Below are 548,411 nucleotides of genomic sequence, written 5' to 3'. Positions count from 1 at the left end.
CAAACAGGTGCTCAGGGCCTGCACTGGACAGAGAGTGACTGCCCCTCCTTCTCACTCCCCCACCCCACATACATACACTACCTGTCAGTGGAGCCTGAAATCCCAGGATAAACTGCATATCCAGTGGGGTCAGAATTCTATAGAGAGAAGAAAAACATGCTGCATCCCTTTCCCCACCTCCAACCATCATCCCCTGCCTGATCCCTGACCCACCTGACTCATCCACATGCTCACACACATGCATAAACCTTTCTAGAGTGACACTAGACCTGCTGGGAACTAAGAGTGAAAGGGAACTGGAGTCCTTGATGTCACCCAAGGGTCAGGTCCTGCCTCCTGCAAGGATGGGTTCCTGTGCCTGAGTCCTCTCCCTTGGATAAAGCAAATGTGCTAGGCCAAGCATGGTGGGTTCTACCCACCATTCAGCCCTCTTTCTTGCAGATGACGGAAACCAGTTTCATTCAGGTGGCAACACATTTAGTCCCTAGGAATGAGAACTGGTTCAACTGAAATCATTCACTCACGGTCACTCCATTTTCTTGTCAGCATTGATGTGAGGCGCCACAAGACCCCACTCTGGTCCATGAGATGTTAGGGGAACTCTCTGGGTGTTTCTGGAAGACACTGTCCTGCCTGATTAGAGGTGAGGGCAGCATGAGGAAGAGTGCTTGTGCCCCACCCCTCACCCCTAGCCTCCTGCTCTAGAAGTCGTGTAGTGGAGCAGGGCATGGAGCCATGAAGGGGAGGCCCAGGGAATCAGACACACTGACTCTTGCATCCTGACACTGAACTCCCGTCAAACCCAGAACACCTGCCTCCAGACCTGCTGTGACAAAGTGGTAGGTAAGTGTAGACCCTGGGGTGACATCACCTTAGAACCAGTCAAATTCTGGCTCTACCACTCACATGAACTCAGGCAGAGTGCTTAATATGCTGAGGCTCAGTTTCTCCATCTGTAGTAGGAAGACCATAATAGGACCTCCCTCATAGGGATGATGTCAAGATTAACTATATGAATATATAGAAAGAAAGCATCTAGAACAAAGGCTGGCAGGTAGCGAATCCTCCACTGGGGTTCCCTGTGAGTATGTGAGATCATTAAATCTTTATTATTTAAACCACAAACACTTCCATTCTTCCATTCTTGCAACCCAAATACATCCTAATTGATACAAATGCCTAATGTCTATTAGTTTCTTGCTTCATTTCACAGTAGTCAGTTGAGCTGAAGCTGAAGATTCTTCCTTGGTAACAGAATCCTTTTAATTAATCAGTCAATAACTATTTATTGGGGGTCAGCAGACGCAAGAGTCTTTGAGAGGTATAAAGACACATCTCTGCCTTGGGCATACAATGATGAACATGCTGGCAAGATCCTGTCCTCTCTCTCACAGGGGAGACAGACCAAACAAGTCTGTGCACAAACAGGTAAAATAATGGCAAATTGCCCTAAGTGCACCAGAAGACCCAAACAGGACGTGCTGGTAGACAATTGAAAAAAAGGCCACTTTGGGAAGAAGCAAGGAAGGTCCGCATGAGGAGGGTGGCATCTACTGATGGTCTTACCAGGGTGCGACAGCTAGTCCTCCAGTAGGAAGAAGAGGTGGCCTTGGGTAGAAGGAAGCAAAAGTGTCATGGGAGAAAAGAAAAGGCTGAAAGAGCAAGTGGCATCATCTCCAAACGCTAACTAAGGAATTGCCTGTAGTGTTGCTTAGACCTCCAACCAGCACTGGGACTGCAGTGACTAAGCTATTTTAAAGCTTTCACTCTGTTCCAGAAAATCTTAGAAATCTTAAGCTGTAATAGAAAAGATGATGAGAAATTTTAGGAGACTTTAAACAGCTTACAGAATTAAAAACCACCCTCAAATCCAGCATGCACACATGCCCTGAGAAATGTCAGCTGGAAAGCAATTTACATTGAAGCTATGCGGGGTCAAAGTGGGAGGGGTTGGTTTAGCTTGAGGTGGCCATCCACAGACATCCCAACATGGCTAGTGACAGGGGCTGGCCGCTCAGAGAGTGTTACAGGAGGGCCAGTGCCTCTCCCCATCAAACAAGAATGCAAAATCCTCCACCTCATTGCACATGAAAAGTTCAGTGAGAGTTTGAAGATATTACGACAGGATTTCTGGAAGCCAAGTAAAAACGACCTTGAAAATAAACCACATGCTGATGCTAATTAATCTTAGTTCCTGGCTCTTTCCGATCAGACCCTGAACTATAATCCATCTTCATTACACTTCTTTTAAAGCAAAAATGGTGCATTTCCTCAAGTCTAATTAAGGAAGGAACATTATAAGGCCTAAGGTCATAACTCTCTTTCTGTCATAACTCTCTTTCTGTGCATGTTCACACACACACACACACACACACACACATACACACACAAATGCTTTAGAAAACTCTACATGACCTGTTTACTGGCAACCTTGGGTAAGCCACTTGACATCCCAAGGATGAATGAGATGGCCAAGTGGGGTGCCATCACAGTGCATGTCACTGTCAGCCAGTAGCCCTCCCCACTCAAGCTCCCCCACCTTGCACACATCCACCCACCATATTCTTCTGCATACAACTGGTGGGCAGCCAGGGGCTCAGGGAAGGGCTGCCTGGTCCCCAGCCTCAGAGAATGAAGCAGAAGTAGTCTAAGCTGGGTGTGGCCCCCAATTGCTCTTTGACAGTGATTGGTTTTAGGATGGCATTTGACCCAATTCCTCTGACCATTGAGACCAAAGGAAAGGTCTGTTGGGGGTTTCCAAGAGAGCTTCTCTTCCATGAAAAAAGTTATAATCCCTGAATGGTTGAGTTGTGTGAAGGTGAGATGCTTATCTCTGCAGCAGCAGGCAAGGTGCAGAACTAGTGACCACAGAGGGGAAAACTACCTGCCTGTGTGCACCCACCAAGATGTTCCTTGAGTTCAGGAGAACTTGCGAAGAAAGTGTTGGGATGGAGCTGTGTTATCTCTGAGGACTTGGCTGGTTGCCATAGTCTAACCGCAAGATTTTCACTTGGGATCCTGAGAAAAGCGTGGGATGGTTCAAGACCCATCTCTGAGTTGGACTTCACATTGTGGGTGGGGACATAGCTGGGGTGATATTTGAGAGTCTGTTGGTAGGTGTTTCCCACCTTGGGATGGGTCCTTGCCATGGGCACGCTCTTCACCCCCATTCCTAACACCACCCCACAACCCTAGATGAATCATGAGGTAGATATGCGTTTTCCCAATTGTTGATGATTGGAGGGTTCCTCCAAGCCTCCCAAAGATTTTGTTCCTCCAAGTCGATGAAGCTATTGACCATTAAGGGGCTTGTGTGAGATTGTCTGGAGTCTCATTCTCATTCACCCATGCCCTCTCTGCTCCTCACCCACCTACCCATCCCATTTCCCACTTATCACTGCAGTTCCTATCAGTCAAACCCTGGAAGGATTCTAATTCCAGTTCTAGCCTAAATAACACCAACAATTATACATCGTGGAGAGAGATATATCAGCCATTGAATTTCCTGCTTGGAATATGTAATAATCCATTCAGATGGTTCCTACTCATCACATGACCAGCTCAGTCCAAAGGCAGTGGTCTCAACCAGCCCTTCTCATTAAGAGAACACCACCATTGGAGTTTAGAATGTGTCCGAGTACATAAGCATGTGTGATGCCCTTAGAGACTATATTCACTCATGTATACTTGCATGTATTCACATGCATAGTGAGAGACCCAGTCAGGGAATAATGAACACTGGGGCAGGGGGCTGTTGAGCTGCCACAGCCAGAAGATATTAGAGGGTGAAAGGACTTCAAAGGTCAGCAAGACTAACTTCCTCTATATATAGATGAGAAGCTAAATTCAAGAAGGAAAGGGTCCTGGCCAGAGTCCCAAAGCTCTGGGCATAAAATAAGTAAAAACAAGTGAGTTAATAGTGGTGTTAAGGATGCTGGTTTCCTGCATAGTAAAGTGGTAGGAAAGACTCTGTACACTGTCCAAGGTGAAGCCTTGCTGGTGTGGTAGAAGTCCACGAGGTACTATAGACACTTCTTGGTTGGCTCACTGAAACTCCCCCTTTGGTGGTGGACACAGCCAGACATTTCAAGGTGGGCTCAAAGGCCATGTCTCTGCTACATGATCCTGCCACTGGCCACAGCTGGATGCACGACCCCAGGTGGGTCTGGCACATTCTGCTTCTTGGGAATTTGACATCTACTTGAACATCTATGGGCTGGAAATCTTTTGGGCTGTGTTGTGTTCATGGGAGCCCAGTGAAGAGAGGATCCGGACACTCCTGCTACTAAACTATCAGGGGTAACCCCATTTCATTCCAAATCTTAGTTGTTCAAGCCTTCCTTTGATTTCCGAGGTACTCCCATGGACCTTCTAACAAATTACTGTCCTTTTTTTCTTTGCCCAAGCTAGTCAAAGGGGTTTCTGTTGCATGTGACCAAAAATAAAACAAAAAAGCTAAACTAATGGACAAGACAGTTCTGGTGTTCCCTGGGTGCCCTAGTTTGCTGCTTCTTGGATAGCACATCTGAGAGGTCCATACTGAACTAAGTAGAGTCACATGGCCTTAAATCTATGACTCCTGTTTACAGGGACAGAATAAGTAAATGGATAAGGCTACAAAAGCATCATCAACCTAACATTTTGGAGAGCATGTTGAGTTTTATTGAGAATATTTAACAGTCCCAGAAAGACAACAGTCTATCCAGAAGATAAGCTCAGGGAGAAAGGACCAGGGAATGGGTCACCCATTCAGAGACCTCTGGCCAGATCTCCAGTCTCCAAATCCAGAATTCTCTCCATACCCCACGCACCACAGCTCCAAGCGTTAGGAGACTGGATCTTTAATCTTTATTCAGCCACAAACTCACCTGGTAGCCTTAAACAAGGCACTTTGTCTCTCTGGAAACAATTTTCTCCTCTGTAAAATGTAAATGTGGAAATAAATTACTCCCAAGTTCCTTCATAACTATAAATCCCCCAATCCTATTAAATCAGTCATCAGAAATCTGCTTATTCCTATTTGGGTACCAATTCCAAAAATGGCCCTTCTACAGTGGGTAACATTCCCAAACAGATTATTATCCTGCCCTTAGCTAAGGCCTCTGGTAGAGAGTCTGCAAGATGGGTGGAGACAAACCCCTGCATGTTATTGCATGACCAGGTTTGGGATTCATTGCTCTGGCTTTGGCCATGTTCTGCACATGCCCCTTGCAATATGAACTGGAGGAGGATTTGCACTTGAAAAGGAAATGACCTTTGTTTGACCTCCAAATGATCTTTGCTTCTTATTATTCACACCTTGTGTAGTTCTTTCTTCACTGAGTCAAAGCTGATGTGTGTGACCAAAAGAATACTATGGAAGTGGTGGTATGTGATTTCTGAAGCTAGGTTATAAGAGACATTGTGGTTCCACCCTTGTCCTCTTGGATCACTTACTCTGAGGAAAGTCAGCCACCATGTTGTGAGGACACTCAAGCATTCCTGAGGACAGGCTCATGTGAAGGAAGAACTGAAGCCTATCACCGACAGCCAGCACCAACTTGTCAACTAGGTGAATAAGTCGCCTTGGGAGCAGATCCTTCAGATGACTGCAACCCTGATCAACACCTTGACAGCATCCTCATGAAAGATTCCAACTCTCTCATGAGTTCTGCTCATGAGAGATGAGCAGAACTACCCAGCTCAGCCACCCTTGCATTTCTGACCCACGGGAACTGTGAAAGACGGTAAACGTTTATTGTCAGTTTAAGCCACTTAGTTTTGGGGTAATTGATCACACAGCAAAAGATAACTAATGCCATCTCTAAAAAGATTAACATGAAAATTAATCATTTAACATGAAAATTAGAAATTCTGATAAAAGTAACAAAAATCACAGGACTGTTATAGTATTTTTTTCTTCTAAAATCCCAAAATACTTTCAAATACTTGTCATGATTTTCCCTGAGAGATTATATGAGGTAAGGAGAAATCTACAAGAGACTCAGTCTCTCTTCTTGCTACCTGAGAAATTTGTACATTGTTTTTAAATTATAATAGGTTTGGCAAAACATTGGTAAGCTGGTGGGTGCTTAGCAGTTCACTCTGTTATTCTCTTTACTTTTGTGTACATGGGGAAAATGCTCTGTGCTCAAAAAGATTATCATCGTTAAGCCTTTCCTAAGGTGGGTGGGAGGGGGAGAGCTCCTGGGCTATAGGCCTTGCCTGTCTCTCCATCCTTACCCGCTAGCCCTTTACCCTAGTCTCACTTCACCCCAGTCACACTGGCTTCCTCGCTGCTCCTTGACACACCAAACTCACTCCCCCATACAGGTCTTTGTACCTGCTGTCCCCTCTGCCCCTGGCAGAGGACCCCTGCCTTTGGCTGTCCACCAAAATCCTGGACACATGACCAGAGTACATTTCCCAGGCTCGCTCGCAGGTGGGATGACCATGTGACCAAGTTCACGCCAATGGAACATGGGCATAAATGGTACCTGTCACATTCAGACTGGGCCATAGAAAACTCCCAAGAGACTCTTTCAAGCTCTTTTCCCTTCCAGCCAACCAGATGGTGATGCCGAGATGACCTTGGAAGCCAAAATTTAAAGATGGTAGAGCAGCCATCAGCCTGGGTCCCTGAATGTGTGCAGAGAGGACAGCTAGCCCGTCAGCCTAAACACCAGCTCTGAAGGATTGTTGATAAGTCACCATGTGCCTTATTTTTGAAGTCATTTGATTTTGAGGGTCTAGTTGATGCATTGGCTCAGCCTGTAACTAACACAAGCCACATTGCTCTTGTCATTCAGACCTGCCCAGATGCCACTTGCTCAAAGCAGCATTCTCTCTCTCAGCCCACCTGAGTTGGCCCCTCCCTACCCTCCATAACGTCACCCTGCTTCCTGTTGTTGCGTAGCCCTTCCCCCTGCCTGAAGTTACGTATGTGCATGCTTAGCTGTTCACGGCCTGTCTCCTCTACTAGAAAGTGCACTCCACGAAGGCAGGGATGTTGCCCATATCCCCAGCAGCACCCAGCACATAATAGGTGCTTGCCCAGTAAATATTTGTTAAAAAAAAAAACAATATTCATTTGTTTATGGCCAATCTGGGATGTCCTAAATCATAAATGGACTTAACAAACTGGTTTGGAAACCCAACGGGGGGGCCACGTCTTCTGGGGAGCTTAATAAAAACACCAGTGTCTGGGTTCTGTGCCCAGAGATTCTGAACCTGTCAAGTTTGGGTACTGGGTGGAGACCAAGCCCTGCGTGTTATTGCATGACCAGGTTTGGGATTCATTGCTCTGGCTTTGGCCATGATCTGCACAAGCCCCTTGCATATGAACTGGAGGAGGATTTGCACTTGAAAAGGAAATGACCTTTGTTCGATCTCCAACTGCCAAGAAAGATGGAGACCAGCTCCTAGATTAAGGCAATGCTCCACATGGGAGAGTGAGCATTTATTTAGGATATAGATTTGGGCATAATGGACATAGCCTTCAGCTGTCTGTAGCCTGAGCATGGTAGATGTTCCTTTCTCTTTGAAGTAGAAGTCTGAGCTGGGAGAGCAGCTGGACCTAATCTCCTCCCATCTTGCTTTCTGCCATCTGTAGAGCATGGCCACCACTCACATGGTCAAGGAAGCTCTTCACCATGTCCAACACCCAACCAAAAGGGCTGGGGAGAGGCATGTGCTCCTTCCCTCTATGGGCATGACCCAAACACTGCATATATCACTTCTCCCCATATTCCAGCAGCCAGAATTTCGTCACACGGATGCACCTGGCTGCAAAGAAGCCTGGGAAGTAGAATGTCTCTTCTGGGCAACACAAGCTCAGCTGAAAGTTCTCTGACAGGGGAAGAAGGAAAAATGGATATTAGGGGACAAGTCGCCACCTCTGCCACAGAGATCATGTGGCTGCTGCAGAGAAGAGAACAGAACCAAACGCTGGTACTTAATTACAGGCCTAGGAGTCAGACTGTTGATGCAGCCTTAAGCCTCTGCCCTCGGGCCTCACAGGGAGACAGCTGTTGTCTCTACAACTGAGTGTACCACAGTGATGGAACGGCCTCCAGAAGCACAGAGGACAGTTGACCAACTCATTCAGAGGATTGAGAAGGCTGTTCCCAACAGACACACATTTCCACTGGTCCCAGACAGGTGAGTGGGAACTTGGCAGGGAGGAGCTCAAGCAAACAGCCCGCCTCAGCAGAGGCCAAGCATGCAAATGTCAAGAAGCCTAGAAAAGCCTGCGGTCTTCACGACAGGGAGAGAAATCCTGGATTTAGGTTCCAGAGAACTTGGGGGAGGAGCAGGAGATGCAGCTGGTAAGGCAGGTGGGCCGACTCTCAGGAGCCAGGCTGCCTGGGTTCAAATCCCAGCTCCCTACTTCCTAGCTGTGTGAGCTTGGCCATGTCAACTGAAACTCTCTGAGCCTCAGTTTCCACCTCTACAAAATGGAAATGAATAACGCACCTCCACCAAAGGCTTCTGTGAGGGTTAAAGGGGTCTACAGAGGGGAAAACCTTGGGGGAGTGCCTGGCCCAGCATGCCTGTAAGTGCCGACTGCTTTCGTTATTGCCCAGCAAGGGGATTGGCTTGATCCTTGGTTTCTTAGGGAAGTTTCTCTAGAAAAGTCCAAGCTGTCTTCGCTGTACTAAGGAGGAAACAGAATCTCACCCCCACACCCGCTTATGTCTAGAAGGCAAAAGAGGGCAGTTGGCCGTGTGGGTTTGGGGAAGCCCAAGCAGGGAGAAAGGGGGACAGTGCCCATCTGCTCTTCCTTTTCTCCAGAGAGCTTGGTGACTTCTTGGGGGTTGGCTTCCTCATTGCCTCCAGCTGTCCTTACCAGTTTTACAAAAGAGAAAATATCAGCCTAGACCGAGTGTGGCCCCAACACCCAATGAGAGTAACCCTGGCCGGCTCTGCTGCTATTTGTAGAGCTCAAGACCTTCCCAGAAAGACGAATGGCTGGCACCTCTTCATTCATTTGCTGGCTTTCCTGCTCACACTCAGCCAAAACTGAAAGTCATGGAGCCCTGGCTTTTGGTGGTGTTTGCACTGGGTGTAAGGAACCTGCCACTGTAGGGTGGGCAAGAGGAGGGTAGTGCCTACTTTGTGATGCAGAAAGAACAAGGCCCTGGGGTGAGAAAGAGCCAGGTTCAAAGCCCACACTCCCTCATCGGCAGAGAGTGACTGAGCCTACATTAGGAGCCAGGCACAGGGCTTTAGGGCCTCACAGTTTGTTTTTAGGGAGAGAATGAGATGATATAACCTACAGATGATCAGTAAAGGGTATCGGTTGTCATTCAGCACCCAGAGAGGTGATTATCCAACTACTCCAAGAAGGAGAGCCATGCCTGGGTGCATCGTCATCTTCTGCCGTGAGTTTCCCAATACCCTACTGGATGGGGATTCAGGCCTTCATGACTCTACCTGACCAGATACAGCCTAAATGGCTATCCCCTGCATGGGCCACCCAAATGGGCACAGAGGAGGGGGAGAGAGGGAGCAATCAGGGCCAAGGAGACACTGTACACAATGACATTAAACAGCCCACAGGGCGCTTGTGTCCCAGCCAACTGCCATTGAATGCCAGCTCCTGCACTTTTCAGAGAGACCCTCTCCCGCCTGCTCCAGGGTGGGCAAAGACACAGCCCCCGAGAAACTCTATAACCAGGCTATTTCACTCCATTACCAAGTTTTACAGCAACTAAGGGAACAGGCTTTCCACATGCACATTCTCCCCAGTGAGCAATAAAGAACGCCCAAACACCAGAGCCAGTGTACAGTGTGTTAGAAGTTTTCTGTCCTCCTCAGACTCTGAGTGTCTGCCAAGTCCCATAAATTAGGCCAACGTCTCTGGGCTCAGGAGCCCGGCAAAATGAGTACCACGAGCAGCCAGGGCAACCAAGTCCAGAGAACAGAAAAAACCAATGCAGCATCAGCCTGGCCTTGGGGAAGGGGAGCTGCTGCTCCTGGAACTTCCCTGAGCCACCCTCAAGAGAGTTCTGGGCCACTCTGCAGGTCTCTATGCTAGTGGTTTTCAAAGGGCTGTCCCTGGACAGGCAGCATCAGCATCACCTAAGAACTCACTAGAAATGCACATTCTTGGGCTCCACCCCAGACCTATTCCATTAGTAGCTCTGGGGCTGAGACTGGCGATTTCTGTTTTGACAAACCCCGCTTTAACCAGCCCTCCAGGTGATTCTGATGCTCACTGAAGTTTGCGAACCACCGCATTAGAGGCTTTCTTAACTGAAATCAGCAACACATTGGCTGTGTGACAGCCAGGATAAGAGGAGGCAATAGAGGCGCCAAGACGGCAAAATCGAAGGAAGCGTTTTGTTTTGTTTTGTTTTTGAGACGGAGTCTCACTCTGTCACCCAGGCTGGAGTGCAGTGGCATGATCTTGGCTCATTGCAAGCTCCGCCTCCCAGGTTCATGCCATTCTCCTGCCTCAGCCTCCCAAGTATCTGGGACTACAGGCACCCGCCACCACACCCGGCTAATTTTTTGTATTTTTAGTAGAGACGGGGTTTCACCGTGTTAGCCAGGATGGTCTCGATCTCCTGACCTCGTGATCCACCCACCTCAGCCTCCCAAACTGCTGGGATTACAGGCGTGAGCCACCATGCCCGGCCTTTTTTGGGTCTTACTCTGTCATCCCAGCTGGAGTGCAGTGGCACAATCACAGCTCACTGCAGCCTCAAGAGACTTCCTTTTTGATAACAGGCCATAGCTACCATTTATTGGTGTTGAGAGATTGTAATGGTTGGTAGGTGGAGACACTTGGGGTGGGAGAGAGTTGGAACCTGGGAGAAGTTGTGATCCACAGAAACCAAACTCCATCTCGCTCACCTTGGGACAGGTGGGAGGCTGAGCAGGCAGATGAACAAGGCAGGGACGGCTGGGGAGGTCACACTGAGGAAGGGCAGTGACAGGGCTGGGCATGGACGCATTGCCTCAACCACCCGCTTTGGAGCATGCCCGTGCCAGGTGCTTCACACCCATGCTACCACTTGACACCCACGGCCAGCAGGGAGCAAGGTACCATAGCCTCATTTTGCCAAGGAGGAGGCTGAGGCCCTCAGAGGCTGAGTCATTTGGTCAAACTCGTCCAGCGGGCTCCTTCCCATCATCCCTGCCCTACTGCCCCCCTGGGTGGTGGCTGTGGGGAAATCAAGGAGGAGCAGGAAGGGAAAGGGGAGCTGCCCAGGCTGTTGTCATGGCAACAATTCTATGCTGCACCTTCCCTTGATGGTTTCAAGTGTCTTTTCTTCTCTCCACAAAACCCCGCATTCTCAACGACTGTTTTGGAAGCCAAAAGCTGGAACAGCAACTGTTTCTTTCCCTTCGTGTCCTGCTCAATCAATCCTCACCAATGAGGCTGGGTGGACTCACAGGAGAAGGTCCAGTGCCCGGCAGGAGGAAGGAAGTTCAGACCAAGAGCTCACAAGATGAACTCACCCTTCCTTTCCTGAAACAATTTTAGAGCTGGGAAGAACCTCAGAGGCTATCCTCTCTAACCCTCTCGTTTCATACGCGAGGCTCAGGGAGGGAAAGTGACTTGCTCAGGGTCACACAGAAGATTGGTGACTAAGCTGGGGCTGCGACCTGGCCCCAGCACTGCCCCAAAGTGAGAAACACACTTGACCTAGCATTGCTGCCTGTGGCTCTCTCCACAAGCTAGGTGGAGAGGGTCACTCTCTCTGCTGTGGGTTTTTTTTTTTTTTTTTTTTTTCATTATTCTATCATCTCATCTATGCTGCATCAATGTCAACGTCTTCATTCCTCCTTCTGAAACACGAGCTGTGTGTTGGTCAGCGTGGGCTTATTCTGTGGGAAAAAGCCACCCCCAAATCTCAGTGCTTTAGCCCCTACAAGATTATGCTTCTCTCCTAAATCCCTCCCAAGTGGGAAGTGAGTCTTCCATGAGCCATGTGTTTGAGTCCTGGTAATGTCTGCCACAGCCCATGACAGAGCCCGTGTCTTCACTGTGTGTGACATATAAAGTCACTTGGTAACTACTAGAACGTGCAAACAAACAAATGACACAAAACAAGAAAGGATCGGAGGGGACAAGGGAGGGATGAGATTTCTCCCTGGGCCTGACTCTCCTCTGCTTGGTGTTATTTAACCCTCAGGAATCGGGAGAGTAGAAAGAGCCAGAGACTCAGAGTCCAGAGGCATGTGGTAAGCCCCCACTCGGCCACCAACCCGGTTGTGTAGCTTTAGACATGTCATTTCCCTTAGCTGGACAGTTCTCCTACCAGTAGAGGACACTGTGGGGTTATTAGAAGATAAGTCCTAAGGTCTCTGACTGTTGTGACATTGTCCATCCCATACACCACCAGGAAGAACCCACAGGACCAGCCCTGGCTGTGTGAGTGAGCAGTTGCCACTTTAATGGAACAAATTCAAGTTCAAAGACACGCCTTAGAGAAAAACGACCCAAAGTCCATATATCGTAGACTCTGAGTTAATCACCATTATGACTCAAGAATTCCTAAAGGTAATGTCAAAAATATGTTCTTTGTCTCAAAAGGATAGGCATTATTTAAAGAGGCACTGGAAGTTGTACCCTCTCCGGGCCCAGCTCCTCGGGGCAATTCTGTACCAGGCCCAACACCATGTGCTTCATATAACTTTTATTATTTAGTCCTCACAACCCCTTGAAAGCAACTGTAATTTCTCTCATTTTGCAGTAAGAAACTGAGGCTCAGAAAAGTTAGGCTCACGCACTGGGCAAGTGTGATTTGAGCCCCTACTGGGTGCTGGCATTGTTCTAGGCTCTAGGGTTATTTCTGTAAACAAAACAGATCAAAGTCTCTGCCCCCTGGAGACAACATTCTAGCGAGAAGACAGTACTAAATATTCAGTTGGTGCAAAAGTAATTGCGGTTTTTGCCATTACTTTGAATTACTTTGAATACACCCCTATCACCCTTCCCTGCTTCTCCAAACGCTATTTTTCACTCGATCTTAGCCAAAAGGCCGAGAAGCCATCAAATGCTATTTTTCTTCATAGTATTTACCAACCAGTGGGTCAGGTTGCCAAGCTGCCACTGGTTGGCAAATGCTATGAAGAAAAATCGTTTGGAGAAGAAGGGAAGGGTGATAGGAGTGTATATAGCAAGGCAGGTGGGAACAAGAGGAGGGGCTTCACTCGGGTGTCACCTGCATCAGGACTGTGCAGGGGTGACAGTGAGAGCCATGCGGCCACGTAGAGAAGGGTGTTTCTGCAAAAATGTGCTGTAAATGCAGGGCCTGAGGCTGCACAGAGAAGCAACCATGAGGCAGGTGCCCCCAGAATAAAATGAGCAAGGGGGAGGACAGTAGGAAGTGACGTCAGAGAGGGACAAGGCTAGAGGGAGCAGGGCCTGAGTGCAACGGAGGCCTCTGGAGGGTTCTGAGCAGAGGAGAGGCACAGGCTAACTTGGTTTTTGTCAGGATCCTGCAGGCTGCCATATCTGTGTAGAAGCAAACTGAAGGGTGTGGTTAAGAGGGTGAGAAGGCCAGATGTGGTGGCTCATGCCTGTAACCCCAGCACTTTGGGAGGCTGAGGCGGGCGGATCACCTGAGGTTGGGAGTTCGAGACCAGCCTGACCAACACGGATGAACCCTGTCTCTACTAAAAATACAGAAATTAGCTGGGCATGGTGGCACATGCTTGTAATCTCAGCTACTCGGGAGGCTGAGGCAGGAGAATCACTTGAACCAGGGAGGCAGAGGTTGCAGTGAGCTGAGGTTGTTTCATTGCACTCTAGCCTGGGCAACAAGAGTGAAACACCATCTCAAAAAAAAAAAAAAAAAAAAGAGGGTGAGAAATAAAAGTGGGGGCTTAGGCTAGAGCAACAGCAGTGGAAGTAGGAGATACAGGGAGGAAAAAAGCCCAAGTGTTTCTCCTGCTCACTACTCTCATGCAACACAACACTCTGACACCAGATTCTCCAGCGGATGCCAGCAGGTGTCCTCTAATTCAATTCATTTTTGACACCATCTACCTGGGGGTAGCATCAGATCCCACAGGGTGAGTGCTCAGCCCTTCAAGACTGCCCCAACTTCAGACACCAGTCACAATTAGTATACTGTCACCCACACTTCTGACCAGCGAGTTATAAATTGCGGCTTTCCATGACCCCTTCCTTAGGTTCAATTAATTTGCTATAACAGCTCACAGAATGCAGAGAAACACAGTTGCCATCAAGAAAAAAAAAAAAGAATGCAGAGAAACACTTTACTTACTGTCTTAGTCCATTTGCATTGCTATAAAGGAATACCTGAGACTGGGTAATTTATAAAGAAAATAGATTTACTTTGGCTCATAGTTCTGCAAGCTGTTCCAGAAGCATGGTGCCATCATCTGCTTCTGGCGAGGGCTTCAGGAAGCTTCCAATCTTGGCAGAAGGAGAAAGGAGGTGGGCATCATATGGTGAGTGGGGAGGAGGTGCCAGGCCTTTTTAACAATCAGATTTTGGGGGAACTAACAGAGCAAGAAGTCACTCATTACTACGAGGGCGAGGAAGGCACGAAGCCATTTGTGAGGGATCCACCCCCATGATGCAAACGCCTCCGACCAGGCCCCGCCTCCAACATTGGGGATCAAATTTTAACAAAATGTGAAGGGGACAAATATCCAAACTCTATCACTTATGCTTACTGGTTTCTTAATAAAAGATACAGATGAACAGCCAGATGGAAGAGATGCACAGGGCAAGGCATGTGGGAAGGGGCACAGAGCCTCCATGCCCTCTCTGGGTGCACCATCCTCCAGGCACTTGGACATGTTCAGACCTCTGGAAGCTCTCCCAACCCGAGTTCTTTGGGGCTTTTTCAGGCTTCATTACACAGGCATTATTGATTGCTTCATTAGCCATTGCTGATCAACTCAACCATCAGCCCCTCTCCCTTCTCCAGAGATGGGGGTGGGGCTGAAAGTCCCAACCGTCTAATCCTGCCTTGGTCATTCTAGTGACCAGCTCCCATCCTGAGGCTATGCAGGGGCTGCCAGCCATGGGGGGTGGGGAGGACAAATATGTATATTATTAGAAATCACAATATCACAGGAAGTGATGAGGAGTGGATATATTCTGGATATAGTTTGAAGATAAATGCACAGCGTTTGCCTACAGATTGGATGTGAGTATTAGAGAAAGAGGAAAGTCAAAGATGACTTCAGGAAGTCTTTGGTCTGGCAACTGGGAAGATGGTGTTCTGGTTACCTCTTGCTGTTTACAAACTACCCCAAAACTTAGTGGCTTAAAACAAGCATTTATTTTGCTCATGATTTTGTGGGCCAGGAACTAGGAAAAAGCTTGGCTGGGTAATTTGTCTCTGCTCCATGTGACATTAGCTGGGGAGGCTGGGGTGAAGATTCTACTTCCAAAATGGCGCCCCCCACACACACACATGCAGCACCTGGGCGCTTCCTAGAATCTTAGTCTCTCTTTCTCTTTCTCCCTCCCCAGCCCCATCCCCTTCTCTACTGTCTCATCCTCTAGGGCTCCTCTATGTGGCTTGGGCTTCTCACAGCACGGTGGTCCTTGGATAGTCCCACCTCTTACATAGGGATGGCTGGCTTCCAGGTGGAAGTAGAAGCTGCCAGGCTGGTTAAGGGCTGTGCCCCAAACTGGCACCACATCACTTCTACCCTACTGTATTATTCAAAGCAGTCACAGGGCCTGGCCTGTTTCAAGAGGATGGAAAAATTACCTCTACTTCTTGATGGGAAAGTGGCAAGGTCACACTGCAGAAGGACATGTGAGATGAGGGATATTACTGTGGCCACTTTAGGAAAATACAATCTGGCACTGATGAAGTTAGCATTTTGTAAGATGGGGAAGACAGCAAGGGGTGGAAGAAGGGGAGATCAGAGCTCAGTTTTAGGCAGGTTGAGTCTAAGAAGCCCAAAGGTTACCTAACAGTGATGGAGAATGAGGTCCCAAACCTGCCTTCAGCTACCTACCAGCCCACCCACCCATCCGCGGGGCCTTTTTAGGACAATCAAGACCTCTGCAGTTGCCCTTTCAGTGGCTGAACTGTTTCAGAGAACGTTTATAGCTTTCTGCTGGGGAGGACAGGAGAATGGAAATAAAAGGGGAGATGAAGACAGCTTCCTCCCAGACAATGGCAGGCCATTTGTAGTTATCATAAACCCAGCTGCTGGCTCCATCCAAGGCCCCAGCACCAAGGTGTTGTGAGAAAGGCTCTGAGTCAATGAGAGGCAGCTGGTTGAAGCATTTCCCAGTTTTTCATATGACTCATAAATTTGTTACATGGTGAGGAAATTCCCTGAAAGCTTTTTGGCAGTCTCATCCAGTCTGACCAGTAGCTAAGAAACACATAACCTTCCAGTTAAGAAAAGGAAAGAAAACACATAAGGCTTTGACTCGGGGCTTAAATGGAGGGTCACTTTAAAAGCTTTCCTTCCACTGAGTTCACAACAGCTTTCTGGGAGAGATCAGGGATTTATTTGGAAGGTTTGTAGTTGCAACAGCCTCCAAGCTGGAGATAGATCATAGGGGTGTCTGTGTGTGTCTATGTGTATAGGCACACGCCTCGAAGACCAAGCCCCTGCCTGGGGCAGACAAAAAGAGACAGGCTCCCCTGGCAGGTCTTTCTCTGAGTGCTGAGAAACGCATGGCCTTCTCCCCAGACACACAGATGGTCAGGCCCACACCTAGCAAAGTCAGGGCCGGGATGCAGCAGAGCTGGGAAGTCAGCCCCATCTCTCCTGTCACTGCCACCGAACACTGTCCACCTTTGGGGCTCATGTGACAGAACAGAGGAGTACAGAAGCCACCGGTCCCTTTCCTCACAGCACAACTTTAGACAAACTGCCCACGGATTAGTTAGAAGCCAGGATGACGGTTACCTTTGAGGACAGTGGGACTAGTATCTAGGAGGGACACAGGGGCGTTTCTGGGGCACTGGTGACATTCTCTTTCTTGTTCTGGGCAGTGGTCAACAGACATGTTCACTTTGTACTAATCCATTGACGTGTTCACCAAATCTAGTGATTCTTTTTTCTTTTTCTTTCTTGTTTTTTGTTTTTGTTTTTTGAGACAGAGTCTCTCACTGTTGCCCAGGCTGTAGCGCAGTGGCATGATCATAGCTCACGACAGCCTCGACCTCCCAGACTCAAGCGATCCTCTTGTCTCAGCCTCCCAAGTAGTTAGGACCACAGGCATGCACCACCAAGCCTGGCTAATTTTTTAAAACATATTTTATAGAGACCGGGTCTCACTGTTGCCCAGACTGGTCTTAAACTCCTGGGTTCAAGCGATCCTCCCACCTTCGCCTCCCAAAGTGCTGGGATTACAGGTGTGAACCACCATACATGGTTCTCTTGTTCTTTTTTAGGCAAATTGCATGCTATTTAATATCTTGGCAGCATATGACTCTGTCAACCAATCTCTTCTCTCAGCTTGCAGGACATGGCTTTCTCTAGATGATGTGTTTACATTTCTATATGTGTGTGATACTTCAGTGAGCCTCAATTTGCTCATCTGTGAAATAGGGATGGTAGTAAACACCTCATGCGGGTGTGATAAGAATCAGAGACACAGATGGAAAGTGTCTGGGGCAATACCCCGACGTGGTAGACACTAGCACCGGCTGCAGCAACACATGACACCGCGTGTTTACATGTTGACCCCCTGTGATGTGACAAGATTGTCACAGTAAGCCATGGCTTCTTCCCTGCCCTCTCATCTACTCTTAACCATTATCCCCAGGGTCCTGCTAGTTATTTGGCATTTGTATGCTTTTGATGGGTTGGAGTTTCAGAATTAAAATTACTAGATCAAAGGGTTAGAAAAAGTAAAAATTTGTATATACTGGTAGCTTAAGTTGCATTAAAAACAGGAACCCTGAAGACCCAGTGAGTGATGCCAACGTCTAATAAAAAGCAGTAAGAACATCCCAGTGGAAGAAACTTCTTGTGCAAAGCAAGGAGGTCCAGAAGCAAGGAAGAGATAGAAAGGCACACAAGCAACAGGAGAACCTCAGTGAGAACAGAAGTGGTGGGACACGAGGGCAGACAGGTAACCCTACAGTTCCTGGTACAGGGTTTGGATTTTACCCGGAAGGCAGAGAGGAAGGCTCTGAGTTTTAAAATAAGTGTCAAGGCTGGAACTGCATTTCAGAAAGAAAGCAGTGTGGAGGGTGGGGATTGAGAGGAGGGGGCAAAATCAGGAAATATTTAGATCATTTTTTTAATTGTGGCAAAATATACATACAAAGTTTAACATTCTAACCATGTTCATGAGTACTGTTCAGCAGTGTTGAGAATATTCACATTGTTGTACAACCAATCTTCAGAACTTTTTCATCTTGCTAAACTGAAACACTATACTCATCAAACTCCAGTTTCCCATTTCCCCCCTTAGATCACTTTGATGGGTCTCATTGACCTAGTGGATGTAGGGTTGAAGCAGAGAGAGAAAAGAGGGGTGACTACCAGGTTTAGGGGTCAGATAGCAGTGCCATTAGATAGCAGTGGTTATATAACTGGTTAGATAGCAGCGCCGTTAACCAATTTAGGGGATACAGGATGTTTCCATTATCTATCGCACATCACAAACCATTCCAAAACTTAATGACTTAAATAGCAAAGCTTTAGGGGTCAGCTGGATGTCTCCTCCGCTGGTCATGCCTGGACTCACTCATTTGGCTGCATTCAGCTGGAGGATCAGCTGGGCTGGAAGGTCCAAGCTGGCCCCACTCTTGAGCCTGGAAGTTGGCACTGGCTGTCACCGGAGACACCTCAGTTCTTCTCCATCTCTCATCCTCCAACAGACTAGACAGCCTTCTTTACATGGCAGCTGGCTTCAGAACTCTCACAATGCCTCTTCTATCACATTCCATGGGTCAAAGTAAGCCACAAGCGCAGCCCAGATTCAGGGGGAGAGGAAGTCAATTTCATATGTCATAGGAACAGCTGCAAAGATGGTGTGGCCCATATGTAATCTGCCACATAAGAGGAGGACCAGGTTTAGCAGGAAAAAAATGAGTTTATGGTCATAGAGATGGAAGCAGAAGTTAAAATTAACTCCAGGGAAGAGATTTCCCCAACCCAAAGGGAACCATAACATTTAAAGGAATTGAAAGGAGAGGTAGGAGAGATGGACCAAAAGCTACAGAGATGGGGTATCCAGGGGTGTAGAAAGAGGACTGGGAGAAAGCTACATCCCAGAAGCTGAGAGAAGAGAGTGGTCAACAGAATCACACGCAGCCAAGATATCAAGTAGCATGCAACTTGCCTACAAAAAGAAAAAAGGATTATTAAATATGGTGATTGTAAAGACCCTAATGATCATGGGAAGAGGATTTTGGTAGAAGGCTAAGAATAGACACCAAAGTGCTCCAAATGGTGAGTCCAAAGGCACTGAATTGATCCTTGTATATCCAGGACATCTCACATGGGCACATGGTAAAAGGATGATTCTTCCCCACTGACATCAGGCTTGACCACATGACCTGCTTTGGCCAATAGGATGTGAATGGAGGTGATGTGTGCTACATCTGAGCAGAGTTTTTAAAGCCACACATGGTTTGATGATTGTCCTCTGTTTCCATCTACCTGGAGAATGGCATGTCCTAGACGGGGGCTGCTACTTCAGCCTGGATCCCAGAATGAATAGGCAGTGTCATGACCAGTGTGCAGCTGACATGGAAGGCTACTGCCATAAACCACTGAGTCATGGGGGTTGTTTTTTAACAAGTATAGCCTAGCAGCAGCTCATTGATATGGACTCAATAAGCATTTGTTGAATTCTATCAACCAGAGACAAAGTCATGGGAGCCCAGAACAAGGAGGGCTTAATTGTGACTGAGGCAATGGTCAGAGAGAGATTCCAGAGAAGGGACTATTTGCACTACCCCCTTGAAGTGTGGCTAGGATTTAGAGAGAAGGGAATTGGGGTAATGGCATATTGATGTCCTAATAATCAAGACCATGCACTTTTGGGTTCTTTTTTGATGTTATAAATTCTGCATAAAAACTTTCGAGTTCCTTGCTTAATGGTATGCTTTGGTTCTCTTTTGAAATATGCTTCAAAAACCTTCAAAAATGGCAAATAGGGTTGGCATATTAATGGCTTGGCCCAGCTTATGCACAGGAGGTCCAAATAAAATTGGAGTTTCACAGCAGAGAAAATAAAGAGGGATCTGAAAAGAGCTCCAGATTCTTGCCTGAAGAATGCTTCTCTCTTTAAGAGACAGACATCTGACACCCAAGAGAAGCTCATCCATAGAAGCTCAGCTCCCTTTGAAACACAGGCAACTAAGACCTTGCAGGAATGGGGGCTGGTTGGCAGGGCTTGATACAGCTCCACTAACAGCCTCCCTCTCCCTTCTCAGGACCTGGCTGGCTCTGAATTGCAGCAGGAAAAGGCATACCGTGAACAGGTTGGAAGCTAAACCCTCTGGAATTCAGAGGATGTGTTCCAGGGCCTTTGGTGAGCACATTTGGTGGGGGAGACTGTGTGCATGTGGGTATTCACACACACACAAGCGCACACGTTCAATTTAGCAGAGGAAGTCAAGGCAAATAGTTTAATCACAACCATCCCTTGAGGCAATTTGAAATAATTTTCTCATTAGAGAATATAACGTGCAGGATGACTAATGTTCAATCAGACGGTAGTTCCAGCCCCTCGCTCACCGCCATTACGCAGCCTCTGCCCTGATGAATGGAGAGGGCTTTCTGTCCTTCCTCTTCAGGGCTGGGATGGTGGCAAGAGTCCGGTGATGGGGAGGGCAGGGGGAAGGGAAGGCAAGGTCTTTTTTTCAAACATGAACATGAGAAATGAAATAATGAGAACCCTTAGGCCTGAGGTGGATTCAATTGAAGCTGGAGACAGCACCCCCTTTTGGGGGATCAGGATGCTGGGGCAGGGCTGTGGTCTGCAGGCTCCACTCTTGACAGAGACCCAGCTGGGAGTCTCCGTTTCTTCCTGTGCTCCCCCTGCCCCTCGTCTTTCTCCCTACTCCACCTCTGCTCTCCCCCTGTCCATCTGTCTCCCTGTCTGTCTCTACTCCAGTCTTTCCTATTCTCTGCATCCCTCACCGTGTCTGCCCCTGGCCACATGGGCCTCTGTTTCTTCTTCCATCTGCCTGTCTCTCCTGGTGTGATGCGTGTGTGACTTTTGGACTCAGAAATGATTTGGGTTTTTCTAAGAAAGCCCTTAAAAATGACCCTGGGCCGGGTGCAGTGGCTCACGCCTGTAATCCCACCTCTTTGGGAGGCCAACGCAAGAGGATTGTTTGAGCCCAGAAGTTCAAGGCCAGCCTGGGCAACATTATAGTGAGACCTGTCTCTACAAAATAAAATAAAATAAAATAAAATAAAACAATTAGCTGGGCATGGTGGCACGTGTCTGTAGTCCCAGCTACTTGGGAGGCAGAGGCAGGAGGATCACTTGAATCCAGGAGGTTGAGGCTGCAGTGAGCTATGATCCTGCCACTGCACTCCAGCCTGGGCAACAGAGTGAGACCCCACCCCAAAAAAAGTAAAAATAAATGAGAAGCCCAGCTTCTCTCATTCCAGTTCAAACCATACCCCAGGATGTTCACATTGAAAGGGCTCTCAGAGATTTCTTGGGGGCCAGGACCCAGGACATCCATGTGGGGCAGCCAGACCCCAGCATCCTGGGTCCCCTAGGTGGAAAGTCCTGGGTGGGGTCCCGTGGCATCTGGTGCAGCCCTGGCTCTCGGGGGCCTTGGGCAAGTCAGCTTCCTGATGGGCCCAGTCCTCTGAACTCACTGGTCTCTTAGAACCCTCCTTGTTCTAGGGTTTTGTGGTGCTGCAGGCACTTCTAACCTTGGTGCTTACAGTATTTGCGATCAAAGATTCGAGTTCAATGAAGGCACACACACCACGTGTCTCCCCTCGACCCCCCACTTCACCCCTTAAAAAACCTTCTATACACTTGTGATTTTAACTAAACTAAAGCCTCAGTGCTCAAGTGGGGTCCAGACCAGTAGCATGGGTGCCGCTGGAAGCTTAGAAATGCAGATTCTCAGGCCCCGCCCTCCAGCCACTCGATCAGAATCTGCACTTTAAGGGAATCCCCAGGGCATGTGTGTGCACATGGAAGAATGAGAGGTGCTGGTCTAAAACGCTCTCATTCCTGGAAGAGGCAGCCATGAGGATATAGAGAGGGCCTGAGATTGGGCCTCAAAAGCAAGCTGTTCCGCTCTGTGCTGGCTGTGTGGCCACAGGAACCTTTTGCCCTTCCCTGCTGGGTTTTTGCATCTGTAAAGTGGATGGCTAGTGCTTGACCTACACACACCAACTATCAGATGGAAGTGAGTTTCTCTAAGTTAATTGGGCACAGCTGGGTGCGCAGTTAACACAGAGGTGTTCACTGCTGCACTGCTTGTGACAGCGGAAAAACGAGACAAAATCTAGATGTCAACCAGTAGAAGATTAATACAAGAACTGGTATACACCCAAACAATACAGGACAGTGCAATTAAGAAGGAAAAAGAACTGTATGTTTGTGATCTATTGCTGAGTAAAAAGGCAGGATTACAGAGCAAAATGGGTAGTGTGATACCAGGCATGTAAGAAAAAGAAACCACACATATAGTTCACGTACGAATGGAAAAGTCTAGAAGGTTATAACCCAAACTGGGTTCACAGCAAACTGGAAGATAAAGGGAACTGAACTGGGAGCAGGGAAGAGGCTACTGCTTTCTCAATATTGTTTTAAATCTTATTAAAATGGATTAGAAAAAAATTAACATGCTATATAAATTTGAGATATTATTACCATCATTATTTATAAGGTAGACATAGTAGCGCTAGTGACTTTAGCCAGGAGAAATAATACATGCAAAACGTCGTGTCCCGCCATTTAGAGTTCCTAACCTCTGCCCAGAGCCAAGACACAGAGGCGTGAAGGCACTGCAACAGTGAGGCTCCAGGAGGTTCTCAAACTCAGCCCCGGAAGGAGGTGCGCTGCTACTTGAGGGAAGTACACGTACAGCGTAGAACATTTTCAGATGAAAGCATTCCCCTACTGTACACGTGTCTCTACTGAAATGCCACTGGCCCGTGGTATAATACAGGTTAAAATGGCATCTGATTTAGAACAAAATTACACCACGCTCAGACATTTTGAGTACAATGTATCTGCATCTCACGGTTGGGCGGGGAGGGCGGTGGGAGGCGGTGGGGGGAGCTCCACAAAGTCCCAACTCCCACTCCCCGGTGAAGGGCCAGGGTGAGGGGTGCCAGATGAGGCCCAGAGGGCACGCAGGAGAGCACCACACCCAGCAGCCTAGGAGGCAGCCCCAGAGAGAAAGGGCACCTCGCACACTCCTCTCTCTGCCTCTGCTCAGTGACGACCAGGAAAGGCAGTCTATGCAACTCACCAAAGAAGGGAGACAATGGCAGGGGTCCTGGGAACCGCAGATCACACCACCAATGCCACCCACTTAGACCCACATGGAACACTGAGCCTGGGTTCGAGGGACAGCAGAGGAGCCCCAGAGGAGGCTAGAGGGGTCAGTCCCCAGGGGATAGCAGGGTCTTTGGAGGAACTCGCCCCTTGCCCAGGGCCTCTGTGTCAGGCTGTCTGAGGGCACATGCAGGCAGGCAAGGGCTCAAGTCCAAGAAGCATATCTGAATATGCTGCCAGGTGAGGCAGGAATTGGGAATGGGTTCAGGCAGAGGAATGGGGGGCTGAGGACTGCGAGGGCATTAGAGTCAGGAGCAGGCTCAGCACCAACAAGCAGTTGGGCACACACAGAGACAGGGTGTTTACCAACAGCCTAGCATACTGTAGGTGCTCAGTAAATGATGGTGCACCCCCCCTTCCTCCCGCTGCTGAAGAGGCTCCTCCTTCCTGCCACTTGTCAGTGCTTGAGGGACTGTCTCAAGACCAAGGATGGACAAGCCCTGATCTCCCCTAAGATAAGGAGTCCTCTGTAACCAAAAGGAAGGAGCCAGCTGGGGCCCCGGGACGCTCTGCCAGAACCCATTTCAAAGTCCCTTCTACATGTTCATCTCAGGTAGGCTGCCAGATAAAATGCAGGTAAAATATTGTATGGGACATGTTAATACTCAAAAATCATTCATTATCTGAAATTCATATTTAACTAACTAGGCATCCTACTTGGTTTTGTTTGTTTCATTCTTGTTTTGTTTGTTTGCTACAGCTGGTTAATCAAATCTCAGAACAATCTTACCAACAAACAACAAAGATATCATTATGCCTACACTGCAAAGAGGAAAGCAAGGTCCAGGACATTTGTGCTCACCTTCTAGCGGGGCAGGGGCGGCTCTCAGGTTCTCAGGTTCCCAAGCTGTCCTTTCCCCCCAACACCAATAGTTCCCAGTCTGCCCATGCAGCATCTGGGAAATGTATGAAAAATAAAATGAAGGCTGAAGAGGAAGGTGCTCCAAGATACACCCCAAACTGATGGTGCCAGTCTCTGGGGGATAGTCAACGGCAGGGGAAACCAAAGACTGGGTGCTTTTGTTTCATACTTATTGCTTGATACTTGACTTCATACTTATTTCATCCTTATTGCTTGAGTATGCACTGCTTTTGTGATTCTAAAACTAAGAAAATAAATGAGCAAATGTTCCGTATTGGCAGGAGATGGGGTGGATACACTGGGGGGGAGTAGAATCCAGCACAAGGAAATGAGCTAAGCTAAGTGTTTAAAACTCTACTCTAGAGTTTTCTCACACACTTGGGAACCCATCTCGAGGAAATAATCAGACATGCAGACAAAGATTCCCTTATGCGCAGCCGGTACAAACCACGCTTTCAAAAAATATTAAATGTCATGGGAAAATACTCACGATGCTCAGAGGAAAATGACACCAAACTGAGTGTGCGGCACTAATCCGAATATAAATGTATGCACAATAAAAAAGCCTGGAAGGAAAGTCGCAAAAATGTTCAATGCGAGTATCTAAGGGAGGGAACCATGATGGTTGACATTTTCTTAATTTTCTAGAGGAACATACATACTGAAGATATTTTGAAAGAAAAATAAAGATGCTTGAGTCCCACATCAGATGGACTAAGCCAGAATCTCCGAAGGCTATGAATCCTAGAGATCTGTACAGCACTTTTGAAGTGTTTGGAACTCTTCTGTGTCTACACCATGCCAGTGCTTTATAACTAACTGCTAAGAATCCAAGGCCGAAAGAGGTCTTGCTCCCGCCTGTGCAAGACTCCGTCAACTTGATTCGCTTGGCCCCTGCAGGTGGTTCTAAGGGAGGGAGTGGCAGGGCAGAGGGCAGCCTGTGGGCAAAGCAGGGCACTTCACAGGCAAATGCTCCCTGGCATGTGACTTCCTCTGACTTGGAAACAAAGAGATCTCCATGGCTCTATGAAAATCGCTTTGCAAATGAAACGGAAAACAGGGCCTTGGAGATAGTCAACCCCAAAGCACACCCCTAGAGTCACTCACCTGGAAATACAGTTATAGCCAAACACACAGCACCACCAGGTGTAATTCGATCAGAGTGTCGCATCTGTGAGTTGACAAAGTAACAAAAACATTTCACACATCGCTCTGCCATGGGGCTGCCATTTTTAAATTTACAGTCCAGGAGGCCCTTGTGCTTCCCAAGAAAGATATTTGGGCGCAATACAACCGAGTTACTCATGAGGCCCTCTTTAATCACCGCAGTTAGGGCCCAAGGGGGGCCTTGACAGGCGGAGACAGAACAGGCAAATCTGAATGGCCCCGGGGCAAGCTGACCCTGGAGGTCTCCTCCAACCCCTACTCGGAATCTCTTCCCACTCCCTCACCTCCAACTGCCCAGATCCCTACCATAGGTTCCCCCAAGGCTGGGTCCCACTGAAGGTCTGTTTAGCAGAAACTCTCTCTTAATCAGTCCTTTCACCCACAGTGCTAGCCCCTCAGTGGAAAGGGCTTGAGTACATAAGCAGAAAAAATCAGATTAATTCATACTAAGGTGTGATTGACTGATGAACTGACCCCTGAGAGCCACAGGAAATTGGCTAGCCATGGAGAACATCTTGGCCCCAACCCACACTGGGCTTTGAGACTCCCACGTCCTCCTGAGAGGCTGGAAGACAGCAAGGTTCCTCTGGACAACTTCAGCCCTCGAGAAGGGAGGCTTCTTCCCGGGTCTCCTTGGTGAGCATCCGCAGGCCCAAAGCGCTGAGGAGAAACTCTTGGGGCAATTACATCAGCACAGGACGCCTTTGTTTTGAGCTAAGGCTGGTTTTCCCACAAGCGACTGAAATAAATTAGAGCGTTTTCAACGAGGGCGGTTGAAAGCGGTACTCTTGGAAAAATCTCAGCAGCTGCTCTTTATTGGATTATAACTAGGAGCAAAACACCCCAAACCACACAATCGCCTGCAAAGAAGGGGGGGAAATCAAATCAAATACAACATTGTTGTAGGCTCTGGAAAATGTTTCCCCAGGAAACCCAGCCTGGGAACCTAGTCAATGTTCTCTTGCTCGGCTGCGAGGGGAGACAGACACTGCTTCTCGGGGGTCAGATACAGTTTGTCTACTTACAGGCAGCCAGAGACACCGACAGACAGCCACACACAGGCAGGCTGGAGACAGGGGACAGACATCCCAGTGCAGGCTGCTGCCAGAGGGATGCACTGAAGCCCAAGGAGAATGTCCCGTCTGCTGGGGTGGCTCAGCCCAGAATGAGACACACCAGGCTCTCTGCTGAGAGGTCTTTAAAAATAGATAAAACCACCCTGCTTGTGGGGTGAGTGCAGCCCATCATGCCCTGGAGCCCAGAGGTGGGATATGTTCCTTAGGAAATCCATAGAGGCATTGATCCATTATTGGTATCTAATTCGGCAGACGGCCTGAGATGGAAAGAAGGAGCTAGAAGACCAGAAACCTGGCTGGGTCTAACACTGCTAATACTTAGCTCTGTGAGCTCAGACAAGCCATTTCTCTTTAGCTGAGCCTTCATTCCCTCATCCATAAAATGGCTATAATCTGAGAACACACAGACACATGGAGGGGAATGGCACACAATGGAGCCAATCAGAGGGTGGAGGCTGGGAGGAGGGAGAGGATCAGGAAAAATAACTAATGGATACCAGGCTTAATACCTGGGTGATGAAATAATCTGTACCACAGATCCCCATGACACAAGTTTACCTGTGTAAGAAACCTTCAGATGTACCCCCCTGAACTTAAAATAAACATTAGAAAAAAGAAAAGAAGAAATGGGTATCATCACATCGGTCTTCCCTCTTTCCATGGTGGAGGTGGGAGATTGATCAGAAGCCTCAAACGAGAAGCAAAAGGAGACCAAAGTCAGAACAGTGGTTGTTTGGTGGGGGTGGGAATGGCCTGGGAGAGGGGCAGAGGGAACCCTCTGGGCTGAACATAAAGGCACTAGATCTTGACTGGGGTTCCTCCGAGTTCCTCTGGCATATGTGTTGTCAAAATTGATCAAGCTATACATTTAAGATCAATGCATTCCACTGTATGTAAATTACACCCCGGTTTTTAAAAATGAGAAGTAAAACGAAAGCGCTGAACAAATGAAAGCTACTTCTGCCATAAAGGAGGCTTTATTGGCCTGCTGTGAACAGAACACTCTCAAGTAAATAAAGTCTCACTTTGCCCTCGGATAGGAGATTATTTTGAAGTTCAGGTTCAATAGTTTCAGAAAACACATATGTTTGTGTCTAGTTCGAACTGGTTTGGTAGGTATTTAAGAAAAAACATTAGTTCAATTCAGAGTTCAGTCAAAAAATAATAATACTTGGATTCGGTTTCGGGTTCAGTGAATCAGGGCAGTGTTTTCCAATTTGGGGGTCATGGTTCGGTTCAGTTCAAGTTCTTGTTAGAACAGCCCAGCATGGGGCTTGGCCCCTGGGACACGGCCAGCCTGGCCCACCAGCCATTGTCCACACACTCCCATCCCTTCCCAATCAGCAGCAGTCAAGGGGGCCCTTTCCAGCCTCTTTCCTGCACCTCCCAAAAGGAGAAACCAGAACTTAAGAGGAAAAGAAAATAGTTAAATTTTTTGGCAAATCAAACCTCGATCTGTACTCTTGCACACGTGGGTGAGGCAAGACTTGGCCCCTCAGATGCTGCCACCCACCAGGAGGAAGAGTAAATAATCAAGGCATTGGGGCAGTTTACGCCCTGGGCCCTGGGTGGGTGGGGGCTGCTATACCCTTTTGCAGGTGGAGGAACTAAGGGAGGGGGTGTGATTCATCCAGTGCCTCAGTCAGGGGTGGAGACTGTGCTCATACCCAGGTGTGCACAAGCAGTGGGCACGGTATGAGAAGTCCTCCCAGACCACCCCAAGCACAGTGGCAGCGGCTTACTCTTCCCAACCCCCCACTGCACCCTCTGTCCCCAGTTAGTCCCAGCAGACACATGTGTGTGGTCATGACTTCCCTTTTTAGCCTTGGCATTTCTGCTTAAGAGTAAGGCTCCAACTTCTGTTTCCAAGATTCCCAGCAGAAGCTGGCACAATGGGCAGAAGACAGAGCTCAGAACTATTGCTGGAGGCTTCTGGGAATATCATTGATGTGGTATGGAAATAAGCCTCTAGAGGAGCCTACGAAAAGGAAGGTTACCTCCCACCTGGCTCTCCCTTGCTGCCCTCTTCCCTCCAGCCTGGCACATAGATAGCTCCCTGAGCCTCAAATACAGAACAGCCTACAGAAGACCAGGCCTTTAACTCTGGCCCCTGCCCACCTCATCTCCTGCTGTCCCCACCTTGCACCCTACTCTCTAGTCAATGGGGAAGTTTTATGCCCCTGTGCATTTGCACGTTACATTTCTTCACGCAATGCACTTGTCCTCCTCCTTATCCTCCTGTATAGCTTCTCCTGGATGCTTCCTAGGAAGAGTTGACCACTCTGAGCACAGAAGGGACCAGATGGGGAGGGCATCACCCAGGTCTCAGGTACCTCCTGCTTCCCGCCTGCAAAAGAGTTATCAGTCCTTGATACAAACAGCCTCTGCTGGCAGGACCATCATGTACAGTTGTGCAGTTTATGCACTGCACAAATGTGTCCAGCTAAGAGGGTTAGCGGGGACTGAACTCCACTTGCAAAGCTGTGCTGCTGAAGGCTGTGCCCATCCAGAGAGGGCTCTTTTTCCTAATTCTCCCTGTCAAGGGAGCAGCAGCCTTGCCCAGCAGACATGTGCAGATCCTAGGAGGAGGCATTTGGTGCCTTGACCAGCCGTCTTGATAAGCTTGTCACTCATCCTCGCTGCAGTGACTTGCAGAAAGGCCTGTCTGCTGCTGGGCTGGTTGCTTTCTTCCACAGGCCCTGGAGGGCTGGGGCTTCTCTCTGTAATAGTAGCCCTGAGCACAGCATCTAGCCTGCCAGCTGCCTGGCTGCTACAAGAGCTGATTTTACCCAATGAATTGAGGACCTGGCGAATTCTTTCATTTTGGCTTCCATGCTTAGGCTGAATGTCCATCCAGCATCTGTCAGAAGCTGACACCATTTCATGGCCCCCTGTGGAAGTGGCCGATGCTGTCCCTGGCCACCTGGCAAAGGGGGCCTGGGTGAACTTCCACCAGCATCTGCTTCTGCCTACATAGCCCCCACCCCGGCCAGCCAGACACCGCCAGGTCCTCGGCTCACCAGGCTTAGGGGTTTGGTTCTTGTCCTAAAAGATATTTTAGATAAGCGTCTGGGCTGTGGAGGAGGCACGTGCAGGTATCGGGACCTTCTTGGCGGTGGTATCTCCCTTCCAGGCCCTGTCAGCCTGGCTGTGCCCCCTCGGCCTGGCCCAGTGTGTGCTTTTCTGCTACCTGTGCTCTGACCATGGGGTCCTAAAAGTCCCCACACCCTTGTTTCTGATGCGCTGCTCCCCTCAGACCTCCATGCCCTCAAGGGACTCCTGGGCTGCTGCCCCAGTTCAGGCGACCACCACAGCACACAGCATAATTGTCCATGCCCGTGGCCCACAGCTGCCTACCATTTGGGCATCACGGATTCACGCCTGTGAATGCCACTTCTCATCTCTCAACCTCAGAGGCATCCAGGAGAAACAGCACAGGTCAGGTGGTCCTAAATTCAAATGTCCACTCTTCCCTCCCCATCCAGAGAGTTTGGGCAGCTTGTTTAGCCTTTTCCAACCTTAGTTTCTCTTTACAATGGGGAGACAACACGACCAACAATGTGCGTTAGGCAAAGTGATGTCTGAAAAGTGGCTGGTACCTGGCCCGAATGACCAACTCGTTGGGTTGCCCAGGATTTTCTGAGTTTAGCACCAAAGCTGTGCATCCAGGAACTCCTCAGTGATGAGCAAACTAGAACAGCTGGTCCGCCTACAGCCCCACACACGGGAGCCGCTTCCTCTTCACCCACCACTCAGAGGAGCAACTGACAACCTGGAGCAAGACCATCCGCGAAGCCTTCGGAGTGAGGAGAGGCGGCCAGGAAGGAGGATTCACCGTGCCAGACCCAGGCTGGGCCTCGCTTTGTAACACCTACCAACACCCCTTCAAGTTGCCCCATGCCCCTGCAGAAGTATGAAGTCCATAGGGCTGTGGGCCCCACAGCTCCCAGGGCAAAGCCCGGCAGGCAGTGGGTGCCCAGGAGCCCCAGCTGCTGGGTGCTCCCACACGCCCTGGCCAGGCCAGTGAGGGGGGCGCAGCCCAGCAGGCCTCCATGGGGTCCTCTGGAGGGAAGGAGGAGAAGGGCTTTTACTCCTTTCCTTGGGCAGAAGTGCAGGTAAACAGGCTCCTAACCCTGCTGTAAGGTAAAGCCTGTGAAGCAGGAACAAAGCGGTTTGTTCCAGCTCACCGTGTCGCCACAGCCCGTGGCCGGCCGTCTCTGGGGCAGCAGTGACACCTGCTGGCCGCCGGATGCACCTTGCTCCAGATTCCCTGCGGGAGCCTCCTTGCCTGCAACCCTAAGGAAGCTCGGGGGACCTGGTCAGCCGCACAGGAGAGGCCAGTTCGCCCAACCCTGCAGCCCTGGGGGGCGTCGGCTACAGACAGGCAGCTGGCTGGAGATGCTGCTGGAGCTGCGGGCTCTGGGTCCTTGGGGAGGGGAGGACAAGTGGCCTCTGCATCTGTCCTCTTTGGAGCCTGGGCCCCGCACAGCCTTCAAGAACTTGGAGGAAGAGGGTTCCTGGACAGAGCTGAGGGTGCAGGGAGCTAGACCAGCTTGCAGTGGCAAGCACCCTCTCCTGGATTTACCTATTTCCTCCCCTAAATGCTCCAAGAACACATCGTTTCCCCCATAACACTTCTTGATTCTAAGAACAGTCACTTTCTCAGAATCTTCATTTTCTCTTTGTTTCAATCCTAGTACTAATAGCTGGTTTTCTCTTCAGTGCTTCCTCCAGAAGCAAATGTCTCTGCAGCTCATGAGCAGGATGGGACATGCCTGAAAGGTGGTACCATAAAAGTCTTATGGGGACAAGGGGACCCTGTCGTCAGCCACCTCCCTGGTAGCCAGCTGATCACTGCCCACACTCCAGCCTCAGACGAGCAGCTATTTAAAAACGAGGCCTCAGCAGAATCTCAGGCTCTCACATGCCTCAAAGTCCAAAGGTCTATGCTCTTCCTAGTAGACATCTGGGGAAATCGAGGCTGAGAGAAGCAGAACGGCTTGTCCCAGATCTGACAGCTGGCTCAGCCTCACCCTCTGTGCCTCCCACTGCTCTGTGCCTGCTTCAGGCTTCCAGAAGAAATCATGTATTGTGTTTGGGGATGCCTTGATATCAAGGAGAAAAACTGAATACAACATTAAATGTTTATCCATAGGGGGACTGATTACATGAATAATCTATACCCACCCACTGGAATGCTGTAAAATAGCACACTGGCCTTAGAATGGCCACTCCTCTGTTTATTTGGTGACTGTGAGCAGATTACTCACCCTCTCTGAGCCTCTGTTTCCTAATCAATAACGGGGTGATGCAGTAACATCCTTCTAAGGGTTTATCTGAGGCCCCCAGGACTTCATGACTTTACAGGATATTTATATATAATAACTCCTTTTTACACACACACACACACACACACACACACACAGATTACAAAACAATATATGTGCTTATTCTCAGTCAAGATTCTGAAAAACATGGGGTGAGGTGACTTGAAAAGAGTTTACTTATAGGGTTTAAGGAAATCAACAAGGGAAGAAGGGCCAGTAACCATCCGCAGGGCTGAAGGGTAAAGGGAAGAGGTCATTATGGGAATCCAGAGAGGGAAAATGTGTGAAGGGGCCACCTGACAGGAGCTACGACTCCCAGCAGAGGGCCGCCACTAGTCCCCTGACCATGAGGGCTGCTGCGACTAGTCCCCTGACCATGAGGGCTGCCGCCAGCCCTCTGACCCCAGGATCTGCCACCAGCCCTCTGACCCCGGGGTCTGCCACCAGCCCTCTGACACCAGGATCTGCCACCAGCCTTCTGACCACGGGGTCTGCCACCAGCCCTCTGACCCCGGGGTCTGCCACCAGCCCTCTGACCCCGGGGTCTGCCACCAGCCCTCTGACCCCAGGATCTGCCACCAGCCTTCTGACCACGGGGTCTGCCACCAGCCCTCTGACAACGGGGTCTGCCACCATCCCTCTGACAACGGAGTTTGCCACCATCCCTCTGACCACAAGGTCTGACCTGGCACAGAGGGAGCCAGCGACAGGAATATCCTAGCCACACCTCCTGTCCCTTGCAGAGGCTGAGCCCTTTGATGCAGTGCACACCGGTCAGCTTCTGCGCAGAGAGTACGGTGGAGGAGGCAGCCAGGGTACAGGCCCAGACAGCTTGTATGCATATGAGAATGTCCAAAAGAGACACCCCAACATATCCAACTGTGTTCATCTTGGGTTGGGGGCCAACTGCGGTTGCCAGGAGTAGGGGAAATGACACTTGGATCTTTTACTTCCTATTTCTCTATATTTGCATTTATAACAACTAGCAGATATAAAACGTGTCATCGGCAGCAGTAATTAAAATGTTCCATTTGGGGAACAGCACCTAGATTTCAGTGAGGTCCTGGTGGAAAGAGCACCATTCAGGGGTCCGCAGTCTCAGCAGCTGTTCACGCCTCCTTCAAGAAGTTAGCCTGCCCCCTACTCCAACCCACTTGCGGCAATGGCTGCACAGAGCTCCAGGTCAGCTTCAAGTTGAAGGACCGTACCTCATGCTGGGCTGCTCTGTACCATTCTACTTAAATGAGGCATGTGTATCCACAGCTAGACAGCGGCCACCTCAATGTCCTTTTCACAGCCCTGGGCTGGGCACAGAAGAGGTGCCCAGGAATATGTGGCCGCGACAGACTGATCGAATGCACCAGCTCCGTGTCTTACCAGTGGGATGACCTGCGGGGTAAGCCATTTAACTTCAGCGTCCTCATCTCTCAGGTGCAGAGATGGATGGAGGCCTTGCTCACCTCCCAAGGCTGCCAGGAAGTGAAAACATTCTGAAAAGGCAAAAGCACATGCAAAACCGATGTGTCAGGAGCAACACACTTGGATTCATGCACCTTTGCAAATGCTTTTCTTTTCAGTGTTTAAAAAAAAAAAGTGTGTTTAAAAAGAGAGATCACTTCTCTTCATTTCCTGCCCTCTCCCCTTCACAGGGGCATGAGACATTTCATTCAGGGTCACAGATTCTGTTTCTGTCTGGGGGAGGCCGGCCTCGGGGGATTGGCCCCCTTTAGGAATTTGTACCGGGGGAAATATAATCCAGTGTTTTCCAGCCACCATTTAGCAAAAAGTTGTCATCGGAGTAGTTTCCTCCCAGCGATGCTGCCTTCACCTTACCCCCACCCCGCCCCCCAAAGGACCGACTTGGTGACTCTCTTCATAGTTACGAACAAGCAAATCTGCAAAAACTTAGGAGGCCTCGGCTGAACCAAAACGTTTTTCAAAGAAACACTTTCCAGCCTAAGAAAGGTAATATCCTGGAGGGCTGCCCGCCTTCCTGCAATTAACTAGAATACCACCCAACGGCGCTTTTGTTGGCTACCATTTCCCATGGAAATACCTCAAATGCTTTTCCTCCTGGTGGTTCAGCAACTAGAGACATGGAAACAGGCTGCAGCTCTAAAATGGGACCTTTGTCTTTTCCTGTTCAAGTCACAGAAGGGTAGTCTGGACCAGAGAGCCCTTCCTCTGCCACCCACGGCAGCCTAGGCACGGGCAAGGAGCAAGGGTCCTGGCTCCCGTGTGGGCTCTGGGCCCAGGCCCTGAAGCAGGATGGGAGGGGAGGGGGCGATGTCATGAGGAGGGGCCTAGGGACTGAGACTCTACCAAAAGTGTATTCAAGTCCAGCCCCACCAGAAAGCCTCCAGCTCTGTGAACTTGACTGCTTGACTGTACCTCCCTAAACCCCCAGGCCTCCACTTTCCTATCTGTTAACTAGGGAAGCAAAACCTTGCAGGGTTGTAGTGAAGATTAAATGAGCAACACTTGTGCAAGCTCCTGATACCCAGTAGGTGCGTGTTACAGCATAGTTTTCATTTTACTATTTGAGTTAGAGTGTCTGCTCCACTGTCTCCTTTTAAAATATAAATGCTGCAGGAGGAATAATCTTTGAAGGTTTCTAGAAGCCCATCAGGAAGAGGAAAGGAGGTGGTGGTGCCAGGTGGAGGAGGCCAAAGGAGAGATGTCAGGAAAAGCAAGCCACAGAGCAGCTGATCTATCCTATCAGGGGCAATGGCAGAGAGATCTTCCAAAGAAAGTGTTAAGGCTTCTGAACCCCCCTGGAAACATAATGCAAGGGCTGTCCCCTGACCAGGTGGTCTGTACCATGCCATCAGTGACAAGGACACTCGGAGTTTCACCACTAACAGGATCCAGAAAAGGAATTGGTATGCAAAGTATGTCCCTCCAGCTTCAAGCCTGCCCTGCGCGTCCTCCATGACCTCAAGCCACGCCGCTGCCCTCCTTCCCGGCCAACGCCAACACCGGTCTGCAACTGCACTGATACTAGGTTATCAGCACCAGGCCTCTCACTTCCCAGAGGCACGCTCTTGTCCACCTAGAGCAGCCTGACCAGCCCTGGGAAGGACCTCCGGCCCCGATGACCTGTCCAACTGAGTGTCTGCACCTGAAATTCTACCAGCAGCTGTTCATTTCTTTAAGCAGGAACTGTACAGTTTTGAAAATGTTCAAACTATGGAGGAGACTAGATAAGTAAAAGGAAAAAATGGGGTGGGGAAAAGGGAGTTTGCTATCATTTACAAGGAGCACGAAGATAGAGGCGTGAAGTAATTTTGTAATTTTATATCTCGTGCTATCTTTTGCTCACTGAATCATCTCATTTGACATTATCTCTGATCCTTTTTGGACTGAGGCAATGTATTCATTTGTTATTTAATATCAAGTTGAATATTTTACATTTAAAGATATAACTTAGCAAATAATAAATTTGCCAATTGAATTTCATTTTTACTTCGTTTTAAAATGGGGCTACAAGCTGCTAATCCTCTATAAATCTGGCATCTTGACTTTATAAATCTGGCATCTTGACTTTTGTTTCTGAAAAGCAGTTTTTATAAAATCATAATCAAGAAGTCTATGCTATCACAGAGCAAAACTTTGGATGTGTGCATGTCCTTTGATCATCTTCAGGGAAGGAACAATTCTGAGCCCCAAATCAAGAATAAAACAGCTGAAGACCAGGTGAATGAGGAAGAGGTCACAGCACACCTTTTTGTACAGGAAACTCACAAGTGGCAGCATTTACACCACGGAGAACAGCAGCAGCCACTGGGACATGACAACAGGCAGGGCAGGGCAGGGCACAGGGACTAGAATGAGGAATTTGGAAGGTAAAATTTGTGTAACTTGCAATTTTGCTAAAGAATGCTGCTGTTGCCAAGTGACATTTTAGTAGTTTTCTTTGTTTATGCTGATTTTTTAAAGATATCCTCTAGTCTTTCAAAAACGCATTGGATGATCCAAATTGTCTCTGAGAATTTTTTTAATTTATTACAAAGGAGTATAAAGAGTAACAATGCTCATACCCACGCCACTTTGAGTTAAGCGTTATTCATTTTCGGAGGCCAAGGCAGGTGGATCATTTGAGGTCAGGAGTTCGAGACCAGCTTGGCCAACATGGTGAGACACCCCGTCTCGACTAAAAAAATACAAAAATTAGCCAGGCGTGGTGGTGCATGCCTGTAATCCCAGCTACTCAGGAGGCTGAAGTAGGAGAATCTCTTGAACCCAGGAGATGGAGATTGCAGTGAGCCGAGATCATGCCACTGCACTCCAGCCTGGGCGACAGAGTGAGAGTTCATCTCAAAAAAAAAAAAAAAAAGAGTTCTTCAATTTCACTGGGAACATTACTACGAGGCATGAACTGCTATAATCATGCCTATTCAGCTTTTGTTACACATCCATGACAAGGGATCTGTGTTTGTGTAGTGCCCAGCTGTATTAGTTGGCAAAAAATCAAAGTTCTTACGTACAGGTTGGTGAATGGCCCTCGCCACCTGAGCCTTTCCCCGGGGCTCCTGCACCTGGCTACAATCCAGCAACTAAAGAGTTGACATCTGTCACGGAGCCTCCAGCACCTAGGTTACTGTCCCAGAGGGCCTGGCTGGGGAGCCCCTGCACCCACTAAACCTCTGAAGCTCCTGCGCGAGATTCTATCCCAACATGCCTCTTTGGCCCAGCAGCCTGGACACTCCTTGGCAGTGGTGCAGCCATCCCCTGACCCCCACACCCAAAGGCTGTGGCTGCCCCATAAACCGGCACTCTCCTGGCATCGCCCTCACGTGGCCACGTGTGGAACTGCGGCCTCTGAGCTCTGCCAGGTGGGAGAGCAAGTAGCCAGGCAGTGACTTGGCCGGCGCTGGTTAATGCTGCTGGTTCTGACAGCAGAGGCACCCGTGCGACAGAAGGAGGGATGCGGGCCCAAGTCTGTAGGGGCATTGAGGGCCACGTCCCCTCAGGGGTAGGTCCCTCTTTCATCAGGGGTATGTCCCTGTTGAATTTCATCTTTTTTTTTCTTTTTTCTTTTTCTTTTTCTTTTCTTTTTTTTTTTTTTTTTTTTTTTTTTTGAGACGGAGTCTTGCTCTGTCGCCCAGGCTGGAGTGCAGTGGCGCGATCTCGGCTCACAGCAAGCTCCGCCTCCCGGGTTCACGCCATTCTCCTGCCTCAGCCTCCTGAGCAGCTGGGACTACAGGCGCCCGCCACCACACCGGGCTGATGTTGTTTTTGTATTTTTAGGAGAGACAGGGTTTCACTATGTTAGCCAGGATGGTCTCGATCTCCTGAACTCGTGATCCGCCCGCCTAGGCCTTCCAAAGTGCTGGGATTACAGGCGTCAGCCACCGTGCCCAGCTGAATTTCACCTTTTTTAAATAAAACACGTATTAAAACATTGAAACACCCGCCCATCACTGGCATTAAGAATCTAAACTTAATAAAAATGAGAGCTGACATTTATGTAGTGATGCTCACTGCCAGGTACCATTTTAAGTGTTTCCTGCCTCACTAAGTACCATCCATATCATCACCATCATCACTGCCCCCCTTTACAAATGAGGAACCTGAAGACAGAGGTAATCAAAACTGACGCAGGAGAATCAGAATTCAAAACCAGGCAATCTGGCAACAAAGCCCACACATTGAGCATCTTCTCTCATCCACCTGAAAGATTAGACTTGATCTAATTAAATATGACGTTTCAAGAAAGGAATGTCAATGATTTCATCACTCATGGAGGTATGGAATATATGGAAACTTCTGACGTTTTTATAGGCCTCGAAAATGTTTTATTTAGCTGCCGTTAGTTTAGCAGAAGCTGAGAAGAAATCAACACCACTTACAATATCTGATGTTCCAAAAGATTTTCTGCTTATTGAGACTAAAAGTTACCTCATGCCTATAATTTCGTGGGGAAATTCTTGGAAGAGTTTGCTGCCATCTCTTGTATCAAAGCATGGCCCAGACCAGTGCATCACTTACCGAGGGTCCACCACATCAAACAGAAGCTCACACCAGCAATTCCTGAAAATTAACAACTTGGAAATTATAAGATGTATTTGATAAACCATTTTTGCCAGAATTTAGGCAATAAAAGAGAATATTTTTAAATATTGGATGTATTTATTAAATTATGTAATTTACATTATCACTCCAGCTAAATATTTGCATATCAACTTCTGTCCCTACCAATAATAAGAAAGTTTCACCTGTGAATTAGATTGTCACAAATGCTCTCTTGCTAAGTATGTCATTCTGCATCCTCTTTTTTCTCAGTGGTCGCTTTTGATTGTTGCGCAGCAATTCCTCTTGAGACCCTCCCACATTTTATTTATTCTTTCCCTACCTTTGGATGTTCCATCCATCAGTAGGGAAAGAATAAATAAAATGTGGGAGGGTCTCAAGAGGATTTGCTGTGGAGCAATCAAGGGGGACCACTGAGTGGGGAAAAGTTAGAAAGGTTTAATTGTTTCTAACCTTGTACACTTCTCCTTGTGCACAAGTTGAAGAATTTATCTTGTGTATAAATGCTGAATCAGAGTTGTTGAACCATAGAATACACCCATTTCACTAGATTCTACCAAAGTACTTTCTTTCACCCTCAGTGGATGAGATTGCCAATTTTCTTCTTTATCCTCATCAATCCTTCATATTATTAGACTTCAATTTTTTCAAACTGATGAGTGCAAATGACAGCTCAATTTTTTCTTGTTTGTTTGTTTGTTTGTTTTTGTTTTTGTTTTTGAGACAGAGTCTCACTGTGTTGCCCAGGCTGGAGCGCAGTGGCACGATCTCGGCTAACTGAAACCTCTGCTTCCCAGGTTCAAGCAATTCTCCTGCCTTAGCCTCCTGAGTAGCTGGGACTGCAGGTGCGTGCCACAACCACTAGCTAATTTTTGTATTTTTACTAGAGACAAAGTTTTGCTGTGTTGGCTAGGCTGGTGGTGAACTCCTGACCTTAAGTGATCAGCCTGCCTCAGCTTCCCAAATTGCTGGTATTACAGGCATGCGCCACCACACCTGGCCTAAATTTTTAAAAGTTCTTAAAGCACCTGGAATTTATTCTTGTGAATGGTGTGAGGTGGGGAGATAAGGTAAGGAGACACACAGAAGGGAATTTAGGAGCAAGATGACAGCCACTAAAAATAATATTGCAGAAAAAAATGAATTCCATAAAAACTTACCATGTAACATTTTTTAAAAGCCAATCACAAACTGCGTGTCCATTACTAGTGCATTTTTATTAAACATTTCTGTGTATTTTCAAAGGCTATACCCAGGTCATTTTTAAATGTCTCCCTCCTGTTAGTCCTCCCTCTCCCATTAGAGTCACTATATCTCCCCCACGCACCTCTTCTCCCTCTTCTCTTCTGAGAAAGGAGGAAGAACTCTTTCCCCAAAAATCATCCTTTGACCTTTGGTCAGTAATGGAATGTCCTGGTTTGCCTGCGATAGCCCAGTTTTCCCAGATTTCCCGGTTGTTTAATCTGATGTGTCCCATACTATGGTATTGGTACCACCACCATGTACCACCAGTGGTATTGTTACCACCATTATAGCATTGGTACCACCAATACCACAGTATGGGATACATCAGATTAAACAACTGGGAACTAATACCCCGACTCAGCATATGTGATACCCAGAATAAATCTTAGTTTAATACATCCCATTTTTACATGTTGAAAATTTTTCAGTTATCAAATAAAAATATTACAATTCACAGTTTGCACTGTTTCAGTGTTTAAATTCTGAATACAAATAAAAATTCCAAGTGGTCACATAGAATGACAATTAAAGTAGCTCAATTCCTTTCATCTTTATGATAATCATTGCGTTATCATTGTTTATTTCAAATCTATTGTTTAAATGCAGGAGTAGGCTGGGCATGGTGGCTCACACCTGTAATCCCAGCACTTTGGGAGGCCGAGGTGGGCGGATCACCTGAGGTCAGGAGTTCGAGACCAGCCTGGCCAACAAGGTGAAACTCCATCTCTACTAAAAATACAAAATTAATCAGACATGGTGGTGCACACCTGTAATCCCAGCTACTCAGGAGGCTGAAGCAGGAGAATCACTTGAACCCGGGAGGCAGATGTTGCAGTGAGCAGAGATCACACCACTGCACTCCAGCCTGGGCAAAAAGCGAAACTCTGTCTCAAAAAATAAATAAATAAAAATAAATCCAGGAGTTCTCTGCCAGGGGTTGGAGACATGAGCTGTTCACTAAGCCTGATGACTTTGAATAATTATGAATTTATTCACAAAAAAAATGTGTATAGTGTATGCCAGGGGTCAACTGTGTAACTGGGTGTTTGTCTAATTAACTTCCATGTAAAATATGTTTATTTAGTAAAAGGTAAGAAATTAGGCCAGGCGCAGTGGTTCACGCTTGTAATCCCAGCACTTTGGGAGGCTGAGGTGGGCAGATCACCTGAGGTCAGGAGTTCGAGACCAGCCTGGCCAACATGATGAAACCCCGTCTCTACTAAAACTACAAAAATTATCCAGGCATGGTGGCGGGTGCCTGTAATCCCAGCTACTTGGGAGGCTGAGGCAGGAGAATCGCTTGAACCTGGGAGGTGGAGGTTGCAGTGAGCTGAGATTGTGCCACTGCAGTCCAGCCTGGGCGACAAAGCTAGAGTCCCTCTCAAAAAAAAAAAAAAGTAAGAAATTAAAACAAGCCAATTTTAAGCTTACATGTATATTAACACAATAGTAACCACAGCAATTGTTTAAGAGTTAAACCAATTAAAGATTTTTTTTTAAGGAGGGGGTAGGTTATCACTGATATAGTTCAGAATTGCTGATTACTGCTGCATGGTGATAATGAAAAGCAGACCAATTCTTACCCATTTATATAGTCTTTAGTGAATGTATGTCCCGCTGGACTGCTTTCACCACCTGCACTGTTACCACTCTCAGAAGTGTCCCAGTTTAGATGATAAATTATTAAATATATGGTCAGTGGTTTATTTGAATCTTTGTTTTTGCTTATATGGGGGCAGGAGGGGAAAAAATTGCTGTTGGGCACAACTGAGAGAGGAAAGAAGCCTGGAGCTACACAGCAAACAATGAATTAATACTTTGAGGTCTTCTTGCTGGACTGGAATCTGCTTCCATGGCCCTGCTTCTCTTCCTTGGGGTCACATGAAAGAAAATTAAGCCTCTTGCATGTTACAGCCCTTCAAATTGGGGAAGGGCTTGCTACAGGTTGAACTGTGTCTTCTCCAAAAAAGATGTTAGAGTCCTAACCCCAATACCTGTGAATGTGACCTTAACTGGAATAGGGTCTTTGCAGATGAGCAAGCTAAAATGAGGTCATTAGGGTGGGCCCTAATCCAATACACCTGGTGTCCTTACAAAAGAGGGAAGCATGGACAGAGGCAAGCACACAGGAAGAATGCCATGTGAAGATGAAAACAGAGACTGGGGTGATGGAGCTACAGTACAATGAATGCCAAAGATTGCCAGCAAACTGTCAGAAGCCAGGAGAGAGGCAAGGAACAGGTTCTCCCCCACAGCCCCCAGAAGAGCCAACCCTGATGACACCTTGACCTTGGACTTCTAGCCTCCAAAACGGAGAGACAGTAAAGTCTGTTGTTTCAGCCCGCAGTGTGCAGCACTGTGTTACGGCAGCCCGAGGCACCTAACACGGGGCTCTTACATCACTTTCCCACGCCCCACCAGCTCTCCGCCCAACCACGACTCCCATCTCTTCGCCCTGATGATTCTGTTTCCCCCAAAGTTCATAACTGAACACAATTCCCCTTCTAGTCTTATACAGAGGCCATTGGTATCTAGGCCCCAAATCTGTCAGATTCTTCTATTCATCGTTATCTCATTTCATACTGTTACATTCAGCTCATCATTCTGTTTGGTCAAAATACTTTTTGCATCCTGCAATATTTTTCAAATCATGAGCTCTCCTGACCAGCTTCAAATCATCCCGGAATGTAATAAGTGTGCTTTTTAGGCTTTCCTGCAAGTGAATGCTTGGAATGTTAAGCAGTCCTGGGTCAAGGGCAGAGTCTGGGGCACACCGCCAGATACCGCCCTTGGGGATGACACTATTCCCTTAATCAGCACAACTTTTTGTGCTGACCTTGTACCTTGGTGCTTTTATTTCTTTAAATATTGTCCTATCTTGACCATAGTTACATCAAGTTTTATAAAACAAAGTTTTATAAACACAAAGGTAGTAATTAAGTCTTTCTCTTGACTTTTACCATTATTTAATGAAAAGATTTACTTTACATGAAAAGTAATATTGGCCGGAGTGTTCCCTCTTCCTGTTTCTCTCCGTTATTCACAGTTGGCCCAACCGCATCAGGCGCTCCTGAAGGCCTGGTTCCACCACCAGCAATGTTAAGTTCTGCATTGGGGAAAATAATTATGCTCTTTAGGGATATCTTTGCACATTCAGAAAGTCCAGAGATGGTCAATCCGGGCTGGCGTGGCACTCCCTGGTGTATGTGGACCTGGGCCCCTGCTGTCTTGTCCTCCCTCATGCCTGGCCACCCTTCCCAGTGTCTCCTTGTGGCAGGTACAGTGGCCACAGGGCTGCGAGCCTCTAGTGTCTGCCTCTAGCTGGCAGAAGAGAATAAGGAGGGTACAGCCTCTCCCATCTTAAGAACACGTCTCTTGCACTCATCATTCCTGTTCTGTTCCACTGGCCAGGACTTAGACACACCACCTTCTTAATATGGGCTTTGAAGACTGACTGTTAAAGACTGCAGAGAATGTCCACTGAGAGAGTGCTGGTGATTTTGCTAAAATATGAAACACATTTGGAGACTAGGCCATGTATAGGAAATGTGGGGCTTGTAACTTTGGATTCCTTTCCAAAGTGTGGAATTTATCTGTAAAGTAAGTGTGTTCATTGGAATTTAGTTCAGCTGTAACAGAAAACCCCGCAGTAACAGTGGTTTGCTTCTGTTTCCCGTGTATGAATGTTTTAAATGACAGTAATGCCTACCACCGACTGAAGGCCTGCTGCGTGCCAGGAATGGGCCTAGATACTTTCCATTTCACCTTCTCGAGACCCAGTAAAGGAGGGCCCCCCTTTACAGGTGAAGAGCTAAAGCTTGGAGAAGGGAAGTAACCTGTCCAAGGTCACACAGCTCCTTCATGGTAGAGCCTGCAGGAACTCAAAGCTCTTTCCACTCCACTGACCACACCAGAGGATGACAAGTGCCACCCTCACTGCACCCAGGTCAACTAGGTGGAAAGGGACCTCGCCCAGCTGACTGTTTGGTGACAGAAGCATGTTTTCCTGGACATGTGTGCTAAATGGTGAAAACTAAAATTGAAATGTGCATCCACACTCATCACCCCACACAGGCTCTTCCTGTTAATTTTTTTAAATACCACAGAGTGACTTATTTGGGTTACGCTTCTGGTTCACCAAGCACAACTGTGAACCAGATATGAGACATAAACCAATGCCAAGGACGTCTGAGACGAGACCTCATGGAATGATGAGTCTCCAGGCGCTCAAGTCCTCTCTTCCTCCCCAAGTACCAAGTTTTGGTCAAAACAACCAAACTCGTGGCCCTGAATCCGGTGTGAGGCTCACCCATGGTATCTTTCTCTATGAACTACGGCCCAGTATCATGAAGGGCATGGGCGGTATTAAAGCTTTCCAGGTGCGGGCACTTGGGGGCTCAGAGGCAAACAACCTGACTCACGACCCCTTTTACTCAAGCAGTAACAGCTGCACTTCACACAGGGCAGTCAAGGTCAGAGACGCCAAGTAATTTGTCTCAAGTCACACAGCCTAAAAATAACAGAGTCAGGACTCAAACCCAGGACTTCTGACTCTGAGAATAGAGCTTGTTCTTGTTCCCAAGAAGTTCCTCCTCTATGTCTCCCCCTCTTCCCATCCCCTGCTGTGTGGAGCAGCAAAAGTGGTAATTTCCAGAGTTGAAGCCCATCCATTGTGTGGGCGCTGGGGATGGAGACTGCAGAGGGGGCCTGATGTTTTATGGCCAGACATGCTGGGGGACAAGAGGGAGAGAGAGACAGAGATGGAGAGAGAGGCTGAGCGAGCGGTCCCCTTTCTGGGCAGATAAGCAGAAGGCGTGATCTAAAGAAGCTTATGACCTAGCTAAGAAGCGAAGACATGACACAGGAAGAAACCACGACACGACGTGAAAGCCATGGACTGCCGGTCAGCAGACAGTAGGGCTGCCCTTCCACGGGGGTTCTGGGCAGAGGCTGGGCTGAAGCCGGCCCGGCCAGATTTGGACAAGGGAGAGAATGGAGAGGACCCAGTGAGAGAATGGAGAGGAGACTAGCCTGGAGTAGGGGATGACCCGGGAAGCACTCTCACCCTGAGGGCGGAGGCAGCACAGTCCTCCATCGCGTGGGTGTTATCATGAGTTTAATTCACTGAAGGACATTTAGGTTGTTTCAGTCTTTTGTAATCACAATGCAATAATGATGGATTTCCCTTCCAGATCAATCCCTAAATGTGGAATTGCTCACTTAAAGAGCAAAAGCAAACAGTGTTTTCCAGGTTTTTGTTTGTTTTGTTTTTGTTTTTGTTTTTGTTTTTTTGTTTTGTTTTGTTTTGTTTTGAGGCAGGGTCTCACTCCAGCCCAGGCTGGAGTGGCAATCATAAGCTCACTGCAACCTTGAAATCCTGGGCTCAAGCCATCCTCCCAGCTCAGCCGCCTGAGTAGCTGAGACCACAGGTGTGTACCACCACACCCAGCAAATGTTTTAATTATTTGTAGAGACAGGGTCACCCTATGTTGCCCAGGGTGTTCTCAAACTCCTAGACTCAAGCGATCCTCCCACCTCAACCTCCCCAGTAGCTGGGACTATAGGCGCATACCACCACACTTGGCTACTTTTTGTAATTTTGGTAGAGATGGGGTTTCCTCACGTTGTGCAAATTGGTCTCAAACTGCTGAGCTCAAGTGATCTGCCTATCTTGGCCTCTCAAAGTGCTGGGATTACAGGTGTGAGCCACCGTGCTGGCCTTTCCCAGGTGTTCTAATTGCATTCCGTGTTGCCGCATTTGATGGGTTTCTTCTGCCCTGCTCAGCTCTGTCTCTGCTGTGCTAAGACAGCCCCGAGCTGCTGTCCTGCTTCTTGCCAGCTCAGTGAGGTGTTAATGTGTGAACTGAATATCTACTTTTATTTAAATTTATCTAATTTAAATACGTTTTTTGTTTGTTTGTTTGTTTGTTTGTTTTTGAGACAGAGTCTCACTCTGTCACCCAGGCTGGAGTGCAGTGGCGCCATCTCGGCTCACTGCAAGCTCCGTCTCCTGGGTTCACGCCATTCTCCTGTCTCAGCCTCCCTAGTAGCTGGGACTACAGGCGCCCGCCACCACGCCCGGCTAATTTTTTGTATTTTTAGTAGAGACGGGGTTTCACCGTGTTAGCCAGGATGGTCTCGATCTCCTGACCTCGTGATCCACCCGCCTCAGCCTCCCAAAGTGCTGGGATTACAGGCGTGAGCCACCGCGCCCGGCCTAAATTCCAGTTTTAATAGCTGCACATAGCTAGTGGCTACCATATTGGACTGCAAACTTCTGGAAGAACCAGAACCTTTCTGAACTTTGATTTTTCCTTGGTTTTTTCTGACCCTTTGTCAAAGCACAAACATGGCAACTGTGGGTACAGCGAGAGTCCTTGTTCTCCCCTCCCTCACCCCAGCTCCCCTGCCCTTTCTACATTCCCCCTTCCACCCAACACCTTTAGAGCTTTCTAGGACAAAATATTATTTCTAATAACAGAACTTTCTCATTCAGTTATAATCACAAATCCCTCTGGGAAGAAAGTCTTATAGTGCAACAAATGGCCTATCCAAAGATTTCAGAAAATTACTTTTTAAAAACTCTTTGGAGTGGACTACGCAGGGAAATTAAATAAGTATCACGTTGGTTTGAGTAAGTTATCACATATGCCCCATGAGTTTCAGGGCATGTTTTGAGAAGGCTTTTTTCACTGGTTGCAAATAACGGACAAATTGTTAATATCATGAGTGATCGAAGGAAGGGCCAGTTGCTGCCTTCAGAACAGGAAGACCTCTGCAGGGAGGAGAATATTAATCAAGCCATCTGGAGAGCAGAGGACAGCCAGGAGAAAAACAAGCTTCTCCTTCATCATGTATAGGCAGCTCCTGGGTGAGGCTCCAACAGTGTTTCCCAAACTTCCATGTGCATGCACACCACCTGCATTAAAAGGCAAATTCCCGTTCAGCAGAGCTGGATGATGCTGACACCATGGCCCATAGTGACGCTGCAGGCCTCGATGCCCTGAAGTTCACAGTGTCCACATCTTCCAGCCCTGACTCTCGAGTCTACCCTGCCTGCTGAAGGCTAGCTTCTCTTGAAATGAGCATCTTGAAGCCTGTCTCCTTCTAGGAATTCAGCTCCGCTTTATAAACTCACCTGCTGCAACTACCAATCTGCAGATCTCCAGGAAGTTTCCAGAACCCATCCAAATTTATAGGATAGGGCTGGGCATGGTGGCTTATACCTGTAATCCCAGTGCTTTGGGAGGCTGAGGCCAGGAGTTCAAGACCAACATAGGCAATATAGCAAGACCCCATGTCTACAAAAAAATTAAAAATTAGCCAGGTGTGGTGGTGCACGCCTGCAGTTCCAGCTACTTCCCAGGCTGAGGAAGGAGGATTGCTTGAGCCCAGGAAGGTCGAGGCTGCAGCAAGCTATGATCATGCCACTGCAGCCTCGGTGACAGAGGGAGATCCATTCTCTAAAACAAACAAACAAACAAACAAACAAACTTGTAGTTCAGAAGCCCTGAGAGATTAGCTTTGGGAGATTTATATATACAGTCATCTTCCTGGATGCCCATGTAGGTGAGAAACCTGGAGGTCATCCCTGATGCTGCCTGTTCCTAACTCCCCACAAGTTGTTGCCCTCGCCTTAGTGCCTCTTAGACCTGTCAGCGTCTTGTTCACCACCACTGCTGCCCCCATGGCTCAGGTCTGCATTGCTCTCTGCTCACCTGTAAGCTGGCCTCCAGCAGTCTTTGCCCATGCTGACTCCTCCTCCTTACGCCTCTGCTGGAAACTCTCCTTGTCCTCTAAGTACAGTTTTCCACCATTTTTTTTTCAGCCTTTCATTTTGGCGCTAGCTGGAATGGTTTGGTTCCAAGTAACAGTAACCAATACAAGAGGCCAGGTGCGGTGGCTTATGCCTGTAATCCCAGCACTTTGGGAGGCCAAGGCCAGTGGATCACCTGAGGTCAGGAGTTCGAGACCAGACTGACCAATATGGTGAAACCCCCGTCTCTACTAAAAATACAAAATTAGCCAGGTGTGGTGGCACATGCCTGTAATCCCAGCTATTTGGGAGGCTGAGGCAGGAGAATGGCTCAAACCCAGGAGGTGGACATTGCCATGAGCCTAGATCACACCGCTGCACTCCAACATGGGCAACAAGAGCAAAACTCCATCTCAAAAAAGAAGAAACCAACACAAGTTAGCTGATGTGTAGGGGCTCTCGCAGGAACCAAGGGAGGTCTGCAGCTAGTTTTCAAGAAGATCCTGAAAGCAAGACTGAAGCCACTAGAATTCTCCCTAGGTCTCATCTCTGCCCCTTTCTGGAGACAGCTTTCTTTGTTCCTCTGTCCCCATGAGGAAACGTGGCAGCTCTTCTGCTCCTGGCTTTACACATTCATGCCACCATTAAGGGAAACTGAACTCTCTTTCAGCTCCAGATTCCCAGTAGAGAGGATTTTATTTGCCCAGATTAGGTCAAGAGTGTCAAATCAACTATGAAGAAATGGAAGAATAAAGAATTTTTGGGCCCTATTTCATTGTATGAAATTTTCATATAATGAAAATTTAGGGAAATAACTGATTGGAAATGAAGACATCAGGAAGGCTCCATGGAAGAAGTAGAGCTTACAGTATCTTTTAGGCACACACAAGGAAGCAGGGGGCCCGGTATCCCCATCACTCACTTGGCTTCACTACCTCCTGCATGTCCATCCCCACTGCCCCATATGGATCCATTACCGGCCTACCCACTGGAATTCTTGGTTGCAAGCCACAGAAACCACTACTGACCAGTCTCAGCACAAAGGGAGTTGATAGCTCACACTCTCTCAGGCAGGCCCAGAGAACCGGGCATGGTGGCTGTGTTGCCCGGAACAATGTCCAAAAGACACCCTGCAGAATCAGTCCTGTGCCCACTGGGTAGACACCCTGAGGCTCGCACCACCACCACCTCTGCCGGACATTCCTCCAGTGGTGATGGCTGTCTCTGAAACTGCATGCATGGGTCCTTCTGAGCTGGAAGGTGTGGATTCCACACAGCCTGGGCTCCTGTGCATCCCTGGTTCCTGAGCCAAAGTCCAGCAGCACCTGACTGGGGAGCTTTCACTGCCAGGAAGACGAGGAGAGCAAGTTTTCAGCTTCTATGGTAGGAAGCAAGGAGGGGATTCCACAAACGTACCAAGAGACTGTACATACTATGAGGCCGAAACGAATGATGAGCGTCAAGTCCAGCCCTGAAATCCTGAACTTCTCCCTGCCCTATCCACCCTAGGGAACCCACAGTGGCTGTTCACATCGCCATCCCTTTACTCATGCCTCAACCTAAATGAGCTTCTCTCCTCTTCTGCTGGTAAAAGCCCATCTGCCCTTTAGAACAACAAACGCAACCCCACATGCACCACCTGCCCAGTCCAGGCTGCAGCTCCCGCCTGTGTTCCATGGCCCATGACTCTTAGCTCTGTTTTACAACCTGCTACATGATATTGTCACCATGTTGCCACACCTGACCTCCCCTCCCCACCTGCGGAGCAGACCTAGTTCCTCTGAACCAGGAATCGCATCTTGTCTGTCTTCTGAATGCAGCGTCGGCAATCATGTGTGCCCTCTGCAAGTTACTGAATTGTATTGGGAAGGCATGGGGAACACTCCTTCTCCATTCCTCTGCTTTCTAAGAGAGGGGTTTTCCCTAAACTCTCCTGGCCTCCTGCCTAGAGACGTAGGAGTAACCAGACTGGCGGGTGACAGCCAAAAGCCAAGAGTCCCAGGCCTCTTTCTCCTTTTCTTCTCGTCCTAGACCAGAATGAGGCATCAGTCTGGGTGAAGGAGTCCACTCTGCAAATTCACCCTGGCCCATAAGGGGCAGCTCTGAGGCCCAACGGTGGTGGGCGCTCTAGGAAGCCACTGCTAGCATGAATCTAAGCCCTATCTGCTTTTATCAGTAACCATGTTGATTTTTCATCTGTTTCTTTCTTCTTGTTTCCTCCTCTCTCTTACTTAATTTAGTCTTTGGTAGGAAGGAAATGGGTGGAATTTGCCCTTTCAAACTTGATCTCCATCTATAAGAGGAAGACAATCGAGTACTGACACTTCTGTTTTGTGAGGATCATATCAGACAAGGAACAGGCGGGTTTAACCTCATCCCTAGTATGTCAGATGATTACTCAACACAAGCCATTAGAATTAGAGATACCTACAATGTTTGTTCTATGTACAGATCAGTCTCCAAAAACAACCTCCCTCTTAACCTCCAGATCCATATTTTCCAACACCTGCTTGACATTTCTACTAATAGCAAACCTTTCATCTTTTCTCCAAAATCAGTTTCTCATGCCCTTCTGTCAGAGGTATCATCATTGTCCATCAGAGACATATCCAGGCACCAACACCTTCCACTCTGCCTCCCCAAAGCTCTTGAATACACCCCGCTTCCTTCTCCATTACCCCACTCTCATCATCTGCTCGCAGACTCCTGCAATAACTTCTCACGGTCTTCCTGCCTCCGTCTCTCTTTTCTCCAAACCCATTACGGGCCCTGCCTACAGGTTAGTCTTCCGAGCACTGCTGGAGGCATTCAAAACAATCCCAGTAATCAGCTCCAAAGACGTGGCACTTTAAAGTCACGTCCCGGTGACTCATTGCCTCCTCCACACCCCTGGAGCCCCCACTAGGGCTGGACGCTCAGGCTTCAGCAGTAAATACGGTGAGCCCCACCCTACACGCTCAGTCTGTTTTCGGGAGGCTTAAATCCCAGGTCGAATGAACCTCTGTTTTTCAAAGAGCATTGGTTTAGTTTAGGTTTTTCCCTGCACTTATTTGCTATGGTTTTGTCATCAAGCAAAAGCATTGCTTTTGTTTCATAATCTGCTAGGGTTTTTAAGACCCGGTATTGTTTTGGAATTCATCTAGTTCAAAATAAATTTTTTTTTAAAAAAGCAAGTTTGCTTAAAAATAGTGATGACAGTTGAGAATGAACATGTTCTGCTTCTCGGATTTGAAGGTCAAAAAATCTTAACCCAGTTCTTGGTCCCTCGGTTAAAAGCCATTCCTCTGTTTAACCACCAGATGGCACTGGAGCCGCGGTGGGCTGGGCCAGCTGGCTCCAGAGTTTAGGACCACACCCCAAGAGGGCCTGGACAGAGAGGAGATGGGTGGAATTTGGAAGAGATGTCCCACCACTTCCTTAACCAACCATACAGGCATGTCACTTTTATTTTATTTTATTTTATTTTATTTTATTTTATTTTATTTTATTTTATTTTATTTTATTTTATTTTATTTTATTTATTTTATTTTATTTTATTTAAGACAGGGTCTTGCACTGCCAGTGATCTCAGCTCACTGCAACCTCCGCCTCCCAGGTTCAAGTAATTCTCCTGCCTCAGCCTCCTGAGTAGCTGGGACTTCAGGCGTGTGCCACCACACCCATCTAATTTTTGTATTTTGAGTAGAGACAGGGTTTCCCCACGTTGGCCAGGCTGATCTGGAACTCCTCGCCTCAAGTGACCTGCCCACTTCAGCCTCCCACCACGCCCAGCCAGCATGTCACTTTAGAACCGATTTTTATTAAAGACAAGAACAAATATTAATAATTGATTACCATCGAAGCAATAGTGGGAAAAAACCCCAAATATGTGATTTAGAAAATCCCAGTCTGTGGCTCACACAAGTCTGCATGTCATGATTCTCTTTAGTTCCACCTTCTTGTTCCATCTCACCCCCAGAAAATGACACCTTCTACAGAAGAAGCTGGAAAAAAAAATCCCTCTAGTTTACTGCCTGTCCCATCTGCATGCTTACCACTAAGATCCTGCCATCCCTGGGAGCTCAGTTCTCCAAGGCTCAATTCCCAAGGTGTAATCCCTGAAGCATTTAGTAACTGTTCATCCACATGGGCTCCTCCTAACTCAGCAAGCAGAGATGAGGTGGCTCGCTCCCGCCAAGCCTCTCGGTTCCCTGCCACTTGAACACTAAAATAAAACGTGACCTGGTGCCTGTAATCCCATCACTTTGGAAGGCCCAGGCCGGTGGATCACTTGAGGTCAGAAGCTCAAGACCACCCTGGACAACATGAGGAAACCCCTTCTCTACAAAAAATAATGTGGGCAGCTGCCATCCTCCTTTTTCTTCCACCAGATTTTCAGAACCAATTAAGAGAAGCTTGAGGGAAGACACTGGAAATTTCTATGGACGTTTGAAACTTCTAGCCTAGGCAGGGTGTGGTGGCTCACACCTATAATCCCAGCACTTTGGGAGACTGAGGCGGGAGAATCCTGTGAGGCCAGGAGTTCAAGACCAACCAGGGCAACACAGAGAGATCCTGTCACTACAAAAAAACTAACTTCTAGATTTCTCAAGCAAGCAAAGCCTACATCTGGGCAGGTTTTCTTGATCTCTCCTTCCTCAGATGAAGAGTTTTAAAACCCAAACTATAGTTGACAGACCTGACCATTTTTGTGGGGAAGCAGGAAGCTCACCTTGGAGTAATCAAATAACCATCTCCCACATATCCTTTCTTTTATAAATTTTGTGTTTAACATAGACAACGTGTTATGAAATACATGAAATACATATAGATAGTAAAAATCACTACTATAGTGAAGCAAGTTTGACATAGCCATCATCTCACAATTACCCTTCTTGTGTGGCAAGAGCAGCAAAAAGCTACCCATTTAGCAAAAATCCTGAGTACAATTCAGTATTAACTATAGTGCTCATATTGTACATTAGATGGCTAACTTGTCCATCCTACAGAGCTGCTACTTTGCATCCTTTGAATTAGAGCTCCACATTTCCTACTCCCCCAATCCCTGATAACCACCATTTTCATCTCTATGTGTTAGACTTTTTGTTTTTAGATTTCATGTGAGATGGTGCCATATTTTTCTGTGTCTGCCTTATTTCACTTAGCATAATGTCCTCCAAGTTCATCCATGTTACAGCACATGGCAGGATCTCCTTTTTTAAGGCAGAATATTACATCGTGTGTGTGCGCGTGCGTGTTTCCACATGAATCTGTCGATGGGCAGTTAGTTGTGCTTCTGTGTTTCCTATTGTGGATAATGCTGCAATGAACATGAGAGACCAGATATCTTTATGAAGCAGTGATTGCATTTCCTGTGAGTGTATACCCAGAAGAGGGATTGCTGAGTCATATGGTAGGTTTACCTTTTACTTTTTTAGGAACCTCTGTACTGTTTTCCATAATGGCTGCACTAATCTACACTCCCACCAACAGCATACAAGGATTCACTTTCTCCACACCTTCTAGTTCCACCTCACCCCCAGGCTGGTCTCAAACTCCTGACCTCAAGTGATTTTCCCACTACAGGCTCCCAAAACACTTGGATTACCGGCATGGGCCACCACACCAGCCAGAATATGTTATTTTAAAAATCGTTAAGGGAGACAAAATATATCTAGAATTCATTAAGTGGAAGTGGATCATCATGAAGGTCTTCATCTGCATCATCTTCACATTGAGTGGGCCGAGGAGGAGGTGGAAGGGAAGGGACTGGTCTTGCTGTATTAGGGATGGCAGAGGAAAAAGAAAATCCTTGTATAATTAAACTGCAGTTCAAACCCATGTTGTTCAAGGGTCAACCATACTGTCATTTCAACATGTAAGCAATATAAAAAAATTGAGCTATATTACATTTACTTTCATATTGTCTTCAAAACCCAGTATTTTACACTTAATAGCATACCTCAAATTTTACAACAGCCACGTTTCAGGCAGTCAGCAACCACGTGTGGCTAGTGGCTCCCATACGGGACAGCACAGCTCTACATGGTACATTAACAAGTCTCTTATAACTGGTAATTTTAATACACATATATTACTAAGTTATTGTCTTTTTTCAAAGAAAAAAATCTTGAGACAGGACAAAGCTTTTGAAATATTTAAGCCTATCTTTAAAATGTTAGTCTATTAACCATTGAGATTACTAACCTCTCTTCAATGTTTTAGTGAATAGACATGTATGACAACGTCCCCATGAAGTTACAGCAGAGTTGAAAAATTTGTATCACCTAGTGATGTCATAGCTGTCATAAAGTGTAACACAATTACTTTACTTTTCAAATTTAGTGTAGCCTAAGTGTGCAGTGTTTGTAAGTCTACAGTAGTGTAATGTCCTAGCCTTCACATTCACTCACCACTCATTCACTGACTCACCCAGGGCAACTTCCAGTCCTGCAAGCTCCACTCATGCTAAGTGCCCTATACAGGTGCACCATTTAATCTTTTATGCCATATTTTTACTGTATATTTTCTTTATATATATATATATTTGTATACCTAACATAGGTATATTTATGTATGTATACCTATGTTAGGTATACAAATAGTTGACTGTTACACTTGCCTACGGTATTCAGTACAGTAACGTGCTGTACAGATTTGTGGCCTAGGTGTGTGGCAGGCTGCATCATCTGGGTTTGTGTTAAGTACACTCTAAGATGCTCCCACAACAACAGAGTCACCTACCAACACATTCCTCAAAAGGTATCCTCCCCATCAAGTGATGAGTAACTGTACTTTCTGATCTGATAGCAGAGCTGGCTAATGAGCCAGTAGTATACACAACCCGGATACACTGGACAATGGGATGATTCGCCTCCTGGGCAGGATGGAGTGAGACCATGAGAGATTTCATCACACTACTCAGAACTGTGTGTAATTTTAAAAGCACGAATTACTTCTTTCTTTCTGGAATTTTTGAGTTAATATTTTGGGGCCATGCTGACTACAGATTATAAATCTCAGAAAGTGAAACCTCAAGGGGGGACCTACTGTAATATTGCCTGAACTCCCCTCCTTGGCCTTATCTCTGGCAGCAAATGTGCAGAGGAGACCCAAAGAAATAATGTAGGACTGCAGGAAAGATGAGGAACCAAGGAAACACTTTCAACAAATAATCCAAGCCCAAGAGGCCAGGCAGAGGTGAAAAACTTGGACCCAAACCAAGAGATTGGCCACCAGGGACAACCAGATGAAATAAACAGCCTTAAATAATGATGAATAGGATGCATACCCTGGAGATCCCCCAGAGACATATATAAGCCGTCCCCTGACCACAGTATAAAGGAGCTGCTAAAGGAATTAAAATTGGCTCAAACCACTGCTTCATTCTTTACTCAGAAGTCCAGAAAACTACAGGCTTGAGTGTGATTTTGAAAAACAACGGTTATTGTGCCAGCTCCAAATCCACCCTGCTTTATGATACAGGAGTTGTAACCTAGAAACGTTTCCGTTTTGCCAGTGGATCCAACAGCACAGCCACTGAGGGACACAACAAGTGGAAGCGGCTTCACTTCTGGTTCTGGCGCTTTTCCTTCTTGCTCCTACTGTGTCACTGTCAGCATGTGGCTTCCTTGCCACCAGTGGCACCTCTGCCGGGGAGGCATGGGAGACCCAGTGGTGTGGGCGCTCTGGAGTTCTGCTAACGCCCCAGGAGGCAGGTTTCCTCCAAGTATCAAGAGCACCCTCAGCAAGTGACTTCCTAGTGAGGTTCCCTGGCACCCTGGCACCTCAGCAAACTTCTCCACCCACACTCTCTTCAGTGAGATGTGAATCTCAGCCTTTGAGGAGGCGGGAAAGGGCTCTTCCAAGTCTTTCTTCGGTTACTCTGTCTGCAGGTAGCAGCTGCTCCCTACATCTGCCATTCCTGTATTATTTAGAGATGTCTTTGTCCCTCTTAGTAGTTAACTCCCTACTACTGGTCAGTAATCTTCATATTGAGTCTTCCTTGTTCAAATTACTGGTTTGCTTTCTTTCTCCTGAACAGATCCTAAACCCTGAATGATACCATAATTATTTGTAAGATTTAAAAGACGATGTATATTTTCTAAATCACTAAGAAAATTAAAACCAAGAAATTACAGTCCATTTACAGACATCAGTGAGAAAGTGTAAGACATGATTACAGAAGACTAAAGTCATTAATTAGCATGAAAAACAAAACAGACCCTATTAAAAGCCAAAGACTCTCCAAATGGTTTGAAATACAAAATTCAACAAGATATGCTGTTTAAGAGACAACTAAAAATTATATATGAAAGTTGAAAATAAAAGGATAGACAATTTATCATGCAAATATAAGCAAAGAAAGAAGAGAAATTCTAATAAAGAAAGTAAAATTCCAGGCAAAAGGCATAAACAAAACAAAAAGGATAGCTTTAGGCCATGAAGTCTTCCTTATGAATTGTATGTAACAGACACAAGTATTCTATACTAAATAACACTATCAAAATATACAAAGCAAAAGCTCTAGAGAAACAAATGAAATTGAGAGAAACAACTATAATCAGAGACTTTAAGAAAACACTATTCTAGGGTATCTATAACAACAATAAGAACATTAAATTTGAATAAATTGGTTGAATGAATACACATTCACCTCTGTCCTATATAAACTAAATAAATCTTCATTTATAACATCCATAGAACACTTTTTAAAGATGCTAGGCCCCCAAACCTCAATAAACAGAAACTACATAAACCACATTTTTTTCCCACAAGGTAAAAATCCCACAACTAGCAAAAAAAAAAAAAAAAAAAATTTAAGCCAACCATACAGATATTTTGAAAAACTTAATTATTGAACCAGAAATTTAAAACACAATGATATACTACTTAGAAAACAAGACTACTACATATCAAAATGGCTGGGATGTGAACATATTTGAACTCAAAGGACAGTTCAAAAGTCTTCAACACATTCATTTGTATACAAGCAAAAAATAAGCATCAGTCTCAAAAAGTCAAAAAACTACAGAAAACAAAATAATAAGCCTAAATTGAGAAATTAACATATTTTAAAACAAAATCACAATAGATAAGCCAATAAAAACACTAGTTTTCTGAACAGAAAATGTATACCCTTAACAAGTCTAGTCAAGTAAAAAGTGGTAGAATTAAGAGAAGGTAAATTTCCTATAACTTAGAAATGGCAAAGTTAATAGAAAAGAAATTGCTATTAGAATTTTCTGCTAACAACAGATGTTTAAATTTGAACAAAATAAAAATATTTCTTAAAAAGTATACATTACCTAAATTTACTAAATAAACATAAAAGGAAGAATATATTTTAAAAACAATTTTTTTAATTTAAAGTTGCTTAAATTTAAAAATAGGTAACATAATAGTCACAAAAGAAACTGACAGTTATAAAGAAATTATTTCCAGAAAGCACTGTGAACTCAAAAGTTCTGTAAGTACAGACTTTCAACCTTTCATGAACAAATCATTCCCATGTTATAACTGCTTAATGCACAGAAAAAGATATACAGTTATCCTATTTACTTTAGAGAGCTAGCAAAATCCCAATATCAAAATACAATAACCAGGCTGGGCATGGTGGCTCACACCTGTAATTCTAGCACTTTGGGAGGCCGAGGTAGGTGGATCACCTGAGGTCAGGAATTCAAGACCAGCCTGGCCAACATAGCAAAACCCCATCTCTACTAAAAACACAAAAATTAGCCAGGTGCGGTGGCACATGCCTGTAGTCCCAGCTACTTGGAAGGCTGAGGCAGAGAATCACTCGAGCCCAGGAGGCAGAGGTTGCAGTGGGCCAAGATTGCACTACTGCACTCCAGCCTGGGTGAGAGAGCAAGACTCCATCTCAAAAAAAAAAAAAAAAAAGTACAATAGCCCAAAAGACCAATCTCACTAATGTAAAAATGTAAATTTCCTAAATAAAAGATTAGTAAATCAAATTCAAATGCATTTCTAGGGAGGATGCATGGTTGGCCAACATTAAGTCTGCAGTCACTGTAGTGTAGTTTTTCTTTGATGTCGTTTTTTATTAGACAGCATTATGTCTCTAATATTTCAAAAAGGACTCTCCCTTGTGGTGGTTTCTTTCAGCTTTTTATCACATTTTATTTCTATCCCAAAGTTACTGAGACTTTAACATGCTTAACACAAGTTTTAACAATACCTTAATGAATGCCTTAACAACCAATACCTTAGTGAACAATACCAATGTGAATGTTATTTTTATTATTATTTTTTAATAGAGACAGGGTCTCACTATGTTACCCAGGCTAATCTTGAACTCCTGAGCTCAAATGATCCTCCCACCTTGGCCTCCCAAAGTGCTAGGATTACAGGCATGACTCACCACCCCTGGCCTCAGTGTGAATGTTAAAATAGTCACCAAAATCGCTGTATGGTGCTGGTAAAGAATCCTGGGCTTTACAGGATACTGACAAAGGATAACAGTGTGTCTGTTCACCATTTCAAGTGGCACCACTACCTGGCAAATGCATATGCAGTTTACAATGTGCCAGTTTTGAAATTTTGTAATTCCTGCCGATTTTTTTAGGCTATAAGTATGTGAATTACTTCAAATTTTGAAAACAAAGTGAGCCTTTATTAATATTAGATCAACTTTTAAATCCATATAATTCAAGTCTACAAAAAGTGCAAATAAACTATAAATCCTTTAAAATTTCTTTTAAAAATTAATCTACCTGATTCCAGGAGTGCAAAGATGATTTAATGTGGGAAAATCTATTAATATACCTCATCAAAACATCAAATGAGAACAATTATATGAATGCTTTAATAGATGCCCAAATGGTATACTGTTTAAAGTTCCAGAGCCATTTCTAATTCAAACTCTTTAAAAACTAAAAGAGAGACACTGTCTTTCAGATAAAGACTATCTAACTCCCAACAGCAAACTTAAAACTATGGACATTCCCATTAAAATAAGAAAAAAAAATGTCTAACATCATTATTGTTAACATTGTCCTAAACATTTCAGATAACAAAACATGCAATAAAAGTGAAATAAAACTATCAGAAGAAACACTATCATTATTCACTGATGATACTGAAGTTTTTCCTAGAAAACCCAGAACTTACTGAAAAAAGTATTTGAATTAAGTGACTACACACCAGGAAAATATCAATTTATCGTCTGATAAGACTATTAAGTATATACCTATCATGTCTCTCCACATATCTCCACTACTATTACCTGGACTCTAGTTAGAATCACTATTATTTTTTTGTCTGGATCACTGCATCAGGCTCCTAATTGGACTGGCTTCCCTATCTCCAGCCTGGTGAGATTTTACACACTAAGGAGATAGTGATGTTTCTAAAACCAAATCTGATCATGTCATTCCTTTGCTTAGATCTTCTCATCGATTCTTATCATATTTAAAGTAAGATCCAAATTCCTTATTATAGCCTTATTTATGTGGCTCTATACAACGAGGTCTTATATACAGAAATGCCATTCTTGACACTCTAGCTGCATTGTCCTTTTTGTTCCTCAAACATACAAAAGAGGCTTTATGTTTGCTATTCACTCCACCTAGGATGTTCTTTCCTTGAATCTCACAAGGATAGCCCATTCTAAAATGTCAATCACATGTTATCTTAAATGTTACTTCTTTAAGAGGTCTCTTTGGCCGTGCAGCTTATAGTGGTACGGTGCGGCACAGTGCAGTGGTATAGTGGTGAGCATAGCTGCCTTCCAAGAGGTCTCTTTGATCGTCCAGTCTAAAATAGCCACTCATTCACTATCTCATAATCACCCTACTTTAATTTCCTCCACAGAATCTAAAACTCATGGTCTGATACTTTCCCTGGACATACTTAGTATCTCCTCCCCACTAATGTCACCTCCATGAGAGCAAGAACTCTGTCTTAATAACTGCTTATCTCCCAACACTTAAGTGTCTGACACATAAGAATCACCAAATAAACATTTGGATTTTAATTGTCTGTCATTCTCAAAAGACTATAAGCTCTACTAAACAAGAACTAGGCCTATTTTGTTTGTTGTTCTCTCTCTAAGACTCTGGCACAGGGTATACATTCAATATCGAATGAATGAATGAATCCCTTCCCTTCCTATAGTCCCTAGTATTCTAAGACTGGGCAAACGTTTTTGGTGATGTCAAAACATTGCTAGTCTATAATGAGCTTGTAGCCAACTGATACTGTAACTAAATCAATTTATATGAATTATATAAAATTAAATATCTCCACCTCTATCCATTCCCCAAATTCTACACTGATGTAACTGACTTCTTAGGCTAAACATAGAGCTTTAAGTTTGATGGCCTTCTTGAAATTAACTTTTAAAATGCCTTTGTCAAAAAATACTTATAAGAAAATAATGGGGCAAGGAAGTTAAATCTTTTAAGCCCTGACCCATAAATTATTTAAGTAGCTGGCAGACAAGAGACCTTCTTTAAAGTGATATTAACAAAAAAAAAATTTGAGGTACTAAAAAGTTAATCTAACTTGTCAGTGTATACAGAAATGACCACTCTTTGCTGAAACTAACAAAGCCACAAAGAACTGCCTCTTAAGTGTTTAAGATACTGCATCACCATTTTGATTACCCAAGAGTTACTCATTAAATATGACACAGAGTACATAGCTGCTGGTTTGCAGGCACTCTTAAGTATCTAATTACTTCAAACAAAAGGCTACATTCTCAATTTTTTATATTTTGTTTTTATTCAAGAGTTACTCACAGGCAGCACTTTAAAATTAGGCTTTTTAAATTAAAGGCCAAAACTAAAAAAGTTTGCAAATATGACATTACTAAAAGAATGATAGCCTTAATAATTTAAACTCTAAAATGTCCGTCCTGTGGAGTTAAGGTCTTTATACACAGAATGTGTAAGATCGATATCATTTAAAATAAACAACTGAAAAACCACAGATGGTGGGTAAATTTGTCAATGAAGATAAACATCAGTTTCAGCCTTCTAGAGTATGAAAACCGGCAATTAATTAATCCTGTGACAGAATATAAACTGTACTTCAGAATTTTGACTTTAAAGTCTCTTTCTCCAGCAGCAAATCAGCATATCTATGTTGAAGTTCCTTTTCTCTTTCTTGTTGTCGCTGAACGTCTTCTTTTAGACACTTAAAGAAAAAAAATTAAGTAATTATTTTAGATGTAACTATACTGAAAAAAATCTACAGTACTTTATTATCTTAAAAACCAGCTGAGTTAAATCATGATTCTTAAGAGTTAAATATTTCTCAAAGAGAAACAAACATATCAAATACTTTTGCTATAAAACCAGTATCACAGCCATTCTTTGATTTGGTCATATGAAATCCTGCTGCTACTTCAAATAAACAAACCACTACTGTCTTATCAATACCCACAAATGCACTTCAAGAAGCCCTGACTGCCCTTTAGCTGGACAGGAGCTATTATGCACATTTGGGAGATAAATTCAATCCAAACCTGGTCATAGGAATTTGATGGTTTGGAAGGACTAGCTATGTTCCCAGCAACATAAGGTATAAAACAAAAAGATACTGGTTTAGTTTCCCCTCACTGAGCTACATGAATGGGATGCAATTAAGTTTCAAGGGGACAAATCACAAGGGCTAAGTATTCCATTTCACAGTGTATCTACATATTGGAAACAGAAAATGAGTAAGGGAAGGCCTTTGTATCTACAACTTGCCTGGTCTATCCATCTACACAGAGGCAATTCTAGATTAGAAAGTCAAACACTTTAGGCTCTCATTTTTAAAAGCCTGACAGTACCAACTTCAGAGACAGTCTACATAGGAGAAGTAAAAGAGGACAGCCCTGATAATTCTTTGCAGCACTCTTTTTAAACAACAGTTCAATATATAACGTTACCTCTAGCCTCCGGGGAATAGCAGAATCTTCATGTTTCTTGAGTTCTTCAAAAGTGCGTAACTCCAAGTGAGCCTGTTCAATTTGGTCCCATAAGTCATTCAACTGTTTCATGAGCCCCATAGCACGAGACTGGTAACCCCCAAGCAAAATTTTCATCTTCTTTTCCATCTTTGCAGCCCTCTTGGCTTCTGTCGTCATGTGACCCCTGTTTATCTGGAGAGCAGGGGAAGATCACATCAGCATACATGAGAAAAGCAGGCTATTAAATAACAGGGCTAAAAAGGTACCATGCGTTCATGTATGTGTCTCAAAGCAAAAATACACTAGAACTCCTTATAGCTCAATTACTGTAACAAAATATCAAGCTTAAGAAGGATTTATCTTGCACCTAAAGGGTTTTATAGGTGAGTCCTAAATAATCTATAATCTATTTATAATAATTTGACCCACGATTGAACTTCAAAGAGGGCTTGAATGTCACAGTATGGGAAAAACTAATGTCTACTTTCTGAAAATGACTTCTGCTATCATTCAACGTATTTATTTTGGGACTAGCTGCAAGCCACCTTCATCATCTATATCCCAAAAATTTATTTCTGGGAGTCTGTTCACACATCAAGACCCCAACTTTTATAATTTCCATCCAAGTGCCTGCATCCTAAATCTCCTGGCTCTGGGAGCTGAGGGATCTAGTGCAAGTCTTCCTAGATCACTAAATCCCTAGAACAAGAGAGATACTTTTAATCAAGCATGCAAGTACTTTCAGGGACTGCACCCTTTGGGGGCAGTGCAGAGAAGCAGCTAAGAATGTGAAGCTCCACATTTCTCCCTGGAAGGGGCTCATGGCACAGTCTACCAGTGGCTACTCGACAGCCTGGCTTTTAACTTGCATGGGGGAGTTAATGGGACAGTGCAAAAGTAGCCTTCTGGCAGCCTAAGCAGCAGCTGGACACTTTCCAAGCCTTTCCCCCTGGCCTGCCCCAGCAGTAACTTTAGGCCTACCAATTCCTCCTAGAAGGAGTCTGTCCACACATCAAATGCCTCAATTTGCACAGCATCCACCCAAAGGACTATATCCTAAATCTCCTAGATGTGGTAATGGAAGAGACTAGGCATATGCATGTCTCTCTAGATCAAAAAAACAAGGAGGTGGTTTTAAACAGGTGTGCAAATACTTTCTAGGGCTACACTCCCTGGGAGCAGTGAAGAAAAGAGTCTGGAACATGCAGCTCTCATTTTCTCTCCAAAAAGGGTTTATAACTGCATACTCTTCCAGTCGCTACTTGACAGCCTGGCCTCTAACTTGCATCAGAGAGCTAATGGGGGAGACAAACAGTACCCCTCAGGCAGCCTGAGCAGGAACTTGGCATATCCTGAGCCTTTCCCCCAGCACATCCCACTGATAATTCCAGGCCTACTCATTCTTCCTAAAAGGAGTTTGTCCACAGACTGAGTGCCACACTTTTATAGCTCCACACAGACAAGGGACTGTACCCTTCACAACCTAAGCTCTGGAAGTGACAGGGCTTTGCATTCCTGAATCTCCCTAAACCACAGAAAACAGAGGTGGACATACTACAAGCCCACTTCCAGCAGATATCTCCCCAGGATCGTAGAGTGCAGCCACAACACAAGCATAGGCATTTGCCACAGAGATGGCTTAGTGTAGAAAGAGTGGAAGAATCAAGCACTTGACTTCAACATGATGACAGAAGGAACTAGGACACATACCCAACACCTCAACCTTCCCAGCTACATCTATGCATCTGGCTTCTGCCTTACTGATCACAGGGTACTAATGGAATATGGCACCAAGAATAGAGACAACAGTCTGAACAAATACAAAGATTTAAAAGGTATCTTAAAATCTCTAGCTGGATGGATTGGTGAGATCCTTCTGCTACACAAGGCTAAGAAGACTGAGAGAGGCAGTTGTCTCACGTAATGCACAGAAACCAACACAGAGAGAGTCAAGAACAATTAAGAAATAGGAAAATATATTCCAAAAAAAAAAAAGCAACAAAATAAATCAACAGAAACCAACTCAAGTGAACTGGAGATATATGATTTACCCAACAGGAAATTCCAAATAATGGTCACAAAGATGCTCACCGAGGTCAAGAGAGCAATGCAAGAACAAACTAAGAACTTCCACAAAGAGACAGAAAATATTAAAAAGTATCAATGAGAAAACATAGATCTGAAAAATACCAAAACTGAACTGAAAAATTCAATATAGGGGTTTGACAGCAGACTAGATCAAGCAGATGAAAGGATCAGTAAACTACAAGACAGGTCACTGGAAACCATCTAATCTCAGGAGCAAAAAGAAAAAATAATGAAAAAGAGTGACTTAAGAGACTTATGGGACACCATCATGGAGAACAACTTATGCATTATCAGGTGCCAGAAGGAGAAAAGAACAACTAACATATTCAAATAAATAATGGCAGAAAAATTCCCAAGGCTGGGGAAGGAAATGGAAAGCTAGATCCAGGAAGCCCAAAAGACACCAAATAAGATAAATTCAAAGAGACCCACCAAGACACATCACAATTAAAATGTCAAAAACTAATGGCAGAGTATTGAAAACTGCAAGAAAAAAGCATATCACCATGTATAAAGGAACCTCCATAAGACTATCAGATAGCTTCTCAGCAGAAACCTTTCAGGCCAGAAGGGAGTGGGATGATATATTTAAAAATAGAAAAAAAAGAAAAGAAAAGAAAAGGAAGGAAGGAAAAGAAAAGAAAAGAAGGAAGGAAGGAAAAGAAAAGAAAGAGAGACAGGGACAGGACAGGGCAGGAGAGGAGAGAGAAGAAAGAAAAAGAAAGAGAAGAAAGAGAGAGAAAAAAAAACTGCCAACCAAGAATACTATACCCAGCAACCCTGTATTTCAAAACCAAATGGATGATAAAGACTTTTTCAATCAATAGCTAACTTTATCACCACTAGACCTGCATTACAGGAAATGCTAAAAGGAGTTCTTCAAGCTGAAGGAAGAGAACACTAATTAATAACATGAAAATTTATTAAAGTATAAAACTTTTTTTGTATATTTTGGATATTAACCCCTTATCCAGGCCAGGGCATGGTATATACATTGTCATATCCAAACATTCTAATACTCTAATGGCAGTGAGTAAATCAATTATATCTCTAGTATAAAGGTTAAAAGGCAAAACTATTAACAACTGAAGTGCAACAATTTGTTAAGGGAATAAATATTATATAAAAATTTTAAGTATAACATCAGAAATACAAAATATGGGAGAAAGGGGTGTAAAAGTGTATAGTTTGTGTATGCAATTAAAATTAAGTTGTTATCAACTTAAAATACCGTTATATAAGCTGTTTTATGTAAGCCTCAAGTTAACCACAAAGCAAAAGTCTGTAACAGACAGACAAGAGATAAAAAGATAAAATCCAAAGCATACCACTACAGAAAGCCATTAAGACACACACACACACACACACACACACACACACACAACATACACACACACACAAGCAAGAGAGGAGGAATAGAACAAAGGATCTATAAACAGAAAACAATTGGCACTGGTTAAGTCCTCACCTATCAATAATTACTCTGTAAATGGATTACATTCCCCAATCAAAAGGCATAGAGTAGGCCAGGCATGGCGGCTCATGCCTGTAATCCCAGCACTTTGGGAGGCTGAGGTGGGTCTATCATGAGATCAAGAGATCAATACCATTCTGGCCAACACAGTGAAATCCCGTCTCTACTAAAAATATAAAAATTAGCCGGGCATGGTAGCGGGCGCCTGTAGTCCCAGCTACTCGGGAGGCTGAGGCAGCAGAATAGCTTGAACCCAGGAGGTAGAGGTTGCAGTGAGCACAGATCGCACCACTGCACTCCAGCCTGGCGACAGAAGGAGGCTCTGTCTCAAAAAAAAAAAAAAAAAAAAAAAGAACAAGACCTTACAAAGTGCTGGGATTACAGGTGTGAGCCACCACTCCCGGCCTGGATAAGGGGTTAATATCCAAAATATACAAACAAACAAAAAAATTCAAACTACTCAATAAAAAACAAGTAACCCTATTTTTAAAATGGGGAAAGGACCTGAATAGACATTTCTCAAAAGACGACATACAAGTGGTCAACAGGTACATGAAAAAAATGCTTAACATCTCTAATCATCAGAGAAATGCAAATCAAAACCACAATAAGGTATTACCTTACACCTGTTAGACTGGTTATTTAAAAAAATGAAAAACAGTATGTGTTGGCAAGGGATGTGGAGAAAAGAGAACCCCTGTTCACTGTTGGTGGTATTGTAAATTAGTACAGCCATTATGGAAAACAGTATGGAGGTTCCTCAAAAAACTGAAAACAGAATTATCATTCAATCCAGCCATTCCACTTCTGGCTATACATATCCAAAGGAATTGAAATCAGTATGTCAAAGAGATGTCTGCACTTCCACGTTCTTTACAGCATTATCCACAACAGCCAAGACACGGATTTTTAAAATATGGTATACACATAAAACGGAATACTATTCAGTCTTTAAAAAACAGGAAATCCTGTTATTTGCAACAACAGATGGACACAGAGGACATTCTGCTAACTATGATAAGCCAGGCACAGAAAGCCAAATATCATATGATGTTAACTTGTATATGGAATCTAGAAATGTTAATCTCATAGAAGTAGAGAGTACAATGGTGGCTACCAGAGGATACTGGGGTAAAGGGTAGATAGGGAAAGGGGAGATGTTGGTCAAAGGTACAAAGTTTCAGTTAGACGGAAGAATAGGTTCTGGTGATCTATTACATAGCATGGTAATCACAGAATCATGTTTATTTCAAAATAGCTAAAAGAAGGGATTTTTAGGCTGGGCATGGTGGCTCACACCTGTAATCCCAACACTTTGGGAGGCTGAGGTGGATGGATCACTTGAGGTTAGGAGTTCACGACCAGCCTTGCCAAGATGGTGAAACGCCATCTCTATTAAAAATACAAAAATTAGCTAGGCAAGGTGGCACACGCCTGTAGTCCCAGCTACTCCAGAGGCTGAGGTGGGAGAATCGCTTGAACCCAGGAGGCAGAGGTTGCAGTGAACCTAGATCACACCACTGCACTCCAGCCTGGACAACACAGCAAGACTCCATAGCAAAAAAAAAAAAAAAAAGGATTTTAAATATTCTCTCCACAAAGAAGTGGTATGTATTTGAGGGGATTAATATGTTAATTAGCTGATTTAATCACTTCACATATGTGTATGGAAAAAATCACATCTTACTCCATAAACATATGCAATTATTATTTGTCAATTAAAATAGAACTTTTAAAAATATGGCCAGGTGCAGTGGCTCACAACTGTAATCCCAGCACTTTGGAAGGCCACGGTGGGCAGATCACCTGAGGTCAGGAGTTCGAGACCAGCCTGGCCAACATGACAAAACCCCCATCTCTACTAAAAATACAAAATTTAGCCAGGCATGGTGGTGCATACCTGTAGTCCCAGCTACTCGGGAGGCTGAGACAGGAGAATCACTTACACCCAGGAGGCGGAGGTTGCAATGAGCCAAGATCAGGCGACTGCACTCCAGCCTGAGCAACAGAGCAAGATTCCATCTCAAAAAAAAAAAAAAAAAGTCTAAGTCAAGCCCATGGGAGGTGGAGGCAGGCGAGTAACACTGCATGTTATGTGCCTTACAAACATGAGATGGATCTAAAATTAATTTAAATGAAGAAGCTCCTTTAAAACCATTCATTTCTTCAGATTTTTATAAAAGTTAAGCTTTTATTCCTCTGCAATTTACTTGAACAATAAATTCATGAAAACTGTTAATTTCCTTTATAAATGAACCTCTGATAAATCAAACCAAGTTCCATGGCAATGATTATATGTCTCCTAAGGGAGTTAGGATATACTGGTTGAAGGCAGGCAGTACAGTACAGCGGGGTAAGAGTGAGTCACTCTTACAACCCAGCATTGCTGCCCAGCTGTTTTGAGCTGATGCAAGTTATTTAACCTATGTGTCTCCATTTCTCCATCAGTAAAATGGCAGTCATTGCTACAAGTTGTTATGAAGCTTAAATAAGATCATAGACATAAAAAGCCTCAGCTGTCCAGTGCCTGGCACAGAATAAGCAGTCAACAAATGTCAGGTCTGATTACCATTATTATTTTCCAGATACTAAGAGTTCAAACATTTTGCTCTTTTCCCTAACAACTAAGGGAGTAAAAGGATGAGGCTTTAAAAGCTTCATTAAAATTCCAACTTCAATATAAGTCTATGTGGACCCTTTCCTGGAAACACAGCAAGGAAAAACAGCTGGTCCTTCTTTTAAGTGAGGAGTTTGCCCCTTGTGGACCACAAGACCAAACAACACACACTGGACCTCTGTCCTACAGTGTAAAAATAGCGTTAGAACATGGACTCGCGGTGCTTCCCAACTCTATGGGAAGATTTTCTAACCCTGAAGTTCAAATGAGGTGAAGGAAGTATCTAAGTAATTCCACTCCCAGTATTTCCCAAGAGAAATGAAAACATGTCCACACGAAAACCTGTACACGAATGTTCATAGCAACATTATTCATAATAGGTAAAAGTAGAAGCAACCCAAATATCCATCAACTGATAAATGGATAAATAAAATGTGGTATTATCCACACAATGGAATGGTACTCAGCCATAAAAACAAATACTAATATATACTACTACATGGATGAACTTTGAAAACATTATGTTAAGTAAAAGAAGCCCATCACAAAAGACCACATATTACATGATTCCACTTATGTGAAATATCCAAAATAGGCAAATCTATTGATACAAAAAGTAGATTAATGGTTTCCTAGGGGTGAGCAGGTTGGGGGGAATGAGGAGTAACTGCTGATACAGAATCTCTTTCTGAGGTGATGTAAATGTTCCAATAATGGTTGCACAACTATGTCAATTTACTAAAAGCCACTGAACTATACACTTTAAATTGTCTTAACTTTATGGTATGTAATTTATATCTCAGTAAGGATATTATAAAAATAAGGTATACAAGGAGTAGAAACATTACCTCCACAGGAGAAAAAAAAATTCCTCATCTTCAATTCTTCTGGATACAAAATGCAAAAATACTTTTCCCCAGAAATCAAAAGCAGTACTTTCTAAGTTCTAGAAAGGCAGTAGTGGGATGGAGTTAGAGTTTAAAAAAAAAAAAAAAAAAAAAAGACAAAACTTCCACCACATAAATTTTACAACACCATCAAGGAAAGAAGACAATAATTTGTACTCACTCTCTTCCACTTCAAATATTTCTGGAGTATGTCTTTTTACGCCAGTGGTTTTCAACCACAGCTAAACTTCAGAATTGCCAGTGGAGTTTTTAAAATCTACCAGCACCAGTGCCCTAACTCCAGAGACTCTGATTTAAATGGTCTCAGATCTTTGTGTCCTTAAAAACTCCCAAATGATTCTAACAGGCAATTAGGATGTCAAACTCTGTTTCAGCCAGAGTCATTACACAAGCTAGGTATCAGTTGTTTTCTCAACTATATCTACCAAAAAGTCCTCATTTCCAATAAGATATGAACAACTAAATCCATCAAGTTACATTCAAGTTCCTTCTTCTATAATTTAACATGTTCAGCCAGGCAACAGTGGTTCACACCTGTAATCCTAGCACTTTGGGAGGCCAAGGCAGGTGGATCGCTTGAGCCCAGGAGTTCGAGACCAACCTGGACAATAGAGTGAAACACTGTCTCTCAAAAAATACAAAAATTAGCCAGACATAGTGGCACATGCCTGTGGTTCCAGCTACTTGGGAGACTGAGGCGGGAATCACCCAAGCCTGAGAGGTTGGAGGCAGCAGTGAGCCATGATCGCGCCACTGCACTCCAGCCTGGTCAACAGAGAAAGACCCTGTCTCCAAAAAAGTAAAACAATTCAGCATGTTCTAAGAATACCCATTATTACATACTCCAATCACATTTGGATTCAAACACACATTCCAAAACCTTAACAGCAAAGAATTTCAAATTAATACATATAATGCTTTTTAAAAATTAATCATACGAATTAACATTTTCATTGATAACTCAGCTATACACTATGCTCCATGGATAGTCCATTTCCAGTTTGGTTTTACAGCATAATACCTATACTCAGAAACTGCTTAATTAGTCATCAAGGTACGTTTAGTATTATCAGTACCCTGTATCTTGGAATTACCTCACCTCATCCAATGGAGTCATTTCTTATACTCAAACCATCAGAGATTTTAAAACTTCAAAGTTGTTAGCTTTCCTTTAATGCCAACAATTTTATTTCATTTAGCTCAAGCTTTGCAAGTCTTCTGGCTCAAATATTGCGCTAAGGTTCCAAGCAAATATGGACATAAATTGTACAAAAATTAACTTAAGCACAGAAAAAAATTAATTTAGCCAAATAACTATATAGTCATTAAACATATAAAGAAGAAATGGACTACAGCTTTTAATATTCAAGTTGAACTTAGTTATCTTACGCCTGTCATTTGATTATTAAAACACAAAGGAGGGTATCTGCATGCTTTGTAAAATGCTCAACCTATGACTGCTCAATATGCTTTAAGAGGAAAAATCCTAACCTACAGTTTCTGGTCTTTTTCAAGCCAATAAACCTCAAGCATGAAATGTACATGCATACAGGGACAGGACTAGCTTAAATCAGCCCAGCTCCTCCCAACACCCATCCACACACAGAAACAACACTGAGGTACAAGAGAGTATAAAACTTTATTTCCTAAAATTCAAAGAAAAAGGGAAAATCAGACTCAGATTTAACCAGTCAGATTTCTAAATTAATTTTTTAAAACAAGCACTAGCAACTGCCCTGATGGACACCTTACTTTAGAAGCCACCACACTGTGCTTTAAATATGTACTGACAAAAAATTTCTAATAGTCTTAAATAAAATGAAGTTCACTATCACTGATAGGAATTTAAAGTAGACCGACACTTGATACAATTAAAGCTGACTTGATCAAATATGAAAGGGTAAACTTCAATTCAAAGCAGGAAATTAAGAATATATCCACATACAAATCGGTAGGAAGGCCAAGCTGACAAATTTCACGCACCGTAATTCTATTTCATAATACGGTATCTAAAATTTGCTTCAAAATAATAGTGGAAGGGGGGATAACAGGGGAAACAAGAGTGGCTATGATTGATGACTGTCATAGCTGGGTGAGAATACATGAGGATTTATTATACCAGTATACTCTGGGGTACATTTGAAAATTCTTATAAGATTTTTTAAAAGTCAAATTCAATATTGTATCTACTCTAAAGGCTACTTTCTCAAGACCATACACCACAAATCATGAAACATCAATGTAGTGAAATATAATGAGACATTAAAATTTACAAATATGTCAACTATTTCAACACACCAAAATGTATACATGAAATGTTAGATTAAAATCCACGATGTAAAATCTATTTACGCTAACCAAAATCTGAGTTTTAAGCTTCACTCAGTACAACAATCTCTCTCCTAAAATCAGCCCATGTCTAAAACTTCAGACATTCCTCAAAATTTACAGAATATAAAAACTTAGCCACCCGATTGTTTAAAGTGAGGTTAGTTCCTAATACCTCATAGTATCAAACCAAGTATAATCCAATTTAGGTAACTCTAAGGGTGATATAGACTTGAAGACACATGGGAGGAGAATTCCCATTTACTAACACCTGCTATTTGCTAATCATACAGTATCTCATTTAATCTTATATTATCTCAAACTCATGCTTCCATCAAATAAAAACAATTACTCGGCTGGGCACGGTGGCTCACACCTGTAATCCCAGCACTTTGGGAGGCCAAGGTGGGTGGATCACTTGAGGTCAGGAGTTCAAGACCAGCCTGACCCATGGTGAAACCCGTCTCTACTAAAATACAAAAATTAGCCGAGCGTGGTGGCAGGCACCTGTAATCTCAGCTACTTGGGAGGCTGAGGCAAGAGAATTGCTTGAACCCTGGAGGCAGAGGTTGCAGCGAGCCAAGATCGTGCCATTGCACTCAGCCTGGGCAACAGGAACAAAATTCCATCTCAAAAAAAAAAAACAAAAACTATTACTCACCCAATTTTACAGATAAGGAAATGTGAGACCCAGAGAGGTTAAGTAGGGCACAACTGCTGGCATCATCACTGAGTGGCTTTGTGGCTTGCCCTAGGCCACAGCCACCAGGGGACGATGCCATGCAGTTGTGCCCTATTTGAAAGTCCAATACACTGGTCACACCACTGCTAATAAACTGACTGTCCCCCTCCTTGGCTCAGCCCCCTGAAATGCAAACATGCCTGAAAAAATTTAAGCTGTGGAAATGAATGGCTTAAATTTCACCAGACAGCTCCCTGAAAAATAAATTATTCTAGACACATGTAAACAAGAAATAAGACCTTAATTAGCAATTCTGCCCATCATTCTTACCCTGATTTAGACTCTCACCTACATGTACCCACTTATAAGAATTTTGACACCTGAGAAAAGCTTTTACTTTCCTCAGTTTGTATTTTAAAATTCTAAATTCTTTTATTAACAAGCTATAAAACTATAAGAAAACAAATATCTCTCAAAAAAATTATACAGAAAAAAAGGTTCCACTTACCACCTTTTTAGAAGTAGGGTGGAATATAACTAGTGTTTAATCATATTTACAACTATTAAATGAAAAATGTAGAATATGATCCCAGTTTAGTTTTAAACACCTTCATCCAAACATTTAAAAAAAAAAAAAAGATATATGGGAGTATGTGGGGGCAGGGGGGGCGGGGTGCATATATACACCACAATGTTTAAGGTGATTATGTCTGGATAGTAGGTTCCTTTTCTTATGTTTTCTACTTCTTTTAAAACTTCTACAAAGCACAGGTATTATTTATAGAAAGACGCCTAGAAATGTTATTTTTTTAAATGCATAGAAGAGAAACTGTCTAAAAAAGACTGGCCAGAGACCAATGGAAAACTGATGGTCCCCAGGAGATGAATCAGTGGAACCATAAGTGTTTCCTCGGGTCATTACAAAAGGGAGCTGTATGGGACTTATGAAAGTGTAACTGTTACTTTCAAGCTAAGTTTGTTAAGGTTACTAAGCTTAAGTAATTCCAAAATAAACACATTATCCTTGGGTCTCCAATACTGTCTTCAGTAAAAGTCCGTTACAGTGAGGTTCAGAAACATTAAGAGCACCCCTCACTGAAACTCTTGCTTGGGGGCCCAGAATATAACCTTATACCACTGGAAAAACAGGTTTAAGGATACCCAAAATAAACAGGCAGTCAATGGGAGCTCCACTTCCCAGTCCATCAATCAGCAATATGATCCCATATAATAGTCAAGATGTGGTTCAATCACCAAAACATTTGCAAACAACAGGAGTCTATGAGTGATTCTCCTTTAATCTCTATACCAATTACCAGCATTTTTATCAGTGAACCTTCTCTACTCTGATGAGACGCAGGTCCAAGAAAGTAATTATTGTTTGCATCTATGAGTTAGCAACCATCAGATTGCATCCCTGAAAAGCATGCTAACCAGGAAGGCAAAACCTTACTAAAAACCTTTATAAGGACAGTAATACATGAACAAAGCAATACAAGAGCACTGTACATCTGCATACATTAGGAAGTGAAATACGTAAACTGCATAAAACAAATTCAATTCATGTTGAGGCATAACAGAAGCAACCTGGTTGTATCAGGATGTCTGTTCCAGCTCATAAAGTTCTTACCAGAGACAACTACGAAATCTGTCAGTGCCTATAAGGGTCATAGCAAAGAACAGAATTTGGGAAAGAGAGAGTATTCCAAAGTACTGTGAATTCCTCTCCTGTACCACAAGTCACTTCCCCCACCTCTACACAAGGCAACATAAGCATAAACCTGCTGATATCTGACAACATATAGCACTCTACCCAGAACTGTCTACTAACTAAATCCTTGCCCTAAGTTTTCCCTCTTTAAAGTATTAAGGAAATTTTTTCCTGTGTAAAAATATCTGACTTTATAATGAAAATCACTGAGAAAATGAGATCTACTGTGCAGCCAATTTTGCAGAAATATAACCTTCAGACAAGTCAGGGGTCCTCATAAGAGCTACAAGTACACTGAGAAGGATTTTAAGTGTGTTATCTGTGTTCTTTAAGTTACTTTACTTCTAAGAAGTCTATGTTATATAATATTTCTTGACTACAGTTGACTGTGCCAGTAAATTACAGGGAGAAGTAGTATTACTTCTGGACCTATTTTCTATCTCTAAGGAAAGCCTTTCCATTTTTACAGCTAACGTGACAAAATCCACTTTTCAGCCAAACTTCCTCAACACAGCAGTTTAGATACTATTTCAAATACTATTAAATTTAACGGCATGCCTAAATTCAGACTTCTCATTTCACTTTTGCACCCACTGGAAATTATTTCACTCAAAATAATTATGTCTTCAGATGATTTCCTATTTCCACTTAAAGTAGAAACAAATTAGAACACTTAAAATTCTATTTGCACTTCCCAAATACAGTAATGACTCATTTATCTGGCATCATCAGAAAACGAGGTTCTCCACACATTAAGCATTTTCCAGGTAACTGAAGCCCACAAACACAGAGAACTTGTCTGCCTTGTTCCTTGCTGTTATCCCCAGGACCTAGAACAGTATCCAGTACGTGGTAGATAGGCAGTAATAATTACTGAATGTGTGAATAAATAAAAGTACTAAAGCTCTTTTATTTTTAACCATTTGTGAAAATGTTTCCTACACTGAATTATAGCCATCCCGCCCTTTTAAAAAAACATGACACTGAAAAGAAATAAAGTTTTTCTTATTAATTTGGGATACCACTATAAATAGCAATCACTTTACTCCCCTGCAATGTATCTTAGTGTCTTTAAAGCTATTAAAATACACTGGGCTTTTTGCCACCATGTAAAAATGGACACAGCATGGTATGCTCTCATAACTTTTCCTTTCCTTATATTAACTGTCATTGCTGTGTTTGCTCTTGCTGTCTTATTTTACACACAAAAGTCTGGCAAGGTTCTAAACTCAATTCTGCCTCCAAAGCAGAATAAAATACATGGACTTGGTTACAATTCAGAAGTCTTTTCCACTTATTTCTGACCTGTAACTGCATTCTGATTCTATTTATTTAACAAACTCCTTGCACACACACATCCTCTACCACATTCTACATAAAATCTGAGATGGTTCTATTAGTTTTAAATGAGTATCTTAAGGATTTTCACTTAAGTGCTAAGTTTCAAATATTAATCATGAGTAATGAATGGCTCAAAGACTACCTCCAATATAAACCTCAGGGCATTTTTTTTTTTTAATCCATTCAGGAGACACCAGCCACGACAAAGCTGGACTTCATCTTGCTTGATAGGCAGTGATAGGGCCATAATTTAGATTCACGGTTCCAAAGTTCATGGCAGCAAAAATCAAACACACTGGCAGCCATGGCATACAGTGCTTACAGAGAAGGGCTTATCTCCTGAACCTAAGAGTGGAAAGGATAATTTAAGTATAGCATTTAGTTTATACAATATAACTGGAGTTCCTTCCCCACAACAAACTTTGAATAATGTTTATAATTTAGCAATCAACTGAAATGAAAGAATTACCACAATTGAAATAAAATATTTATGTATTTCAAACCAATAGAACTGTGTCTTCAAAAACTAAAACAAGCTAAAAGAAACCTAGTTCTGAATTAGTGATGGATACAAATAAAATGGGGGTTTGTTTATTCAAGTCTTTGAGCTGCTTTTCTTTTTTTAAAAGATTTCATGAACTTTCATTTGAAATAAGCACAGTTTACCAAATTAAAGGACTTGATTAAGTATTCTTTAAAAGTAACTAGCTGGGTAAACAATAAAGTAAGTTATCCAAGAGTCAAGAAAAGAAAAATGACTTCAGACTGCTTTATGAATATTCTCCAAAATCACCAATCCTTCAACAAAAATAGTTCAACGGAAGATTTCAGTTCCTGGTACTGAACTGAACAAAGAGAACCACATGTTTTTAATGGTTGCTCATAAACGACCCAAATAAATCTCCAAAAGAACAGGAGTGGCTCTTTCTGTATTTTTCCCTTTAAAATTCATAAGACCAATTCAACACAGAAATAAAAATTACTGTACTTTATGGCACCACTCACTGTGTGACACATTTATTTGCTGTCATGAAAGTTAGTACCTCAACAAAGTAAATGAGATTTAGGGAGAAAAAAATTTTCTACCATTTAAAAAAGCACAAAATGTTCTTGCCATTTGCGGCAAAAAGAGTTTACCCACCTCAAATGAGAAGATTTTCATACTAAGTAAGAAACCTAAGTATTTATATATAAATAATACAAAGAAGCTTTCCAAATAGCTTTTCAATCAGTGATGATGCTGATATTAGATCACAATTACACTGCTAACTACCATTTATAAGAAATGAAGCCTACACAACAAAAAAATGTAACTTACAATTTAACCACTGATGTTCTATTTTCCCTGGCTTTAACACTGAACCACAACACAGAGCAACAGCACACCCTGCTGGAAGTTGGTAATACAAATAATTAGCAGCACTGAACTAAGATTTTACCCAAGATGAGAATTACTTCAGAACCAGTCATTTCTCACTGAGAAAAAAAGAGGTTCACAGGCATTAACCATCAGCTACCTATATATATGTGATCTTAATGGTTAAATTAAAACTCAGAATAACTCAAATTAAAAGATACTGCTTTTTCCTGCTCATTTCCTCAGCCCCATACAGCCCCAACCACCCCAAGTGATTTTACTACTTCTGGCTTTAACCCTAAATAAAAATATTTTCAAATGCACTTTTTGTAAAGAGAAACTGGTAATCACATAAAAGAGGAAACCAAGACGATTTTCTGTATATGACTGCCTGAAGTACCCCTTCTCTCCCATCCCACCTTGGCCTTAGAAATGCCCCTAAAGATTACCATTAAAAATGCACAAGGCATAGCCGGGCATGGTGGCTCACGCCTGTAATCCCAGCACTTTGGGAGGCTGAGATGGGTGGATCACGAGGTCAAGAGATCAAGACCATCCTGGCCAACATGGTGAAACTCTGTCTCTACTAAAAATACAAAAATTAACTGGGCGTGGTGGGGCGTGCCTGTAGTCCCAGCTACTAGGGAGGCTGAGGCAGGAGAATCGCTTGAAACCAGGAGGTAGAGGTTGGAGTGAGCCAAGATTGCACCACTGCACTGCAGCCTGGCAACAGACTGAGACTAGGTCTCAAAAAAAAAAAAAAAGAATGCACAAGGCAGCCTGGTGGTCTGTGAACCACAATTTACATGCCATTGGCAAAATGCCTACACAGATTCTGGAATTCAAAATATGCAAACTATATTAAGAAACCACATGTCCTGAAACTGCATCTAGTATGTTTTCAACATTTTCACAGACATGAAAAATCATGGAAGCCACTAACTAGATAATCCAGCTCTGCCCTCCCTAACTCAAACTCACAGTAATCCAAGGATGAACAGAATTGTATTTAAGTTTTGTAAATGTACTCTCTTTGTTATAAAAAGAAAACTCCTCGTTACTGCTGAGATTCCTCTTCAGAGAAAACAGGCTATGCTAGCAATGACCTGCCTGTTCTGAGTGACTAGTATTGGCTTCTTGGCTCCTTGCTCCCACATCTAAAGGTTCTGATTGACCTCTGGTCAACTTGCAGGGCACTCTTTAGTCATGAAGGCCAACAATTCTTTAAAAAAAAAACAAAAACAAAACAAACAAAAAAAAACAATGAACAAGGCCAAGAAGATCCAACACTTAAGTGTAGTTTTCTCCAACAACTAAAAAGGCAATAAGCACCTCAGGTGTGTTTTTCTGACATTGTCTCCAGTGGCATTATTTAGTTCATTATCTCAATCAAAGTACATTTAAAATTAAAATTTTAAAAGGATACCAACCTCGAGCCTCTTTTCAAGTGATTCAATTCTGTCCTTTTTACTAGCCAGATTGGCCCGTGTGTAGCGGCTCTGCCCAGGAAGATATAAAACTTGACTGTAGCATTCTTCCCACACCTGGTTATAAGCTTCACTTGAGAGCTCTCCATGGCTCATTCCTTGTTTAACCACTTCCATCTCCTGCACCAAAACATCCTGGGCCTGTTTACAATAATAATTTCAATAAGTTTAAGTACTACAAACACTTGCCATATCCAGAGAGCTTTAGAAGACTAATTTTTTCCCTCATGCCTTGAGTCAAATCCAAGATGTGGTTGGTTGTTTTTTGGAAGGGTGGATAACAATACCTAGGAAAAATAGCTTAAGAAGCCTTTGAGTCAATGCAGACTGCTTTTTAAAAATCAAGCATCCATGTTTCCTCAAAAGTATAAACATCCTTTGCTTTCACTCACTATAACAGCAGCTATCATTTCTCAGGTACCTATTGTGTGTGTGAGAAACTAGGTTTAAAAGTTTTACCTACATTATATCCAAAGATCATAATCACCTTACAAATTAGCCAATATTAACCTCATTTAAAAGCTAATGAAATTTGGCCAGGCACGGTGGCTCCCTCCTATGATCCCAGCACTTCGGGAGGCTGAGGTGGGCGGATAACGAGGCCAGGAGTTCAAGACTAGCCTGGTTAACACAGCAAAACCTCGTGTCTACTAAAAATGTAAAAATTAGTAGGACGTAGTGGCACATGCCTGTAATCCTAGCTACTCAGGAGGCTGAGGCACAAGAATCCCTTGAACCCAGGAGGTGGAGGCTGCAGTGAGCTGGGATCGTGCCACTGCACCCCAGCCTGTGCAACAGAGTGAGACTCAGTCTCAAAAAAAAAAAAAAAAAAAAAAAAGCTAATGAAACTAAGGCTCATAGAGATTCAACCACTTGTTAAGACCACATCGTTAGTAGGCAGATGAGGCAGAATACAAATGGCACCACTGGGTGTGCCCCTTCCACTCTCCCACTCCACCATGTGTGCAGGACCTCACGTGATGGTAAAGGGGAGCTAGGCATCTTTTTGTCACATGGCATTTTTCTCATCCTGAAGGAATGCCCTGACATTGCCAGATAATGAGACTGGGGCACGAATTAGATGATAGATCATAAACCAGTTTAGTTCACTACTAAAGAAAATAGTGTAAAATGACAGAATGAGAGGGAAAGCTGGACAGGCCTGGGTTCAGATCACAGCTTTACCATTGAAGCAGCTCTTTGAGCTTGCTTAATTTATCTGAGCCCATTTCTCAGGGCTTTTTCAGCCTGGAAAGCTGAAAAACAGCTTTCCAAGCAATGATGATGCTGACCTTAGATCAGATGTGTTTGTTATTAGGATTAAGTGAACAATATACTATAGAGCCTAGCCCAATGCCAGACACACAGAATTCCATAAGCATATGAATTTTTTCCCAGCCCTTTGCTTCATGGCTTATGAAAAACTGGGAACCACCTTCTGTGCCTTACAGAAGGCTTTCAATCTTTCCAGTAATAATGAAAATAAACACATCAAAATCTACAAAATCAAGAGAAATGATTGATAAACAAAAAATTTTAACAAAAGAAACGGAAAATCATCTCTATAGAAGAAAAAATGGACACTTAATACCTTAAGGGAAATAATGGAAACAAATCAATGTTAACATATCTTAAAGTATATTAAAGAAAAAGAAAATCTGACAGTTTATTAAAAGAGAAATGCTATTTCACTCTGAAACTGCACAGAGTAAAAATTTACAAGTTCAGATCTTATAATCATTACGAGAGAATATGGCTAAGTTATCTTTAAACTATCCATAAATAATCTGCTAACTAAATAGCTGCTTCAAATTCTTTTTGGAACAAAGAGAGATATACACAGATAAAATATGAGAGAATATTTAAGCTACTTTGTTTCAAACAATTACAAACCAATACTTAGAATTATTATTTTTCAAAAATTGTGTTAGGGTTTACCCTCTACAGAATCTCCAAAAGCAACAATGTGATCCTTGTTTTAGGTTTCCATACATACAATTTAGGAAAATTTATTTCCTAAATTCCTCTTCCCCTCATATTTTCACTTTCAAAAGAGGAAACTGTGCAAGTATCAATTTCGTAGCCTGATTCTCAATCCCAGTTCAATGATTAAATGTGCTCGACAGAGTAGGCAACTCAACAGATGTTAGTTTCCCTACTGCACTTACTAAAAAATGAGTGACTCAGTTATTCTGAAATCAGGGACAAGTTATTGAAATATAAATCGAAACCCTCCTTCCTTTCTCTATTTTCTAAAAATCCTATAATAAATAATGTATTACTTATGCAATAAAGAAAACACAAAGTAAGAAATTGTGAAAAGCGAAGAAAGAGGAAGAATGCAGGAGAGAAGACAGGAGAGTTTGTAAGAATCTTGTTTGTTTTATCCTAAGTATACAGCAGCTCATTCCAAATCCATAGGTCTATCACTGCTCCTCAGGGCTGAAGGCTAAAGAAAAAAAGACTTTTAAGCTAATGACCACTCTGCTTCCAACGATGAGACCCACTGTATCTTCTTATACAATTATGGAGATTTCTATTTACAATCACAGTTGTTTGCTCTGTCAAAACAGAAGGAATAAAATGCATGTAGAAGAAAAGACCAGATACAGACTTCATATAAGAAATCATTTCTTCATGTCCTTATCCAAAAGAGTAGGGGGAAATCATGTGAGGGGAATATATTCAGTAAAAAAAATACTTCCTTCCTTTCAATAGCTAAAAGGTTTAATCTATAAACATTTTTATATTAGTCTCTCTCACCTCTTCATATTATTCTAAATAAGTGATGTTTAAGTACTAAAGGCATCTAATTTTTATTCAGAGATAGCAGAGCTGAATACAGAAAACGGCAACTGTAACAACTGTCAACGAAGCCATTAATACCCATGAACCAAAAACACCCTGGCGGTGTTTATTTGCTAAAGGTCTATCACACTGAACACGGGGGATGGAGGTATTTAAAGCATGTCCTTTTCATAACACTTAATCTAAACATGCATCTCCTAATCATACATTTCAGTTGTTTATGAATACCAACAGGGAAAAATAAGTTCATTATTTGTCCATGATACACAGCACCTAACAACTACCTAAATCTCAAGAAGAAATATTCCAGCTCAATCATACCTTTTTCAGCTCTTCTTTGGAGAACTTTTCATAAGGATTATGTTCCAGATAGGTAATGTGCTCTGAATTATTGGTACCAAACCCTACAGTTTTGCCTTTTTTATTTCCAGATGGTTCATAAGGGTGATGTAGAAGGTCATAATGAAGCATTGTGATCATTTCTTTTTTGATTAGTTCTTCACTTTTCTGTAAATCTGTTAAAGGCGGTTCTACATTTAAGGGTCTTAGAATAGTTTCATTTACCTAAAATTTTAAAACAAATACAATTACCAAACATATCACTATAATATATTAATGTTATTACCTGTTACAGCATGAATTAAACAGCGGTTTTACATTTTCAAAAGCAATTTCCATTTTTTTCCTTCTAAATTCTTTCTGGTACTACTGAAACATTTTAAAGATTGGATTTGAGAACTACTTTGCTATATTCCAGAAAGTAGATGAAATTTTGTTTTATAGTCTTTATGAATGATGTAAAACGCAGCAATCATATAAAAAGAAACTTAAAACTTCCTAAACCAGAAATTCTAACACTTACTTCTGATGGTCTTGGCAGATCTTTCTGGACAGCTTTATGCATTCGTTTCATTTCCTTTACACGCTCTGCATCTCGTATGGCCTAAAAAATGATTTTTATATCCTTTATTGCAGCTATAGCGTATTTGATATCTCTCAGTAAAGCTAAAAACACTTTGGTATGTAAGATCATGTGTGTTCAATAGCTAAAGTTTAGAAATCGGTTTAAGTTTGTAGAAAGGCAATGCTAAGGCAACAGAAATGAATCAGTCTATTCACTCTCATTATAATAGAAACTAAGAGCTTCCAATGTCTACTAGAGCATTCTCCAAACTTGCATGGATCCATATCACGTAACAAACTTTTCTCATCTAAATGGAAAACCTAAACTCCAAAGAGACTCCCACGACAAAACTCTTTCTTCCCTTTCACTCCAAAATTACTGACTTTTAACTCAAAAAGCCAGCCAAAAAATGTATTGTTTCCTGATTCTTATGAATAATGTGGGATAACACATTAAAATTTCATGCCATTTCTGAAGGAGTAAATGTAACTCAAAGTAGCTGAGAACTAAACACAAAAAGTATCATCCTCTGTTCCCCACTGAAAAGCACATTTACATGGGTCCCCTCTAAAATATTGTTTCCACTGATGTCATTCTCACTCCAATCCCCTGAGATTCAAGGTCCCTAAAATCATCCAGCAATGGACTGCAGCTACTGAAAGGGGTCATAAAATATCAGTTCTAGTTTAGGATTCACCACTTACCCACCATGAGACCTGAGAAAGTTGAGACCATGAGACCTCAATTCATCTGAGCTTGTTGAGTATTCCTTACTAGAAATATCTGGGCCCAGAGTATCTTGGATTTCTGATTTTTTCAGATTCTGGAACATCTGCATTATACTAACTCTAATCCAAAAAGCTTCAATGAGCATTTCTTTTGAGCTTCATGTCGGCACTCAAAAAGTTTTGAATTTTGGAGCATTTCAGGTGTTGGATTTTTGGATTAGCAATGTTCAACCTGTAATACCGATCCTATTTATATCACTGTGCTGTTACGTGCAAATGAGAAAGTAATTACGTATAAGATATATTAGTACAAAGTGTTACTAATATTATTTTGACACACTCTATCTAAATTTCCAACTCCAGTTTAGATAGAGGTCTTACTATGTTCCCCGGACTGGATTCAAACTCCTGGGCCCAAAGAATCCTCCCACCTCAGCCTCTCGAGCAGCTGAGACTACAGGCTCGTACATCGCACCACCCAGGAACCAAGATGTATTTGTTTTTAAGACTAACCAATAACATCTTTTCTTTGCTAGATTGAAGCAATGTCTAAAAGACTACCTATGTGTATTTTAGAGAAGCATAATGAATTTGACAGAATGTATTTAAATTTCCATATATATATTTTTAAGAATGCTCATCAAAATATTGTGAGTATGTTAATTATGTGAGGATACATTATTAATGACATAAGTTATTTACTTTAGAAGTTTTTTCAATATTAAAAAGGACTAGGTAGAGATCTTGGGACATTTAATGGCTATTCTTCATTCTTCCAGCCTACTGACACATTCAGCCAAACTCACGCTTCTTTCAGTACAGTTACCCACCTGCTTTCGAGCATCCACATCAGCAGCATCTTCAATGTAAGTATCATCTATTTCACGTTCTTCCAGCTCCTTCTCGGCATTTTCTGGTAGAACAATTTCAAAATCATTCTTAGGGGCAGGAAGGCCCAACAACCCTAAACGGAGATGTTCTCGGGATTCTCTTTCCTGTAGAAAAGAAGTGGTCCTTCTCAATTCATGCATATTAAACATTCCACCAGTATTTTATGAGTCTCTTAAAAATTGATAGCACAACAGGGTGACTCTAGTCAAAATAACTGTACATTTTAAAATAACTAAGAATAATTGGATGGTTTCAAACACAAAGGTTAAATGCTTGAGGGGATGAATACCCCATTTTCCACGATATGATTATTACACATGCATGCCTGTATCAAGATATCTCATGTACCCCATAAATATACACACCTACTATGTATCCACAAAAATTAAAAATTACAGAAAGAGAAAAAAAGTCTCAAAAAAAATCAGCCTAATATTAATTCTAGAAAAATAATCCTGACTTCAGAGCTAAGACAAGTCTTATGTTTATTTTCTATCCCCCCTTCTTCCCAACATTAAGACCAACCAAAAACTTTCACTTGTGATCACTGAAGATACTCTGGGATATTCCAACAGGAGGTCTGAGGCCAGGGCAGAAAAAAAGACCACTTTGAGGGAACACATTTCTGACACCGAAAGTTAACAGCAAATGAAAAGAACAGGTTCAAAAGTTAGTTTGTCCTTGGACTAATAAAATCCACTCTAAAAGATACTTGAATTTGTATGTATGTGTTTATTTTTAATGGAAATACTAAATCCCATGCAGAAGAAAGAAAGTAGAGTCCTGGTTCCCAAAAAAGCCTCCTGGTACCCAGAGTTTTCCCATCCATCCTCAGTGCTTACATGTACCAGGTGTGAGGAACAGATGAGTTGCTATATCTAAAACATCCTCCATGCTTACTCATATTGTAGTCTCCATCTGAGACAGCCCCCACCCTCCTTCAGAACATAGCTCCTCTAATAAGGCTTTCCTGTTACCCAACAAATGTGACTATTCCCTTCTTTAACTACCCTAAGCACACTGGTTTTACTCAAAGGGCTTATTCTGTTCTGATATTGCAATTATTTTTGGACTTAGTTTAGTACTGTCAATCTCCCCAGAATATAAATTTCCTTAGGACAAAGGACATCTTTATTCAACTTTAGATCCCCTCAAATGTCCAAATGCATGCTCTGCATGCATGAGGTTCTTAATCTATTTAATTCTTATGTATCCATTCAGAGTTGGCTTTAGTTGATATCAATTTGAACTTTAAAAAACATATATAAATCAACCAAATATATACATGAGGTTAGAATTAATTTTAAACTGAAGACAAGCCAGTATCATTAGAAGTTTTTTTTTTAATTTCACAATGATTTCTGTGGCATTAGATAATAAGGCCCAATAGCAAAGTAATAAACGCAGTAACACGGGCAGAAGCAAAACTTAACTTTTTACAGTTAGCTTTCTACCTCAGCTTGCTAAAGAAAACTTCAGTGAAATCAACAACGAACATCAATATTCACAAACCTAGTAAGCATAAAGAAAGGTGGGTTTTGAGCCCAAAATATTCCCTTTCATCAAGTCTTACAAATAATTCTTTTTCTGGCATCCACAGGTGTATAGATTCTTAAGGTATATGTGATATGCACTAACAGGAGAAATTTTAATTTGGCATCCATGAGATATTAAAAAAAAATTTAAGAGTATTAAAAGGGAATTGACATTTACCATCTGCTTCACGTAAGAGGGATCACTATAGTCTGCCATTCCATCCTCGGGATTAATGTTTAACTTGTCTCGAAGAGGAGTTCTACCCGGAGTAGAGTTAATAACTGGTTTGGGAGTTGTTCCACTCCGGGGAGTCAGCCCTTCAGCTCCATTAGAAGGAGTCCTAGAAAGACAGGAATCCCAATTAACAGAAGTGCCACTTACATTTGGATTGTGCTTTCAAATGTTTTTCACATAAATTATTTCACAGGAAATATAGAAAAAAAAAAGAATAAAGATTTCAAAATTCTGTCCAGCTGGTTTTGTTAGGATCTCTAGGTTAAAATCAATGTTTGGTCTAGCTAGCATGGTATTTTTATTTTACTGACTTACAATAATCACTACATTTGATATTTTCTTGCCTTCCTAAACTACGTCCACTAAACATTATTTCAACCTTTTCTTGGCACATTAGGGCGACTAAGAACATGCAGTGGGCAGGGAGGTGGGCCACCACACTCAATGACCCCAGATGACTCTTTGAGTTTTGTGTATATTTGTCTCCTCCCTCCCTATCAAGCTGTTGGTTCTCACATCACTATCACTGTCATTATTACAAATGTACACACTTTATTAAATAGTTCCTCCTTTTACATTTTGTTTGGAAACCAAACACCACACTTTTGAAATCACATCTAAACATGAGTAAGTTCCTGAGTGAGGCCTAAGAGATTCTCCTAGGAATAAGATCCACAGATTTTGCAGCAACCTATATTTTAATTATTCAAAGTCTTTTTTTTTCCTGGTTGCCTATTTCCTGTATATTGGTGTGTTGCAGAACGGTGATGCTGCCAGACAGCTATTCCTGATAGGTAAGGTGTTATCACATAAGACATGGTTCCCACCCCCAAGGATTTTACAATCTAGGTGAGAGACAAGACATACAGTTGTCCCTAAGTATCCACCGGGGATTGGTTCCAGGACCAATACTCAACTCCCTGCAGATACTCAACTCCCTGATATAAAACGGCATCGTATTTGCATATAACGTATGCACATCCTCCCATGTACTTTAAATCATCTCTAGGTTACTTATAATACCTAATACAATGTAAATGCTATATAAATAGTTGGTACATTGTATTTTTATTTGTGTTATTTGTTATTGTTGTACTGTTTGAGTTTTTTGGAATATTTTTTATCCACAGTTGGTTGAATTCACAGATGTGGAATCCTCAGATACAGAGAGCCGACTAAACATAGGAAATGAGGGATTATGCTCTCTTACAAGACTCTCAAGAAGTGTTAAATGTTTAAGACTGGCTGCCAATGCTTCTTGGTTCTGCTGTCATGATATGTGTAATAGCCTGAAGTGCTTTCTCTACTAAATAACCAGTAGGAAGACATATCTTAACACTTAAAATTCAAAGTAAACCCCAAATATTTCCAACCATTGTAAGTTCCAATTCCATTTTCCTACTACATGCTTCCATAACATTTGTATTTTAAAGATTCTTCTTAAAAAACAGCAGCTTAAAACTAAGCAAGAGTTATAAAGAAATACTGAATTCTAGTTAACGCATGTGGAAGTGTTTTGGGATCAAACAAACTGCTACCTGCAAGTTACTTCGAAATGCATTAAAAATTATGATGGATTGGTGGATGGATATGTGATAAAGCAAATATAGTAAAATATTAACGATCTTAGAATCTAAGTGGTGGGTATATGGATGTTCACTTTACCATTTGTCAACTTAAATGGGTGAGAGACCGGGTCTCCAAAACAAAGAGTTTATTCGGGAACGGCAAGGGATTACAGTGTGGGATATGTGTGCTATGACAGACCATAGGTACAACTGAGGGTGCTGGGGCAAGGAGAAGTTTTTAAAGATACAAGGGAGGAGTCTACGCAAACTGTTCTGAAACAAAGACCATTGGTTACAGGGACTTATCACAGGAGGTGGCATTTGTTTTCATTGCCGGTATAGATAAGAGTATCCCTTATCTGAAATGTGGGACCAGAAGAGTTTTAGATATGGGATTTTTTCAGATTTGGGGATAACTGCATTATACTTACTGGTTGAGCATGCCAAATCAGGAAATTCAAAATCTGAAACGTTTCAATGAGCGTTTCCTTTGAGTGTCATGTTGGTGCTCAAAAAGTTTGGATTTTGGCCAGGCGCAGTGGCTCACACCTGTAATACCAGCACTATGGGAGGCCAAGGCGGGTGGATTACCTGAGGTCAGGAGTTCGAGACCAGCCTGACCATCACTGAGAAACCCTGTCTCTACTAAAAATACAAAATTAGCCAGGCATGGCGGCGCATGCCTGTAATCCCAGCTACTCGGGAGGCCAAGGCAGAAGAATTGCTTGAACCTAGGAGGCGGAGGTTGTGATGAGCCGAGTTCGCGCCACTGCACTCCAGCCTGGGCAAGAAAAGCAAAAGTCCGTCTCAAAAAAAAAAAAAAAAGTTTGGATTTTGGAGCATTCTGGATTTTCAGATTTGGGATGCTCAACCTGTACTGGCTGTTGGTAGGGCAATGTCTTCACAGAAGCAACTTATCTGGAATTTGTGTGGTTTTCAGAAGGTCCCTGCAATAATTTCTGTCATAGGCATACGCGCATGAGGGTTCCTTTTTCATTAAAATGTAACATAAATGACTCCATTTCAATACTGATAACTTCCACACATTCTTTCAACCTTTCTAAATGCCTGAAATTTTCATAATAAAATGCTGGAGGGAAAGCAATAGTAATACATACATAAAAGGATTACATAATAAAATTCACAAAGTAATCATTAAAAATGAATCAATCTACTCTAAAATCAAATACAAAGTATTCAAAAATAACGTGATAGGATCCGAAGCTTTGCAAAAGAACACTCCAATTAGACAGGCATGGTGGCGGATGTCTGTAATCCCAGCTACTCAGAAGGCTGAGGCACGAGAATCGCTTGAACCCGGGAGGCAGAGGGGTTCCGTAAGCTGAGATCGCGCTACTGCACTCCAGCCTGGGTAACAGAGCGAGACTCCATCTTAAAGAAAGGGGGGGAGGCACTCCACAGTATTTAACCATTTCCTGGACACTATTATTTATTACTATGAAGAAGAAATCAAAGAGGAAAATCCAACACAATAAGTAGTCATTCTCCGTAAACATTACTAAAGCAAATATGCTAAGTCCTTGAATTCAAGTTTTTCTAAAATAAAAACGTGTTCATTTACAATACCTGAATGGAGTAGAGAGAACTGTGTTTGGAGTCTGTACAACTTGTCGCTGTGGAGTTACACCTGAGAAGTCACTCTCATGCAATGGGGTATTAAGTCCACCTTTCAATGGGGTGTCCACATTGGTGAGGGCCATGAGGTTCTGGGCTTCCTGATTAACAAGAAGACAAAGAAGCAAGTTTAAAAGTTTAGACAGACTTGCAGAATCTCTTCTGGTCCTACTATACCAATCTTGAAGCAGGCAGAATCCTTACTCATTTTCTCAATGAAAGCTAACAGAGAAAATGAATACCAGTCATGGCAGATTTCAATGTTTCCATTCCTTCTATCAATCTAACACATCACATTAGAAGTGTTATACATCATGGGAAAACTGGCTAGCCATATGTAGAAAGCTGAAACTGGATCCCTTCCTTACACCTTATACAAAAATTAATTCAAGATGGATTAAAGACTTAAATGTTAGACCTAAAACCATAAAAACCCTAGAAGAAAACCTAGGCAATACCATTCAGGACATAGGCATGGGCAAGGACTTCATGTCTAAAACACCAAAAGCAATGGCAACAAAAGACAAAACTGACAAATGGGATCTAATTAAACTAAAGAGCTTCTGCACAGCAAAAGAAACTACCATCAGAGTGAACAGGCAACCTACAAAATGGGAGAAAATTTTCGCAACCTACTCATCTGACAAAGAGCTAATACCCAGAATCTACAATGAACTCAAACAAATTTACAAAAAAAAAAAAAACAAACAACCACATCAAAAAGTGGGCGAAGGATATGAACAGACACTTCTCAAAAGAAGACATTTATGCAGCCAAAAAACACATGAAAAAATGCTCATCATCACTGGCCATCAGAGAAATGCAAATCAAAACCACAAGGAGATACCATCTCACACCAGTTAGAATGGCAATCATTAAAAAGTCAGGAAACAGGTGCTGGAGAGGATGTGGAGAAATAGGAACACTTTTACACTGCTGGTGGGACTGTAAACTAGTTCAACCATTGTGGAAGTCAGTGTGGCGATTCCTCAGGGATCTAGAACTAGAAATACCATTTGACCCAGCCATCCCATTACTGGCTATATACCCAAAGGATTATAAATCATGCTGCTATAAAGACACATGCACACGTATGTTTACTGTGGCACTATTCACAATAGCAAAGACTTGGAACCAACCCAAATGTCCAACAATGATAGACTGGATTAAGAAAATGTAGCACATATACACCATGGAATACTATGCAGCCATAAAAAATGATGAGTTCATGTCCTTTGTAGGGACATGGATGAAATTGGAAACCATCATTCTCAGCAAACTATCACAAGGACAAAAAAACCAAACACCGCATGTTCTCACTCATAGGTGGGAACTGAACAATGAGAACACATGGACACAGGAAGGGGAACATCACACTCCGGGGACTGTTGGAGGGTGGGGGGAGAGGGGAGGGATAGCATTAGGAGATATACCTAATGTTAAATGAGGAGTTAATGGGTGCAGCACAGCAACATGGCACATGTATACATATGTAACAGACCTGCACATTGTGCACATGTACCCTAAAACTTAAAGTATAATAATAATAAAATTTAAAAAGAAGTTTTATACATCAAATAAAGTTTTATGTGTAGAGGTGTGCTTTTGTGGCCTCACATATGAAATTACTATTACAAGAATTCAAATTTCCCAGCTTAGGCCAAATGTCTGAATGCCTGGGTTTTAGTCTGGCTTCACCACTGAATTCTCTATCCAGTCTTCATTAGTATCTCTGAGGTCTGTTTCTTCTACTGGGAACTTAAGATACTCCCAAGCAACCTTTCCACTGCACAAGAAAACAACTTGTGGGGGTCAGGTCCCTTTCAGAAGTCTTGCTGATCTCTTTAGGCAGAACTGACCATGTTCTCTTTAGTCCCTTCACTGTAACCCTGTCCTCAGTGCTATCTTTGTACCCATAAATCTCTTTATGTCCAACTTAGGGCCTGTGGCAAAGTTTATTTTCCAAAGATGGTCACAACCTTCTCTCTCATGTTTCATGTTCTTAAAATCCAACTGTGATACTCCTTCCATCAAGAGGTAGGGTCTATGTTCCCTCCCCATAAATCTAGGTGGGCTTGTGATTCACCTGAAACCAACAGAACACAACAAAAGTGACAATGCTTGACCTCCCAGGTTAGTTTAGAAAAAATAACGCAGCTTCCCACCGCACTCACAGTGGAGCCCTGAGATACCACGTGAGAAGTTCAACTGTTCTGAGACCACTACACTATGAGAAAGCCCAAGCCTCATGGAAAGACCACATGCAGATTCACTCCACATTCCCAGCTGAGGACCCACCCCACCAACAGCCAGCATCAACCACCAGACATGGAAAGACAACACCTCCAAATGACTCTATCCCCTATCCATCAAATCACACAGAACCGCTGAGTCCTCCTTACTAAGGCCCTAGACATCATGGAGCACAGACTAACCACTCCTTCTGTGCCCTGTCTGAATTCCTGACTCACAGAAGTCATAAGCATAGTAAAATGCACTAAATCACTAAATTTTGAGGCAAAATGAAAATAACCAGAGCAAGACTTATTCCATTATTCTGTATATCTTTATTCATGAAAAAAAATCTTGAATTTCACATTATCAAAGGCCCTGTGTGTGTCCTTTTTGCTATTCCAAATATAAAGCATTTACTAGAAAGAAACGTATGTAGGCTTAGATCTTCTGCATAGGAAAGAGGAGAAATAAGAATCAAATGGCAAAAGTATATATTCCTGGAAGAGTGGGTGACGTGAAATATCATATGTGCCAAAATTACAAATAGGCAACACTCCCAAAAATGGTGTGGCTAAAGGAGTGGGGGAGTTTGGCCCAGTATGAGATTGGCCCAGTAAAATGCCGGTGCATCTGAGAGCTGTCTCCTATGTGGTGAATTATCCTTTGTTGACGTGGTTACACTGGGATGTTTCCCAGAATCCTCTTCCATCTTGGTACTGAGTAGAGTTCATCAAAAGTAAAACAGAGGTAGAGGCAGAAGGAGAAGCAGAGGTGACAGAGGTGAAGTAGCAACCACTACACTCTGAAGGCCATCATTGGTCAGAGGTAGTGACAGACTTGCAGAGGAGCTGGCAAGTTTCAGTGTGTCCTTGCACCCCACTGCTCCATATATCCAATTCTCCTCCTTTACAGGCAGCCCTGGTGACCAGACTTCTGCTTCAAACTCACAGAAACAGTAGTGACAAAGAGTCAACAACCCTCCAGACTTCCATGCCTGGCCTCCAGATTTCCCTGTAAGCTATGACTCACTCCACACCAGGGCTGGTGACCTTTCTCCAATCTTTAACACTCCTTTTCAGACCTTTAATGCCCTGCTTTTCCCATAACTGTATATGGGACTAATTCCTCTAACAAATTCCTTATTCCATGATTTTCCTAGTGGTTCTGTTTCCTTAATTAAATCTTGACTGATATACCCTAGACTACATCAGAGGAGGCCAAGAGACAGAAGCAAAACTCCTCTTACCCCTAGCTACACACAACAGCAGCCAGAGGTACCGCCTTTATCACACATAGAACAGACACTGAACCAATAAAAGCTCACAAAGTGAAAACAAAATTTATCAAAATTTTACAAAAAAATATGTCACAGACTAGACTAAATCTCAACTTCTGTCAGTTCATCTTAGAGGTTCCAAAGGGCTTCAACCAATCATAATCATTTTCATTAGTAGACATTTATTTTACTGTGGCAGAGACTTCTTGTCACCAAGCACCCATTCTCTTCCTCCATAGTAACAGAAGCCTCAATTCTTAACCACCACCTGGCTACCCAGAACAAATATCACATGCCCCAGTAGCTAGGACATGTGTGCCTAAGTTCTGGCCAGCAGGACAGACAGAATGATGTGTGCAAGAGATGTGTTCTTAAGAAGGGAAAGGGTGTGCCCTTTTTCCTCCTTCTTGCAGGCTATATGCAAACATGACGGCTGGCCCTGCAGCGACTGTACCTGCCACAAGGAGAAACTAAGAAGAGAAACCTGACATGGGGGAGGACAAAAAAGCAGGTGCCCAGGTCCCTGACACCAGGGAGTGCCACACAAGCCCCAGTTTGATTTATCTCTCAACACTTAGAACATGAAACAGAAATAAACCTCTATTCTATTTAGGCCACTGTTAGAGGTTTTCTGTTACAGCTAAACCCAATTCCAACAAATATATAACTTCCCCCACATCTTTTAGAAGAGAAATCCAAAGTTACAAGCCCCAAACTTACTGCATATGGCTCAGGTTCTAAACCTGTTTTGTGCTTTTTCAAAATAACTACTACGCTCCCAGTTAACATTCACTCATTACTTCAATATTCTTTAACAATCAGTTAAAAAGCCTATTAAAAACACAAAAGGATACTACAAGGCTATAGGAATTAAGACAGTGTGGTACTGGCACAGGATAGATAATAGATCAATGAGACAGAATTGAAAGTCCAGAAATAAACCCTTACATTAATGGTCAATTGATTTTTTTAAGGGCTGCTAAGAACATACAACGGGAAAAGAACAGTCTTTACAACAAATTGTGTTAGGAAAACTGGATATCCACATGCCCAAGAATGAAGGTAGATCCATACCTAACAGTACATAAAAAACTAACTCAAAGTGGATCACAGACCTAAATGTAAGCACTAAAACTATAAAATCTGAGGAAAAAACATGGGAATAACTCTTCATGACCCAGGGTTGGAAAGAATTTCTTGGATAAGATTAAATGCATAAGCAAAAAAGAAAAAGATAGCTAAACTATACTTCATGAAAATATAAGCCTTCTGTACTGCAAATGAGAACATCAAGAAAGTGAAAACACAACCTACAAAATGAGAGGAAACATCTGCAAGTTATATATCAGATAAGGAACTTATATCCAGAATATACAAAGAACTCTTACAATTATAAAAAACCCAGTCAGGTGCAATGGTTCACGTATATAATTCTAGCACTTTGGGAGACTCGGGTGGGAGAATCTTGAAGCCAGGAGTTCAAAACCAGCCTACGTAACACCAGCAAGACCCTGTCTCTACAAAAAAAATTTTTAAATTAAAAAAAAAAAAGATAACCCAATTTAAAAATGAGTAAAGAAGATGAATAGCTATTTCTAAAAAAAAATACACACACACACACACACACACACACACACACACACACACACACACACAGGCCAGGCCAGGCACAGTGGCTCACGCCTGTAATCCCAACACTTTGGGAGGCCAAGGTGGGAGGATCGCTTGAACCCAGGTCTTCAAGACTAGCCTGGACAACATAGTGAGATCCCATCTCTACAAAAATAAAAAATTAGCCAGGCACAGTGGTGCACACCTGTAGTCCCAGCAACTTGAGAGGCTGTGGTGGGAGGGCTGCTTGAACCAGAGAAGTTGAGTCTGCAGTGAGCCATAATGGTGCCACTGCACTCCAGCCTGTGTGACAGAGCAAGACCCTGTCTCAATAACAACAACAACAAAGATATAAAAATAACCAATAAGCACATGAAATGTCATTAGCTATTAGGGAAATGCAAATCAAAAACACAAGATATCACTTCACAACTAGGATCTGTTTGATTACAAGATGGCTATAATCAAAAAGACAGAAAACAAGTGTTGGTGAGGATGTAAAGAATTAGAACCCTTCCACATTCCTAATAAAAACGTACAATGTGCTAGGCACGGTGGCTGATGCCTGTAATCCCAGCGTTTTGGGAGGCTGAGGCAGAAGGATCACTTGAGGTCAGGAGTTCAAGACCAGCCTGGGCGACACAGTGAGACCCCCATCTCTACAAAAAATTAGAAAATTAATTGGGCCTGGTAGTGCATGCCTGTAGTACCAGCTACTCGGGAGGCCAAGTTGGGAGGATCACTTGAGCCCAAGAGGTCAAGGCTTCGGTGAGCCATGACTGCACCACTGCACTCCAGCCTGGGCAACAGAGCAAGACCATGTCTCAAAAATAAACAAATAAAATGGTGCAGCGACTTTGGAAAACAGTCTGGCAGTTCCTCATAAAGTTAAACATAGTCACCATAGGACCCAGTAATTCCATTCCTAGGTATCTATGCAAGAGTAAGGAAAAAAACATGTCCACACAAACATCTGTTCAAAGCAGCATTATTCCTAACAGTCAAAAGGTAGAAACAACTCAAGTGTCTATCAGCTGATAAGTGGATAAACAAAACATGGTATATTCATACAATGGAATATTATGCAATGACAAAAAGGAATAAAGTACTGATAAAAGCTACAACATGGATGAACCTTGACGATATAATGCAAAGTGAAAAAAGCCAGTCACAAAACATCATATATTATATGATTTCATTTACATATATGTGCAGAATAGGGAACTCTATAGAGACACAAAGTAGATTAATGGGTGCCTAAAAACTTGGCAGGTTTGAGGGGAATGGGGAATAACTGCTAATGGGTATGGGTTTTCTTTCTGGATGATGAAATTATTCTAAAATTGGGCCGGGCGCGGTGGCTCACGCCTGTAATCCCAGCACTTTGGGAGGCCGAGGCGGGCGGATCACGAGGTCAGGAGATCGAGACCATCCCAGCTAAAACGGTGAAACCCCGTCTCTACTAAAAATACAAAAAATTAGCCGGGCGTAGTGGCGGGCGCCTGTAGTCCCAGCTACTTGGGAGGCTGAGGCAGGAGAATGGCGTGAACCCGGGAGGCGGAGCTTGCAGTGAGCCGAGATCCCGCCACTGCACTCCAGCCTGGGCGACAGAGCGAGACTCCGTCTCAAAAAAAAAAAAAAAAAAAGAAATTATTCTAAAATTGACTGTGGTGATGGTTATACAACTCGGTAAATACAGTAAAAATGGGTGAATTCTGTAAGAATGGTATCTCAATAAAACTGTTTAAAAACCATGAAAGGAGTTCCATTAAATGTCCCTTATATTGTCCTATAATGTAATTTTTTCCCAAAATTAAAAAAAAAACTATTTTTTTTAATTTCAAGTGTGAATATTCACACTTGCAAACTTCTTCAAACAGCACCACTGAAAAAAGTGGGGGGTCAGGTGCAGTGGTTCATGCCTGTAATCCCCAGCACTCTGAGAGGCCAAGGCGGGCAGATCACTTGAACCCAGGAATTCGAGACCAGCCTGGGGCAATATGGCGAAACCCTGTCTCTACTAAAAGTAAAAAAACTGTCTGGGCACAGTGGCCGTGATCATGCCACTGCACTCCAGCCTGGGTAATGGGAGTGAGACCCTGTCTGAAAAAAAAAAAAAGTGGGGGACAGGTTATTCCTATCTGTCACAGAAGTGGAGACATCTGAAAGGCTGAGGCATGGATAAAGTGACAGAACCAGGAAAGCATGCTCTGTATTTTAATGAAAGGGCTGGATAAGTGCTGCACATGCACGAGCAATACTAAGCCATGTAACACTGACAGAGCCTCTATCAGAAGCATCTCCATCACTTCAGGGCCACCAGGAGAAGATGGCTAGTGGGATTCTTACAATACCTATAGCCATTATTGCCCCCTGTTATTAACAGGTCTATACAGTTTAAGTGGATTCCTGTCTGTATTCTGGACTGTTTAGGTCCCTCCATATTTCCTCTGTGAGTGGTTAGGTTTTCTCTTTCCCAGTCTGTCCGAACAGGCTTATCTGACACTTTATCTGGCCTTGAACACCCTGAAACACATTCCTTACTTGTGTTCAGAATCCAAGGAAATAAATGCAAGATCACATTATTGTTTTTAAAGCTTCTGATATGCTAGATATTTTACTTATTTACTTGAGAAACCCTATGTTCAGACCTCCTCAAAGCCTTGAGCTGGCTAATAACTAGTGTGCCATAATTTTGTAAACTTTCACGAAACAATATAAAATGAGAAGAAAAAGAGTGATAATAAAAAACAAAGTCTATAGGATTTTTAGTCACACACACACACACACTCTCTCTCTCTCTCTCTCTCTCTCTCTCTGTCTCTCACAGGATTTACAAAAAACAGAGGGGCTTTACTCTCTGAAGAGAGTACAAAAAAGATTTCTAAACCAGAGAATACCAGGAAGAGTTAAGAGCAAAATTATCACTATGAAAATAGAGAAATGAAGCAGAAGTTTTTAATTTTAGATTGGAGACATCCAGCCTTTTTCCCCAACTAGGTTCCCAGAGACTGGCCAACTTTATACCCTGTAGATAGGAGACTGGAAATTACTTCTCTGAGGAATATGACTAACCTAAGCAAAAACAACTAACACTGACCCAAAAGAACTAACACTGACATCAAGAACTCTCCCAGTGAAACATCCCAGCCAGATCAGCCTCCAGGGAAGCCAGGAGTCAAGGAGCCCTACCCACACCTAAGGAGCTTCCAATCAGCTTGTGATTGCCCCCCACCCACTTCTAGACACAGGCAAAGAGCACCGGACATTTGAGGAAATACCCATAAGGAAAGACAGAAAGGAAACAAAACAAAAAACTTAGAAACTATGCAAGGAAAAGAAAACTTATAAAAACAAAACCATCATTAACAGCCTCAGAGAAATAAGATACTCATGAAATAAGAGATGGTAAAAAAAAAAAATACTGAACAAAATTTTAAAAAGCTCTTAAACATTACATATATGATAGTAAATTAAAAACTGAATAAAGATAAAATTGAGAAAACCTCCTACAAATAAATCAAAATCAGTAAGATAGAAAACTGCAGAGGAATTAATAGAAAACCTGGAGGTTCATAAAGAGATCAATGAAAGGGAGAAAAACAATTTTAATTCAAAATAATTTTACAAAATTGAAGGCCATGAGTCTCTGGAATGAAAAGATCCACAGTGGTTGAAAAAGACCTTCACCAAGAAACATGCATCATAAATCATGTAAGATAATGTAAGCTTCAAGAAAAGAAAAAACGAGGTTTACTTTTAACAAACTCAACAGTATAGGAGGTCTCAAGAGCAACAGTGGAAGCCAGAAGACCTTGCAGTGCTACCTTCAACACTGTGAACAAAAACCACTGCAATCTGGGATTCTATACCCAGTTATACTATCAACCAAGAGGGTAGATTAGTAATTAACAGATATGCAAGATCTTGAAAAATTCTACCTCTGGAAACAACCTAAGGGTCCACCAGTGGAGAAATGAATTTAAAAATATGTGATACATAAACACAATAAAATACTATTCAGCCTTAAAAAAGAAATCCTGTCATTTGTGACAACATGGATGAAACTGAAGGACATTACATCAAGTAAGCCAGATACAGAAAGACAAATTCCCCATGATTTTACTTATTTGTGGGATCTAAAAAAGTCAAACTCACAGAAAAAGAGTAAAATGGTGGTTACTAGAGGCTGAGGGGTGAGGGAACCAGGGAGATATCTGTCAAAGGACACAAAATTTCAGTAAGACAGGAGAAATAAGTTCAAGATATTATACATTACAGTGATTATAGTGAATAACAGTACACTGTACATTTGAACATTGCTAAGGGTAGATTTTAAGTGTTCTTACCACAAAAAAATGATAAATATGTGAAGTAATGCCCATGTTAACCAGCTTGACTTAGCCATTCCATAAGGTATACATATATCAAAACATCATACTGTACACCATAAATAGATACAATTTTTCCTTATCAATGAAAAAAAACTAAAAAAAAAAAAATTCTACCTCCTATGAACCCTTTCTCTGAAAGCTACTGAATGATATTCTTCATTGAACAAGGGAGTAAACCAAGAAAGCCAAAGACATGGGAGCCTGGAAAGAGGGGATCCAAGGGACTCTCTAGGGTGACAGTGAAGGGAAATCAAAAGAACAAGCTATAAACAAGCCCTGAAGAATAATGAGTCCAGGCAAGAACATTCGGAAGTTCTAAGAAAGATTTCTTCAAAAAGATGAGACTATCTAAAGTCAGCACAGGTTAGAGAAAACAGACACAGCCAGCGTAGTCTAGAGTTGAATTACTGCTTAGTCAAAAAACTTAGCAACTGAATAAAACAAGTATTAGCTCCAAGAAAAACAAAATACTATACCACAAAGTACAATGGTATGCTATGGATTACAAACTATATGTACGAATATTACATATTTGTATAACTTACACAAATTATAAGGTAATTCATGGTTTAGCAATGAATAGGATTTACAGAGTCATAAGATAAACCAAGAATATAAAGCTAACCAAATTATAACAGACAATAGGGGAATAGAAAATGTATGCATGACGGACACAGAGGGTGTGAAAGCCAAATGTCAAATTCTACGTAGAAAAACAACAGATAATGCCTAAAACTGAAAATGGTCAATGAGTAACAAAGATCTTTTAGCGGTAAGTAAAACAAAGAGTTGTAACAGGCACCTCTACGGATGAGGGGCACAAGTGTTTTTCTTGCTAAGCCTTACACAACTGTTTGCCGCGAATCAAAGCCTTAAAATTATATTCCTGACTATTAGAGATGAGGAAATGAGATGTAAGTGTACCAAAAGACCCAACTATGTTTTGTAGGTTTGGATATTCTCTGGTATACAGACACCCTGGGAACACACAAAGCTGTGTCTACCCCACGTGTTAGAGAGAGGGAAGAAAGTAGAACTGCGGGCACACTATGTGAAGCTAAGTACAGAAATGCAAGGAAGTATTTCTTTCTTTCTAGGATTGGCAGGCAATGTGAAATTTTACAAAACTATGCTTTACTGACAGGTACAAAAGACTAATGAAGGTAGAAGGGCTGGCTTCAAAAAATTACGAATTTTAATAAATGTGAAAATAAAACTACCTGATTGCTGAATCTATTTAGCTTCTCTACTACAGAAATATTGCAAGATCTATGCATTCAGGACTCAGTTTCAAACCATTTACACTAAAAGAAACACAACCAAACCGCTTAGTTCTCCTGCATGATACTTCTAAGGACAATAAACAAAGTAAAAGCCTCATTCTACTACGTGACACGTTACCTGCAGAATTCTGTCCTGGGAAGCTGGTGTTCGTGGTGTTCTAAGAGCAACGCTGTTGTTGGTGACATTGTACTCAGACAAAAGTGTACTGGAAGCAGAATTTGTTATGCCAGATTCCTCGGCAGTTTGACGTGCAATTTCACTCGCTTGGCCTACTTTTACAACTTCCTGGAGTTCTGCATCTGAAATCTAAAAGGACACAATTATCATAGTAAGCAACATTTTAACTGAGGCCGGGCACAGTGGCTCACACTTGTAATCCCAACACTCTGGGAGGCCGAGGAGGGCAAACTGTTTGAGCCCAGGAGTTCGGGACCTACCTGGGCAACACAGCAAAACTGTCTCTATTGAAAAAAAAAAAAAAACCAACATTTTAACTGAGAGCTGACACAGCTTTAAATTTCCATATTCCAGAAAAATGAATTGCTGAAGCTGTGTGATTAATATCACAAGTTCACAGTAGTACTCATCTTTTTTGTGGCTTTGAAAGTTTCCATAATATAGCTTTAGAAAGCCTTCCCTACAGAATGTGAGGGGAAAATTCACATATGATATAGAATCAAGCTACAAAGGCTGTATCTCTATACTGAAATTCTTTCAAATCAACATATTAACGTACCAAGAATGTAAAATAGCAGTATTTATACAAAATTGGAGGAGGAAGACTGAAAACCAATTAAAATATCACACAGAAAGGGTCCAGCGAGCCACAAGATCCCTAAGAAAATCTAAAGGTGTTGTGTTAGTAATTTTACCAAAATAAATATCCTAAGGTGTACTAAGAAAAAAATTAAAGACAAAATTTCAGTTTAATAAATATCCCCACTAGGAATGTCAGGATATGACAAAACTCGTTTATGCCCAAGAATCTTGTGTTGATGCAGCCAATGTGCTCATGTGGGAAAAGAGTTCTTCTGGTCTCCTAAGTCCTTTCTTCTGCACCATTAAATCTGTCCAATTCTACAAAGCTGTACTACTCAAAACAGACAAAAAAAAGGGTTAGCTGGGCACGGTGGCTCATGCCTATAATCCCAGCACTTTGGGAGGCCGAGGTGGGTAGATGGTAGCTCACGAAGTCAAGAAATCAAGACCATCCTGGCCAACATGGTGAAACCCTGTCTCTAGTAAATATACAAAAATTAGCGGGGCATGGTGGCGCACGCCTACAGTTCCAGCTATTTGGAAGGCTGAGGCAGGAGAATCGCTTGAACGCGGAAGGCGGAGGTTGCAGTGAGCCTAGATGGCACCACGGTACTCCAGCCTGGCGACAGAGCAAGACTCCGTCTCAAAAAAAAAAAAAAAGGTTACCCTAAGGTCCCATGTTTCTGACCAACTATAGTAAGTCAAAAGAATACAGCCTGTAATAAGCTGAATGAAAGAATGTTTGTATCGCTTTTCTCCACAACTCCCACATTGACTTTCACAACTGTTGTCTCAAAAAAGAAAAGCATAACACAACAAAACATTCCCTGGGAGAAGGCAGCTTAAAGTCCACAAAGCCAAACCACACCTTTACCCTCATCAGCTACAAAAAGAAGCCTAAAGCCCTACCCTGTTGACAAAATGTTAAGAGCTGATAATTACTTACCAAACCATCATATGAGCAGTTTAAGATCTGATACAATAATTTATACAGAGAAGCTGAAGCTATCTTATCATACTATATCACAATTACTTGTGGGGTTTTTTTTGTTTTTTTTTGTTATTGTTGTTGTTTTTTGAGACAGAGTCTCACTCTGTCACCCAAGCTGGAGTGCAATGGCACCATCTTGGCTCACTGCAACCTCCACCTCCCGGGTTCCAGTGATTCTCCTGCCTCAGCCTCCCAAGTAGCTGCGATTACAGGTGTGTGCCACCATCCCGCCTAATTTTTGTATTTTCAGTAGAGACAGGGTTTCACCATGCTGGGCAGGAACTCCTTCTGTCTTGAACTCCTGACCTCAGGTGATCCGCCCGTCCTGGTCTCCCAAAGTGCTGAAATAACAGGTGTGGGCCACCACAGCCAGCCCACAATTACTTGTTTTTATGTGTGTCTCACCCATTAAACTGTGAATTTCTTAAGAGCATCCAGCACAAACCTGGTACACAGGCCTTCAAACATTTGCTGAATAAATGATATAAGCATATAAATTCACATAGTGAAAAATTTGCTTTTATCAGATTACCTGAGGGGCAGGAAGTACTAGTTTGCTTCTCTTTTTAGTAAATTCAGAAACACCACTAGTTTGAAGAATAGCTGATGGTAAATCAGATTCTTTTTTCCTTTTCAAATGCTGTTTGTCTTTTTTTCTATCTCTTCCTTCTTTTTCACTGTCATGGATCAAAGTAGAAAAGAGATTTTTAAGTTACATATAGCCAAAAACATTAAAATCCATACAAATACTCAAACCCTTTGAACAAACAACCTCATTTCTAAGAAAATAACTGAAAAGGCCAGGTGCAATGGCTCACGCCTGTAATCCCAGCACTTTGGGAGGCCAAGGTGGGTGGATTACCTGAGGTCAGGAGTTCAAGACCAGCCTGGCCAACGTGGCGAAACCCCATCTCTACTAAAAATACAAAAATTAGCCAGGCATAGTGGTGCGTGCCTGTAATCCCAGCTACTCGGGAGGCTGAGGCAGGAGAATCATTAGAGCCCGGGAGACAGAGGTTGCAGTGAGCTGAGATCGCACCACTATACTCCAGCCTGGGCAATAGAGAAAGACTCCATCTCAAAAAAAAAAAGAAAATAGCTAAAAAAAGGTAAAAACAATATACATTAAGTAGTCCCCTACACCATTACTTACCATATTCAAGATAAAAGCAAACTCAGAATAGCAACAAAATTATCAATAAGGTACCCTAATTGAAGTACTAAATATTAAAACATGTAAGTATGAAGATTGTGATAAACAAAACATTCCACATAATGTCAAAAACTATTCCTATATTATGAATACATTCAATAAAAACGTGTGCACATAGGAAAAAGTATGACAAGTATGTAAAAAGGAAAATGTGTATGAAAGAAATAAAATTAAAACATAATTAAATTTCCCTTTAAAACTTGTTATTAAATTCTCATGATTCTTAAAATTCACAACTTTTTTAAAAAGGCTGTCTTAATACTGACAAGTGACATCTAAACATGGTTAGGAAGCCTAAAGACAGGCTCAAAGCAGTCTTTCAAAGCTCCAGGAATACCTCCTCCCCTTCTGTGTGTCTTTCTTGCCTCCCCCACTTAGTACTCCTTCCAAATGAATAGTTTTCCTGTTCAATCTCTTTATTTGTAGAGCCTACCTAAAGCAAAGTCCTAATCTGAGGAATAAATACAATGGAGTACATCTAAGAAAATCCTATTTTACAATGGCTGATAGCTGTTGTTTTGTAACAATTCATGTCAACAGAAATGAAAGGTCAACGGAGTAGAAAACTTTAAAAAACCCTTGACAACCATAAAATACTCTCCCTACAATATTCAGATATGAGATTTAAAGAAACTAAAAATCTCAAGAAATAGGGAAAATCTGCTATGCCCTAAAACATAAAGATTTTATAAATGTATATTTATCCCATCAAGTGAAAGGATCAGTAAGTTTTTTCTTTTAATTTCATCTTAATAAAAACAAGGTAAAATTTTTCACTAGAAAAGACTAAAAGGGCCAGGAGTGGTGACTCATGCCTGTAATCCCAACACTTTGTGAGGGACGCAAAGGGAGGGTAGCTTGAGCCTAGGAGTTCAAGGCCAGCATGGATAACATGGCAAGACCCACCTCTCTACAAAAAATAAAAAATTAGCCAGTCATGGTGGCACACATCTGTACTCCCAGCTACTTGAGAGGTTGAGGTGGAAGGACTGCTTGAGCCTGGGAGGTGGATACAGTGAGCTGTGATCATGCCACTGCACTCCAGCCTGGGTGATAAGAGTGAGACCTTGTCTTAAAAAAAAAAATTGTTTTTTAAGGCTAAAAATACCAGACTCAATTTTGACAGATTCCTCAGCCACTAGTAAAACTAATCTACTCATAAATGTACATAAAAGTTAAGATGTGATTCAAAGAGTAAACAGTCAATTGAGAGCCATGCATTTCAACTCAAGAGCCATAAACAGCATTCTGTGCTAAAAACGTGATAGCCACAGTCCCTGATTTTCTCAGAAAGATGAATCCATTAAATAAATAAAACCATATGTAGGCCACATTGTACTAATAAAAATCTAGGCCAGGCACAGTAACTGATGCCTATAATCCCAACACTTTAAGAAGGATCGCTTGAGCCCAGGAGTTTGAGACCAGTCTGCACAACAAAAGGAGATCCCACCCTACAAAACAATAAAAAAAAATTAGCTAGGTGTGGTGGTGTGCACCTGAAGGCCTAGCTACTCAGGAGGCTGAGGTGGGAGGATTGCTTGAGCCCAGGAGGTCAAGGCTTCAGTAAGCCGTGTTTGTGCCACTGTACTCCAGCCTGGGCAACACAGCAAGACCCTGTCTCAAAAAAAAAATTGATTTTAAAAAATGTAAAATAAATAAATAATAAAAATCTGGCTCTGACAAGGATAATACTTGGCCCTTCGTAAGACTCCTCCTACTATTCCTTTCCATTTCCAAAATCAGAAAGGCAACTTACGATCTTAGCTCCCCATCAAGATCCTGTTGTCTTAATTTCCTGAAATCTGCGTCAAGAGCTTGGTAGTTTTCCTCAGAAGTATCATAAAAACCAAGGGCAGGCTTTTTTTCAAATGGGATTTCGGCATTATAATCAACTCCTCTCTTCCTTTTTCTTTTCTTCTGAATTTCTATGCCAGCTGCTCGAAGTTCTCTTCTTTTTTGGAGGGCAGCAAGACGTCTGAAAAGAATGCAAAATCACTTTGAAAATCATATGCCATGTGACAGGGATAAATTATCCCATACAGTTAAAAAAAAAGTATCTATTTATTTGGGGAAGAAATAGTTATTTAAATCCTTACCTCACACCATTCACCAAAACAAATCCTAGTTTTAATTTAAAGGTGCACACACACATACACATAATAAGGCAAAAAGAAAAACCAAAAGGAACTACAAGTAAATACATATCTTATCTCTGGATGGAAATGTACTTACTAAATATAAATTAAATAAATGGCAAATGAAAAAAATCAACAGCTTTTTTTTCCTTTTAATCCACTCATCTATACATTGAATAGCTTTGAGATATAAAACTTCTAACTGTAACACTATGAAAATTTATAAATGAAATTAAAAGGCAAATAGTAGGAAAAAATATTTGCAACTAGTATGATGGTTAAATATAAACAGTCTAAGCAAAGTTTTTTTTTTTTTTTAATGCACTCAAAGGGTGTAAAAAGAGCAAAAGGAAACAATTCACAAAGCAAAAAATGCAGGTAACTAAAATGACAAAAGTTTTATTTAACAATTAAAGAATCACAAATTAAATTAACAAGTACCATTTGTGCATATCTAATTAACACCATTCAGTTTTTTGTTTTGTTTTAACGGCAAGGCTGCAAAAAATGGACAGTCTGCTGCACTGGTAATGAAAAAGTATATTGGTGCATCTCTTCCCAAAGAGAAGTTAGAAATACACATTCATAGTCTAAAGATTTTCATATTTTTTGAGCAGCAATTTCACTCCTTAGCCTTTAGCCTGAGGAAATAAGTTACACCATGAACAAGGACTTAATTACAAAGCTGTTCACTAAGCACTGTTTATGATAGTAGATAGCTGGATACAATCTAAACAACTATCAGTAAGAAATTAAATGAATTTATAAGATATTATACAGACATTTACATAAACTTTTAAAAGGCTATAAATCTACTCTGATATGGAAAGAGGCCCAAGACATACCACTGTGTAAAAAATGTTAGAAAGTTTACATGTTACAGGGCAACACATAAGAACTGTATGCATATCTATCAATGAATATGTGCCTGAGGAGATATGAAGGATGTCCATCAAAATATTAATAACGATAGTCATTGGAGGGTGGAATTCCATTTAATTTTTACTTTTTTTCTTTGCATCTTCCTATGTTGCTATAACTGTAATGATTTCGTGATAAGAAAAGCTATTCACAATATGAAAGATGGAAAACAAGTTACAAAACAGTATCTATGAGTAACTTCCAGCATGACAGCATGAGGAACTCCATAAACTCACTACCCAGGGAGAATGGTGAAAATTACATATATTTTAAAAACAACCAATTAAAGTCTCTGAAGAGGATCTGAAGCAGATACAGCAAATATATAAACATTAAATCAAGAAAATCTACTTTAACTCGGTAAGAAACACAAGAATATAATATTTAAATCATTAAAAAGTCAGGAAACAACAGGTGCTGGAGAGGATGTGGAGAAATAGGAACACTTTTACACTGTTGGTGGGACTGTAAACTAGTTCAACCATTGTGGAAGTCAGTGTGGCGATTCCTCAGGGATCTAGAACTAGAAATACCATTTGACCCAGCCATCCCATTACTGGGTATATACCCAAAGGACTATAAATCATGCTGCTATAAAGACACATGCACACGTATGTTTACTGCGGCACTATTCACAATAGCAAAGACTTGGAACCAACCCAAATGTCCAACAATGATAGACTGGATTAAGAAAATGTGGCACATATACACCATGGAATACTATGCAGCCATAAAAAATGATGAGTTCATGTCCTTTGTAGGGACATGGATGAAATTGGAAATCATCATTCTCAGTAAACTATCGCAAGAACAAAAAACCAAACACCGCATATTCTCACTCATAGGTGGGAACTGAACAATGAGAACACATGGACACAGGAAGGGGAACATCACGCTCTGGGGACTGTTGTGGGGTGGGGGGAGAGGGGAGGGATAGCTTTAGGAGATATACCTAATGCTAAATGATGAGTTAATGGGTGCAGCACACCAGCATGGCACATGTATACATATGTAACTAACCTGCACATTGTGCACATGTACCCTAAAACTTAAAGTATAATAATAATAAAATTAAATTAAATTTAAAAAAGAGAAAAATATATATATTTAAACCAAGACCCACTCCCTCCTTCCCCCCAGCTCAGAGGAATGGAGATTCCACTCCACACAAGTGCAGCCAAGAACCCAGGACTCCTTCTCCCCTCCAGCTCCCAGTAGTAGGGCTTTCATTCCAGGAGGATTAGGACATCAGTATTTCTGGTGGCAAAGTTCCATCAAGAGTGGCTGAAAAGTGGGCTTCCTTCCTCCATCCAAACAGAAGTCCTAGCTTTGGACACAGTGCTGCTGAGAATACTGGAGCCCTGATAGCCTTTGCCCTGGCTTATGAGATGAGGGCTCCACGCTGCGGGCGGACGGACGGGGAGGGCAAGCCAAGGAAACCTTGGGCTGCTGTCCATCCCCTACTTCCCACCAAACACTCAGCTAATAAAGTAGGGCTGTCACTTGGAGACATGTCCTGTCAGAGCCCTGGGGAAGAAGCAGGACACAGAACTGAGAGATCCACATCTCTCCTCAAACAAAAGGACTTCATTGCAACAGAGTATAGAGAAGTTCTAGCCTAAGGGTACTATCAAAAACAGTGGAAGTTCTGGTAAAAGGCAAGTTGGGAAAAAGCTTGACAGACTTAATGGAGATACCAAATCTGTAGGCCTACTAGTTTGCCAGAGAGAAACAGGGAATAAGAGCTGGGAGGAGCCCTTCTGGGGTGAGAATAAATCTCAAACACTGATATCAGGAAGCATCCCTTCAAAGGAGCCCAAATTTGACTGGATCACTTTGTAGTGCAACTTATGCCCCAGGACATTGTTGAAAACAACACAGTAAACAGCTGGCAATCAGTGAAACTTAACAGGGAAAGGAATGTCAAAGAGAGCGCTGCCCAAACCATGCTATCCCAGGGTGACTGTGAGCATACCCTGTGAGGAGCAACATCAGATGCTTCACATTTCTCACAGGAGGTAAGGGAAGAATAGACTGACTAAAATTGGCCAGACACGCTGGCTCATGTCTGTAATCCCAGGACTTTGGGAGGCCAAGGCAGGTGGATCATCTGAGGTCACAAGACCAGCCTGGCCAACATGGGGAAACCCTGTCTTTATTAAAAATACAAAAATTAGCCAGGCACGGTAGACAGTGCCTGTAATCCCAGCTACTCTGGAGGCTGAAGCAAGAGAACTACTTGAACCCAGGAGGTAGAAGTTGCAGTGAGCCGAGATCATGCCACTGCACTCCAGCCTGGGTGACAGAGCGAGACTCCGTCTCAAAAACATAAAATAAAATAAACCAGTCATCAAACAAGTAAACAAGCAAATAATAAATGAAGGCTGGGGGAGTACCCAAAATTGCTACAGTATATCATCTAAAATGTCTAGTTTCCAACAAAAAATTATAAGACATGCAAAGAAACAGGAAAGAATGACCCATATGCTAGAAAAAATGCAAGCAACGGAAACTGCCTGAGAGTGCAACCAGATGTCAGATTAACAAACTTGAAAGTAGCCATTATGTTCCAAGAACAAAAGGAAACCAAGAAGTAAAGGAAGGTATGATAACAACGTTGCATCAAACAGAGAATATCAGTAAAGAGACAGAAATGCTTAAAAAGAACCAAATGGAAATTCTCAAATTCAAAAGCACAAAGCTTATCAGCTAACTTAGAAAAGGAATGGAATAACAAAAATGAAAAAAAATATTTATTTAATTAAAAAAAAATAAAGTAGCCAGGTGTGGTGGCTCACACTGTAATCCCAGCACTTTGGAAGGCCGAGGCAGGCAGATCACGAGGTCAAGAGATCAAGACCATCCTGGCCAACATGGTGAAACCGTCTCTACTAAAAATACAAAAAATTAGCCGGGTGTGGTGGCGGGCACCTGTAGTCCCAGCTACTCAGGAGGCTGAGGCAGGAAAATGGCGTGAACCCGGGAGGTGGAGCTTGCAGTGAGCCTAGATCGCACCACTGCACTCCAGCCTGGCAACAGAGCAAGACCCCGTCTCAAAAAACAAAACAAAACAAAGTACAAAGCTGAAATGTAAACTTCACTAGAGAGGCTCAACAGTAGATGTTAACTGGCAGAAGAATTAACAAACTTTAAAACAGAGCAGTAACAATTATGCAATCTAAACAGAGAAAAAGAATGAAGAACATGAATAGAGCCTCAGAGAAATATGTGGCACTATTAAATACACCAACATAAGCAGAACAGGGGTACCAAAAGGAGAGAAGTGAAAGGAGCAGAATTAAATATTTGAAGATATATAATGGCTGAAATTTTGAAAAATTTATTGAAAAACATTAATCTACACATCCAGTAAGCTCAATGAACTCCAAGTAAGATAAACAAAAAGAAATCTACAGACACATCATATTAAAAATGTTGAAAGCCAAAGACGAGAAGATTTAAAACCAGTAAGACAGGCCAGTCACAGTGGCTCACACCTGCAATCCCAGCACTTTGGGAGGCCAAGAAAGGAGGATAGCTTGAGGTCAGGAGTTCAAGACCAGCCTGGGCAACATAGCGAGACTCCGTCTCAACAAAAAAAATTTTAATTAGGTGGGAATGGTGGTGTGCATCTGTAGATCCAGCTACTCAGGGGGCTAAGGCAGAGGACTGCTTGAGCCCAGGTGTGCAGGGCTGCAGTGAACTCTGCACTAAAGCCTAGGCAACAGAGAAAGACCCTCTCTTAAAAAAAATTAAAATTAACATTAAAAGCAGTATGACAAAAATGATTCAACACTTACAAGGAAATCTCAGTAAGATTTACAGCTGACTTCTCATTAAAACCGTACAGTATGATCCAACTTTGTATAAACGTTAGTGTACATATATACACATAAATGCACATCTATGTTGAGAGAGAGAAAAGTTTAGAAAAATGTATTTCAAATTTTAAAGTAATTTCATTCTTTAAATAATGGAAATAAGGACTTCAATCCACATTAGAAAACCTTTACACAATAATGCTAAATGAATATAACCAAGCCATATAGCATTATATTACCTATGTCCCAAAATGAGAACATTAACAATACTAGAAGGAAAAATGTGTTACTTTTATAATCAATAAAAAACTGCTTTAAGTTACAAGGTAGATTTGTAATTTAACATTTAAAAGCAAATAGCCCTGCCCTGCACTTTGCATAGAGGCCATTCCAGCCTGTTAGAATATAACTTACAAAGATGTGTAGATTCTACAAGAATGCCTACAAGAAATTACAGGGTAAATTAAAATCTGCAAATTTTATTTAAAGCAATCAATGCTAGCCACACTTGGAGATTTTTCACATATGCATTTGCTGTGTCCCTGGCCCAATCCACACGGTTAAAGGGCTCTAAAAATTTGGTCCCCTACAACCATGGATAAAAATGGAAAAGTGATTTTTTTTCAACCTTACTCACAGTACTTAACTCTGAAGAGTATACAGAATAGAGAGGTGGCCAAGAATGGTGGAAAAGTTAGTACCTCCTCTTGGTTTCTGTTTACTGTCCCCGGCAGCTAATACCCCCAAATAAGCTAACCATTCTAGGCTAGCAATTGGCCAGCTCTGCCAACATGCATCCTCAGACATTAAAAAACCCTCCATCCCAGGATCTGGCACTTCAAAGCCATTAATTACAACATAATGCTGGTCATCAGGTCAAGAAGAATCAGCAGGCCAACCTGGGGGCCACAAGGGGCACTGTACAGGATAGGGAGGTTATTCTAGGGCCTGAATCCCAGAAGCTAATAAGCTGTGACACAGTCCAGATTTGCCCTTTAGTGACATCATCTTGGTTTCTGGGCTATTAGAACTGATATCAATCATGGACTTAACCAAAAGGAAAAAAGGGGAAAGTGAAGAAAATCCTGAGTGAAAGACAATGTGTAATATATATTCGTTTACTTTTTAAATAAAGATTTCTATGAGGGCCTAAAATTTGGTTCTAAGCTCATTAATTCCCTCTTTGTTCAGCCAAGTTTCCTGTTTCACAGCCAGTGCCTTCCCAATACCAATCAAGGAAAGTAACTAATTGGCAGTCATACAAAAGACACATAATCTTGTGTGTCCTACAGTCATCTGACTCCAAAATAGCTACAACAAATGAAGCTCTCATATGCCAACAGAACACACTCAACATACTGGATAAACTGGGCATTACCTCTGCCATAGCTTCAATTTTTTTTAAATATGGTTTTCTATAAATATTCTGAAATGGTTGGGGGAAAAAAATACAAGATAGTTTCAGAGAAATAAAGAAGGTAAAGAATACTAGCGAAATAGGAACTGGACAATTCCAATTATTATTCACCCAACGGGTTAATAAATCATGCAGTTTTATTGGTCCTAAGGATGCCTAGACTAATTATTGAACTATGAATGGAGACAAGCACACATTGTGAAATAATGTATTTGGTCTTCATCCGTTTCCAACAATGCAACTCCTAAAATCCTGGGACTCTTCCAAGTGAAAAGTGTCTTTCTGCATGTTAATGAGTTGACTGATAGCTGGCAGTCACCAGAAAGACCACGGCAGGATTAGAGGGCTTGGGACTTTCAGCCACAACCCCCAACCTCAGGGGAGGGGAGAAGGGCTGAAGGTCGAGTTGATAAGCAATGGCCAATGATGTAATCAATCTTGCCTATTTAATGAAGCCTCCATAAAAACCCAAAAGGACAGAGTCTGGAGAACTTGTGGGCAGCCAAATACATGGGGGCTTCCGAAAAGGTGAACAAGAACACACCCACTGGCTGGGAGGGTGGCATATCCCAACTTCAATGGGACATAAGCACCTGCACTCAGGACCCTTCCAGGCTTCACCCTGTGTATCTCTTCATGGGGCCGTTGATTTGTATCCTTTAAAATATCCTTTGTAAATGTGGGTGTTTCCCTGAGTTCTGTGAGTCCTCTAGCAGATGAATGGAACCCAAGGAAGGGGCAGTGGAACCCAGCTCGCTGGTCAGAAACACAAGCAAAATAACCTGGGGTTTAGGGTCAGCATCAAAACTGGGGTTCAGTCTTGTGGGACTAAGTCCTCAACCTGTAAGATCTGGAGCTATCTCCAGGTAGACAGTATTAGAGTTAACTGAATTAGAGGACACCCAGCTATCCACTGCAGAATTGATTGCCTGATTGCTGGTGGAGAGGGGAAAAAAAAAAAAAAACCACATATCTGGTCACAGAAGTATTCTGTGTTGATTGTTATGTGAGAAAAACACTTTGCTTTTTATTCCTATATCCACACATACCTTGCTTCTTCCAATTGTTTCTCTCTTGCTTTCCTCTTGGCCTTCTTTCCCTGAGTATTAGCCAAGCGGGCTCTGGCTTCAGAAAGCATCTCAAGTTCATCTGCAAAAATTAAAAGAAGAAAAACTAAGTATTTTCTTAGTTCTTACATACTCTAGAAGCAAGGTATGTAAGAGACACTCTATTGCTCAAAATGAGAAAAAAACATAAAAATACTGATTTTATGGTGTAGCATAATGGAAACAGCTTGAGTTTTGAAGTCAAAGAACCTAGGTTAAAAACCAGGCCCACCACTTGCTAGCTATGTGACCTTAGTCACTTACTTACCCTCCCTAAGCATGGTTTCCCTATAAAATTCGAATAACAATTCCTATTTCACAAGGATTTTGAGAAGGGCTAAGTAAAACGAAATATGTAAAGCATCTCGCAAGCATTCATTAAACAGTGGCTACAATTATTGTATCCTTCATTATTATCAACTAACTGGCACAGCACAAATTGTGAAATAGGGTAAAAACTATTTAATTATGAGAGAACAACTATCATTAGATACTTTTTTTTCCCCTCAGAACAATTTCTCTCATCCAATACATTTTTCGTGGCTCTATAGAATGGAATAATACATGCCACTATTGATGCCTTAGAACAATTCCTATGCAAGGCTGTCCAACTAAATCACATGGGAACTTGTAAAATACTCAGATTCCAAGATCACTGCTCTTCCCGTGCCTCCCACACCACCCCAGATGTACTGACTCAGTATATACAGGAGAAGCCCTGATATTTCTATTTTTAAATGCTCCCCCTGTGATAATGATGCAGCCAGCCTAGCCACAGCCTGCCTTTGGGAACCACTATGTTCAAACTTTACATTTTAGAAACTTAACAAATATTCACTGAGTGCTTCACAACAACCCTGCTAAGGTAAAGCAGGTATTAGTATTCCCCATCTCGCAAGAAAGGGAATCAAAGCTCAGAGAGATTTTATGACTTGTCTAAGGTCAAACAGCTAATAGGTGGCACACACGGGTTGAAAATCCAATTCCTGATTCTGTTAACTGATACATCATACTTTACATATTTATAGGGTACATGTGAGAGTTTGTTACATGCATAGAATGTGTAATGATCAAGTCAGTATATCTGGGGTACCCATCACCTTGAGTATTTATTTCAGACCTCTCTTCCAGCTACTTTGAAATATGTAATACACTGTTGCTAACTATAGTCACCCTATTCTGCTATCAAACATTATAACTTATTTCTTTCCATCTACGTTTGTACCCATTAACCAACCTCTCTTAATCCCGCTCTCCCACCCACACACCATACCCAGCCTCTGGCATCTATCACTCTATTCTAACTCCATGAGATCAACGCTTTTAGCTCCCACATATGAGGAAGAATATGCAGTATTTGTCTCTCTGTGCCTGGCTTATTTCACTGAACATAATGACTTCTACTGCCATCCATGTTGCTGCAAATGACATGATTTCATTGCTTTTTATGACCAAATAGTATTCGTGTGTGTGTGTGTGTGTGTGTGTGTGTATACCATTTTTTTTTTTTTTTTTTTTTTTTTTTTTTGAGACAGGGTCCTGCTCTGTTGCCCAGGCTGGAGTGCAGTGCTTGATCTCAGCTCATGGCAAACCCAGCCTCCCGGGCTCAAGTGATTCTCCCACCTCAGCCTCCCCAGTAGCTGGATCTACAGGCATGCGCCACCACACCTGGCTAATTTTTGTATTTTTTTATAGAGGCAGGGTTTCACCATGTTGGCCAGGCTGATCTTGAACTCCTGGGCTCAAGTGATCTGCCCACCTCAGCCTCCCAACGTGCTGGGATTACAGGCGTGAGCCACCATGCCCAGTCCACATTTTCTTTATCCATTCACCCATTAATGGACACTTAGGTTGATTCCATATACTTTCTATTGTGGAATTCCTGATTCAATGCCTCCCAGAATCACTGTTAAGTCTCCATCACCGTCTCACAGGTTGCCTTCTCACACAGAATAAATAACTTGCCTATAGTCAAATAAGTAATTAATAGGAGGACTGAGGTCCAATATTCTGACTTGATGTCTCTCTCCATGGAATAGGAATGAGAAACAGGATCTTCAAGGGCTCACCTCTAGCCTCTGAAAAATCTACTCAGTAGAATTACACTACTCAGTTTTAAAGACAGGGTCTCGTTATGCTGCCCAGGCTGGCCTCCAACTTCTGGGCTCAAGGGGTTATGTTGCCCAGACTGGCCTCCAACTCCTGGGCTAAAGAGATCGACCCACCTCAACTTCCTTAGCAGCTAGCACTACAGGCACATACCACCACACCCCGTAACACTTAATTAACTTAATTAACTGAATTGAAGAAACAGAAGATGAAGGGGCGCTGTTCAGAAAAAGCAACTACTCTATAACAGAAAACACTGGACATATTTGGAAAGATACTTAGAATAAGAACACTGCTGACAGAATTGGGGATCAGGTATGGTGGCTCACACCTATAATCTCAACACTTTTGGAGGCAGAAAAGGGAGGATAGCTTAAGCCCAGGAGTTTGAGACCAGCCTGGGTAACACAGGGAGACCCCATCTCTACAAAAAAATTTAAAAATTAGCCAGGTATGGCGGCATAAACCTGTAGTCCCAACTACTCAGGAGGCTGAGATGGGAGGATTGCTTAAGCCCAGGAGGTCAAAACCGCAGTGAACCATGATTGTGCCACTTCATTCCAGCCTGGGTAACAGAGCAAGACCTTGTCTCAAAAAAAAAAGGGATTCTAAAGTAGAGGAGTTCAGAAAGGAACTAAAAGAGTGAGGCCCAAGGAGTTTACAGTTACCAAAGAAATAAATTCCTCAAAGCATACACTTACCCTCATCCATATCAATTGGATCAGGCCGCGCTGGTTTTGTTTCTGGATTTGGATCTATTTCTCCAGGTTTAAGTTTTCGTGGATCATCTGTTGTTTCCTCTTCATTGTCTCTTTGGGCAGCTTTATCCCTAGAAAAAAGCCCATAGGAGTTAGTCACACTACAGTACCATTTAGAGTTAAAATTACCAGATTTCCAAGTTCTGACGATATTTTTCCCCCCAAAAAAACCAATGGATGGGCTTTAACAACATAAAGCCTTTTTACTATCACTTCATCTGAAAGAAATGATATTAAAATTTGCTGATTTCAGTGACTGGTTTCAATCACTCTAAAATAGAACCCAAACAGATCCTAATCACAAATGCGGTACAGCCATACAAATTTAAAAAAAAAAAAAAAAAAAAAAAAACTATTAGTAAAGAACCAAAATGTTCCAGTAGTTAATTCTTAGCAGTGTGATTATGGGTGACTTTTATTTGCTCTTTTACTATTTTTTCCCCAGATTTTCTATGATGAACATGCATGACTTGTATAATTCTTTTAAATTATTATTTTAGGAAGTATATGACAGAAGGCATAATTTTGATCAACCATCTGAGATATGGAAAATATTATCCAATGGCTTTAGCTTTGGGTTTACTCACATCCATAATTAAAAGTTTAAAGACAGAAAATACTCAAAGTTTATTCAGCCTCTTTCAGAACATATACATATATTCTATGCTCTTTCTGAAGACTCACTTACAGAAGAAATTCATAGTGTTCTAAGCACTGGGCCGCTGTTCTTCCAATGATTGGAGCAATGGTCCTCCACTGAGTTGGCATCAACTTGGCCAAGTGCAAGAGTTTTTCCTCTTCTTCTCTGGACCATTCTGTCTTCTTAATGCTTGGATCCAGCCATTCATACCTATTAAACATAGATCATTTTATATATTAATCAGTTACCTGGCATAAATATCCAATTTGCACAATGGATACACTGACTTGTGCTCTCATCCTTCAATTACAAAAACTGTTCTTTTTGACAACAGAATATTTGCTGTGTGGTTACACTTACCCCAGTCAATATTCCCCATCTCATCACATTCTATTTTATTTTAATTATGCAAGATTAGTAATGGTTAAAAAAGGTTACTTCACTGAATCATGATCATAAGCCTTCTTTCTCATCTATCATGTTTTTATTTATTTACGCTTTTCTAGAAATTTTGAAATATTTGGAAGACAATACAAAATCACGTTTCTTACAGTGTTTCCAGTTTTCATACTATTTTCTCATGCTTTGATTCTCACACCATGGCTTATTTCTTTAAGCATTTGACTTACACTCACTAAATTCACCGTAACCTTTCATTTGATATGTTTTAAAATTTAAGTAAAACTACTATGACATTCCCTCTGTCTTTCCTAATTCCCCACCCAGCCCACCTTTTCCATCCAGTCTACTTAGCTGGATGACAGGCAGGCAAACAGGACTTAAGTCCTACCAAATATGACAGCAGGAACTGGTACCACTAAGACAAACAGAAATCAGAACGACTTCTTCAGCCTAAAAATCATCTTCCTCTTAACAGCCAATTTCTACATTCAAAAAGCCTCACTCTGTCGCCCAGGCTGGAGTGCAGTGGCAGCATCTCAGCTCACTACAACCTCCACCTCCTGGGTTCAACCGATCCTCCCACCTCAGCCTCCCAAGTAGCCACCACGCCTGGCTAATTTTTGTACTTTTAGAAGAGACGGGGTTTTCACCATGTTGGCCAGGCTGGTCTCAAACTCCTGACCTCAGGTGATCCCAGCCTTGGCCTCCCGAAGTGCTAGGCTTACAGATGTGAGCCACCACGCCTGGCCAATTTCTACATTCTGATACTTTCCCCTAACCAGGTGCCTAGGAAATTAGGTCATTCTTATACAATCCAAAGTATTTTCCTAATGCCACATGACTTGGGGATGGTGCTAAATAACTCATGCCAAGAACACCCTAAATAGCTTCACGTGTCCACTACCCTATGATTTAAGAGGTGACACCAGCCGGGCGCGGTGGCTCACGCCTGTAATCCCAGCACTCTGGGAGGCCGAGGTGGATGGATCACGAGGTCAGGAGATCAAGACCATCCTGGCTAACACGGCGAAACTCCGTCTCTACTAAAAATACAAAAAATTAGCCGGGAATGGTGGCAGGAGCCTGTAGTCCCAGCTACTCAGGAGGCTATGGCAGAAGAATGGCGTGAACCCGGGAGGCAAAGCTTGCAGTGAGCTGAGATCACGCCACTGCACTCCAGCCTGGGCGACAGAGCAAGACTCCGTCCCAAAAAATAAAAATAAAAAAGAGGTGACACCACAGGTTCAGAGTTGGCTTATATCTTTTAATATATATAACATATTAAATATGTTTAATATATACAATATATAACATATTAAATATGTTTAATATATAATATATAACATATTAAATATGTTTAATATATAATATATAACATATTAAATGTTTAATATATAATATATAACATATTAAATATGTTTAATATATAATATATAACATATTAAATATGTTTAATATATAATATATAACATATTAAATATGTTTAATATATAATATATAACATATTAAATATGTTTAATATATAATATATAACATATTAAATATGTTTAATATATAATATATAACATTAAGTATGTTTAATATATAATATATAACATATTAACTATAAAATATATAATATTTCAACTGTATTATGAGGAAACTCAACTACTGTAGGCTTACTTAGAAAATTAGCCATTATTTATCATTTATTTCTTTGAGCAAGTAATTTCTAAAACAGCTAACTTATGCACTTTTAGAACACAATTAATTTACAAGCTGGGGCTCATCTGTCCCTGAAAGTAGACTTTGTATGCTTCACAAAGCACTCTCAAATACATTAACCCATTTAGATGACAACTCACATCTCTATCAGTCAGGACCAAGTATTATTATCCCTAATTGGGAGAAAACAAGGGCAGGGGAGAGGGATAGAAAAATGGCTTGCCTAAGACCACACAGGAAGCAAGTGACAGCTAAGTCAAACACCCAACTTCCATCTCCCACTCCATGCCTTGTTATATTACAATGTCTGCTTTCTTTGATAAGGTTCACAGAGTTGACATTTTCCATCATCATAATTAAGCTCCTTTTCTGTTTTCCACTTATTAAACTGATACATACCATCTGGCTTTGCACTGCTTTGCTGATTTTCTATGCAGCAATGAGGCAATCCTAGACCACTGATTTTTCCCATATTTCATTACCGCTGCTTTCAGAATTTCATCCTAAAAAAAATTGCCAAAGAGTACATTCAGTCACAAAACTCCAAGTGGGAAAAGACAAAATTTAAATTAACTCTGATAGGGCTATTGGAGAAAGAGACATATAACATGCACATACACACCACCTAGGTTAAAAGACTAAGGATGAAAACCTCATTAACTATAATAACAGCAACCAAGAATTGAGAAATTAAGAAGAAATCCCTTAGAAAGACAGCTACCCACCCTTACACCACACTCTCCAATAAATTGGGAGTGGGAACAGCCCAATCTGAGAAACCCTACTTTATGACAAAAATTAAGAAAAAGTATTCTTCAACGTGTGGCTGTCCTTCTCTTCAAAAAGGATAACTAAAAAACACAACAACAACAAAAATGTATAACTCATTCATTTATACACTCACTCAAAAAACACTTCCTGAACATCTACCTTGAAACATCTACCTTTCCCTTGGGGAAAGGTCTTATCAAACAGGACATATCCAGGCCTCAAGAAGCAAGTTGGGACTCTGGTGAATATATTCTCCAATCCAAGCCTCCTGTCTCAAGTTTATACATGGCATTTCCCCTCCAGCCCCTTAACCCCAACTATGACCCAAGAATCCACATCTCAGGTCTAACCTAAGAATTACATATTTCTACCCCAACCCCACTAGTCAGCTCTCCTTCCAATTTCCCCCCATCTCTAGATACCATTTCACCAGGGCACCCATTGCCATGTGGAATGCACCAACCTCAAGGAAGCCTGGCAAGCCAAGCCAAAGACAAGAAAGTTAATGGAGCCATAGATGCATGCACTTAGGCGATTTTACTTCTAGGCTTTTTTTCCCACATTGGATTTGAGGTACGTGCCTCTTGAGATACCCCACTCCATCCTCTACATCTCCCATGATCAAAGATACTTTTTAAAAAGACTGCAGAGCTTTGACCACTGCATAGGAATCCTACTGTTACTTGATTTTATATCTGTCTCTCCCTCAGAAGTCATCTCTTCTCCAATTTAAACAGTCTGGTTCCCTCGGTGGAAGCTGAGGCAGTTTTCATTGTCTTTTTTGTAACTTGGTTGCAGTACAACTACACTTAAACACATTTTCAATTAAATAGATACAGCAGATACCTACTCTACTTGATTCATTCTGCAAATACCTGTCGAGCAACCTACTTCATGTTGGTTACTGTCCTAGGTCCTAGGGATACCAAGACCTGGTCCTCTCGCCATGCTGTCTGGTGAGGTGAAAGAGCAACTAGCTCTTACTCAGAGGCTACTATGTGCCCTACTCTGATCTAAATATTCCAAACGTATTAACTCGTGTAATCCTCAAGAGAGGTTAAGTATTATTATCCCAATTTAGAAAAAGTAGAAAACTGAGGCTTTCAGAAGTTAAGAAACTTACCGAGTACCACACAGAGGATGTGATGCTTACAAAAAGACAAAGCAAGTTTTAACAAACGGAAGAAAAAGGTATCATGAGAATATCGGGGGTGCAATTAATTCTTACAGAGATTCCAAGAAGTGTTTCCGAACTAGGTTTGAAGGATGATCAGAAAGATGTCAAGCGCTAGGAAGGCAAAAGATGTAAAAAAAAAAAAAAAAAGAAGCCATAAAATGTAACGAAAAAAAGACACAGAGCATGAAAAGACATGATGTGCTCCAGAAACTGATAAATTCGGTACACTCTGAACACAAAACGCACTAAAATCTAATTTCTATTTCACTCCCACTCTACTGCCCTTTGGCTCACCAATGGCACTATCCACTACGTTTCTGGAAACAGAGACTATCCTAGGCCAGTTTTTCCTTTCTGGCTTCTATCTAGGCAAAGGCAGTGACAGAAAGAGACAGACCTTGGGATCTGTCGAGATGGCAGACAGGTTATGCCCTGATAACAGATAACCAGAGAGATGCGGGCATAAACGGGCTCTCTGAACCTGGCACTCAAACTGCTTCCCCTCTGCAAGGAAGTCAATGGAGACACAAAGTTGTGGCCACGGCAACTTCTTTATTTCTGAGTATGAGACAGAGTCGTGGTGCCTGGACTAAGAGTGGATGGTGCCCCGGGGGACCAACTCTGGCTGAGTTGGAACTCTGAGTTCTTCCCGGGGCCGGGGGGGGCGGGGGGGCGGGGTGGGAGGGGGCGTATTCAAGTCAACAAATGTTCACTCAGGGCCTAACAAGTGAGCTTGGAGCCGAGTAGCCAGGTGGTGACATCACGGTCCCTGTCCTACTGGCGCTCGCACAACACGGGGCCAGACACACGGAAAGGGCCCCAAGGGTCAGCCCCCGGGCTGCCCTCCACGCAGACCCCACAGGGTCTCCTCGTCGCCCCCCCGACCTCCGCGCGCGTGCGCACAAGCTGCTAGAGGGAGCGGCGGGCAGCGGACGGCGGGAAAAGGAGACTTACCTCGGTATTCCTCCATACGCCCCCCTTGATCATAATTCGAGGCATCTTGGCGGCAGGGTGTCTCGGCAAGCAGCCGAGAGGAGCTTCAGAGAAGTAGTAACAGCGATTGGGCCACCGGACTCAAAGCCGCCACTTCCTCCAAGCGCGACCTTCTGCTTTGAAGATCTGCGCAAGCGCAAGGTGGGAGGGGGCGCAGAATAGCAAGTCTCGCGAGATATTGGGTGGCTGAAAGGGAAAAAGTGTCTTGTGGAAGCTCAGCTGCAGGAAGACTAACACAAAACCATCAAACCACTCTGGCCAAAGCGCCTTACGCCCCGCGCATGTCCAAAACAGAATGGAAGAAACTACGGCTCTCGCGAGATAGCGGCGGTAGCGCTTGGCTGGGAACTTAGTGGTGGGATTGATCGTGACGTCACCGAGTGGCAGAGGGTGGGAACGTCACGCGTACGGAATTTCAGCACAGTTGCTCCGAAGAAGGCTTTGTTAATTTATTAATCTAGCCCTTTCAAGTATTTCAGTAATAGGAATTTATTCACAGAATACTCAGGAAAATCCAGTAGTTTATTTAAGGCTCAGTTTCCTAACCTGTAAAATAGAGATCATAGTAATGCCAACCTCACAGGATTGTCGTAAGGGCTAAATGAGATCATAGACCCAGCACAGTATCTGATCCATAATAACTGCTGCAAAACAATAGCAGCTATTACTGCAAGGAGGGCAACGCCAACTTCACCCCGTCCCCAGGTGATCCAGGCTTCTTCCAGAAACCTGCAGAAACGTCACGTCAGAGTTTTTAATTCATCGCCCAGTCTGGATTAATAATGCCATTGGTACGCACTGGTATTAGACAAAGTCGAGTTGGGTTGAAATATTGTGAAATCTTGGCTTTCTCATAAGTTTGGGTAATAACCTTACTGAATCTCAGTATCCTCATCTGAAAAGTGGAGCTAACAATACCCGCCTCGTAAATGAGGAGGCAGATTAACTGAAACATAACTAAAACCCAGTGAGGTAGGGATTGGCAAACTCTCTGCTACCCCACCCCAATTACTCATGCAGTCTCCTTCATCCTTCCAGAACATCTCTGGCTCCATCCCTGGAAAATATCAAAATATTTAGTGGGTTGGGAAATGCCCTATTTATAGTACTTAGTATTTATATAGTGCCTATCTCTTTATATTTCTTCATTTCTCCGTTTGCCTCTTCTGGAAGAGCTACAGAATTTTCTTTTTCCTTTTAGCTTTTATTTACACACATTCTGTGCAATTATGGTCAGCAAGAGGGCATTTTCCATGGCCACCCTGGTAGTGTTTGCCACTCAAAGGTTTATGCTGGCGGGCAGCCCGCCCTTGAGCTGTTTACCCACTGTGTGGTGTATAAGAAACCATTGGACCTGTGGCCAGTTAAACTCAAACAAAATGTTTTCATTTGGACCTCTCCTGTAATGGGGCGGTTTTTTTTTAATTTGTTATATTTAATTTTTGTGGGTACATAGTACACACATATTTATGGGGTACATGAGATATTTTGATACTGGCATACAACACATAATAATCACATCAGGGTAAATGGGGTATCCATCATCTCAAGTGTTTATCTTTTGTTTTACAAACAATCCAATTATAATCTTTTAGTTAATTTAAATGTACAATTAAATTATTTTTTACTATAGTCACCCTGTTGTGCTATCAAATACTAGGTCTTCGAGATTTTAACACTGGAGCATAGAGGAGGTCAGTCTCTACTGACTGCTGAACATCCAACACGTGACACCCAGGAGTTGTCTACCACCATGTTTTGGACTAAGGGAAAAAAGCAGGTAAAGAGAGAGATGTAAGTCCTGACCATGTCAGAGTACCTGGATCCAGCATGTTCCTGAGTCCCAGCTGCATTCCTGTCCTTGCATTCTGATTATTAGTTTCCTATTTGTGTTAGCCACTTGGAATTGGGTTTCTATTATTTGTAAGGAAGAGTCCTAACAATTCCAGAGATGGACCAATACTCTGTCAGAGGCCTTTCAGATCTCACATTCCAAGAGTTGATGAAGGCTTCTCCCTCCCACTCAGGGCCACCTCTTTACCATATGTTACTTTTGTGAGAACTAGAAAAAGGTGCCCCTTCCTCAAGACACTTTATGCCACATGCTGGAAAATTGTCACAAAATACTGGTGTTCTGAGAACAGGGCACTCTATTACAAGAAAATTGGATCTACCATCTCCACTATGTGAATTCCACCCCTAGAGACATGCATTGTACAACTTACTCATCCAGGTAAAACAGCCCTGTCAACTGTCCCTCATTTCACCTTTGAACATGCAGATTGTATATTCCCTTTCAGAATTCAGAAAAATGCAACATCATGGAAGTTCCAGGATGTCTGAAACCAGAGCACTGTAGCCACAAACATCAGAACACAAACACACTGTTCTCCAGGATGGCCTGCTTGGCCAGCCTCCCCCACCATACTACTGCAGCCTCACCAGCCAGGTATGGGAACCCTTACAAAGAGGCCACAGGGACTGCCAACAATCTCTTGAGGGACAGCCATAAGAAGCATCTATCGTTAGGCAACCAGACTATATGGTCAGTCACTGTGAATCTTTGGTAAAGTGAGTGGCCACTGCTAAATAGTCTCACTCACCCAAGGCATTTTTCCCCAAACATGTTCCTTAGAACACCAGTTACATAAAATACTCCATTTAAAAAAAAACAAAAAATAAAAAAAAACATGGTTTTTATGTCCTCCCCTCTTGCAGAGTCACTGAAATTAAAGCCTGTAAGAAGCTGTCAGATGAAAAAATCTGTTTCTCCCTGTTGAGAGTTGAATTGTATTCCCCCCAAATAGATATGTTCAAGTCCTAACCCCTGCTACCTGTAAATGTGACCTTATTTGGAAATAGAGTCTTTGCAGATGTAATCAAGTTAAAATGAGATCATACTGGAGTAGGTTGTCCCTAAATCCAATGAGTAGTGTCCTTATAAGTGGAGAAGAAAAAAGATACAGACACACAGGGGGAATATCATGGGAAGAAAGAGGCAGAGATTGGAGTGATGCAGCTCCAAGCCAAGGAATGCCAAGGATTCTGGCAGCCACCAGAAGCCAGGAGAAGGCATGGAACACATTCTCCCTCTGAGCCCCAAGAAGGAGCCAGCCCTGCTGACACTTTGATTTTGGACTCCCAGCCTCCAGAACTGTAAGAGAATACATTTCTCTTGTTTTAAGCCACTTAGTTTATTGTGCTTTCTTGTGGCAGCCCTAGGAAGCTAATACACTCCTTTGTTAATACAGCAGATCCTTGAATAACATCATTTTGTGCAAGATCGTTTCATGATAACATTGATGAGTCCAGGCATGGTGGCTCATGCCCGTAATTCCAACACTCGGGGAGGCCAAGGCAGGAGGATTGCTTGAGCCCAGGAGTTTGAGACCAGCCTGAGCAACATAGTGAGACCCCATCCCTACAAAAATATTAAAAATTAGCTGGGCATGGTGGTGCACACCTGTGATCCCAGCTACCCATGAGGCTGAGATGGGAGGATCACTTGAGCCTGGGTGGTCGAGGCTGCAGTGAGCCATGATCACACCACTGCACTCCACCCTGGGCGAGACCTCATCTCAAAAAAAAAAAAAAATCCGCTTGAGGCCAGGGCCACTGTCTGTGTGGGTTTCTTCCAGATACCCTGGTTTCCTCCCACATCCCAAAGCTGTGCAGGTGAGGTTCATTTGCAAGCCTGCAGTCTGAGTGAGTGTCAGGGTGTGTGAGTGTGCCCTGCAATGGGATGGTGTCCTGTGTGCTGTCCAGAACTGATTCCTGCCTTGTGCCAGGATAGGCTCCGGCCACCTGTAACCCTGAACTGGAATAAGCGGGAGTACATTTCTTGTTTTTATTAATCTTTCTTTTCTTTTCTTTTCTTTGAGACAGAGTCTCACTCTGTGCAGGCTGGAGTGCAGTGCCACAGTCTCGGGTCACTGCAGCCTTGACCCCCACCCCACTGGCTCAAGCAATCTTCCAACTTCAGCCTCCCGAGTAGCTGGGACTACAGGCGTGCACCCCCATGCCTGGCTAAGTTTTGTATTTTTTTGTAGAAATGGGGTTTCACCATGTTGCCCAGGCTGGTCTCAAACTCCTGAGCTCAAGTGATCTGCCCCCCTTGACCTCCCAAGGTGCTGAAATTACAGGTATGAGCCACCGTGCCCAGCCTAATCTTTCTTAAATGTATGCATAGCTTACACTTATTTCAATGTTTAATATTAGAAGTGTTTTGGTCTTTGTTTAGAAGTTCGTTGATGTTTTGTGACCAGAAATATGCCATAGAAACTTAACTCTTGTTTATATCAATTAGCCTATGGTAAAATTGATTACATGATACATCCTTTTGCTTAAAGTTGCAGTTTCCAAAAACCTAACAATGATAAAAATGAGGACTTACTATATAGCATTTCCAAACTAATTTGACCCTAAAAACCTTTTGTGTTATATATCCATTGACACTCAGGAAACACAATTTGGGAAACTCTGGCTCAGGAAAAAGAGGTTAGAAGTCCATCCAACTTACAAAGGGGAACCAGAGATGTTAGCAGGAGGATTTTTAGGTTGCATTGTCCCCATTTCCCTACCCCTCACCCCTCTCTGGGTAGCTGGTTCTGAATGGATTGACATTTACTTAGCAGAGAAAGTAATCAAAATTCTAGTTTCCCTTTCATCCAGTTTTTTCACCACCAAGAAACTATGCAGGAAAGGGCTAAAATTAGGGGCAAAAGCCTATGGCAACAGCAAGGCATAGTTTAGAGGCAGGATTAATGACTCTCACAATCTTCATCATCTCCCCAAATAAACATGCATAATAATTTAAATAAAAATACTGTCCTGCTTTGCAAATGCAGTCATGTGTCAATGACAGGGATACATTCTGAGAAACGCATCGTTAGGTGATTTCACTGTTGTGAGAACATCACAAAATGTACTCACACCAAATCTAGATGCAGTAGTCTATTACACACCTAGGCCATATGGTATATATAACCCTTTGCTCCTAGGCTACAAACCTGTACAGCATGTTACTGTACTGAATACCATAGGCAATTGTAACACAATGGCATTTGTGTATCTAAATACAGAAAAGGTACAGTAAAAACATTTATCAGTAAAATGTCTTCTAATAATTGTTAAAAGACATTTGCAAAACAATAAAAAATAAAGAAAAGATACAGTAAAAATATGGAATTATAATCTTATGGGACCACCATCATATATGCAGTTTAGAGTTGATCAAAATGTCGTTATGCATTGCATGATGATATCATTTCAAGACAGGTCCTCTAGCCCAACCCATCCACCAGATTGCCATCCATAAGCCCCTCCTTCCCATTTAGAAATTCCTCAACCAGCATTGGGAAAAGCTAATGTCCTGGTGTCAAGTTGCTACAAAATGATTTCCAAGCATCCTAAATCCTGATAATTCATGTTGTATTGCTGAAAACATCACCTAAATTGGCTTGAGTTTCATCCATTGACAATTCCTTGTGGTGGATCCAGTTGTGGTTTTATAGTTCTTTCTCAGGGTTCACCTTTGTGGGTGTTCTCTAGGGAGTCCCCTGTGCCCTGAAGTGGAGAAATGATCCCAAGGAGAATTTGCTTTTGCTCAGGCCCTGAGGTTTGAGGGTCTTTTTGAGCTCGTTGCTCAGTTTGGGATGGATATTCCAATTGTGTAATTTATATCTAGCCCCTGCATCTACATGTCACAGGCTTAGAATATACATTTCTCACAGGGGACTTTATTTTTCACATGCGTATATCCAGACCCCAGATTTATATGCCCGACTACACCCTAGATAGTTCCACCAGTGTCACAAGTTCCTCAATGTCAAATTGCCCAACATTGACCTCCTGCCAAAAAATCTGTACTTCCCCAGCATGCCTCATTTCAGCAAATAGCACAAGGCTGCTGCATATGGTTGTGTAAGAAGTTCACTGCACAACAAGGACATGGGGATTTAAATCCAGCTTGCACACAGCTCACTAAGCTGTGCATCCACAGGGCTGTGTCCACCAAGAGGGCATCATTCTCTAGTTGTACAAAGATGCTACATGAGGTCCAGATGGCCCTGGCAACTACACCATCATCCATCCAGTTGCCATTTCTCCTTCTCGTATATTTTTACCCCACCCATTCCCAAGTCATCCCAGAGTCTCACCACCTTGACCTCCTACTTAGTCCTCAAATCTATCTCCTTTGTGCCACCTGCACTATAAGTTGCCAGTTCTGACAAATAAAAATGCAGAGCTCGGCCGGGCGCAGTGGCTCACACCTGTAATCCCAGCACTTTGGGAGGCTGAGGCGGGCGGATCACAAGGTCAGGAGATCAAGACCATCCTGGCTAACACGGTGAAACCCCGTCTCTACTAAAAAAACAAAAAAATTAGCCGGGTGTGGTGGCGGGTGCCTGTAGTCCCAGCTACTTGGGAGGCTGAGGCAGGAGAATGGCGTGAACCCGGGAGGCAGAGCTTGCAGGGAGCCGAGATGGCGCCACTGCACTCCAGCCTGGGCGACAGAGCGACACTCCATCTCAAAAAAAAAAAAAAAAATGCAGAGCTCCCATTTAAATGAATTTTAAATAAAGAACAAACAATATTTAGTATAACTATGCCCCTAAATCCATTCTGTCTAACAGAATCCCAACTTTTACTCCAGCCCAAACTGTGCTCAGACAAAAGAACACATTTCTAGCCAGATAAGCATACCCTTGCTCACAGCTTCACCACTGGAAGCTGGATCCGTCTGCTGCCCCCACACCACATTTGGTGGAGGCAGACACATTTCCTCAGAAAATAAGACATTGGGATATTTTGGCTGCTTGTTTGATATAAGGCTAGGACCCTTCATGCACACCACAAAATGTTTACTTTTCATGTAAGTGTTATAGCCTGGATTTAGGAGCCTCAGTGTTGGCTCCCAGGTGAGTCAGTAGTGGCCTCCCCATTCCTGAGGGTGGCATCAGGCCACAGTACCTCTTGGGGCTCCCCAGCATGGGAAGGACACCAGTCATCTCAAATGGGCTCCCACATCCTCTCCCAGAGTGTGCCGGGAACTTGGCTCGTAGACCCCGTAAAAAGGTGCGCCATCCTGCATCAGGCATGTGGCTCAGTTCTGGGTAGAGGTAATTATATACCCAAGTACTCTCTCCTGATTTCCCAGCCAGGAAAGAAAAGCCTCTTTAGGACAGAGACATGATCTTGAAGGACTCCAACTCTAAAATACTTCACCAAGTCAAGTCCTGTAAACAATGTGTTTACCTGCCTAGATTTTGAGACCAAAATGCCTAAGAACAAAACAAAACTAACCAAACTGAGTGCCTCGTATTAGAAATGTGGACAATTAGTGGAATCCTACAGTATATTCCTAAATTCCTTGTGGAATTTTAGAAGTTTAATATCCTACTATCTTAACATTTTGGTAACTTGGAGTTCAGAGATCACTAATTCGAACGTTGGTGCCACTAGCTGAATAATACAATGTTTCTTCATGTCCACAGAGGTCATTTTTCATTTATCCCAGGATCCAAAATTAGAATACCTCTGTGCAATATAAAATTGCACACTAAGAAATTTACTTGTAAAGTTTCACATATAGTTTATTTCTATTGAACTTCAGTTATTGAAAGTAAGAATTGAACACACACACACCTCTGCACCCACATGTTTTTATTTACCAAAGACCCTACAGTGAGGTGAAGGGGATCTTTACATCTAACAGGTTCAACCTCTTTCTAGCTGGAAAGAAGCAAAAGCTGGAACAGCTATGATATGCACATATTTTTCCCATGTGGCCTTTCTCTATGCCTTTGTCTCCCCACACACGTAGACATACTCATGCTGTCCAAAGTTGGCAGTGGAACTCTACCTGACAGCTATTGAGGTGCCGTGGAATAAGGCCTGGGCATCGAGATGTACCCACAGAGAACACCAGATCCAGCGAAAACTGCCCTGATTTTCAGGGGATGAAATGTAGCTCTGCAACTCCAGAAGTTCAATCATCTAACAGTTGTGTAGGGTTTTTTTGTTTTTTTGTGTTTTTTTTTTTTACTCATGGTTTTTGCGGCCTGGATTAAAAGAAAAAGGAATCAAATCATATCTACTTAGAGCAGCACCTAGGAATTATATAGACCTCTTTGAAACCTAGAGACTACTCCAAACCTTCTAAAACTGTATTTTGGTTGTTTTTCTTTCTTTCTTTCTTTCTTTTTTTTTTTTTTTTTTTTTTTTTTTTGAGACAGAGTCTCACTCTGTTGCCCAGGCTGGAGTGCAGTGGCACAATCTTGGGTCACTGCAAGCTCCGCCTCCCAGGTTGACACCATTCTCCTGCCTCAGCCTCCCGAGTATAGTACAGTCCTGGGACTATAGGTGCCCACCACCATGCCTGGCTAATTTTTTTGTGTTTTTAATAGAGACAGGGTTTCTCCATGTTAGCCAGGATGGTCTCGATCTCCTGACCTCGTGATCCGCCTGCCTCGGCCTCCCAAAGTGCTGGGATTACAGGCGTGAGCCACCACGCCCAGCCGGTTGTTTTCCTTAATATATTTATGGTGTAGGACTCCCTCCTTCCAAAACACCAGGGAACCTTCTGAGAGCAGTTTCCTGTGCCACCTAGATAATCTCACCAGGAAATCTCTGCAGAATCTTTTTTTGTTCTATATTGTGTCCTCCATTACTAACCCACCTGGTGGTTGCAGTTGACTTTTTTTTTTAGGGGTGGGGCATTGTTTTTGACTAGGGGAAAGAAGACTTTTTTACATTTAAGTAATAGAGGCACAAAAAATTATTATCTTTTCAGAAGTTAATGTGTCCTGGAAAATCTCTTGGCAGCCTCTGTCTTTTTAAAAATTATTTGGTGTTTTTTTAAATTATTATGTTGGGAGCAGGGGTGGGCCTGTGACCCAGGGGCCAGAGGATTAGCACGGATGTATGCTGATGTTAACCCAAGGAGTGGTCAGGCACAGCAGCTGGCAGTCGGCACCATGCTCTCTGCCAGTTAGTCTAGAGGCACATATGAAGGTGCCATGAATGCATTGTGGTTTTTGTTTGCTTCTTTGTTTTTGGGATGGAGTTTCGCTCTTGTCGCCCAGGCTGGAGTGCAATGGCATGGTCTTGGCTCACTGCAACCTCTGCCTCCTGGGTTCAAGAGATTCTCCTGCCTCAGCCTCCCGAGTACCAGGGATTACAGGTGCCCACCATCTTGCCTGGCTAATTTTTGTGATTTTAGTAGAGACAGGTTTCGCCATGTTGACCAGGCTGGTCTCGAACTCCTGACCTCAAGTGATTCGCCTGCCTCGGCCTCCAAAAGTGCTGGGATTACAGGCATGAGCCACCACACCTGGCTAAATGTATCGTGTTCTAAACCTGCTTCATTCACTTTGGCTGTGACTGGAGACAACAAACATTTTGGGAAATAAATCATGCTCATGTCATAGACATGTGGAGTCTCAGCATGGACCCCAATCTCTTTCCACTTTAAGGTTTTGGAGATACTAGATCTGCAGCCTTCATTAGCCAGCCAAGGGGGTTCCCTAGTGGAGAAAGAGATTGGCTGTAAAAATGCCGTGAGTCACTAGTTTGACTGTGTCAAAGCCTGTGAGGCAGCTTTTGTTTTCACCTTTTCCTCCAAATGTTTGCTTCTTGTCTGATTGACAGGAGGCCCTAAAACTCATGACTGGTGGTCACTGAGCTCTCACCCTGCTTGGCTATTGTAGATAGGCAATACTAAACTGGGGAATGCAGCTACAGGGCAATAGTATTACTTACCTGGTATAGATCCAGCCTTCATGTTTTTCTGACATGTACCAAGTTAACATTAGAGAAACATTCCAAAAGGTATTAATAAAATGAAAAGTTTTACCAAAAGCAATGAAAGTTCACTGCTATGGTCTAAATGTTTGTCCTCCCCACCCCAAAATGCATATGTCGAAACCTAATCCCCAAGGTGATGGTATTAGGAGGTAAGGCCATTGGGAGGCGATTAGGTCATGAGACCAGAGCCCTCATGAATGAGATTAGTGCCCTTGTAAAAGAGACCCCAGAGGACTAGCTCACCCTTTCTATCATATGAGGACACAGCAAGAAGGTACTATCTATGAGCCAGAAGGCTGGCCCTCAGCAGACACTGAACCTGCCAGCACCCTGCGCTTGGACTTCCCAGCCTCCAGAACTGTAAGAAATGAATTCCTATTGTTTATAAGCCATTCTGTTTATGGCGTTTTGTTATAGCAGCCTGAACAGGCTAAGACACTCACATCATGTCTGTATTTTATGATTGATTTGAGGGCATCCTTAGAAAACTAAATATAATTGACTAAAATTGAATGTGGACTAAATGTTAATAATATTTTATCAGTGTTAAATTCTGTGAGTTTGGTATTTGTGTTGTGGTTGTTAGACAACATCCTTGACCTTAGAAGATACATGCTGAGGTATGTAGGTATACAGGTGTAAAGGGTTACAATATCTGCCACTCACTCTCAAAGAGTTCAGCAAAATGGTAACTGTAATATTGTGAGAGAGAGAAAGTTTGAACAAATATTAACAATGATAGAATCTATGTGAAGGATATGCAGGTGTTTGTTGTACAATTCTTGCAACTTTTATGTAAATGTGAAAGTTTTCAAAATATAAAGTTTTAAAAAAGCAAAGCACAACACTTCCTCATAAGGGTCAAACACTGGATTTAGAACAGTCACATGACAAAAAACATCAACTGGAAAAGGGTCGCCAGAGTGCAGTCAGCACATGTTTTGTGGGCCTGTTTATGCTCAGGATTGTCTTGGAAAGTCCAAAGCACCTGTGGATAGAGGCATGGAGTTACAGGTTTTCTTCCATTACAAAACTAACAATTCTCAATCAATACACTCGACCCCCAATGCTTGGCTATGACATCTGCCCATGAGACCACCTCGGGACAGAAGACACATCCACTCCAGGAGATACTTTGCCTGCCCTCCTTTCCACTGTGAAGCCTCTCAAAATCCTGTTCTCTGGACTCCTCCAGTTTTGTTTTGTTTGTTTGTTTGTGTTTGAGGCAAAGTTTCGCTCTGTTGCCCAGGCTGGAGTGCAAGTGGCACAATCTCAGCTCACTGCAACCTCCACCTCCCAGGTTCAAGTGATTCTCCTGCCTCAGCCTCCTGAGTAGCTGGGATTACAGGCACGCGCCACCACACCCAGCTAATTTTTGTATTTTTAGTAGAGACGGGGTTTCACCATGTTGGTCAGGCTTGTCTTGAACTCCTGACCTTGTGATCTGCCCGCCTCGGCCTCCCAAAGTGCTGGGATTACAGGAGTGAGCCACCATACCCGGCGGACTCCTCCAGTTTTTACACTATTCTTTGAAGTTTCTTTAACCCACCAGAAAGGTGTAGCATGTGCATTAAGGGCACTGCTGGCTGCCAGTTGTCAAGCTCCTCAACCTCTTGTATCTCATTTTTCAAACTGTTGGCCTTCTCCTTCACCCAGAAAGGCAAGCTGTGGGAAGAAGACAACACCCTGAGTTGTAGTTTGATGCAAAATTTACAAACACCAACAGCGGATAAGAAATTATGTGCTCCAAAAGTAAAAAGACCTCCAATTTAGGAGACCAGCTTCAAAATAAAATATGTTAGTTGTTCACCGTTTGCTCCTGCCTCAAACCCTCTTGTTCAGCCCTTCTCTGCCAAGAGGCTGACCTTGCAGCTAGTATCACCTGGGCTCCTCTGTGCTTCCACATTTTTTTTTTTTGAAACAAAGTCTCACTCCATCGCCCAGGCTGGAATGCAGTGGCACAATCTCAGCTCACTGCAACCTCCGCCTCGCAGATTCAAGCAATTCTCCTGCCTCAGCCTCCCGAGTAGCTGGGACTATAGGCACATGCCACCACATCTGGCTAATTTTTGTATTTTTAGTAGAGACAGGGTTTCACCTTGTTGGTCAAGCTGGTATCGAATTTCCGACCTAAGGTGATCCACCTGCCTCGGCCTCCCAAAGTGCTGGGATTACAGTTGTGAGCCACTATACCCAGCCCATATTTTTTTGTTTGTTTTTTGAGACAGAGTCTCACTCTGTCGCCCAGGCTGGAGTGCGATCTCTGCTCACTGCAACCTCCGCCTCCCGGGTTCAGGTGACTCTCCTGCTTCAGCCTCCCAAGTAGCTGGGACTACAGGCACATGACACCACGCCCAGCTAATTTTTGTATTTTTAGTAGAGATGGGGCTTTACCATGTTGGTCAGGCTGGTCTTGAACTCCTGACTCCAAATGATCCTCCCACCTTGGCCTCCCAAAGTGCTGAGATTACAGGCATGAGCCACCATCCCCACCCGTGCTTCCACCTTTGAGCTGGGCTTGGCTGATGGCACCGATAGGAGATCAGAAGGTGGACAGAAATTAGGGCATTTCTTACCTAGTTCCTCCCCTGATGTCCTATCTCCCAAGGCACCCCAATTCTGGCAGTGCCACAGCTCCTGTTGGGCAGCCCTTCTCCCGGAGCTCCAGCGCTTACTGTTCTGCAAACTGTGATCCCTCTTCTTGCTGCTCAGACCCAAGAGTAGTAACGCTTCCCACTGTCATGAGCCTCTGGGTGCTTCACCCTCCCATGTGGGTTCCCCCAACCCTGCCCACACACCCATAAATAGTCCCTTTCCTTAAGCTGTCTTCAGAATCCCAGCTGAGTGTGCTTTCTGTTTTCTGCTGGGACCTTGGCTAATGCAGATACCCAGAGTCTTCCCAGAGCCACTGAGACCTGAAAGGACATTTCTGGGCTGCATGTGGTCCAATAGGTAGTAGGAAGTGTGACTCTGGGATGAGTTGGAGCAGGCAGATGCAAAATGTTTTCATCTTTTGGAAGCTAGAATTCTTGTGCTTTAGGGGAGAAATATACCACAATTGGCAAAATGCCCTGATAAAACTGCTGGGGGTAGGGAAGTCCCTGCAAGAACGAAGAGGACGGTTACCACATAGGTAATTGGTGAAAGTCAAAGTTATCACTTAAAGCCAACAAGCCAAATAGTAGAAACCCAAATAAGAAAAGCAGGACTAAGAGCAATGTATAAAGATACTAGCGTAAAGAACTACTAGAACAAAAACACGAGCATTTCTAAATATCAAAAGAAAGCATTTTTCAGCCTTTGTTGAAACAATCAAACACTGAAAGACTCACACTAAATGTAATACAGTACACCTAATAAATGTAACAAATAATGTAACAGAACTGAAATCAAATATATCAGTCTAATCAATAAATGCAAGTGGCCTAATTCACCTGAATTAAAGAAAATATTTTCAAGCTGGCTCACGAGCAGAATCCAATTCTACCCTAAAAGCAAAGTGCTTCAAAAGCAAAAGAATGGGCAAAAAGAATGGGCAAAGGTCAGATGCAAATAAAATAGAGAATTAGAACCTTAATAACTGGCTAGGTATACTTTAGGACAAAAAGTATTAAATGAGAAAAATAAAGATACTTTCATAATGCTAAAAGACACAATTAACAACAAAAATAGTCGAAATGCTAATATTCAGACACCTTAACTCTCACACTAACTCTCAGTCCAAACTAGGCCAAGTGAACAAAAGTAAGGAAATATAGGGGCTAAACAATATAACCAATAAAGTCAATCTTCTGTATATGTATCTAACTTTCCATCCTGATTAAGTGGAATACACTTTCTTTTCAAGCACATGTGGAAATCTAAAAATAAATATTAAGTGACCTAATATAGATGCATCCCATAATACTTTGTCCTTGGAAGATACATTAACTGCAATGCCTCATCTAGGACCCAGATCAAGTACCACCTCCTCTGCAACATGTCCTCAACTTCCCCCATGTCTTTCCTCTATGTACACATTGTACCATATTTGCTTTCAATTGTTTTATGATTACTCATCTAGTGGTCTCTCCCCACAATAGACAATGAGCCTTGAAACAAATATCATATCTTATTCATCTTTGTGATCCCTGCCTCCATTACCTCACCACCTTCCCATTTCTCCTGTAGATTAAGTGCATAAACGGTACTCAAAGGATGTCTGCTGAGTTGAATAAATAATCCCTGTAAACGTACTGCACATTATAGGGACCTTTTCAATAAGTAATCTTACCTCCCTAATTTTTATTCTAATTCTGGCTCTCTCTGTCACTAACTAGAGAAGACTTGGCAACTTTATCTGGTTCTGGTTATCAGGTTTTGTTCTTATTTTACAGGTGGATTGTTGCATTTGCAGATTTAACATTCTTAAATTTCCAAGCACAATTACTACACTATTTAAAGATATGAACAACTTTGATGACAGTAATGGAGCAGTACAAAACTGATTCATCAAATAACTTGGGAAAAAACCTACAATTTTTATTAATAGATGATAGATAATAACATTTCTATTCATAGATAATAATTCCAGCCATAATGAAGTAGCGGGGATCAGATTTACTCTCCTGACTTAAACAAGTAGAAAACTGGACAAAATGTATGAAATAACAATTTTCAGAATGAGACAACAGGCAGCACAGGATTGTGATCCTAAAGAAAAGGAAAGCAAATGAAGAGATTCCTGTAATCACCCAGCTTTGCCTGGAGGCACATTCAAGACCACAGCGTAGGATGAGCAACCCCACACAGAGCATGGCATTCTCTATGAGTTTGAGGAGCCGAAGATCCAAGTTCAGAGAGTCTTGGAGGACTGGAAGCTGCAGGGCAGAGTTCTGGGGAAGAAGGAACTTTACAAAAAAATGAAAGTAAGAAATTTACACAGCACTTCCTTTGAGTCTTTGCTGAATATTAAGACACACATGTGTAGGGTAGAACTCCAAAAGATCAGACAATAGAGTGACTGGGAACTGAATGGGCTCACAAAGGGCTAAAAATCATTTTAGTTCCCACCAACTAAAGTGAAGACTCCTCACTGATCACTCAAGGTATTCTGCAGAGACTCTAAAAGGGCCACATCTTACTTAGTAATGGAGTTAAACTATCCCTAAAGACTGCTTTAGACACGCCCTAACAAAGCTTGAAAACAAGCCTCAAACCAAACTGCAAGTGACTTAACTGCCTGCTACAGCAAAGACCAGCACTCTTTAAAAGAAGACCACAAGGCCTGTTGCGGTGGCTCACGCCTGTAATCCCAGCACTTTGGGAGCCCAAGGCAGGTGGATCACGAAGTCAAGAGATTGAAACCAGCCTGGTCAACATAGTGAAACCCTGTCTCTACTAAAAATACAAAAATTAGCTGGGTGTGGTGGCACGTGCCTGTAATCCCAGCCACTCGGGAGGCTGAGGCAGGAGAATCCCTTGAACCTAGGGGCGGAGGTTGCAGTGAGCCCAGATTGCGCCACTGCACTCCAGCCTGGTGACAAAGTGAGACTCCATCTAAAAAAACATAAATAAAATAAAAAATAAAATAAAATAAAAAAAGACAACAAAATCCAAATACTCAACAATATAAAATTATAATGTCCAGTATCCAAATAAAAATTACTAGACATACCAGGAAGCAGGAAAATGTGACCCATAATCAGGAGAAAAATCAGTCAGTAGAAACACACCCAGAAATGACACAAATAATAGAATTAGCAAACAAAAATCTTTTTTTTTTTTTTTTGAGATGGAGTCTCACTCTGTCGCCAGGCTGGAGTGCAGTGGCGTGATCTTGGCTCACTTCAACCTTTGCCTCCCGGGTTCAAGTGATTCTCCTGCCTCAGCCTCCCAAGTAGCTGGGACTACAGGTGCGCGCCACCACACCCAGATAATTTTTGTGCTTTTAGTAGAGACAGGGTCTCACCATGTTGGCCAGGATGGTCTTGATCTCTTGACCTCAATCTGCCTGCCTCGGCCTCCCAAAGTGCTGTGGTTACAGGAGTGAGCCATCATGCCCGGCTGCAAACAAAAATCTTTTTTTTTTTTTTTTTTGAGACGGAGTCTCGCTGTGTCGCCCAGGCTGGAGTGCAGTGGCACCATCTCAGCTCACTGCAAGCTCTGCCTCCCAGGTTCACGCCATTCTCCTGCCTCAGCCTCCCGAGTAGCTGGGACCACAGGCGCCTGCCACCACGCCCAGCTAATTTTTTGTATTTTTAGTAGAGACAGGGTTTCACTGTGTTAGCCAGGATGGTCTCAATCTCCTGACCTCGTGATCCGCCAGCCTCAGCCTCCCAAAGTGCTGGGATTACAGGCATGAGCCACCGCGCCCAGCCCACAAACAAAAATCTTTAAACAGCTATTACTATGTCCAAGTATTTAAGGAAAACATGAAAATAGGAAAGAACAACAGATATAAAAAAGAATCAAATAGAATTTCTAAAGATCGAAATACATAATCACTGGATAGGACTAACAGCAAACTAGACGCTACAGAACAAAATAGAGAATCTAGGAAACAATAAATGCTAAATCCAGCAACAGAAGCCTTTGTCACTTCTGCCATGACTAACTGGTTAGTAGACTTTTTCATTAGGGTGACTGTCCCTGAGGAAAGGGTCCAAGTCTCACAATTGTCTTATTGACCATAGCACAGAGGAATATGCTGATCGACTTCTCTCTCTTTTTTTTTTTTTTAATTTGAGACAGGGTTTTGCTCTATCACCTAGGCTGGAGTGCATAGCACAATCGTAGCTCACTGCAGCCTCGAACTCATAGACTCAAGAAACCCTCCTGCCTCAGCCTCCCAAGTACCTAGGACTACAGTTGCATACCACTATGCCTGGCTAATTTTTAAAAAAAATATTTTGTAGAGATAGGGTCTCACTATGTTGCCCATGCTGGTCTCAATCTCTTGGCTTCAAGCAGTCCCCCTGCCTTGGCCTCCCAAAGTGCTGGGATTATAGGTGTGAGCCACTGCACCCAGCTAGCTTTGTACTTCAAGAAAAAAAAAAAAAAAACCTTTCTTTTTAGGAAAACCAGACTAATTGGTATTCTGGGGTTTATACATGTAAAAACATATTTGCATATGAAAGGTAATGTACAAAAGCTAAAATAGTAGAGTGATGAAATGTAGGCAATTGCTATTATTTGGAATATTCTAGAATAGTGTTTATTAAAAATGTAAAGTACAGACATGAGAAGCCCTAATCGTGTGCCATAAGTAACAATGCAACATAATAAAGACATTAAAATCTCAAGTTTGGAATAAAAGGTTTTTATTCCCACTGAGCTCCAGAGTGGGTTAGACCCTGGGACACATGCCCACTCATAGGAGACTGTTTTGTATTAGAAAGTAAAAAAAGAAAGAAAGAAAAGAAAATATCTCTTTATAGGTCAGAAACCTGCTTAGGTAAATAAGTGAGGTTCAGAATGGAGTGAAGCAAAAGTATGAAATTAAAGGAATGATATTTCCCTCAAACACAGAAGTGCTCTGTTAGCTTTCTTTCTGCCTCTTGAAACTCTAACCATTCTCGCCAGTTGCAATCATTTAAGTATGTGTCTTTTTTTCCCAACATACTCATGTTCTAGGAATCAGGAACCCTGTCTTTTTGTTCCATGTGAACTCTCCTATAGTGCATGGCTAGCACAACACATGGCATCTGGTAGTTTGTCAATTACATCTGTTGAATATGTGACCATCCCAATTGCAGACTCTACAGAATGTCTATCCAAACACCTTCCTTACAAACTGCCCCACCCTCCTGCTGGGATTCAAAAGGGCCCTGTGTCCTGGTTATCTACCTGCTCCTCCACATAAGGAAACAATAAAATAATCGATATTTAATAAAGATGGGATAACACAAAACATGACAAGAGAACTCACTTGGGAATTTGTGGAAGAGGCTCAAGTGGAATAAATGTATCAAATTTCTTTTCATAAGGCACTCTGAAAAACAGAAAAGGCAATCATAAAACTGGTATGCCATCTACAGCAAAGAGATCAATACATCATTGTATTCAATAGAATGTCCTGTTTTCCGATTTTAATTTTCAAGTATTGACTTCAAAACTGTAAGAACCGCAGATTTTATTTTATTTTATTTTATTTTATTTTATGTATGTTTTGAGACAGGGTCTCACTCTGTCCCCAAGGCTGGAGTGCAGTGGCACAATCTCAGCTCACTGCAGCCTCGACCTTTCAGGCTCAGGTGATCCTCCCACCTCAGCCTCCCAAGTAGCTGGGATTATAGGCACACACCACCATGCCCAGCTAATTTTTTGTATTTTTGTAGAGAAGGGGTTTCTCCATGTTGCCCAGGTAGGTCTGGAACGCCTGGGCTGAAGCAATCCTCCAGCCTCAGCCTCCCAAAGTGCTAGGATTACAGGCATGAGCCACTGTGCCTGGCCCACAGATTTTATATTATTTTATTTTATTTTATTTATTTTGAGATGGAGTCTTAACTCTGTCGCCCAGGCTAGAGTGTGGCGCTGCAATCTCGGCTCACTGCAACCTCCATCACCCAGGTTCAAATAATTCTCCTTCCTCAGCCTCCTGAGTAGCTGAGATTACAAGCATCTGCCACCGTGCCCAGCTAATTTTTGTATTTTTAGTAGACACGGGATTTTACCATGTTGGCCAGGCTGGTCTTGAACTCCTGACCTCAGGCGATCCACCCCACCCCACCCTTGGCCTCTCAAAGGGCTGGGGTTACAGGCGTGAGCCACCGCGCCCGGCCCACAGATTTTAGTTTTGATCATTTTTAGTCAACATCATTATATCCCACATGGTTAATTTTTTAAAATAATATTTTAAATGTAGTACACCAACTACCCAGCACTTTGGGAGGCCAAGGCGGGCGGATCACGAGGTCAGGAGATCAAGACCATCCTGGCTAACATGGTGAAACCCCGTCTCTACTGAAAATACAAAAAATTACCCAGGTGTGGTGGCGGGCACCTGTAGTCCCAGCTACTCGGGAGGCTGAGGCAGGAGAATGGCATGAACCCAGGAGGCAGAGCTTGCAGTGAGCTGAGATGGCACCACTGCACTCCAGCCAGGGCGACGGAGCGAGACTCCGTCTCAAAAAAAAAAAAAAAATGTAATACACCAACTATTTTTCTTTTAATGTAATGATCCTCCCACTTTTCTCCATCACTTTGGTCTAAGTTTATTTCCAAGTTTAAGTCCACCCACATAGTAGTCACTATGGCCAACAATCTGATTCAGTATGAAAATTTAAAAGTTTTCAAATCTGTGATAATAGAGATAGGAACAAAATTAACAACCACTTTTTTGTAGTCCAAGTCCTGTGTGTAATTTTAATTATACACATGCATGTGTGCAGACATTAATTAACTAAAGATGAGCTTTTCAAGGAATTTTCATCCAATCACATCTTGTTGACATCTATCCCTTTTAAAATATAATTTCTGTGTAGTAGAGAGACACAATTCCTTTAAAGTTAACTATATAATGCTAGTATTAACATACACTTACATTGAAAAATTCACTGGTGGGAGCATTGATCCTGCTTTGTGGAAGCCTTTACTCTGTTCTGGGTACATATATGGATTGTCGCCTGGAGTTAACTTTGGGATTCCATTCCTGGGATCAATATCTGTGGAGAAGGTTTGAAAACAAAATCATACAAGGGCTGAAGATGATCCACAGATTTGCTGTAAGTATTGGCATGACAATGGAAAGAGGATATTTTAGTATTTTATTATAAATTACATAGAAGTTTCTCAAAGTTCTGTTTGTGATTATCTTGCCTTAAGGAGATGAGCCTATATTTGGGACATTTTCCAAAAAGTGTTGTTGTAACTACCTCACCCTGGAAAAGAATTGTTAGATTCAGATGGAGTGTTTTGGTTTAAAATATAAGGTGAATCAGAGGTTTCTTTGCAATGATCCAAAAATCTCTGACCTAAAAATCTCTTCATTCCTGAGCATTAGTGCACTTTGAATCCCTGAGTCTTAGGAAGCCGAAGAAACAAGTGTCCCTGGGGCTCTGCCTCTCTGACTGGGTCCAGGAAGGAAACCAACTAAGGATGTCTTGCTCCTTCTGCCTCAAGGACTGGGGCCATGCAGCAGTGGGAGGTGGCTTCCTGGAGAAGAGCAAGATTACTCAGCAGAGGTTCTTACACCCAGCTCAGCCCCTGCTAAAGCCCTGGGAACAAGAAACTAATCACGGGAGTGGAAGGCATCAGCCTAGTGTAGGGTGATCATTTAAACCCACACACCTAAAGTCCTTAAAATTGCCTATTTAAAAAATTAAAATTTAAAATAAATAAATCAACCCACACACTTACACCAGATGCATCTCCTAAGAGAATAAGCCTGGACTACGAGACTCATCACCCTTGGGCTCAGAAGCAGGGACACGTGGCTGGAAGCATGACCTCCATCTTTGCCACACACCCAGATTCTTCTAGCTAACTCGGAAAAGCCATCAGCGTGACAGGTGGAAGTTCTTGGGTTACCAGAGTATTTACTTTTTTGTCTTTCTCTTTCAAAAACCTTTTCAATAACTGACTGTATTACACTTTTGATTAGCTCTTCTGTGTGGTGAAATAACATCAACTGCACCCATGCATTGAGTGCCTGCTGGGTATGAGATGCTGAGGATTCAAAGCAGAGAGAGTGGAGGTTTAAAATATATACTGAATCCCCTTGAGGCCAGGAGTTCTAGACCAGCCTGGCCAACACAGTGAAACCCTGTCTCTACTAAAAATACAAAAATTAGCTGGGTGTGGTGGCACACGCCAGTAATCCCAGTTACTCGGGAGGCTGAGACAGGAGAATCGCTTAAACCCGGGAGACGGAGGTTGCAGTAAGCCGAGATCATGCCACTGCACTCCAGCCTGGGAAATAGAATGAGACTCTGTCTCAACAATTTAATCAATTAATTAAATATACAGTGCATCTGAAACCTTTTGCATACCAAACCAGGGCACTGACAAGTAAGAGTTGGGTGACAAGAGGTGGTGGGAAGAGTTTGGACTTTGGAGTCTGTCGCACCTGAGTTCATACTCACTCCTGCAATTTCTAGTTCTGTGCCCTTGAGCTATTTATTTAACCTTACTAAGCCTTTTTAACCTCATTTATAAACTGTTTATTTCAAATGGCTACTTTGCAGAGTTATCATGAATACTAAATAATAATGATGTGAGCATATAACAAGCACCCAAGAAATAGTAGCAATTATTATTATTTGAAATCAGAACTGGACTAATACCCCTCATCCCAATTATTTTTTAATCTGGAGGATACGATTGCTATATAGCTGAGGTATAAATTTCTCCCCAGGGAATCTTATCTAGATAGGGAGACATATGTAAAGACGAAGGTAACACTACAAAGCAGTAAATGCCATATACTATAGAACAGTGGTTCCAAAATTTTAGCACACCTGAAAATCACCTAGGAAACTTGTTTAAAATGCAGCCTTTAACCCAAGAAATTCTGTTTCAGAAGATCTCTAATAGTTCCCAGAACCAGTAATTTTTATAAACTTTCCAGTTGATTATGATATAGGTGGTCTAAGGAGAACACCTAGAAATAGACTATGGTGGCCAGGCGCAGTGGCTCATGCTTGTAATCCCAGCACTTTGGGAGGCCGAGGCAGGTGGATCACCTGACATCAGGAGTTCAAGACCAGCCTGATCAACATGGTGAAATCCCGTCTCCACTAAAAATACAAAATTAGCTGGGCATGGTGGCACATGCCTGTAATCCCAGCTACTCAGGAGGCTGAGGCAGGAGAATCGCTTGAACCTGGGAGGCAGAGATTGCAGTGAGCCGAGATCGCACCATTGCACTCCAGCCTGGGCAACAAGAGCGAAACTCTGTCTCAAAAAAAAAAAAAATATATATATATATATAGACTATGGTAAAAGATATCACAAGATAATGTCAGGAGGAAGAAAAAGAGGCAATGGTGTGATGTCAGTATAAGGTGTTACTTTTAGGGGGAAAATCTCCCAAACAACACTTCTGAGATAACATGTTTGTTTAAGCTATTAAGTACAATATGGGGCCTTGGTATAATTTCTGGATATCTCACCAAAACAGGTATCAGCCCAAAGGGCTGGCCACTATGTATCAATAGCTGATGGACCCATAACACTGCATGATCAGTTCTAATGCTTGTTTGTTTTTAGACAGACCATCCAATTTCCTGGATGTAGACATTCAGGAGGTAGAAAATGGGAAACATACATTTAGAGACAAATAACCATATAAGGGAGCGAACCGTTCACCAAATAACTTACTCTGCCCCACATTTCAGTGCCCCGATGCGTTTAGGTAGAGCCATGTTCTGACTGATAGATTGTGAGCAGAGATGATATGTGCCACTTTAAAAAGAAGCATTTAAGGAGCTGATGTGAAAAACCTTCCAGCATTTTCTCTTTACCCTTCTATGGCAATCTTAGAAGCCACAGGTTGAGATGGAAAGGTCACAGATAAAAGCAGACAGCATCCTTGGAAAGGAGCTGTCCTGGAGAGCTGCTGGATCCACAGTGGACTTTACAAGAGAAAGGAGCAAACTTTAGTGCTTAAGCTGCAGAGATTTCAGGGACTGTTACTGCGGCAGAATCTATCCTATTCTGACTAATACAATATGCTGTACTGTGGGAAGAGCTACACAATAGAAAATTGTATTTTCAGATCTATTTCCCTACCACCTACAATCATAGATGGCATTTTGTTCTGTGGCAACAGCTAGGCCTTTAGGGAACTCCACCAATATCCTGGTTATGGCTGATGGATAACAGTCAACCATTATTTAAAGATATTTTGATTGATTTTTTGATATAATAATGCGTTGCATTCCAGTTTAAAATGGCAGCTGGTTGGCAGTCCCTGAGCCTACCACTTCATCTCATCCAAGAAATAATGAGTGGGGGCCAGGAGTGGTGGCTCACACCTGTAATCCCAGCACTTTGGGAGGCCGAGGCGGGTGGATCATCTGAGGTCAGGAGTTGGAGACCAGCCTGGCCAACATGGTGAAACCCTGTCTCTACTAAAAGACAAGAATTAGCCGGCAGTGGTGGCACATGCCTGTAATCCCAGGAGGCTGAGACATGAGAATTGCTTGAACTCAGTGGGCGGAGGTTGCAGTGAGCCAAGGTCACGCTACTGCACTCCAGCCTGGGTGACAGAGCGAGACTCTGTCTAAAAAAAAAAGAAAGAAAGAAAGAAAGAGAAAAGAAAAGAAGAAAAAGAAAAAGAAAGAAAGAAAGACAGAAAGAAAAAAAGAAAGAAAGAAAAGAAAGAAAGAGTGGGGAGAGAATTTCACAAAGGAAGAAGTATCCAGTGTCAAGCTTGACAGTATCAAGTGCTGCAGTGAGATCAAGGAAGAGAAGAAATGGAAAAAGACCATTGCGTTTGATGTTTAAAGAAGTCACTGTACATCACCTAAGAAGTAATCATATACTAAAACGAATCAAGCCTGTAGACCCAACTACCACTTCACAGGAAATACACAGGAAAGAGGAACCTGTTAAATGATACCAAGCAATGTAATCAGCAAAGTCCTGATCATGGTGAATACTGCAGGATAAGGCCTAGTTTCTTCACCATACAAATTGCAAGAAAAAAGGAGGGAGAAAGAAACTTAACAGACATACCAACCAATTTCAATCTGTGGGCCTTACTTGGATCCTGATCCAAACAAACTAAATATTTTTAAATTGTGGCATTTATGAGACAATGGGATATTTGGACACTGACTATATTAAGGAATTACTGTTAATTTTTAAAATATGATATTATGATATGGAATTGTGGTTATGTTAATAAAATAATCCTTATCTATCAGAGGCACATATGATATATTTAGAGATGAAATAATATGATGTCTGAAATTTGCTTTGAAATAATCCCTGGGAGGAGGAGTAATGATGAAACAAGTTAGCCAGGTGTTGATCATTATTGAAGCTAAGTGGATGAGTACATCGGGTTTCATTTTGCTATTGTTTGAAAATTTACCTAATAAGTTTTTCTTTAAAAAAATATGAAATATGGGTTACCACTGGAGTTGGAGGAGGAAAGATGGAATATTCGGGGAAGAGGATATTGGAGCCTTCAAATATAAAGTTAGAATTTTATTTCTTAAGTGGAGTAAAAGAACGCAAGTATTTGTGATATTTCATTTTATATAGTCAACAAATGTTTCATAAATATATCATTGCATTTACTCAGTATTTATAAAACCCTAAAGGAAGAAGGGAAAGAAGAAATGAAAGGATGGAGAGAGGGAGGGAGGAAAGGAAAAAGGAAGGAAGGAGGGAAGGAAGGAAGGAGGGAAGGAGGGAAGGAAGGAAGGAGGGAAGGAGGGAAGGAAGGAAGGAAAGAAAGAAAAAGAAGAGGAAAGGAGAAGAAAGAAAAAGAAAGGAAAGGAGAGGGAAGAATCATAAACATAAAATTCAGGATAAGGTGGTTTACTTTTGAGCCAGGAGGGCAGTGATAAGTCAAGATTGAGATTTAGGTCATTATGATAATCCCATTTACTTTTGATAGGTACTTGCAGCTCAAGAGTGCAGGGTAGGCTGGCTGCAGTGGCTCACACCTGTAATACCAGCACTTTGAGAGGCCAAGGCCGGCTAATCGCTTGGGCCCAGGAGTTTGAGACTGGCCTGGGCAACATGGAGAAACCCTGTCTCTACTAAAAATAGAAAAATCAGCCGGGCATGGTGGCACATGCCTCTAGTCCCAGCAACTTAGAGGCTGAGGTTAGAGGATTGCTTGAGCCTGGGGCTGGGGGGCTGGCATTCGGAACTGCAGTGAGCCAAGATGGTGGCACTGCACTCCAGCCTGGGCCACAGAGCAAGACCTTGTCTTAAAAAAAAAAAAAGTGCTGGGCACGGTGGCTTACGCCTGTAATCCCAGCACTTTGGGAGGCCGAGGCAGGCGAATCACCTGAGGTCCGGAGTTCGAGACCAGCCTGACCAACATGGAGAAATCCGTCTCTACTAAAAATACAAAATTAACCGGGTGTGGTGGTGCATGCCTATAATCCCATCTACTCCGGAGGCTGAGGCAGGCGAATGGCTTGAACCCGGGAGGCGGAGGTTGCTGTGAGCCAAGATCGCGCCATTGCACTCCAGCCTGGGCAACAAGAGCGAAACTCCGTCTCAAAAAAAAAAAAAGTGCAAGGTGCAGGACTCCTCACGGATTTCCATATCAATGACCACTCTCCCAGCTCATTTAGTATGGCTTTCTACGTATTTTTCTACCCAAATAAATAAAAGCCTCAATTCTCAAAACTATTTGTCTCTGTTGTGAGTTTAAGTCTATTTTAAAACTCAAAAATGAGAACAGTCTACTTCTTTCTCTTTGTATTCCTGCTACAGCAATCCTATTTATTTCTGGAGCAATGGTTGCCTCCTACACAGAGATTTATATAGAAAAATGTGTCATAAATGGTCAGTTGGTACTCAGCAACTTTTGAGGGTCTTTCGGTAAGTCTATTATGAGTAGGTTGGGGCAAAGAACTCACTGAGCTACAAACCAAGGAGATATAGATACACAGGTAGATATATATTCATTTCAATAGCCTTTAATTAAATCAGCAATAAAATAAAAACATGCACTTCAGGCTGAGGTTTATGGGATGTTTTCCTTGTGGAGAATATAAAGTACAATTTAAATGTGTATGCCAGGCAGCATCTAATTGGAACATAAATTCTTTTCTTCAGACTTCAATGGAGGTTTCTATTAATAAGTATCTGAGAGAACTTATCTGATGACTTAAATGTCACATTTGCATTTTATGAAATTCAGAGAAAAAAGAAAATGTGGATTAGCATCTGCTGTGAGCTCTTTGCCAAAACGTGCAGCCTGCAAACTGTCCCCTTCACTTTTCTGTCTTCCTGGCTGCACTAGGGGAACATGGTGACTCTACAGGGCTGCCCCCAGCTACAGAATGCAGGGCCTATAGAATCACGACTCGAGAGTTTTTCGGGGACTGCACAGTCAAGACCCAGAAGGAAACATCACCGTATTTCTTTCTCCCAAAGCACTTGTCCACCGTCCTCTCTGATAGAGACCTCTTGTTGCCGAGGAAGACTCCATTAAAGAAGCACTGCTTTCCGACGTGGTAGGTGTGGATGTTGCTGCTAAACCTTGGGTAAAATGTCCACTCAGGACGATGCCCATCTTCTGCAATACACCAGAAAGCCTTCCATTAGCACTGTTCCCAGCCTCATAATGCAACTGGATGACAAAAAGCTGTGAAAACTCCACAGGCACTATCTGGCTATATAACTTTAATTAATGTGTATAATCCCTTGGTTCTACATCAGAGACAGTGTGAAACTCTGTGGGACTAGACACAAAAGGAAGGGAAGTCAGGGGAGAGCTATCTAAGAGGCCGTCTTTGTTTTTGTTTGCCCTCTTCACCCTCTCCTTCAAAAATAAAGCCAACTTTATGTTTGGAAGTTAAGTATTGATTGGGAAGCTCAGAGACAGTCTTACAAGTACCTGTGATACAATCTTCACTCTGATAACGGTGTAGGAAAAATAGAATGCCATCAACCAGCAAATGGCTAGGCCAGTGCCATCCACATGGCACCTCAAGTGGAGGAAACATGGTGTTGGCTGCAACAATAGCACGCGCATGTGCTACGGTGACACCGGGAAATGGACCTGTGATAATTTCAAATGAGAAAAGCTGTCGTGAGACCCCAGGCTAGTTTCTGGACCTTGCAGTGCCTTTGTTTCATCATCTGATACTTTTCCTGTAAGATGGCTAACAGTGACTTTAAACAATAAAAGATCCCCTAGTAGCTCTAGGGGTGCTTGAGAAATGTGGGCTCTGGGATATCCAAGAAGAGCACAGGCTTCGAGGCAAGCAAGTGTGGGTTCTGATCCCATTGCTCTACTTCCTGGCCATGTGGCTTTATGGATGACTGAATGTCTCAAAGCCTCAGTTTCCTCCTTTGTAAAATGGGTATGTCTATATTAACCATATAGATCTATATGTATTGACACAGAAAGAGGTCCATGATCTATTTATACCAGTTTGTATACTAACCCATTTATTTTATATCTATATATGTACACGTGTATGTATACACACACACATACATTTCAAAATATTGGAAAAATATATATCGACTCTTCACAGCTATGGGGCAGAATAGGGATATTGTTGAAAAATATTGGGGAAGGAGTTTTTATACTCTATATACTTCTATATTATTTTAATGTCTTTCTGCAGTATTTTAATGGGTTTTATATAAAGGCATTTTATTTTTGAAAAACATATAATGGCTTCCTGGCAGAGGTTTTGTGAATTTTGAGATAAAGTACATCAAATGCTTGACAGTTGTGGGCCTTCGATGAGGGTGGCCAACAGTATGGCAGACTTCTGAAAAGACCTGGGGCACAGAAGCATGTGGAGGAGGGTCTGTGACTTACTCGTCTGCAACTTAAGCAGGCTGAATTCCTCAGGATATTTATCCTTTTGGACTTCAGGCAACGACATTTCAGAGGAGTGATCAGAATGTGAGAAGGAGAGTTTCCGATCCAAGTCAGCAGTGGTGCTGGAAAGAAAGCAGAAGGATTCTTCCACGTGCTTAAACTGGTAGTTACAGCCTGATCTCACATAGTTTACCCTAGAATTGCCCTCGCTTATGAGAACTGGGACTACTCCTCTATAAAAGTCCTTGAGCATATCATTTATTTACTCATAATTTGAGGGGACTGAAACTTATTGAAAAGATGGGTATTCAGTGGCACACGCCTGTAATCCCAAAACCTTGGGAGGCTGAGACAGGTGGATCACTTGAGGCCAGGAGTTTGAGACCAGACTGGACAGCATAGTGAGATCCCGTCTTTACTAATTTTTTTAAGTGTTTAAAAATAATTTGGTGGTTCCTCAAAAAGTTGAACACAGAATTACCATAAGACTCAGTAATTCTGTTTCTAGGTGTATACCTAAAAGAACTGACAACAGAGATTCAAACAGATACTTGCATGTGAATGTTCTTTGCAGCATTATTCACAACAGCCAAAAAGTGGAAACGACCCAAGTGTCCATCAAGAGAAGAATGGATAAGCAAAATGTGGTACATAACACATACAATGGAATATTATTCAGCCTTAAAAAGGAATGAAGTGGCTGGGCATGGTGGCTTATGCCTGTAATCCCAACACTTTGGAACGCTGAGGCAGGTGGATCACTTGAGCTCAGGAGTTCAAGACCAGCCTGGGCAACATGGAGACACCCCATCACTACCAAAAATACAAAAATTAGCCAGGCATGGTAGTGCATGCCTGTAATCCCAGCTACTCAGGAGGCTGAGGCAGGAGAATTGCTTAAACTCAGGAAGTGGAGGCTGCAGAGATCTCGCCACTGCACTCCAGCCTGGGCAACAAAGTGAGATCCTGTCTCAAAAAAATAAGAAAAAAATAAAGGAATGATGTAGTGATGCATGCTACAACATGGTGAGCCTTGAAAACATTATGCTAAGTAAAATAAGCCAGACACAAAAGGACATATTATGTGATTCCACTTATATGAAATATCTAGAATAGGTAACTTCATAGAAAGTAGATTACAGGTTACCAGGGGCTGGGGAGAGGGGAGAATGGCAAGTTATTGCTATGGTCATAGAGTTTCTGTTTGGACTGATGAAAATGTCTGAAAATAGACAATGGTGATGGTTACACAACATTATGACTGCAATTAATGCCACTGAATTGTACACTTAAAAATGCATAAAATCAGGCAGGCGCAGTGGCTCATGCCTATAATCTTAGTATTTCGGGATGCCAAGGTAGGAGGATCACTTAAGCCCAGGTGTTTGAGACCAGCCTGGGCAAAATAGTGAGACCTCATCTCCACAAAAAAATTTTTAATTAGCCAGGTGTGGTGGTGCACACCTGTAGTTCTAGCTACTTGGGAGGCTGAGGTGGAAGGATCACTCCACCTCATTCCAGCCTCCAGGAAGTGGAGGCTGCAGTGAGCAGTGACTATGCCACTGCACTCCAGCCTGGGCTACAGAGTGAAATCCCATTTCTTTAAAAAACATTTTTTAATGGATAAAATGGCAAATGTTGTGCCATATATATTTTACTACAATTTTTAGAAAGGAATGATATATATTACAACATGTATGCACCTTGAAAGCATTGTGCTAAGTGAAAGAAGCCAGACACCAAAGACCACATATTGATAATCCTATTAATATTACATGTCTGAAATAGGCAAATCTATACAGACAAAAGTAGATTAATGGTTGTCTCAGACTAGAGGGATAGGAAGATGGGGCTGCAGGGGGATGATTGCTAAAGGGTATGGATTTCTTTTTGTGGTGATGAAAATGTTCTAAAATTGATTGTGGTGATAGTTGCACAACTTTATGAATACACTAAAAACCATCGAGTTGTGTGCACAGTTTAAGTGGGTGACTTTTAAGGTATGTGAATTATGTTTAAATAAATCTGTTACCAAAAAAAGCATGTTTAATAAAACCATTAAATGCAAATAAAAAATCAATAAGTATGTAAAGAAGACGAAGAAATAATCAAAAACAAACCTAGGCTGAAATGATTACAATAATAGAGCATTATGTTTAGCGCTGAACTTCCTAGCAGTTTATAAAGGCCCACAACAAACTATTATAGGTGTCAGCTGAAAATGCAATCACTTCTGGTTTAAATGGCTTTGCGTCTGAAACCTGGCCTTGGACAATGTTTTCAGGTACAATGATCTGTTATCAAGTCACAGGATCTTTTTTCATAACAATGCGTCACTCATATTTAAATGGCATCAAAGCAACTTCATATTGCTTGTCTTGTTTGCTCCCTACTAACAATCCTGTGATGTAGGTAGGACCAATAACTCAGTGCCCCCACCCCTGATTCAGAATATAAGCAATTTTGGAGGTGTGTTAGTTTCCATGACAAGAGTATAGCTGGGGACAACTGGAATTGGGGTTCAATGTCTCAGAACTGTCACTCTCCTCTGCTTATCCTGACACCTTGGCTTCCTTTCTGCCAATTGCAGATGAGCTTCTTCACAAGAGCAAAAAGGCCACTGACAGACCAGATTCAAATTCTCATGTCTTCCAACCAATTTTTACCCGTATCTCCAATGTGAAAAATCTCAGGGAAGGACTCACTGGCTCAGCTCAGATCACACGTTCTCCCTTAAATCAATCACTATCAAGAAGTGGAGATAAGTAAGATGATGGTAGCTCCTATTCAGAATACTCATTAAAACTGGGTAGGCAGGAGTTCGAGACCAGCCGGGGAAACATAGCAAGATCTTGTGTTAAAATGTTTAAAAACTGCATAGGGAAGGGCTGGGCACAGTGGCTCATGCCTGTAATCCCAACACTTTGGGAGGCTGAGGGGGGTGGATCACCTGAGGTCAGGAGTTCAAGACCAGCCTGGCCAACATAGTGAAACCCCATCTCTACTGAAAATACAAAATTAGCCAGGTGTGGTGGCATGCACCTGTAATCCCAGCTATTCAGGGAGCTGAGGAGGGGGAATCACTTGAACCCAGGAGGCCAAGGTTCCAGTGAGCCGAGATGGCGCCAATGGACTCCAGCTGGGACAACAGGAGCGAAACTCTATCTAAAAAAACAAACAAACAAACAAACAAAAACTGGGTAAGGAAGGAGTGAAAATCAATTCCCCAGAAAAAGGAGAATAGCATAGACGACGCCACTGGAAAGTCAGTGGAAGCCAAGCAGCTTCTACAATATGTGAACACAGCAAGGCATTGGAGGAAGCCACTTCAAGCAAAGGAGGCAATGTGAGCAAAGGCATAGAAGGAAGAAACATCAGGGAAATGAAGAAATTTGATGTGGTTGTGGCAGGAGTTTTTGAGATAAAGGTGGAGAAGAGAAGGAGACAGATCTGGAGGACTTGCAGTTCATATGAAGGGGGACTCTTTTTTATCAAGCTTTAATGGAATATCATTAAATAATGGTAAGCAACGACATGACATGGTCACATGTGGTTAGAAAACTCTGGAAGCTGTGAAAGGAATGGGCTTTGAGAATATAAAATTTAAGTCAGGGAGTCCACTTAGGAGAGTGTAGCAGGCAGCCTCTGACATGGCTGCCAGTGATCCCTGACTCTTGGTATTTATTCCCTCCTGTAATCTTCTCTCTTTGAGTATAGGCTAGACCTACTGACTCACTTTCAACAAAGAGAAAACAGCAAATGTTATGGGATGTCACTTCCCACATTAGGTTACAAAGAGACTGTGGCTTTGTCTTATGTGCACTCCTGCTTGCTTGTAAGGAGAGACAGCTGCTATGTTGTGGGATGCCCTCTGTAGAGACAAGGAACTGAGGGAAGCCTGTGGGCAACAGCCAGTGGGGAACTGAACTCTCAGCCCCAGCAGCCTGTGAGGAAGTGAATCCTGCTATCAACCATATGAGTGAGCTTGGAAGTGGATCCTCCCACAGTTGAGCCTTCAGATGAGCCCACAGCTGTGGCCAACACCTCGATTGCAATCTTGTGAGAGAGACCTTGAGCCAGAGGCACCGATCTAGGTTATACTCAGTTTCCTGACCTGTAGAAAATGTGAGATAATAAATGTTTGTTGTTTTAAGTAACTAAGTTAGGGTGATTAGTTGTGTACCAATAAATAACTAATCTAGAAGGTATTACAGTGGTCCAGGTAAGAGATGATCAGGGCCTTGAGTGGGACCATGGTAATATAGATGGAGTAGAAGAGATGGACTTATACGGTGTTTCAGGGCTTGATCCCCCATTGGATGAGCGGCAGGAGACAAGTATGATCTGTCAATCTATACCTTTGGAGCTGTATGAATACTGAGATTATCAACTGAGACAAGGAACACAGAAGGATTTGGTTTGTAAGGATGGGTGATGAGAAGTTCAGTCAAGGCATGTTGAGTTTGGGGGCCTGTGGGACTTCAGGTGGAGATATCTGGAAAGCAGTTCAATATATCAATCTAAAGCCTGAGGCTATGTCTAGAGTGGAGCTTTAGATTCGGCTACACATGCTTTGACTGAGTTAGGTCCTCCGTAACCCAGGCATCATGAAAGATAAAGGGGACTTATTTAGGTGGGAATTAGGAATGTAGAAGTGGCAGCAATCACGCAGTTCCCCATCCTACAGGATGTGAACCTCACATTCCGGGCTTTCTTTCCCTCCCAATACATGGTCCCACTACTGCTGCTAGTGATATACACCTGTTGCAGAGGACCTAAAGAGGCAGAGCTTAAGAATTATGCCAGCCTCTTCCATGTCTAGTGCTGGGGGCAGCAAGTCCACTTGGAGCAGATTTTGTGATATAAAGAATCACTTGAGCAACTTCCCTTAACTTTAACTGAATAAATCCATTTCTAGGAATTTACTTTTATGATATAACCAGAGATGGGCAAAAGCTGAATGTACAGGGACACGCATTACAGCACTATTTACAATAGCAACTCTTTAAAACTATAGGTCACTGGTTAGATTGTGGTCTATTCATCTGACACTCAAGCACCGCAGTCATTGAAAACCATGTTCTTGAAAAACACTCAAAGGTATGAGAAAATTCTCTCCACATATTGCTCAGTGGAAAAGCTGCCTTTATAAGATGTCCTTCAGTAAGTGAATGAATAAATAAACTATGGTACATCCAGACAATGGAATATTCTTCAGCAATGAAAAAATGAGCTATTAAGTGGTGAAATGACATGAAGGCAACTTAAATGCATATTATTGAGGGAAGCCAATCTGAAAAGGGTATATACTATACGATTCCAACTATATGTCATTCTGGAAAGGAAAAAACTATGGAGACAGTAAAAATATCTGCGGTTGCCAGGGGGTGGGAGGGGTGGGAAGGGATGAATAGATGGAACACACAGGATTTTTTAGGACAGTGAAACCATAATGTGCTGGGAGCAGTGGCTCATGCCCAGCACTTTGTGAGGCTGCAGCAGGTGGATCACTTGAGTCCAGGAGTTTGAAACTGGCCTGGGTAGCATAGTAAGATCCTGTCTCTACAAAAAAAATACATTTACAAATTAGTTGGGCATGGTTGCACACATCTGTGGTCCCAGCTACTCAGGAGGCTGAGGCAGGAGGATTGCTTCAGCCTGGGAGGTCAGGGCTGCAGTGAGTCATGATCATGCCACTGCCTGGGTGACAGAACAAGATCCTGTCTCAAAAATAAATAAATAAATAAAAATAGAGAAGCTACTACAATGATGGATACATGCCATTATACATTTGTCCAAACCCATAGACTGTGCAACACCAAGAGTGAGCCCTATTGTAAACTAGGGGCTTTGGGTGATTATGATGTATCCATGTAGGTTCATCCATGGTAATAAATGTCCCACTCTGGTGCAGGATGTGATAGTGGGGGAGGCTGTACATGTGTTGGGGCAGGGAGTACATAGGAACTTTGTACCTTACTGTTAATTTTTCTGTGTACCCAAAACTGCTCTAAAAATAGTAAAACCCTTAATAAATCTTTTTAAAAAGTAGGTTTTACAAAAGAGTAATATAATATGATCTTAATTGTAAAATAAATATATATTTTATGTGCAAAAAATATGTTTACTTGCACATATAAAAAACTAATATCAAAATGTTAACATATTCTCTAAGATGTGAAATTATAGTGACATTTATTTATTTATTTATTTATTTATTTATTTATTTATTTTGACACAAGTTCTCACTCTGTCGCCTAGGCTGGAGTGCAACGGCTCGATCATGGCTCACTGCAGCCTGGAACTCCTGGGCTCAACTGATCTTCCCAACTCAGCCTCCTGAATAGCCAGGATTACAGGTGCACACCCCCAGGCCCGGCTAATTTTTGTATTTTTTTGTAGAGTGGAGTCTCACTGTGTTGCCCTGGCTGGCCTCGAACTCCTGGCCTCAACCTCCCAAAGTGCTGGGATTATAGGTGTGAGCCACCATGCCCAGCCATGTGACTTTTTTTTGTTTTTTTTTTTTTTTTGAGGCGAAGTCTCGCTCTGTCGCCCAGGCTGGAGTGCAGTGGCGCGATCTCGGCTCACTGCAAGCTCCGCCTTCCTAGGTTCACGCCATTCTCCTGCCTCAGCCTCCCGAATAGCTGGGACTACTGGCACCCACCACCACACCTGGCTAATTTTTTGTATTTTTAGTAGAGTTGGGGTTTCACCATGTTAGCCAGGATGGTCTTGATCTCCTGACCTCGTGATCCACCAGCCTCGGCCTCCCAAAGTGCTGGGATTACAGGCGTGAGCCACCTTGCCCGGCTGTGACTTTTATTTTCAATACTGTCTTCATCTGTTCAAATTTTCTACAATAAACTTAAATTACTTCCATTGTAACAAAAATTATTAGAAAAGCATTTTCAAAACTTTTTATTGTAAAAGAAATATAAACAGGGAAAGTACATAAAACACAAAGTCAATTTTACAACTAATTACAAAGCCAACATCCTGGTCAAGAAACAAAACGTTAGCCCGGCCCAGTGACTCACACCTGTAATCCCAGCACTTTAAGAGGCCAAGAAGGGAAGATTGCTTGAGCCCAGGAGTTTGAGGTTAAAGTGAGCCAAGATAACACCACTCTACTCCAGCCTGGGTGACAGAGAGAGACCCCTGTCTCTATCCAAACAAAAGAAACAAAACATTGCCAGTCCTTCCCTTCCCCACTCCCCAGAAACCATCTGTGTGGGTCCCTTTCCGGGAAAAGTAACCACTACCCTAATTGTGACTCTTACGATAATCATTTATTTGCTTTTCTTTAAGTTTTACCACCCATGTATGTATGTACATATCCCAAAAATATATAGTTTCACTTATTTTTGAACTTCGTAATAGCAAGCACTTACACAGAACTTGCTGTGTGCCAGGAAGTCTTCTAAGCTCTTTCCAGCTATTAACTCAATTAATCCTCACAACAATCCTATAAGCTATCATCAGCATTTTACAGATAAGAACACTGAAGCCCAGGGAGGTGAAGTAATTTGCTCAGATTCACACAGATACTAAGTGGCAGAACCGGGATTTGAACCCACACAGTCTAGCTCCAGAATCCATGCTCTTGCCAAGCATACCATGCTACCTCTCAGACTATTGGCTTCTTGGTCAGAATCTCCCCAACCGTGACAGCTCTGCACCAGACCCTTACTTACTCTACGTAAGCAGACACTCTGGGGAGGCCAGGAGGCTCACTGACACTTGGGCCTGTTTCCACAGAAGATGAGGAACTGACACTTTTGCCAGAGGGTGTTGTGTTGGCAAAACATCCCTTAGATTCCAGAAAATCACTGCAATTAGCACCTGTAACACAGAGATATCACCATTTAATTACATTATTGAAAATACATTCCACCCTATTTTGTTTCCTAGATTATAAATAAATTTTTAAAACAGCTAACATTTATTGAACATTTACTGTGCACTGAGGATTATGTCAACACCTTTACACATATTATTCCATTTATCCCTATAACAACCCACAGGCTTAGGTATTCCTTATTATCCCCATTTTATGGTTGAGAAAACTGAGGCTGAGAAGGCTAAGAAACTTGCCTATGATTGCATAAAAAGTAAACATCTAGGCCCGGCGTGGTGGCTCATGCCTGTAATCTCAGCACTTTGGGAGGCCAAGGTGGGTGGATCAGATAAGATCCACCCTGACTTGAGGTCAGGAGTTCGAGACCAACCTGGCCAACATGGTGAAACCCCGTCTCTACAAAAAACAAAAACTAGCTGGTCATGGTGGCACACTCTTGTAATCCCAGCTATTTGGGAGGCTGAGGTGGGAGGCTTGCTTGAACCCAGGAGGCAGAGGTTGCAGTGAGCCGAGATCACATGACTGCACTCCAGCCTGGGCAACAGAGACTCTGTCTCAGAAAAACAAAAAAGAAAAAAGAAAACATCTAGGCCCATATTTGATTACAGCTCTTGTGACACTAAAGCCTGAGATTCTAAGCCCTGTACTAGACTGCTTGCCCCTACATATAGTTCACCTACTCTGAACTAAGTGGAAGACCTAGGATCTGAAGTGAGCTATATAGCACTGTACATTGTATTAAGCATCTCAATATAATTTTCCAAAGGATTTGTTTATAAAAAGACTGATGAATATAATGCTGATCACAACCCAAAGAATGCCCTCAGAAACTTCTGTGGGTTCCCCTCACAGTTCTTATTCATCTTAGTAGAATCCATAACAGTGCCTGGCACAAAGCAGGTGCTCAATAAATGTTTGAGTGAATAAATGAAAAAGAATTATAACTCCCCAACCACCCACAGTTACAAGTAAGGGAGTCCTGAAAACCAGTGAGTGTCAGACATAGAAGAATATCCATTATCTTCACTCTGCTATACTATTAATACTTCATGAAAGCCAATTTGTTCTGTTATCATCTCATACAGTTATGTACCTCATCCAGCCACAAAAATAAAAAGTCCGATGAAAAGATTATGCATATTTCTTTATGCATAATTTCGTAGAGCACTAAAGCTCAATAGATGGCAATGTAACCTCTGGTTATGAGAAAATTGTAAGAAATAAGAGTCAAACTCTGATTCTTGAGTACATTTTTAGACTGACTACTATTCCACCTACACAGTATCATGCTTCACACATATAGAGTCATCTTTTGGTATCGACGGGGGATTGGTTCCAGGACCCCCGCAATACAAAAATTACAAAAATCCAAAGATGCTCAAATCGTTTATATGAAACAGTGTAGTATTCGAATATAACATATGCACATCCTCCTGTATGCTGTACTGTAAATCATCTCTAGATTACTTGTAATACCTAATACAATGCAAATGCTATGTAAATAGTTGTTATATACTTATTTGTATTATTTTTGTTGTTATATTGTTGTTTTCTTTTCTTTTTTCTTTTTTTTTTTTTTTTTTTTTTGACACAGAGTCTCACTCTGTCACCCAGGCTGGAGTTCAGTGGTGTGATCTCAGCTCACTGCCACCTCCGCCTCTGGGTTCAGGTGATTCTCCTGCCTCAGCCTCATGAGTAGCTGGTATTACAGGCACTCGCCACCATGCCTGGCTAATTTTTGTATTTTTAGTAGAGACAAGGTTTCACCATGTTGGCCAGGCTGGTCTCAAACTCCTGGCCTCAAGCAATCCACCTGCCTCAGCCTCCTAAAGTGTTGGGATTACAGGTGTAAGCCACGACACCCAGACTTGTTGTTTCCTTTTTGAATATTTACTATGGGCAGTTGGTCGAATCTGCCAATGCAGAACCCGTTGATATGACTGTATAGTGTAAACTATGCAAATTCCCACCATCTATCAGCAGGACTGCTACTCAGAGAATTTTTTATTCATTTCCTCTCAAATTCATATCACAAGTGAATAATACCTTTTCCATTCTTATCAAGTCCCGATCTATCACCAAACCTTTCACTCCTAAGAGGACTTTGCCTGTTACTCTACAAAGCTTAAAGTTCAGCTGAGCTACTCCCTCCCTTCAAAATCCTCCCACTCTGGGGCTTCTCAGGACATGGCGCAAGGCCTATCTGCATCAGAATTACCCAGGAAGCCTGTTAAAAATACAGATTCTCAAATTCCATCGCAGACCTATTGAATTAGAATCTCTCCAAGTGAGGCCTGGGAACCTGCATTTTAAATAAGCCCCCACCCTCACCCCTGCTCTTCATTTAGGCTCACGTTTGGCAGTAATCTCCTTCTTGAAGTCTAGTTCCATCACTGCACTGTATTTTATCCAGTTCCACTTCCAGATTCCCAACTGCACAGAACTTCCTGAATTTGCCCAGTCACGAGAATCCCCTTGGGGTACTTGTTCAATATGCAGGCCCCAGGGCTCTGACTCAGACCTACAGTCTGGGAGCCAGGATATTTAAGAAGCACCTCAGGTGATTCTTAGGGTCAGCCAAGTGTGGGAAGTGCTGCTCTGGAATATGCCCTAGAGCCTAGAGCAGCCCCCAGCACAGTGAGGTCCAACTGGTTGCTTGAGGTGTAACTGGGATGGAGTCAAGCCCAGGGGAGGTGGCAGGCAAGCAGCAGGTGAGGATGAGGAGACGGGTCCCCAGTAACCAAAGGAAGAACCACCCATATACCAAGCCACAAAACAAGTATCAACAATACATAGACCACACTCTCTGACCACAATGCAATACAATTAGAAATCAATAATAAAAAGACAGCCAAAAAGTATCCATAAGCTTGGAAACTCAAACCACACTTCTAAATAATTCACATACAAGAAGAAATTGTAATGGAAATCATGAGTTGCTTAATGATCAATGAACATTGAGTACTATATATCAAAACTTGTGGGATTCAACTAAAGCAGTAATTAGAAATCTGGGGCCTTGAATGCATATGCTGTATTTCACTGAATATAAGGCACCATCAATTGTAATAGCATCGTTATTTTATGTATCACAAAGAACAAAGGCTGCCAATTAAAGTATGATACATGCTTTTATCACTTAGAATTTTTATTTTATACTTATTGATGCATTCTTTTAATTTATTTATAGATTTTAATCACATATCACTCATGCACATATATAAAGAAGGAAAATATAAGCACAATAGACTGGTTAAGGCATTCCTAAATCTTATGCACATTCAGAAATCTGACTACTAAACCACTTTCAACTCAATCACTATTGTCCACACTTTCCACCTAATACTGACCTAATATTTCAATAAAAATGTGAGTTGAGTGATGCAGCATTTCTTTCTTTTTTTTTTTTTTTTTTTTTTTTGAGCCAGAGTCGCCCAGGCTGGAGTGCAATGGCATAATCTCGGCTCACTGCAACCTCCAACTCCAGGGTTCAAGCAATTCTCCTGCCTCAGCCTCCCGAGTAGCTGGGATTACAGGTGCATGCCACCACACCCAGCTTATTTATTTATTCATTTCTTGGAGACAGAGTCTCGCTCTGTCCCCCCGGCTGGAGTGCAGTAGTGCAATCTCAGCTCACTGCAACCTCCGCCTCTTGGGTTCAAGCGATTCTCCTGTCTCAGCCTCCCGAGTAGCTGGGATTACAGGTGCCCACCATCATGCCTGGCTAATTTTTGTATTTTTAGTAGAGACGGGGTTTCACCATGTTGGCCAAGCTGGTCTCAAACGCCACACCTCAGGTCACCCACCCATCTCAGCCTCCCAAAGTGCTGGGATTACAGGCGCAGTGGCGCCAGGACCAATTTTTGTATTTTTAGTAGAGATGAGGTTTCAACATATTGGCCAGGCTGGTCTCTTAGCCAGGCTGGTCTCGAACTCCTGACCTCATGATCTGCCTGCCTTGGCCTCCCAAAGTGCTGGTATTACAGGCGTGAGCCACCGCGCAAAAGTGCTTCTCTACTGTCTCTGGAGTTTTTTCCAAGCTATGAACACACGTTCTACATGCTTCAGTGCTCATACAGCAAAAATTATTACAACTACATCCTACCTGCTGCTGGGCCCACAGACCTGGTAACATCCAGTCCCTACTTCAAAGATGCAAACTGTCTATCCAAGAATTGATGGATTATAGTGTTCAAAATCAAAAATTCCAAAATGAATGAGCCAAGTTGTCAATTTAAGAAATAAGAAAAAAAAAAGAGTAACCCCTCTCCCCCCGAAAAGATTTTAAGGAATAAAATCATAAAAGCAGAAATGAATGAAATAAAGATTATCAGAACTATGGCTTCATGCAAAAGCTGATAATGCAGATAAACAAGGTTCAAGAAAAAATTTTAAACACAAATAAATAATATTAGAGCCTGGACTGTAATCCCAGCACTTTGGGAGGCCAAGGCAGGTGGATCACCTGAGGTCAGGAGTTCAAGACTGCCTGGCCCAACATGGTGAAACTCCGTCTCTACCAAAAATACAAAAATCAGCCGGGCATGGTGGTGCACGCCTGTAATCCCCGTTACTCAGGAGGCTGAGGCAGGAGAATCGCTTGATCCCAGGAGGCGGGGGTTACAGTGACCTGAGATCATGCCACACTGCACTACAGCCTGAGCAACAGAGTGAGACTCCATCCCAAAAAAAAAACAAAAATAATAATAATAATAGAAATGAAACAAGGCCATAATTATAAATAAAATAGAGATAAATTTACAGATAAAGAAATTAAGCTCCAGAAATGTCAAATAACTTGTTCAGGGTTACATAGCCATGGAGTATAATTTATAAAATGTAGTCTAATGTTCAAATAATCAAGACAGTACTGACAAAAACCCTAACAGACAAATCAATAGAACAAAATAGTAAACATAAATAGAATAAAATTGTATATGAAAACAAGTGGCATTTTATCTTGGTGAAGAAAGGATGGGTTATTCAAAAAATATTGCTGGAACAACTAATTAACCATTTGGAATAAAAATAAAATTAATCCTTTCTTATCCCAAACTGGAAAATCCAGATGACTCACAGATTTGAATGTAAAAATTGAAATTAAAGATGTACCCGAAAAAAGTAAGTGAAAGTTTATATAATCTTAGAGTGAAGAAGTTATTGCCAAGAAGATACCAAATACAGGCAAAATAAAGGAAAAGAGGCATAGATTTGAATATGCCTCTTTAAATATAAACTTAAAACTTTCATAGCAAACTATAAACTGGGGGAAAATCTATAACAACATGATAGAAAGAAAAAAGAGTGAGTAGTCATGACAAATTATGAGCTTTTTTTTTATACTTTAAGTTCTGAGGTACATGTGTAAAACGTACAGGTTTGTTACATAGTTATACACATGCCACGGTAGTTTGCTGCACCCATCAACCCGTCGTCTACATTAGGTATTTCTCCTAATGCTATCCTTCTCCCCTCCCCCAACCCCACGACAGGCCCCAGTGTGTGATATTCCCCTCCCTGTGTCCATGTGTTCTCATTGTTCAACTCCCACTTATAAGTAAGAACATGCAGTGTTTGGTTTTCCATTTTTGCGTTAGTTTGGTGAGAATGAGGGTTTCCAGCTTCATCTATGTCCCTGCAAAGGACATGAACTCATCCTTTTTTATGGCTGCATAGTATTCCATGGTGTATATGTGCCACGTTTTCTCTATCCAGTCTATCATTGATGGACATTTGGGTTGGTTCCAAGTCTTTGCTATGTGAACAGTGCCGCAATAAACATACGTGTACATGTGTCTTTACAGTAGAATGATTTATAATCCTTTGGGTACATACCCAGTAATGGGATTGCTGGGTCAAATGGTATTTCTAGTTCTAGATCCTTGAGGAATTGCCACACTGTCTTCCACAATGGTTGAACTAATTTACACTCCTTGAGCTTTTATAAATTTATAAGATGAAAATAAATATCCAAAAAGAAAAAAAAAGGGCAAAAGATGTGATCAGGTAACTTATTTTTAAAAACAGGCTGGACAAGGTGGCTTATGCCTGCAATCTCAGCACTTCGGGAGGCTGCGGCAGGTAGACTGCTTGAAGCTAGGAGTTCAAGACCAGCCTAGGCAACATATGGAGACCTGGTCTCTACAAAAAACTAAAAAGTTAGCTGGGCGTGGTGTTGCACACCTGTGGTCCCAGCTACTTGAGAGGCTGACATGAGGACTGCTTGAGCTGGAGAGGTCGAGTCTGCAGTGAGCCCTGATCATACCACTGCACTCCAACCTGGGTGACAGAGTGAGACCCCATCTCAGAATAAGATAAAATAAAATAACACATACATATAGCCAATATGTATTTGGGGGAAATTTCATCCATCCTAATAATTGGGTTTGGGGGAGTGGGTGGTTATTTTGTGGGTTTGTTTTTTTTTTTGAGACAGGGTCTTGTTCTGTCACCCAGGCTGGAGTGATCTCGGTTCACTGCAACCTCTGCCCCTAGGACTCAAGTGATGCTCCCACCCCAGCCTCCCAAGTAGCTGGGACCATGGGCACACACCAGCATGTCCAGCTATTTTTTTGTTGTTGTTGTATTTTTTGTAGAGATGGGGTCTCACCATGTTGCCCAGGCTGCTCTCAAACTCCTGAGCTCAAGTGATCCACCCACCTCAAAAGTGCTGGGATTACAGGCATGAGACACTGTACGTGGCCCCATCCAAATAATTGAAGAACCGAATTTAAAATGAGATGCCATTATTTGTTATCCGTTTGCAAACACCCAGGTGTTTGGCACAGCTTGGAGGAATGGCATTCCTATCATTGCTGGTGGGAATGTCCCCATCTTACTGAAGAGCAATTTGGCCATATGTGACTTCCGAAGCCTATGAGAAGTGCATGTCATTTGACTCAATAGTTCTACATCTAGAAATGTATCTATGAAAAAGCCATGAAATGCATGTTTGGAGATGTAGAATGGATTCACATATGTGAATGAAATGAAATCAAGGCCAAAGATGTCCTCTATGTCAATAATTGCATGTGAGTTCTGAGGTATTTACAGTAAGATTTACTTATGGTAATTTTTGGCCATAGGTTTTAACAGTGGCTGCCTTTCATAGCATGTAAACATTTTAGTTGTATATTGCCACTATAGGACTTGAGAGTTCACCCAAGCAAGAATTGGTTGGCTCTATGGATGGTATCAGAGAGGGTCCTTTCCCAAGCTTTTTGTTTGTGTTAGGAACAAAATGTAAATGTACTGCATTTCCCTAAGCAGCGAGCAGTGAAACACACCTAAAACTTTAGCACACTTCCTTGCTTGCTTGAAAAGTTTTGTGGCAGCAGCACTCTAGAAAGTGGCCTGTGGCCACTATAATGGGGAAAGCTTGTCTGATGGACAAGGATGGGAAGAGCAATCTCTTGCTAAACTGGCAAACAGCACACTCTCTAGATCAAGCTGACTACGGCATCTTCCTGAGAGTAACTCAACCTCAAACTTGAGCTGGAGACACTTAAACATGTTCTCAAGATGCCTCCCCGCCCCTCCCCTGGTAAAAGAAGATTAGCTGGAAGAGAAGCTGGAATTGCAAGCCTGAACACTTACTAATACTGACGCTAATACTAATACTGATGCTCCCACTGCATAGAGTACCATCCAGCTACTCTGAGCAAGTCAATTACTTCTCCACGCCCAGCTCCCAGTGGCTGCCCTCTCCCCCATCTAGCTCAGAAGGCTGTGGGGAGACAAACACACTAAGGAGATACACCCTGCTTGAAAGTTTCACCATTTATCATGAAAATTGTTATTCAAGCGCAATAAATGTCAAGTAAGCCAGAAGTCAGAAAATTCTAACAAGTTTCTAAAACACTGCAAAATTAAGAAGAAATGATGTAATTAAAGGCCAAGAGAAGGTTCTGGTAACCAGAAAGGAATTCAAGGGAAAAAAGAGAATTTGGAAGAAAGTCTGTTTCTTTATTGCCATCTGTGGAATTCAGGATAATTATTTCCATTTTTTTAGGCAGGAATAACACCTTACATAACCAAAGCACTTTCATATGTTTGTCATCTCAGCTGATTGTCATAATAGCTCTGTCTGGCAGGGAGAAAAATAATACATCAAGCCATGTTTGTTTAACATGGATACTCATTTAACCAAACACTATTTCCCACCCCTGCTTATCTGCTTCACAAGGGGCCTAAGGATCAAGGACAGAAGTTTTTAACCCGTTTTTTGATTCTATCCTCTCCCCCATGAGCAGTAATGAAAGCAATCGGTTCTCTGATGGAAAAATGCACACACACACACACACACACACACACACACACGTATCTTCAATTGGTTTGTGGAGCCCCTTCCTTGCTGAAATCCATAGACTCCATGTTAAGCTAAACTCAGATGTATTCTCCTGAATAGACTCACCTACACAGCAGGAAAGGACACCATGGGTCTTTCATTAATGTGGTCTGGGACCTGGTACCCTTCTGCTACCCCTAACTCGAAAACATGGATCCTCCCTAGGACATCCTTAAAACAGCAGCTTCTTCCTTTACCCCAAACTGGAAACTGCAGGAAGGTCTGGAGCTTAAAGTTAGAATCCCAGAACCCTTTTCTCCTTGCTGTTGCAGACACACTTGGACAATTAATAGCTCTAACTCCTCCAGCTCCTCCTTCTCTACGGTCCTAGCTTATATTAATAGCTGGGTGGAATGAGTTGTACCTCCCTCCTTTCTCCCCACTGTGAAGGAGAATGAGGAGATCACACACCCAGAATACAGAAGACCAGGGAGAAAGCTAAGATCTGATCCCGCAAAGTCTGGATATTTCACAACCCCTTTTTGCAGCACTCAGGCCACTCACCCATAACAGGTAAATGAGAACTTGAGCGCAGGCGCACTCTGAGCTTTTCTGGGAGACTGTGGCTGTTCAGCGCCATGACACTGTTCTCCAAAGGCAAACGTGCCCCCAAATACCCTCCTCGGCCTTAACCAATTATGGAGCTACCAGCCATTATTTAATTTTTAGAGTGTTCATAATTCTCACCTGAACTGTCCCATCCAATAAACAATGACACAAACCTACTAATATCTGAGCAAAGGAAAGATGAAAGGACACAGGCTCGAAAGTATGGCAGACTCATGTCAAATCCCAGGCTCATGTCAAATCCCAGGCTCACCTTTTATTAACCCAAGCACTGGGCAGGTCAAATCTCTGGCTCCCTTTACTCATAGGTAATATACTTCTCCACTGCTGTGAGATCCAGTGAGGTAATTTATGAGACTCTCTGCTTTGGTGGTGCTCTCTGCCTAATCAAATCTTGGGTTAGCACAAACATAAGCTACTATTCAAGCAGCTCTTTTTACATGCCCCCAAACTAGCTTCCTTCTAAACTTCAAATGGTGCCCCCCACCTGCCCCCGCCCCCGGGTGTAGTATACTTGGATGTGGCCACCAACTCCACAGCCTGGATTTCTTAGAACTCAACTGTAGGTCCTCTCCACCTCGGTCATGCCAGAGTCCCTTTTTTCTGGAACCTTCTCCAGCTGTCTGCCGCAGGTCGTGCTTGAGATGGAGGGGAGACGGCAGCCCCGTGGACTGTTTCCAGTGAGCATGGATGGACTCATCTGTGCCCATGATGATTTTAAATATTAGAAGCAACCCAGAGACAAAGAAAGTCCCTCGTAAGAAAGGTATCAGTCAAAACAAACAAATTCCACAAGCCACCGAAAGTCAGGAGGGCAGGACTGGCCTCTAAACGGGAGCCTTACTCCCTCCACCTGGGCGTTTCGTGGTTTGGAAGCCCTGGGAGCCCCAGCGAGTCCGCCCCCAGCCCGAACCAGGCTCGCTGCAGCCCCCATCCAGCTCAAGGTGCTCCTTCTTTTCCACCTCGGGGTCTTCCCACCCCCTTCCCCAGGGGAGGCCCGGGTCTGTGCTCAGAGGCCTCCACGGACCAACGAACCAACTGGCAACTGAACTGCCGAACGCACGCCGCACGCCGAGGCCTGAGAACCGAGAGCCTAGGGCAAAAGGGACACCGCAGCCGCCTGCTTCTCCCACAGAGGCGCGTTCCGGGGTTGCCGGGACACCGGCTCCAGTAACGCGGCGCGCAGCGTCCTGCCTGGCTCGGCTGCCGGCCCCCCTGTCTGTCACCCCCCGGCTCTCTGGCCATTGGTACAGGATGGAGGCTCCTGAGAGGTACGGAGCAAGGAGCTCCAGCCATGGCCCGGCGTCACAGGCAAGGACCGCTGCAAAAGCCACTTTGTGATTTTGGACTTTTTTTTTTTTTTTAAGAGTTGTGGTTCTTTTCCAGGCAATTTTCATTATTAGAACTGTAGGCTCTGGTAGCAGTGAAAGATGCGCCCTCCACAAAGCTTGCAGATGCCTGGTTATAATTGGCGTTGATTAGACAGGATCCACCTACCACTTACAGAGCGCCTTTTCTGGGCCAGGCGCCCTGGTGGATATTATCTTCCTTAAACAGCCAGCTGCGTTTTTCAAAATAGAAAACCAAATTTTAGCAAAGGCTTGCGCAAGGTCACCCAGAAAACAGATTCATTTCTAAGTTTCCTCATTCCAAATCCACCACTCTTTCCATCATATTGACTTAAATTTGTCTTCCTCATCCTTTCCAGTATCTAATAAATCTTGCATAGAAAGCTTTTCTCCAAGTCTAGTTTAAGTCCCTAAATTCGTGTTTAGACCAAGTTTTCCCTTCTTTTGTTACTGATTATAAGAGAAATAAATGGTCATTATAGAAATATTGGAAAATATGGAAAAGTATTATTAATATCCATGATCTCACCATACAGAAGTTAAATACTTTTTTCCTGGATAGCTATTGCTATATAACAAATCACCCTCAAACTCTGTTGTTTTAAACAACAACATTCATTTTTAATTTCTGATCCTGGTCGTTGGCTAGGCTAAGCTAGGCTGTTCATGCTTGGGGTCTCTCACAGGGTCTCAGTCAGAGGTCACAGAGGAGCTTCCTCACTCATGTGTCTGGTGATTGATGCTGGTTGTCAGTTGAGGTCAGCAGGGTTAGCGCCAGTTCACCCATGTGTGGCGTTTCCATGTGCTTTCTCACACCAGTGTCTGAGTTTCCAACGTGAGCATCCCAGGAGGACCAGGCAGAAGTTGTATTGCCTCCATAGTCACAAATGCATGGAGAGGGAACTTAGATCACACCTCTCCATCATGGTCATACTGTATGAAGAGCACAGGGGACAGGGGATCTTGTGGCCCTCCTAGAAAATACAATCTCCCCTACTGATATTTAGGGGTTATTCCTTGTCCTTTTTCTATGCACATGTATGTCATATACCCCTAGTGATTTACACCCCTGCTGATATTTAGGGGCTCCTTCCTCTCTACCCTTTTTCTGTGCACAAATATGTTAACATATTATAGATAGATAGATAGATAGATAGATAGATAGATAGATAGATAGATATAGATATAGATATCTCTTGTATTGGGCTTTTAAAATTTAAGATTATAGTTGATGGCTGGGGCTGTGGCTCACGCCCATAATCCCATAATCCCAGCACTTTGGGAGGCCGAGGTGGGTGGATCACTTGAGATCAGGAGTTCAAGACCAGCCTGGCCGTCATGATGAAACCCGTCTCTACTAAAAATACAAAAAAAAAAAAATTAGCCAGGCGTGGTGGCAGGCACCTGTAATCCCAGTTATTTGGGGTGCTGAAGGAGAACTGCTTGAACCCGGGGGGCAGAGGTTGCAGTGAACTGAGATCATGCCACTGCACTCCATCCTGGACAAGAGAGTGAGACTCCATCTCAAAAAAAAAAAAAAAAAGTTGGCCCTCCATATCTGAGGGTTTTGGATCCACAGATATGACCAACTACAGATTAAAAATATTCAAAAAATATATAAAAATTTAAAATAATACAGATAAAAACAGCAAAGTATAGCAACAATTTACATAGCATTTACATTGCTTTAGGTATTATAAATAATCTAGGGATGATTTGAAGTACCGTACAGGAGGATTTGCATAAGTTATATGCAAATACTATGCCATTTTGTAAAAGGGACTTGAACATCCTTGATATGCTCAAGATTTTGGTGTGGGAGGGGAGTCCTAGAACAAATCCCCCAGGGATACAGAAGGATGGCTGCATATCCTGAGCATTTCCCCTTATTGAAGTTAAAAAAACATGTTATCTCTTTATCCCACGGTAGGAGAGGTAACAGTTATTTAATAGAAATGTTAGCTGGGCAACAGCATAGTTAGTTATTAATGGCTTGACTCAAGAGGCTGCCTCACCAGGAAGGCAGAGATTTTTGTCTATTTTGTCCACTGCTGTATGCCAAGCAACTAGCACAGTGCCTGGCACATATAAATGCTCAATAACCATTTATTTAATGAATGAATAAATGAGTGAGTGGGTGGGTGGGTGGATGGATGATTACAATGGTCTGAGCTGAGCCCCTCCCTCTCTTGCTTGCATCCTCCTAGGAGGAAAGAGTCCAGGTTTCTAACCTGAACCACCAGGTTCCAAGACATCAAGATCTATCTGTTGGTCAGGTGATTTTGCAAGGCAGGCGAGTGAATCACAGAAGGGAAACTTTCTCATCCTTAGTGAGTCCTGTGAACTGTGACTCACAAGCCTTCCCTTACTCTGCAGCTTAAAACCTCCCAGGCCACCTTGCCCTCACTCCTTGGGCAAGTTTTAGATGCCTGTCGCACCAGGCCTGCCCTGGCAGCTGTGCCCAAGGTTTGGCGAGGCACTGGAGCCAGCTAAAGTGTTCTCAAGGCCGTGGAGCTGCCTCTGATCAGCTTGGCCCCAACGCACAGCCAGTGTTTTCCCAGGATTGGCACCTGAAGCTTCCTGTGCACAGCAGCCCCACAACCAGAGTTCAGCAGCAGAGGCGAGGGGAGGATGCTAGATGTCCCCAGAAGACTGAGGTTCCTGAAGGTCCCAGAAAATCTTGCCTGTATAGCCGGGAGGGTGAGCACAGTTGGGCAAGAAGAAGGCCTTCCTCAGTGTTCCCTTGCCGTCCCCTGTCTGAGCACCCCAAACCAAGCCCAGCCTGGAGGTTACTGCAGCACCTGTGCAGGAACATGGAGGCCTGATGCAGGGAGGGGCGGTGGTCCCAGGTCCTTAAGGTCAACTCAACTGTTTCTCCAGCTTTAGGGCCCTCCTTTCAGCTTTACAGTCCGGGATCCTGATGTTCCACAAGCCTGGCTCTCCTGGGTCTGAATGAGCTCAGGAAACCTGGGGCTCCAGGCCAACACAAACACGCACAGGGTTTACGTGTGAAGTTTTCCACTGAACTATATAAAATTTCTGGTTATGTAGGTGAAACATAGTTGCATATCAGCAAATTTATGTTATTCAACTTAATCATGAAGGACAAATACTTCTAGCAGGTTTCATGGTGAGGCCAGAGGAGGGTGGGCTGAACTTTAACCCCCTCCCTTCCCCTTTGCTCCTTCTCCCTGAAGGACCCCACTTCGCTTTCAGTAGCTGGGAGCTTGTCTCTGGGAAGGAATGATAGACAGTGAGGCGGGGGTGGAAGCAGGGGGCCAGGCACTGGATAGGAACCGTTGGTTCTGGTTCTCCCCTGGCTCCCCCAACCCCAGACCCTTGAGAGCAGCTGGGGCAGCCATAAGAATCAAGAGCCCAGAGATTAGAGGAAACCAGACAGCAGAGGGAGAAAGATAAACTCAAATAAACTCTACCCCATTCCTCTTGAGTCTTGGCAGGACAAAAAGTGCCTGCTGGAGAAAGAAACTTGAGCCTAGAAGGATGGTATTATTTAATTGCCTAGGGTCAGAGACATTGGTAAAAAAAAAAAAAAAGCCTCGAGTTTGGTAAGCCTCAAGAGCTACAAGCTAAACTGGGTGAGGAGGGCGTCTTAAACACCACTTCTCCTCGAAAGAGCACTGCAGGCTGTCCCTATAGGGGAGCCTCTCTTCCCCAATGTCAAGGAAAGGTCACCCAGCAGAAGCCCTCATTTAACGCGCGTGTCCCATAAGTGTGCACCAGAGGGCAGTATAAACCCAGGTATGGAAAACGGGATGCGCTCATAGATTGTCTACAGTTGACTTCAAGTAAGGGGCATCACAGAGCCTTGTATAAAGACAGCGCTAGGGAAATAGGTGTTGAGTGGATTACTGACACACGGCCACCGTCAGAACCCTTCAATGGTAGGCAGAAGAAGCCTGGCAAAGATAGGGGAGAGAGAGCATTTGCTACCTCAGAACTGACTAACATGGCCAGCTCCCAAATAGCCAGAGGGCCTCCCCATCAGTTCAGGCCAGGAAACAATGACCAGACACCTGCTATGTTCCAGGCACTGTGCTAGGTACAAGAATTTAAAGGTGAGTAAAACACAGTCCTTTCCCTGACTGAGTTCCCCTGATAGCTTTGCCCATCTCTTTACATTTGTTTATCTCATTTAATCCCAACCACAGTGAAGTGCTAGTAGAATCATCCTCTGTTTACAAATGAGGAAAGACAGACTCAGAAGGCAGAAGTAACTCATCCCACCACCGTAACTGGCAAAGCTGGAGTTTAAATCCAGTCTCTTTAGATTCAGAGCCTAAGCTTTCACCACTGTGCCAGAGCCTTCTTATATGTGCCCTCAGCAATGAGCAGGTCCGTTTGTCATCTCAGTACTGGCCAGGCTGTCAGGGCTACATCCTAGGCTGCCAGACCGCCTGGGAGAGGCCTGGGAGGACGCTTGTCCCAGAAACACAAAAGTCCCTTTGGACTTGGATTTCTGAGTAACATAAATCAATGACTAAGATTTTAAAATGTGTGTAACCTATGTAATATATAAAACAGACATGCAGAGTAAGGACAGCAGCTTCTGTGAGTGGAATGCCTATACTCTACAGAACAGGAAAGGAAAAGGCTGAATTACGTGAGGTTGAAGTGGAATTCCTTCAATATGAGGTTTAACCCAATATGGACTAGGAAGTCACTGCAGATCTCTCATCAGAGGAATGATGAGGCAAAAATGGCATATGCTGCCCATCCTTGTATCCCTCCCAGGTCCACTCCCACTGTCTCCACCTTGTTTTGTGCCTGCCTGGGAGGTTGGCCTATGTGGACTGCACCCCCCAAATCCCATAGAGGCACCCCCAAATCCCATAGAGGAAGGCAGGGAGGGAAGTGAAGTCAGGGTATTTACCCCTCAACCCCTAGCTCCTGTCCTGTTGGCCTCAGTTGTCTATGCCCCTCCCCTTAGGGCCACGGCCCCTGTCAGGGGTGGGCTCCACACAGCTCTCTTTGGGGACTACTGACTGCTTCCTTCCCTGGACCTTGCAGGCCTAGGAATAGAAGTGACTCCCAGCTGTTACAGCCCTGAGGCATTGCCCCATTCCCTGCTGCTTTTCCTAAACCCCACCTTCACCTCTGTAAATAGTGCCTTTATTATACCCTGCAGTTACTCAGCTGGAGGGTGCCATTTCTTTCTTAGTAGAACCCTAGAGCTCTAGGGAGATTAGTCTGATGAGGTGGGAAGGCTGCTGTCTGAGGAAGAGGGCCAGGCAGAAGGCACTTAATGGATATGAGAAGCCAACCAAACAGAGGAGGCAAAGACAACCCCAAGACTTACGGCCTGAGGACACCAAGTCTTGGAAAAATAGATCTAATTTTACATGGGTCTCTGTGTGAACTGGAGAGGAAAGAGGGTTAGCAAAAGAAATGGTTAAGCTGGTTTCAGCTAGGCTGAGAGTGGGAGATGTTGGCCTACCAACAGGAAGTTGAATGAACTTTTTCTGGTGCCTGAAATTGGTACCTGGGGCTCCAAGTTGGAGACGAAGAGGCATTAAATAATCCATATTCTAAAGAGAACGAACATTCATCCACAGAAGGCCAGACTATTACTGGAGCCTATTAAGAGGCTGCCAAATCTCTGAACATTGCTGAATATTTGTTACTTTTGCAGAAAAAATAAGCAAATAAATGTTATTGTGGTCTTCAACCCAGCCAATACTGTGAAAATAAGCATTATGACGTTATAAGAACAAGCGCAGTCTTCAGAATCAAACTTCCCGAGCGCAAATCTTGCCACTCCTGCTTACCAGCTGTCCACTCTAGGTAAGTTATTCAGCCCCTGTGAGCCTCAGTTTCCTCATCTGTAAACGGAGATCATAATAGTACTTCCCTCATAAGGTTGAGAGGATTCATGAATAAATACATGTCACTTAGAATGACAGGCACATGGTAGGAAGTCAATAACTGTGTGCTTTTGTTATGAAGAGCAATTCCTTCTATGACTGATTTATATAATAAAGAAGTACAAACACTCAACTCTGATGCAAGAGGACCTGTACAGTATTTGGCTTGTTCTCTTGGGGAAGAGTGGAGGAGAGAAACCAATAGAAGAAATTTCATTCTTGCAAGTTGTTAAAGAGCTAAAGGTTCTTGGGGAAGAAGTGAGATCATCTCCTTACCGTGCTCATCATGAACTCTGAGAGGAGGGTGGCTACATCCTCCTGCATCTTCACTCAGATTTGAACCAGGACCAGGGACAGACTGAAACCCTCCAGAAGGGCCAGCTTTTAGAAGACAATGGGGAAGACTGCCTCCTGAGAGAGACGGGCTTCTCCACACAAACTCTAAGAAAAATGCAAAAATGGCTAGGTAGGGAGCTCATTGGCCTTGGAAATTCTCCCCTAAAAAAAAGAGTGCAAGGCAGAACTAGGGCAAGATTCTATGGTAGGTTAGGAAAAGAAATGCAAGTTAGCATGGCAGGATCTTCCTGGTTTAAAAAGCCCCAGCTGTTGTTTTGTTGAAGGTCATATGATCCATTTCACAAACCACAGGTGCAGCAGAGGGGTCACCTAGCTCATGGTGGAATTGCCAACTATAAAATAGCATTTCCACAGCCCAAGCTGGTGGCAAGAGGTAGCATGCTGCTGAGCTCTGCCATCTGCTCTTTCAGGTCCACCTCCACTTTTCTTTCCCCCTACAAGCATAAGAATAGACAGATTTCCCGAGAAACAGAGAAAGGGGAAAGAAAACAAAAGCCAGCAGGTTGGCTGATGTGGGCTGAGGAACAAATGGTGGAAGTCAGATTTCTGCTCAGGGTATTGCCAAGGAGAGATCTGTAAGAAATGGACATGTCTTGTTTTTCTGAGCCTAGATATTTCTTAAAAGTAGAAGGCCGAGTGCAGTGGCTCACGCCTGTAATCCCAGCACTTTGGGAGGCCAAGGCGGGTGGGTCACCTGAGGTCAGGAGATCAAGACCATCCTGGCCAACATCATGAAACCCCGTCTCTACTAAAAATACAAAAAATTAGCTGGATGTGGTGGTGCGTGCCTGTAATCCCAGCTACTCAGGAGGCTGAGTGCGACAGTCTATTTGCTGGGACTTCGACTTTTTTTTTAGACGGAGCCTCACTCTGTCGCCAGGCTGAAGTGCAGTGGTGCAATCTCTGCTCACTGCAACCTCTGCTACCTAGGTTCAAGCGATTCTCATGCCTCAGCCTCCCGAGTAGCTGGGATTACAGGCACGCACCACCACATCCAGCTAATTTTTTGTATTTTTAGTAGAGATGGGGTTTCACCATGTTGGCCAGGATGGTCTTGATCTCCTGACCTCAGGTGATCTGCTCGCCTCGGCCTCTCAAAGTGCTGGGATTACAGGCGTGAGCCACTGCGCTCGGCCTTCTACTTTTAAGAAATATCTAGGCTCAGAAAAACAAGACATATCCATTTCTTACTGAACGCCAGATATCAGTCTCATTACAAAATGGCAGCATAAGTTGTGCATGGTAGCACATACCTGTAGGCCCAGCTACTCAGGAGGCTAAGGCAGGAAGATCACTTGAGCCCAAGAGTTCAAGGCCAGCTTGGGCAACATAGCAAGACCCCAACTCAAAAAAAGAAAAAAGAAAAGAAATGGTGACATAGCTATTGATGCTAATTAATGGTGGGCTTCACTCTGTGCCAGGCATTGTGTCAGAGGCTCCCCGCATTAACTCTTTGTAACAGTCCTGTGGGGATAGGTACTGTTATTATCCCCATTACCCCCTAGCCTGCGTTTGGAGAGATTAAGTAGCTTCCTCAAGGTCACAGGACCTTTCAGAGCCCTGCTCACACCAACATGGCCTGGAAGTTCTGCTTCGGAGGGCTGGTTCCCTGTACTAATGACTGTGTAGAGTTAGGGAGCTCCCAGCTAGTGATGCCAATACCCATTCAGCAGCGTTCTCCTTAGATCTCACATGCCCCACCTTTCCATTATTGTTCCATTGACATAGCATGACTATAAGCCCAGGTTGACCCCATAACTGGAAATCCTGACCCTGTTAGGAGTCAAACTTCTACTCTCTGGAAGCCTCCTGGATATTGGCAACACTGAACAAAGATACCAGAAAGGCCCAGTACTCTGCAGAGGCACAGAGGAGGGGTGTGTGGGGAGGGGGGCTGCCACTCCATCCAGGCTCTGTTGGGCTGCAGTGCAGTATTCCTTTCCTCCATCCTCTCCACCTTGTTCCTGCAGGCCCTTCCCCACATGCTGTCTGCTCAGATCCCACCATCACTTCCGTATCGACTCACACATCAGCCACCTACTTCACTTGCCCTTTTACTCTTGGCTTCTGTATTTTGGCCTTTGTATTACTCAGCTATTGCAAAAATAATGTTGTGTAACAAACTACCTCAAACTCAGTGTCCTACAACAACGAACACCTATTTTGCTCACTCACGAGTCTGGAGGTCAGCTAGCATCAATCTGCTTCAGGCTAGACCTGGTCAGCTAAGCCTGGCTTCAGACTGCAGCTCAGATCCAGGTTCGCTCCCTGGGATTTATCTCATTCCCTAGGGATCAGCAGCAGCTCCCTAAGGCCTGTTCTTCTCATGTCAAATGGCATAGCACACGATGGGTGGGTGAAAACACATCATGTCTCTTGAGGCCTGTGTCTGAATTGCTGCACTGCCACTTTTGCTCATATTCTGTTGGCCAAAGCAGGTCACATGGGAAAACTCAAAATCAGTGAGGTGAACACATAGACTCCATCTGCACACGTGGGAGATAATGCAAAGTCACGTGGCGCAGAGAGTGGCTGTATTGTTCTAACACAGGGAGGCTGTGATGAGTGGAGGACGATTATTGAGTCCTGTGAATTTCATCCATCCTCAACGTTCCTCCAAGACACCCATGAGGTCAGGAAGCCCTTGGTTCTTGTTACTTTGCAAATGGAGGGAAAACGCCTTCCTCTTCAGTCTTCTGCAGCTCCAGAGAGGAACTTGTGGTCCACATTTATGACGACTGGACTGCTCGCTGGTTCGTTGTGGGCTTTGGAGGGAGACAGGCCCAGCTGCAGGACTGGCCATTTCCTCCAAACCAAATGTCATCGTGATTTCCAGGCTCTGGAGTGAGAAGTGGACATGTTCTCCCAGCACACTTCAATCTTGTCAAATTTCCATTCTGCTCTTTCATTTTCCAGAAATACTCTAAAACAGATGTGCCTTTCTCTCACATGAAAAAGGCCTTTAAAAGCCCCAGATGTTCCTTATTCAGCTAAACAGGATTCAGGAGATTATTCAGCTAAAACAGATTTAGGAGAAGGGGTAATGGCAGGAAAGAAGCAGAACTGCGTAATTAACACTTTTTCTTTTTCCAAACAGAGGCTGTTTTGAATACAAAACCTACCTATTTAGGAAGAAATCTTTCAGAGGAGATGAAGAGGAAAAATTCAGAAATCATCACTAGTAGAAGCAGCATCCTTCAAACATAGCTTCCATTTGTTCTGAGAGATGGTGTTCACAGCACCACTGGGCTCTTAACCGAATCCACTTAAGTGGAAGGAATCCACTTATTACTGTGACGGGCAAGAGGAGTTAACTGTGAAGCTGGCAGCTCCTCCTGCTCACACTGGAGACTGCGGTCCGACATGGAAACATTAGCTGCATCACAGTTTCTCACAGTAATGACAGGAAATGAGAGAAAAATCCCTGTGCACAGTCTTCAAGGCAGCGTAGCTGGCTGGGGACCGTCATCACATGGCTTAACACTAATACACTTAGGCCAAATAAAGAGAAACAGGAGGCACATGATGTCAGGTGCTCAGGGTCACAGCTAGTGACTCATGACCACATATAACGTATCTGGAATAGTCAGATTGATGGAGGCAGAAAGTAGAATGGTGGGTGCCAGGGGCCGTGGGGAGGGGAATGGGGACTTCATGTTTAATGAGTACAGAGCTTCAGTCGAGGTGATGAAAAAGTTCTGGAGATGGATAGCAGTGATGACTACACAACAGTGTGAGTGTACTCAATGCCACTGAATTGTACACTTAAAATTGTTAAAATGGGGCCAGGAGTGGTGGCTCATGCCTGTAATCCCAGCTACTCAGGAGGCTTCGGCAGGGAGAAATGCTTGAACCCAGGAGGCGGAGGTTGCAGTGAGCCGAGATCGCGCCACTGCACTCCAGCCTGGGCGACAGAGCAAGACTGTCTCAAAGACAAAAACAACAACAACAAAAAATCGTTAAAATGGCAAATACTGTGTTATGTATATTTTACAACTACATAAATAACATTTTTGAAAGTCCATGACCCCCAGAAAATGCATCCAGCAATTCACCTGTGCATTTTTCTGCACATATGTTATACTTCAATGACAAGTTTTAATATGGTAGAGAAATAAATATAAAAATGAGAGCTAGAAATAAGTGCTATGAGGCCGGGCACAGTGGCTCATGCCTGTAATCCCAACACTTTGCGAGGCCGAGGCAGGCGGATCACTTGAGTCCTGGAGTTCAAGACCAGGCTGGCCAACATGGCAAAATCCCATCTCTACTAAAAATACAAAAATTAGCCAGGCGTGGTGGCAGGCGCCTGTAATCCCAGCTGCTCGGGAGGCTGAGGTACAAGAATCACTTGAACCCAGGAGGCGGAGGCTACAGTGAGCCAAGATCACGCCACTGCACTCCAGCCTGGGTGACAGAGTGAGAATCTGTCTCAAAAAAAAAAAAAAGAAAGAAAAGAAAGAAGTGCTATGAAGAAAATGAAATAGTGTAAGGGCATGGAGAATAAAGGAAGGGGAAGCAGGACGCAGGGCACAGTGCTCAGAAGGTTGTGTTATGAATTTAATTCTCTCTTCTAAGAACACCAGGAAGCAATTTTATACTCTCTTTTTTTTTTGTAGGCAGAGATTAGATTAAAATTCAAGCACTTAGTATGGTATGTATAGTAATTACAGCTCAATATATTTATCTATTATGTCAAAGAGGACAATGTTAACACATTCAGGGTTACATTTATGTTAAATAGAGGCCTTCTCATTTATCATTAAATTTTCATTTCAGCAAAATTCAAGAGCTTTTTCTTTCAGTATTTTATTTGTTCTATTTTATTATCTTTTTTCACTTGGTCACAACATTTTGCATGAAAAGCAAATGTGATAAATACATCTTTGTTGAAAGCCAAGTGAAAAGCATCTGTATATATGTATATATGCATGTACATATGTATTAGTCCGTTTTCACACTGCTGATAAAGACATACCCGAAGGCCAGGCGCGGTGGCTCATGCCTATAATCCCAGCACTTTGGGAGGCCGAGGCGGGCAGATCACAAGGTCAGGAGATTGAGACCATCCTGGCTAACATGGTCAAACCCCGTCTCTACTAAAAATACAAAAAAATAAAAAATAAATAGCTGGGCATGGTGACACGTGCCTGTAGTCCCAGCTACCTGGGAGGCTGAGGCAGGAGAATCACTTGAACCTGGGAGGCGGAGGTTGCAGTGAGCCAAGATCATGCCACTGCACTCCAGCCTGAGTGACAGAACGAGACTCCTTCTCAAAAAAATGGACTCATAGTTCCATATGGCTGGGAGACCTCACAATCATGGCAGAAGGTGGAAGGCACATCTTACATGGTGGCAGAGAAGAGAGAATGAGAGCCAAGCAAAACAGATCTCCCCTTATAAAACCATCAGATCTCATGAGACTTATTCACTACTACGAGAATAGTATGGGGGAAACAACCCCCATGATTTAATTATCTTCCACCAGGTCCCTCCCACAACATGTGGGAATTATGGGAACTACAATTCAAGGTGAGATTTGGGTGGAGACATAGCCAAACCATATCACATATATGGGTATATGCATAATATACATACATATGTGTGTATACACACACACACTCTTTATGTAAAATAATGCAATTTTCCTTAAAATATAATTTTAGGCAATTTTCCTAAAAGTCCATGACCATATACTTCTGGATTTTGGCTTTGACTTACGGCTGAGTCAGAATCAGACCCAGGTCTGAACTCTGGAGACTAGAGAGGTAAGGAAAAAGTTTGGGGTGAGACACCAAGGATGCCAGCCTCAAACCACATTTCAGGGAAAGAAAATTCTCATGACTGACCCTAGTCTACCTTTATCTTTCCTTGCTTCTCCTCTGCATTCTACCATCTTTTACCCCAACTACCAGAATCCGGACTCTCTTTCTGAGTGAATACGCTCTAAGGAAAAGAGCATGTCATATATCTTTCAGACATCAATATTTCTGTGAGACTGCTCCAAGGTAATTAATTACTGACTTTCTTTCACCGTCTGGCAAGTGCCATCTAATACCTTCTATTGATCATTCCCCACAGCCCCCTGCTTGGGCAAGGGTAACATCATCGTCTTCAGACCTGACAACCAGAGTTAAATAATTTGTCTGTCCTCTATCTGCCTGTTATTGAGGATGACAGTGAGTGAGCTCCTGCTTCCGTGAGCACTGTTTTAACTCCCCAAGGCCCCTGGCTGCTCCTTCAGCTTTTATCGCTGCTTAAAGATGAAGGAAGAGACGCTATCAGCTAAGGACCCTTCATAATCCTGGATGATATATCCTAGGTAATGTCTGCTTACCTACAGACATTGCACCTACAGTGCAAGAGAGCACATTGGCCACCCAAAAGTTCGCCAGAACCTGTCCCATGGGTGCAAGGAGCTTGGAACAAGAAGGAAACGGGGTAACTCAAGATGTTAGTTAGTTTCATGGGTCACGTGTCTCTAGGAAGAGAGAAGCCTCTGGATCTGGATGGGCTTTTCAATTCCAACTTCCATAAAACACACGTACTCCTTTCTTTAAGGAAAACTCAACTTGTCTTCGGCCTTAGGACTCTGTTTGGCCATCTCTCCAAAGAGCCTTCCCTGATGCCCTAAGCTGGGGCTGGATTCTGTGCTCCACCATCCCTGATCATCTGCATGCTCATCTGTCGGTGTCCCCCACACCCCAGTGACTGAGAGCTTTCTGAGGGCAAGGGCTCTATCAGCCTTGCCTGGCGCATAATAGCCATTCCATAAACATTTGTGGAACTGAATTGAATTTACATGCTCCCTTTATTGTATCCATCAAATAAAGTATACCTCCTTTTATTATCATCATTAAGGAATTTTCCAGAGATATTTCCAAAGAATTAAAGTTGCCCCTATTAGGACTCAAAGCTTGTTTGTTATTGAATTTCTAAATGCTTTGAATAATTCCTTGACTTGTTAATATAAAGTAGCCTTTCTTTCATGCCCTGGGATAAATTCATTGGCTTGTGAGTTTGGCTGCTATCACAGAGATTTAAAGCATCTTAAACAGAAGAGTTTATTTCTTTCACATGTAATAATGCAGGAATAGATAGTCCAAGGCATCCGTGGTAACTCCACGGGGTCGGAACCCAAGCTCTTTCCAACCTCTTGCTCTGCCACCCCTGGGTGTTACCTTTCTTAGCGCTCTGATGTGGGGAAAAGCAAGAGAGATCAGATTGTTACTGTGTCTGTGTAGAAAGAAGTAGACATAGGAGACTCCATTTTGTTCTGTACTAAGAAAAATTCTTCTGCCTTGAGATGCTGTTAATCTAGAACCTTACCCCCAACCCCGTGCTCTCTGAAACATGTGCTGTGTCCACTAAGGGTTAAATGGATTAAGGGCGGTGCAAGACGTGCTTTGTTAAACAGATGCTTGAAGGCAGCATGCTCGTTAAGAGTCATCACCACTCCCTAATCTCAAGTACCCAGGGACACAAAAACTGCGGAAGGCCGCAGGGACCTCTGCCTAGGAAAGCCAGGTATTGTCCAAGGTTTCTCCCCATGTGATAGTCTGAAATATGGCCTCGTGGGAAGGGAAAGACCTGACCGTCCCCCAGCCCGACACCCGTAAAGGGTCTGTGCTGAGGAGGATTAGTATAAGAGGAAGGCATGCCTCTTGCAGTTGAGACAAGAGGAAGGCATCTGTCTCCTGCCCGTCCCCGGGCAATGGAATGTCTCGGTATAAAACCTGATTGTACATTCCATCTACTGAGATGGGAAAAACCACCTTAGGGCTGGAGGTGGGACATGCAGGCAGCAATACTGCTTTGTAAAGCATTGAGATGTTTATGTGTACGCATATCTAAAGCACAGCACATGATTCTTTACCCTATGATGCAAAGACCTTTGTTCACGTGTTTGTCTGCTGACCCTCTCCCCACTATTGTCTTGTGACCCTGACACATCCCCCTCTCGGAGAAACACCCACGAATAATCAATAAATACTAAGGGAACTCAGAGGCTGGCGGGATCCTCCATATGCTGAACGCTGGTTCCCTGGGTCCCCTTGTTGCTTTCTCTATACTTTGTCTCTGTGTCTTTTTCTTTTCCAAGTCTCTCGTTCCACCTAACGAGAAACACCCACAGGTGTGGAGGGGCAACCCACCCCTTCACTCTGACCCCTAAGACCACATCCCAACTCATAAAGAAGGAGAGGCAGAAGGGCAGAGCTTGTATGACCTGGCACATCTCACTTCTGCTCCTAGTCCAGGGGCCAAAAATGTATCCACATGGCCACATCCAGCAGCAAGACAGACTCAGCATCTGTGGTCTGTTGCAAAAGCTGTTCTATAACTAAAAGAGAGAAGGGAACATTGAGCATGATGGTTAATAGCATAGGCTCTGGCCCCAGGCTGCCTGAGTTCAGATTCCTGCTCTACTATTTACTGTCTGTATGATGTCCAGCAAGTCACTTCACTTCTCTCACTTTCTTCATATGTAAAATGGGAATTATAACTTACCTCATTGGATTGTTGTGAGGATTAAATAAGTATTACATATAAAGCACGTTACCTGGTACATAGTAAGTGCCCAAAAAAGGGTAGCTACTATTAATAATATAAAGGAAGTTACTGATTCCAAGGGCCCTGAGTGAGTGTGGGAAAGACCCTCCTTTGAATTGAGCTTCTCAGACTTTACGGCAGCACTTCTTGCCGCTCAGAGGCCCTTTTTGCTCACTCCCATGCTCTGGGCTGTGTCCCAGATGGCTTAAAGCCCCTGGAAGCTGGTGGGCCAAAGAAATGGAGTGCCATTGTAAATTGGATTCAACTTGAATTTGATGTTTCATCTCACTCACATCCTGCATGCATTTTTAATAGCATCTCAAAGACAATGGAGTACATTGATAGCAAATGAAAATTGCATTAAAGTTAGGATTCTTAATTCTGTGTTTACATTTCCATTCTCCAGACATCCTTACAAACAGACAGAGGGCCCATTTCAAGAAGGGATAATGGAATTCTGTGTTCTAATTTATTAAGCACTTTTCATGGAAGGGCTTCCTATCACAGGTTTCTAGACCAAAGACAGAACAACTATCTCCTTCCATAACAGCTCAAATGAAAGATGGAAGTCAGATATTCTGGTAAGTGAGCCAATTTGACTCCCAGGAGCCACAGACATCATATAACACCTGACTTTGTAGCATGTCTTCTGAAAGATAACGTTATTCTGCAAACAAAAATCCCACATTTAGCAAGGGGTCTAAATATCTTTAATATCTTTATGAAAGGAAAGGATTTAGTGATAAACTTACCTGTAGAATAAACAAACAAGCAAAATAAAAACAAAGCAAAGAGAAATGAAAATAATATCAAAATAATGTACCTTGACAGCAGAGCCTCATGCACATTTATTAAGATGCGGAGTCTCTGTCTCACAGTGTGGTGCTCGTCTTTGTAACTGAAATTATGTTTAATCAGGCAAAGCCACAGCCTAAAATCTCCCTCTCTTATTTCTTCCAAGGACATGGAGAACATTGTTTCATGTTATTCTATGTCTCTCTTTTTATATTTCATTTATTTAATTTTGAATGGGAAATTCATTTATATAGCTTGCAAAATCAAAAACCAAAAAAAGGCATACAGGGAAAGCCTCTCTGCCACCCCACACCCCTGGCCAGGCCCCGCCTCCACCCCCATCTCAGTTGAAACCACTGTTATTTCTTTTCTTTTTTTTTTTTTTGAGATGGAGTTTCACCCTTGTCACCCAGGCTGGAGTGCAGTGGCGCAATCTCGGCTCACGGCAACCTCCACCTCCCAGGTTCCAGCAATTCTCCTGCCTCAGTTTCCTGAGTAGCTGAGATTACAGTTACGCACCACCACACCTGGCTAATTTTTGTATTTTTAGTAGAGATGGGTTTGCCATGTTGGCCAAGCTGGTTTTGAACTCCGGACCTCAGGTGATCCCCCTGCCTCGGCCTCCCAAAGTGCTGGGATTACAGGCGTGAGCCACTGGGCCCAGCAACCACCATTATTTCTTATGTGTTCCTTCCAGAGCTACATAAGCAAATATGAGTACATGTTTTGTTTTTGTTTTTGTTTTTCATTCCTTTATTTGCAGTAGTAGCATACAATCACACCATTCTGCATGTTTTTCTTTTCAGGCTTGGAGATCTTTTCATAGCATTACATACAGACCTTCTTTATTCCAGATTTTCTCAAGGAAGGAAAAAACACTACACAAGACCCCCGGCCTTGGTCAATTCTGATGAAAAAACTGATTCTTAATTGTGAGGCCTCCAGGAAAGCTACCCAGACACTTTGCCACATGAGCTTTATTAGCTAGTCAAACGCACTGCTTAGCTAATAGGGCTGGGATTATAGATGTGTTCTTTGTGCATCTCAACCCCTCTTTCCTTCTTCCTTCCCCTTCATAGTACCAAAGCATCTCAGGTCCATGACTGGAAGGTGGTCTTCTAAACAACACAAACCCAGCATTCACAACTACAGTTAAAAAAGCTGCTTAGCCAGGCATGGTGGCTGATGCCTGTAATCTCAACTCTGTGGAAGGCTGAGACGGGCAGATCACATGAGGTCAGGAATTCAAGACCAGCCTGGGCAACATAACAAAACCCGTCTCTAAAAAAAATACAAAAATTAGCTGGGCATGGTGGCTCGCACCAGTAGTCCCAGCTACTCGGGAGGCTGAGGCAGGAGGATCACTTGAGTCCAGGTGGCAGAGGTTGCAGTGAGCCTAGATCGCCCTACTGCTCTCCAGCCTGGGTGATGGGAGTGAAACTCTGTTTCAAAAATAAAATAAAATTAAGGCTGGATGCGGTGACTCACGCCTGTAATCCTAGCACTTTGAGAGGCCCAGTTGGGTGGATCACCTGAGGTCAGGAGTTCAAAAACAGCCTGGCCAACAGGGTGAAACCCCATCTGTACTAAAAATACAAAAATTAGCTGGGCATGGTGGTGCGTACCTGCAATCCCAGCTATTCAGGAGGCCGAGGCAGGAGGATTGCTGGAACCCAGGAGGCAGAGGCTGCAGTGAGCCGAGATCGAGCCACTGCACTCCAATCTGGGCAACAGAGCAAGACTCCATCTCAAAGTAAAATGAAATAAAATTAATAAAATAAAAAAATAAAAAATAGATGTTTACCTGTCCTATAATTTCATAAAAATTGAATCATTAAGTACACACTCTTGACCAGACAAGGTGGCTTATGCCTATAGTCCCAGTACTTTGGTAGGCCAAGGCAGCAAGATTGTTTGAGTCCAGGAGTTGGAGACCTACCTAGGCAACATAGCAAGACTCTGCCTCCACAGAAAATTTAAAAATTAGCCTGGTGTGGTGGTGCTCACCTGTAATTTCAGCTACTCCAGAGGCTGGGGTGGGAGGATTTCTTGAGCCCAGAGTTCGAGGCTGCAGTGAGCCACAATAGTGCCACTGCCCTCTTGCCTGGGAGACCAAGTGAGAGCCCATCTCTAAAATAATAATAGTAATAATAATAATTAGATTTTTAAAAATAGATGTTTGGGCCAGTCTCAGTGGCTCACACCTGTAATCCCAGCACTTTGAGAGGCCAAGGTGAGTAGATTGCTTTAGCCCAGGAGTTTGAGACCAGCCTGGACAACATGACAAAACCCCATCTCTAAAAAAATACAAAAATTAGCCGGGCATTGGTGGTGTGCACCTGTAGTCCCAGCTACTTGGGAGACGGAGGAGGGATGATCGCATGGACCCAGGAGGTAGAAGTTGCAGTGAGCTGAGATCACACCACTGCACTCCAGCCTGGGCGACAGAGCAAGACCCTGTCTCAGAAAAAAAAAAAAAGATGTTTGCCTGTTCTATAACTTCTACAACTTCACAAAAATGAAATCATTAAGTATGTACTCTTTTGTGTAAGGCTTCTTTCACTGAGCATCTTTTTAGATTCATGTATATTGTGTGTATATCACTGGTTTGTTCTTATATTGCTGAGTTGTAGTTCATTGTATGAATATATCACAGTTTGTTTATCCATTCCTTTGTTGATGGACACCTGGACCGCTTCAAGTTCTTGGTTATTACAAGTAAAGTTGCTATGAACGTCCACATACTAGTCTTTTTGAAGATAGCTCTTTTCATTTCTTTTGGTGAAATACTTAGAAGAGGAATTGCTAGGTCATGGGTAATATTATTCTTGATATGGTTAGGTTTACTGCCACCATTTTGCTATTCATTTTCTGTTTGTTCTATATGTTTTTAGTTACTCTGTTCCTCCATTTGTAACTTTTTTTTGAGTTAACTAAGTAATTTTTGTAATTCAATTTTAACTTCTCTATTAATTTTTTTTTTTTTTTGAGATGGAGTCTCGCTCTGTCACCCAGGTTGGAGTGCGGTGGCACGATCTCAGCTCACAGCAACCTCTGCCTCCCGGGTTCAAGCAATTCTCCTGCCTCAGCCTCCCAAGTAGCAGGGATTACAGGTGCACACCACCATGCCCAGCTAATTTTTTGTATTTTTAGTAGAAACGGGATTTCACCATGATGGCCAAGCTGGTTTTGAACTCCTGACCTCAAGTGATCCACCTGTCTCTGCCTCACAAAGTGCTAGGATTACAGGTTTGAGCCAGCGTTCTATTGAGCCACCTTCTCTATTAATTTTTAATGATCTTTTGGCCAGGGACAGTGGCTCACACTTGTAATCCCAGCACTTTGGGAAGCTGAGGCGGACAGATTGCTTGAGCCCAGGAGTTCAAGACCAGCCTAGGCAACATGGTGAAATCCTGCCTTTACCAAAAACACAAAAATTACCTGGGCATGGTGGCACGCACCTGTAGTCCCAGCTACTAGGGAGGCTGAAGTACGAGGATTGCTTGAGCCTGGGAGGTCAAGGCTGCAGTGAGCTGTGAGTGTACCACTGTACTCCAGATGGGTAACAGAACAAGACCTTGTCTCAAAAATAAATAAATCAAATTAAAAGTTAAATTTGTAATGATATTTTGTTGCACTTTTTAAAATTGAGGTAAAATTTACATAACACTAAAATAAGCATTTTAAAGTGTACAATTCAGAGGCATCTAGTACATTCACAATGTTCTGCAACCACCACCTCTATCTAGAGCTAAAACATTTTCATCATCCCGAAATAAGACTCTGTATCCATTAAGCCACACTTCCCATTCTCTTCTTCCTCAGCACCTGGAAACCACCAATCTGCTGTCTCTGTGAATTTACCTATCCTGGACATTTCATATAAGTGAAATCATACAACATATGCCCTTTTATGTCTGGCTTCTTTCATTTAGAGTAATGTTTTCGAGGTCCATCCCCATTGTAGCACGTATCAGGATTTCATTTCTTTCTATGATTGACTAGTATTCCATTGTATGCACATACCACTTTCCATTTATCCATTCATCCACTGATGGGCATTTGGGTTGTTTCCCCCACAATGAATAGCGCTGCTCATTGCATGATTTTTTTAGTGGTTGCTGTAAAGCAGAAATTTTCAGATGTTTAGTTTCAGGTTGTGCTCCTAAAAAGTATTGAAAACCCCCAAAGAGCTTCTATGTGGGTAATATCTATTAGAAATTAAACAGGGAGGCCAGGCGCAGTGGCTCATGCCTGTAATCCCAGCACTTCGGGAGGCCGAGGCAGGTGGATCACTTGAGGTCAGGAGTTTGAGACCAGCCTAACCAATGGCGAAACCTCGTCTCTACTAAAAATACAAAAATTAGCCAGGCGTGGTGGCGTGCGCCTGTAATCCCAGATATTCAGGAGGCTGAGGCACAAGAATCGATTGAATCCAGGAGGCAGAGGTTGCAGTGAGCCGAGATTGCACCACTGCATTCCAGCCTGGGTGACAGAGCGAGACTCTGTCTCAAAAAAAAAAAAAAAAAAAAAAAAAAGGAAAGAAAAGAAAAAATTTTTAAATTAAACTGGGAATTTAAAAAATATTCATATTTAATTAAAATAATAAACCCATTACATGTTAACATAAATAACATGTTTTATTAAAAATAATATACTTTCTCCCCAAAATAGTGAGGAGAGTGGCACTGTTTTACATTTTTGTAAATGTCTTCAATTTCTGGCTTCATGAAAGATGAATTCTTTTCTTTTTTTTTTTTTTTTTTTTGAGATGGAGTCTCGCTCCCGTCATGGAGGCTGGAGTACAGTGGCGCTCTTGGCTCACTGCAACCTCCACCTCCCGGGATCAGGTGATTCTCCTTCCTCAGCCTCCCGAGTAGCTGGGATTACAGGCATGATCCACCACGCCCAGCTAATTTTTGTATTTTTAGTAGAGCTGGGGTTTCACCATGTTGGCCAGGCTGGTCTCCAACTCCTGACCTCAAGTGATCCACCTGCCTCAGCTTCCCAAAGTGCTGGGATTACAGGCAGGAGCCACCACACCTGGCCATGAAAGATGAATTCTAATATCTGCTTCTGTAATCTGTTGTAGATATGTTGTTTTGGTTGACTTATATGAAGAAAATCCAGCCTCACACAGACACATAGTGGAAAATGGGAAGACCTCGAAGACTTCCTAAATGGGCTTTGGGGACCCCCAAGGTTCTTGTACCACACTCTGAAAACCACCGCTCAGAGGATTACAAAATATATCTTTCACTTTTCAGAGTCTACCTAGAGTTAATATTACACCACTTCATGTAAAATGTAATTACTTTGCAACTGTATGGTTCAACTTCCCATTCCCATTTTGTATGTTGTAGTCATATTACACATCCTGAAGGACAGGAGCAATAAATAGAACTAACAATTGCAATTTTTTTTTTTTTTTAAGAGAGAAGTCTCCCTCTGTTGTCCAGGCTGGAGTGCAGTGATGCGATCTCAGCTCACTGCAGCCTCGACCTCCCAGGCACAAGCAATCCTCCCCGCCTCAGCCTCCTGAGTAGCTGTGGCTACAGGCACATGCCACCATGCCCAGCTTATTTTTGTGTTTTTTGTAGAGATGGGGTTTTGCCATGTTGCCAGCCTAGTCTCAAACTCCTAGGCTCAGGAGATCCACCCACCTCAGCTTCCCAAGGTGCTGGGATTACAGGCATGAACAACCAAACCCAGCCAAATTCTTTTGCTTTAAACAGTTAAATACATATTGTTTAATTGAGGAAAAAAATAGCCTTTTATATTTATCTACATACAACTTAACATTTCGAGCACTCTTCATTCCTTCCTAAAGGTTCAACTTCCTATCTGGTAGTGTTTCCCTTTAGCCTGGAGAACTCTCTTATGGTGCAATCTGCTGGTGATAAACTCTCTTAGTTTTTATCTGAAAATTTTATTCTGTCTTCTTTAATGATATTTTTGCTGGATATAGAATTTTGTGTTTACGGGTTTTTCCTTCAGTGCCTTTAAAAAAGCCTGTCTTTTGGACTCCTGTTTCCGATGTAAAGTCAGCTTAAAGATAAAATTTTCTCTGGCTAAACTAGTGACTACTTCTTTAACATAATATTTAGATGTTACACACTAACAGTCTCTTGTCTCTTTTCTCCATCCAAAAAAAAAAAAAAAGCTTCCAAAGGCAGGAGGGAGAAGTCACATATCATATACATCATTATGTTTTTAAAGTTGTGTTTTAAGGTTTGAAACAGGATACTAAGGCTATTAGATGAAATGAGCCCCAAGATGGGTAGCGTTTACAACTCAAATACTGAACAAGCTTCAGAACTTTAACCATTTCCCTGCAAGCACCCTTCTTCATGCCTACCTGACCCCCATCACACTCGGATGGCAGGACCAAAGCCTGATTATGCCCAACTATCTGCCTGCTCTGAATGTGCAAACAGTAGCTGGGCATGGATGGAGAAAATCCCGCTGTGCTAATCAGCCTCAGTTTAAATCAAGGACCTCAAATCTTAAATGAGCAGCCAACAGTGTCAGCTAATCCCTAGCAAATCACCTTCTCTTTCTAGACAGCAGTTTCATCTCTACACCTCACTGCATATTCACCAAGGAAATAGGTGCAAGAGAATGAGTACTCCCTTGCTTGCTCCTCAGCCCTACAAGCCACTGGCCTACTAGAATTAGTATCCTCCATCTCCTTCTCTCTTTTTTTTTATTTTCCAGACAGAGTCTCGCTCTGTTGCCCACGCTAGAGTGCAATGGCGCAATCTCAGCTCACTGCAACCTCCGCCTCCCGGGTTCAAGCAATTCTCCTGCCTCAGCCTCCCAAGTAGCTGGGATTACAAGCGCCCACCACCGCGCCTGGCTAATTTTTGTATTTTTAGTAAAGACGGGGCTTTGCCATATTGGTCAGGCTGGTTTCGAACTCCTGACCTCAGGTGATCCGCCCGCCTCGGCCTCCCAAAGTGCTGGAATTACATCCTTCTCTTATTATAATGGAACAAGTGTTCCTGCACATGGCAATGGCCTATCCCTCTATTTTGTACTGAATTTTATCCTTTCAAATACTTTAAAACTTTGTTCCTGCAATAATCCTTTCATTTTCTTGCTTTATCAGCTTCTTCTCTGTACCAAATCACTTCTATCTGCATACAAACAAGCCAAATGTCGCTGTTCTTAAAAATAAATAAACAAGCCATGCACAGTGGCTCATGCCTGTAATGACTTGAACCTGGGAGGCGGACGTTGCAGTGAGCCGCGATCATGCCACTGCACTCCAGCCTGGACTTTCATATCGAACACTGAATGACCTCTCCATGTAGATGTCTAATTTCAAACTTAACACGATGAAAGCAGATTTTTTATTTCCCTTCCACAGACCTGCTCCTTCTCCAGGCTTTCCCGTCTCAGTGAATGGCACCACCACCCACACTGTTATTCAGGTCATAAACTTAGAAATGAGTCTTCTCTCCCTTTCTCTGCATCCCATCCATTGGCAAATATAGCCCTACCCTCACATGCAGCCTGAATCTAACCATTTCTCATCTTCACAGCTGCAATCCTGTCCATCATCTCTCTGCAATCCTGTCCATCATCTCTCTCCTAGACAACATCAGCAACAATGCCTAATAGGCATTGTTGCTTCCACAATGACCCCCATAATCAACTGTCCCTTGGTGGAAGGATCTTTCAAAAGCATAAATCAGATCATGTCGCTCCCCTGCTTAAAATCCTCTAACGAACCATTTTATCTGTAAATATATATTCCTCCTGTCTCTGTCCTCTATAAAAATCTGGAAACAATGACTGACCCAGTAGCAATAAGTATTGCTAGCACCTAGATTGTAGTGTTGAATTACCTTCTCCCTAATATTAAAAGGAGCTGGGACTTTTGTACATGGCTGATTCCAGGACTGGGGCAAAAAAATGGACAAAACGAGCCAGAAATATCTTGCCATAACAGAAAGCAAGGAATCTATCAAAGATTACTAGAGTCATGTCAAAGGGACTCAGAAGGCAAATCAAAAAGATTCCCACTAACCAAAGATGGGACACTTTGAGCTTTAATGGACACAGCACTGTAATTGCAATGGACTGGAACCATCAAATAGGCTGAAATCCATGACTTCACAATGATGCTGAAAATACAATAATAGCTCACTTTTGGAGAGTGATAGAAACAAATCCATTATCTTGAACACTGATAACTGAAGGGGGCAAAATCAAGCATGTAGCCTTTTCTACATTAACTATACCACTGATTAACAAATAATTGATTAGGGGAAGCATCTCTTCATAAAAAGACTCCGATTAATAAACGAAAAAGAGATGACAGAATTAACATATCACCATGTTGCACCTTCCAGTGCGTTAACAGATGTAGGCATTATGTTATCGGGGCTGCTAGGATCACAGAAATACAGACAACCATACATTGATGTACCCTCTGGTGAAGGGGTATCTATGGTCTTGCCAAAGAGATTCAAAATTGTGTCTAATCAAATCTCCACATCCAGGTGCTAATTTGCATGAAATAGAGAAGACAGAGGAACATGTTGAATGTGAGTTGAATGTCGAATATGGAGTCAGCAAAAACTTAGACTGTGGGAAACCACAGATCAAATCTCCGTAGCTAAGCAGTAGATACACTGTAAGGAAAAGGATGGAGATGGAACCTATTGATAAAAAGACTTAAAATATCAAGTCGATACGCTTTTTTAAAAAACGTGCAAGACTATAACATCTAAGGATGTACATTTGGGTGATAAACTGTAAAGAAATGCAATGCAGGCTGAACTCGGTGGCTCACACCTGTAATCCCAGCACTTTGGGAGGCTGAGGTGGGTGGATCACCTGAGGTCAGGAGTTCAAGACCAGCCTCGCCAACATGGTGAAACCCCATCTCTACTAAAAATACAAAAATTAGCCAAGCGTGGTGGTGGGTGCCTGTAATCTCAGCTACTCAGGAGGCTGATGCAGGAGAATTGCTTGAACCTGGGAGGTGGAGGTTGCAGTGAGCCGAGATTGTACCATTGCACTCCAGCCTGGGCAACGAGACTGAAACTCTGTTTCAAAAAAAAAAAAATGCAGTGATTACTATGAAAGTCAGGGTAATGGTCACCTTTGGGAGAAGGAAGCTGGTTGGGGGCAGGGCAGAATCCATGGAGGGGCCCTGGGGTGGCTGCAAAGTTCTATTTCAAGACCTGGGTAGTGGATACAAAGATGTCTGCCTTTGAATCAACAACATTGAAACAAGTCAACATTTGTTTTGGTTGATTTTCTGCATCTACGTTTTATGGTGTGATTTTTAAAAAATCTCTATTGCAGTGTTTGGCAAACTTTTTTTGAAAAGCCACGTATTAAATATTTTAGGCTTTCCAGGCCAAGAGGCAAAATCGAAGTTGTTATGTAGGTATTTCTTTTTTTAGTATTTATTGATCATTCTTGGGTGTTTCTCGGAGAGGGGGATGTGGCAGGGTCATAGGATAATAGTGGAGAGAAGGTCAGCAGATAAACACGTGAACAAAGGTCTCCGGTTTTCCTAGGCAGAGGTCCCTGCGGCCTTCTGCAGTGTTTGTGTCCCTGGGTACTTGAGATTAGGGTGTGGTGATGACTCTTAACCAGCATGCTGCCTTCAAGCATCTGTTTAACAAAGCACATCTTGCACCGCCCTTAATCCATTTAACCCTGTTTCAGAGAGCACGGGGTTGGGGGCAAGGTTCTAGATTAACAGCATCCCAAGGCAGAAGAAATTTTCTTAGTACAGAACAAAATGGAGTCTCCTATGTCTACTTCTTTCTTATGTAGGTATTTCTATAACCAGTTAAAATGTTTATCTTGGAGACCGAGGCATGAGGAATGCTTGACACCAGGAGTTCAAAACTAGCCTGGGCAACATAGCAAAACCCTATCTCTTTCAAAAATAATAAAAATAAAATAAAAATAAATAAAATGTAACTACAGTATTTTTTTAATGCATGAGGATAAACCTCTAGAATTGAGGCCCTCAAGGGTCCACCAATACTTGAATTCCTGATCCGGGGGCTCCACCAGCCATCGGCGTGCCCTGATGACTTTGCCAGATTCCCATGGTAACCGCTCCCCTTCCACCCTGGTCCACATTAACCTCCACGGCTCTAAGCCACAGGCGGACGCAATCACCACCCTCACTTCCCTAAGAAGCTGGGGGAAGGAAGGGGGCGAGCGCTCTTGCGCACGATGAGCTCCCAGCTACACCCACCTACTCTGGGTGAGCACCCCTCCCAGGAGAAAGGGAGAACCTAAGGGCACCTGAGTCTTAGGCCCCAGGACCAGGCAAAAGAACGTTTCCTAAAGCCTGTGTCCAGACTCCCCTCACAAGTCCTTTACTACACCCTTGTCACTCAAGGTATGGTCTAGTAGACTAGCAGCAGCAGCAGCATCACCGGGAGCCTGCTAGAAATGCAGAATTTCACCTACTCCAGACCTACTGGATCATAGTCTGCATATGTAACAAGATCGCAGGAGATCCATATGCATATTAATGTTTGGCAAGTGTTGGTTGCTTTCACAATCCAGATAAGCCAATGCCATAAATAAACACATCAAATCAGAAACACCTGTCGTAGGCTGACTTTTTAACCTAGACGCTAAAAGACTGTTTTTATGATTTATAAGAGGAAATTCCCAAAGTTGAGTTCCCCATGCTTAGTAAGAGTGAAAATTCCCTTTGTCTTCTCTGACCATCAATCCAGGACAGAATGTCTCACTGATCTTGGGGTCCTGCTCTCAAAGCCAATCGGGAAATCAGAAAGGACACTTTCTACTCCTAGAATAAGAGTGTTACATCTTTTAAACAAGGTGAAAGGGAGAGCACAAAGAATGGCTGGATGCCTTGAACCTACCAAGATAAGTAGGTCGAATGGCAACGTAAGGGTAAATCCCACCTCCAGGGAAGATAAAGCACCACTGTCTTAAACAATGAAAGGAGCACCCCAAATGTTGCTCACAAAACCCAGCTGAGTAACTCGCAAAAAGCAGACCCCATTTGCATGTTAAACCTCAAAATGAAATTCCCATAAATACTAAGACAGTGGATCAGTACCCTTCAGAGAAGTTCCCAGGATTGGTAACTTCCCTGTCTGATGAGTTTTCTCCACCTCCATCTATCTTGGGAAACTGCAGTCCTTCAATTTAACTTCCTCATCAGATGACAGCTGCAAACCAGAACAGACACGTCCCAATCCTAGATGAACCGCTTTGCTTCACTGGGAAATATTAAAAAGAACCTAATGATTCACCAAAGAGCACCACATTTAAAGAAAAGAAAATTATCATTTTTAGTGGCAAAGACAAAATTAGATGAGAGAAAAACCTACTTCAAACAGAAAACAACTAAAAACATTTTTCTAAAAATCCATGGTACATGCTACAACATGGATGAACCTTGAAAATATTATTTTATGTGAAAGAAGCCAGTTACAAAGAACCACATATTACATGATTCCATTTACATGAAATGTCCAGAATATACAAGTCTGTAGAGACAGAAGGTAGATTAGTGGTTGCCAAGGGCTAGGAAGGATGAGACGATTGGGGGTTAATGGCTAAAGGATTTGGGGTTTTATTTGGAAGTAATGAAAATGTTCTAAAAGTGATTGTGGTGATGGATGGGCAACTCTATGTAAATATACTAAAAGGCATTGAACTGTATACTTTATTTAAATGGGCGAATTGTATAGCATGTAAATTATATTTCAATAAAGCTGTTTTAAAAAAATTATATGGCTCCACACTAGATCCATGTTTGGAGTTTCTAATGTAACACAATGACTTTCTGGGCAAAATCTGAAAAAAAAAAAGTTGATGTCAGTACTGAGTAGAGGCCCTGCCAGGTTTGTATGGCAAAACACTCCCATCTCAGTTTGGGAAATAATTTCACAGTCTTGTCTAAAGATCATCAATCTCAGCTGGGCGCAGTGGTGCATGCCTGTAATCCCAGCACTTCGGAAGGCTGAGGTAGGCAGGTCAGCTGAGGTCGGGAGTTCAAGACCAGCCTGACCAACATGGAGAAACCCCATCTCTACTAAAAATACAAAATTAGCCGGGCGTGGTGATGCATGCCTGTAATCCCAGCTACTCAGGAGGCTAAGGCAGGATAATTGCTTGAACCCGGGAGACAGAGGTTGCAGAGAGCCGAGATTGTGCTATTGCACGCCAGCACAACAAGAGTGAAACCCCATCTCAAAAAAATAAAAAAGTCATTAATCACACAGAAATCCCCAGCTGGCTTTAGCTTTCTGTTCCAGAAACACTGGAAAAACCAAAACAGGCCAAACACACTTTCAAAACAACACCTTTAATCTATGTGGGCAAAGGGAGAAAAAGGGGATCATGGAATAGGAGTTATAGGTGCTGTCAGAACACAAAGTTAAGAATTTACTATCACTATAGAAATTCAAGTCCAATGTAGATTCCGCAGAGAAACTATGTATACAAAGACCCCAAATAACTTAACACACACAGAATCGTGGCTAAAAGAGACCACCCTGATGGCTAAGGCCTTCTCGGTTATTACACTGACCTCAGCTCTGGAACCTCTATTGAGTTTTAGCTTTGGCAGATTCTCTTCTGTCTTCCCAATCTGTTTAATTTCCCAAGCCAAGGGCATCATGAGAAGCCCCATGAGCACCCTGATTGCATCCACAAGGGCCTGTTGGCTTCAGGGTCACAGCTGTTACTATGGAAAGACAGAAGGGAGAGGTAGAACAGGTATATCTCTTATCCTAAACGAAAACACACAAAACCTTAGGGCATTAGAAGGCTTAGAGAGTGAAATCTCTGCAGCTATTAGCCAACAGCTTCCTCCTGCCTTGACGACCTGGATTCTCTCTGATCCCCAGGCAAATGAGAAGACCAAATGTTAGGCAATTAATAATATAGCAGATGCTGTTTGGCTTCTGTGTTCTCCTATAGACTCCTGCTTCACGGGCAAAAATGGCCGTGTCTGATGCCAAGGTCCAAGGAAACTGGCAAATGCCTAGAACAGTGCCTAGCACATACTAGGTCTTCAATAAATATTTGTTGAATACCTCTTGAATGAATGCTGATACTCCCCTGTCACTCTCTGCCTTCTTCCCTCAGCCTGGAAAAACACACACAAAACACACACACACACACACACACACACACACGAAGTTGAATCCACACCTGTTTATTGCAACCCCATCTGTAACTTTGCAAAACTAATAAGCACAACAGCAATTACTGCTAGAATACGGATTTCAGTGGGCAGGGCATTTTGTCAATTTTGTACCCTAAAAGCCCAAAACAATGCCTAGCACATAGTAGGCTCTCAATGAATATTTGCTTAATGCCGAATGAATTAAGAGCCTACTATGTGCCGGGCGCTGTGCTAGACTCTGCCAGCGACCCAATCGATCGCTTCCACCCCGGCGGCAGAGGCCGCCCCCTGAGTCCTCCTACCGCCAGGGGCCGCTGTAGGAAACGCCTGGCTTCCTTCCCTCGTCACTCTTTGACCACGTAAAGTCACTGCCCGGAGCTACGATGGCAGCGTCAGTGGCAGCTGCAGCCCGGAGGCTGCGGCGGGCCATTCGAAGGTCGCCCGCATGGCGGGGCCTCAGCCATCGGCCGCTCTCATCGGAGCCCCCTGCAGCCAAGGCCTCGGCCGTGAGGGCCGCCTTTCTGAACTTCTTTCGGGACCGCCATGGCCACCGGCTGGTGCCCTCCGCTTCCGTGCGGCCCCGCGGCGACCCCAGTTTGCTTTTTGTCAATGCGGGCATGAACCAGGTGAGGGCCGAACCATACTGATAGGGAGCGGAGTTCGTGAGTTTTCTGGTGAGAAAGACGCTGCAGGATTGGGCAAAAGAAGCGAGAGGCGGAGTTCGTAGCTTTTGGGGAAAGAGGGCGGTGCTTGGTTGGGTAAAGTGATGGGGGTACGGCGCTCAGAGTATAGGGAGGGCTTGGGGAGGGCTTGAGCTGGGAACTTCTGGATTGGGATTGAGTATTAGGTCCAGAAATGGCTGGAGTGGAATCCCGAGGGAGAAGTCTGATTTCATTTATTCGTTATTTAAATAAAGATAACGCTTTCATTAAATGTTTATTGATCACCTATTGTTTGCTGAGTACTATTCTCTAAGGTTTTGGTTTTTATCAACCACTCATCTTTTCTAGACTTCATTGTCCTCATCTGTAAAATAGGGGCGGCATAAGTTAACCTTAGAGGCCGTCTGGGCTCCCTACTAAATGAGTCTCAGTTTTGTTCCCTGAAGTTATTGGGTGTGGTTGAAGAAGCTGAGACGGAGGATGCCACCTTTCAGCGTCCCATTTCCAGCTCCCAACACATTCCTCCTTCTTTTACCTTGCCTATTTTACTAGGCAGAGGGTCTCCGGTTCATGATTTGTTTACCTCTTCTCTGCTCCCCACACACCAGAGATGGCTGTCCCGAGGCTCCCAGTTTGTCCTCATAGACCAAGATTACACTGCACTCTCAGGGGCACAGTCAGCCTTCGGTCTGAACAGCCATCCCTATCCTCACTCCCCACATTTCCCTTCTACTGAGAAATTGGATATCCCTCTCCCCCTCCCCACTCTATGTGCTTCCAGTTCAAGCCAATCTTTCTGGGCACCGTGGATCCACGAAGCGAGATGGCAGGCTTCCGACGTGTGGCCAACAGCCAGAAATGTGTGAGAGCTGGAGGACACCATAACGACCTGGAAGATGTGGGTCGAGACCTTTCCCATCATACCTTCTTTGAAATGCTTGGCAATTGGGCCTTTGGGGGTGAATATTTTAAGGTGAGTCTCTGGGGATCAGTGATCAGCCAAGAAGGGAGTCAATTTGTCCTGTTTCCATTGTACTGTCTGCTTAGGCAGGGCCTCATACCAGATGTGGAGGCAAAGTGCTAGTTGAGCCGGTGTAACAGGAATTACCTCACCTCCCTGATTGGATTGTAAGTCCCTGAAGGGCAGAGACTGTACTTTCTGCCTAATGATCACTCAAAAATTGTTGTTTGAATAAATGGTCAAACAGCAATGCTAAGGTGCTTACTGGAGTTAAAGATCACTCTAGGCTAGAGTAGGCAGAGAATTTCATGTGAAAGTGGGACTTGGTCTGGGACTTGAAAGAAGATAGGACTTAGAAGAAGGGGGAAGCTTTCTGGGCAGGAAAACACTCAGAGGCAGTAATGGTTCATGGCTTATTCTGGGAACAAGATGGCAGCAGAAATGCTTTTGTCTTAAGTCGGGAGCTAAACTCATGTGGCTTGATTACTTCAGTGGGGTCTCCCTCTCACCCGTCTTCCCCCCCCACCCCATGCTGGTTTCTGCTGCAGGAGGAGGCTTGTAACATGGCCTGGGAACTGCTGACTCAGGTCTATGGGATCCCTGAGGAAAGGCTCTGGATCTCCTACTTTGATGGTGACCCCAAGGCAGGGCTGGACCCAGACCTGGAGACCAGGGACATCTGGCTGAGCTTAGGGTAAGTCAGCCCCCTTCTTATGTTCATTCCTGGAGGTCAGGAGGACTGGAAAGTGGAGACTACCAGCACCAATCCTCAGAGTCTTAGCATTTCATTCCAGGATATTGTGGGGTCAGCCCTGTTCCTCCTCTTGCTGAGCTGTGACTTGAGGGAGGGGCTCTCATGGCAGAGAGAGTCCCAGCTTCTGGGTCTGTCTGTCTCCCACCACTCACCTGCTTTTCTCCCCAGGGTGCCTGCTAGCCGTGTGCTTTCCTTTGGACCACAAGAGAACTTCTGGGAGATGGGGGATACTGGCCCTTGTGGGCCCTGTACTGAGATCCACTACGACCTTGCTGGTGGGGTGGGAGCCCCCCAGCTGGTAGAGCTTTGGAACCTGGTCTTCATGCAACACAACAGGTAATAGGGTGCTGAAGCAGGATGAGAATCCCTGACTAGAAGTGGGAAAGGTGGCAATTAGAAGACTTTGATCTGTTTCATATAAAAACAAACATGTAAACGGTGCTTACCGTGTGTCAGGCACAATTCTCAACACCTTATAGATAATAACTGATTTAATTGTAGTCTTTGCCTGTGACAGCTTAAACAAGTCACTGCTATTCTCTGTTGAACTTGATGATCAACGAGTTGAACTTGATGATCTCAGATTTTCTTCTAGCCTTGACATATCTTTCTAGGGGCAAAGAATTCTGTCCCAAGATGGGATGTCTGGTGCCCAGGCAAGGGCCCAAGCAGGGGTGAGAATGGAAATAGCCCTATATGAGGAAGGACAGGACCCCAAGGCCATCATCATCTGCTATTGCAGGGTGGCAGGGGAAGATACTGATTGTCTGGTTCCTCCCACTGTCAGCTCCCTTGGGCCCCCCCCCATTTCTCTACTCCACTTGGGCATCTGTCTCACACCTGTAATCCTGGGTGGGGCCTCACCTTGCACACCTTCCCTGGCCAGAGAGGCAGATGGAAGCCTGCAGCCCCTGCCCCAGCGGCATGTGGACACAGGAATGGGCCTGGAAAGGCTGGTGGCTGTGCTGCAAGGCAAACACTCCACCTATGACACTGACCTCTTTTCCCCGCTGCTCAACGCCATACAGCAGGTGAGTGCCTCTTCCCTTCCAGAAGCCCTCTAACCTGCTCTTCACAGCCCTCAGCCCCATTGCATTCCATCTTTGTTGAGAACTCAGAGTGTTCTCAGCATCTGAGGACAATAACCAACCAAGAATTCCAAGACGTCAAGCAAGACACTAGGATTCATTACTTATTACCTGATGTTCCTCCTAACTCCTTGCCTCTTTCATTTATTTAGAAAATACGTGTTGAGTGCTTACTTTATGTTAAATCCTTTGTGTTTGGTACAGAAGACACAGCAGTAAGCAGGAAAGAGATCATGGAGATTATATGCTAGCATGAGAGATAGACAATCAATAAATGTGTTAAAGAACAAGGTAATAGCTTACAGATTGTGAACAGGCAGTAAACATGGGTGAAAGTAACTAGGAAGAAGGAGGGGTACAGAGGAATCTTAGATAAGGTGCTTGGGGAAGGCTCACCAAGAAGATGACCTTTGAGCTGAGCCCCAAAGGAGGAGTCAGCTACAGGAAGTTCTTTCCAGGCAGAGGGGACAGCAGGTACCAAGGGCCTTGGTACTGATGGATTAGATGGGGAGGGGAAAGAGAAATCAAAGATGGCTCCCAGGCTATTGGCTTGAGCAACACAGTGAATGGCATGACTGTTTACTGAGATGAAGAAGCTTGGGGAAGAGAGAGGTTTGGAGCTAGGTGAATCAAGCTCCCTGCTTTGGAGCATTTCCACATGTGTGTAGCTTATACCCTCCCTCCTTGCCCCGCAAGAAAGGGCTTGACATGTGCCAAAAACTAAAAGGTGGCCAGCCAGCTAAAGGAGAATCCCATGGGATATAGTAGGAACATGTGTCAGTTGGCTTTTGCTGTATAACCACCCTAATGCTCTGTGGCTTAACCAACAACCATGTATCTGCCCCCTGAGTCTGTGAGCTAGCGTTTAGGCTGGGCTTAGCTGGCTCATTCTTTGGTCTTGTGTGAGCTCATTCATCCATCTGTGGTGAGCTGAGAGGCCGCAGCTCCTCTGGGGCTTGGCTGGCTGTCAGTTTGGGGGCAGTAGGGGTGACTGGACCATGTGTCTGTCATCACCTAGCTGGCTAGTCTGGGCTTGTCCACATCACAGCTCAGCAAGGTTCCAAGACAGAGAGCAGACACATAGGCTCAGAACAGTGTTGTTTCCACTGTATTCTATGGGCCAAAGCAAGTCACAAAGCCAGCAGAGATTCAGGGGATGGAGAAATGGATTCTGTCCCTTGATGGGAAACAGCTGTAAAGTCCCATTTTAAAGTGGCATATGCCTAGGAAAGGGCCATTTTTGTGAACAGTCTCACAGAGAAGAAGGCAGAATCCAGTCTTGTGGGCCTCAAAGTCCAAAGTGGGGCCTTGATTCTCAGAGTGGTGAGAAGAGTTCTCAGGGCTGGGCACGGTGGCTCACTCCTGTAATCCCAGCACTTGGGGAGGCAGAGGGGGGCGGATCGCTTGAGGTCAGGAGTTGGAGACCAGCCTGGCCAACATGGCAAAATCCTGTCTCTACTAAAAAAATAGAAAAATCAGCCAGGCATGGTGGCACACACCTGTAGTCCCAGCCACTTGGGAGGCTGAGGCAGGAGAATCTCTTGAACCCAGGAGGTGGAGGTTGCAGTAAGCTGAGATCGTGCTACTGCACTCTAACCTGGGCAACAGAGTGAGAGTTCATCTCAAAAAAAATAAATAAATAAAAGTGTACATCAGATCATGCCACACTCCCCACTGAGAACCCTTCTTTTTTTTTTTTGAGACAGAGTCTTGCTTGCTCTGTTGTCCAGGCTGGAGTGCAGTGGCATGATCTCGGCTCACTGCAACCTCTGCCTCCGGGGCTCAAGCAATTCTCGTGCCTCAGCCTCCAGAGTAGCTGGGATTACAGGCACCCGCCAACACACCTGACTAATTTTTGTATTTTTAGTACAGATGGGGTTTCACCAGGATTGGCCAGGCTGGTCTCAAACTCCTGACCTCAGGTGATCCACCCGCCTCAGCCTCCCAAAGTGTTGAGATTACAGGTGTGAGCCACCGCGCCCAGCCTGATGTACACTTTTAAAAGGCTACTCCTGTTGCTGTGTGGAGGATGAGCTGGAGGGAGATGAGAGCAGAAACTTAGGAATCAGTTGGGAGGCTATTATCGGTCCAGGCAAGGACCACAGGGCATGCTTCGGATAATAGCAGTGGAAGTAGAGACAAGTAGATTGATTTGAGAGATGTCATGGAGGTAGGAGCAAAAGGAACCACTGATGGATCATGACGGGTAGGGGAAAAAGAATTCAAAGATGGCTCCCAGGCTATTGACTTGAGCAACACAGTGAATGGCATGACTGTTAGACGAAGAAGCTTGGGGAAGAGAGAGGTTTGGTGGTAAGTGAATCAAGCTCCCTGCTTTGGAGCATTTCCGTGTATGTAGCTTACACTCTCCCTCCCTGCCCACCCCCACAAAAGATGGGAGAGGCAAGAACAGGTAGTGGAGAGCACCTGGAGTCCAACAGGCCCGGCTGAGATCTCAGATCTGCTCCTTGAGAGCTGGGTAGCCTTGTGTCACTGAGTTCCTCTGAGCCTCAGCTTCTTCTTCTTTAAAGCAAGCATGCTAATACCTCCTGGAATGGGCTGTTTTGGGGATTCGAGGCCATGTTGTTCAAGTACTCACCCAGTTCTGATAGTAGAAATTCAGTAAATGGTCACAGATATGTTCACTTGTAGCACCAAATATGAGCCCCGTGAGGGCAGGGCCTGGCTTGTGCTCATCTGTGAGGCTTCTCAGCCCAGGACTGGACTGGCAAGGCCATTCTGGATGTGGTTGGCTTTAGGGCTGAGGGCAGATGCTCTAGAGGCGATAAAGAGCACCCACCTGGGCCAGGTCAGGCAGGGCCACTGGCTGACTCTTCTGCTTCCCAGGGCTGCAGGGCACCCCCTTACTTGGGCCGAGTAGGGGTGGCAGACGAGGGGCGCACAGACACAGCGTACCGCGTGGTGGCTGACCACATCCGCACACTCAGTGTCTGCATCTCTGATGGCATCTTCCCTGGGATGTCAGGTCCCCCGTGAGTCTGGAAGGGCTACAGAGAGGACAGGGGCTGCTGGGGGTCTCAGGTGGAGGAGGGAGGGAACAGGAGAGGTGGGTCTGGTTGAGCCAGTAGGAGGAATGGGGAGAGGGAGAGCTTTGAGGTGGGAGCACACACTGGACCTCGTCCTTCCCACTCCCCATATTGCTGACCATGAGCCGCTGGGGATTCATGTCTGGGCTCTGAACCCCTTTAGGCTGGTTCTTCGTCGGATCCTGCGTCGAGCTGTGCGTTTCTCCATGGAGATCTTAAAGGCACCACCTGGCTTCCTAGGCAGCCTGGTACCTGTAGTGGTGGAGACACTGGTAAGGACAGAGCTTCTTTTTCACTCTGGGCCTCCCTGGGCACTTTGGGGAGCCTACCACTGAGCCTAGACAGTGCCCCCAGCCTGGGTGCCCAGAGGTCCCCACCCTAAATATCGAGCCCAGCATCCTATCAGCAAGCTAAGAAAGCTGTCCTTGCTTACAAGAAGCAGGAGAACTTGAGGAGGCTCCTTTTCCAAACTGCTCAGCCCTTGACCTCAGGACCCCCTTCTGCCACCCTACAGGGAAACCAGTTCCCCATTTGAGTCCCTCTCCCAGCCCCTCAATGTGTCTGAGCCTCCAGGGCAGGTGTCCTCAGGGAGGCCCAGGGTGGGGAGGTGGGGGTGGGTTGGTTGCCTTTCACACCTCCTCAGCCCTCTCCACCTCCCCCAGGGAGATGCTTATCCAGAACTGCAAAGGAACTCAGCCCAGGTACTGGATTCCAGTGGGAGAGAAAGGGGTTGATGGGAGAGTTGTGGAGAGAGACCCTCCTTCCAAGGAGACCCAGCTCCACTTCTTCTCTGCCTGGTTCAGATCGCCAACCTGGTGTCAGAGGACGAGGCAGCCTTCCTGGCCTCCCTGGAGCGGGGTAGGCGGATCATTGATCGGACTCTGAGGACCCTGGGGCCTTCAGATATGTTCCCTGGTAAGCAGGATACCTAGCCCATGCACAAGGGGCTCGCTGAGACTCACCAAGGTGGGCAGAGGAGGGAGCTCTGGGCCAGCCCCATGCCTCATATCCACCCCTGACCTCTTCCCAATGTTCCTTTCTCCCTGGACTCTCCTTCCATACCCAGACCCCTCTGCAGCAGGAATACCACCCTGCCTCTCCCCATGTCCACAGTGCCCAGCTAGCCCTGCCTCCTGCTTTCCTAGGTTGGCTTCGTGCATAGACTGAGCTTCCCTCCTCCCTTGAAATGATGTGTGCCCAGGGAGTACCCTGGACTACCCCCAGCTCTGGCCTTGAGGCATGAAGCCTGAATGTGACCCCTCTCCTGAGGCTACCCAGTATGGAGCGGGTATTTGTGTTTGGCATCTGGTGGCTTCTGCGTGGTTAGAAGGGCCCTGGACCTTATTTTTCTCCCCTTCTTTGTCTAATCCCTCCCCTCCTCAACATTCTTTGTCTTTCTTTCTCAAAGCTGAAGTGGCCTGGTCCTTGTCACTGTGTGGAGACCTGGGACTCCCCTTGGACATGGTAGAGCTGATGCTGGAGGAGAAAGGGGTCCAGCTAGACTCCGCTGGACTGGAGCGGTTGGCCCAAGAGGAGGCCCAGGTACAAGCTGTGGCACCCCATGCTGGGTTCTGTTAGGACACCTCTTCCCCAGCCCTGAGCTCCTGGGGGAGGAGCTGTGAATATTGAGAGGAATCAAGAGGCTGAGATAGGATCTGTCCCCTCACCTGGGAGGTTTCTAAAACCTCAGGCCACAACCAGTAGAAAGCAAAACTAGCCAATGGGCTAAACACAGGAGCAGAAGCCAGCACAGCTTCCTGGAGAGGGGCCCTCCAGGGGCAGCAGTGGGCAGGAAGGCCTAATCCCGAGGAGCCGACATGATGGATGGTTCAACCAGCTCAGGGGCTCTAGCAGCCAGCCAAGCCCTGAGTTCTTATTCCAGAAGGGCTGCAGAGTCCACAGCTGTGTGGCAGGGACAGGGCCCTGCGAGGCTGAAGTCCCACTTTCATTCTTTCATTCTCCATGCACTTCTTCCATGCCCATGCCCACCCTGCAGCACCGGGCACGGCAGGCTGAGCCAGTTCAGAAGCAGGGATTGTGGCTTGATGTCCATGCGCTTGGGGAGCTGCAGCGCCAAGGAGTGCCCCCAACTGACGACAGCCCCAAGTACAACTACTCCCTGCGACCCAGCGGAAGTTATGGTGAGAGCCTGGACCAAGGCCTGCCGCCACAAGCTTGCCTGACCATGACTAAGAAGAATGTCCAAGATGGTTGCTGCTAGCCCCTATGTATTCCCCAGGATGGCCACCAGGGGTCTCTGTGGCCCCCAGCTGGAAGTGCCCCTGCCAGCGGGGGTGCTTGTTGGCCTCCAGGCACAGACCCACCTTCACGTCCCCAGCCCCTGCCCACCACTAATAACCATTCTGTGCCCTGGCAGAGTTCGGCACCTGTGAGGCCCAGGTGTTGCAACTGTATACAGAGGACGGGACAGCAGTGGCCTCCGTGGGGAAAGGCCAGCGCTGTGGCCTCCTCTTGGACAGGACCAACTTCTACGCAGAACAGGGGGGCCAGGCTTCAGACCGTGGCTACCTGGTGCGGGCAGGGCAAGAGGTGAGTCTCCATCACAACCCAGGCTGATTTCTGTGGGCGGCAGACCCAAGCCTGAGTGGGAGCCAAGGGGAGGGAAAGGCTACAGGCACCTTGACCACTACCCTCCCTCAGGACGTGCTGTTCCCAGTAGCCCGGGCCCAGGTCTGTGGAGGTTTCATCCTGCATGAGGCAGTAGCCCCTGAGTGCCTGCGGTTAGGGGACCAGGTGCAGCTGCATGTGGATGAGGTAAGGATCCTCCCTAACTGTTCCCAATACCCTGCAGCCCCTTCACTCTCCCAACCCCCTGCCCTCACCCAGGACGCTGGGTGACAAAAGTATTTCAGGCCTGGCGTCTAGGCTGCATGGCGAAGCATACGGCCACCCACCTGCTGAACTGGGCACTGAGGCAGACCCTGGGCCCTGGCACAGAGCAGCAGGGCTCCCATCTCAATCCTGAGCAGCTGCGCTTGGATGTGACCACCCAGGTGAGCCCGGCATAGAAAGACAGGCTTCATGTGAGGTGACAGGCATAAAAGAGAGACAGCCTGCTGTGAGCGGGTTGCCCTTAGAGTCCTGGGCTCTAGGCCCAGCACGGCCACCCAATCACTATGGGACCCTGGGCAAGTCCTTTCCCCTTGGGCTCCTTGTGCAGCAGTGAGGAGTCAGGCTACAGAGTGTCTGGGGCCTCGCCCAGCTCTGATGTGGGATCCTGAAGGCCCTCCAGCAGGGGCCTTCCCTTCACCTCCAGCCGCTCCCCTTCCTTGTTTCTACTGTCATCCAAGCCATTCTTGCCTAAACTGGGCTGCCCTCTCCCTCTGCTGCCACCCTGTCTCCCTGCGCTTCTTACACATCTGGCTTAAATCCTTTCTCCAGGAAGTACTTGCTGGCTAATCCCCATCCCACCTGCTTATTCCCTGCCCCTGCATCCCCCCATCCTGTAGTTCTCTCTTCCATTGGGCTACCCCTTGTAAGCTCCATGTGGATACAGCCTCCTTTTTCTGTTTCTTTAACTTTTGGTGCCTGGTGAAAGGCCTGGAGCTTCCAATAGGCCCAACTCCCAGATAGCTTTCTAAGGAAAATAATTGTCTGCTCAGGTAGTGTTTATTGAGCACCTATTATGTGCTAGCCACTATTCTAGAACCTGGGGATAGCTCAGTGAACATTGACCGTGTTTCAATGCATCAGTTAGAGGTGTGGGGCTGACTGCATGTTGGTCTTTCCATTTCCTCCCCACCCCTCCAGACCCCATTGACCCCAGAGCAGCTCCGGGCAGTGGAGAACACTGTGCAGGAGGCCGTGGGGCAGGATGAGGCTGTGTACATGGAGGAGGTGCCCCTGGCGCTCACTGCCCAGGTCCCTGGCCTGCGCTCTCTGGATGAGGTGAGTTGGGGAAGCCCTTTTGCTGGAGATCGGGGGCCTCCTTCAGGCATACCTGGAGGCTTTATCCTTCTCCTTTGGCAGTTAACGGGCCTGTCCCCTCTTGACCTCAGGTTTACCCAGACCCTGTGCGGGTGGTATCAGTGGGGGTGCCCGTGGCCCATGCATTGGACCCAGCCTCCCAAGCCGCACTGCAGACCTCTGTGGAGCTATGCTGTGGGACGTGAGTCACTCCTTTGTGCTGCCTGGCCCAGGGGCCCCGGATCCTTGCCCTTCCCTTGGTCTTTGGAGCCATCAGCCCTTAATGGGAGATGCACGCTGGCTTCTCCCTTCTCTACTGTCATGCCCCGACTTTCTGTTCACTCCTTCCTCCCACAGGCACCTGTTACGTACTGGGGCTGTAGGGGACCTGGTTATCATCGGGGACCGCCAGCTTTCCAAGGGCACTACCCGCCTGCTGGCCGTCACTGGGGAGCAGGCCCAGCAGGTCAGCATGCCAGTAGGCCTGGGACTTCTGGGTTGAGTGGGTGCATGGGACACACGCAGGTGACATGCTCAGGCTCAGGGGTGCCCAGCAGCAGAGCCAGTGTTCATACTTGGACACCAATGTGGCCATATCAGCTATTGGCAGCTGGCATGTGTTTTGATTATTTGGTGCTGGTGCCTTGATTGGTCCTGATTGTTAAATCTTATTTGTCCCTGACCAGTAATGAGTTGAGAGGCCTTGTCCTGGGGAGATGAATGTAATCCTGACCCTCCTGTCCCCTCCCTGCAGGCCCGAGAGCTAGGCCAGAGCCTGGCCCAGGAAGTGAAAGCGGCCACTGAGCGGCTGAGTCTGGGGAGCCGGGATGTGGCGGAGGCACTGAGGCTGTCCAAGGACATAGGACGACTCATTGAAGTGAGGGCCACGCCTACCACCCCACCCTCTCCTAGCCCTATTACCTCCCCTATTCCTCCCTGGACTCCTTCAGACTCTCCCTAGCACTCCAATTGGGTTGGGCTCCAGCTGGCCCAGATATTTGTCTGCAGGGTGGGTGTCTTCCCTGGCCCTGCTGGTCCCTACCTCAGAGACTATGGCTCAGGGAAGGGCAGGGGTGATGTACTGCTTCTGGCCATAGGCTGTGGAAACTGCTGTGATGCCCCAGTGGCAGCGGCGGGAGCTGCTGGCCACAGTGAAGATGCTGCAGCGGCGTGCCAACACTGCCATCCGTAAGCTGCAAATGGGACAGGTGAGAGGAGGTTTGGCTGCACCCATGTGCCCAGAGACACTCCAGCAGATACACTGAGAAGTCTCAAGGGCTGGGGCATGGGGGTGAGTCAGAGGCTGTGCAAGGACGGGGTGGTGGCAGCTTCCTTCTCCTGCCAGCTGAGAACCATCACCCAGGCCATTCCCCCACTTCTGTCTCTTTCAAACTGTGTTTCTCCCCCAACTCCCAAGTCTGGCTCAGAACCCCCGGAAGCCTACTGACTTGATTAGTGCCATTCAGCCCTGATTGCACCTCCACTGTGGATCCCCCTTTCTCCCGCCCACTCCTGGTCCATCTGTGCTCTGACCTTCCTCCTTTCACCTTCAGCGACCTATTTGTAGGGGCCTGAAGCTATGATGAAAGGGAAGTGGTGAGGGAAGTGAGGAAGGACACATGTGGGACCCAAAAAGGAGGCCACCCTAGGCAGAGTCCCTGCCACCTCTGCCTAGAGCTAATGACTTTTGGGGTGGGTGGGGGAAGCAGGGGATTGCTCAGCTGGGGCTTAGTTCAGAAGTTGGGGCTAATTGGAAACCTGCCTCTCAGCCTGACCCCTCTGCTTGTCCTTCCTGCCCCATAGGCTGCAAAGAAAACTCAGGAGCTGCTGGAGCGGCACTCGAAGGGGCCTCTGATTGTGGACACAGTCTCTGCTGAGTCTCTCTCAGTGAGTGCTAGCCAAGCCGGGCTGCCCCAGGGTCTGGGGAGGGCAAAGTCCTGACCAGGAGACAGCTAGGGGTCTGGGAAGCGATGGGCTCACCATCTGTCTTTCGTGGTCCAGGTGCTGGTGAAGGTGGTACGGCAGCTGTGTGAGCAGGCCCCCAGCACGTCTGTGCTCCTACTCAGCCCCCAGCCCATGGGGAAGGTGCTGTGTGCCTGTCAGGTGGCCCAGGTGAGGGAAGTGGGAGAGCAGCCCACCGCCCCCATTAATACCCATCCTGGTCCAGCTCTCTGATTTTACACCTTTAATTCCTCCCAAAGGGGCCAAGGCTGGGTGGAAGTATCTATGAGGATACTCCAGGACAGGGATGGGGAATCTCCTTGTTCCTGAAAACAGCCCCTCCCCACCCCAGAAGGCACCAAGAGATTCCTTAATTCCTAACCCCTCCCAGGCCTCACATCCCTTGTAAACAAGTAGCAGATGTTCACGTTCATACACCTCCCCACACACATTTCCAGCCCAAACCTTCTCCGGCTCATCACCTGACTGCCCCACCATGTGCCCAGCTGGGAAGGGGGCACTGATGACCTTCAGCTCCACTCTTGAGGGTACCTTGAGTGGATGCTGGCAGGGAGGGCCACTCTGCATCGCTTCCTCTTCTGATTCTGTTCCTAGGGTGCCATGCCCACCTTCACAGCAGAGGCCTGGGCACTGGCAGTGTGCAGCCACATGGGGGGCAAGGCGTGGGGCTCACGAGTGGTGGCCCAAGGCACCGGAAGCACTACTGACCTGGAAGCTGCCCTCAGTATAGCCCAAACCTATGCCCTCAGCCAGCTCTGACCCAGGTCCGCCCAGGGACCCACATGGACTAAAGGCAATGCCAGGAGCCCTGAAGGAGCCAGCAGAACCTTCCCACATGCTGAAGCGAGGACTAGAGGCTGGAGGCCAAGCAGCTGAGCCAAAGAAGATCACCTGGGCCAGGGCCTACGTGACACAAGGAGACATGGGCTAGGGAAGGCAGAACTGGGCCCAAAGACACACACCCCCTTGGTGAAAGAGAAGACATGGACAATTATGGCTGTGACTGCACATTAGAAATTATTTCACTGGCCGGGTGTGGTGGTTCACACCTGTAATCCAAGCACTTTGGGAGGCCGAGGCAGGTAGATCATGAGGTCAGGAGATCAAAACCATCCTGGCTAACATGGTGAAACCCCATCTCTACTAAAAATACAAAAAATTAGCCGGGTGTGGTGGCACACGCCTGTAGTCCCAGCTACTCGGGAGGCTGAGGCAGAAGAATCGCTTGAACCTGGGAGGTGGAGGTTGCAGTGGGCCAAGATCGCACCACTGCACTCCAGCCTGGGTGACAGAGCGAGACTCTGTCTCAAATAATTATTTCACAGAGGATAGCAAGCTCCAGAAGGTTCTATTACCTTTAAAAAAGAGTAGTTTTGCCCCTCCCAGCAACCTAAGACCAGTCTGAACTCACACTGTCTGAAAGGCCACCCAGGATCCAAATCGGGCCATCTTCATTGCCATGAGTGTTCGGACAGGCTCTGCGTGCCAGGCAACAGTGGGCAGACAAAGGGCTCCCTGGCTACTGGGAAGATACAGAACCATCCTGTGAAAATCATTTCAGCACTGGAGACCTTCTTTGCTATTACTTCTTTCATTAACAATGACCTCTAATTTAAATTGGGCCCTGCTGGTTTGTTGATGAATTGAGCAACTGAGAACGTGGCGGGCACTAAACTGACAGTTCCTTCCTTCATGGAGCCTGCTTCATGTGGAGGAAACAGGAAATAAAGCAAAAGAAGAGGGTCAGGCTTGGTGGCTCATGCCTATAATCCTGGCATTTTAGGAGGCTGAGGTTGGAGAATCGCTTGAGGCCAGAAGTGCAAGACCAGCCTGCGCAAACAGCAAGACCCTGTCTACAAAAAAAAAAAAAAGTAATCTTTATGCCTCAGCCTCCCAGGTAGCTGAGACTACCCACACCTTGGTCCCAGCTACTTGGGAGGCTGAGGTGGGAAAATCACTTTGCCCAGGAATTCAAGGCCGCAGTGAGCTATGATTGCACCACTGCACTCCAGGCAACAGAGTGAGACCCTGTCTTAAAAAAAAGAAGGGAGAAAGTGTCAGATGGTGATGAGGTCTGGGGGGGAAATAGAGAATGGGGATCAGGAGTGTGGATGGTGATATTCCCTCACCAAGAGGTGACATGTGAGCAGGGAGCTGGGAGGTGAGGGTGTGACCCGTGTGGAAATCAGGGAAAAGCATTCCAGCCTGAGGGAACAGCCAATGCAGAGGCCGTGAGGTGGCCAGTGCCACTGAGCAGTGAGCTGGGATAGGGGCAGGTGAGGAGGCTGGAGAGCGGGGTCAGACAAACAATATGCTTATTAAAACAAGTTGTACAGCACCTGCCTCAAGCCTGAGCTGAAGCTGAAAATTGGCACTTCAAAGCAGGAGGAAGCAGAGATGGAGGAAAGCCCTCCTTCCCTACCAGAATGAGTCCACCTCAGACAGCCAGACTTTGGACCTCTGCCTTTGTTCCTAGATCTCTGTTGCTAGATGAAGGAAAGGGCCTCAGGGGATCCATCTTCAAATCAAGGGCTCCCTGGCTACCAAATTCTGTCTAGTAAAAATTATTCGAGCAGCGTGGGCCCGCCTGGCATCATTTTCTGCAGTTTCTCATTCTAATTAAGGCACTGATGATTTGCTGGTAAGGCACTGCTGAGGGCTTGAAGGGACCCAATCCCGGGTGCCTGGCCCCTCACTGCTTGCAAAGCAGCATCCTGGCCACTGGGGCAGTAGCCTGTTTAGCAGTGCTCACCACAGGCCCAGGTTCAAGCTCCTCCGCGAGCGCCAAGATGAGTTTTGGCACCCCTGATTTATTGATGAGTTAACAGAGCTTCGAGATGTTCATCCAGGGTAACCAACTAGTAGTCCTCGGCAGAGCTGAAGTCAAAGCTACCCTTTGAAAGCCCCGCCACCCTGGCTGCCTCTCCCTTCCTGAAGGCCAATTTCTTTTTTTTTACTAGCCGTCCCTCTGGTCTGTCCCTCTCGCCCTCCAGGAGATCTGGGGCCCCAACCACATCTTGTCGCGCCAGGGCTGGAAGAGAGTTTGGCACAGGGCATGGACTGTGTGAAGGAGCGCTGTGTTGGCCTGGAACCTTCCTGCGTCTGGTACCAGACCTTCAGCTGGGGGAAAGGTGGAAGGTGCCCTCCCTCCCGCAGGGCCTAAGGTCAACAGGAGGCCTCACGGGAGTTCCAGTGACTTCTACAGGTGCCTTGGAGAAGGTGCGTCCACCCTCCTCTTCTTCCACAGACGCTTTTCCTGGACCAGCTCCCTATCCATTGCCACACAAAAGCTACCAAGAGAGCACAAGCACTCCAGACCAGCAGCCCTGCCCGACCCCCGCCTCCCGCAGAAAGCCCACCCGTTCCTAGACACGTCCCACGGAAGCACAGGGCATAGCGCAAGGCCACAGTCCCACTACCCGCAAAGCGGCCGCTTCCACGGAACCGTCCCGAGGCCGGGCCTGGCCACCCTGCGCGCGAGTAAGCCGCGTGCCTGGCGCGCAGCGGCAGCGGCAGCGGAGGAAGCAGCGGCGCGCTCGTCCTCCCGGCCCGGCCCGCTCCTAGCAACGCGGGGCGTCCCCAACGACAAAGACCTGCGCCGGCGCGCGGGACTCTGCGTGAGGCGAGCGCCGGGGCTCCCGGAGCGGGTGAGGCGACCTCCGGGAGTGGGGACACCCAGCCCCGGTCTCCCTTATCGGGGCCCCCTCTGGCCGGCTGGGCCCGGGAGCCCCTCTAGCGTCCTCTGCCCACACCGGCCCGAAGCCCACGGGCGGCCATTGCCTGGGTTGCGTTTTCCGTGGCGGGGAAGCGCCGGTCCGTACCCACGGGAGACCCCACGCCCTCCACGCGAGGACGCCCCGCGCCTCCTCCCCACCACAGTCACTGTCTGCAAACCGTCTGGCCCGGGGCTGGGGATCCGAGTGAGGCGAGGGGAGGGACTGGGAAGAAGAGGGGGAAAGTGGGGCATCCGTAGGGCGTGGAGGAGAGCGGTCCCAAGCCCTGGGGCCCTAGGCTTCTCCGAAAGGCCGTCCGTTCCCATCACCCGAGGGCTGTAATCCCTCCCGCGGGTGCGGAAGCTTCCTCATCTCCCTACCTCCCACTGCACTGCCGGTTTCCCTGGGTTACCAAGGAGAAGCCAGCGCCTCTACACCCCAGGTAGGATGGGGGAGGGACTCCTGGCCTTTGGAGCTGAGCTTCTCTGCTGGGGTGTCTGAGCTGAAGGTAGGGAGGAGGGGTGGGAGACTCCAGAGCCGCTGGAGTCACTTTTGAGACAACAGACCTGAGTGGTCAGGAGTTGGGAGGAGGCCAGCCCAGGGGCTGTGGTAAGTGAACTGGCGGTTTCACCCAGCCCAAGTCCAAGCACACGGGCCGAGGCTCAGTTGGAGAAAGTTTTTTGCCCTTCCACAAGTGGAATTCCCAACTTGGGAGTGACTTACCCCAAAGTAAGACATGGTGGGCATGAAGGATATGGAGGTGGCTGTAGACAAAAGCCCAGAGCCCTGAGAACAGAGGAGGGCTCTCCTGAGGGGATCTGGGGTGGGAGCGGCTGAGAAGGCAGAGAAGGCAGTCAGAGCAGTGGGTGCAAAGCCAGCTCCTGGGGAAGTGTCCCGGGCACAGAGGCGCTGTCTGCCCAAAGAGGGCCGGGTGTCTCCACTTCTCCACTAAGAGGAAGGGAGGAGGGGACAGTTGAGGACCAGAACTGTGATGCACAAGAAGGTGAGAATGCAAACCTACAGCATCTTCCTCGTGTTCCCATTAGGGCAGGTGGAAGGAGCTCCTACCCAGAATGGTTAGATTTAGCTGGGGACCTGAGGAAGGATGGAGAAGACCTGAGACTTCCTGTGGAGGGAATATGCCAGGGGCAGGAGAGCACCACTCTGCAGCACTCTGTTGGGCTCCTTGCACCCTCCAAAGGATGCAGGCAGTGGTCCAGCCTTGCGGAAGTCTCCTATACCCAGCAGTGAACTGGAAGAGGGAGCCTGGACTATTTAGGTCAGCACCAAGGGTATAACCCTGGGCTCCATATTGGTGAACAAGAGAGCTCATGAGCTGGAGAAAGTGGGAGACCCACTGGAAAAGTGCTATGAATGACTGAGTTGGGAGCAATTTATAAGCAACCCCAGCATCTCATGGAAGTAAGAGCATTAGACAGACACAAACTAAAACCTCAGCTTCTCCACTTACTAGCTAGTGACATTTAGTAAGTTACTTAAGCTTTCTAAGTTTCAGTTTCCTCATTTGTGAAATGGGGACAATAGTGTTAAATAATAATCCTCAATAATTAATTTGAGATTTTAATAAAATTATGTAGTAAGGTATCTAGCATCTTCACTACAATATCTAACACACATCTTGAGTGCTGGCTCTGGGCCCAGCACTATATGAAATGTCTCACACACATTAGCTCCTTAATCTTCTGAGTAATCCTATGAAATAGATACTATTAAGTACTGTCCCCACGTTATAGATGAAGAAACTGAGGCAAGTGGGGACCTGCCCAAGGTTGCACAGATAGTGGGGGGCACCGTGGAGATTTGACTTGAGGCAGCAGCACAACTCCTGAGTACTTAGCCAGCTGCTGTCCTGCCTCCTGCTATGTACATGTTATTGAAGGCCTAGAGCTCTCAATAAATCATAGCTATATATAGCCAAGGGTATGGTTCCCAGAACACCTGTCCACCAGATTCAAGCCATCAGAAATGAGGACAACCCTGGCCAAACTGGAACATCTTGTCACTTTCTATTACCTGTGCTTGGGCATGGAAAGAGCAGTCCACACCCAATCCTTTGAGTTAATGTCCTGGTATAGACGTTGTTCCCTGTGTGTGATTTCAGGACCCTGGACCCTGGTCCTGAGGATGCAGAGTAGGGGCCCAGGGGAGGAGGATTGGCCTTTCCCTGGGGACTGTGGTCCCAGGTTAGAGACACAACCATGTGAAGCCAAACAAGCTGGTGAGGCAGGCCCCAGAGAAGTGAAAGTCCACTGCACGTGTCCCCACTCTCCCACTTTCCCCCTCTGAGAGCGCAGCACATCCTTGGATGGAGACACCAGGTGGTGGCACAAGACGTACCCACTCCTGGTGGCCCTGACCTCTCTGGAATGTCAGGATTCCTGCCCTGCCCATGTTCAAGACTGGAGTCTTGAACATGCTCCTAGTCTTCAAACTCTGGCATTCTCTGACTGGCCCAACAGGTTCCCAGGGAAAGAAAGCTCCGGAGAGGAAGGTGACCCTTCAGCCACCTCCAGGACTGCCCTCTGTGGGTCCTTGGGGACTGTCCATGTGCCCGGGGCCCCCAGCTATTGGGTATCCACCCATCCCTGCAGGCTCCCAGGGAAGATAGTGCCACCTACTTGCACCCTCAGCTGCAGGCTGATGACTGCCAGGCCAGACTAAGACCAATCTGTGAAACAGGCAGAGCTCTCTCAGACTCCTGTCTTCTCCTTTACCCACTCCCCACCTCCTCTCCTTTCTGTGGTTATTCTCCTTGCCTCCTTTCTTTTTCTTTCTTTCTTTTTTTTTTTTTTTTTTTTTGAGACAGAGTTTTGCTCTCATTGCCCAGGCTGGAGTGTAGTGGCGCAATCTCAGCTCACTGCAACCTCTGCCTCCTGGGTTCAACCTTCATTTTTTTCCCCTAATTATCTTATAAACCACCTCTTTCAGCCTCTCAAGTAGCTGGGATTACAGGCATGTGCCACCATGCCTGGCTAATTTTTGTATTTTTAGTAGAGACGGGGTTTCACCATGTTGATCAGGCTGGTCTTGAACTCTTGACCTCAGGTAATCCACCCTCCTCGACCTCCCAAAGTGCTAAGACTACAGGCATGAGCCACCATATCCCGCCTCCCTTGCCCCTTTTCTAACTTTGCTTTTTGTATCTGAAACTCATTCACACTAAGGTGTGGAATACATATATCCTGATATCTTATATGTAGTCATGTGTATTATATATGTAATTTCTGCACACTTAAACTGTCAGAAACAATATATTACAACTTCTACTTTTTAAAAAGTTTGCTACATTAGGCTGGGTGCAGTGGCTCACGCCTGTAATCTCAGCGCTTTGGGAGGCCAAGGCGGGCAGATCACCTGAGGTCGAGAGTTCAAGACCAGCCTGACCAATATGGAGAAACCCCGTCTCTACTAAAAATACAAAATTAGCCAGCCGTGGTGGTGCATGCCTGTAATCCCAGCTATTCGGGAGGCTGAGACAGGAGAATCACTTGAACCCAGGATGCAGAGGTTGCGGTGAGCTGAGATTGCGCCATGGCACTCCAGCCTGGGCAACAAGAGCGAAACTCTGTCTCAAAAAAAAAAAAAGTTTGCTACATTAGTGTCAGTATACATTTTATGATTTACTATGCTTTTGTTTGACCTAAAATGATGAGATATGTTTTTAAAAAGCAGTTCAAGGTTAACATATGGATATAGGCATACAAGTATTGATATTAAATTTTGTTTCATTTAGGGGGAAAATGCATTTACCCTAACAGGGATGAAGACTGTACATTAGGGCCGTGAAATTCCCCTAGTGGAGTGCCAAAGGCCTGGGAGCGCACTTAGCCCGGGGAGGCCCTCCCCACTTCCCAAGGAGCAAGAATATGCTTTCTTCTTGCCTAGTGGAGGGCAGGAACAGTGAGGGGAGGGGGACATACTGAGTGACTGTGGAGGGGTAGTGTATTGTGGCTAGAGGTAGGAGACCTGCCCTCAGACGCTGGCCCCAGCTCTCATAGGTGTTTTAGGGCCAGTCATTTCCTGTTTCCTTGTTTCTTCATCTGTAAAATGGGGATAAGAAAGCCCATCCTAGCTCCATTATAGGGTGGTTGAAGAGTCACATGAGAAGATTTTTTTTATTTTTTAGAGACGGCATCTCACTATGTTGGCCAGGTTGGTCTTGAATTCTTAGCCTCAAGCAATCCTCCCACCTTGGCCTCCCAAAGTTCTAGGATTACAGGTGTGAGCCACCACACCCAGACTTTTTTTTTTTTTTTTTTTTTTTTGAGAGGATAGTTCTGAAAGGACCTTGAAAGGACCTTGTAACTGTTAAGTGCTGGACAGTTGTAAGGTGCTGATACTGTCCCAGCCCTGGAGAGATGGGATGTGAGACTAGAGGCTCAATGTAGTCAAGAGAGGAAGAGGCCACAGGAGTGAATCAGGTCCTGTGAGTAATAACCTGGGGGCCTTTGGCCATTCTCAGCTATCCCATTGAACTCTTTCATCTACTGATTGAGGATTTTTCCCATATTTTCACTCACCAAACTGTGAGCCTTTTGGTCAAAATGGGGCAGGACCTTTTGGTCAAAAGGAGTAGAAACCCAACTCTTAGCTTTGGCAAAGGGACTTATTAGAAGGCTGCCAAGTTAGCTCTCAGAGCTGAAGGCACTGCCAAAGAGCCAGACAGCTCTGGGAGCCTCCAGAACTAGGCATGGGGATTGAAGATACCAGGATGCTGTCTCTGTCTATCTATCGTTTCTGCTGGTCTCCCCCAGGCTTGATTCCCTCCCACCGCAAACAGACCTTGTACGTGTGGAGAGAAATGACTTCCAGCAGCAGGAGATCCAGATCCTTCAAGGACATATGTCCTTCTGTCTCCCTCCACTTGGACAAATCTCAAGAAGGACTCCGATTGGCTTATATCAGATAGCCACCCCCCAACAAGTTGCCCTGACCAATAGACACTCCTTTTGGCCAGAATCTATTATCAGAAGCCAGTGGAGCCGCCCCAAACACCAGCTACCTCGCCTAAAGCAGACCTACCACTGGGCTAGAAATTGGAGACAAAAATGAGGAGGAGACAGCCCCTACACCTCAAGAAGCTCACAGTCTAGTGTGGGTGTGGGGAACGGGTGGGCAGTCAGGTTACTGGAGTGATGCAGGTACTGGAAAGATGGGGTCTGACAACGGGAGGGGTTGTTTTGGGGTATCAGGGACAAAGAAGCACCTTGCCTTCAGAGAGGAAGTGGTGCTTGAGCTCAGACTCAGAAGACCAGTGATTGTCCCTTTCCCTGGCTGAGGTGGTGGGAAAGGCATTTCAGAGGGAACAACTTGAGCAAGGGCTGGGCAGCATGAACTGGGCTGCAATGTCCCAGATGCAAAGAGGAGCTTATTTCCAACAAGGTGTCCAGCCACGGAGGGCCTTACACACCAAGGTGAGGAGGCTGGATTTTACCCAGTGAGCAGTGGTGAGCTGCTAGAGGGCTTACATGGAGCCTGCCACAGCGGCTGTGTGAAGGCTAGATGTGAGAGAACCAGACTGGATGCCAGAGACCACATGCCTAACAGCTGAAGCTGTGATCCAGACAGACACTGGGGCCCTGAGCTAAGGCAGCAGCAGGAAAGGAGAGGCTGCCTGGGTGGGAGACAAAACTGAATCAGTAACTAGATGGTGGGGTGGGGCGGGAGGGCTGAAAGAGAGAGAGGTGACTCCCTGGTTTCTGGTGCCGGCATCTGGATGGATTGAGTTTGAGGGACCTAGGCAGCATCCCAGTGGACTTGAGTCTGGAATGCAGATGTAGGAGAGTCTGGCATTACACCACCACCCCCTAGCCTCACCATCCTGGTAACAGTACCCTCTGCTTCTCCTGGGATGTCACAGCTGGGAAACCCCACCTGGAAGAGGTGAAAGCTAGAACCCATCAGAAGGAATGAGTGGACGACCATGGCGGAATTCTGAGGGACCTTGGCACGTGAGAGATGGGCAGAGGGAGAGAAGTCTGTGGTGAAGACTTTTGGAAAAAGAATGGTCGGAAAGTAGGAGGAGAGCCAAGAGAGTGGCACGCCAAAGGGTGTCCCCCAAGGGCAGGGGTCAGAAGGCAACCTGCCAAGGGAGGAGCCATACTCCACATCCTCATAACAGTGACAGCGGGGCAGCAAGGAGTTAGTTTTGCTCGTTATCCTTTTAAATATACTTTGTTTTCTATGTTGTTAGTTTAAAAAGTAGATTTTTTTAAACACTTAGAACTAAAATCCTCCTTAGAAGAATCTTGTGTGTCTGGTAATAATTTGCCTGCCAAAATATTTTTGTGATATCCATTTTTAAAAAATCAAGAGATGATTAACTGAAAATTATCAACTCTGATCTTATGCAATTAATTTTTTCAACATTTGCCTTAAAATGACATCAGGCCTTATGGTATGGATGTTCCTATAAAGGCTGAAGGTAGTAGGGGCTCATTTTTATACCAGCCATGCACACGGCAGCCATGTGATATGGAGCGAGGCCCTGCCCCTTCCTTCTGAGAAGTTGGTTCAGGGCCCTGGAACATGCCCCGATGGGTCCTGCTGTGTCATGCCCAGAGGCAGGCTGCAGGCACAAAACAGCAGCAAGACCAATTAGGACCAGATCGTAGGAAGAACTCCAGGTCCTGAAAGTGAGGTGCTAGACGGTGGGACTAGAGTCACCTGATTGCAGAGGCATCCCACCTGGCCCCAGGTGGGGTTTCCCAGGTGTGGCTCCCCAGGAGAAGAAGGAGAAGGGACTGCCTGCCAGTATGGTGAAGCTGGATGGTGCTGTGAGGAATGACTAAAGAGTCAACTCCAGGGCAATGCACACCAGCAACCTGGGGCTCCCCCTGCCAAGCCTGGTCCTGCTCCCTGGGTGTGGCCCATGGGTGTCCAGGGACATATCTGGGACCAAGGGAAATTATAGAATGTTTTAGGCCAAAACCAAGCAGGAGTTGGGCTGGCCTGTTGCCTCTGACCTTCCTCCTTTGCCTCTGTCGTACTGTCTATGAGCCCCCAACACCACCCTGCCTCCTTGCCCTTCACATCACTCCTGGAAATAGGGAAGGGCCTCAGAAACTTTGCACTCACCCAAAGATACCATCTCAGGTCAGCACTCAAGAAGCAGGTCTCCTGGATGTGGTCTCTGCAGCCTCAGACCCCTGCCCCTCATAGTACCTTCACTCTCCACACACCCTGTATGCTTTACAATGATCAATATTAACCGACCATTATCTCAGGGGGATCTCCACTACAGCCCATGTAGGAAGATATTATTATCCAGTTTCTCAGATAAGGAAACTGAAGCTCAGATAGGTTAAGTAACTTGGCCAAGGTCACAAAGCACATAACTGACAAAGCCAGAAATGCAAAGTCAGCCGGTACCACTAAGCAGCAACCCCCTCCAGCCCTACACTCTGAGATGCCATTAGTCAAAAAGCACTATCTGGTTATTCCACAATTCTGGACACAATCTGTGTGTGAATTTGCATTTGATTTGCATAGGGGATGTCACAATACCTAGATATCTTTCCCGCACTATCTCTCTCCCTGCCACCCGCCTCTCAACCAGGCTTTTCCTCCTTGAGATGCCTGGCAGGCTGGGAAGCACCATCTGGTCCCTCCCTCTGCCAAGGACGCCTTTGCTGGTTCAGAGTGTTCCCTCCCACCGGCCACTACCCAGTGCACTGAGTCGTGAGGGTGCACATCTGATGGGAAACTGCCTGGAGGAGGAACTAGGTGCCAGCAGCCCCATTTGGGCTTTCCTCCAGCAGATCTCAGGGCAGGAGTGCAAGGGTGCAGGAATGGGCAAATGGGGGAGGGTCCCCGGACCAAGACACATCCTCTATCTTCTGTCTTCAGCCCCAGATTTAGCTGTCTTCTCGCCTCCCACGCTTGCCCACTGCTGTCTGGAATGCTGGGAGGCTGGGAGAGCTAGAGGAAGACTGGATGGGGAGATGGAAGGGAAGGGACCTGGAGTTTGAGCTCTCAGTGGGAAGGAGGAGAGAAGGGTGCTGGCACCTTGGGCAGGGCATGGGTCTTGTTCCCCTCTCCTTTCTCTCTCAACCTGCACTCTCTGAAACAGTAGCCACATTGAAACGGTAGGCTCAATGTGCCCATTGAGCCATCAAATTTTGAAGACCTCATATGAAAACATAGTATATAAAATGTCGCATTAATAATTTTATATTGATTATATGTTTAAATAACATTTTAGACATACTGGGCTAAATATAAAATTAATTTCATGGTCAGGCACAGTGGTTCACGCCTGTAATCCCAGCACTTTGGAAGGCTGAGGTGGGTGGATCACCTGAGGTCAGGAGTTCAAGACCAGCCTGGCCAACATGGTGAAACCCCGTCTCTACTAAAAATACAAAAATTAGCTGGGGGTGGTGGCAGGCGCCTGTAATCCCTGTAATCGGGAGGCTGAGACAGGAGAATCACTTGAACCCTGGAGGTGGAGGTTGCAGTGACCCAAAATCGCGCCATTGCACTCCAGCCTGGGCAACAAGAGCAAGACAAAAAAAAAAAAAAAAAAAAGCTAATTTCACCTGTTTTTCTTTTTTTTTTTTTTTTTTTTTTTTTTTTTGAGACAGAGTCTTGCTCTATCACCCAGGCTGGAGGGCAGTAGCACAGTCTTGGCTCACTGCAACCTCTGCATCCCAGGTTTAACTGATTGTCATGCCTCAGCCTTCCGAGTAGCTGGGACTACAGGTGCCTGCCACCCTGCCCAGCTAATCTGTGTATTTTTAGTAGAGACAGGATTTCACCATGTTGGCCAGGCTGGTCTCAAACTCCTGACCTCAAGGGACCCACCCACGTTGGCCTCCCAAAGTGCTGGGATTACAGGCATGAGCCACCACGCCCAGCCTTGTTTCTCTTTACTTTTTAAAATGTGGGCACTAAAGAAGTTAAAATAGCATATGTGGCTTGCATTTTGGCTTGCATTATATTTCTGTTGGCCAGAGCTGTTCTCAACCCCATCCTACGGATCAGGCAGTTGCTGTTCTATGAAATACTTAGTGCAGGGTCCTGTTATGAGCTGAATGGCTCTTTATTATATCTGTGTCTTTTGGCAATATACACCCCTCACCCTCAGAGGGCCGGTCCAATGTAGGGTTCAGAGCATGAATTTGACAGACTGAATTTAAACCCACCCGTGATACTTCTAAGCTGCATGACATTGGGCAAGTCAATTAGCCTCTCTGCTTCAGTTTCCCAGCAGAAAAATGGGAATAATACAAGCACCTATCTGAAAAAGCCTTTTCTGAAAAAGGCTTTTCTGAGGACACATGAATTAATAGGCATAAAGAACTAAAAAGATTGTCTGGCACAGAGCAATTACTGTAATTGCTGTAGAGCTATTATCTAAAATTTGGGGCTGCTCCTTGCTAGTTTCATGTGTCAGATACTATATTATGCCCTTTGGATGCATTATTTTATCCACTCCTCCAAATAATCCTACTGGAACTGCGACCTTCATTTCTCAGAGGCAACATCTGAAATTCAGAGAGGTTCAGTAACTTGCCCAAGGCCACACAGATAACTTGGATCTGCTTCACTCCAGGGACTGATCGTTAAGCACTATTCTGTACCACCTCTCTTAGTAAATGCCCACCAAGACCCACCAAAGTAACACCTCTACCCTCTTCCTTTTGCTCCAGATCCCTACCTGTTTCAAGGACCTGCCAGTCTGAGAAGCTTCTTGTCATAAGGCCATCCAGGGGCCACGCACCCCTACCTTGCCAGCCTCCAGCATGCAGGATACCGTAACGACATCAGCATTGTTGGACCCCAGCCACTCCTCAGTCTCCACCCAGGACAATTCCTCCACTGGAGGACACACTTCAAGCACAAGCCCACAGCTCTCAAAGCCTTCAATCACACCAGTCCCTGCAAAGTCCAGGAACCCACATCCCAGGGCCAATATCCGTCGGATGCGCCGGATCATTGCTGAGGATCCTGAGTGGTCACTGGCCATCGTGCCCCTCCTCACAGAGCTCTGCATTCAGCACATTATCAGGAACTTCCAGAGTGAGTCTGTCCCTGCTTTAGGTGGGCAGGAGAAGGCCAAGAGGGGGGCTAGGTGGGTGGGGACTGTCCGGAGCCAAGACTGCAGAAGCTGGGTCCTGGGGCAGCCCCTGCTCTCCCGTATGGCATCCTCATACCCACTCAACACTTCCCTTCCACCCAGGGCCAAGACAGTTTCTCCTTCTGTTCCCACTGGCAGGTCCCACCAGACTCCCACCCACACTGCACCCTCCATGCCTCTGCCCTCTCCTTGCCTTTTCTACTCTCTCCAGCAAAACCCAGCCTGAGCCATATCTACTTCCTCCTCCAGAAAGCCTTCCCAAGTGAACCGCCCTCTACTCTGATGGAGTCTTCCATGCCATGTAAGGGCTCTTGGTTTGTTCCATATTTTGTGCTCTGTAATATTGATCCTTTCCAAAGATGGACTGCCAGCCTCTCCTACCAGATGGGGCGCTGTCTGAGGACAGGGCCATTATTTCATCTACAGCAACTATCATCACCCAGTCTCACTCATTTTACTTGTTTATTGTCAGCCTCCCCTCACTGGAATGTAAACTCCAAAAGGGAGAGCCCTGTTTGCTTACTCTTCTATCTCCAGCACGTGGGACATAGTAGTCTCTCATAGTGCTACCTCCAGTGTCTGGCACATAGTAGGTGCTCAAAAAATTTCTTGTTTTGAAATGGATGAATCAAATAAGATTGGAAGCCTCTGACCTCAGGGATTGTATCCCCCATCAGACCAGGTGATAATTGAGAGTTGGACCTGAGAGTCTTCCTCAGTCTGGGAACTCCCTGAGAACAGATGCTGAGATGTCCACCTTCAGGCAGGGAACATCCCAAAGCTAAAGGCTGTGTCCCACCCTCTGCTTGAGCCCCCCTGAGAGCAGAGGCTGTCTATCCCCTAAGCAGGGAAGGGTCTCTCCTTTGCCTGGTGCTCCCAGGCAGGCCCAGCCTGAGGCATCATGTTGAGGTGTCCCCCAACACTGTGACCCCCTGCGCTCCTTCCTCTGTTCCCAAAGAAAACCCTATCCTGAAGCAGATGCTCCCGGAACACCAGCAGAAGGTCCTGAACCACCTGTCCCCTGACCTACCACTGGCTGTGACCGCCAACCTGATAGACAGTGAGAACTACTGGCTCCGCTGCTGCATGCATCGCTGGCCCGTGTGCCACGTGGCCCACCATGGCGGCAGCTGGAAACGCATGTTCTTCGAGCGGCACCTGGAGAACCTGCTAAAGCACTTTATCCCAGGCACCACAGACCCTGCGGTGATCCTCGACCTGCTGCCGCTCTGCCGGAATTACGTGCGCAGGGTCCACGTCGATCAGTTCCTTCCGCCGGTGCAGCTCCCGGCCCAGCTCCGGCCGGGCGACCAGTCCGACTCAGGCAGCGAGGGAGAGATGGAGGAGCCCACCGTTGACCACTACCAACTGGGCGATCTGGTAGCTGGCCTGAGCCACCTGGAGGAGCTGGACCTGGTGTACGATGTCAAGGACTGCGGCATGAATTTCGAGTGGAATCTCTTCCTCTTCACCTACCGTGACTGCCTCTCCTTGGCAGCCGCCATCAAGGCATGCCACACCCTCAAGGTACTGTCTGCTCCCAGCCTTCCCCCCACCCCTTCTCAGCATCTCTCAGATTCCCTCTCCCCTCCTCTTCCTCCTCTATTATTGCCTTCTTCCTATTTCCTTCTCTTTCATTGGCCAAGTGTTTTTTAATGCACCCTGCACCAAGATACACGGTTCTGGGGGTGTAGAGATGAACAAGGCGCTGCTCTCCCAGTTCACCAGTTGGTTTCATTGAACAAACAGCTGCGCTCCAGGCCCTGTCCTAGGTGCTGAAGATTCAAGGATGAGCAAGATTATCATTTGTGCCCTCTGTAGCTAACAGTCTGATGGGATAAAGGCACTAATCAGCAATCATATAAACATAAAATTGATACTAGAATAGGGTTGCCAGATGTAGCAAATAGAAATACAGGACATCCAGTTAAATGTGAATTTCAGGTCCAGGCACGCTTGTAGTCTTCCAGAGACTGAGGAGGCTGAGGTAGGAGAATCCCTTGAGCCTCGGAGTTCAAGCCTGCAGTGAGCTGCAATCACACCACTGCACTCCAGCCTGGGTTACAAAATGAGACCCTGTCTCCAAAAATTTTGAATTTCAGATAAACAGCAAAGAATTTTTATAAGTATGTCCCGAATATTCCATGGGGCGTTCTTATTTATCTGAAATTTATTTTTAACTGGGCATCCTGTACTTTTTTCTGGTACCCCTGAATTGGGATGAATGCTATAAAGAAGAGATACTCTTATGAGAGATTGTAAAGGAGCATTTGACCTTGCAAGGGAAGGCTTCCCTGAACAAATGTCACTTACATAGAGATTAGAAGGAGGAGGACGAGTTACAGTCTCAGAGGGAGGAGCGTTCCAGACAGAGGGAGCAGTGCATACAGGCTCTATGGGCAGAGTGAACATGGCCAGCTCAAAGAGAAAGAGAAGACTGTGTGGCTGGCGCAGAGTGTGAGGTGGTCAGCCTTGCTGGGTGAAGGAGGCTTTGTCCAGGAGGCTATCTTTATCCTTAGGAGCTCTGGGACACCATCCAAGGGTTTTAGGCAAAAAAGTAGGTACCATTACTGGATTTCACATGTGAAAATGTCACTCCGTCTGTGAGGGAGGATGGCCTGGGCAGGGCAGCAGTGGACATGCAGATTACCTAGGAGATCACTGCCAAATCCAGGTGAGGGTGAGGGTCATTTCAGCGAGGGTAGTGTCTGTGGAGACTCAAAGGAGTGGAGAGAGTCAACACATATTTAGGCAGACATGTGTCTGGCATGCACCTGGCCACACTGGCACAGGGAGGATCTGAAGGAGAAGGAAGGAGAAGGAGGTGAGGTGCAAGACCTCTGGCTTGTGAGGCTGGATGGCTGGAGGGACCATGTGCAGAGACAGGGAATGTGGGAAGAGGATCAGTTTTGAGGGGGAAGAGTGTAAGTTTCAGTTTGAGGCATCTCAAAGAAGGGGTCATTTCGTTAGTTGGGTAGAGGGTCCGAAGCTCAGATGAGAGGTCTGAATTGAATGTGGGAATGTGTGCCATCTTCATGAAGGTGGCAGTTGCAGCCCTGGGTTTGGATGGAGTCTCACAGGGGAGAGCCAAAAGCAAGACAACAAGAGGCCTGGCATGTGGTCTCAGTGGAAGAAGAAGAGCTTGCCAGGAAGCCAGAGGGAGGAGGAAATGGGGAAACATGGCATTGTGTCACAGAGCAAGGGAGGGGTATGTTTCAAGTAGAGGGAGTGAGCAACGGGGTGGAATAGAGCTGAGGACTGGATTTAGTGAACATGGAGGTCACTGAGGGGGAGCTATTTCAGTGGAGTGGCAGGAGCAGAGGCCAGATAGCAGTGGTTTCTGGGGAGAGTGGGAAGTGAGGAATGGGTGGCTGTGATCAGCTTTTTCAAGAACTTGGCTGCGAAGGGGAAAAGGTACAGCCATAACCGATGAGAGCTTTGGGTTCCTTCAGAATAACTCACATATGTTTAAAACCAGTGTAAGGCTCCATCCAGTTGCAAGAAAGGGGATGAATGTAGAAGAGAGGCACGGGTTCATAGACCAATAAGTCAGTGCTTGGTATCAGGAAAATGACAGGTTCCCATTCAATGACTGAGAAGGCAAGAGGAGAGTTCACCTGCTGAAAGAGGGGGCTCAGCAAGGAGGCCCCTGAATTCTGAGGAGGCTGCAAAAAGCTGAAATAGTTGTTGTAGATTATAAGAGGGTATTTTGGCCAGAGAAATATAGTTAGATTGGCATGCAGCGTTACAAGCCTATTGGTGTTTCCGGTGATAGCAACCAGTCCCATCAGCTGATGTTTTCTATTTTGTCAGTTGCTTGCGCACAGGCATGCAGAAAATAGAGAGTGGGGCTGATCCAGGGTTAGGGCTTTGCCAGAGAGACGCAATGAAAAGAGAAGAGACACAAAGGACTCAGCTGGGTAAGAGGGGTATAAAAAGGAGTGAACCGAAGGGTAGAGAGAGAGAGGCCAGACACTCAGAGGTCTCAAGGGAGAGAGAGGAGTGGGACAAGCCAGCGGGAAGGTGAGGGGGAGAGGTTCCCATGGACAATATTCATACTGCCAGCCCCATCCCCTTTCCTTCATTCCTTTATCTCATCCTTTTCCTGCTTCTCCACCTCCCCACTGTCTCCCTGGTTCTTGCCCTGGCAACCTCCTTCAAAGAGGTCCTCTCCTTGCCCTGGTGGATCTTGGCTGGGAGAGGAGGATGCAGTGAGGGGCTGAGGCCTCAGGCAGGCTTGGATTCCAAACCTGTCTCAACTGCTTCAATCACTGCATTACTCTGGGGAAATAATGTAAGCCTCCATTTTCTGTCTGTAAAATGGAGAGAACTTTCTCTTCTTCATCGAGATGCTGAAGGTTAGAGATAATGGTTGTGAAAGACCCAAGCGGCCGGGCGCGGTGGCTCACGCCTGTATTCCCAGCACTTTGGGAGGCTGAGGCGGGTGGATCACGAGGTCAGGAGATCAAGACCATCCTGGCTAACACGGTAAAACCCTGTCTCTACTAAAAATACAAAAAATTAGCAGGGCGTGGTGGCGGGCACTTGTAGTCTCAGCTACTCAGGAGGCTGAGGCAGGAGAATGGTGTGAATCCGGAAGGTGGACCTTGCAGTGAGCCAAGATCACGCCACTGCACTCCAGCCTGGGTGACAGAGCGAGACTCCGTCTCAAAAAAAAAAAAAAAAAAAAAGATAAAAAAGGAAGACCCAAGCAGCATACCCAGCATGTAGTAATTGCTCAATAAACAGTGATCTTTCCTCCCTGCTACCTGCCACCAATTCTACACTACTCTGCCATGCTGGTAGGCCTGGCCCCCTCCAAGACCCAGCCAGGTGGCCAACACTAGGTGAGCCAAGTTTGCCAAAGATCTAGGTGGGCAGGCTGATTATCCCTGGCTGGCAGTTGCTGTAGACCCTCTGCCTGCCCACAGATCTTCAAGCTGACCCGAAGCAAGGTGGATGATGACAAGGCACGCATCATAATTCGAAGCCTTCTGGACCACCCAGTCCTCGAGGAGCTGGACTTGTCACAAAACCTCATTGGAGACCGTGGTGCACGAGGTGCTGCCAAGCTGCTGAGCCACAGCCGCCTGCGTGTGCTCAACCTGGCTAACAACCAGGTGCGTGCACCCGGTGCCCAGTCCCTGGCTCACGCTCTGGCACACAACACCAACCTCATTTCCCTCAACCTACGTCTCAACTGCATCGAGGATGAGGGTGGCCAGGCTCTTGCCCATGCCTTGCAGACCAACAAGTGCCTCACCACGCTGCACCTCGGTGGCAATGAGCTGTCTGAGCCCACCGCCACACTCCTGTCACAGGTGCTCGCCATCAACACCACACTCACCAGCATCAACCTGTCCTGCAACCACATCGGGCTGGTGAGCCACCTATTCTGGGCTTGTGAGGGTGGGTGTGGAATCCAACTGCCAGGGGTACTTGTGGGATAATTGTGAAGATCACAGAGTTTACATACTACATACTGCATCAAGTATGCACACATACTGTGTATCCCAATGATTATTTTTCCTTTAATCCTTACAGTTACCTAAGTAACTGTATATTAACCCTAAGCATATTTAACCCTAAATATATTTAAGTATATAACTAAGTATATTTAACCCTACTTTCTAGATGGAAAACTAAGTTTCAGAGAGGATAGTGAGTTGCCCAAGGGCATCAAGTCAGTAGCAAGTGGCAAGGCTACGATTCAAACCCAAGATTGATTGAAAGCCTGAGTCCTTTCTAATAGACTGTGTCTCTAAAACTTTCTTAACCAAGTCTGAGAGTAAGAAATGCAATTTACGACCAGGCACAGTGGCTCACGCCTGTAATCCCAGCACTTTGGGAGGCTGAGGTGGGTAGATCACCTGAGGCCAGGAGTTCGAGACCAGTCTGGCCAACATGGTGAAACCCCATATCTACTAAAAATACAAAAATCAGCCCAATGTGGTGGCATGCACCTGTAACCCCAGCTACTTGGGAGCCTGAGGCAGGAGAATTGCTTGAACCCAGGAGGCGGAGATTGCAGTGAGCTGAGATCGTGCCCCTGCACTCCAGCCTGGGTGACAGTGCGAGACTCCGTCTCAAAAAAAAAATGCAATTTACATGAACACTGACATAAACATAATATTGAAATTTATGACGTGATATATGCTGATATTTTCCTTTACATTCCATTCTATTGTATTTTTTAAAATGCTTCTGTGACCCATTAAATTGACTTTGCAACACACTACTGGGTCACAACCACAGAATGGTAGCATTCTGCCTCCCAACGTGAAATTCTTTCACATTGGGGCTAGCCCACCCAGCCCAGCAGGGGTTGGAGCTGTGATGACCATTGAGCAGGGCCCTCCATTAGGTCACTGAACCCTCTACTAAACCTCCCCATGAGAACAGCCTTGCTCACCTACACAGGCACATACACGCACACACACGTGCATGCGCGCACACACACACACACACAGTTTCTAGAGGGGGTGCTGTTGACTGCAAGTAATAAAAAGCTTAATCAGAAATGGCTTAAGCAGGAGGAATATTCAGTGTCTCCCACAACCAGAATTAGAGGGTTGTAGGGTCGGTAAACCCCTGGGTTCAGTGCTACCCTCTGCTCTGCCCACCCCAGTCTCATGGCCAATGCCTCGCTAGTGCTTCTGTCAGTCCCAAGATGGCTGCCACAGTTCTGACATCTCATACAGGGACATGCCCAGAGGCAGAAACCGGGAGAACACCTGCTCCCTTTTCTTCTCTTTTTGGAATGAGGAGAAGCTTCCCAGAAGCCACCCTCTCTCAGCTTCCCCCTCACATCTCATTAGATTTGTCCCACATGCCCATGGCTGAACCAAAGGAATGGAATTATCTTCATTGCCAGAGATTCATGTTTTTCAAACTAGTAGGGTTGAGATGTCAATTTAGTGGGTATTGGCTACCATTTTTCAAATGGAAAAGAACAGAATATGTCATCATGCGTCACAAATAGGTTAAGTATTGTTTTGTGAAACTTTTGTTTTAGTCACATCTACCTGAAAATGTGTAGTATGTGTGTCAGATCCTGGGTAGTGATGTAAATGACCCCTTCCTTTGCACCCTTCTCCCAGGACGGTGGGAAGCAGCTCCTGGAAGGCATGTCAGACAACAAGACCCTCCTGGAATTTGACTTGCGCCTGTCAGATGTGGCCCAGGAAAGCGAGTACCTCATTGGCCAGGCCCTCTACGCAAACCGAGAAGCAGCCCGCCAGCGGGCCCTGAATCCCAGCCACTTCATGTCAACCATAACTGCCAATGGCCCTGAGAACTCTGTGGGATAAAATGACCTGACTTGGATCATGGCCCCAGCCCCATCCCTCATTTCATACCCCTGCCATGCCTGCTGCAGAGTATCACACTGGTTCAGAGGGAGCGGGGAGGGGGACTGTGAATAACCTTGGAGTGATCAAGGGTTGTATGGATGGAGACATGAGGCAGGGAAGGGAGCCTGGCATGGGGGAAGAAAGGGTATGCAGTAGGGACCCAGCCTTTGTGCCCAGGGAAAGGATATTACTGGACACCCACAAATGACCAACTTCTTTCAGGAACAGGGAAGTCAGAGAGGTGTCTGAGGGACTGTGCCTGCCAGATTCTCCCGTTGGGGCTGCCTGCCTCCCTGACTCCCCACCATTTTCTTCTCTACCAAACAGATCCTTGATCTTCAAACACACACACACACACACACACACACACACACACACACACACACACACCCTCTGGCTACAGCAGGGCTATGCCTGGCTCTCTCTGCCACCCTCATCCCTGTAGATGCATTTCCCTGTTGCTTGACTCTGCTTTAAGTGATCCAGTTCTACAGGCCACGCCATCCCCTAGTTCCCCAACTCCCAACCTGGGAAGGGGACAATGAGCTGACACCAGGGGCTCAGACCCAGTGGACTCCTCTGGGGAGGCAACTGTAGATGACAACTTCCAGGGAAGGATGACACAATCCCTGCCACCCACCCCAGAGAGCTTCCCTGGGAGGGAGGGAAAGAAGTGCCACACTGGGACAGGAAGTCAGTGAGTCATCCACGACTTTATTATCCACCAGTTTGATTTGTACAATCTTTGCGCTTAAATCCACGACAAAAAGGCCACAGTGTGATGCACCCAATTGACAGAGACCTGTCTTCTCCCCAGCCAGGCCCAGCCCACCCCACAAGCCCTTGTCCCCAGGACACATGGAGCCTTCCAGGTGCCCTACATGAGTCCCCCATCACTCTGTAGCTGTCCACCCTGGGGCCACACCTACAGGAATCACATCAGCCCCCAGGGCCACAAGAGACCTAGCTGACTGATTCAGGCTGAGCGCCATTGCCCATCCTCCTTGGGCTGATTCATTGGCCCAGAGCCTCCAGAACTGTGTCCCCAAAGGGCAGGTCATGGGCTACAACCCCAGTCCAGGAGTGCCTGCTCTCCAGGGACTCCTTCCGCTAAGCAGGCGCTGAGCAGAGCACCAAAGGGGGCTTGGGAGTGACTGCATGTGTGTGCCTGTCTAGGCAACCTAGAGTCTGTCTGTGCCTGACACCCTCTGACAGTTCCGGAGTGCAAACGTGTAGGTGTGAGGGTGTGTGTGTGTGTGTGTGTGTGTATAGCCACAGCTGCTAGCAGAAGTTCTAATTAGAGAAACAAGAACATTCAGTGTAAAGTTTAATTTTAGAGATTAATTAATTTTCTGGTTTTCATTTTCCCTGGCAATCAGTAAAGCTACCAAGAAAATAGACCAAAGAATTGGTTTCTCTCTAAGTCTGTGCATGTGTGGGAGATGAGGCTGTCTGAGACGACCTAGGCAGAAATGGTCAATACAGGCAAAAATAATAATAGAGGTCCCCCTTCCCCTCTTGTGAGACCAGGCTCTGTCTCAGGAACAGGCCTGAGGGAGGAGGAGCCACGTTCCTCCTTCCTTGGAGCCCTGAGGTGGCCAGGCTGTCCCCACACAAAGCATGACATCCAGGTGCCAGCTGGCTAAGAAATGGAGCCTGAGGCTGCAGCTCACCACCTGTACCTCACAGATGTCCATTCAGAGGAAAGAAGGGTGCTCCAAACGCCAGGCCCCCAAGGAGCACAGACTCAGGGTCCAGGCAGGTTCAGTGCTAGTAGGCAGGTGGGCACTGCTGTCCAGGAAAACCTGGTGGGCAGCTGTTTCCCCTGCCCAAGCCTCCCTCTCTCTAGCCTCTTCTCCCTCCTCACTCAGCCATCTCTACCTGAAAGTAAAGCTAAACCCTTTAGAAGCCATGGGCCATGGTATCCCCACAATTTGGGCCCCTCGCACTCCCCGCTAGGAAGAAGGGAAGGGGAGCCAGAGGCGATGTTGCATAGGTGGAGGCCACACAGTTGGTGGTGCAGGCCTGGCTGGGCTGAAGGAAGATGAGAGGGGCTGAAGGAGGGTAAGGAGGAGTTCTGATGGCTCAGGCGAAGTAAGAAGCATCAGGGGTGAGAGATGTGGGTGGCCCAAGGGTTATCCTCTCTAGCCTGAAATGTGAGCTCAATCCCTGGGTGCTAAATCTGCTGGGGAGACTTTAGCCAGGGGAGTTGGCAGGGCAGGAGGGCTGTTCACAGACATGCACACTGAAGCACATCAGGGTGGAGGTGGTGGGGGGAGCACACGGAGAGAAGGCGGTGTCAGAGCTTTAGGGGAACAGGACGTGGGGCCAGCGCCCTGGGGTGGTGGCAGGATGCCCCTTTGAAGACCCTGCGACACACAGCAGGGCTTCAGCTCATAGGATAGGGAAGGATGGAAGGGTTGGGCAAGATTTAGAGAATGCTTGCCTCTGACCCTGCCATTGGAATTATTTCTCCAGTTGGGGCTTGTGACAACGTCCTCAGTCCCCCAGAGATGTGTTTGAGCGACAAGCACACTCCACTCCTCCGCACAGGTTTAGGGAGGCAAAGGCCGCCCCCACAGACACCCCACCTCTGGAGGTCCTTTTCCTCTACCCTCCACTGCCCTCTCCTCTCTTACTCCCACCTGCTTCCAGAGGTCCCCGTTGCCACCCAGGTCTATGTCATGCTCTCTCCCCTTAGTCACTCGTGCTGGCCAGCTTTAACGAGTGCTGCCCGGGTGGCATCTCACTCTCTAAAAGGGGTATACACTCAGAACCCAGGTGAGGAGGCCCCTGTTGGGAGGCTGAGGAGTTTAGAGAGAGGACTGAGGTACACAGTCCTCCACATTTCACTCCCCTCCCCACTGCACCCTGGCAACAGCTCTGCAGGACTGGGGAGCGGAAGGTGAGTGATGTCTGTGCAGTGAGCACAGTCCCTCTGGACCTGGAGTGGGGGCCCAGTTAGATAAACAACAGTGGAGGGAGCGGCAGAAAGGAAACCCCAATCTTGGGGTCAGCGCCAAGAAGAGGGCAGCAACATTTCCACGGTGTTGGATGGAGGCCTAGGGCTGACACCTGGCCCCAGCCTCAGACCTGCTGAATGCATTAGCTAGTTGGAATCCAGCCTGCTGGTCACCAAACCATTGCCCCCTCCATAGAGAGAGGCCCCAGGGGAGTGAGGCCACGAAGGAAGGAAAGCCCCAAGTTCCCTTCTCCACAGCCTCTAAATCTCCCATCCGCATGCCAGGGCCTCTCCCTTCAGACAAGGCCCAACGCGGGGCCCACGGCACGGTTGTCATCTAACAGAAGATCTGTTGAAGGGCTGGACAGGAGGGAGGTGTCCCTTTAGGAACTCAGGGTTGGGGCTGGAAGAATGACTCTGCCAGGGGGATCTCGGGGAGCAGCCGACCCCCTCCCACCCATCGGTCTCTTTATGTACAGGGACAGCGGGGGTCTCGGCCCCATCCGGGCCTGTCTTGCGGCCCTCACCTCCCTTTCCCTGCCCCCCGCGCGGCCTCAGTCACCGTGGTGACTCGCCCTGCGTCGCAGAGGGAGCACAGTCCGGCGAGGGGCAGGCGGGAGGACGGCGCGGGCCACTCCGGGGCCGGAGGTCACAGTGAGGTCTCTACGCAGGAGCCGTGGCGGTGCAGCGGCCGGTGGCTGTGGCCCAGACACCCCTCCTGCCGGTGGACGATGAGGACCGGAAAGTAGAGGGCGTCGTGGTAGGGCGGCGGCGGCCCGGCCTCCTCCTCGTCGTCGTCCTCGTCGTCCCCCATGCTGGCCTGGCTGGACAGCCGCGTCTGCTCCGTGGGGCAGCTGGCCTCGTTGACGCTCCCGCTGCGGCTGCGCCACAGGCAGCTGCGCCGGGAGCCGTAGAGACGGCCCAGCGAGAAGCGGCTGCCCCCGCAGCCCGCGCCCCCACCGGGCCCCGGGCCGGCCCGCGGGCTGGCGCAGATGCTTAGGGCGCTGCGCGAGAAGATAGACGAGCTGCTGACGGCGCGCTGGCAGTGCTCGCAGCTGCGCCGGTAGGGAGCCACGCCCGCCGCGCCCGGGCCGCCTACCCCACCGTAGCGGCACGAGGGCGCGTAGCCGCCGCCTGCCCCGCCGCAGCGCGTCCCGAGCCCCGCCAGGTCCATGAGCACCGCCTCAGAGTAGCTGGGCACCAGCTGCTGGTTGGAGCGGATGTGCCACTCGAGCTCCGTGCTGTCTACTGTGTTGACCCGCGGCAGGCGGTGGGTGAGCGGGGGCAGCAGCTCATCGCTGGGGCTGAGGCCACCGCCTGCGCTGCTGGCCGAGCCCGGGCCCTCCAGGCCAAATAGCTTCTCCACGTGGTAGTGCGCGTAGGCCGTGCGGTACTCGGCCAGCACTCGCAGCGGCCACGACAGCGTGAGCAGCGCCGCGGCCCAGAAGGCCGACGAGCAGGCGTACCAGGGCGGCCGGGCCGGGTCCGGGAAGGCCACCATGAACTCACGGAAGTCCACGTTCTTGAGGTGCATGCCCTCGCGTGCCTCCATGTAGTCGTCTAGGCCCTCGTTCTCTGCGAAGAAGCGCGCGCGCTGGCACAGGTACGCGTTCTCGGCCTCCACGCTGGCGAAACTGAAGCACTTGGTGAAGCGCAGCCGCGTGGCCGGCGCGCCCTCCAGCCCCACCAGCGTCTTGGACACGTCGCGAACGCCGCAGCGCGCGTAGTCGAACTCAGCCTCCGCCACGTGCGTGTTGACGCGTTCGTGGTAGACCTGCGGCGCGGGGGGCAGGCGGCGGGGTCGCGGGGAGCCCGTCATTGGTGCCCGCTTCTGCCCACTCACCCTTTCCCGCCCCATCTGTGCTCTGGTTGCCTGGTCGGACCCTAAGTCTGTCTTGGTTTAGGTGCCGGCTGGAGCTGGTTAGGATCTTTCCGTCTGACTTACAGGGCAACTGACGCCCTCTGTGTAATCAGACGTGATGACCGGACTAGAACCAGCCCTACCTGTGCGCATTTAAATTTTTTTTCTTTTTCTTTTTCTTTTTTTTTTTTTTTTTTTGAGATGGAGTCTGGCTCTGTCGCCCAGGCTGGAGTGCAGTGGCGCCATCTCGGCTCACTGCAAGCTCCGCCTCCCGGGTTCATGCCATGCTCCCGCCTCAGCCTCCCGAGTAGCTGGGACTACAGGCGCCCACTACCACGCCAGGCTAATTTTTTGTGTTTTTAGTAGAGACGGGGTTTCACTATGTTGGCCAGAATGGTCTCGATCTCTTGACCTCGTGATCCACCCGCCTCGGCCTCCCAAAGTGCTGGGACTACAGGCATGAGCCACCGCCCCCGGCCGCGCATTTAAATTTTAACTAAGCCCTGCTTCCTCTAGGGGTCAGGCCCTGGCCATGAACTGCCCCTCTGGCCTGCCTGATCCATTTGCCACTGCCTCTGTTTTCCAAAGTGCCCCCACATCACCACAAACAGCCTCCTCTTCTTCTTTCTTCCCTTTTACAATTGTGTTTCCCAATGGGTTCCCCAGAAGCACTCCCTAAAGAACCCCTCTATCTCTAGTCTGCCTGTTCACGCTGTAGCTATCATCAGCCTCCTTCCTGCTTCTCACCCGCCCCAGGCTTCTGTCTATTGATCCTTATACTGAGACAGATGGCCTGCATCTGGGAACGTCTCCTCCAGGACCCCAATATGTCTCATCCTGGCGAGTCCACAAAGTGCTGATTGACCTGCCCACCCTCAGTGAGACTTCCTACGCCCACCTCCTCTTAGACCCTTGAACTTGACATCCAGGAAGCTGGGATTGAGCCTAGCACTACCACTTAAGAGCAGCAGACTTTGGACAAGTCACTGAGTTTAGGTGTCCATACCTGTGAAAGAACTCAGTAGCAGTCACCTCACTGAACAGGTAAGAGCATGCTATGATACTGGGCATGTGAAGCCATCTCCAGCCATTAAGCACTATTTTTATTTTTATTTTTTTTTTTGAGATGGGGTCTTGCACTGTGGCAATCACAGCTCACTACAGCCTCAACTGCCCAGGCTCAAGCGATTCTCCCACCTCAGTTTCCTGAGTAGCCGGGACTACAGGTGCATACCACCACACCAGCTACTTCTTTTTATTATTTATAGAGATGGGGTCTTACTATGTTGCTGCCGGGTGGGCTGGTCTCAAACTCCTGGCTCAAGAGATCCTTCTGCCTCACCAAAGTGCTGAGGTTACAGGCCTGAGCCACCACACTCTGCCATTAATCACTAAGTAGATCCATTAAGCACTAAACAGTATAGAGATCCTGGAGCCAGATTGATTGAGTTCAAGTCTCATCTCCACCACATACTGCCTATTTGACCTTAGACACATTACTTAAACTCTCCAGGCCTCAGTTTCCTCATCTGCAAAATGGGAATACCTGCCTACATCATAGGGTTGTTATGAGGGTTAAATAAATGATTTGATGTGTGTAAAATACTTAGAGCAGAGCCTGGCTCCTGGTCGGTTTTTGCTGTTATGATTATGGTTGTTGCTATTGCCCTGCTGTTGCAATGCTCATGGGAGCTCACTGCTGCCTTTTGCTCCTCCCACCTTCCCCCCAGGGAGGTGGGGAGGGAGTGAGGCAGCACGTAAGTGCCACCTCCCATGTTGAATGTCCTGCACTCCCCACCAGCTCCTCACCTGGGTGGTGGTATAGGCGTCTCCATTGCGGTATCTGGTGACCTGGCGGGTGCGGCGGACATAGTGGTAGCTGATGGCCTTCCACCAGATGCAGGGCGTGGCTTGCTGCATGCGGCCCACACGTTCCCGCACACTGCTCACATCAACACGGTGCTGCAGCTCATGGCGGGCTTGGCAGTGCCAACACTCCACCAGGTAGACGGCGTACAACATGAGCAGGAAGGCCAGGGGGATGTAGACATAGCCGTTGGAGCAGGGGCTGTCATGGTACATGAGGCTGTTGCCCTGGTAGGCGCTGCTGAAGGTGAGGCGCGTCACTGTGGTGACGTGGCACCAGGCCACTGCCCCCAGGCAGCCGTACATGAGCAGCGAGAGCAGGAGGCACTTCCAGTGGGACTCACGGCAGAGGGACTTGGTGAAAGAGGGCTGGATGGGACGCTGCTGCTCAGGTGGGCAGGGAGAGGGGCCAAGATGAGTGGGAAGTGAGAGCAGGCAGGACCCAGCACAGAGATGGATACGGGGATGGAGGGGCAGAGGCCAGCACCAGAGATAACAGGCAGAGAGAAACAGGGATATGGAGAGAAAAGGTGAGACCAAGATGGGAGCCAGGGGCCAGAGGTAGAAACAGAAGTGACACAGAGCAAGCCAGAGGACAGGAAAGGGGACCGGAATGCCAGTACAGGAGAGTGCAGAGAGAGACACCCCAAGAGGCAGAGAAGGATCAGAGCCAGAGATAGAGGCCCAGGCAGCAAACACAGATGGATAGGATGGTACCCAGAGAGCATCCGAAGACAAACACAAAAATGGCAATGAAACAGAAGATGTGGACAGGGAAGACAGGGGAGGACAGACAGACAGGCATCAGCGAAGGAAGGTCCCCAGCCCAGACCCCTTCCAGGTCCTCTAGAAAAGGGGGAGGGACCCACTGACATCACTTCCCCACTTAACAAGTGGGGCCCTCACTTCCAGATTTTTTTCAGTCCTAGGTTCTAGAGGAGCTACTCCCCTCTGACCCATCCACCTCCCTAACCCTCACAATTAGCCTAACACGTCCTTTGGATAAGGGCCTCCAGAGAACCCCAGGCCCAGTCTCATTCCCCATGTTCTGGACCCTGGTTCCCCTGTGAGTCTCCCTCCTGCACCCTGACATCCTTCCCTTTGTCCTAGGATGGGAGGGAGGGGGCTGGGGTCCCTGAGCGGCAGGCAGTCCAGGAGGAGGTATCCAGAAGGGCAGAGGCATGTGGCTGAGGAGAGGACAGGCATAGGGGATGTGGGACTGGGGTAGCGAGGACAACGTTTGAAGCCCAGCAATTTATCAAGAGAAAATTATTTTTGGTACTCTCCTGGAGCCTGTCTGTTAAAGCTCCTGGCACATTCTGTCCCAGGGTTGGCCCAGGAGTTGTTTACATGTCTGGCTCCCCACTACACTGGGTACTCCTGAGGGCCCATGCTTCATTCTCTTTGCATCCTAGGTGCCTACCATGGTGCTGGCCCCCAGCAGCCACATCCTAATTGAGTGTTGAGTTTAATTTCTTGTAGTGGCCTCTGTTTTCCCACCCCTCCTCTGTGCTGTCTAGCTTTAGGAACCCATCCCCCACCACACACACACACACACACACACACACAACCTCCTGCTGGGATCCTGACTTACCCCCTCAATTCCTCAGGCCTGACCTAGAGGCCAGCCAGGAAAGAGAGGAAAAGAGTGGAAAAGAAGGGTACAGTAATAGGCATCGGTCCCTGGATCTAGAAGTATGGATAGTTAGGCGAGCTAGGAAATAGCACACAGTACATGTGGACAAGGAGATTAGGGTACATGTGCCTTTCGGGGAGCCTTGTCCTTAGGAGGTATGAACATACGGGCCCCTTCGTGTGCCTACCTGGTTATGTGCTTGTCCCCATGTGGGTACCTCTGAAAGGGGCTTTACCTGCAGGCCCATCCCCGCTTGTGTGCCTCTGCCCTAGTACAGGGTGCATGCGTGTGCACAAGTGTGCATGGGAGGCTGGAGTGGGGGTGCTCCTGGTACTTTCCTCCGTCTCTTTGTCTTCAGGTTCAGAGGACTGAGTACTAGGGACCCCAACTAGGGATATGAGGAAGCAGCAGGAGCCTCGTGAGAGAGAGGTGCACACCCCCCCCCACACACACACACACACACTCCCAATGACCACAGGCGGGACCCCCCGTACACATCTGACCTCCTTAGGGTCCCAGATCAGGTACCACCACCACTTCCCCATGGTACCCTCCTCGTTCTGTAGCCCGTACAAGCCGCCCTTCCTGGCCTTCAAGGTAGCATCCTCCTCTGTGAGACAGGATCCCCGCCACCGTCCCCACCCCGGTAGAGCATAGCCCCCACTCTCATAAGCCCAGGATCCGCGAGGCTCCGCCCCTAGGCCCCTCCCCCTGCCCGGGACCCCTGAGCCCCGCCCCCGGCGCGGCCCCTTCCCCGGCACCGCGGACAGCTCCGGCCGCCGGGTGGGGGCGGCGGCGCGGACTGCGGCTGCAGCGGCCGGCTCGGGGTGCGGGGCGCCGGCCGCGCTGCGGCGGAACCAGCGGGGGACGCGTGCGATGGGGGATGGGGGGCCAGGCTGCGGCCGCGCCCGGGGAAGGGGCGCCCTAGACTCTCACCTCCTCTCGGGCGGGGCCCTCGTCCGCCGCCGCCGCTGCCGCCGCCGCCGTGAGCTCCTCCGAGACCCCGGGGCCGCCACCGCCGCCGCCGCCGCCGGCGGCGCTCTCTCCCGCGGCCGAGCCAGGGGGGGACATGGCGTAGAGGGGGCGCGTCGAGCTCAGGACCTCCCGGGGGGCTGCCAGGGGCCGGGGGCATCCTGCGCGGGCCCTGGGGAGAGGACGGGAGGGGGCGGGGCCCTCGCTGCTCCCCACCCCCCGCCGGGGGAGGGGGCCCGGAAAGGGCACCGGGAGTAAGGGGCTGGGGGCTGAGGGTGGGAGGCAGGCTGGGGGGCCGGGCCGGGGGGGGCCGGGGCCGGGGGCGGGTGTCACCTTGAGGCCCTCGCGGCGCCGCTCCGCCTCCCGCCCGCTCCCGCCGCCGCCTTTTGTCTGAGCCGAGCTGGAGCCAGCGCGCCCCCCCTTTCCTGCCAGCGCAGCCGAGCCCCGCCCCCAGCCCCCCAAACTCCGCCTTCCCAAGCCTACCTAATAACCACCCCCCGAAGGGGTAAAGCAACAGGGACTCCCCACACCTCTTCCCCGCTCCCAGCCCTGCTCACTGCACCTCCCTCCCGCGCTCCTATCCTGGGAGAATCTGTGCCGCAACCCCTCTCCATCTGTTCTCCGTGGACTCGGTGCCCGAGGTTCAACCAACAGCACCCCCCCACACACACACACATCTCTGGTTCCCCCAAGTTCCCAGGGCAGAGGAGTGGGGAGAGGAAATTGATTCTTGGAACCCTAGGGAAGATCCTTACTCCCAGTTTCGTGGTGAAGGGTTAAGGCAGAAGCTAGACTTCCAGAGGAATGGAATAGGGGGAAAGGGAAGAGATTGAAGCTAGATGTGGGAAAGGACTAACAGAGGGCAGAGGGGAGGGCATTGGAACCGGCCTTCACTGAACCATCTTTCTTCCCTAAAAGAACAGCTCCAGAGAAGCAGTGAAGTGTGTGCAATACCCTAGGCTGGAGGGCAGGAAACCTGAGTTCTAATTCTGAATTCTGTATCTGTCATTAAGGAGTTATGTGACCTTGGGCAAGTGCCTTCCTGTCTCTGAGCCTTAATTTCTTCATCTGTGCAGTGAGGAAGTTGACTGGACAATTTCTAAGGCTCTGACTTGTAGGTGTAGGAAGCAAGCCAGGCTGAGCCACTGCAGGCAGCCTATCCTTTCAGGCCATCCACCCCACACTGCTTTTCCCTGTATCCCCTGGCACAGCAGGAAGGACCCTGACATTTATTCATTCATTCATTTCTGGATGTCTCCATTCAGTAAACAGGTGTTGGGTACCTATTGTGTGCCCAGTACAGAAATGAAACACAGTTTCCTTCCTGCAAGGAGCACAAAGTCTAATGGGGAGAAAAGAACATGAAAAACAACCATTATGAAGAATATAATAAAAGCCATGCATGATCAATCTTGTGCATACACAGTCACTGTGGAATCCTACTATGTGTCATTAGAGTCTTTGACATACAGTAACTGTTCTCCCCAATTACTCACAGGGAACCAAGGCAGAGGGAGAGTGAATGGCTTACTCAAGGTCACCTGCTAGCACTCACAGAGCTAGTCCTAGAATTCAGATCTTTCCCACTCAAAATCTATGGGGAATATTTGTGGGTAGGAAGTTAGTTTGGGGCAAAGCCTCGATGTCTGATTTTGGGGGATAGGGTACAAACACACTGATCTGCCCAGGATGTTCCTTCCCCTTGTTGGGGACAGGAGAGCCACTGCTCCCACCCCTCTAGTCCCACTCCTGGCCCTGCCTTCATTTTACTACTCTTCCCTTTCCAGGTGAGGTGAAGGTGGCTCTCTGTCCACCTATTGCTTAGAGCTATCCAGCCTGCATGGTCCTCTCCAGGTTGATGGGTCCATTCTCCCTGCCCAGAGGAAGGCGGCTGTCCAGAAGAGGCGGGGGTCTGGTTCACTCCCTTGGCAGAGGCAGAATCTCACTTGGTGGTTCATTCCAGCATCTCCTGCCCATGCTTTTTGGGAAGCTGGCCTCACAGCTAACTCCAGCCCCTCTTGTTCCAGTTTCAACCCCTTCCCCCACAGAGAGCAGAGCCCCTAACCTTGGCCTTTCCAAACCCACAGAGGATCCTTTCGTGCTCCCCATTTAGGCACCATAATCTTCCTCTTGACACCCACCCCCACTGCCTTCCTGTCTCCACTTCAAAGGGCTTTGGAGGAGGGACAGTTTAGCTCTTTTTGGCCAATGCTAGAGCTCCCAAGAGACAAAAGGCTACCCCTGCCTTCTCCATTCACACACAGTACCCTTCCCTGGAAGCTACAAGAAAGGGGGGTGAAGGAGGGGGCGGTGGAAGGAGCCAGCTGACCGGCTGGTCACCATGGAAACCAGGCCTGTTTCCTGAAGATGAGCCTAGCTGGGGTGGGTGGAGGTGGGGAGTGGGGGCACAAAGGGAACCAGAAAACAACAGAGAGAAAGACGAGGGGCCCAGCCTCAGAGAAGACTGGAGCTGAGGAGGCGAGGTCAGGTCCCTAGCCATGCTGTGGCCTAAGTCAAAGTCCCCAGGTCACCCTTTCAGATAACACTGCAATGGTCCCCCTCCCCATTCCTGGAGTGTTGGAAAGGATTCCTGTCAAGAGTGCAAGCTCTGGTAGTGGGGCCAGTGGGTGACTCAATGCTGACCTCATGTGGCCATAAAAGGGACTGCCACACACCTGTTACGGCTCAGAGCCAAACACCTGGCTGGGTTAAGTGGGTTTTTCCTAAAATTCAGCCTCTGTATGAATAAAAAGGAGGTCCTTGCACACTCCTGAGTTCTTACATCCTTGCAGAGGGCTCAGACACTCCCACCCTATGTGGTTTACCTCTTGATAAAGAAAAGAAGGTTCCACTAAAAAATATGTAAAAGTTTTGGATTAGATGAGAAGCCATCTCTGCACTTTCTATTTTAACTTGAGCAAGTCAACTCACCTCTCTGGGCCTCAGTTTCCCAACATTAAAATGGGGATGATAGTGTCAGATTTCGTGTGGATTTTTTTGTTTTTGTTTTTGTTTTTAGACTGAGTCTCACTCTGTTGCCCAGGCTGGAGTGCAGTGGTGTGATCTCAGCTCACTGCAACCTCCACCCTCAAGTGATTCTCCTGCCTCAGCCTCCCAAGTAGCTGGGATTAATTACAGGCATGTGCCACCAGGCCCAGCTACTTTTTGTATTTTTAGTAGAGATGAGGTTTCGCCATGTTGGCCAGGCCAGTCTTGAACTCCTGACCTCAAATGATCCACCCACCTCAGCCTCTCAAAGTTTATAGGCGTGATTACAGGCGTGAGCCACCGCGCTCGGCCAAATTTTGAACCCAGTTGGTCTGGGTCTGGAGTTTATTACTATACTTTTGCTGCAGCCTTTGAGGACCGGAGAGGAACATGTCAGGGGAGGAGACTGAGAACATCTGAAATCATGCTGACTCAAGGGAAGGAGATGCTTCAATTTCCCAGGCCTTTCCCCTCGTGGCTCCTCACTGGGCTTCATGCTCATTACGTCTTTCCCACTCTGGTCCTACATGGGGTTGAAGAACAGTGGGCCATCTTCTCCCCTCAGCCCTCCCCCAACTCTTCTGCCTCCAATCGCCCCCCACAGACTAGGTCCTTCTCCTCTCCCTATCTCTCTTCCCTTCCCATTCTCAGTTCAAATGGAAGCTTCCTTGCCTCTCACCCCACTGAGTAGCTGGCCCCACTGTGTGCCCCCACAACACCCTGTTCTCACTTCTGTCTTATCCCAACCACTCTGAGCTGTAATTGCCAAGGAGCTTTTTTAGGACCATGGGATTTTTTTGTTGGTCATGGGGGGTGGTTATTGGTTATTACTGTGATAGTCAGTTTTGCTTCCAGTAGAAAGAACAACGTCAGACATTACAGGAGACCTTCCATACATGTTTGTCAAGTAGGTGAATGATGGATGAATAAAATGAGGTTGCAGGGGAAGGGCTGTGGGAAAGCTGGCCTCCCCCCTGCAAAACGTTGCTGTCTACACTCATCCACCTTCCTTTCTCCAATGCTGGAGATGGAAAAGCTACATGTTCCCTTGCGGATAACCCTCTAAGGGCATTGCTGGCGTTAGGCTGATAGCACTTGGAATAGTGGGGAGGAATGAGGGAATAAATCATGGAGCATGGGCTTAGGGCTCACTTGTAGTAGGGTGCTCCCACGGCCTTCCTAGGCCCAGGGACAGTGAAAGAGGAAAGATGTTTTGGGACTAAGATTGGGGCTGTGTTGGGGACCTGAGCAGAGTGCAACCCAGCATGTCTGGGGCCTCCCCAACCTGACCCCACTTCCTTGACTGCTGGGGTTGACCAGAAACTGTAACTACCCAAGGCCAGGGTTTCACCCTTTGAGGAAGAAGAAACTCCACAACCACTTTACTTTTTAGACAACAGTTTCCCTGAGAAGACGCTCTTTCCAAAAAAACATTTTCATGCCCAATTCCATGTGATGTGGGACGTTGACACAGGAGACTGTCTTCCAGGACCCAGGAGAACTGCTCCTTTAAAGATAATGGGAGTCCCCTTTCCCTACCCGTACCCCTGGGCACTGATAGGGAAAGATGAGAAAGCAAGAGAAATTGAGATAAATGGGCAGGGGATAGGAAGCAGTGCTTCCCCATCCCATCGCCTACATGCCCTCCCCCAAAGATGCCAGCTTGTACGGACAATTAATAGATATTTCTTTTAAAACAAATGAATGATCCGGGACCGGTGGCTCACAGCCTGTAATCCCAGCACTTTGGTAGTCCGAGGCAGGCAGATCGCTTGAACCCAGGAGTTCGAGACCAGCCTGGGCAACGTAGCGAGACCCCCGTCTCTACTTGTAGTCCCAGCTACTCGAAAGGCTGAGGCAGGAGAATCGCTTGAACCCAGGAGGCGGAGGTTGCAGTGAGCAGAGATCAACCACTGCACTCCAGCCTGGGCAACAGAGCAAGACTTCGTCTCAAAAAAATAAAAAATAAAAATAAAACAAATGAATTAAGAAATAGAAGTGAAAGAAGGAAACAGTACATGCGTGGAACTAATGAATGGAGTGAAGGAGGAAGGGGGAAAGAGTGAATGAATGAATGAATGAATGAGTGAATGAATCAACGAAGGAGTGAGTCAAGGCCCGGGAACCACAGACTCCAAGCCTACGCAGAGCCCGGGAAGGGGGATTCCGGAGGGGCGGGGCCTCTTTCCGGAAGCGCCCGCCGGGGGCGGGGAGGGGGCGGGGCCATCCGCGTGAGGCGACCCTGTTGGTCCGGAGGGGCGGGGCGAGGAGGAGGACCCGCTTGGGCGGTTCGGCTGCCCACAGTAACCGCTGGGTGGACCTGGCCAGCGCTCCGAACCTTGTCCTCGCTGCGCGCCGGCCCCTCGGAGCCCCACAGCCCGGGAAGGAGGCCGCCGCGGGCCGGGCGCCCGCTCTGCCAAGCGGACCCGCAACCCGGAAAGGCGGCGCGGCGGAGCCTGGAGCCGGATCCTGCTCAGACCGGGCCCCGGCCGGCCAGAGCCGCGGGCATGTCGGAGGCGCGGAAGGGGCCGGACGAGGCGGAGGAGAGCCAGTACGACTCTGGCATTGAGTCTCTGCGCTCTCTGCGCTCCCTACCCGAGTCCACCTCGGCTCCAGCCTCCGGGCCCTCGGACGGCAGCCCCCAGCCCTGCACCCATCCTCCGGGACCCGTCAAGGAACCACAGGAGAAGGAAGACGCGGATGGGGAGCGGGCTGATTCCACCTATGGCTCCTCCTCGCTCACCTACACCCTGTCCTTGCTGGGGGGCCCCGAGGCTGAGGACCCGGCCCCACGCCTGCCACTCCCCCACGTGGGGGCGCTGAGCCCTCAGCAGCTGGAAGCACTCACTTACATCTCCGAGGACGGAGACACGTGAGTATGGGGGCTAGGCTGAATCGGGATGCTAACTCTGGGCCTGCCCAAGAGCCGCAACAGGTCGGGCACCCCCACTCCCCCGTGAAGATCCTTCAAGTCCCCATTCGCTCTTCCAAACTCCAGACTTAACTCTCAGCCCACTTTTGAGGTCCAGCTAGGCCATGGAATCATCTCTGTCCTCCCATTTCGGGGTGGGCAGAGCTGGCAGGACCCTTAACCCAGCCAGCATCTTGGAAATCTACCAATAATCCACCCTTAGGAAGAGAAAATTCCCCTGACCAAGTCCAGTTTTTTTGTTTCTTCTTGCTGGGGAAGGGGACATCCTTATTTGCTCAATATCTGGGATTCCCAGTTCCTGACCTCAGAATGCTCTGTCTCAAGGAACAACAGGTGCCAGTTACAGGTTGCCAGTCGGGGCCAGGAAGCTAGGCATGGGGGGTGCCACCAGGGTGTAGGTTTGGGACTGGTCCTCAGGAGGATGGGGTGAGCCAGGCTGGGGCACTCTTGCCCCAGCAGACAGACAGGCGGCTGGCTGCCCCAGCTTACTTCCTCCTCTGCTAAGAAAGGGGAAGTGAGGGCTAGAGTCAGCGTCCCTGACATCCTCTACCTCCAGAGCCCCCAGTCCCACTAACTGTCGTGTCTCACTCCCTCACTTAACCCTTCCTCCTCCAGACCCAGATGGAGTTTGGTGGGAGTGGGCCAGAGGGCAGTTGAAGTAAAAGGCAGTTGTGTGGGATGGGTTGGCCAGTTGAGGATTTAGCCCCCCAGGAAGAAGAAAACATTGACAGAGGAGGGAAAGGTTGGGAACTGGGGATGAGAAATAGAGTTGGGGAGGGCTGGAATCCCTGGTCAAGGGTGCTCATATAAATAGGAGTAGGGGAGGCAGGAGGTGGCTGTCCTAACCTGCTTTTTGGAGATGCAGGGTCCTAATCCTGGGTGGCCATTGATAAAGACAGCTGGTGGACCCAGTGGGTGGGAGAGGAGTGACCCAGTCCTTTCTGTACTCTGCCTGGATCACCAGCCCTCAGGCCCAGAACCCCAAGGTTTTGGGGGCTGCACGCAAGATACCTCTGATGACCTTTGATCCAAGGAGAGGGGACTTTTGACATTGCCGTCTTTTGTTAGCCTCTCAGCCCCAGCCTTTTCCATCTCTAGTTAGAAGCAGGTGTTGTGTCCAGATTGGGTGTGTGTGTGGAGGGGAGAAATGTCCGGGCTCCCCAGCGAGTCCCCAGAGAGCAGGGGGCACTTTCCTCCCTCTGTTGGAGGTGTCTGGGCTGTGGGAGGTATGGAAGTGGGAAGAGGAAGTGGGAGGAGGGGATACTGGGGGAGAGAGGGAGGTGGCTGCAAGAATGTGACCCAGAGAGCAGGCCCTGGCCTAGGGGATTTCCAGAGCAGTTCCTCCCTCCCTCCGTCACTCTCCTGGGCCTCTCCTGCTGCCTGCTGCTAAAGCCTGCCACCCTCCTGCCCAAGCAGCCCCCTCCCCAGCCCAGACGGGCCTTTTAGCCAATCTACCCCCCTCACTAATGCCCCAAGGCAGCTGTCCCGGCCTAGACCCTCCATCACTGGCTTTCGTTTTCCCCACCTGACGTGGGGAAACCCCAAGACTGGAACTTCCCCTCCCAACTGCCCCCATTACCCCTAGATTAAGGTTCTTGGCCCCCTCAACAAATACATTTTCTGCACTACAAAGACCTCCTCTTGGAGGTGCACACAGGAATGGAGGGCCTCTGTTAGGCCCGACCTGGTCTGTGCTATCTGAGAGGTGCCTCTTGACTCCCAGGGAAGGGCAGCAGGACAGGATGCTGCACTGTCTCCTTGCTCCTCTTCCAAGAGTTTCTGTGTCTCTCCCTTGGAATGTGTAACACTGAGTTGCTTGGGGGTACGGGGTGACCCTGCAACTGTCTCCTTCTTTCCTGTGTGCTGGGGTGGTGGGGTGCTTAGCCCTGGAAACCCCCTCTGGACTACTTCGGCAGCTTTCAATTTGGCTTTGAGCTGCAGCTGGCTCGGCAGAGCCCTGAGGGCAAAGAGGAGTGGGTGTGGGCAGGCTGGACAGGAAGGCTGTTGTCCTGTCAGCACCCTGCCCACATGCCCACCCAGCCAAGGCCCTCCTGAAGGCCAGCAGTGGGAACTTGGAGCTCCAACCCTAGGATCCTGGCTTCCCACACCAACCCTCACTTCCTGGCCCACACTCTCACTTCCTGGACCTACCCTATGGGTAGCTAGTTAAAGTTTGATGTGTTCCTTCTAACTCCAAGACCCCAACCCACTCCCTCTGGCCTGGGCCCTTAACTCTAAGCCCCGCCTCTGCTCCCCTAGGCTGGTCCACCTGGCAGTGATTCATGAGGCCCCAGCGGTGCTGCTCTGTTGCCTGGCTTTGCTGCCCCAGGAGGTCCTGGACATTCAAAATAACCTTTACCAGGTTGGTGGCGAGAGAATGTTATGCCCAGATACCTGTTTGTGCCCTGGCAGCCATTCCCAGCAGCCATACCAGTCCAAAGGCTGCTCACTTAGGAAACCATATGCCAGACACTGAGCTAGAAACTGAGGAGACAGACCCAAGTAAGACATGGCCTCTGTCCTGAGGTGCTTGCATCCTGGGCTGGGGGACTTGTATCAACAGCTAAATACACAGCCTGGTGACAAGAGTTGTGATAGAGACACATACCAGCTGCTATAGGGTCCAGTGTCTGTGTGCAGCAGCCAGGGAAGGCTTACAGAGGAGATGCCATCTGAATGGAGCCTAACAGAGAGTTTTGCCAGGGAGAGACTGCCCGGTGCCTCTATCTTTCCTCCTGCAGCCTAACCCCTGGGGGTAACAGAGGTCTCCTCACAGGGTGAGGGGCTAGACTCTCCTCCTACATGTCCTTTCTCCAGGGCCTAAGGTGACTTACAAGAAAAGCAGAGAGCTACTTTCTTCACCTTGCTTCCAGAATTGGGATCCCAAGAGCTTGGTGGGGGAGGGGTGTGACAGGGGAAGGGCTCGGTAGTATTTCCTTGGAAGAACAGGTTATGGCCTTTATAAGCTGCTTTCAAAGAAGATGCTGGCAGCTGGTGATTCTTGAGCCCAAGCATGTTCCCAGAGGTGGGAGCATGCTGCAGTGGCCCCATGACCCTCTATTTGTGCCTCCAGACAGCACTCCATCTGGCTGTACATCTGGACCAACCGGGCGCAGTTCGGGCACTGGTGCTGAAGGGGGCCAGCCGGGCACTACAGGACCGGCATGGTGACACAGCCCTTCATGTGGCCTGCCAGCGCCAGCACTTGGCCTGTGCCCGCTGCCTGCTGGAAGGGCGGCCAGAGCCAGGCAGAGGAACATCTCACTCTCTGGACCTCCAGCTGCAAAACTGGCAAGGTGTGGACAGTCTTTAAGACTGCCCTTAGGGCCTGTGGGATGAGGAGGGCATAGGAGATAGGGACCTCACTCTTGGGGAAGGGAGGGTCCCAGCTTGTCCATTGGTGCCCCTCCCACTGTAAGCACATAGATATTCAGTACATCTTTGCCAAATGAATGAATGGATGATTTGATTTCGAATTTAACCAGTACCTACTGCCTGCTGAGAAGAAAACTAAATCTTGCCCTTAAGATACTTAGTTTAATAGAGATTAGATGACCTGATTCATTCATTCAACAGAAATGTACTGAGGGTTTTCTATGTGCCAGACGTTATCCTAGGAGCTACACTTGCATCTGTGTGCAAAATAGAGAAAGATTGAGATGAGCAATAAATGTAAGAAGTGAACTATGTAATATGTTAAAAGGAAGTAAGTGCTGTAGTAAAAAGCAGAGCAGAGTGAGAGGAAGGAATGTGGGGAGTAGGAGAGTTGATATGATTGTTAAATAGGGTGGTCCGGGAAGGCCTCATGGAGCCAGTGACATCTGAATAGCGCCCTGAGGAAGGTGAAGAATGTAAATTTGAATCGAAATCTCTATTACTAAGCAAGGGTCGGGAGTGTCCAGACTAGAAAGGAGAGCAAAAAGGCCAGGGGAGCACAGAAGGAAGCGGCCCCTGAGAAAGGGCTGGGGGCATGAGGATCTTAGGTGGCTTTTCAGAAAAGGTGGCTTTCAGACTGGGCTTGAAGGCAGGTTGTGTGTGTGTGTGTGTGTGTGTGTGTGTGTCTGTATGTGTGTGTGTGTGTGTGTGTGTGTGTGTTGTAGTTTGTGTATAGGAGGAGGGTGTTCTTTGGGGGTGTCACTCAGCAGCCTGACCCCTGAAGCATGAAAGTTTCAATAACATGACTCTGAAAAGGTGGAAACTTTGAGTTCCTTTCCCCTTAGACTTTTGAGGGGGTTTTGGGGTTTGCATTTTAACAGTCTTGTGATTAGAGACATTGAGTGGGCTGTGAGTCCCTTGGGGCTGAGTGGTAGGGAGGTCCCAGAAGAGAGGGAGTTGGTGGATGCAGATCAGCAGCCCTCACCCTCACTCTCACCCCATCCCAGGTCTGGCTTGTCTCCACATTGCCACCCTTCAGAAGAACCAACCACTCATGGAATTGCTGCTTCGGAATGGAGCTGACATTGATGTGCAGGTGAGACAGCCAGCAAAGCACTGCCCGGCCCAGGGCCTGCCCCCACCTGACACATCCCCAAGTCCCCTGCCCAGCAGTCAGAAGTGGTGGCATTCACTTCCTTATCCAGAGCCCAGGCCCAGCACACTGCCTCTGAGGGCCTTGGCTGACATCCTTATTCCTCCCCAGGAGGGCACCAGTGGTAAGACAGCGCTGCACCTGGCTGTGGAAACCCAAGAGCGGGGCCTGGTACAGTTCCTGCTCCAGGCTGGTGCCCAGGTAGATGCCCGCATGCTGAACGGGTGCACACCCCTGCACCTGGCAGCTGGCCGGGGTCTCATGGGCATCTCATCCACTCTGTGCAAGGCGGGTGCTGACTCCCTGCTGCGGAATGTGGAGGATGAGACGCCCCAGGACCTGACTGAGGAAGTAAGTGGCATATGCTTTGCTCTCCAGGGCCTTGCACACCCATAGCAGAGAGAGGTTCTGTCATTAGCTGAAAGGGCCAGGGAGCCAGGAGTCCTGGGGTATAACCAGGACTCTGCCACTGACCAACTGTGGGAACTTGAGCCTGTTTCCTTAGTTGGTCCAAGGAGCCAAATTTGGACTCTTACAGGGACCCTGCAGTTAAAGTGAATCAGTGAAGTTGGCCAGATATGAGACCATGGTGTGGTGAGGCCTATAAGAACCCAGAGAGCCATCCCTGAGGGTCTCTGTACTCAGCTTCAGCAAAGGCTTACAAAGCAGGAGTGTAGGCCCAGTTTTTCCTGGTCTTGGACTTTCTTGAGAGGTGAAACTCAGATTTTCTGTACAGTCTTTCCTATTTTTAAATGTTCAGTGTAAAAAAGAAACCTAAATGTTCTGCGAGTACCCAGCAGCCCCCCCACCCCATCCCCCAACAACAACAAACAACTCCAGGTCCATGGGCTGGATCACCTCTAAGGGTCCCTCCTAACTCGGATATTCTGGCATTATCTTAGAAAAGGAAGGCTTGTCTAAGTCCTCAGGGCTCTGCCAAGCCCAGAGGGGCCACTATTTTGAGGATTCGTGTGAAGATTTGTTCCCTGATGGTCTTCAACTGTCATTTGGTGGGGAGGGAGTGGCCCAACAGGTTTCCCTGGGTCCCCTTTCCCAAGTCACCTTTTCCCATGTCCTCTGATCTTGCTTCTCTCCATTCTCCTTCTCAGTCCCTTGTCCTTTTGCCCTTTGATGACCTGAAGATCTCAGGGAAACTGCTGCTGTGTACCGACTGAAGCCAGGCAGGGTCTGGGATCCTCAGGGCTCCACCTCTCCATCTGGAAGCCGGAGCCATAACTGCTGCAGTTTGGGCCCAGGCTATGTGCTCTTCTGGTGCCCTAGGGACTGCTGTGGCCAGAGCCTGGGGCCAGCCAGTACAGTCCTGAGCCGAGGAGGAGGGACTGCAAGTGGAAGAGAGCCAGTCTGGAAGGAAGAGCTTTCCAGGTGGACAGGGCTTCTTGGAAGACCCCCAAAGCCCCAGGTATCCTGGGTGAAGCCTGTTTGCCTCTCTTGAAAATGGCAGGTGCTCTTGTTTTACCCATGTTGGGTCAGCCTGAAACTGCCAACCAGTAGGAAGCATGGACTCTCCTGAGTGAGAAGAGACTGAAATAGGAGCAAGCAGAACCCTGAGAGGTGTCCCATCTTATTGCTGTTGAGGACCCTGAAACACCGTTGTTTAAAGACTTCACACAGAAGGCTCTGAACTGAGCCACTGGGGAAGGGAAGTTTCAGTAACATGACACTAAAATGGCAGAGACGTTAAAAAAAGTTTTTCCCTTCTAGAGCTGTTTTGCGCGCATGCATGTCTGTGTGCATTGGGGCTTTTTAGACAGGCCTGCCCTGTGACTTTGTGGTAGAGGCAGAGAGAAGGAAATTGTCCCCTGAGCACGGTAGGGCCTTGCTGGGTGGGGTCAGAGGCCAGTAGTTCCAGGCCTTTCTCTGTGTCCAGCACAGACCCTTGTCCTTGCTGTGGAAATGATGAGGGATGGAGGGACAAGAGGAAGAATGAGAGGACACACGCCCTGGAGCCCTCACCACTGCCCTGGGGGTTGCCATCTGGAGGAGCCTGGGGATAAGGGTAACCCAGGGAGGCTGGGCACGAGGGAGCTGACTCCACGTTTTTCCCCCCGTTCCTCACCTTCGAGGGCCCTGCTAGGTCACCCCTATGCTGGCATGAAGAGCATGGGGCAATAAACCAGCACAGTCTCTGACCACTTGGAGCGTCTCATCCAGTGAGAGAGACAGCCGTTAAAAGCATAAACATCCAAATAAAGATGCCTTTCCAAGTTGCAGTGGGTGCTATGAAGGGAAAAGAATAGTGGGAAGGAAAAGGATGGAGTCGGTAGAGGGTCATACTTTGGGTGGTCCGGGAACCCTCGCCTGAGGAGTATCATCTCAACTGGGATGTAAGGATGAGTAAAGGGATGGGGGCAGAGCATTAGGGGGAAAGCCTGTGAATTAGAGGAACTGAGAGCAAGCCAGTGGGGCTTCACAGCGGGCGAGTGAGTGGGCGAGGAACGCGGGCGAGGCCATGTAGAGCCTCGAAGATCATGGGAAGTGGGACAGAATTACTACCCAGCCAACAAAGCAAGGAGACACCTTCATCCTGTCAGAAAACGGGGAAACTAACACAGAGGAGCGGCTTGGGATGCAGAGCCTCAATGTCCTGTCCACAAGATGGCAATGGTCACCATGACCTCTGGGACGCTTATGAAGGGCGATGACGAAGCACAGGGGACACGCCGGGCGGGCGCCTCTTCAGGGCTGGGGCTCCCCGCGCCCAGGGGCAGCCCAGGTCCCCGGAACCCAAGCCGCGTCTGCCTCCGGGCCGCGCGGGGGCGCTGTGGTCCGGCGGCGGCCCGGGGCGCTGCGTGGTCGCGGCAGGGGCGGAGGGGGCCGCGGGGAGGGAGGCGGGAAGAGCGCGGCACTTCCGCTGGCCGCTGGCTCGCTGGCCGCTCCTGGAGGCGGCGGCGGGAGCGCAGGGGGCGCGCGGCCCGGGGACTCGCATTCCCCGGTTCCCCCTCCACCCCACGCGGCCTGGACCATGGACGCCAGGTGGGGGCTAGGGCAGCAGCGAGCTCACGTGACCGAGCCCCCGGGCCACGTGACTGCCGCGCCTCAGCACGGGGGCCGGGTGGGGTCCCGGCTGCTCGGCCGTCGGCCAGCATATCGCTGCCCGGAGCCAGCGGGGATGGGAGCTGCGGCTTGGTTTTGTGCTCCTTGGGGAGCTTCGGGCGGAGGGGCTGGGGACCCTGACGTCCCGGATCGTGGAGGGGAGTGTGGGGGAAGGGGCGCTTCCTCTGACCTGAGCAGCCGGCTAGCGTTGGAGGGAACAGAGGAGACCTGTGTGGCCAGAGGGGCGGATCCGCCCCCGGGGAGGGAGGAAGCTCTGCCTGGCCAGCGCCGGCGCACCCCCTCCCCGAGAGAGAGAGAGAGAGAGAGGCTCTTTGTCCGGGCCGGAGCTGCAGCGGAGGGGGCGGGGAGGAGACTCCGGGCACTACTCCAGTGTGGTCCCCTCTGGAGGGCGGAGGGGATGAGGAGCTGCGCCCTAATCCTTATGTCCGCTTTCCTTACAGATGGTGGGCAGTGGTGGTGCTGGCTGCGTTCCCCTCCCTAGGGGCAGGTGGGGAGACTCCCGAAGCCCCTCCGGAGTCATGGACCCAGCTATGGTTCTTCCGATTTGTGGTGAATGCTGCTGGCTATGCCAGCTTTATGGTACCTGGCTACCTCCTGGTGCAGTACTTCAGGCGGAAGAACTACCTGGAGACCGGTGTGTGAAGAAAGGGCGGGGAAGTGAGCTAGGTCGGGAAAGAGGGTATTTGGCCAGCAGTCCAAACGGGATATGACTTGGAGAGGGCGGGAGGTCGGTAGGCCGGACAGCAGGGCAGGCTGGCTGCTCTGGGGAAGATGAAGTGCTATGGAGAAGATTTGGGGCTTGACTTTGTGTGCTTTCTTCAGGTAGGGGCCTCTGCTTTCCCCTGGTGAAAGCTTGTGTGTTTGGCAATGAGCCCAAGGCCTCTGATGAGGTTCCCCTGGCGCCCCGAACAGAGGCGGCAGAGACCACCCCGATGTGGCAGGCCCTGAAGCTGCTCTTCTGTGCCACAGGGCTCCAGGTGGGTAGGTGGGCTCAGCCTCTCTTCCTGGGTTGGATGCCGGTGGGCAGGGATTCTGTGAAGGTTTCCATTTTACCAGTCCCAGAGCTTTGCTGGCTGGTGTGTTTCGTGTCCTCCTCCCAGGGGCACACTGCACCTCCATCTTTGAGGTGTTTGGGGGAAATGCCCTTTTGTTTCTTCCTTTTCTCCTCTCCAGCACTGGTACTGAAAGTTCATGCTGTTATTTCAAGATGTCTAGTGCAGAAGAGAGGACTCCTCTTGCCCTATTCTCTGTGATTTCTACTGTGCCGTTATTATACTTCCTTCCTGCACTGGTGTCTCACATACTGTAAACCCACTGATAAAATTGTGGGGGAGCCATTCAGCCTTCCCCCAGTACTGCATGTGAGAGAGTGCTAACATGCTGACCCCATGGCATTTTGCAGTGGGTACTAGTTCCACCTTGAATATCATGTTGAACTACAGATACCCAATTCTGAGAGTTCTTGCCTCCCTGAATAGGTTTTTCACACACAGTTGATTCCCTACAAGGTGAATCCAGACTTAGGAGGGGAGAAGAAACTTCTACAGAGGAACCAAAAAGTGTATATTTTCCTTTGAATCACTTAGGCATAATCCTGAAGAGAGAGAGGTCAATTTTTGTCTACCTTTTCATTATCTTGCTTATTGTCTCCTTTGTCTCTACCTTCCCCAACAGGTGTCTTATCTGACTTGGGGTGTGCTGCAGGAAAGAGTGATGACCCGCAGCTATGGGGCCACAGCCACATCACCGGGTGAGCGCTTTACGGACTCGCAGTTCCTGGTGCTAATGAACCGAGTGCTGGCACTGATTGTGGCTGGCCTCTCCTGTGTTCTCTGCAAGCAGCCCCGGCATGGGGCACCCATGTACCGGTACTCCTTTGCCAGCCTGTCCAATGTGCTTAGCAGCTGGTGCCAATACGAAGCTCTTAAGTTCGTCAGCTTCCCCACCCAGGTGCTGGCCAAGGCCTCTAAGGTGATCCCTGTCATGCTGATGGGAAAGCTTGTGTCTCGGCGCAGCTACGAACACTGGGAGTACCTGACAGCCACCCTCATCTCCATTGGGGTCAGCATGTTTCTGCTATCCAGCGGACCAGAGCCCCGCAGCTCCCCAGCCACCACACTCTCAGGCCTCATCTTACTGGCAGGTTATATTGCTTTTGACAGCTTCACCTCAAACTGGCAGGATGCCCTGTTTGCCTATAAGATGTCATCGGTGCAGATGATGTTTGGGGTCAATTTCTTCTCCTGCCTCTTCACAGTGGGCTCACTGCTAGAACAGGGGGCCCTACTGGAGGGAACCCGCTTCATGGGGCGACACAGTGAGTTTGCTGCCCATGCCCTGCTACTCTCCATCTGCTCCGCATGTGGCCAGCTCTTCATCTTTTACACCATTGGGCAGTTTGGGGCTGCCGTCTTCACCATCATCATGACCCTCCGCCAGGCCTTTGCCATCCTTCTTTCCTGCCTTCTCTATGGCCACACTGTCACTGTGGTGGGAGGGCTGGGGGTGGCTGTGGTCTTTGCTGCCCTCCTGCTCAGAGTCTACGCGCGGGGCCGTCTAAAGCAACGGGGAAAGAAGGCTGTGCCTGTTGAGTCTCCTGTGCAGAAGGTTTGAGGGTGGAAAGGGCCTGAGGGGTGAAGTGAAATAGGACCCTCCCACCATCCCCTTCTGCTGTAACCTCTGAGGGAGCTGGCTGAAAGGGCAAAATGCAGGTGTTTTCTCAGTATCACAGACCAGCTCTGCAGCAGGGGATTGGGGAGCCCAGGAGGCAGCCTTCCCTTTTGCCTTAAGTCACCCATCTTCCAGTAAGCAGTTTATTCTGAGCCCCGGGGGTAGACAGTCCTCAGTGAGGGGTTTTGGGGAGTTTGGGGTCAAGAGAGCATAGGTAGGTTCCAGTTACTCTTCCCACAAGTTCCCTTAAGTCTTGCCCTAGCTGTGCTCTGCCACCTTCCAGACTCACTCCCCTCTGCAAATACCTGCATTTCTTACCCTGGTGAGAAAAGCACAAGCGGTGTAGGCTCCAATGCTGCTTTCCCAGGAGGGTGAAGATGGTGCTGTGCTGAGGAAAGGGGATGCAGAGCCCTGCCCAGCACCACCACCTCCTATGCTCCTGGATCCCTAGGCTCTGTTCCATGAGCCTGTTGCAGGTTTTGGTACTTTAGAAATGTAACTTTTTGCTCTTATAATTTTATTTTATTAAATTAAATTACTGCAGTGGACTTGGTCCTGTGTTTTGGTTGACTGAAAGGGCATTATTATATGGTAGTTTTTCCAAACTGCCTTTAGCTTCAGTGTGTGAACTCTTAAGACTCACTGGTATTCTGTTATTTTCACTACAAAACCAGCTCAACTTGCTGTGCTCATGAAAACAGCAAGAGCTGGAGGGATGAAGAAGCTAGGGAAGGATAACATCCACTTCACAAGGGAAAGCAGAACTGTATAAAAACGGCATATTCTTTATTTTGCATACTTTAATTTCAGAACAAAATGAAGAAAATAAAATAAACCACAATACACAACATCCAATCCTGCTGTCAAGAGTAGAGAGGGAATGGGGCTTGACACCCTTAGTTTACTGCCTTCAACACAAGGACAGGAGAGGGAAAAAAACACTAGACACCAGCAGGGGGAGCCAGGTGGGACAGGGGCACTCGAGGCTGCAGTGGGAGCCCATGGGGACACTATACAAGGGCACAAGTTTTCCAACTATGAACTCCTAACCTAATCGACTTCTTCCATGCGAGACGCATCCTCATCGCCCTCGAGAGGGGGGATCTCATCAGGAACTGCAGCATTGGGTTCCTCTGCTGCCACTTCATCTTCATCAATACCTGAAGTAAAATTAAGCCATGTGAGACTTGACCAAATAGCATTAAGTCAAATCCATAGAGGAGACGAGTTGCACAAACTCCTTGCCACACCAAGTACCAAAGCTACTTACCTAGACCTAGCTTGATCATGCGATAGATGCGGTTGGAGTGGGTCTGGGGATCCTCAAGGGAAAAGCCAGAAGATAGCAGGGCGGTTTCAAACAGCAGCACCACCAGGTCCTTAACTGCCTTATCATTCTTGTCGGCCTCAGCCTTCTGCCGCAGCGTCTCCACAATGGGGTGGTCAGGGTTGATCTCCAGGTGCTTTTTGGCCATCATATAGCCCATGGTGGAGTTGTCCCGAAGTGCCTGGGCTTTCATGATCCGCTCCATATTGGCTGTCCAGCCGTAGGTGCTGGTCACAATGCAGCAAGGTGAAGACACAAGTCTATTGGAGATTGTCACCTGTGGACGATCACAAAAGCCTTAGATTGACATTACCACTTTGAAAGAGAAAACAGGCATTGTCAAGCCTAATTCCAGCAGGGGGAGGAGGTGGACAGACCACTTGAGTTTGAGACCATGCTGGCCAACATGGCAAAACCCTGTCTACAAAAAATTAACCGGGTGTGGTAGCACACATCTGTAATCCCAGCCACTCAGGAGACTTGAGTTTGCAGTGAGCGAGATCCAGTCCAAAAAAAAAAAAAATCGGCCAGGCATGGTGGCTTGCGCCTGTTAATCCCAGCACTTTGGGAGGCCGAGGTGGGCGAATCACAAGGTCAGGAGATGGAGACCATCCTGGCTAACGCGATGAAACCCCATCTCTACTAAAAATACAAAAAATTAGCCGGGGTGTGGTGGCGGGCGCCTGTAGTGGCAGCTACTCAGGAGGCTAAGGCAGGAGAATGGCGTGAACCCAGGAGGCGGAGCTTGCAATGAGCAGAGATCGTGCCACTGCACTCCAGCCTGGGTGACAGAGCGAGACCCCATCTCAAAAAAAGAAAAAAAAAAGAAAATGATGGTATTTTATCTACTCTCAGAAGTTAACTGAAGCAATGCCTAATCTGTGCCAAATTTTATTAAAATAGCCTTAAACCTGACTAGAGAAGAGAACAAGAGGCAAGAAGGCATGAAACAGTAAATAGGCTGCCTCAAACCACTAATTGTATAGAAACATGCTTGTGAGGGAGCCCACCTCGAAGATGTTACAAAATATATCCTAGCCCCAGAATGGCTTACCTTCTCAACCTTCTTATCTAAGATTTCTTTCATGAGCTTGCAGAGGTTCTCAAACTTTGCCTTGCTCTCTTCCATCTTCTTCTTCTCCTCCTCATCCTCAGGCAGCTCCAGACCCTCCTTGGTAACTGAGACCAGGCTCTTCCCATCAAATTCCTTGAGCTGCTGCACACAGTACTCGTCAATGGGCTCGGTCATATATACCACCTCGAAGCCCCGTTTCCGCACTCGCTCCACAAAAGCTGAGTTGGCCACCTGCTCTTTGCTCTCACCTGTAGGGTAATTAAATGAACTCAGTGACTAAAATGCCTCATACTGCCAGTTCCCAGGAAGCCCTAATTGTGCTCCCCACTCCTCCAAAAAGGCTTCAATCAGAGTCAACGCACCAGTGATGTAATAGATGGACTTCTGTGTCTCCTTCATGCGAGAAACATACTCTGACAGAGATGTCATCTCATCTCCAGACTGGGAGGTATGATAGCGCAGCAGCTCAGACAGGCGGCGGCGGTTAGTGGAGTCTTCGTGGATTCCAAGCTTGAAGGGTGGGAAGAGGAAAAACAATCCAGCTTAACTACAATAACTTCACTTTCAATGTGAATGGAATAATTTATTGTTATTACTAAGAAAGTGGTAAAGGGAATAAGCATTATTTGCCTTTTTACCTTGAGATTTTTAGAGAATGCCTCATAGAATTTCTTGTAATTCTCCTTGTCTTCTGCCAGCTCAGAGAAGAGCTCAAGGCACTTCTTAACAATGTTTTTGCGAATGACTTTCAAGATTTTGCTCTGCTGGAGCATTTCTCGGGAGATGTTCAGGGGCAGATCCTCAGAGTCAACCACACCACGGATAAAATCTGCCATCAACCAGGGTGAGAAAGCTCAGTAAAAAACAGCTAGACCAGACCTGGTCCCCAGATTCAAACAGAAGGCTCTAATAGCCTCCTGAACCCTTACACCTACTATGTATTGCAGAAAACTGTTACCTTAGAATATCCTAGCAGAATGCCTAAAACCTCCCAAGACTTCACCCAACTAAATTAGGCCAAGGAGATACTCACTGAGATACTCTGGTATCAACTCATCACAGCTGTCCATGATGAACACACGGCGGACATAGAGTTTGATGTTGTTCTTTTTCTTCTTGTTCTCAAAAAGGTCAAAGGGAGCCCGACGAGGAATAAATAGCAATGCCCTGAATTCCAACTGACCTTCTACAGAAAAGTGCTGAAAGAAACCAAAAATAAGTGGTACATTTCAAAAGAGGACCTTTTAGCCCCAACACCAAATTATCTAAAAGTGGAACAATGATCCTCCCTAAGCCTAAGGGATAGAGCACACACAACAAGCAGCTCCTGAGAAAACTGAGCCTTAATGCCCTCCACGATCTAGATGGGTACTAGCTGTATGTAGAAAACAGTCCCCTCTGATCAGAACCCTGGATGTGTAAGGCTGCCAATAGACATTACCCAGATTTCCATAAGAAGAGAAAGTGAGGTCATTAGAAATGATGGCACTTCACTATGACAGGGTAATCAGTAAGTGAAATCACATGGCTATCACATTTCTGTTATCAGTTGGACAAGTTCCGTGTGTCTATTACCCAACACTCTTCCACCTAACTCATTCCTCTCCATATGTGCATGTTGAGCCAACATGCAAAGGCTTCTCACACCTTGACTGCCAAGTGGTCTTCCCAGTCATTAGTGAGGCTCTTGTAGAATTCTCCATACTCCTCTTGGGTGATGTCATCAGGGTTTCTGGTCCAAATAGGCTTGGTCTTGTTTAGTTCTTCCTGATCAATGTATTTCTCTTTGATCTTCTTAGTTTTCTTCTTCTTATCCTTACCGCTGTCATCCTCCTCATCTGAACCCACATCTTCGATCTTGGGTTTTTCTTCATCATCTTTATCTTCCTCTTCTTTCTCACCTTTCTCTTCCTCTGCCTCATCATCACTAATTTCCTTCTCTCGTTCCTTCTCCAACTAAGTAACAAAAACAGAAGTTAGCCTTGGAGTACAAAACACTACCAGGGAAAGCAAAAGCCAGGGACAATGAGATTCTCCAGAACAGGAAACATCCTGCACGTTAAGTGTAAAAGATTTAAAAGTCCATACTCACATAAAGGGTGATGGGATAGCCTATGAACTGAGAATGCTTCTTCACTACTTCTTTGACCCGCCTCTCTTCTAGGTACTCTGTCTGATCTTCTTTAAGATGGAGGATCACTTTGGTACCCCTGCCAATGGGCTCACCTAGAAGAGTCAATTACAAGCGTGTAACAGGGTAAAAAGTATATGCAGTTGAGACCAGCAATTAGTAAGTATCAGCAGAACTGCTGTGAAGAACTGCTTTACAGACAGGATGCCCAAAATTTCTGCTACTGGTGTGAGCCCAGAAAATCCTAACCCAACTACCTTGTAACAGAAAAGCTAACTTACCATGGTCAGCACGCACAGTGAAGGAACCTCCAGCAGAAGACTCCCAAGCATACTGTTCATCATCGTTGTGCTTTGTGATCACAACCACTTTCTCTGCCACCAAGTAGGCAGAATAAAAGCCAACACCAAACTGCCCAATCATGGAGATGTCTGCACCAGCCTGCCAACAAGTTTAAAGTCAATCACAAGTTTTAAAGAAGCAAAAAACCAAAGAACACAGATAAGTATGAATGCCTACAGAACTGCAATACCTGAAGAGCCTCCATGAATGCTTTAGTACCAGACTTGGCAATGGTTCCCAAATTATTTATGAGATCAGCTTTGGTCATGCCAATGCCTGTGTCTACCAAAGTCAGGGTACGTTCCTGAGGGTTGGGGATGATGTCAATTTTCAGCTCTTTACCACTGTCCAACTTCGAAGGGTCTGTCAGGCTCTCATAGCGAATCTTGTCCAAGGCCTGGAAATACAAACAGCAACTTACTTTTGCTCTTTCCAAGACAGACTCTTGCTCTGTTGCCCAAGCTACAGTGCAGTGGCAAGGATGACAGCTCACTGCAGCCTTGACCTCCCAGGTTCGAGCCATCCTCCCAACCCCAGCTTCCCAAGTAGCTGGGACTACAGGCACATGCCACCGTGCCCAACTAATATTTAATTTTTTGCAGAGACAAGGTCTCGCGGTTGCCCAGGCTGCCCTCGAAATCCTAGGCTCAAGTGATCCTCCTGCCTTGGCATTACAGGTGTGAGCCAACACGCTCAGCCACTTTTGCTTTCTTAAAGCCCGTATCTTCAAAGAAAATCTTGGTTTACCTCTCTCAGCCTCAAATCTGATTGCCCCCTATCTTGAGGCTTTAGAACCAGTTAGTTCCATGAGCCCACTTATTCTGGACATAGTCCCTTCCAAGTTCAAGATGGCCAGAGTAAAACCCATCTTTTTGGAATAGCTGCAAGTTTACCCCCTTCAATAGTAGTCCCCAACAAAGGCCAAACCACTCCTTTCCCCTCCTTCTAGAGTATCAAAAAAAAAAACCATGCCAAATGTGGAAACCAGAGCACCTACATCAGAAGCATTAGAGATCAACTCCCGAAGGAAAATCTCCTTGTTGGAATAGAAGGTATTGATGATGAGGGACATGAGTTGGGCAATTTCTGCCTGAAAGGCAAAAGTCTCCACCTCCTCCTCTCCATGGTGCACTTCCTCAGGCATCTAAAATAAAAATCTCATTAATTACAAAAGAACACTAAGGCCCCATGTTTAAAAATCCTAAAGGTCATATCATTTGTTAGGACCTTAGACAGTGAGTTCAGACTGGTTTAACCGGAGTACTATCCCTTCCCAAGACTAAAAATGCATTCTCTTAAAGATCTCAGACTACACACTAAGTGGGAGGCCTGAAAATTCAGAAGGAAAAAGAAAATAAGCTAAATATTCTTCAACCAAATGTCACAGAACCCACCTACTTAAAGAATGGTGACCAGCAGCCTCAGCATCATCTGGTAGTATGGCAGAAAAATCATAATGTTGGTCCAACCCAGGTATCTAGAGATCCCAAGTAATCCTTACACAAATTTAAATGTGAAAATCACTACCTACAGTTCTTTATTTGGGGGAGATCAAAGTGACTAGTTTAAGATAAAAATGGCACTAACTTTAAACTGCTCCCCCTGAGGTGTCAGTTCCTAAGACCAGTCCAAGGGCGGGACACTCCTGCCCCATAGGGCAGGGAGGAATAACCTGGGATCCATACGATACCCACCGGAGGAGCAATTAAATCCGGACAAAGAATTCTTAAGCCAAAAGCTCCACCACGACCCTTTCACAGCACAAAATTACAGAACAGGACCAAACCCAAGAAAGATGGTGGCCGTAGCCACCAGGCCGACACTCGTCACTGCCGGACATGCGTCGGCCAGGACCACGCGAGGAGGGGGCGCCGCAGTGCACCCTCCCTCGCCCCAGCATCCGGGCACTGGGGCGGGGCGCCAGAATCCAGAAGCTTCCAGAACAATCTCAGCTCTCGAGGAAGGGCGGAGGAAGGAGCCCATGAATCTTCCAGAACCTGCTCCCCTCCCCGCCCCTCCTCCACCGGGACTGCAAGAAAGATCTGGAAGGAGGGAGTATCGGGTGCTGGAGACCGAAAGCTCTCTTCCCACACCGTCAACCCTCCCTCACAGAAACAAAGCACCCAAGAAGGCTTTAACAACGCGTCCGATAAGAGAGGTGACAAAGCCAGTCCCACAAGGCCGTGCTGAGTCACCCGAGCGGGCACCCCCGCCACCCTGCGGTCCCCCTCCGACGCCCCGTAGCCGCGTCCGGAAGTGGAGGGGCAAAAATGGCAGCGTCCCGGGCCGCGCGGCCACCACGTGCAGCTGCCAGCCGCCCACTGCCCCAACCCCACAGCCCACCTCGCTACGGCCAGCAGGCGCCGAGAGAAAGCCCCACCCCCCAAACACACTAGAGAAAACCGAGGAGGACTCAAAAAACCTCACCCACCACTACCCTCACCCTATAAAAATCCAGAGCGTTATCCACAAGCCACCCCGACATCTAGACTAAGGCTCCCTAAAGGACAGAAAAAAACAAAAACAACACGAATACAGCACTAAAGGGAAAGAAGCCTAGCGGAGATCTCAGCCTTACCTTGAAAAGAAAAGGATTATACGTAATAGTGAGCAACGTAGGCTTGCTTTCCGATACCCAGACAGTCCCAACACTGCGCCGGAGTGACTCGAGAGAGCTACTGCGTGCCCCAAGTCGCCCTATATAAGGCGAAGCACAGTACAGCCGCCCTCCTGTAGATCCCTCCGCCTTAAAGGAGTATGATTGTCAACCCCGCACCTGCCGCCACCAGCCCACCTTGACGTCATGGTCCGAAAAAAAGAGGGGGCGGGGAAGAACCCAAGCAACGGATCCGCCCACACATTTGCTTGTGATCACAGCCCCATAGTTTCACGTCTAGGACATGACTCCATCAAGAGCGGGGATGAGGAGTGCTCATTTGGCATAAACGGTGTCTCTACGGGCGAGGAACCCACTGACCTCCCTAAACACTTGTGGGGCAGGCGTCCCCACACCCAAGGGCGGGACTGGGGGGGACACCGAAAAAGAGCGGAGGCAGCTAACCACGCGGACCACCGCTCCCAGACCCAATCTTCTTCCTAGCATCTGCCCTACACATCTCGCGTCCCGACAGAGGGACTGGCATTCGGGACCCAACCTTGGGTAGCCCCAGATCCCGACTCTCGCAGGAGTAGAGGAAGGGCGGAGGGTTCGCGCTGAGGGGCAGCTCAGCGTAGGGGGAGGGCGCCGGCCGGGGCTGGCGGGGACTCTTTGCCGACATGCGGCGGAAGGCGCGGCGGCGGCACTGCGGCATTTCCAGCAGTTTCCAGGCCTGTCTCGGCGGTCCCGCCCCCTCCCCGCGAGGCTCCGCCTCTCCGGCTGCGGCCGGGGCAGGGTTTTTGCAGCGACCCCACCCGGCGACCCGCTCTGACCTGTCCGAGAGACGCGGGTACCAGCCCAATCCTCAGGGATGGGATGGAGGGTTGGGGAGGGATCGGCTGACCCCTCCTTCCCCGCGTCAATCACACAACACCCAGGCACCTGGGGCGGCTCTGCGGGCGTACACTTTTGCAGACTGAGAGTGGAGTACCTGCGGGGGGGACCCCCCTCTAGCCCCTGCGGCCGCCACGTACACGGAGCACGGGGACATGCGCCCTCCCTACGCAGGCACGTCAAGCCCTTTCTCAAGCTGGTTCGCTTTTTTTCCGCCCACTTCGCTCCTGCAGCCATTTGGACCTGGGAAGGAGGGAGTCTCTGGGAACCAGTGCAGGGCAGCCGGAGCTCTTGGAGGCCGCGTGACGATGCCGGCCACAGAGCGGCTGGCCAAGTTGTTCCCCTTCAGCCTTGGCACCAGAGCCCCTAGGCCATGCCCCTGGCCAGTGAGCTGCCGTGTCTGGCCTGGCTCAGCCGTTTTGCCTGCCCTCCAGTTGGCAAGCTGTCCTTGCCTTTCCAAGGCCTCATCCGAAAGCCTGCTGGACCCACAACCCCTCCAGGAGAGAATAGCCACTCCCTGCTCTGTGCCCTGTAGATGTCCATCTGCTCCCCTTCCTGGCCCACCCCTGGGATGCTTGGGAAGAGTTTCCCCACAGCCACCCACATCGTCCTCCCTCACCAGCCCTGTTGTTACCCAGTCTACGATTCGTTAACAAGTTTTGTTCATGTGTTGAATACCAAAGAACAAAGGGTGTCCCTTGCTTTCCTCTTCTTTGTCCCTGTCCACTTCGCCATGCCTGCCATCACCATCCCGATTGGATATCCTTTCTCCCTTTCATTATGGTCTGCAAAAAGCCTATGGCTGGGAGAAGTCTATAAGAAGGGGCGTTGGGTGCTCTATTCCTGACCAAAACCGCAAACCAGTGGGAGCGTGATCCCTTAACGTGTCCTCTCCTTCTAAGCAGAGCTCATTAAAAATCTGCTCCCCAGTTCACAGAGAGCATTCACAAACTCTCACTCTCCTGTGAGCGGATGAAAGTCAGTGTGCACATTCTGTCAACAGGGAAGTGGCTTCAGTGACTCCCAAGGCCCGTCTACTCAGAGTCCTTGCTGCACTAGCTCCCTTTCTGCTCCAGAAATGGAGCAGGGATGTGATCTCACCCCTAGGACCTAAATCCAAAGCAGGAATCACTCCTGTGGATGGGCTTCCCCTGAGCTGGATCCTTTCTGTGTCAAGACTCGACGGCTTCCTGAAGACTTTCTAAATGGGAAAATCTCAAATGTTACACCAGCATAGAAATTCCACTTTCTCTGCTGGGCACAGTGGCTCATACCTGTAATCCCAGCACTTTGGAAGGCCGAGGTGGGTGGATCACCCGAGGTCAGTAGTTCACAACCAGCCTGGCCAACATGGTGAAAAACCTCGTCTCTACTAAAAATTAGCTGGGCGTGGTGGCACATGCCTGTAATCCCAGCTACTTGGGAGGCTGAGGCAGGAAGATTGCTTGAACTCTGGAGGCAGAGGCTGCAGTGAGCTGAGACCATGCCATTGCACTCCAGCCTGGGCAACAAAAGAGAAACTCCGTCTCAAAAAAAAAAAAAAAAAAAAAAGGGGGCTGGGCGCGGTGGCTCATGCCTGTAATTCCAGCACTTTGGGAGGCCGAGTCCAGCGGATCACCAGGTCAGGAGTTCAAGACCAGCCTGGCCACTCTGGTGAAACCTTGTCTCTACTAAAAATACAAAAATTAGCCGGGCGTGGTAGCGCGCCTATAGTCCCCGCTACTTGGGAGGCTGAAGCAGGAGAATCACTTGAACCCGGGCGGCAGAGGTTGCCGTGAGCCGAGATCACGCCACTGCACTCCAGCCTGAGCGACACAGTGAGACTCTGTCTCAAAAAAGAAAAAAAAAAAAGAAATTCCACTTTCTCTTCCAGGAAGCCTTTCAGGAGACCGCCTACCTGTGTCCACAAGCTCCATCGTTTTCCACTCATTGACACTCACTAAGCCTCCACTGTGTGGAGATCCTGGGGATGCAGAGATGCATACACAGGACTGGGAGCCCTTAACCCACTGGAGGCTGCAGCAGCCAAGTGTGAACCATAGGAGGATGGGAGAAGCCGCAGAGGCCCTCAGCTCAGCTTGGGAAAGGGAGCAGTCTTAGGACCATGCCTAGCCAGGCCATGACATGGAAAGCATGGAAAGGAACAGAGCCCCATTAGAGGAACCATAGCTCAGGAACCCCAAAGGGAAGCACAAGGAGTTGAAAGTAGCCCTGCAGATGGGGGTTAGGTCGCAGAGGGCTGCAAATGCCACTGGTAAGAAGTCCTGATCTTAAGAGTGAGAGAAGTGAAGGTTATAAAAGACAGGCTTAAAACTATGTCTTCCAGACTGGGCACGGGTGGCTCACGCCTGTAATCCCAGACCTTTGGGAGGCCAAGGCGGGCGGATCACCTGAGGTCAGGAGTTTTGAGACCAGCCTGACCAACATGGAGAAACCCCGTCTCTACTAAAAATACAAAATTAGCTGGGTGTGGTGGCACATGCCTGTAATTCCAGCTACTCAGGAGGCTGAGGCAGGAGAATCGCTTGAACCCAGGAGGTGGAGGTTGCGGTGAGCCATGATCGCGCTATTGCACTCCAGCCTGGGCAATAAGAGCAAGATTCCGTCTCAGAAAACAAAAACAAAACAAAAAAAAACTACACCGTCCGAAGCCTTATTCCCAGCCTTGGAACCACTGATGTTCCCCAGATCCCTTTTATTCCTCCATGAAACCTCCTAGGCCCAGCCCAACCTTCTGCTGTCGGAGGGTGGCCAGCTAAAGCAGGGATTAACAACCCAAGGTCTGCAGCTGGTGGGCCTGCTGCTTGTTTTTTGAATGGCCTGTGGGCTAAGAAGGGTTTTTACACTTCATAATGGTTGAAAAAAAAATCAAAAGAAAGATATTATTTTGACATGGGAAAATTATATGAAATTTGAATTTCTGTTTTCATGAAGTTTTTTTTTTTTTTTTTTAGACGGAGTCTCACTCGTCTCCCAGGCTGGGGTGCAATGGCAGAATCTCAGCATACTGCGACCTCCACTTCCCGGGTTCAAGCGATTTTCCTGCCTGAGCATCCCAGGTAGCTGGGATTACAGGCGCCCGCCACCACGCCCGGCTAATTTTTGTATTTTTGGTAGAGACCGGGTTTCACCATGTCGGCCAGGCTGGTTTCGAACTCCTGACTTCAGGTGATCTGCCCGCCTCAGACTCCCAAAGTGCTGAGATTACAGTCGTGAGCCACTGCGCCTGGCCAATTTTAATGAAGTTTTGTTGAAACGTAGCCCTTGTCTTTGACTGCTTCTGTAACATAAAGTCAAAATCGATAGGTGTGACAGAGACCATAACGCTTGCAAACCCTAAGACATTTACTCTCTTGCCTTTTACAGAAAACGTTTGCAGACCCCTAAGCTACATAAAGCTCAGCAAAGTCTTGCAGGGAGCACAGAGACTCAGCCTGGACAGAGTCTCTAGGGTTCACAGAGGCCACGGAGGGGAGTTAAATAAAGCTCAGTGAACGAATAAAACAACTGAGGGTAACAGGACATCAGAGATATGAGCATGGAGAGTAGCTGTGGACCCTGAACCCCTAGAACAAGCAGCCTCTTAAGCTCAGTGCCTGCCAGGTGTGTCCCGTTACTTTCTGGGCCTTCCCAGTTCCACGAGCCTTAGCTCTCTGAATTCCTGAGGGAATACCCTGAACTGACACCCTCCAATACTAGTGAGCCTGACATTCAGATGCATTGGACAATTGGGCAGGTCTGCACAGCCAGCATGGACTCCATCTCTTTGCCTCCATTTTCACATTCCACTAGAACACAAGGGAAGTCTCTTGCATAATTTTTGCTCACTGTATTGTTAGTATTGTTATTTTTTTGATGCCATAGAAAATGGAAATTTTTGTTCATTTTCGGTTTCCCAGAGTTCAAAAAGCAATTGAGCAATTGAATTTTTGTTTATTGATTGAGCAAGTTGGTAAGCTAGCTTATTAATTCTTAATTTGACTATAAAAGTTTTGGTGTTTTATAGGTACAACCATATCATCTGAAAACAATGACAGTTTGGTTTCTCCTCTTCTGATTCTTGTATCTCTTATTTCTTGTTTTAATGCACCAGCTAGGACCTGCAGAACAATGATGAGTGGAAATAATGATTCTGGGCATCCCTGTCTGATTCCTAATCAGAAAATGAAAGCTTCTAACATTTCACCATTGAACTTTTTGTTTGTTTGTTTGTTTTTTGAGACAGGGTCCAGGGTCTTGTTCTGTTGCGGGGGCTGAAGTACAGTAATACATAGCTCACTACAGCCTCAACCTCCCAGACTCAGGCGATCCTCCCAGTTCAACCCCCGAAGTAACTGGGACCACCATGCCTGGCTAATTTTTTTATTTTGTAGAGACAGGGTCTCCCTATGTTGCCCAGGCTGGTCTCATCCCAAACTCCTGGGCTCAAGTGATCCTCCCACCTTGGCCTCCCAAAGTGCTGGGAATACAGGCATGAGCCACCCGCACCCAGCTGAACATATTTACTCTTTTTATTCCTAACTTGCTATAAATTAAAAAAAAAAAACAAACACCACCATGTCCAGCTAATTTTTATAATTATCTGTAGAGACAGAGTCTTGTGCTGTTGCCCAGGCTGGTCTCAAACTCCTGGGCTCAAGCAGTCCTTCTGCCTTGGGTTCCCAAAGTGCTGGAATTATAGGCGTGAGGCACCATGCCCAGACTCTTACGATCTTTTCAATTTCTCTTCTATCTAAAGTACGTCTTCTGCCAGGCAAGGTGGCTCACACCTGTAATCCCAGAACTTTGAGAGGCCAAGGTGGGCGGAGGCCAGGAGTTTGAGACCAGCCTGGCCAAAATGGTGAAACCCCTTCTCTACTAAAAATACAAAAATTAGCCAGGCGTGGTGGCAGGCACCTGTAATCCCAGCTACTAGAGAGGCTGAGGCAGGAGGACCCTTGAACCCAGGAGGCGGAGGTTGCAGTGAGCCAAGATCACACCACTGCACTCCAGCCTGGGTGACAGAGTGAGACTCTGTCTCAAATAAATAAATAAATAACATTAAAAAATAAAGTATGTCTTCATTTCTAAAATTGTTTTTCATGTCTTATCTCTTTTTTCTTGTACAATTTCACCAAAGGTTTGCTTATCTTATATTTATATATTTGTTTTTGACTTCTTTAATTTCTGTTTATTTTATTTTATTTTTTTTTGAGACAGAGTCTCGCTCTGTCACCCAGGCTGGAGTGCAGTGATGCGATCTTGGCTCACTGCAACCTCCACCTCCTGGGTTCAAGTGATTCTCCTGCCTCAGCCTCCCTAGTAGCTGGGACAACAGGTGCGTGTGCACGCCACCACACCCTGCTAATTTTTTTGTATTTTTAGTAGAGACAGGGTTTCACCATGTTGGCCAGGGTGGTCTGGAACTCCTGACCTCAAGTGATCCGCCTGCCTCAGCCTCCCAAAGTGCTGGGATTATAAGTGTAAGCCACCGTGCCTTGCCTAGTTCTGTTGTTATTGTTCTATTTTCTTAACTTTAGTACTTAACACATTAGTTTCAGCCTTTCTGTTTTTCCAACATAAAGATTTAAGGCTACAAATTTCTCCTTGTGTACTATGTTTACTATATTCCACAAATTTCCATAGATTACAAATTTCAAATAATATTCAATATTTTATTACAATTCAATTTTAAGGATTTTCTGATTTCTTATGGTATCTTCTTTGACCAATTTAAAAGTGTTTTACATTTTCAATTATTTTTTATATACCCTTTAATTATGTTGTAGACATACAATGTGGTGTGTATGTTACTGGCTCTTTTGTATTTGAGACTTTTTTTTCTCTTTTTTTTTGAGACAGAGTCTCACTCTGTCGCCCAGGCTGGAGTGCAGTGGCATGCTGATGGCCCACTGCAGCCTCAACCTCCTGGGCTCAAGCGATCCTCCCACCTCAGTCTCCCAAGCAGCTGGAACTACAGGCATGTGCCACTAGGCCTGACTGATTTTTAAATTTTTTTTGTAGAGATGGGGTTTTGCCATGTTACCCAGACTGGTCTCAAATGCCTGGGCTCAAGTGATCTGCCAGCGTCGGCCTCCCAAAGTGCTGTGATGACAGGCATGAGCCACTGTGCCAGGCCTGTATTTGAGACTTCGTTTGAAACTTTAGAAGGTGGTTAATATCTCTAAAGGCTCCATATGTGCTTGAGGAAAAAAAAAAAAACCTAGTCGTTCGGTTAAATTTTTTTTTTTTTTTGAGACAGAGTTTCACTCTTGTTGCCCAGGCTGGAGTGCAATGGTGCAATCTCGGCTCACCGCAACCTCCACCTCCCGGGTTCAAATGATTCTCCTGCTTCAGCCTCCCAAGTAGCTGGGATTACAGGCATGTGCCACCACACCCAACTAATTTTGTATTTTTAGTAGAGACGGGGTTTCTCCATGTTGGTCAGGCTGGTCTCAAACTCCCGACCTCAGGTGATCTGTCCGCCTCGGCCTCCCAAAGTGCTGGGATTACAGGCGTGAGCCACTGTGCCCAGCCAGGTTAAATCTATTAAATCAAACCTGTTAATTGTGTTGTTCAAAACAAACACACAAAAAACTACTTGCATGCTTTTGTATTTGAGACTTTTTTCTCTCTTTTTTTGAGACAGTGTCTCACTCTGTCGCCCAGGCTGGAGTGCAGCCCTTTTTTCAAGAAAAATATAACCTACTTGAAGGCTGCACAGGACATAGCTTGGAGAAGAGAGAGGCTGAAGGCAGAGAGACCAGTCAGGGGTGGGGAAGAGGAGTATAAGCCTTATCTGAGGAAGAATGCTAGAACGTAGGGGCTTAAGGGGAAAGCAGGGATGGAGGACCACTCTAGGTTGGAGGTCAGCTTTAAGCATGTTGTAGGGCACCAAGGAAAGATATCTAGTAGGCAGAGGGGTATGTAGGAGAGGCCTGGGTTGCAGTCTTAGATCTACGCATGATGCTGATGGCTGAAGTCATGTGCAAGGACAAAAATCACTAGAGTGCAGTGAGAAAAGGGCCAGAAATTGTGGTCTGAGACACTCCTGAATTGTAAATCAGACATTCAGTAACCTGCTCTATTAATACACATATGACTATGTCTCACCTTTTTAAGGATTTATCAGTGGCCTAAGGGGTATGACTAAGTTCTACCTCGCGACCATTGTCAGCCTAGTCCAAAACGTCTATCCTCCTTCTGTCATCATGCCCACCAGGCATCCCTTTTTCTCTTGGGCATTGTTCAGTGTTCCAGGCCCCTTTTGACTAAGAAGGTAAAACTTAACCCCAACTCAGTTCATCCCAGAGCAGATTATAGCCAGTGGAAAGTGCAGGGGGCAGGTGGCACTACAAACAACCCTGATCTACTTGACTGTTTTGCCTGCCACCTGGCCTGTCCCAGGATGAAGTCATTCCTTTTCAGCATGCAGGTTTCAATGGGCTGGATTTCTGGGCCATTCACTGGCCTCACTTCCACCCCACGCAGATGATGGAACGGTAGGACTGTGATAGTGCTGCTGGGTGGAGAGGAGATCACACCCAGGAGGGGCCGAGGTTAGACATCAGGAAGGACTTTGCTGGTTTCACCTGGGCAAGATTATATGAGAGGTCAATGTCCCAGGAGGCTTGGGATCCCTGAGGATGTGAAAAGAGAAGACAAGAGTTGTGTCCAAAATAGGGGAGGAAGGTGGAACACATTTGCATTATGGTGCCACACCACATGATGCCTTGTATTTTTCCGTTCCCTTCACTGACTGGGAACTCTCATAGGGAGCGGAGGGAGAGAGAGAAGAGAGAGAAATATAATTATATTTACCTAGTGCTTTGCAGCTTACAGAATGTTTTTCCATCCTTTAACCTTTCAGATTCAATTTTGTGGAGTAAAATGAGCATAGCAATAGTCATCACTTTACAGGGTTATTGGGAAATCAGATAAGGCCATGTAAGACACTGAGTACAGGGGTGGCTGGACCAAGTAGCGTTGTTATTCACTATCTCAGTGAATAACAAGTTTCACGACCCACGCGGTTGTCAGGGCAAGTGTGACTATCCCTGCCTTACAGATGAGTGGCGCCGCGACGGAACAAGCCTGGCTCAAGGTCACCCGGACACGGGGCAGTGGCGTGGGTCTGTCTGACACGCAGTCTGGTCACCCACCCGCCAGGACGCAGAAGCGCAGAGCAGTGGGGCCTGACGCCCGCCAGGGGGCGCGCGGGCCGGGTGACATCACCCCCTCCGCTCCTCGCGGCGGGATGGGGCAGGGGCCTGGTCCCCGTCGCACCTCTCGCCGCCCCCAGCCCCACGGTTCTCGGCTGTCCGCGAGGCTTAGGGACCCGCGTGGTGGTTCACGCTGGAAATATCTGGAGTAGGGGAAGTGAGGCTTTGGTCTCGAAGCTTCCGGGGACTGGAGAGGCGGGGGAGGGGAATGAACGCAGGTGGGAAGGAGCCTGGAATAGGCTAGGTGGGGGAACGTGGGGTGCGGGGAGGGCCATCCTGAGGCTCATCCTGGTAACTGATAGCGCCACGTAGCTCTGGGGACCTCACCTCCTGCATCCATGCTCTCCCGCACTTAATTTCCTTAAGTCAACACATATGTCATCCCCTGGTAAGGACGAGGAGGCGGGCCTAGGGGAGGAGTGACTAATCCGGGATCACAGCTGGTACAGGGCAAGCCCAGGAGAGAGGACGGAGGCCTTCGTGGGGCCCTGCTGACTCACATTTAGCGGTCACCCTGCAGTCTGTTGCCAGAATGCCAACTTGCTCACTTCCAGCGAGCACCAGGACTGCCAAGGCTGCAGAGGGCTCCGAGTGGGCACGTCCTCTCCCCGAGAGCATCTACACAGGAAGCCAGGTCATACCGAGATGGGCTGGAGGGGTCCAGCCCGGACATAAGGCCATTGATGAGGTTGGGGCCAGAGGGAGTTGGGCGCTGCCCATTTCCACCCTCAGTGCCAACCTGCCCCAGGAAACAGTTGGTCCCCAAGGGTTTGGGGGGACACTGCCAACCTGACCTCTGAGTCAGATCTGCTGGCTGACCTGGGGACTGCCACTCTTCCTGTGTGTGAAGACTTGGCTTCCAGGCAGGGCTTGCTGGACAAACAGGCTATTTCCTTAAGGTGGCTGCATTTTTCTGTTTACAACCATTTTGAATCACTGTCATAGTTTAACTCTAGTTAAACTTTAATTGGCGGCCAGGCGCGGTCATGCCTGTAATCTCAGCACTTTGGGAGGCAGAGGCGGGCGGATCATGAGGTCAGGAGTTCGAGACCAGCCTGGCCAACGTGGTGAAACCCCGTCTGTATTAAAAATACAAAAAATAGTCAGGTGTGGTGGTGCACGTCTGTAATCCCAGCTACTCAGGAGGTGGAGGCTGCAGTAGATCTTGGTGGGGCCAAAAAAAAAAAAACTTTGGCCAGGCATGATGTCTCACGCCTGTAATCCCAGCACTTTCGGAGGCCAAGGCAGGAGGATCACCTGAGGTCGGCAGTTTGAGACAAGCCTGACCAACATGGTAAAACCCCATCTCTACTAAAAATACAAAATTAGCCGGGCATGGTGACGCATGCCTGTAATCCCAGCTACTTGGGAGGCTGAGGCAGGAGAATTGCTTGAACCCAGGAGGCAGAGGTTGTGGTGAGCTGAGATCGTGCCATTGCACTCCAGTCTGGGCAACAAGAGCGAAACTCCGTCCCACCCCCAACCGCCAAAAAAAAAAAAAAAAAAAAACTTTTGGGTTCTCCTATCACACGCTCTCTGAGCCCTGGCTTTATATTGCCTCCACCATGGTCTTTCCATATTCATCTCAAAGAATAGATATACAGATACATTCTGACTCAAAGATTATACCTGAGGCTTCATTTCTATTTTCCAGGATGGCTAATTTACTACGGCTCTTAGCTTTTCAACTCTTTAAAGCCCCAACATTTCATCATAAAACATTAAACAAGAGGGACATTCCTGTGTTGCAATGGCAGCCACTCCAGGGACAGCAGCTGAATATTGACTGTTTTGAGCAGAAATGTGACACGGAAGGTGATGACCAGCAGCAAGTGAGGGCAGCCAGGGATACCTGGAGGATTTTCATGCTCAGACCTCTCTACCTTACAGGCAGCAAGGTGCTAGCAGGAAAGTGGAGGATCCAGAGGAGGCCCCTGCTCCCCAAAGGGCAGGGGCCTGCGAGCGCCCACTTGGGGTCGGGAGCCATCCCTGCAGCTGGGTGGGCAGGAGACCTTAGGAGCTGCTTTTCCTAACCTCCTCACCCCTTCCAGGTTTACCTGTGAAAACACTGAGGTCAGGAGAATGAAGAGACTGACATTTTTTAGCATTTGTGTTTTAAAATTTTGGGGAGAAAATATTCTAGTAATTTCCTTCAACATCAATTTAAGTACAGGAAGGGAGAAAGGAACGGTATCCTTAATAGTTTTTCCTCTCAAATTAGTGCTGGGGTTGAGAGGAACCTACTTAACATCCCCATCTCTATCCCAGGGTCACAAGCAAGGCGTGCTACCACACGGCTGGAGTGGGGCATGTGAAGACTGTAGAGATGAATTCCGCCTTGGGATAAGCATGTGCTGTCAAGCCAATATTTTCCAAGTACCTCTGGGAGGCAGGTATGACATAGCTTGAAAAGCCAAAACAGGAGTAAAAAGTACACCTTAACCTAAAAAACATGACAGCGTGGTAGCTGGAGTAAGATAAGAACATGATAGAAAAGTCACAAAATTATGAAAGCTCTGAGGTGCAAAGAAATTGCACAAACTGGCTGTTGGTGGTGGAGGATCAGAAAACGCTCAGGACACAGGCGCATGCTCCAGAGAACAAGCAGCGCCTGCTAGATTCACTTTCAGATTATTCTTGTGGCCATGTGTGGGATGGACTGGAAGAGACCTGGAAGCCCCAGTGGGCCAGGCAGGAGGTGGTAAAGCAACCTCAGGAAGAAATACAGAATCCTGAGGCACTGCTGGTGCTGAGGAAGGAAACCAATAGGGTTCTTTGGGGTTGGGTACAACGGAGGACTGAGGACGAGAAAGAGCTCAGGTTTGTATGTTCAGCTTGACTCACTGCCAAACAGCACTGCAGACTGGGGGAAGGATACTCAGGGAACCCCTCAGCTTTTGAGCCTGATCCAAAAGGAATACCTTGTTTTCCAGCACCGCAGATAAATACTCTGGTCTGACAAATGATTAATAGCACATGAACTTCAGTTCCCAGTGCCCTGGTATACTTAGCTACCCCATTAGGGCTTCAGAGCTCATCAAAGAGCCTTAAAAATGCGCTAACAGCCCTTAATGAGGCCTGAAGTTCTCAATTAAATTAAACTCCAGTGAGAAAGGAAGCGCTGACAAAGGTGCCAACTCTGTAGCCATCTGCTGGCCAGGGCTGAGTGAGCAGCCTGCGCTGAGAATTCAGGAATGTCTTCTGCTTTCTGGGAGGAGTCTGAGACTTGTGGGAGGGTAAGGAATGCAGATTGCAGGGGTGCTGCACTGTGGCCAGAGCTCTGGTCTCACTTCCAGTCAGGTCATTCTTGAGATGGGGGTCCCAGTGGTAGGGCCTTCTCCACTGAGACACTCATAGTTCCATAACAACCCACCCCTCCCTAGGCCAGAGTTTGTGTTGAGAAGGGAAGGGTTGGTTTCACTGTGCAGACACACAGGGCCCTTGTTCCCCAGGAAGTCTGGCAGGCTGAGCTTTGGTGTTAAGGCTGGGTGCCAGGTAGGGGAGAACCCTCAGGCCTCGGCCTCTTCCTGCCTGGTGGTATGGGAGTATGGCCAGGAGCTGGCCAGTTTTGCAGAGTTCATTGCTGGGGCTGGGGACAGAGTGGAGGGGCTGGCAGTGAAGACAAAGGAAAGATGGGGAGCTATCTCCATCCTCTGTCCTATGAAAGAAAGAATGAAGCAGCAAAGAAAAACCCGTTCTTAGTCTTGGCTAACAGTCTTGGTGTTCTGGTTCCAGGCCTGTCCCTCCCCTGTGGCCCCAGCAGGGGGCATTGCAGCCCCTCTGAGGCCAAGAGGACTACTCCCCCCTCCTCCCCCTTGGACCCAGGTCCAGTCCTGGCCAGGGCCCAGCTGGGTCATGCTCATCTCCCAGACTCAGGCTGCCAGCCCTCTACCCACTCCAGGGCATGAAGCCACGGCTGGAGGACACAGGGAGCCATGGAGAAAAAAACAAGAAAGGTTTATTTAAATCAGAGAGCCTCTGAAGGCACCTGGTTTCTGTCAAATATATTTTTAAAAAAGGCAGTAACGTGGCAACTGTACAGGGTGCATGATGGGTAAGAACTGGGCATGGGGAGTTGGGAGGGGGACATGGAGAGAACACAGAGGAGGAGGCGCAGGGGAGAATGGAGTATATCAGGTCAAACCATACAACGGTCAGACCCAGCTCCTAGCCACCCCAGGACAGGCAGACAGTCTGACAGACACGGACGCAGACACACAGACACATACACAGAGACACACGTGTTCTCCAAGCCCAAGAGCCTCCACTGGCCTGCACAAGCAGGGATCAGTCAGAGCCAAGAGTGGAGAAACTCAAGCAAATGCCGAGGCTACACCCCGTCCCTCGACTCTGAGCCCCAAACCCACAATGTCCCCACTGTCCGTCCAGAGGCTCCCTCCCCAGGGCCTGGAGATCCGGGCCCAGCACACGCCGTGGAAAGCAGAAGTCAGTTAGAAGAAAAAACCGCCAGACCACTCAGGATCACCCCTGGCAGAAGGAAGGGGCAGGAGGCAGACAGGGAGGGAGGCAGGCAGTCCTTCTGTCCATCCTTTGTCACACAATTGCCCGGAACAGGAAGGAGAAAACAGCCCCCAGTGCCAGACCCAGACACAGGAAGAAGGCCATGATGGCTCCTGCGGTCTCTGCCTCAGCTGGCTTCACTTTCCTAAGCGGGGAAGGAAGGGCAAGGCTACCTCAGAATGGCTGTACCCCAGCCCAGAGCCTCTGGGTGGAAGGAGGGGTGGGGTGGAGCAACTTGACTGTCGAACCTCATTCTGTTGATCAACCCATCCTGGCTGCCTAACCCCAACCTGGCTTCTCCTCCTTGAGGGAACGTGTATGGTGGGGTTGTCTTTCACTCCTTCCTGCAAACCTGTCTCCACCTCCACCCAAGTAAGCTTGGCGCCCCCCTCCACTACAGTCACTATCCCCTCAGCCTGGGAGCCCCTCCTGAGCCATCTCTCCTCTCAGCTCTGGGAGCAGGGACTCTCCTTTTGCCCTCCCTCTACTGAGTGTCCCCCACTGGAACTCTAGATCCTGTCTGATGCCACCAAGTTCCCTGCCAGCCCTACTCACTTGGGCCCGAAGCACATGCAGAGGCTGGCGAGGTAGCCGTTGGAGAAGGCAAAGGCAGCCATGAAGAAGATGAACCAGGCATCGTGCTCGAAGACCACAGTCAGGTAGCGGCGGGGCTTAATGTTGCACAGCAGCAGCAGTGGCACAAACACCAGCCGGGCCAGCACCAGGCTTGGCAGCCAGCGGCTGTCCTTCCCAGGCTGTGGGCACCAGGCAGGGCCTCAGCCCAGGCCGCCACCCCAGGGCACAGCCAGGCCCCCAAGGATCCATCTGGGGCCCCTCAGGATCTGAACTGAAACCTCAAAGCCTGGTTCTCCTTAGGGGGTTACTCTTGAAAGGGGCATGGTGGAGCCTTCTGGAGTGCTGGAAATATTCTACATCTCGATCTGGGCAGGTATGTGTATATACATATATTCATTAAGTTGTACACTTAAGACTTGTACTTAACTATACATAAATTATGCCTCGACTTTAAAACAAATGGTCCCCTTACTACCATACTTTCTTGGGTTCCCTCTCTGGGTCCAGGCTGGACTCTTACTTCCCACAGGGGCCTGGGGCCCTCTTCCTCCACTTACCCACATGAATACAGCTGTGAGGCTCCGGCCCAACCAGTCAAAGATATTGAAAGTCAAGAAACAGGACACAGGAATGAAGTAACGTTCTGGAAGAGGAGATGAACGGGTGGTTATCAGGCTCACAGAGGCAGGTATAGCAAGCCTAACCTTCACTGGGCCTCAGCTTCCCCAACAGTAAAATGGAGAAGATGCTTCCAGCCCAGGGAAGGGCAAATGGACCCAGGAAACGGGGAGAAGGTGACCCAGGCTCCCTCCCTTCCCCACTTCCAGCCCAACTCAAGATCCTGTCTGTTCCCATCCTGGAAACCTGTGGCATCCTCACCCCAGGTGCTGCTGCCTGCGATGCTGGACTTGACCTCAACAGTCACGGCTGGAAACATCCCAATGGTGATAGTGAAGATGAAGCAGACAGAGAAAGCCAGGACTGAGATCTAGATAGAAGGGGTAGAGTCACCCAAATGCCTGTGTCTTCATGGTGGCTGTGCATTAAAGAACCACGAATCCAGGCCAGGCGTGGTGGCTCACGCCTGTAATCTCAGCACTTTGGGAGGCCGAGGTGGGTGGATCACCTGAGGTCAGGAGTTTGAGACCAGCTTGACCTGGTGAAACCCCATCTCTACTAAATACAAAAAATTAGCCGGGCATGGTGGCATATGCCTGTAATCTCAGCTACTTGGGAGGCTGAGGCAGGAGAATCACTTGAACCCAGGAGATGGAGGTTGCAGCGAGTGGAGATTGCACCATTGCACTCCAGCCTGGGCAACAAGTGTGAAACTCTGTCTCAAAAAAAAGGAACCACGAATCCCCACCCCCGGCACGCACGCATGGGCACGCACGCACACACAAAAGAATCCAGGAGTGACCACTCTCAGGTCAGAAAGGGAGGAGATGGGTGGCAGGGGGAGGGAGCAAAAGGAGGAGAGAAAGAGGACAAGGGGTAGAAGATAGGATAACCTCCCCTACGTACATTTTTCAGGATGGCTTTGATAGAGTGGCTTTCATTGGTGGGCTGAGAGTTGGAGACTGAAACTCCAGATTCCTCTTTGCCTGCTCTTGGCTCCTCTCCTGCGGGATGGAAGAAATCTCCAAGTTGTGGGGAAGACAGAGCAACAGAAGACAACATAAACATTCCCCAAAACGGCTGGGATTACTTGAAAGTAGACGCCTCCTTAACCAGTCCCAGCCGTACTCTAACCCTAACCCAGACCTCGCCTCCAAATCCCTACAACTCAAGACCCGGGGGCCTGGCCTCTCCCAGGAGCCTCAGGTCATGTTACTCCTCACTCAAGAATCTGAAATTGCTTCCCACTGCCTTTAGTCCAAACACCTCAGGCATTCAAGGTCATCCAGGATCTGCCCCCATTTTATCATTGCCGGCCCTTATTTCCTATTGTCCCCCTCTCCCTGCTGTAGTCCTTCAGTCCTCCTCTGGCTCAGGGCTGCTAGCTAACACAGGGCACTCATCTTTGTTCTCTTTGCTCATGCTATCCCCCGCCTGGTATACCATCCTCCACCCCAGCTTCCTCAGGCTCTTCGGACCTTTGCTAATGAGGTCCAACTTGGTCTCCTGCTCCCCGGGTCCTTCAAGCTTGAGCTGCTGGTAGTAGCGGTAGAATTCCTATCAAGTAAGGGAGACGGGGGAGGTGGATTTAGAGGCAGAATCTCCAGAATCCCGGCCTCCTTCAGGTTTTGTCCTCAGAACACCCGTGGTCTGGAACCCCAGACCCCTATACCCCAAACCCCAGCTCCCTCCATTTACTCACCAGGCGGGGCAGGCCCAGGTAACAGATGATGGTCAAAATGATAACAGCACAGGCTGTGATAAAGTAGCCGAAGGCACTTTCTGATAGCTCCGAGCCACCTGGGGTGGTGTCAGTGATCAGAGACAGGCCCCATCCCCTCTCCCCACCACACCAGGGCACTGGGCAGGTAGATAGCCGGACTTACTGGCAATAGCGCAGATCATGGCCACGGAGGCAAAGAAGCCTGCTAGGCCCTGGCCACTCATGATGGGGGCCGTGTAGCTGGCAGGCAGAAGGCCAGCCAGACCAAACAGGCTGCCCTGCAGGATGGCACCAAATGCTGGGGAAACAGGGCGGGCATGAGCAGGGGAGCTAGGGCTGGTGGTTGGGGGTGCCCAAGAAGACAGATCCCTGTCATTCCTACTTTACTCTTGGTGAGCCTTGAGGCTGAGCTGCCCTTCTCTCTGCCCCCTCCCAGCCCTGGTCCAGGCCCACTCAGGCCTCTGAATCCCAGCTGCTCACAGCATCCACTCCCTCCAGGCGGAGGCTGGGCTTCTCTCTGGCTAACGCTGGGTCTGAAAAAAGAGTGGGGGTAGTTGGGCATGCCTCCTCCCATAGGCCCCCTCCTGGCCCAGCTTACAATTAATGAGCACGATCTTGATCATGGTGATGACAAAGAAGGGCAGAGCATCCAGCTGCACCTTCACCAGGATGGCAGTGATCAGAAACACCAGCAGGATGGCCACCAGGCTGCCCAGGATCCGTACGGACTGGGGGATCCTGCCGGGAGAGGCCAAGGGTGGCAGAGACAAGTGGGCAAAGCTGGGGCTCAGCCAAGGGGGTGCAGGACACAGTGAGGGTCAGGCTGGGGGCTGGGGAGGGGGTGGGCACTCACCTCTGATGCAGGAAGGAGTTGAGGTAGGTGAATAACAGCAGGGGCAGCATGGCACATAGGGTCATGACATTGTTGAAGATGGCACTGAGAGAGTTCCGCTCAGGCAAGGGTGCTGCAGGGGCGGCTGACGCCTGGGCGTCCTTGCTCAGTTCAGCAGTGACCAAGGACACATTCTGGGACATGTCCAGGCGGTTTGTGAAATACTGCAGGGGTTGCAGAGAGGAGTGTTGAAATCTCTTTCCCTGTGCCTACCAGCACAGAGTCAGATCCTGCAAGCACAGTGGGCACTGCCCCATGGAGCCCAGTCCCTCCAGCCTCACCTGAGTGGCCGTCATGAAAAAATTCCACGGGAGCAGCGTTCCCAGACCCAGCATGAAGAAGATAAGCCAGACAGCTTTGTATCTGCAATGGAGGAGGAAAGATGGGCCAAATGACGCACCATCCTGCCCCACTCCACAATGAGCCCCAGGAAAGCCCCTGTCCGTTGTCAGTCTCTCTAGGTCCCAGGGCACAGGGCGTCTGTGTTTGTGTCCGTTTGCATGTGTCCTCTTATGGGTGTGGGGGGAGAAAAGGGTACATTGCTCGTTGGAATTTGGGGTGGGGATGGGGTCAGGGTCATAGGACTGAATGGCATGGCTGACAGGACCATGGTTATCAGCCCTGGAAGGCTCGGGGGACTCTGCAGGCTGGGAACCAGTGTGACCCACACATCCGGAGATGGTTTTGGAAATCCTGCCGAAGGGCAGGGGGTGGGTGGATGAGTGAGAAAGCAAGCAGCAAGTGTCTTCCACTCCCACCAGGCAGGCTGGAAGTAATTATGCTGTCTGGTCAGGGACTGTGTTACTCCCCAGAGAGGATTCTGAAGTTAAGAAACTCCCATACTATTCTGGACCTACAGGGCAGGTGGGCAGGGTGCCTCAGGGCCGCTGTGAAGAGAGGGCCTTAGAGCCATTTTCTTCCTGGCCAAATAGAACTTTGTAGTTCATACCACCCAGGGCAGGCCAGGAGGTATGGGGCCACTGGAGGCCATCTGGGCCTCAGGGTGTAAATAAGGACTGTCCACCTTTGGCCAGGGCAATGCCCCAAGCCCTATACCTCAAGGCCCTTCCGGGTCACGCCAGCTTCTCCCAGATAGGCCTTGCCTGAAAGCTGAGTAACCCCAGCCCGGCCCATGTAGATCTCCAGTTGGGTTTGCACACCCTCCCCAGAGCCAACACCAGCTCTCTTCAGAGATGGCAGGGATAAAGCCCAAGGCAGTGAGAAGACAGGCCTGGCCAGAGTGCAGGAGCCTGGACCGCTGGCAGGCCTCATACAGGGATGGCGTGGTGAGCACACCACGTGAGCAGGTCCGAGTTAATGCAACTGCAGCCCCCCCAACCCCCTCACATACATGCTTCCCTTGGAGAAGCTAAAGGCTTGGTTCGGAGGCCCAGAGCAGAAGGAAAAACTCCCAAAGTCACATAGGACAGAGGATCGGGGTTGGGGGGAGTACGCTGGGAAATGACTGAGCTGTGCAATAAGGCAAATGGAGCCGGCGAGGCCTTCAGGGAACTGCCCACAGGAGAGCGGAGGTGGGGACAGAATGGGCAGGCAGCCTGGGAATGGAGCACAGGAGGCAGGGAAGCAACCTGGGGCCTGGACTTATTGCCATGCCTCCTTAAATTCCCTTACTTCTAGATCCACTTCCTGGGAAGTAGATACTTTTAGCTTATTTTACAGGTGGAAAAACAGTCCCAGAGAGATTAAGCTACATGCTCAAAGCCCCCACAGGCAAAAGTGGCCTAGTTTCATAGCCTTTGGCACAGGAGGGAGATGGGGTGGGTAGGGCAGACGTGATGGGTTTCTGGGGCCTGAGTTGGAGGGCAGGACAGAGCCTGACGCTTTGAAGGAGCTTTGGATCTCAGGGATCACTTCCTCAGCCTTCTTGGGTCCCAGATCCCTTTGAGAAATTGAATTAAGCTACAGCCTCTTCTTCCAAAATACATATTCACAGTCATAACTGCAAGTCTAACTTGACTGGGAGTTCACAGGCTCCAGAGGCAGGGAATTGAGAGGAAGATCAGATCAAGAACCAGGGTGGGCCAGGTCATCTAAGGCAGAGGCCCCAGGGCAGTTCTGCCAGATGTGCATTGGAAGGAGGGGTGCAGCCAAGTATCTCCCCACAGTGGTGGCGGGAGGAGCCGAAAGCCGCTAACTGGCTGGAGAGCAACAGTGGAAACACAGACAGGCCAGGGAAGGACTGCTGCCCACGCACCCTGCCCTTCCCGCAGACACCCCAGCCAGCACCCAGCCAAGGCACACGGGGTCCCCACCCCTGATGCAGACCTGACTCATAGCTACCTGGCTGGAAGGCCAGCCAGCAATGGCAACCCCCAATTCCAAAGGACACCACACCCAGCTCCCTGAAAACCCATTCCCTGGATCCACAGCCCAGCCCCTTACCCCTTACCTGTCCTGAGGCTGGTGACTGGTTGTCATGGTGATGGTGTTCTCGGTTTTCCCTGGCTGACAGCTCCCTCCCTCAGGGGCCTGCTGGGGGCAGGAACAGTGTGAGGCCCTGTCTTGGCCCTGCCATAGGCCTCCTCAGGCTCTTAGGGGGAGAGGGGGCAGGGCTGACAGAACAGGCCAGTGGAGGAGTCCAGTAAGACCCCCTCTGCACCCTGCCCCTCAGGACGACTCAACTTGACCCCCACCCAGCCCCCTGGCCCAGCAGGCCAGTCCTGCGCGGCCCCCCTGCCTGCTCAGACTCTACCTGGCTCCCGGCCTGGCCGCTGCCACCGCTATTTTTATCCAGCAGCCGAAGCAGTTTATAAGCTGGGAAACAGGAGGGTGGAGAGCAGGAGGGAAGGAGGAGGAAAGATGATGGGAGGGAGGGAAAGACAGTCAAAGAAGGCAGGCAAGAGGACGAGAGGGGTCAGGGACAGTGATGACAAGGGAAGGAGGGAGACAAATGGAGGAGACACAGCAAAGAGGTCGGGGGAGGAGGAGGAAGGACACGGAACAGGCAGATCTGCAGCAGCTGCGACAACATCGATGATGACTGAGGTCAAACCAGAGGCTCCCCAGGCCCCTCTCTGCAAGTCTGGTCTCTCCACCCTCCCTGGGGAGCCCCTGGATTCATGGCTAGAGTGGGGCTGTCCTCTCCTGAAGGCAACCCAGATTCCAGTCTCTCTGCTGTTGGCACCTTAACCTTTCTTTCCAGCCACTGCCCAGGGGCTTCCTAGTTGCTGGCCGGTTTTCCAAGAAAATATTTCATAATGGATGTGGGGGCACAGCCCTTCCCCCTCCCCCCTCCCGACCCCAGGGTCACCTAGTCCTCCCTTAGTTCCTCTCTGTCACAGGCTCCTGTCCGCTTCCCCTTTCTAAGAGTGACCTTGAAAAGAAGATTGGAGGGGTGGATCCCAAAGCACCTATCCTTCTGCCTCAGCGTCCCTCTCCTGCTCCCCATTTGTGTAGGGGGAGACCCCCTGGCACCAGCAGATTAAACAGCTTTCCCATTGGGTGGCATGGGAAGCCAGGCAGATGTGCACTGACACATTCCCCACACTCAGGCCTAGCTGGGCCCAGGCCTTGCTGTTTGGGGTGAAAGGACAGCTTCCCTTCCCTCCCTTTCTGGGCACTCACCAGGTGCCCAGACTGGCCAGCAGAAGGGTCAGAGCAGAGCAAGCCTGGGCAGTCCCTAGGAGGTGCTCCTAGTTCAGGCTCAGGCAGTGGGCCTTGTCCACGGGCTCCTGGGTGCGGATCCAGAATGAAAAAGGTGGCACAGGGTGTTATCAGGAGAGAGTCCCTCAGGCTTCATGGGGCCCCATTCTGAGAAGCCTTGCAAGCAAAGAAGCAGAAGCACACCCAGGAGATAAAAAGCCACCCCTGTCGCTCGGGAGATAAGAGAACAGGGAGTCTCAGCAGGGGAGCTCTCGCAGGTGCAGCATTGCTTCTGGCCCCACTCAGACAAACAGAAGCAGCTGGGCACCATGAGACCTTCCACGGGCTCTCCCACCTCCCTGTAGTTCCTCTCAACCCTCCCCAGGGAAACTCCAAGCTCTCAGAGGTCCTCCTCAGCCCCTCAGCCCCACACCTCCAGATAGAGGCAGAAGGATTCCTCCATTCAGGCCTTCGACAAATATTTACTGAGGACCTGTGCATGCTAGCCAGGCACTGTCCTAGGCACGAGGGGTGAATAATCATATTTACATTTTCTAGAGAGATGAAGGCAAGAGGGCATTACTGGAGTGGGGGTGGGGGAAAGCCTCAGGTCTCAGATTTTTTCTTTTTTTTTTTTTTTTTGAGACGGAGTTTTTGCTCCTGTTGCCCAGGCTGGAGTGCAATGGCATGATCTCGGCTCACTGCAAATTCTGCCTCCCAGGTTCAAGTGATTCTCCTGCCTCAGCCTCCCAAGAAGCTGGGAATACAGGCTCCTGCCACCACCCCCGGCTGATTTCTGTATTTTTAGTAGAGACAGGGTTTCACCATGTTGACCAGGCTGGTTTCGAACTCCCGACCTCAGGTGACCCACCCACCTTGGCTTCCCAAAGTGCTGGGATTACAGGCATGAGCCACTGAGCCCTGCCTAGGTCTCAGGTTTTCTATTAGGTAGTAGGGACTCTTCCTCTAGGTTCTTACTTCATACCCGCATACCCCGTACTCCACCCCACAGGCAAGATTCCTGGCAGTTAAGAGCAGGTGTAGCTTCAAAGCAGATGGGGGCCTAGGGTGGGGAGAATAGCTCCTGTTCTCCTGGGTAAAACTGGCTTAGGCTTAGAGAAGAAGTATTTATTTCTTCCCTGGCCCCCTGCTACACCCCTGCTCTCTCTGTTCTCAGGAGTTCCCATACCAGTCTTGGGCACAATTCAACTCCAGCCCTCTCCTCCTGCCCATATCCTAACATTCAGCTGGCCAGCCTTCGTGTTTTGCTTTTGTCTGCCTTTGCCCAGCGGCAAACAGGGATCTGATACCAGCTCAGAGCATCTGGTGTCCCTCCAACTATGCCTTGGCCTGCTGAGGTGGGCCCCTGAAAGTAGCCACCAAATTGAGTACCTCCCTGCCTCCAGACTCCCAACACCTCTCCTGCAATTCTCCACTCCCAGGATTTCATATGGGGCTAGCCACTACCTGCAGATCTCTTGTCTTTTCTTCACAACCACCCATAAGCTAGTACTAGCACTGAATAGATGGGGCCAGCTGAGGTTCAGAGGGGTTGAGTCACTTGCCTGAAGTCACAGAGCTGGTGAGTGGAGGAGCTAGAATCCATATTAAATGTTCAAGCTCCTTTTGGAATGGAGAGAGGTATAAAAGCTGCTTCTCAGTTAGCCCTGTAGACTGGGAGGTGGGGGGAACTCTGATTCAACTAAAGGGAAAAATGAGGTGGAGACCAAGATCATTCCCAGCCTGACTTGAGTGTCAGGCAGCTCAGCCCCGCCCCATCACACACATCCTGGCATGGGGAGCTTACACAAGCAGGAGGAAAGTTGGAGGGTCTGGAGGCCACCGAGAGGAGTAGGCAAAGGGACTACCACAGGGCTGCAGAGAGACCCCTAGAGGTGTGAGGGCAGGGTTGGAGCCAGCCTTGACCTACGACTGCTCTCTCCTGGTAAGCAAAGCCGAGGACTGTTTGTCTTCACCCTCTCATATACCCTCACAGTAAATCAGTAAATGAAGACGTGCGCAGGAAGGAGACGCCAGGGATACGAGTTTAGCCAGTAAAAGACCGGGGTTAAAGAGACAGCCCCGCACCTCCGCTCGCGAGCCTGCACCTCCGCTCGCGAGCCTCCATCCCCATCCCCATCCCCATACCCCTCCGCCAGCGCAGTCAGCGGCACGGCCCCTCCCTGATACCGACCAGATCGATGGGGATCACCCGTCCACTCGCCTGCCCCTTGCGGAGGTCAACGTGACCGCAGCCTGTTTTAGGCCCGGGAGCCAGGCCGCCCCGCCCAGCTTGGGTCCCGGTCCCCGCAGGGTCCTCAGGCTCCCTGGCCCGTGCGCGCCACGTGCTGCGCGGCTCCGCACGCTCCGCACTGGGGCCCCACCCGGCGTCCCTTCTCCGGGCTGCGGAGCCGTCAGGCCCGCCCTCCCTGCCCTCCGTGGCAGGCGGGCAGCGGCGTCTTCCGCCCCGGCAGTCCCCAGTCCCCAGTCCCCGGCCCCGGGCAGCACCTGCCGCAGAAGCACTGCTCCCGCGCTGAGATCCGCGCGCTCTCGCTGCAGCTTCCCTCTCCCGCCGGGGCACATTCAAACCCGCCCTCCGCTGAGCTCGCCCCGCCCTGCGCCCACTGCCACCTCCCCGACGCCCGCGGCCCCGCCCCCGGCCCACCCCTGCCACCCCGCGGCGACTCCGCGCGCTCCGCCGCTCCCACCCCGAGCCCCTGCGCCCCCAGGGCCGCCTGGTCGTGTTATTGCGGTAGATAGGACCTCTTTGGGCCCTGCCACACCAAGGCTGTCTGTCCATCGTGTGGGGTACATGGGGCTGGAGGGTACAGCCACACATTAAGGACCTGCGCAGACTCCCATAAAATTCATCTCGGGACTGTTCCATTTACACACCCGCTGCTCAGACCGGCCCCGACGCTCCACGGCCCACTCCACCTCAGATATTCCGTTATCCCTTCCCAAGCCCTGCCCACGCCGCGCTTCCTCCACACTGCACCTTTTTCCTCCCAGCGCCCTCCCTTTCAGCGCCCCCTTCTTTCTTTCAGTCCCCCTCCTCTTCTTTTCCTTCAAAACTGCTTCTGTCCCCACCGCGCATTTTCTGTGACCAGCATGATGGGTTTTCCCATCCCTGACACATCCAGTCCCAGCCACAGACGCGCAAACACCACCCCACTCACAACTTTGACTTGGAGGGGGTATGTGCCTCTGCCTGTGCTTGCGTGTGCGCGCGGAGGGGGGTGGGGCAAAGCCCTCCAGCTCCCTCATAATTCACCCTTTCTAAATCCAGCACTTTGGAAAACTGAGGCACAGGTGGGAATGGGAAGAGAAAAAGCTAGGAACAGCCTTATATCCTCAGTGAATCCTATTGTCCCAGCCATCCTGACAGGCGGAAGCCTTGCTGAGTATGTCTTTCACTAGCTAAGGAGGAAGGTGTGGGCGTGCTGAGGGGTGGTCCAGCAAGTCCCTCCAAGGGAGGGGGAGGGAGGCCCTCTCTTTGGTCGGGCAATAAATGGGGTGGGGTGGGGGGCACTCCCTGCCCTTCCAGCAGTACTCAGTGCTAGAGGATGATCCTAAGGCTGGAAAGGTCCTGAGGAGAAAATCCAACCCACGCTGCCCACCCCATGCCCACTGACCCGAAGGGCTTGTCCCCTAGAGAAGCCACAGACACTGATTAACAACTGGCAGTACCTCACATCATAGGGATAAGGTAGTCCTACCCTGTCCCCAGAGAAACAGACAGGGCCCTAAGGAGAGAGGTGGCTTTTCTAATTAGGGTCAGTGGCTCTCCCCAAGCTACTCCAGAATGGGTGTCCCCAGCCTTCTGTTTCCATGCCCCACAGAGATGACACACATATTCCTTCCCAACCCTCCCCCACCCCACCCCCATCCCCCACATCCCCGCCAGCCCTAACCAGAGGGCAGGAAGATGGGTTTAGGTGGTATTTTTCCAGGCACAGCCCCATGACTTGAGAGTGGCTTCATGTCTGTCCACAACCCCCTAATTCCTGCCCTCATGTTTGTCCAGTCTCTCTCTCTTCCTCTCCTAGCCCTCCTCTGCCCTCTGCCTTGGCCCCCTTCCTCGCTCCCCACCCTCCTTTCCTGGTCTCTGGGTCTGTGGGGGTGGCAGGGCTAGTGGTCAGAAGATCTGCCAGGCATGGCAAGGCTGGTGGCCAGTGGCTGCAGTTGTGTACAGAGGGGGCTGGAGGTGGAAGAAAACTGGAGGGAAGTGGTGAGGGTCTCAGGCCAGACTGGGAAAGGCTGGTTCCTCTCCCCACCCAAACTGGGGCCCTGCCAGCTCGGTGGATGGCAACAGCCAGGGCTGTTATTGTTGGAGAGAAGTCCGTCTGGCATCCATCCTGCTGGGCCCCTAGCCAACACCCACACCCCTCTGTAGCCACCTCCCAAGCAGAGGTTGCTGGGTGCCAGGGCCCCCTGCTGGACAGCCTGGGAGCCCCAACTTACACAGGCCTTGCCTGGAGTTTTTCTAGCCAGGCCTTGCCAGCTCTCTTCAGTCTCTGCCTGGTCTTCTGGCTTCTCTCCCTCCCTGAGCTCCCTCAGGTCCCTGTCGAAGGGGTGGGGTGGGAAGGGTTGGTCCTGCTGCACCTCTACTCTACACCTTATTCACCACCCTATATGGGACCGTGGCTTGGCCCAGACTCCCTCCCCAACTTGGCAGGCCCCATGCATGCCTCACCACCTCACACACAGTCCTCTCTCTCCCCAGGCATGTGTCCTCTCAGCTGTCACCAACAAGTCATGTGTGTTTGCTGGAAGTGTGTTTGCTTGGCCTGGGGGTTGGTAACCAGCACATGTCTCATGACTGTCTGTGTTCTCAGTTGTGTTTGTGACTGTATCTCCATGGCCTTGTGACAGGGCTGGGACTAGGGAGAGGCCAGTGAGGCACTTGCCAGGGGTGTAAAATGTAAGGGGGAGCCAAAAAACTCATGAATCAAGATAAATTTTAGGCCAGGAGTGGTGGCTCATGCCTGAAATCTCAGCACTTTTGGAGGCCGAGGTGGGAGGATCACTTGAGCCCAGGAATTCAAGACTAGCCTGGGCAACACAGTGAGACCCCATCTCTACAAAAAAAATTAAAATAAATTAGCCAGGCATGGTGGCTCGAGCCTGTGGTTCCAGGTACTCCAGAGGCTGAGGCCGGAGGTTCACTAGAGCCCGGGAGGACAAGGCTTCAGTGAGCCATCATCCTGCCATTGCACTCCAGCCTGGGCAACAGAGCAAGACCTTGTCTGAAAACACAAACAAACAAACAAAGATACATTTTAATGTAATCAAAATAAGTTTGTTTTTTTTTTTCTTTTCTTTAAGATGGAGTCTCACTCTGTCACCCAGGCTGGAGTGCAGTGGCGTGATCTTGGCTCACTGCAACCTCCACCTCCTGGGTTCAAGCGAGTCTCCTGCCTTAGCCTCCTGAGTAGCTGGGATTACGGGCACGTGCCACCACGCCCAGCTAATTTTTGTATTTTTTTTTTTTTTTTTAGTAGAGACGGGGTTTCACCACGTTGGTCAGGCTGGTCTCGAACTCCTGACCTTGTGATCCGCCCGCCTTGGCCTCCCAAAGCACTGGGATGACAGGCGTGAGCCACCACACCCAGCCCTTACCAAAATAAGTTTTAATGCAATGTCTACAAATCAAGACTCCATGATGCCAAGTGCAGTGGCTCACATCTGTCATCCCAGCACTTTGGGAGGCCAAGGTAGAAGAATCACTTGAGCTTAGGAGTTCAAGACCAGCCTGGTCAACACAGGGAGACTCTGTCTCTTAAAAAAAAAAAAAAAAAAAAATTAGCTGAGCATGTTGACGCATGCCTGTGGTCCTGGCATTTTGGGAGGCTGAGGTGGGAGGATGGCTTGAGTCCATGAGGTCGAGGCTGCAGTAGGCTGTGATCGCACCACTGCCCTCCAGCCTGAACAACAGAGCGAGACTCGGTTTTTGTTTTTTTTTAAAGACTCCATGATGAATAAAACATCAAGATTTTTTAAGTAAAGACAGGTGTGTTCACAGTGTGGGTACTGGCTCGGGGTTCGAGAAGACTAAATTCTTTGTTCAGTTAGGTCTGGGCTGGTCTTCTAGGCTAATTTTCCAGACCTCTTCCCCCTACCCTATGTTCCTGGGACATCTGTAAGTGGCTGGGGAGTTTGGGGAGGCAGTCATCTAATAATGGCCTTCGAAGGCCCAGAAAAGTGGCCCCGCATCCAGAAACCAAAGATTCTGACTCCCCTGAGACACTGTAGCCCAGCGGGTCCCCCTACTGGCCCCCTGTCCCGCCCGGCAGCGTGAGAACGGCGCAGACCTCGCCCCCACCCCACCCCGCCCCGCCAGGCCCCCCGGCCCCGCCCCGCGCACCTGCTGAGACTTTGGAGTGAGCATCCGGACTTGGTGGGGGACGGAAATTCCCAGGCCTGCGGGCCCCTAGTTCTCTCCCTCCTCATCTCGGGGCTGGGGCCATAGCCACAGCTGGAGAGCGCAGCCCGCGCCGGGCCTGACCGGTGTGGGCCGCCGGGCGGAAGAGAGGCTGCAACAGGCGACCCCAGCGCCCGCCCAGAGCTCCGCAGCCAGCTGCGTCCAGTCCTCGCGGCTCAGGGGCGGGGAGACCAGAGCCGACTCAGTGGGAGGGGCCCTTCGGGCCTGGGACTGGCGGCCGGCGCCTTTGGGCACCCGAGGCTCCGGAAAGGGACGGGGTTAGGGGCCCAAGGGCTCGGACCCCCTTCTCTCTGCCCCTCCCCCTGGGTCGCCTCCCTGAGACCTGGGAGCACGTGCACTGGCTTTGAAGACTCCCGAAGGAAACCGATGGGGTAGTGAGCAGGGACGGCGTGTGGCAGGCAGAAAGCCCCGCAGGGCTGGGGGTGGGGCGGATAGCTTGGGGCTCACTTCTTTCCCAACCAAGCCTTCTGACGGGTGTGGGGAGGGGACTGGAATCCCAATTGGATCCTGTACTCCTCACTGTCCTCGTCTGAACCTAGATAGAGCCCAAGAGTCACCCAGAGAGAGAGGATTATTGCCTGGGAACAATAAGCAAATTATCCGGAGGCTGGGATGCAAATGTGTCTAACTCTTTTTTTTTTTTTTTTTAAGACGGAGTTTCGCTCTTGTTGTCCAGGCTGGAGAGCAATGGCGCGATCTCGGCTCACTGCAACCTCCGCCTCCCGGATTCAAGCGATTCTCCTGCCTCAGCCTCCGTAGGAGCTGGGATTACAGGCATACGCCACCACGCCCGGCTAATTTTGTATTTTTAGTAGAGACGGGGTTTCTCCATGTTGGTCAGGCTGGTCTCCCGACCTCAGGTGATCCTCCTGCCTCTGCCTCCCAAAGTGCTGAGATTACAGGCGTGAGCCACCGCGCCCTGCCCAGACTGCACTTTCTAACTGTGTTTCCTTAAGCATGTTGACTCTTCTGAGGCTCTTATTTGACCCCTGAGGGGCCTCCCACTAGGGAGGAGGAAATGATGAAGTCAGTTCTTAAGGCAACTCACCCAACCCTAGTCTCTTCTAGGGTGGGATGACCCTCAAGGGGATGCATTTCTGCACTGCCTCCCTGGGTGGCCTCCCACCCAGTCTCTTAGCAAACGTATCACCCCTCTTCCCACCACCACTAGCTGAGAAGTCCTCAAACTCGCTGGAGGATATTTTCCTCCCTACTGTGAGCTAGCCAGGCAAACTTCCTCCTAGATGGACTCAAGCCATTTCTGGGTCACAGTGTGACATACTGACCGAAACTTAGCAGGGGGAAACAACTTCCAGGCTGTGAGGACTGAAACCACGATGGAATAGGTAGCAAAATAAACCCTTGTACAATTGTCCATCTCTCCTCTCCCCCACCCCCACCAACTGCCAGGCCAGGTTAAACTGTTTTGCAGAGCAGCAGTCTGGGTGATTAGACTTTCAAAGCCATGGAAAGAATTCAAATCAAATATTTATTGAGCACTTGCTGAGTGCTGGGCTTTGCAGGCAGGTCTGCCTCCATAAGCAACTCAGATATTATTTTAAGGTAGGTCCTGAGTCTGGAAGACAGTCTGGATTCAAATCTTGCCTCTCTGCTAAATTGTCACTTGTCCCTCAGTTAAGCACTGGGAACCTTGATGTTCCCATTTGCAGGGAGGGCAGGGGTGGGTGGGTGTTAGTTCCCCTCCCGCCTGAGGCCAGAGGTGATTAGGAGTGGTCTTTGGGAGGAACTGCTGGAGGACAGAGGGGCAATAATCAGTTTTGTGCTAGATGCAAGGCATTCTTCCAGAAAGACATTTCTGTTGGGAGTGGAGAGGCATGTCTGTGGCAGATCCCTCTCATGCACAACCCTCACTATATCTTCTGTCCACTGGGCAGGCTTCGGTCAGTGCTGGTGCCAGGATTATCCTACTCCAAAAGAAAGCATTTTGTGGATACAGCTGCTGCCAGGACTTGTGGCCTCACTTTTGGGGGCCTAACCTCTCCCTCCTCTCCAGGCGGTCCACTCTTGAGGCCTCCCCAGCGTCTGGCGAGTGTCGCTGGCTGAGAATGAACAGCAGACAGCCCAGCAAAGCCTCTCGCATGTCCTGGGAGCCCAGGCGGCGGGCCAATCGGCGCAGCAGGGGCAGGAGGTATTGGCGGGCCAGGCGGGCAGCAGGCAGCAGCAGGCAGGACAGCAGCAATCGAAGCAGCAGCGGGAGCAGTGGCGTGGGCATGGCAGGGCCAGTGAGTCAGTGCCTGGGAAGACAACACAGACTTTAGGCTTGCATGTCCTGGTTCTGCCTCACCTGGCAAGGACATGGGGTGGGCAGGAGTTCCCCCTCCCTTCAGTTTACACCTTCCTGCTCCTGACCTCAATTTGTAGGTCATTTTTGCTTTCATGAAGCCCTTTCTCTTGGCAAGGCAGCTGAGGCAGGAAGGTTCTCACCATAGCACAGATGGGGAGACTGAACCAAGGCAAGAGTAAACCAAGACCTACAGCTTGCCGTTCCCAGCTCCAGGCATTCCTACTGCTCCCTGGCCCCTCCCTTCCTCTAGTCACCCCCTCCTCTTGCACAGCCTCAATGCCCCTGGAGTTCCCTAACCCTTCTCCCTCAGTCTAGCAGGAGTTCTTCTCCAGGCAATTCTCAATTTTTCTTTTGGGGCTCCTGATCCACCCTGACCTGACACTCCCTGACCTCTCAGTCCCCTACCCCCACCAATCCACGGCAGCTCTCACCGGGCAGAACTGCTGCTCAGAATCAGTCTCTGGCTGGATTTGCCTGGAGTGGAGATAGCCCCACTGGATTCAGCACAGGGGTAGCCCCGCCCTGCTCTGCCCCACCAATTACAGTCCGCCTGGGTTGGGGAACAATGAAGAAACAGCTGTGTTCTGGCACCTGGTATATTGAGGGGAGCGGGCAGCTGGGCTGGCCCCCACTTCCCAGTCTAGGGGGAGGAGAGGGAAGGGAACATATGCAGGATTTCCCTCGAGTTGGAACCCAGACTGCACTTTCTCTTTTCTTTCTCTTCTTCTTTTTTTTTTTTTTTTTTTTGAGACAGAGTTTTGCTCTTTTTGCCCAGGCTAGAGTGCAATGGCAGGATCTCGGCTCATTGCAACCTCTGCCTCCTGGGTTCAAGCGATTCTCCTACCTCAGCCTCCCAAGTAGCTGGGATTATAGGAGTGTGCCATCATGCCAGGCTAATTTTTTTGTATTTGTAGTAGAGACAGGGTTTCACCATGTTGGTCAGGCTGGTCTCAAACTCCTGAGCTCAAGTGATCCACCCGCCTCGACCTCTCAAAGTGCTGAGATTATAGGCCTGAGCCACCGTGCCCAGCCCAGACTGCACTTTCTAATTGTGTTTCCTTAAGAACGTTGACTCTTCTGGGCTCCAGTCCTCTCCGCTGTAGCCTCAGTAAGTGGGAGTAACTGGAAGGAGTAACTGGAACAGGACAATATATGAGACCCACTTGCCTAAACCTCAGAAGCAGTGAGTCTGCAGACTGCACACACACCTGAGCACCAGGCATGCTCAGTGGCTGGGACAGGGAGACTAGGACCCAAGCAGGCCCCTGTGGGCCCTCTCCTGGGGGAAGAAAAGTAGAGGCACAGTCTATCTCCTAGCTGGGCACAGCTGGACACAGCTGGGTGGCATTCCCCCTTGGATGCTTACTTCAAGACCCTCTCCTCCACCTGCTTTCCTCCCTCAGATTAAATGAAATTCTATGAGATAGCTGGGTATATCTCTTTGGGTTTATAGCCTGGGTTTTATGTTGTTTTTAATTTTTATTTATTTATTATTATTATTATTTGAGACGGAGTCTCACTCTGTCACCCAGGCTGGAGTGCAGTGGCATGATCTTGGCTCACTGCAACCTCTGCCTCCCAGGTTCAAGCGATTCTCCTGCCTCAGCCTCCTGAATAGCTGGGATTACAGGCACCCGCCACGATGCCCGGCTAATTTTTGTATTTTTAGTAGAGGTGGGGTTTCACCATGTTGGCCAGGCTGGTCTCGAACTCCTGACCTCAGGTGCTCCACCCGTCTTGGCCTCCCAAAGTGTTGGGATTACAGGCGTGAGCCACAACGCCCAGCCTGTTTTTTATTTTTATTTATTTTATTTATATTATTTTTTTGAGGCAAGGTCTCACTCTGTCACCCAGGCTGGAGTGCCATGGCATGATCATGTCTCACTGCAGCCTCAACCTCACAGGATCAAGTGATCCACCTTAGTCTCCCGAGTTGCTGGGACCACAGGCAGGCGCCACCACACCCGGTTACTTTTTAAAATTTATTTTGTAGAGACAGGGGTCTCACTGTGTTGCCCAAGCTGGTCTCTAACTCCTGGGCTCAAGAGATCCTCCCACCTTTGCCTCCCAAAGTGTTGGGATTACAGGCGTGAGCCACTGCACTCAACCTATTTGGTTTTATAAATACTTCATTCTTCTACTTCATAAAATAAGTATAATTCCTGCCTTGCTGGATCAGATGAGATACTGTCCATGAAGTGTTTTGTAAACCTCAAGGCCTTGGGAATATGAGCATTTGTCATCATCCCCACCAGCCGCCACTAGCATCATCATCTCCATCAGCATGTAAGACCCTAAAGAAAGAAAACTTACCAGGTCAAAAAGGCCTGTCCCACTTCTACCTAAAGGAAGCAGAAGAGAGGAGCTAGAGAGTATAGACTCACAGGCAGAGTCTTCCTCTCCTTCCAGTTGCTTCCGGAGAAGGTATGATGACCATGTGCTATTGTAGGGTTGTGGGTGACAGGTGCATTGGGTACACACATATGCCAAGCTTCTGAGTTCAGGATCTCGCTCAGTTCTCACCACTAGCCAGACATGGTGGCTCATACCTGTAATCCCAGCATTTTGGGAGGCTAAGGTGAGTGGATCATTTGAGGTCAGGAGTTCAAGACCAGCCTGGCCAACACGGTGAAACCCCATCTCTACTAAAAATACAAAAATTAACCAGGGGTGCTGGCATGCGCCTATAGTCCCAGCTACTCAGGAGACTGAGGCAGAAGAATTGCTTGAACCCGGGAGACAGAGGTGGCCGTGAGCCGAGATCATGCCACTGCACTCTAGTCTGGGCAACGGAGTGAGACTCCATCTCAAAAAGCAAACAAACAAAATTCTCACCACCACCCTGCAGGGGAGCAATTATTATAACCATTGTACAAACGAAGAAACTGGGGATCAGGATGGTTAAGCAACTCACCTAAAGCCTCACAGCGGATAAACATCCTGATCTTCCTCTACACCTGCTCCTTCTCCTTCCCTAGGCTTTCCCATCTCTAAGTGGCAATTTATATCTTTCTAGTTACCCTGGCCAAAATCTTAGAAGTTATTCTTGACTCCTCTCTTCCTATTATAGATCACTACCCACATTAGCCAATCCTGGTGGCTCTACTTTCAAAATCTTCAGAATCTCACCACTTGTCAGATACTAGTATGATTTCCCTCATCGGAACATCCATCATCTCTTGCCAGAATCATTGAAGTATCCACCTAACTGATGTTCCTGTTTCTCTTTTCCACACAGTGGCCTGAATGATGCTTATAAAACATGAGCTGAATCTGATCCTTTCCCTGCTCAAATTATCCAATGGCTCACATCTCACTCAGAGTTAAAGCCAAAGGTTCTGACTTTTCAGCCCAGGATTTCAAGACCAGCCAGGGCAACATAGTGAGACTCTGTCTCTACAAAAAAATAAAAAATAAAAAAATTAGCTGAGCATGGCAATGCACACCCGTAGTCCCAGCTACTCAGGAGGCTAGGGTGGGAAGATTGCTTGAGCCCAGGAGTTCAAGGTTGCAGTGAGCTATGTTCATGCCACTGCACAGCAGCCTGGGTGACAGAGTAAGACCCTGTCTCAAAAAAGAAATAAAAATTTATTTAGAATTTTGGGAAGTTGTAAAAAATGTCAAAATCTTTAAAACTCTTGATTAAATAGGATCACTTGTCATTATGAAACAATACTAGAGACCGGGTGCAGTGGCTCACGCCTGTAATCCCAGCACTCTGGGAGGCCAAGGCGGGCAGATCACCTGAGGTCAGAAGTTCGAGCAGCCTGACCAATATGATGAAACCCTGTCTCTACTAAAAATACAAAAATTAGCTGGGCGTGGTGGCACGTGCCTGTAATCCCAGCTACTCGGGAAGCTGAGACAGGAGAATTGCTTGAGCCCGGGAGGCGGAGGTTGCAGTGAGTGGAGATCGCGCCATTGCACTCCAGCCTGGGTGACAGAGCGAGACTCCGTCTGAAAAAAAAAAGGTAAAGAAAAACGTTTTGCAATCTCTTTTATTTTATTTTATTCTTTTCTTTTCTTTTTTTTGTTGCCCACGCTGGAGTGCAATGGCGTGATCTCAGCTCACTACAACCTCTGCTTCCCGCGTTCAAGCGATTCTCCTGCCTCAGCCTCCCGAGTAGCTGGGACTACAGGCATGCGCCACCACGCCCAGCTAATTTTTGTATTGTTTTTAAGTAGAGGGGGTTTCATCATGTTGGCCAGAATGGTCTTAATCTCTTGACCTCGTGATCCACCCACCTCCACCTCCCAAAGTGCTGGGATTACAGGCGTGAGCCACGGCGCACAGCCAGCAATCTCTTTTCAAGAGCTGACAAAAGCTCCTAGAAAACCTTGTCATTTATTGATTTATTCATTTATTTTTATTTTTATTTAGAAACAGGGTCTTACCCTGTTTCCTAGGCTAGAGTACAATCACAGCTCACTGCAGCCTCGACCTTCTGGGCCCAAGCCATCCTCCCACCTCAGTCTCCACAGTAGCTGGAACTACAGGTGCATGCGTGCCCAGTCAAGTTTTGTTTTTTTTTTTTTTTTGGAGAGACAAGTTCTCACTATGTTGCTCAGGCTGGTCTTGAACTCCTGGCCTCAGGTGATCCTCCTGCCTCAGCTTCCCAAATGGATGAGATTACGGGCATGAGACACCAAGCCCAAATTCTAGCTTTGCATAAGTGTATTTTTTTATATTAAGGCTAATTTGTAAAACCTTTTAAATAAATTCATTAAATTTTAGTCAGTTTGACTATACAAAATTCTTTCTCCCAATGTTCTATATCCATTCAGGTTTTTTTGTTTCATTTTATTTTAATTGATAAATAATTGTTTATATTTATGGGATACAAAGTGATATTTCAATACATGTATACATTATGGAATAATCAGATCAGAATAATCGGCTTATATATCACCTCAAATATTTATTATTTCTTCGTGGTGACAGTATTTTATTTTTTAAAATTTTTATTTATTTATTTATTTATTTATTTATTTTTTGAGACAGGGTCTTACTCTGTCACCCAGGCTGGAGCACAGTGGCATGATCATGGATCACTACAGCCTCAGCCTCCTGGGTTCAGCTGAGCCTTCCACCTCAGCCTTCCCAGTAGCCGGGACTACAGGCACATGCTACCACGCCCAGCTAATTTTTGTATTTTTAGTAGAGACATGTTTGGCCATGTTGCCCAGGCTGGTCTTGAACCCCTGAGCTCAAGTGACCCTCCCGCCTCAGCCCAAGTGACCCTCCCGCCTCAGCCTCTCAAAGTGCTGGAATTACAGGCATGATCCACCATACCCAGTAGACAACATTTTAAATCCTCTCTTTTAGCCAGGCATAGTGCTACATGCCTATAGTCTCAGCTACTTGGGAAACCGAGGCAGGAGGATTGCCTAAACCCAGGTGTTCAAATCTAGCCCAGCCAACATAGCAAAATCCTGTCTCTAAAAAGAAATTCTAGATTAGGCACAATGGCTCTCACGGGTAATCCCAGTACTTTGGGGGGAGGAGGTGGCAGATCACTTGAGGTCAGGAGTTCGAGACCAGCCTGGCCAACATGGCAAAACCCTTTCTCTACTAAACACACACACACACACACACACACACACACACACAAAACCTAGCTGGACATGGTGGCGTGTGCCTGTAATCCCAGCTACGCAGGAGGCTCAGACACAAAAATCGCTTGAACCTGGGAGGCAGAAGTTGCAGTAAGCAGAGATCACACCACTGCACTCTAGCCTGGGCGACACAGTGAGACTTCGTGTCCAAAAAAAAAAAAAAAGAAAAGAAAAGAAATAATGTATTTTAGTTATCTCAAAATATATAATACATTGTATTAACTATAGTCACCTTGCTGTGCAGTAGAACACCAGAATTATTTCTCCTATCTAGCTATAGCTTTGCTCTCATTGAGCAATGCCTTCCCTTTCCCCATGCACCTCCCCATTTCCTTCTTTCATTCTGAAGCAACCTTAAATAACCTCCAAACTAGACAAAATTAATATTTTCCTTTACCCCCCAAAAATTCTTATACCTTATAAGTTTCCTAACCGAAAGTATGCATTAGTTTTCTTGTATATTTTGCATACAAACTTGTTTCCCTTATTATTTCTAGTTTTAACTACACATATTAATTAAAATTCTTAACCCTTAGTAACCTTAATTTCTAGCGAAAACTAGGAAGTAAGCAGTTACAAACTGTTACAGCAGCATTCATAGAATGACAAATCTATAAATACATCATTTTATAATTTCTAGAAGTATGTGCTTTTATTTACTTGTTTGTTTATTTATTTATTTAGACAGAGTCTTGCTGTATTGCCCAGTGGAGCCATCATAGCTCACTGCAACCTCAAACTCCTGGGCCCAAGTGATCCTCCCACCTTGACCTCATGAGTAACTAGTACTACTACGGGGTCTTGCTCTGTCGCCCAGGCTGGAATGCAGTGACATGATTATAGCTTACTGGAGCCTCAAACTCCTGGCCTCACGTGATCTTCCTGCTTCAGCCTCCCAAAGTGCTGGGATTACAGGCGTGAGCCACTGTACCCAGCCCCATAGTACAATTTTGAAGTGGCAAAGGACATATTTACTAACAGACCCAACTATCTCTAGTTCCTTTATAATAAGAAGACAAAAGTAGATAAACTTATGTTCAGCAATTAATATTTCAGTATTTTATCTTGTTGGGAAATGATCTAGATATACAATGAATAGCCATCACTTAATTTAACCTAGTATAACTTAAAGAGAGTAAGTTACCGAAGAGATTTGGGAAATTATTTTTAAACAGACATATTATAAAACATAATTATTGGCCAGGCATGGTGGCTCACCTGTAATTCCAGCATTTTGGGAGGCTGAGGTAGGAAGATCGCTTGAGGCCCCCAGGCCTTGGAGACCACCCTGGGCAACATAGGGAGACCCTGTCTCTACAAAAATAAAAATAAAACCATCAGCCAGGAGTGGTGGTGCACATCTGCTACTCAGGAGGCTGAGACAGGAGGATCACTTCAGCCTAGAAGTTCGAGACTGCAGTGAGCTATTATCAAGCCACAGCACTCCAGCCTGGGTGATAGAGGAGATCCTGTCTCCAAAATGACGAAAACAAAACAAAACAAAACAAAACATGATTACTGTTAAAAGGTATATATATTGGCCGGGCCCGGTGGCTCACGCCTGTAATCCCAGCACTTTGGGAGGCCAAGGTGGGCAGATCACAAGGTCAGGAGATGGAGACCATCCCTGCTAACACGGTGAAACCCCGTCTCTACTAAAAATACAAAAAATTAGCTGGGCGTGGTGGCAGGTGCCTGTAGTCCCAGCTACTCGGGAGGCTGAGGCAGGAGAATGGCGTGAACCAGGAGGCGGAGGTTCCAGTGAGCCGAGATCGCGCCACTGCACTCCAGCCTGGGTGACAGAGCAACACTCCTTCTCAAATAAATAAATAAATAATAAAATATATATATATATATACTTTTTTTGTTTTTGACACAGAGTCTTGCTCTGTCGCCCAGGCTGGAGTGCAATGGCGCGATCTCGGCTCACTGCAACCTCCACCTCCCAGGTTCAAGCGATTCTCCTGCCTCAGCCTCCTGAGTAGCTGGGATTACAGGCACCTGCCACCACGCCCAGCTAATTTTTGTATTTTTAGTAGAGACAGGGTTGCACCATGTTGGCCAGGATGGTCTCAATTTCTTGACCTTGTGATCCCCCTGCCTTGGCCTCCCAAAGTGATGGGATTACAGGCACAAGCCACCGCAGCCTGCCAAAAGGTATATTTTAAAACTTTTATCCTACTTACATATATTTAAGTCACTTGTTCTTAACAATTATGCTTGGGCAACAATTATGCATGAAAATCTTATGAAACATTAGACAAAGCTAGCCATCATCAAGTTATTTCCCTGATAACTGTTTTACAGCACGTGAATGTTGAGCAAATATCATGAAAGCAAAAACCTACAAGTTAAATACATGGGATTTTGGCCGGGCGTGGTGCCTGCAATCCCAGCACTTTGGGAGGCTGAGGCTGGTGAATCAATAGCTATCCATGGCTCCGAGAATGAATTTGGGGACTATTTGCCTGTTATCAGAGATCAATCTTTTGGGGGTCCCTGAGTCCTTTAAGAGCACGAAGCCAGGTACGGTGGCTCACACCTGTAATCCCAGCACTTTGGGAGGCTGAGGCAGGAAGATGGCTTGAGCTTAGGAGTTCAAGATCAGCCTGGGCAACATAACCAAACCCTCTCTCTACCAAAAATACAAAAATTAGCTGGGTGTGGCAGCATGCGCCTGTAGTCCCAGCTACTCAGGAGGCTGAGGCAGGAGGATCACCTGAGCCCTGGAGACGGAGGTTGCAGTGAGCTGAGATCATGCCACTGCACTCCTGCCTGGGCGACAGAGCAAGACCCTGTCTCAAAAAAAGAGAGTGAGAGAGAGCAGGAGAGCCTAAAGTTTAGTGACTGAGTGGGAAGAGGGATTAGTTCATAGGGCCTATTCCTAGGTGATCTGCCACTGTGTAGAAGAGGTGCTGTGTCTTCTGAACTTGTGAAAGGGCAGACACAGCATGGGGAGCATAAAGGTGAGTGGGGAGTCCCCTGAAGTGGGCAGAGCTTGACTGCAGAGTTCTGGCAATGGGAGCCTTAAGGAACAGCAAAGTGATCCTTGCCACTCACCCTAGGTGCTTCTGCCAAAGTAACTCAACCTATATGTCCCAGGCCTGGAGACCAGTGCTCTCTGTAATTCTTTCAGGGAAAGGGAAGTTAAAACAGGCATCTAGTGTTTAAGGAATTTTCTGGGGAAGCTGGAGGAGCTTGGGGAGTTTAAGGAATTTGCTGAGGAAGTGAGGCCAGATTTTGAGGAGGGCAGTTTAGGGGGTCTAGAGATCCGAGAGATCTTCTGGAGGGCCAGGGCCAGGGAGTTGGGGGTAAACAGGAGTATAAGAAGGTGGAGAAGGGGATTTATGGTGGATTTGGATTTCAACTTAGTTCTAACTGATTTCTGTGTTCTTGTTTTTTGATCGCATTAAGGGAGTTCCCAAGGTTAGCCTTTATACCTCTTTTCAATTTGATCTTCCCATGGGTATTAATAAGACAGTTGTTTAGGAGGAGAGCTGTAAATGTTTTTTTCTTTCTTTCTTTTTTTTTTTTTTTGAGACAAGATCTCACTCTGTTGCCCAAGCTGGCATGCAGTGGTGTGATCAAAGCTCACTGCACCCTTGACCTCCTGGGCTCCAGCGATCCTCCCAGGCTTAAGCGATCCTCCTGCTTCCGCCTCCAAAGTAGCTGTGACCACAGGCATACGCCACCATGCCTGGATAATTTTTGTATTTTTTGTAGAGACGAGGTTTTGCCATGTTGCCCAGGCTGGTCTTGAATTCCTGGGCTCAAGCAATCCACCTGTCTCGCCCTCCCAAAGTGCTGGGATTACAGGTGTAAGCCACTGCACTTGATCAATTTTTTTTTCTCAAATAGTACCAATTTGTTTATTCCAGAAGTGACTCGAACCAATAAGCTTTTTCATTTAAAGCCCCAGAGGAAACGTTCCAGGCTTAGAATAAATCTTTACTGACCGGGCACAGTGGCTCATGCCTGTAATCCCAACACTTTGGGAGGCTGAAGTGGGCGGATCACCTGAGGTAGGGAGTTCGAGACCAGCCTGACCAACATGGAGAAACCTCGCTCTACTAAAAATACAAAATTAGCTGGGCGTGGTGGTGCATGCCTGTAATCCCAGCTACTCAGGGGGCTGAGGCAGGAGAATCGCTTGAACCCGGGAGGTGGAGGTTACAGTTAACCGAGACCATGCCATTGCACTCCAGCCTGGGCAACAAGAGTGAAACTCCTAAAAAAAAAAAAATCTTTCCTGTGGGTACAAATAGCATTCCCGATGTGGATGCAGAAGTTGCAGCCCTATGATCCAAAAAGTTCAGTCCCAGAGACAGCCAAAGAAAGCAAAGACCACCAGGCACGGTGGCTCATGCCTGTAATCCCAGCATTTTGGGAGGCCAAGGCGGGTGGATCACGAGGTCAGGAGATCGAGACCATCCTGGCTAACACGGTGAAACCCCATCTCTACTAAAAATACAAAAAAATTAGCCAGGCGTGGTGGTGGGTGTGAGGCTGAGGCAGGAGAATGGCGTGAACCTGGGAGGCGGAGCTTGCAGTGAGCGGAGATCGCACCACTGCACTCCAGCCTGGGAGACCGCGAGACTCCGTCTCAAAAAAAAAAAGTAAAGACCTTCCCTGTCACAGGCAGTTAAGGATAGTGTTTGTGAAAATGAAATCTTGGTTTGCCAAGGAATGTGGGATGACTGTAGTCATTAACCTGCTAATCTGCTCATCTTTGACAGCAGTTGTCCTCTCTCTGGGCAGGCATTAATTGGAGGGGACTTTCCCAGCACTAACCAAGCAATGGAGGTTGAGAAGTCATAGGCCCCTTATAGACTGGGACCTCTTATTAAGACAAACACCTCGAGAGCTGACAAGGCCACACGGAGAGAATACTCCTGTCACTTCATGTCTCGGGCTCCCAGCCTGTTAGACTGGCTGCCTGATGCAAGCCAACACTTGCACCCCTGGCTGGCAGAGACCACAGAGAATACCCTCACTGGTCACAAAGCCAAGCCATCAAGACATAAAACAAGACAAAAGGAGACCCTCATTCCATGATTCTCCTCCTTATGACAAAGGACACAAAAGATAGAGGCAAAAAACAAACAAACAAAAATGACTATCCCCAGGAGGCAAGGGATCAGAAACAAGTACTAGACCAAAAAATAAAAGAAAAATCCCCAAACCCTAGTGTGCTACACAAGAACACACAAATGTTTTATCTTGTTAATCTAAATTCAGAAAGGGGAAAAACAGGCCAGGTGCAGTGGCTCACGCCTGTAGCCCCAACACTTTGGGAGGCCGAGGCAGGTGGATCATTTGAGGCCAGGAGTTTTAGACCAGCCTGGCCAACACAGCAAAACCCCGTCTCTACTAAAAAAATACAAAAATTAGCTGGACGTTGTGGCGGGCGCCTGTAATCCCAGCTACCCGAGGCTGAGACACAAGAATCACCTGAACCCAGGAGGCGGCAGTTGCAGTGAGCCAAGACTGAGCCACTGCACTCTAGCCTGGGCGACAGAGTGAGACTCTATCTCAAAAAATAAAATAAAATAAAAAATAAGTAAATAAAGAGAAGAAACAAAACCAAAGACACATTTACCAATCTCACTTTGACCATACCCTGCAGGCAGAGATCTAGGAGCCTAATATGGTAAGAATCTTACCTGGAATCCTGCATTGTGGCAGTACTGGAGCTAGCAGGTCCCAGACAGTAAGGTCCCTTTGTAACAGAGCCTATATTACTAAAAAAGAAACAACAACAACAACAAAAATGAGGTTTTTTTTTGTTTTGTTTTTTTTTTTTTGAGAAAGGGTCTGGCTCTGTCTCTCAGACTGGAGTGCAGTGGTGTGATCTTAGCTCATTGCAACCTCTGCCTCCCAGGCTCAAGTGATCCTCCCACCTCAGCCTCCCAAGTAGCTGAGACTACAGGCATGCACCAGTACGCCTGGCTAAATTTTTTCTTTTCTTTTTTTTTGAGAAGAAGTCTTGCTCTGTTGCCCTGGCTGGAGTGAAGTGGAGCGATCTCAGCTCACTGCAACCTCCACCTCCTGGGTTTAAGCAATTCTCCTGCCTCAGCCTCCCAAGTAGCTGGGATTACAGGCGCCCGCCACCATGCCTGGCTAATTTCTGTATTTTTAGTAGAGATGGGGTTTCACCATGTTGGTCAGGCTGGTCTTGAACTCCTGACCTCGTGATCCACCCACCTTGGCCTCTCAAAGTGCTGGGATTACAGGCATGAGCCACCGCCCCCAGCCGCTAATTTTTGTATTTATTTATTTATTTATTTGGTAGAGATAGGGTTTTTCCATGTTGCCCAGGCTGGTCTCAAACTCTTAGGTTCAAGCGATCCACCATCCTCAGCCTCCCAAAGTGCTGGGATTATAGATGTGAACCACTGCTATTTTCCTTTTTCTTTGTCCTTTTCCTCTTCCAATGGATAATTGCTTATACATAGTGATTTTGGTAGAGGTTAGTCACTAATAATTGATTAACTTCATACCCTGACCCTGGGGGGTTGCCCGCAAGACTAATGAATTTTTTTTTTTTCAAAGAACGATGATCTCTAGGTCATGCAGACCTCCTTGAAGGCATCCAGAAAGTTTGATCAACCTGGGGCTGTTAGCAGCTTTGATCACCGGGGAATATCACCTCCCACAACCTACCTTACTCATAAAAGCCCCCAGTTATGTTCAAAGGCAGGTCAGATTTGAAAGTGTGTCTCTCCCATGCTCACCCGTTGGCCAAATCAAATAAACCATTCTCTCTTCTGAAGCACTGATGTGTCACTGTTTGGCTTCCTGCACATCAGGTACTCAAACTGAGTTTTGGGGTTCTACAACTATAGAAGAGAAAAAAATATTGCTTCTTGGTACCCTTCTAAGTTCTTTGGCAGGTCTATGAATTAAATTGACATAGACAGATTTACAGGAGAAAAACATTTTTAATTTCATATGTATGCACAGGAGTCCCACAAAAATATAAGACCCCAAGAAACAACCCAAAAATTAAGGCTTATGTACTATCCTGAGCTACACAATAGGGGTTTGGGGCCTCTAGGGGTGATGGAGACATAAGAGGGTGAGGGGAGGAAATGGGTGGTGAATAAAGTGTGCCTTGCTATGTAAGATACAAGTCTCTCAGGTGATAAAAATTGTCTGGAGTAAATCTCTTCCTGATATAGATACCCTCTCCCGTGAAAATTTCCTTGTTAAATGTAGATTTCCTTTATAAAAGAACAGCTTTTCAGAGCAACTCCCATGTCTACAGTTTCTTAAAATAACCAGCTTGAAATAATCAATATCCCAAAGAGGTATATTTTGGGGTGGCACAGTCTAGTCACTGGCAGTTCTGTTTTGGAGTGGTATGTCCTGAGCCCCTACTCAGGCTCAAGCACCTACCAAAAGGGTCTTTATCCAGAAATCTACGTGGCTTCATCTGTGACCTCCTTCAAATCTTTGCTCAAATATTACCCAACCATCCTATTTAAATGTACAGTCCTTCCACCCCACCTCCAGCTGCCCTGCCATCCTTTCCTCTACTTTCTTTACCTCTCTGCTAAATCATTGTCAGACATGCTATATATTTTACTTCCTTATCTTGTTGGTTATCTGCCTCCCTTACTAAAACGTAAGTTCCACCAGGCGCAGTGACTCACTCCTGTAAACCCAGCACTTTGGGAGACCAAGGCGGGTGGATCACCTGAGGTCAGGAGTTTGAGACACCAGCTGGGCCAACATGGAAACCCAGTCTCTATTAAAAATACAAAAAATTAGCCGGGCATGGCGATGCGTGCCTGTAATCCCAGCTACTCAGGAGGCTGAGGCAGAAGAATCTCTTGAACCCGGGAGGCAGAGGTTGCAGTGTGCCAAGATCATGCCACTGCACTCCAGCCTGGGTGACAGAGCGAGACTCTGTCTCAAAAATAAATAAATAAATAAAAATAAAGAAATAAAACATAAGTTCCTTGAGAGAAGGGACTTGAGAGTAGGAACAATTTTGTTGTGGCCCAGTGCTTGGCAATAAATACTAGTAAAAATTGTTGTAAGAAATGTGAAAGGAAAAGAGACCCCAAACTCACAAAGGGAAAAGTTAAGCTTGGGAACTGAGTCACACAAAAACTGCCTTATTTTGGTTCCTAAACAGACAGCTGCAGCAATGGAAGGCCGCATATTTCCCCAGGTGACCTTTCTCACAAATTGCTCAGGAGGAATTCCTTGTGGGCTCCAAAGTCCTCACCCTAAGGCCAAGTTCTGTTGAATCTCACCAGTAATGGACTGTTCCTCTTTTCCCTCCTGCTGCTCTTTCCCCTTTAAGAATGGAAATCCTGAAACTGTCTTTGGAAAAAGGACAGGCCACAGAGCCTTCTGTAACTTTTGTCTCTTTTTCCCAGGCTTATCGTCAACCTTGGCAAAATAAACCGCTAAGTTGACGGAGATCTGTCTCACACACTTTTTTTTTGGTTTACGGAACAAATAAATGAAGGTTCTGTGGCAGGATCCAAACCCAGGTTTGCTTGCCCCAGAGTCTGTGCAGCTGGGTTCCAGGGCTCCACTGATCTAAACACACTCCCAGGATGTGTGTGAGAACCCCTGGGCTGCACAGACAGCTGGAGAGAGTCTCGAGGGGAGGAACGGCAGGCCCTGATGGCTCCCTCTGAGAACCACCAAAGTGCGTACTCCACGGGGAACCGTGGAGGCCCCACCAAGCACTGGCCCACATCTGTGGTTGCTGTGACCTTGGCTAAGTCACATCCCACTCCTCCCAGCCTCAGTTTCCATAGCTGTGGGATCTTCCAGCGGTGAGATCCTTGGACCCTGGGGTAAGGCCCAGATACTCCTACCCCACCGCTGCCTCTTGTAAACAGAGTGAGAGATTCCTGGGCCTGGGATGATGAGGCAGGTAAAGGAAACTAGCTATTGTCTCTGGGAACAATGGGGAACTCCAGAGGGGTTTGGGCAGGGAGGTGGGGGAGGGGCAGTGGCTGGCTCCAAGGAATGGATCTAGTCTTAGTTTACTCTCTAACCCCTGACTCTTCCTGGGATTAACTGCCCTCTCCACCACCTTCCCATCCTCACTTCCATTAGCTCCACCCCACCTCCCTTGCCTGCCCCAGACATTTTCTCCAAGGCGGGAACACTAAAGCTGCTGTGGATTTCCTCAGCATTCCTGGAAAAATAACCATCTTCGTCAGGAACAAAGCCGCCAGGGAGCAGTTTCTTCCAGTTCCCAGTTTAGCCTTGTGTCATGGATCCTTCCTGCACTTCCCTGACCTCTGCCTCCCATGCTCTGCAGGCAACTTTGAGGAAACTGACCAAATCTCCTGTTTCCTTAAGGTCAATTGAAAAAAAAAAAAAATAGTATCTGGATACCAACCTGTGAAGGTGAGGACTGTGGGCTGGCACTAAGTGGCCCCTGGGATCTGCCTTTGTGGTCCACTCCCCAGATGCCCAGGGCCATCCAGAAACATTCTGGATGATGCCCATACACAGGCATCAGTTAATCGGGCCAGACATGACAACATACATTGTGTGCCAACTGTGTGAAAGCCCGTGCAAGGCTCTGGGTCAATGGTGAAGAGGACAGACACACCAAGAGCCACCAGAGTGACAGACAGCAGATGGGGAAAGCAGGAATGATAGCAAGAGTTGCACTAGAGCTAATGGGTTCTTGCCAGACCCACGGGCACCGAGAGTCCTGCTCTTCCCACCCCTTCTGCATGTCTCCACCCAGGCGCTCAAGAGCATGCTGCGACAGGCCACTGCCTCCGCATGACTTGCATTAAAAACATGTGTCTGGGTCCCAGCTCGTGAAGTTGGCTGGAGGTGCTTCTGAGTTGGTCGCTCTGGAACCACATGCTGGCTCTGGGACCCTCTCTCAGGGCCCCTCTGGATGCCAGAGCAGGCTGTATATTGCACAGCGGGAGTTGAGAGTGGCACCTTCCGGAGCTGTGCTATGGGGTGGTCCCCCTCCCTAAAATGGGAATTATAATAATACCTACAGCTGACCAGATAAAGAGATGAGGAGAATGTGAGGCTCAGAGTTTGGCTACCAGGTAGGTGTCTCATAAATATTAGTTTCCTTCCTTCCACCCTTATGTCAGAGGCCAGCAGAGAACTTGCTGCTCCTTGGAGGCCTGATGCAAGGCACCCTGCTGCTCATGGGCAGCACTTAGATCAGAGGCTGGGGCTCTGTTAATGCTTGAAGAATCAAGGGAGGCCTGCGGAGGCTGTGGCCCCTCGCTCTGTCATGTTTCACTGGCCTGTTGTCCTCTGGGAAATCAGCATTGGTGTGGGGCCCTTCCTGTTTGTGGGAGGTTGAGGACAGCTCTGACCCCTAAACAAGGAGTTCTGACAAGGAGCCAGGGAGGCCTCATCAAGGGCAGGGTGTGTCAAGGGGTGATGTTACCAAGGAGCAGGTGGGGAGACCTTGGGGCCAGGAACCAGAGCCAGCCAGGTATAGGCAGTGTGGGTGGGGAATGGGCGGAGTTCTAGCCCAGGAACTGGGAGCTCAGCCCTGTCATAATCACAGTGCCTTTCTGCCTGGGACAACAGGCCAGAAACCACCTACCTGAGTGAGGAGCTAGGGCCTGAATGTGACCACTGAAAGAAGAGGTGATGCGCTTTGGAGGGATGGTCCCTTATCCATGACCATCATTCCTCTGCCCACCAATTCCAGGCAATGATAGACCCATGCACAGGCGACCGGGCAGTGGGACACACACTGGATATGCCTGTAAGACATGAGCAAAATGGGCCAGGGAGTTGGAGGTTGCCTGAAAGAGTAGCTAGCACAGACAGATGGGACTCCCCAATCCACAAGAACAGTTGTTCTAGCCAGGGAGGAGGAGGTGGCCCAGGAAAGGAGCTTGTATAGAATACAGCCATTGTCCCCACTGCAACAGCTGTTGCCCACTGCCCCCCACCCCCCACTCAGCTGACAGGACCCTGAGGGTGGGAGGTGGGGGCCCTACCCTCTCTGGCAATGCCTCAGAGGGAACAGTCAGTTGTTGGGGCAGGAGACAGCTGTTTCCTGGACAGTGAGAGGGATGAGGGTGGACAGAGGAGCTTGAGGAGAAGGTAAGGAAGGACATGCCTAGCATATCTGATGTGGGGAGGGAGAGCAGCAAAAACCACAATGCCACAGGGAAAAAAATCTAATAAAAACCTGATGGCCAGGCGCGATGGCTCACGCCTGTAATCCCAGCACTTTGGGAGGCTGAGGCAGATGGATCACCTGAGGTCAGGAATTTGAGACCAGCCTGACCAACAAGGTAAAACACCATCTCTACTAAAAATGCAAAAATTAGCCAGGTGTGGTGGCAGGCGCCTGTAGTCCCAGCTACTTGGGAGGCTGAGACAGGAGAATTGCTTGAACCCGGGAGGTAGAAGTTGCAGTGAGCCCAGATCGTGCCACTGCACTCCAACCTGGGTGACAGAGCAAGACTCTGTCTAAAAATAAAAAATAAAATAAAATAAAAAAAACTAGGCAAGACCCCAGTGGAGAAACAAATTTTTTATGGAGAAACCAAAAAAGAAGACCTAAATATTTGAATATTTGAGTGAATGAGGCAAGGTAATGGTCAGTAAAGTATTATGTTATAATTTTTTTTTTTTAAGAGGTAGGCTCTTCCTCTGTCTCCCAGGCCTGGAGTGCAGTGGCACAATCATAGCTCACTGTAGCCTTGACCTCCTAAGTTCAAGCAATCCTCCCACATCAATCTCCTGAGTAGCCGGGACTACAGGAACAGGCTACCATGAGCCACTGTGCCTGGCTATAATTGTTATAAAGATGTTAGTTCTGACCGGGCACGGTGGCTCATGCCTGTAATCCCAACACTTTAGGAGGCCAAGACGCTTGGATTGCTTGAGCCCAGAAGTTTGAGACCAGCCTGGGTAACATGGCAAAACCCAGTCTCTACCAAAAAATACAAAAATTAGCCAGACATGATGGCTTACTCCTATAGTCTCAGCTACTTGGGAGGCTGAGGTGGGAGGATGGCTTGAGCCCGGGAGATTGAGGCTGCAGCGAACAGTGATCATGCCACTGGACTCCAGCCTGGGTGGCAGAGAGAGACTGTCTCAAAAAAAAAAAAATTAGTTCTCCCCCAAATTAATTAGAAATTCAATGCAACTCTGACCAAGAATCCACCAATCTGTGTTTTTTGTCTTTCTGGAAGCTGATTGTAAAATTTATATGGGAGTCTCAAAAAAGAATAAAATAAAATTTATATGGGAAAAAAAGACCAAGAATAACCAAGTTAATGCTGAAGAAGAAAAAGAAGAGGGGGGCCAGGCGTGGGGGCTCACGCCTGTAATCCCAGCACTTTGGGAGGCCGAGGCAGGCAGTTCACTTGAGCCGAGGAGTTCGAGATCAGCCTGGGCAACATGATGAAACTGTCTCTACTAAAAATACAAAAGAAAATTAGGGGGCACAGTGGCACACACCTGTAGTCCCAGCTACTCGGGAGGCTGAGGTGGGAGGATCACCTGAGCCTGGGAAGTCTAGACTACAGTGAACCATGATAGCACCACTGTACTCCAGCCTGGGTGACTGGAGTGAGATCCTGTCTCTAAAATAAATAATGAAAGAAAGATAACAAAAATAAGAGGGCACTAGCCCTATAGATACCAATCTGGCCAATCTGGTAATATGGGAATGAAAACAGTGTGGCAAAATGCAAGAATAGACACAGTGACTAAGGAACAGAATAGAGAGATTAGAAACAGATCCAAGAACATGTAGGGGAGAGGGGGAATTGCTGGTCAGTGAAGGGACAAAAATGGTCAGAAATAGGGCTGGAACAGTTGGCCATCCCCAAAAGGAAAAATAAGATTTGATCCTCTGGCACATCAATTACAAAAATAAATTCTGGGCCAGGTGTAGTTACTCACGCCTGTAATCCCAGTATGTCTGGAGGCCAAGGACAGATCACTTGAGGTCAGGAGTTTGAGACCAGCCTGACCAACATGGAAAAACCCTGTCTCTCCTAAAAATACAAAAATTAGCTGAGCATGGTGGTGCACGCCTGTAATCCAGCCTGGGCGACAGACCAAAACTTAAAAAAAAAAAAAAATTCTGGTGGCATTAGAGATCTAAATGTATAAAGTCAAACTATAAAATATAGGCACTGGTGCCTGTAATCCCAGCTACTGGGGAGGCTGAGGTGGGAGAACTGCTTGAACCTGGAAGGTGGAGTTTGCAGTGAGCTGAGATTGCGCCACTGCACTCCAGCCTGGGCAACAGAGCAAGACTGTCAAAAAAATAAATAAGTAAATAAATTAAATTAAATATAGGCACAGATCTTTAGGAATTTGGGATAGGCCAGGCACGGTGGCTCACGCCTGTAATCCCAGCACTTTGGGAGGCCGAGGCGGGTAGATCACGAGGTCAGGAGATCGAGACCATCCTGGCTAACACGGTGAAACCCCATCTCTACTAAAAATATAAAAAATTAGCCGGGCGTGGTAGTGGCGGGCACCTGTAGTCCCAGCTACTCGGGAGGCTGAGGCAGGAGAATGGCATGAACCCAGGAGGCGGAGGTTGCAGTGAGCCGAGATCGCACCACTGCACTCCAGCCTGGGTGACAGAGCGAGACTCTATCTCAAAAAAAAAAAAAAAAAAAAAAAAAAGAGGAATTTGGGATAGTAGAGAATTATGTGTTGTATAGATTCTTACAAACTTTTTGTTATGGCAATTTTTTAAATTATGAGAATAGTATAATAAACTCCTATGCATGAGCCACCTAGCTTCAATAGTAAGTTGAGATCTTTTGATACTACAAAAGATACTACAAAGTGAAAAGACAATCCCCCGCAGGCTGGAAGGAGATATTTGCAGTCCATATAATTGAAAAAGATTTAGTATCAATTACAAGTAACATACTTTTATAATCAATAGGGCCAGGAGTGGTAGTTCACCCCTGTAATCCCAGCATTTTGGGAGGGTGATGCAGGAGGATCACTTGATCCCAGGAGTTCAAGGCCAACCTGGGCAACATAGTGAGGCCCTGTCTTTATTAAAACATAATATAATATAATCAATAAGAAAATGACAGAAAAAGAAACAAAGGATCAGAGGTGGCAATCTCCTGAAACATGAGTAAGTAATCCATAAATGTGAAAAGCTAGTTATCCCTGACAATGGAGAACTGCAAACTATACCCAGAAAGAGTTACCACATCATACTCCTGAGAAGTGGCAAGTCATAGGGTACTGGAAGGAGAGGTGGTGCTTTTTTGTTGTTTGTTTTTTTGAGACGGAGTCTCACTCTGTCACCCAGGCTGGAGTGCAGTGGCATGATCTCAGCTCACTGCAACCTCCGCCTCCTGGGTTCAAGCGACTCTTCTGCCTCAGCCTCCGGAGGAGCTGGCATTACAGGCGTCTGCCACCACACCCAGCTAATTTTTGTATTTTTAGTAGAGATGGGGTTTCACCATGTTGGTCAGGCTGGTCTCGAACTCCTGACCTCAAATGATCCGCCTGCCTCCGCCTCCCAAAGTGCTGGAATTACAGGCGTGAGCCGCCGTGCCCAGCCTGTTTGTTTGTTTTTGAGATGAAGTCTTGCTCTGTCCCCCAGGCTGGAGTACAGTGACTCGATCTCGGCTCACTGCAGCCTCTGCTTCCTGGGTTCAAGTTATTCTCCTGCCTCATCCTCTGGTGTAGCTGGGATTACTGGCTAATTTTTGTATTTTTAGTAGAGATGGCATTTTGCCATGTTGGTCAGGCTAGTCTTGAACTCCTGACCTCAGGTGATTTGCCCTCCTCAGCCTCCCAACATGCTGGGGTTACAGGCATGAGCCACCATGCCCAACCTGTTTGTTTGTTTTGACACGGAGTTTTGCTCTTCTTACCCAGGTTGGAATGCAATGGCGCCATCTCAGCTCACTGCAACCTCCGCCTCCCAGGTTCAAGCGATTCTTCTGCCTCAGCCTCCTGAGCAGCTGGGATTACAGGCATGTGCCACCACATCCAGCTAATTTTGTATTTTTAATAGAGACAGGGTTTCTCCATTTTGGTCAGGCTGGTCTTGAACTCCTGACCTCAAATGATCCGCCCACCTCAGCCTCCCAAAGTGTTGGGATTACAGGCATGAACCACTGCGCCCGTCCTGTTTGTTTGTTTGGAGACCGAGCCTTACTCTGTAGCCCAGGCTGGAGTACAGTAACGCAAATTCCGCCTCCCGGGTGCAAGTGATTCTCGTGCCTCAGCCTTCTGAGTAGCAGGGATTACAGGTGTGCATCGCCACGCCCAGCTAATTTTTGTACTTTTAATAGAGATGGGCTTTCACCCTGTTGGCCAGGCTGGTCTCAAACTCCTGACCTCAGGTGATCCGCCAGCCTCAGCCTCCCAAAGTGCTGGCATTACAGGTGTGAGCCACTGCTCCCAGCCTAAAGAAAGAGTTTATAACACAATGATTTCAGAGGGCAATTTGGCACTATCTGATAAACCTGGAATTGCATGTTTATTATTTATTTCCCTGGAACCCAGCAATTCTAAACTGTAGGGGTGGCTCTAGAGAAACTCCCATAGATATGATACGGAGATATGTACAAGGATGTCCAGGCTGGGAGTGATGGCTCTCGCCTATAATCCTAGCACTTTGAGAGGCCGAGGCAGGAGTTTGAGACTAGCCTGGCCAACATAGTGAAACCCTGTCTCTACTAAAAATACTAAAATTAGTTGGATATGGTGGCAGGTGCCCGTAATTCCAGCTACTCAGGAGGCTGAGGCAGGGGAATCGCTTGAACCTGGGAGGCAGAAGTTGTAGTGAGCTGAGATCATGCCACTGCACTCCCGGCCTGGGCAACAGAGTGAGACTCTGTTTCAAAAAAAAGGAAAAAAAGAAACCAAAATTGTCCATTCATGTTCTTTATAATAACAAAAAAAATTAGAAACAACTTAAGTGTCCATGAATAGGAGAATAGAAAAGTAAATTTAGATTTATTCATAAAACAGAATACAGCAGATAAAATGAAAGTACTATCTCATGTATCAAAAGGGATAAGTATCAAAAACATGATACATAACGTGAGTAAAATAAAACCAAATGGCAAAAGGATATGGGCCAAATTACATATTTGTAAGAATTTATGATACATGAACAATAATATATATTTTTGTGGGTGCATATCCATGTAGTAAAAGTAGAAACATAGCCAGGTATAGTGGCTCATGCCAGTAATCCCAACGTTTTGGGAGGCTGAGGTGGGAGGATCACTTGAGCCCGGAAAGTTGAGGCTGCAGTGAGCCACAATCATGCCATTGCACTTCAGTCTGGGTGACAGAGTGAGACCCTGTCTCTCACACACACATAAAAAAAAAATTACAGCATAGATGGGAAAGACAGAATTTCAGGAGAGTGGTTCCCTTTCAGGGAGAACGGGCAGAGATGGCGATGTTCCACAGGGACAGGAGGAGACTATAGCTGTTTCAGTAATGTGTTATTCCTTTAAAAAAGAAAGAAAGTGGCCAGGCGTGGTAGCTTGTGCCTGTAATCCCAGCACTTTGGGAGGCAGAGGTGGGCAGATCACTTGAGGTCAAGAGTTGGAGACCAGCCTAGCCAACATGGCAAAACCCCATCTCTACTAAAATTACAAAAATTAGCTGGGCTTGGTGGTGCGCACCTGTAATCCCAGCTACTCGGGAGGCTGAGGCAGGAGAATTGCTTGAACCCAAGAGGCGGAGGAGGTTGCAATGAGCTGAGCTTGTGCCACTGCACTCCAGCCTGAGCAACAGAGCAAGACTCTGTCTTAAAAATAATAATAATAAATAAATAAATAAAAAGAAAATGGAAAGAAATAAGACAAACTGTTAACACTTTAATCTTGGTGGCGAATATACGGCAGTATTCTGTTTATTATTTGCTATCCTCTGTATTTTATTATTATTCTGCACACCATCTATGTAACATGGTGTGAAACATGTACTGGTCTCCCTAACCGCTGCAGTCTTTCTCTAGATCTCCCAAACTCTCTTCCATCTTTTTCCCTCCCTTTCCTTCCCGACCTCCCTCAAGTTTCTGGCTCCCCAGAAGTCGAGGCAGTGTGGCCTGGCAGTTAGGGAGTGCGGTGCTGGCAGGCAGGCCTCTTGCTTCCAGCTGTCCCCGAGCATCCTCCTTTCTGTCCTCAGTGTCTCCTTGGGTGTCTAGAGCTGACCCCTTTCCACCCTGCCTTTCCTCTCCAGCCCCCGTAGGCAGGAGTTGGCTCTTTGTGCCAGGGATGAGGGATCCTGCTGGAGGTGAGGCTGCCATCAAGGGAGTGGAACAGGATGGGCAAAGAGGGAGGCTGGGGGTGACCTTGCCACGCCACACCATGGCAATCCTGGGAGTGCAGCCTGCTCCCTGCATCATGGCCCAGAAGGACTGCAGGTGCCCAGCGGAGCTCTGCTTATCACTCTCCTCTGCTCCTTGAAAATCCAGTGGATGCCCCTGCCCAGGCTAGCCTATTTTCTTCCCCCCTTGCCCCATCTTCCTCTTAATAAGAGAGTTCTGGAAATATGAGGGAAGGGACTAGAGACTTCATTCTAAGAGTGATGAGGACCTGGAATGGTGGGTTTGGGGAAAATACATTTTTCAATACCACTAAAGGCAAGTCCATACCAATTATGACAACAGATGTCGTTAAACTTCTCTGTGTTTAGTTCACCTGATGAGTATTCTAGTTGGATCTGATAACATATATATCAAAGAACAGAAAATATTGGAATAGTTCTTTTTAAAGAGCTGCTACATTTTGAACATATCTCCAAGAAAGTGGGTACCTGCACAAAACTCTACCTATGGAAATTACTTTTTTTTTTTTGGAGACGGAGTTTTGCTCTTGTCTCCCAGGCTGGAGTGCAAGGGCACGATCTCAGTTCACGGCAGCCTCTGCCTCCTGGGTTCAAGTGATTCTCTTGCCTCAGCCTTCCGAGTAGCTGGGATTACAGGTGTGTGCCACCACGCCCGGCTAACTTTGTATTTTTAGTAGAGACAGGTTTTCACCATGTTTTGGCCAGACCAGTCTCGAACTCCTGACCTCAGGTGATCCACCAGCCTTGGCCTCCCAAAGTGCTGGGATTACAGGCATGAGTCACCGCGCCTGGCCAGAAATTACTGTTAGAGTTAGAATCATGCTAGAAGAGAGCGGCTGTGTGATTGGATTCATTTTAGGTGGAGAGGGCAGCTCTGAGACCAAATAATAGGAATAGTATTATTTCATAGAAAGACAATATGGGGTGATAGTTAAGCAAATGGACTGTGGAGCTATGCTGCCCACGTGCAAATCCCAGCTCCTCTACTGCCAGTGTGGAATCTTAGGCAAATAAGTCATTAGCCATTCTGTGCCTCAGTTCACTTTTCTGTGAAATGGAGCCAATTTGTTAGGATTAAGGGCATAATACAGGTTGAATGTTAGAATGGTACCTGGTATAGAAAACATGTCAGGTGCAGTGGCTCACACCTGTAATCCCAGCACTTTGGGATTACACCCAGCCTGGGTGACAGAGCGAGACTCTATATGGAAAAAAAAAGAAAAAGAAAACATAACAATGTAAATATTCAATGACTAGTAGCACTCTTTGTTATATCCCAGAGCTCATATTCATTTATCCTATTATTATTTACAAGTATATGGTTCAATTGGCCCTTATAATTTTCCCCTGAGTGTTCTCTTCCTTGACAGATGAGTAAACTGAAGTTCAGAGAGGGCCTCGGTGACAGAAAAGGGTGGTAGGAAGACAGTCAAGGTAAAAAAGTTTGTGCATCAGACCTGGGAGGGTTCCAATTCCAGCTGGGGCACTTTGGCCCTTAAGAGGCATCCTGGATGGAGAGCTTTGAAGTTCAAAATAGGAAGCGGTCACGTTAGCTGGGACCGCCATTGGTTGCTTTAGTCAACACACTCTTGTGCAGGCTCTCGAAGTACATCAGAGAAAAAGACAGTCCTGCTCTCAAGATATGGTCAGTAGGAGAGGCAGGAGGAAACAGGAAATTACAAGACAGAAAAAGAAATGGCCTGCACCTTAGGAGTCCAGGACACTTGGCCAATGTGTGAAAAGTGAGAGCTGGCTTCCTGGAGGGTGGAGCTTTAACCCGAGGCCTGGAGGAGTGGCCAGAGAGAGAGGAGGGCTTCCAAGAAGAAAAGAGGGGGTGTCCTGGGAATGAAGAATGGGTAGAATGTGACAAACAGCCCCTCTATCCATGCTGTAGGGAGGGGGTTAGGGTTCAGGTGAGGAAGAATAGGAGCAGACGGGAGCCAGACAGTGGGGTGAATTCAGGAAATGCTTAGCGGACCTGAGGCGTCAGCCAGCCACAATGCTCAGGCGAGTCCTGGACGTCCTTCCTGGCTGTGTCACTTACAGAAACAGGGAAACCAGGACCCTTTTGGTGGATGAGGTGATGATCCAGGTTCCCAACAGGATTCTGAAGCCCTGTGAAACCTAGCGTTTGACGTCTCTGGAGGGAGTGGATGGGGGGCAAGAGAAAAGTGGGTGGGGGAAGGGGGGTCAAGGAGAGAATGAAGCTGTTGTGGGGATGAGCAGGATGGGAACTTGGAGATTCCCACGTCAGCACCTCACTCACCTTCCTTGGAAGACAGAATAAGCCCAGAGAGCTGTCCAACAGGTAGGAAAGTGCAGTTACAGACTCCCACAGGGATGGAGTCAGTTTAAGACAATTATTTTGAAATTACTTTGTAAATAAACACACACACACACACACACACACACGCAAGCGCGCACACACACAGAGGCACTGATAAAGAGCAAGAAGAGGCCGGGTGCGGTGGCTCACACCTGTAATCCCAGCACTTTGGGAGGCTGAGGTGGGCAGATCACCTGAGGTCAGGAGTTCAAGACCAGCCTGGCCAACATGGAGAAACCCTGTCTCTACTAAAAAATGCAAAAATTAGCCGGGCATGGTGGCACGTGCCTGTAATACCAGCTACTCGGGAGGCTGAGATAGGAGAATCGCTTGAACCCAGGAGACAAAGGCTGCAGTGAGCCAAGATCCCGCAACTACATTCCAGCCTAGGAGACAGAGTGAGACTCTGTCTCAAAAAAAAAAAAATTATAAGAAAAAACAAAAACGGGCTGCGCACAGTGGCTCACGCCTGTAATCCCAGCACTTTGGGAGGCTGGGGGGAGCTGATCACCTGAGGTCAGGAGTTCGAGACCAGGCTGGCCAAGGTGGTGAAACCCCATCTCTACTAAAAATATAAAAGCCAGCCAGGCGTGGTGGTGGGCACCTGTAATCCCAGCTACTTGGGAGGCTGAGGCAGGAGAATCGCTTGAACATGGGAGGCAGAGGTTGCAGTGAGCCTAGATCACACTATTGCACTCCAGCTTGGGCAACAGGAGCAAAACTTTGTCTCGAAAAAGAAAAAGAAAAAGAAAAAGAAAAAAAATGTCCAGTACAAAAATGGGCAAGGACAAGAGGCTCAGGCAGGAGGATCACTTGAGCCCAGGCGTTCCAGGCTATAGTGCCTGATGATCCCCCCTGTAAATAGCTGCCATACTCCAGCCTGGCAACATAGTGAGACCTTTAAAAAAAAATGTATATATATATATATAAAATATGTAACTCTATATTCTTTGGGAACATATATATAACATATATGTTACATATAATATATGTATTTAATATATAACATATGTTATATATACACATATATATGTAACATATATACCATGTTATATATAACATATATTTCATATATATAACATATATGTTCCCAAAGAATATAAAGAGATAGTTCATAGAAAATAAAATGCAAGCAAAAGCAAAAAATGAACAGTTGCTCAATCTCATTTGCTGTAAGAGAAATGCAAATTATGGCTATGCTGAGATACCATTTTTCTTCTACCAGATTAGAAATATGTAAAAACTTGCCCACACACGGTGTTTATGAGTCTGTAGGGGAAAACGGCAGTCTCTTATCTTGCTTGTGGGAGTACAAATTAGTATTACCCTTATAGAGGGGAATTTCCTTTTTTTCAGAATTACTGATATACATACTCTTTAGCCCAATAATCCTACTTTTAGAAATTTATTGTATAAAAATATTTTACTGGGATAAAATAACATGTATAGTGTTATTTATTGCAGCACTATTTATAATAATGAAAGATTGGAAAAAACTGTCAACAAAGAACTGCTAAATAACGAGACTTTAATCCAGTGCAATACTATACAGCTATAAAAAAAATAAGGAAGATCTCGGCCAGGCACGGTGGCTTATGCCTGTAATCCTAGCACTTTGGGAGGCCGAGGCGAGCAGATCACTTGAGGTCAGGAGTTCAAGACCATTCCTGGCCAGCATGGTGAAACCCCGTCTCTACCAAAAATATAAAAAATTAGCCGGGCATGGTGGCGGGTGCCTGTAATCCCAGCTACTCGGGAGGCTGAGGCAGGATAATCGCTTGAACCCGGGAGGTGGAGGTTGCAGTGAACCGAGATGGCGCCATTGCACTCCAGCCTGGGCAACAAGAGCAAAACTCCAACTCAAAAAAAAAAAAAAAAAAGGAAGCTCTCTATATACTAATAGAAAAATATCTCCAAGATATATATTTTAAAATTGCTTTTAAAAATAAGCTAGCTATTGGGCTAGGCACAGTTGCTCATGCCTGTAATCTCAATACTTCGGGAGGTCAAGGCAAGAAGATCATTTGAGCCCAGGAGTTCGAGACCAGCCTGGGCAACACAGTGAGACTGTCTTTACAAAAAATTAAAAAAAAAAAAAAGCTGGCCATGTTGGCGTGCACCCATAGTCCCAGCTACATGGCAGAGTGAGGCAGAAAGATCACCTGAGCCCAGGAGTTCAAGGCTGCAGTGAGCCATGATTGTACCACTGCACTGCAGCCTGGGCGACAGAGGGAGACCCTGTACCTAAACAAAACAAACAAAAAGCAACCACAAAAAAACAAAAGAAGCTAATGAGCTCATCCTGCTTTACTTTTTCTTCACTCAGCATCTTCTCAGGCTCTACAGCTGTGGCTGGGTGGCATCTAGTCTGCTGCTTCTGTTGCATGGCATTCCATGGTTTTCAAGCACATTTGGGACCCAATTTTCTCAGAGACCAGAGGATGAAGCTGCGAAGATATTCTGAGGGAGAAGAGAAGTGGGGTTGAGGCTGTTTCTCTGATGTAGCCTCATTCTTTGCAGTAAAAATGAAGGCTGTAGTGAGAGGTCTGGGGGAAATCAGGGCAGTGGGTGTGGAGAATGGCAGTCAGTCATCAGGAGAAGAAATCTAGCTTGCCACGTGGCCTCCATCGAGGTCAACCAGCATGAATCAGGAGGATGCAGGCAGCATGGTTTAGTGCCCATTCCCAGCAAAACTCAGCCACCTGGTTTTATGAGCAGAGGACTAAAAGGGACTAGAAAGTATGGGCTGCCTGCCTGTGGTTACAGGTCCCTTGGAGACAGCAAGGACATAGTGGGAATGGCCTCCCAGGGCACTAAGGCTGAGCTGGGATGGAGTTGCAGTGAAGTTGGATGGAAATGGAGCCTGAAGGGACTAGAAGAATGGTGTGCCTCATTTTCCAAATTTTAAATAACATTGTATATAGCCATTGCTAATAATATTTAATGCAAGCAAATGGTAAACACTAATGTCAAGGACTATTGTAAATCTAATATGCATCTTGCTTATTCAACTGTATGTCATAACCCTCATGCCATTTGTGTTATTTAGTTCAATGGCTTGATATTTTATCGTGTGTAACATCTAATGTGTATTTATTTATTTATTTTTGAGACAGAATCTCCCTCTGTTGCCCAGGCTGGAATGCAGTGGTTTGATCAGAGTTCTCTGCAGCCTTGAACTCCTGGGCTCAAGCAATTTTCCTGCCTCAGCCTCCCGAGTAACTAGGACTATAGGCATGACCCACACCACTCCTGGCTATAACATGTTCACAATTGAAAATTTGTTTTTTTTATTTTTTTACTATTATAGATAATATCAAAGTTTTTTTAAAAAAGAATGATATGCCTAAGTGCTTCACTTTCATTATCGCAGTTGTCCATACAACAGCCCTCTGAGATAGGAATTGTCACCTCTAATTGACAGATTCAAAAGGATACTCTGTTAGAAAGGTAAAATAATTTGCCCAAAGACACATAGCTCGTGAATCTTCACCTTAAGCCACTATGCAAATTGTTGGGAAAAGAAAATAACTTTTATTTGGTGAGGTGGCAGGTGCCTGTAATCCAGCTTCTTGGGAGACTGAGGCCTGGGAATCGCTTGAACCTGGGAGGCGGAGGTTGCAGTGAGCTGAGATCGCGCCACTGAACTCCAGCCTGGGCGACAGAGAGAGACTCTGTCTCAAAAAAATAAAAATAAATAAAATAAAAATAACTTTTATCTGAGGAATGCAAATCCTTTTAATTATCAGACCCAGAGAGACAGTAACATGACACACAATTGCACCCTATACCCTGCACTCCCCTTTAAGTTATGTATTCATCTCTTGAAACTGCTTGCTACTTCTACAGGTAGCTATAAATTATCCTAATAATGGGACACCAGACACTATAGCCAATAACTAATCAATGTTATTTCTGAAAACCGGTGAGAATTCCTAACAAATAACTTTGTATCATTCCACTCACTGTCCTCCTTTTTTACCTTTCTTTTCTTTTCTTTTTTGTTTTTTGAGACGGAGTCTCACGCTCTCACCCTGGCTGGAGTACAATGGCGCAATCTTGGCTCACTGCAACCTCCATCTCCCGGGTTCAAGCAATTCTCCTGCCTCAGCCTCCCAAGTAGCTGGGATTACAGGTGCCCACCACCACACCTGGCTAATTTTTTGTATTTTTAGTAGAGACGGGGTTTCGCCATGTTGGGCAGGTTAGAACTCCTGACCTCGTGATCGGCCTGCCTCGGCCTCCCAAGGTGCTGGGATTACAGGCGTGAGCCACTATGCCCAGCCCTTTTTTACCTTTAAAAATGCATTTTGGGCCGGGCACAGTGGCTCATGACTTTAATCTCAGCACTTTGGGAGGCTCGGGGGGGTGGGCGGTGGGGCAGATTACTTGAGGTCAGTAGTTTGAGGCTAACCTGGCCAACATGGTGAAACCCTGTGTCTACTAAAAATACAAAAATTAGCCATGCATGGTGATGTGCACCTGTAGTCCCAGCTACTCAGGAGGCTGAGGCAGGAGGATCACCTGAGCCCGGGAGGCAGAGGTTATAGTAAGCCAAAACTGTGCCACTGCACTCCAGCCGGGTGACAAAGAGAGGCCCTGACACACACACACACACACACACACACACACCCCAAAACAAAACAAAACAAAAACCTTTTTGTTTTTTGAGACAAGGCCTCGCTCCGTCACCCAGGCAGGAGTGCATTGGCATGATCACATTTCACTGCAGCCTCGACCTCCTGGACTCAAGTGATCCTCCCACTTCAGCTCCCCACACAGCTGGGACCACATGTGTGCGCCACCAGTCCTGGCTAACTTTTTCTTTTCTTTTTTTGAGATAGTCTCACTCTGTCACCCAGGCTGGAGTGCAGTGGCACAATCTCAGCTCACTGCAACCTCCGCCTCCCGGGTTCAAGCGATTCTTATGCCTCAGCCTCCCGAGTAGCTGTGACTACAGCCGTGTGCCACCACGCCTGGCTATTTTTTGTATTTTTAGTAGAGATGGGGTTTCACCATGTTGGCCAGGCTGGTCTTGAATTTCTGGCCTCAAGTGATCTGCCCACCTCAGCCTCACAAAGTGCTGGGGTTATAGGTGTGAGCCACTGTACCCAGCCTAAAAATCCACTTGTAACTGCTGCTAATCGGGATGTATATTCAGAATAATTTGAATCTATTCTCCAGGGTTACAATCCTTAAGTTTAGCCCAAATAAACTCTCTACTTATGTGAAGTTTGCTTCATTTTATGTTTACAGAGTGTTCGTGAGTAACCAGCTTTGTTACAAACCGGAAGGGATAGTCCTGATTTGAGAGTTTTCTGCTTCCTTTCCATCCTGGCTTGAAGTTGGCAGCATTTCACCCTAGGCCATGGAACAAGAGGTGGGGTCAGCATCTTCCTAGGGTTCCCAGAACCAATCCGGACTGCCCGGGACCTCTCAGAGTCTCAAAGGACCTGCTAGGTTTTTGTTTTTAAAAGATGGAGTCCCCGTGTTGCCCAGGCTGGTCTCAAACTCCTCAGCCTCCCGAGTAGCTGGGATTACAGGCATGTGCCACCATGCCCAGCATGGACCTGTTAGCTTGAGGCTCTCACTGACCTCTCCCTGCTCTCTCTGGGGACTTTTGCTCATCACTCAGAGAAGCTCTGTGGAGAGCAGGTGGTGGCTGCCATCTCTTAGAGAGAGAGGGAGGACGACAAGTGGGAGAACAGTCTTTCAAAGAGGCTCCAAAGAGAGTGTGACCTATTCTTTCAGGCAGGACTGGAGACGGAGAGGAAGCAGGGAGGGCTGACAGGACAGGAAACGATTCCTCTGAAGGCGGCGTGGGGTGGTGATAATGGAGGGAAGGCGGCTTTATATCCAGGCAGACTAGCTTTAGTCTTTGAAGTCACAAAGAAGGCAGGGGCCAGGGCTGGTGCAGACAATCAGTCACCAGATTAAGGAAGATCAGAATCCCACCTGCCTCACTAAGCACACAAGGGCTGGGTTTAGTGCACGTGGAAGGAAGCTAGCGACCCCAGGAAGCTGCACAGGTACACAGAGACAGGAAGGGTTTAGCTTCATTGGGGATGACAGATCTCTAATCTAGGGGAAGTTGGGGGTGCTGTCTCTACCTGAGAGGCTGAGAAGCGCATGTGCTTGGGCTCCAGTGTCCCTGCCAGAAACCAGAAGGGGAGGCTGTGGAGGGCTCTGGAAGGACAGGAGGAGAAGTACAGTTTAGGGGCTGCTGTGAGTGGCCTGGGTGTTCTCACTACTGCAGGGGGCTGGGGCTGGAGTTGGGGTGTGGGCACCTGGGACAGAGACCCCGAGGTCAAAAACAGGTGGACCCAGAAATAAGTGTTTCTTCCATGCCTCCTGCAAGGACAGTAGCTTGACAAGCAACAAATTTCTTTTTTTTTTTTAATTTTCTTTTTAATTCTCAGCAAGGCAAGTTACTTCTATATAGAAGCGTGCGCCCTTATAGATGGAACAATGGTGAGCACACATTTGGACAAGGGAGGGGAAGGGGTTCTTATCCCTGATGCACGTGGCCCCTGCTGCTGTGTCGTTCCCCTATTGGCTAGGGTTAGACCGCACAGGCTAAACTAATTCTGATTGACTAATTTAAAGAGACTGACAGGGTGAGTGCTTTGGTGGGAGTCAGGGCAGAGCAGGTAGCAGGTGATTGGAATAAATTAGGGTGGAGCAGGTGATCGGAATGAGTCAGGGTGGAATAGGTAATTGAAAAGGTTGCTTTACGAGGAAGTGAAGTTTAAAAATAGAAGGCAAAGAATTGAACATACTGACATATTAATTCTTTGAAAAGAAATTTAGAACTCATATCTAACAATCCCTCCCCTTGTATTTCCTTACAGCTTTCTTTTCATACTTTTTTTTTTTTTAACATGTCTTGACTTAGTTGCTTTGCTTGATTTTCTAAAAGAAGAAGCTTCTCTGGATAAGGTGGAGGATAGTTAAGGGAGGTTTTAGTAAGTGGACAGGCAACAAATTTCTAACAATAATAATAATGATTTGAATCTGAACACCTTTAAGGCAGGAACGAGTTCACCTATTGCCACAGTCCTCAGCCTTCCCAGTCCCACACGAGGAGGATTTGTTCATTTATTTATTTAAATTGTTTTTGAGACAGAGTCTTGCTCTGTCACCCAGGCTGGAGTGAAGTGGTATGATCTTGTCTCACTGCAACCTCCACCCCCCAGGTTCAAGCAGTTCTCCTGCCTCAGCCTCCCAAGTAGCTGGGATTATAGGCGCGTGCCACTACGGCCAGCTAAGTTTTGTATTTTTAGCAGAGACGGAGTTTTGCCATGTTGGCCAGGGTGGTCTCAAACTCCTGACCTCAGGTGATCCACCTGCGTTGGCCTCCCAGAGTGCTGGGATTACAGGCGTGAGCCACCGCGCCCGGCAGTTCGTTCATTTATGTGACCTGCTGGCTGCAGGTGTCAGATTTTTAACCTTCGAGGCTCCTGCAGTGCCACCTTTGGGGACCCCAGTTTGAAGCAGCAGATGAGAGTCCTGGAGCCCTGGCTCAGCCCCCGTAGAAGCGCTCCACCATAGGGCACACCACACAGTTCTTCACAGGGAGGGACTTGTGTGCTTAGCATCTGGCACTGCCCATAAACGCCAACTATGGCCTCTAGTTATTGTGACAACTGCACATTTCTATATGCTCCCTATCACCCTTGGCTGAGAGCTACCCAATCCTTTGGTCCTGGGTAAGTGACTTCCACCCTTGCCAGTCTTTTCTTGGCATAAAAACACAGAGACATGGAAGCCAATGGCATGTGCTATTTATTAGAATAGTATCCACAGATGGGGAGGAAAACAGAGGCTGTGCCAGGATGGGTGGTCAGCAGGTAGGTGTGAGCAGGACAGCAAGCATGGAGGGTAAGAAACGGGCTACAAGTCCCTTCCCTATTCTTGGCCTCCCCAGCCAGGGGGACCCTGGGGAAGCATCAACTACTCTTTAGTAAAATATACTCTGAGAGAGCGATGGTGGGGGAAAGCCAGCCATCAGAAGCCGGGTTGGGGAAAAAAGAGAAAGCCTCTGAGCTGGGGGAGTGGGCACGGAGGTCCCACTGCTGCAGTAAACACGGCACCTGGGACCCGGGCACTGCCACCTGGAGCCCATTTCATCAGCAGAGACCGGAGAGCTGAGGGCTACAAGAAGCACCCCACCCTCCTGGGCTAGAACCTCGCTGCTGCTGCTGCTGGTAGAGATGACCAGGCTCCTACAGCGCCTCTATCCCCACATGGTCATCTGCAGCCACTGTGGAGACAGGAAGCAGATCCCAGGGTGGGAAGAGACGGGGGCAGGATGCTGGCCCGGGGACATCAGAGCTGGGTGGGGGTGGGGTTGAGGGGCAGGCAGGTGCAATCCTGCAGATTCCTTCCCACCCTTCTCCAAGTACCTGTTCCAGGCTCAAGCAAATATGGCCAGTATTCTTGGGGTCCATGGTTAGAAAGAATGCTGCGTTACAGAGGAAGCGGGGGAGAGGGGCTGAATGCTAAGTCAGTGTTCCGAAAGAACCACTCCCAACTAGGTAGGAAGGGGCGACACCAGGTGTTCCTGGCTGTTCCCCACATAAATCCCCTAGCCAAGTGGGGAATTAATGATAGCAACTCACATAGCCTCACCAGGAGCCAGGCCCAGTTCTGATTGCCTTCCATAGACTAACTGGTTTAACCTGCACCTCAGTCCTTTGAGGGCAGTACTATTATTATCCACATTCTAAAGAGGAGGGAATGGAGGCACAGAAAGATTAAGTGACTTGCTCAAGTCACCTCTGCCAGCAAGTGGCGGAGCTGGGCTTTGAATCCATTTCATGTGTGCCTTGTAAGGGGGAGGGGATCTGGAGCAGCACCCATCAGGGTGGGTGTTTGGGAAAGGGCCCGCGGCCCCTGGCCTAGGCTGGGGAGTGGGTAGATGCCTAACTCACTGAACATGGTCTTTAGCCTCAGGAAACAGCTGATGAAGCTGTCAAAGTCTATGATCAGGTCATCATCTGCATACCTGGCCACCAGGACCTGCATTACCTTGTTGTTCAGCTTGATGCCTGAGAGAGGGAGAGAGAAGTGGGGAGGGGAAAAGTCTGGGCCTCTGGACACTGCCATCCTCTTCCCTGCCCCAAGGCCCACTCCTGACCCTTGGCCACCTGCTTTCTCAATAACCAGGCGCATCTCATAGGAGTTCAAGGTGCCTGAATGGTCCTGGTCACACTCTCTGAAGATGTCCTGAAGAGACAGACAGATATGGTAGGGCCACATGCATGGCATGGTGGTTGAAATAATGAAATACTGAGGCCGGGCGCGGTGGCTCATGCCTGTAATCCCAGCACTTTGAAAGGCCGAGGCAGGCGGATCATCTGAGGTCAGGAGTTTGAGACCAGCCTGGCCAACATGACGAAACCCCGTCTCTAATAAAACTACAAAAATTAGCTGGGTGTGGTGGTGCATGCCTGTAATCCCAGCTAGTCAGGAGGCTGAGGCAGGAGGCGGAGGTTACAGTAAGCAGAGATCGCACCACTGCACTCCAGCCTGGGCAACAGAGTGAGATTCCGTCTCAAAAAAAAGAAAAAGAAATACTTTAGGACAGTTGGCTCACAGCAGTGGCCTAAGACCCCATGCCCCCCTCCAACCCTGGCCCACTCCTGATATTCCTATCATCTGGTGACCTAAGGGTTAATTCCAAGCATGGGTTGTCGGGGGCACTGGTGCCCTGCCCAGCGCTCTTTGTGTGCATCCTTCATGACTAGATGATACCTGAGCTATACTTGTTATAAAATATTTTGACTGGGTAATATGCCACACTCCAACAGACCCTTTTCATGTGTGTGTGTGGTGTGGTTGTGTCTGTATGTGAGTGTGTGTGTGTGTGTGTGTGTGTGTGGTGTGGTTGTGTCTGTATGTGTGTGTGTGTGTGGTGTGGTTGTGTCTGTATGTGAGTGTGTATGTGTGTGTGTGAGTGTGGTGTGGTTGTGTCTGTATGTGAGTGTGTATGTGTGTGTGAGTGTGGTGTGGTTGTGTCTGTATGTGAGTGTGTATGTGTGTGTGTGTGTGGTGTGGTTGTGTCTGTATGTGAGTGTGTATGTGTGTGTGTGTGTGGTGTGGTTGTGTCTGTATGTGTGTGTGTGGTGTGGTTGTGTCTGTATGTGAGTGTGTATGTGTGTGTGTGAGTGTGGTGTGGTTGTGTCTGTATGTGAGTGTGTATGTGTGTGTGTGAGTGTGGTGTGGTTGTGTCTGTATGTGAGTGTGTATGTGTGTGTGAGTGTGGTGTGGTTGTGTCTGTATGTGAGTGTGTATGTGTGTGTGTGGTGTGGTTGTGTCTGTATGTGAGTGTGTGTGTGTGTGGTGTGGTTGTGTCTGTATGTGAGTGTGTATGTGTGTGTGTGGTGTGGTTGTGTCTGTATGTGAGTGTGTATGTGTGTGTGTGAGTGTGGTGTGGTTGTGTCTGTGAGTGTGTGTGTGTGTGAGTGTGGTGTGGTTGTGTCTGTATGTGAGTATGTGTGTGTGAGTGTGGTGTGGTTGTGTCTGTATGTGAGTGTGTATGTGTGTGTGTGAGTGTGGTGTGGTTGTGTCTGTATGTGAGTGTGTATGTGTGGTGTGGTTGTGTCTGTATGTGAGTGTGTGTGTGTGTGAGTGTGGTGTGGTTGTGTCTGTATGTGAGTGTGTGTGTGTGTGTGTGGTGTGGTTGTGTCTGTATGTGAGTGTGTGTGTGTGTGTGTGAGTGTGGTGTGGTTGGGTGTGTGTGTGTGTGTGGTTAGGGCTTGGGTTCTAGCTTCCCCTCATTAGTTCCATCTCTCCTAAGACCCTCTTTTCCTCACCCCTGGAGGCTGCCCCTTTAGTGCCCTTTACCATCCATTTCTTGAGTTTTTTCCACAGGATCTTGAACTCTAGAAGCCCCAGCTTGCCAGAGCCATCTTTCTGGAAGGTGGTCAAGGACAGCAGAGAAGGAGTGAAGAAGGCATCCCAGGGGATAGGGAAGCAGCGGGGGTTCCTGAGGGGACACACAAGCCCTGGGGTTCCGGTACTGTAGCAGCCAGAAGAACTGGCATCTTCTGCTACCCCAGAGCCTAATCCCCATCAGGGAGGAGGACGTGGCTGGCCCAGGGTGGCCATCTCTGGGCCAGGCTTGTGGGCAGGGGACAGGGCCAAGAGAGCACTGGACAGGAGGATACATCCATGAGGTTGATCATGCAGCGGCAAGCATCCAGGCCAAAGCCCTTGGTCTTGAAGCTTTTGACTGTGAGGAAGGGAAGGGGTAGAAAGGAGAGACAGGGTAAATGAGGTATCGTGGGGGCACTGGGAGTGATCAAGAGGGGCACAAAATATGGGGGAGGGGTCGTGTGCAGCAGGAGTGGAAGACTCACATTTGATGGCCATCCTGTTGAGCAGCCTCTGGAGCTCATACACCCCTATCTCCTTGCCCTAGGAAGGGGAACTGTGAACCCCACTCGGGCCCCTCCAGCCCCTCATCCCCCTCCTGTCAGCCCTCCGCTCGTGGCCTGCTCACCTCTCCTGCCACTATCTTAAACAAATGTAGGAAGTCCTGGTCCATGTCATCCTCAGAGACCTTTTCCTGGGGGCCGGGGAGCAGGAAAGGGACCTGGTCAGAAAACTTCTTTCACAGGCCCAGGAGCTTCCTTCCAACCCCCAGCCCTACAGTCTCCCCTCACCTCTTGGAGTTGCTCAGCATAGTTGACTTCATCCAATTCCCTGGGCAAAATGATTGAAAGCTCAAGAGTTACCAGGGGGAGGGAGGTGGGGGTTTTAGTGGGGTGCTCTGGGGGTCATGTCATGTCTTTGAAGCAATATAGGGCAGCTCCATGGAATATGGGTTCTAGTTCTAGTTCTGGTTCTGCCACTAACTGGGACTTCACCTTCTCATGCCTCAGTTTCCCTGACTGTAAAATAGGGACAAAGTGAGGGAGGACCCGACAGCAGCTCCCTGAGCTTGATATCCTGCAGCTCTTGGGTGGCGGGCCTTGGAGCAGTGAGCTGCAGCCCCTTACCATGACTCGCTGTGCTTCTCGGTGAAGACCCGAAGCAGGAAGTCAGCATCTCTGTGTGGCTCAAAGGTGGAGGGAATAATGATATATTCCCCCGGAGGCAGCCGGAGTTGGCTGCTCACCTCCCGTGAGTTGGTGAAGATCTCTGAGAAGCCGTGGTCCTGATACTTCGTGAAGAATTCCTTCTTCAAGTGGACATCCTGAATGTTCTGAAACTATATGCATCCTGGAAGTGGGTACAGGACTGGCATGGGAGGTTAGGGAGGGAGGGTCCCCCAGGGTGAACAGCCTGGCCGGGCAGGGTTGGAGGTAGGTGCCACCACCAACTGACCTGGCCTGGACACCATCTAAGTGGCCCGCAACTCCAACAGGGTCTCTTCCTTTCCCGACCCCTACCAGCCCTGAAGAGGGCTGGAATCCTAACCCAGTGACCCCCAGAGCCTCTCGCCAAATTCCACCCTTTGCCAATCCACTTGCAGCCAGGGGTGGAGTGGGTATGTGTCCAGGAACAAGCCCCACATCTTTATCTTCTGTACCTCTTTTGGGACCTGGGAAGGGAAGAAAGAGGAGAGTCAGATCTCTAGGGTGGTGAAGGGCCTCAGGCCTTCAGAAGCCAAGTGGGATGTGTATAGTGTGTGTCTGTGTGTGTGTGTTGTTGGAGGGGTATTAAGGGCACTGGGATACTGGTGGTGGAGTGGGGCACGGGCTCTGACAGTTCAAAGGTCCTGGCATTAACAATCCCTCTGCTGCAGAGGTGGGAGGATTGCTTGAGCTGGAGGTCAAGGCTGCAGTGAGTCACGATCATGTCACTGCCCTCCAGCCTGGGCAATAGAGTGAGACCCTGTCTCAAAAAAAAAAAAAAAATTCCTTCAGCTTTGGATAGGAAAGTACAGTTTATGCAAGGTAGATTTTTATCATTCCAGGTTAAGGGAAGGAAACAGAATCCCAAAGATGTGAGGTGATTTGTCCAACCTCAGATGGCTGAAAAGTGAAAGAGTTAGGATAAAAATCTAGGACAGTGTTTTGCTTTTCCGTGGAACACTCATATCCTGCAGGAAGTGAATAGAAGATTACTAAAATTGAGGATCGAGGACAAATAAGTTTGTAAAAATGTGAGTTAAACCAAGTTAAACAGGTTGCTCTATTGCAGAGGTGGCTTATCAGCACCTCAGTGTGCTTGTGTGCACCGGAGAGCTCAGGCTGCAGTAGTCTTTCCTGAGCTTTTTTAACCTTGAAGATGTCTTTGAGACAGGGTCTCACTCTGCGCCCAGGCTGAAGAGCAGTGGTGCGATCATGGCTTGCCGCAGCTTCGACCTCCTGAGCTCAAGTGATCCTCTCACCTCAGCTTCTCGAGTAGCTGGGACCACAGGTGTGTGCCACCATGCCCGGCTAATTTTTTTTTTTTTTTTTTTTTTTAATCGAGACAGGGTCTTGCTGTGTTGCCCAGGCTGGTGTTAAATTCTTTGGGCATCCTCCAAGTGATCCTCCCACCTCGGCCTCTCAAAGTGCTGGGATAATAGGCATGAGCCACCTCCCCCAGCAAAAATGTTATCCTGAGGCACCAGTCTGTTAGCCTGGTGGACTAATGGCCCTAAGAGTAGGGCAAGGCTTGTGTCTGTTTTGCTCACTATTGAACCCCTGGAGACTGGACAGGGGCCTGGCACACAGTAGATGCTCCATAAATACTTGCTTATATAAGGGAATGCAAGTGAATGAACAACATTCTTTTGGAGAATGTGGAGAATTTTGCAAAGCATGGTTTGGCTTGGGAAATGCTTATCAGGGCTTTCTCTTGGCTCCTGGAGTGAGTACTGCTGGTGGGGCAGACAAGGGGGATGGATTGTCGGGCGGGGCGTGTGGAGAAGTCTCAGAGCGCCTGGGAATCAGGACACAGGCTTGGCCTCTGACCCTTGGATGTGTGAGCTTGGGCAAGTGACTTCATGTCTCTGGCCCGCAGGCTCCTTCCGCTTCCTTAAAGGCATTAGTAGTTAGTATTCCTAAGACCTTTGGAACAATGCCTGGCACAAAGGATGAAATCTGTGAAGAGAAAACTGCCGGCTCTGGCTTGAAAGGCACAAAGCACCATTCAAGAGTCAGGGCTCAGCCTGGGCAACATAGTGAGACCCTATCTTACGAAAAATTTTAAAAAACTAGCAGGACAATTGCCTGTAGTCCTAGCTAGTCAGGAGGCTGAGGTGGAAGGATTGCTTGAGCCTGGGAGGTCAGGGCCGCTGTGAGCCGTAATCACGCCACTGCATTCCAACCTGGGCAACAGATTGAGCTCCTGTCTTAAAAAAAAAATCAGGGCTGTGAAGCCTGTTGGAGCCTGTCCCTCTCCCAGGCAGGAAGTGGCCCTGGGGAGAAAGGAGTGAGGCCAGGCAGCCGGGTGTGGTGGCTCACACCTGTAATTCCAACACTTTGGGAGGCCGAGACAGGCAGATTACCTGAGGTCATGAGTTCCAGACCAGCCTAGCCAACATGGTGAAACCCCGTCTCTACTAAAAATACAAAAATTAGCTGGGCATGGTGGTGCACGTCTGTAATCCAGCTACTGGGAAGGCTGAGGCACGAGAATCACTTGAACTGGGGAGGCTGAGGTTGCAGTGAATGGAGATTGTGCCACTGCACTCCAGCCTGGGCAACAGAGTGAGACTCTGTCTCGAAAAAAAAAAAAGAAAGAAAGAAAGAAAGGAGTGAGGTCAGGTGAGGGAGAGTGAGTGGCGGGCGAGACCAGCCAGGCACCCACCGCGTAGAGGACAAAGCCAATGGTCTGCAGCTGGGCTCCCTGCTGCCGTGCATGCCGCCAGTTCTTCTGCATTAGGGCCACCAGGCAGGTGCAGACCACAACATTGCCCTCTGCGTCATCCTCTGGGTCATCCCCCTCAGGAAGAGAGATCTTAAACTGGGGGTTGGTCCAGAACGTGCCTGTGGCGGAAGTGGGTCAGCGTGGTTATACGGGGGCTTCCCTTGGCCACGCCCTTCCCAGGGTGGACCGAGCTTCCCCAGCCACACTGGAGCTGTCTCCTCCACAGGGGCTGTGAAATCTGACTAACCCTTGACCTCATGGACCCTGACTCCGGTGACTCGTGCCCCAGGTCTGGTTTCGTGGTGAGCCGTGGCCCATCCTTCACTCCCTGCACACCCCCTCCCCTCTCACCCCTCACCCACCAGGGTGGTTCCTGCAGCCCCCTGCGGAGCTGCCTCTGCGCCAGCTGCCCTCGTAGAAGGTGGTGTGCCAGTAGCTCTTGTAGTCCCCAGAGAGTGTATCAGGCGTGAGGTTGCAGATCTCCAGGAGCGTGAAGTTGTTCAGGAAATCTTGGTAGGACATCCTGTGGTGGGGTGGGGGTGGAGCCCGTCAGCAGCACACTTGCATCCTCAGTTCCCTCTCCCTGAACCACCCCCCACAACCACCCCAAGCCTCCCCATCCAAGGCACAGAGAGGAGCGGAGCAGGGAGATGAAGGACCAGGGCCTAGGGTGGTGGTAAGAAGCCCACCCCAAGCCACACTGACCAGAACTCCCCGTCCTCCGTCTTGTGCAGCAGCTGCATCTGGATGTCTGAGGCCACCTCTTCCCACTCCCTGGCACTGGAGCAGAGATGGGCGGTGGAAGGAGAGGGGCGGAGGTCATGTGGCACCTCCTTCCTCTCCAGGGGACTGCCTCTTCCCTGAATGTCTGCCTGCTGGGGTGCGGAGCTAGATGGAGAATCTAGAGGGAGGAGCTTTGCCCTGTTGTACAGGTTGTTCTCCTAGATGGGACACCAGTCGGTCCACCTGGCACCGCCTGCTGTATCCTCCGACCACCCCTCACCTGGGTTGGGGACACCTACCTGTCACTCCAAGCTCCATTCCACTCAATCCGGCCCCAGGGATTCCGGACCCGAATCAGTGTTTCCATTTTGCCTCTGTAGTGGACCTGGGTGGGCGGGGGTGGTTAAAGGTCAGAGTTATGGGGTCAGGGAGACGTTCTCCTCCTTCTCAGGGTCCTCAGGGTAGGGCGCATTTCTCAGGACTCACATCCTGAAGGCCAGTCACAGAGTAAGCGTGCCCTCTCACCAGCATCTTGTCAGTCATGGATTCCAGTTCACTATCACTGGTGACCTACAGAACAGAGAGGGAGGGAGAGCATGGAGGGCATGGAGGGCATGGAGGACCTGGACTGGGCACCCAAAGGAAGGGGCGAGCTCTCCAGGTTAATTTTTTTAAACTAAACTTTTAAATTATTATCATTATTTTGAAATAATTGCAGATTCACATGCAATTGTAACAAATAATACAGAGAAATCCCGTGTATCCCATACTCAGGTTCCCCCAGTGGTAACATCTGGCAAAACTACAGTGAAATATCAAAACTAGAACGTTTTAAAAATTATTATTATTATTTATTATTATTTGAGACAGAGCTTTGCTCTTGTTGCTCTTGGAGTGCAGTGGTGAGATCTCGGCTCACTGCAACCTCTGCCTCGCAGGTTCAAGGGATTCTCCTGCCTCAGACTCCCAAGTAGCTGGGATTACAGGCGCCCGCCACCACGCCTGGCTAATTTCTTGTATTTTTAGTATAGATGGGGTTTTACCATGTTGGCCAGGCTGGTCTTGAACTCCTGACCTCAGGTGATCCGCCCACCTCGGCTTCCCAAAGTGCTGGGATTACAAGCATGAGCCACCGCACCCGGCTTTATTATTATTTTTGAGACAGGGTCTCGCTGTGTCACCCAGGCTGGAGTGCAGTGGTGTGATCTCGGTTCACTGCAGCCTCAACCTCCCAGATTCAAACGAGCCTCTCACCTCAGCCTCCTGAGTAGCTGGGACTACAGGCTCTTGCCACCATGCCCAGCTAATTTTTGTATTTTTAGTAGAGATTGGGTCTTGCCATGTTGCCCAGGCTTGTCTCAAACTTCTGAGCTCAAGCAATCTGTCCTCCTCAGCCTCCCAAAGTGCTGGGATTGCAGGTGTGAGGCACCGTGCCCAGCCCAGAATGCTGATATGGATGCAATCTGTAAACCTTATACAGATTTCCCCAGTTTTACAAGTGCTCACTTTTGTGTGCTCTATGCAATTCCATTATGTGTAGTTTCATGTAGCCACCACCACTGTCAAGATATAGAACATTTCTATCACCACAAGCATCCCTTGAGTCGCCCTTTTATAACCAAACCCATCTCTTCTCATGACTCCACCTCCCTAAACCTTGGCAACCACTCATCTGTTCTTAATTTCTATTATTTTGTCATTTCAAGAATGTCATTTAAGGCCAGGCACAGTGGCTCACACCCGCAATCCCAGCACTTTGGGAGGCCAAGGCAGGCGGATCACCTGAGGTCAGGAGTTCAAGACCAGTCTGGCCAACATGGTGAAACCCCGTCTCTACTAAAAATACAAAACTTAGCCATGCATGGCAGCAGGTGCCTGCAATCCCAGCTACTCAGGAGGGTGAGGGAGGAAAATCTCTTGAACCCAGGAGGTGGATGTTGCAGTGAAACGAGATCGCATCACTGCACTCCAGCCTGGGTGACAGAGTGAGACTCTGTCTCAAAAAAAAAAAAAAAAAAAAAGAATATCGTGAATCATGCAGTGTGTAACCACCTTTGGAGGGGATTGTCTTTTTTTTTTTCTTTTTTCTCAGCTAATTAATTTCTTTTTTTTTTTTTTTTTTGGTAGAGATGAGGTCTCACTATATTTCTTAGGCTGGTCTTGAACACCTGGGTTCAAGCAATTCTCCCACCTCAGCCTCCCAAAGTGTTGGAATTACAGGCATGAGCCACTGCACCTGGCTAGGGTTGGCTTTTTTCATTCAGCATAATTCCCCTGAGATCTGTCCTAGTTTCTCTGAGTATCAATAGTTTGTTCTTTTTTATTGCTAAGTAGTATTCCACGGTGTGTAATAAACAGTTTGTTTAACCATTTACTCATTGAAGGACATCTAGGTTGTTTCCTGTTTCGGGGCTATAATGAATAAAGTTGCTGTAAACATTTGTGTACAAACATTTTTGGAGACATGTCTTCATTTCTCTGGGATAAATGCCAAGAATGCAGGGTCATATGTAGCACCCTGGGTTCATGTATTTTGTCGAGCAAATGTTGGTTGGGTGCCTATTGCATGCTGGGCTCCTTCCTAAGTTCCAGGGTCCAGCAGTGAATGAGACAAAGAAGGTCACTGCCCTCATGGAATGTGACTACTATCTGGAGAAGATGGGCTATGAGTGAAAACATAGATAAGCAAGATAATTTCAGGTCACAATAAATGTTGGGGAGAAAGTAAAAACCAGATAGAAAGTAAACAGGGCTGGCTGGGCACCGTGGCTCATGCCTGTAATCCCAGCACTATGGGAGGCCGAGGTGGGTGGATCAGTTGAGGTCAGGAGTTCGAGACCAGCCTGGCCAACATGACAAAACCCCTTCTCTACTAAAAATACAAAAAACTACGCAGGCAGGGTGGCACACGGCTGTAATCCCAGCTCCTTGGGAGGCTGAGGGAGGAGAATCACTTGAACCCAGGAGGTGGAGGTTGCAGTGAGCCGAGATCTTGCCACTGCACTCCAGCCTGGGAGACAGAATGAGACCCTGTCTCAAAAAAACAAAACAAACAAACAAAAAAAAACAAAAAGAAAGTAAATAGGGTGGGGACGGCGACTTTAGACGGGGAGGTAGGGAAGGCTAGTCTGGGGAAAGGGCAGTTGAACTGAATGAGAAGGTGCTGGCCGTGCAGATACTGGGGGAAGAGCCTTTTGGGTGACAGCAACAGCAGGTGCAAAGGCCCTGAGGTGGGACCATGCTTTGCTTACTTCAATGGAGCAACCCATGAGGGAGGATCGCTCCACGGCCTTCCTAAGGAGCCTGAGCAGGTTCTGAGGGGGCCTCTGGAGTTGGAAGCTCTGGGCCACGCCTCCTGTGAAGTCCTCAAGGCCCTCCATGGTACTGCCCCCTGACAATGCTTCATAGGACCCACTCAGCCTGTGGGCACAGAGAAGGCACTGTTGGGCTCTAGGATGGAGGTGAGGGGAGGGAGGGATGTCCTGCTACCCCCTCCCCTCCCCCTGATTCCAGCTGTCCAGACAGAGGCAAGGCAAGCCCCCTTCCTCAGCTCCCAGCACTCACTTGGCATACGCCTTCTCCAGCAGGGCACTCCAGAACTCACTGCGTTCGGTTGAGTGCACAAACACCAGCTTGTCATTCTTTGTGGGCAGCCGGTCATCTACCACCACGTTCACCCACTGTCCAAACTGCCAAATCTGTGGGTAGCAAACACACACCCCTTGCGTGGGAACCCTATCATCAAGCGCCTCCTAGTGGCCAGACCTGATGACACGCCAGTGTCAGAGGCTCCACTCTCCAGAATCACTGAATAGAGAGGGAAAGGCAACCCAAAGCCTGAGCCCGGCCCCGCCTCCTCTCCAGCTTCTGCCACGGTCTCCAGAGGGGAATTTGTCCACACATTGCTAAGTCAAAGGGGCAGATTACAAAAATTATGTGACAGAGACTACCAGTGTCACACACACCCACACACACAGTGGAGAGGAAGAGAAGGAGAAGGGAGAAAGAGCCACAAATTGCTAACAACTATTTTCTTTTGGGACTTAAAAAATTAGCTTACATGATTTCTTTGGTGGGCAGATATTTCTCTGATAATTAGTCCAAAACCCACCCTAATAAATGCTATTTTTCAAAAGGAAAGAAGGTAAACTTCAAAGCATATATGATTCTTCCCCCGCCCCCAACAAAGCCACAGTGGCTCTCACACTGTCCTTCACCTGAAAATGGAAGATGCCAGCATAGTTTTTCTTGAAGCTCTGTCCTCTGGGCACCACGCGGTATAGCAGTTTGGGGCAGGTGGTAAGGGAGCCGATGGCAGCCAGCAGCCAGCAGTCCCCTGGAAAGACAGGCAGGGCTTTGCCACCCCTGAGCAACCCCATATGTGTGGGTGGGCCTCAGAATCCAAGGCCTAGGGGAGCAGGAACTTGACCCTGTACCCCATTCTCACCCCCCCGGCGGAGAGGCACCCTCCCTCAGCCCTCCCACTAAAGAGTGTTCAGGAAGGAGGTAAACAGGGAGAAACTGAAGGCGGAGAGACTCTAGTAAGGTGAGTTTCTGTACATTTTCTTTTTTGAGTCAGTGTCTTGCTGTGTCACCCAGGCTGGAGTGCAATAGCATGATCTCAGCTCACCGCAACCTCTGCCTCCTGGGTTCGAGCGATTCTCCTGTCTCAGCCTCCTGAGTAGCTGGGACCACAGGCGCCCGCCACCCCACCTGGCTAATTTTTGCATATTTAGTAGAGATGGGGTTTCACCATGTTGGCCACGCTGGTCTTAAACTCCTGGCCTCAAGAGATCTGCCAGCCTTGGCCTCCCAAAGTGTTGGGATTACAGGTGTGAGCCACAGTGCCTGGCTGTACCTTTTCTATTATGTGAGAGACACATCCTTTTGTTTTTCTTGAGTTTGGAAAAGAGGTACTTTTGGCCTCAGGCTCTAGGAACCTATTTTTTTTTAAAGTAAATTTTTATATATAAGTAGAGACAGAGTCTCACTATGCTGCCTAGGCTGGTCTTGAACTCCTGAGCTCAAGCAGTCCTCCTGCCTTGGCCTCCCAAGGTGCTAGGATTACAGGTATGAGCCACTGCACCTGACCAGTAACCTGCTTTCTTTGAGACAGAGCCAATACTCTCCACATTCTTCCAACAGATCCAGTCACCTTCCTGCACCCTGTGAGTACACTGGTGTGGCCACGAAGTTCCCAAGAGGTCTCTCCCTCATGTCACCCACATTATATTGGGGACCCAGGGCTCAGTATGTGCCCCAGCAGGGTCCCTGGAGCTAGGCATTGAAGTGGGTATGAGGCAGTGTCCCTGGCCTGAAGTTCGGCTAAAGGGAATCCTATGGGAGATGAGCACTACAGACCTCCATTGCCACCTGTCTCCTAGGCATCTCAGCCCTTGCTGGGTGGGGTCCAGGGGCAGGGTGCTGTGCATCCTACGCCAGGCTGAGGTTGAGGGAGCAGAAAGTTTCTATGATTACCAATGGCCTCTTGGCTGCCTGGAGAGAGGAATATCAAGGGCGCTCCAATCCCCCTCACTGTTAGAGTGCCTCGGAGAAGTGAATTCCCTCCTCCAGCCCATTGTCCCTCCAGCCTACTGAGCCACAGCGGCCACAGCAGCGGCCCTGGGGTCTAAGGTCTCCTTGGCCTCTGCTCTGCCCACACCTTGCCCTTTTTTCTGCCCCAAGGGGACAGAATTCAGTCTCAGAGAAAGCCCACCCTGGCTTTATCCCTAAAGAGGCAGCGAGGGATCTGGAAGAAACCCTTGAACGGGACCAGACTTAGGGAGAAAGATCTACCCTGGGGCTTTCTATGGGAGCCCTGTGAGAGTGGGCTGAGTAGACCCCGTTGCCCTCCTATTTGATACCCCAGATTGATCGGGTTCTAGCACCTGTAGTGGTTTCTACAAATTCTTTGACCATCCTCCCTTCCAAAGGTAGAGCCTAATTCCTCTCCTCTTGAGTGTGGACCAGATTCAGTGCTTGCTTCTAACAAATAGAATATGGTGGAAGTGATGATGTGCAACTCCTGAGACTAGGTCAGAAAAGGCATTATGGCTTCCTCCTTGTCCTCTCTCTTAGATAACTCGCTTTGGAAGAGCAAGCTACCACGTTGCGTGGACACTCAAGCAGCCCCATGGAGAAGCCTATGTGGTGAGGAACTGGGGCCTCCTGCCAACAGCCAGCAAAGACCTGAGAGCTCCTGCCACGTAAGTGCACCCTCCTAGGAGCAGACCCTCCAGCCCCAGGCGAGCCTTCAGATGATCACAGGTTGCAGACGTCTTGACTGTAACCTCCTGATAAACCCTGAACTAGACCCATCCAGTGATTCTGCTTCTGAATTTCTGACCCACAGGAACCGTGAGATAAGAAATTTTTTTTTTAAGTTGCTAAGTCCTAGGTAATTTATTATGTAGTCAAATGTAACTAATATTCCCCCCGCAAGACCCAGGCTGCAGCAGGCAGGGAGTGGCATCCAGACTTGGGAGGGGCAGGAAGAATGCACGGTGTTCTCACTGTCATCTCCTCAGAAGGGGAGGGACAGGGGAACAGAAGCAGGCTGTCTGACCTCAGGGCTCCCTGTTTCCCAGCTTCAAAAGACACCCTGGCACCCCTCCCCCAATCCTCTTGCCCAGGTGGAGACCAGCTTCCTGTGCCCCACTCACCGAGGATCCCCTGGCAGATGTCTGTTGGAGAAATCCCATCCATGATGAATAGAGGGTTGTTTATGATATCCTGCAGTGAAGGAATAAAGGTTTCAGGGGGCCCAGGACACCCCCTCCCCACCTTTCTCCCACTTTTGCTGGGGAATGATGCCCACCTTGAAGTTCCAGGGGAACAGATATGAGGGGCAGGGAGAGGGTACAGGACCAACTTGGCATAGCTGCAGCTTGTGATAGCAGAGGTTGGTGGGTGATTTCCTTAGGGTTACCTAGGAGGTTTGGCTTAAGCATATTCAGAACTGTCCCCAGCTCTGATGAAGGTGGGGCCTAGTGCCAGGGTCAGAATGGGGTAGTGGGGGGTTGAAGATTGAAGATTCTAAAAGTGATAGAGGGATCACTACAAGCTCCCTTCCATCCATGAGTCCATGCCTCCCTTCCAGTGCCCACCTTGGGCCGCTGCCAGGAGATGTTCTGCACATTTTTGGAGTTGGGGCCCAGGTCCTTGAAGCCCAGTGAGCTGGGTTCAGCAGGGAATAAGGGGTCCTCGAAGAGCTCCCCCTTTCTTAGACAGGCTGCTCGCAGCTCCTCAAAGCTCTGGTTACCAAAGTTCTGGGCGTTGTCGTGCTGGCCCACGCCCTTGGCCTTGAGCCGGCTGTTGTTTATGTGAGCCACCATTCCCGTATCAGTAAAAGTGGGCTCTGCTTAAGAAAAAAAAAGAGAAATAACGCAAGTAAAAAATGTAATAAGCTGGGCACAGTGGTTCACTCCTGTAATCTCAGCACTTTGGGAGGCTGAGGTGGGAGGATCTCTTCAGCCTAGGAGTTTGAGACCAGCCTGGGCAACATGGTGAGATCTCATCTCGACAAAAAAATTTTTTTTAATTAGCTGGGCATGGTGACGTGTGCCTGTAGTCCCAGCTACTCAGGAGGCTGAAATGGGAGGATCACCTGAGCCCTGGAGTTCGAGGCTGTGGCAGTTTGAGGCTGCAATGAGATGTGATGGCACTCCAGTCTGGGTGACAGAGCAAGACCTTGTCTCTAAAAAAAAATAAATAAATAGGCTGGGTGTGGTGGCTCACACCTGTAATCCCAGCATTTTGGGAGGCCAAGGTGGGTGGATCACCTGAGGTCAGGAGTTCGAGACCAGCCTGCCCAACATGGCGAAACCCTGTCCCTACGAAAAATACAAAAAATTAGCCGGGTGTGGGGGCAAGATGCCTGTAATCCAGCTACTTGGGAGGCTGAGGCAGGAGAATCGCTTGAACCCAGGAGGCGGAGGTGCAGAGCTGAGATCATGCCACTGCACTCCAGCCTGGCCAACAAGAGCGAAACTCTGTCTCAAAAATAAATAAAAATAAATAAATAAATATTTTTTTTAAATGAAAGAAGACAGTCACAAAGAACCCCATATTGGCCTGGTGCAGTGGCTCATGCCTGTAATCCCAGCACTTTGGGAGAACAAGGTGGGCGGATCACAAGGTCAGGAGTTCGAGACCAGCCTGGCCAACCTGGTGAAACCCCGTCTCTACTAAAAATACAAAAATTAGCTGGGCGTGGTGGCGGGCGCCTGTAATCCCAGCTATTCGGGAGGCTGAGGCAGGAGAATTGCTTGAACACAGGAGGCAGAGGTTGCAGTGAGCCGAGATGGTGCCACCGAACTCTAGCATGGGCGACAGAGTGAGGCTCCATCTCAAAAAAGAAAAAAAGAGAAAGAACCCCATATTGCGCGATTCTATTTATATAAAATGTCTATAGAGAGAGACAGAACGTAGATTAGGGGTTGCCTGTTGCTTAAGGAGATAGGAGATTAGAAGTTGATGGCTAAAGGGTATGGGGTTTCTTTGGGAGGATAATGAAAACAATCTAAAACTGGTTGTGGTGTTGGATGCATAACTGTGAATATACTAAAAGCCACTGAATTATACACTCTGTTTTTTGGGTTTTTTTCCATTTTTTTTTAAGAGGCAGAGTCTTGCCATGTTGGCTGGTCTTGTACTCCCACCACACCCAGCTGGAATTGTACTTTGGAATTATCCTTTGGTTTTTTGTTTTGTTTTTTTTTTCAAAACAGAGTCTCACTCTGTTGCCCTGGCTGGAGTACAGTGGCTTGATCATGGCTCACTGCAGCCTTGACCTCCTGGGCTCAAATTATCTTCTCATCTCAGCCTCCTGAGTAGCTGGGACCACAGGTGTGTGCCACCATGCCTGTCTGATTTTTTAACTTCTAATTTTTGTAGAGACAGGATCTCACTATGTTGCCCAGACCGGTCTTGGACTTCTGGGTTCAAGCAGTCCTCCAGTCTTGGCCTCCCAAAGTGCTGGGATTACTGGCATGAGCCACTGCACCCAGCCAAATGGTACACTTTAAATGGGTGAACTGTAGGGTATTTGAATTGTCTCTCAATAAAGCTGTTTTTTTTTTTTAATGGCCTCCAGACCATCTAAACAGATGCTGCTATTTTTTTTTTTTTTTTTTTTTTTTGAGATGGAGTCTCATTCTGTTGCTCAGCCTGGAGTGCAGTGGCATGATCTCGGCTCACTGCAACCTCTGCCTCCCAGGTTCAAGTGATTCTCCTGCCTCAGCCTCCTGAGTAGCTGGGATTACAGGTGCCCACTGCTACATCTGGCTAATTTTGTATTTTTAGTAGAGATAGGGTTTCACCATGCTAGCCAGGCTGGTCTCGAACTCCCGAACTCAGGTGATCCACCTGCCTCAGCCTCCCAAAGTGCTGGGATTACAGTCATGAGCCACCACGCCCGGCCTAGATGCTGCTCTTTTAAGGAGAGTGGAAATAATGGAGTGTAGAGAGCAGAGGGCAGAGGGAAGGGCTGCTGGTGTCGGACCGGGTCAGATAATGGCTGAGCAGGTGGCACTGGGCGAGTGTCAGGGTAAGAGTCGAGTCAGGCTGACTGATGGATCCCGGGCCTGCCAGGCGGCTTGGGACTCTGGACATCCTGCCCACACCTCCGCCCCCAGGGGGACTGCAAACTGCCAACATCCCTTCCTGAGGGTAGCCTCCCCTCCCCCCGCCGCCCTCCCCACACAACATGACTGACTTCCCCCACCAGCAGGCCCAGGGGAAGAGAAGAGAGTGAAGGAGGAGGAAGAAAAAGGGAGGCCACAGAGCCACGACGGGTCTGCAGTCCTACCCGCACATGAGCCCCGAGGCTTATCCTCCTGTGATCCATCCAGGCTCTCTGCTGACTCCGGAAGACTCGGCCCTAGAATAAGAAAGAGTGGGAGGAGGGGAGGAAGGCTGTGGTCTAAAGTTAAACAGAGCCCAGCTGGGGCTGGGGTGTAGGAAGATTTTAGAATGAGGAAAAGAACTGGGTTGGGGCGCAGCTACAGGGAGGGCAGCAGGGTTCTGGGGTTGTTTAGAGGTGAGACCCTGCTTGAGCCCACAGAAGGGTGAGTCCCCCAGAAGCAAGAGCAGGAGGTCTCAGTTAGTCCTCCTCCCCTGAGTGACAGAATCAAGAGACTAGTTATAACAGCAGAGCTGACAGCACTGAGCACCTTCTCTGTGCCAGGCACGCCAGCCCTACAAGGGGGTACCTGCAATACCCTGATTACTGGGAAAGGGAGCAGAGGCCCAGAGGCTAAGCAGCTTGCCCGAGGTCACAGAGTGAGGGTTGGGCGCGGGGTGAAATCCGTACTGCAGACCCTGGACCAAGCTAGCAACCTTCACTCTATGCTGAGCCTCCTGAAGGGAAGTGTTTCTCCTCAGCCTGAAGGCTGGCAGAACCTGCCCCATCTCTGTTAACAAAGGCATCGACAGATGATTCATTGCTGAACTTATCCCCCTTCCTCTTGCCACTGCCCCAAGCAAACCCCTTCTCCTGTTCCACACGAGTACCTCCTTGGGATTTCCTCAGGTCCTATAATGAACCCCTGTTCTCCTGGTCCCCCAAGATCCCAACACACCGCATCCCACATCAAAACAGTCATGGAGTCCTTCACAAGGGCATCCCCTCCTAGGACCCTAATTTCTCATTGCTACCATCACTGTCCGAGGCCAGGGCCTTCAGACAACCCCCAGACCTCAAATGGCCTCTTGTCTCCTGAAGACCCTCTCCAATTCATCACATATGCTCCCCCGACCACATACCACACCAACTCCCTTTGAGTGAGGTTTTGAACCCTTTACTGCTTCTGGAAACTTTCAGGACATCGCTTTGCCAGCAGGATAAGGCCAGCCCCCAGAGCCCCCTCCAGCCCTGGGCCCACTACTCCCAGTACAGACCCATCCCTTTGACCCCTCTTGAGTGTTCCAGACTTGGGGAGACCCTGTCTGTCCAAGCAGCTTTCCTGAGCTCTGTGCCCCAGGAGAGACAGTCCCTCCAGCAGTCTCCTCAACCTCATCCTCCCCTTCCCTCCACCTAGCCAGTGAGCTGGGGATCTTCCCAGACCCTGTCACTATGTCCCTTGCATTGTCTACTGCACCCTCTTAGCATCTCTCCTGTCCTCCTCCACACAGCCCGCGATAGGGGCTGCCCCTGTGCAGAGCCACATCCAGTGCAGTAAGCAAGGACTGGAAGCCAAGCATCCCCTCACAGGGAGGCCTCCCAAAACATCACTTTATCTCCCCATGCCTTGGCTTCTCCACCTGTGAGATGGGTGATATTCTAAAGTGTTTGCATTTGTTTCTGACACAAAACTCACTCAATAAATTAACCTTAAATAGCAAAAATCTAGGCCAAAAGAATGATTCCCCAACTGGCCCCTTTCTTCTAACATCCTCCTCCCCCACTAGTTCTCCACAGTGTTAGCTGAGATTTTGAAAATGCAAACCTGGGGCAGCATGGTGGCTCACCTCTGTAATCTCAGCACTTTTGGAGGCTGAGGCAGGTGGATCACTTAAGGCTAGGAGTTCAAGACCAGCCTGGCCAACATGGTGAAACCTCGTGTCTACTAAAAATACAAAAATTAGCCAGGTGTGGTGGTGCACACCTGTGGTCCCAGCTACTCCTGTGGCTGAGGCAGGAGGTGGCTTGAACCTGGGAGGTGGAGGTTGCAGTGAGTTGAGAGAGCACCACTGCACCCCAGCCTGGGTGGCAGAGAGTAAGACTGTGTCTCAAAAATAAATAAATAAATAAATAAAACATAACATAAAATAAAATGCAAACCTGATTATACATACCGCTCCCCCTCCCCAGTACTTTAGATGTCTCTCCCTTGTTAGCATGACAAACCCAAACCAGGCTTCCACCTGCCATCTGGCCCCACGACTTTCTGCACAGGTTACCCTCATTCCTCTTCCCATCCTTGTGCCTCTGCCTGCAATCATTCCTGATCCCATGCTCACACTGGGTCCACCGGGGAAAAGTCCTGTTCAGCCTCCCAGTGCCTGCTTGATGCTGCCTCCTCTGTGAAGCCTCCCCTGTGGTGTCCGCGCAGAACTTGGGGCTGCGCTAGCATCCTACACTTTTGTTAGGACACCCATCACTACCTGCCTTCCCTGAGTTGACCTGTCTGCCTCCTCTGTGAGGCTGTGAGCTCTCAAGAGGAGAGGGTGAGGCCACCTTGTATACTACTGAGTTTCAAAATGCTGGCTCAATAATGCTTGCAATGAATGAACAGATGCCTTGCTTGGTATTGTGGTTAATTGTTCATAGATGTTTTCTCTCTTCCACCCCTCCCCTACTCCCTATCCTGCAGCAACCCCAATATACTATATATTTTGTTTATTGTTTACCTCCCTCATGAGTGAAAGCCTGTGAGGGCAGGGATTTTTGTCTGTTTTGTTTGCTGCTGTATTCCTGCTGCTGTATTGAGTACATAGTAAGTGTTCAACATAGATACACTTTTTTGAGACAGAGTCTCACCCTGTTCCCCAGGCTGCAGTGCAGTGGCACAGTTATGGCTCACTGCAACCTCAAACTCCTGAGCTCAAGCAATCCTCCCTCCTCAGCCTCACGAGACCAGCAAGGGGAACATGGTGAGACCCCTGTGTCTACAAAATAAAAATTAAAAAAAATTAACTGGGCATGGTAGCATGTGCCTGTGGTCCCAGCTCCTTGGGAGGCTGAGGTGGGAGGATCACTTCAGGCTGGGAATTGGAAGCTGCAGTGAGCCATAATCCTTCCACTGCACTCTAGCCTGGGTGACAAAGTGAGACCCCCCATCTCAAAAACAAACAAACAAAAAATAATAAGGTTGAGGAGACTCAGGATCCTGAATTTTGCTTCTCCACAGAGCCTGTAACTTGTGATGAGAAGATATTAGGAATCCTGCCTCAGTTATGAGTAGTGAGCACTTATATAGCATTTCTAAAAATAATAATAGTTAGCAGCGTTTGAGGGCTCACTACATGTCTGGCACTATTCTAAACACCCGATGTGCATTAGCTGATTGAATCATCCCAACAACCCCACTGGTTAGGCTTACTCTTATAACTTCCCTGCTATAGACAGAGAAACTGAGGCAGAGAGAGGCTGAAATTCCTCAGACTCGGTGGGCATTAGAGTCAGGGCAGGCTGCTCTATGCTCTCAGCCATCAGGCTCGCTGCCTTGCTGGGAGGTCGCCATGGTGAGGAGCCATGGCTGTGCTGGAGAGGGATGAGTGAGTCAACTGGCCTTGGTGCGGCCCCTTCGTCCATTGTACTGCAACTTGTGTGTGGTCTTTGTGAAGTCACTTCCCCTGTGTGGAGCAGCTGACAGGGGGTGTTGAGGATGGATAAAGGTGTTGGAAAAGGGGTGGCTTGTCCCTTTTTAGCAGAGCTAATGCCCTGGGCTGCACTGGAGCCAGAGAATTAGCTGTGTGACCTTGGGCAAGTTGTTTGACCTCCCTGAGCCTTGGTTTCCTCACCTGTGTATAGAGGCTGCTGCATTCTACCTGCGAGGGTGTTTCAGGATTGAAGAATGCAACGTGTGAAAAAGACTGGAGTTTAGCAGGTGCTCAGAAAACGTTACTCACCTTCTCCCCACTGACCTAGTTGGTCAACTGGTATTTGTTGAGCTCCTTCTAGGATCACATGGCCCATGCTCTGTGTCACATATGTGTCCCTCCATCATAGGATTTAATGATACTAGTGATATTACTCCAATATTGGAGTCATGTGTGTGCTTGTCTGTCTTTGCCACTGGTTTGAGCTCCTGAGAGCAAACCCTAACTCGTGTTAGGCATGTTTTATGGAGAATTTATTCTGGGCTGGTACTGAGGGGTCAAAGTGAATGCACCCCCAACATGGAGCGTGGAGAAGACCCTCCCATGCGATTCCTCCCCCAGGTTCAGCTCCATGGGCCGCAAAGACAGGAGAAAGTGCCATGAAAAGGGGCCACCAGGTTGATGGGATCATCAGGGAGGTTCTGTGGGGGAATGACTATCCCCCTTTCCCTATTCTAAGCACATCCCATTCCCCTGAGGGTGGGGTGCACTTTGACGTCCTGGTTCTGGAAGCATCAGGGCTGGGAAGCAGGGAAGAGGGTGGGTAGAGCCAGAGTCTGGGAGTTCTCCTCGCTCTTTTCTCCCTCCATTTTCCTCAAACCCTGTCTCTTCTAACCCAAGCCCTCTGGGATTATCTTAGAAATGGTAATGGAAGCTCCCTCACCCCCTCGGGCTATGATTACAGGTGTGTGTGTGTGTGTGTGTGTGTGTGTGTGTGTGTGTGTGTCTTTATTCAAAGAGACTGTGAGGGGGGCTGCGGGGGCGGGGTTAAACAGTGGAGCCCCTTTCAGATGAAGAGGGTTCCGAGGGAAGGGTGGAAAGCAGTCCTGAGAGGGGAGAGCTGAACACCTTCTGTTTCAGCCCCTGATCCCTATCTGTGAAGCTGGCGGATCAGGATGACTATTCCCATCTGAGCTGGGTGGAAGCCAGGGCCTCCACAGAGAGATTGAGTCAGAAGTTCTCAACCCGGGGTGATTACGGCCCCCAGGGAACAGGTGGCAACGTCTAGAGGCAGTGTTGGTTGTCATAACTGGGGCAGGTCTCAGGGGAGCTACTGGCATCTAGTAAGTAGAGGCCAGGGATGCTGCTGGGCGCCCCTCAGTGTAGAGGAAAGTCTCCACAATAAAGAATTTTCCAGTTCAAAATGTCAAGAGAGCTGGGGTTGACAAACCTGGGTTGAGCGAATCATCTAAGGTCATTCACACGATAAGGCAAACCACTCCATGCCCTTGCACCGTGCAGTCACTCCAGGCAGCCTCTACCCTGGCTGCTCCGAGGACTGAGGGTGTTGAGCTCTCCTGGGGGCCTGGAAGGACCAGGGAAGATGCTGTTGTTTGAGAAGACTGAAAGAACATCAGAGGGCAGGCCAAGGCAATTCAGGTTCCATCTTAACTCCCTTGTCTCATTTCCCCAGAGCCCTCTGTCCCCTAGTCACCATCCAGCCCAACAAGTCATTTCTCACTGTCTGGCCCCCAAACCCTGCTTCGAAGCTGCATACCCAGTCCCCAGGGTGTGAGGTCATTACTCAGCTCTGACTTGCAGGAAGGACTGACACACCTATCCACACCACCACAGTTGTCATGGAAAATGTCTTTAAGTTGGGCACTGTGGCTCACGCCTGTAATCCCAGCACTTTGAGAGGCTGAGGTGGGCGGATCACCTGAAGTCAGGAGTTCAAGACCCGCCTGGCCAACATGGTGAAACCCCGTCTCTACTAAGAACACAAAAATGAGTTGGGTGTGGTAGCACATGCCTGTAGTCCCAGCTATTCAGGAGGCTGAGGCAGGAGAATCGCTTGAACCCGGGAGGTGGAGGTTGCAGTGAGCCAAGGTTGGGCCACTGCACTCCAGCCTGGGCAATAGAGTGAGACTCCACCTCAAAACAAACAAACAAACAAAAACACCAAAAAAAAAAAAAACCCAAAAGAAAATATCCCCTTAGAGAGGGCAAAAGATCCAAGCTGTCACATGGGCTAGGAGCGTGAGAAGGCTGAGACAGACAGACCAAGGCTGCCTGTGGGAAGCACAGACAGATGGCCAGAGCAACACAGTAGCTCCCCTTAACCCTAGGGGTACGTTCCAACACCCCCAGTGGACACCTGAAACTGCGGGTGGTACCAAACCCTGTATATATCAATACTATGTCTTTCCTTTATGTACATACCTATGATAAAGTTTAGTTTATAAATTAGGCACAGTAAGCAGTTAACCATAATAAGTAATAAAATATAACAAATACAACAATACAATAACAGTAATGTGAATGTGGTCTCTCTGTCTCAAAATATCCTGATGTTTTCAGACTGCAGTTGACAGCGGGTAACTGAAACTGCGTGGAAAGCAGGGGCTGCTGCATGTTAAAAGGCATGAATGGACAGGAAGCTTTCTGCTGCAGCTGCACATCCTGTCTCCTCCATCAGACTGAGAACCTACAGATCATTTTGTTGTTGTTGTTGTTGTTGTTTTTTGAGGTTTTTTTTGAGGCGGAGTCTCACTCTGTCGCCCAGGCTGGAGTGCAGTGGAGCGATCTTGGCTCACTGCAAGCTCCACCTTCTGGGTTCACGCTATTCTCCTGCCTCAGCCTCCCGAGTAGCTGGGACTACAGGCGCCCGCCACCACGCCTGGCTTATTTTTTGTATTTTTAGTAGAGACAGGGTTTCACCGCGTTAGCCAAGATGGTCCCGATCTCCTGACTTCGTGATCTGCCCGCCACGGCCTCCCAAAGTGCTGGGATTACAGGCGTGAGCCACTGCGCCCGGCCAGATCGTTTTTAACTAAATCAGTTTTATTTTATTGACAAAAAAAGTATATATCTGTTGTATACGACATGGTGTTTTGAAATATGTATTCACTGTGGAATGGCTCAGTTGAGCTAATTAATATCTGCATTACTGCACATACTTGTTATTTGTTTGTGGTGAGAACACTTAAAATCTACTGTCAGTGATTTTCTTTTTTTTTTGAGATGGAGTCTCGCTGTGTCGCCCAGGCTTGGGGTGCGGTGGCACGATCTCGGCTCACTGCAACCTCCACTTGCTGGGTTCAAGAGATTCTCCTGCCTCAGCCTCCCGAGTAGCTGGGATTACAGGCGCCCGCCACCACGCATGGCTAATTTTTGTATTTTAGTAGAGACACGGTTTCACTATGTTGGCCAGGCTGGTCTCGAACTCCTGACCTCAGATGATCCACCTGCCTTGGCCTCCCAGAGTGCTAGGATTACAGGCGTGAACCACTGTGCCTGGCCTCTCTCAGTGATTTTCTAAATGCAATACATTGTTATTAGGGGACTATAGATTTAAGGACAGTTTGATTTCCGGCACTGGGAAAAAACTAAGATGTTGTGTCAGGGAACTTTAAAAAAAAATAAATACTAATAAGTAATAATAATAAATAAATAAATTATATTTTGAGATGAGGTCTTGCTATGCTGACCAGGCTGGTCTTGAACTCCTGGGCTCAGGGCACTTCTGAAGAACAAGGACTGGGTTTGGGGTCACCAGCTAGGCCTAAACTTCCTAGGGTCAGGTAAACAGGGAGGGCCTGAGAAGCTGGGAGGCTGGGTCTAGGGGCCCATGGTCTCACGGTGCCCCAGGCTGAGGGTGAGGTACAGGGCTGACCTTCTGCTGGCCAAGGCTGGCTGCCCTCTGTGCACCCTAGCCCCACAGGAACAACTCAGTTCTGCCCAGCCCTCCCCTTCCCCCCAGCCCACTCTCCCCCATCTCCTGGAGTCTGGTCCCAGGCTTGCCTCAGGTAGTCCTGCCCCTGCCACCCTGAGGATCTCATCTTCCTGGGCTGAGGGACCTGCTTTTCTAGGCTTAGGAGAGGTTCTCTCTGTTCCCTAAAGTTTTCTTCTCTACGTGGGCTTTTTCACACAAACCCTTTTCCCCAGCAGCCATGACAGTGGGATGGCCGGCCCCTCTCCTCTCCCCAACTCCAACTGTCAGTGGAGAGGAGAAAGAGTTCCTGCCCGGCCTACCACCCAGTCTGACCACCAGTGGCCTATCCTTCCCCAAACAGTCTGAGAACGAGGCCCAGGTCCTGTCCTTAGGGAGCATCCAGTCTGATGGAAGAGTCACTCTCTGTACCCTCAAGGGGCATCCAGTCTGATGGAAGAGTCACTCTCTGTACCCTCAAGGGGCACCCAGTCTGATGCGGGACACAGCTCCTCCCCTGGGGGGAGGCTCTAGCCTGCAGGAGGTACAGGAGTGGGGCAAGGCCCCATGAGTGCCTACCTGGGGAGTACAGCATGCTGGTGGCTAGCTCGGTGCTTGACAGTTGAAGGTTCTGGTGGGAGGGGGAGAAGAGACCCTCCCCCCAGAACTCTCTCATTGCAGTGGGATTCCTAGGTCAGCAGCCGGTTTAACAGCTGCCTTCCCTTTTCTCCTTCTCAGTAACCCAGCCCCTTACCCAGCTGAGGGCTACCCGCTTTAGGGACAGATGACCCAGCACCCCTGCCTTGCACAGCCTCCACCAGCCTGGCTGTCCTCACTGTATCACGGTCATCCCATCAGGGTAGGTCCCAGTCCCTTTTTTTCAGCCCAAGGTTTCCAGGAAGGGGTTGTCCCTGACACACCAACCTGACCTTTACATCCAGAAAGCCTTCTCATTCCCAAAAGCCCCTTTCTCACTGACATGGCATTTTTCCTGTGTTGCTGTCTTCACATGGCACCCTCCTCTGTGTCTCTTCTTCTTATAAGGACACCAGTCATATGGGGCTAGGGTCCCATGCATTTCAGTATGACCTCATCTTAATTGAACGAATTACATCTGCAACCACCCTGTTTCCAAATGAGGTCACATTCTGAAGTACTGGGGGCCAGGACTTCAACATGCCTTTTTGGGGGACACGATTCCACCTGCAACACTCTCCTTGCCTAGCCCCAGTCTGGCAAGGTTAGGCCACTGGTCTGACCACATGTCCTGCCTCTGCACTGGAAAGTGGGAATGCTTTGAGCTAAGAACTCTGCTCCAGAGTGCAGTCTTCTCTGGAGTGTATGATGGCTGAGGACAGGGACTGTCAAGGTCATCCCAGTGCCCCTCAGCCCTGCCTGGTGCTAATCAGGCACAGAACAGGTGTGAGAGCACCCAATGGGATCAGAGAACCTTGTTCCAAGCTCTGAAACAGGAGCTGACCTTGGGCGAGCCCTCCCCCTTTCTCCTTTCTGGGACTCAATCTCCTCATCTACGAGAATATTAATTATGGTTTGTTATTATGTGCCAAACACTGGGCTAAGAACTTCCTACTTATTTAATCCTTAAAACAGCCAGAGGCCATGACATTGCTATTCCCATTTTATAGATGAGGAAAGTGAGGTCTAGAGGTATGATGCAACTTGCCCAGGGTCACACAGCTGTTAAGCGGTCGAGCCAGGATTTAAACTAATAACTTCAGATTTTTTTTTTTTTTTTTTTTTTTGAGATGGAGTCTCGCTCTTTTGCCCAGGCTGGAGTGAAGTGGTGCAATCTCAGCTCACTGCAACCTCTGCCCCCCGGGTTCAAGCGATTCTCCTGCCTCAGCCTCTCAAGTAGCTGGGATTACAGGTGCCCACCACCATGCCCAGCTAATTTTTGTATTTTTAGTAGAGACGGGGTTTCGCCATGTTGGGCAGGCTGGTCTCGAACTCCTGACCTCAGGTGATCACTCGCTTCGGCCTCCCAAAGCGCTAGGATTATAGGCATAAGCCACCGTGCCCGGCCATAACTTTAGCTCTTATCCGTATCTTCTGCTGCCCCCAGCTGTGAAAGGAGGAAGTGGTCTTTGGGGATCCTGTGGTCTCCCCTGCCCACTCCTGATTCCACTATTGCACCTCTTGGATGCCTCTAATGTGATCTGCCTGGACATGAACTCTGTGACGAGGTGCCAGGGGTAGGGTGCAGGCAGGCACGGGTGTTCCTCTCTATTACAGCCTCCCACCCTGGGGGAGGGCTGTCCTCAGGACTCTTGCTCAGTGTGCTGCTTGGGCATTATCTGGAGTTTCACATTTGGAAATGCTGGAACCTGGCTTTGAACTTCAGGCCCTGCAGGAAAGGGAAGGCATGCTGGGCAGATGAGGAATGAGAGGGTCTCGGCTAACCAGAGGTGGGGGCTGAGGTCTGTCCAGGCCATGCTTTGCAGACAAGGGGGCTTGCCAGGCAAATGGCGGTGGTGTGCCTGCCCATCCATACGGAAAACAGGCTTCGGGAGCACCGAGAAGCCTTCACACAACCAAGGTGCTCCTTTCAAAGCCATGCCAATATTTGTCCAACCACCAGCAGGCACTCCCTTGGCCCCAAGACTTTGGGGACTCTACCTGGGAGCTCATGTTTCACAACTGCAGATCTGACATACATATGCAGGCTGAGGCCAGGACCAAGGCCTCAACTTTCACCTCCACTGTCACTGGCCCATCCTCCACCCACAGCCCGCCCATAAACACTGACCCTCCAAGCTGTGTTTGCCGCAGCTCCCTGCAGCCTGGGGCTGGACCTTGGGCGCTCTTTGCTCCTGCTCCTTGCTGGCGCCTGGGCAATCTTTATCAGGCTTGCTGTGTTTGCTGTTCCTGCTGTTGGTGGTTCCTGTTGACTTTTGTGGAACCTGGTTCTCCTCCTCCTCTGAGGTCTCTTTTCTTCCCTCTAAGAGTTCCTTTTTCTTCCTTTTCTTCAGGGTTGCAAAGTGATTTAGTGACAGAATAAGGACTGGAATGCAGGCCTCCTACAGTACATGCAGTACATGCTGTGTGTGCATGTGTGTGGGTGTGCACCACATGGCTCTGTGGGCCTTTGCAGGGTGGGCTACAGCAGTCACAGGACCTTTTTTCGAGGTGATTTTTTTTTGTTTTTTTTTGAGACAGGGTCTTGCCCTGTCGCCCAGGCTGGAGTGCAGTGGCATGATCTCAGCTCACTGCAGCCTCCACCTCCCAGGTTCAAGTGATTCTCATGCCTCAGCCTCCCAAGTAGCTGGGATTACAGGGGTGCACCACCATGCCCAGCTAATTTCTGTATTTTTTGTAGAGATGGGGTTTCATCATGTTGGCCAGGCTGGTCTCGAACTCCTGAACTCAAGTGATCCACCCACCTTGGCCTCCCAAAGTACTGGGATTACAGGCGTGAGCCACCGCGCCTGGCGAGAAGGTGAATTTGAGCTGGGTCTTGGAGAATGGGTAAGATTTGACTGGAGGGTGGGAGGGGGCTTCTCATTGAGGAGATCAGGCCCTCCTGGGGAAGGGACAGATGGGCTGGCGCCAGGCTTACTTTGAGGTGCTCAGAAGGGCCTTCGTCCTGGCCCAGCATGGACCCTGTGGCTTTGCACGACCTTTTCTCCCTGAATCTCTGTCCCATGTGTGTTGCTCAGGGACTCAGGGGAATGATCAGAGTGGGCGAGGCTGGTATGGTGGCCACCTGGGCACAGGGGCCCTTCCTGCCTCTGAGATATCCCTTAAGTCTCTCCCCAGCCCCACTCTCTCCTCTCAGTGACACAGAAATGAGACTCTGAACAAGTCCCTTGCCCAGCGTCATGCAGGGACCTCAAAGAGGCCCTCCAGATAGGAGGGTGGGGACCCGGCCCAGGTGCCCAGGGCAGCACAAGTCAGACACCTGCCTCAGAGCTTTTCTTTGTTTTTATTTTAAAGGAAAAAAACAAAAAAGAACAAAAAAACCAAAAAAAAAACAGTGCAAAAACCCATTTTCCAGTGTCAGCCTTGCCCACCCCCACCCCCAGGCCACCCCAGCTGTGAGCCTGACTCTTCCTCCCACTCAGCACCCCCTCCCCCCTCATGCATCCCCTAGGGGCTGGAGGCTCCACTTCCCTGGAGGGCCAGATCCCAGGAGGAACTGTGGGGTGGAAAAAACGGAGGGGGGGGAACAGCCCCAGATCCACCTGCCCCCCAGGTCTCCAGCCACCGGCACCAGGTGCACCAGGTACTCCTCTTGGCTCTCATTAACCCTCTCCTGGTCATGCTACTAGCTGGGGAGGGGTGGGGGGTACTGATCTGGGGGAACTCCCTCTGCACCCCTCTTTGCCCCGGGGCCGGCTCGGGGCTCTCCTCACTGAGGTTGGGGGGCTCCCTCCCTCCATCATGGGGGAGAGCAGTGAAACCCCCAAGTTTAAATACCTTAATGAAAGCAGGGGCTGGGGAGGAAGGGGCTTTAGATCTAATAAATTATTAGCGTTTTAGTGTCCGTGGGAGTGGGGGTGGGGTGGGGCAGGATGTGGCCTCCAGGGCCCCTCCCTCCCCTTACTGGTGAATCTCATTCTCTATGAGGCTGTCCTCGCAAGACTGGAAGTCTGTGTCCGTGAGGGCGTCGGGTGGCATCAGCAACTCCTCATCTTGGGATGAGGATGATGGGGGCTCATCCCCTGAGCTCCCAGGAGCCCCATCCCCATCCCCGTCCACCTCTGAGTCCTGCAGCACCTGAGCGATGTATTTCTGAAGGAGGAGAGGAAATGGGGGCAAGGTGAACAGCTGCCCCTCATGGATTGCGGGAACACCAGGGCATGTAGGACAGCAGAGTGGGCAGGGCCCTGGGGGGCGGGGGCAGCCCTCCAGGGAGACCAGCTCTCTTCCCGCCCCCATGGGGTCTGGCACAGGTTCCCCTTTCTGCAGGACTAAGGGAACACTGGGCTTTGAGGCTGAGTCTGTCAGAGGCCCCTCCCAACCCTTGAGGGCACTCACCGCAGATTTGGGGACAGCAGCAGCAGTGGGGGGCCGTCCATTGCTTCTGGGGTCCACAGTATCTGTCTCCGTGTGCTCAATCTTGAGGGGCCCAGAATGAGTCAGGAAGTGGGGGCATGTCCTCAGCCCTGATCATGACCCCACGCCCGCTTGGCCCTGTTGGCGCTGCCCTCAGCCCTCGCCAGCCCTGTGGCCCTCTGCATTCCTCCCCTTGAGCTCCTGCCCGCAGCCATCCGCCTGCCACCCTTGCCCCACACCTTGTAGTTGTGGGCACTGAGGTATTTGAAGTGTCCAAAGCAGACGTGGCAGAGACAGATGACGATGGTGATGACCAGGACCACAAATGTGAACATAGACGTGGGAGCTAGGAACCCTGGTGTTGGGGGGCAAAGAATGGGGTTGCTATCTCCTGTGGGCCTCCCCACCCCAGCTTCTGATACCCTCTGAATGCAGTCCTCACTCTCCCAGGTGCTACAGACTGGCCCCAGCCTCTCCCAGGCCCCTTGCCTGCCACCCCCAGCCATGCGGCTTCTCCTGTGGCCTGCTCTGGCTGGAATCCACTCTGCTCGCCACCCCCCGTTCCCTGGGTAGGGATCCCTCACCCGTGCGCATGGTGGAAAAGAAGAGCAGCCAGAAGAGGCAGAGGATGGGCGCGGCCACCACCTGGTTCACAGCCCCCGAGTGGATCTTCTTGTCCAGCTTGGCCGGCAGGTAGGCGTAGTAGAGATTGTACCTGTCTACCAGGTGCTTCAGCAGCATGTACATGAGCCCTAAGGGAAGCCACATGGGCCCTGACCTCGGAACCAGTGCTGCCGAACCTTTTGTGTGTCTGTCACAGGTTGTTCTGGTCCTGAGAGTGCTGAAGGGTTGGCCCCCTCCTCCTGCCCGGGCCCCAGGACGGGATAGTGCCCCGTGCCCCAGCGTGATCACAGAACTTCAGCTTCCTCCGCTACAACCCCTCATTCTACTCTCCTCATCAGGAATTCTACTATTGGAAATCTAGTCATTTGAATCAACAAGCATCTTCTTAAAACCCGTATCATTTTTCTCTAACCCTGTCCCTAAACAGATACGTATAAATTAAGGGACAAGTTCTATTTCCCCAGAGGCTGAGGGATAGGGAGTTTCTAATGAGGACAAGGAAGTTAGTTTGGGAACTTGGAGCCTTCAATAACCAGGGAGGGTTGGTTAAGGAGTTAGGATGTTATTAGGGAGGAAAGTAGAGGCTACCAGTGGGGGTGATGGTTAAAGAGAAACTTTGCTAAACTTCAAAAAGGAAGAGAGACCTGGCCAAGTCACATAGCTCAGATACAGCAGACTATCTCCATGAGTGGCAAGGACCCATCCCACCCTGGAATCCAAGTCTTTCCTGAGTTTACAGGGTGGTGTAAAAGTGTGCACATGGATGCCTGTGTGGGAGTGTGTGTGTGAACATGTCAGCACGTATGTGATCTGTGTCCAAGCACATCCCGCTGAGGGAAGGCACAGGTGTGGGTAAGTATGGCCATGTTGGTGTGACTTTGCCCTGGGGCCCACATGCCAGCTGGGTCTGGCCTGAGCTGATGGCTCTCCCCCTCCTCCCCACAGGCCAGGCCCCAGACTGAGCCAGGGACCGGGCGGGAGCCCCGAGGGGCCGGTCTCCCAGCCGGGCCCTGTCCACTCGGGGTGGCCTGCATTCCTAGAGTGGAGAGGGTGAAGTCCTGGGTCCCCCCGAGCAGGGCCCAGGTCCCGGCGCGGCGGTGCCTACCGAAGGGCACGATGATGGGGCAGGTGATACTGTAGGTCATGACCACCGTGAAGACGCACATCATCCAGGCGTAGGCTGCGCCAAACTGGAACTCGTAGGCCTGATGCTGGGGGGGAGACGGGCAGGAGGATGGCTCAGGGAGGCAGGGACTGACCAGAGGGGCAGGGAAGGAGGGAGGGGGAAGGGAGCCAGGACCTCTGGGGCCGGAAAAGAAGCCATGGGGAACAGGACCTAATGTCTAGGGTAGGGTAGGGCAGAGCAGATGGAGAGAGGGGCTATGGCCGAGAGGAGGGTCAGGGCGGTTGCAGTGATGGGGCACGGAGAGGGGCCTTCAAGGGTCGGGGCCTGGCAGGTAGGGGGCAAGAGTTGGGTGGACTTGAGAGTGGGATGCCCAGAGCCCTCTTATTAAGACAGAGGGACCCTAGCGCTAGGGACCCAGATCTCCCCAACTCCCATCATAGAATGCTACTGTCAGAACTGGCAGGGGCCTTCAGGGTTACCTATGTCCACCCATGGCAGAATACGAAGGCCCCAGATATGGGAAGGGGATGGCCCGGATCCACCGTGAGTCAACTGTACTCCCCAAGTCTCAGCCCTCCTGTGCCCCTCAACCCTAGCGCGATGGCTGCTGTTTCTTGTTGGGCCACCAGGGGGCGCTGTGCGGGCCGCTGCTGCCCCAGGCGGCCGTACCCGCTTCACGTTGCGCCTCTCGGCGGCCGAGCGCGCCAGGCAGAGCCGGATCATGTACATGAGCAGGCCTGGGATGCGCAGCAGGTCCATGGCGTTGCCGATAAAGGCTGAGGCAATGACGTAGTTCACGAAGAAGGCGCCGTTGTCGGGCAGGAACACACACCTGCGGGCACCAGGTGCTCCAGCACTGCACCCTTGGGGTGACCCGGTGGCCGCCCGCCCACTGCCAGAACTACAGCACCCAACACCTCCACCACCAACATGCTTCTTCCATGTGGACACCCCCAGCTTAGCGCCCCAAGCACCTGTGCCCTGTTCCCCCCAGAGACATACAGAGTGGCAACAGACAGCTCCAAGAACTTGTGCCCCATAAAGACCCATGGAGAGAGTGCTCAAGACCACCTAAGGCTGCTAGAATGTTCAGGGGAGAACTGTCCAGGACCCCCAAAGACAACCCAATGAGACCCTCAAAGAACCCAAAGGCTGACAGCCCCAGGAACACCCAGAAGATTCCCCCACTTAGACCATAACTCGAGTTACCCCCAGAGTGTGACATGAGCCTCAGATACCTCCACAAACAAGCTTTGAGACCCTTCCCGCAACATCTCTGGGGGAGCCCAGGAACCTTTATCAGTGCCTGAGATGCCCCAAGTGTGACTCAAAGATCACCACAGATGGCCTACAGCAAAACCCCTAGAGTTTGTGCCCACAGCCATGGTGCATGACCTTCAATATATCCTCACATGATTCCCAGAGAAGATGCCCATACAGAACTCCACAGTTACATCTCTGAATAAAAGCCTGAAATTTTAGAGATGTTCCCAGAACTTGTACTGCTAAACATCCCAAAGTGTGAGTCCTTTAGCCTCCCCGCCCACAGACACCCCCAGAGTTATAAGGTCAAGAGCCTCCTACACATACCCAAAAATATGGGCTCTAGAGACCTTCAGGGATACCCCTAGTAGCCTCCAAGACACTCCCTAAGTATCACCAAGACCTCCCTAGAGATGGTTCCCCAAACCTCCCAAGTGGAACTCCAGAGACGCCCACAGTTAGTCCCAGAATATGGGCACAAGACACCCCCATAGAAACTACCAGAATGTGGAGCCCCAAGCCCCAAATATACCTTGAGGATGATCTTAGCATCCAAACAGGTTACCAGAGAGTGAACACCAACACAGACCCCAGGGACTTCTACCATGTATACACACCCAAGACACCTTGTGGGTGCCTTTGGGGTAACCCCGCCAGATCCTCTCTCTTCTGCCCCCTCCAGGAGTTGGAAGCTTTGTTGCACCCTCCCATGGGGCTGGCAATGTCTCTCAAGCATACCCACCCCTGCTGTCTGGTCTCTTTCCCTAGGGGCCCCAGTCACTCACTCAAACCGAATAGCTGCCTCAGCCAAGAATTTCTTATCAAAGAGCCAGCGGAAGAAGAGGTCCAGGCTGGAGGGAAGCAGAGGAGAGATGGGGTGGGAGCTGGAGTGGTACAGAACACCAGGGGAGGGGAAGTCCCTCCTCTGTGAGCCACTGGGGAGACTCCCAGACATGGGGTGGGTAGCTCAGGAGGCCTGGGGGTGGCCAGGCTTCCCATCTTGGGCCCCTTGCTTTGTAGGGGAGGTAGGGAGGCTGAACTGCTCTCCTCTCCCTATCCTGCTGTCCCCCTACCCTGGCTCCTGCCCCATCCTTCTCAACTCACCTGCTCAGTCCCAGCGAGGGTAGGAGCAGCACCATGAAGATGAGGAAAGTGTAGCACTTGTGCATGGTTGTCCTGTTCTCCCCAGAGCTGGAGGGAGGGGAGCAGGGAACGGTACAGGTCAAGTGAGCCCAGGCCCCAGACTTGCTCCCCCAACAAGGACAATGTCCAAGGAGTGTCCCCTGGGAAGGGTGGGCCTCCCAAGGTGAGGGTGCTGGGCACTACCCCTTCCCTACCAGCTGTGGGACTGCCCAGGGCCAGGAGCCTGAAGGGCAAAGTGCTGCCCAGAGAGGATGGGTCATTGAGGGCAGGCCACAGCGAGGTGTGGTGTGAGTGGAGGCACCTTACCGTGTCCAGTGGGCTTCAAAGAAGGCTGAGTAGTAGACGATGGTGGGAAGGAGGGCCGAGAAGCACCACAGCAGCAGGGTGGGGAAGAACTGGGTGATGATGGGGTTCTGCAGCAGGGCACAGGGGGGCGTCAGGCAGGGCAGTCTAGGGGGCCCAGGTGGCTTTGCTTATGTGCCTCCTCCCCAGCTGGGCCCTTGGCCTCACAACTCTCAGGGCTCCCATGTTGGAAGCCCAGAACATCCGGAGGGCTGGGGTGAGGGTGGGGGCCAGGGCCATATGTATAACCCCAGGGTGGATAATACTGATAGTCAGCATTTGCTGAACATCTACTATGTTCTAAGCAGTGCTGATGTACTTGCCATGTCTTAATCCTCACAATAATGCTGTTACCCCATTTGACAGATGAGTAAACTGAGGCAAAAAAAAGATTCAATAGCTTCCCTAGCTAGCAAGCCATGAGGTAGGGATTTGAATCCATGCAGTCTGGGTCTTATCTATTATGGTATTATCACTCCAAGTGATTTGCAAACTGTCCTTCTTCAAACTCTGAGGTTCTAAAGAGGTATGCTCTATGCGTGGGAGGAGAGGTGAGGGGAGGCCAGGCAGACATGCATGCCACCCTACTGTCATCGGAGCAGCCCTGCTTTTCCACACTGGGTTTCACACCGATAAAGAGATCAGAATCCAAGTCCAAAGCCACTGATCTAGTTGAACCTTTCCATTTTTTCAGTTAGACTGAGGGGTGAGGGAAGGGGACTTCTCTGAGATCAGGACTAAATGCAGGCTCTCTCTCTTCCCTGGGTGTTTCTCCAGGTGTTGCACACCTGAGGGTGGCCTCTCTCAGGGGGAAGGTGGCAGGGAGCCCAAGGGAAGTGCACACAGGGGTTTTTGGGAGCTGGTTGGTGGCACGGGGTTGGAACAAGCAGAACGGGCTGGGCTGGGCAAGTGGAAGAGGGATCAGGGCCTGGTATCTGTGTGTTGTGACCCAGCGTGGAAAGTGACAGGGGCATGAGGCCTCACGTTGAGGTACTCCACAGGCTTGGTGACGTTGAACTTGTCCATGGTGGTGATGATGATGGCTGGAGTGGTGAGGAAGAAGAGGAGGATGAAGAGGACGACATTGATGACCAGGCAGCGCAGCCACCAGATGAAGCCTCGGATGGAGAGGTGCTCCCTGGCAAGGTGGGGAACCGGTCAGTCCAGGAACCAAGGGCAGGATTGGCCCCCAGTGACACCAAGACACTCCCTCTCCTCCGCCTACCTACTGAGCCCATCCCAGGCCCTGGAAAGCCTGCCCTGACACCTGTTTGCTCACCAGTAGATGTTCTGAGGGTCAGGGGCATAGGACACGGTCCAGTTGGAGATGTGCAGGGACTCGCTGCAGGATGAGGGGCGTGGCTCCCCACGGCAGGTGCAGCCCTGGCATTTACACACGTTGAAGTCCTTCAGGATGCTAGAAAGATGGGCACTGGTTACCACAGGCCCACCTGGAGGCCACACTGCTGGCAGAAGGCCATGAGCACAGGGGTCAGGGAGCCCTGGAGGGCTGCTCAGGGCCGAGGGCCGAGTTGGGGACTCACATGGCGGTGATAGTCTCATTGTGGAAGGTGACAAAGGCCATGCCAAGAGGCTTCTCATTCACCTTCTCCTTCTCCCGCTTGTAGTCTTCCTTCAGCTTCTGCTCCAGCTTTGTGTAGTACTCAATGGCCTCCACCTTTGTGGGAGGGTTAGGGACAGGGCCTCTAGTTGGAAAGCCAGGCTGGGGCCTGCAGCATCCAGCCCACGCTGACTTGGGGCTTCCTACAAGCCAGGCACTGCTCCTCTAAGCATTTTTTTTTTTTTGGAAACAGCGTCTCGCTCTGATGCCCAGGCTGGAGTGTAGTGGTGGAATCTCAGCTCACTGGAGCCTCAAGCTCCCAGGCTAAAGTGACCCTCCCACCTCAGCCTCCCAAGTGGCTGGGAATACATGTGTGCAGTACCATGCCTGGCTAATTTTTGTATTTTTTGTAGAGATCAGGTTTTGCCATGTTTCCCAGGCTGGTCTCAAACTCCTGGCTCAAGTGATCCACCTGCTTCAGCCTCACAAAGTGCTGGGATTACAGGCATATGCCACCGCACCCAGCACCTCTAAGCTTCTTTATATGTATTACTCACTTTACCCTCACAACACTCTCATAAGGTGGGTACGTTAACCCCATGAGGAAACTGAGGCACTGAGCAGTAAGCAACTTGCTCAAGTCCCCAGAGTCAGTGGGTACAGCACAACATTGTCCTTTTGGCTGACATTTTCTAATTTGAGGTTTGAAAACCTGGTCACTGTAGGGACATTAGACAAACCCAACAGTGGGAACTGAGGCTTCAAGGATTCCAGGGACAGGTGGGGACTCACTGAGGGCAGGGCCCCAGCCTTGCCTGCCCAGGACCTGTCCAACTTCTCCCGACTCAACAGCCAGCCCGCGTCATACCTGCTCACAGCCTCGCACCACACAGCAGCAGAGGTGGCCACAGGGCTTGGGGTTGATCATGGTAGGCACGTTCTCCTTGCTCTGGAGGTTTGTGAAGTACAGCTTTCCCCGCTCGGCCTTCTTCCTGTGGGACCCAGATGCCTGGTCACCTACATCTGGGGCTGGGGCTGGCTCAGCTTGGGGGTCATCTAGCTCACTCCCCAAGGACAGGAGCTGTCTTGTTCTTGTTTAGGATACATGTTTCAGATGTGGCCACATCCCAAGGTCTCCCCACCCATCCCTAGAGGGCCAGAAGTTCTTCCTGCAGGCTGACCTAAATTTCTCATACTGTAGCCAAAGAAGGGCATGTCCTCAGATGCAGTGGGGACCATGGGCCCCCCTTCCCCTCACAACAAACTCTAACCTCCAGGCCTTGCTCTTTCCAGAGCTGAATTAACAGGCACACCAACGAGTTGAATTAAAATCAAATGCCCTAGGAAAAAATCTAGAAGGGGAGCCTGTGTGGTAGCCAAGATGTCCTCCACAATGGCAGGGGGCCCTTGGTGTCACCCTCCTCTGCCCCCAGTCCCTTACCTCTCTGCATCGAGGAACATTAGGCGAGCCACGTTGTAACACGGGCGGGCTTCGAGAACTGTGCAGTTGGGGTAGGCTTCCCTGAAACACAGTTCATGTATCATCTTGTGCAGGGACCCCACCCACCTGCCCCTGACTTTCATCCATGACCCCATCACCTTCAAGAAACACATCTCTGGCTGGACGTGGTGGCTCACATCTGTAATCCCAGCACTTTGGGGGGCCGAAGCGGGAGGATCACCTGAGGTCAGGAGTTCGAAACCAGCCTGGCCAACATGGTGAAACCCTGTCTCTACTAAAAATACAAAAATTAGCTGGGCATGGTGGCACGTGCCTGTAGTCCCAGCTACTCAGGAGGCTGAGGCAGAAGAATTGCTCGAACCCGGGAGGTGGAGGTTGCAGTGAGCCAAGATCGCGCCACTGCACTCCAGACTGGGCGACAGAGCGAGACTCCATCTCAAAAAAAAAGACAAAAAAACCCACATCTCCAATTCAAGCTGCCTTTTTCTTAGTCTACAAAACTGAGAGTTCCCCAAGAATAAAGCTTTGGAGTTCCTCCTCATGCTTATCTGAGTGGGGAAGTGGGAGCAGAAGGCCTGAGCACTGTGTGACTGCAGGCTGGGCTAACAAACCAGGATGTGTAGGGACATACTGCATGCAGGTAGGGAAGCCAGGGCTATGGTCTGATTCCTGTCCAGGGCTGTGACCTTTAGGTTGAAAAAAATTGCATCTAGTCATAGGCTATATAATTCCTTAACCCTGTTCCCAGAAGACCTGGTCACAGCCCAACACTTAGCCTTGACCACAGACTGACCTCAACCAACCCATAACCCAGTCTACAAAATGATCTCTAACTTTGGCCCAAGACAGACAAGAGATTGATCCTGACCCCTGACCAGGGTGAGACTGACCTGTAACCCTGGCCAAAGACTGACCCTTAAGCCCACCCTGGCCAAAGACTGACCCCAGACCTGTTGCCCAGACCCAAGACTGACCTCCTAACCCTGACCCCAGATTCATCCTTACCTTGACTTAAGACTGACCAGAGAGAAACTGGCACTGACTCACTAGTACCTGGTACCAGGCAAGGCTTGAAGAATGCTTGCTGAGTGAAGGAATAGTTCATTTTTTTGTTTGTTTGTTTGTTTCAAATATTCTGAGATGGGGTCTTGTTGTATTGCCCAGGCTGGTCTTGAACTCCTGGGTTCAAGTGATCATCCTGCCTCAGCTTCCCAAAGTGTGGGCATTACACTAGTGAGCCACCATGGCTGGAGGGAATAGTTTCTTTTTGTTTTTTGTTTCGTTTTTGTTTTTGTTTTTGTTTTGTTTTGTTTTTGAGACGGAGTCTCACTCTGTCACCCGGGCTAGAATGCAGTGGTGTGATCTGGGCTCACTACAACCTTTGCTTCCCGGGTTCAAGTGATTCTCGTGCTTCAGCCTTCTGAGTAGCTGGGATTACAGGTGTGTGCCACCACACCCGGCTAATTTTTTTTTTTTTTTTGTATTTTTAGTAGAGATAGGGTTTCAACATGTTGGCCAGGCTGGTCTCGAACTCCTGACCTCAGGTGATTGGCCCGCCCTGGCTTCCCAAAGTGCTGGGATTATAGGCATGAGCTGCCATACCCAGCCTAATAGCTTTTTTTTTTTTTTTTTGAGGCGGAGTCTTGCTCTGTCGCCCAGGCTGGAGTGCAGTGGTGCAATCTCAGCTCACTGTAACCTCCACCTCTTGGGTTCAAGTGATTCCCCTGTCTCAGCCTCTCCAGTAGCTGGGATTATAGGCACATGCCACCACGCCTGGCTAATTTTTATGTTTTTAGTAGAGATGGGGTTTCACCATCTTGGCCAGGCTGGTCCTGAACTCCTGACCTTGTGATTCACCCACCTCGGCTCCCCAAAGTGCTGGGATTACAGGTGTGAGCCACCGCACCTGGCCAGTAGTTCGTTTTTAAATCTGATCATGCACTGTTCTTTGATCCTAATCCTTAATCTAGACTGAGTCCCCATCTTTTTATATTTTATTAAAATTTTTAGGTTGAACACAGTGGCTCATGCCTGTAATCCCAAAACTTTGAGAGGCTGAGACAGGAGGATTGCTTGAGGCCAGGAGTTCATGACCAGCCTGGGCAACATAGTGAGACCCTGTCTCTAAAAAAAGAAAAAAAAATTAGCCAGGTGTGGTGGTGAGTGCCTGTAGTTCCAGCTACTCGGGAGTCTGAGGCAGGAGGATCGATTCAGCCCAGGAGGTCAAGGCTGCAGTGAGCTATGACCACGCCCCTGTATTGCAGCACTCCAGCCAGGGAGACAGAGTGAGACTCTGTCTCAAAAAAAATTGTTTTTTTTTTTAAATGAAGGACCACCAAGTATTGAATGCATGAGTTACTGTTCTAAAGTATTAAGATAGTCCTCATAAACCCATGAGAATTTAGAAACTTAAATCTGGGATAGGGTCCTTGAGATGTACTTCCCAGGAGGCTAGAGACCTTTCCTCTGATATTGTTCCTCAAACCATTTGAGGTTTCCCCTTTGGAAGGGTGAGCTCTCATTCTCACTAAACTCATCTCTAATCCTCTAAATCCAACCACACAGGCCCGTTGATTTGCATGCAAGATATTTCCTAATTGTGCTGAGACAGTCTTCCAATCCAGACAGACTGCAGACTTGGACCACAAGCCCTGCCTAATCCTGACAATGAGCTCAAGCGCTGTCTCTTAGTCCTCACCATATACCCAGCCCTGTCCCAACAGCTTGTATATAGCAGGTGTTCAATACACATGTGGTAAATGAGCGGATCAATGAAATGGCTACTCCATAATGCTCATCCCAGTGATCCAAAAAACTCCAATTAGGACTAGAGTCTCCCTTACCCCTGCTTATAGGCTGACCTCTCCTAAACAAAACTATAGACCAACCCCTGAAACACAACTAGGATCTTCAGCTTCCCAAGGGCACTGATCAGGTCTGATTATACTCTGTCTCCCAGGCATGAAGCACATAGTAGGTATACAATAAATGTGGGCTGAATGAATAGACAGTTGACTAGTAGGGTTCACTCAGGTCTCTGTTCAAATGCCACGCTGTCAGAGTCCCTCCCTGTCTATCCCATCAGAAATAGCAACCCTTCCCAACCCCTCTTACCCTGCCTGCTTCCCTGCTGTGGTTTTCTTAGCACCTACCTCTTCTTGACACAGTCTCTATTACTAGTTCATCCGGTCCCTGTCCACCCCTCCCCACTAAAATGAAAGCAAATGAGGGCAGGCCTTCTGTCGTTTACTGCTATACCCCCAGCTCCTCCCCAAGCAGGCACATAGCAGGTGCTCACTAGATATTTGTATCAAAAAACAAAAACAAAAACAAAAACAACAAACACCAGATTTCAATACAAGCTGACAACTGATTCCAACTGGATGGTAATATTAAGATGTCACCTAATTCATTGTTACAAAAGATGGTATGAGAAAAAAAAAAGATGTCACTAATTCTGAGTACACACTGTCCTTAATCCTGACCCAGAGTGCCCTTTAATGCTGATGACAGCTTGAACCTCAGATAGGACCCCAAATAGTTCTCTCATACTGACAAGAATGATCTAATTTTGACTGCTGTTTTATAGCCTGTATAAGGGCTGGGCTTGTTTCTAATTTATTTGTGCCTGGCACATAGAAGGTTGTCAATAACTGCATGTAGTATGAAAGAGTATCCATCTACTAATGCTGATCACACACCAGTCCTTAATCTTCTAACACAGGCTCTGGAATCTGACCCTGACCAGATAGATGTTCACTCTCAATCCTGCCCAAACACTATCTCTGATTGGATCACACACTGGCCTGACCCAGGACAATGAGTGAACTCTGATTCTGGCCAACTGACAGGTCTGGACCTCAGATTAAACCTTGATTCTTTACTTTCTTTCTTTTTTGAGACAGGGTCTTGCCCTATTACCCAGGCTGGAGTACAGTGGCGCAATCAGTTCACCACAGCATTAGCCTCTTGGGCTCAAGCCATCCTCCCACCTCAGTCACCTGAGTAGTTGGGACTATTGGTGCATGCTACCATGTCTGGCTAATTTTTATATTTTTTGTAGAGATGGAGTTTCGACATGTTGTCCAGGCTGGTCTTAAACTCCCGGGCTCAAGCAATCTTCTCAAGGGGATTACAGGCATGAGCCACCACACCTGGCCTAAACCCTGATTCTGATGGTAGACTGAGCCCAAATCTCAACCTCAGTCTGGGCCATGATCCAGACCACCAGCATCCTTTATCATGACCACTGGCCAGCTCCTGATTCTGACCACAGACTGACCTCAGAGCAATCTCTGATCAGACCCTGGACTAGCTCCTAAAGCCGACTGCCATACTATGAACCCCCTGAGAACTCAATGATTTTTTTTTCTTTTTTTGAGACAGTCTCGCTCTGCCGCTCAGGCTGAAGTGCAGTGGCACAATCTCGGCTCACTGCAACCTCTGCCTCCTGGGTTCAAGCGATTCTTCTGCCTCAGCCTCCTGAGTAGCTGAGACTACTGGTACGCGCCACCATGCCTGGCTAATTTTTGTATTTTCAGTAGAGACAAGGTTTCACCAGTAGAGACGGGGTTTCACCATATTGGCCAGGCTGGTCTCAAACTCCCGGCCCTCAATGATTTTTTTTTTTTTTTTTTTTAAGACATGGGGTCTCATTATACTGACCAGGCTGGTCTTGAACTCCTGGCCTCAAGTAATTCTCCCATCTTGGGCCTCCCAAAGTGTTGGGATTACAGGCGTGAGCCACCGTGCCTGGCCTCTTCTATTTTTTATTTTTTGAAACATTTGAAACAGGGTCTTGCTCTGTCACCCAGGCTGGAGTGCAGTGGTGCACAGGACTCACTGCAGCCTCGACCTCCTGGGTTCAAGCGATCCTCCCACCTCAGCCTCCCAAGTAGCTGGGACTACAGGCGCACGCCACCACACCTGGCTAAGTTTGTATTTTTTGGTAGAGATGGGGTCTTGCTATGTTGCCCAGGCTGGTCTTCAACTCCTGGGCTCAAGTGATCTGCCCACTTTGGCCTCCCAAAGTGCTGGGATTACAGCCATGAGCCACCATGCCTGGCCTCATTCATTTTTTACAGTCCCAAAGCCCACCACAGTAACTTATGACTAACAGCACTTGAGAAAGTTTGCTGAGTGAACAGATGCCTGTGTGAGAGTAGCCCTAATCCTGTGGTATAGAGACTGTCCCTACACACCCCCATGGAGGGGCCCTTCACTGATTCCCCACCCTATGAGCTGCGCCCCAAGGTGCATCCCTAGCCATGGGGTGACCAGGTAAGTTCCCTCTTTGCCTCATTATACCACCTCCCTTTTCTCTAGTTTCTGGCCATAGGTCTGCTCTACCCACCCCAAAACATAATTCTAGAGCTGAAAAAGCCTCAGAGAATACACAGTTCAAGTTCTCCTGGACTCCTTGGAATCCACTGGAAACCAAGGAGCTTCTCCCTGTCATGGCTGCACACAAACTCCAGAATGCTGCTTTTAATTTTGAAGAAGATATGTACTCCAATGGACCTGGGTCAACAACCTATGACCCAGTCTGAGCCAGGAGGAGGTTTGGGGGTTAGGGGGTTTGAATGACTCACTCTTCAGGTTTTTGTCTTATTTTTCCTGTTCTTAAAGGGGCCTATCACCCGACCCAAGTGCTAAACCACCCTGGAATCGGACATTTCTTCCTGGATCTAATCTCTATCCCACCCACGGCAGAGCTCCAGGCTAGGGTATAAGGATGTTCTTAGAGTTCAAAGGCAGAGAAGGCTCTGCAGCAGGGCTTGAGGGTAGGGGGAAGCGTGGCTTACTCACTCAAAATGCTTCTTGATCTTTTCTGACTCTGCATATTTGGAGATTCCATTGATGAAGAGGGTCCGCTTCACCTGGGTGACAGGGGAGTGGGTTTGCCTTCTGAGGCTTGACCCCAGTGGAGCCAGGGGATGTGAGGGGTGGGGGGCACTAGAGAAAGAGGCTTTGTTTTGAGTGGGTAGAGAAGTAGGTGAGCAGAGGGGAACAGATGGGGTGGGAGGAGGCCTTAGTTATGGATAAGCCAGGTCCCAGGGAAAGCAGGGGAGTGTTTCCAACAGAAATCAGGCAGTGAGCCTAACAAAAGAGCCACGCCGTCCCATGCTCTTGAGGGGTTATAGAGGCAGAAGGGGGTACTACTTTCAGCTCCTTAGACCCTGAGAACCCAGCACAGTGGCTGGCATGGAGTAGGTGTCCGGTTCTGGCTTGGTGAGTGCATGTAGAAGGGGAAGGAATATTACTATCCTAGGATCAGCCACTGCTATTTTCCCAAGTGCTGGGCACAGCACGGCTGTTTCTGTGTATTCCCCACAACCTTGGGGGAGGTACTGTTGTTATTCCATTTTACAGATGAGAAAATCATGGCTTGGGAGGTTATGTAACTTGCAGGATGGGAGCTCCTGAGCTGCTGTGCCAGCATTCAAACCTAGCTGACACCTCTTGGGGCTGAGACAAAAGAGGCCTGCAGGGAAGGGAAGGGAAGAGGCTGGGGATGGGGCAGGACCTGGGCTCTGCTCCACGCACCAGATCATCCTCCTTGTAGCGCATCTTGGAGGTGTGTCTACGCATGCTGTAGACGGTGAGCAGCAGATACAGGAAGGCGAAGGAGGTGTGCAGCCATAGCAGGTTGTTCCTGGGAGAAGCAGAGAGGATACATGGGAGCCACTGGGGCTAGGACACACTCAGAGGAGACACCTCAGCCTGTCAGTGTTAAACCCTTGATACAGACAGGGCCCTCTACTGCCACCAGCCTTCTGGCACTGACTCCTCGCAAGGCAGGCCCACATCCCACATCCCCTAGACACCAAAATTCTTCGATTCCAATGAAAATATCCCTGATAGGTCACCTTTCTACGCCCTACCCACTGGTTACAGTGTCTCCAACTGCCCCAGCTGGCCCTCCCTGGTTCCTGAGATTTCACCCTCCTCTTCTGTATCCTCTTCATCCTTGGGGGATCCTCAGCAGGCATTTCCCTCTTCTGTCTCCAACCCAAGCCCTCAGGGACCCATAGCCATCCCTGTAGGCTCTGCTCCCATCAACGCAGCTGCCTTTCCTCCCTGTCCCACATCATGGCCCAGACTCTGGTCGTAGACCTTGGCCTGGCCGACCAGCTTCGCATCTTACCCTGATTTCAAGTTGGCAATGGTGGTTCTCCCAAAGCTGTAGGCATTGTTCTCTGTGGGGTGGGAAGAGGGAGAGGATGATGGTGGGGTCAGGGCACATCCCCTCCAGCCCCATCCTCTCTCCACCCTAGCCGTCCTGGCCCTCACTGACCCAGCAGGTCCCCTGAGAAGTTGACAGGCAGCACGATGCCTACGGAGAGGACGCCCACAACCACCAGCAGCCCGATGATGTGCCGCTGAAAGGACAGGTAGTGCACGGCATCGCCCCCACATTTGTCCCGGATCTCATCATCCCTGCAGCCATACGGGTTGGACAAAGGAATTAGGTTAGGACCAGGGCAAGAAGGGGGCTGCAACTTGCCTGCCCTCACCCACTCCCACCCCAAACCCACCCTAGCTCCAGCTGATCTGGCAGTAGTATAGGGCTGAAATGGGACTTCTTGGTCCCCTATTTTCTGTGAAGGGAGAGGGGAGAAAGGGAGAAGAGAGGGGGAGGGAGAAAAAGGAGAAATGCATGGAGAAGGGGAGGGATGAAGGCAGAGGGCTAGAAGGAAAAGATAGGTAAAAGAAAGAAGAGACTGCAGAGACAGGAAGGGGAAGAAGAAAAATGAGGAATGCAGAGAAAAGGGAAGAAAAAAGAGAAATATCTGAGGAGGGAGGAAGGCAAGAGAGGAGGAGGACCAGCAGGAGGAGGAGTGGTGAAAGAGGCAGAAGTGAAGGAAGGATGGGAGGAGGGGCAGCAGCACCTCATGGGTGTGGCTGAGCCTGGCGTAGTGAAGCCCGGGTACCCTTGGGGGAGGCCTGGGGGAGTGGTGGCGGCAGTGCTGACCTGTCCTGGCTTCCTGCCTTTCTCAGCGCTCACTGCCTGCCTGCTGGACTCTGGCTGGATCTCCTGAGTTCTGCCTGCAGCTGGCTGGCTGCTCCCAGCCTACTGCTGCCCCCACTCACTGGCTGCACAGAGGTTGAGGCAGGGGCTCCACCCCCTCCCTCAAGGTGGGGCAGGGCAGGGAGAGAAGCGGGGGGGCCGGCAGGGGGTCACAGAGGAGATTATGGGGTCAAGTGAGTGTTCAGGGTACAGCAGAGGCTCAGGCACCCGAGGCTTGGCCTTTGAGAGCAGGGAGGAGGGTGCTGTGCTGGCGAGGAGTGCTAAGGCCCTGAAAGCTGCTGGCTTCTGAATTTTGTAGGGAGATGCCAGGTTCTGAAGTTTCTCTCTTTCTTTAGAGCTTGAAGATGGTCCACTTACTTTATCCTGAAGATGGCTGTCAGCCAGGAACAGAAACCCTGGGGGAACAGAGGGCTGTCAGCGGGAGTCCCCAGCCCACCAACCCGAACCTCTCTCCTCCCTCAAGTCCCACCCATTCTCATAATTACCTCCAGGCATAGCTTCCACACCCCTCACTAAAAAAAAATCCTTATACCCTCAGAACTAGCTTATACCCAAAAAGGGAGAGAGAGAGGGAAGGTCTCAGCCCTCAAAGAAAAAAGACCAACACTAAACAGGTTTATCTGTGAATCCCCATGTCCAGATCTACAGATTTCTGCAAATACCCTGTGGCTGTGTGGGCCAGGGTGGGATGGGTGGGGCTTGGGGTTCTAAGGTTAGCAGGACCTCCAGACCTCCGGCTAATAAGTTTGCAACATGGCTGCCAAAAGCAGAGAAGAGGGCCTTGCTGCCTGAATTCCAGCTATTTATCCTCTAGTCTACCCCAGAAGGACAAAAGCCCAGGGTCACTATGAGCTGCAAGGTATCTCCCCACCTCCGGCCAGGTGCGGTGGCTCACGCCTGTAATCCCAGCACTTTTGGAGGCCAAGGCGGGCGGATCAACTGAGGTCAGGAGTTCGAGATCAGCCTGGCCAACATGGTGACACCCCGTCTCTTACTAAAAATACAAAAATTAGCTGGGTGTGGTGGTGCGCGCCTGTAATCCCAGTTACTTGGGAGGCTGAGACTGGAAAATTGCTTGAACCCAGGAGGCGGAGGTTGCAGTGAGCTGAGATCACACCACTGCACCCTAGCCTGGGCGACAGAGCAAGACTCTGTCTCAGGGAAAAATTAAAAAAAAAAAAAAATCTCTCCCCTCCACCCTCCAGGCATGTAAAGGCAGAGAATGGGGATATTCAGGGGAGGGCTGCGCAGAGGGCACCCTGCCCCAAACTCCATCCAGCAGAAGGTCCAGACATAACACAGGATGGGGTAGAAAGGTGCCTTTCGGCCGTGATTCAGGACCATGCTACCTGTTGCCAACATCACCTGAGTCTGGGGACCATCTGGACACTTCTGGCTAGCAGATGTGACAACTTTGCCACCTACCAGTATGAGTCCAACTCAGGAAGCTGAAGGCCATCTTCTGCTGGAATTGCTGGAAGAGCTGCCACCCCTAGGACTTGCAGCCCAAGAGGGACTGACCAGGGCCACACCATGTCTGAGGATTAGAGTTCTGACTAGGCTCCTTACCCTCATGGAATTAATGATGGAGAGCCAGGCAGGTAACACCTGTGTGTTAGGTCTGATATGAAAGGGGTCTGGAGTCTGTTATGAATTGCCATTCATATGCCTTGTTAAAAGGGACCACTGCCACTCAGCTCCAATCCACAAGCAGGTCAACCGGCCCCACATGGCCAGGGGCCACCCACCTGCAACCTCCGAGCAACATGACAGATTCTGTTTTTCTAGGCAGGGCTGGAGGGCTTATTATTTCTTTTTTTTGTTTGTTTTGAGATGGAGTCTCGCTCTGTCACCCAGGCTAGAGTGCAGTGGCGCCATCTCAGCTCACTGCAAGCTCCGCCTCCCGCGTTCACGCCATTCTCCTGCCTCAGCCTCCCAAGTAGCTGGGACTACAGGCGCCCACCACCACGCCTGGCTAATTTTTTGTATTTTTAGTAGAGACGGGGTTTCACCGTGTTAGCCAGGATGGTCTCATCTAGTGACCTCGTGATCCTCCCGCCTCGGCCTCCCAAAGTGCTGGGATTACAGGCGTGAGCCAAGGGCTTATTATTATTTCTAAAACCATGACTACGGAAAAAAGGTGGCCTTAGGATTAATCAGCAGAAGTGGGCACAAAACTCTTTATGGCAAACAAAGTTGGGAATTCATGAATGTTAAGGCTGTGCTAGTTTGGAGACTGTGACATAGAGGACAGCAGCCAGGAGTTCAGGGCCTGGGGGGTCATCCTGTGGCTCCTTGGTTGAATCACTTTCTTTGCTGAGGAGGAGGCCAAACCAGCATCCCTGACTCCACATCACTGAAAGTGAGGGACTTCTCAGCCCATGTGCCCTGGGGGTGGGGTGGGGGACTAAGAAGTTTGGGGGGAGGGCACTCACATTGTCCCTTTGGTCAAAGTCAACGGAGCTGGAGACAGAGGTGAGACGCTCATACCGGTCATGGCTGTCCCCGTGCATAGCTGAAGCCACACTGGGGGTGAGGGAGATGAGAGATCAGAGAGCCTGGTGAGTCTGAGCCCCCGGGAAGCTGGGCTGAGTGCTCCAGAGCTCCAGGGCTACAGAAGGCACAGAAGGCACAGGAAGCGCAGAGGCTGAAGCAGAGAGGAATGACTGCCCTCTACCCTGCTTCCCTCAAATATGCCTCTTCCTTTCAGGGGGACTCAGGGTGGGAGCGGAGGTGGGCACTGATGGTGGGCAGTGGGGACTTGAGGGAGGAGGTAATCTTCATCATCTCCCTAAGGAGGCTGAAGCGAGAATGCCAGAGGGCCCTGCAGTTCCAGAGTTGACTGGCAGGGGCCGGGGGCGGGCAACGGAGCCAACATTATGCAAAGAGCAATGAGGAGGTGGAGGAAAGGATGGACCAGGAGAACCTGGAAGGGCTGGGGAGACTGGAAGGTCTCCTGGGTGGGACCCTACCCTCCGCTCCCCTCCCTCTTCCCTGACTCCAACAGCTGTTACAACTCCAACTCCAATCCTATAGACAGAGATGACAAAGTGACAAAAAAGCCCAGACTGGGGGGCTCCTTGGGCAGCCCTCCTCCCAGGCCTCCAGAAGAGGTGAGCAGGGAACCCTGGAATATGAAGAACTAGCTGTTAGCGGACAAGAAGCTGCTGGTGACACCCAATCTTGTCTCTACGTGATTGTGCTGAGGATTTCCTGGAGGACAGCCCCTCCCCTCCAGCCAACAAGGGCTGCATAGGCAGGGGCACACAGGGAGGGACTTCTCCCAGGCAGGGAGCCAGAGGGAGAGATGAAGGGGAGGTGAGGCAGAGACAAGCTGGGGAGCCCCCTGCTCTGCAAAGCACACCGCCTGCGTTAATCCGAAACATGAGCCTGCAGAGGAGAAAACTGCAAAAAGAAACCAGCAACTTGGCAGGAAGAGAAGAGAAGCGTGAGAGAAGAAAAGGGAAAGCTGGTTTAGTGGGAATGAGGGGGCTGGTGCCCCACATACTATTCCTGTTCCACTCGGTCCCTCTCCTGCCGCCGAAGCCTGGGGACAGAGAACAGACAGGGTTAGCAGGGGCGGGGGAGAGTCCCTGGGGACAGGTGAGGAACAGGGGCCCAACTTAGGGCCCTCATGCCCCCATGCCCACATTGGGGCTAGTCCCTTCTCATCCCCCCAGCAAAGGGGAATGAGAGAGGGCTGGCTCCTTCCTATTCCTGAGGAGTGTGGAACAAGATGTGTGTGTGGAGAGCTAGAGGGAGGGTCCCAGACCCTTACCTGTCTGCATCTGTCACCAAGGCCAGCCGCCCATAGTCCCAGGCCACCTTCCGGAGGATAGAGAATAAGAACAGCAGTGCCTGAGGGAAGAGGGGGCAGTTGGCAAGTGCAGAGGCTGTCTGTCCACCTGCTGGACTAGGGGGCAGAAGCAGAGGGTCCAAAATCTTGTCTTAGAAGGGGATGACCCTGGCTTGGGTGAATGGTCAAAGGCGAGGCTTGGGCTGGATGATGGGGACTCCTCCTGCTTAAGCCTGGGAAACCGGGGCAGGTGGGAGAGTGGTTAGAGCTGGAAGTGTTTGCCAGGTGTGTACAGGGCATGGATGCCAAGGTAAGGGGTGGCAGCAGGCACTTACAAGGAAGCACATGAAGTCGAGAGCCAGCACGGTGGGGACGCCCCCAAAGGGCAGGCCCTGCAGGACAGTGCTGCGGATGCGGGCGCTGTAGCAGTAGTCCTTGGGGTTGCTGTTGTTGAGGGCTGTGGTGCCCAGTGTGGCCAGCAGAAAGGGCAGCATGGCTGCTACTGCCGCATGGTCCTCCTGGGCAGAGGGTGGAGCAGTCAGCTGGGCTTGCCCCCATCCCCTTCATGGCCCAGTAGGGTGGGCGTGGGGAGGGGGCAGTGAGGACAGATCACCAGGCTGCCTGGGTGGATGGAAGCTCTGGCCTCTGGAGATAAGGGCCTAGGGAGGGGAGAGTTGAGTCACATGGATTTACCTTCACTGGCTCTCTGGCTATGACCCCACCCTGGGTCTGGGGAACTCAGTCTAGATGCCAGGCCTGGACTGGGGAGGCTGGTTTCATTAAGCTGGAAGGTATCTGTGATTTTCTAACATCTATCTAAATCCCCCCTGCCGCCGCCACCCCCACACTCTCATTCTCTCTGTCTTAGGGCAGGGGGCGGAGCTGAGCCTGGGAAGACAGGGAGGGGTCTTAGGCCTGAGGACTCAAGGGTAAGATGAGGGGTCTCCACGTCAGGGGAGAATGGGTCAGGAGCCAGCTGCCTCATCCTGATCTTTTCTTTCTATGCCTATTAGAAAAAATGGCATGATTTCATTTGGTTAGAGTTTTGAACTCAATATAACTGGCTTAGGTTCGACGATGGGTCAGAGTAGGAAGTCAAGTAAATAGTAGGACTTCTGGGTTTGAGTTACCTGCCTGGCCCCAGCCACTCCTGCTTATTCTCATTTCTCTTCCCCATACCATAGTCCTCTCTCCAGTTATTTGCACAGGGATCGCCTGAGTGTTATGAGCACTACAACTCCCAGAGTGCCATGCTCCTGCCTCTGAAGCAGGGAAGGCTGGGAAAGCTATGCCCTACGGCAAGCTTTTCCACTGGCAAAGGAGGGGGGAGTGGGTGGGGGCCTCTTAGCCTGCCTGGGCAGCCAGGGTGCTGCCTGGTTGCCTGCAACTGGCCGGCTGCATTGATGCTCAGAGTGGATGGGGTGGGCAGGAGGAGAAAAGGGACAGCCAGCCTGAGTGCCTGGGTTCTCAAAGTGCTTGGGGACAGAGCAGAGTGGGGCCCTGGGGAGGATCCCAGGATAGCGGAGAAGTGTGGCCTCAACAGATGCAGCACTGCCCCACCCATTTTACTGGGGGGTCCCTGGGGGACCCTTCTGCTGACAACACTGAAGCTCTGCCTCGGGGGCGGGCTGTGGAGCAGGGGAGGAGGTCCTCAGGGAAGAAAAAGGAAAACCAAAGAGAACAACAAAACTAGAAACAGTGACTGCAACTTCGGGAGCAGCATCCCTTAGCCCCCAGGGGGACTCAGAGGGTTTCTCCTGCCTCTTCCTAACACTTCAACCACAGGGCAAGAGGCAGAAGCCCTCAGATGGAGGGGAGGATGGAGTTGTTTATGTGTTTCACTTGGTCCCAGGGAGTCTCTGCAAAGCCTGGATTAGGAAGACTAAAGGAGTGTGTGCTGGTGTGTTATGCCTCTTCCTTTTCCAGTCCAAGCTGCCTTTAAAAACACACTAATTTAGTAATTGTATTGGGTACCATTTGTCCAGTGCCCTCAGTTTCAAGAATAATATATTACATGATTTCATTTAATCCTCGACGATCCTGAATTGAGTGTCACTGACATTTTAGGGTGGGGGCACAGGGCCTCAGAGGTTAAGTAACTTTCCCAAGGTCACACTGCTAATAAAATGAGGGACCTAGGACTCAAACCTAGCTCACCTTCTTTCTAAAGCTAGAATGATTTTCAGGGCACCACGGTGCTTTTCTGATGTTCCTAGAACAGGACTCGGCAGACCATGGAAGCTTTATAAATGCTCATTAAATGTTCTCAGGCCAGAGAACCTGTGGGTGCTGTGGAAATGTGTGTGTCCAGGTATGTAAATGTGTGTTGATGTGTGGACCTGTGTCCAGGAGGAGCTAGGTGACTGCATGGCAGTCCACGGAAATGAAGGGAGTTGTTGGCTTCGAAGTGGGGGTGTGAACATGGGTGTGTCTGGGAGCCCGGGTATGTAAACATAAGATGCACAGAACCCTGGGGCACTATGGGAGGTTAAAGGTAGGTATAGGTATCTTGGGTTGGGGGGACTCTAACTAGTCCCCCTTTCTCAATTCTCAACTCCAATGTACTCCAGCAATCTCAACACTCTATTCCCACCCCTTGCCTGTTTCTCTCTCTGAATTCCAAGGCTCCATCAGATCAGAATGAAATGAGAACAAGCCCCAGAGTACCATTCCTATCAACTCCTGTCTTCTCCACACCAAAGAAAGGTAGAGCATTTTGGAAGCTTCTACATGAAGTGGCCCCAGCAGGGTGGACAGGATCTAGCTAGATGGTTAGTAACTGAAATCACCATGCTCCTCTGCTGTCCGCCTCCTTGGGGTCACAAAGTACTCTCCCCTCCACAACAGCATTAATCTTCCCACCTGCATGGGAGGAAGGCAGGGCACACTCAGATCACTATCCCCATTTTACAGGGAGGAAGCAGGAACCCAGTAGGGGAAGCAACTTGCACAGTGACAGGACAGGTAAGGGGTGGAGCCTGGGCTGGCAGCTCTGCCAGTTGACAGGGCTGCTCCAAGCTTTTAATTGTGGGGGTGGGGTTGCTGGGTTGAGTTTCATCAAGGGCAGCTGCTCTCAAAGCCAGCACTGGGCTGAGCAACTGAGAAGAGGGAAGACATTGAGGCAGAATACCTTGGGGATGGGAGGTGGCAGTTCTTCCACTCCACGAGGTGCCTGCACCAGCTATATCCCAGTTTCTCTAGTCTGATATTGAGGTTTTGGTTGAGGTGTGTCCAGAGAGTGATGGAGCATTTTACTTCTAGCTAACTTTTTAATTTTACCATTAAGGAGTGTGTGCATGGTGGGGGTTGGAGAGCTATAACTTATAAGCTTTTTTTTGGGGGGGTTGTTGTGTATTTTTTTGAGACGGAGTCTCGCTCTGTCACCAGAGTGGAGTGCAGTGGCGCGATCTTGGCTCACTGCAACCTCTGCCTCCTGGGTTCAAGGGATTCTCCTGCCTCAGCCTCCTGAGTAGCTGGGACTACAGACACATGCCACCACGCCCAGCTAATTTTTGTATTTTCAGTAGAGACAGGGTTTCACCATGTTGGCCAGGATGGTCTCGATCTCTTGACCTCATGATCTGCCCACCTCGGCCTCCCAAAGTGCTGGGATTACAGGAGTGATATAAGCTTTTTCAGTGGAGTTACTGGGCAAGATTTAAGTTAGGGCTTTGGATCAAAGCAAGGCCATGTGGTCTGAGGGGAGGAGGGGAAGATGGAAGCGAGCTCTGTTACTACGAAACCTGAGTCTCAGTCTTCCAATCTGTAACAAAGAGATACAAATATCCTTACTCTACCCCTACCCACTTCAGAGAGAAAGGCAAGAATATATCCACAAGTGAGCATAAAAGTAGTAGTAGGTGCCAGGCACGGTGGCTCACACCTGTAATCCCAGCATTTTGGGAGGCCGAGCTGGGCAGATCACAGGGTCAGGAGTTCGAGACCAGCCTGGCCAACACAGTGAAACCCCGTCTCTACTAAAAAAATACAAAAATTAGCTGGGTGTGGTGGCATGCGTCTGTAGTCCCAGCTACTCGGGAGGCTGAGGCAGGAGAATCACTTGAACCCAGGAGGCAGAGGTTGCAGTGACCTTAGATCATGCCACTGCACTCCAGCCTGGGCGACAGAGTGAGACTCCATCTCAAAAAAAAAAGTAGTAGTAGGCAGGGTGGGGTGGCTCACCCCTGTAATCTCAGCACTTTTGAAGGCCAAGTGGGGAAGATACCTTGAGCCTAGGAGTTGGAGGCTGCAGTCAGCCATGATCATGCCACTGCACTCCAGCCTGGGCAAGAGAGCAAAACCTTGTCTCGAGGGGAAAAAAAAAAAAAAGCCAGGCATGGTGGCTCACACCTGTAATCCCAGCACTTTGGGAGGCTGTGGTGGGAGAATCACGTCAGCCCAGGAGTTCGAGACCAGCTTGGGCAACATAGCAAAACCCCGTCTCTACAAAAGATACCCCCCACCACCAAAATTTAGCTGGGCATGCTGGTGCATGTCTGTAGTCCCAGCTACTCCGGAAGCTGAGGTGCGAAGATCACCTGAGCCCAGGGAGTTCCAGGCTGCAGTGAACCAAGATCATGCCACTGCACTCCATCCTGGGCGACAGACAGAGACCGTGTCTAAAAAAAAAAAGGAAAGAAAAAAGAAAAACAGAAAAAGAAAAAAAAGTAGTAAAATAATAGTATTAAATGTTTATTTAACTCTTCTTTTGTGCCAAGCACTGTTCTAAGCACTTTACAAATGTAACTCATTTGCTCCCCATCACAACCCCAGGAGGACACTGAGATACAGAGAGAGTATATGAGCTGCTCAAGGTCACACAGCCAGTCTGTGGTAGACCCAGATAAGGACCCAGGCTGCCTGGCTCGAGTGTATGCTCTTAACCACTGCACTTTGCAGAGTTATCTGCAAACAAGAGCCACTTCCACCAGGGAGCCGGAGGCAGTCAGTTACCACACTGGAGAAATGCCATACCCTATTTCTACCTGCTTGCCTTTCCTCTTGCTTGTAGCTTCCCTCCACTCAGGCCTTGGGTTTGTGATTTCAGGTTCTGAGGCAGGCATAGGGGACAGGCACCATAGTCTGGTGGTTAAAAGCACAGACTCTAGGATGTGACAGACCAGGCTTCTAACCTGGGAAAATTACTTAGTCACCCTGGGCCTCAGTTTCTTCATTTGTAAAATGGGACAATAATCCAGTTGTGTTGTTGTTCTGGGGATTAAACAAGATGACTTATGTAAAGCTCTTAATATAGTTCAAGGCATATAATGGGCTCTAGGAATTAGTTATTGTTATTAATAAGGTATGGAATAAAAGGGGTTGGTTTAGAGAAAGAAAATTGGTAAAAACAAAAATAAGATAAAAACACAGAATGTAACATGATAGAAATATAACAGAGCCCCTCAGTCAGGTTGGGCTTCTTATTTAGACCTAAGGGTTTACACTGTGTTAGGGACTCTGCCACTGAGTGACAGGGAATATTCTCACTCTTTGAACATACCCCATCCATCTGTGGTAGCCTGGGAGGTGGAGGCATGGGAGAGTTATGGGTCAGAAGTTCAGAGATGATAACCCATTATTGATCAATTACCAGGAAGGATGCCAAGCTCTTTACTTCTGTTACCTTGTTTGATTCCCATGATAAAACTTGTAAGGAGGTGGTAGTAACCACACTTTTTTTCTTTTTCTTTTCTTTCTTTTTTTTTTTTTTTTTGAGACAGTCTTGCTCTGTCACCCAGGCTGGAGTGAAGTGCCACAATCTCGGCTCACTGCAACCTCCGCCTCCCAGGTTTAAGCCATTCTCCTGCCTCAGCCTCCTGAGTAGCTGGGATTACAGGTGTGTGCCACCATGCCCGGCTAATTTTTGTATTTTTAGTAGCGATGGGGTTTCACCATGTTGGCCAGGCTGGTCTCGAACTCCTGACCTCAAGTGATCTGTCCGCCTCAGTCTCCCAAAGTGCTGGAATTATAGGCATAAACACTTTTTAATGAAAACTGAGGTTCAGACAGGTTAAGTAACTTGTCAAGGTCACACAGCTGAAGAATAGTAGAGCTAGAATTTGAACGCAGGTCTCTAAGACTCTGCTATACTTGGAGAGAACTTGAATGATGTCCAAGGGGGTTCTTAGTTACCCACTGCCTGCCTTCTGCCTTGCCATGTCCCCATCCACCCACAGGCCAAGACTGCACTGAGTGAGCCAACAGCAGGCCCCAGCATGTGCCACCTGGGGCATGCCAAGGCCTGGACCCTCTGGTGCCCTGGAGGACAATCACGCTGCCAGCACACCCCCACTTGAAGCCTGGCTGACACTCCCACTCCCCACCTCACCCTGGCCTGGGAGGCAGGATGGGCCCCTCTTCAGCAGGTGTTGGGCACAGCCTCATTGCTCCCCGGCTGCTGCAGACTGGTAATGGGTAGGCAAGCCCCAGCCCCCCAGGGCGGTGGAGTGCTCAGGCTTGCCCCGAGCGGCCAGACCTCTGCCCAGGGGACCCAGGCAGGGGGCAGCACAGCGCCCCAAGGGCAGCCAGCCCCTCTGACCTCTCCTCCCCACTTCCCAAGCGTCCTTTCCTTTTCTGGGGAACAAGGTGCCAAGCTTTGGGACTGTCCGCCTTAGGCGGTCAAGACAGCCAGGAGGGACAAAGCGGCGCCCCCTCCCCACAACAGGGCCTTTGCCCCACTCTCGGTTTCGCGTCTGAATCTTTTCCCCACCGCACCCTCCAACGCAGGCCCGGGCGGCTCATGAATGAACTGCACTGTGTGGGGCGCAAGGAGAGGACACGCTCCCGGGGCCGGCCGCCTCTCCAGCCCGCCGACCAGTCAGTCCCCAGAGCCGGGGGCAGCGGCCGGCCTCGTGCCAGCACCTGCGAACCCTGCCCTTGCCCGAGCCCGAGCCCTTACCCCGGACCGGCTTCGGGTGTACTCGCCCCCGGGAGCAGCAGAAAAAATAAAAGGCACAGAAGGCATCGGACTTGGCGACCCCGGGGTCCAAAACTCGGGGGCGGGGGCGGCTAGTTCCCCAAACGGCGGCGGACAGGCGGGGCGCAGCTGGCACCCCCGAGGGTCGCGCAGGGGACGCGCACCTGCACCGGGCAGGTGGGAGAAGAGTGGCACTCGGGGGCCGGGGGCGGGGGTCCCACCCTTTGGGATCTCCCCGGGGCTGGGGAGAGCCGGCGGCGCGTATCTGGACCTCCGGCAGGGGTTGGAGGACTCACATTTGGCTCGGGATGGTGCGGGGTTGGGGGCAGCGCGCGCCACCCCTGGGTCCCGCGGGCCCGGGCACCTCTGGGTCCCGCAGGAGGTTGAAGGGAGGGGACGCGCAGCTGAGTCCAGGTTTTTTCTTTGGGTGGTGGTGGGATCTTCGAAGAAAAGAGCGAGGGCTGGGTAGGGGTCGCGTACTCACCCCCAGGCGCAGACTCGGCTCCGGCTCGGAGCCCCGGGTTGGGGCGGGGCGGGGCTGGGGGAGGGGGAGGGGGAGTCGCTGGGCGGCTCGAGCTCCGGGCTCCTGCGGCGGCCGCGGCAGTGTATGGGGGAGGGGGAGCGGGGGGAGGGAGGGGGAGGGGGCGGAGCCCCGCAGGTCCCGCCCCGCACGCCGGCGCACGCAAGGTGCGCGCGCACTCTCAGATCGCGTCCGCCGGGCTGGGCCTGGCGCGCAGGCGCTAGGAAGAGGCCGCGTGGGGCGAAGGCGGCGCTTGGCTGGTGGGGCCCGCGGCGGGATTTTCCCGGGCGGCGAGAGCGGTATGGTGGGGGGCAGGGGTGGGCGTTAAGTCCTCATTCCCTCCTTCTCCTCTTCCTTTCTCTGCAGTAGGGGAGGCCCACTCCCCGGGGTGAGTGAGGAGAGGCCAGAGTGGGAGGCAGAGCGTCAGTGGGAGGGGTCCCGACGGGGAGGGGGGGGTCCCGACGGGGAGGGGGGTCCCGACGGGGAGGGGAGGCCCCTTACCCGGATCCTCCTCCCTTCCGCTCTCCGTGGGCTGCTTCTGCGACCCCCAAGTCCGTGGCCGGCGCTCACCTGCTTTCCCCGGGTTGCGGCGTCGACTTGGGGAGGGCGGGCTGCGTTCAGCCGTCGCTGGTCACTCCGGAGCGTCTCCTCCGGCTTCTCCGCTTTCCGCGCTCCCCTCCCCTTTCCCAACTTAGGTCTGGAGATGAGTTAGCCAGACGCCTCTGTGGTGTGAGGATTGAGTTTTTGCTTTCACTCTGTCAACGCTGATGAGTGCGCCCTCCCCCAGGCCAGGGGGTTCCCTGGTTTCTTATTTCACCAGAGACTGCATCTACCAGTGATTAAGACTGGAAAGATGAAGGGAGAGACTGAGACTCTTTCTATATATCACCCACACAAATAGATCATAAAGGCACAACGGGCACCAACCTGGTCATTTAATTTCTGGTTCCTGGAGGGGACAAAAAGGAAGTATTGCTTTCCACAGCCGACGATAAATGAACTTTGCCACCGTAAGAGACGGACGGGACTGAATTTATAAAGAGGTTAAAAGGGCATATGACAGACACCTCAGGCTACTTGGGAAACTCTGGGAGTTTGGGAGATAATTAACTCTCAGGGCTGGTGGTGGTGGGGAACTGCCACTGCTGAACAGAAGGACACTGCCCACCTGGGGGGTTTGGATCTTGTAGTTGGTCAGCGTCTCTGCTGTATGCTGGATTTTCAAGAGTTCATTAGTAGCTTGTGGAATGCAACTGTAAGGTTTGATTTATTGCAGTGTTTTTCAAACTGAATCCTATTGGTGAGTTGGAAATCAGTTTAGTAGATCACGGCCACTTGAAATAGAAAATATCAGAGGGTGTTGCACTTAGGGTATTGTTTCTTGACACTTCAGGTGTACACACACGTGTGAGTGTACTAGGAGGTGTTCTACAGTGTGTTTCTGTAGGTCGCAGTGAGAAAAATTTGAAAAGCGTTGTCTCCTGTGCCCTTCTATTTGCCCTCTTGCCTTTCTTTGCCTGAGTTTTCAGTCACTTAAAATTGTCTGAGGATGCAGTTAGCATGCCAGGAATATACAGTAAAGAACAAGGTGGATCTTCTTCACGGAGGTTACTGTGTGAGACGAAAGACAGTTCACTGTTCATCACTGGAAATACTGTACGTGCTACTGAAAAACAAGGATTTTATTGAGGTAAGAAGTTGGTTGGCTTAATTAGGAAGGGCAGTTTTTCAACTGTGAAAGAAAGGAAGATGGAGATGAAGCCCGTTTTTGGTAAAGTGCTTGGTGGGAAGGGTCTTTGTAGGTTTGGATTCTGGGAGTTGTGAAATTGGTGTAATCTGTTGCTTGTGTGGAACAATAAAATTCACTTTGAGGTCAAATAGTATTATAATGGATATCTGAAAAATGGAAGTGGAAGCCATAGTTGTCTGGTTTTTGGATTTCTGAGGATCACTAGAAGGCCTTTTTTTTTTTTTTTTTTTTTTTTTTTGAGACAGTCTCTCTTGCCCAGGCTGGGGAGATCTGGGTGCAGCAGTGCGATCTCAGCTCACTGCAGCTTCTCCTGGGATCTAGCAATTCTTATGCCTCAGCCTCCCGAGTAGCTGGGACTGCAGGCGCGAGCCACCACTCCTGGCTAATTTTTGTATTTTTAGTAGAGATAGGGTTTCACCATGTTGCCCAGGCTGGTCTCCAGCCCCTGACCTCAATCGATCTACGCAACTCAGCCTCTCAAAGTGCTGGGATTACAGGCGTGAGCCACCTTGTCCAGCCAGAAGGCATTTTTTATATGTTTTTATTTTTTACAAAAAGTATAGTTATGAATCTGAGCATGTGGATTCCTGAACTATTTCTGCCTGTGCCTAATTAGGGTCAGCACCTAATCCTCAAGGAGTGTGTGAGCCATCAAGTGACACTTTCCAGGGCAAGCATTTCAGAAAGCCTGACATGAGAATTAAGTGCCTTGTGGAATCCTTGAAGAACAGTGGCCAAAATATTTTATTATTGCTCCTGAATATTAAAGATAAAATGTTTCCCTTGGGGCGGGGTGGATAACAACAACAAAATTTCCCTGGAGTCCACTTTTCAGGTGGTTGGGCACTGAGCATGGTTATTTAGACTCTTCTTAGCTCCTAGTCTTCAGTGTTGCAAGAATTCTTTAAAACCTATTTTGCTCCATTTATGTCTTTGGGATTATCATGCCTGGGCACACCTAAGGTGGATTTTCCTACTGTCAGGTTACTTGGATAGTTCTTAGGGCTGTAGGGGGGGTCTCGAAAAGCAGGTTATGGTTTAGCCTTCTATTTTATAGGCTCATGGTTTGTCTGGGTTGTAGCTTACCCTGGTGTGATTTTACATGTGTATTTACAGTGACAACTAGTATGCAAGAGAAGACTGCAGTTCAGATCTCAGAAATGTTGTTCTGGGTCAGGTAATATGCTGAATATTTAAAAAGGTCATAGTAAAGTAGCTTACCATTCACCAGTGAAACCACTCAGAGTAGGAGAGCCCTCTGTTAAAAACTCAAAAAATCTTTTATGTCTTAGAAAAGAGAGGAAGTAATTTACCATGTCCACTCTAAACTGAAAACACTTTCAGGGCTATGATCTTAAAGAGGCACCTATGGTGCTGCCCTGAGAATCAGGGAACGAGCTTGCTCTTCCTGGCCAGGATCTGGTAAACAAACTATCCTGCAGATCTAGTCTGTACTGGATAATTCAGAGAAGGATTGTCCACATTAAAATGATCCCTTACATGAGTGAAGCTAAAGCACTTCCATTTCCAGACCTCTTTGCTTTTCCCAATATGATCTCTGCTTGACAGAGAGTCGTTGAGACCCAGACAGGTGATTCCAGGGCCACAGACTTGGTGTGAGAGAAGGGGAGGATGGAGTGAAAGAGATATATGCTTTCCATCAGCAGCACCCTCCCACCCCCATTCTTTAACTTTTTCACACTACTCTCCTGCCTATCTGACATCTTAATAAACCTGGAGCCCACCTAAACCTGGCCCAATGGAGGTACTAATAGGAAGGGAATTATGTATATGATTCAGTAGAATTTTACTTTGACTTGTGCAGTTTTTCCTGAGTTTGACCAGATGAAGAATATTACAAATTTATATCTGGATTATAGATGTTTGTACACTTGTGAGGTAGGGATGGGAGGGGGAGCAAAACTGGAGTAGATAAAATATACAAATCTACACATTGAAAAACCATCTTGAATAATTGAGAATTGTCAGATCTATCTAAGTACTACTGCTTACTTTTTTTTTGAGGCAGGGTCTCGCTCTGTCACCCAGGCTGTAGTGTTGTGCTGAAATTATGGCTCACTGCAATCCCCAACCCCTGAGCTCCAGTGTTCCTCCTCCCTCAGCCTCCCAAAGTGGTGTAATTACAGGTGTGAACCACCACGCCCTAATTTAAATACTTTTGCAACAAGGTGGGGCATAAGTTATATAAACAAATATAGGACAAGAACCCTAGACATGTTTTCCCTTTGTGAAATGGGGTTGAGAAATGGGGTTTTCTAAGTGGTAGCTGTGGTGGAAACAGCTGATCATGCTATTGAGGGATACTTTACTTATTGATAGTGCTGCTGTGAGAACTCACACCTTGGCAGACCACTCAAAATCAGCTTTAGCTTTGGTCCGAGGCTGTCCTGAGTGTAGTGCAGATATTTATTGAAGAGATGGCTTTTTGTTTCCTGAGTTTTTTGAAGATTATGTTGCAGCCTTGCCAAAGGAGAAGGTGTACTTGCCCTGCATGTGGAACATTTATTTTATCCATGTAGCTTATTAGTGGCTAAAGCAGCATCTTCACTGTGCAAATATTGTGCAGTGTTTAATAAAAACAGCCTTGGGCTCTGGTCTGGGCCTTGTTGCCTTGTAACCTTGGACGAGTCAATCAACAAATCTTAGCATTTCTGTCTTCATTTCTCCAACTCTGTGGAGCCTGCAGAACTATTTAAAATCCTTAGCAGATTCAGCCCCCTTGCAGACTGTTGGTCTTTCCTGTTTGTCTTTGTTTCCATTGGGTGCTAGGACTGAAATCTTCAAAGAAAGTGATCTGTGTGAAAGTACTTTGAGATTTATAACATGCTATTGTGGCTATTGTGTGAGGTTACAAAACCACGCACACACCAAACTTCCTAAAAGGAAATAGTTGGGCAGCAAAAACAGTAATGAGTCTGTAAGCAACAAATGAAAGTACTTATTGGTCCAGAATGATTGAGGAGAAACCTGAGGTGGGAGGGGTTGTGTTTGCATGACAGGACAGAGGGTCCCAAGAATTCCTTTTTGTTTTTGATTTATTAGAGCTGCCAGGCCTTTGCTTTTCCTACTTTGATTAAGAAGGACATTTATATCCTCACGCTGGCAGAGTTTGTCCTTTTTGTGTCTGGGCTTTCCATTTGATTTCTCAGTCTCTTTTCCCGTCCGTTACATACTAGCAGAACCTCCTTTAAAGGCTCATTTGTGATTGTGCTGAACTTTTTGTTTTCTCCTTTTTCTATCATATCTAAGTACTACTTAGAGGCCATTTTCCTTGAAAGGTCTTTAAAATGTAACCGGCCAGGCACCTAAAGATTGAAATTGTTTAGGTAGAAACAATGTGTAATTATATATAGATCTGTGATACTAATTATATTTTGCTGATCCTCAAAACTTAAAGTAATGGTACTTTCCAGCTTTCCACAAAGCATCAGAGGTACAGGTTCTTTGTGTCTGCCCTTCCAACTCAGAGTAGCTAAAAATGAGCTCTCTGGCAGGGCGCGGTGGCTCATGCCTGTAATCCCAGCACTTTGGGAGGCCGAGGCAGGCGGATCACGAGGTCAGGAGATCGAGACCATCCTGGCTAACACAGTGAAACCCCCGTCTCTACTGAAAATACAAAAAATTAGCTGGGGTTGGTGGCAGGCGCCTGTAGTCCCAGCTACTTGGGAGGCTGAGGCAGGAGAATGGTGTGAACCCGGGAGGCAGAGCTTGCAGTGAGCTGAGATGGCGTCACTGTACTCCAGCCAGGGCGACAGAGCAGGACTCCGTCTCCAAAAAAAAAAGAGGGGGGGGAAGAGCTCTCTGTGCCTATGAGGCTCTCCCAAGTCACTGGGAGCCTGGGTGAAGGGCACAGGAAAAACCACCAACCCCTCTGAAATGGAGCCTCTCTGGAGCTGGAGGTTGAATTATAAATCAGTTCTTTTTTTTTTTTTTTTGAGACAGTCTTACTCTGTTGCCTAGGCTGGAGTGCAGTGGTGTGATCTCGGCTCACTGCAACCTCCACCTCCCAGGTTTAAGAGATTCTCCTGCCTCAGCCGGGCTGTAGCTGGGACTACAGGCACGTGCCACCACGCCCCACTAATTTTTGTATTTTTGGTAGAGACGGGGTTTCACTATGTTGGTCAGGCTGGTCTGAAACTCCTGACCTCAGGGGATCCGCCCGCCTTGGCCTCCCAAAGTGTTGGGATTATAGGCGTAAGCCACTATGCCCAGTCATAAATCAGTTCTGTCCACCTAACAGAGAGTCACTAAGCTGTAGGTGTGCTAGGCACAGTTCTGGGCACTGAGTGTCTGGCACTGAGCAGAGCAAGGGCTGGTCCCTGCTCTCACAGAGCATACATTCCAATGGGATCTGTAGGGCGATGGCAATTCCCCCATATTCCATTGAAATCCATAGTCCTCCCTTGCCTCTACAACTGAAGGGAGATCTTAAAGCAAGATGGAAAATTAGCATGGCTTAGATTGTATGAATTTGTTTTTTCTTTTCCTTCCACCCACCCTCTCTTCCCACCCCCCACCCCAGCTCTTTTTAAGGAGAAGTTGTGATTCATATTCTAAAACAGGAGGGTAATACTTAGTGCTGACCAGGAAGTGGCATGAAATGCCATCTCTGGCGCCAAAGTTTTCCAAATACCTGGCCTCCTCTAAGTGAGAGTGTTGTAGAGAAGGAACTGTCATTGAAGTCAGTCTCCTGTGCACAAGATCCAGAGTGACATTGCTTGTAAAACAACCATTGTATATAGACTAGGTCTGAAGTGATTCAGGGTCTGTGTCCATAGGGTGGATTTATGCTAGGAAATAATATCAGGGTCCATCAGAGTTGCTTTGAAGTAAATTGCTGCCTCCATTGCTCTTCCCTGATCTGAAACAGTTATTTTAGTGGTGGGATCAGGCATTTTCCATAGTAGGCAGTGTAGGCACCAGGCCCAGGAGGTGAGTCCAGGGGGCCTGGAAACAAAGCACGGGCTAATCCTCCATGATTAGCACCATCATTCTCTTACAGCATGTTTGCCTGACATGTCCTGATTCCAAAAATACAGATAAGAGCTCTGCCGTTTCTGGATTTACCTCCGTCAGAGCCATGGGGGACCTGTCTTTCTCCTGGCTACCTCATTTATTTTATTCAACAAGTATTTATTGCACTCCTACTGTTATCAGGACTGGCTGGGGTCTTTTGCTAGGGTGGAAGAGGAGGGTATAACAGTTTGTTTTTTTGGAGGGATAAGGGACATATATACAATAAGTGAATATTTGATTCTTTTGTGCTTTCAAGTTCATAGGAATGCTAACTGCTGGCCATTTGATGTCTGAGTCCTTTGGGTTTAGGTCTAGACGTCAATATCAGATCCACTAAAAAGCTAGTGAAAAGTCACTGAATTGGGAAGTGCTTCCTAGAGACATGAATATATCACTCTTGGGTTTGAGGGCAGTACAGGTAATCCTTACCATCGAAGTCTGTGTGGCTCCTGAATTCCTGTAGCACGTTCAGTTGCCATGTTGTCAGAATATCTGGTTTCTGAATTTTGGATAGTGAGTGGGAAGAAATAGAATGTTAAAGGACATCAGACTTATCTCAAAGTATACAAATTTACTCATTGTGGGTGTTTGGATAGTGAATATTGGTTCAGTGAGTGTTGCACTGGCACAAGGATGTCCCAGTGTTCAGGAGGGGTAGCAATTGATGCTGCCGTTTGACACAAGACTTTGTGGAGGAGATGCTTGTGGAGCTGGGTCACATTTGTCTGGGCAGAGATGAGTGTTGGTTGTGGAGATGGCTTGTGAGCAAGGTGCAGAGAGGAGGCCTGAGTTTGTGTTTGTGCACTGACAGCCTTACAGAGTGTAGGGAGGTGCTTTGTGATGATACCTGAGTCAAGAAAGTTCTGGGAAGCCCTTAAGTGCTTCTGCAGTTCTTGGACTAATGTCAGTGTTCTTGAGGAAGCAGTGCGGTGTTGAGAGGCAGGGTGTTGCACTTCTCGGGAGAGGGAATGTGGGTGGTGCTGGGTTAATCTTGAGGGTTCTGTGGCGTTGTTCAGGACGCTCTTCTCTCTCAAGGAGCCAAGGACCTGCCAGCATCAGATGGGAACAGCTTGGCAGGGATTTGAGTTAACTGCAGCCTGGACCAGAAGGACTCTGCTTTTCAGAAGTTTTGTTTTGTTGTTTTTTGCTAGTTTTTAGTTATTGCTCTGAGTATTGATCTCTTCTTGCCTCCTACACTACAAATTGTCTTCAAAACTTAAAGTGAATAATTTTCACCTGATATGTGTCTACATTTCAGTTGATTCAGCAAGCACTGAATTGGCTGTGAGTAAAATGTGCATGTGACGTCAGTATTCTTTTTTTTTTTTGAGATGGAGTCTCACTGTATTGCCCAGGCTGGAGTGCAGTGGCCCAACCTTGGCTCACTGCAACCTTTGCCTCATGGGTTCAAGTGATTCTCCTGTCTCAGCCTCCTGAGTACCTGGGACTACAGGCGGCCGCCACCATGCCCGGCTTATTTTTGTATTTTTAGTAGAGAAGGGTTTCACCATGTTGGCCAGGCTGGTCTCAAACTCCTGACCTTGGCCTCAAGTGATCCGCCTGCCTTGGCCTCCCAAAGTGCTGGGATTACAGGCATGAGCCACCGCGCCCAGCTGACGTCAGTATTCTTGATGGAACAAGAATGATTTAATAGTTGTAAAATATTAATATTTAAATTAAAGTTGCCATGTTTACTCTGTTGAGTAAGAGCATGGGTTTAGGAAGCCCACAACTGGGGTTCATATTTCAGCCTAGTCATTCCTAGCCATGTGACCTTGGGCAAGTTATTTAACCTCTCTGGGCTTTATTTCCTTGTGTATAACAATGAGGCTAATAATAATTGTACCCATTTCATAGGGTTTTTTGAGGTTTATTTTATTTATTTATTTTTGAGACGGAGTTTTGCCCTTGTTGCCCAGGCTGGAGTGCAATGATGCGATCTCGGCTCACCGCAACTTCCACCTCCTGGATTCAAGCGATTCTCCTGCCTCAGCTTCCTGAGTAGCTGGGATTACAGACATGTGCCACCACGCCTGGCTAATTTTGTATTTTTAGTAGAGACAGGGTTTCTCCATGTTAGTCAGACTGACCTCAAACTCCCGACCTCAGGTGATCTGCCCACCTCGGCCTCCCAAAGTGCTGGGATTACAGGCGTGAGCCACCGTGCCCGGCCATGAGGTTTAAATGAGATAGTAATGTAAGACACTTAGCCTGCTGTGTGACACATTGTAACCATTTGATAAGTGTTCATAAATAAAGAAACAGAAAGAGGCCAAATGACCCTTAAAGCTGCTTGACACCCAGGGCTCTCCTGTGAAATGAGCTTTGGTATAGCAGAGCAAGGCTGCAGAGTGCGGTTGGAACACTCTTGGACTGAACCTGGATCCAGTTCTGTTTCTGCCCTTGACTAATTGTGGGACTCTACACAAGTCACTTAATCTGCCTGTATATCAATTTTCTAATCTTTAAAATGATATATGACATCATGATGATGATAGCTAATAGGTAATGAGTGCCAGGCACTGTGCTAAGTGCTTTGCATGGCTTATCTAATTGAATCCTCATAACTACCTTGGGGGCAGATACTATTAGTATCCCTGTGTTACAGATGGTAAACCAAAGCTCAACAGTTTGGTTACTTGTCCAGGGTCATCTCACCAGTAAAAGTAAAGCTAGTCTCATTTGGTAGTCTGTGATTCTCTGTGTGTCAGATGTTAGTAGTTGCATACATTAGCTGCCTTCTTTTGCATTTGATTTTTCTGATCATAATTACATTTTGGCTGATGCTTCATGGGTTGTCTTAAGGAAAACATTTGGGAGTAAGTTTGGGATTTGAGGCTAAATTGTAGTTAATAAGCATTTAAAGGCCAGGTGTGGTGGGTGGCTCACACCCATAATCCCAGCACTTTGCGGGGCTGAGGCGGGAGGATTGCATGAACTCAGGAGTTCAAGGCCAGCCTGGGCAACATAGTGAGACCATCATCTCTACAAAAAAAAAAAAAAAAAAAAAAAAAACACAAAAAATTAGCCAGGCGTCCTGGTGCATGTCTGTGGTCCTGACTACTTGGGAGGCTGAGGTGGGAGGATCACCTGAGCTTGGGGAGTTCGGGACTGCAGTGAGCTGCAGTTGCACCACTACATTCCAGCATGGGTGACAGAGCAAGACTTGTCTCAAGGAAAGAAAAAAAAGTATGGAGTGTCTAGGTATTCCTGGGGAGGAGTGGATTCCCCTGCCCCACCCTAACATTCTTATTAAATAAAATCTTATCTGAGGTGGTTTGAACTTGTGCATAGCAAAGCTGTGTGTAAATACTACAGTGTAGAGGCTTTTCTCGGCAGACCTCTTGAATGGGCACCTCTGCTGCCAAACGTTTGGGTGGAAAAACAGGTGTGTTTTGCAGCTGGCTACAGGCCTTTCTGAAGCATGCTCTGAAGTGATGTTCAGGTGTTTCAGGGCACTGGCAGCCTCCATATTTGTTAGTGCTAGGGAGCAACAGGGTTGAGATTCTGAAAACTGGAGTCACAAGTCTTGGGTTGGTGTTTGCTCTTTTAGCTAACTCTTCAAGTTGGTTTCCCAAAGCCCACTTTCAGCTGTAGTATGGTGTAGGTCAGTTTTCCATGTTACAGTGTTTGGGAGACTGACCCAAATAAAGACTTTGGTCTTTGACTTGGCAAGAGCAGCCTTTGGCTTTGCTTTGCTGGCCTTGAGCTGTACAGGTGTTCTGGCCTTTACATTTGGGGGAAAGGTGATGTAGTGATAGACAACTTGGGTGGCTGCTTAGATAATTTACTTTCTTTTAGGGAGTTAAAGTGCTGGTTTCAGAAGGCATATGAATATCAAAAAGGGCAATAGTGTGCAGTTTTTCCTCTATGGAGGACTCGAGAAGAAGTCCCTGGCTGGGTTTATAACCAAGGGCTCATATTTTCCTCCTGCCTGTGGAAGTGATATAATAAGGAAGGCATTCTCCGTGCTGTTGTATTTTTTTATAGCAGAAGCTGTTGTGGGCCATTCTCCCTCTCCAACCCCAGAGTTAGAATGTGAATCAGCAAAATCGGAGCTACAGCTCTGTCTAATCATCTGTGTATCCTTTAACCACTAAGATTTATATTTTGTGACTAATGATCTTGTGCTGGAAGTGCCATCTCCCACACAAGTCCCCAAAGAAAACTGGCTTTAAGGGCTCTGACTTAGAAACCAATTTTTCCCCCTCTCGTTTTTCCTGCAGGATCTATCTTGGGATCCCATGGCTTTCTTTACTGGGCTCTGGGGCCCCTTCACCTGTGTAAGCAGAGTGCTGAGCCATCACTGTTTCAGGTAACTTTTCCCATTAAGTTCTTAAAACTGTGTCTTTGTGTAAGCTTCCTATCAGGGCTGGGTATTACGGTGACTAGAACAGGAGTAAAAACTCAGGGAGGTGGGCATGGGGTTGGGGAAAGCTAAAGTGATCAGGCTGAGCTGGCCTGGTTGGTCTGGTCACAGGATGGGGGATAGGTAAAGAGGTGATGTTGCTGTTAGAAGTGTGATGGGGAATGGCATATGGCGGAAGCTTTTACTCTTCAGTCCTTGCAAGACTCTTACAGTGAATCTGACATCTCTCAACCCTATCATTCCCCTAGAGCATTAAAATCCTTTTAAAAACGGAATTTTTTTAATTACAAAAATAATACATGCTTATTACCAAGAACTTGAGCATGATAGAAGTGTGACACCCTCCCCTCCTTGTAGATGCTAAGCCAGGAGAGCACAGGAGGCACGCTTGTTGGCAGACATGCCTCCTGGCCCCGTCATGCCCTCATCCCACAGGCATTTCCTGAGCACCGCACCTGGGGTTGGCCATACAGAGATGAAAGAGAGTTGCTTTCTGTCCTGAAAGAATTCTCACTGTCAGCCACAGGAGCAAACTTGAAAATAAGTAACTCTAAGAAAATGTGATAGAATATTATAATAGAGGATTGTACAGTGCTTTGGAAGGCGTCATATAGGAGCTGCTAGTGGAGGAAGAGGAGGAGAAAGAGTGGAGGCAGTCTTCTCAAAAGGGAGATGGGGGCAGATCCTGTCTAGGCCTCCAGGGAGAATTGGGAGGCAGGGTGTGCTTGGGGAAGTGGTTCCTGGTTCTCCTGCCCAGAGTGGTAGGATGTGTAGCCTTAGAAGGTAGGTAAATTGGGACAAGGTTGTTGACAGTGTAGATGGTGGGGAGTAGCATCACTTTTATATTCTAAAGAGAGCTCTTTGTTGGCAAAGTGAAGTGCAATGGGAACCAACTAGGACACTAATGTCACAGTCTTGGTGTAGGAGAGTGAGCTGCTAAATGAAGGAAGTTGTTGGCGGGATTGGAGAGAAAGGACATAGGTGCTTAGGGGGTGATATTAACAGGACTTGGTGGCCAGTTCATGTTGGTGGAGAGAGGTTTATGGCTTGGCTTCTGGTACTGCTGGAGAAGCCATCGTCTAGATAAGTGTAGCAGCAGGCGGAGGTTTGCAAGGGGAGGCAGTGAGATGAGTTTGGGACCTACTGAGTTTGCAGTATCTATAGAGCATGTTGTAGGGAGTTGAGGAGAGTGGAAATATATAGAACTAGAATATAGAAGAGAGGCGGGGCTGGAGATGGAATTTACTAGTTGGCAGCAATGCTAATGGGTAAGATTGCCCAGAGTAGGCATAAAAAACGAGAGAAGAGGTCCTAGGATTACCCTGCGGAAACACCAGCATCAGGTGCTAGCATCAGGAAAATAGGAATCCCACTGTAATCAGCTTGCTTAATAATACCTTGTCTGCCTTCAATAAGTACTCTCTAAAATTTTTTTTTCTAATGAGAAAAAATGTATTAAAACAGAAGATTGTTACCTTGACTTATTACCAGTTTCTGGTATGTTGTGTCAGAGAATTCCCTTAGTAAACTTACCCATATCTTCTAGTTCCCAGCAACATGTAAATAAGAAAATTAGGGGACCGGGCGCGGTGGCTCACGCCTGTAATCTCAGCCCTTTGGGAGGCCGAGGCGGGCGGATCATGAGGTCAGGAGATCGAGACCATCCTGGCTAACACGGTGAAACCCTGTCTCTACTAAAAAATACAAAAAATTAGCTGGGCATGGCAGCAGGCGCATGTATTCCTAGCTACTTGGGAGGCTGAGGCAGGAGAATGGTGTGAACCCGGGAGGTGGAGCTTGCAGTGAGCTGAGATGGCGCCACCGCACTCTAGCCTGGGCGACAGAGCGAGACTCCGTCTCAAAAAAAAAGAAAATTAGGGAATGGTGTATTCTGGGGAAGCAGGTTTTTCAGGATAGGCAGTGGGTGAGGCCTAGCCCATAAGGGATTCCTTTAAGTCCTTAGAGTCCTTTTGGAAAGCAAAGGCTTTAAGTTATGGCTGCTGTGAAGTTCATTGTCACAGAAAAATTGGGTTCTCTTTAAAACCCATCCAAATTGAGACCTTGACACAACAGCAGAAGCTCTCAATTGTGAGGAAACTGTTGTGGGTACAGATAAGTCTTCACAAAGTCCTGACTTTCTGTTGCTGCTCCTGGACAGCACTCTGCTCTGTGTGTGTTGCTGACATGTACATTCTCCCTAGCCTTGACCTCTCAGAGGCCTGTGCACCCTGACCATAAGAGATACAGACTGCAGACTTTTTTTTTTCCTCCCACCAGCACCACTGGGAGTCTGAGTGCGATTCAGAAGATGACGCGGGTACGAGTGGTGGACAACAGTGCCCTGGGGAACAGCCCATACCATCGGGCTCCTCGCTGCATCCATGTCTATAAGAAGAATGGAGTGGGCAAGGTGGGCGACCAGATACTACTGGCCATCAAGGGACAGAAGAAAAAGGCGCTCATTGTGGGGCACTGCATGCCTGGCCCCCGAATGACCCCCAGATTCGACTCCAACAACGTGGTCCTCATTGAGGACAACGGGAACCCTGTGGGGACACGAATTAAGACACCCATCCCCACCAGCCTGCGCAAGCGGGAAGGCGAGTATTCCAAGGTGCTGGCCATTGCTCAGAACTTTGTGTGAGTTGAGCCCAGGCCTCTGGTTGCAGGACTCGTGAATGGAGCAGTTCTGAGAACCACCCTTTTGCTAAGGGAGCTTGGGAGCCACATGGCTGCTCCCTTCACACTGGGTAACAGTGTAGTATCCTGTGAGAGAATAAATGTATTCATTTATGTGTTTTTCCAGAGCTTTCTGGGATGTGGGAAAATAAATTACACTGAAGCAGTTGAAAGGTGGCTTACCCGAGTCTGGCCACACGGGGTAGCATTCTTTACATGGAGCAGCCTTGGTGCCAGGGTCTGAGCCCTTGCTTTTCTGGTTTGGACCCTATAAGTTCATCCAGGACTGTCAGGCCCTGGAAAACTGAGGTACACACCAAATGCCAATTTATAAATGTACCATGGCTCTAACCAAAAGATATTTGTTTTTATTTTTCTCATCCAAAATATCCTCTTCCTGTATTAGTGGGCTTGAGGCTTTAAATGGTTATAAAGATGACCGGGTTAGCATGGAATAAGAGCAGAGAGGCTGATTTAATCTAGTGAACATTTCTTTTAGGCAGCAGTAAAGCCCAGACAGTAATCCTTTCTTTATTCTCGATAGTCTGCCGGAACACTCCTCTGTGCCCAGTAGCAGAGCTTCCTTCCTGGACTGCTGGAGAAATGGATACATTCTTAAATTTTGCAGATGACATAATCTTGGGCCTGTGCAGGTGATTCAGTGACAGTTATCTTTCGTTCATCTGTTGGTCTGCATGGGAAGATTTAGAGGCTCCCTTAGTTTCTTTAGTGGAACCTCATCAACTTATTTGTAAATTCTTTTTTTTTTTTTTTTTTTCGTTTTTGAGACGGAGTCTCGCTCTGTCACCCAGGCTGGAGTGCAGTGGCACGATCTTGGCTCACTGCAACCTCCGCCTCCCGGGTTCAAGCAATTCTCCTGCCTCAGCCTCCTGAGTAGCTGGGATTACAGGTATGCAGCACCACACCCGGCTAATTTTTGTATTTTTAGTAGAGACAGGGTTTCACCATGTTGGTTAGGCTGTTCTTGAACTCCTGACCTTGTGATCCACCTGCCTGGGCTTCCCAAAGTGCTGGGATTACAGGTGTGACCCACTATGCCCGGCCCTTTTTTATTTATTTATTTAGAATACCTTAGGTAGTTAACTCATTAAATGAGTAACTAATCACAGTGGCTTCTGAGAGTCAGAGTAGGATAATAGTTAGGAACACAGGCTCTTGTAGCCAGACTGTAAGGGTTTGAATCCTGACTCTACCACTTAATGACTGTAGGCAAATTATTTTACTTTTCTGTGGCTCAGTTTCCTTACCTGTAAAAGGGGGATGTAATAATGGTCCTTCTTGATAGAATTGATGTGAAGATTAAATGAGTTTGTACCTGTAAGTGCTTAGAATGATAACCTGGCAATAATAAGCACTCAGGTTGGGCATGGTGGCCCATGCTTGTAGTCTCAGCTCCTCAGGAAGCTGAATTAGGAGGAGCACTTGAGCCCAAGAGTTGAATCCAGCCTTAGCAACATGGCAAGACCTGTCTCTTTAAAAAAAAAAAAAAACACAAAACACTCAATAGATACTTTTAGAAATAGGAATTAGCTATTTCCTATTGTCACGACTGCATGGGTCAGCACTGAGAAAACAAAGGTGAGTAAAAGCAGGTGCGGCCCCTGCCTTCCTGGAGCTTATAGAGTCCCAGGGGAAACTAACATGAATCAATTCCTCAAACAAGTGCAAAGTCCCAAGTGTAGCAAGGGTCTGTGATAAAGGAGCTAAGAGTTTTTCAATGGGATCAGAGGCAGCTCCCTGAGGAAGGATTGCATCAGCTGCAGTCCGAATAGGTACAGTGATAGAAGTCAGTAGTGGTTACCTGGTGGGTAGGGAAGGTGTAGACTGGAAAGGGGAAAGAGGGAAACTTCTGGGTCTCAGGAATGTTCTAAATCTAGATCTGTGTGGGAGTTCCATGAAGATAGACATCTGTAAATACTTACTGAGCTGTATACTTTAGTGCACTTCACTCACAGTGAAATAAATGAATAGGCATTAGCTAGGTGAGAGAAGAGGAGGAGATGTTGCTGGTAGAAGGAAGGGCATGTGCACAAACCCTGTGACAGGAGGGAATGGGATAAATGCCAGGTCTAGAAGAAAAAGCCAGTGTGGCTGGAGCCACAAGAGGGAACATGGTGTGGGTTGAAGCCAAAAGAGGAGTGGGGCCTTACGAGCCCTCGGAAGATTTTCCTCATACTGGGGGCACTGGGATGTTGTTGGAGAGTAATTTAGCAAGTGGGATAAAGCTGGTGGGAGGGGAGACATGGTTAGATTTGCTCTGCAGAGAGCTCCTCAGGGAGGCCAGAATGGGTGAGTGTGTGCTTTGCAATAGACTATATGCGAGGTGATAATATGGACCAGGATGGTGGTGGAGGGCAGTGGGCATCTTTAGGAGGTGGAGTTGACTTGGTAATGGGTTAGTAATGGGGAATACTAATGGGGAAAGGCCAGGGATGGGTCTGAGGTTTCCGGCTTCTATGCCTGGATGGTTGGTTGTGTTGAACTTGGAGCTAGGCTGGAGGATTAGGGAGGAAGAGCAGTTGTGGGCAAGCTGAATGGAGGTGCCTTTGAGACATTGAAGAGATGTCGAGTAGGTAGCTGGATATAAATCTCTTAAATTGGAATAACACTGAGGACACTGAGTTTCAGAGGTAAGAGGTGATTTCTCAAGGTTCTACAGTTATGAAGTGGTAAAGCTGGTCTCAGAGCTGGATCCTGTGACTTCCAACCCAGGGTCCTCCCACAACATCATTGGGTCTTCCTTTCGTAATTGATGAGTCTACTCCATCTTGACCTGATTCTTACTAGCTGTGATTCTAGAGGCTGATGTTCTGATTTTCCTGAGTTCTGTGGGCACACCTTGGAGTCCGTTGCCCACTGAACGTTGACTGCAATGAGGCAGAGGCTCTTAGTTTTACATCTTCCATTGGAGGAGCACATCGCTCCCCAGGGCTCCTCTGACTAAGCCTGATTCAAGGTACTCTGGGTATTTTAGGAGCTAATATCCTTTCCTTCTGGCCCTCTGGAAGGACATGCTCTGCTGCAGTGGTTGGATGTGGCCAAGGAGGAGGAATCATCGAAACCAGGGCCTGCTTTGCCAGTGGTGGTTCTCTCCAGTGGCAGGAGCTGGTGCTCAGCAGGTTCTGAATGTCCCTGCTTTCTGTGCTACTTCCTAAAGGCTGTGGGAGGTAGAGAACCCTGGCCTGAGGCAAAGGGAGGGTGGAATTGTTCTTAGCCTGGCACCACTTGCTCAAGGGCTGGACCTTTGCTCTCACTGGGGCAGCTTGACCCAAGCTGCCTTCTGGCTTCTCAGGTGGCTTGCTTTCTGGGGTCAGCCTCACTTCTTCCTCTGCCCTTAGTCAGCAGGAAGTGTCTTCCTTTCACGTGCTTGCAGGGTGCTGCCTCCCCTCACCTGCCTCCCTGCTGTTGAGGTTCACCAGAGTCATTCAGATGACTCTCCTCTGTCCTCGCTGTCCCCTCCTCTGGTCTTCATGGACTTAAACCCTCTCCCCAAGGTGTTCTGTGCTGACCGCTGGAAGGCTGTGGTTTCAACAAAGACTGTGGCCAGGGCCTGTGACGCAGGCCCTCGCAGCACAGCCCAGAATAGCCTCGGCTTTGCTGCTTTTCCAGCTGCCCTATCACTTTGCAGGCTGGAATCTAATTTGCTGTCCACCCTCTCCACCCCAGTCTCTCAGCCAGTGCTGCTTTCTTTGCCCATAAAATATTTATAATCACAGATTATGTTTCCCTGTGAATATAAACTTGCTTTTGTTGTTTTTCCCCTTCTGTGCCCTTAAGAATCTGCCCCTGACAGGCCAAAGGGCTTTATTCTCTGGGTTCATGGACTTCATCACACTTTCTTTGCTGAAGTGGCTAGCTCCGCTCATGATCCTACTCCCTCTGCTAGATAACTGCTGAAGAAATGTGAGGAAAGAGCTCTAGGTTAGTTACTGTAGTCAGAGACCTGGGTTCCAGATGGAACCCTGCTGCTAACTAGCCACAGCCTCTGGAGGAGTTGGGAGCTTATTGCTTGAGGGCTTGGTGCTCAGGACCTCTGGCCAGTGGGTGTGACTCCTAAGGACCAGCCACATTGAGGGATGTGCTCTTGGCTGTTGATGAGGTGAGGGGGACCTGACCAAAGCATGTGCAGAGAGGCCTTGCCACCATCGGCACTCCTGAAGCTAGTCATCTCTGGCACAGATGTCCAGTCCGCTTTCTGTGTGCCTTTGGGAAGTAGCACAGAAAGCAGGGAAATTAAGAGCCACTAAGTACCAGCTGCTGCAGCTGAGGAGAAGCACTCACTACTGAGTTTCTCCCCTGAAATTCTCAAGCCCAGCCTTGCACTTAGGAGGGCAGCAGCCACCGTGAGGCAGAATTCACTGGAGGCGTGCCTCCTCCTGTGTCAAGAGTGTGGAGGAGGGCCAGGGCCGGGGTCAATCCGGGGGTGAGATCCTACTGTGCAGGTGGGAGCCCAAGGCCGTTCCGCTCCAACCTCCCCGTGCGCAGCCTCCTCAGTGTCCTTGCTCGGGCCTCTCATTGCCTTTCTTGGCCTCTTCTCATGGTCTTTCATTTTCTTTCTCAGTGGCTGAGAAATCTTGTTTTTGACAAAAATTGTATGATACTGGACTCAAATGCTTAACTGAAATTCGAATCTGTACCAGCAGCTGCATGTCTTTTCTTCCTCTAATTTTGTAATTCATACTTAAAATCATGGGACTTCTGTTTCATTCTTTCCCACCGGGAGAATGGTAACGGATCACAATTAAGTTCTTTCCAGCATTTTCGACACCTTCTTGCTGAATTATTTTGCCAAATATTAGTAATTTTCTGAATTATTTGGGCTTCCTGGGCTGAAAGTGGTGATGAGTTTGCTTCTCAACTTTCAGTATAAAGATGGTGATTCCCAGCTAGATTTGGGAACAGTAATCTGTTGTCATTTGCTTGATATTATGGCAGGCTGTTTCATAAGACATGCTGCAGGCATTTTTTAAATGAAAATTAAACTTATTTTATTTTGGTAGTTTCACAAGAACTCTTGAATAATTGTGATACCTTTGGATATTATGAAACCTTGATTGGCAACTGATTTGAGGCCAAGTGTTTACATGCTCAGTAGAGACAGTTCTTGGCCGATCTTGACTGATGATCCAGTGTGTGATCACAGCTGCTCTCCCTGCTCCCCACTGAGCTCCCTGTTGATTGGCACCACTTCTCAGGGGGCTGCCCAGCACAGGAAGAGGAGAGAAAGAGAGACCTTTGGGTGCTGGCCTTCTCAAGGGATACTATACCTGGCCTCCAGTGGGTTTCCCAGGCAGGGAGTGGGCTGTGCTGCCCCATCCCCACAGGCTAACCCAGCGCCCTTCCTGGCTGGCCATGGCTGATGTCTGCAAAGAGGCAGGTACACATGGGTCAGGGAGCAGGGCTTTCATTTGTCCGTGTGTCTACTAGCATCCTGTCAACCAACTGCATTAACTCATCAGTTACACTGCCAGGTCTGGTAAAAGGTTTGCAGGTAAAGAAGGATGAAATCCTTGTCTGAAATTAGGTTTCAAGGTTATCTCTGGATTTTGTTTCTCCAGGCTGGGTCCCCATAATTGAGGGCAAGGCTTTGTTGGAGTTAACTCACCTATAGCTTCAGAACAGTTTATTTCAAAACAAAGCTGAAGTGGATTCCCACCATTGTGGTTTAGACCATTCATGATGACCATGTCGACTTGGGGAGCTGAGGAGCCAACCACATTTCACATATGAGAGTAACAGATTTGGGACTAGAACTTGAGTTTTCTCATGCCCAGTCCAGCTCTTTTCACTGCATCTAACTGTGACATAAGACACCGTTTCACTCTGTTGCCCAGGCTGGAGTGCAATGGCGTGATCTTAGGTCACTGTAACCTCCACCTCCCAGGTTCAAGTGATTCTCCTGCCTCAGCCTCCCAAGTAGTTGGGATTACAGGCGCCCACCACCATGCCCAGCTAATTTTTGTGTTATTAGTAGAGATGGGGTTTCTTTTTTTTTTTTTTGAGATGGAGTTTTGCTCTTTCGCCCAGGCTGGAGTGCAGTGGCACTATCTTGGCTCACTGCAAGCTCCGCCTCCCAGGTTCACACCATTCTCCTGCCTCAGCCTCCTGAGTAGCTGGGACTACAGGTGCTCGTCACCACGCCCAGCTAATTTTTTGTGTTTTTTTAGTAGAGACGGGGTTTCACCGTGTTAGCCAGGATGGTCTCGATCTCCTGACCTTGTGATCCACCCGCCTCGGCCTCCCAAAGTGCTGGGATTACAGGCGTGAGCCACCGTGCCTGGCTGAGATGGGGTTTCAACATGTTGGTCAGGCTGGTCTCAAACTCCTGATCTCAAGTGATCTGCCTACCTTGGCCTCCCAAAATGCTGGGATTACAGGCGTGAGCCACCATGCCTGGCCCGAAAAATACTTTTGAATGGGGCCATACCTGTCCCGCCTGAGGGGCAGGAAGCAGCATTGCTTGTGAGGAGTTGAGAGAATTTCAGCTGCGCTGAGGAGCAGGACTTCCCAAGGCATGTGGACCAGGTGGTTGGAGTATGTGGTGCTGATGGGTCAGAGGGAGGCAGGATGTTTGTGAGCTGTGGTCTGAAACCTCTCCGACCCCTGCATTCCTCACTGGGTCTGAAAGCTTCAGAGCCCACCTCACTGCTTTTTCTTCTGAGTAGGTGCTTCCTCACTGGGATCCATGTGATTTCTGAACCCCCCTGGCAGACCTCTACCTCTATGCAGCACTTTCCAGTTTGCAGTGCCTTCACCTTTTAGTCCTAGAAAGTTTCTTCCAGCCTAGAACTTCTGTGACTCCAGGCCTTGGTGACAACTCTGAGTAGTAGGTAGGGCTGGTGTCCCTGTTTTAAAGATAGGAAACAGTAAGTAAGTGGTAGAGTTGGGCCAGTGTTCTCCTTCCTCTGTGGGGCCCAGGCTGAGCCCTGTTGGTCCTCAGCATAGCACTTCTTACAGCACTTTGAAACTGGGCAAGCCCATGGGCTCAGGAGCAGTCTCTGTCTTGTTCATAGTTCTATCGCTGATGCTTAGTAGATGCACAAAAATATGAGAGCTGAAAAGTTAAAATTTGTATTCTCAATTTAGGAGTCTGCATATAGACATCTAGTATAGGGGTTGGTAAAAATTAAGACATTATGGAGTGTCTACAAGGACCCATGGTGGACAGAGTTGCCTGTCTCCACATAGATCCTTATCCCAAGGGCTTCACCCACACTGGCCAGATGCCCAGTGTTTTCTGTTTCCCCATTAAACTCCAGTTTATGACTCCAGTTTAAGATATTCTATGATGTCTATAACTGCTTAAGCTGGCACGTATTTTTACTCTTCATGTTTAGGGGGAAAAAAAAGGCTGTACAAGAGATAAGGCAGTGGTTCTCAGCTGGGGACATTTGGCAATGTCTGGAGATAGTGTTGGTTGTCACAACTGGGGGCAGCATCTAGTGGGTAGAGTCCAGGGATGCTGCTGGCCATGCTACAATGTGCAGGACTGCCCGCACAACAAAGAACTCCCTGGCCCCAAGGGTTGACAGTCTTAAGGGTGAGACTAGGTGGGACCTGTTGTGTATAAGGAGGACAGAGAGCATCTGGGAGTCATAGTGAGCCAATGGTTCATAAATAGTGGTGTAGAATTACAGGAATGAAGCCACATTGCAATCCATGGAGATATGCACTTGATCACTGTTTATCTGCTGATTGCCATGATTTGGGCCCTAAAGCTGGAGTAGGTGTTGGAAAATGTAGAAAGGCTGCAGTTTACTGAAGGGTTGAGGCCAGCAGTCAAGGCCATCGGAGGATTGGGGCCATTTGGCTCACAGAGTGAGGTGGGGAGAACTGGTCCACATGATTGCATGTGCAGTGCTCTGGGTGGGGGGTTGAGGCCAAAGCTTTAGCTTGGGCTCAGCCACTGGCTCGCATCTCAGGTCACTTTAGCTGGTCACATTTCTCAGAGCTTTGGTTTCTGCCTCTGCCCTTACCTCTCAGGACTGTCTTAGCAGTGGCACCAGCAACCTTCCTGCCTTACAAATCTTACAACTTTGGAGTCACTTTTGGGTTTGTCCTACTTTTCTCTTTTCTTTTTTTTTTGGAGACGGAGTTTCACTCTTGTTGCCCAGGCTGGAGTGCAGTGGCACGATCTCGGCTCACCACAACCTCCACCTCCCGGGTTCAAGTGATTCCCCTGCCTCAGCCTCCCGAGTAGCTGGGATTACAGGCATGCGCCACCACACCTGGCTAATTTTGTATTTTTAGTAGAGACGGGGTTTCTCCATGTTGGTCATGCTGCTCTCAAACTCCAGACCTCAGGTGATCCACCTGCCTTGGCCTCCCAAAGTGCTAGGATTACAGGCGTGAGCCACCGCGCCTAGCCTCATTTTTGTTTTTTACGAAGTCCTGTCCATTCTCCTACAGCAGCAGTGCTGTTCCTTTTCCTTCTGGAACTTCACATTTCAATCCAGGGCTCTGACCTGGTCTTGGCATGCTGCCAACTTCTTGCGACAATCTGGCTGCCCACCGAGGTAGAAACCACATCTCTTTCAGCCTTGGTCTGTGGCATATGGTAGTAGGAACAGACAAGAGAAACCAATTTATTGAGGGCTTGCTTTATGCCAGTTTTGTGCTGGACACTTTGCATATTCTCTTCCAAGTCTTCACAATGATGCCGTGTGATTATTGTATCTGATTTATGTGTGAGAAAACCCAGGCTGAGAAGAGTTAAGGGACTTGTAGTCAAGTGGCAGGCTGAGATTTGAAGTCAGGACCACCTGACCACATTTCTTCTGCTTTTTCTGCTGCACTGACCTGTGGTGGAAATATTTCTTGGTAATGTGCCTTCCCTCAGCTATTAAAATAGTTTTCCGGAAGCATCTGTTGGATGACCATTGTGGATACTTGTAGTTACTTCCAGTTGCCTCTTAGGTCAGCACCTTCCGGCCCAAGCTGAGGTCAGTGCTTCCTGCTGGAGGTTGGCTCCTGGCCTTATTTAACACCACTGTTTCCTGTCACTCCACAGCTTGGTCATCTACTCTGCCAAGGAAATGGGCCAGTCTTCATTCTCTGCACTTAGCCAACTGGGGGCTTCCTGGGTCTTGGCTCACCCTGGAGCTGTTAACACCCATTTTCAAGTGGGTTCCTAATGTTTGCTGAGTGAGTTATCAAGTGAAGAAAGAGTGTGGGTTCTTCCCCATCCCCACAAAGGGCCACCACTCACCTCCAGACCCAGTTCCTCATCTGGAAAACCCAAGCTAAGGAAGTCCCTTGCAGCCTGGCGGAGGAACTCTGCTCACTTGGTGCTCTCAACCTGGAGGCGGGGGTTTGTCCCACTTGGAGACCTCGACTTTGCTCATTGCTTCTCCAACCCTGTCGGTACTGTTGCTGCCTTTACACCGGCATAAGCCATGCTGACCCCACAGGTGAGCCTTGGCACATCTTTGGCCTGGAATGTTGTTTTCTCCTTGGAGAAGTGGTCGGTCTGTGGAACCCTGCTCAGGGTGTCTCATCAGTGAAGTTCTGTTCAATTGACATTGGTTGAGCCCTGGGTTGGACATCTTAATCTGTCCCTCGGGGTCCCTCTCACCCTTTTCCACCCTGCCCTGTGCCCCAGGAGGCTGACCTGTATGGACTGCATCAGCGGGCTCCCATTCCTGCAGGGCTGACCACACTCTTCAGTCATATGTCACAGCCCCTCAGGCAGTGCTCTACACTCTTGGGGCCTTGGCGTCAGGGCACTACAGCACCCACTGTACTGGTCCACACCTTTGTAAACAGTCCCTTTGTTAAATTCTCCTCACATTATCCCAATTCAAGTGGCCCCTTGTTGCCTGCTTGGACGCTGACTGATGCAAACATTTACTGTGTGTGCCCAGATGGGCAAAATATGGATCTTGCCCTGGAGAAGCTCTCAGAAGGGAGACAGATCCATGAGCAGTTTCTGCCTCCTGCAGCAGGTGACAGGAGCCCATGTGCTGTGGCAACACTGACCCAGGAGGGTCAGAAAGGCTTCCTGAGGAGATGCCCAGAGCCTGGAAGCTGGACAGTCAGAGTTAGTCAAGTGACAGGCTGAAGTGGGAATACCCTTTCATCCCAGCCAAAACCAGAGGTGTGATGCCGGGTGGGATGTGCCGGGACCTGCCAGCTGTTTGAGGTACCTAGAGGGTTGCAGTGGGGCTGAGGTAGCTGACGGGCCAGGCCAGGGAAGGCTACATAGGTTGCACTAGGTGCTGGGACTTTAACCCTGTCACTGCCCTGCTTTAACTGGCCAGTGGCTCCCCATCCCAGATGGACATTTATTAAGATCACTCAGCTGCTGTGCAAAGAACCCCTCTAAAAGGGTTGGTATGAAGGACCAGGAAGGGAGCAGGGAATTCAGTAAATTCAAGAGATGGCCAGGCGCGGTGGCTCACGCCTGTAATTCCTGCACTTTGGGAGGCCGAGGCGGGTAGATCATCTGAGGTCAGGAGTTTGAGACCAGTCTGGCCAGCGTGGCGAAACTATCTCTACCAAAAATACGAAAATTAGCTGGGCGTGGTGGCATGCACCTGTAATCCCGGCTACTCGGGAGGCTGACACAGGAGAATCGCTTAAACCCGGGAGGCGGAGGTTGAGTGAGCTGAGATCGTGCCACTGCACTCCAGCCTGGGTGACAGAGCAAGACTTCGTCTCAAAAAAAAAAAAAAAAAAAGGAAAACAAAACAAAACAACATAATACTCTGGTAAGGCAAGGCAGGGATGGAGGACAGGAGTTAAGAAAGATTTGAGGGAAAATAGCTATTTAGTAGGTAGAAGTAGCTTGGCATAGAGAAAGGACCATGCTGGGAAACAGGGCAGGGAGTTCAGAAATTCAAGTTAGCACTATCAAATTATCTTGGGATAGGTTATTGAGAGGTGGGCTTTGTATTCAGAGGAACTTCATAGTGAAGGAGAATGGGGTAGGGGGTTGGGGGTGAGCACAGGGCAAGCTGCAGGCTGTTCCTGTGGAGGGGAGCTGGGCCAGCTCAGCTGCTGACTGGTGGAGGCCTGGGCTGAGGCAGGGAGGGGAGATGCCTGCAGCAGCCAATGCACAGCTGGGGGTCTGGTGAGACTGTGTGTGATCTGGGCTACAGGGCTTTCTCTCCTGCTGGCCTGTGCTGCCTCTCGCCCTGCCCTTGTGCTCTGGAGCTGCCCCTCCTCTGAGCCATGTCCAAGAAATAAAGCGCATCCATGCCTCCCTGCACCTGCAGTCTTAAACCTGTTGGGCTACTCAATTGATAAACTTCCCCTGAGGTGGAATAGGCAGGATCTGGTGAAAGTTTGGAGGTGGATGGAGGTGAGGGTACCTTCTAGGGCTCTGACTTGGTGGAATGGATGGGGCTCTTTATGGAGTTCAGGATCTTAGGAGGGGAGAGAGGAGAAGGCAGGGAATTCTTTTCTGCTTGTTTAGTTGCAAGTGTTTTGTTGACAGTACGGTACACCAAACATAAGGTCGGGGGTGAGAATAGAGGGAGAGAGACTTGAGAGGCTTCAGAAATGCACGGTGCTTCTAATCATGAGGTCACCCAACGAGAGGCTGGGGAGAGAGGCGCAGTAAGCCAGGGTGGAGCGCTGGAGAAGCCGATGTTTAGGAGGCAGGTGGGCAGGAAGAAGCTGGGTGGGGAGTCAAGAAGACAGTCAAGGAGATGGGAGGAGGACTGGGGAAGTGGAGTCCTGGAAGCCAGGGAGGTGATGTTCCAAGAGGAAGTGGTCAACCTCAACAGATGAAGTGAGGCCTGTGGAGGGACAGGTGGAGTGGCTACAGGCCATCACTGGTGAAGCAGTGGGGTCAGGCAGCCTGTGGTGGGGTGAGAAGGGGGAAGTGCAGGTGACTTCTGCAAGAAGCTTGGCTGAGAAGGGAAGGAGAGAGATGGGCTGTAACTGGAGGTCGACATAAGGATTTTAGGATGGGAGACACCTGAGCAACTCTTCTTGTAGACAGGTGGTTCTCCCCTTGTTTCGAGGGGGTCTTTGGTAAGAATATGTTGGCACAGTAAGTTACTAAGAGATCAATATCATCAAGAGAAGGCCCACTAGTATGATCTGCATTTTACCCTGAAGGCTGTCCGGTGACGCCCAGACCCAGGGAATTGGGATCAGGCTGCCTGATGGAGAGCCTAGGCTCTGCATGGAGACCCCTGGGGGGACCCCTGGGGCTTATCTGACTTGGACGAAGGTTGATTTGATGGGGAAAGTAAACAACTATTTGATGCCATCCCTGGACTCTATTTCTGACCATCTACTAGAGGCTTTGTGCCCTTCAGATACTGTGGGTGCTGTCAGGGGCTTACAGCAGCAGTGATCACATTCACTAAACACTTCCTAGCCCAGTCCTAAGCATTTTATGTGCCCAGTATAATCTTATCTTCCCAGCGGCCTCATGAGGTAGGTTCTGTCAGCATCACTGGGTTTCGCCCTGTGCTACAGGCACAGGAACCAAAGCTCAGAGAGGTGGGGTAACTTGTCTAAGGTCCCAGGCCTGGGAAACGGTGACGCTGGGCTGCCTAACCGCGCTGCAGTGCCACTGCACCATAGTTGGTGGTTGTTTGTGAGTGGAAGTCGGGGTGGGGGTCAGTGGTGACTGATAGAAGGAGACCCCAGCAGAGCAGGAAGCAGGAGAATCTGAGCAAGTGAAAGGGCACCTCATTCCCTGAGCGTGGTGGGGGGACTGGGTGCTCAGAGAGGTAAGCTTGTATGTTAGTTGGGAAAGGGGGGTTGTCTACTGGGAGTGAGGGGAAGGGTGGGAGGGGAAAGGTGGGGCCAGCTGCCAGAGGGAAGGTGAGGATGGAGAAAGGGTTATCAGTGTACTGAGGGCGCTACGCCCCGTGATCTCCCCCGACAGAGAAGAGTTCTGTCCAGCATTGCTTGGTGGCCAAGTGAGGGAGGAGAGAAGGTGGCTGGAGATATTTTGGGTCTGAGTCTGCAGGGCAGGGTAGGGGATGTGGCCCCTCTCAAAGGGTTTGCTGCCCAGGACAGGGTCAACTATGCCTTTCTCCACGATTTCTGGTCTTGAGCACAGCTCTTCCTGGGTGCCCTGTACAGGGCTCTACTCACTGAAGTGCCACCGACTCCAGGGGTGTGTCGTGTCTGACCTTGGTGGAGGGCAAGGAATGTGTCTTTTTGTATCCCCAGTGCCTAGAACAATGCTGGCACCTGGAAATATTGCTTGAACCTAACTGTCTTGTTTTTGTCTTCCTGTGAGTTCAAGGACAGGAGCAGTGCTTAACACACAGTAGGTAATGGAATATTTGTTCCAGCAGCCTGGACACTCAAGGGGAGAAGCCAGGGCTGCTGCTGCCTCTCTGGAAACCCTGTCTTCCCTTTGGTTTCTGCCTCTCCCAACCCACGTGTACACACATACACATGCCAACACATACACACTCAGACACAGGCTCATACTCAGACATGCATACTCATTCACACACTTAACATATATGAGCACACAACACATGCACACTTGCATGCACACACTATTTTAGTCAGAGCTGCTCCTGCAGAGTCTCTCCAGTCCCAGGGCCTGTCCTGCAGCCTCCTAGTGGCACTGCTGTGGTATGACCTGGAGAGCCTGGACAAGGACTCTTCTCAGTGTATTCACTCCTAATTTGTCCATGACAGATTTAGGCTCAGAGCTCAAGGGGGTTGCAGACTCTGGGTGAGCCTTTGTCCCTGCCCTTGAGAAGGTCCCAGTTGCCTAAAGCTCTTGGCCAGAACTTAAGGAAACCAAGGGCACAGGTGCATAGCAGTACCTACTGTGCCTGCTAGATGCTTGGCGCAAGGGATTTTGTTTACTCCTTACAACAACTCTATGAAGCAGGTTTTACTCACCTCAGTTTGTGTTGTGGACACTGAAGCTTGGTTGTTAATTAATTGCCCCAAATTGCATAGTAATGGATGGAGCCAGGATTTAGGCCTGGGTCTGACTCCAGAGGTCCTTTCTTTCAGCACTAGATGGAATCCTTGTTGGCAGAACAAGGGGGAGAAGAGGCTTTATGTTGCCCAGCTTGTCCTTTTGAGCACATAACATCGTATATGAGCCAGAACATAAAGGTATGAAAGTTAATACAGGTCGGTACTTCTTAGCTTTTATGGGCCCTTCGAAAACCTGAAACTTGCTAAGGGTTGTGGACCCTTTCCCCAGATAGTGCATATATGCAGAGGCATACATAGGTTACTCTGGGTACAATTTCAGGGATTTGAGGTCCCCCTGAAACCTCCAGTGGTTCCCAAGTTGAGAACCCCTGTGAGAGGTGTTTGCTAACAATGTGACAGATGAGAAGAGATGACTGTCCATGCCCTGCACAGAGCACATACCACAGTGCCCAGAGAGGTCTGTACATACTCGTTTCAGCCTGTTTTTAATAGAATTGGAAACAATCTGAATAGCCATCAGTAGGGGCCTGGGTAAATAAGCAAAGTCCATGTGTGCCATGGAGTAGCACACAACTGTTCCAAGAAAGGATGGTGTAGGTATAGATAGATGTAGCTCTCCAAGACATATTGTTGAATGGAAAAAAGCCTGTTGAAGAGTGATATACCTCACACATTATTGTGGGTTTTTTGTTTTTTTTTTTTTTTAAGACAGGGTCTCACTCTGTCACCCAGGCTGGAGTGCAGTGGTGCAATCTCAGCTCACTTCTGCCTCCATACGCCGGGTTCAAGGTGTCTCAACCTCCTGCATAGCTGGGATCACAGGCCACCATGCCCAGATAATTTTTGTGTTTTTAGTAGAGACGCGTTTTCGCCATGTTGACCAGGCCGGTCCCGAACTCCTGGTCTCAAGTGATTCACCCGCCTCGTTCTCCCAAAGTGCCGGGATTACAAGCATGAACCACTGTGCCCGGCCCCACACACATTATTTATGTAAAATCACTTAACAACGTTATTTCCTACAAATACAGAAAAATTTATGGGACTGGGTGCAGTGGCTCACACCTATAATCCCAGCACTTTGGGAGGCTGAGGTGGGTGGTCACTCGAGACCAGGAGTTCGAGACCAGCCTGGCCAACATGGTGAAACCCCGTCTCTACTAAAAATACAAAAATTAGCTGGGCCTGGTGGTGTGCACCTGTAATCCCAGCCACTTGGGAGGCTGAGCATGAAGATCACCTGAACCTGGGAGGCAGAGGTTGTGGTGAGCTGTGATATCACACCACTACATTCCCTGCACTCCAGCCTGGGCACCAGAGCAAGATACCCTGTCTCAAAAAAAAAAAAAAAAAAAGGCAAAAAAGCACAAGAATGATACCCAAGACAGTGCTAATAGTGGGAGTTCCTTTGGGGAGGAGGGAGGTAGAAGGTTCCTGGTCAAAGGTGACACAGCTCTGTAGTGCTTTAATTTTTTAATAAAGAGACTATATCCCTCTATTATTTGTGTACTTAAAATCACAAATAATTTTAAAATGCAATGCACATACCATGTGTATGGGGGAATGAGGGCAAGAGGAAGGGATTCTGAAGGAGGTGGTGTGGGGTAGAGCTTTTATATCAGACAAGCCTGTATTCCAGTCCTGACCTTGACAATTACCTGCCAGTGACTTCAGGCAAGTCACCTTACTCTCTGAGTCTCAGCCTCCTCATTTGAGAAGTCAGGATGACAATGTCTGCCTTCCAGGGCTCTTGTGTGGATATGGAGTAGGCCGTAGAATTCTTGGCACATAGTAGGTGCTCAGCGTATCAATCATAGCCATTATTGTTATTTCAAATTTCAGCCAAAAATAATCACTTGAGCTCTTAGTAGGTGACAGTTGGATTAAGGACATTGGGACTGTATCTGGTTCAATCAGGGATGACTTCCTGGGGGAGGAGGGGCTTGAGCTACTTAAATATATGTGGGAAGTGGGGCAGCATTGAGTTAGAGAGAGGGCTGTGTGCAGAGGCCAGGGAGGGATTATGCCTGTGTGCCTATTATTAGTAATGATATTACTTATTTCCATATTATAGACAAAGAGGGAGAGTCCAAGTAACTTGTCCACAGACACATAGCTAGTAAGTGTAGGGTGTTCACATGGAAGGGATGGGCAGAGGAAGAGAAATGGGAAAATGCAGGAAACTGGGATAGTTCTGTGGGAGGAGAAGGGAGAAAAAGAATGGGCTTTGTAATCAGAAAGGCTCCTGAAGAGAGGGATGTGGGGGATTTAACAGGCCAGCCATTGCCCTTTACTTAAAAAAAAAAATGCCCAGGGGAGATGTAGGACCTTAAGGTCTTACCTTTGCAAGACGCTCTTGACAGAGGCCACTGGCTCTCCATCTCCCTTGGGCCCAAGCAGAAAGGATTGGGGCCCCTCCCCACAGGAAGGGGTGCTAGGCTGACTAGTCCTAGGAGGCTGGGCGTCTTTTCCCCAGGAACCCTCCAAGAACTGGGTGGGTTGAGAGCTGGCTGGCAGTACTGTGCCAAATGAAGTCGCTGCATGCCCTGTAACCTGGCAATTCCGCTTCTTAGGTTTTCAGGCCGAGCCGTAACGGTTCCTGTCAAGGACGGTCATGGCAGGGTTGCTGGGGTGTTGGAGGGAACTTGGGTGCCTGTCGCCCTCAGAGTGGGTAAATAAATGTGGAAGGTGCCCACCAGAAACTAAATGTGCTCACAGCAACATGAATGAGGTTTAAAAATACAGTGCTGAGCGAAAACAATTAAGAAATATATCTATAATGTGTGTGTGTGTTTTTTATATATATATATATATATATATATATATATATTACTAATTGTGAAACTAAAAAATACATGCACTTGTTTTGCAAGGACACATACAAATGGTTGGCTATGGGTTAGGATGAGGAATGAGAATAAAAATGAGATAAATGCAGAGTGTGGTGAAATCCAGTTCCTCTGCAGGTGGAAAGGGTGGCCAAGCGGTCAACCCACATTTCTGTGCACATTGTGCCATCTAGTGGGCAAAGGGGCGTTCAGCTGCCCTGGTCCTGGAGCTGGTGCAACTATGGCACCATGACATCCTGGGCAGGTGCTGCCTCAGCTGGGCCCCCAGAGCAGAGGTGAGAGGTGAGTGCTGCCTGTCAAGTGGGGGCCAGGCACAGCCTGCTGTAGGCCTGGCCAGTGGGGCTGGTAGCCATTTCTGTTGCAGCAGGGAGGAGGGTTCAGACAGGCCTGCCTGCCTCCAGGAGCTGTCTGATGTCAGGGCTGGCTCTTCACCGCCTGCTATGGCAGGCAGGCAGGTGGTTCCTGAGAAGGGAGTGGCTGAGACTCTGATGCCAGATTTTCACATGTAGCCCTCCCTTCTGGCAGGAAAGAGAGCATCTGGCAGGATCATTGTGAAAGCAAAGAGGAGAGAGGAGAGCAGGTAGAGACACTCAGAGTCTAGAGAGAGCAATGACTACCTTGAGGTGGAGTACGGAGGACAGACCCTGGCACCAGACTGCCAGGGTTCACATCCCTTGGGCAAGTCCCCTGTGCATCAGTTTCCCCTCCTTGGAATGTAATAGTACGTACCTTGTAGGGTTGAAGTGAGTCAAAATAAGGCACTTAAAACAGGTCCCCTTTCCGGGTCAGGGCTGTGTAAGTGTTGTCCACTCTCAGTATCTGAGGTTCACCCAACTCCTGTAAAGCCAGCACCCTGCTCTCATCCTTCATGAGAGTCATGGGGCATGAACAGAATGCCCTGGGCTGATGGGGGTCACTGCAGCAGGGCCTGGGGCTATAGGCTAGGAAGGGACTCCAGCCATGGACCCAGGCCAAACTGTGGAGGGAGGTGGGGTGAAGCAGGGCGGGGCCTGGGGCTGGGGACACTGCATTCTTTTTTTGTTTTTTGAGACGGAGTTTCGCTCTCGTCACCCAGATTGGAGTGCAATGGCGCCATCTCGGGTTCAAGCGATTCTCCTGCCTCAGCCTCCCAAGTAGCTGGGATTACGGGCTCCTCCCACCACGCCCAGCTAATTTTTTGTATTTTTAGTAGAGACAGGGTTTCACCATGCTGGCCAGGCTGGTCTCGAACTCCTGACCTCAGGTGATCCGCCAACCTTGGCCTCCCAAAGTACTGGGATTTTACAGGCATGAGCCACCACGCCCAGCTGGACACCCCATTCTTGGGGTCTGTAAAAATACTTTCTTGGCCGGGTGTGGTAGCTCATTCCTGTAATCCTAGCACTTTGGGAGGCTAAGGAGGGTGGGTCACCTGAGATCAGGAGTTCGAGACCAGCTGGCCAACATGGTGAAAACCTGTCTCTACTAAAAATACAAAAATTAGCTGGGTGTGGTGGCACACGCCTGTAGTTTCAGCTACTCAGGAGGCTGAGGCAGGAAAATCGCTTGAACTCGGGAGGCAGAGGTTGCAGTGAGCCAAGATCGCACCATTGCACTCCAGCCTGGGCAACAAGAGTGAAACTCCTTCTCAGTCTTGGTTACCTCTGGGGCTTGACGGGCCCTGTCCTGCCCCACCTCTCTCTACAGCCTCTGGCCATTTATTTTAGCTGCCCCTCCCCACACACCAGCCTCTCCAGGCCCCTGCATCACAGTCATCTTTCTAAAGCACAGTACAGCTCAGCCTGTTGAAGAACCTGCCTTGGCTCCTCGTTGCCCAGAAATTCAATGTAGACATCCTTGGTAGGCATTCAGGGTCCCTTCTGGTCTGGCCCACCCTGCCTTCCACGCCCATCTCCCGCCAGTTCTACTCTCAGCAACTCCATTGCCTCTCAGCTCCCACCAGGCCTCATGTTCCACATCCCTGGCCTTGCTCAAGTTATTCTCCTTGTTTTGAGCGCTCGTCCTCCCCACTTTTCCACCTGGCAAAATCCTCCTCATTCTTAGGGACCCAGTTAGTTCCTCCATGAAGACTTCCCCGGCAAACTGTGTCCCCCCACCCCAGGCTTCTGTCATAAACCACTTGTCATTAATCACTTAACAGTTATCACATTTTGTCACAGCCAGCCAGTTCCTGTTCAGTGAGTAGAGGAAAGAAAACATGGACTTTGTTACCAGACTATATGATGGAATCTCAGCTTGGCTACTCACCAGCTATGCGACCCTGGGCAAGTTACTTAACCTCTGAGCTTTGGTTTTCTCATCTACTAAATGGGGATAATGCTCATATTTAACCCGGATTCCTCACCAGGCCTGCAAAGCCTTGCCTGCCTCCTGTCTCCTGTTGCTCTCCACATCTCACCCACATCAACGTCCCTGCCCCTCCTTGAACATTCTCAGTCCTTTCTTGCGTCCCTGCCTTTGCACCTGCCCTTCTCTACCTGGAATGTTTCCTTCTCATTCCATTCTCCACCTCATTTCCAATGTCACCTCCTCAGAGAGGCCCTCTGCAACCACCTTCTCTAAATCCCCCGCCTGGTTTTGCTTCATCTTACTTTCTGTTTATTTTCTTCTAGGGCTTATCCCAACCTGAAATTTCCCTACTTTCTGGCTTGCTTGTCAGCTCCGTGAGTGTGGGGCTCTTTTCTCTGGGAACTCAGAAGATGAACAGACTTGATACGTGTTAGTCCTGGCCTCTCCTCTTCCTCCAAGCCACACCTGCTCATCTGTGAGCCCCTTCAGGGCAGGGCATCATGTCCTCCTCATTTTTGCTTTCTTGACCCTGAGCAGTATGCCTGGTCCATAGTGAACCCTTAGCCTGTATTTGCTGCCTGCCTGCCTGTCATTGTCTTCCCCAACCTTTTCCCTTAGCAGCCCTTGGTGATCTCCTGATGGTTTCTAACACATGCTGCAGGTTACATGTGGAGCTGAGCCTGATATCTCCCAGAGTGGGAATGTCCAGGGGTGGCCTCATGTTTCTGCCACTTACTTTGCTTTCCAGCCCAGGACAGGATTTTGAGTGGAGAGTTTGGGGTATATTACTGGCTGTAGCATTAGGGACCTTGGCCACGCCCTTTGCATTACCCTGCGTGGTAGGACAATACCTAGAATGGTCTGGTCAAACCCGAGAGACTTACAGAAGGTCAAGAGGACACAGCGATGCTCATAGGCCCCTCTCAGTGGGGAGATTGGGCTGTGACTTGTTCAGGCGGAGTGGGGTCCACACAGTCTGATGAAGCTTCATTTGGTTCAGAGGAAAATTGCTCTCTGAACACAGACCATCCCTTCTTTTTTTTTTTTTTTTTTTTTTTGAGATGGAGTTTTGCTCTTGTTGCCCAGGTTGGAGTGCAGTGGCATGATCTCGGCTCACCACAACCTCTGCCTCCTGGGTTCAAGTGATTCTCCTGCCTCGGCCTCCCGAGTAGCTGGGATTACAGGCATGCGCCACCATGGCTGGCTAATTTTTTGTAATTTTAGTAGAGACGGGGTTTCTCCGTGTTGGTCAGGCTGGTCTTGAACTCCTGATCTCAGGTGACCCACCCTCCTTGGCCTCCCAAAGTGCTGGGGTTATAGGTGTGAGCCACTGCGCCCGGACTCCATCCCTTCTTAAGCTGACCCAGGGGTCTGGTAATTGAGTGAGTGTGATGGCTCAATGTTACCCACCTCCTCTGGCATCAGGATGTAGGGACCAGTCCGTTGGTATGCAGAGGTTGTGGTACCCAGCCTGGCATCAGCGATGCTGGGAAGAGGGAATGCTGTTGCCTGTCTGCTGCTGTGGGAATGACAGAGAGGGCTGGAAGGAGTGGCCTGGCAGGGATGGACCCCAGGGCCCGTGCCTTCCTTGTGCTCACTGAGCAAATGAAGCAGGATTCACTCCCTGCTGGGAGAGGGAGATTAGGGTTAGGGAGCACAGTGTTGTGCTCTCAGATTTGAGGATTTATCAATAAAAATTCAAAAAGTCATTTTGGGAACTGGCATAAAGGTTCGTGGCATCTTATTTTGTCAAGTAAGGACACAGGATAGGTAAAAAATTAGTTTCCTACTATTGTATCCTAAAAAATGAATATTTTAATACCAAAAATTGAAAACAAGAATAGTTCTTCCCTAGAAAGGCCGAACAGCATTCTTATGCTGACATTTTGAGCTATGGACAGGGGAGAACAAGGTCAGAAACCAGCTCCTGGGAATTGTTGGGTAAGGAGTTTGGAGAGCGTGTGCGTGTGAAGGGAGATAGTGTTGAAGCAGGTTGCTGGCCTGGTGGCATGATTGGAGGGAAAGGGCCTGAATATTTCCTGGATTAGTCCAGAATATTTCCTGGATTAGTTTAGAAATTCTTCAGTCCCCTCTATCACTTAGGCTTCCTGTGGATTAACTCGTTTTCTCTTTGAAAGTGTAAACATCCCATGGGCAGGGTCCATCAGAGAACCTCGACAAGTGTTGCTCTGTGTACAACCTCCCGGGAGGGTGTCTGTACAGGTGAAATCTGGCTGGGATAAATGTCAAGGACATGTGTGGGGAAAGGAGAGGGAGGAAAGAAACCAACCCTTGCTGGTCCTTACTGTGTTCCTGCACTACACTTAGGGCTTTTTCATGAGTTAACAAAGAGCTGCTGCTTATCTCCATTTTACAGATGAGAAAACTGAGGCCCAGAAAGACTCAGTGATTTGCCCAAGGTCACACAGCCAGTGTTGGAACCAGCATTTACATTCAGGCCTATGTGAACTCAAGTTCAGAGCTTTTATTTCTCCAGCAGGCCAAGGCACAAAAAATTTTAAAAACAACTTGAGTCCCATCTTCCTGTTGGCATAGTGTCTGGCAGACATCTTTTTGATTCGTTCTGTCCATCTGGAAACACTGTGGCTGACTCTGTGTTGGCAGCTCCCAGGCCCTTGGAGGGGAGGTTCAAAACTCACATTTTTTTTTAACTTAAGAGAATTCTGGCAGAGTACACATAAAAGTTGCCATTTTAACCATTTTAAAATGTTTTATTTATTTAGGAGACAGTCTCACTCTGTCACCCAGGCTGCAGTGTAGTGGTGCAATCTCGGCTCACTGCAACCTCTGCCTCCTGTGTTCAAGTGATTCTCCTGTCTCAGCCTCGCAAGTAGCTGGGATTACAGGTGTGTGCCAACACGCCTGCCTAATTTTTTGTGTTTTTAGTAGAGATGGGGTCTCACCATGTTGCCCAGGCTGGTCACAAACTCCTGAGCTCAGGCAATCCGCCCACCTTGGCCTCCCAAAGTTCTGGGATTACAGGCGTGAGCCCTGCACCTGGCCTTAAAAAGTGTATAATTTAGCAGCATTTAGTACATTGAAAATGCTGTGCAGGCTGGGCACGGTGGCTCATGCCTGTAATCCCAACACTTTGGGAGGCTGAGGCGGGTGGATTGCTTGAGCCCAGGAGTTCAAAACCAGCCTGGGCAACATGGGGAGACCCTGTATCTACAAAAAAAAAATACAAAAATGAGTTCTTGTGATGGTGTGCCCATGTAGTTAGCTACTTGGGAGGCTGAGGTGGGAGGACTGCTTGAGCTCAGGAGGTTGAGGCTGTGGTGAGCGGAGATCATGCCACTGTACTCCAACCTGGGTGACAGAGTGAGACCCTATCTCAAAAAAAAAAAGAAAAGAAAAGAAAAAAAAAGAAAATGCTTCTTGACTGTCACCACCCCCCAGTTCCACACCGCTCCTCAGTCCCTGACTCCCAGCCCCTGGCAGCCAGCAATCTGCATTCTGTCTCTAAAAATCTCCCCATTCTGAACATTTCCTATAAATGGGATTGTACACTATATGGCCTTTTGTGTCTGGCTTCTTCTACTCAGCATAATGTTTTCAAGGTTCATCCATGTTGTAGCATGTGTCGGTATTTTGTTTCTTTTTATGAGACTGAATAATATTCCATTGTATGGATATACCCACATTTTGTTTATCCATTCATCAGTGGTGGACATAGGGGTTGTTTCCACTGTTGGGGTTGTGAATAGTGCTGCTGTGAACATTCTTGTGCAAGCTTTTGTCTGAACAAGTGTATTTAATTTGTTTTAGTCTATACTAAGAGTGGAATTTCAGGGTCCTGTCGTGCTTCTGTGTTTAGCTTAAGGTGGAACTGCCAAACTTCCACGGCAGCTGTACCCTTTTACATTCCCACTAGCAATGTGTGAGGGATCTCATTTCTCCACATCTTCACCAACACTTATATTTCATTAAAGATTTTTTATTATAACCACCCTAGTGGGTGTGAAATGATAGCTCATTGTGGTTTTTATTTGCATTTCTTAATGACATCAATCATCTTTGCCCTTCACTCTTTGGGGGGTCACAGGAAGGCCTCTCTATGCTATGCCTCCATGCCTCAGAGTCATCTGTCTAGGGGTGGTGTGAGGGTTAAATGAGAAAATCATGTGAAGAACTCAGCATCTACGCCAGGCACATAGTAGGGGCTCTTAAGACCAACTCAGGCAGTCCCAGGCCTGCCCCTGTCAGCTGGTAGGGAGGCTGGCCACTCAAAGGACCTCCCGGCTCTGACCAACGCGTAAGTTAGAGCTGCTCCCACGGCCTGGCAGTCCCCTCTGCCCACTCTGCCTCCACTGTCCTGGACTTCCTGGGGAACTGTGATCTTTCAGAGGCTGGGATGACATTTATGGAAGGTGGCAGGTCCCCTCCAGCCCTTTTCCATTTTCATGGACCCTCCTGGCCCCTGGGTGCCTTCCCTTCTAGGTGGTCTCTCAGCACTGCCCTCTGCTACTGGAGCATGATGGGAAGTGCCTGGAAATCTATCCCCTCCATGGTGGCCCTTAGCCAATGACTGAGGTGCAGGAGAGTGAGGTCCCAGCTCCCTTGCCTGGGGCGAGGACAACCCTGAGGTGTAATTTACACTCCCAAGTTCCCCTGCGAGATCAGGCAGAAGTCACCCTCTGCAGAATTTTGCCTGAATCTGCACCCTTCTTGGCCTCTTACTTTCTTGTCTTGCTCCCCGAGTCCCTCTCCAGTTTCCCTGGGAGCACTCCCAAATCATTTAGCTATGAATCCTCATCTCAGGATCTGCTTCTGGGGAACCTGATCTAAGACATGGAGCACCTACTGTGTGCCAAGCCCATGGCAAATGCTCAAATAGACAAAGATAAATAAGATGCAGTTCCTTCCCCCAAAAGAGCGCATGACTTGGTTGGGGTGGTCCTGATCACAGTAGTAATGCTAATAGCCCATGTTGTGCACCTTCTATGTGCCAGGCCCTAGGCTGAATGCTTTACATACATTAGTTCATTTAAACTTTCTAGCTTTTTCCGGTTCTAGGTGCTTTAGCAGCTGCGGCTTAAGGTGCAGACATGGCAACGTCAAGAACCACAACACACACAACCAGTCCCCAAAATGGCACAGAAATGGCATCAGGAAACCCCGATCACAAAGATACAAATGTCTTAATGGGGTGGACCTCAAGTTCCTAAGGAGCATGCACCTTGCCAAGAAGCACAACAAGAAGGGCCTAAAAAAGATGCAGGCCAACAATGCCGAGGCCATGAGGGCACGTGCTGAGGCTATCAAGGTCCTCGAAAGCCCAAGGAGGTTAAGCCCAAGATCCCAAAGGGTGTCAGCCGCAAGCTCGATTGACTTGCCTACATTGCCCACCCCAAGCTTGGGAAGCGTGCTCGTGCCTGCATTGCCAAGGGGCTCAGGCTGTGCCGGCCAAAGGCCAAGGCCAAGGACCAAACCAAGGCCCAGGCTGCAGCTCCAGCTTCAGTTCTAGCTCAGGCTCCCAAAGCTGTCCAGGCCCCTACAAAGGTTTCAGAGTAGAGATCTCTGTCCGCCAACATAAGGACAGAAGGACTAGTATGACCCCCCTGGGCTGCCATCTGCATGGGGCTGGTGTCCTCCTCTGCCATTTGTACAAATAAACCTGAGGCAGGAAAACAAAAAAAAAAGCAAAACAAAAAACAAAAAACAAACTTCTAACAACTTTGCAAGGAGATGCTATTATCACCCCACTTTACGGATGGGAAAACTGAGGCCCAGAGAGGTGAACTAATCTGTGGTCCAGGGTTTTACAGCTTGGAAGTGGCAGCACCCACCCTGAGACCTGTGCTCTTATCCACTCCTCTTTCAGCATGTTTCAGCTGGGAGCGGATGCCCCAGCTGCTTGCATTCAGTAGACCAAAGAGATTCTCCAGGGCCTTGCTGTGACTGGTTGTAAGGGTGTTTCATGACTACTTTGTTGCCGATCTTGGATAACTTTCTTTTGTTTTTTTGAGACAGGGTCTCACTCTGTTGCCTAGGCTGGAGTGGCTGGAGTACAGTGGCACAATCTCGGCTCACTGCAACCTCTGCCTCCCTGGCTCAAGCAATCCTCCCACCTCAGCCTCCTGAGTAGCTGGGACCACAAGTGTGCCACGATGCCCTGCTAATTTTTTTTGTATATATATTTTTGAGCCACTGCACTTGGCCCAGATCTTGGTTAACTTTTTATGAGTGATTTAAATGAAGAAGGAGGCTGGGCACGGTGGCTCATGCCTGTAATCCCAGCACTTTGGGAGGCAGAGGCAGGCGGATTGCTTGAGGCCAGGAGTTTGAGACCAGCCTGAGCAACATGGAGAAACCCCATCTCTACAAAAAATACAAAAATTAGCCAGGTGCAGTGGCATGCACCTGTAGTCCCAGCTACTCAGAAGGCTGAGGCAGGAGAACCACTTGATCCCAGGAGTCGGAGGTTGCAGTAAGCCAAGATTGTGGCATTGCACTCCAGCCTGGGTGATGGGAGTGACACCCTATCTCAACAACAACAACAAAAAAGAAGAAGAGAAAATAATGAGTTAAAAACCCATCCCTCTGATAGCGTTATTCCCGCTTACCTTCTGCTCTGCTTTCCCGAGTAAGAGACAAGGTGGGAGTGCTGCCCGGGTACTAGCACTGCCACCCCTGGGTGAAGCTCCCATCCCAGGTGTTGTGGTATAAACAGGGTATCAGCTGTTATACCCCAGGGGGAATCAGAAGCGCTGGCTCAGGAAAAGCCAGGCCATGCTGTCTGAGAGTGCGCTGGGGTGGGTAAGAGCACAAACTCAAGGCAGGCTGGCTGGGGCCAAATCCTAGCTCTGCTGTGTGCAAGCTGAGTGACTTTGGGAAAGTTACTTACCCTCTCTTTGCCTAGGTTTCCCCATCTGTAAAATGAAGACAATAATAGCATTGGCCTCTTAGGGTTGTTGTGAGAATTAAATGAGATAATACACCTAAAGCAGAACACTGCCTTGTACACAGTAGGAGGTATACAAATGTTGACTATTATTATTGTTAATTAAAGGAAAGGCCAGGCAAGGCTAAGACTCCTGACTTAGGAGTCACCCAGCAGTCTCCTGGTAGAGTCCCTGAGTCTGGGTGCACCCTCCCAGACTGATGTACCTGGATACCTCTGTGTTCCGGGAGGGCAGGATAGAGGCTTCTGCCTCCTTCTTCCCCAGCCCTGTCCTTCCTGGCTTGCATCTGGCCCACGCAGGCTTCCTGGTGCTCTCCTGAGTCAGAGGCTCCTGGAATGGGAGTTGGGGCTGGAGGGCAGGGTCTCAGGGACACGGCCTCAGACTCTGAAAGAAGACATGCTGTCCACTGGCCTGAAGGCCTCATGGTGGGGGATGGGAGTGGCAGCTGGCACGGTGCCCTGCTCCCGTGAAGAACCCAGTTTTGCCACTAGCTGGCTGTATGACCCTGGCCAGCTCCCTCCCCTGGTCCTGGCAGCTCTGTCTGAGTGCACACTGAGCATTGCCTCATTTAATTTGCAAACTTGCCTGGTGATTCCAGTCCTCATCATACAGACGTGGAGGCAGAGGCAGTGAGAGGAGCAGCCACAGTAAGAGCAGGAGGACTTTCTCACTGATAATGACCCAGGACTTGGATCCAGGCAGGTGTGGTTCAGGTGAGGTGCCTCAGGCTACGTGCAAGGTGGAGCTGGAACCAGAACCAGGTCTGCTCAGATGTGGCTCCAGTGCCTGACCCTTGGCTTCAGTGATAAGGCCAGGTCCGAGGCTGAGCATTTGTCAGGACCCCCATGGCTGTGTCCTACAATGCGGCCCCTGGCCAGCCGAGGCAGGCTAAGAAGATGCAGGGCAGGGGTTGTGTGTCCCCTGGCAGACTGGGTGGGGTTCCCTGAGGTCAGGGGCTAGTCCCCTCACATGGGAGAGTTTCTTACTGGGAAGTTTTTCTTTTTGAAGTTTTTATTATGGAAACTCTGAAACACGTGCACAAATAGAGAATAAGGTATAATGAACCCCACGCACTCATTCCCAGACTCAGCAGCTATCAATTTATCACCAAGCTGGTTTCATCCACCTACTTGCCCCCTCTCCCCTGCCACCACACCTAGATTTTGAAGCACATTTATAACATTATATCATTTCACAGATTTTTCTAAATGTGTGTCTAAAGATAAAGACTCTCCTTAAAGAAAAAAAAAATTACCTGAATTCCAGGAATTTTTTTTTAAAAAGTTGAGACAGGGTCTTACTCTGTCACACAGGCTGGAGTGCAGTGGTGTGATCATAGCTCACTGCAGCCTGGACCTCCTGGGCTCAAATCAACCTCCTGCCTCAGCCTCCTGAGTAACTGAGACTACAGACGCAAGCCACCATATCCAGCTAATTAAAAAAAAAATGTTTTTAGAGATGGGGGTCTCAATATGCTGGCCAGGCTGGTCTTGAGCTCCTGGCCTCAAGCAATCCTCTTGCCTTTGCCCCCAAAAGTGCTGGGATTACAGGCATGAGCCACTGCGCCTGACCTCCCAGGAACTTTTGTAAGAGTGAGGACTTGCTTCCCATTTTCTCCTGGCACCCAGCTCAGGGCAGAATCACTGCTCTAGTTTGAGGTCTGTCCTCTTCCACTTCCAGGGCATAAAAGGGGCCCAAGGTGGGTGCGACCCTGCGTGTACAGCAGCTTGACTTTGGCCAAGAGCCTCCTCTGCTGTGGAGGGTGCGGGGAGGGGCAAGCTCTGAGGTTAGGCCCAGATCTGACCCTCATGGAAGCGGCTCCTGGCTCCACCTGAGCCTGCGCTGAGGACCTTGGGGACTGTTCCTCCCTGTGGACCTCAGATGTGGTCCTCATTGTGGACCGGGGGTGTGGCTAGTGTTACTCAGGCCATGGCAGGCTCACTGGCATCACTGACCTTTCTCGTTTGGTGTTTATTCCTTTCCTCCCTTCCTCACACCCTTCTTTTGTTTCCCCATTTTACTGTCTTTGATGCCTTTGTTTGTATGGTTCCTGCAGGTGGGCATTACTCTTTTGTAAGCACGTATTTTTCTTTTTACTTTGATAAATGTCATTGTGTTATAGATCTCATTGAGTCAACACTGTATAAAATCTAGCCTTGAGCTGGGCATGGTGATGTACAACTGTAGTCCCAGCTACTTGAGAGGCTGAGGCGGGAGGATCACTTAAGCCCAGGAGTTGGAGGCTGCAGTGAGCTATGATTATGCTACTGCACTCCAGCCTGGGTGACGGAGTGCAGTCAATCAATCAATCAAAATAAAATCTAGCCTTGTTGCTTCCAACTGCTACATGGAACCCTATGATGTGCAGCCACACATTTTCCTGTCCACCCACTCTATGAATGAGCTGCCAAATTCCCCTAGTACATGCCCTGTGGGGATGGGGCTGTCACTCACATCCCCACCAATGCTGGGCTTTATCCAGCTTTCGAATTTTTCCCATCTACTAGAGGTAGAGTGATGTATAATGATTTTCAGCATCTTTTCTTTTCTTTTTTTTTTTTTTTTTTTTGAGACAGGATCTCACTCTGTCACCCAGGCTGGAGTGCTATGGTGTGATCATAGCTCACTGTAGCCTTCAACTTCTGCTCAAGTGATCCTCCCACCTCAGTCTCCTCAGTAGTTAGGACTATAGGCACACACTACCCTACCTTGCCCAGCTAATTTTAACATTTTTTTAAAGAGGCAGATTCTCACTATGTTGCCCAGTCTGGTCTCGAACTCCTGGCCTCAATTGTTTAATTGTCTGTTTATCTCTCATGTCCATTTCTGGGGTAGGGTTGCTGTCCTCTGGCTGCTCTGCAGCTGTTTCTTATATTGTCTAGTCTGGATATGGCTCCTTGGGCGGTTTGAGGTGGTGAGCATTGCCGTCATTGTGACATCTTCAGAGCCCTTTGAAATATGACTCCTCTCCTTCTTGCTGGCCTTTCCAGCCCCTTTGTGAGTGGATGGCACAGGGGAGGCCCTTCTCACTGTCTCTGCCCTTTTGGTAAATGCCACGTGTCTGGGACAGGGTACAGCTTGCAACAGGAACTTGCTCTTAGCATAGGGCTCAGGCATGGGGCAGGGATAGGCCAGGGCAGGATGGCTATGCCCCAGGGCCCTGTGCCTACTCCTGGGGCCCTTGCCCTGGCAGGTCTCAGCCCAGCATGGTCAGGATTCCTTCATTCCACGCACAAAAGCACTGGGCTGGGTCATGGTGTTGGATCTGAGGCCTCAAACTTGACTAGGACCCTGTCTCTGGCCTCAGAACCTTGAAGCTCAGCATGGGGAAATAACAGGTCCACGAACCAGGGTGGGGGCCAAGTCAAAGCCTCAAAAGAGGCCCCAGGCCCTGGCAGCTGGTCTGGCACGTCCCGACATGGCCAGCCCGAAGGGTATGAGCCTGTCCTGGCAGAATGCAGCTTGGCCATCTGGCAGGACAGCCATCACCGGTCAGCGTAGGCTTTCCAGAGGAGGTGTCTTCGGTCTGGGCTTTAGAGGAAGCACGCGAGTTCTCCAGGCCTCAGCAAGGTCTTAGTCAAAGCCTTGGATGGGAACAGGAGCAGAGTCTTGCATCTCTATTCCCAGGGAATGTGGTTTCTAGGTCTTTGGCCCCTGGCTTCTCTTTCTGAGCAGGGGCAGGGAAAAGGAAGTTGACTAGGGCTTAGCAGGCCTACCTCTATCCTCACTCTCTGAGTTACCGTGGGCAAGTCTCTTCTCTGTGGCCCTTGGCCCCCTCATCTGAATGATGCAGGCATGGGGTGGAGAAAAGCTCCCCAGGACCCTCACAATTTCCCTGGAAAGACCCCAGCAGGGCAGCAGTGGCTGTCTTTACCTCTTCACCCTGTCATACCCTTCAAAGACAAGAGTGACAAGGACAGAGGCTGCCCTGGTCCCTGGCCCCAGCCCCTCTGCTGCCTCTCACCCATGTGGACCCCCTTTCTAACAGCCCACAGGGTAGGCTGTGGCTCACTTCTCAGGGTTTTCTCTCAGAGCCTCTGTACTTTCCAAAGAACAGCTACCGTGAATTGAGCAGGCTCTGTGTGCCGGACACAACGCTTAGCATTTTACACCGAGGACCTCGTTTTCTTCTCACAATCTGTGAGCTGGGTGCTATTAGTATGCCCATTTTGCAGATGACATGGAGGGGCTCAGAGAGGGTAAGCCACCTGCCCAACGTCACCCGGCTTATAAGTGGCAGGGCCAGGATCCAAACCCAGTGCTGCCTGCTCTAGAGCCCATTTCCTAATCTCTTCCCAGGTCACACGGGTCTTCTCTTTCTTAAATTCCAACTACCCAGTTAGCACTCCTCGGCCAAGCCCTCTCCATGCATCTCTATTACCTCTACCCTTCCCAGATTCACCCCCTTTCCTGCTGGAGCCCTGCTGGCCCCACCTCAGCCTCTGCTTGTTTCTCTGCATCTCCTCAGAGTATGCCCACTCTCCCCAGGACTCCAGCAGGGGCTGGGTGCCCACAGGAAGCTGGGGGGCTCCCTGAGGCTTCTCATTAAACCCTACCTTGCATGGACACTGACTCCGCAGAGGGTTTGGGTGGGGTCTCACATCCCTCACATCCCGGAGAGTTATCATCCTTCCTGAGGTTGAACAGGGTCAGCTATGGAGAAAGTCACCTTCTAGAGCCCAGCAGGCCTGAGGTTCTGGGCCCTGGCAGCTGGTCTGGCACGTGCCTGACATGGCCAGCCTGAAGGGTACGTGTCTGTCCTGCTGGAAGCTGCTGGGTTATCAGAGGGGAATGAAGGGGGTGGGACACATCTCCTGGGACGTGCAGGGACTCATGCATGCATGTGTGTGCGTGCGTGTGTGTCTGCATGTGCAGCTGTGCCAGCCAAGGGCATTGTGAGCCTGGCCCCGAGGAGGGGTGGGGGGTTCTGTGGGCAACACTTGACACCTGTGCATTTAGCAAAATCAGCACAGCACTGAGACCAGCAGGCCTCTGATCCATCTTCACTGTTATTATTTTTATAATTAGGGGCCAAAATCAAATTTTCATTCCCCCGGGGGAAATCCTGTTTCCACATGAAACCCAAGCTGGTGGAGGGCTGGGAGTGGGTGTGTAAAATGAATCTGGGGCTGGGAGCTTAGCTGCCTGGGCCAAGTCCTGGCCCTACCTTTCTTCCAGCTGCAAGACCATTTCACCTGCTCAGCCTCAGCTTCCCATCTGCCAGTGAGGGACAACCTGTCTGGAATGGTGGCTGAGTCTGAAATGAACATCACCTGGTGATGTGCAAGCCAGGTGAGAATGCCACCGTGCAACATAAAAGTGGGTGGCCGTTGCTGATCAGCACCTTTTACTTCCACTTAGCACCATGTTAGGCCCAGGAGAGGAAATGGATGGACCCTTGACTCTATTTGGTAAGGATTTAGTCTGTGCCTTGAGAATGGATTGGGTTGCCTGGGCTGCGGAGATGTAGAAGATAGTTGGGCAAGGTTCATTGGATGGATGACTGAATGACTAAATATATGAAGAGATGCCTGTTTCTGCAGTGTTGAGAAGTTCAGTGCCTCCCAACTGGGAGGCACGAGGGACTGGACCAGATGACCTTAAATTTTTTTTTTTTAATATTAAAAAAATACACAGAGAGACAAGGTTTTGCTATGTTGCCCAGGCTGGTCTTCGACTCCTGGCCTTGAGCAATCCTCCAGCCTCAGTTTCACCAAAGTGTTGAGACGACAGGTGTGAGCCACCATGCTCATCCCAGATGACATTTGAAGCGGCTTTCCACTGAAGGTCCTTCCCAGGTTCTGTGACTTGAGCTGAGTTCTGCCCCCTTTCCAAGAGCCCCTGCTTATCCCCAGGCCTCCCTGTGATTGGTGCTGGGTTGGGCACAGGACCTTTTTGTCCCACATGGTCCTGCCCACAACGGTTCCCAGGTTAAGGTATGGGGAGAGCCCATGGCCAGGAGAACTGAGGCCCATGCGGGACCTACATGATGAGTCAGAGTGAGGCTGGGGGAGAGGACAGCCTTCGAGAGCCAAGGCTGTGTTGTGGGAGGGAAGTATTGCCAGCTTTTTGGGGGTTAGCCGGGAAGGCTTCCTGGAATTGGCGTTGATTCTCAACGTGGGAGCCACTAGGTTGGCCCCTAGTCCCAGCCGTCACAAGCTTGTGTGGACTAGTATGCATCTGCCTTCTGCTTACCTTGCCATGTCTAGCCCATGACCCTGGAGGGCAAGAGGGAGGGGTGTCCTGCTGCGGGGCAGAGGGATTCTGGCCTAGGTGTGTGTGGGAACTCCTGAGGCTGCAGGCTTCAGTTTTTGCCGGCTCACTGAAGCAGTCTCTGGGGAAGCCGGGGCTTCTGGGAGTGGTTCTGGTGCTGCGTGGTCTTGGCTAGTTTTCATCTCTTGGAATATTTCCTCCCCTGCAAAATGAGTGGCTGGCAAAGGTGATCATCCAAATCCCCCTGCACTGGGATTCATGGCAGGAGTCTGCGGGGGGACACCTGGACAACCCAGGATGAGACCCTGTGCCCTGGGGTGAGCTGGATGACAGGCTCAGGGAGTCATGGGGGCAGGGGGGTTCTCTCTGTGCAGCTGCCTCCTGGAGGGCCTTTTGGGGGCTAAAAGTACCACCCTGCAAGCTTCCCTCCCTGGCTTCTGCCCCCCTCCCCTGCCCCATTTTGTCCCCTTTGTTACATTCCACAGTGGAAAGCGATCCCTCTCTCAAGGCCTGAGGATTACAGTCAGGAGAAAAGCCTGGGTCGCCCTGGGAACACTCACGTAGCCTTTTCCCACCGGTGCCCTCCTCCTCCTGACAAAGGCTGGGGTAGGGGGATGATCCTGATGCACCCCAGCCTGAGGGAGCAGTAGGGTCTCTGGGGTTGGGGGGCTGGTCAGCCTTTCCCTCCCTCCCTGGGGTTCAGCAACCCCAGGGAGGGAGTGAACTGTGTTGAGAAGCCCCCAGTGGGCCCTCTCAGGATGCAATTGGGGCCTAGGTCCTGGGTTTCCATGTGCCTGGGCTCCCCCTGCCCCCTCACTTCTGCCCTGAACCCTCCCGCAGGCTGCAGTGCCACTCCCCATCCCTACTAAGCTGGGGATTTCCGCAGGCTGAGCCAACCGCCTGACCCTAATTATGGCGCCTTCATCCTGTTGAGGTTAAGCTCCCTATGACTTTCTCTCCCCCCACCCCAGAGGCCAGGCTGGGGGTCAGAGACTCAAGAGTCTCAAGCCTACTGTGCCCCCTCTGGAAAGGGTTGATGGGCCTGTGTCCCCTTGGGTGGTTGGGAGGCAGCTTCTTGTGGGTCTGGGTAGACAAGCTAAGATAGTTTCTCTGGGCCGGGTGCGGTGGCTCACGCCTGTAATCCCAGCACTTTGGAAGGCTGAGGCAGGCGGATCATGAGGTCAAGAGATTGAGACCATCCTGGCTAACACGGTGAGACCCCGCCTCTACTAAAAAAAAACAAAAAAAATTAGCCACGTGTGGTGGCAGGCACCTGTAGTCTCAGCTACTCAGGAGGCTGAGGGAGGAGAATGGCGTGAACCCGGGAGGCGGAGCTTGCAGTGAGCTGAGATTGCGCTACTGCACTCCAGCCTGGGCAACAGAGCGAGACTCCGTCTCAAAAAAAAAAAAAAGTTTATCTGGAGAGCCCTTAGGACAGAGGGGAGCCCTGGGGAGCTGACCTCTAGAGGGCTGGGAAGTCTGAAGATGGGGAACTCCTAGAGGACCCATTCTCAACCCTGGCTGCCTATAGAATCACCTAGAAATATTTTCTTAAAATTACCTTTGTCTTAGCCAACCCCTACCAATTTTGATTTCCTTAGTCAGGGCTGGGCAAACATGGGTATTTGAAAAATCCTCCCAGTGATTCCCATGTACAGCCAATCTGAGAATCCTGCTCTGTCCTCCGCCCCATGATGCCATCGAGGAGGCTGAGGCTCAGTGAGCAGAGGCCCTTGATGGAGGCCACCCCACTAGTTGGGGCAAGGTCGGGTCAGAATCTGAGGCTTCTAACCCCATGGCAGGCTCCTTCCTATAGGCCTCTTCTGTCCCCCAGGGGCTGGTCTGGTGTCCCACTGAGTGTCACCTGTATTCATTTCACCATTTGGGCACTGAGGAGCTGTGTGACCCTTGGCAAGTTGCTTAACCTTGGTTTCTTCTTTGTGATAATGGGCTCCAGTGATAAGAATTGGACAAAATGATGCCTGCAAAGTGTTCAGTGGCACTTGAGGGAAGAGTAGCCACTGTCCTGCTTTTTGCCTGGGGCAGGCCTGGTGCTGCAGGATCTGGGCAGAGGCCTCCTTGATCGTCCCCACCCATCAGGCAAGTGAAGCCCTTAGAGGTGGAACTTCGGAGGGTGGAGTCCCCGGGGAGTGGCCACCCCTGAGGCTCCCCAGGGCCCTGACAGGGAGTTGGGAGGTGTAGGGAAAGTGTGAAGAATGGCTTCCTTGCACACTCGACTTCATGCACTTCCAGGTGGCGGTGACAATGGTCAGGATTCTGCAGTTATATGAATGGCCACCAGGAGTCACCCTCAGCTCATGCTTGAAGTGAAGGCAGCACAGAAAAAGGGAAAGGAGCTGTAAGGGAGAAAAGGAGGAGGACACCCCACCACAGAGTGGATGAGCCTGGAGGGGACCCAAGGCTGCCAGAGTGGCTGCTTCATTTCTGCAGGAAGGTGCAGGACAGAACTCAGACTGGTGGGCACCGTGCCAGCAGGCAGAGGAGGGAGCAAAGGCTCATTTGTCTGCCTTCGGAATTCTCCTTCCCATGCTGATGTCAAATCACAATTCAACAGATTCTTCATGGGGCACCTGCTGCACACAGAGGGACAGGAATCTTACTGAACACCTAGTATATGCCAGAGCCTACACACACAGTGGGCTACTCAACATTCACAACAACTCTGTACAGTAAGTACAAATATTGGTCCCAAGATACAGATTGGGAAACTGAGGCTTATACCAGTTATGTGTTGTGCCCAAGGTCACCAAGCTGGATGAGGACTGACGCCTGTCTGGAGCCTAAATTCTTTCTCCTACACCAGATTGACTTCCAGAGAGTTCTAGGATACAAAGCTGGCAACAGACTTTCTGCCACGTAGAGGGATATGGCAGGTGACAACCCTGTCTGGCTCTGCTAATCAGGATCCAGTAAGAAGCTCAAGACAGGTGGCCACTCTGCTGGTAGGCAGAGGAGGGAGCTGTGCTCCCTGGGGTGGGTAGAAGTAAGGTTTGTGTGGGTGCTGGGTGTTGGACACGGGCAGGCTGCAGACATAGCAGCAATGAGGGGAGACTCTCTCAACCTGCCCATGTCCTCCTCTGAGCAATCTCCCCGCCCCAGAATTATTTCAGTTTCCTCATCTGTCAGTTCTAGGGGTGGACTTCATTCATTCAATACTGTGTCCCTGACCTCTGCTCCCTGCCAGGCTCTGAACTAGTCATGTGTCAGGCTGGATACTTAGATGGACAAGACAAGCCATCCCCTGCCCACAGCTGCCCCACCTGAAGTCTAGGCCAGTGACCTCCGAAGTTTTTTTGATCATGTGCCCTTAGCAATAAAAAAGATTGTTGAGTACGCACCCGTCAGATGAGTATGTTTTTATATAGTTTACCTTGTAAAACACACTCACACTAAATGAAAAAAGGATTCGATGAAAAATAAATAGGCATTCTAAAACTTTCTTCCAGTACCCCTGAACCACGCACACATATGGCACTTGGAACCCAACTGCTCCAGGAGCTGGGAGGGTAGGGTCAGTCCAGCCATACTCAGGACGGATGTGTGGTCAGTGTTCCAGAACATCCTTGCCCACCCCTTTATGCCCTAGCAAAGGAAGGGAGAAACTTCAGATACAGCAGGTGGGAGTGTGGGCAGATGGGAAGCGTAAGCAGGTTTATGTCTGAGGAGGCAGACAAGAGGCAGGTTTTTATTTTAGACTGTGATGTTGAAAATTTTGTGATCACTTTTTACACTGTCCCAGGACATACAGAACCAAGACATAGTGTCCCAAGTAGTATCTAATTTCATATACTTTAGGTAGTTCTATTCCATTTCCAAAGGTTTAGAATACCGCCCCACCTCAACCCCCAGGAAACTGGGGAGCACTCCCTCCACTACACACACTTGGGACACGAAGGACAGACCCTGGTTGGGGAGGCACTTAGGTGTCCCTTCCTTAGGGGCTTTATCTCTCACTTCCCCTCCTGGGTTGGAGGCTCCTGTGACCCCCTCGCCTGGGCAGGTCCCCATGCAGGGTAGAGCACTTGGAGGCCTCTGTAAACATGGGTTACAGGAGAGAGGGGGCAAGAGGCCACAGCTGGGGTACATAAGGAAACCCCTCTGTGGGCCCCCTTACTCAGAGAAGTCTCAGGAGAAACCCTTTCCCCCACCCCCAGTCCTGGCACCAAGCTGGAGAAAGACAAAATGGCTTGTGAAGGCATCTGTCTGCCCTCCAGGGTGGCTGCCAGGGGGGCAGCCATGATGGCTGGCCTGGTGTGGGTGCCTTTGTGTGCCATGACTGGGTGTCTGTTTCTGCAGTCACTAGGCGCTTGTTCTGTGGGGTGAGGGGTGTGGGGGTGGGGGCACGGCCTATGGCAGGGCACGTACGTGAGGCTGGGCACGAAAAGCCTCACCCACCTCCTGCCAGGTACAACCAGCTGCTGGGGCCAACTGCCGACCGCCTCCTCCCTTCCCTGGGCACGGCCAGGCCGGGGGGCAAATGACTTGGCAGGCACCTCCCCTCAGTTGGACCCACTAGGGCAGGGCCGGCTCACCTGGGGCACAGGCAGGGCTCCTGGCTGGGTGGGTGTTCTGCCAATCCCTTCCCCAACTCCTAAAGTGGGAGGGTGGTGGTGAGGCCAGGGAAGGGGCGCAGGTCAGAGATATGCCCCCTCTCCTCTCCCAGACTGTGCATGGGTAAAGCAGGGCAGAGAGGGGCTGGTGGAGGGGCGGGAAGTTTCTCTGTTTAGGGCCAGGAAATGATTTCCATGCAAATGAGATGCAAACTCCTTAATGAGTTTGCAATTAGGAGACCAAGGCTGCCAGGCCGGGCAGCGCCTGCAGGTTTTATGAATGGGCCAGCGTAGGCGGGGGGGAGGGGGCGCGCCGGCCCGCCCCCACATTTCCCTGCCGCGGCGCCCGCGACATGCCGCGCCGCACGTTGCTGCCTCCAGGCCCCGCCGCGACCTGGCCCACCGCCAGCGGGTCAGCTGCTCCGGACGGCGCGGGAGGCTGCCGGCCAGAGTCCCCGCCACGCCGCCGGCCGGCGACGCAAAGGAGCCGACGACACTCCCCCTGGGGCCCGGCAGGGGCTCTGTCCTCGGGCCCCCTTTTTTCCCGGTTATTGGAATGATTTCCCGAAGCAGGAAGGCCAGAAGTTAGCCTTCAGGCCCCGTTGTATTTAAAATGGGCTGCCCTGGGACTTCACTGACCAAAGGAGGGGGCTGGGCCCCTAACTTGGGTGACAGCAATGACCTTGGGAGGGATGGAATTATACGTGACAGGAGAGGGACCAGTTCCCATCCCAGAGCTCCTTGCACCTCTCCAATTCCCTCATGCCAGTCCACACCTCCCTAACCTCAAAAGGCCTGTTCCCACCACCCCAGGGCACCTGCTTTTTCTGCAGAGCCACCCTAGTCCACTTTGGGTCTTGCTCTGACCTGGGGCCCAGGAGAGGGTCTCCTAAGTGGGTGGGTACACACAGGTTTGCTGTGGTCCAGAAGGAGGCTGACCAGAGTTTGAGAGTTTGAGCCCAGTTAGGTCACAGCCCCCTACCTCCTCCCCTCCCCTCTCCTCCCCCTGTCCCCGCCCTGCCCCATTGCTTTCAGAGTAAATTAACTAATTACCTCCAATTAAAGCACCTGGCTCTCTGTATCCTCCTAGGCCTTCAATCACTGCTTCTGGGAGTCCTCTTCATCCAGGCAGGGTCTGGAAGGGGGCCTGACCAGTAAGTTGGAAGTCAGTGAATCAATGAAGTGGGGCGGGGAAGACAGGATGGAGGAAGCCCACAGTGCCATTTACTGCTTGGGAGTGGTCCAGGCAGCCAGGACCTCTGACTTGGCCAGCTTGCAGACTGAGGTTGGGTCTGGGGACTTGGGCCCTAGGGGGGCCTGTGAAGGCTGGGAGCAGGAGCTGCCTTTGGAGGTTAAGTCCCTGGTGAAGGGCCTGTGCAGATGTGTGCAGATGTCAAGGCCCTGAGGGTGACCCTAGAAGCCCCTCAGCAGGAGAAGCAACTTGAGGGTCAGGTCCTAGAAGCTAGCAGTTCTTGGCACCTGCTGCCTCCCTCACCCAGCAGGCAGGGAGAGACTCCAAATGCCTGTAGGCCCAACCAGTCCCTCCTGTCTTTAACCCCAGCTGGCTCCTCCTGCTGCTCAGGAAGTGAAAACCCCTCCATTCTTTTCTCCGGGCCCCCTTGGTGGCCCCCAGGCACAGGCCCAACACTAGCTCTGCCCAGCACTGTCCTGGCCCACCCCACGTGTAGGACGTGATGGGGAGGATACCTGGTGGCAGGAGGCAGACTGATGGATTGTTGACCTGGGTCTCACCTCTGGACGAGCTGGCCATTCCTGGGGACTGGGCAGGGTCACGCCAGGCTGTGACTCAGGCCCCTGCCCCACCATGCCAGGGACCTGGGCTTGGGCCATCCTCTGTGTATGTGGGGTGGGGTGGAGCAGAGGTTTGTCAATTGGAGGCTTCTCTTTGGGGACACCTCTCACAGCCCCAGGGAGCCAGACTATGACTAGAAGGATCAGGGTTTCCATGGCTGCTCCTCCCCACCCACCACCCCAATAGAGGCTGACAGGAAGGACTCCCAAGCAGGGCACAGCAGCCATATGAGTTAGTGGGTGTATGAGCCATCCAGGACAGGGGTAGGGCTCAGCACACAGGAAGGGCCACTCCTGGGGTGTCCTGAGCCCCTATCTGCCAGCTCGGCTTGTCTCCCTAGGCCCATGGAAAGCTGGCTCAAAACTCCCCACCTCCAGGAAGGCGTCACCATGCCTCGCTTGTTTGTGGCCAGCCCAGCGCTGCTCTCAGCTCCCACTTTTCACTTGTTTCTCTGCCTCTTGTCCCCTTTCCCAGATCCACCAAGCGTCTATGGGCAGACTGTTTTTTCCTGCACTTCCTAGTGGCCAGCAGAGGGCGCCGCCAAAAGACTGAGGCCACCACGGAGGGAACAGGAGAATCGGCTTTTTGGGGTCTAGCCACTGTGCAGAGCCCAGGCGCGTGGGTCGGTGTCGGGTGTGTGTGTACGTCTGTGTGTGTAATGAAACTGGACGCCTTCCTTCCCGGCGATCTTGACTTAACCTGTCAGCAGAGGGCTTGAGGTTAGACCACAGGTTGAACCTAGGTGGCTGCTGGAGAGGTAAGCCCAGGTGGCTCTTGGCAGGAAGAGGAGGATGAGTGAGTTGCTCCCTTCTAGCAACCCAAATGGGAAGGGACAACGGAGGTTGCCAGCTTTCCTCCCTGACCCTGGAAGAAGGGTTGGGAGGGGTTGCACAGAATAGCTGGTGTCCCACCCTGTGGGAGGAACTGCTATGGACATCTGGGCCACATCTGGTTTCCTGGCAAGGCAGGGAGCTGGTCTGTTTGGAATTCTTGGTCCACCGCTTGGTGGTCCCTCACCATTACATTCTAGGAGGACCCTTTACAAACAGGTGTATAGGGCGCAGCCCTGTAATGCGAGTGAGTCCACAGCAACCTAGTCGTGGTCACACTCCTTTGGAAGTGGCCCTAGGGGCCTGGGCAGCAGCCTGCTCCTCTGCGCCACTCGACCTTTCTGTGGCCATGTTGGAGTCTGCATGCTGAGATGCTGCCCTTTCCCCTTGGAAATGCTGGGAAATGTGCTCTGGTGTCCATCCTGGCCATGCCTCTTCCTCCAGGTGGGGTAAGAGATGAAAAGAGGAGTTAGTCTGCAGTACCTCTTAGGGACCCCACCCCATGAAAGGCGGAGTGGGGAAGTGCTTGCTGTTGGGTCACCTCCACGAAAGCTTGGGAATGCGGTTGGGACGGGTAGCGGGAGGAGGGGTCAGCAGGAGTGGTTCTTTCTTGGGTCTGGATTCTGGGTTTTGGGGACGAGACAACACGGAGGAAACCCCTCTTGGTCGGCTTGGTTCCAGGAGGCTCAGGCCGGGAGATGGCCGTAATGGCCTCGCAGAAAGAAGCGGGAGCGGGGGAGGGGGAAGGCTGAGCATCGAGCCCACCCGGACTCTCCCTCTGTCCTCCCCGCTGCGGGGGCCCACCCCTTCGCCCCCACCCCTCTATCTCCAGGGCCGCCGCGGCCCCTCCCCGAGACCTGGGCGCCGCCTCCCCCTCCCCTCCTCCTCCCCCTCCCACCCAGCGCTGCAGCTGCTGCCGACGGACCATTCTGCACGTAGCGAATGGAGGAGACGCACAAGGGAGGCCTCAAGTGCGCGCGCGCGGGAGCCGGAGCGGCGCGGGCGGGGGAGCGGCTGCGGGCGCGCGTGCGCGTGCGGCGCCGGCTTTGATCGCGCGCGCCGAGCTCCGGAGCGCGCTGCTCTTCTGAGCGCCGGGGTTGGGGATGCTGGGCGGTGAGCCTCCGTACCCTCTCCACTCCGCGCACGCTCTGTTACCCCTCCAGCAAACCCCGCCTCCAGCCAGGACCCTTTTCAGTTGCCACCCCAATAGTACTGTCCTCTGCGCGTAGTAGGGTCTTCTGTTACGGTGTGCCGGGTGACGGATTGTACAGTCAGCCAGGTCCTGGGCTAGGGTTTCACAGAGTTCAGAACATGCCCGTGTTCATGACCATATAGTTTCACTTTTGCCCCAGGATCTCTCAGCCTGGAGGCCCTCACCCGCCTGCCTCTGCTGCACCTCAAACCTAGGCAAGCCCCATAAAGCCCCTTATAAGGGCTTGGGAAGAAAAAACAAAGGAGTGCTTTGACTTTTATTTCCTCTGGGATGGGGAACTCCCAAGGGAGTTCATTTCCCTTTCACCCCCTCCTATGTTACCTGCACAGCTCCTACTCCCTGGGGTGTCCAGGACTCTGCTGGGCCCTGCCCACACCACTGACAAAGGTGTGGTATGGTAAGCACAGAGTCTGCGTCCTGGGACAACCCAGGGAGTACAGGGAGGCTGTGTCAGGCTATGGCAGGCAGGGCCTTCATCTTGGAGGTGTCTCCTGACTTCCAGGGGCACTCTCTTCACTTCCTGAATCCCTGATCAGGAAGGGGATTGGCAAGTGGCTGGCCTGCCACCTGGGCCACTGGCAAGTGGGTGGCCGGGGGGGGGGGGCTGTCTTCCTTCCCTGGATGGGCTACGTTGGCACCTCATTCCACCTTCCTCACTGTGCATCCTGGCTCTCCTGGCTAGGTGGGCATTGGGCAAGACAGGTGACAGGGCCTTGCAAAGGGATGTCTGAATAGGGTCGGTGGTGTTTTGAACCTCCCTGTGGGAGTGAACTGAAGGGGACTGGTCTGTGGAATGTGCAGGTGGAGGTAGCTGAGAGCTCTTTGTCACGTACTAACTTAAACTGGCCCCAGTTGTTTGACCCCTCTGAGCCTCAGTTTTCTGTGTAATGGGAGTACAGCATTCACCCAGCGGGGCTGTTGAGGATTAAAATATAATCTGCCTATAACATGCCTCATATGTTGGAGGCATGTATGAGGTAAACCTTTTTTTATTATTGTGTTTGAACTGGCTGAAAGTCTGGGGACATTTCCCTCAGCTTTGTTTCCATGGATAGAGTGAATTCAAATCCCGGAGCTGGCAGCTCCTTGGAATTTGAAGGTGGGCTTTGAGAAAACTGTAAAGAGGCCAGTAACATGTCATGTTTATGTCACCATCCAAGAATGAACCATTTCATACTAGTTTTCCAGACATTAATATCTGAAACCTTAAAAAGAGATATTTTGGATAGGAATCACTAGTGGATATTACACGCTTTCCGGGCTTTTAATCAGAGGTTACAGAACATGTGAGTCTTCATGACTCAGGGTTGTGGTTACAAGGGTCCATCAGTATCCTGGTTGTAATACAGTGAAAATCCAAGGCCTTTTTTGGCCCCACACCAACGGCTCATTCCATGAAGGCTACATTTTCGTAGTTCTTGTGTCTACTTTTATAGTACTTTATCACTTCATCAACTCTCTCCGTATAAACTATCACTTCTGTTACCATCACTTTGCCTGCCTCCAGGGCAGACCACCAAACCCACCCTATTCTCAACTTGTTTCTGTTTGGCTGTGGGCTGAGATGTCCGAAAATCACATCTGTTGGAAGATGTGAAAAACAACGAGATCTTTTGAACTTGACAAATTATATTAAAGTTCATCTGGAGAAATAAACATGCAAAAAGAGCTTGGAAAATCCTGAAAAAGAAGTATTATAAGGGACGACTAGTGCTACTAAAATGTTGTAGAAAGCTCCAATAATAAAATAGTTGGGTACTGGCACAAGAACAGACAGGCAGATCAAAGGAGCAGAGTAGAGGCCAGACACACACCCGTGAACAAATGGAAATTAAATATATGATAAAATGACATTTTAGATCAGAGGAGAAAAGATGAATTATTCAATCAAATTGGACAACTGGTTAGCTGTTAAGGGGGAAAAAAAAGAAATCCAGCTCCCCACTTCATCTCTTATTCTGAAATAAATCCCGATGGAGTGAAGATTTAAATGTAAAAAGGAAACCATAAAATTACTAGAAGAAAACATCTGAAAGTCTAAAAGTGTATGTTCTTGGATTGGGGAAAGTTTGACACAAAACCTAGGAGTCACAAAGGGAAAGAATTTTTTAAAATTGGCTGTATTAAAATATGACGTAGGGTGTTGTGTTACATGCCTGTAGTCCCAGCTCCTTGGGAGGCTGAGGTGGGAGGATAACTTGAGCCCAGGAATTTGAGGCCAGCCTGGGCACCACAGTGAGACTCCATCTCTGAAAAAAAAATGTGTTTTTAATGTAATATCCTGAATTCTAAAGACAACCGTCTGGAAAAAATATTTTTAACATAGATGACCGATGAGTTTTTACAAGTCAATAAGGAAAATAAAAACGAATAGAAAAATGGGCAAAGCACATAAACCGGTAAGGGGATACTAATGGTTAACAAGCAGGTGAAAATGCTCACCCTCAGTCAAAATAGAAGAAATCAAAATGAAGACATGAGAAGATTCTCTTTTCGCCAATTTGATTGACAACAACTAAAATGGGCAACCCCTCACTGTGTGGACACAGACATCCTCAGAGCTGGGGGGGAGGACAGTTGCACCTGTGAAGGGGATTGGCAGTATACATGAGAAGAATTAATTCACAAACCATGGACTCGAGGGTTCCATATCTAGGAATTTATCAGATGCACTGTTATAAATGTCACAAGTGTTCAAAGTATACATACAAGTGTGTTCATTGCAGTTTTGCTTCCAAACCTGAAAAACTGGAAGCAACATTAAGTCCATTAATAGGGCACGGATTGGATATGTTATGATGCCTCCAAACACCAATAGTATGCAGTGGTTGAAAAGAGTGAGGTTGAGGTTGTGTGTTGATATTCACTAAGTAGAAAAGCAAGTGGCAAGACATTCCTTGGGTGGTGCTACTCCATGAAGGGTGTGCCCTCTGCCAGCATGGGCATGGAGCCTATTAGAAATCCAGAATCTTCAGCCAGTTGCAGTGGCTCATGCCTGTAATCCCAGCACTTTGGGAGGCCAAGGCAGAAGGATTGCTTGAGCCCAGGAGTTCAAGACCAGCCTGGGCAGCATGGCAAAACCTCTCTACAAAAAATTAGCCTGTAGTCCCAGCTACTAGGGATGCTGAGGCAGGAGGATCGCTTGAGCCTGAGAGGTGGAGGTTTCAGGGAGCCAAGATGGTGCCACTGCACTCCAGCCCAGGTGACAGAGAGAGACCCTGTCTGAAAAAACAAACAAAAAAGAAACCTGGAATCTTGGGCCACCGTAGAACTACGGGATCAGAAACACTAGGGCTGGAGCCCAGCAGTCTGTGGTTTTAACATGTTCTCTGTATGATTCTGATGCATACTCGTGTTTGAGAAGTACTGATGAGGAGTATGTCACTATATGTGTAAAAAATGGATAAAAACCAGTTAGCCCTTCTGCCTCTAAAATTTCAGAGTCACCAGAAAGGGCTTTCCATGACCAGAGTGAGAAGGGATGGAAAAGTCCACTTTTCACTTTATGTGTTTCTGAACTGTTCAGACTTTTTGCCACGAGAATATATTACTTTGGTTTTTTTAAAAAGTAGTTAACTCTGGAGACTGAGGCAGGAGAATCGCTTGAACCTGGGTAGCGGAGGTTGCAGTAAGCCGGGATCAAGCCACTGTGCTCCAGCCCGGGTGACAGAGCGAGACTCCGTCTCAAAAAAAAAAAAAAAAAAGTAGTTAATAAATAAAAAAAGCTACCCAAATGGAGAAAGAAAATGTGGTACATACATACAATGGAATATTATTAAGCCTTAAAAAGGAAGAAAATTGTGACACATGCTGTAACAGGGATGAACTTTAAGGACATTGTGCTAAGTGAAATCAGCAAATCACAAAAGGACAAATATTGTATAATTCCACTTTAATGAGGTAACTAAGGTAGTTAGATTCATAGAGACAGAAAGTAGAATGGTGGTTGCCAGGGGCTGGAGAGATGGGGAGTTAGTGTTCAATGAGCAGAGTTTCTGTTTTGTAAAATGAAAAGAATTCTGGAGATGGATGGTGTTGATGGTTGCACAACAATGTGAACATATGTAATGTGAACGTATGTAATGTGAATGTATTTAATGCCACTGAAATGTACACTTAAATGTGGTTAAAATGGTAAATGTTCTGCGTATTTTATCACAAATTTTTTAAAGTTTAAAAAGCTACCTTTAGGTGTGTAAAGCAGGGTTAGTGATTGCCTCTGGCAGGTTCTGTGAGAGCCTCCATCTAGGTTACAGAGTATGTATTTGAGGGTTGGGCTTCTTGAGAACTCTCTCCTGCCGAGCCCAGTTGGAGCAAGTCTTGGCTTCCAGTAAGAGTGAGGCCGCGTGTTTGCCCACACAGTGGGAAGCCAACCTAAGAACTTGCTGCCTTGAGGGATGGGATAGGCTGACAATAGGGACAGATAGGAGAGTGGTTTGGTGACTTGCTGGAAGACAGAGGCATGCTAGGTTACTGGGGAAGCTGGATCCTTGCCCCTTCCCTGCTGCCTCTGCTGAGACCCTTCCCTGGCCTGGGGAGGGGCTTGCTCTCCTAGAGGGTCAAAGCTCTGCAGGAAGTGTGGTGAGCCAGTGGCCCTGGGGAGATGGCTCCTATGGGGACAGGAGGGAGAGAGGGCAGGATGAGTAGAGATTGTGGGGCAGGGCATGGGTTTCTTGGGAACAAGACTGTGCTCAGACATCTGGCTGGAGCAAAGACTGTACTTGAAAAAGGGATCAGGCCAGGGTGGGGTGAGGGGGAGGGGGCACTGGATGTGGGAGAACCTGCCCAAGCTGGGCCTAGCTCAGCCAACTGACTGTGACCCAGAAGCGGGGGACAGCAGGTGGGCTTCCACCTGTCCTTCTGCCAGCTGGGGGAGCGGGCTCCTGCACCAGGCCCTGGGGACTTCTCCAGGTGGCCCATTCTGGCCTGGATGCACAGCTGCCCATGCCACCCTAGACCCTCCCTCCCCAGGCACCGAAAGTCTGGGTTCCAGGAACTAACTAGGGAGACCTGTGGTCAAGGAAGGGTCCAGAGGTGAGGAGGCCCTGCAGCTAAACTGGCTAGGCTGATGGGGACACAGAACCCCACCCCAGGACCAGCACAGGTCAGTACATAGCAAGCCCTCATTCAATCCTACCCAGCAAACCCCTTTCAGGAAGCTGGGGACCAGTCCCTGAGCTCAGGGAGCTCACAGTCTGGCCGAGAGAGGAGCTACCCTGACTCAGGCAGAGTGGGTATTGACCACAAGCCTGGCTGCATCACCTCCAAGACATGATCTGTCCTGACTCTGTGACAGCCTCAGACTTCAGTCTGCCCATCTGTGTAATGGGGTTGATATCTTAGGGTGCCCTCAGCCATGGCAATGCCCAATTGTCAGTGTTAGGTGGGAGGCACCGACTCTGATCCTGCCAGCCTGGAGATGGGGTTGCCAACGGAAAAAGGAGAGCACAGAAGTCCAGCCCCAATCTCCACATGGCTCTGTGTTTTATTTCCCTGAAAAAGGCACAGGAGGTCAAGAGGAGGCAGGGAGGAGTAGGGGATAGAGGGCTGGGAAAGCCCAGCTCCTCGTATTGAAAGGTGACTAGGGAGTGGGGAGGGATTCCCAGGCCTGTCCAGCTGTTTCCTGCTTCCTTCACTACCAAATGTATACACTGTAAGGTCGGGCTGCCCCCTCACAGGGACCCACTGGGGTAGGAGGCCTCTCCCTCTGCTAATCCAGGTGGCTACAGCATAGGATAAGGGAAAGCTAATGGTGTTGGGACCCACTTCCTGTGCTGATTTGGACTCATGGAAGCAGGAACCTGCCAAGCTTGGCTTCCTCAGGCCACTGGTATAGCTGCCCAGGCTTGTCTGCCCACTCCCCATGCTCAAATGGTCCTGAAGAGCCCCTAGCTGAGGGCAGTGGGCATGAGATCATGCTACAAAATGCCTGTGCTCTCAGCTATACACCCCCCACCAGGTCCAGGCAGGCCCTGCCCACACATCCTGTGGGTCTCGCCTGCCCAGCTACCCATGGTGATTTAACGTGAGAGACTGGGGCTAGACTGTGGGAGAGACCACCCAGAGGGGTGAGTGGGTGAACTGGGAACAGGCTGCTCACTGAGGAAGCCCCTGCCAGTAAGCATGATTGTCCTTCCTCAGGAGGGTGGCCTGGTGGGAAGTAGATGCCCCACCCCACCCAGTCTGAAAACCCCCAGATGATGTTGGGGATGGTGGATGAGTTGCCTGTTTTAGATGCTAAAGGAGATCTAGTTCTGACCTAGTTTGATGGGATTGACACAGTGCCTGTCTTCATGGAATTCAGTCTGAGGGAGACACAGCCCTGTCCACAGGGAACCCCAGTCCGAGGAGAGACGCAGTCCCATCCTCAGGGAGCCCCAGTCTGAGGGAGACACAGCCCTGTACTCAGGGAGCCCCAGTCTGAGGCGGGAGACAGCCCTGACTCAGGGAGCCCCAGTCTGAGGGGAGACACAATCCGGTCCTCAGGGTGCCCCAGTCTGAGGGAAGACGCAGCTCTGACTCAGGGAGCCCCAGTCTGAGGGGGGAGACAGCCCTGACTCAGGGAGCCCCAGTCTGAGGGGGGAGACAGCCCTGACTCAGGGAGCCCCAGTCTGAGGGGAGACACAGTCCCATCCTCAGGGTGCCCCAGTCTGAGGAAGACACAGCCCCATCCTCAGGGAGCCCCAGTCTGAGGGAGACACAGCCCTGTACTCAGGGATCCCCAGTCTGAGGGGGGAGACAGCCCTGACTCAGGGACCCCCAGTCTGAGGGGAGACACAGCCGTGACTCAGGGACCCCCAGTCTGAGGGGAGATGCAGCTCTGACTCAGGGAGCCCCAGTCTGAGGGGAGACACAGCCGTGACTCAGGGACCCCCAGTCTGAGGCGGGAAACAGCCCTGACTCAGGGAGCCCCAGTCTGAGGGGAGACACAATCCAGTCCTCAGGGTGCCCCAGTCTGAGGGGAGACGCAGCTCTGACTCAGGGACCCCCAGTCTGAGGGAGACGCAGCCCTGACTCAAGGAGCCCCAGTCTGAGGGGAGACACAGCCCCGTCCTCAGGGTGCCCCAGTCTAAGGGGAGACACAACCCAGTCCTCAGGGTGCCCCAGTCTAAGGGGAGACACAACCCAGTCCTCAGGGTGCCCCAGTCTGAGGGGAGACACAGCCCTGCCCTCGGGGAACTCCCACTTGAGGGGAAATGCCCTGTGCTCCCTGCTTCCTCCCTTGCATGTTATTTTCCCACCCAGCCCCATCCTCTGCTCTCCTGAAGGTTTCCTGCCCTAGGAAGGAATTGAGTGGGTGAACTGGAGCTCCCGACTTGTTGTGGGCCTCCTCCCCGCTGACTCCCAGTCTGCTCACTGTCCCTTCATGGAGACTGTGAACCGAGTATGAGGGTTCCAGGTGGGGAGACCGAGTCATAGTGACTCGGGGTGGACTGGTCACTCCCCTCCCATCACCCAGAGTGGGTGTGTGAAAGGCAACATGAGGGCCACGGGGAGGAAAAGAAGAGGCTCCTTTGAGCTCCAAGCCCCAGCCACCCTCTCCCATGTGCTGGAGCCGCGCATACGTGTGGGAGATACCATGTACCGCGTCTCAGCGGACATGTGAGGCTGGGGTGTATCAGGGATCAGGAGTTGGAGATGAGGAAGGCAGATGCAGCTCAGCTGTTCAGGACAGTGAGCCCAGCCACCCTAGATGTGGTAGCACTTCTGTCTCCCCCACCCTCTGTCTTCTAGGCTCCCAGAAGCCCCTCTGTGGAAGCCCCCTTAGCCTGGGCTCGAACAAGGATTCTCCTTCCTTACTTTGAGGAGTTCTCAGGTGGGCATGGTGGGGAGTGGTGCCTGAGAGGGCTAGAGCAGGGCCTGCATGCATTCCCATGTGCACACACATGCATGCTTAACCTGAGTGCCCGTGGGGGCAGACAGGGCTCCCTGAGGACAGAGGGCAGGAGCTAAGTCTCCCCCTTCATTTTAGTGGCCGCCTGATGTGGGGACTATGTCTCCCCCATCTTACAGGAGCTCCTTAAGAGCAGAGCTGTGTCTCTCCCATCAGATTGGAGGGTCTGAAGGAAGCCAGGAAGGGTGTCAACACACAAATGCACAGCGCTCACTCAGGCACCTGCTCCCTCAGACATAGACACCTCAAGCTGGGGTTCCCTGCGAACAGAGGCTGAGTCCCCAGTCACAGTTGTAATTCCCTTAAGGCAGAAAGTGATAAAACTTCCCTGTCAGATTGGGAGTTCCCTGAAGGCAGAGCTCCTTTCTCTCCTGAGACAAAAGAATGTCTCCCCTGTCAGACTGGGAGCTCACTGAAGGCAGCAGCTGTGTCTGCTACCCCATCAGCTCAGGGTCCCTCTGAGGGCAGGGGCTGAGCCTTGCCTCTCAGGCTACTTCCTCTAGAGTCCCTGCAGCTCCCTTTCTTGTCCTGTTTGGCCACCTCCCTCCTGTGATCTCCTGTGATCCGCCTGTGGTCACTTCATTGTCAGTGGCTGGGAAGGCAGCAGATTAGACACAGCCAGTGACTCAGCCCCCATGGCCTTTCTTCCCCTGCCTGTGCAGCCTCATCATGGTGGGGAAACCCCTCTGCTTCCTGCCTTCTCTGACGTCTATGTCCATTTCGCCTGTCCTCCCAGCCAGATCCCTTCCCTGCCCACACACGCTGTAGTCCTAATCTGCTAGCAGAAATCACGAGGAAGTTTTCTGGGAGGGGTGTGTCCCAGATGTGGCTTCACTGTGTCTTTACCAGCCGGGATGTAGATGTCCATTTGACATATGAGGAAACAGCCCCCGTGACGTGAAAGGACCTGTACAGAGCCACACAGCTCTGGTAGCCAACTGAGACTGGGCCCAGGGTCCAAGCTCCTTGAATAAGGCCTGACTGTACATGTGTGCACATACCAGGGAGGCAGGGGCTCATCCGGCCCCATCCTCCCCTGGCCCCACAGCGGGCACTCACGGTCTTCCTCGGGGGGAAGACAGGGAGAACCCAGTGCCTGTGGAAGGTTAAACAGTGCGTGGGCTGAGCAAGCGTGCCGGGGCTACCTGGCCGGGCATGCTAGGGGCTTGCAGCAGACCTCAAGTGCCAGGGAATGGAGCCGCTCTGTAGGTTTGGACAGAGGAAGTGGAGGCTGGGATGGTGGGCTTCAGGCGGCGAGGCAGAAGACATTCTAATTATTCAGTCAAAGGAGGCTTTGAGCTCTGCTGGGTGAAGGGGAGGAGGATTTGTGCAGCAGCTTCCACCAGTGAGGCACATGTGGCTGTACCTTCCTCACTGCATCACTGCACCCATTTCACAGGTAAGGAAACATTGGCCCAGAGAGGGCCTTCACTGGCCCTAGAGCATGCATTTCCAGGCCTGAGCCCATGTCTGTCTGACCCCAAAGCCATCATTTCTGTGGGGTAGAGGGCTGAGCACCAGCCAGTCACGACCCTGCTTTGTTGAGGAGTGGTTTAGCTGTGGAGTCGGTCTGCTCGGATTTGAATCCTGACTCTGTCCCTACCAGCTGTATGGTTGTGGGTAAGTCACTCAACCTCTCTGTGCCTGTTTCCCCAGACAGTAATAAGCATAGTATAGTACTACTTCTTGTATAAGCTTGTTAAGAGGAACAGTTGGTATTTGTGAACTGGTGACCTAGAACATTCAAATGAAGCTGTTGGCCTCTTTCTTTCTTCTCTTCCACCCAACCCCTTCATTCCAAGGGGAGAACAGTTGTTGAGAGTTGGGACTTGGCGAGATGCGGCTAAGATCTCTCTGAGAACGAGAGACTCATCAAGGGGTACTCAGGACCTGCTCAAGCCCCTCCTTGGGAATGGGATGCAGGGAAACAGGAAGCCTAACTTCCCACTGGTCCCATTCCTCCTGGGCCCACAGTCCCCTCCCCACTGTGGAGTGTGGGCATGTGGAACTCTGGCACGTACCCGGTGATAAGGGCCACCCAGCAGGCAGGACGTGGGCTACGTGAGGGACCAATGGAGGCGGCTGCTTTGGCCAGCGGCTGCCTGCCCAGCTCAAGGGGCCAAGGCCAGGAGGCTGGGCCGTGGGGTCCATTGTCTGCCTGCCGCCCCCACCCCTCTGGCGAGCACAAGCTCAGCAACAGCCGGCAGCGGGCCCTTGGCAGAAGCTCGGTCCTGTTCCCCCCACACAGGCACGCCCTGGCCTGCACGTCTTCGCCTGGGCCTCCAGCCATGATGGCGCTGCCCGCTGTGCTGATCAGTGCTGCCACTGGCCTCTAGGGGGCACTGCTTGGGCACTTAGGAAGTCCTTGCAGGGTGAGCCAGGGCCTGGAGCCCTCATCATGGGGTTGTCAGAAGCTCAGCCCATTGGGGTAGGGCAGACTGGGGAGAGGGCAGAGGCAAGATGGGTCACCTGGACAGAGGGTGGAGCAAGGTGACCCCCAGGATGTGGCCTTGGAGAGTTATAGAAATGTCCTTGTCAAACTCCAGGTCTACAACAGGTGGGCAAGGGGGTAGGAAGCTAGTGTTGACCAGCAGTGTGACTTTGGGCCTCCTCCCTCAGGTCTCAGTTTCCTTATCTGTATAACGCAGGGACTGGAGAGGACCCATCTCTAGGTTTAATGTTCTGTGATTCGTGGCACATTTGCTCTTCCTGGCTGGGTTCAGCCCCAGTTGAAACCAGTGGGCAAGATGGGGCATGTCTTGATCTGTGTCTCCCTTTCCCACTTCTCCATCAAAGTGGTAGAAGGGCTGGGGTTTCTGCAGCCCAATACCCTTGGGAGTCATTGAGGTGAGGCCTGACAACTCACATGCCCCTCAGAGCCCTTAGTCCCAGGACCCCCAGGGGCAGAGCTGTGGCCTCTAATCAGCAGGTTAAAAATAACACCCATGGGCTCTTCTCCCTCCACAGGAATGGTGTTTTTGTTGGCATCTGTGGCCCCTCTGGCCCTGCCAACTTGCACAGCATGTGACATTGTCAGGGGAATGTAGGTGTGAGGAAGGAGTTAGCCGGAGGGGCTTGCACTGCCCTGCTCCAGGTGAAGGTGCAGAGCAGAGGTCAGGGACAGCTGGCAGGGCCACCTGTGGCCACAAGGCTGCCCATGAGGCTGAGGGCACATGATGGGCAAGGCAAAGTCCACTGGTAGAAATAAAATGGTGCAGACTATAGGCTGGGCTATGTCCAGGTGCTGGGCCTGGGCCCTGCAGGGCAGAGCTGTGCAACCAACTCATCCCAGTCCTCAGACCCCAGAAGCAGAATCAGTGAGTCACAGGATTGTGGAATCAAGGCATTCTAGACTTGAAAAGAACTCAAGAGATACTGTCCAATCCCTGCCCAGACAGGAGAAAAATAGCCCCACTGGAGAATATTTATGGAGCTCGTCCTGGGTGCCAGGCTCTAAGCTGGCATCCACTGAATTAATCTTCCCAGCAACCCTCTGCACCCAGTTCTGTTTTTTTTTTTTCTTCCAAACAGAGGAAGAAACAAAGGACAGAGAAGTTAGGTAACTTGTCCAAAGTGCCTTCAAACTGATCTCTGTATGATTCCTAAATCCCTATCCATAATCGTTACCTTGTCTGATTTAACACAGGTGGGAACAGAAGCCCAGAACTTGGAGGCTGTGCTGGGGTTTCAGGACAGGCCACTGAAGCTGTGTGCCCTATTCAGTTCTGGACTCAGTCCACAGCTCCTTGCACACAGAGAGCTCATGTCATGGGCAGTCAGAATTCTCCCTTAGGTCATCCGGAATCGTGTTTACTTTAATGTAAGATCATTTCTTCTCCTTCACTTCTCCAGAGAGAAATGACAGCTCCTTAGTTCTCCTCTTAAAGTCCCTGCTCATTGTTAACAGTGGTCACACTCGTAATTTTTTGAGGGTACAAATCTGCCAACACACTCATCATTTAACCCCCAACTTTCTCTGGGGAACTTCAGGAAAAGCATCCCTGGGCATTAACTCATCTAACTGCTTATCATGGCGTTGATGTCACCCCTGAGCCTGCTCTTGCCCAGGCAGAACAAGCCCGATTTTTTCCCCCTTTCCGTCGGGCCTGTGTTTGCCCTCTCCATGGCATCTGCGGCCCTGTCTGGCCTCTTGCCAGCTTCTTGTGACCAAATGTGGACCTGGCCTGGCCAAGGAGGAGAGCTTGGGGGTCAGGGCCTGACCTGACAGCTGTCCCTCCAGGGGTCCCAGGCAGTGGTACCAAAATTTAAGCCTTGGCTGCCCCCACCCTGCCAGGTCTCCCTACTACCCCCATTCCATCTTATGCCGTCAGGATCCTGATGTGTGTTTATGGTGTGGTGCTCCCAAGGCATTACCTGGTCCTTTAGGTCCCCAAAGCGCTGGAGATATTATTCTGGAGTGAGGAGTCCAGGTTTCTTTCCCTAACTCATGCCACAGACCAATCAAGTGGCAGCTTCTTGTTCCTCACACCCCAGGGCAGGATTTCAACAGCAGCAATAATAGCACTGACTGCTTACTGAGCACTTGCCTTGTGCCAGACACTGTGATGAGCACATTACAGTAGCCCTTTCGCTGAATACTCACAACAGCCAGGTGAGGTGGGGTCCACGGGTATCCTTACTTTATAGGAATCCCAGGCACAGAGAAGGGTTTTGTCTGGGCTGACAACGGATTTAATGCTACACTGATTCTCTGTTTAGTTTTGGTTTGGTTTTTGAATCACTTCACGCTGGCCCTGAGTGAGGCGATAAGGCCCATTCCCAAAGCACAGGTGGGAAAACTGAGAGTCCGACTTGGGCAGTGAGTCAGGTAGGCCATCCTGTTCTGCTATCCCCACACCCCTAGCCTGGCTCTCTGTCATCTGAAGTGTTTTCCCAGGGTATTTCCTCCTTCTAGGTATTTCTCCTCATCTCATGCATTTACCTGGGCTCTTCCCTCCTTTCCATCCATCTATCTATCCATCCATCCATCCATCCATCCATCCATCCATCCATCCATCCATCCTCCTGGAGCCAAGTCCTCCCAACAGGGTTCCTCCTGACCTCACAGGGCAAGTAGGAGGAAGTGCTCCTGGATGGGGACATCACACCCCTGGTAACTCTTCTCTTCTAGACACCTCATCCATCCTACTCTGCCCAGCCACACATGAGTCGAGATTATTTCACCAGAGGAGAAGCTTGTATCAGTTAAATTTTGGTTTACACAAGATAAATAGTGAATTTTTTGCTCATGTAAAATATTTCTGGGATGTGGTCAGAGACTCCTTCTATCTTTCTGACCTGCTAGGTGTGGTTTCCATTTCCAGGGTCACCTCATTGCCCAAGATGGCTGCTGGAGCCCCAGCCAGCAGGAAGGAAGAAGAAAGCCTGAAGAAGGACATGCCCCTTCCCTTCAAGGAAGCTTCCTAGAAGTCACACTTATATTCCATTGGCCAGAACTCAGTCATCTAGCCATACCTAGCTGCAAGGGAAGCTAGGTAGTCTAGTCTTTATTCCATGGGGGTCTGGCTAAAAGTTGGGAAATAAACGAGGAATGGATATTAGGAGACAGGATCTGCCACAAAGCCTCTTTGTTCCTTTTAGATTGCAACTGCCAGAGGGTAAGTGGGGCCTTCCCAACGCCCTGCCTCAAGCAATCCTGGTTCTCTCCCTTCTCTGAGGTCTCAGTTCTTCCCTGATACTCAGTAGTTACTGCCTGGAGCTGCTAAAGGCAGCAGCACAATGCCACATCCGGCTGCCGTTGGCTGTTGTCCACCGTCTGCAGATCCAGGCCAGTGCACTCACTTATCTCACAACAGCTCAACAGGCAGCTAGTCTTAGTCCCATTTTATAGTTGAGAAATTGAGGCCTAAAGAGGTTAAGTAACTTGCCCAAGAGCACGCAGCTGGGCTCTGAGCCCAGTTCCTGTGTGTTTCTTTCTTTCCTGTTGAGCCTTCCCTGTAGGGGTGGATGCCCTGGGCCTTCTCAGGGTCTGACAAGAGGAACTGGAATGGTCTGAGCCCTAGGAGGGGCCTGTCTGGGAGGAGAGGGCAGGCAGGGGCGTGACCTGGGTCCTCAGGTGTCTCCTCAGCACTTACTCAGTGCCATGGTCAGCGAACGCGTCTGAACAGAGTCTACTGACGGGCTTGGGGATTTCTGCTGGCGCCAGCAACTGGCCACTGCAGCCACATCCTCAGACGCCACTTTCCCCAGAATAAGTGTCCTAGACCCAGCAGTGAGGAAGGACAGGGATAGGGCAGCTTTTGTCACTTCCCTTTCTTTCCTCCAGCCCTCCCCAGGGAGGCGGGGGAGAGGGGGACTGTTTACTCTGCTTTCACCCGGGGGAGGCAGCAGCAGGGGACTCAGCACCTACCCCAGGTGGGCTGCTTGGAGGGGAAGGTGGGGAGAATGTGACCAGCGCTGAGGGGAAGAGGCCAGACGCTGGGCTTCTCTGGAAGACCAGGGCCATGTGGGCCATCCCCCTGCCTCCGGGCAGGACTGTCCGTGCTTGCTGCCGAACATGAGTGTGAGGTCATTGCTCTGGTCTCAGGGGTGGGGGGAGGTGCTCTGAGCGTAAGTACGGTCACCGCCTCTACTTGTGGTTAGTAATGTTACTGTAATATCTACTCCACGATCTCTGGCCAAGAGGAAAGGCTCAGGAGTTGTGAGTCACAGCTGGCTGTCGACAGTGGGGCAGGTCATGCGCAGCTTGAATGGGGGTGTGCTGGGGATGGCCCTGAGACCCAGACGTAACCTCTGTCCTCAGGAGTTCCTGCCAGAAACAGATGATGAACTGGAAGAACAGATGTGAGGCTGAAAGTCCCCAGTCCATGTCCTCCTCCACCAGGAAGTCTTCCTTGATGAACTGCCTTGGGATTGCTCTGGGATTGACCTTGAATTCCTAGCTGTGGCAAGATGGGCTTCTTTTTACTTTGCCATCCTGCCAAATCTGAGCACTGAGCACCTACAGGTTGTGTGCTAGGGGCAAGGGCATGAATAGGAATGTGGTGCTTTCATTCAAATCATTCATTCAGTCATCAAATATGCCAGGTGCTCAAGATACACGGGTGAAGCCATGGACTCAGCTACTCTTATAGAGCCTGGAAAAGGAGAGTCTTAAAGCAAGTAGTCACACCAAAAAGAATTACAAACTGTAATGTGTGCCAAGAGGGAAAATTACATGGGGCTCTGGGAGAATATCCTAGGGACTTAGTTTAGATGGGGGTGTGGCCTGATATTTAAGCTCAGTTCCTGTCTTGCTCTAACAAAGTCCCAGCCTAGCTGGGGACACACACGCACGCGCGCGCACACACACACGCAGAAATGTCTGGGAAAAGATGATGTTTAACTGACAGTTCACTGTATCTTCTTGGTCCGTCCTAATGTTCCTGAACTGGAAGCTCCCTGCATGCCTGGATCATGTCATGTTTGCATGATCAAGGTCCTGCCACCAGGCCTCTGGTACAGGTGGTGCCTAGGAAATATGAGTTCTTTGCATGCCATTAGGAATTATCTGTCCACCACCAAATTAACTGCTCTAAGAGTGCCAGGGTGGAGGATTGGAGCTGTGTGGTCATCCAGGAAGGCTCTGAGGATGAGGAGGGCAGTGATTTGAGTCTGGAAGGACTGAGATCAGGATGAAAGGGATGACAGAAGAGTGTTAGCCCTGTTTGGAGACAATGAGGAGACTGGGAGGTTGATGTTCTGGAAGGGAGTGGCTACGTCTCTGCCCTCAGACTGGCAGATCCCAGACAGCAGGAAGTGTCTCCTCCTTCAGACTGTGAGCTCCCTCAACTCTATGGGACCTGGCTTCTTGTAGACTGAGGCATTATTTGGGTGTGGGTGGACGTGGGAGTTGATAGTGGGTCTTCTATCCCCCCCCAACAGCCCTTGGGCCTCTGGGGAGAAGTCTGTGGACTGGCCCAGAGCCAAGGGACTCCTCTCTCCCTCTCCTCCCTAACATCTCCAGGAAGCAGGGTCCAGAGCCTCAGAGCTTCCGGTCACCTGAATGTGATTAGTGGGAGGCCTCTCCCTCTGGGATCGAGCCCTTGGTTGTGGCCTGAGGTCCCCAGCATGGCCCAGCCTGGAATTCATCTCCCAGCCCCAGTGCCCTTCTCCCTTTTCCCTTCCTCAGCCCAGCTCTGGTTGGGCCCAGGCAAGGCAGGAACTAGGGATGGTCCGGGGGGCTTCCTGGGGCTGTGCCACTCCTGATAGGCAGTGATTCCCCTGGAAGCCCCTCCCTTGCCGCCTGTGAAGGCTCTGCAGGGAGACAGCTCACCAACACGGTGGCATGCTGCCCACCAATGGGGGCCGTGCCAAGTGTGATGTGATGTATGCTGATCCCTCTCCACTCCTCACTGAGGACCAAGCGTCTGCTGCCCCCGCAGCACAGAGTGCCTGGGGCGGCTGTCCAATCACATCCATGGGGGTTTGGGGGAGATGTAGGAGTGGACAGAGGGTCTTCCTCGTGCTGCAGGCAGCAGGGCCAGTCTGAAAGAACCTCCCCCACCCCCAGAACTGGTCTTCCGCCCCCAGTTGATGGAGCCCCTGGGTACTGTCCAGGGTATCAGTCCCTCCGCATTTCACTTGTATCCCTCAATGGACAGAGGAGGTAGGCCCCATTGACCCTCTTGCTCCTCTCACCCACCGTGCTTTGGAAAACATATTGGAGATGTTTCCTTGCCCTCCTTTGTCCCACTCTGCCTGTTGGGGCCCAAGCACCAGGAGAGAGCGAGGGATCCTGGGGATGAAGGGGGCACAGAAGTGGTGTTGCATCCATCCCCTTGGAGGTAAGCGTGCAGATTGACTGGGCTCCATCTCCTTTCTCCTTCTTCAGGGTCCAGTTGTCTGCAATAGGGGCTGTGTTAGGTTAAAGGAGGTCCAAGGCCAGAGGCAGCTATTTTATTCAGGGGTAGACTCTTGGATCCCACCCAGAGACTCTGCTTCTCTAGCTCTAGGGAGGGTCTTAGGATGCTGCATTAAGAAAAAGCCCCCCCAGTGTTTGTGACATTAACGGCCAAGGAGCACACCCTGCTCCTGAGGAAAGATCACAGATTCTGAGGGATGGGAGTCTTGAATTCCAACCCGAGCTTCTCTGTTTGCTCTCTGGGTGACTTTGGACACTCATCTCTAGGCCTCAGCTTTCTTATCTGTGTAATGGGAGAGCGATACCTACCTTGAAGACTAAATGGGGCAAGTGCAGATAAAACATCAGCATCAGGCCTGGCACACAGCAGGTGCCCAATAATTACTGTCCTCAGAATGCAGCTGTCTCAGCCGGGCACAGTGGCTCACACCTGTAATCCCAGCACTTTGGGAGGCCGAGGCGGGCAGATCACAAGGTCAGGAGATCGAGGCCATCATGGCCAACACAGTGAAACCCCATCTCTACTGAAAAATACAAAAAATTAACTGGGTGTGGTGGCACACTTCTGTAGTCCCAGCTACTCAGGAGGCTGGGGCAGGAGAATTGCTTGAACCCGGGAGGCAGAGGTTGCAGTGAGCCAAGATCGCATCCCTGCACTCCAACTTGGGCGACAGAGCGAGACTCCGTCTCAAAAAAATAAATAAATAAAAATAAAAATAAAAAATAAAAGAATGCATCTGGCGCATTCACTTTCTGGGCAGGGTTGGGTTGGACCCCTTGTCCCTCCCATCACTTGGGGATGCTGGCGGGGTGAGGGAGGTGATTCAGAGGTTGGGAAGGATGGTTATGCAAGGAGACACTTCCAAGAGACTCTGCTGTTGCTGGTGACAGGGAGGAGTGAGTATCCCCCACATTTCACCGACACAGAGACCCTTGCCTTAAGAATAATAACCTAAATGGAACACATAGCACTATGTGCCAGGTGCTGCTCTGAGTTCATTAACGACTGCAATTATCTAGGGGGATTGTTATCCCATTTCACAGGTAGGGAAACTGAGGCACAGAGGGATTGAGGCAGTAGCCTAGCATCACATAGCTAGTGATTGGCAAAACCAGGGCTTGAACCCAGATAGCCTGGCTCTTAACCACTGCCTCTCTCTAGCATGGGGCCCCCTGGAGAGAGGGATGGCTGTGCCTTCCCTTCATGTCCCTCTGTGGGGTTCTGGGGCTGGGCTATCTGAGTCAGGCTCTGGTACTCTGGCGGGAAGAGGCAGGCCCCAGATTTGCCTCTAGGGCATTCTCTGACTCCAGCAGCTCCTGCCCACCCTTCCCTGGGCTTCTTTGCCTCCTCCGCAGTTGCTGCCTTCACCCGGCCCCACACTGCCACCCCAGTCAATGTTCACTTTCTCCAGCTGTGAGCATCTGGACCCCCCAGGAGTTGTCACTGGGCTCTGCCTTGGGCTCAGGGAGAGGCTGGACTCCAGCCTGATCCCATTGCCCAAGACCAGTGGCCTTGTCCACTACTCCCTCAGTCCTTGGGGAGCATCAGGGCACCTGCCCCCTCGAGCCACTGTTTATGACCTGGTATATCACTCATTGTCCCCACCCTCAGCCTTAATGAGGACCAGAGCCCGCTAAGACATCCCAATTAACCACACCATCTGTTTTCCTTTAGCAGAAACAGTGTGGTGGGTGAGCAAGAACCCAGAGTAGGGATGTCGTGGGGTGGGCTCAGGGCTTGTTTTCTTCCCTGAAAAATGGCTTACCACCCACTCTGACCTCTGCAGTGCCCAGGAGATGGCTGCCTTCCCTCAAAGGGGAGCCTGAGAGCCCCTCAAAGGGCACAATTTTCTGTCCCACCCAGCAGCTAGCTTCTGCAGCAGGCCAGATTTGGGTTCAGTGGTGACTCAGATGGGATGCAGGGTGCCCCATTGCGTGCAGGCTTCCTGGAGATTTGGGAAGCCAAATGTCAGTGTCAACAAAGGTATCTGAGTACGGGAATAGGCAGGAAGCAAGGATGGGAAAAGGGAAGCCAGTGGTTGGTGAGGTCACTCCCAAACTTCTGAGTATCCTCTCACTGATCCACAGGCTTATCAAGCGCTTACTGAGTGCCCAGCACTGATTGGGCACCAGAGACAGTGAGCAAGACCACAGAGGGAGGGCCTGTGGAGAGCCTGAGAGGTCAGGAATGTTCCTGGAGGGGGTTGCACTTACTTTAGTTCAAGGAATCAGTCCCTATCAGCTTCAGCTCTTTCCTGAGGTCAGCTCCCAAGAGATCAGAACCCCGGTGGGCGTGACAGTTAGTGTGAACCTGGAGCACAGGGTAGGGGACTATAAGAGTTGGAGAGAGCTTACGTTGGGGAAAAGGAATCAGGAAGCTCTGGAAATAGTTGATAAAATGCGCCAGTGAACAAATGCTGAGTTGGGGAAATTGGTGAGTGGTATCAGGAACCTTTGGGGTGGCATTAGGGCCAGAAGCTGTCTGGGGAGTGTATGGCTAGATGAATCCCAGTCTGCCTTAAGCAGGAAGCACCTTTGTTCATTTCTCCCTCAAATATGTAAGCGATCACACAGCATGCACATTGTCAATATCCGCTTCTGCACCCACGGCAGGCATCACTAGCCAATCCTAGCACTTTCCCCTTCCGAGTCCAGAAGTAGCCTCACACTTTTTCTCATATACTGGTCCAGGTCGTCACTACTAACTGATCAGAGTTGAGAGATGAAATGAGAATCTATTTACCTTCCTTGGATGGAATTCAGACATGCATAAGATCTAAAGAAACTCCCAGAAAAGAACTTATTCAAAGGGAAGAGAGAGTCAGGTGGACAGTCGTAGGACAAGGGCCGTTTTAAGCCAGGCTGATGATTGTGACTGGATTTGCTCTGGCCCAGCTCCCTGGTGGACTCATATCTGGGTCTGAAAGAGAGCAGGCCACAGGAAGCCCACCATCCCAGCCTCCACTTCCTCTGTCCAAACCTACAGATCGGCTCCATTCCCTGGCACTTGAACTCTGCTCCAAGCCCCTAGCATGCCTAGCCAGGTAGCCCTGGCATGCTTGCTCAGCCCACACACTGCTGTTTAAACTTCCACAGGCATTGGGTTCTCCCTGTCTTCTCCTCAGGAATTCTGTGAGTGCCCGCTGTGGGGCCAGGGGAGGATGGGGCCGGATGAGCCCCCTGCCTCCCTGGTACGTGCACACATGCACAGTCAGGCCTTATTCAAGGAGCTTGGACCCTGGGCCCAGTCTCAGTCTGCTACCAAGAGCTGTGTGGCTCTGTATAGGACTAGGATATAAAGCATTGTGTGTCCATCAGGATTCTGTTGCAGAGAACAGAATCTGCTCTGACTGGTTTAAGTGAAAGGGACTTATCACAGAGTATGAAATGGCTACACAACTATTGGCAGGGTCGAAGACATAGGCTTAAGGTGGAGCTTTCAGGAACAGCTCTCAAAGTCACACTGCAGAACTGGGCCACCAAGGGAGCTGCTGCCTCTTTGGCAATCATGAGGTCACCAGCCCCAGAACCACACTGCAGTGTGATCAGGAGGCTGCCACTGCTGCCAGCTCCACACTGCACCTGCTGGGGTCCATGCTAGGAGCCAGACACACTGTGTCTCTCCTCTTGACCCCCTCTGCCCGTACTGCAGCAAAACAACAACAACAACAACAACAACAACAACAACAACACACACCCCTTCTTATTCCCAGAAAGCAGCTGGCGCTGCAGAAGCACAGCCTTCCAAATTTCATGCACGTGCATCTGATTGGCTAAACCTGAATTATATCCCAATCCCAACAGCAGGGGAGGAGACTGGGAAATGTAGTTTTTTGGCTCTTCCTGTCTCTGCAGGCCAGTAAGGCACACAGCAGGGGGTGGAATGATGTTGAAATCAGTCCCCACACTGACCACACACTGTCTTCTAACCTTCTAAAAGATGCCGGGCACAGCAGCTCTGTTTTGGATGTTCTCAGAGAGGAACAGAAGGGGAGTAAGAAGCCTTCTCTGCTTTTTACCACACACCACTATACAGCTTTGAGGCACCCTGAAGGCTCAGGCACATCAGTGGTGCCATTTGCGTGTGGTCCTTGGGGAGTGTGATACCAGGTCATTGTAGCAGGTCATTGTACTAGGCAGAGAGCCTCCTTGACCTGTCCAGGAATAGTTGGGACTTTGTCAGCAGCTGGGACCAGCAAATATTGGTTATTAGGGTCTGAGTGGTTTTATCTAACTCCTGGCTGGATCCGTCTTTGGAAACGCTATCACGAGCGCATCCTATGGGCCAGGCGCTGCTCTGACTGTTAGGGGACAGAAAAGGATGAAATAGAGTCCCGGCTGCTCTTTGCAGCTCCCTGTCTAACAAGGAAGAGGTGTGGGCCTATGCAGCCAAGGGTGCGAAAAGGTGAACAGGGGACTTTCCAGGGTGGAAGATATTTGAGCTGAGTCCCGAAGGGCCCAAGGATGCTTAGAGGAGGTCTGGGTGAGAGACAAGGTAAAAATGAGAAATGCACCACAATCTCAGTGAGCCGGGCAAGGAGGGAGCTGGGAGGTGGGGGTGGGGAAGAGACAGTGTTTGGGAAACCAAAGCCGGGATTTCTGAAGATCCAAGATTCAGTCTTCCCATCCAGACCAGGCTGGATGCTCCTGTGCTGGGCACCTGCATCTGGCCAGTCATGCAGTTTGTCCCAGGCTCTCTGCAGGCTGTGGGATGGGGTTTGCTGCCTTGGCTCATGCAGACTGCTGGGAATGACTCATGGCTGAGGAGGGGTTCGGGAGAGCCACGGACTGCTGCCCAGGCTGGAGGCTATAAGGAGGCCTCTCCCTGGGTCTGGTGGCAGCAAAAGAAACTAGCCCATGTGGGAAGGGCAGCCCATGTCACCCCACCCTGGGCTTCCAGGCTACAGGGCCAGGTGGCCAGAGGGAGTCTCTGGCACCCCAGCCCCCACCGTCCCCTCCCACCCCAGGCCCCAGTGTCCCCTCCTACCCCAGGCCCCACTGTCTCCTCCTACCCCAAGTCCCAGCATCCCCTCCTACCCCAGGCCTCACCGTCTCCTCCTACCCCAGGTCCCAGGGCCTCAGGCCCCAGCGTCCCCTCCCTTGTACTCTGCTTCCTCCCCATGGCAGTGCTGCCCATTCCCTCCCTGCATCCCACTCCATCCTAATGCCAGCCCTCCCTGGCTCAGGCGGCTGGGAATACCCGTGGTGGGTCATTACAGGACACCACTGCCTGAGGGTCAGAATGCAGGAGGCCTAGCTGTGAGCTGGAACCCATCAGAGGCCAATCTAAGTCCTGGCAGCAGTCAGGACAGGAAGGGCTGGCTGATGAGAAAGGTGTTCCTGAGAACTGCAGTTTCCAAGCTCTGTCTTAACCCTTCCCACTCTGACATGAGGGTGTGTCCTGACATTTTCCAATGGTGACAGGTGGCTGCAGGTCTCTGGTTCCTCAACCCAGGTTGGTGAGGTGAGGTTGATTTCATAGAGAAACCACGCCCCTGCCTCAGGGAGTCCTAGTCTGAGGGAGACACAGCCCCGTCCTCAGGGAGCCCCAGTCTAAGGGGAGACACAGCCCTGTCCCCAGGGATCCCCCTCAGAGAGGGAGACACAGCCCTGCTTACAAGTGGCGCAGGGTCAGATATGTGGGAGATTTTGTCTGATTATTAAACTGATAATCAATATCATGGCATTACTTTTGAATTTCCATGTGCACTTGTGGGAAATCAGCAGCTTGAACACACATTCGTTGCTCTTAAGCTCCAGGAATCATGCGGCTGCAGATGGAGAGAGTTCTTAGCGGATGGTTTTGTTCTGGTTGCCCTCTTGGGGTCAGCTGCCCGCTTTTTTGAGACCCCTCCTTGCCTCACAAACCACTCAGCAAGTGGGTAATTTTCAACAGCTTGTTCCAACTCCTTCTTTGGTATCCCCATAACTTATATAACTCCCAGCTTTCAATTAACAATTAAACTTGGTGAGCAAGAACACAAAAGGAAACATGTCTGTGTGCAACTGGCCCTTCTTCAACTGTGTGGTTTAGATGTCTCTGATTTATTTTCCACAATTAGTGGCTGGCCTTCTCCCAACCTCTCTCCCTGTTCTCTTTGAAGGGGCTGCTGCTGGCTGGGCACAGCAGCCTAGCAAAGCTGTCTGAGGGCACCCTTTTCTCTGGGGCTGAGATCACCAAAGAGCTCAGGCCTCTTGGTTCCTGGGCTACATGGGGGTGACTATCAAGCTCTCCAAGGGGGAGGAGGGGGCCCGTGCCCACCTACAGGGTGAGGAGGAAAGGCCCAGAAATGCTGGCACCTTTGCAAGCCTTTTCTGTGCTCTTCATCTTCCAGCAAGTCATTCCAACTCCAGTGCCTCACCTTCCTTATCTGTTAAATGGGAGTGAATAATTGGGTTAGGTGCTTCCTAGAGCTCCTTGCACTCAGACTTTGAGAGTTATTCCTGCTTCCCTCCCCACCCTGCTCAGGGCTCTCCTGACACCCTGTCATGACCACAGAGGGTGGGTTAATCTCTGACCCTGTCCAGCAGCCAACTTGGTCACCAAGTGTGCTACCAGACAGCCTCGTGCTGCTGGCCCAAGGGTTGCAGCCCTATCTCTTCCAGCCTTAGTCTGGCACTCTGATGCATGAGGACATGTATGGATATGCAGGTGAGTGGAGCCATTTGGCCACGTTTCCTGGGACCCCTCTGAGCCAGCCACTGGGCCTTGCCTTTAAGAGACTCCCAGGACAGTGAGATGACTGTGCACAGGAGGCTTGAGGAATGAGTGCTGAAGCCAGCAAATATTTACTGAGCACCTGCTCCAAGCCAGGCCCTGGGCTGGGCAGGGGACAGCAAAACTGAATAAATAGACATGGTGCAGTTCCTCATGATTAGAGGCACATACGAGTTCCAAAGTCAGCTGATCAGGTTCAAGCCCTGGTCTGATGCTCTTTTGGGCAAGGTATTTAGCCTTTCTACACCTTGATTTTTTCTATCTGGAAAATGGGGATGCTAATAGTACACAACCATGGGGTTGTAGTAAGGATGAAATGAGTCAGTGTTTAGAGTGCAGGGCGTGGTCATTGCAACTTTCATTTTGTGAGCACTAACTCTGTGCCAGAAAGTGTCATGGCATTTGATGAAAACCACGTCCCTTACAGAGAAGGAGAGAGCACTTCTGGCTGAGCTGAGAGAGAGGCTTCATGGAAGAGCTGGTGCCACAGTTTGGTCTTGAAAGATGGAGTTAAATTCCATAGGTGGCAATGGGGGAGGGCGTTCCAGGAGGGGGAACAGCATGGACAAAGGCATGGAGGCAGAAAGACAAAAAATGTGCTGGGGGAACTCCAAAAGGACCAGTGAGACTAAAAGGCAAGGGAGATAAAACTGGAAAGTAGGCTTAGGCCAGATGAACATCTAGACCACAGAATGTGGCCTTTGTCCTGTAGGCAAAGGGGAGCCGTGATGGTTGCTGAGCAAGGGGATCTCGAAGGGAGATGAAACTGCTGATTTCAATAAGGCAGCAGAGTTAGTTTCCTTAGATGATAATAACAACAAGAATGATAATCAGAAACATTTCATTTTGTAGATTCTAAAGTTCGCTGAGCATTTTCATGGGCACAACCTCATCTGATCATTATGGCAACACTGTGGGGTGAGTTGAGCAGGGATTATTGCACCCACTTTACAGAGAGGAGGATGGGGCTTATCTGAGGTTACCTAGCAGGTTGATGGCAAAGTCAGAAGCTAACGTGGGTCTCCTGGCCAGCATCAGCATGGATGGCCCAGTGTGAGTGAGGGACATAGGTCCCCATCTCATGGCTGCCCAGGGGAAATGGACCACCTTCTCAAGCCCCATCCTTAAGCTTGAAAATGTGTTTGTGTGTGGAGGGGGTCGTAAGGATGTCTGTGCAGAGAGCCTTCCAGTCACGCCAGCACCAAATCTTCTGTACTTCTGGCCCATTGCCAGGGGCCAGCACGCACTAGGCCAGCACGCATCTAACCTCTGCTGATTGGTACCGAGAGCATTGGTGATTTGGGCAGGGGGTTGGCTGCACCACTGCCAAGAGGCTGGTGAACTGCTGCAGGGGTTTGGGGAAGACATACACATAGCCCTACGCTTTTAGTGAGTCCTTCACCTCTGTAGAAGCCTCTCCCAGCTGAGCAGCAGCCAAGGCAGATGGAGGGAAGCTTCCCATTCACCTTCTCTTCTGCTGGGACTGTTCCCTGACCCCCCTGGGTTCCTGCCCCAGGACTGGGAGTCTGGCTTCTGATGGCCCAATCTTAGCTCTTCCCTCTCCTTGGATTCTGCCTGCTGGCTGATACCCTTCCACACTGAGGCCTTCCTCCTCTGATGTTCATTTCCAGGTCCTGGTCCCCAGCAGGGCCTAGGGTGAGAAAGGAAACAGTAGAACCCCTGGCTTCCCGAGCCTGCTCCATCCCGAGTTCTCAGCAGGGCCAGGCTGGCCTATCTTTCTAGAGGACCCAGCACAGGGCCTGCCTCAGAGTGCAGCCCAGGTAGCACCTGCTGGTTCTGTCTGCCAGGGCCCCAGCCTTCATGGGAGGCCAAGAGCCTTAGGGGAACGGACAGTGAACCCAAAAAAGTACATTGTGATATAAGCCAAAGGGTGGCCCCAGTGAAAGGCTTTGTAGGAGTTTGGAGCAGGTGAGGTTGTGGAGGCAGTCAGGGACTTCCTGGAGTGGTGTCCTGGATTAGAGCTCAGCCTTCCCTGAAGGTGGTGGGGCTTGGTTAGGGGAAGGGGTCTATACAGAGGATTCTTTCCAGAGGGTGGGGAGCCAGACTTACCGTGCCATATGAAGCAGTGGGTTGAGGGGCATGAGCAGAGGGGTGTGGGCATGCTTGCCTCAGGCCAGCCCTGGAAGGTGTGCAAAATGGCCCTGGGTAGTGATGGGCTGTTGACTGATTGATCGATTCATTTATTCAAGTTTATCCAGCACCTCCTCTGTGCCAGGTGCTGTGCTTGGGGCTAGGAGCTTAATGATGAGTAAGACAGATGTATCCCTTCCCTCCTGAGCTCCTGGTTGAGATGGGAAGGCTGAGGAGCAAACAGACTGTTTCAACACACTGTGATCAGTGCCAGGACAGAAGAGATACAGTGTCCCCTAGAGCAGAGAGGAGGCTTCAGCTTGAGACCCGGGGGTGGATCTAGGAAGACTTTCCAGGAGAGGTGGAGCTGAGATCTGCAGGATGATGAGTGAGCTGGGAGTGGGGGTGAGCATCCCAGAACTGGGAGAGGGGTGGCATTCCTTTCAATGGGTGAGGATCATGACATGGGGAGGGGAAGAGGAGGCGAGGTGCAATGGCAGATCTTGCATGTTGTGCTGCATTAAGGAATTATCCGGAGGGCACTGGGAAACGTTTGAAAGGTTTTAAGCAAGGGCTGGATGGGATCCGATTTGTGTTTTGGAAAAAACCTCTTTGGCTCAGGTAGAGAACAGGTTGGAGGGCACCTGAGTTGTCCAGGCTCAGTTCCAAGACAGGGAAGAGCCCCTCCCAGATGCAAGCCCTGTGAGGACAGCATGGTGATCCTCTTGCTGTTACCCTACAAAGTCCTGTAAAGGGTGTTGCCCAAGTCCCCTTAAGGGAGGACACCCGGTTCCGGATGATGGCTGGTCTTCTTGCCCATAGGGTCCCTTCCTTTGGCTGGCTGTGAGGGTGGCTCAGCTCTCTGGCACCAACAGGGAGAAGTGGGACTCACCCTGCCAGGACTGCATGTTGAGGGGTTGGTGGAGAACATTTTGGAGAGGGCAGGAGAGAGCCAGTTCTCAAAGAGGGAACTGGTTCAAATCAATCTACTAATGCCTGCCCCTCCTGCCCCCACCACATGCACACAGGTGATTCATTTGGCCTTTAAGACTAAAATGCCAGTAGTTCCCATTGCTTTGGGTGGGGGATGTGGGGAGGGAGACAGTTTGCCCTGCACTAAACTCAGCCTGTGGAGGAGAGCAGATGGGATACCTGGGATGTGGTAGAAATGAATGTCATGGGCTGGGCGTGGTGGCTCATACCTGTAATCCCAGCACTTTGGGAGGCCGAGGCAGGTGGATCACCTGAGGTCAGGCGTTCAAGACCAGCCTGGCCAACATGGTGAAACCACGTCTCTACAAAAATACAAAAATTAGCCGGGCATGATGGCAGGTACCTGTAATCCCAGCTACTCAAGAGGCTGAGGTGGGAGAATTGCTTGAACCTGGGAGGCGGAGGTTGCAGTGAGCCCAGATCACACAATTGCAGTCCAGCCTGGGTGACAGAGCGAGACTCCATCTCAAAAAAAAAAAAAAAAAAAGAAATGAATGTCATAGTTGAGGGGACAGGTTGGTGGGGGCTGGACTTCCAAGGCTTCCTGGCCTGGGAAGGAAGCAGGGGGCGTTGTGGAACCTGGAGTTTTCGGGTCAAATTCTGGCACTTGAGCTTCTCCAAAAGCCACCTGTGTGGGCTGGGGGTGAAATGCCAGGGTTATGGGGAAGGTTTCCCACCCCCTCCCTGCAAGAAGAGAGGAATGGGAGGGCAGGGGAGGGCTGTTTGGCCAGGCCCCTGGTTCAGCCAGCTCTGGGAACCCTGCCCAAGATGCCTGAGACAATGCCGGGATGGAGGCTGGCCTGGCCAGAGGCAGGCCTGGGAGGGGGCAGGAGCAGTGCCCACTTCATTCACAGTCCTGGCCTCTGCACAGTGGCCCACAGCACCACCCCCTACTCTTGGGCTCCCTGCCCAGTCCTAGGCTTCTGCCTACCCCTTGGCAGTCACCAGCCATGCCATTCTCCCAGAAGGACTCTTTCCTAGGCTGGTCCTACCCCCTCTGAGGGATAAGTGTGTTTCTGAGAGTTAGTATGTGTCTGAGTGTGCTTCAGGATGTGAGTGTATATACATGTGTGGGTGTGTGAGGGGGGTGAATGTGTGTAGGAGTGTTGGAGTGTGTGTCTGCATGTATGTGTGTGTGTATCTAAGTATCTGAGTGTCTCCATGTATGAGTGTATAGATAAGTGCATGTGAGTGTGTCGAGGTGTGAGAATGTGTATATAAATGTATGAGCGTATATGAGTGTGTATGAGTGTGTGTATGACAATATGTATATAAATGTGTGTGCATGAGACTGTATTTGAATGTGTGTGTGTGTGGGGTGTGTGAGATGTATGTGAATGTGTCTATGAATATGTATATGAATGTTTTTGTGTTTTGTGTGGGTGTGTGAGAATGTGTATATGAATGTGTGTGAGTGTGTGGGTGTGTAAAATGTATATGAATGTGTGTGTGAATGTGTATGTGAGTGTGTGTATATGAATGTAGGTAGGTGTATATGAGTGTGGGTGTGTGAAGATGTATATGAGTGTGTGTGTCTATGAGTGGGTGTGTGGCAATGTGTATATGAATGTGTGTGAGTGTGTATATGAATGTGTGTGTGAAGATGTATATAAATGTGAGTGTGTATGTGTGTATGGGTGTGTGTGAGGGTGTATATGGATGTGTGTAAATGTGTATAAGTGTGGGTGTGTGTAAATGTGTATATGGATATGTGTGTGTGTGTGAGAGGATGTACATGAATGTGTGTGTGTGTGAGGGTGTATATGGATTGTGTGAATGTGTATATGAATATGTGTATGTGAACGTGGGTGTGTGAAGATGTATATGAATGTGTGTATATGAATGTATGTGTGTGTGTGTGAGCGTGGGTGTGTGTGAAGATGTATATGTTTGTGTGTGTGTGTGAAGGTGTATATGGATGTGTGTGAATGTGTCTATGAATATGTGTGTATGTGAGCGTGGGTGTGTGTGAAGATGTATATGAATGTTTGTGTGTGGGTGTGTGTGAAGCTGTATATGGATGTGTGTGAATGTGTATATGAATGTGTGTGTGTGTATGTGAGCGTGGGTGTGTGTGAAGATGTATATGAATATGTGTGTGTGTGTGACGGCGCATATGGATGTGTGTGAATGTGTATATGAATATGTGTGTGTGTATGTGAGCGTGGGTGTGTGTGAAGATGTATGTGAATGTTTGTGTGTGAGTGTGTATGAGGACTGCCCACTCTGCTCCTCCCCTTTCCTCCCGCTCCCCAGCCATTCTGACTGCGCAGTGGGTGCTCTGACCTTTCATTTGGACCAAGGACCACATGACCGGCATTTCTCAGGACAGCCCTCATTCAAACAGTTCACTCCCCCTTCCCCAACCAGTGCCGTTTATTTTTCCAACCCACACAGCCTCATATTCAGGGTGGAAAATGCAGTCACCCATCTCTGGGATCCTCCTCTTCTCTTTGAGCTCGGGAAGAGTGGGACTGGAGGCCTGGAGGGGCCATGGCAGGTTCCAGGAGAAATGGACCCTACTTCTGGGGCTCTAGTAGGGAGCTGGGAGCTGGGGGAGGGGGGGTTGTGGGGACAGGCTTCTTTGTTCCCAGACCCAGGCCTGGCCTGGATTTTTCTGGAGGGGACAGTGGGAGGGAGCCCTGGCTCACAGGGAGAACTGGGATTTGGTTATTAAACCAAGTTGCAAGTTCAGTCTGCTTTCCAGCCAACTTTTCTTCCCACCTCACTTTCTCCTCCAGATAATAGAAATACCCTGGAGGGGTTCCTTTTCTCCCTGGCAAGCTGAGGGAGGCAGGGGCCCTGCCATTGGCCACTCCCTGGGCCTGGGCCAACTCCCCACCCCCGCAACAAGGGGTGCAATTACATCAGCTGCTCTCTCTCAGGCTCTGGCTGTTGCTGGGGGAGGTCCTTGCCCTACTCTGATGCTGGCCTCCTGACTTTTGACTTTCTCTGACCCCTTCCAGGCCTTGAAATCATGGCAGCAGCAAGACCCAACTGGGGCAGCATCATGTCTGGGTTTGAATCCCGGTTCAGCCACTTTCCAGCTGTGTGATGTGGGGCAAGTCAGGTAACCTCCTTGGGCCTCAGTTTCCCTATCTGCAACTGGGGATGACAATAGTGCTCTCTTCCTAGGTTTGTTCTGGGTAATCACTGAATTAATATTTGTTAGGTATTTGTGTTTTACCTTGCACTATGTACGTGTTGGTTAAATAAATACATCATTTCCCTAATGATGGCCAGCTAAGGAATAGGTGGATGGGGTGGGTCACTGACCCACTAACCCCTGGCTTCATGCTTCAGCACTTACTCATTCCCTGGCACTTAGCTCTTATCCCTGCATAGACCCAGGAAGTCTGTGACTTTTTGCTCTCTTTCTCAGGGTTTAAATTCCACCCCTACTATTTACCCTCTGTGGCACTTTGTCTCCTGGGGCAGGGATATCACAGCAGAACACAGAGGCCAGCTCAGGAGAAAGTCTCCCATCCTGACTTGTCTCTCCTCCACTTGTGCCACAGCAGCCACCCCCAGGGAGGCCTGAAGGGAGGTGCCCCAAGTGGCAGGTCTCTTCCCAGTGCCTTAGGTCTTTGCTGTTCTGGAGAGGAAGTGGCAGCTTTGCCTGCTGGGCTAGGGACTTAGGTTTTGGTTTGAGCATGGAAAAGACTCATTCACAGAAACTCCCCTGCCTTCCTGAGGCAATGATCCTGATCCACTAACCAGCTGCTCTCGCTGGGGCTGGGGGAGTGCAGGGGGCTTTGCTCGCCTTGAAGGGCTGGTGGAAGGATTCCTCCCCAGCTTCTCCCTTTTCCCCAGGCTCAGATCCCACCAGGACTGCAACCCTTAGCCCTGTCTGGTCTCCCCTGCAACCCTTGAGGCCACCCTGGAGGCTCAGCCATCCATTCACCCCAGGTGGGTCCCACACTGCCTTAGCTGCCTCTTCCTGGCCCTGTGGCAGCCTGCCTCCTCTCCCCTCCCTCCTCTGGTTGCTCTCATTGTGGGTCTGGAAACTGAGGTAGCCTTGTCGCTGGGGCCTGGCTTCTCGATGCCCAGAGTCCTCCAGCTCTATTCTGCTCTCAAATATGGAGCAAGCACCCACACTGTGCTCTCCAGTGCCTGGCTCTGATGGAAAGGGCCAGTTGGCCCTGGTCACCAGGGAGCCTCTTGACCAGAGTGCAGCCCTCAAAGAAAAGCCAAAGGTCCATGAGATGTCTTCCTTCCCTCCCCTCCCCTCCCCTCCCCTCCCCTCCCCTCCCCTCTGCTCCCTCCCAGAAATGTTCATTGGGCCCTGCCTTTGTAGCAGGTGTGGGCTGGGCCCTGACCATAGAAGAAGACTTCCTTGCCTTGAAGTTCAGAGGGAACCTGGTTGCAGGCCCCAGGCAAGGCTTTCCTTTCTTTGAGTTCCACAGCTCTGCTCACTGAGGGGTTCCAAGGCAGAGGCTGAGTCTCCACCATCAGATCGTGGGCTCCCTGAGGGTAGGGCATGTGGTTTCTGCCCCTCAGAATCTTCTGCATTCATTGATTCACAGTTCATTCATTTACAGCACTCAGGAATGCTTCTGTGGGCCAGGTTGTGCCGGGCCTTTGTGAGCTGATCTGTTTCAGCAGGTGCCATCTAAACTGGTTTCTGGTGGATGAGAAGAAGCTAGTTCTGGGAAGAGTGTTCCAGGCAGACAGAACAACACGTGCAAAGCCAGGAGCCTGAGAGCTATTGGGGTAGGCTGAGGCAGGAAGGGGCTTTGAAGATACAGTGACTCACAGGAAAGCAGGGGCCTGTCTGGGGAGCTGAGGAGAAAGAAGTCCTTGAGAATGGTTGAAGATTTTACTTCTGTGGCAGGAGAGAAAACCTAGGAGAGTGTCAAGTATCATTGCCCAAAGGAAGACAGGAATTCAGCATTCTGCGGAATCCCTGACTCATCGCTGGGGGTGGAGGGAGGTGGGAGAAGACTCGGCTGCCTGTGCTTCATTTCTAGCCTTCCAGGAGGACGTCAGCAACCTCCTTGCAGATTCCTTCCTCCTCTGCCCCCTCAACCTCCCTGCCCTTGCAGGGAATGAATCCCGGAGCTCTAGCTGTCATCGAGTTCTCCCTGTTGTCTAATCCTAGTCTCTCCTGCTGCATTCTTGCGTGTCCTTGGAGATTAACCACAATTTGGGGCCTGCAGTGTCTTTTCCCAGTGCCTGGCAAAGGCACTCCCTAGCCTTAACCTGTCCCCACTACTGTCCTGGGCCACAGAGGCTGGGTCCAGGGCATGGGGGTAGTTTCCAGGAGACAGTTTGATCCTCAAACTGCAGGCCAAGCCTCCATCTTGATCTCCAGGATTGCTTGAGGTCTTAAATCCCACTGGAGAGGTCTAGAGAAGCCAGGAGAAGCCGAGGCTCTCTGTTCCTGTCTCTTTCTTACCATGACTCTTATTTCTCTTTTCCCTGTCTCTCTCCCCATCTCTTTCTCTCTTCCACTCTCTCTCCACAGATCCCACCCCACCCCAACCCCCACCCCCGACATCTTTTTCTGGTTCGGTCTTCCCCTCCCTCCTTCTTGCTCTCCTTTTCTTTCAGTCCCTTGCCCTCCCTACCTGTAGGACTCAGTCTCCATTCCCATCCCTAGCCCTCTTTCTCTCTGATGGCCCCTGGCAGTGCTCGGGAATGAGAATGAGGAGGTGGACTTGTGGGGCTGCAGGTGGCCTGGCAAGTGGCATTGTGCAAGATAGCTCTCTTCCTTGTTAGGGTCTGAGGGGATTTGGAGGGCCGGCCCTAGTCAGCAGCCTGGCTTTCATTCCAGGCCTGTTGGAGGAATTCATAATAAAGGGCCTGGCACTGAAGTCCTGGGTGGCTTTAATTTTCTGGAAGAGAGGCAATCCAGTTGCTTCCCTAAGGGGGAAACCCTGTGTACCCAGCTGAGGGAAGGTGAAGAGCATGTAGTAGTTAGGGTTTAAGCCTCCCCTGCAAAGTGTCCACCTCCAAACTGTTGGTGGGACTGAAGACAATATTTTGTCATGGAGAGGGGACTGGTTGAGAGGCAAGAAACAAAGGAGGAAGGAGACCAGACCCTTCTCTGGCCAGTCAGTAGCTTCCCTGGGTACCTGAGCCAGACTGGGTATGCCTGCCCTCTTTATGGGCATCTGAAGGAGGCAGGAGATGAAAATCTCCGAGTATGCAGAGGAAATGAGCTCCTAGAGAAGAGGCGAGGACAACGGAAACAGTCAGTGGTCCTGGGGTGGCATGATAGGCCTGGAAAGCCGGGAGGAGTGTTTCCTCCAAAAAGCAAGCAATGCCTTTTGGGGAGAAAATGAAGCTATGTTGGCTGGATTCTGGGGGCTCCTGTGAATGAGTGGTAGAGATGCTGTCCCTGGGGGTCAATAGGCCTGGGGCTCAAGTAAGGTCTGCTTACACCAGGGATGGACAGATGTCAGAGGGCCCTGCAGTCTACACAGCTGTGTGGAGCACCGTGCAGAAGCCGAGGGCCTGGCCCCCAGCCCTTAAAGCCTGGACCTGGGAGCTCAGGACTTCCTCCCTCTTGAAGTGGTGGGTGAGCCCTGAATATTTTACCTGAACGTGACACAGGGCCGGGGGAGGGAACTGTGAGAAGAGGAGAGAGTTTAGTAACTATCTTGGTGGCAGGCCCAGAGTGGGTGACCAAGGGCGCTGGGGCTTGTAGGGCTGAGGGCAGAGCACACCACTGCCCACCACCAGAGCCCCAGGAACCCCCAGGACAGTGTCCCGCTCTTCTTCTGAGGTCCTTCCCCTCACTGCCTCTGTCTTTCTGTGTCTGTTTTCGACCCCCCCTTTCTTTGTCCCTTTCTTCTTTCTTGTCCTGTTCTCTGGTCGTAACTCTCCCATCGGGCCCTCCTGTCTTTCTCTGTGTCTGTCGCTCTCTGGCCCCCACATCATGGTTTCTTCATACTATCTAGTACAAGGGGAACCCCCTCTCTCCATAAACCCACTGGATACTGGGTGACCCCTGCCTGTGTGTGTGTGGTGGGGGGGTGCATGCACTGAGCACAGGGTGCAGGGGGGTGCGTGTGCCCCAGGCAGGAGTGAAGGGCGTGGGTGAGTGTGGAGGAGCTACTGGTTGAGCCAAGGTGGGGCAGGCTGTGAAGGGTCTGGTTGAAGATGGAGGGGTGAGGGCTGGGGTGGGGGCTCCTGTCGCCCTGGGTGGACTGCAGGGTTAGGCTTTCTCAGCAGAGGCAGCCCTAGCTCTGCCCCTGGGCTCCAGCTTATTCTAGGGAAATTTCAAGAGCCAGCCCCACCATGGCCAGCGCACACAAAGCACATTGTTCCACTCCCCAGGCCCTTGCCCCTGTCCCTGCCAGGGTTGCTGCCAGTTCCTGGAGGCAAGCTGGCAGCCTCACTCCTGAGGCCAGGGCTGCTCACCTGGCTCAGTGGGAGTTCCTCCCCTGCTGACTCGTCACCGTCTTGAGCAGGGCCAGGAGCATGCCAGGCTTGCTGACCCTCAGAAGTGGCTCCCAGTGGCCCTTTCTGCCAGCTGTCCCCTCCGCACACCTTTCCCCATTCCAGGAACTGGCCCGGCTGTTCTGCCCTGTGTTCCTACCCCAGCTTTTTCTTTCTCATGAGTCTTAGCAGAGATCAGGTCTCCCACGTGGGAAGATTGCCCTCTCTTTACTCCATAGTTCAGGCATCAGTTCCTGTCTGCAACTCACCTCCTCTTGGAGGCCTTCTTTGGTTACCCACTCTCCATCTCAGATAGCCCATTCCTCCTTGCTCTGCCAGACTGCTGGACCCACAGCAGACACACTACATGATATCCAAGTTTCCTGGCTAAGTGCCATCCCAGGGAGCAGCCTGGGGCAAGAGGGGGTACTGACCAACACCCACCACCTGCCAGGCACTTCCCATGCATTATTCACTTTGTTCCCGCAATAGCACCCCGGTGCTATTATCCCCATTGAACGGATGAGGAAACTGAGGCTCTGAGAGGTCAACTGATTTGCCTGAGGTCACACAGCAAAATTTCAAAGCTAAGACACTGTCAAAATGATGTGGGGATGGCAGGGGCTTCCAGGGCAGAGGGAAACAAACCATCCAAGGGAGTCAGTATGTCCCAGCTCCAGGGCATGTTAGGATGGAAAGTCCAGATGTTGCTACCAGAGTTTGGGATGGAGGCAGGAAGATGGATGAAACGACCTCTTGCGGGCTTGCCTGGGTTTAGCATACTCTCTGACCTTTCAGTGAAGAACCCGCAGCACCCCTTTCAGAGGGCTCCCCGCTTTGCCTCCCCTGAGGCAAACACTTAATAGCTCCCAGGCCCCGCCCAGTTCTCCCCAGACCCACCTCTTGTTCCCCTCCTCAGGATAGGCTCCATGGTGCCTGGGGAAACCTGGCTCAGAGCAACCCCCTTCTTCCTGCTCCAGTGGGCACCCTACGCTGCTCCCCTCCTTGAACCACTTAGGCTAGGATACACCTAGGATTTCTACCCATGGCCCTCCTCTGACTTTGCGGTATCAGAAGAACCTGGACTCAGACTTCCCATCCCTGGTGACCATCCATAGCGCCCATCCCTCCATCTCCCTCCTTTTCCCATCCTGTCTGTGCTCCTCTTTCTCTCTTACCTTTGATGTACCTACTATGTGCAAAACTGTGCTTGTGTCAGACCCATGGCCTGAATCTATGCTAAGCAGGTCCATTGACGGCCACCCAGACGAGAACATGAAATAGGGTAAAGGGGTGCAGGCAGTGTATTGTGAGAGCTCCAGGGCAACAGCGAGTGCAGGCGGGTGCCATCTCAGAAGTTTTCCTGGAGAGATAGCGTTGAACAGAGCCTTGGAGGATTCTGATAGGCAGGGAAGGGGGCATTTGTGGAAGGCAGGCCTGCAGGCTGCTCCCCAGTGTGGAAAGGCCAGAGGAGTTTTCCATCTTGGACTGTGAGCTGCTAGGCAGGGCCCGTATCCTCCAACACAGTGCTTTTCAAGCTACCTGAAAGAACGACTAGTTTTTTTTTTTTTTAAATCCCAATCTGTCGGCCGGGCGCAGTGGCTCATGCCTGTAATCCCAGCAATTTGGGAGGCTGAGTCAGGCAGATCACTTGAGGCCAGGAGTTCGAGACCAGCCTGGCCAATGTGGTGAAACCCCATCTTTACTAAAAAATACAAAAATTATCTGGGTGTTGTGGCACACACCTGTAATCCCAGCTATTCGGGACGCTGAGACATGAGACTTGCTTGAACACAGGAGGTGGAGGTTGCAGTGAGCCGAGATTGCGCCACTGCACCCCAGCCTGGGCGACAGAGCGAGACTCTGTCTCACAGAAAATTCCATATTGTATAATGCAAAGAAATGATTAGAAAGATAAAATAAGACAAAGTACAGTTTTTTTTTTTTTTTTTAGACAGAGTTTTGCTTTGTTGTCCAGGCTGGAGTGCAGTGGCACGATCTCCGCTCCCTGCAACCTCCGCCTCCCGAGCTCAAGCAATTCTTGTGCCTCAGCCTCCTGAGTGGCTGAGATTACAGGCACCTGTGACCATGCCTGGCTGATTTTTTTGTATTTTAGTAGAGACGAAGTTTTACCATGTTGGCCAGGCTGGTCTTGAACTCCTGAGCTCAGGCAGTCTGCCCGCCTCAGCCTCCCAAAGTGCTAGGATTTCAGGCTTGAGCCACTGCGCCCGGCCCAAACTCCGATTTTGTATTGTGGGATTCAAGAGAAAAAATTGCTATAAAGAGTCTAAATGCCTGTGCTTGGTCTCCGCACGGACTTTGTCCCTGGCTGGTCACAACCCTAACAGTAGGTTGTGACCAGCATTTGAAAAACATGAAGTAGAATAGAATAGAAAACAGAGTGCTTTACATGTTGTAGGGGGAAGTGTAGTTTTGCGCAATGTTCATTTCAAGTTTCTGCACACCCATGTGTGTTGGCATTGGGTTGGGGGTGAAATGCATTACCGTGGGTTGTAGTTGGGTGCCCTCCCATGGTGCCGTAGGGGCTGGATCTCCTCTCTGGCTCTCCTGTCCCCATCCTAGCTCCGTTGCCCTCCATCTAGAGTCTGTTTCTTCATCTCCTCCTCTCCCATCTCTGTCCCTCTCCTGGTTCCACAGCAATGGTCCTGCTCAGTAAACCTTGGCCCTTCCACTTTCCTGATTGTTTTTTCTAGACAGTCTTCCTCCTCCCTTACCTTTAACAGAAGCTGTCTTCCTCCTGGATCCTATGTAATCAGGCCCCAACCACTATGCTTAGCCCAGGGCAGCCCTGAGACACAGAAGAGGGAGTCCCTGCCCTTGAGAAGGGAGTGGCAGTGCTGGGGAGTCAGAGCTGTACTGGGGAGTCAGGGAATGGAATGTATAATGCAAAGAAATATGTGACAGGAACTGAACCAGGAGCCTGGCCAAAGGCTCCTCCTTCCAAGCTGGTGAGGAGAAGACCTGGTGCTCGATGGAGGTCCACAGTTGGTGGACCACGCAACCCTATCCAGGGCTCCCACTTGGCTGGTGCCTCCTCTTTTGAGGTTCTGCTGATGCCCAGCTCCCACTCTATGGACATACTAACATTTGTTTCATCGATTCTCTATAAATAAACCTCTGGGTTGCTTCCACTCTTTTTGGAATCATGAATAAACAATGCTGTAATGAACATCTCTGTATCTCTCCCTCACCACACCTGAGCTACTGATTCCCAGAGGTACCCTCACTCCAGCTCTTGTTTCTTACATCTTTATACACACACAATCCAAATTCCTCCTGCTTCTCTCAGCATCCAGCTGGCCTGGTCTCATGTCATGAGGCTAAACATGAGCCAGAGGTTTGGAAATGTGGTCTCCTTCCTCAGGCCGTGCACCCTCCTTGCTCACAACTACTCATTTGGTTTCTTCATCCATACTTGCCAAATATCTAGCTGTATCCTCAGGGCTCTTTGACTGCAAGTAACAGAAACCCTGATTCAAAATGGTTTAGACAATACAGGAAGTTTTCATTTCCTGAGAAAAGTCCCTAGGGACCGTGGGTCTAGGGAGGGTAATTGAGTGGATCTATCACATAATCAAGGATCCAGGTTCTGTCTGTTTTTCTGCCCTGCTATCCTCAGCGTGTTGATTTGCTTCTCAGGTGCTATAGCGCCCTTCATGGTTGTAAGGTGGCTGCTCAAAGTCCAGACATCGCATCCAGACATAATATGCCTGGAGGTTGAAGAGGGGCCATATCTTTCTCAAGGTCTGTTTTTCAAATAAGGAGAACTTTTCCCTGGAGTGCCCCTAGAAAACTTACTCTTGAGTTCTCATCAGCCAACATTAGGCCACATACCCATTCCTTTAGAGAGAATGAGGCTTCGCTAACTGGTTGGTGAGGCACAGGGCCTTACTGTGGAGGAGGCGGAGAGGGTTGGGTTTTAAAGGAGGAAAGGGGTGTGGGGACAGAGGCTGAGTAGACAACCAACCATGAGTACCAAAGTGTCCCCAGTGGAGAGGACTCTGCTTCTGTGTTGCTCAACCAGCTGGCCCTGTGATCCTACTCTGGAGATTTACCTTGACTCTGATTCAGTTAGAAAATATTTGTTGAGAAGATGGAACTCCTGAGGAAGTTTGTTGTAATGCGAGAGAGTGAGAGCCAGGTTAGGGTACAGGACTGGGAGAGAAGGCAGAAGCTGCCGAAGATGCAGACAGGAGGTCTGAGCACTCCAGCCCTTCTCTCTGAGGGAAGGAGTTAGGAGGGACTCAGTGAGTCCCTGTTTGGGCTGGGTTGGACACAGGGGACTGACTGACTGAGGTAGCCTTTGAGGTAAGAGGTCTGGGTGGGAGGGCACCTATCCCAAGCCAAGGTCCCCTAACTTTTCTCCTGACCCTCAGGTGGGTCTTGTCCTTGCCCCCTGAGCCACAGAAGGACAGGAAGAAGAGAAGGAGGGCTGTGAGTCAAGAGCCTACCTGGGGGGAAAGAAAAACACAGGAAGTGACTCAAGGCCTGTAGGGTGGCCAGGTGGCCAGCAATGCCCCAGGATGGACCCTGAGGGAGTTGGCTGAGGGCAAGGGTCCCCTCCCCAGAGGCTGCCGGTGCATGCCATCCTGGCTATTTCTGCCAACCGTGTTTCCCACAAATCCTTCCCCTCCTCACCACAGCAGGCTGCCCACTCACCCACAAACCCCGTGGCCAGCTGTTGCAATTCCTGGCTCTGGTCCACCCCCTGCATCCGGGAGGCTCAGCACCTCTGACCCCAGAGGGTGGGTCAACCCCTTCCCCTGCCTCTCTCCCTGGCCTTCACACCCTGAAGGAAGAGATTCCAGAGCCACCAGAGGGTGGGGGTCTTCTGAGTCAATCAGTGGCCCCTGTGTGCATGCACGGCAAGGTGGAGGATCTGGGCCCAGGCAGAGTGACAGGATGTGAAGGTAGAGGGAGCCCCAGGAACCGCTGGATCCTTTCTGTGTGCACTGTCAGAGGGGCCTTTGTCCTGCCCACTGGAGGCCAGGACCCCAGTGAGTATTAAAGTGATATTTTGCCTGCCTTTACCACTGTTTTTATGTATTAAGCTTCCTTAGGGACCTCCAAAGAGAAGTGGATGGGCCCAGGCATGATTAAAACATATTATTTTAAAAATATGTTACACATAAGGTTAACAATTTGTTTTTTCACTTATGTTAGACTTCCTTCCATGATGGTATATACATAAAGCTTCCTTATTCTTTTTTATTTTTATTTATTTATTAAATAGAGACAGGGTCTTCTTATATTGCCCAGGCTGACCTGAAACTCCTGGTCTCAAGTGGTTGATCCTTCTGCCTTGGCCTCCCAAAGTGCTGGGATTTAAGGCATGAGCCACCATGCCCAGCCCCTTATTCTTTTCAATAGCAGCAGAGTAGTTTGCTCTGTGGATGTGCTATTATTTACCTAACCACCTCCCTATAAATGAAGCTGTGATTTGTTTCCCTTTTTAAAAATTATAAACAATGCTGCCATGAACAGCTTTGTACATATATCTTTGGGCAGTTGCATAATATCCTAGAAGTTAAACTGCTGGGTCAAAGAATATGAACATTTATTTATTTATTTATTTATTTTTATTTTTTCTGGGATGGAGTCTTGCTCTGTCATCCAGGCTGGAGTGCAGTGGCGTGATCTCGGCTCACTGCAACCTCTGCCTCCCGGGTTCAAGCGATTCTCCTACCTCAACATCCCGAGTAGCTGGGATTACAAATGCCCACCACCACGTCCAGCTAATTTTTGTATTTTTCGTAGAGATGGGTTTCACCATGTTAGCCAGGTTGGTCTGAAACTCCTGACTTCATGATCCGCCCGCCTTGGCCTCTCAAAGTGCTAGTATTACAGACATGAGCCACCGCACCTGGCCAGAACATTTAAAATTTAAGAGATAACGCCAGGCCGGGCACAGTGGCTCACGATTATAATCCCAGCACTTTGGGAGGCTGAGGCGGGCGGATCATCTGAGGTCAGGAGTTCAAGACCAGCCTGGCTAACATGGTGAAACCCCATCGCTACTAAAACTACAAAAAAATTAGCCGGGCGTGGTGGGAGGCACCTGTAATCCCAGCTACTCTGGAGGCTGAGGCAGGAGAATTGCTTGAACCCAGGAGGCAGAGGTTGCAGTGAGCCGAGATCGTGCCACTGCACTCCAGCCTGGACGACAAGTGTGAGACTCTATCTCAAAAAATAAACTAAACTAAAATAAAATATAATACATAACGCCTAATTGCGGCAGAGTGTACTAATTTTCATTTCATTAGCATTGCATGAGATTGCCTGTGTTGCCACGTCTTCCACAACGCTGTATAGTATCACCTTCTTCATCTTCGTCAATCTGATAAATGAAAAATTAGATCTTGTTTTAATTTGCATTTAAAATGATTAGTGAGATTGAACATTGTTTATATTTTCATTAGCCAGTTGTGTTTTTTGTGAATGACCTGTTTGTATTCTTTGCCTATATTTTGCCATTGGATTGTTTAATCTTTTTCTTACTGTTTTAAAAAATGTCTTATTTTAAATTAGGAAAATTAGCACTTTGTCATACATCTTGCAGGTACTTTTCTCTTATTTTGTCCTTTGATTTTGTTTATGGAGCTTTTTCCTTGAATGTCTGCGTAGGTACATTTGTTAATCTTCTTTGTTATGACTTCTGTTTTGTTCTATGACTAGGAAAATCGCTATCCCAGGTTCACGAAAACATTTACACATATTTTCTTCTGGCACTTTTATGACTATTTTTAAAATGTTTTCCTTTCTTTAAATCTTTGATCCTGTTGGAATTTATGTCCATATTAGGAGTGATGTAGCGAATCCAGATTTATTTATTTTTGATCCAAATATCTGACTAGTATCTCAATTTATTGAATTGAATTCTCATGTTTATTTGGGCCTATTTAAAATTGTTTTATTCTTTCCAATTGATCTGTATGCAGGCACCAGTCCCACACTATTTTAATTATTGTAGCTGTATACTATTTTTGAAAAATGTTTTATAGTGCTACTCTTTCCTTGTTAGTTTACTTATTTTTCCTTCCAGGAATGTTCTATTCATTTATATTTATTTTTCCAGAGGAATTTGTATGTAATCATTTTGTCAAATTATCCCCCAAAAGCAGCTGATATTTTGTACAGAAGTATGCTGAATTTATAGTTTAATTATGGTGACACTGACATGCTTACAATATTACTGACTTTTTATCCAAGGAAAAGGTCTTTCTCCATCGATTCAAGTCTATGTGTATGTCCCTCATTTAGCTTTTACAGCTATTTCCATGTATCTGCACATTTTTTCTATGTGTTTTATGTTAGGTTTTTGTTAACCTTATTAATGGGATGTTTTTCCATATTCTTTTATTAGTTATTTCTTGTATTTAGGAAATCTTGTTTTTAAACTAGCCACTTTGATAAATTCCTGATATTACTAAAAGTTCTTTAGCTGATTCTCTTGGAATATCCAAGTATAGAGTAATATCATCCAATGATAATAACTGCTTTCTTTTTACAATATTTATACCTCTTATTTTATTTTTCATCTAACTGCATTGTCAAGTAATTGCAGAACAATATTAAATACTAATGGTGATAGTTTATGGGGAGAGCTGACGTCAACTTTAACGGGACTGCTTTTAGAGTCTCCCCATTAAACATGTTGGGAAAATTAATCTATTTTACATGCTAATATAGTAGGTTATGTTGAGTTTCCCAGAATTTGGCTTTCTTGTACTTCTGGAAAGAATCATACTTAGTCTTGACACATTCTTTTGTCAACACAACTTTCATCAATACTCCCTTCCTTAGCTCAGAACTTCCTCCGTCGTTCATCTTCCTCCCTTGGAAGCAGAGGCACAAAATCAGGGCTGGAGGTGTGAGGCGGGGGCATGGCCAGGGAAGAGCTGAGGCTCAGGACATAGCTGTTGGCCTCCTGTCCCGAAGGAATGAGGATCCACAAGAGCCTCCTTAAGGCTGACAGAGTATGTGGAGACGAGCAGGGGGTTGAGAAGCCCTGGGGGCTGGAGAGGACTGAACAGCAGGGGGCAGGGGTCCTTGGAAGAAAACCAGGACTCTTCTGCTTGCCCCCTGAGGAAGCCCTGCACCTCTGTCACCCTCAGGACTATCTTGAGCCCCAGTCTTTTGAGGGAGGCATGATCCAGAACTTTGGGCCTCTCCCAGGCTAGTGGACTCAATGCAGGCACAGGTGGCTACTCTTACACTAGGACAGGGAGGCTAAAGGAGAGCCCTGAAGGTGGCAGGAGGTCAGGAAGATGTCAGCCTGGCATGGCTATTTCTTAACATTTGCAGCATGCAGCCTTCATGCAGCAGCTTCTGAAAGCAGTGACCACGTCCTCCCCCCTATCTCCTCCAGCATCCCTAGGACTGTTCTTTGGTCCTAAACATATGAAGTCACCGCACCCTCCCTCCATTTCTTGAAGCAGTTTCGAAGTCCTCTGGCCATGACCCTTTCTTAGGAACCTGGCTGACTTCAGCATCACTCTTGGGTGAACATTGCTGTGCCCAGGGCTTGTTGGAGAGAGGAGAGGGTTAGAGGGAGGGAGGGAGGGGATTTTCCAGTGTCCCCTCTGTCCCCTCTGGGCAGGGATTGAAGTGGCAGAGGGTGTGGGCGATGTGCTGAGGCCAGGTAACCAGGAGACAAGAGAGCCCTTTAGATGTCCTCCCTGAGCTGCCCTTCCTTTCCTTACAACTGTCAGCTCTAGGAGCACAGAAGAGGAAATTCCTTGACCTAGAACCTTAGCATCTTCCAGGCCTACAAACCTTTAATTAATGCAGTCATTTAAGAGGAAGGAAGGTGGTTTTGTAACTGTGTTGTATACCTGAGTGAGTATAGACACATTCTCCGCTCTTTCATCAGGAGAGAAAATAGAGCATATAGACAGGTGTGGGGGTAAACTGAGTTTTAGGCAAAGTGAGAAGAGCATGGTCAGCCATTGACAGGAGGCCAGCAAGAGTGAGTGGTGGACACCCTGCTCTGGAGGCAGGGGACTGAACGACGTCTGGATGCTGACGAAGCTGTGAGCATTAAAGGGTTCTTGAATCTTTTCCTGCTACTTTTGGTGCATCCCAGTAGGGACAACTGAAGCCAACCCTATTTCCCAGCCATGGGAGACTGGGAATATAGTGGGAAGACTGGTCAGCAGGAAGGGTCTCCTGCCATCAGACTGGGGCTAAGGACAGAAGTACAGCTTCTGACAAGAAAGGCAAGAGCAAGGCGGGTCCCAGCCTTGGGGGATCCAGGACCCTGGGCAGGCACTAAAGGCAGGGACTTGGATAGAAAGAGGCAAGATGGGCCCTGGAGGTTGGATGTGCACACACAATGAGGGCTAGGCCTTCAGAATGAGGTGGGGTGCATGGCAGAATGAGGAGCCCTTTGGGCATTTGAGGCACAACCCAGGAGGGCTTTCCCTGGAGCCATCTTGCAAAATCATGGTGGATTCTTGACTTGTGTGGCTTCCTGTGGAAAAGTAGGTGCCACTGGTGGATCCTGTTAAGTGCCCTGGCATGAGTCTTACTCATTTCCAGTCTTCTCAATTTCTGCACCAGGCTCAGGCCTCCGGGGGAAGTTTCTAGTAAACGCATCCCAGATGTGCTGTATGAGGCTGAGCCAAGAGGGCAAGATGACTGATTTTTGGAAAAACAATGCAATTTCCATAGAAAAGCCTCTTCTTTGGACAGATACCACCTGGTGTTAGCAGCTTAGGGACACCAACAGCCCCTGCCCTCCCCTCCCTAGAACCAGCGATCCTCAGACTTGGAGGGATCCTTTCCAAACTGTGCTAGAAGCAAAGGAGAGATGTGGCAAAAGGGGAAGATGGGAGATACGGCAGAAGGCAAAGTTAGAGAGAATGTTCTCTGCTTTTAAGGGCTCATGCAATTAGATGGGGTCCACCTGGATGACCCAGGAAAATATCCCGATTTTAAGGTCCTTAACCTTAATCACATGCAAACTCCCTTTTGACAAGTAACATAATGTATTCACGAGTTCCAGGCATTAGGGTGTGGACATCTTTGGGAGACGTTATTTGGCCTGCCACAGCATTTATGCATTCAGTCTTTTCTCCAGGCACATTATCTTTGTAAGGAAATATTTGTAAAGTGTGCAGTATTATCTGCTGGCAACTTGATATAATTTCTCTCCCCTAACCTATGCTTCCCTGGCCAGCAGGGGCTGGAAGCCAGGGAGCTACAATCCTCAGAATCCTCGCCAGCCAATGAGAGGCACTTTCACAAGATTTGGCAGATGGAAAAGAAGCATAAATCATAATATTTTCCTGGTGGCAGCTGTGGGCAGCTGTGTGGGCTTCAGCAGATAGGAGATTTTTGAGAAGCCTCCAGGCATTTTCTTTGCTTTGGTGCTAGAGGCTCAGGTATCTTGTGGTTTCAGCAACTTCCTAACACCCTAAAAGCTAGCAAAGAAACCAAGCCAGCCTTTCCACACCTTTGTATACACTAATTCCCAGGGCTAAATCCCTTTCTGCTTGCAATGCCTAGAGTGGCTCCCATGTTCTTAACTGACTGATACAGAGACCTTGTTGACTGTAATGATTTGTAACCAGCTTGCTTTCACTTAGTAATAGATCATGAAGACAAACCTGCATGCAGATCTTTCAGGAGTCTTAAAATTTTCCACAAAATGTGAGTTTTCAGGCCAGGCGCAGTGGTTCACGCCTGTAATCCCAGCACTTTGGGAGGCTGAGGTGGGCGGATCACTAGGACAAGAGATCAAGACCATCCTGGCCAACATGGTGAAACCTTGTCTCTACTAAAAATACAAAAATTAGCTGGGCGTGGTGGCGCATGCCTGTAGTCCCAGCTACTTGGGAGGCTGAGGCAGGAGAATCGCTTGAACCCAGGAGGCAGAGGTTGCAGTGAGCTGAGATTGTGCCACTGCACTCCAGCCTGGTGACAGAGTAAGACTCCATCTCAAAAAAAAAAAAAAAAAAAAAAAAAGTGAGTTTTCCTGGCTGTCGGCTATACCATCACATGGATGTATCCTAATTTATTTAGCCAAGACCCCATCGTTAGACATTCAGGTGGTTTTTTGTTTTTCACTTTTATAACCCACACTGTCAAGAACATCCTTGGCCATCAATCTGTGTGCACAGTCAGGAGTATTTAATTATAATGTATTCTTGAAGCGCATTTTTTAGTTAAAGGGCATTAACTTTTTGAAAGCTTTTATGGCTGTTTCTAGATAAGTCATCTGTGTTTTCTTCTCTTGGCCTCCAGGACACTGCCCTCTCCCAGTTCTCCTCCCACCTCTCTGGCTGTGCCTTCTTGGTCTCCTCAACCTCCAAACACTGGAAAGACCTAGGGCTCAGTACTGGCACATCTTCTGTGTCTCCTCTGTGCTTACTCCCTTGGTAAACTAAGTCACTGTCATTGCTTTAATACTATTTATATGCTCATGACCCTTTCATTTATATCTTAGGCCTGAGACTTTCCCCTGAACTCCAGACTTGTGTATTCAAATTGTCTGCTTAACATCTCTTCCTGGAGGTCTAATGAGAAGATCAAAATCAGTATGTCCAAAACTGAGTGTCTGATCTTCTCTCCCAAATCTTCATTCCCCATAGTCTTCCCTCTCTCAGTAAATGACAACTCCTTCCTCCAGCTTGCTCACACCCAGAAACCTCGGAGTCGTCCTTGACTTCTCTCTCTCTTTTCCTTACTCCCTTTGTCCAATCAATGAGTAAATCCTATCAGCTCTATCTATCTTCAAAATACATCCATAATCTGGCCAAGTGTGGTGGCTCATGCCTGAAATCCCAGCACTTTGGGAGGCCAAGGTGGGTGGATCACTTGAGCTCAGGAGTTCGAGATCAGCCTGGCCAACATAGAGAAACCTGTATCTACTAAAAATACAAAAAATTAGCTGGGCCTGGTAGCACACACCTGTAATCTCAGTTACTTGGGAGGCTGACACACGACAATCACTTGAACCCAGGAGGCAGAGGTTGCAGTGAGCCAAGATTGCGCCACTGCACTCCAGCCTGGACGACAGAGTGAGACTCCATATCAAAAAGAAAAACAAAAACCATCCGTAATCTGACCACCTCTCACCCACTCACCATGACCACCTGGGCCAAGCCACCTACCTCTCTCAGCTGGATTATTGCATGGCCCCCAACTGGTCTTCCTGCCTGCCCCCTTGCTTAGCCAATTCTCAGCAGTGGCCAGAGTGATCCTGTTAAGAGCAGATCAGATCGTGTCACCCTTCTGCTCAGAACCCGCTGGTGGCTCCCATTTCCTCAAGCAAAAGCTGACATCCTTATAGTGGCCACAAAACCTTAACCAGCCCCTACCCTATTGCCCCCTGACCTCCTCTCCCCACCCTCGGCTCACTCAATCCACCAATGCACTCCAGCCACTTGAGCCTTCTTGCTGTTTCTCAAACATCCCAAGCAAGTGCCCACATTGAGCCGTTGCACCAGCTGTTCCCGCTGCCTAGGACACCTTCCCCAGGTGTCCATGTAATGGGCTCCCTTGCTTCCTACAAATGTCCGCTTTGTACAGAAGGGGCCTTTTCTGACCTCTTCATCTAAAATAGCAGCCCCTAGTCATCCTAACACTCTCCTTTTCTACTTTAGTTTTCTCCATAGCATGTATCGCCATCTATCAAGTATGTATCAACATAAACTCACCGATTTTGTTTCCTCTGTGTCTCTTTTCATTAAAATGTGAGCTTTTTTAATTTTATTTTATTTTTGAGACGAGTCTGGCTCTGTCGCCCAGGCTGGAGTGCAGTGGCACGATCTCGGCTCACTGCAACCTCCGCCTCCCGGGTTCATGCCATTCTGCTGCCTCAGCCTCCCGAGTAGCTGGGACTACAGGCACCCACCACCACGCCCGGCTAATTTTTTATATTTTTAGTAGAGACGGGGTTTCATCGTGTTAGCCAGGATGGTCTCGATCTCCTGACCTCGTGATCTGCCCTCCTCAGCCTCCCAAAATGCTGGGATTACAGGCGTGAGCCACCGTGCCTTGCCTAAAATGTGAGCTCTTTGAGGGACAAATGCTTTTTCTGTTTGGTTACTGATATCTGCCCTAAGAGAGTACTGGAGTGTAGCAGTTGAATGAGGAATATTTCTTAAATGAATAAGTGAATTTGTTATTTTTCTTCTAGTCTACAGTCCTAAGGCAGCACAGAAGGCTCCAACATGGACTATTTGTAAAGCATGTCACAGTTCACATGTGTGTCACAGTTAACTCCACCAGATTCTGGCAGAGAGGAGGCTGCAGTGGCAATAAATGTTCCCTCCTACGTGAGGGATGTGGATGTGTTAACTCACCTGATGGCGGGAATCATGCCACAATATATACATATATCAAATCATCACATTGGACACTTTAAAAATATACAATTTTATCTGTCAACTATACATCAATAATGCTTGAGGGGGGTGGGGAAGAGCATTGTTTCACTGTTAACCCTTTTTGTGCCATAGTTTTTTGTCTGTAAAATGGGGGAAATAGTAACAACCATCTCATAGAGCTGTCAGAATTAAGTAAGATAATTCATGTAAATAATTCACATAGTGTCCAGCACATATTAATCACAAATAATTGTAAGTTACTTTATTCCCATTTTATAGCAGAGGAATCTGAGGCTCAGAAAATTTAAGAATTTGCTACAGGTTGCACAGTGAGAGGTAGAGTGAGGTTAGAACCTGTGACTTCCAATTCATCATACTTTCTCCGTTAAACTCAAGTTATAGAATAACCTAATTAAGGGTGTGGGACTCTTCCCCCAAAGCCCTAAGGCCAAAAAGAGCTGTGGAGCCTCTTGATTTCCTTCTTTTGTTTGAATCCTCGCCAAGACATTTCTGGCAAAGTCATCAGCTAACCTCTATTGGGATAATCTGTGCCTGGGGGACCCACTGCCTCCCAGGCTGCGTATCCACAATAAGGCATTCAGTTTGTTGTGCTATAGGATCAAGGTGGCAGACGGTGTTAGGTGCCTGCTTTTCCTCCCCACCCTCCTTCCTAATACAATTCCAGCTCTCTTCAGGGCAGCAGCAGTGTGCCCAGCAAAGGCTAGACTTTCTGGGCTCCTTTGCAACTAGGGTGGGCCTAGACATGGCCCTGGCCATGTTTCTTTCTCCAGGCCTGAGGCCTGGTGGAGGGGGCCTGTGGGCAGCTCTAGGGAGGGTCTTGCCCCCTGAGACATGGAGGTGGCAGGCCCAGGCTGTACTCCTGGGCTTCCCATCCCTGGTTGTGCCAAGGAGGGGTGTGGTGGTGCTGGGGGAGGGAAGGGGGCCCTGGTGAGTGGGGAGCATGTCCTTGCAGGATCAACTGTATGGTTTTCTTGCTTAAAGGGGGGAGTTTTCAGCAGGCAGCATGCTCTGCTCTTCTCTCTCCCCACTTTTCTTGCCTGCAACGTGGATGTGATGGCTGGAAGTCCAACAGCCGTTCTCTGAGCAAGAACGAGGAAGCCACAAATTCAGGCGGGAGGGGCAGAAAGCTAGAGGGAGCCTGGGCTGTGGATGGCAGCACACACGGCTGTAACATCAGCGGTAGCCTGCTGCCACCTTTGTGCATCTCATTGTGCAAGGAAAATAAGCCCTCCTCAGTGATGCCTCTGAAAAAACTAAATATCCAGCAGCAGAGGGAGGGCTAGATAAATTACAGCACCCATGTGGTGTGATACGATGTGGCCTTGAAAAATCGTATTGTGCATGACTGTTTATTAAGGTGGGAAGTTATTGCTGAAAAATACGAATGCTAAGAGTATGTTCAGTATAGTGTCAATGTCAAAAATCCGTATACGTGCCCCGTGATCCCCAGCTCTAGCTCTCTCAGGGTATACTGTGCCCCAGCAGCTGCTGCTCTTATTCTGGACTGCCACTGCTTCCCCCACTAGACCTTGTGGCCTGAAGGACAGAACTGCGTCTCGCCTTTCTGGAGCCCAAGGGCCTTGCCCAGGCCCCAGCACCGACCAGGCAGATAGTAAACATCTGTGGAATAATTGAATGAGGAATTGGCAGCCAGAGACTCCATGCCACCCTTTGCTGCCTGCTCAAGGTTGGTGGCCTTGAGGGTCTGGGGTCCTCAGGTGCCTGTGTTTCCTGGTCTTGCTGACCTCTCTTGGCTGGTTCTCTGCCAGGCACTATCACCACACTCATGTTGGTCTCCCAGGCCAGAGGTGGTGGTCTCCACCCTTGGCTGCTTGTCAGCCTTGTCTGGGGAGTTTGAAATAATTACCAATGCCTGGGTCTCACCCCATACCAGTGGAATGAGAAGCTCTAGGAATGGGCTGGCTTTGAAGCCCAGGGACCAGCTGCCTGCTGCCCCTACACGGCCCCTGTGACAGACAGTGAGGAATAGGGCTCAGTTATGATCCTAGAAGTGGAGCTCAGTTCTTGCCAGCCACTGCCCGCTGTAAAGAGATCATCCCTGCACCATTTCACTGTACACAGGCAGGGTTCTGGCCGCCCCTGAAGGGAGCCCTCTAGGAGCAGCCATCCCACCTGAATGGATGACCATGTGGGAGTCCCATAGGCCAGACCCTCTCTAAGACTTCACTAGATTAACTCGTTGAGTCCTCACAGCCAGCTGTGACATGGGTATCACTACCACTATTGCTGTCACCATCTGCATTTTACAGAGGGGCCAACTCAGACACAGAGAGGTTAACTAGCCTGCCCCAGGTCATACACCTGGCCAGGGACAGGGTGGGGTTCCGTCCCAGGCAGCCTGGTGCCAAAGTCTGGGCTGATGTGTCTCAGCACCTTCTATGTGCTAGGGACCTTCCCACAAAGCAGCAGTCCCAGAAACTTGAAAGGGAGAAGGTATGGGTAAGAATTCAAAAGAAACAGGAATATTGAGAACAGCATACTCTTCTGCACTTTTTTCCAGATCTATCTTGGCCGTGGGTGTCACTCCTGCATTTGTTTCCCTCTGACCCTGTCCTTGTCCTCTCCTGCTTGTCCTTCTGGAACCCTTCCCCTTGTCCCCAAAGAACCCAAGCTCCCTTTAATGGAATGGTGCTGTAATTGCATTACCGCCAGGCCCGCTGGCTTGGCCGCCGGACGCAGGTGGGCATCCAGTGGGTGAGGCAGGGGCAATGGAGACAGATGGCGCCCGAAGGGAGATTCGATTACCTGCTTCTTTCCCAAAGCCAATCCGCCTGATAACTGCGTTATGGCCTGTTATTGATAGGCTTCCTCTCTGCTGCTGCTGGAGATTTGGTTTGTCTGTGACTTTTTACATCCGTAGGAACTCAAAGATGAATGAGGCAGGGCCCAGCTCGGAAGTCTAGGGAGGACAGAGGAAGGAGGTGGCAGGCATGAGTGCTGTGGGGACCAGGGGGAGGCAGGAGGTCAGCCAGGGCCACGTTAGAGCTTGGGGTGAGGAACATTTGGTGAGACAGTCAGAGAGGATGGGGCTGGAGGCGGGCATGCTGGGGCCTTCAATGCCAGGCTGAGAAGGCTGGTTTGTGAGAATTGGGAGCTTATGCTAGGCTCCTGAGCAAGGACAGTGACAGGTGAAAATGGCTTTGGGGAAGAGGAGCAAGTGGGTATGGCAAACATAGGGCAAGATAAGGACTGCTGGGACCTCTGTCTGCCCCTGTGAGTACAGAGAATGAATCAGTGGCTCGGACTCACTGGGTTCAGACCAAGGAAAAAGGGAAGTGAGGCAGACACCCACAGACACTGGGCTAGACCCTTGCCTATGCTAACTCTCACTCAGTCCTGGAAGCAGGCCTATAAGGCATCTTGGTATAGCAACCTGGAAATGGCAGCCTGGTGAGGATGAGTCATCGCGGGCTCACACAGTGGAGCGGAGGTCCCACCCGGCCATCCTGATGCCAACACACGTTCTCCCCAGTGAGCAGCTCGGCCTTCCAGGGCTCAAGAGGCCAGGGGTGATGTCTGGAGGGGCAAGAAATAGCCACACACTTTCCTAACCCCTCTTTCCTGCACTTAGAGCTCACAACAACGGCCAATTCAACTAGCCACTGCCTCCCAAACACATCAGCTGACACATGTGCTCTATCTAAATGATGCTCACTTGACAAACAAGGGCGTGGGGCTCAGAGAGGTCAATGGCCTGTCTGGACCACACAGCGGCTGCATGTGACAGGCTAAGCAGCGCTTCCACTGCAAGCCTGTCTGGTTCCCTTCACCACACTGTGTCCATCCCCAGACTCTGGCTCCTGTATTCCCGGACTCCACTTTCTCTAATCCTGCGATTAGTGAGGAGGGGGAATTGGCAGTGTGGCTCAGAACAAGCTGCTCAGCGTGGAAACTTTCTCTGAGCATCCCCAGGCCTGCCTCATCCCCACTTCATCTCCCTTTTATATCCCAGACCTCTCTCTCTCCAGGCCTGAGGCCTGGTGGAGAGGGCCTGTGGGCAGCTCTAGGGAGGGTCTTGCCCTGTAAGACATGGAGGCGGCAGGCCCAGGCTGTACTCCTGGACTTCCCATCCCTGGTTGTGCCAAGGAGGGGTGTGGTGGTGCTGGGGGAGGGAAGGGGGCCCTGGTGAGTGGGGAGCATGTCCCTGCAGGAAGCCAAGAGTCTCGGAGGAGGACCAAGAATGGCTGGGCCTCAGCCCAGCCCCTAATCCCTCTGCACACCCTCCCTTCCCTAAGGATTTTCCCTTGGAAAAATGTGTTTAATTTTCTCAGCTCAGAGACAATGAATGGAGGATTTGGGGTGGGGTGAGGATGGGTGATGGAGGAGGCCCATGGAGTTTGCCATGGGAAAAGACGAGCAAATGGCAAAACCAGTTTCTGACATGCCCCCTCCTCAGAAAGAAGCTGGAAGCTCAAGCCTGACTATAGGACCAGCACAGCCCCTGGCCAGCCGCATGCTGCAGAGGCTCTGGCTGACTGTCTCTGCTCGCCTGTTCTGTTGTTTGCATGTTCTCAGAATAGGAGACCCCTAAAGACAGAAACTGCATGTGTCCTGCGCAGGAAATCTTGTATTGGTGAGTGTAATTACTGTGGTGGGGTGGACAGTGACAGAGGTGGTCATAGTGGTGGAGGCCACGGTGGGCGTGATGACGGTGACAGTGTAGTGGTGACGGGGGTGGTCATAGTCATGGAAAACCCTGAAACCATGATGAGCACGGGGAGAGGGGGCAGAGGTTGAGAGATGGGCTTCGTAACTTGACAAACCTGGGTGTCCATCCCAGGCCTATCTCTCTCTAGCAGTCACCTGGGCAAGTCAGCCTCTCTGAGTCTCACTTTCCTCATCGGAAAAATGGGATTCACAGGAGCTATTGTGGAGTGTAGGGATCTGAACACTGCTACCCAGGGTGGGCACTGACTCCCTCAGATTTTTTCATTTCATGGGGTTTATTAGCCCCTCTGTCTGCCCAAGAGCCTTCCCTTCCGCCCACAAACTTCCTCCAGTTGTTCCCACTAGCTCTTCCCTGAATCACCACCTCAATTCCTTCCTTCCTTCAGAGCCCCACACATTCTCAAAAAGAAGTCTACACACACTGCCTCTATTTCCTGACCTCCCACTTGTTCCTAGGCCCTCTCAGCAGCCTTCTGGTTCCAAACCCTATGGAAACTGCGCTCACCAAGTCAGCAGAGGCCTCCTCCTCTCAGCCTCAACTTCTTGGGGGAAATTGGTTCTAGGGCCAGCAAGACTTCCAAAGAGCCTCTTCCCAGCAGGTTCAACCTCCCATCATCTGAAAGTCTTTCTGCTCCCCTCAGGGATCCCCCACCAAGCCCTCTGCCCCTGAAGGTTGGTGCTCTGAGGGCATCCTCCTCTCTCTGTGCACTCGCCATCAGAGTGGTTTAGCTCCCCTTGTTCCAATTCCAGTTGGCCACAAGCAGCTCCCAAGTCAATTTCTCTGGTTCACTGTCCATTAGTTGACCCAGCTAGAACCCCACCCCTGGCTCCTGACGCCTCTCCTGCTGGACTCTTCAGCATGTTGGATGAAGGCCATTAGTGCTGAACTCACCATACTCTTCCAAGATCTGCCTGCTCCTCCCCATCACCCCAGAGCAAGCCCTTGGCTCCTCTCCCCTTCCTAGAAACTCCCACCAGTGTTGTCAGTTCTCTTGGGTCATGATTCCTTAAAAATGAACACAGAATCTAATTTTATTTTCAAAACATGAAAACAGTTCACCATTTAACTTTGCTCTTATTAAGTCTATTATCCTGATTCATCCTCTTTGGTATTAAAGTCAATAAATCGTATAAATCTTGAAACTTTTTTAACTCAGAAAAATAAATTCTGTTATGACAATCCTTGACATGTTAATCTGTGTTGTGTAAACTGTTAGCTTTAAAACACAAAATGCTTTTTTTAACATGGTTGTGTCTTAGAAACTTCCTGCACATCATTGTGCTTGCTTTTAGTAACAGCAGACTAGGTAATGGTGATCAACCTTCTTGCTGAGGGCAACTAGAAGAGCTATATATTTTTTTAAAAACTACCACTACCACCACAACACCAGACCATTTGAAGCATCTGAGCACTAATAAGACAAACAAGATAGTAGACAATTATTGAGCTAGGATATGGAGAGGACTGAGACTAGGGAGGTGAGCTTGGCTTATTTTTTTTTGAGACAGGGTCTTACTCTGTTGCTCAGGCTGGGGTGCACTGATGTGATCACAGCTCACTGCAGCCTTAACCTCCTCAGCTCAAGCAATCCTTTTGCCTCAGCCTCCTGAGTAGGTGGGGTCACAGGTGTGCACCACCACACTCAGCTAATTAAAATTTTTTTTGTAGAGATAGGGTCTTGCTATGTTGCCCAGGCTGGTCTGGAACACCTGGCCCAAGTGATCCTCCTGCCTCAGCCTCCCAAACTGCTGGGCTTATAGACTTAAGTCACTGCACCTGGCTGAGCTTGGCTTTTAAATGCTTTTCCTCTGGGAATGGAGGGAGTGAGTGACTGAGAGGTTGAAAGGTTAATCAGCGCTTTTGAGGATCTGGGGATATGAGACAAAGCCTACCAAGAGGAGTATTTGGTAAACCTCCTTGCTTTGGATTGAGACCCCAAAGGGCTGTGCCTGAGGACTAAGGATAAACTGGAAGTAGACAGGTTCTTACAGTGACTGCCGCTCTGCTTAGACTCATCTCAATTCCTGAAATTGGATTAAGGCGATCCAATGTTGCTAGTGCCCTCAGGGTCTTGCAAATCCTCTCTGGAAGAAGATGTCATCCTGGTGTCAGATAATTTCTACAAACAACTTTGCACCTGCAATGTCCAGAACACACACACACACACACACACACACACACACACAAACAAAAACAACTCACAAAAAAACAAATAAAACACACACATACACACAACAAACCAAAACCAACACCAAAAACCAAACACATGAGACTGGACAACATGAACAAACATAAAAGCATATACAGCAGGGGTTCTAGATGTTGGAATTATCAGATGCAGATTTTATAATTAAAAAAACAGCAATGCTTATTATGTTCAAAGAGATAAAAATACATGATGGAAATAGACATGGTTTGAGAATTTTGGCAGGGAATTGAAACTTTGTTAAAAAAATTAAAATTCTAGAACTGAAAATTATAATACCCAAGACTAAGGATTCAATGGATAGGTTTAAAAGTATATGAAACATAGCTGAAGAAAGAATTACTGAATTAGAAGCTAGATTAGAAAAAATATCCAGGCCAGACATAGTAGCTCACGCCTGTAATCCCATCACTTTGGGAGGCCGAGGTGGGTGGATCACTTGAGGTCAGGAGTTTGAGACCAGCCTGGCCAACATGGTGAAACCCTGTCTCTGCTAAAAATACAAAAATTAGCTGGGTGTGGTGGTGCATTCCTGTGGTTCCAACGACTTGGGAGGCTGAGGCAGGAGAATCGCTTGAACCCAGGAGGCAGAGGTTGCAGTGAGTCGAGATCATGTCACTGCACTCCAGCCTGGGTGACAGAGTGAGACTCCATCTCAAAAAAAGAGAAAAAAAATATCCAGAATGAAACATGGAAAGGTGAAAGAATGAAAAATATAGAAGAGAGTCTAAAAGACATAAAGAAAGCAGTTAGAATGTGAAAGAGAATAGGGCAAAAACAATATATGAAGGGATAATGGCCGAGACCTTTCCAAAACTGATGAAAGATATCAATCCATATACTCAGTTAAGCCCAAATAACCTAAAGCAAGAGAAATAAAAAGGAACCGGCACCTAAGCCTATCAGAGTAAAACTAAAGAGTATACCTTTACTATCAGAGTAAAACTAAAACCTGATCATCAAAGATAAGATCTTTATTTTTTAAAATTTTTATTTATTTATTTATTTTGAGACAGTCTCTGTCACCCAGGATGGAGTGCAGTGACATGATCTTGGCTCACTGCAACCTCCGCCTCCTGGGTTCAAGCGATTTTCCTGCTTCAGGCTCCCAAGTAGCTGAGACTACAGGCATGCGCCACCATGCCCAGCTAATTTTTGTATTTTTAGTAGAGACGGGGTTTCACCATGTTGGCCAGGATGGTCTCGATCTCTTGACCTCGTGATCTGCCCACCTCCCGGGTTCAAGCAATTCTCCTGCCTCAGCCTCCTAATTAGCTGGGATTACAGGCATGCACCACCATGCTCAGCTGATTTTTGTATTTTTAGTAGAGATGGGATTTCATCATGTTGGCCAGGCTGGTCTCAAACTCCTGACCTCAAGTGATCTACCCGCCTCAGCCTTCCAAAGTGCTGGGATTACAGGCCTGAGCCACAGCGCCCAGCTAAGGAGATCTTTAAAATAGTTAGATGAATAAACAGATTACCTTCAAAGGGGCAACAATTAGTCATGCAGCTAATTTCTTAATGGAAACAATGGAAGCCAGAATATGATGGAATTCTTTAGAGCCCCATATGAAATGGAAAAGAACAAAGTGTTTTTCTCAACATGGAACACTTCTGGCATATATGTGGCGATTTCTCCCTACCAACAATCAGCTCTCTAGTGGGCACCAATTGAGTGTCAATACTGACACTAACTTAATTCAATACTGACACTAACTGGAGTTAATGTAGATCACATAGGTCTAAGGACAGTCCCACAAGACTGCCTCCCATTTCAGATGACAATTACAAGTGCCAGGTTGCAAGGTATGCTTCTGACTAGCAGGCTATAAATTGGGGGTTTCCCCTCTCCTCAGGTTCAATTAAATTTCTTGAGAGGCTCACAGAACTCAGGGTAACACTTTACTTACTATTGCCAATTTATCACAAAGAATTATTTTGAAAGATACAGATGAACAGCCAGATGGGAGAGCTACGCAAAGCGAGGTATGAGGGAAGGGGTGTAGACTTCCATGTCCTCTCCAGGCACACCACCTTCTAGGAACCACCATGTGTTCAGCAATCTGGAGGCTCTCTGAATCCAGTCCCTTTGGGTTTTTATGATTGATCACGACATTGGCCTTTGGTGATCAACTCAACCTTCAGCCTTTCTCTCCTCTCCAGAAGTTGGGGCGGGGGTCTGAAAATTACAAGACTAATCACATGGTTGGTTCCCCCGGCAACCAGCCCCATCCTGAGGCTATCCAGAAGCCCCCAGTCACCAGATATCTCATTAGCTACAAAAGATACTTATCACTTAAGAAATTCCAAAGGTTTTAGGAGCTGTGTGCCAGGAAACTGGGATGAAGACCAAATATAGTCATGTGTCTGAGAAATGCATCATTAGGCAATTTCATCATTGTGTGAACATCATAGAGTGTACTTACACAAATATAGATGATATTGCCTACTATTCTGGGCTATGTGGTTCTAGGCTACAAACCTTTGTATCACGTTACTGTGCTGAATATTATAGGCAATCGTAACACAATGGTAAGTATTTGCATATCTTAACATGGAAAAGGTACAGTAAAAATGCAACATAAAAGATAAAAAATGGTGCACTTGCAGGGGGCACTTACCATGAATGGAGCTTAAAGGACTGAAAGTTGCTCTGGGTGAGTCAGCGGGTGAATGGTGAGTAGGTGTGAAGGCCTAGGACATTGCTGTATACTACTGTAGACTTTATAAACACTGTATACTTTGGCTACACTAAAATTATTTTTAAAATTTTCTTTCCTCTGTAATAAATCAACCTTAGTTTACAGTAACTTTTTAACTTTATAGGCTACTTAATTTAAAAAGTTTTTGATTCTTTTGTATTAACATTTAGCTTAAAACAAAAACACATTTATAGCTGTGCAAAAATACCTTCTTTTAAAATACTTTCATTCTGTAACTTTTTTTCTGTCAAAATTGTTTTTAACCTTTACAAGTTTTTTGTTAAAAATGAAGACACAAGCACACATATTAGCTTAGGCCTACACAGGGTCAAGATCATTAATATCACTGTCTTCCACCTCCACACTTTGTCCCACTGGAAGTTCTTCAGGGCTGATAACACATGGAGCTGTCCTCTCTTCTGATGACAATGCCTTCTTCTAGAATACCTCTGAAGGACTTGCCTGAGGTTGTTTTACAGTTAACTTTTTTTTTTAGTAAGTAGGAAGATTATACTCTAATGATTAAAAGTATAGTACAGTAAATACAGAAATCAGTATCACAGTCATTTATGAACATTATCAAATATGTACTGTACATAATTTTAAGTGCGATACTTGTATGTGACTGGCAGCACAGGAGGTTTGTTTAAACCAGCATCACTACAAAGACATAACTAACATGCTGCACTAAGACGTATGATGGCTGCAATGTCAGTAGGCACTATGTCGTATGATGGCTGCGATGTCAGTAGGCAATGGGAACTTTCAGCTCCATTATAATTTGATGAGACTGCTGTTAAGTATGTTGTATGTTATTGACCATATGTTGTTTTGTGGTGCATGACTATATACATTTCTTATCATAAATAAAAATGTTACAAGGGCTAAAATAAAATGGGCAGCCTATAATTTAATGCCCAGAAAAAAGTATTCAAGAAGGAAGGTGAAAGAAATATATTTTTAGAAAAATAAAACTGACAATTAATTACCAGCAGATTTGCATTAATAGGACATTTTATTGGCAGAATAAAATAATTCTAAATGGAAGAATAGAGATACAAGAAAGAATAAAGAGCAATGAAAATGGTATACATGTGGATAAATAGCAAATATATGCTACATATAAATAATAATAATAATGGTGTTTGGGAAGAGTTAAGGTTTTTAAGGTTCTTGCATTTATTTTGGGGAGAGTAAAAGAATCTATTAACATTAGGATTTGTTAAAAAGGCATGCTGTAATCTCTGGGTGGCTACTAAAAAATTATAAAAAAGTGAATAACTTCCACATTTTAAAAGGGGGATAATTAAATAAAATAATTCCAACAGAAGGCAAAGAAAGGAGAGAAAAAGGAGCATAGGTAAGTAGCACACATAGCACTTAGTATTGGTTTAAGTCCAAATAAACAGTAATTCCATCGTATATAAAATGACTATTTTTTCCCATTAAAAGGCAAGGATTTTCAGACTTATTTTGGATAAGAACCCAAATCTGGCACAGTGGCTCATGCCTATAATCTCAGCACTTTGGGAGGCCAAGGTGAGAGGATCACTTGAGCCCAGGAGCTACAGACCAGCCTGGGCAACATAGAGAAAACCCATCTCTACAAAAAATACAAAAATTATCTGGGCGTGGTGATGCATGCCTGTTGTGAGCAGTGAGCATGTAGAGAGGTGTGATCATGCCATTGCACTTCAGCCTGGGCAACAGAGTAAGACCCTGTCTCATAAAAAGAAAAAAGAATCCAAATCCAGCTACACCCTGTACATAGATGTACCTGAAATATAGAGATAAAGTAAAAGTCAAAGATAAAACATGTAACACTAACAAAAACAAAAAGCTAGTGCAGCTATGTTAAAATCAGACTAAACAGATTTTAAAGCAAAGAGCATTGCTAGATATACAGACATTTCACAATGATATAATGTTCAATTTTCCATGAAGATGTAATAATTCTACATTTGTATGCACCTGATAACTTGGCCTCAAAATACAGCTGGCCCTCTATATCTGTGGGTTTCATATCTGTAGATTCAACCAACTGGAAATCAAAAATATTTGAGGAAAAAACAACAAAAAATAATGCAAAATAAGAATAATACAAATAAAAACAGTACAGCATAATAACTATTGATATGGCATTTACATTGTATTAGATATTATAAGTAATCTAGAGATGATTTAAAGTGTATAGGAGGATGTGCATAGGTTATATGCAAATACTACATTATTATATATAAGGAACTTTAGCATTCCAAGATTTTGGTATCCGCAGGGGTCCTGGAACCAACCCCAATACTCAATTTGACACGCAAAGTCCTCTGTGATCTAGCCTCAGGTCACCTTCCTTTCATCCTCCATCTTCCACTGCTCTCCTTTCCAAAGCCTGTGCTCATTCCTCAGCCACCTTCACTCCTAGGCTCTAGTCCTTTCCCCACTATTGACCATTTTGTCTGTTGTGCCCTCTCCCACTTTCGAGAGTGACAGGTCCACAAGTCATCCTTCAAAGCTTAGCCCAAATGACACCTCTACAAAGTCTTCCCAATGACTCACGTTAGTCTTCATCTCTCCCATCATGCCCCAAACTTGGTGACTGCTAGTGGATTTTGAGGCTAGATACCATTGAAATCACCAAGAAACAGAACTCTTGGATCCTCATTATTAGAATACCTATGAGACAAATTTGCTGCTTAGTCTTGGGCCAGTACCTTATCCTCCCTGGCTCTTAGTTTCTACAACTGTACAAGAAGTACTTTGGACTAGAAGTGGTGTTTCTCCAAGGAGAATAGGGGTGCAATGCTTCACTATGCAAACTGCCTTGTCCATTGTGGGATCTAGCATGCCCGGCCTGGGGCACCCAATGCCAGAACATCTCTAATCACTATTACAATGAAAAAGACTCCAAAACATTTTCAAACACTCTAGAGACCATCTCCACTAGACTGGGTGATTCCTTAGGATCTTCCAGGTGAGATACTCTTGGAATCCTCTGGTTGGCGTGTAGGGACCACTGGTGGCCCAGAAACATGCAGAGGGCTGGACAGCGGGCCAATGGTGGGGAATAAGCTGGAACCAAGCTGGAGATGATGCCCAGGCCATATCCTGGCTCCTGAGGGCAGAACTAGTGTTCAGATTCCCAGCCTTCAAAGGGGCATGAACTCTCAAATGGCTCAGGCCTTCTTTTTTTTGAGATGGAGTCTCGCTGTGTCGCCCAGGCTGGAGTACAGTGGCGTGATCTCGGCTCACTGCAACCTCCACCTCCTGGGTTCAAGCAATTCTCCCGCCTCAGCCACCCGAGTAGCTGGGACTACAGGCGCCACCAATACACCTGGCTAATTTTTGTATTTTTTTGGTAGAGACGGGGTTTCGCCATGTTGGCCAGGCTGGTCTTGAACTCCTGACCTCAGGTGATCCACCCGCCTTGGCCTCCAAAATGCTGGGATTACAGGAGTGAGCCACCGCTCCCAGCCCTTTAGGCCTTCTCGTCTGGGGAGCTCCAGTCTGTCCTGAAGAACAGAATGCAGCGAGTAGGTGATGCCCCTGGGGAGGAATGGCTCACTCGTAGCAGGACTCTACAGGTGGGGCTGGCTGGGGCTAAGAGGGGGTCATGGGCTATTAGTGGAGCTGGAATAGCAAGCAAGAAGAGTCAGTTGTCCTATGCAGGCAATCATAGGAAGTTGGGTGGGGTGGGTAGGGGGACAGTTGTGACTTGGGCAGATGGAGAGGGCTCAAGACTGACCACTAGGCATGCCAGCAGTGGTTATGGACAGCAGAACGGTTGTGTTGCCCTCCTGCAGGGGAGAATGCAAACACACCTGGTTGTCCAGACTGGGTGGTGGAGAAGTAAGGGCAGAGAAAGTTCTCGTGTAAATGAGCATGATGAAGGGCAGCAAAGAGTGATGAGGCAACTGCAGAGCCGCCTCTCCTCAGAGGTGGTTTGTGGTGGGGCTCTGGGGGAAACCAGAGTGTTGCCCAATGTTAAGAGCTCAGAGTGAGTTTTCAGGAAGTTCTGGGAATCGTTGCAGTTGTTGATTCACTGAGTCATCCATTCAACAAGGATCTCCAGGGTTGGAATGAGAACACCCCAATCTTGTACATGTTCTGGGACCATAACTCATCTGGTGTGAGGTATCAGAGATTTGGTGACTGGGAAAAGAGGAACTTGGAAGGGGAAGAATTTGTCAGTGTTTATCCAACTGGGCCCAGTGGGGAGGCAGCTCTGAATCGAGAGAACTGGCCTCAAGCAGATGATGGGGGTCGTGACAAAGAAAGAGGGAGGAGGAAGGCTAGAAAGGATTATTTCAGGTACTGTCCCACCTGATCTAATGCCTGCAACCACCCAGTGAGCCCAAGGCTATGATTTCCCCTATTTTTCAGATTAACAAACAGAGGCCCAGTTCTTGAGTTCAGAAGGGCACTTCTTCAGGCTCACCGAGCTTGAATAGCCCTGAGAATCTCCAAACTGCCTTTGCCTCGATGTCTGCAATCTGTGGGTCTCAGATGGTGACTGCCAAAGTGGAAGGCAGTTTCTGTGTCTACTGTGGATCTTTCTGACAGCAACACCTGTCCCCACAGTAGCACCACCAGTTTTCCAGAAGTCTGGTTATATGGCTGGTGTCCCAGAATCTGCTCACCCATGGACAAACACATAAAACTGAATTTTTAAACTTTCCACACCAGAGACCAAGTCTTGGTGACTACACAATGTCAGCTAATGTGTTTTGAGTGTGTGCTATGTGCTTGGCACTGCTTTTAGCAGTTCAGATATATGAACTCATTCATTCCTCACACCAACCTGGGAGGGACATGCCTCTGTTATCCTCATTTTACAGGTGGAGAAACAGAAGCCTGGAGATGCTGAGTAACTTGCCCATAGTCTCACAGCTGACAAGTGGCCAAGAAGGATTCAAACACATGTGTGCTGGCTCCAGTGGCTCCAGAAGTCTGGTGAGGGGCTACCTGAAGCACATTGCCCCCTAGAGTTAAGGACAGCTGGATCTGGGCTCCGGAAGCCTGCAGTTCATTTCTGGCTGCACAACCAATTAGCTGTGTGACCTGAAGCGCATCTCTCACTCCCTCTCTGAATCCCCATTTTCTCCCTGGTTGAATGAAAGGATTCAACTGGATGGTCCCTAGCTTGGTTGGTTGCAGCTCTGACATTTCAAGAGGCTTCATCAGGCTAAAATAAGCACAAGAGCCACGCTGCGGTTGGGAAAGGGCAGCCTGGGACGTGCGTGCGTGGAAGCTGGGAGGCTCTCCATGGTGAGGAGGTGTAGAGGGCTAATTGCTAGTGCATGAGCTCAGCTGGAGGCCACTTTCTCCACTCTGTGCCCACAGCTGGCTGTGAGTCACTGACAGGTCACCAGCCACAGTGGGGCTGCTGGAGACAGGGCAGACCCTGAACATGGAGAGAAGACAAGTCTGACCCGGTGCTGGCCTTAGGGGGCCCAGGGGACTTGCATGCTCTTCCTAGTCCCTGCCTAGTGCTACTGCACCCTACTAGGAAGGCACCCCATCTCCATCTCCCTGAGCACAGCACCCCTTTTCATGGCAGCTCTGCCAGCCCTGGCACTCTGCCACTCAGCTCACATACACTGAGTAGCCATGCTGTGCCAGCACTGAGAGACCGAGGCAGGTAAGAGATGATCCCTGCTCTTAGGAAGCTTGCAGGCAAGGGGTCAGGGCCTGGCCATGTGTCTCAGTCTTCTGAACCTGCCAGTGGGGGCTTGGAACTAGGGCACCTGCACATGTCCCAGAGCTGGGGCTGTTGAAGCACCTACCCCTGCCCTCTGCAGGATGGCCAGGTGCCAACCCCACTCCTAACCCTGAGGAGGAGGCTGCCAGACAGGCCACGACCTCAGGACAGACGTGTGCCAAAGGGTCACCCCTGGGAAAGTGGCCCAAAGGGGGTTCTAGAAAGTTACCTCCTTGAGAAAGCTGAGAAGGTATGGGGAGCGGAGTCAGGGCTGAGCTTCTCTCAAGACGCTTCTCCTTGCACTGCTATGAATGTCTTCCAGCATGACCTGTCTGGGGTTGCTAGAGAGATTCAAAGTGTGTTTTCTGCCTCTGTGCGTGTGCTGCGTGCATCTCTCACTGGGCTCTTTGAGGACAGGGCCCATGGCTCGTTGCCTACCTGGGGTCTGGCATAGCGCCAGTCTCACAGACTCACTTCTGAGACAAACGTCAGAGGTCTCCAGTCTTCTGTCCAGCATGTGAAATTCTCTGTAGTATTCAGTGGTAGTTTCATTCATTCATTAATTCACTCACCATTCATTGGTTCCTTCATTGAAGCAACAGCACCTCTGTGAAGCGCTACTTTTGCTTCTGCTTAAACTCATTCCTGAGAAGCTCGTAGTCCTTTGGGATCATCCAATCGACATTGTGACCATCTGACTTTTAAGATTTCCTACTGTCGGTGATTTAAAAACTGACTCCCTGAGTTCACCTTCTGCTGGCATTTCTTCTGCTCCTGGAGAACCAGTTTAACCCTTCTTTGCATGGCAGCCTTCAGAGCATTCAAGGCATGCTCAACTCTCTTTCTTCCTTTCTTCCCCCCTTCCCTTTCCCTTCCCCTCCCCTCCGCCCTCCCTCCCTTCCTACCTCCCCACTTTCCTCCCTCCTTCCCTTCTCCCTTCCTCCCTCCCTTTCTCCCTCCCTCCTTCCCTCCTTCCCTCCTCCCTCCTTCCTACCTCCCTTCCTCCCTCTTCCCTTCCTCCCTTCCTCCCTTCCTTCCTTCCTTTTTCTTCCTTCCCTCTTTCCTTCTTCTTTCCATGTATAGACAGTTATTGAGCTTCCAGTATGGGACAGGCACCAGGAAAACAATGGTAAAAAGCATATACAGCCCTTGACCTCATGCTACTTACAGCCTAGTTAGGGAGGCACCACAGATCAACCAAATGGGTACCTGCAAAGCTGCCTCTATTAAGTGCAACCCCAAGACCAGGGCGAGGCATCAGGTAGAGCATGTAAAAGTGGGATAGCATCCACAGAAAGGGCTTTCTTTCTTGGGGTGAAACACCCCTGTGGCGCTTCCTTAGATGATGGGGTTTCTGGACTCCTCCCCACCCTGTCACTCTTTTTGTCACTGTCCCCTTGAGGAGGTCCCCAGGTCTGGACCCACTGCTCCAGGAGGGCCTGGCCAGCTTGGTGCCCAGGGAGCAGCCCCTCTCTGGTTGGACTCAGCCCTCCCATTAGTGCAGCCCAAGTCTGCACGCTCATTGCTCCCTGAGGGGCAAGGCTCCTCCCAGTAATGTTCACACAAATTGTTCTTACGTGTGGCCTCCCCCAGACTGTGTTTGAGCTGTTGAGTGTCTCACCTTGAGTTCGAGTCCTCGCGCTGGTCCTGTGAATGCTCATCTCTCTGGTATGGCCTATTCCCTCCACCCATCAGGGTCTGTCCGAGTCTGGATTCTGCTGCTGGCTGTGAAGCTCAGGGATGCATTCCCTGTTAATGTGACCAGGAGGGAGTCTGCTTATCCTAGATTAGGTACCTACAAGCAGGTTCTCAGGGAATATGAGGAGTTGGGGCACTTACAGGCCCGAGCTATGGAATGGCATCTGCCCTGGGGCTCCAGAAAGAGGTGCACAGGGCCTGAGGCTTGAGCTAAGCAAGGTGCTGCTGTTCTGTGATCTCTGCCCCGGCTCCCGTGCCCCTTCCCAGCCCATTATCAATACAGATGGGGGAGTGGGGCCAGATGCATGTGTATTTGTGTGTCTGTGTGGTGTGCACACACCTGTGTGTACATGTGGGTACAATGCGTGAGCCTGTAGGAATTGCCTGATAGGCCTCGCTGTTGGCTGGCATCCACCTTTTGCCATTGGTAACCCTGTCACTTGGAGGTAGCCAGGTCATCAGAGCTCTGGCTAGGGCTCCACTCACCTGCCCTGCCTAACAGCCACACCAAGTGGCTCATCCGCCCTGCCTGCAGGGTCCTACTCACCACCCCAGCCTCCTCAGGAACCTGGCCAGGACCCCCTCCTCAGTCCTTTACTTCTGCCCACCAGTCTCACTGCTGCTGGTGCCACACCCCCTCTCCCAGCCCCCAGCCCACTCCTTGCCTCAGCCCCCACAGGAAGCCTTTTAAAGAGACACCTGGCCCTGCTACTTCTCTGTTTATAACCCTTTCGTAGCATGGTCTCCCATGAAGGAAGTCCAGACCTACCCTGCCCCTCTTGCCCAGCCCCAGCCAACCCCCCAGCCTTAGCTTGCCCCACTCCCGCTCCAGGCTGGGCCATCCTGCACGACTCTCACTTCCCTGCTGTAACTGCAGGGAGCCGTGTGCTCCAGGCTCCAGGCCTTTGTGCAGGCTGCTCCTTCTGCCTAAAATTCGGGCCCCGCCAACTCACTTCAATTGTCACCCCCTCCTCATCCTTTCGGGCTCAGTTTAGACATGGGCTTCTCCAGGAAGCCCTCCCTGACCGTTCTCCTCGCTGTCACAGACTGTAGGCTCTAGGAGGGCAGGGTCCGTATGGGATTTATTACAGTGTTTTCAGAGGTGAATACTCAATAAATCTTATTAAATGCGTGAAATAATCTCTATGGATTTCTCATTTGATATCTGTAAAATGAAAACAATGCTATGTGACACACAGGGTTCTGAAGAGGGCGGTGGGAAATGATGTCTATGAATTTTCCATCATGGTGCTAGACATATAATAGGTGCTCCAGAAACATAGTTCTAATTTCCCTGCTCTTTAATGTTTATGGGTAAACACATGTTTTCCATTTAAAAAACTGAAATTTTGGAGTCCTTTTGACCCCAAAGCACGACTAGCTTCTTGCTGTCCAGGTTTCCACTCAAATGTCACCACCTCACCAAGATATTTTTGGACCACCCCATATAAAACAGCGCCCCCACCCCACCCCATCGCTCTCCACTCTAATACTTGCCACACCATGACCTGAGCTTTATGATTTTTTCACTTGTTGATCATCTGTCTTTCTCTGCCTAGAATGTGAGCACCATGAAGGCAGAGAACTTGGCTGATTTTTTCATTGCTGTAGCCTCAGTGCCCAGAGCCGTGCCTGGCAACATAGCGGCTGTCTAGGGGTTTCCAGGGCCAAGGCTGTGAAGTCTCTAGGCACTCTCTGGGGACAAATGCCAGAAAGAGAGAGAGACAGAGAGACAGAGAGAGAGAGAGAGAGAGAGAGAGAGAGAGTGTGTGTGTGTCTTTGTTTGAGATGGAAGGGCAGAAGTCGGTGAGATACCTCTTCCCTTCCCTCATTGTACATCTCAGGGAGGTGGGGACTCGGGGAAAACTCTCACAGCAGCTCCCTGGCCATGTTTCCTGAGGGAAATCAGGAGCAATGGCCTCTCCAGGGCCATGCAGATGCAGGTTGCTTGGGGTGCAGGGGAGGGGGCAGCACCTCCTTCGTGGTGACCCTGGGCATTTGGAACTGAACACGAGCCTTTCTAAGCACCCCTGACTCACAGCATCAAGGAGAGGCTGGGGCATATCTGTGGTTTCTCCCTTGAAGGGATCTGCTCTGCTGCCCCAAGCTGGGAGCCCAGGCCTAGGCCTGCCTCTTATTGGTGACTTTTTTCTTCCCTGGGCTGTACTTGCTCCTCTCTTCACTCTTGCCTTCCTGTCATCAGTGTCTGATGGGCCCTGTCCTACCTGCGTTCCCTGTTGGTATCAAATTCTCACACTTGTGGATGGAGTGGTGCAGCTCCCTGAGTCTCCCCTACCTATGCTGCCCGCCTTGGGCTTCCTGGGGTCAGCCCCCAGCCCTCAGCCACTGCAGGGCCCTGCTGGCCCTCCCACCCTACCACTCTGACCCTCCTCCGAGGCATGTGAGAGGGATTCCAGAGAAGAACTCCCAGAGCCTGCCACCCAACCTGCTGCCCCTCCCCACTGATGAAGGACACTCTGTCTCCACTTGGCCCCCGCCACCCCTCTAAGGGGGCTCAGCATCAGATAAGCCTATCTGACCTCTGGCTTGGATGGGTGGGGAGGGCAGAGAGCAGTGAGGGTTTGCCCAGGCAGTGACTTTGGACCCAAGTGTGGAAAGGAACTCCTGCTGGCTCAAGCCCCAGCCCCAGGCCCAGGGGTCTGAAATCACAGCCTCCTCCTTAGAGCTGTCGGCACCCCTGGTTCTAGAGCTCCCGGTCCTGTCAGGGTCCCAGAATGTTTGAGCAGGAAAGGATTTCAGAGTTCATACGTTTGTGAAGTGGACTCTGCAGTGCCCAGGAGCTGATCTGTGCGCACACGTATGTGTGCATTCGTGTGTCATGGACTAACCGCTGGGGCATGAAGCCCACCCCTATTTTGACCAAAGAACCCCCGACCTTTTTCCTATGTTACCACAGAGAACAGAGATGCCACATGATTTACAATTTAAACAAGAGGATTCACTGTTTGAAAAAAAGGTTTGAAAATCAGGAAAGCTAAACAAAAGTCATTTTACATATGGAGAAACTGAGACCCATATGTGTAAATGGCTTCCCAAGGTCACAGTGGTGTCAGTGGCAGAGCTGGTACTGTACCAGGCTGCCTGGATCATAGACTGATGTTTTTGCCAAGACCAGCCGAAATGTTCCTCTCAGGAGGTGGCAGGTGGGGGTGGAGTGCCAGGAAGGCACTGTCCAAAGAAGTGGGTTAAGGTCACAGCCTCCCGGCTCCCAAGGACCCCCTGAGAACAGTTGCTTTGGAAAGGTCACTCAGATGTGAACCAGAGGCTTGAGGTTTTGGAGTGGAAAGGGGCAGGGTAAGGAAGAATAGAGTAGGGGGAGGGCGGGGGACAGGGATTCATCCTCCAGGTTCCTCACACCCCCACTGGGAGCAGCGCCCCCCCCCCAAGCACCTGATTTCAAAGTCTCCCCTCCACTGAAGGGAGGGGCAGAGGGAGCTCATGACTGGCATGGAGGGGGCTGGGTGGCCCTGAGGTAATGACTGCTGGGGTGGGGAGGCTCTGAAGCAGGAACCTGAACTTTCTGTCTCAGAGTCTGCCCTGGCAGTCAGTGGCAGAAATGGCACAGTAGGGGGCTCTGTGGCACTCACTGTGTCTCCCCCAGTGCCCAGCTGGGGACTCAGGAAATGCTATTGAATAAATGGATTGTGTCCTCCCTCCCCCAGCACCCCCACAATCACCAGCCTCCTCCCTCTCCCTCCCCCTGTCCTTTAGAGTCTACAAGGACTGAGTTATTCTTAGTAAGTTTCATTCATCAAAGCGTGACAAATGGTGTCCTGGGAGGAATGCCTGGGCGCCATGGGGAGCCAGAGGGTGGGGTGGGGTGCAAATGTCCCATTTGAGGGGAGAGGCCATTGCCTTCAGGGAGCTCCAGATGGAGGGGGAGACAGCCCTGTCCTCATGGGAATCTGTCTGATGCAGAAGACACAAAGAACCTAGTCCCAGGGGAGACACAGTCCCTGTCCTTTGGGGGAGGCCCCAGTCTGAAGGGGGGAGACAGCCCTGCCCTCAGGGAGCTCCAGTCTGAGGGGAGATGCAGCCTCATCCTCAGGCAGCCCCAGTCTGAGGGGGACACAGCCCCATCTTCAGGGAGCTCCAGTCTGAGGGAGAAGCAGCCCTTTCTTCAGGGAGCCCCAGTCTGAGGGAGACACAGCCCCGTCCTCAGGGAGCCGCAGTCTGAGGGGAGACACAACGCTGTCCTGAGGGAGCCCCACTTTGAGGGAGACACGGCCCCATCTTCAGGGATTCCCAGTCTGAGGCAGACACAGCCCCGTCCTCAGGGAGCCCCAGTCTGAGGGGAGACACAGCCCTGACTCAGGGAGCCCCAGGCTGAGGGGAGACACAGCCCTGTCCTCAGGGAGCCCCAGTCGGAGGGGAGAAACAGCCCCATCCTCAGGGAGCCCCAGTCGGAGGGGAGAAACAGCCCCATCCTCAGGGAACCGTCAGTCTGAATCGGAGACACAGCCTTGCCCTCAGAGCGCTCCCTGTGATAGGAGATAATCCTCCCATATTCCCCCCTTCTCCAGCCCTTAGTGAAATCCCAGCCTGAAGGGAGAGATCCAATTTCCTGTTCTCAAGCAACCTCTAGTCTCATGGCAGAAAAATAGCTACCATCCCTGATGGAGAAGATAGGGTGCCACCCAAGTCACGGACTGAAACTCAAGATGACAAAAGGGAGTGCTGGAGGGGTATCCGGGAGCATGTGCAGCCACCACGGCCACTGCAAGTGGGGAGCCTGACGATGACAGAGAAGAGGGGGCTCCCAGAGACACTTGACTGGGCACCCTTACCAAGAAACATGCAGACCACAAAGGGGCAGCAATCATGGGGACTAAGATCCTGACGCTGAGGAAAAGGATGTAGGCACGGGCCCAGCGGGCCGGTCTAAATCAGAGGTCCACCTTCACTGGGAGGGCAGTCGGAGAACCCACATTGTCTGCAGACTCTCACATTCAACCTAAAACCCATGTACTCATTGCAAGCCAAACAAAACCTCACTGAAGGTAAAACGTGGCCCAAGGCCATGAGTTTGCAACACCCTGGACCTCAGGAAAGAATTGCTGATAGAGGAGAGCTCTGAGCCTGGTTTTGGGGGAAGGAGCTGATGGCCAAGCTACCCCTTTAATTCTGGCCTTCGGGCCTGGCTTCTATCTTCAGGGCCTCTCTCACCCTACCTGACATGGGAGGCCAGAGCCACCTCACTCCTCACCAGCTCCCCTATGGCGGCCACAGCTGGCCAGCAGGCGGGGCCTCCGTGTCTGTGGCGGGGATGTCACCTTTCTTCGCAGGAAGGTAATTTCCCCGCCAGGGGAGGGAGTCCGTCGTGCTGCTCATAAAGCCACTGTTAAACGAGCGGGTCTGGGAGTTCTGGCTGGGCGGACTTCCCTTCCCTTCTCCGTGCCTCAAGTGCCAAACGGGGGTACTGCTGCCCTGCGTGCCTTTGCCACTCCTCCCACTGAAGGCTAACTTTCCAATAGACCTCACTGTTTCTGTCAACGAAATAGGTCCCTGGCCCCTCCCCACTCTCCCAGTCTCTTCCAGCAGAGACCTTCCAGGACTGTAGGTTTAGGGGAGTGGAAGGGCCGGCTTCGGTCTCCCCAAGTTCTGCCCCCAGTGAGGCCTCATAGCTCTCCTGGGACTGAGGGGCAGTCCCAGAGGGCGGCAGGAGTTGGCAGCCAGTGGTCCTGGGGACCGCGAGGTGGGTGGGTGGAGGGTGGCGAAGGGAGGGTTCCGGGACCGGGGAGCGGCGTCTTAATTACGGCGCGTTGGCCCAGCGCCGCGGAGCGCCGCGGATGACAGCGGCGGTGGGTAATTAGAGCGCATTAGCCGTGCCCCTGCAATCCTGTAATTTCTTCTCGCGCTCGGGGTGTGTTGTAGGAGGCGAAGCGATGCCGGCTTGGCTGAGTCAGACTCTCGGAAGCCCAGGAGGGGACGCAGGGGGCGGCAGAGGCCGCGAAGAAGGGACTCCCGCCGGGGGAGGCGCAGACGCAGTCCTCTAGGAGTCACCTGTCCCGGGCTCCTCGGCGCGCGCGCCCCGTCGGCGGCGGGAGGTGGTGGGAAGGGGGCGTGACCTGCGTCTCCTCCCGCCGCCGCCGCCGCCGCCGCCGCCGCGCGCTCTACCGGCCCGCGAGTCCTCCGCGACATCCGGGCCAGCGTCTGCACCCAGCCACGTGTCCTGCCCCTGGTGCGCAGGTGGACTGGAAAAGAGGAAGGCAAACGCAGTGGCTAGGCGGAGACCTCCCAAATCCCACGTCTCCCCGAGAATCCCCGACGGGCTACAGACCTAGGGCAGCCATAAGAAAAAACGTCAGCTACATCTCGAGGGAGTGGGGTGGAGTGCGGGCGCTTGCTCTAGTCGAGCCCTGACATCGATTCTGCGGGGGCGGGGAGGAGTCGGCGCGGGGCTGGGGCTGGGAGGGGAGTTTATTTATTAGCCAGATTAGCCAGCATTAATGGGGGAGCGGTGGCGGCCGGCGGCAGCAGGGACATAGCTGGCATAGCTGGCATAGCGGCGGGGCCTCCTGCGGCGCGGGGCTCCGCGGCTTCAAAGGGGCTTAAAGAGGCCCTTGGTGGCACTGCCACGGCCCCGCGGGGGAGGGCGTGGGCGCGGGCGGCGGGGGAGAAGGCGGCCATTGTGCACCGAGGGATTAGGGCTCTGGCCTGGAAGGAATTTTAAACTGCCGCGAGCCGGAGCCCCAGGACTCTCCTCCTGCCCCACCCCTGCCCTCCGGAGCACGCTGAGGTGTTTACCTGCTTTCCTATGTCTGGGGTGGAGGGGGTGTCCTCTCTCCTCCCTCAAACTGGAGGCACCTAGGGTTACCAGATCTGGCAAATAAAAACACAAGACTTCCAGTTAAACTGGATACTTTAAATAGTGTAAGTCTGTCCCAAATATTGTATGGGACAGACTTATGCTAAAATATTATTCGTTGTTTATCTGATATTCAATTTAATTGGACGTCTTGTATTTTTTTTCCTGGCAGCCCTTGAGGCATTGAAATCTCTAATCCATGTCTGGAAACAGATTGATGGTTCCCGAAAGTCCAGTGGGTATGCCTCATTTGAGAGATCCCTAAGGGCAGGGTCGTGTCTCTCCCCTTACACTGGGAGTTTCCTGAAGCCCAGATACTGAGTTTCACCCTAAAGAAGGCAGCTCTGAGAGCACTATATGTGTCCCCCGTCAGACTGGGAGCTTCCTGAGGACAGGGGCTAAATTTCACCCATGAGAGTAACGCTTCAAGGTCAGTGTCTGTGACCTGTGACACTGGGGTTTCCTGAGGCATGGTCTGTCCGCTTCCTAGAGGGCAAGTCTCTCTCCTCCCTCACGTCTCACTCTCCCACCCCCACCCCACCCCAGGCTGCTGGAGGCTCCTCCTCCATTAGTGTTGCTTCCTGCCCATAGGGGGTGCTAGGGGCCCAGCGGACTGGCCTACGGATGGATGGGACCTGTTTATTGGGACTCGGGGCTTCAGTCCTTCGGGGTTGATGCACTTGAGAATAATGAGGGTGGGGTCCCCAACCTGTGAGGCTTGCTGAGGCAGTTGAGGGCCAGGTCTACTGGGGCCAGAGGCGGTGGCCAGCATGTGGGAGAAGCTCTGGGTGCTGGGTACCCACTGTTTCTTCCAGGAAGGGACAGTGTGGCCCTTGGTACAGAACATCCTGCCCACCTCCTCTCATAACCATTGAAGCCAAGCCCCAGTCCTCCACCAGCCTCTCCAGACCCCACTGCCTAACCTTTGCTTGTGCTGTTCTTTCTGCCAGAAACACTCTGTCTTCCTGCTTTGAGGACAGCTGAAGTCTTGCCACTTCTTCTGGATGCTCTGACCATCAGTAAGGTGGGCTGCTTGTGCCTGGGGGTCTTCTGGTGAAAAGAGCCCTCCATCTACTCCCTCCTTCCTCAACAACTTTGGCCACAGGGGCCAAAGAGGGGGCCAAGGTGGGGGAGGGGAGAGACAGGAACATTGGGGGAGCATAGGCAGAAGGGGAGTAAGAATAGGAACCTCCTTCCCCCCAACCCATCCCCCTGAAGCCCCTTCACAAGTCCCTTCATCCCCTCAGGGCCTCTGAACTCTTTCTCCTTGAAGCTGAGGGAAGCCCTGGAGAAGCGCTTTCCCACGGTCACAGCCTCAACAAACCCCTGCCCCCTTCTCCTTTGACTGCAGCCACCTCAGTCTCACCCTCCGCAGAATGCAGGCCCACTCCGTTGCTGAAGGGCCTCCTCCTTGGGCCAGGGCGCCTGCTTCTGCCAGTGGCATCATCACCCCACTCCTCAGCCGCCAGTCATCAGGTTGGCAATTAGCTACTTCCTCTCAGCTGCATGAGGCCACCAAACGTCACAGCCCCTCCCCTGGCCTGCCGCGGCGGGAGTGCTGGGGGCTGCCCCTACCCTTTGTAGTCAGTGCCAAGTCCTGGCTCAGTCCCCCTTCCCTACAACCTACTGAGTGCTAGGGTAATGAGCCTCCCATCTAGGGAGCTGAAAGCCTCGCTGCCTTCTCCCCGCTTCAAACCTCCTCCCCCATGTCACCCTATCCCATTGGGTGAGGACACTCCCGCTGCCTGGGTGGGGTGATGCCTGCTCAAGGGCACTAGCAGCCTGGGTGGGGCTTAAGACTCAGGTGTCTCTGTCCCCAGTCACAGGCGGTTTTCACCAGCCCCTTACCTGGGGCCCAGGAGTCTGAACTGAAGATGGTGGCAGTTATTTGGGAAGGGGAGAGAAATGGGGACTCATTCTACAGACCCCCAAACATGCAGGGGGCAGGCCCTTCATGAACACCCACATGGGCTCATTTGCCTGTGTCTAGGCACACACACGGTTACAATCTAGGCAATGTATGCTCCACTGCACTGTACCCACATGTGCCCCAGGTGGGCAAGTAAGCCCACTTGCCCAGATACCTCTCATGCCCACACATCCCTCCTCCAGGTGTGTGCATGCAAACTCACTGACATACAGTACTCAAAAAGGCAGTGAGCTTGCTGCCACACCAAAAACAAAACCGGGACCCTACAGAGGAATCTAGAAGCATGGGAGGGAAGGAGAGACCACCCCAACACTCGCTACCCCACAGACCAGGGAATCTTCCTGGGGAAGGATGGGAGGAAGTCTGCACTTCAGGGATATGTGTGGGGTACGCAGGTGGGCCGTGGTGGAAGCAGTTGTGTTGGAGTCTGGGTTGGGGGTGGAGGATGTGGATTTCCAGAGAGAATTGAAAAATTCCAACACATATAAACAAAGGCATGTGATCTTAGGCAGATCACTTAACTTCTTGGGGGCCCCAGTGACTGCATCTGTAAAATGGGAATAATGAGAACACCATTTAAACTTGGTTGTCAAATTTATTTTATTTTTATTTATTTATTTATTTTTAGAGACACGGTCTGACTTTGTTACCCCGGCTGGAGTGCAGTGGTGCAATCATGGCTCACTGCAGCCTTAACCTCCTGGGCTCAAGTGATCCTCTCGCCAAGGCTAGGATAAGTAGCTAGGACTACAGATGCGCCCCATCACGCCCAGCTAATTTTACAACTTCTGTAGAGATGGAGTGTTGCTGGGTTGCCCAGGCTGGTCTTGAATTCCTGGGCTCAAGCGATCCTCCTGTGTCCGGAATTGGTGGGTTCTTGGTCTCACTGACTTCAAGAATGAAGCCGCGGACCCTCGCGGTGAGTGTTACAGTTCTTAAAGACAGCGTGTCCAGAGTTTGTTCCTTCTGATGTTCAGATGTGTTCAGAGTTTCTTCCTTCTGGTGGGTTCGTGGTCTCGCTGGCTTAGGGGTGAAGCTGCAGACCTTCGCGGTGAGTGTTACAGTTCTTAGGGCGGCGCGTCTGGAGTTGTCTGTTCCTCCCGGTGGGCTCGTAGTCTCGCTGGCTTCAGGAGTGAAGCTGCAGACCTTCGCGGTGAGTGTTACAGCTCATAAAGGCAGCGTGGACCTACAGAGTGAGCAGTAGCAAGATTTATTGCAAAGAGCAAAAGAACAAAGCTTCCACAGCGTGGAAAGGGATCCCAGCGGGTTGCCACTGCGGGCTGGGGCAGCCTGCTTTTATTCTCTTATCTGGCCCCACCCACATCCTGCTGATTGGTAGAGCCCAGTGGTCTGTTTTGACAGGGTGCTGATTGGTGCGTTTACAATCCGAGCTAGACACAAAGGTTCACCATGTCCCCACTAGATTAGCTAGATACAGAGTGTTGACACAAAGGTTCTCCAAGTCCCCACCAGAGTAGCTAGATACAGTGTCGATTGGTGCATTCACAGTGCTGATTGGTGTGTTTACAAACCTTGAGCTAGATACAGAGTGCCAATTGGTGTATTTACAATCCCTGAGCTAGACATAAAGGTTCTCCACGTCCCCACCAGACTCAGGAGCCCAGCTGGCTACACCCAGTGGATCCTGCACCAGGGCTGCAGGTGGAGCTGCCTGCCAGTCCGGCGCTGTGCGCCCGCACTCCTCAGCCCTTGGGTGGTGGATGGGACTGGGCGCCATGGAGCAGGGGGTGGCGCTCGTCGGGGAGGCTCTGGCCGCACAGGAGCCCACGGAGCCAGGAGGAGTCTCAGGCATGGCAGGCTGCAGGTCCCGAGCCCTGCCCCGCGGGAAGGCAGCTAAGGCCCGGGGAGAAATTGAGCACAGCAGCTGCTGGCCCAGGTGCTAAGCCCCTCACTGCCCAGGGCCGGTGGGGCCTGGCGGGCTGCTCCGAGTGCGGGGTCTGCCGAGCCCACGCCCACCCGGAACTTGCGCTGGCCCGCAAGCACCGCGCGCAGCCCCGGTTCCCGCCCGCCCCTCTCCCTCCACACTTCCTCGCAAGCTGAGGGAGCCGGCTCCGGCCTTGGCCAGCCCAGAAAGGGGCTTCCACAGTGCAGCGGCGGGCTGAAGGGCTCCTCAAGTGTGGCCAAAGTGGGAGCCCAGGCAGAGGAGGCGCCGAGAGTGAGCGAGGGCTGTGAGGACTGCCAGCACCCTGTCACCTCTCACTCCCCCAAAATACTGGGCTTATAGGCAAAAGCCACCACACCTGGCCTGATTGTGAAATTTAAATGAGATAACCCGGCTCAGAGCAGGCCCTGAGTTGACATTACTATGAGGAGACCTTCCCAATATCCTGTCGCTTGATGGTGGGCTTGCCTAAGAGAGCTGCCCTAGGGAGATAAGAAGCCCTCATTCTGGACCTTACCTGACTGCTACATGCTCCCCCCGTTTTTCTTTGATTTCTGGGGTCCAGCCCCAGCCAAGGTGCAAGATACAAGTTGAGAGGCATGGCAGGGCATAGGGATGGGTGATTGGGTGCTACTTTGGACTAGGCTGGGGGTGGGTCTAGGGAAGGACTGGCTACCTGCCCCGCCCCTACCTGGCTGGCACAACAGGTAACTGAGTGCTGACTTTTATTCCTGGGAAGGGAGGAGTCAGGCAGTGCCTCTCTGTCCAGGCAAATGGGATGCAAGGGTCAGGAGCATGGGTGGAGAGGGTTTCTAGGAATATTCCTGAAAGAAGACCTGGGAACAGGCACTGCTGTCAGGAGCTACTGCCTGGGCCTACCAGCCTGTATCCCAGCTCAACAAACATCCTTGTCCTTGTTTCTCAGAGTCTGTATCCACCAGCTACTCTTCCAGATTCATGAGGCAAGGCCTGCCTGCTCACCTGGCTGGCCCCAAGCACCTCTTCAACCTGTTGCCACCGTCCTGCCTTGCTGCCCTTCTCAGCTCATCCAGCAGGGTCTCCAAGTCGTGGAAACAGAAGCACATATACACACATGCTCATATGTACATGCCCACAGTCACATAAGCACACCGAGAAACACCATCGCAGACATGTTCTCACAAGCACATGTGCATAACACTCACTACCCCTCACGCGTATACACATTAATACACACACTCATGCACACTCAGTCTTACACACACAGACACACAGCCATAATCACTGTTGTTGGTTGAATTGTGCCCCCCCATCCCCACCAAAAAGATAAGTTGGAGTCCTAACCCCCAGTACCTGGGGATGTGACCGTAGTTGGAAATAGGGTGTTTGTAGATGTAATCAAATTAAGATGAGATCTTACTGGATTAGAGTGGGCCTTAAATCCAGTGACTGGTGTCCTTATAAGGAGAAAAAGATTTGAAAACAGAGACATGGAGACACAGAGCAGAAGGCCATGTGATGATGGAGTCAGAGATTGGAGTGATGCAGCTATGAGCCGAGAAATACCAAGGTGCTGGCAGCCCCCAGAAGCAAGGAGAGAGGCAAGGAACAATCTCCATCAGAGCCTCTGGAAGAAACAGACTCTGCCAACACCTTGATTTCAGACTTTTGGCCTCCTTCACTGTGCGAGAATACGTTTCTGTTGTTTTAAACTACTGAGTCACCAAGTCTGTGGTACTGTGTTATGGCAGCCCCGGCAACAAATCCAATCACACACACACACACACACACACACACACACACACACACACACACACACACAGCTGGCTCCAGGCTCAGTGATGAGCTCAGAGGAGTTCCCCTTGGGAGCTGCTCTTTCTCTGTCTTCCTTCCTTAGTGATTGGTCCAGTGGATCCACAAAAGCTCATGGCCCAGAGCAGGAGCCCAGTCATTTTTAATTCCTCTTCCCTGGAGTTCTTAACCATGCGTTGCCCTCAAAATCTGCTCTCAAGATTTGGGTTGCCATATTTAGGAGCACCAGAAAACATACAGGAATGCTGTGTCTGCTTGCATCATATTAATTAAAAACTGGAAATAACCTAAATGTCCCAGAATAGGTACATAAACTGTGGCATATCCACTTAATGGAATACTACTCAGCAATACAAAAGGAAAACCTAGTGTTACTTGAGCAACATGGATGAACTTCACAGACATAATATTGCACAGCACGAGGCAGACACAAAAGTGTGCATATGCTATGATTCCATTTACATGAGATTCAAGAACAGGCAAAGCAGATCTATGGGGATAGAAGTCAGAATAGTGGTTACCTCTGGAAGGTGGAATTGACTGGGAGGGGCTTCAGGGAACCTCCTGGGGTGCTGAAAACATTCTGTGCTTGCACCGGGTGGTGGTTATGTGGGCATTACATAAAATTCACCAAGCTGCACCCTTAATGATTTGTACAATTTGATGCACAAATCTAACATCTCAAGAAGAATAAATTTTACAAAGTACCTAAGAAGCAAATGACCAGAAGCCACCGGACTGTTTTCTGGGGGCATTTATAGCTAGAGTCTGGGCCCTCTAGGCCCTCTGTCCCAGGGACAGAAAGCCTTGGTCCCTGGGACAGCCATGTGTGGTATCATCGTACAGTGCATGTGGGAAGGAATTCCACTCTTCAGTTGTGACAGGGCTGGACACACACACACATGTATACCTCTTGGCAGCTTCCCATCCTCATTCACAGTTGCAGGTTTGAGAGGGTATATCCCCCAGGTACCCTGAAGCCAGTCTCTGAAGCTGTCGAGGGTCCCCCAAGTCAACAGACAAGTGGTGGGGGGCAGGTAGCTAGTGAGAGGAAGGGGGAGCCTTCCTCCCCGCTTCATCCATAGCTGTGGAGTGAACTGGCCTGGGGTGGGTGGCTGCAGGGCTTGCCTTGACCCCTGCTGCACTGGTGTCCTCAGGCCTGGGGCCTCTTGTATGGCTGACTTTCCATAATATTTGTTGACTATAAATGTCCAGCCTGGGGCTGCCTGGGAAGGCCAGGTGTGTCAAGACAGCCAGACCATCACGACATTAGTCTTTGGGAGAGGACTGGGAGGTACACAAGATCCCACTGCAACTGGCTTCTCCAAAGAAAGACTAAATGCGATGATTTCTTCCACAAGAAAACTCCAAATGAAAAAGAATAGCTACATTTTACTCAGGTTTTGTGATCTGACTGGCATGAACCAAACATCTTTGAGGTGTGTGGCCATGTTGCCATTACACAGACAAGAAAACAGAGGCTCTGAGATATTGAGTAAAACCCCCAGGGTTACACAAGAAACTCAAGAGAGGACAAGTAGCATGATAGTTCCTTCCGACTGGGGGTCCCTGAGGACAGGGCTGCATCTCCCCTCAGACTGGGGCTCCCTGAGTAAGGGCTGTGTCTCCCCTCAGTCTGAGCCCTATCTAGGAGGGGCTTAGAGGAGGAGCTGACTTTGAACCTGCCTTCTTTTGCATCCACACTGGTCTCCTGGAGAGTCTTGGAGGGGCTGCTGACCTGGCTACCCCTGCTCTTTCTCACCCTGGCTGTCACCCCTAGTTCTAGCCTAGGGCTCTGCCTACAGGAATGCCATAGTGTGGGGCCATGGTTCTGACCAAGAGGGAAGTGGGGGAGGGTATGCACCAGAGGAAGCTGTCCCTTGGTGGCCATGCTAAGATCAGTGGGATGTCCCTGCAGCTTCCCTCCCTTCCTGACCAGGTCCACTGGGGGTCAGGACCACCCAGCTGATCCATGCCAGAGCCACACTGAGCAGAGGGCTGGCTGGACCCTGCCCTTCCCAGGAGGATCAGCTGGGAGAAGGGCTCCATTTGTGGAGGGGGCAGAGTGGAGTGCGGCCTCCTGCAATGTCCAGGAGTAGGTGCTCCTCACTCTGCCCATGACTCGCCAGCAAGAGCTGATCATGTGATGGGGGCCAGGTGGCAGGTGTAATAGGAGACAACATCCTCCTCGGCCTGCCCTGTGACTATATTAAGTTTTGTGCCCTGGCATTCCCCTGCCCCTGCCCCCAGGACTTTCCCTCCTCCCTCAAGGGATCCTACACTGCAGATAAAGGAGCCATCCCTCCTTCCCAGCCCCACTGTCTGAGGAAAGGAGCAGGGGCCTAATGAGGTCAGAGCCCACGGGTGGGGGAGCAAATGCAGTAAATTTAGCCTTTGGATGCTAATGAGCTGCAGAGGGAAGTGCCTGGGAGGGCCTTGGCAACCCTCAGACTCAGTCCTCCTCCCACAGCCGCCCACACATCACCTAGGTGCTCACAAGGGCACATGAAGAATACACTCACCAGCAGCTGAGACACAGGTTTACACTCTTAATTTTTATTTTTTAGAGACAGGGTCTCACTCTGTCACCCAGGATGGAGTGCAGTGGCACAATCTTAGTTCACTGTAGGCTTGACCTTCTGGACTCAAGTGATCCTCCGGCCTCAGCCTCCTGAGTGGCTGAGAACACAGTCATGTGTCATCATGCCTGGCTAATTTAACAATTTTTTTTTTTTTTTTTTGTAGAGAAGGGAGTCTTACTATGTTGCCCAGGCTGGTCTTGAACTCCTGAACTCAAGAGATCCTCCTGCTTTGACCACCCAAAGTGCTGGGATTACAGCTGTGAGCCACCACACCTAGCGTAGGTTTACATTCTTACAGGCCAATCCATATATACCCATACACCCAGGAGCCCCCAGGAGTCTATTATTACCGTGATAACCTGATAACCTTGTTCAGGAACTCATGTGTACACACCTCGCTATGCGTACAGTCATTCATGCATGCTTGCACACCCATGTGCTCACATGCATGCCACCCACTCCTGTTGGCATTTCTCCTAAGCCCCTGAGTCTATGGCAGAAGCATGTCATCTGGGAGCTGCAGGGCATTTGCACCCCATTAAAGGGCTCAATCCCTGTCCCCCCTCAATGGAACTCACCACCCCAGGAGCCCCAGGAAGCCCTGCCTTTTCCCCAGGGTGAGGGCAGGGGGCAGACACAGGGTTTATTAATAAACTTGTTCTTGACTGGAAAGGCCTATGCAGAAGCCCCAATCTCAAGCCAATCAGAGCAGAACTTTCCAGGAATGTCACCCAGAGCAAGCCTTCCTCTGACTCCAAGATTATTTCTCACCCCTGACTTCATCCCCTTGGTGTGTGTGGCTCCTGCCAGGCTCCACTGGCTCTGCCCGGCAGGCCTGCTGTCACCTGGCAGCTGGCATCTACCTTGGCCACTGCCCAGAGAAGGTCACACAGCACATGGGTGGTGGGGCCAGGATTAGAACTGCATTTGCTCTCACTCAGTCTTGCTCCACCCCACTCCTCCAAACAGAGCACAGCTGAGCCTGCTGTGTTGGGAGTGCAGAATGCCCTCGCCTTGATACCCACCCATGGCATCATGACACTGCCCTCCCTCTGAGTGGGGAGGAAGCTGAGAGCCACTGGCCCTGAAGGCAGAGAGCCTGAGCCAATCGGGTTTCTGCTACTTACTGGCCTTGTGACCTTGCACAAGCAGGATTTGACTTGCTTGTGGTTCAGTGTCATCGTTTGTAAAATGAGGATACCACCTGAAGGTAGCTGTGAGGATTAAGAATGTGTGAGGCTGGTGTCTGCTGCAAAGGATTGTACAGGTTGGTAAAGTAAAAGGTGTCTTTGTTCTTGCCTTTATTGCTAATTCCATTCCCATCTTCATCACCAACACCACCTAACACCTCCACTGTCACACCATCATCGCTACTTCCTCCAGCACTGACATAGCTACCATTGCCACCAGCACCATCAGACCACTCCCTCCTCTGTTGCTACTTCCATCACAACCACCATGTTGCTATCACCAATCATCCAATAACAGTTACTCAACACCTACTATGTTCAGGTCACGTGGGTGACTCTTTGTGGATAATCCTGCCCCAGGCCCCCACACTGTTGGGCATGGTCTATATCTCTCACATCCTTTAAGCCCTGCCACACATCCCATCTCCACCAGGAACCCTTCCCTAATCCACCCTGCACTACTCACGTTACTCCCAGACACCGTGGCTCAGCTTCACCTGTCCCTCACTATTTGCTGTGTGTGTGTGCCTCTGTGCACAACCATGCTATTTAAACTACTCTGCGAAGTCAGTCATCACCCAGATCTCCTACACACAGCACAGTGGCTCTGGGTTCCAATCGTGGCTCTGATACCTGACCTTGGACAAGTCACCATACCTCTTTGTGCCTCAGTCTTCTCAGCTGTAAACAGGACTGAATAATATCATGTCTTACAGAGTTGTAGTGAGGATTCCGTGAGATATTGTATTTACTATATAGCACTTAGACTAGAAGCATGCATACAGCAAGTGCTCAATAAACATTAGCTTTTGTTATTTTTATTATTATTATTATTAGTCTCTCCCCCCGCCCCCGCCGCCCCCGACCCCACCAATTTTTGGCACAGGAGTTTACACTACCAATGAGAAAGAATTCACAGGAATGAATGCACTCTGGCTTTCCAATAGAAATATCTTAGGGAAGGGTGGAGCTTTTGGAAAACCGTCTTGTCTCCCTGCCTGCTCATCTGAGCTCTCTGGGTAAGAGGTGGGCTGTGGGTGGGAAGGACCATGCAGGGAAGTTAGAGCCAGACAGAGCTGAGTTTGAATGGCGACTTCACCAGCTGAGTAACCGTGGGCAAGTCACTGAACCACTTTGAGCCTCAGTTTCTCATCTGTAAAGTGGATCTCTGTGCAGGGTCACTATGAGGCAGTCATCTCTGCTGGCTTCTCACTGATTTTGAACGCAAGCACCGCAGACAGCTATGGTGGAACTCAGGACCGGCATACCCTTTGGGCCTCAACCTTCCCATGCACACAATGGACAATCCCAGCAGAATTTGCTTTTCAGAGCCAGTGGGGAAGATGCTGAGAGATCAGAAGTGCTCAGAAAATGAAAACATCCTGGAAAAGTTCCAGAGACAGCATGAATAATGATTAACCCAAGCCAGGCCCAGCTTGGCCTGACCTCAGAAAATCCACGAAAGCTTGAGCTGGGTTCCTGGGGCAGGGCTGAGGGCCAAGGGGAAGGACGGCCAGGGGGCCCCCCAACCACAGACTCAGGGAGGCCACTCTGTACTCAGACTCCCACGTGCATCACGGCATCTTCATTGGAACAGGGAGGGCAGCTGGGACGTGGTAGGAGGGAGTGGCCTGTGAGGCCTACAAGCTTTCCTGGGGTTCTTAGTACGTTGACATCCACACAGCTGCAGCCACCCAAGGATTCCCTCCACCCTCCTCCTATGGTGGCGCCCTGTCCATGAACCCCCAGGGAATAAACAGGGGTAAACAGGGGCAGCAGCCGGCCGACTGCTGTGTACTCACGGCCCACACAATGTAAACTCTCAGGATGTATTTATGTTGTCTGGGCCTGGCCAGGGTCCTCTGCCCAGCTCAGAGGAGTCACGTGTGCAAGGCATCTGGATTCCTCTGTGTGGTGGGTGGGGGAGGGCAGGAAAGGCAGAGAGTTCATGGGGGACAGGGATCAGAGATAGCTGGAGCTGGTGGCCCATGGAAGAAGGCAAGAGCTGCAGGAATGGCGAAGGGGAAAGAGGGGGTGAGCGCTACCGTGCAGTGCTCAGACTGTGTCCTGTTCCTAGAACTGCAGGCCCTTTAGAAGGAGTTGGGCAAGTGGTGGGCAGCTTTCAGTGGCCCCGGAGACTGGATTCACATTTCCGTGCTGCCCTGATTAGGAAGCAAGGCTCATCTCTACTTTCCTACCTCCTCCAGCCTGGGCAGGACTGCCAACCTGGCCCTGCCCACCCGACTGGGAGGGACAGGAGGAACATAACCGTGTGACGAGCATGCTGCTGGGATCTGAACACGTCTCAGGAATGACACCCAGGGAAAGCTATTTTAATCTGGAAAGTCGCCTGCTCCTCCTGCCCACCCAAAATAACTTGGCTCCCGCAGGAACCTGCAACATTGTGGCTTCCACCAGCCCTAATGGAGTGCTCCAGCCCCTGCAGCCCCCATGCCCTCACTGTGGCCAACCCCCTCCTCAGAATGGGCCTCTCCACTCAGATTTGGAGCTCTCTGATGCCAGGTCTGTGTTTTCTCCCTCAGACTGAGGGCTGCCTCAGGGCAGAGGCTGTGTCTCTCATGGATTAGAAACTCCTGGGGTATAAAGATTGCATCTCCCCACTCAGACTGGGAGCTCCTCCGAACACTCAGGTCCCTGGAGTCAGCTTCCTTGGGGAATATGGGGGTGGGGCAGGTGCCAGGTGTCCTTTCCCCCACTTCCAAGCTGTGCTACAGAGGATGCCCTTGTGGAGAAACTGGATCTCCCTCCCTCTGTGGCCACAAATGTGTCTGGCTGATGGGCTCATGTGGGGCCTAGGCTGAGCCCGGCACTGCCAGGCTGCCCTGCTGCTGACCACATGGCCCCCGACAGGAGGGTTCACATGTCCCAGCACCAGCCAGCCACCTGCTGCCTCCTGCCTCCCAAAATAAGAAAGGGCTGGCCTTCTCCCGTTACCGGCACATGCCCCACTGCCCTTGTCCTCGGGACGGGGCTTTCACTGCTCTGCTCCTTTGTGTGGGGTGTTGAGGGGGCAGCCCCTCAGCTCTGCCTGTCCCCAAAGCTGGCGACTGCACGTGGCCAGACGGAGTTGCTCTGTTCCTAGGCTGGATGCAAAATGAGGAGGGGCTCCACTAACTTCAGTGTTCCTTCTAAGGAACCAGTGTCCACTGGTCCTGTGAAGAGGGGCCCTGCACCCCAAATCCTTCCCCTTTGCCAGCACCCATCACAGCCCGTGACATGGAGTAGGGACTGAGGGTGTGGCTGTTGACCCAAGTAATTAACTACTGCTTCCTGAGGGCTGAGAAACTGAGGCTGAGAGTTTGAGAAGACACTCCTTCTAACACACACACACACACACACACACACACACACACACACACACACAGGCACAGACACCTTTTCCATTCATTTCACAAATAATGACCCTTTTCTATTATTTTAATTTTTTATCTTTTGTAGAAATGGGGTCTTGCTATGTTGCCTAGGCTGATCTCAAACTCCTGGCTTCAAGAGATCCTCCTGCCTTGGCTTCCTAAAGTGCTGGGATTACAGACATGAGCTACTTTCCCAGGCTACAAAAAACAACCATTTTTAACTGAGCACTTACTATGTCTGAGGCACTGTACTAGTGCACCCCATCCATTACTGTGTTTAAACATCACAACAGTGGTGTTTAAAGAGAATGGGGCCCAGAGAGGTTAAGTGACTTGCCTAAGGTCACACAGCAAAGAAGTCGAATTGGTATTCAAACCTAGGTTAGAACAGCATTTGTCTTTTTTTAATGAGAAATTTTAAACATTCAGACAAATGGAGAGAGCAGTACAACGAAACTACAAGTACCGATTACCAGAATAGCATAATGAACATTTTGTTTGCCAGATTTGCTTCATCTTTTCTGTGCTGAAATATTAAAAAGTAAATTATAGACATATAGCATGTCACCTCTACTCATTTAAGAATGCATCTCTAAAAAATAAACCAAATTTTCTATATAAACCAGCATGCCATTCTTACATTGAACAAAACAGTTTGCAATATCTAATATGCAGCTCATGTTCAATTCCCCCAATCGGTCCCCCAGATTTTTATCACTCTACCACACTACCATTGAGGAGTGGGCAGATGGGGTTTGGGGAGGTCTCTGCCAGTCTCTGTGCCTCAGTTTCCTGTGGGGACGCAACTCTTACCTTCTCCTCTTTTCCTTGCTGGGGCAAGGTTTCTGGACAGGAGAGTGACGGGGACCCGAGGGACCCTGTGGGGTGCTAGAAGCTGTGAGGGAGGCTCAGGGGAGCCCCTTATCTCCTGGGGTGGTGACCATGGAGTGAGGTGGATGTCCTGATGGGCCAGAGAGGGGCCATGTCCTGGCGGAAGGAACCTCAGCAGGGCTCTCATGCCTGGCCTTCCTGTCAAGGTATGGGCTGTCTCAACCCAGTGAGACCTTGAGCCTGCGACCCCCTACCTCACAGGGGACCCTCTCCACCATGGGCCCACCAGACCAAACAGCCCACCAGCCTGCCTCAGCCAAAACAGGAGCTGAGGAAGGTCAGCTTATCAGGATTCCCTTACTCCCTCACCCCATGGGCCTGCTTTTCAGCCACTATCAGTGTCTGGGGCAAGGGAAGGGGTTGACGGGACAGGGCAAGGCCATTCCCGGGGGTCACTCCTAAATGGAGAGAAATGCTATTTCGCAGGATGTTGGGAGAGTCTGGGGACCCACAGGTGACAACAAAGGGGCCTGCCAAGCAGTGGCCAGTTAGATCAGGGGTCTCTAGGCCTCCTTCCTGTCCCATGCCTGTTCTGTCCTCAGTTCATGGGGTGAGTGAAAGGACCCTGACTTAAGACAGGAGGTGGCTCAGGTGACCTCTTGGTCATCACTCCCTGAATAGGGATTGAGACGTTGAAGGTCAAGTCAGACCAGCCCTGAAGGGGCAGAGCTGAGTCTCCCCTCAGTCTGGGGCCCCATGAGAACAGGGCTGTGTCTCCCTCAGACTGAGGCTCACTGAGGATGGGTCTGTGTCTCCCCTCAGACTGGGGCTCCCTGAGGATGGGGCTGCGTCTCCCCTTGGACTGGGGATCTGTGAGGATGGGTCACATTCACCTTCCCTATCATCATTGCCCCTCAGGGCCCATTCTGCCCTGCTGGGCTGAGTGGGGAGCCCCAACTGAGGATCCCCAGTTCCTCATTGCTCCAGAACCCAGGGCAGGGCTGAGAAGAGAATGAGTTGGTTTCACCTTACTAAGAGGGGAGAGGAAATGGAACAATTTGGTGAGAGCCCACTGCTGGATGGGTTACAGAACCTGCTCCCTCTAAAGGATTTGGGCATGGAGGCAGAAGATGGAAGAGACAGCTTCCTCCTGGGCTCCCCCTTCCTTCTCTAGAACACCTCATCATCTACACTTCTTGTAAGATGCTCCTAGACACTCCTAGGCTCAGGAGCCAGGAGGTGGCTCCCAAGGGGCCCTCCACGGGCTCTTGAGCAAGCTCCTTCCCCTGCGCCCTAGTACCCAGCCTTGGACTTGCTGGGCAGAAGCAAAAGAGAGGGCTTAACCTTGAGTAGGGGCTGAGGGGAGCAGGAAGAACATGTTCCAGGGAAAACATGGAGCAAGGTTGCCAGATAAGCATGGGAGGGGGAGAGGTGGCAGGATGGGAAAAGGGTCTTCAGGAGCTCCCCCAGGCCCAAAGCTCCAAAGCCACTGACCGCTGCCCTAAACTGGACCCTAACAGGGTCTCCTTTGAGAAGGCTGCCTGACTGAGGAACTCACTCCCTTTCTTCTCCCAGGAGCCCTGAGTGTCTGTGCATCCCCTACCAGGCATCAGCCTCTCTCCCAAGAGCTCAAACACCATGCATAAGTCCTCTTGGTCCTCCCAAAGTACCTGTCAGTGGGTTTGCACACAGCAGGCACTTGATAGAGACAGTTGGCTGGAAGCTCGAAACAGAACCCTCTGATTGCAGCCTTTGCTATCCTGAGCCAAGTGCTCAGGGAGATTACCCTTTATCAGCACGTCCCTCCTCAGGAGTACCCGCAACCTGCCCTGTGCACTTCTGCTCAGCAGACCCTATCACTCTGTTCTCTTGGGTGGTTGTTCCGTGAGACAGGAGTACAGCTGGAGAGCCTAGGGGCTGAGAGCAAACGGAGCCTCAGTCTCAGAAGGGAGACATGGCCTGTCCTCAGGGATCTCCAGTCTGAGGGGAGACGCAGCCCCATCCTTAGGGAACCCCAGTCTGAGGAGAGACTTGGCCCCATCCTCAGGGAGCCCCAGTCTGAGGGGAACACACAGCCCCTTCCTCAGCATGCTCACAGTCAGTAAGGGAGAGCTATCCCTCCGCCTGCACTCACTGTCAAAGCAACATTGAGAATGGCCAGAGGAGAAGGGTTAATGGCTGAGGGCTCCCACATCAGCCCTCTCCAAGTTCCTGACACATTTCTGCCCTGTCAGGATCAGGGTGAGCTGAGTCCCTGCTCAGACTCATATAGACTTATTTTCACCTCTCAGAGCGAATATCAGGAAAGCCTGGGGTTTCTTTCACCTCTTGGAAGATTTTTTGTGGATGAACTGAGCCCCATGCCTGGCACAACTAGATGTGTCACTGGCAGCCAATTGACTCTCCGTCTTCTTTCAGCTGAGCTTACCTCAGCCATATGCCTTGATGCATCCCTGTTTTATAGATGAGGAAACTGAGACTCAGAAACTCGAGTGGATGCCCAAATGCCATAGCTACAAAATGACAGAGGTCCATTTCCGCTTGGCTTCAAATTATGCTTTCCTTCAGGCCTGAGCTCAGGAGGGGGTGGCCTCTCTGTTTTCTTGGGGTTGGAGCCCCATCTGGCCCCCCACACCTTGGCTTATACAGGGCTCATGAGTGAAGGTCCAATGGGGAGTGTGTGGATTTGCTGTGGGGTGTCTGTAGGTCTAAGTCTCAGGGCCTTTGGGGAAATGCCTTGTGGATACTTGGGGAGACCTCAGGGAGGAGTGTGGGGCAGGGTAGGGGTGAGGGAGAGAGGAAACTTTACTGGTCACCATTGTGCAGTGGGTGGGGCCTCCTGGAGCAATGAAAGAAACTATCTCAGCAAATAACAATAGGCTTTGTGACCAGGCAGGCTCTGCAAATGCTGGTAGGCTCTGCAAACACTGACAGACTCTATATTTGTTGACAGATCCACAATGGCAATAGAGGTGAGGGGAAAACACTGGTGCAGAGGCGCTAAGGGAATTTTCCACTCACCTTAGAAGCCAAGGCAGGTGCTTGGTTCCCATCAGTGGCTCTGCCTTCATGAGAGAGTCCTGGAGGTGGGTAGCCTAGCCCTCTTCCCTCCTCTCGCAGCTCTCTCCAGTGCCTTCTCTGCCTGGTGGGGTGGCCTCCCCCTTAGCAGGCCACAGAGGTGCCAGGGCAGAAGACTATGATGGGGGAGTCCACAGAGAATCCCATGGGGAGCAAGCATGGGGTGGGGGCAGGTGAGGATCCCCCAGGAGATGGGAGTCTGGCCAGCTGGGGAATGGGGCGGTTCTGGTTGCAGGTGGCCATGAGGCAGGCTGGAAGCTTCGCCTGCCCCAGCCCATGGGCCTTTCTGAGCTCCAGAAAGTCTCAGTGCTTGTTTCTCAGCCTTGGGAGTAGAGGAGGGAGTGGTGGGAGCAGCAAACTTTTCCGAATGGAAAATGATGAAATCTTCCTGGAAAGCCGACTTTCCCAAGCTCTGGTGGATACAGCTGATGAGGAGAAACCTGAGCCCTGTGGGCAGGCGGGGGGTCCAGTGGCAGGGGATCGGAGGCGCCTGTCTATGACACAGTCCTGGGAAGCCACCCCAGAGCCGTGGAGGGCGTGCTGCCCATGTCCAGCCCTGGCGGGGCGGGGGAGTGGGCAGTTACACTTCAGCCAGTGGCCCCAGACAGTCTACGCTCAGCTCTGCAGTGAGAATGAAAACAAAGTTTCTCTTCTGCCTCAGCTCCCATATCCCTCTGGGTGAAGGGAGAGTCCTAAGTGTGGCCTGCAAGTCCCCAGCAATCCCACCCTACCACCAGTCTAGCCCTCGCTCACTCTGCTCCAGCCTCCTATTCCTCAGATGTACTGGGCACGCTCCTGCCTCAGGGCCTTTGTGCTACCTGTTCCCTCTGCCTGGATGCTTTTCCTTCAGATAGCCATATGCGTCACCCCCTCACTTCCTTGAGGTCATTATTTGAATATCACCTTCTCAGTGAGGTCTTTCCTAACCATCCTATTGAATGCTCGGCCTGCCTTCCCAATCCCACCACAGGGCCCCTCTTCTGTATTACCCTGCTTTATTTTTCTCCAAATCTCTAATATGTTTGCAGTGGGTTGGATGGTGGTCCCCCAAAATGTCCATGTTCTAACCCCTAGAACCCGTGCATATGGCCACAGTGAGTTGAATAGTGTCTCCCTCCAAACTTCATGTTCACCAGGAACCTCACAATGTGACCTTATTTGGAAATAGTGTCTTTGCGGATATAATTAAGTATCTCAAGATGAGGCTCTCTTGATTTAGAGTGGGCCCTAAGTCCAATTACTAATGTCCTTATGAGAAGAGGAGACACAGAGAGACAGAGGGAAGAAGGCCACCTGAACATGGAGGCAGAGATAGCAGTGATGCTCAGATGCGTGCCCTCCGGAACTGTGAGAGAACACATTTCTGTTGGTCGTAAGCCACCAAGTGGGTGATTTGTTATGGCAGCCACAAGACTCCGTAATTTACTGATTTATTTAGTTTATTGTCTACAGACACACTCCCTCCCACCGTCTCATGAATCTGAGCTCCAAGAGGATAGGGTTTTTTTTTCTTTTGCTCACTTGATATATCCCCTGCGACGAACACAGTGCCTGTTATCTTACGGGTGCTGAGTAAATATTTGTCAAGTGGTTGAGTGAATAAATTAGATGAAAGCAGACAGGAGGGGTGGGTCCTCAGGGGACCGACTTGGCTGCCCAACATCTGGGCCTGCTGAATGCAGCTCAGTGTGGTGGGAACTTGGCACCTGTGCAGGAGATCACCTGGAAGAGGAGAGGAAGAGCTGGGGTCCCTTAGGACCAGCCTCCCCAGGACAGGTGGCCTCAGTTCATCTGTCACAGCCTTACCTGTGGACAGGTGAACATGGAGAGCTAAGTGGAGCCTGCCTTGCGTCCACATTCAGGCTCTGCTCAAGCCTTTGTGGGAAGGGCCTCTGCATGGAGGGGGCACCCTCTCCCCACATCCCATAGCCAAAGTCCCATCCCTAGATCAAGTTCAGATGCCTCAACAGTTGGTATGAAAAGGGACCTAATTCCTCCCCACCACCCTGTGCAGCTCCGATCCCAGCCCTTCCCACCCCCAGGCCAGGCCTCCAGGGTCACTGTGAGCAGAGGGACTCAGGAAGGTCATGGTTTGGGGGCTGAGGGCAGAGAGTCCCAGGGGCAGGAATGGGGACTTCATCCATCTCTAAGTTTCCAGGTCTGTGTCAGGCAATCTGGCTCTGTCCTGACTCTCCAGAGACTGATAAAGGTCCGAGGTGGGTGAGAGATGTCCACAGAGTCTTTGCTACTCCTACTGCCAAGAGTTGGTTTCTATTTTCCCTCTCCTTGATTCTGGCTTGGCCTTATGACTTGCTTTGACTGAAAAAAATGCAATGATGCTGTGCCAGTCCCAGGCTCAACCCTAGAGAGGCCTGACTGCCTTCCCTCCCTGTCTCCTCTTCCTCCAAGCCAGGCACCGTGCTGTAAGGAAGTCCAGGCTATTCTGCTGGAGAGAGAGACTCTGGAGGATCAGGCACTAAGAGGAGGCACACGGAAGCCGGTTGATGGCACGGAGGCTTCAGAGTTGCCATTGAGGCCACCCTGGACCTTCCAGCTGAATGCAGCTGATTAAGTGGCCTAATCCCAGGTTAGACTTGCAGAACAGCCAGGACTACCACCAGAATTGTGAGAAATTAAGCCATTATTGTTTTAAGGCACTATGTTTGGGAATAGTTTGTTTTGCAGCCATAGAAAACTTGGAGGGCTGTATCTCAGAGGTCTTGTGACTCCAACACTGTGGGATTTCTGAGAGCTTACCTAGAAGCTGGTTCCCCAGGGCGTATGGAGCAACACACATCTCAGACACTGTAGGCACAAGGTCTTGAGCTGCAGGGATTCACTGATTCTAGAATTTTGACACCCAGGGAGACCATGACCAGCCCCTTCTCAGCTGCTCTCCCCATCACCTCCCATCAGAAAGCTTTCCTCCAAACTTTCCAGCCTCCAACCAGTTTCCACTCTGGCTCAGGCTTGTAGAGCCTGGGCAGAGTGTAGGGGCAGAACCAGCAAGCTTTGTCTGGGGTGGCTGGCAGTCTCCTCTCTCTCCATGTGCCCCCCATCAAGGTCAGCTGGGTGAAGAGGCTGCTGGTGAAACATCCTGTTACAGATGCTGCCCAGAGATGTCAGAAGATGTCAAGGCCATGCAGGGCAGCCAGGCCTGGGCTGCAGGAGGCATAACAAGGGCGGCAGATGCTTGTGTCCTGCTCTGGAATGTTCTGGTGTTCAGCCTTTTGCAGAGGACAGAGAAGGCTATGAGGTATCAACACTGGAGAGGATAATGCTGATTCAAGCTCCATTGCAGAGGACAATGGCCTTTCCCAAGTTTGCTGGTTTGGTGTTTCTGTGGCCTGGGCTATCTTGAAGGGCTAGGGAGGCTGGACAGTGTAGGCTTGAGCCTGACCTCTTGATACCATATTCACCCTGCTGTTCTGGCAACTGGCCTGGGGGTTGTACAGGGGAGGGCCTTCTCACTGCGACCCATGTCCTCAGGGCAGGGCCTGGGCTGTGAGAGACGTGACCCTGGAGGTCCCTTTGGACCCCCAGGATCTCAGTTACAGGGTTTCCCAAGAACAAAAATGCCCGGCCTGCCCATGGGTGGTCACTCAGGCCCACCCAGGCTCCCTGGGTTACCTTTGCCCTGTGGGGACTAAGTCTCTTTGGCTCCTTCTGGGGGCTTCTGGGCCTTGGGACACTGCTGTGAATGTTGGAAACAGCTCTGACTTCCCTTGCAAGTGATCCTCCTGCCAATCCCTTCCCCACCCAGGAGCCCACCAGGGTGATCATGGCTGTGGGGAAGCCAGATATGGGCAGCTATGCCCCCAGGAGGTGTCTTGCACATATCCCTGTCTCCAGGGCAGGGGTGTCCTGGCTGAAAATCTCCCTTCCCTAATGCGGAGGGGAGAGTGTTTCATAGGTCACCAACTGCCCCTCAGGGCAACCCTTCTGGCTGGCCCCACCTGCCTGGAGCCAAATCCCCAAGTTCCAGCTCAGTGAGGAATTCTCCACACAACCTAACCAACTCACTGTCCCCTCTCCCATAAAGAAGAATAGAAACTTCTTCAGGTCTAGCTCTCCCAGCTCTGCTATCCTGGGGTTCTCTATAGGTACCTTGTTGCATCCTTCCTTCTTCCTCTCTCCCCTTGGGTAAGTTAAGGAACATCTCTGAGCCCCTATATCCTTGTCTATTAAATGGGATCGTAAGACCCACCTTGGAGGGCAGAGGGTTGTGAACTTTTTTTTTTTTAGAATCAGGGTCTTGCTCTATAGTGGTATGATCATAGATCATAGCTCACTGCAGCCTCAAACTTGGGCTCAAGTGATCCTCCTGCCTAAGCAAGTAGCTGAGACTGTAGGTACGCACCACCATGCCTGGCTAATTTTAATTTTTTTAGAGACAGGGTCTCACTATGTTGCCTAGGCTGGTCTCACACTCCTGGCCTTAAGCAGTCTTTCCATCTTGGCCTCCCAGAGTATGGGATTACAGGCGTGAACCACTCTCCTGGCCTTATAGTAAGGATTAAGTGAGGAGGTAGGAAGGAGGAATGGAGGGAGCATCCATCTAAGGGCCTGAGCAGAGGGAACTCACAGCTGAGAAAGGACCATACCTGCTAAGGCCTCAAGTGGTAGCTGCCCGTGTATCTGTTCTAAGCCTGCATCCCCATTCTGTGCCCATCTTGTGTCTGTTCCAGGCCTTGCATGTCTGTCCTCTGCACCTAACCTGTGGGCCCATGAGGCCCACACGTGTTTGGCCTGCACTTGCCATGCAGTGGGGAGGACACAGCATGAAGGCTGTGCTGACGACCCTGGGTAAACAACCTTTTTTACTGCAACATGAGCACAGATGGTTCTCCCTTGTACAGTGGACAATGGCTACCTTGTGTGAGTGAGAAGGAAAAGTGGGTACTTGTAATTGCTGATTTGGGCTGGGTCCCAAACAGGCTTGGAAAGGGCCAAGCAACAGGGGGCCTGGAAAGCCAGCGCCAATGTCTGGGGGTGGGTGGGCATGCAGGAGGGGGCTGGGGTGCAGCCCAGGAAAAAGTGGAGCTAAGACATTGAACAGGGAGAAAGTGGAGGAGCCCACATGCGCCGCTTGAGAAATGAACTGAGGCCGGCTGGGCAGGAAAGAAATGTGTGCGGAGAGAGGGCTCAGCAGGGCTGGGCGCAGGGAGGCTCTTCAGGGAGAGGTCTGGCTGCAGTTTCAGGCTGAGTGGCCTTTGCTTCATTCTGGCTCCCGGCCCCCTGGCTAGGGAAGCACTTAAGGAGAGAAGGCAGACTGGTCCTGAGGCTGGACAAAGCAGAGCAGAGCTCTGAAACCTTGCTAGGTACTTGGAATTTGCTGACTCCCACCATGACGTCCCACCTCCGAGCTTTCTCTGACTCTATGAAAATATTTTTCATACTCTGAAAAGCTGGCCCTGTAACACGCTGCTGATGCTGCTGATGGCTTGGTGAAGGCACAAAGAAAGGACCTTTACTGGACACTTTGGTCCAAATTTCTCTGTGCCCATCGCTTACTCTGACCTCTGCTTTAGAGGCCAGCTCCATGCAAGCTTCGTGGGCTCTGCAAAGGTGCAATTAAATGGCACTTTGCCTTGGCCTAGAACCTCCTACTTCCTGCCAGAGACTTCTCTGATGTCCTACGGGTGGACACCTGTGGAACTGCTTAGCGCTTAAGTAGTGCACACCAGAAGGGACTCCCCTGGAGTCACCTTTGTGCAATGGGGGATACAGGAGCCAAAGGATCCCTTTTTGCCCTTCTGGGTAGACTGTTTTGAAACACATTTCATAAGTCTCTTAAATAGATCTCTGTGGGGTCAACACCCATCACAGGGGTGGCCAACTAGATAACATATCCTTGTATTGGTTGACACCCTGTTCACTCTTTCCTCACCCTCATCTTTTGATCCTGTTCCTGGGATCACTTCCCAAATCAGCTTAGTTGCCCCTGAGACCAAAGCTCCCACAGGTTCCACTTTTAGGGGAAACTAGGCTAAGACAGAGGCCTCTGTTCTGAAAGAGTCCAATTTGGGGGTGCCAGGATGGGAGGTGAGTAGGAACTTGGGCTACAGAAGGAAGCTCTCTATCCTTCTATGATGAAAGCACAGGTCGCGGCTGGCTCCCTTCCTGCACAGAAACCCAAAATAGTGATGACCTGATATTTGCCTCACTGGCCTGCGCAGACTCTACCAGATGTGAGCACCTCCCCAGACCTTGACGCCTCAGGGTGTACCTCAAGGCTGGTGCTCCAAATAAGTAGCATATTTTACGCTGGTCCCTTGTGCAAGCACATCCTCTCACTCACAGGACCCACCCAGCCTTGCTCATTCCCTGATGCATAACTTCAGGAGCAGAGACTGGCCTCCTCCGATTCTTTCTGCAGGCAGTACAAGCTCAGAGACTGTTCTACTCGGGGCTCATGCAGGAGTGAGGAGCCCATGCAGACGCCCCCTGTGGACACCGCCACAGACAGGGCTTCTTAGACAGTCCTGCTTTCCTCTTCTGATGCTAGTGGGACAGCAGGGCTGCTGTGCGGGAAACTCTGCTCAGTTAGCTTACAGCCAGGACCCAGGGACACACAAGGGTGGGAAGCTAGATTGACCGGGGACTATAGCCTGAACCCACTACAGGTATAGCCATGCATCCTTCTGACCTTTGGGGTATGAGGAAACGCTGGTTCCCCCGTCCTTCATGACTTTCAGGCTGGCACTGAGTCATCAGCACCTCCTCCTTCTCCAGAAGCATCAATTTCTGGCAAGCCCAGCTTCTGGCTGGAGCCTAAGAGGAACCTTGGCCTTCAGCCTCATCATCTCCATTCTGAGTTCTTCCTACTCTTCTGTGTAACTTGCTCTACACACTCCCCACACTGACTGCCCCAATCCCTGTGCTTCTCTCAAGGTGTGCTGAGTGAATGAGAAGGAAGGAAAGAGAAGATAAGGATGGAGGGAAGGCCTGCCTGGGAGGTACGCGTGTGGGGCAGATATGGGCTAAAACCTTCGTAGAGCCACAGAAACCCAGGTGGGAGGACCTCAGAGATGAACAGGCTGAGCCCTCCCTGCTGCTGTGAGGCTCACTCATGCCCTTCCCAAGGCATCCATTTGCAGAGGCCTGGAGCAAGGGAAGCCCCTGGAATCCACCCTGGGTCTGTCTCCCTGTGAGACCTTTCCAGTTGTACCTCTGGAACTAATAGCTGACCCCCAAGGGTTTGAAGAAAGTGTCTATGGTGTGATGCTTTATTTTACATGTCCATTTGACTGGACTAAGAAGTACCTAGAAATCTGGTGAGGCATTATTCTTGGGTGTGTCTATGAGGGCGTTTCCAGAGGAGATTAACATGTGAGTCTGAGTGGACTAGGTGGGGAAGATCAGCCCTCAATGTGGGCCCTCCCATTCAACCCTGGGCAGGGTTCTCCCTGGCCACCCTCTTAGCCCCTTCCACCTTCTCACACCTTCTAACCAGATGTCACTTTCTCCACCCTCTTGTACTTTCTAACCAGATCTAACCAGATATCAACCTCTTATCTCACTAAGTGTGCATCCCCCCTCAGCTATGTGAGGAGACTTTGGCCCAAGAGGGATCAGGGACTCAATCAGGTCTCCCTCGAGGCCAGGCAGGGCAAGGACCAGCCTATGGCCGCGTTTCACTTCCCACTCTGCTAACTTGTCACCACACTCGCTGTCATCGCATGCTCTGCTGTGGTTTAGGCTGGGGGGCTTTCCAGAATAGCAGATTCCGAGTGCACAGTGACATGAGATATCTTTGGGACCAAAGTCCTGCCCATAACTGCGAATGAGCCATGCCTGTGGTCAGCACACTTCCTCAGAGCCAGTTCTCGATATTGAAACTTTAGTCCAGGAGGAGTTGTCTTGTGTGCTCTTGATGCTCCCCTGGTGGATGGCTGGGGTTTGTGGACCCGGATTTGGGTGTCTGGGGGAGACAACATTTGGATGGATCTGCTGAAAGCAGCAGTTTGGGGGTGAGTGCAGTTAAGGGCAGGCACCTAGCAAGAAGCTTTATTAGTCTTTTGGATCTTCTGTGGCAAAGAAACAAAATCCTTCCCCTTTAGTTTATTTAGGCAGAAATTGACTCTGAGAGGTAAATTACTGAACCAGGAGACTTACACAAGAACGTTCAGAGTAGCACTGTTCACAATAGCAAAAACCTGGAAACTGCCCAAATGCCCATGAGGAGCAGAGTGGATGGATGAGTTGTGGGGATGTGGTCACATAGTGAAACGTTACATAGCAGTCAAAATGAATGACATACTCCAACACAGAGCAATATGGATGAAGCTTGGCAACAGAAAATTGAGATGAAAAAGTCCCAATAGATTACGTACTGCATGATACCCTTTTTATAAAATTAAAAAACATTACAATTTAAAAAATAATTTTATGCCATTAAACTTCATAAAGCAAGGGAATGATGAACACAGGACTCATATGACAATTTCTGCAGATGGGGAATCGGGGGCAGGATGTGGGGCAGTGGTTAGATGTGGGTTATTGTCAAGGACTAGCTATTCTGGGTGGTGGGTTTAAGGGTGCTTATTGCATTAGTAAAACCAACTAACGAACCAACATAAATAAAAGTGGGCTGTGCATGTACCATTAATAAGACTGTCATAGACCAAGGATTCTGTAATCCTGATATCCAAACAAAGATAAAACAAAACAAAAGGCATAAACAAAAAGGCTCAAGCCCCCAAGAGGAGAAGGCATTGGGAGACAGATAAGTAGTTGAGAGCATAGCTCAGCAACCCAGGAGTTGTGTGAGTCCCAACTCTGGGTCCCTAGGAAAGGCTTCCATATTAATTTTCTATTGTTGTGTAACAAATTACCACAAGTTTGTTCTCTGCTCAGGGTCTTGCCAGGCTTAAGTCAAGGTGTTGGCTGGACTGTGATCTCATTTGAGGCTTGAGGTTCTCTCCCAAGTTCCTTGTGGGACTGAGGGCCTCAACTACTAGAGGATATTGCTGTTCTCTATCATGTGACCCTCTCCATAACATGGCAGTTAGCTTCTTCAAGGCCAATAGAAGAGCAGCTCTGCTGCTTTGAATCCCTCTGACTTTTCCACCTTGTGTCCTCCAGACTCTCATTTAAAAGGTCTGACCTGATTAGGTCAGACTGATCTGGGAAAATCTCCTTTGCGATAACTTCAGAGTCAACTGATTAGGGACCTTAATTACATCTACAAAACTCCTCCACCTTTGCTCTATAATGTGAACGAATCACGGGAATGATATCTCATCGTATTCATAGGTCCTTTTTCCACACTCAAGGGAGGGAATTTTATAGGGCATGTACACCAGGAGGCGAGAATCTTGAGGAACATTCTAGATATGTTCACTATACCTCCTTTCCAAGCCTCAGTTTTCTCCTCCATGAAGTAAGAAGTGTAATCTCTAACCTGATTGTGGGTAGATTAAATTAGATGACAAATGCAAAAGTGCTGTTATTCACTCAGAGATATTTAGTGAGGACCAACTGCATGCCAGGCAGGCCCTCTGGAAGCTCAGTAAATGCAGTGGTATGTAATACAGACATGGTCCCTGCCTCATGGGGCTGGTAGTCTAGTGGAGGAGACGAGTGTGATGTGCAGGATCTGTATGCTGAAAACTACAAAATGCTGTTGCAATAAATAATGAAGACCTAAACAAATGGAAAGGTATACCATATTTATGGACAGAAGATTCAACATAAAGATGTCAATTTCCCAAAGTGGACTATAGATTTAACACAATACCAATCAAAATCCCAGCAGGATTTTTTTGTTAGATATTAACAAGCAGATTCTAAAATATTGTGGAAGGACAGAGGAACTAGAATAGCTAAAACAATTTTGGGGAGAAAAAGAATAAAGTGTGAGGAATCATACTACCTAATCTCCTTTCTTCTTCTTCTTTTTTTTTTTTTTTGAGGGGGACAGTTGTTTTGTCTTTTGAAATGAGGTCTCTCTTATGTTTCTCAGGCTGGCCTCAAACTCCTGGGCTCAAGCAATCCTCTTGTTTCAGCCTCCTGAGTAGCTGGGATTACAGATGCACGCTACCTTGCCCAGTTTATGCTACCTAATTTTAAGACTTAGTTCAAAACTACAGTAGTCATCAAGAGAGTGTGAAATTTGCAAAAAGATGAATATACAGATCAGTAAAACAGAACAGAAGGTTCAGAAATTGATCTACACAAATATGAATAATATGTACAAAGGCAATTCAATGGAGAAAAAATAATCTTTTCAACAAATGAATTTGGAACAACTAGTCATCCATAAACAAAGAAAAACCTTTGACCTAAATACAAAGATTAACCCCAAATGAATCACAGATCAAAATGTAAAATGTAAACTATAAAATTGTTAGAAGACAACATATATGAAAATCTTTATGACCTGGGGCTGGGTGAAGAGCTCTAAAATGATACCAAGAGCATGATTCATCCATGAAGGAAATATTCATAAACCAAACTGCATCAAAATTAAAAACTTTTGCTCTGTCAAAGAAAGACACTGTCAAGAAAGTGAAGAGACAACGTACAGACTGGGAAAAAAATATTTGCAAACCACATATCTGACAAATTACTTGTATCCAGAATATACGAAGGACTCTCAAAACTCAAAAGCAAGAAAACAAGCCACCTCATTAAAAAAATGGGTAAAGGACTTGTACAGACACTTCACCAAAGAGGATATAAAAATGACAAACGAACACATGAAAAGATATTCAACATTACTAACACTCAGAGAAATGTGAATTGAATCCATGATGGGATACCTCTACATACCTGTTAGAATAGCACATTAAAAAATGTAAAACCAAGAGCTGACAAGAACACAGAGAAACTAGTACTCTCATACATTGCTGGTGGGAATGTAAAATGGTACAGATGCTTTGTAAAATGGTTCGTCACTTTCTTGTAAAGTTAAATCTTTGAGTATACACTTACCATGTGACCCAGTAATCCCCCTCCTAATGTAGTTACCCTAGAGCAATGAAAACATCTCTTCACATGAAAACCTGTACCTGAATGTTCATAGCAACTTTATTTGTAATAGCCAAAATCTGCAAACTGCTCAAATGTCCTTCAATGGGTTAATGGTTAACAATGAAATACCACTGATTAGTACAAAGGAACAATATTGATAAGTGCAACAATATTTGGATAAATGTCAAAGACTTTCATACTAAATGAGAGAAGCCAGTCAAGATGTCACACACTGTAATTTCATTTACTTGATACTCTCAAAAAGACAAAATTATGGTGATGGAAAACATATTAGTATTTGCCAGGACTATGGGTGGGGTGAGGATATAACTATAAAACAACAGCATGAGTGCGTTTTTAGGGGATGATGGAGTTTTCCCGTATCCTGATGATGGTGGAGGATACACACATCTGCACATGTTCAGATCCATAGAACCGTATACCAGAAGAAAAACAGTAAATTTTACTGTATGATAATTTAAAAAACCCAGTAGTGTGGACAGAAGTTCCGAGAGAGAGACGCTTGGCTCTTGGAGAACAGACTCATATTTCAGAGAGGTTATTCTTGTACTGTGAAAAAGTTAGCACCACGCATAGAACTTCATAAATGCTCAATAAATCAACAGTTACAATAAAGAGGTTAATAGATTCTGAACTCAGTGAGTCTAGAAAGTGATGTCGCCAAGAAACGAATCACTAGATTCTGCTGGGAAGTGGATTCCTGAAGTCAAAGCAGGGTGCCAGAAGATGCTCAAAGCTAGCTGGGAGGTAGAAATGCCCCCAGAGGGAGAGATAGCATGTGGCCCACAGGCCTAGGGAGCTAATTCCAGACCTTCTTCCATTGTCAGACCTTGCTCAGAGCTGCCCAGGAGGCTGAGTCTTCACGGGTGAAGGAGGAAGTGGTAGGCTCTGAAGGAGCTCTGTTCCCTCCTGCTCACCTCCCAGGTGGCCCATAGCCATGACCTACTTTTCCTACCTGTTGGTGCAGGTGAGTTCCCTTGCCCACAGCTATTTTTATCCAGCGGGATTCCCAGCTATTTTTACCAGCCTGGCCTTGACTGTGGGGTTGGGGTTCTTGCCCTATGGGAGACCCTGATGGACATTCCCTCCCCTCCCTCCCATCAAGAACCAATTGGTCTTCCCACAGCTGCTCCAGCCAGAGGAGATACCCTCAGAGATCTCTCCTGCTGCAAAACCTGCAAGGGCTCACCACTGTCTGCAGAATAAAGCTCCAACTCTTTTACTTGCACATTCAGAGCTCTCCCTGACTTGGAGGCCAGCTTCCCTTCAGCGTCATGTCTCTCCACAGCTGATGCTGGAGGAGCCAGCCAGCCCAGGCTCCTTGCCAGATGCCTACAAGGCCTCTCGATTTCCTGCTTGTGTGCATGCTGTCAGGAATGTCCTTTCCCTTTCCATTTCCACTGGGCAAAACTGAACCCATCCGCTGGGCCCAGCACTAATGCACCTCCCCCAAGGAACCCTCCTTCATTCCTCACCTGCTAGAGAACTATACTACCTAATTTTAAGACTTAGTATAAAACTACAGTAGTTCTGGGACCTCTCTGCTCCCTCTGCCTCAGAGGATGGCCAGCTAGGGATATGTTCTTGGCACCGGCTCTTGCCCATCTCTGGCCCTGCACCCTGCACAGGATGTATATGAGTAGAATGTTGTGGCCTCTCCTACATCTTCCAGGCTGCTTTCTTTCCCCAAGGCAGGGTGGAGTCCTCTGCCATCTTCAGGCTGCCAGACTCTCCACCTCCGTGAATCAGCAAACCTTTCCAGGGCCAGCAGTGGGCTCAGCACTTTTTTGAGTGCTTTTCGGAGCGTGTGAGGGAGGAAGTCAGAGAAGCCACACTTGGCATAAAGGAGCCAGGGCATGCAGACCTGAAGCTCCAGGGACTACTCATGTGGCAGGGTGTACCCAGGGACCCCAGAGGTGCTCTCTCACCTCCCTTCTAACCACTGCCTCATCTTCTCCCTTTTCCTGGAGAGCTGCGCCCCTTCCCCATGGCCTGCCTTCCATGCTGTCCTCACCCCACAGCCCAGCCTGGTTCCTGCCCTCTGCTGTCCCTGCTAGAACCTCCTGGGCACCAAATCTGGAGGGTCCAGTTTGAGTTTTTATTTCCTTGGCCTGCTCAGGGCCTCCCCATGCTGACTTCCCTCATTACTAGGATGCCCGTCCTCCTAGGTCTCCCCATGTTGACCTCCCTCATTTCCAGGATGCCTGTCCTCCTGGGTCTCTGTTTTTGTTTTCTTGAAGGGCTCCCAACCCTCTGCTGGTCCCTGGGAGGTTGGGAGTCCTCAGGGTAAGATGGGGGCTGCTTCTCTTCTCCCAGAACCCACTCAAGGTCTCAACCATCAACACTGGCCCCCAAATCCATTCCTCTACCTCAGGTTTTCCTTCCTGAGCTCCAGATCCCTGAAGTTCTCATGGGCCCCTCAAAAGTAACATGATCTAAACGCAAGTCATCACTTTCTCTGGCGGTCCCTCCTCAGCTCCACCCCAGCCAACAGCACCCTGTGGATCCACTTTGCAGTTTGGGGCCTTCTCCCTCTCTCTGCTGACTTAGCTTCCTACACATAGCAGGCCAGGCCCTCTTTTTCTCAATTACTGCCACCACTTCCTGCCCAGCTCCTGTCTCCTGCCTTTCCCATTCCCATTCATTCTCATTCAGCAGCCCCAGGGAGCTTTTCAAAGTACAAACCTGGGCCGGGTGTGGTGGCTCAGGCCTGTAATCCCAACTACTCTGGAGGCTGAGGTGGGAGGACTGCTTGAGCCTAGGAGGTTGAGGCTGCAGTGAGCTATGATCACACCACTGCACTCTAACATGGGTGACAGAGTGAGACCCTGTCTCAAAAGAAAAGAAAAGAATAAGAAAGTACAAGCCTGGCATGATCCTCCTGAAAATCTGTTGTTTGCAGAAGCAAGTCCACGTGTCTTTTGGAAGCAGGCCAGGTATGCGCAGTACCGGTGAAGCCAGGCTGCTGGCTGTGTGACTTGGGCAAGTGCCTCTCCCCTCTTGAGTCTCCTTTTCCTTCTTTGTAAGGTCTGTCTACCTCCTAGGGCAGTTCTGAGAACCATATGAGATAACACACATAATGGGTCTAGAACTGTGCTGGCCTGCAGGGGTGCTAAAACAGGGGTGTTAGCGTTACTAGCTGCTTCTTCTCCCCAAGCTCCCTGTGGCTTCAACTCTTGCCTTGTTCCTATATGATAATGCAGCCAAACCTTTGTGCCTCTACCCCTCTGACCTTACTCTTCTTTCTGCAGGATATGCCCCCTACCACAGGCTTAGCTCACCTACAACTTTTCCTACTTCAAGGCTCAGAATGAGTTCCAGCCCTCCGTAGCACCACTGACTCCTTGCGGTTCTAGCATCTAGCGCCCTATTGGGCCTCAGCCCCTGGGGGGCAGAGCAGGAAGCTGTCAGTACACCCCATCAGTTGCAGAGACCTCAGGTCTCAGGACAGGGTGTGACCTAGAAGGGAGCTTCCAGCTTGAGGCCCTGGTGTGGGAGTGCTGTCCATATATGTCTCCCCAGTGGACTCAGGTCACAAAGTGTCCACCAAGGAGGGATGGGTCCCCTTCGTGGGAGAAGTGCTCTCTCCCTGGTGTCAAGAGAGGTTGCCAGCACCAATAGGCCAGGCTCTACAGGGAGCTCACTCAGACACCAAGGACCAGGCCAGGCCCCTGCATGGGGCTGTCCTGGTCTTCCAAGACAGCTTCAAGCATGTCAGGAACAAGGAGGCAGCTGTGGGTGGAACACACACCTGCTGATGGACAAGGAAGCTCTCACAGGGGAATGTGGGAGAAAGGGAGAACTTTCCTGGAAGTCTAGGCTGGAAGTAGCAGGAGGAGGGTAATGGGAGGATGAGAGGGACAAATCTGAATGATCTTCAGTGATGACCTCGTCCTGCCTGCCTGGTGTTCCCAGGGTCTCTAGAGCTGCACTGTCCCATACAGCAGCCACTAGCCCCATGTAGCTACTTAAATTAAAATGAAGTAAAAGTAAAATCCAGTTTTTTGGTCACATAAGTCATATGGCAAATGCTCATGGCTGCCACACTGCATAGCACAGATACAGAAGGACTCTTTCATCACAGAGAGTTGTAGCTTGAGTGCTAGCATTGTTCCAGAGCCTGGCTGCCCCGATTCAAACCATCACTCTGCTACTGCTAAGTTTAGGCAAATTACTGGACTGCTCTGTGCCTCAGTTTCCCCATCTCTAAATGGGGATCATGACAGTTATTGAGAAGGTTAAATGAGTTAAATATATGTAAAGTACTTAAAACAGTGTCTGGAACATGGAACAGGAATTGTGAATCTGCTGGTAGAGAAAGATACAGCTATGCTAAGGCATTAAAAAGATATTACTGACTTTTTGGAAGGGCATATAAAATTCATATATACAGGAAAAAGCCACCCACACAGCCGACCCTCAGCCGCCCATGTCACTCTGCCATTAGAAGCCTGTGCGTGCCTTGTTTGCTAAGATAGCATCATCACCTCCCTTCCGCAGAAGAGGCAAAGGACCTGCTCAAGACCAGCAAGGTTTGAGAAGGGAACCAGCTCTCTGGCTCCAGGCCCAGAGCTTACCTCCACTGCCTTAGGTGGTGCCCATGATTCCTTATTTCCTTAAACGTGCCCCACAGGCGCCCCTCCTTTGATGATGTATGTTACTGCCTTATCTCGCCCACCATTAGGAAGTCCTTTCTCATGTCTGATCTCAGTCCCACCACTTGTGGTGCAACCCCTATATCTAAGGCTGCCTGCATGGAGATAGCACAGGACCGGAGGGGGTAGCGGGTAGGGAGACGGGAAAAGGCTTCTCTGTGATCTAGTTCCAGAAACCACTCTCACTGAGGAAGTCAGTTCATCCTGATATTTAACTTTAGCCCCACCATGGGTCAAGCCTGTTCTTCCTGCCTATCCTTGGAGGACATGGGGCATTTACCCCAGGGCTTCCATATCTGCCCTGCAGAGATAGGAATCAAGCCCTTGTACTTCCTGACTTGACTCTTGGCAGGGGGACTCCAGGGTTATATATAAGGTAGACTCAGTGCTAGCCCAAGCAAAAAGGCACATCTCAACCCTGACTATCCAGGGAAGGCTAGTACTCCAGCAAATCCTGTACGGACTATGCTGCCCATTGCACAGATGGGGAAACTGAGTCCCTGGGCAAATGAGGAGCTTTCCCCCAAGCACACAGCCAGGAAGACTGTGTTCATTGCAGTCCTCTCCCCACTCTACCCAGGTCGCAGGAAAGCACTGGCAGTTTGCAGGATCCCTGAGCCTGAGCCATAGGTGCCGAAAAAGCAGCTGATTGACTGTCCTTTATAACTTCAAAGCAAGTAGCATCATCTTTGTCTCCTTAAGATCCAACATGGAGTTTAAGAGAGAAGTCAGAAAGAACCTGCTGACAGTAGGAAATGAGGGAAACTGTGGAATTCACTTTTCTGAGGGCATTTTAACTAACAGATACGCAAGCAAGTCTGCCTAGTCCAGCAGTTCAGGTTGTCTGCTGTATCAGAGGATGAAATTTCTTTAATTCAAACTGACATTTTCAAAAGGGTTGTGGGGGTGGGTGCTGTGGACTAGCCACCCTTGTACCATGCTTTGACTGGTCTGGCCTGGGAGAGAAGCGGTGGTGCCCGTCCCTACTCTTGCTCCTGGCCTTGTCTGCTCCCTGCCTTGCCCCCCTGCCCACCTTGGCTGCCTCCGGTCTCCCGTGATTGAAATCTCCCTGCTGGTCTCAGAGCTGACCTTCCCGCCTTTAATTCAATCAGGAATCACAAGCCCTTTTAATATAGGAAATAAAAGGCTGGCTGCTGAGCAGGCTGCACCTGATTGACGGGGCTGCCAGCTTGGTCAGGCTGGCCTGGGGAGGGGGCATAGACCCGTGACCTCAGCTGGCCTCTCTGGGGTAGGAATGCTCCCCCGAGCCTGGGGAACAAAGGAGGACCACCCCCCTCCTGATTCCCAGCAGAGGAGGGACCAAGGCCACATGGTAGGGGGTGGCTGCTGGCTGGCCCAGAGAAGCTGGGGAATGTCAAGCTCTCACTGCAGCCTGAGGGACTTGGGGTAGACACGAGGGAGGACTTTGCAACTGACTAATTCCTCTGTTCTTGTTATGTGATTCTGGGTTGATGCTCCAAAGTATTGCAACAACGCATTTTTATTTTCCAAAAAAGTAGAAGGGGTGCCAGAGGAATCAATGCTAGCTTTTCTGGACTTTGGTTTCTCATCCATATATAAAGGTGGGCAGGGACCCAGCCACCGGGCTGTTGTGAGCATTAAATGAGTTAATGAAAGCTCACTGGCACATAATAATCGCTCATTAAATTATAGCTAATAACATTCTTAATAATTTATTCTTCTAGAGGCATACAGAGGTCTCCACTTCTACTTGGAAGTGGAGGAGACTTGGGGGAGAGAGTCCAGGGTCCTGGGCCCTGTTGCTTGCTTTCTCTCCTTGGAGACAGCCCAGGACAGGTCCCGTCAGCACCTAGGTTCCTTCCCCGGGGGAGGCAGGCTGGGGCAGTGGAAAGCTGCCTGCTCAAGGAGTAGAATTCTGGTTCAGCATATTTTGGCCTCACTTCTCTGAGCCTTAGTTTCTTCCTTTGGAAAATGGGCTAGTAGCACCTACCTGGTAGGATTGCTTTGATGCTCTTTAAAGTGCCCAGGCCAGAGCCTACCAAGTATTAATAGGAGGTGCTCAGATTGTGGTACCTCTCTCTCCTGAGCCCCCAATCAAGTGCTCAGCCCAGCCTACCCGAGTGGTTTTGGCTTCCATCCTGAACCTACCCTGGCCCTATGGGAAACCCCATTTCCCTGTGATCTGAAGCTGAGCTCTAAGAGGCCACTACCCTGTTCCTGTTCAACCATATTGCATAAATGTCCTATGGCCTGATTCCCACAGGGTTCTGCCTGTGGCCAGGATCTGCCTCAGATGCTCCTTCCACTGTGGCTGGTTTTACTTTCCAGAGGTGAATGAGCCTGTAGAATGAACCACCTTAGGGCAGGCGGAGATGGCTGGCAGCTCCCCATGTGTGTACAGCCCAGTGCCTAGCATGAAGAGATGCTCAAGGAGGTCTCTCCCCAAAGTCTGCCCCACCCTCCTGTCCTAGGCGTATTATAAAAACATATACTATAACATCATTCTTTGGTTTCTCAATAAGCAATGCTACACAGCTCCTGTATAAAATATGTTTGGCGATAAAGGTAATAGTCACAGTGGACGCCCACTTGAGCTTCAGGCTTACTCCGTGCTAGACTTGGTGTTGAGTGCTTGAGACACACTGTCTCTCTCCTACTTCCCTATGAGGTAGAGATTGCACTGCATCTTTGAGGAGACTGACACTCAAAGAGGTTGAGTAACTTCTCCAAGCTGACCCAGCTACTAAGCAGCAGTGCTGGGATCTGAATCCAAGCCCATTGTCAGCCCTCTGCAGACTTGGCTGGGCAGTTCGTAGAAGAGTCTCACGTCCGTTGTTGCATTTGATGGCGTAGCAACCTCAGGGTTTTGCCAAGTGTGTGATTGTCATTATTATGATCCCATCCTACAGGAGAGGAAATGGAGATTCCCACATCACACAGTAAGTAAAGATGGGACAGGGACTTGCACTTCCGCACTGTGCTCAGGTCTCCACTGTAAGCACAGCCTCCCTCCTGGTTTAAAAGCATTCCCTTACTGCTTAACATCAGTGTTCCAACGGGATAGTTCATTCATCCATTTGGTAAATATTTATCAGGCACCTACTATATTTTAGGCCCTGTGTGGGAGATTAGTGCTGAACAAGCCAGAACCTGTTCCCTTCCTGAAGCTTTCCATCTCTGTGGGTGAGAAAAACTTGAAATAACTGCACACACAAAAATGATAAAAACTGTGATAAGTATTGTTCTTGAGGTGGGGTGGGTGGGTGATCAGAGAAGAACATTGAAGTGTGAATGCAGATCAGCCCTGGAAAGTGGGTTTGGAGGCTGGGAAGAGCAGTCTAGGCAGAGGCTCTGAGACAAGAGTGAGCCTGTGAATAAGGGTGGAGGCACTCAGAGGAAGAGCAGGAGGAAAGGGGCCAGAGCCTACATGGCCTGGGGGGCTCACCCTCACCCTAAGAGGAGGGCCTAAGGTTGGTTTTTATTTCAGGATAGTAGAGAGGAGAGTGGAGGGGGCTGAGTGGGTACAGGGACCTCAGTCAGGAAGCAACCTTAGTGGTCCAGGCACAGGGCTGAAGGGGGCTGGAGGGGAGGAAAAAGGAGATGGGGCTGAGTAGCTCTACCCACACCCCCCATCCAGGGCCTTTCTAGCCCTTTCCCAGGTGCTTGCTGCTGTGGTCAATGTTCAGGGTACCCTGACCCCCAGGCAGTGGCTGGTTATTGTTTCACGACCAGCTCTCTGGGTGAAAAAGTCCTCTTTTGTAGCATTTGCCAATTTCTGTGGTGTAAATACTCCCACCATGGCTGACTTCAGACTACCAACCTGAAGTCAATGGATAAGCAGTTGGGAAGAAAAGTTTACAACTGTCCAAGCTGCAGCAGATTGGCTCCAACACACTACTGCCCTCAGGTCTCAGAAAGGCAGTAGTTCTGATGAAGTGCCATTGGTATACGTCTCACCCTCTATGTAATTCCCGATTCCTGTGTGTATATTGGGGGTTGGGGGAGTAGAGAGGGTGAAGGCTGGATGAGGAGGGGTGTGGGGGAAGGGAGGTTGGTAAGGAATTAATAATAATGACCACTCCCTCTAGTCTTTCTGATGACTCCAAGAGATTGGTACTATTATTAATCCCACTTCATAGATGAAGAAACTAAGACACACATTGAATAACTTGTCCAAGGTCTCACAGCAATAAGGGACAAAACTGGGAACTCAAACCACCTCATTCCTGGGGTGAAGACTTTGCCCTCCTGAATCTCTGCCCTGTCCTGCCTGTGAGCTGGCTAAGAGGGAGGGAGATGGGGGAGAGTTAGGAGGGGACAATGAATGGAGGAAGAGCTAGCTAGGAAGAAGGAGGAAGCTGTCAGCAGCAGGAGGTTGGGGGGTGGGGTGTCATTTGAAATTATCTGGTTGGAATCCTAATGTGGGCGAGGTGGGAGGTTGGAGTGGCCTCTACAAGTCAGTCTGGGGTGAACCAGGATTTTTAAAAGGAGATTATGAGCTTCCACTGAGAATGTTCCCGGGAGAGGGTGCAGCAAGTTGGGGTGGGCAGGGGTCAGGCACCTGGAAGGCCCCACACACACACACCAGGTACTGCCACAGAGAGGGGGCACCAGGCCAGAGTCCACACAGCCTGCTGCCTCCAGATTTGTAAGGCAAGTGACTCTACAGCCCCGACAGCTCAGCAATGACATGGGAGCAGTCGGGTCAGCCCAAGCAGCCCTGGAACAGCTCCAGTCAAACAGGGATTGCTGGCCCCTCTCCCACCCCCCACCTTCCCTGCTGTGCCCACCCCACACCCAAGGTCAATGACCTAGTGTTTGGCAACATCCTCCAGGGCCCAGTGCAGATTGGGCAAGGTAGGTGGGAGTGGGTGGACGTGGGGATGGGGCTTGGCCAGGGAGCCAGGATAGCCAGTGAGTCCTCCCCTCAACCAAGTGATCTGCAAGAGTTGGGCTCAGCTCTCCCACCACCTGAGTTCTCTGCTCTGCAAAGGCTGGTGGCTCACTGGCAGCTCCTCGCAGAGCACCAGGCTGCAGCTTATACACTCCCACATCCACAGCCTGCTCCTCCATGCACTATCATTCCCTCTCAGCTCCCCTCTCTCCTTCCTCCCTGCTTGGCTCAGAATTGCCATTGTGCTTTTGACATTTCCTTTTCAAAGTTCTTTCCGGCCCTGGGAAGAAAGTCCTGCTTGTGTTCTAAAGACCTAGTGTCCTCTCTTTGGCCCTCAGTTTCCCCATCCTGCACAATGGAGAGAAGTTCTCACGAGACTCTGTGAACCCATTAAGCAGTCAGCATATTGTGTATGTCTGGGGTCAGGGGAGCATCATCCTTCAAACCTACCTGCTTGGTGCTAAGCACACAGTAGGTGCTTTATGGATTGGTTGGTGAGTCTGCCTTGCCTGGAAGTTGGGGATGAGGAATCTTCTAAGGGGCAATGGGCTTGCACCCAGTGGTCATCCTAGGGATGGTATGGGAGTGGCCATGCTGTCTTTGTCCTTTCAAGGAGCCCCTGGCTATTCTGCTTAATTGCTATTATACTCATCATCCCATTTTACAAATGAAAGACCAACCCGGAAGAGGTTACATTGCTTCCCCGAAGTCCCTCAGCTAGTATGTGGCAGAGCCAAGATTTGAACTCAGGCAGCCTGGCTCCAGGGCCCACAAACTTAACCGGTGGACGACATGCCCTTCCTTGTAGTTGAAGTCAATGATTTCCAAAGTGGGAAGAGCTTATATACATATAATACATATATATAAGTTTATAATATATATGTTATATATTATATATATATACTTGATATATAATATATATTATATAATATATTATATATAATATATACTTTATATATAATATATATTATATATTATATAATATATATAATATATACTTTATATATAATATATATTATATAATATATAATAATACATATATAAGTTTATATATAATACATATACATATATAATACATATATAAGTTTATATATAATACATATGCATATATAATACATATATAAGTTTATATATGTATTATATATTATATACATATATAATATATATAAGTTTATATATGTATTATATATTATATAAATATATATATTTATATAATACAGATATAAGTTTATATATAATGCATATGTACAAGTTTATATATATAATACATATGTATAAGTTTATATATATATAATACATATGTATAAGTTTATATATATATATATATTTGAGACAGAGTCTCGCTCTGTCACTTAGGTTGGAGTGCAGTGTCATGATCATGACTCAGCAGTCTTGACCTCTTGGGCTCAAATGATCCTCTTGCTTCAGCATCCTGAGTAGCTGGGACTGCAGGCATGGGCCACCATGTCTGGCTAATTTTCTTATTTTTTGTAGAGACAGGGTCTCACTGTGTTGCCCAACCTAGATTCCAACTCCTGGGGCTAAGCAATCTTTCTGCCTTGGCCTCCCAAAGTACTGGGATTACAGGTGTCAGCCACCAAGCCCAGCAAGTTATATTTATCTTATCCTTTAATATTTCTTTCTTCATAAATATATATTTTTATATGTAGTACAAGTATATAATTTTAAAAATAACTTTATGAGTATAACTTGTATACCATAAAATCCACCCATTTTGAGTGCACAATTCAATGATTTGTAGTACAACCATCATCATAATCCAGCAATTTTAGAACACTTCCATCACTCCAAAAGCAATCCCTTCTGACCCTTTGCAGTCATTCCTGGTTCTCACCCTGACCCCCAGGCCACCATCATGAATCTACTTTTCTGTCTCTGTAGATTTGCCTCTCCTGAAAATTTCATATAAATGGAATCATACAATATGTGGTCTTTTATGTCTGGTGTCCTTGAAGTTAACATAATGTTTTTCAGGTTCATCCATGTTGTAATATTTATCAGTGTTTGGTTTTTCTTTATGGCTGAATAGTATTCTGTTGTGTAATACACCACATTTTCTCAAAGCATTCACCAGTTGGTGGTCACTTAGGTGGTTTCCACTTTTTGGCTGTTATGATTAATGCTCCCATGGATATTCATGGTTTTTGTGTGGACATACAATTTCACTTCTCTTGGGTATATACCTAGGAGTGGAATTGCTGCGTCACGTGATACATTTATGTTTAACTTTTAAGAAACTACCCAAATATCTCCTGGGCTCGGTGACTCACGCTTGTAATCCCAGCACTTTGGGAGGCCAAGGCACGTGGATCACTTGAGGTCAGGAGTTCAAGACCAGCCTGACCAACATGATGAAACCCTTTCTCTACTAAAAATACAAAAATAAGTAAATAAATAAATAAATAAATAAACTGGGCATGGTGGCAGATGCTTGTAGTCCCAGCTACTCGGGAGGCTGAGGCAAGAGAATTGCTTGAACCTGGGAGGTGGAGGTTGCAGTGAGCCAAGATCGCGCCACTGCACTCCAGCCTGGGCAACAAGAGTGAAACTCCATGTCAAAAACAAACAAACAAACAAACAAAAACTACCCAAGTATCTTCCAAAGTGGCTCCACCATTTTATGTGCCCACCAGCGGAGTATGAGGCTTCCTATTCCTCCGTATCATGATAGTTGGTGTAAAGTGATGTCTCATTGTGGTTTTAATTTGCATTTTTCAGATGGCTAATGATGTTAAGCATCTAAGTTGTCTAATTTGTTTGTATAAAGTTATTCATGGTATTCTTTGTCATTCTTTTACTTTCTGTGAGGTTAGTAGTGATGTTCCCTCCTTCAGTTTTGATTTCAATAATCTGTGTCTTTTTCTTTTTGTCTTGGTCAGTCTAGCTAAACATTTGACAATTTTATTGACCGTTACATTTGAGTTTCATTGATTCTTCTCTATTGTTTTTATGTTTTCTATTTTATTAATCTCGGTTCTAATCTTTATTATTTCCTTACTTGGGATTGCTTTGGGTTTAGTTTGCTCTTCTTTTTCTGATTTCTTACCGTGGAAGTTTAGGTTATTGATTTGACATCTTTCTCTTTTTTTGCTAATGTAGGTTTTTAAAGGCATAAGTTTACTACTAAGCACTGATTTAGATTCTATACATTTTCATATGTTGTTTTTGTGTTCATTCAGTTCAAAATACTTTTAAATTTGCCTTGTGATTTCTTTTTTGACCCATTATTATTTAGAAATGTTTTGTTTAATTTCCAAATATTTGTGGATTTTCTAAATTTTCTTCTGTTGTTTATTTCTAATGTATTTTTTGTGGTAGTAAACATACTTTGTATGATTTTAATTTTTTTCAACTCATTGAATCTTGTTTTATGGCCTAGTATATGGTCTGTTCTGGTGAATTCTTTGCGCGCTTGAAAAGAATGTATATTCCTGCCATTTTGGGGACAGCGTTCCCTAGATGGCAGATTAAGTTGGTGATGGTGTTGCTCAAGTCTTGTATATTCTTGCTGGCTTTCTGTCTAGTTGTTCTATACATTATTGAGAATGGAGTATTGAAATCTGCAACTATTATTGTTGAATTATCTTATTTCATCCTTTGTTTCTGTTAGTTTTGTTTCATGTATTTTGGGAGCTCTGTTTTAGGTGGATATGTGTTTAATTATTATGTCTTTCTGATGAAATGACCCTTTTATTATTATATAATGTCACTCTTTGTCTCTACTATCATTTTTTGGTTTTAAAGTCTGTTTTGTCAAATAATTATATTAGACAAATACAAATATAATTGGTGTTGAAGTCTTTTTTGGCTAATAATTATATGGCCACTCTAGCTTTCTTATGGTTATTATCTGCATATGTTTTTATATATTTATATGTGTAGGTTTATGTTTTCCCATTCTTTTACTTCCAACCTATGTATGTCTTTTGCTCTAAAGACAGCATATAAATAGATTTTGTTTTTAAGTCCAATCTGATAATCTCTGACTTTTGATTGGAGTGTTTAAGTCATTCACATTTAGTGTCATTATTGATATGGTTGGATTTGTCTCTGAAGTTTTGCTCTTTTTTTTCCGTGTTTCATGTCTTTCTTTTCTCAGCTTTCCTTTATTGCCTTCTTTTGTGTTAAATATTTTTCTAGTGTACCTTTTAAACTCTTTGTTGTTGTTTTATTATATATTTGAGTTATTTTCTTAGTTCTCATTCTAGGGGTTATAACATGCATTATAATTTATTACAATCTATTTCAGATTAATACTAATGCAATTTCAATAAATTATAGAAACTTTGCTCTAATATAAGTCCATTCCCTTCCCCATCCTTTGTGCTATTACTGTTGTGTGTATTACATCCATATATGTTACAAATCCAACAAGACAATGTTGGGTTTATTGCTTTGTGTCATTTTATGTCTCTTAAGGAATTTTAGGGAAGAAAGGGGAAAAATAAACTTATAGAATCTTTTATGTTAACCCACATATTTACCATATTGGTGCTCTTCATTTTTTCCTCTGGATTTGAGTTATTTTCTGTTGTCTTTTCCTTGCTCCAATATAGCTCTACTCTCTAGCATTTTTGTGCTATTATTATCATATATATTACATCTTCATATGTTATAAACCCAACAATATACAATTGACCCTTGAACAATGCAGAGGCTGGGACACTGACCCCCTTCACAGTTGAAAATCTACGTATAACTTTTGACTCCCCCCACATTTAACCACTACTAGCCTACTATTGACCAGAAGCCTAATAACATAAACAGTATGTTAGCACATATTTTTCTATGTTATATGTAGTATGTACTATATTCTTACAATAAAGTAAGCTAGAGGAAAGAAAATGTTATTATGAAAATCACAAGGAAAATATATTTACTATTCATTAAGTGAAAGTGGATCATCATAAAGGTCTTCATCCTGATCGTCTCCACATGGAGTAGGCGGAGGAGGAGGAGGAAGATGAGGGCTTGGTCTTGCTGTCTCAGGAGTGGCAGAGATGGAAGAGGTGGAGGAGGTGGAAGGGGAAGCAGGAAAGGCAGGCATAGTTGGTGTAATTTTATGGAAATACATAATATTTTCTGCCTTTTTGCTTTTTCATTTCTCTAAACAGGTTTCTATATGATACTAATCCTTCTTCCACTATCTGCTTTAGTTTTGTGCTTATATCACAGAAGGGTCTACGTTGTGAAAGAAGTCAAAAGCAGTCTTGGATAATAGAACTCATCTGCCAAATTGTCTAATGTCAATTTGTTTTCTGGCACTGCTTCTTCTATGTCTTCTTCCTCATTGTCTTGCATGGGTTTGGAAGCACTCATCTTCATCAGGTCATCTTCTGTCAATTTCTCTGGTGTGGTGTCTATTAGCTCTTGAATTTCTCCAAGATCCATATCTTGAAATCCTTCACTCTCCTCCTTTTTTTTTTTTTTTTTTTTTGCCGTGCACACAACCTCTTTCATGATTTCCATGTTTGGCTCATTTGTACATCCTGTTAAGTCAGGCGCTACATCTGGACACAGTCTTTTCCAGCAAGAATTTATTGTTTAGGGCTTGATGGCTTTCACAGCTTTCTCTATAACAACGGCATCTTCACAGGTGTAATTCTTCTAGACTTTCATGTTGTTCTCTCTATCAGGGTTCTCTTCCATAGCGTTGACAATCCTTTCCATAGAATACCAAGTGTAATGAGCCTTAAAGGCCCTTATGATCCCCCCGATTTAGCGGCTGAATTAGAGACATCATTTTGGGGGCAAATAGATCACTTCGACACCTTCAGTATTGAAGTCATGGGGTTCTGGGTAGCTAGGGGTATAGCCTAATATCAAAAGAACTTTAAAAGGCAGTCCCTTAATGTCAAGGTACTTCCTGACTTCAAGGACAAAGTATCATTGAACAAATCCAGAAAAAGTGTTCTTGTTGTTCAGGCTTTCTTCTTATTATTATTTTTTAAAAATAAAGACAGCATCCTGCTCTGTTGCCCAGGGTAGAGTGTAGTGCAGTCATAGCTTATTGTAACCTTGAACTCCTGGGCTCAACCAATCTCCCATCTCAGCTTCCCAAGTAGCCAGGATTACAGGCCCACACCACCATGCCAGCTAATATTTTAAATTTTTCCTCTCCTTCTTCTTCTCCTTCCTCCTCTCCCTCCTCCTCCTCCTCTTCTTCTTCTTCCTCTCCTCCTCCTTCTCCTTCTCCTTCTTCTTCTTCTCTTTTTGTAAAGACAGGGTCTCGTCATGTTGTCCAGGCTGATCTTGAATTCCTGGCCTCAAGGGATCCTGCCTGGGCCTCCCAAAGTGTTGGGATTAGAGGTGGGAACCCCCACTGCTGGGACAATTCAGGCCTTCTTGTTGTACAATCAAAAGACTGCAGCTGTTTACCTTTTCCCCTTGAGGCTCAAGGGTTAGTAGCTTTATGGATAAAGGCAGTGCTTATTATAAACCCAACTGCATTTGCACAAAACAATAGCATTTGCCTATCTTTTCCTGCTTAAGTCCTGGTGCTCACTTCCGTTTCTTATTAATAACTGTTCTTTGTGGTGTTTCTTCCATCCTCCTCAAGAATAGGTCACTTTTCTCCGCATTAAAAA

At 48.3% G+C, this 548,411-nt stretch overlaps 13 protein-coding genes, 7 long non-coding RNA genes, 2 other non-coding genes and 2 pseudogenes across 102 annotated transcripts, besides 98 other annotated features; 10 read left to right on the top strand and 14 right to left on the bottom strand.

The window, feature by feature from the left end:
• Window positions 26,252-26,471: a silencer, noted in NCBI's record as "fragment chr6:44447928-44448147 (GRCh37/hg19 assembly coordinates)". NCBI's record gives its function as "represses an EF-1alpha promoter that drives an FKBP-Casp9 reporter gene in an ReSE screen in K562 erythroleukemia cells {active_cell/tissue: K562}" and the evidence as "EXISTENCE:reporter gene assay evidence [ECO:0000049][PMID:32094911]".
• Window positions 30,693-31,223: an enhancer, noted in NCBI's record as "H3K27ac-H3K4me1 hESC enhancer chr6:44443176-44443706 (GRCh37/hg19 assembly coordinates)". NCBI's record gives its function as "activates a minimal SCP1, AML or CMV promoter by ChIP-STARR-seq in primed H9 embryonic stem cells {active_cell/tissue: H9 hESC(primed)}" and the evidence as "EXISTENCE:reporter gene assay evidence [ECO:0000049][PMID:30033119]".
• Window positions 43,934-44,301: a transcriptional cis regulatory region, noted in NCBI's record as "candidate enhancer chr6.3216 targeted for multiplex CRISPR interference". NCBI's record gives its function as "positively regulates SLC29A1 gene expression in K562 cells {active_cell/tissue: K562}" and the evidence as "EXISTENCE:mutant phenotype evidence [ECO:0000015][PMID:30612741]".
• Window positions 50,123-50,232: a silencer, noted in NCBI's record as "silent region_17264". NCBI's record gives its function as "represses an Ori minimal core promoter by ATAC-STARR-seq in GM12878 lymphoblastoid cells {active_cell/tissue: GM12878}" and the evidence as "EXISTENCE:reporter gene assay evidence [ECO:0000049][PMID:35858748]".
• CDC5L (cell division cycle 5 like) lies at window positions 56,237-118,956 on the bottom strand. Of its 2 annotated transcripts, NM_001253.4 has the most exons (16): window positions 118,794-118,956; window positions 116,291-116,394; window positions 113,834-113,995; window positions 113,089-113,216; window positions 110,222-110,321; window positions 102,635-102,853; window positions 100,195-100,339; window positions 98,030-98,218; window positions 87,065-87,213; window positions 83,853-84,015; window positions 82,079-82,243; window positions 80,479-80,559; window positions 79,938-80,180; window positions 76,752-76,949; window positions 60,795-61,007; window positions 56,237-60,055 (listed from the first exon to the last, which is right to left on the bottom strand). In NM_001253.4, exons 1-16 carry the CDS (start codon window positions 118,836-118,838, stop codon window positions 59,951-59,953), a joined length of 2,409 nt encoding a protein of 802 aa, NP_001244.1. In that variant the 5' UTR covers window positions 118,839-118,956; the 3' UTR covers window positions 56,237-59,950. The 2 variants fall into 2 exon arrangements, with proteins under 2 accessions (NP_001244.1, XP_047275561.1); XM_047419605.1 differs by lacking the exons at window positions 110,222-110,321; window positions 113,089-113,216; window positions 113,834-113,995; window positions 116,291-116,394; window positions 118,794-118,956 and adding an exon at window positions 107,735-107,853.
• Window positions 70,940-71,021, bottom strand: MIR4642 (microRNA 4642). The gene has a single exon (NR_039785.1). It is a non-coding gene; the product is annotated as a microRNA 4642 (primary transcript).
• Window positions 90,931-91,040: an enhancer, noted in NCBI's record as "active region_24640". NCBI's record gives its function as "activates an Ori minimal core promoter by ATAC-STARR-seq in GM12878 lymphoblastoid cells {active_cell/tissue: GM12878}" and the evidence as "EXISTENCE:reporter gene assay evidence [ECO:0000049][PMID:35858748]".
• Window positions 91,071-91,200: an enhancer, noted in NCBI's record as "active region_24639". NCBI's record gives its function as "activates an Ori minimal core promoter by ATAC-STARR-seq in GM12878 lymphoblastoid cells {active_cell/tissue: GM12878}" and the evidence as "EXISTENCE:reporter gene assay evidence [ECO:0000049][PMID:35858748]".
• LOC124901323 (uncharacterized) lies at window positions 118,743-122,100 on the top strand. The gene is made up of 4 exons (XR_007059595.1): window positions 118,743-119,623; window positions 120,493-120,612; window positions 121,133-121,281; window positions 121,551-122,100. It is a non-coding gene; the product is annotated as an uncharacterized LOC124901323 (long non-coding RNA).
• Window positions 118,875-119,074: an enhancer, noted in NCBI's record as "active region_24638". NCBI's record gives its function as "activates an Ori minimal core promoter by ATAC-STARR-seq in GM12878 lymphoblastoid cells {active_cell/tissue: GM12878}" and the evidence as "EXISTENCE:reporter gene assay evidence [ECO:0000049][PMID:35858748]".
• Window positions 126,483-164,012, bottom strand: SPATS1 (spermatogenesis associated serine rich 1). Of its 2 annotated transcripts, none has more exons than NM_001372081.1 (9): window positions 163,894-164,012; window positions 163,428-163,566; window positions 153,789-153,936; window positions 146,092-146,216; window positions 144,670-144,831; window positions 138,163-138,283; window positions 136,549-136,611; window positions 130,189-130,304; window positions 126,483-129,627 (listed from the first exon to the last, which is right to left on the bottom strand). In NM_001372081.1, exons 2-9 carry the CDS (start codon window positions 163,564-163,566, stop codon window positions 129,599-129,601), a joined length of 903 nt encoding a protein of 300 aa, NP_001359010.1. In that variant the 5' UTR covers window positions 163,894-164,012; the 3' UTR covers window positions 126,483-129,598. The 2 variants fall into 2 exon arrangements, with proteins under 2 accessions (NP_001359010.1, NP_659463.1); NM_145026.4 differs by having other exon boundaries at window positions 163,902-164,012.
• Window positions 144,008-144,177: an enhancer, noted in NCBI's record as "experimental_91950 CRE fragment used in MPRA reporter constructs". NCBI's record gives its function as "activates a minimal promoter by MPRAs in K562 erythroleukemia cells, with activity observed for both the introgressed and non-introgressed 6:44330307 variant alleles {active_cell/tissue: K562}" and the evidence as "EXISTENCE:reporter gene assay evidence [ECO:0000049][PMID:34662402]".
• Window positions 192,115-199,678, bottom strand: LOC124901322 (uncharacterized). The gene is made up of 3 exons (XR_007059594.1): window positions 199,587-199,678; window positions 199,221-199,428; window positions 192,115-192,511 (listed from the first exon to the last, which is right to left on the bottom strand). It is a non-coding gene; the product is annotated as an uncharacterized LOC124901322 (long non-coding RNA).
• Window positions 193,011-193,570: an enhancer, noted in NCBI's record as "H3K27ac hESC enhancer chr6:44280829-44281388 (GRCh37/hg19 assembly coordinates)". NCBI's record gives its function as "activates a minimal SCP1, AML or CMV promoter by ChIP-STARR-seq in naive H9 embryonic stem cells {active_cell/tissue: H9 hESC(naive)}" and the evidence as "EXISTENCE:reporter gene assay evidence [ECO:0000049][PMID:30033119]".
• AARS2 (alanyl-tRNA synthetase 2, mitochondrial) lies at window positions 193,315-207,931 on the top strand. 3 transcript variants are annotated; one of them, NM_020745.4, is made up of 22 exons: window positions 193,315-193,581; window positions 194,399-194,590; window positions 195,127-195,272; window positions 195,501-195,668; window positions 196,219-196,363; window positions 199,268-199,413; window positions 199,631-199,739; window positions 200,130-200,168; window positions 200,271-200,382; window positions 200,876-201,009; window positions 201,464-201,608; window positions 201,845-202,017; window positions 202,129-202,242; window positions 202,341-202,481; window positions 203,239-203,376; window positions 203,487-203,596; window positions 203,752-203,860; window positions 204,149-204,271; window positions 204,492-204,602; window positions 205,198-205,281; window positions 205,396-205,506; window positions 205,951-207,931. In NM_020745.4, exons 1-22 carry the CDS (start codon window positions 193,339-193,341, stop codon window positions 206,113-206,115), a joined length of 2,958 nt encoding a protein of 985 aa, NP_065796.2. In that variant the 5' UTR covers window positions 193,315-193,338; the 3' UTR covers window positions 206,116-207,931. The 3 variants fall into 3 exon arrangements, 2 of the variants coding, with proteins under 2 accessions (NP_065796.2, XP_005249302.1); XM_005249245.4 differs by lacking the exons at window positions 196,219-196,363; window positions 199,268-199,413; XR_007059282.1 differs by lacking the exons at window positions 203,239-203,376; window positions 203,487-203,596; window positions 203,752-203,860; ... (3 more) ...; window positions 205,396-205,506; window positions 205,951-207,931 and having other exon boundaries at window positions 202,148-202,242; window positions 202,341-202,433.
• DRC5 (dynein regulatory complex subunit 5) lies at window positions 208,964-227,928 on the top strand. 9 transcript variants are annotated; one of them, XM_047418272.1, is made up of 6 exons: window positions 208,964-209,511; window positions 213,845-214,184; window positions 218,744-219,113; window positions 220,130-220,698; window positions 224,103-224,552; window positions 226,272-227,928. In XM_047418272.1, exons 3-6 carry the CDS (start codon window positions 218,837-218,839, stop codon window positions 226,479-226,481), a joined length of 1,506 nt encoding a protein of 501 aa, XP_047274228.1. In that variant the 5' UTR covers window positions 208,964-209,511; window positions 213,845-214,184; window positions 218,744-218,836; the 3' UTR covers window positions 226,482-227,928. The 9 variants fall into 9 exon arrangements, with proteins under 9 accessions (XP_047274228.1, NP_872345.2, XP_047274229.1 ...); XM_011514338.3 differs by lacking the exon at window positions 213,845-214,184 and adding an exon at window positions 210,116-210,348 and having other exon boundaries at window positions 209,218-209,511; NM_182539.4 differs by lacking the exon at window positions 213,845-214,184 and having other exon boundaries at window positions 208,964-209,003.
• Window positions 208,971-209,050: a silencer, noted in NCBI's record as "silent region_17263". NCBI's record gives its function as "represses an Ori minimal core promoter by ATAC-STARR-seq in GM12878 lymphoblastoid cells {active_cell/tissue: GM12878}" and the evidence as "EXISTENCE:reporter gene assay evidence [ECO:0000049][PMID:35858748]".
• Window positions 227,218-236,212, bottom strand: TMEM151B (transmembrane protein 151B). Its single transcript, NM_001137560.2, has 3 exons — window positions 235,785-236,212; window positions 233,156-233,596; window positions 227,218-231,259 (listed from the first exon to the last, which is right to left on the bottom strand). Exons 1-3 carry the CDS (start codon window positions 235,917-235,919, stop codon window positions 230,135-230,137), a joined length of 1,701 nt encoding a protein of 566 aa, NP_001131032.1. The 5' UTR covers window positions 235,920-236,212; the 3' UTR covers window positions 227,218-230,134.
• Window positions 230,461-231,253: an enhancer, noted in NCBI's record as "H3K4me1 hESC enhancer chr6:44243146-44243938 (GRCh37/hg19 assembly coordinates)". NCBI's record gives its function as "activates a minimal SCP1, AML or CMV promoter by ChIP-STARR-seq in primed H9 embryonic stem cells {active_cell/tissue: H9 hESC(primed)}" and the evidence as "EXISTENCE:reporter gene assay evidence [ECO:0000049][PMID:30033119]".
• Window positions 240,897-241,566: a silencer, noted in NCBI's record as "silent region_17262". NCBI's record gives its function as "represses an Ori minimal core promoter by ATAC-STARR-seq in GM12878 lymphoblastoid cells {active_cell/tissue: GM12878}" and the evidence as "EXISTENCE:reporter gene assay evidence [ECO:0000049][PMID:35858748]".
• Window positions 240,897-241,984: a biological region, named in NCBI's record as "H3K4me1 hESC enhancer GRCh37_chr6:44232415-44232914".
• Window positions 241,111-248,496, top strand: NFKBIE (NFKB inhibitor epsilon). Its single transcript, NM_004556.3, has 6 exons — window positions 241,111-241,680; window positions 244,000-244,102; window positions 244,814-245,036; window positions 246,123-246,211; window positions 246,380-246,619; window positions 247,378-248,496. The coding sequence occupies exons 1-6, from the start codon at window positions 241,316-241,318 to the stop codon at window positions 247,441-247,443; spliced, it is 1,086 nt and encodes a 361-aa protein (NP_004547.3). The 5' UTR covers window positions 241,111-241,315; the 3' UTR covers window positions 247,444-248,496.
• Window positions 241,485-241,984: an enhancer, noted in NCBI's record as "H3K4me1 hESC enhancer chr6:44232415-44232914 (GRCh37/hg19 assembly coordinates)". NCBI's record gives its function as "activates a minimal SCP1, AML or CMV promoter by ChIP-STARR-seq in naive H9 embryonic stem cells {active_cell/tissue: H9 hESC(naive)}" and the evidence as "EXISTENCE:reporter gene assay evidence [ECO:0000049][PMID:30033119]".
• Window positions 242,377-242,606: an enhancer, noted in NCBI's record as "active region_24637". NCBI's record gives its function as "activates an Ori minimal core promoter by ATAC-STARR-seq in GM12878 lymphoblastoid cells {active_cell/tissue: GM12878}" and the evidence as "EXISTENCE:reporter gene assay evidence [ECO:0000049][PMID:35858748]".
• Window positions 242,907-242,956: an enhancer, noted in NCBI's record as "active region_24636". NCBI's record gives its function as "activates an Ori minimal core promoter by ATAC-STARR-seq in GM12878 lymphoblastoid cells {active_cell/tissue: GM12878}" and the evidence as "EXISTENCE:reporter gene assay evidence [ECO:0000049][PMID:35858748]".
• Window positions 243,037-243,156: an enhancer, noted in NCBI's record as "active region_24635". NCBI's record gives its function as "activates an Ori minimal core promoter by ATAC-STARR-seq in GM12878 lymphoblastoid cells {active_cell/tissue: GM12878}" and the evidence as "EXISTENCE:reporter gene assay evidence [ECO:0000049][PMID:35858748]".
• Window positions 243,167-243,416: an enhancer, noted in NCBI's record as "active region_24634". NCBI's record gives its function as "activates an Ori minimal core promoter by ATAC-STARR-seq in GM12878 lymphoblastoid cells {active_cell/tissue: GM12878}" and the evidence as "EXISTENCE:reporter gene assay evidence [ECO:0000049][PMID:35858748]".
• Window positions 243,427-243,486: an enhancer, noted in NCBI's record as "active region_24633". NCBI's record gives its function as "activates an Ori minimal core promoter by ATAC-STARR-seq in GM12878 lymphoblastoid cells {active_cell/tissue: GM12878}" and the evidence as "EXISTENCE:reporter gene assay evidence [ECO:0000049][PMID:35858748]".
• On the top strand, window positions 248,772-252,561 carry SLC35B2 (solute carrier family 35 member B2). Of its 9 annotated transcripts, none has more exons than NM_001286511.2 (4): window positions 248,772-248,893; window positions 249,784-249,977; window positions 250,166-250,320; window positions 251,018-252,561. In NM_001286511.2, the coding sequence occupies exons 2-4, from the start codon at window positions 249,920-249,922 to the stop codon at window positions 251,954-251,956; spliced, it is 1,152 nt and encodes a 383-aa protein (NP_001273440.1). In that variant the 5' UTR covers window positions 248,772-248,893; window positions 249,784-249,919; the 3' UTR covers window positions 251,957-252,561. The 9 variants fall into 9 exon arrangements, with proteins under 9 accessions (NP_001273440.1, NP_001273438.1, NP_835361.1 ...); NM_001286509.2 differs by lacking the exon at window positions 248,772-248,893 and adding an exon at window positions 249,134-249,262 and having other exon boundaries at window positions 250,170-250,320; NM_178148.4 differs by lacking the exon at window positions 248,772-248,893 and adding an exon at window positions 249,134-249,262.
• Window positions 248,832-249,545: an enhancer, noted in NCBI's record as "H3K27ac hESC enhancer chr6:44224854-44225567 (GRCh37/hg19 assembly coordinates)". NCBI's record gives its function as "activates a minimal SCP1, AML or CMV promoter by ChIP-STARR-seq in naive H9 embryonic stem cells {active_cell/tissue: H9 hESC(naive)}" and the evidence as "EXISTENCE:reporter gene assay evidence [ECO:0000049][PMID:30033119]".
• Window positions 248,916-249,455: a silencer, noted in NCBI's record as "silent region_17261". NCBI's record gives its function as "represses an Ori minimal core promoter by ATAC-STARR-seq in GM12878 lymphoblastoid cells {active_cell/tissue: GM12878}" and the evidence as "EXISTENCE:reporter gene assay evidence [ECO:0000049][PMID:35858748]".
• Window positions 250,975-251,690: an enhancer, noted in NCBI's record as "H3K4me1 hESC enhancer chr6:44222709-44223424 (GRCh37/hg19 assembly coordinates)". NCBI's record gives its function as "activates a minimal SCP1, AML or CMV promoter by ChIP-STARR-seq in naive H9 embryonic stem cells {active_cell/tissue: H9 hESC(naive)}" and the evidence as "EXISTENCE:reporter gene assay evidence [ECO:0000049][PMID:30033119]".
• On the top strand, window positions 252,377-252,456 carry MIR4647 (microRNA 4647). The gene has a single exon (NR_039790.1). It is a non-coding gene; the product is annotated as a microRNA 4647 (primary transcript).
• HSP90AB1 (heat shock protein 90 alpha family class B member 1) lies at window positions 252,779-260,468 on the bottom strand. 6 transcript variants are annotated; one of them, NM_001271970.2, is made up of 12 exons: window positions 260,318-260,468; window positions 257,886-258,032; window positions 257,079-257,285; window positions 256,828-256,987; window positions 256,508-256,641; window positions 256,063-256,371; window positions 255,449-255,614; window positions 255,054-255,244; window positions 254,778-254,925; window positions 254,395-254,663; window positions 253,284-253,617; window positions 252,779-253,173 (listed from the first exon to the last, which is right to left on the bottom strand). In NM_001271970.2, exons 2-12 carry the CDS (start codon window positions 258,030-258,032, stop codon window positions 253,064-253,066), a joined length of 2,175 nt encoding a protein of 724 aa, NP_001258899.1. In that variant the 5' UTR covers window positions 260,318-260,468; the 3' UTR covers window positions 252,779-253,063. The 6 variants fall into 6 exon arrangements, with proteins under 6 accessions (NP_001258899.1, NP_001258898.1, NP_031381.2 ...); NM_001271969.2 differs by lacking the exon at window positions 260,318-260,468 and adding an exon at window positions 259,467-259,561 and having other exon boundaries at window positions 257,886-258,045; NM_007355.4 differs by lacking the exon at window positions 260,318-260,468 and adding an exon at window positions 259,467-259,561.
• Window positions 258,462-258,511: an enhancer, noted in NCBI's record as "active region_24632". NCBI's record gives its function as "activates an Ori minimal core promoter by ATAC-STARR-seq in GM12878 lymphoblastoid cells {active_cell/tissue: GM12878}" and the evidence as "EXISTENCE:reporter gene assay evidence [ECO:0000049][PMID:35858748]".
• Window positions 258,996-259,750: an enhancer, noted in NCBI's record as "NANOG-H3K27ac-H3K4me1 hESC enhancer chr6:44214649-44215403 (GRCh37/hg19 assembly coordinates)". NCBI's record gives its function as "activates a minimal SCP1, AML or CMV promoter by ChIP-STARR-seq in primed H9 embryonic stem cells {active_cell/tissue: H9 hESC(primed)}" and the evidence as "EXISTENCE:reporter gene assay evidence [ECO:0000049][PMID:30033119]".
• Window positions 260,062-260,301: a silencer, noted in NCBI's record as "silent region_17260". NCBI's record gives its function as "represses an Ori minimal core promoter by ATAC-STARR-seq in GM12878 lymphoblastoid cells {active_cell/tissue: GM12878}" and the evidence as "EXISTENCE:reporter gene assay evidence [ECO:0000049][PMID:35858748]".
• Window positions 260,505-261,259: an enhancer, noted in NCBI's record as "H3K27ac-H3K4me1 hESC enhancer chr6:44213140-44213894 (GRCh37/hg19 assembly coordinates)". NCBI's record gives its function as "activates a minimal SCP1, AML or CMV promoter by ChIP-STARR-seq in naive H9 embryonic stem cells {active_cell/tissue: H9 hESC(naive)}" and the evidence as "EXISTENCE:reporter gene assay evidence [ECO:0000049][PMID:30033119]".
• Window positions 268,430-268,769: a silencer, noted in NCBI's record as "silent region_17259". NCBI's record gives its function as "represses an Ori minimal core promoter by ATAC-STARR-seq in GM12878 lymphoblastoid cells {active_cell/tissue: GM12878}" and the evidence as "EXISTENCE:reporter gene assay evidence [ECO:0000049][PMID:35858748]".
• Window positions 272,520-287,047, bottom strand: SLC29A1 (solute carrier family 29 member 1 (Augustine blood group)). Of its 12 annotated transcripts, none has more exons than XM_011514341.3 (14): window positions 286,880-287,047; window positions 284,977-285,076; window positions 279,320-279,402; window positions 277,191-277,272; window positions 276,871-277,073; window positions 276,616-276,755; window positions 276,181-276,315; window positions 275,997-276,094; window positions 275,773-275,851; window positions 275,201-275,298; window positions 274,556-274,664; window positions 274,234-274,319; window positions 273,656-273,855; window positions 272,520-273,245 (listed from the first exon to the last, which is right to left on the bottom strand). In XM_011514341.3, exons 1-14 carry the CDS (start codon window positions 286,963-286,965, stop codon window positions 273,134-273,136), a joined length of 1,611 nt encoding a protein of 536 aa, XP_011512643.1. In that variant the 5' UTR covers window positions 286,966-287,047; the 3' UTR covers window positions 272,520-273,133. The 12 variants fall into 12 exon arrangements, with proteins under 12 accessions (XP_011512643.1, NP_001291391.1, XP_005248935.1 ...); NM_001304462.2 differs by having other exon boundaries at window positions 279,320-279,399; XM_005248878.5 differs by lacking the exon at window positions 284,977-285,076 and adding an exon at window positions 280,495-280,601 and having other exon boundaries at window positions 279,320-279,399.
• Window positions 279,243-279,841: an enhancer, noted in NCBI's record as "H3K4me1 hESC enhancer chr6:44194558-44195156 (GRCh37/hg19 assembly coordinates)". NCBI's record gives its function as "activates a minimal SCP1, AML or CMV promoter by ChIP-STARR-seq in naive H9 embryonic stem cells {active_cell/tissue: H9 hESC(naive)}" and the evidence as "EXISTENCE:reporter gene assay evidence [ECO:0000049][PMID:30033119]".
• Window positions 281,988-282,137: an enhancer, noted in NCBI's record as "active region_24631". NCBI's record gives its function as "activates an Ori minimal core promoter by ATAC-STARR-seq in GM12878 lymphoblastoid cells {active_cell/tissue: GM12878}" and the evidence as "EXISTENCE:reporter gene assay evidence [ECO:0000049][PMID:35858748]".
• Window positions 282,380-283,238: an enhancer, noted in NCBI's record as "H3K27ac-H3K4me1 hESC enhancer chr6:44191161-44192019 (GRCh37/hg19 assembly coordinates)". NCBI's record gives its function as "activates a minimal SCP1, AML or CMV promoter by ChIP-STARR-seq in primed H9 embryonic stem cells {active_cell/tissue: H9 hESC(primed)}" and the evidence as "EXISTENCE:reporter gene assay evidence [ECO:0000049][PMID:30033119]".
• Window positions 282,828-283,227: a silencer, noted in NCBI's record as "silent region_17258". NCBI's record gives its function as "represses an Ori minimal core promoter by ATAC-STARR-seq in GM12878 lymphoblastoid cells {active_cell/tissue: GM12878}" and the evidence as "EXISTENCE:reporter gene assay evidence [ECO:0000049][PMID:35858748]".
• Window positions 286,749-286,848: a silencer, noted in NCBI's record as "silent region_17257". NCBI's record gives its function as "represses an Ori minimal core promoter by ATAC-STARR-seq in GM12878 lymphoblastoid cells {active_cell/tissue: GM12878}" and the evidence as "EXISTENCE:reporter gene assay evidence [ECO:0000049][PMID:35858748]".
• Window positions 287,079-287,308: a silencer, noted in NCBI's record as "silent region_17256". NCBI's record gives its function as "represses an Ori minimal core promoter by ATAC-STARR-seq in GM12878 lymphoblastoid cells {active_cell/tissue: GM12878}" and the evidence as "EXISTENCE:reporter gene assay evidence [ECO:0000049][PMID:35858748]".
• Window positions 287,079-287,490: a biological region, named in NCBI's record as "Sharpr-MPRA regulatory region 7869".
• Window positions 287,196-287,490: a silencer, noted in NCBI's record as "tiled region #7869; HepG2 Repressive non-DNase unmatched - State 4:PromP". NCBI's record gives its function as "represses a minimal TATA promoter and a strong SV40 promoter by Sharpr-MPRA in HepG2 cells {active_cell/tissue: HepG2}" and the evidence as "EXISTENCE:reporter gene assay evidence [ECO:0000049][PMID:27701403]".
• MYMX (myomixer, myoblast fusion factor) lies at window positions 288,428-313,941 on the bottom strand. Of its 3 annotated transcripts, XM_024446300.2 has the most exons (4): window positions 313,625-313,941; window positions 301,613-305,608; window positions 300,542-300,619; window positions 288,428-289,212 (listed from the first exon to the last, which is right to left on the bottom strand). In XM_024446300.2, exon 4 carries the CDS (start codon window positions 289,188-289,190, stop codon window positions 288,936-288,938), a length of 255 nt encoding a protein of 84 aa, XP_024302068.1. In that variant the 5' UTR covers window positions 289,191-289,212; window positions 300,542-300,619; window positions 301,613-305,608; window positions 313,625-313,941; the 3' UTR covers window positions 288,428-288,935. The 3 variants fall into 3 exon arrangements, with proteins under 3 accessions (XP_024302068.1, NP_001334860.1, NP_001302423.1); NM_001347931.2 differs by lacking the exons at window positions 300,542-300,619; window positions 301,613-305,608; window positions 313,625-313,941 and adding an exon at window positions 289,668-289,736; NM_001315494.2 differs by lacking the exons at window positions 300,542-300,619; window positions 301,613-305,608; window positions 313,625-313,941 and adding an exon at window positions 289,694-289,736.
• Window positions 288,479-289,364: an enhancer, noted in NCBI's record as "H3K27ac-H3K4me1 hESC enhancer chr6:44185035-44185920 (GRCh37/hg19 assembly coordinates)". NCBI's record gives its function as "activates a minimal SCP1, AML or CMV promoter by ChIP-STARR-seq in naive H9 embryonic stem cells {active_cell/tissue: H9 hESC(naive)}" and the evidence as "EXISTENCE:reporter gene assay evidence [ECO:0000049][PMID:30033119]".
• Window positions 289,365-290,250: an enhancer, noted in NCBI's record as "H3K27ac-H3K4me1 hESC enhancer chr6:44184149-44185034 (GRCh37/hg19 assembly coordinates)". NCBI's record gives its function as "activates a minimal SCP1, AML or CMV promoter by ChIP-STARR-seq in primed H9 embryonic stem cells {active_cell/tissue: H9 hESC(primed)}" and the evidence as "EXISTENCE:reporter gene assay evidence [ECO:0000049][PMID:30033119]".
• Window positions 293,152-293,333: a silencer, noted in NCBI's record as "fragment chr6:44181066-44181247 (GRCh37/hg19 assembly coordinates)". NCBI's record gives its function as "represses an EF-1alpha promoter that drives an FKBP-Casp9 reporter gene in an ReSE screen in K562 erythroleukemia cells {active_cell/tissue: K562}" and the evidence as "EXISTENCE:reporter gene assay evidence [ECO:0000049][PMID:32094911]".
• RN7SL811P (RNA, 7SL, cytoplasmic 811, pseudogene) lies at window positions 296,599-296,896 on the bottom strand (annotated as a pseudogene).
• Window positions 302,108-303,107: an enhancer, noted in NCBI's record as "H3K27ac-H3K4me1 hESC enhancer chr6:44171292-44172291 (GRCh37/hg19 assembly coordinates)". NCBI's record gives its function as "activates a minimal SCP1, AML or CMV promoter by ChIP-STARR-seq in primed H9 embryonic stem cells {active_cell/tissue: H9 hESC(primed)}" and the evidence as "EXISTENCE:reporter gene assay evidence [ECO:0000049][PMID:30033119]".
• Window positions 303,108-304,108: an enhancer, noted in NCBI's record as "NANOG-H3K27ac-H3K4me1 hESC enhancer chr6:44170291-44171291 (GRCh37/hg19 assembly coordinates)". NCBI's record gives its function as "activates a minimal SCP1, AML or CMV promoter by ChIP-STARR-seq in naive and primed H9 embryonic stem cells {active_cell/tissue: H9 hESC(naive and primed)}" and the evidence as "EXISTENCE:reporter gene assay evidence [ECO:0000049][PMID:30033119]".
• Window positions 304,109-305,108: an enhancer, noted in NCBI's record as "H3K27ac-H3K4me1 hESC enhancer chr6:44169291-44170290 (GRCh37/hg19 assembly coordinates)". NCBI's record gives its function as "activates a minimal SCP1, AML or CMV promoter by ChIP-STARR-seq in naive H9 embryonic stem cells {active_cell/tissue: H9 hESC(naive)}" and the evidence as "EXISTENCE:reporter gene assay evidence [ECO:0000049][PMID:30033119]".
• Window positions 305,109-306,109: an enhancer, noted in NCBI's record as "H3K27ac-H3K4me1 hESC enhancer chr6:44168290-44169290 (GRCh37/hg19 assembly coordinates)". NCBI's record gives its function as "activates a minimal SCP1, AML or CMV promoter by ChIP-STARR-seq in naive H9 embryonic stem cells {active_cell/tissue: H9 hESC(naive)}" and the evidence as "EXISTENCE:reporter gene assay evidence [ECO:0000049][PMID:30033119]".
• On the bottom strand, window positions 316,721-320,679 carry LOC105375072 (uncharacterized). The gene is made up of 3 exons (XR_926835.2): window positions 320,604-320,679; window positions 319,782-319,854; window positions 316,721-316,953 (listed from the first exon to the last, which is right to left on the bottom strand). It is a non-coding gene; the product is annotated as an uncharacterized LOC105375072 (long non-coding RNA).
• Window positions 322,261-347,842, bottom strand: CAPN11 (calpain 11). Of its 12 annotated transcripts, none has more exons than XR_001743136.2 (24): window positions 347,798-347,842; window positions 339,833-339,904; window positions 337,131-337,384; window positions 336,687-336,756; window positions 334,242-334,360; window positions 333,589-333,722; window positions 333,276-333,444; window positions 330,511-330,594; window positions 330,324-330,409; window positions 330,007-330,081; window positions 329,664-329,824; window positions 329,242-329,420; window positions 327,032-327,043; window positions 326,499-326,710; window positions 326,163-326,202; window positions 326,000-326,065; window positions 325,857-325,914; window positions 325,665-325,729; window positions 325,342-325,410; window positions 323,633-323,721; window positions 323,427-323,543; window positions 323,115-323,218; window positions 322,899-322,957; window positions 322,261-322,756 (listed from the first exon to the last, which is right to left on the bottom strand). XR_001743136.2 is itself a non-coding variant. In XM_011514274.2 (24 exons), exons 2-24 carry the CDS (start codon window positions 344,763-344,765, stop codon window positions 322,730-322,732), a joined length of 2,235 nt encoding a protein of 744 aa, XP_011512576.1. In that variant the 5' UTR covers window positions 344,766-344,872; window positions 347,798-347,842; the 3' UTR covers window positions 322,261-322,729. The 12 variants fall into 12 exon arrangements, 6 of the variants coding, with proteins under 6 accessions (XP_011512576.1, XP_011512577.1, XP_006715047.1 ...); XR_926042.2 differs by having other exon boundaries at window positions 323,643-323,721; XM_011514274.2 differs by lacking the exon at window positions 323,115-323,218 and adding an exon at window positions 344,738-344,872 and having other exon boundaries at window positions 323,643-323,721.
• Window positions 329,307-330,009: an enhancer, noted in NCBI's record as "H3K27ac-H3K4me1 hESC enhancer chr6:44144390-44145092 (GRCh37/hg19 assembly coordinates)". NCBI's record gives its function as "activates a minimal SCP1, AML or CMV promoter by ChIP-STARR-seq in primed H9 embryonic stem cells {active_cell/tissue: H9 hESC(primed)}" and the evidence as "EXISTENCE:reporter gene assay evidence [ECO:0000049][PMID:30033119]".
• Window positions 336,000-337,199: an enhancer, noted in NCBI's record as "CDK7 strongly-dependent group 2 enhancer chr6:44137200-44138399 (GRCh37/hg19 assembly coordinates)". NCBI's record gives its function as "activates an origin of replication core promoter dependent on BRD2, BRD4, P300/CBP, MED14 and CDK7 cofactors, with strong dependence on CDK7, by STARR-seq in HCT116 cells {active_cell/tissue: HCT116}" and the evidence as "EXISTENCE:reporter gene assay evidence [ECO:0000049][PMID:35650434]".
• Window positions 339,042-339,924: an enhancer, noted in NCBI's record as "H3K27ac-H3K4me1 hESC enhancer chr6:44134475-44135357 (GRCh37/hg19 assembly coordinates)". NCBI's record gives its function as "activates a minimal SCP1, AML or CMV promoter by ChIP-STARR-seq in primed H9 embryonic stem cells {active_cell/tissue: H9 hESC(primed)}" and the evidence as "EXISTENCE:reporter gene assay evidence [ECO:0000049][PMID:30033119]".
• Window positions 345,023-345,112: a silencer, noted in NCBI's record as "silent region_17255". NCBI's record gives its function as "represses an Ori minimal core promoter by ATAC-STARR-seq in GM12878 lymphoblastoid cells {active_cell/tissue: GM12878}" and the evidence as "EXISTENCE:reporter gene assay evidence [ECO:0000049][PMID:35858748]".
• Window positions 346,496-346,665: an enhancer, noted in NCBI's record as "experimental_91890 CRE fragment used in MPRA reporter constructs". NCBI's record gives its function as "activates a minimal promoter by MPRAs in K562 erythroleukemia cells, with activity observed for both the introgressed and non-introgressed 6:44127819 variant alleles {active_cell/tissue: K562}" and the evidence as "EXISTENCE:reporter gene assay evidence [ECO:0000049][PMID:34662402]".
• On the top strand, window positions 348,059-352,824 carry LOC107986599 (uncharacterized). Of its 3 annotated transcripts, none has more exons than XR_002956350.2 (3): window positions 348,059-348,077; window positions 351,330-351,461; window positions 352,685-352,824. It is a non-coding gene; the product is annotated as an uncharacterized LOC107986599 (long non-coding RNA). The 3 variants fall into 3 exon arrangements; XR_002956349.2 differs by lacking the exon at window positions 348,059-348,077 and adding an exon at window positions 350,623-350,704; XR_007059592.1 differs by lacking the exon at window positions 348,059-348,077 and adding an exon at window positions 350,636-350,675.
• Window positions 351,143-380,029, bottom strand: TMEM63B (transmembrane protein 63B). Of its 22 annotated transcripts, none has more exons than XM_017010999.2 (26): window positions 379,947-380,029; window positions 379,521-379,741; window positions 374,373-374,445; window positions 371,919-372,101; window positions 371,566-371,645; window positions 371,296-371,334; window positions 370,223-370,313; window positions 368,145-368,182; window positions 367,053-367,195; window positions 366,903-366,954; window positions 366,302-366,410; window positions 365,564-365,634; window positions 359,735-359,815; window positions 359,162-359,285; window positions 358,277-358,410; window positions 358,012-358,149; window positions 357,717-357,870; window positions 356,697-356,803; window positions 356,352-356,438; window positions 356,033-356,098; window positions 354,654-354,816; window positions 353,964-354,069; window positions 352,819-352,986; window positions 352,474-352,589; window positions 352,217-352,297; window positions 351,143-351,970 (listed from the first exon to the last, which is right to left on the bottom strand). In XM_017010999.2, exons 3-26 carry the CDS (start codon window positions 374,373-374,375, stop codon window positions 351,779-351,781), a joined length of 2,526 nt encoding a protein of 841 aa, XP_016866488.1. In that variant the 5' UTR covers window positions 374,376-374,445; window positions 379,521-379,741; window positions 379,947-380,029; the 3' UTR covers window positions 351,143-351,778. The 22 variants fall into 22 exon arrangements, 21 of the variants coding, with proteins under 21 accessions (XP_016866488.1, XP_047274926.1, XP_047274929.1 ...); XM_047418970.1 differs by lacking the exon at window positions 379,947-380,029 and adding an exon at window positions 378,796-378,939 and having other exon boundaries at window positions 379,521-379,750; XM_047418973.1 differs by lacking the exon at window positions 374,373-374,445 and having other exon boundaries at window positions 371,919-372,242; window positions 379,590-379,741.
• Window positions 354,639-354,808: an enhancer, noted in NCBI's record as "experimental_91884 CRE fragment used in MPRA reporter constructs". NCBI's record gives its function as "activates a minimal promoter by MPRAs in K562 erythroleukemia cells, with activity observed for both the introgressed and non-introgressed 6:44119676 variant alleles {active_cell/tissue: K562}" and the evidence as "EXISTENCE:reporter gene assay evidence [ECO:0000049][PMID:34662402]".
• Window positions 357,323-357,492: an enhancer, noted in NCBI's record as "experimental_91874 CRE fragment used in MPRA reporter constructs". NCBI's record gives its function as "activates a minimal promoter by MPRAs in K562 erythroleukemia cells, with activity observed for both the introgressed and non-introgressed 6:44116992 variant alleles {active_cell/tissue: K562}" and the evidence as "EXISTENCE:reporter gene assay evidence [ECO:0000049][PMID:34662402]".
• Window positions 365,378-365,547: an enhancer, noted in NCBI's record as "experimental_91852 CRE fragment used in MPRA reporter constructs". NCBI's record gives its function as "activates a minimal promoter by MPRAs in K562 erythroleukemia cells, with activity observed for the introgressed 6:44108937 variant allele {active_cell/tissue: K562}" and the evidence as "EXISTENCE:reporter gene assay evidence [ECO:0000049][PMID:34662402]".
• Window positions 369,010-369,179: an enhancer, noted in NCBI's record as "experimental_91847 CRE fragment used in MPRA reporter constructs". NCBI's record gives its function as "activates a minimal promoter by MPRAs in K562 erythroleukemia cells, with activity observed for both the introgressed and non-introgressed 6:44105305 variant alleles {active_cell/tissue: K562}" and the evidence as "EXISTENCE:reporter gene assay evidence [ECO:0000049][PMID:34662402]".
• Window positions 371,567-372,531: an enhancer, noted in NCBI's record as "H3K4me1 hESC enhancer chr6:44101868-44102832 (GRCh37/hg19 assembly coordinates)". NCBI's record gives its function as "activates a minimal SCP1, AML or CMV promoter by ChIP-STARR-seq in naive H9 embryonic stem cells {active_cell/tissue: H9 hESC(naive)}" and the evidence as "EXISTENCE:reporter gene assay evidence [ECO:0000049][PMID:30033119]".
• Window positions 372,532-373,497: an enhancer, noted in NCBI's record as "H3K4me1 hESC enhancer chr6:44100902-44101867 (GRCh37/hg19 assembly coordinates)". NCBI's record gives its function as "activates a minimal SCP1, AML or CMV promoter by ChIP-STARR-seq in naive H9 embryonic stem cells {active_cell/tissue: H9 hESC(naive)}" and the evidence as "EXISTENCE:reporter gene assay evidence [ECO:0000049][PMID:30033119]".
• Window positions 372,940-373,109: an enhancer, noted in NCBI's record as "experimental_91842 CRE fragment used in MPRA reporter constructs". NCBI's record gives its function as "activates a minimal promoter by MPRAs in K562 erythroleukemia cells, with activity observed for the introgressed 6:44101375 variant allele {active_cell/tissue: K562}" and the evidence as "EXISTENCE:reporter gene assay evidence [ECO:0000049][PMID:34662402]".
• Window positions 375,342-375,501: a silencer, noted in NCBI's record as "fragment chr6:44098898-44099057 (GRCh37/hg19 assembly coordinates)". NCBI's record gives its function as "represses an EF-1alpha promoter that drives an FKBP-Casp9 reporter gene in an ReSE screen in K562 erythroleukemia cells {active_cell/tissue: K562}" and the evidence as "EXISTENCE:reporter gene assay evidence [ECO:0000049][PMID:32094911]".
• Window positions 378,428-378,587: a silencer, noted in NCBI's record as "silent region_17254". NCBI's record gives its function as "represses an Ori minimal core promoter by ATAC-STARR-seq in GM12878 lymphoblastoid cells {active_cell/tissue: GM12878}" and the evidence as "EXISTENCE:reporter gene assay evidence [ECO:0000049][PMID:35858748]".
• Window positions 378,768-378,877: a silencer, noted in NCBI's record as "silent region_17253". NCBI's record gives its function as "represses an Ori minimal core promoter by ATAC-STARR-seq in GM12878 lymphoblastoid cells {active_cell/tissue: GM12878}" and the evidence as "EXISTENCE:reporter gene assay evidence [ECO:0000049][PMID:35858748]".
• Window positions 378,918-379,317: a silencer, noted in NCBI's record as "silent region_17252". NCBI's record gives its function as "represses an Ori minimal core promoter by ATAC-STARR-seq in GM12878 lymphoblastoid cells {active_cell/tissue: GM12878}" and the evidence as "EXISTENCE:reporter gene assay evidence [ECO:0000049][PMID:35858748]".
• MRPL14 (mitochondrial ribosomal protein L14) lies at window positions 379,210-393,211 on the top strand. Of its 6 annotated transcripts, none has more exons than NM_001318767.2 (3): window positions 379,210-379,279; window positions 390,033-390,121; window positions 392,453-393,211. In NM_001318767.2, exons 2-3 carry the CDS (start codon window positions 390,051-390,053, stop codon window positions 392,817-392,819), a joined length of 438 nt encoding a protein of 145 aa, NP_001305696.1. In that variant the 5' UTR covers window positions 379,210-379,279; window positions 390,033-390,050; the 3' UTR covers window positions 392,820-393,211. The 6 variants fall into 6 exon arrangements, with proteins under 6 accessions (NP_001305696.1, NP_115487.2, NP_001305700.1 ...); NM_032111.4 differs by having other exon boundaries at window positions 379,210-379,318; NM_001318768.2 differs by lacking the exon at window positions 379,210-379,279 and adding an exon at window positions 379,354-379,407.
• Window positions 379,338-379,387: a silencer, noted in NCBI's record as "silent region_17251". NCBI's record gives its function as "represses an Ori minimal core promoter by ATAC-STARR-seq in GM12878 lymphoblastoid cells {active_cell/tissue: GM12878}" and the evidence as "EXISTENCE:reporter gene assay evidence [ECO:0000049][PMID:35858748]".
• Window positions 379,418-379,477: a silencer, noted in NCBI's record as "silent region_17250". NCBI's record gives its function as "represses an Ori minimal core promoter by ATAC-STARR-seq in GM12878 lymphoblastoid cells {active_cell/tissue: GM12878}" and the evidence as "EXISTENCE:reporter gene assay evidence [ECO:0000049][PMID:35858748]".
• Window positions 386,650-386,819: an enhancer, noted in NCBI's record as "experimental_91840 CRE fragment used in MPRA reporter constructs". NCBI's record gives its function as "activates a minimal promoter by MPRAs in K562 erythroleukemia cells, with activity observed for both the introgressed and non-introgressed 6:44087665 variant alleles {active_cell/tissue: K562}" and the evidence as "EXISTENCE:reporter gene assay evidence [ECO:0000049][PMID:34662402]".
• Window positions 389,287-389,456: an enhancer, noted in NCBI's record as "experimental_91835 CRE fragment used in MPRA reporter constructs". NCBI's record gives its function as "activates a minimal promoter by MPRAs in K562 erythroleukemia cells, with activity observed for both the introgressed and non-introgressed 6:44085028 variant alleles {active_cell/tissue: K562}" and the evidence as "EXISTENCE:reporter gene assay evidence [ECO:0000049][PMID:34662402]".
• Window positions 396,358-396,527: an enhancer, noted in NCBI's record as "experimental_91827 CRE fragment used in MPRA reporter constructs". NCBI's record gives its function as "activates a minimal promoter by MPRAs in K562 erythroleukemia cells, with activity observed for both the introgressed and non-introgressed 6:44077957 variant alleles {active_cell/tissue: K562}" and the evidence as "EXISTENCE:reporter gene assay evidence [ECO:0000049][PMID:34662402]".
• Window positions 398,749-399,248: an enhancer, noted in NCBI's record as "H3K4me1 hESC enhancer chr6:44075151-44075650 (GRCh37/hg19 assembly coordinates)". NCBI's record gives its function as "activates a minimal SCP1, AML or CMV promoter by ChIP-STARR-seq in primed H9 embryonic stem cells {active_cell/tissue: H9 hESC(primed)}" and the evidence as "EXISTENCE:reporter gene assay evidence [ECO:0000049][PMID:30033119]".
• Window positions 400,086-400,255: an enhancer, noted in NCBI's record as "experimental_91811 CRE fragment used in MPRA reporter constructs". NCBI's record gives its function as "activates a minimal promoter by MPRAs in K562 erythroleukemia cells, with activity observed for the introgressed 6:44074229 variant allele {active_cell/tissue: K562}" and the evidence as "EXISTENCE:reporter gene assay evidence [ECO:0000049][PMID:34662402]".
• Window positions 402,098-402,267: an enhancer, noted in NCBI's record as "experimental_91802 CRE fragment used in MPRA reporter constructs". NCBI's record gives its function as "activates a minimal promoter by MPRAs in K562 erythroleukemia cells, with activity observed for the non-introgressed 6:44072217 variant allele {active_cell/tissue: K562}" and the evidence as "EXISTENCE:reporter gene assay evidence [ECO:0000049][PMID:34662402]".
• Window positions 403,370-403,918: an enhancer, noted in NCBI's record as "H3K4me1 hESC enhancer chr6:44070481-44071029 (GRCh37/hg19 assembly coordinates)". NCBI's record gives its function as "activates a minimal SCP1, AML or CMV promoter by ChIP-STARR-seq in naive H9 embryonic stem cells {active_cell/tissue: H9 hESC(naive)}" and the evidence as "EXISTENCE:reporter gene assay evidence [ECO:0000049][PMID:30033119]".
• Window positions 403,919-404,468: an enhancer, noted in NCBI's record as "H3K4me1 hESC enhancer chr6:44069931-44070480 (GRCh37/hg19 assembly coordinates)". NCBI's record gives its function as "activates a minimal SCP1, AML or CMV promoter by ChIP-STARR-seq in naive H9 embryonic stem cells {active_cell/tissue: H9 hESC(naive)}" and the evidence as "EXISTENCE:reporter gene assay evidence [ECO:0000049][PMID:30033119]".
• Window positions 406,256-406,550: a silencer, noted in NCBI's record as "tiled region #15428; K562 Repressive non-DNase unmatched - State 25:Art". NCBI's record gives its function as "represses a minimal TATA promoter and a strong SV40 promoter by Sharpr-MPRA in K562 cells {active_cell/tissue: K562}" and the evidence as "EXISTENCE:reporter gene assay evidence [ECO:0000049][PMID:27701403]".
• Window positions 407,456-407,625: an enhancer, noted in NCBI's record as "experimental_91788 CRE fragment used in MPRA reporter constructs". NCBI's record gives its function as "activates a minimal promoter by MPRAs in K562 erythroleukemia cells, with activity observed for both the introgressed and non-introgressed 6:44066859 variant alleles {active_cell/tissue: K562}" and the evidence as "EXISTENCE:reporter gene assay evidence [ECO:0000049][PMID:34662402]".
• Window positions 409,616-409,910: a silencer, noted in NCBI's record as "tiled region #9341; K562 Repressive non-DNase unmatched - State 25:Art". NCBI's record gives its function as "represses a minimal TATA promoter and a strong SV40 promoter by Sharpr-MPRA in K562 cells {active_cell/tissue: K562}" and the evidence as "EXISTENCE:reporter gene assay evidence [ECO:0000049][PMID:27701403]".
• Window positions 409,669-409,838: a silencer, noted in NCBI's record as "silent region_17249". NCBI's record gives its function as "represses an Ori minimal core promoter by ATAC-STARR-seq in GM12878 lymphoblastoid cells {active_cell/tissue: GM12878}" and the evidence as "EXISTENCE:reporter gene assay evidence [ECO:0000049][PMID:35858748]".
• Window positions 416,911-417,534, top strand: RPL29P16 (ribosomal protein L29 pseudogene 16; annotated as a pseudogene).
• Window positions 430,930-430,999: an enhancer, noted in NCBI's record as "active region_24630". NCBI's record gives its function as "activates an Ori minimal core promoter by ATAC-STARR-seq in GM12878 lymphoblastoid cells {active_cell/tissue: GM12878}" and the evidence as "EXISTENCE:reporter gene assay evidence [ECO:0000049][PMID:35858748]".
• On the top strand, window positions 432,010-510,939 carry SCIRT (stem cell inhibitory RNA transcript). Of its 2 annotated transcripts, NR_125864.1 has the most exons (5): window positions 432,010-432,165; window positions 505,546-505,619; window positions 505,947-506,071; window positions 507,154-507,444; window positions 509,354-510,939. It is a non-coding gene; the product is annotated as a stem cell inhibitory RNA transcript (long non-coding RNA). The 2 variants fall into 2 exon arrangements; NR_125865.1 differs by lacking the exons at window positions 432,010-432,165; window positions 505,947-506,071 and adding an exon at window positions 503,012-503,076.
• Window positions 432,120-432,379: an enhancer, noted in NCBI's record as "active region_24629". NCBI's record gives its function as "activates an Ori minimal core promoter by ATAC-STARR-seq in GM12878 lymphoblastoid cells {active_cell/tissue: GM12878}" and the evidence as "EXISTENCE:reporter gene assay evidence [ECO:0000049][PMID:35858748]".
• Window positions 432,890-433,149: a silencer, noted in NCBI's record as "silent region_17248". NCBI's record gives its function as "represses an Ori minimal core promoter by ATAC-STARR-seq in GM12878 lymphoblastoid cells {active_cell/tissue: GM12878}" and the evidence as "EXISTENCE:reporter gene assay evidence [ECO:0000049][PMID:35858748]".
• Window positions 433,240-433,319: a silencer, noted in NCBI's record as "silent region_17247". NCBI's record gives its function as "represses an Ori minimal core promoter by ATAC-STARR-seq in GM12878 lymphoblastoid cells {active_cell/tissue: GM12878}" and the evidence as "EXISTENCE:reporter gene assay evidence [ECO:0000049][PMID:35858748]".
• Window positions 433,400-433,499: an enhancer, noted in NCBI's record as "active region_24628". NCBI's record gives its function as "activates an Ori minimal core promoter by ATAC-STARR-seq in GM12878 lymphoblastoid cells {active_cell/tissue: GM12878}" and the evidence as "EXISTENCE:reporter gene assay evidence [ECO:0000049][PMID:35858748]".
• Window positions 433,540-433,599: an enhancer, noted in NCBI's record as "active region_24627". NCBI's record gives its function as "activates an Ori minimal core promoter by ATAC-STARR-seq in GM12878 lymphoblastoid cells {active_cell/tissue: GM12878}" and the evidence as "EXISTENCE:reporter gene assay evidence [ECO:0000049][PMID:35858748]".
• Window positions 442,979-443,941: an enhancer, noted in NCBI's record as "H3K27ac-H3K4me1 hESC enhancer chr6:44030458-44031420 (GRCh37/hg19 assembly coordinates)". NCBI's record gives its function as "activates a minimal SCP1, AML or CMV promoter by ChIP-STARR-seq in primed H9 embryonic stem cells {active_cell/tissue: H9 hESC(primed)}" and the evidence as "EXISTENCE:reporter gene assay evidence [ECO:0000049][PMID:30033119]".
• Window positions 443,726-443,795: a silencer, noted in NCBI's record as "silent region_17246". NCBI's record gives its function as "represses an Ori minimal core promoter by ATAC-STARR-seq in GM12878 lymphoblastoid cells {active_cell/tissue: GM12878}" and the evidence as "EXISTENCE:reporter gene assay evidence [ECO:0000049][PMID:35858748]".
• Window positions 447,549-447,618: a silencer, noted in NCBI's record as "silent region_17245". NCBI's record gives its function as "represses an Ori minimal core promoter by ATAC-STARR-seq in GM12878 lymphoblastoid cells {active_cell/tissue: GM12878}" and the evidence as "EXISTENCE:reporter gene assay evidence [ECO:0000049][PMID:35858748]".
• Window positions 447,919-448,098: an enhancer, noted in NCBI's record as "active region_24626". NCBI's record gives its function as "activates an Ori minimal core promoter by ATAC-STARR-seq in GM12878 lymphoblastoid cells {active_cell/tissue: GM12878}" and the evidence as "EXISTENCE:reporter gene assay evidence [ECO:0000049][PMID:35858748]".
• Window positions 451,583-452,083: an enhancer, noted in NCBI's record as "H3K4me1 hESC enhancer chr6:44022316-44022816 (GRCh37/hg19 assembly coordinates)". NCBI's record gives its function as "activates a minimal SCP1, AML or CMV promoter by ChIP-STARR-seq in primed H9 embryonic stem cells {active_cell/tissue: H9 hESC(primed)}" and the evidence as "EXISTENCE:reporter gene assay evidence [ECO:0000049][PMID:30033119]".
• Window positions 454,447-455,041: an enhancer, noted in NCBI's record as "H3K4me1 hESC enhancer chr6:44019358-44019952 (GRCh37/hg19 assembly coordinates)". NCBI's record gives its function as "activates a minimal SCP1, AML or CMV promoter by ChIP-STARR-seq in primed H9 embryonic stem cells {active_cell/tissue: H9 hESC(primed)}" and the evidence as "EXISTENCE:reporter gene assay evidence [ECO:0000049][PMID:30033119]".
• Window positions 457,375-457,524: an enhancer, noted in NCBI's record as "active region_24625". NCBI's record gives its function as "activates an Ori minimal core promoter by ATAC-STARR-seq in GM12878 lymphoblastoid cells {active_cell/tissue: GM12878}" and the evidence as "EXISTENCE:reporter gene assay evidence [ECO:0000049][PMID:35858748]".
• Window positions 462,736-463,030: an enhancer, noted in NCBI's record as "tiled region #2143; HepG2 Activating DNase matched - State 4:PromP, and K562 Activating DNase unmatched - State 5:Enh". NCBI's record gives its function as "activates a minimal TATA promoter and a strong SV40 promoter by Sharpr-MPRA in HepG2 and K562 cells {active_cell/tissue: HepG2 | K562}" and the evidence as "EXISTENCE:reporter gene assay evidence [ECO:0000049][PMID:27701403]".
• Window positions 463,875-464,623: an enhancer, noted in NCBI's record as "H3K27ac-H3K4me1 hESC enhancer chr6:44009776-44010524 (GRCh37/hg19 assembly coordinates)". NCBI's record gives its function as "activates a minimal SCP1, AML or CMV promoter by ChIP-STARR-seq in naive H9 embryonic stem cells {active_cell/tissue: H9 hESC(naive)}" and the evidence as "EXISTENCE:reporter gene assay evidence [ECO:0000049][PMID:30033119]".
• Window positions 466,325-467,082: an enhancer, noted in NCBI's record as "H3K27ac-H3K4me1 hESC enhancer chr6:44007317-44008074 (GRCh37/hg19 assembly coordinates)". NCBI's record gives its function as "activates a minimal SCP1, AML or CMV promoter by ChIP-STARR-seq in naive H9 embryonic stem cells {active_cell/tissue: H9 hESC(naive)}" and the evidence as "EXISTENCE:reporter gene assay evidence [ECO:0000049][PMID:30033119]".
• Window positions 495,231-496,430: an enhancer, noted in NCBI's record as "CDK7 strongly-dependent group 2 enhancer chr6:43977969-43979168 (GRCh37/hg19 assembly coordinates)". NCBI's record gives its function as "activates an origin of replication core promoter dependent on BRD2, BRD4, P300/CBP, MED14 and CDK7 cofactors, with strong dependence on CDK7, by STARR-seq in HCT116 cells {active_cell/tissue: HCT116}" and the evidence as "EXISTENCE:reporter gene assay evidence [ECO:0000049][PMID:35650434]".
• Window positions 495,942-496,140: a silencer, noted in NCBI's record as "fragment chr6:43978259-43978457 (GRCh37/hg19 assembly coordinates)". NCBI's record gives its function as "represses an EF-1alpha promoter that drives an FKBP-Casp9 reporter gene in an ReSE screen in HepG2 liver carcinoma cells {active_cell/tissue: HepG2}" and the evidence as "EXISTENCE:reporter gene assay evidence [ECO:0000049][PMID:32094911]".
• Window positions 499,050-506,077, bottom strand: LINC03040 (long intergenic non-protein coding RNA 3040). 3 transcript variants are annotated; one of them, NR_160955.1, is made up of 4 exons: window positions 505,962-506,077; window positions 505,519-505,688; window positions 504,535-504,609; window positions 499,050-503,981 (listed from the first exon to the last, which is right to left on the bottom strand). It is a non-coding gene; the product is annotated as a long intergenic non-protein coding RNA 3040 (long non-coding RNA). The 3 variants fall into 3 exon arrangements; NR_160954.1 differs by having other exon boundaries at window positions 505,519-505,645; NR_160956.1 differs by lacking the exon at window positions 505,519-505,688.
• Window positions 501,449-502,080: an enhancer, noted in NCBI's record as "H3K4me1 hESC enhancer chr6:43972319-43972950 (GRCh37/hg19 assembly coordinates)". NCBI's record gives its function as "activates a minimal SCP1, AML or CMV promoter by ChIP-STARR-seq in primed H9 embryonic stem cells {active_cell/tissue: H9 hESC(primed)}" and the evidence as "EXISTENCE:reporter gene assay evidence [ECO:0000049][PMID:30033119]".
• Window positions 503,729-503,898: a silencer, noted in NCBI's record as "silent region_17244". NCBI's record gives its function as "represses an Ori minimal core promoter by ATAC-STARR-seq in GM12878 lymphoblastoid cells {active_cell/tissue: GM12878}" and the evidence as "EXISTENCE:reporter gene assay evidence [ECO:0000049][PMID:35858748]".
• Window positions 505,821-505,970: an enhancer, noted in NCBI's record as "active region_24624". NCBI's record gives its function as "activates an Ori minimal core promoter by ATAC-STARR-seq in GM12878 lymphoblastoid cells {active_cell/tissue: GM12878}" and the evidence as "EXISTENCE:reporter gene assay evidence [ECO:0000049][PMID:35858748]".
• Window positions 507,108-515,835, bottom strand: LOC124901321 (uncharacterized). The gene is made up of 2 exons (XR_007059591.1): window positions 515,794-515,835; window positions 507,108-507,711 (listed from the first exon to the last, which is right to left on the bottom strand). It is a non-coding gene; the product is annotated as an uncharacterized LOC124901321 (long non-coding RNA).
• Window positions 512,245-512,745: an enhancer, noted in NCBI's record as "H3K4me1 hESC enhancer chr6:43961654-43962154 (GRCh37/hg19 assembly coordinates)". NCBI's record gives its function as "activates a minimal SCP1, AML or CMV promoter by ChIP-STARR-seq in naive H9 embryonic stem cells {active_cell/tissue: H9 hESC(naive)}" and the evidence as "EXISTENCE:reporter gene assay evidence [ECO:0000049][PMID:30033119]".
• Window positions 516,197-516,706: an enhancer, noted in NCBI's record as "H3K27ac-H3K4me1 hESC enhancer chr6:43957693-43958202 (GRCh37/hg19 assembly coordinates)". NCBI's record gives its function as "activates a minimal SCP1, AML or CMV promoter by ChIP-STARR-seq in primed H9 embryonic stem cells {active_cell/tissue: H9 hESC(primed)}" and the evidence as "EXISTENCE:reporter gene assay evidence [ECO:0000049][PMID:30033119]".
• Window positions 521,113-521,708: an enhancer, noted in NCBI's record as "H3K4me1 hESC enhancer chr6:43952691-43953286 (GRCh37/hg19 assembly coordinates)". NCBI's record gives its function as "activates a minimal SCP1, AML or CMV promoter by ChIP-STARR-seq in naive H9 embryonic stem cells {active_cell/tissue: H9 hESC(naive)}" and the evidence as "EXISTENCE:reporter gene assay evidence [ECO:0000049][PMID:30033119]".
• Window positions 528,866-529,125: an enhancer, noted in NCBI's record as "active region_24623". NCBI's record gives its function as "activates an Ori minimal core promoter by ATAC-STARR-seq in GM12878 lymphoblastoid cells {active_cell/tissue: GM12878}" and the evidence as "EXISTENCE:reporter gene assay evidence [ECO:0000049][PMID:35858748]".
• Window positions 541,145-541,644: an enhancer, noted in NCBI's record as "H3K4me1 hESC enhancer chr6:43932755-43933254 (GRCh37/hg19 assembly coordinates)". NCBI's record gives its function as "activates a minimal SCP1, AML or CMV promoter by ChIP-STARR-seq in naive H9 embryonic stem cells {active_cell/tissue: H9 hESC(naive)}" and the evidence as "EXISTENCE:reporter gene assay evidence [ECO:0000049][PMID:30033119]".

Source organism: Homo sapiens, chromosome 6 (genome assembly GCF_000001405.40).
Source record: "Homo sapiens chromosome 6, GRCh38.p14 Primary Assembly".
Taxonomy (NCBI): Eukaryota; Metazoa; Chordata; class Mammalia; order Primates; family Hominidae; genus Homo; species Homo sapiens.
The sequence above is the reverse complement of the archived record's forward strand: the minus strand, read 5'-3'. Positions and strand labels throughout refer to the sequence as shown.

Coding starts and splice junctions, on each gene's coding strand:
- TMEM63B (XM_017010999.2), bottom strand. Junction 371,646..371,918: donor TCGACTTCATGTGCTTCCTT/GTAAGTGCCTGC, acceptor CTCTTCCCTCAG/GCACTGCTGTTCTTATTCTC. Junction 358,411..359,161: donor TGGTGCGAGGCTGTGAGCAG/GTATGACGCGGG, acceptor CCTCCCACAAAG/GTGGAGGCCATTGAGTACTA.
- SLC35B2 (NM_178148.4), top strand. Junction 249,978..250,165: donor GAAGAACTACCTGGAGACCG/GTGTGTGAAGAA, acceptor TGCTTTCTTCAG/GTAGGGGCCTCTGCTTTCCC. Junction 250,321..251,017: donor TCTGTGCCACAGGGCTCCAG/GTGGGTAGGTGG, acceptor CTTCCCCAACAG/GTGTCTTATCTGACTTGGGG.
- MRPL14 (NM_001318770.2), top strand. CDS start 380,569: ATGCAGTTAGCATGCCAGGAATATACAGTAAAGAACAAGGTGGATCTT. Junction 380,710..390,032: donor AAAACAAGGATTTTATTGAG/GTAAGAAGTTGG, acceptor TTTTTCCTGCAG/GATCTATCTTGGGATCCCAT. Junction 390,122..392,452: donor CTGAGCCATCACTGTTTCAG/GTAACTTTTCCC, acceptor TCCTCCCACCAG/CACCACTGGGAGTCTGAGTG.
- DRC5 (NM_182539.4), top strand. CDS start 218,837: ATGCAGGATACCGTAACGACATCAGCATTGTTGGACCCCAGCCACTCC. Junction 220,699..224,102: donor AGGCATGCCACACCCTCAAG/GTACTGTCTGCT, acceptor GCCTGCCCACAG/ATCTTCAAGCTGACCCGAAG. Junction 224,553..226,271: donor CCTGCAACCACATCGGGCTG/GTGAGCCACCTA, acceptor CCCTTCTCCCAG/GACGGTGGGAAGCAGCTCCT.
- SPATS1 (NM_001372081.1), bottom strand. CDS start 163,566: ATGAGTCCATCCATGCTCACTGGAAACAGTCCACGGGGCTGCCGTCTC. Junction 153,937..163,427: donor CGAGGTGGAGAGGACCTACA/GTTGAGTTCTAA, acceptor TCTGTGTTACAG/GTGCTAATTGCAGTGATTTT. Junction 130,305..136,548: donor CCTCTTCCACAAATTCCCAA/GTGAGTTCTCTT, acceptor TTCTTCCCACAG/CTTGCCTTTCTGGGTGAAGG.
- AARS2 (NM_020745.4), top strand. CDS start 193,339: ATGGCAGCGTCAGTGGCAGCTGCAGCCCGGAGGCTGCGGCGGGCCATT. Junction 199,740..200,129: donor CTGTAGTGGTGGAGACACTG/GTAAGGACAGAG, acceptor CACCTCCCCCAG/GGAGATGCTTATCCAGAACT. Junction 201,010..201,463: donor TGGCCCAAGAGGAGGCCCAG/GTACAAGCTGTG, acceptor CCCACCCTGCAG/CACCGGGCACGGCAGGCTGA.
- MYMX (XM_024446300.2), bottom strand. CDS start 289,190: ATGCCCACGCCACTGCTCCCGCTGCTGCTTCGATTGCTGCTGTCCTGC.
- CDC5L (NM_001253.4), bottom strand. CDS start 118,838: ATGCCTCGAATTATGATCAAGGGGGGCGTATGGAGGAATACCGAG. Junction 87,214..98,029: donor CCCAGGACAGAATTCTGCAG/GTAACGTGTCAC, acceptor CTTGTTAATCAG/GAAGCCCAGAACCTCATGGC. Junction 76,950..79,937: donor CCAAAGAAGAGCTGAAAAAG/GTATGATTGAGC, acceptor TATTGTAAACAG/GCCCAGGATGTTTTGGTGCA.
- CAPN11 (XM_011514274.2), bottom strand. CDS start 344,765: ATGACCTTAGATGATTCGCTCAACCCAG. Junction 334,361..336,686: donor CATCTGCCAGGGGATCCTCG/GTGAGTGGGGCA, acceptor CTGTCTTTCCAG/GGGACTGCTGGCTGCTGGCT. Junction 325,730..325,856: donor CAACAGGATGGCCATCAAAT/GTGAGTCTTCCA, acceptor CCTTCCTCACAG/TCAAAAGCTTCAAGACCAAG.
- HSP90AB1 (NM_001271970.2), bottom strand. CDS start 258,032: ATGCCTGAGGAAGTGCACCATGGAGAGGAGGAGGTGGAGACTTTTGCC. Junction 257,286..257,885: donor TGATCTCTAATGCTTCTGAT/GTAGGTGCTCTG, acceptor TTGTATTTCCAG/GCCTTGGACAAGATTCGCTA. Junction 253,174..253,283: donor CATGATCAAGCTAGGTCTAG/GTAAGTAGCTTT, acceptor ATTTTACTTCAG/GTATTGATGAAGATGAAGTG.
- NFKBIE (NM_004556.3), top strand. CDS start 241,316: ATGTCGGAGGCGCGGAAGGGGCCGGACGAGGCGGAGGAGAGCCAGTAC. Junction 246,212..246,379: donor GAGCTGACATTGATGTGCAG/GTGAGACAGCCA, acceptor ATTCCTCCCCAG/GAGGGCACCAGTGGTAAGAC. Junction 246,620..247,377: donor CCCAGGACCTGACTGAGGAA/GTAAGTGGCATA, acceptor TCTCCTTCTCAG/TCCCTTGTCCTTTTGCCCTT.
- TMEM151B (NM_001137560.2), bottom strand. CDS start 235,919: ATGTCCCCCCCTGGCTCGGCCGCGGGAGAGAGCGCCGCCGGCGGCGGC. Junction 233,597..235,784: donor AGGGCCCCGCCCGAGAGGAG/GTGAGAGTCTAG, acceptor CCACCTGAGCAG/CAGCGTCCCATCCAGCCCTC. Junction 231,260..233,155: donor ACGCCTATACCACCACCCAG/GTGAGGAGCTGG, acceptor CCCGCGCCGCAG/GTCTACCACGAACGCGTCAA.
- SLC29A1 (XM_011514341.3), bottom strand. CDS start 286,965: ATGAGGAGGGAGAGAACTAGGGGCCCGCAGGCCTGGGAATTTCCGTCC. Junction 275,852..275,996: donor ACCTGGGCCTGCCCCGCCTG/GTGAGTAAATGG, acceptor CTTACTTGATAG/GAATTCTACCGCTACTACCA. Junction 273,246..273,655: donor TGCATGTGCTTCGGGCCCAA/GTGAGTAGGGCT, acceptor TTCCCCGCTTAG/GAAAGTGAAGCCAGCTGAGG.